General features: G+C 39.5%; 4 protein-coding genes and 2 long non-coding RNA genes across 11 annotated transcripts; 5 read left to right on the top strand and 1 right to left on the bottom strand.

The window, feature by feature from the left end:
* Window positions 1–25029: 25029 nt before the first annotated feature.
* Window positions 25030–100185, bottom strand: LOC148126848 (uncharacterized). 2 transcript variants are annotated; one of them, XR_015741633.1, is made up of 4 exons: window positions 100049–100185; window positions 60646–60748; window positions 58237–58348; window positions 25030–29190 (listed from the first exon to the last, which is right to left on the bottom strand). It is a non-coding gene; the product is annotated as an uncharacterized LOC148126848 (long non-coding RNA). The 2 variants fall into 2 exon arrangements; XR_015741634.1 differs by lacking the exons at window positions 58237–58348; window positions 60646–60748 and having other exon boundaries at window positions 100049–100174.
* A 15526-nt stretch (window positions 100186–115711) lies between these two features.
* IP6K2 (inositol hexakisphosphate kinase 2) lies at window positions 115712–135228 on the top strand. 4 transcript variants are annotated; one of them, XM_087923798.1, is made up of 7 exons: window positions 115712–115771; window positions 117147–117205; window positions 127582–127879; window positions 129986–130208; window positions 130832–131007; window positions 132745–132920; window positions 134440–135228. In XM_087923798.1, the coding sequence occupies exons 3-7, from the start codon at window positions 127678–127680 to the stop codon at window positions 134935–134937; spliced, it is 1275 nt and encodes a 424-aa protein (XP_087779924.1). In that variant the 5' UTR covers window positions 115712–115771; window positions 117147–117205; window positions 127582–127677; the 3' UTR covers window positions 134938–135228. The 4 variants fall into 4 exon arrangements, with proteins under 4 accessions (XP_087779924.1, XP_026579273.2, XP_087779925.1 ...); XM_087923799.1 differs by lacking the exon at window positions 115712–115771 and adding an exon at window positions 116210–116437; XM_026723488.2 differs by lacking the exon at window positions 117147–117205.
* Window positions 135229–141660: 6432 nt separating this feature from the next.
* On the top strand, window positions 141661–145563 carry LOC148126847 (uncharacterized). Its single transcript, XR_015741632.1, has 2 exons — window positions 141661–142047; window positions 145378–145563. It is a non-coding gene; the product is annotated as an uncharacterized LOC148126847 (long non-coding RNA).
* A 69704-nt stretch (window positions 145564–215267) lies between these two features.
* On the top strand, window positions 215268–329691 carry NCKIPSD (NCK interacting protein with SH3 domain). Of its 2 annotated transcripts, none has more exons than XM_026723474.2 (13): window positions 215268–215789; window positions 278911–279023; window positions 280037–280232; window positions 285696–285783; window positions 290402–291003; window positions 307701–307871; window positions 308521–308607; window positions 309957–310095; window positions 318270–318350; window positions 320555–320683; window positions 323925–324017; window positions 326092–326264; window positions 327980–329691. In XM_026723474.2, the coding sequence occupies exons 1-13, from the start codon at window positions 215619–215621 to the stop codon at window positions 328181–328183; spliced, it is 2247 nt and encodes a 748-aa protein (XP_026579259.1). In that variant the 5' UTR covers window positions 215268–215618; the 3' UTR covers window positions 328184–329691. The 2 variants fall into 2 exon arrangements, with proteins under 2 accessions (XP_026579259.1, XP_087779923.1); XM_087923797.1 differs by lacking the exon at window positions 215268–215789 and adding an exon at window positions 229244–229331.
* Window positions 329692–356264: 26573 nt separating this feature from the next.
* CELSR3 (cadherin EGF LAG seven-pass G-type receptor 3) lies at window positions 356265–495302 on the top strand. The gene is made up of 58 exons (XM_087923159.1): window positions 356265–360690; window positions 387134–387766; window positions 404984–405206; window positions 405744–405859; window positions 408209–408297; window positions 410453–410610; window positions 412166–412329; window positions 413060–413185; window positions 414645–414814; window positions 415177–415362; window positions 415709–415819; window positions 416290–416458; window positions 417603–417744; window positions 419983–420103; window positions 420863–421046; window positions 422762–422863; window positions 424184–424198; window positions 428132–428226; window positions 429633–429842; window positions 431716–431899; window positions 434893–435042; window positions 435736–435916; window positions 436130–436297; window positions 436755–436881; window positions 438352–438558; window positions 439265–439439; window positions 440637–440749; window positions 441281–441360; window positions 441795–441921; window positions 445422–445529; window positions 445823–445959; window positions 447638–447744; window positions 448139–448312; window positions 449959–450159; window positions 452757–453840; window positions 457083–457138; window positions 462205–462224; window positions 465174–465198; window positions 467621–467801; window positions 470002–470141; window positions 471607–471717; window positions 472472–472647; window positions 473594–473758; window positions 473850–474002; window positions 475795–475877; window positions 476583–476730; window positions 477833–477946; window positions 480789–480866; window positions 481106–481201; window positions 483053–483159; window positions 484599–484668; window positions 485756–485848; window positions 487978–488061; window positions 488704–488772; window positions 489885–490085; window positions 491038–491092; window positions 492363–492499; window positions 493763–495302. The coding sequence occupies exons 1-58, from the start codon at window positions 356607–356609 to the stop codon at window positions 493784–493786; spliced, it is 12807 nt and encodes a 4268-aa protein (XP_087779285.1). The 5' UTR covers window positions 356265–356606; the 3' UTR covers window positions 493787–495302.
* A 7083-nt stretch (window positions 495303–502385) lies between these two features.
* Window positions 502386–522233, top strand: UQCRC1 (ubiquinol-cytochrome c reductase core protein 1). Its single transcript, XM_026723465.2, has 13 exons — window positions 502386–502483; window positions 507153–507293; window positions 509662–509748; window positions 511542–511671; window positions 512049–512247; window positions 514609–514688; window positions 515652–515767; window positions 517110–517253; window positions 518006–518166; window positions 518630–518715; window positions 520779–520867; window positions 521341–521416; window positions 522010–522233. The coding sequence occupies exons 1-13, from the start codon at window positions 502409–502411 to the stop codon at window positions 522072–522074; spliced, it is 1449 nt and encodes a 482-aa protein (XP_026579250.1). The 5' UTR covers window positions 502386–502408; the 3' UTR covers window positions 522075–522233.
* The last annotated feature ends 51797 nt before the right edge of the window (window positions 522234–574030 follow it).

Raw genomic sequence — 574030 nt, 5'->3', positions numbered from 1 at the left:
CCTAGAACTACGCTGCCTTCAGTCCGATCTAAGTATAGTATATAAAATCATACATTGCATGTCCTACCTGCCAATGAATACTTCAGCTTCAACCATAACAACACAAGAGCACACAATAGATACAAACTCAAGATTAATCGCACCAAACTTGATTGCAGGAAATACAACTTCAGCAACAGAGTGGTCAATGTCTGGAATACTCTACCTGACACTGGTTTTTTCCCCAAACTCCAAAAACTTTAACCTTAGACTGTTTACTATTGACCTCACCCCTTTCCTAAGAGGTCTGTAGGGGGCTTGCATAAGTGCACCAATGTGCCTACCATCCCTGTCACAGAACCACAGATTCATTTAGAGATCTATCTATCTGCCATTGGCTAGCTCAGTCTGTCACATAAAATTTGCTTGCAAGCAAACTCACAAAATGAACTCACAACACACCATATATGTAAATATTGATTTTTTTATAAAAGAAGAGCAACTTTTACCCAAAATCAGGCAAAGCAGGCAGGCAGATTGAGTTGCTCACAGAATCATTCAGTGATCTATTTATCTGCCATTGGCTAGCTCAGTCTCTCAAATTTGCTTGCTGTGAGTCTGCACTGAATAATAGAACCTTCAGTCCCACTGGTGGGCAACCAGTATTGCCATTTGTTAAAGATTAATAATGAACTTTTGAATTAATATGAAACCAGTTTCAGATTTTAGACCTCAAGATGCTCTTTACTTTTATATTTTCTTCTGTCAATAGCTTCAAAGAAAACAACTTGGAAGTTACAAATATTTTTTCCTAACTGCTTCTTAAGTAGCAAGAGACAAGAATTAGAGCAAGGTTCAAAAAGGTTAGGTTTTAACAGTTGTTTCCCATCAGTACTGACTCCAAATCTTTGATACAGTGCCAAAATAAATAACAATTCGATTTAGCCCAATGGATTGTCTACTATTTGTCGAGTGGTGGGATTCAATTTTTTTTTACTACAAGTTCTTTGGGCGTGGCTAGGTAAGTGTGGCTTGGTGGGCATGGCAGGGGAAGGATACTGTAAATCCCCATTCCCTCCCCATCCCACTAACCTGCTTTTCAGCTCTGTTCTCCTGTGCAGGGCAACAAAAGAAGACCCAGACGATCAGCTGGAACTCAGGAAGCAGAGAATAGATGGGCTTGGGGCCAGTCAGGGATGGTATTTGTGGGTTCTCCAAAGTACTTGAAATTTCTGCTACTGGTTCTCCAGAACTGGTCAGAACTTGCTGAACACCACCTCTGATTTTGTCTCCCTCAGCCATTCATATAGAGGATGTCGATCAAAGTTTGATCAAGAATCAAAGCAAAAACCCTAAACCCAAGTTAAGACAAAAATATCAAGTCTCAAGTTAACTTAGAGGTGTCATGTACACATAACCAGATCATAAGGCAACTTACACAGCTTGCCAATGTCCACTGTCCAGTGTACAAACTGCCTGTGATACACTAAAATGCACAGTACAAAACTATTTTATCTCAGTATAGCTTATACAGTAATATAAAACCAGACACCGTCTTTTCAGATCTTGCATAAAAGATTGGTATTTCCCATTATCATGTTTAGAAAGCAGGGGGACCAGAAGACCCAAGTTGTAAAAAGATTCCGGCAATTCTTTTGTTCTGGGATTAGATTCTTGTGCTTCTGGTGCTACATTAGCCATTCCTGTGCTGATTGCTGAGCTGAATTTTGCATTAAATTGCTTGAGAAACACAAGTCTATTGCAATGTGATACAACACTTTTGGGCTGTGAGTCTTATCAGTGTCTTGCTTGTAAGATTTGGCTTTTATGATTAGAAAAATTACACCAGAACAGATCTAATCTAAAAGTTCTTTTGTTGTTCATATCTACACGCTTAGGTGTTTAATGAGAAGCTAACAACAATGAATGGTATTTTTTTGCGTTTTTCTATATTCCTGTATGAAACTACTGTAAAGGTAAAGATTCCCCCGCACATGCATGCTAGTTGTTTCCCACTCTAGGGGGCGGTGCTCATCTCCATTAAAAAGCCAAAGAGCCCGCACTGTCTGAATACTTCAGCTTCAATCATAACAACACAAGAGCAAACAATAGATACAAACTCAAGGTTAATCGCACCAAACTTGATTGCAGGAAATATGACTTCAGCAACAGTCAATGTCTGGAATACTCTACCTGACTCTGTGGTTTCTTCCCCAAACCCTAAAAACTTTAACCTTAGACTGTCTACTATTGACCTCATCCCTTTCCTAAGAGGTCTGTAGGGGGCTTGCATAAGTGCACCAATGTGCCTACCATCCCTGTCCTATTGTTTCTTTTTTATTCGTATCCATTTCATGTATTCATAACCATGCTTATATTTATACCTGTTATCTAATACTTGCTTGACAAATAAATAAAATAAATAAATAAAAATAGAGTTTCTAAAGGCTCAAATTCTCCTCTCTCCACCTGCTTAGGAAAGAAGAAACATTACAAAACCGTGTCTCCTGTTTCCAGGCCTTCCAACTACCCCAGAGAGATAGTTGCCAAAATCATTAAGGGGAACAAATAGGACCAGGAGATTCACACAACCCTAACCCAATTCCATTCAAGATCAACAACAAAAATGACTAAGATAGTTTCAGTTTCATATCTAAGTCTGTTCCTGACTGGAAAAAGTTCAGATAATTAATAATAATTATCCAAGGTTACTTTTAAATGAAGCCTTCAGCCTGTTGGCCTTCAGAAGGCCTTGAGGACTTGGCTTTCCACCCAGATGCTGAGTGTCTCTTGTTTTACCATTAGAAATATTTGTAAAGGCCTTGACTGGTACAGTAAAGAAGCATTTGCTTGTTTCTTAAAATACAGCCACAAGGTCAGTGTTGAGCTTTATGGTTACCGGAGCAGTCTAGAGAGCTGTCTTCTCCCTCTTTCATAACAAATGCTAACAGTTGAGGTCATTTCCTGAATTTGTGAGATGAAAGATCCAGAATAGATTCAAGGAAGAAGCACTGTGACTCCCAGAGTACAGTTTATGGACCTCTAATCGAGAGAACTTTAAAAGGCAAATGGATCAATTCCCAAAACAGAAAGCTAGCAGGGATTTTTTACATTGTCTATCTCAGTGTCTATCAGCCTTGGCAATTTTAAGATATGCAGACTTCGCCTCCCAGAATTCTCCAGCTAGCATGCTTGTTTCTGGGAGTTGAAGTCCACACTTCTTAAAGTTGCCAAAGTTGAAAAACACTGGCCCACAATACCAGAAGTGGAATATTTTACAATATCCATTTTTCAGGAACGAGTGCAGGAAATCACATTGTGTATTTGCTGATTTTCTGTTGAGATCAGTTTTGCCAGAGAGAATAATTATTTTAAAAAATTCTTAAAATGTAGATTTAGAAATTCGTCTGACATTTGGTTCATAATATAGTTAATTCATATTGATAGCTTTCCTGTTTTCTGCTTTTTTCTTTCTTTTTGTTAACTTGGTCATCTCTATTTTTTTTAGTTTTTAGTTTTTTTTTTAGTTTTTTAGCTTTTTATAAAAAATAGTTTCTTGTTTTTGGGGTGTGTCAATATTTTATATTCTTTTTCTATTTCTTTCAACAAAATGTGTTAGTACATAAAAATAATTTTAAAAATACATCAGAATATTAAATCTGCCCTGATTTAAAGGATAAATGGATGGATAAATTGTTTACTCTTTCTCTTGTAAAATATTTCGCTTTCTCTTGTAAATATTGATCCTCAATGAATGGAAACTTTGCTTGCTGATTCATCCCAAAGGTGCTTTTTCAAGAGGCATCTGGACTTTCTGGTTTTTCTTTGGAGATGTTTCGCTTCAGTTGCCTCTTGAAAAAAGCACCTTTGGGACAAGGATGACCTGGATGACTGCGAATCTCCATAGACATTTTGCTTGCTGAGGCAAGTTCTAAGTCTGACAGCAGGTGGCAGCATTGTTTCTTTTAAAGGTTTTTTCACCTTTAATAAATTTCTGGAATATCTGTATTGAGATTATACAGTTTTTTCCTCCCAAATGTTTGCTTATTCAGTTTTAATGACTATTTCTTTGACCCTGCTGTGCTGATATTGGTATTGAAAGCTTGGCTTCTAATAGCAATAACAATAATATAAAACTCTTGAGTACAATATCTACTCAACACTTAAAACATTTCAGTAAAAACAGCTCAAAGAGCAACATCAAGATAACAAAGAGCAATAGAATGTGAGTAGAATATGAGAGAATATTTCTCATACACAGGCAGGGATCTCTCACAGAAGGAAAGCCAATGTGGTGTAGTGGCTAAAGTGTTGGATTTCGGAGCAAAGAGATCCAGGCTCAAATCGAACCATAAATGCTCTCTAAGTGTTTTTGTGAATGTTGCTCTTTCTCAGCTAAGCAACCCTAACAAAGTTGTGGGATTATGTGCTCCAGAATGAAAAGCAAGAGATAAATCTAATAAATAAATAAATACCTGGTCTCTATCCGTCTAGAAAACAAAACCCTGCACATTGGTCTTGAGTTATAGGAAAGCACATTCTGGTTGAATCATTTGATCATTCTGTTGTGGTCCGCTGGTGGCCTGTGGAACTGGCAGCAGAGTCGAACAGTGGGGAGGAATATGGGCCGGTTCTGGAGTCTGGGGAGGGCTCAGACGAGGGATCTCCATCTGACACAGAATTGGGGCCAAGGCCATCTGAGAGTTATGTGCTGACTCCAGAGCCTCCAAAATCTGACATCAGCAAGGCAGAAGAACAGGGGCAGCCTTTTCCCAGTGCGCGCTTGCACAGAGCTGCCAGAAGTCAAGAACAGTTAAGACAAAAGGGGTGACTTGGGAGTAAGGCTTGGAGATGATTGGCTCCTTCCATAATACATAAAGGAGGAGCAAAGGGACATGGGCCTTTGCAGGAAGCAATTTTGTTCATTCTGGTTGGTTTAAAATCTGAAGCTCTTGTGTTGGTTTTGTGCTCTGTTTGGCCTTGTACAGCTAATTGGCAATTTAGTTGTTGGCAGCATTTCAAAGGAGATAGAGGTGGATACCTATCAGCCTTATCCTGAAAGATTGTGGCAAATTTCTTTTGGAATATTCATAAATTGTTTGGAATGCATTACAGGCTGTGAGTGCATTCACACACACTCACACACACACACAGTACAGTACAACTTTATTTTCACAGAGGCCTTTAGTTGTGTACTAGTGAATGTGAAAAGAGATTTCTTGTAGACCATGTCCAACCTTGGAAATTTTAAGATTTGTGGACTTCAATCGTAGAATTCTCCAGTGAATATGGCTGGCTGGGGAATTCTGGGAGTTGAAGTCCACAGGTCTTAAAGTTGCCAAGGCTGGAGACTCCTGTGGTAGACCTTTTCCTTTACTCAGAAAGTTTGGGATCTGACTTTGGCCTTCTCTGGGATTACACGTCTCCCACACACTTTCTGGAATCCTCCCTCTCCCTGGAGATGAATAGAGCCTCAACAGTCCTTTCATTTGTCAAAGCAGTTCTGTTCCACCATTTCTTTGGCTAAAGCTATTTAAGAAGTGCCATCATGAAAGATTGTAAGAAGGGGATTAAGGTCCAAGGACCCTCCCAACTCTGTTACTCTCTAATTCTGTAAATCTTCCAGTAGTACCAGAGGTTTTTTTTTTTTCAGGTTGCTGATGAGATTTTCTAATGGACCTGTGATGCAGCTTCCTCTCATCTTCACTGAGATAATAAGCCTTTTCTATTTCTGGAATTCTGGGAGTTGTAGTCTCAGCATACCTGGAAGACACCTGGTTGAAAACAGCTGATACAGCTTGAGTCATTGCATAATCATCAGCCATGCATATGTTGTACTATAGGTCAGATTCCCCAACCTGGTGCAATCCAGGTATATCAGGATTCCAAAAATGGGGTAAAGAATACATGTGTGAGTGGGAAGCCCTAAATTTCCTCCTAAGACAGTCCTGGCATAGACATGGACATTCTCCAATAACAACAGTTGATGATCCTTCTGTTAGGATATAATTTAGAGAGAGAACAGAGCTCTAGCCAAAAATCACCTTACATAACCAATCTCTGAGCTAAAGGGTGGACATTACAGTTAAGTGCATTAAAGTATAGTACATTAATTTATCCTGTCTCTAAGTACATTATGTGGATGTCCTGAAAAGTGCTGGAAAGAAGATGGCATGCAAGTGGGTAATGTTTTCCTAGTTAATTAGGCCTGGTTGGTATGTAGCCTATCCAAACCAGAGCTTAATAATACATGCCAGGATGACAGTTTAATGAAATTACCAGTCCCAGCAATTAACCAGTGAAGTATATCATTTTTGCTATGTTGTTATCTCCTCAAAGTATCTGAATGTATTGTATTTAGCAGTAGTCTTCTTAGTGAAGCCTGGAATACTGCTTTAATGTTCCATGAATATAGCATAATCTTAGATTAACCCCCTTCCTCTCTTCCTGGTACAGTCACTGTAGGAGACTGGCTATTTGAGAAAGATCATCTTGTGGAGAGTAGTGGCAAAATCACATTAAGAATAAGAACATTAGTTGTAACTGATTAAGATTAAGGTCTATAGTCTTTTTTTGGTATATCAATATCTAAATTTAAAAAGACTGTTATATTCAGGCAGATAGGATGCCAACATACAACTAACTAAGATATATAAAAGCAGCCCTATAGATGCACAAAAGGATACCAATTTTTATTAAATATGGCCAAAGTCTTCTTGGGGACAGGTTTATATCCTTACGTGAATAGGAACATGCAACTCAGCCTGTATCCATTTCCAGTTTGCACATCTTGGATCACAGTTTTGTTCCATCCAGTTTCTACATCATTCTGCAAACTTCAGCTTCTCCTAATGTCTAAATATATAGTTGTCTAAATATACATCTCTTTGCATGCCATGGTTGAACTAAAACATATGATGAACTGTTGCAGGAACTGGGCATGGCTAGTCTAGTGAAGAGAAGGACCAGGAGAGACATGACAGCAGTCTTCCAATATTTAAGGGGCTGCCACAGAGAGGAAGGGGTCAAGCTATTTTCCAAGGCACCTGAAGGCCAGACAAGGAATAATGGATGGAAACTAATCAAGGAGAGATTCAACGTAGAAATAAGGGGAAATTTTCTGATAGTGAGAACAATCAATCCATGGAACAGTTTGCCTTCGGAAGTTGTGGGAGCTTCATCCCTGGAGGCTTTCAAGAAGAGATTGGGCTGCCATTTGTCAGAAATGGTGTAGGGTCTCCTGCTTGGGTGGGGGGTTGGACTAGATGACCTACAAGGTCCCTTCCAACTCTGTTAATCTGTTAATGTGAACCGAGACCTCTATGGCTCTTCTGACTAAGTTGATGTTCAGTTCTTTTGAGGACGCTATATTGGGAAAAACTTGTTTAAAACAGAGATGCAAAATAAAAATTAAATGCTCCACTTGTGCAATTCCAGCACCTCATGTATGCAATCTCATTTCAAGGTATAAACGGGTCGCTGTTGATTTGAACTTTGATCTAAGTACAGATTTGTTTCTCTCCTGAAGAGCTGAGGAATATCCTCTGAGAGTTGGTGCAACGGTCCCTGCCTTGCCAACAACACTTTGTCCAGGGAAAATAAACAAAATTCTGTAGGTAAGGAAAATGGAGAAATTTTTTTTCCCCCTCCCATCCATCTTTCTACAGAATTTGTATCCGGCACGTAGACACTGCTTGACTCAGAAGCAAATAAGGGGAACCAGGGGAAATGGCAGACTTTTCTTTTTAAAGAAAGAAGATTGCTATATTCAATGCTCATTTGTCAAGAGAATAAGACCCAGTAACAGGAGTAATATGATAGAAAGTGAAGCAGAGATGCTGATTTGACATTTGTGCGAACTTGGAAACACATGGCTGACTAGGTTTTTAGTTCACACCACACTGCTAATTGGAGAGGGGTAATTAGACTCACCACTGTCCCAATATGGTTTTGAATTGAAACCACCCCATCCAAATAGACTGGGTTACTGGGCCACACCACATACTGGATTCTTAAAGTGATATGATTACATTGCTTAAATGAAGCCATAGTGTGAGCTGCATGTAATTCAGGCCAAACAGGTTAATGCCCTTTAGTGGCCTGGAAAGAAAGAAATCTGAAACTTACCCTGTGTTGACCTGCTTCCTACAATCACTCAGCTATTTTTGACTGGCCTTATTGGACATCTTTATTCATAGGGTAATGGTTCAGGCAATGAAGAAATCTAAATGGACATTTCAGAAAGATGTTTACTCTTTCTTTCTTCCTTATCTCCCTCAAATTCTGCCTGCATCTGTACATCTTTCTATCTATATCTATCTGCCTCAAAGATAGCAATAGCGGCAGCACTTAGACTTACAGGCTGCTTCATAGTACTTTACAGCCCCCTCTAAGCAATTTACAGAGTCAGCCTATTGCCCCCAGCAATCTGGGTCCTCGTTTTACCAACTTCAGAAGGGTGAAAGGCTGAGTCAACCATGAGCAAATCAGGATTGAACTGCTGGCAGTAGGCAAAGTTATCCTGCAATATTGCATTCTAACCACTGTGCCACCATGGCTCAGATCAATGCATCACAATGTTCTTCCACCTAATGCCTGAAATAAAAATAGTCTTCAATTTACAACTGTTCGTTTAGCAACCGTTCAAAGTTACAAGGGACTGAAAGTGACTTATGACCATTTTTCACATTTACAACTGTTGCAATATCCCCATGGTCATGTGATCGAAATTCAGATGCTTGGCAATTGACTCATATTTATGACCATTGTGATGTCTGGGAGTCTGATGATCACTTTTTGAAATCTCCTGATAAGCTAAGTCAACAGAGAAGCCAGATTCACTTAATAACTGTGTTACTAACCTAATGTGATGACCCGGGGCGTGGGACAAAGGAAACACAGTCAAATAAACAAGAAATGTCCCTTTAATACCTCCAATGTCCAGGTTACCTTCGGCTGGACAAAAAACTCTCCCAAGAACAGTCTTTAAGTGGAGGAAATTCAGTCCAAAAACAAAGTATATACAAACTGTAACTAAAAATCCACACAAACCATGCTGCAGTAATTAACTTGACAAGGCAGGAGAAGGAATTGCAGACTTGAAACCCCAGCAAAACAACACAGTTGGGAAGACGCCAGGAACCCAGATAAGCCTCAACGATTGTTCTGTCTTTAACTTAACTTTTTGGCTGAATGTAAAGACAGTTAGATAAACTCTACAAAGGCTTTCATACAAAGTTTCTTCATTGGATTGTAATAGGCATCCTCAAAGTATAACTCAGTTAGGTTGAGATTCATCTAATGTCCAATCTTTGCATAGTCATCTTCATAGTGTGAAAATATAGTTATCTTCATCCCATAACGATGGAGCAAAGGGAAAGACACCAGCACGTCCAAGCAAGAATAAAGGAAACTCCCCCAACCCAACCAAGGGTCAATTCAGTGACCAATCAGGATTACAGATGTGATCACATGACATGAACTACATTTCCCATGATGCATTAACTACGTTTACCATGAGGCATTCCCTTAAGGGGACAGCTCCCAATTCCTAATTAACCATATACTGTCTGGACAGCACAATACCAGATATTCACAATTTGCTTCCAACAACTTTGCTGTGCGCAGCTTCCCTTTTTAAACACTGTGTTCCCAGCTGCAGCTAATGAAAGGAATCAGGGCCCTTTCACTCCCCTGTAAGTCACGCAGCTCATGTTACTCCCTTCTCCGTTCCTCTCTGTGTGCCCTAGCATGAAGAGGGGGTAGGCCTGGGTCTTCCTCCAAATTCCCTCTGCCTTGCTCAACCTCTTCCCTGCTCTGCCCAGCTGGCCTTTGCCCTTCCCCAGTTTCTTTCACAGCCAACGGAGCCACACTCCCATTCCCTGTCAGCTGCTTGGCCTCCCCCTCAGAATCAGATTCCAACAGGGGCACGACACCTAACAACTGCGGTGACTCGCTTAACAACTATGGTAAGAAAGGTGGCAAAATTAATGGGGCAAAATTAATGTAACAACTGACTTGCTTAGCAACAGAAATTTTAGACTCAATTATGGTCATAAGTTGAGGGCAACCTGTATATAGTTTAACTGAGGGTGTTTTGAAATGTGACTTTGCAGGTTTGCAAATAACTTAGAGGGTGAGTTACGTTTTTACAGGGTTCATTAGGCATATGCAAACAAAATAGGACTGGCTTCTATGGGATTTTGAGAGACAACCAAACCCATAGATCTAGAGACCAGTCAAAAACTATCCATCATCCCAGCAGTTTGATTACGGTACTTCATTCTTCACAGCTTTGTTCGCTGTAAGGGGCTTGCACACATTCATCATTTTAGAGGGTGGTGGAATTGCAAACTTTGAAAACTTCTGGTGGAAAACTAGTTCCTCTTATTTCTCTTTTCTTGGACTGATCAGTCTGTTTTCCAGAGACCCTTGAAACAGATCTTCTCCTGTGAGAGATAACATATGGCCTCCTGCATATTTTTACTAACCCTAAGCCAGTTCACTTATCTTTATATAATAAATCTTATTTTAAACTAATTTGGATTGACTGGTGCTTCTTCTTGGAAAGTGCATTAAAACACTGTGAAGCTTTCTAAGTATCTCTGAAAAAGGAGGGCAGGAATTTAAGAACCTATGACAGATGCAGTTTCAGTAATTATGTTTTCATATTTGTACCTCTGCCTTATTCATGGATAAAGGGGGTTAATTATTATTTCAACGGATTTCTCATTTTTTTTTCCCCTTCTCCATAGCATGTTGCTTGAAGTATTCTTCAAAACTCATTTCAAGTATGGAGAACTGAAAATAAGAGAAGAACTGTTTGGGCAGTGGAAGGCAGGGAAGTTTGCTTTTTTTAAAAAAGGGTGTTAAATGTTAAATGCACCCTTCTTTCAACATTAATAAACGTGGGTGGTTGCCAGCATCAGTACATTTAGTTTGGCTCTCAGTCAGTCTGACAGGTTCCGCTCTGGAGTTTTGCCGTACCTAAACACAGAAAAAGACAAAGATTTAAAAGAATGCACTGAATTTCCTTGAGGGATCTTCATTCATTTCCTATTTTGGATTAAGAAAGCAAAATGTTCCTGCTGTAGAACTTTCTTCCTGAATAAACACTTTCTTTGTGGATTAGTTTCCTCTGCAGGATAATTTTTTAAAATGCATTTTTCCCCAACAAGGACTATAAAATAATGTCAGGCTGCAATCCTAATTTTATTTATGTAGAATACAGAGTTTTATCCAAAATCAATGAAATTTAATGGATAAAGAATTGAGGACTTCAAATACTGAAAAGCTCTGGTTTATCAATACTTTTCACAGGATTCTAAAAAACCACATACCTTTCTTTAAACAAGGGGAAACTTCTAACTGGATGTAACTGAGATGCTGATGGGCAATTTCAAGACTATTCTTTCTTTTAAAGATTATTTTATGTTTAGAATTAATTTAACTTTAATCTGGAGTTGGACTGGAGGATGTCTTTAGACAGAGAAATGTTCTCTGTTCTTTAAATAGGGCTCATTTTCTAAAAATAGGACACATCCTATTTGTAGACTACATCCTATTTGTAGTCTAATTTTTCTTAAGCTTTCTTGTGTGAAGTTTATGGGATGAGGATGGATATTGCATTTGCTATGACATCTGTTGTATTTTAAAATTAATTGCAATTACATATAGATGATACGATTACCCAGGGATATTTAATCCCTGCTCCCTTTAGTCATACTTCACATTAAGTTGGGTTTATGAACTATGCTTAAACTAATGACCAAATTAAACTATTTTCTGAGTTTGTACAATACATTGATCTATAAAATGGCCTGGTTCAGACAATCCATGAAGTCGTAAGAAATCTAATAGAGATTAAAGCTAACCAAGTGCTGTGTATTGTTACAATGCAGCCTCTAGCTTTAGAAATGGCCTAATTCAAGGTGATGTATGAACATAAGAAATTGCATTCAAACTCATAAGCAGTTTTGGAGATCACTGTGGATGATATTCAAGATTTTAGGGGATCTACAAGGGACTCTGGAGCTTCAACATGTTACTTCACTAAAAAGAACTAAGTGAATTGAGAAATACGAGAATTACATTAATCTTGAAGAAATGGTGGAATAGAATCATTAAGGAAAGGATGCTAAGCAGGGACCAAATGAAATGTGAATGACAAAATTAGAATAATGTCAGAGAAACAGAGGCGGATAACAGTAATCTCACGTTCAATTATCCTGCATTGAATTCTCCTGCATCAAATGGTCTTGGATTGAGTTGGCCACGATGAATTGTCCCACATCTAGTTGGTCAGGGTGAGATGATTGTGGCGAGTTGTCCCATTCTGTTTGAGAGCCACTTTTAGTTGCAGTCCTTTTTTTTTTTTTGAATAGGTAGATGTTGATTGAGGCTTACTCTAACCTGGTGTCTTTTATTGTTCTTTTTTACTTTTTTGCATCTATGTTTTTGTTTGGATGCCTTTTTGGCTATCCAGTTATTTGATTAAGATAGATGGTCATATACGTTTGCAGAACAGATCTTTTTAACACATAAAATATAGATGCCCAATCAGTGTGTTGCATGTAACAGGCCCTAGATGGGAAATATTAAGTTTTGCTGATTATGGATAATATATGTTGCATTCTAACGCATAAGAATGGTGTTGAACTGGAAAATGGCTGATCTGAACATTTGCTAAAATCCTTATGATAGATGTTTTGGCTCAATGTTTATTGTTATGGGGATGGATAAGAAAATTGTGGGGAGCACAAGGTATCTCATGTATCCTGACATCATGGTAATGATATAAGTGGTGTCATTCGTGCCATATATGATGTCATTGTGGCTTGTTGTAGACATCTATCAAGGCAAGGTGTTCTATTCACTTCAGGTTTAATTCAAACATCTCATTTTTTTGAGGGGGGGTGCAGTGTTTTGAGAAAGTGAATACTTTGTCATAGCAATATTTCAAGGACAACCCCTTCATCTTGAGGGACGTCATGTTCTCTTTTGTTCTTCTCTGAAGTAAAGAGTGGAAGTCGACAACTGTTGAACTACTTTCCCCATTATTTGACATTAATGACCACTGTTGATATTTAGCAATATCAGAAATGATGCAAGTTCCTCTTCCTGCCTCAGAAGATAGGGGAAAAGTCCAGGAAGATTCTTGGATAGGGCTGTCAAACTTGTAGCCCATGATCTGGATGCACCACATGCTGGCCACGCACCAGCCCACACCCAGTTTAGCAATACGTCACATGATGCTGCCTTGACTCCATGAATTTGACATTCCTGCTCTTGGATGACTCACCACAAGCAAAGATTCATAATCAAGAAGCAAGATTCTGTCCACAGTCCCCTTTCTAAGCTTCTGCTGGAGTCCCTAAGGACTGTTTTCCTGAAATCCTCTCCACCAATATTTAGAATTTAGGATCAGGTTACCTACAAGACAGATAGGGTTTGCAATGCTTCAGATCCAGTTCCAAAAAGGAAGCTTCATAGCATGTGGGAAAATGAGTGAAGGGCATGCCAGAAGCTTCTTACAGAGTCTTTTCCCCCTGAGATTGAATGACGGCTGTGAAGGGATTTAAAGCATTGCAGACAAATGGTAGGAGGAGAATCTGAAAGGCTGCGCAGCTCTACTTTTTTGCCTCTCCCGATTTTAAGATGTATCTTAGAATTTCTGCTCTGTGTGCTTACACTGAGTGAAGTAAATCAGAGGTCTACTAACAAAGACTCGTTTCTTACATGTTTCTGGGTTCCTTATGGAGTTTTGGTACAAAATGAAGAGGATTTTGTTCAATGTCTAAGGGCTCCTTGGGTTTTTGCTGTTTTAAGAATTGGTTTTATTCATAGAGGTTATTGGGTTGCTTTATAGGTTCCTATTAGTAGGAAGGCAAGATCTTTTATATTCCTCATTTATAAAAAAAAGACTTTATCCAAATCATGCGTTGGAGTTGGTTTAGTCCATTTATTAAGGTTGACTTGCGCTTGTCTGGTTTTGACATCGTTAGATATTAAAGTTATACACAAGTAAAACAATTTGATCTGCTACTTGTGTTCATGTTGGGACAAGTGTGTCAATTCCAGGGATTCTTAAGGATTGTGATGTGATATGGAGATATGGTGTTCAAGCAATAAGCTTATTGCTTATTTTTCGATTTAGTGTGACATGTAAGAAGCACATTTTGAAAGCATGGCCTTCAGGAGATACGCAAATGAGAATGCGTGTTAGTGAGTTCCTGATTCATTTGTTTTTTACTTATGATTTGAATTATAGGTAGTCCTCAACTTATAACTGTAAGTAGTGATGGTTGTTAAATAAATCACATGACTACACCTGATTTTGTGACCTTTTTTGTGGCAGTCTTTAAGCTAACATGGCAATCATGAAGTGAACGTGGCCGTGAATGGAATCCATTGTTCACTATGTAGTGTTTTGGTTTTGGTTTTGCCAGAAATGCCTGTTTCTGGCAAAAATGTCATAAAATGTGGTCACATGACTATGGGATACTGCAAGCAGCGATAAATGTGGCCTTGTTGACGCCTGGCCAAATATGGCCACATGACTGATCAGGCAGCTGTTGGAACTTTAAAATTGAGTGATAAATAACTTTGGGCGGGTCTGTTGTAACTTTGGTTATTAAGCAACAGGTCATAAATCGAGGAATATCCATAATCCATAAAATGCAACACAAAACCAGTTACAACGTATTAACATTTGGCAAAGCATACATTGCTACACTGTTGCAAGTTTTCCACAAAAAATGGTAAAGGCAATCTGTAGCCTTGCAGGATATCTGAATCCAATCATAATTGACGTGGAGTGCATTCCGAACATATTCAGACCCCCTTCGCTTTTGTCAATTTTGCTGCAGCCTGATTCTAGTTGTTTGAAATTCATTTTTTCTCTCATTAATCTACACTCAAGGACCCCGTAATGATAAAGTGAAAATATCACATCTTGCAATAATTCTGTTTCACTTTGTCATTAGGGGGTACTGAATGTAGATTAATGAGGGAAAAAATGAATGTCCACAACTGTAGAATCGAGCTGCAGTCAAACAAAATTGACAAAAGTGAAGGAGGTCTGGATACTTTCTGAATGCACTGTATTTATCATAGCTTTCCAAATAAGGCTATACTTTGTGAAACTTTTTATTCCGGGCAAGAATGAGATCGGATGACTCTTGTAAGCAGAAGAATGTGGATATAAGCAGAGATCAAACTATTGTCTTTCAGTCCAAAGGTTGTTGAACAATCTTTTAAGACACTTGGCTGAGTTTTCACAAGTTTAATTAAGCAGCTGAATTTGCAAAAAAACTAAGCTTGGTTGCTTTTGACCTTGATTAGTTCTTTTGATAATTTATAAGTCCACCAGTTTTTCTACTTCGTGGCAAAATGTAATATGCAAACCTAGAAGATGAGTTAATGCATTATCCAAGCTAAATATATTGTGTGAGACCAATTCCCGAACTGCGTTGCAAACAGGCCACAGTCATTTGTTCTGAACATTATGTATGTTTTTGTATTTCTGCTGTAGCTGCCAGCTTCTCTAACTGAACCAAAGCCTTTGCTTGCCCTCTAAACAGTCTAAAGTCCTGACACTCTGAATCTGCACAGAGTCTTCTTGATCTTACTTGTTCTCTAACTTCAGAAGAGTGAACTAAACAAATTTCTGCTGGGCTGGACTAGAGGACCTCCGAGGTCTAGTCCTGTTCTATTCTATTCTATTCTATTCTATTCTATTCTATTCTATTCTATTCTATTCTATTCTATTCTATTCTATTCCATTCCATTCTTCTTATTCTAGCATTACAAAGTGTTTTCCTAACCGTAGCTGGCTGGGAATATTGGGAGTTGTATTCCACATATCTTAAAGTTGCTAAGGTTGAGAAACCACTGCTCAGTGGTCCCCAACATTTTTGATGCTAGGGACTGGATTCACGGTAGACAATTTTTCCATGGACCAGGGAGTGAGGGAGGGGAGGGGAGATGGTTTCATGTGCAACCTAGATCCCACACATGCACATATGAAGCTTTGCTCACTTTTCTGCCACCTGTGCGATCCGGTTCTTGGCAGGCCGCTGACCAATACTGCTCGACAGCCTGAGGGTCGGGGATCTCTGCTCTAAAGGATCTGAGCTTGTGCAATACAATAGAAATTGCGTACTTTTTCACTTGTTACGTAGAAAGACTCGGCCAGCAAATTATGCTTGAAGACTACGATTAGCCATGTGAGGAGTGGAAGAAGAAAAAAAAAGCCTGAAAGCGGCTGTTTTGCTATTCTTAGTTAGAGTTGAGGAAATGGCTGAAGTTTGGACTAAAAACTATAAGGAGGGTGAAGCAAGTGTAGTGTTCCCATTTTGCTACTTGTTGAGTTGAAACTTGAGTTGAATTCACAGATGTACTAGATGCTTTAAGATGGCCTTTCTTGAACCAGTACCCTGTGAAAGACAATTGAGCTCACCTCTACACTAGTCTTCCTCCAGAGCTTAAAGTTCACTTGCTGTGGATGCTATTATTCTGCATTGTCTTCTAATTTTCTCTGATCTTCGCAACATCTAAGGAAGTTTGGATGCCCATCATATGCCCAAATATAATTTAGGGGTATTTTTAAAAAGTGAAGATTAACAGCACAATCCTGTGCAGTTCTAAGAAGTAAACCCCACTGAATTAATGGAGTCTTATTGCAAGGTAGAGGATTGTACCCAAATTAGGATCATGATCCCACATGCTGCTTAATTATGACCTATAGGTCTTCAATAGATCCATCTGAAAGAGTATTGGTAGAGCAGCAGATGTGATGATTCCCTGCCTCTGCCTCTGAAATTTGAGCAGGCATTTGGAGAAGGAGTTGGCTCAGGAGTTTCAGGCCCTCTCTTTGGGATCTCTCAAGCTTGATAGTTCACCCTTGAGACCTAGGAGTTCATTTGGGAATACCAATGCTATTGAGCAACCAGACCAATCTCAGAAGCATGTTTGAGGCTTGACATTCAGGCCCTGTCCTTGGGATCTCTCAAGCTTGATATTTCACCCTTGAGACCTAGGAGTTCATTTGGGAATACCAATGCTATTGAGCAATCAGACCAATCTCAGAAGCATGTTTCTTTTAGAGCACTTGAAGCTGACCAGAAATACAGGACTTTTGAGGTAAACCTACAAATAGAAGGACTTGAATACACAAGGATTATCACATCCTTGTCCTTGATTATCACAAGGATTACTCACATAATGTTCATTTGTGAGGTGCACTGTAGGGAAGTCACAGTCCCTTCTTTTAAAAGTAATAGGACAAAAGACAAAATAATGAGAGTATCAGTTTTTCTTCTGACTATATGACAATACAGAATTTTTTTTTTCTGTAAAGAACTGTCCGTTGATTTTAAAATGTTCTGCAGAGAAATGGGAACAGTAAGTAATGTCTGAGTGATTGCTACACACAAGTGCCCATCAATAATTTACCAAGTTCTTTCTTCTCTTTTCTTGCTAGCAATTAGAGACTGAAGGCTGCAATCCAAAGTACACTGTTACCAAGAAGTCACCAAGTGAGCGGACAATCACTTGTTGTCATGGGCTATATATATTGGATTGCAAAATTCACAATCTTAAATGTTTATAAGACTGAGTTATGGGGAAAATATGGGAGGTTACTTTCAGCTAAATGTAATTAGAAGTATACAATAGATCAACTATAAAGGCAAAGTTAAAAGAGACTGAACTTATATTCTAATTTCAACCAAATATGTACTGGTTACATTCAGACAATATTGGATGCGAATACATTTAAGCATAAATTAACCGAAGAACCTGGGTTTGCAAAGCTTAACACCCAAAGCTTACAAATTTAGCATGTTATGAGAATACATCTGCTAGGTCAGGGGTATCAAACTCACATTGTCACAGCGATGTCACATGACGTATTGGGACTCCCCCCACTTCACTAAACTGGGTGTGGGTGTGGCCAGCATATGATGCATCCGGCCCATGGGCCAGGAGTTTGACAGCCCTGTGCTAGGTCTTTACCTGACACAAATAAAACATGTGTGTGAACTCAGTCATGCCCTGATTATTTTCTCCAAGGAAAGTGGGTCAATTTTATTTGATGGATTATCAGAGAATATTCCCCTACTTGAACTCAGCGTTAAATACAACTCAGTGATCATGCATGTCATTTTATATAATTTGGTATTATTTTGTCCTTTGGGAGGGAACAAATTTCATATCCTCCATTTTTTCCCCTGACAACATGTGAGCAGCCATGCTACTGGAAATATTTTTTTCAAAATGTTCTTCAGTTGCTGGGTGTATGCACTACAGGAGACAAGGGATTATTCAGCTTTGTTGCCTTTGCCAAATACTGATTAAGTCGGGAGGTCCCAAGGCAGCTGTCTGGTTTGAAGTGGTGACAGCTTCTTTAAAGCTTTGGATGTCCATATTTAGGTGGGCTAAGGAATTGTTCCTGACAGGAAGCATGTGTGCTGGAGTTAAGGGATACATTCCAGAGCAAATTTCTCCATAGTAACCTGTGTCAACTCTTAGACTTTGGCGTGTCACAGCAGTGCCCTGTAAAGATCAGATAAGTTGATTCCATGCTGTGACACTTTATTCAATGATGTTCAGTTTCTCCCAAAGCCTGTAATCCTATTTATACAATGGCACAACTGGAGAAAACTGTCCTGCATCTTCTTCATCATTCTATTAAGGCTCTGTTGGAAGAAATGTCCATCTGGGTTCAGTTCCAAGTGGGAAGAAATACATTAGAAACATGGGAGGCTGCTTGGAAAGATGGTTTAATGGTGAAGCAGAATCACCAAGCACATGTGATTCTGGGTAGATGACCACATGGAGTGAAGAGTGAGGTATATGTATACCCTCTCTTAGGCCTTGCAAGAAATGTATCCTATTGGCTGTCAGACTCCCAGGGGGCTATATGGGGGTCCAGCTAACCTTGTAGCCTGTTTGTGTCCCAGGCTTGGTTGAATCTTGCTGGCTGATGATGTAATGAAGAGGCTTGTGTTCTGAAAGGGCGTTGGGCAATTCCTATTATGGCTTAATGGCTTTGTCCTGGTTTGGTTCTTGAATGAGGGCTAATCCTATCACTCTGGAGCTGAAGGCCTTTTGTCTTGTAGATAAGATTGCCCAGTCTTTCTGGGACTATTAACAAAGGTGGGGGCTGCTTTCCAAGAGCTTGTTTCTCCTTTTCTCACCCAGGGAGGTAGAATATTCTGCCTTTTTAACATTTCCTAGAATATTTCATTCTTCTAGGAGAGGGATGGGTGCTAACTTTCTATAGCTCATTAAAGGTATGAGTTTAGCTACTAGAGAGTTTCTGATGGGCTACTGCTGGCCCATCAGAGAAGATTTTCCTAAGCAGCATTTAGGGCTTTCCCCCCCTACTTCTACCTAACCATATTACCAACATGCTGCCTTTTTGCTGTCGTCCATGACACTGCCTTAGTTTTATCTCCAGTCATGAGAGAGGCAAGGTCAAGCCATCCACAAGTAAACCTGTATTAATCTATATTAAAGTTATATTTTCCTTTATTATAGCATGCTATCAGGCACCCTCCAGATGTATAACATCTGTCAGTCTTTGTTTTATCTTGGAGGAAAGTCAGATGACTGCAGAGACTGCAGAGCCAGGAAAGGTATTGACAACGGGCAGAGTAAATGTCATAACAGTATGGTTATCTAGTAATTTTAGGGTAAGTAGATCAATAGCACTTCAAATCAGCAGGAGGGAAAGAAAGACCTCCAAATACTTGATCTATTTGTCTTCCATACAAGATTCTATACAAGTGAGGACAGTGTTCAGAAAAGGGGAAGGGAGAAGGGAAAAAAAGAGCAAGAAGAACCTGCCTATCAACTTCCAAGAAGGAAATACATATAATACCTTTGCATCTATATTTTATAGAACGAACTCAGAGCACCTGCTGAAACCTAGGTATTTATTCAAACAAACCATAAATCCTTTGTGGATACCGTACCCTTGCCAAGGAGCTGGGGGGTGGGTGGGGTGGGGGCAGGGAAGCCAGGACTTCAAGGCTTGCTTGAAGAAAAGCATGGCTGTGGCTATTTAGGCAGTCTTCCTCATTCTTGGCAAATTTAGGCTGACTTCAACACCCAGATTTCTCCAGCCAGCAAGAAGTCTACACATTGTAGACTTGACAGAGGTGTCAATGTTGAAAAACATTGTCCTGAAGCAATGCTGTTCTGGAGGGCAGATATGTGACAGAGAAGACATATTTCTGGCAGTGGTGGTATGCTACTGGTTCAGCATGGTTCTGCCGAGCTGGTAGCGGTGATGAGCAGCGGAGACCGAACAGATTCTCTCTGCTGCTCTGCTGTTGGGCCCACTTGCCCGCCCAGGCTCTGGGGTGGGATTCTACCAGTTCACCCCTATTCACTAGAACCGGTTGTTAACATTCTAAGCAGTTCGGAGAACCAGTTGTTAGAAGAAATTACTGGCCTAATCCTGTAAGGAAGGCAGGAAGGAAACATTCTGGTGTTGCTTACAGAAACTGCCTCTCCATTAACCCTTATTACATTCTTGGCAGGACTAGATTTCCTGTCTTTGGAACTTCTCTGGAGTTTTTTTTTTCCCTTCCTTTGCTAGTACTTTGCTTGTTTGGAGTGACCATTCAAAGTTACAATGGCAATGAAAAAAGTGACTTATGACCATTTTTCACACTTACAACTGTTACATCATCCCCACAGTCATGAGAGGCCAGGAGAGGAGATGTGTGCCTCGATGTGAGTGATATTGAGTTGGCCACACCCAGCCAATAACATGCCACCAAGCCACGCCTACCAATTAAGCCAAGTCCACAGACCCGGTTATTAAAAAATTTGAATCCCACCCCTGCTGGGCTCCCATACTCATCTTTATCTTCTGCTTTTGAAGCACATCTGCTTTGTGCGGCACAACAGAGTGCCATGCGGCAGCTGCTGAAGTGACTGGGAGAGTGCAGGCTTGCAGGACGTGAGTTGGAACGCCTCTGTGCCTGTGCAAATGCCTTTGTGCTGTGCAAAGTGTGTGTTTGGCTTGCGCGTGCATGCAAAGTGCATGCACGTGCACAAAGCACGCCCACCAAGCTACGCCCACTGAACCAGTGGTAAAAGTTTTTGAACCCCACCACTGATTTCTGGGTCCCATAATGTGGCATTTCTTGATAGATGGGAGCTGGAGTACACCAAGTGTTCAGTTCTTATAAGATGGACAAACAATTTGTCACGAATATTGCAATTGGCCAGGCCCGTCGTGTGAATAGCCTGGTTATTAATTTCATGAATGCATCTATCCTGTGCTATCACCTTCTAAATGAGCTTCTGCTCCAAACAGCTGCCTATTTCTAATGCAGGCAAAAGGCTGATTTGAGAAGATGTATGATGAATCATTGTGCCATATGGTATTGGAAGAGTCTTTGCCTGTTTGCATTCCAGCATCCAACCAGTGCATAATATGTACTGGACATGTGTTTAGAAAAAGCCATATTGTCAGATTGCTGGCAGGAAGCACTCCTGCACCTGTTAGTTGGGCCACTTGACAGATGGCACGGTTCTGACCTCACTCTATATTTTCCCATCATACATTAGAAATAGGAATTGGTGGTGGCTTTTCAATTAGAGGGCAACAGGTGGTAGGAAGGGTAAAAAACCCAGAAGTGTCCACCAATCCCTCCTTAACTTGACCCATAATAGGTATGTTAACAGGAGCTCCTTCACTAACTCCTCTTTTGTTGCAGAACAAGGACCACCAATGAGGATTATGCATTGCATGATACTACTTTCTTCTGACTTAAGAACTTGTGGCCTTCACTGTATAGGGACTTCTAGGTCACCCAATTAGTACTGTGTTGAATAACAATAATGAGGACAGGCTCTATATCATCTCAATGATGGCTGGGTGATGCTATGAAGGAACTATAATTTTCTATCAGGAAAATAGTCTGACCTGTGCAAAAGTGTAGTTGAGGAAGGGCTGAATTTCAATGACTGATGTCTAACTATGACTGAATATTATTATTATTAATAATAAATTATTGAATTCGTGTACTGTCTGACTCCCAGTGACTCTGCAACCTACCACTCCCCATAAGCATGTCTAAGAAAAAAAATGCAGGTCAGTGGTGAGAAAAATAAGGTCCTGCACTTAGGTAGGAAAAACCAAATATACAGCTAGAGACCAGGCCACACCTGGCTTAATAGTAGTAACCGTGAGAGGGATCTAGGCACTCTAGTGGACTACCACTTAAGTATGAGCCAACAATGTGCTAAACCTGCCAAAAAAGCAGTCCTAGACTGCATTGACAGAGGAATAGCATCAAGGTTATGATTACACTGTTTATACCACACTAGTGAGGCCACACGTGGAATGGGCACATGATAACTGCCTTCCAGTACTTGAGGGCTGCCCAAGAGAAGGTGGGATTGACCTCCAAAGAGCCAGAGGGCAAGACAACAAGTAATGGGTGGAAGCTTGTTAAAGGGAGATCCAATCTAGAAGTAAGGAGAAATTTTCTGACAGTGAAAACGCTTAATCAATGGAATTCCAGTCCTGAAGTTGTGGGTGCTCCATTACTGGAGGATTTCAAAAATAGACTGGACAACCATTTGACCAGGATGGTATGAGGTCTCCTGCCTTGAGTAGGGGGTTGGACTAGAAGACCTCTGAAGCCCCTTCCAGCCCTACAATTCTATGTTCTCTTTTCCATGAAAGACGTGTGAAGTGGAAGGGACATAAGGCAAAGGACAGATCTGGGCTTTATGCTTGTCCCATTGCCAGTATGTGACACCCAACACTTCCTGGCTGCAGGAACATATGACATCCTCCTCCATCCACTTGTAGCTCATCACAAGTCCACCCTCTCCCCAGCTATTTCAGCCTGCCAAACATAAATATCTGGATGGGTGAGTGAAACACATGCATGCGTGGGTGTGCACAAGAGCGATCAGTTTATTTTTGTGTGACGCTGGGTGACTAGGACATGAATCAGCAGAAACCTTTGGGAACTTTTGGAGAGCAACAGATATAACACATGTAGGAGTTATTGTAATCTTGAGTAGCTTTTATGGCCTAGAACAGTCATCCATGATGCACATGTTAGACCACAGCTCTCCTAATATCCAACCTGTTCTCAGGATAGTTCTCTCCAAAACTGCTTCTGGACAACTTTTTCTAGATCAGCCTTCTGCACATTGGAAGATGAGATTTGCTCTCCTTTCCCTCCTTCCTGCTCCTGACAACATTCACCAGTCTCCTTTGTGAGACAAACCTGAGAAGAAAAGCAACTTCGTACTCAGGTATTGGATGATTTTTGGGTCAGCTTCTTCTTTTTTTCCAGTTTACCATTAAAATGAAAGAAAGGGCTGCTGCAGTTTAAAAGAATTTGTCAACTGGATGCGTCAGAGAATTGCCTCAAAATGGCCGAGTGATAATAAGAATAAGAATACTGCAGAATTGTCAGAGCATTCTCAGACGCAGATTCAGACTGTTGATTCACACATAATGGCTGAGCTTTTGCAACCTGCTAAACTAGACTAAAAGAGAGTTGAATAGATTGTGGTCCAGTGCTTTGTGGGAATCCAATCATTGTTTTAATATGATGTGTGAATGATACCATTTCATTTAAGCATGGCATGGCAGTTTGGGCCCATCATGGACTTAACTAATGTGGACTTAGCATGTTGTGTGAGTTTAGCCAATAAGAATCATTCTCCCACAGTGACAGGTTGTAAAATAAACAAAAACAAAACTAAGATGATAGTCAAAAATTGTATAGCAAAACAGAAAGGAGAATTAGAAAATATAATGGGACTGCAAATAGTAAAAAAGGTGAAATACCCGGGAATTTGGTTATCACCCAGATGTTCATCACTAAAAGAGGACAATTATATTAAATTGATTAAACAAATTGGAAAAGAATTGGAATTATGGACCAAATTGAAACCTATCTCTATTAGGAAGAATAGCAACGTTAAAAATGAATACACTACCAAAATTAATATATTTATTTCAAATGATCCCAATTAACTTAGGGACATCTTTCTTTATAGAAGTGAATAAAATGACATCTAAATTTGTCTGGTTGGGCAAAAGGCCACATATTAAGATGAAACTATTACAAGATAATAGGAGCAGAGGCAGTTTTGGACTACCAGAATGGGAGCTCTACTATCAGGCAGCGGTGCTGAGTTGGATTAAGGATTAGGTTAAATTAAAAGATAAGATGATATTAACATTAGAAGGACATGGTCTCCTGATAGGTTGGCATGCATTTTTGTGGGAAACAAAAGCAAAGTGCATACCTATTTTAATCAGCATTTAATAAGAGACTCATTGATTACAACCTGGAAAGAAAATTAAAGGTAACCACTATATGGAAATCCCACGATGGCTGTCAACCATGGAAACTATAATTCATCCAAATAGATTAGACTTAAGGAAAATGGTAAGAATTATTAGATAGTCAAGGGAAATAAAAAACAAATCAAGAACTAAAAGAAAATGGAATTATAGTTGATTGGTGGCCATATTTGCAAATCCAAAATAAACATAGAAAAGACCTAAAAGATTTTGGTTTTGACAAAGGGCAGAACCAATTAGATAAAATATTAATGGGATCGGAACAAAAACTTATAACTAAAATATATAAGTATTTATTAGATTTCAGAATGGAAGAGGAAGCAGTCAAGGGTACAATGATTGCATGGGTGCAGAATTTTGGACATCTTATAGAATTAGAGGAATGGGAGAAAATATGGAATGTAAATTATAAGTTAACAGTATCTGCAGCATACAAAGAAAATACGTACAAAATGTTTTATAGATGGTATTTAGCCCGAACAAGATTGGCAAAAATCTACCCCAACATAAGCCCTAAATGTTGGAAATGTAAAAAAAGTTGACACTACATTTTATCACATGTGGTGGTTATGCCCCGAGACCAAGACATATTGGATCCTAATCAAAAATTGGTTACAAGAGATTACTGGGTACCGGATTGAGTTCAGACCGGAAACCTTCCTTCTAGGAATCATCAAGGATAAACTACCAAAAAAGGTAAAATATTTATTGCTACACATTACAACAGCCGCCAGAATAGCCTTTGCGCAGGTTTAGAAAACACCAAGTATTCCCAACGAAGAATTGATAATACATAAAATAACAGAAAGTGCTGAGATGAATATGTTAACATTGGGACTGAAAGAAAAAGATGACTCAGAATTCTTTTTAATCTGGAACAACTGGTATAAATGGCTAACAAACAGAACTAAGAAGGGAGACAAGAAATCTAATTGAAATAATCCTTATGAGAGTAAAATGTAAATATGTAAATTATATAAAGATATAAGGATAACAGTTATATGATGTAATAAAAGAAACTTAATAAAATATATATTTTTTAAGAAAAAAAGAATCATTCCCCCCTCCCCACTGAGGCAGATTAAGTTATCTTTTCATTGTAATTTCCCCTCATTCCCCCCCAGGAGAGATTGACAGATGGCACTTCAGTTTCAATACCTCAAGAATTATATTGGGAACATTTTCTTCCCACTTGTCTGACACAAAACAGCTCTGCCATAGTTAACTTTTTATTTCAACACTGCCTTTCCTCCTCTGCATGAACACTGGAGGAGAGAATGACAAAATGTTTGGATAATTCATTCATCTAAACCAAAAATTTTCCTTATTCTTTCACTATACCAGGGATGGGATGGACCCAACCCTGTAAAAAGCCCCTTGTATTTCCAAGAATATCCAGGAGCTGCTCAATCAGCTCTTGCTTTTTATTATCTCAGAACCACAGGAAAAAAAAAACCGTCAGTGAGATATTATGTTGTATGAATCCAGCCAGAACATATGGCACCTGTTAATATTTTTTCTTCCTCAACTTACACAACAATACATACCCCTCTCATTGCCTCCTGGTCTTTATTTTTAAAAATGCATTTAGAAGGGCATGTACAGTTAACAGACTTATAAAATAAAGGGGGGGAAAGCAAAAATGACTTGAAATGTACAGCTGAAGAAATGAAACCTATGGATTCATTGGACTCCTTCATGGACGGAGAAATAAAATAGAATTAATTGGAGTCCACTGAACTCAAGCACAAAGCCAAATGTGGCCAATCTCAAAAAGTTAAGTTGGGCTAGAATTGGTTAATATTTGGATGGAAGACTTAGGGAAGTGTCAGGTTTGTAGTTTAGTCAAGATTTCCTAGAATAAGGCAATGGCAACCCATTTGTGTGCTAATGCCAAGGAAGTTGTGTGTTTATGTTCATGAGCTCATCAGGAGCGGAGCCCAACACAAAATAAATAAACCTACAGAGGCACAATTTTCCATAGGAAACAACCTGCATTCCTGCACATCTCCAAAACTATTCACGTAATCACCCTGATAAACAGGAAGAAAGGATGTGACCTCCCATTTCACTTATAATTGCAGTGTTAAAGATTTCTTGCTGTCACACAAAACGCATGAATAGGAAAATGCAAGTTATCCTTTTTCACCTGTTTATTTCCCCTGCCGTGTTAACCTTATGCATTGCTTTAGGGCATTAGCCCTAGGCATTGCTAAATGCAATGAATAGTTGTGTTATTTTATCAGCCTGCATCCATAGAGATGAAGTTTTACCATTGGGAAAAAAGATATCCATGCCGCAAAGCCTTAGTAATGAAAAGGCTCCTGCAACATATTGTTGAATTGCTGTAGGTTGTGCATCTATAGCAGTGGAAACTTTCCAAGGATGTTCTGCTACCTAATAAAGTCTAAAAATACAACAGGGTAGTAACTTTGAATAGAATCTCGGCTGCAGGAAAGGAGTTGCAGATACAAAAGGTTATCCAAGGATCCTCTGCTTGTGACTGATAAGCCTTGTGTTCTGAGATATCAACAAAGGCAGCGTTGATCTGGATCTGGGTGTCTGGAGACAAATTGGAATTAGGAAATAGCAGGAATCTACAGTTTGCTTTGAGAGTGTAAATCTTAGGTAGCACATCACATCTCTTTTCCCTATTTATTTATGTGACAAATCAATCTAGAGGGCCTAAAGAACTTACAGTGTAAGCATACAATATAAAGATCAATATCATAAATGTTAAAACGATAAAATCCATAATGTTCTAAATAAAAACTAGAAATAATAAGCTGAACTAATTTAATATGGTGCCACAGGTTGTAATTTAATTGTGGACAAGATAACAGACCTGGCCTGGACTGTATCACTGAGATTTGGCTGGATGAAAAAGAAATCCCCTCCCAGAGATTCTGAACAGCCAGGTTTTGCATTCTGCATTAGCCTGGAGCCGGGGAATTGGTGTAGCAATTATATATAGGTAGACCTCAACTTAAAACCATTCATTTAGTGATTGGCCAAATTTACAATGGCATTGAAAAAAAGTGACTTATGATTGTTGCAGCATCCCCAAAGTCACATGATCAAAATACAAGTATTTGGCATTTATGCACTTATGACAGTTGTCCTGCCCTGGGCTCCCCAATTCTAACCTTCCCACCCTGCTTCCGACAAGCAAAGTCAATGGAGGAGCACAGGACTGCATGATTCATTTAATAACTGCGCTCATTTGCTTAACAATTGCAGCCAAAAAGGTTGCAAAAATGAGTCAAAACTGCCTTGCTTAGCAATAGAAATTTGGAGTTCTATTATGGCCTTAAATCGAGGACTATCTATACTCAGAGAACCTTGTTCTTGTGAGGAGTGCTGTTTGACAGGTAGCCAGATGTAATGCCTCCCTTGTAATTCTGGACCAAAGGGATAAATTGGAGCTGCTATTGTTGTATTATCTTCCCAAGTGCTTGGTGACATTTGTAGATGCCATTACATAATGGCATCACTTTCAGAAATACACACACCATTAGGGTGGCACAGTGGTTAGAATGCAGTATTGCAGGCTGCTTCTGCTGACTGCCAGCTGCCAGCAGTTCGGTAGTTCGATTTTCACCAGCTCAAGGTTGACTCAGCCTTCCATCCTTCCAGTAGTGGTAAAATGAGGATCCAGATGTTGGGGGCAATATGCAGACTCTGTAAACCACTCAGAAAGTGCTGTAAAGCACTGTGAAGCGATATATAAGTCTAGGTGCTATTGCTATTGCTATTGTTTTAATGTCAGCATGGCTTACTATAGTTACCACTGAGAGCACCTTGTTGCTTTCCTCTGTCTTCTTGATTATGTGCCACCAAGTTGGTGTTGATTAGAGACCACACAGAATGATCTGCCCTCAATCTTGTCCTTTAGGTCAGTGGCCCCCAACCTTTTTTGTGCCACGGCCCGGTACCGGCATCACAAAATGATCCGCGGCCTGGTACCGGCATCAGCACGCATGACAAGGCAAGGTGAGTTGAGCAACCGGCCAGCCAGCTGTCTCCCGCTTCTCCCTGCCACCTTCAACTCCTCCTTTGTACCTTTTTTGTGCTTTTTTGTGCTTTTTGAATCTCCTCCGCCATCGGGACAGCTCTTCATTCGAAGCTGCCTCCCCCATTCGATGAAACTAAGGCATGAGGATTCCTTCAGGACCCAAACGCCACTTTCCAACTGGAAAAGCTCACCCAGAAGCACTTTCTCGTCGAAACAAGATGGCGGCGCCCAACAAACCGGCGGCCCGGTAGAAAATGATCCATGGACCGGTACCGGTCTGGGGCCCGGTGGTTGGGGACCCCTGCTTTAGGTCTCCCAATGGTATACTCGTTGCTGCTGTAATGGAGTCCATCCAGCTTGTTGCTGGTCGTCCTCTGTTCTTTCCTTCTACCTTTCCCAGTATTACAATCTTCTTTAGAGAATTAGGTCTTCACATAATGTATCCAAAGAAGGATAATTGGAGTCTCATCATTCATGCTTCAGATGAGAACTCTGGATTGATTTAATGATCCATTTGTTTTCTTGGCTATCCATGAGATTCTCAGGAGCCTTAGCTCAGCAAACAGTAAAGCTCAAAGGCATCAGTACTCATACATGCACAAGTCTGATATTTGTGGGTATATACACATCATGGTATTTGAATATATTTTCCAAGGCCATCATTGTTAGTGTGCAGTATAATTATTTATATGTATATAACAATAACAGTACTGTTACAATAGTGTTGGAGAAGCTGTTTTTAGCAGGTATGTGGACAGAAGATGAAGCTTCTGGATGGTGCACTGATTCTGCAGCTGTGTCCATCTGAAGGTGTTGGCAAAGCAGGATGCCCAGTTGCCTTTATATAGGGACAGAAAAGAAAAGAGACTCATTACCATATCCAGAAGGAAATGCTTTCATTTTAATTGCCAAGATTGGGCTTCTCCCTGCCTTCTTGTTACGGTAAAATACTCCCACCCTCCCCTTTTTATCATGGTGCCCCACCAGTGTTGGATGTCTATGGAAATTCTCAGTTATCCAGGTGTCCCAAAGGTGCTTTTTCAAGAGGCAACTGGATTTTCTGGTTTTTCTTTGAAGACCTTTCACTTCTTCATCTCTGAGCTTCTTGGATGACAAGGGAAACATCTTCAAAGAAAAACCAGAAAATCCAGCTGCCTCTTGAAAAAGCATCTTTGAGACTCCAGTGTTAGAGTTTCAGACTAAATTCTGGCCATTTCCAGAATTTCCAGCCATTTCTTACAGCATCTTCTAGAAGCTTCCAAATGTCAATGTGATAATAATGAGGGAAGGTTTTCTATCACCTCAGCCACGGATGGGTGATCTTAGAACCCTGATAAACATTGATGGGGAAATGTCCTCCATCATATTTTTTTTCCTCCTCAGTTCAGGTCAGTGAGCAATTTAGGCTGGAGGCTCTCTCAGTACATTGATATTTCCTAGGCTTAGGTTCATTTTTCTATGGCTGAAGGATAAGCCTAAAATAACAGCAACCCAACGATTATCCTCTTTTAAACCAATGCTAGCCCACTCTATTAATAAATTCACATGTCAGAGTGGATATCCTGAAAGGAAATGGAGAAAAGAGCTCTTAGAAAGATGGCAGAAAGGAGGTCAAATGCCGTGGGACAGCAAATGTGTCTCTCTCTGATGCTGTTCTCAAGGCTGTGGGTTATGGCACTAGGGAGCACTGTAGAGCTGGTAAGGGATTGGGGTGAACAAGACTTTTTGAGGTTCCCGTCGAATAAAAGGAGTTATCCTGTAAGGCAAGTTGTTTATTCAGAAACTAAAACAGGATGTTTCACCCTGTTAACAGGCTTATCCACAAAATAATGAGGATTAAGGTACATCCAGTTCTCTGCAGGCACCCCTTTTTCTTTACGTCTAAGTATTGCAGGAAGCCAAAGAGAGTGCAATGCTCTGTCAAGGGATGTTTATTTTATTTATATAGATATGATTAATAACAGTGTTTTCCCCCCTGCCTTCTTCCCATGATGTTGCCTTCAGCTTGTCAGCAGTCCACTAGTGACACAGATTTAAGTTATCCTTAGCTATACCAAAGTTACAGCTGGCTTTTCTCTCTTTACCCAGCAACAACCAGTAGCAGTTGTTTTGGATGTATAAAATGACCTGTAGTGGCTGGGATCAGCTTAACCTTTATTCCATTACAGCCCTTGTAGGCAAACCTCTCACCCCAGGCTTCCAAATGGTCTCTTTCACTGCCACCCTGTTCTCTCTCCCCTTCCCCCACCCCCCAAAAAGCATTGCAGAAACATGGGAGCCACACTTCATGACTGCTCAGCAGAGGGGCGTCTTTTCTCTTGTGATTATCCAGCCTTGTGTGTTTTCAATAAGGAGTGAAAGGACTGCCGTGGGATTCTGGCAGTTCTAGGAAAGCAAAGCTACTTTGCTACTGCTTGTGATGTCTTGGCGTGGGGCCAAAAGTATGCAATGTGATGCTGTGGATTGGTATGAAATGGCCAGAGCTACATGTTCCCAATGCATTCCGCTTTCAATCCCTGTTCCAGAGAGAGAAAGAGTTGCATGGAGCTTGGCATCTTTACCCCTTATGATTCTCTACTGTATCTCAGGCATTTCTCCTCTGCAACTATGAAGATGTAAGACTAATTTTCTTGTCACTTTAAATGTACTCTAATAGGCATACATTAAAATGAAATTTTGTTGCAAAGGGTCACCACCTCCAAATACACTACATAAACATGACAAACAAACAAATATGCATATACCCACATACTCACATATATTATATGACACAGAAACATCACAGTCTAGTTCAGATGTATACATATATACATGGCGAGCAAAATGAATCTTGCAAGTTTATCAGATGGATGGCATAGGGAACAAAGCTGTTATGGAATCTGGTAGTCCTGCAAGAAAACTGTTTCAGTCTCTTCCCTTCCATATGCCATTGACAGGAATGAGAGCAAGGGCTGGGATTGCACAAAATTGTAACTATGCAACAATGAAAGATAGACCAATGTTCCCCTGGCTGCCCAGAACTAGGGGAAGTTGATATCTGTGTATTTTGCATATTCATGGAACTCCTTGTGTAACATAATTGTGGTTCCAATCAGTGGTGGGATTCAATTTTTTTTGCTACCGGTTCTGTGGCCGTGGCTTAGTGGGCATGATGTGGCTTGGTGGGCATGGCTTGGTAGGTGTGGCAGGGGAAGGATACTGCAAAATCCCTATTCCCTCCCTACTCCTGGGAGAAGGTTACCGCAAAATTTTCTTCCCACCCCACTAACCTGCTTTCTAGTTCAGTTCTCCTGTGCAGGGCAACAAAAGAAGGCTCAGCCAATCAGCTGGGACTTGGAGGCAGAGAATAGATGGGGGTGGGGCCAGTTAGAGGTGGTACTCAACATTTCCACTACTGGTACTCCAGAACTGGTAAGAACCTGCTGAATACCACCTCTGGTCTCAATCACTTCTTGGTGCCTAGTCTTTATCGGTGTACAGTGAAATAGTGCAAAATCTTAAAGATGCGAAATTCCACACCACTGTTGTATCACAGTGAAGATTAAGGGATGTTTTTCTGGTGGCTGGTGCTGTTCTTAGTTCTTAAGGGATAAGCCAAATGCTTTGCTTAGTACCCTGCAGCTGCATAATCAGGAGACTATAGCTTGATAGCAAACTCAAACAGATGCACTAGAGGTAGGATAAAGGCCTCACTGAGCTTAGCAAATGTCATGCTGGTATATGTTTCTGCCAGTCTCAGTATCAGCAGAAAGGAAGGACCAGAGATGTTTCCTGAACATGAAACTAAAATGTGGCACATCACTAGTGGTCTACGGCTTAATCTAAATTAAAAGAGTTGTTCTAGTTAAACAGACAATCATTGACAGACACCTCATTAACTGGGAATTGCCAAGACATTTATTTGCCTGAGCTGAATCTCCCACAGCACTTGAGCAGGCTAATTTAGAGGGCTGGGCATGGCCATGAGGCACTGTGTTATTTCCTCCCACCCCTACCACTGCCTAACGCCTACAACTGGCCTAAGGATAGGGCCGGTCCTGAGAATAACCTCTTCAGCAAGTGTGCTGATGAAAGCACTGCTTGTTTATTAGCCCTTTAACCTGTCTTGTCTTTAAAGACTCAGGACGAATAATATTTATCAAAGAAAATGTCACCTGATGGTGATTTGTCGTACAACACAACTCACACAGTTTTGTATGGTTTTTATCCATTCCTATCACTCCTTGGGAAATGGATTAGCTGGAAAAACTAGGACATTCCCAGGCTTTGAATTTCCAGCTCCCATGTTATGCATAATTGGCCCTGGTTGTTCACTTACAAGGCCACACAATATACATGGTGCTTGAAGGAATATCCATAAAGACAGTCATAATCTATGTACTGTAACATACAAAACCCTCCATTTATGGGCACTTCAAAATCTCTTGGTGCTTCTCTAAAGAGGTCTTTAAGAAAACAAGTCCTGTTTGTCTGTCTGTCTAATTTCAATAGCCTATTGAAGGAATTGTCATAATTAGTGTGTCAACAATACCTGGAGATTGGGAGCTGGCATCGCGACAATACCGCATGCGATCTTGGAGGTCTGAGATCGCTGACGATATCTTTGCTCCTGGATGATCCTATCGGATCTAAACCATTCCAAAGAGACGGTGAAAGTGAAGAGCGCATCCTGTCGATCCCAGGGACACCGCAAAGTCCCTGGTAGATCCAGGAGATTAACTGTGGTTGAACAAGATAAAAGTGGTATGCTGAGATGGGAGATGGACAGATCAGAATTTTATCTCAGATTCCAAAAAATAGAGGAAGAAAAAGGACAAAATCTAGCTGAGATAATGATAGAAATATTGGCTGAAGCTTTGGAAATAACTGAAGAGAAGATGATGGATGGAATAGATGAGGTTTATCAAGTCTTCACAAGATACGCAATGAGAAATATCCTACCAAGAGAAGTTCACATCAGATTTACAAAGAAAGCCATTAAAACGCAAATATTGCAAGTGGCAAGACAGAAAACATTGAAATATAAAGATAAGGAGATTGTGGTTTTGAAACAAGTACCCAGAAGAGTGAGAGAGATGAGAAGAGAATACCGATTCTTGACCAAATTGCTACTTAAAAAAGAGGTGAATTATAGATGGCTGATTCCAGAAGGTTTAATGTTCACATGGCAAGAACAGAGGTACAGAATTGATTCAATTGAGAAAGCTGAATCATTTTATACAGAATTTTTCAGAGGGAAAGAGGAAGACGCAGAAAAAGAAATTTCACTCATTGAATTCCAAGAGGAATCCATGAATGACGACTGAAAAAGAGGAAGGCGCAGTAGGTGGAAAGGAGGAAGCCAAAGGACAACGTGAACCAAGATTCACGAGAGCTGCCAAACCTAATTATAAAATATAACCATGGAAGAGAAAAAATTGATTACAATTAATATAAATGGACTTAATTCAGCCGTTAAAAGAAGGAAAACTTTCCATAAATTAGAGAAATTAAAATTTGATATTATCTGCCTACAAGAAGTACATATTAAAAAGCAATATGAACAATTGTTGATTCAGCCAAAACTAGGGAAAATATTTACCTCCTTGACACAATGCAAGAAAAGAGGAGTGGTTTTATATATTAAAGAGACTATTCCAGTGAAATTGATTTATACTGATGACGACGGAAGAATACTAATGGTGGAAATAATGGATAATAATATGAAAACACTCCTGATTGCAATCCATGCCCCGAATGATAAACAAGAAGAATTTTATAAAAAATTACATATCAAAATAATTGAACTGGACTATGCTAATATAGTTATGATGGGAGATTTTAATGGAATTGTAGACAACAAACTGGACTATACAGCACAGAAAACAATAAAGCAAAACAAAAAGACTCTCCCTAAATCCTTTTTTAATATGGTAGATGAAATAAACTTAAAAGATACATGGAGAGAAAGAAATGCTAAAACCAAACAATACACCTTCTATTCAAATAGACATTTATCATGGTCCAGAATAGATATGATATGGATGTCAACAGAATCGTTAACTAATATTCAAGAAATAAATATTGAAACGAGTACTTGGACAGATCACAATCCAATGACAATTAAATGGAAGGACAAAGAAGAAGATCTAGATGGATGTTAAATAATACTATTTTAAAGGGAAATGACTTCACACAGTGGATGGGGAAAGAACTGGCTTTTTTCTTTAGAGAAAACAAAAAAGAAGATAAATCAATCCAGAATGTATGGGATATAATGAAGGCATATGCCAGAGGCTTGATAATAGACTATACAAGGAAAAGAAATACCATGAAAAGATTAGCCTCTAAGGCATTAGAGGATGAGTATAAAGGACTTGAAAAGGAGCTACAGAAATTGCCACAGAAAAAGGACATTTAGTTAAAAATGGATATAACTAAACATAAAATGGGTCTAATAGAAAAAGAAGAATTAGCACAGAAAATTAGAGGTGCTAAACAGAATTACTTTGAAGATGCAAATAAACCAGGTAAATGGTTAGCATATAAATTGAGAAAGGAGAAAGAATCAAGGAAAATATTGCAATTAATAGATGATCAAGGCCAAGTTTGCTATGGTAGTAAAGAGAAGAAGGAAATCATTCGAGACTATTATGGGAAACTATTCACACCAGAGAATATTGATGAGGAAAAAGTCAAATAGTACCTACAGAATGCTAAGTTACCCCAGATACCTAAAGAGATTGAAACAATGTTAGAAAGCAATATAACAATGATGGAGTTAACTGAAGCACTCAAGAAGCAAAATAATGGAAAGGCACCAGGCCCAGATGGACTTCCGGCAGAATTTTACAAAACATTACAAGAATCGTTGAGTCTTCCATTGCTAGAAGTTATGAATGAAGAAGTTGCTAGAAGTTAAAGAAGAGGATACCTAAATCATCGTCAGAAGCTTATATTACACTTGTTCCAAAAGAGGAGGCCGATCCATTACAAATCAAGAACTATAGACCTATTTCCCTACTAAACGCAGATTATAAAATTTTTGCTTCAATATTGGCAGAAAGACTTAAAAAATACTTAAATAATTTTATCCATCCTGATCAAAATGGATTTCTGCCAAAGAGACAAATTAAAGACAATATGAAAGTAATCTTGGATACTTTGGAATATTACGAGGCACATCCTGAAAAACAAATGGCTTTGATATTTCTAGATGCACAGAAGGCATTTGATAATGTGAATTGGTGATTCATGTTACTGCTGTAACAGATGGGCTTTGCTAGAAAATTTATTCAAGCAATAGAAGCTATATATAATAAGCAAACGGCAAAGGTAATGATAGAGGGAGAACTGACATACTCTATTGATATAAGAAAAGGAACAAGACAAGGGTGCCCACTGTCACCTTTGTTGTTTGTGTTAACTTTGGAAGTGCTAAATAGAAATATTAGAGATGAAAAGAATATAAAAGGGATGAAAATTAAAAAGGGAGAATTTAAGTTGCAAGGATTTGCAGATGATCTGGTTTTTATTTTAGAAGACCCACTAGAAACAGCATCAAAATTGATAGAAAAGATAGAGACATATGGAAAGGTGGCTGTTTTGAAAATAAATAAAGATAAGACAAAGATCTTGACAAAGAATATGCTATCAAGACAAAAGGAAGAACTGGCAGACCTACTGAAAATTCAGGTCACGAATAAGATCAAGTACTTGGGGATATACTTGACAGCAAGATGCAGTACACTAAAAGAAAATAATTATATCAAACTTAAACAGCAGATAGCGCTAGATTTGGCGAAATGGGAAAATTTACAACTGTCATTAATAGGGAGAATATCAACAATCAAGATGAATATATTACCCAGAATTTTATATTTGTTTCAAACAATTCCAATTAGGCTTGGAAAAGATTACTTTGAAGATTTAAATAAAATTGTGTTGAAATTTATATGGCAAGGTAAGAAAGCGAGAATAAAGTTAAAACTTTTGCAAGATGCTAGAATAAGAGGAGGATTTGGTTTGCCTAATTGGGAGTTGTATTACCAAGCTACAAATTTGATGTGGGTTAAGGAATGAATAACATTAAGAAATACCAGTTTGTTGACATTAGAAGGACATGATCTGTTGTTGGGGTGGCATGCTTTTCTATGGGATAAAGGAACTAAAACACAGGGTACTTTAGAAGACACTATATATGGGAGTCTCTGTGGTTAAACTGGGAGAAGATTAAAAGACAATGTTATTTGAAAATTCCAGTCTGGTTATCGGCTATTGAAGCATTTTCTTATCCTATAATATACAAAAAGGAACAAACAGTTAGATATGACAGTTAAATACAGTTACATATGGTGAAATATTGAATGAAAAGGGTGAACTTAAATCTATACAAAAACTAGAGGAACAAGGTATAAAGATGAATTGGTTTTCATATGCGCAAATACATTCAAGGTATGATAAAGATACTAAAACAGAAGGTTTCTATGATAAACTGACTGATTTAGATAAGATTTTGACAGGTACTGATGAAAAGGTGATTAAAAAATTGTATGGATATTTATTAGAAATTAAACTAGAAGAAGAACAAGTTAAAGAAACTATGATTGCTTGGGGGAAGAATTTTGGATATGGGATTGATCTAGAGGAATGGCAAAAACTGTGGTCTCAAAATTATAAAATGACAATGTCAACAGCATATAAAGAAAATTTGTATAAGATGTTTTACAGGTGGCATTTTCCCCTGACAAGAATAGCAAGAATGTTCAAGAATAAATCCGAAAAATGTTGGAAATGTCATCAGACACCTGGCTCATATTACCATATGTGGCGGACTTGTGCGGATGCTAAAAAATACTGGACTAAAATCCACACATGGTTGGAAAAAATGACAAAAAAACATATAGATTTGAAACCAGAGATATTTTTATTGGGAATTTTACCTGAAATATATAGTAAAGATTTGAAATACCTGATTGTAAATGTATTAACAGCGGCTAGGATTGTATTTGCTAAAAACTGGAAAAATGAGAAAACACCATCACAGGAGGAAATCATTAAGAAAATATTGGAATGTGCTGAAATGGGTAGATTGACATTTGAAATTAGAGAACAAGATGATAAACAATTTTATAAAGTTTGGGATCTATTCTATCAATGTTTAGACAATAAAGAACAGTAATGAAATATGTAGACTTTTGGAAAATACTAAATATATAAAGATGTATTCTTTTCTTATTATATCTACAAAATGATTTTAGGATAGATTTGGGAGGATAATATGAATTGTTATAAAACAAATTAAGTAAAATATGATTACTTCCTAAAGCATGAATGAATAAAAGTATAGTCAAATGATTGATTAATAATGATACCAATGTATTTAATATTGGACTGAAAATACGAGATCATATACAATGTGGTTGTGATTGAGGACTGCAAAATGGAAGGACAAAACAATTTGTGAACCAACCGGCACACTGTATGTACGTATATGGAAGATGGCCCGGTGTTTTTATGTTTTGTTTGTTTATGTTTGTTTTAAAAACCAATAAAAATTAAAAAAAACAATACCTGGAACTTTTTATCCAGGAATTTAAGTGAATATTATAGTTGAAATGGGGTGGGGTGGGGTGGGATGGAAGGACAGTTAGAATTGATGCATAAACATGCCTGTATAGAGTGCAAACTTTGGGAATTTAAGGAACTCCAGAGAAATCAAGAGGCAAATATCAGGAGTTCAAAACACATAAACAGATATGTTCCAGAGAATTGGTGGGCCAGAAAAAAGCATCCAGTTGCAAAAGTCTTCTACTAAATATATTCTACAGCACTGGAATTGACAATTCTAGGCAAACAAACCTAGACTCACAACCAGTGGTGGGATTCAATTTTTTTTTACTACTGGTTCTGTAGCCGTGGCTTGGTGGGCATGGCAGGGGAAGGATACTGTAAAATCTCCAGTCAGAGGTATTGCCGGTTCTCTGAACTACTCAAAATTTCTACTACCTGTTCTCCAGAACTGGTCAGAACCTGCTGAATACCACCTCTGTCCACAACAAATAGGATCGCAGAGGTCTTATCTATCAGAGCCCTTTGTGTAATTCTTTTACCTTTCCCTCACTGAAGTGTATTTTTGTCTCACATTGTATTCCCTGTGCAATGTAATAATGAAATAGGACCAAAAATAAAATGTTCCATGCACCAAAGTCTTTTATTTGGCTTCCCTGAACCAACAGAAGGAAATTCTGCAATATTTCAGAAATCACATCCGTCCGCGATTATCTTTCATGAGAGTATATTTATAACAGGCTGGGAAAATGGTAGCTTTCCCATCGTTCTGGAATTACAAAACCAAATATGAAGTCCATGTGGAAGTTATCAGGAGCTATAGTTTATCAATATTATGGGCCACAATTTTCTATTTTGGGATCTCTTTATTACTGTAAATCCATTGCCATGCCATATTACTTCTGCCTTTATGTTATGAAATGTTACAGACATTCCTCCATATCGTTTCAGGTTTGTAATATTCTAATTTCTCTTGGATTTCTGCAAATTTCCCTTTTCTAGTTTCTTATCCTGCAACTACTATTCCCTTATCTCTGTTTGGATGTGTATTACCTCCACATTCAGTTTCTCATTGTTCAACTCTAGGGATTTCCAACCAGATAGCTTCTTTATCTCTCTCTCTCTTAATTGTGTGTGTGTGTGTGTGTGTATGAAATATTGCAGAATAGCAAATAGAAAACAACCATATTTTCTTTCAGAGTCTTGTTTTAGAAATACCTGTGTATTTTGAATTCCTAATCCTAGGCTTCCAAGGAATGCAGCCCTCCTCTTTAAACAGCAAAAGCAAAAACTGTAACTGTATTAGCTTCTTTAAAGCAGAGGCAGAAGCTTATCCACAAATATAACAGTAACATTTGATGGGAATAATCATAAGAATGAGAGAAGGATGTTCCCTTCTCCAAATAAACATTATTTGAAAATTACACGGTAAAATAAAAATATTGGGAGCCGGGCTGAAAGTGGGTATCTATGTATCACAATCGTATTTGGATTACTGGCATCAAAATATAGATCCCTAAAAGGGACCAGGTAAGGACTTTTCTTGGCTCTTCTTCAGTTCAGGATAGGTTAACTGAGAATACGTAATTCCAAGATCTGGCTTCTTAATTATCCAAGAATAACAAACTGGGCCAAGTTTCCAGATTATTCAGCAGTCTGACACTTTAGGAAACTCTAAAAATAGCCTTCTGTAAAGACCTGGGCTGATCTCTGGCTCCCATGCTTTCAGGAGGATTCAGAAGGATTGCTATTGCTCTCATGTTTTCTTTAAAGCAAGAGGAACTTGCTTAGAGGAAGAGGAACTTAGATTAATTTGTCTGATAGTTAATTAACATTGTTTGATTGCTATTTAAAGTAAAATCAGCTTGCCTAACATAATGAAATAAAGTGTTCTTAAATGATGATGCTTATCCTAGAAAACAAGTCTCTGCGTTCCTTAAGTTACAAAGAAAGAAAGAAATGAAATCAGGCAGACTTCTATAACGCATACAGCCAAAACTCTTTCGACTGATCGACGTTTGTATATTGTCAACAAATTACCAATCACAAGTGAAAAAGGATATCCTTTGAGAATAAAAAACCAGCACGGGTGACATAGGGCTAAGAATGTTTTTTTCCCCTTGAGGGGCATTTGAGGCTTCCCAACTTCAGCTTCCCTGAAACCAGAAGCAGTCAGATCACAATTAGTAACATGCACCCTGGCCAAACCTAAGGGGAATGCGGAACGTTGCAAAGAAGAAGCTGACTTTAATCTGTGGCAGGTTTTCCCATCACAGGATTGCCAGGAGGAGAAACAATTACAGACAAGGCTGATTTTCCTTCAAAGGGCCCAGATTGCTCTGTGCTCTGGAACCAGCAATTCTTTTTAAAGAGCAAGAGGGGTGGTTTAAGAATGACTGGCACTGCTATCCTAAGGAGAGCAGGAATTAAAAAAAAAAAAGCTGGCAGAGCTCCATGGAAGCTGAGAAACTGTAACAGAAGGACATCAGTACAAGCTGGGCATTAAGTATGTCAGGGAAAATTCTACAAAAAACAACAACAGAAAACATGCTGGTTTTGTGGCCTATGCTTGGTGCCCACCCTCCACCTTAAAAACATAACCGGAATGCTTGACTTCAGGTCTAGTGAATACAACTCTAGCTGTGCTTTGGATTTTTGCAATCTAGATCTAGTCTCAACAAAACATTTTTTTCTCTTGAGTACAGTAAATTGCCAATCTGAATAGAAACCTGAAGGTCACCTTTTATAGAACCTTTAGGCTCTTTAGGGTGCTTTATGATTCTGCACTCAATTTTGGATTTCGTCCCTTGGTTATTAAGTGTTTCCTTCCTTCTGTCTTTCCCCCATGTATTTTCTTTGATCTTTTCTTAAAGAAAAGAAACACAGTTTAACTAAGCCTAAAGAAAACATTTTAATAGTATGACTCTCATAGGGTGGATCATAATCTGCTTGCCAGTTGAAGACCATTGTCCCAAAAGGTTTGTGCCTTTAATCATTGTCTAGGTCTAGGAGAGTGACTTTTTTCATTTGGATTTTCTCCCTTCTACACCCTGTTAAATTTGGCACTATAACATATTTTCATTCTCAGAAGAGGATGTTGCAACTCTTTTGCTAGTCACTTATAATGAGTTCCAGGATTTTATCTCCAGTTCAAAGACCACTACTGGAACTGTGCAACTTAGTTGAGTGTAACTATTAGCTCTGGATAATTCTGCACCAAAGCCATAACAGCTGTTCCAGTAAATTGGCATATTTCCTTCCGTGTATTTGCTATGCAAAATTAATTAAAGACTGCTTCAACTACTTCAACAGGGCTGTTATTTAGGATTCCTCATATCTTCAAAGATGTTTGTTCCTAGATATATTTGATCAAAACAGGTTTGTAACAATATTGTTTCAACAGAGAACAGAAAATTACTTCTAGCCACTTAATATGTTTGCCTTAGGTTTTGTTAGTCACTTCCTATTTCCTCAAAAGGTTACATTGCAAGGCCACTATCAATCATACAAAGTTTCGTTTCCTTTGGATAAGAAACTAAAGGAGATTTCATGTTATTTTTATTTACACTACTGTTTCTTTATTTTTCTTCTTCTACAAATATACAGACAAAATACAGTTATACTCCCATAAGCAGATGACACATCACAAACTTGACATTGACAGGAAAAACCCTCCAGGGTTGACTTCAAAGGGATCCTTCTTCAGCAAAGCGAAACGGCCGAGTCTCAGTTCATCAAGTGATTCAGTTTTATTTTCATGGATGAAACAGAAACAGTATGACTGCTTTCACACAACACGATTAATCCAGTCATAGCTTGTTGCTTTTGCTATATATTTTATTTTATTTATTTTGTCAAGCAATTATAAGATAACAGGTATAACATAGTTATGAATACATGAAATGGATACATATAAGAAAAATAAAAAGAAACAAATGGAAGGCATGTTGGTGCGCTTATGCACCCCTTCTACAGACCTCTTAGCAGGGGTGGGATTCAAAATTTTTAACAACCGGTTCTGTGGACATGGCTTAGTTGATGGGCGTGGCTTGGTGGTCATGTGACTGGGTGGACATCATGTGACTGGGTGGACATGGCTTGTGACTGGGTCATGTGACTGGGTGGACGTCATGTGACTGGGTGGATATGGGTATATATTCATTAATCACCTATCCATTAAATGTTATTGGCTGGGTGTGGCCAACTCAATATCACTCACATCGAGGCATGCATCTCCTCGCCTGGCCTTTCATGATTGTGGCTGCAACAGTTGTAAGTGTGAAAAAAGGTCACAAGTCACTTTTTTCAATGCCATTATAACTTTGAATGGTCACAAAGTACCAGCAAAAGAGGGAAAGAAAACTCCTGAGACAGGAAGTCTAGTCCTGCCAAGAATGTAATAAGGGTTAACAGAGAGGCAGTTTCTGTAAGCAACACCAGAATGCTTCCTTCCTGCCTTCCTTACAGGATTAGGCCACTAATTTCTTCTAACAACCGGTTGTCCCAATTGCTTAGAATGTTAACAACCAGTTCTAGCAAATAGGTGTGAACTGGTAGAATCCCACCCCTGCCTCTTAGAAAAGGGGTGAGGTCAATAGTTGACAGTCTAAGGTTAAAGTTTTTGGGGTTTGGGGAAGAAACCACAGAGTCAGATAGAGTATTCCAGACACTGACCACTCTGTTGCTGAAGTCGTATTTCCTGCAAACAAGTATGGTGCGGTTTATCTTGAGTTTGTATCTGTTGTGTGCTCTTGTATTGTTAGGGTTGAAACTGAAGTATTAATTGACTGGTACGACATTGCAATATATAATTTTATATGCTATACTTAGATTGGACCGAAGGCAGCATAGTTCTAGGTTTTCTAGGTGTAGAATTTCAAGTCTTGTGGCATAAGGTATTCTGCAATGATTAGAGGAGTGGAGAACTCTTCTTGTGAAATATTTCTGGACTTTCAGTGGCAAATTGACATATTTCATGTTTCTAAGGGGACATGCCACCTGTGGGTAAAATAAGAATCCTCTTTTTGTATGTATGTATGCATATGGAGGATGGCTTGATGTTTTTATATTTTGTTTGTTTACGCTTGTTTTTAAAAACCAATAAAAACTTTTAAATAAAAGAATCCTCTTTTTGCTCACTTTTTCTTAAACTTTGTTTAGCCTATTTGGGGACTTGGACTTCATCTCAAAAGAGCAGCAAATTCCACAAATAGACTCCAGCTATTGCAATACCAAAATTCAGTAGCCTGGACAGGAGAGATCCAGGAGTAGAAAAAAAAGAAATCTTTGGCAGAAGTGTGTGTGCATGAAGCCCTAGGGTCATTGCACAAACCCAAAATTCCTTGAAGAGAAAGGTCATCTTTATGTGGAACTTAAAAAGTTGTAATGCTGCCTATTAGCAGTTTCTTTGAGTTTAGTGTTATGACTTGTATGCACTTTCAACAAAACAAATTATCAGATCCGTGTACCTGTCATTTCTTTGGTGGAAGAAGAAAAAGGGGGGGGGGCACTGATGGAGAAATCCTTTCTTGATGTAACCTGAATATATTTAATCTTATATCAAATTCGTATAACCTACACATGATACAATGGAGGGAGGAAACCCAGATGGCTGGAACCTATAACCTCTGAGAGGCACAGCCAGGAAATGAGAAGACCATAAAAATTCCACGGTGAGATGTGTCCTGGGAACCTCTGGAAAAGTTCATTCTGAAAGGGGATGGGGGAAAATTAGGTATGCCCTGGGAAACTGTGAAAAAGATCATTCCTTACAAAAGAGGTGTGGGGGGGAATTAACATACTGGCGTTTGTTTCACTAAATACACGTCGAGATAAGGGGAGGGATTCTAAACTCCCTTATCTCTCCCTGTATGCCTGAGAGACCTTAGATGCCACTTTGAACCACTACATAAAATTGTCTCATCTCAATAAAGGATTCCTTTTGATACGTTTGGTTTTCAGAAGTTCATTCTTGTTAATTGAATGGAAAAAAGTTCTGTAGCCTGACACAAATATATTTAGAATCAGTTTGGATTTAGAACACTTTCCAGGTACTGTTGCATTTCTGTTGAGGTAATTCCCCATTAGGAGAATGAGCGCATACAGGGAGACGTATTGAGAGATGTGTTTGAATAATACACACACAGCACACAGATACACTGTACAGTAAATCTAGGTTTTTACTTTCAGAAAGGTTTAAGCAAAGTTCAAGATAAGCAGTCTAAATCAGTCAGTTTTCAGTCCAGGGATAATCTAATATCAAAGTCCAGTGTCAAAAACAGTTCAGTATCAGACTTACATCAAATCCAAGAATAGCAGTCAATCAGGAGGAACGGCAAAACTCTCCAACAGAAGGAAACAGAGACTCACTGAGACACACACTCTTCTGAGACTAAGACTAAGACTAAACAACCCAGATTTCTGGCTCCATCTTATGGCCGTTTGAGAAACCACACCCAATTACAGTTTTTTCATTTTCTTAAAGATACAGTTTTAAAATGTTTATCCTGGTTTATATATTTTCAACCCAAATACCTGTTAGGTGACTTATATTCCTAACAATTTCTCCATTTCTGGCATGAGGCAAGCAAAATTCACAACTGCTTTTCACAGCATTAGTAATGACTTAAATAAACTGCCCACCCAGCATTCCCCTTACAAAAAGAAACTGGCTTACACCCACTTCTGCCTAAATAGGGGGAATTCAACAAAATTCAACAAAAATATTTCAAGGATAGCTTTATTAGCATGGATTGGATGTCAAGGAAAGCACAGATTCCTTCCATCAAGTCATGGGGGAAGCAATGCATCTTCAAATAATAACTAAAGAAAAAAATGGCAATGAACTCACTTCAATCATATTTCCGACTTCTTGCTAACAAGTTTCTCCTTCAGAGGGTTGAAGAAAGGACAAGAAGATTATCTATCTTGACAGTAATCAATAAGGAGATTAGTTGAGGTAATGGAAGTAGCAGAACCATTGGGGGAATGTGACCCTTGTAATTCTTGATTTTAAGGAAAATTAAGGCTAAAATTATTATTATTATGGTTCATTGCACAATCAGCCAGAAGTTCAGACTAGATTTGGCATTATCAGATGTTTAGACTGTACATAACATTTTAATCCACTTATCAACACATTATCAAGGATCTGGGATAGGCAGGTGTTGTTGTGTGATGATGTTAAAGGTATCATTATTATGGTTGGTCTCACAGTCAGCCATATTTTTGGACTAGATTTAGCATTTCCATTTATCAAGTTCTTCTCAAGGACCTGGAATAGGTAGACTTTGTAGTTCAATGGTGTTAAAGATATCATTGCAGGATATAAACAAAGGTTTGGAACCTTTGTTCCAAACAAAGGTGCTTTTTGCAATTGACTGATGATGATCCCATTTTCTTGTCAGTGTTAAGGATGTGGGTTGCCAGATGTACATAAAAAACTGAAGGTTTTTTTTAGTTAACATCCCCAAAACTCCTAGGAATTGTATCATCCAAACATTAATCAGGACCAATCTTGCTTTCTTCTGTGATTAACTGATTTTAATCTACTGCTACTTGTTGGGATTGCAAACATCACATACTCATCGCTGTCTTGACTTTAAGGATGCAAACTAGAGGACAAGATTCTCCTGCTGCTTTCTTGTCATAACTACCCTGTGAGGTCCTTTCAACAAGAGCTACTAGATTTTTAAGAAGATGAACAGGAAGCAACCGTTTGAATGAAACATGGAGTGGCTAAATGGCTCAAACTGGGAAAGGAGTGCACCAGAGTTGTATACTGCCAGCTTGTTTGTTTAATTTAAAAGTAGAAATACATTTTGAGAAATGCTGGAGTTGAAGTAATAGAAATAGAAATGAAAATTGCTGGGGTGGTGTGGTGGGGGAGTCACAACTCAAATATGTGGATGAAGCCTGGCTGGAAATAAGAAGGATTTATAGAAACTCTTATTAAAGTAAAAGAACAGTGTGCAGAAATTAGTCTTTTGTGATGACACAAAACAAAACTTCATTACCATTATGATAAGAGGCAATGCCACTTCAGTGCAAATAGTTGATATTTTCCTTGAGTAAAAAATCCACAGAGGCATTGATTAGTAATGATAAAATGAAGAGAAAAGCTATAACAGATCTAAACAAAAATCTTAGTGTGGAGACATCATACTGACCATAAAATTACATATTCTTCAACTCATGGTTTTCCCAACTGCAACATATGGCTGTGAAACTTAGATAACCAAAAAGAGTGTAAGAAGAAAAATCGATGCATTTTGTGCCTAGAACTGCAAAAAGTACAATTTATTTATTGACTTAAAGTCAAGTAGATTATTTTGGACATATAACATGAAGGTAAGAATGACTAGAGAAGCCCCTGAAACTTGGAAAAATGGAATTCAGTTGAAAAAAGAGGGTGAGGGAAGACATGGTCACAGTATTTTCAAGCCACAAGAAAAATCTTAGAAATACTAAAAGAGAAAGTTACTGAGAGACAATCCTTGTAGAACGGTGTGTCATCAATATCCAGAAGTTTAAATAACTGAATACCAAAATCAGATCAGGACTGCATGCACAAATTGGGGTGGACACTAGATGTCAGCAAAAAAGAATGCACAGGAGTCTATCTGTTTGCTGACATCTAATGGTTGTCCAGTATTTAAATACTGCAGTAGAAATAGGGATTGTTCTAAAATTGTTCAGAAATTTCATGGCTGAGTGAGTATTTGAAGGTGGTTGACAAAATCTTAGCTGAATTTGGTCTTTGTTTAACTGACATAAGTGCATTTGATACATACAGTACATACATTCTAAATAGCTTGAGGAAATAATAGTCCAACCTATCAGAAGCAGTACCATTAAAGACAGTTTAGGAATACAGGTGAAAAAAGGCAAGAAAATGGTAAGACAACACATATCCACTCCAGATGAGTTCAAACCACCAGGACTAAATGGATTACATCCTGGAGTTCTAAAGGAGATGGCAGACATGATTTTGGAACCATATCTTTCAAAGACCCTGGAGCAATGAGGAGCTAACAGAGGATTGGAAAAGAGCTGATATGATTCCCACGTTCAAAAAAGGAAGAAAAAAATCCAGATCAAGGAAACTACAGACCAATCAGTCTGATATCAATACATGGAAAAATCCTGGAAAAGATAATCAAGCAACAGATCTACGATCACCTAGAAACAAGCAAAGCTATTACTAGAAGCCAACGTAGGTTTGTGGTGGCAGAGTGGTTAGAATATAGTACTGCAGGCTACTTCTGCTGACTTCTGGCTGCCAGCAGTTTGATTCTCACTGGCTTAAGGTTGACATCCTTCCATCCTTCTGAGGTCAGTAAAATGAGGACCCAGATTGTTGAGGGCAATATTATGCTGACACTGTAAACTGCTTAGAGAGGGCTGTAAAGCACTGTGGTATATAAATCCAAGTGCTATGGCTATTGGTATTGCTATTGTCAAAAACAGATCATGCCTGACAAACCTTATTGCATTCTTTGACAAAGTGACTAAATTAGTGGACCAGCAAATTGCTGTGGAGATAGCAGTAAGGCATTTGACAAAGCAGACACAACCTACTTCTTTGTAAATAGCATCCCTGACAGATGGATTCGTGACTGGCTGATCAACCACATTCAATATGTAGTCCTCAATGGAACTGCATATACATGGAGGGAAGTATGCAGTGGGGTATCCCAGTACTCTTCAACATCTTTATAAACAATCTAGATGAGAGGATAGAAGGGGAACCTATCAAATTTGCAGATGACATTAACCTGGGGGAAAATAACCAACACTTTGGAAGATAGACTAAAAATACAGAAGGGCCTTGACAGCCTTGAACTCTGGGCCTTAGATAGCAAGATGTAGTTCAGTAATTTAAAGTAAGGTTTTACACTTAGGCAAGAAAAATCAAATTCACAAGTATAAAATAGGTGATAACTAGCTCAAGAGCAGTAACAGGTATCTAGGAATCCCAGTGGACAACAACTAAATATGAGCCAGAAGTGTGGTACAACTGCCAAAAAGCAATGCAGTCCTAAGCTGCATCAACAGAGTGATAGTATCACTCTGGATCTGATATTCTACAACCTTTGCTCATTCTTTCCCAGGTTGGTGTTAATTATCTTCTTCTTCTTCTTCTTCTTCTTCTTCTTCTTCTTCTTCTTCTTCTTCTTCTTCTTCTTCTTCTTCTTCTTCTTCTTCTTCTTCTCCTCCTCCTCCTCCTCCTCCTCCTCCTCCTCCTCCTCCTCCTCCTCCTCCTCCTCATCCTCATCCTTCCCCCCTCCTCCCCCTCCTGTGTGGAGGGAGATACAAGTTCTGGCACTAAAGTTTTAGTTCTGACACTAGCACTCTTAGAGTAAAACTTTCTTTAATCTGATATCCTGTGAATGACCTGGAGTGGAAGAAAATACCAGTGGCCTTTTAATGTAACCTTCAGCAACTGTCTGGAAGGCAAATGCCAGTTATGACATTTCTAGAATTCAGCACCTACCACTTTAACTGGTCATGAAGCTTTGATGTTTAACATCTGCTAATAATAAAGCATTTTATTGATACTAATAAAGGAGAATATTTGTAGCTCAGGGTTGACAGGAGGGCTCCTTGGTGCTCTCTGAGCTCGCTTAAACCCATAAAATAAACCGACATAAAACAGTGCTCTTTACTAGCACTGATGATGTTGCCTAGTTTGGGTAATGAGCACAGAGATCACCAACGAGCCCTCATTTTATTGATGCCTGACCTTCCCTTTCTATTTACACCTGATGTACGCTATTGCAACCCTCCCATTCTTCTATTCATTTCCTCTTGATTTTGTCATGGTGATGCAGTAGTCAGGTGTGAGATATCGGTAAAATCTTTCAAGGACTTGCCACAAGACAGGATGGTGGAGGTTTTCTCCTGAGGCTATTTGGAGTTCTAGAGTCACCTATGCCTCATCATCTCACAAGCTCATGAGCGCAAGAACACAGTTACAGCATAGAGACCTGAAATAAATATTTATAGGAGGAAATACTTAGACGTCATTATCAACCTTGATGCTGACAGTGGGTTGAACCACATGAGATAATTGTAGTTTGTTCTTCCCTACTTTACAGCTAGTGCAGCAGCAAATGCCGTGTAGATGCAGTTCGCAAAGTTTAGCTGTAAGGAAAGGCCAATAAAATGGGGGAAATCTAATGTTATCTGTTATCTGTATGACACTTTTTTTCCTTTTTCTTTGTAAGCAGCTGGACCCTGAACTTTTGAAAGCTTACTATAAATAGTTCAAATGACTCTTTTATGGACTAGGCAGCTCTAGGTCTCACTGTCTTAGCTGCACCCATTTCCAGCATCAGAGTAAAACCCTTTTCCGGCATAGAAGGCTTTCTATGTCATCGCCTCCTGAGGCTGTAAAATAGGAACAACCCACCTGCATTGCTACCACACACAAAGAACAGCACGTCAAGTCGCTAAAATAAACAGAGAAATTCAGCTACCATGGGAGGAATTTTGAAGTACCCTTTTGATTAAATTCTACTATTCATTTGATTGGGGTCACATTGGGTTTAAAACAAAAACAAAAACCCTTAACCCTAAGTGATAACTTTAGTTTTACTATCTCCTAACTCAAGAGTATTCAACCTTTTCTATGCCTAGTGCCCCTGGGATATGTTTGATTAATGTTTGCACCCCCTACAAAAGCGATTGTAACTTGACTCATCATTAAGGGATACAAAGGATACTTTGTTGAACCCTCTGAAATTCCATCTCATACCTCAGGTTGGGAATCCCTGGCCTAATTGTTGTAATGAGATCCAGTTTGGTGTAATGGCGACAGCACGATCTTAGAAGTTGACAGACCATGAGTTCTAGTCCCACCTTAGGCACAAAGGCATCTGGGTGACCTTTGGCCAGTTACTTTCTTTCATCCCTGGGAAACAGGCAATGGCAAAAACCACTTCTGTAACCTTGCCAAAAAAACCTGCAGGAACTTGTCTAGCCAGGTTCTAAGAATTGGACACGATTAGATGGAAGAAGAAAAAAAGCCCCTGAGATGTAATGGATTAATAAAGAAGCACATTTATTACTACATTATGCATTTATAATTTAATTTTTTTTTTCACAATTGTATTTGAGCATAACCGCTTTTCTTTGCAATACAATCTAATGTATTTTATTTTATGTGTTCAGATAGAGCCTGTAAGTTTAACCAGCCTCTCAAAAGGGTTCATGGCACAAAAAGGTTAAGGATTTCTGGTTAGAAGCCAAGTGGATTGGCAGGCACATTATAATAAGCCAAGGCAAATATTAATGCATAACATTGTTTGATAATAAAGATGGGATGAATAATTTGCAGTTCTCAAATCCTTTTCTGTCCTCCTAATGTTGCTCTCACCATGTTGTCAAATGTTGATGTATCTGTTTCTGAAGATCAGAAACTTAAAAAATTGGAACTTTTTAAATCCAGAAACATGCAAAAATTCTGGACTAGATCCTACAAAGCATAATATAAGGAGGGGGAGGGGGAGAGATGGAGGGAGGGAGGAAGGGAGGAATGAAGGATTTCTCTGTTCACTTTGCATCTTCGTGCTTCATGGTCTGTCACCTCCTGCATCTGTTAACCAGCAGTGATGCAGAAACTAATCTGCAACCCTCATAAATATGAGTCCTGAGGATGCTGCAATGGTTGTAAGTCTGAAAAATGGTTGTAAGTCACTTTTTTCAGTGCTGTTGTAACTATGAATGGTTACTAAATGAACTGTTGTATGTTGAGGACTACCTGTAGAGTTGGCATCAGTTATTATTCCATTCCAAAGGACAATGCAAAGTTAGAGAGAACTGAGAGAAAGATCTCAGTTTTGGAATCTATAATGGGCTTTCTGCTAGCCATGGAACAATGAACAAGGCTTCTGATGGGAAGGAAGAGAGGGAGGGAGGGAGGAAGGAAGGATGGACTTCTGGGTTCCCTTTGCATCTTTGTGCTTTATGGTCTGTCACCTGTACAGACCTCCTGCATCTGTTACACAGCAGTGATGCAGAAAAGAAGCAGGCCTAGAGTTTGTCAGTATGTGGAACAGGCTAATTACCAGAAGAGGGAAACACTTTCTTCATAGATTTGTTCTGGATTCAGAATTCTATAAACAGAATTTAATGTTTGTAGAAAAAAAAAGTTTTTTGTGGACTAACTCCTTTTCCCACTTCTCCCAAACCAGTTTGCCCTGAAAATCTACCAACTGTACATTTTGTTTATTTGCTGTAATCCTTGCCATTCTTTTAGGAGCTCACGATGACATGCTTCCTTTTTGCATTTCAAGCTCACAACAATATTGACATGAGATAGATGAATCTGAGAGACAGGGACTATGTGTGAGTGGCCTAAAATTATCCCCTTTGTGTCTATTTGAACATGGATCTCTCTGGCTACACAGCACCTTAATTATTCTGCCACTGGGAGAGAAAGACAATAGGAATGTTGCATGACTCCTAGCTTTGCCCAGATCAGCAGTGAGGATTGAGGTGCCAGCTGCTACCTAAGATAAAACAATGGCAGGCCTGGCCTTTTGGGAATAGTGGTCTTTTGTTCAAAGAAGGTGCATAATTAATGTACATTTGATTCTTCTATTGTCTCAAAATAGGTTATCATCCTAGAAAACAATAGAATTATTGATATATTCAAACTCTGATTGGGTGAAAGCTACCATGCTACTTGCCAGCGCTGATATTGAGGAGGGAAGCAGTATTGTTTCTAGAATAGATACTTTATAGATCAGAGAGGTCCAGTTGTCAAATTGTCCCAATAAGAAGATGCCCATTATGTTCCTGGACCTTTTGGCAGGTAAGGAATAATTGATGCACGCCATTGCCAAGACTACTAAACTGGAGGACTGTGTGTGCCTGGTTGATAATCATGTCAATGGAGAGAAGAAAAGTGGGGGAGGGAGAGGATAGAGGAGGAGGGGGGACTAGAAAGGTGGAAGAGCAATGTCTCAGAATGGCATGTGACAAGTAAAAAGGAGAGAAGCAGAAGATTTAAGCAAGTGTAGCATAAGTGTAACACAATCCTTTGTGTTCTTGAAATCTAATCTAAAGATCCCAACCATTGTAAGGTGTTTTTCTGGGGAATGCTATGTGCTAAATGTGAAATGATCTAAACATATTCCTTATTAAAATATATGAACTCCTACATGCTCATATATATATAAGGTGAGCAAAACAAAAAGATGATTGGTGCATAAAAAGCTGCCCTATGCAATCATCAGCTGGCAAAAGTTCTACTAGATTTTAGACAGGAATGTTTCCCAGCTATTTATAGATCCATCAGGGACAAAGTCATGCAAACTTGTGTTTTACCACAGTCCTTTCTTAGACTTGGAGTTATATAGGCACTAAATATTATTGAAAAACAGACAGTACTGTCATTCATTTTCCTCTTGAAGTTGTTGCTAATCCAGTCTGGCGTTGTATAATCAGGTAAAAAAAAACCCAGCCTAACCAGGAAACTGAGGCTGCCAGAGAGAACAATTAAAAAACAAAACCAAACCAGAGATGAGGCAGTGACTTCCTTGTTCTCCTTGGTAGGGAAAATCTAGTTATTACTGGAAAGGAAAGTATGTGTGGGTATGTGTTAACATTATATCTGATCACATTATCAACTAAGACATGCTCCAACTCATTTTCTTAGTATTTTTCCTCTCAATGCTTTAGTTGTTTTGAGTGGGCACATTTTCCACCAATTGCCAAATATAATGGGTTCCAATGCATCTGTTTACTTCTGGAGCATTACTAAGACAAGATCCTCTTTATATAAACACGGAATCATTTTTCATAAGCTAGTTACTGCAAGATGATGACAGATCATTAGATCAGGTTCTCTGATAATACAAAATTGGAAAATTGATGAAAAAGTGGGAAAACTGGCTAGCAGGACTACCAAAAGATAGGACACCAATGTTATTGCCAACGTTTTTGATGTGCACATTGTTATCTATAAACCATCTAATATGCTGAGAGCCTAAATAAATAGAATTCCTGTTTTGTTTTTCAAAAACCCTCCCTCACAAAATCAATTTTAGACGATGGCCTGCTTGATGAAAAACAGCCCTTTGGTCATTTGGGCTGTGTGCTCTCTCCTTTACTCTTCTCTTTCTATACCAATAACTGAATCTTGAAGGATCCCTCTGTTAAAGTACTGAAGTTTGCAGATGATACAACAATCACTGGTCTCATTCAAGATGATGAATCTGCACGTAGACTGGAGGTAGATCAAGTGGCCCTGTGGTACAGCTGGAATAATCTGGAGCTGAAGACACTTAAAACTGCAGGGATGATAGTAGATTTTAGGATGAGTTCTCTTATTCTACCGCCTATTCAACAATAGAGGCTTTTAAGTGTCTAGGTTCTATTATCTCCAAGGACTTGAAATGGACATTCAACCATCATTAAAAAGGCACAACAAAGAATGTTCTTTCTGCGTCAGCTCAGAAAGCTCAGATTGCCCAAGGATCTGCTGATACAATTCTACAGAGGAATGATTAAGTCCTAAATATTATTAATTAAATAATTTATTATTATTATTGGTATCTCAATAACTGTTTGATTTGGTGCAGCAACCAAGCAGCACAAATACAGACTTCAACGTATAGTTAGGACTACAGAAAAAACAATGACAACCAGCCTGCCTTCCATTGAGGACCTGTATACCGTACAAACCAGAAAGAGGGCTATGAAAATATGTACAACTCCCTCACATCCTGGACATAATCTGTTTCAGCTTCTCCCCTCAGGATACTGCTATAAAGCATTGCATGCCAAAACAACTAGACACAAAGATAGTTTTTTTTTCCACCAAGCCAACACTGTTGAATACTTAATTCCCACATCATGTTCCCATTTTGCTTGTCATCTTTCCTACTATTTTCTCCTATTGTTATCTTATGGTTTATCAATTATTGTTTGTAACTTAGGATTTATGATTGTAACTATGATTTATGATCTCTGACCTATAACTTGCTGTTTATGTGTACACTGAGAGCTTATGCGCCGGAGACAAATTCCTTGTGTGTCCAATCACATTTGGCCAATATAGAATTCTGTTCTGTTTTGTTCATCAAAGAATGTCAAAAGGTGGGTATAGTTATTAGATATTTTTTGATGTATTGATTAGACACAAGACACTGAAGAATTTTGTTTCAGTGTGCAAAGTAACACTTAGTATTCCATAAAAAGTGGTTTTCACTTTTTTCAACACTAATGTAGCCATTTTTTTTTTTTCTGTTCACCTCTGCTGAAGAAAATTTTGATGGAGAAGTAACTGAAGGACAGTATAAAAGTTGAAAGTCCTCTTGAAAATAGGTCTAAATGATTTTCTTGGAAAGATTTGGACTGGGAAGTGTAGTAGATGATAAAGTCAGGCTGCAGTTCTTTCAGGACAAAGCATAATAATCTGAGCAGGATTTATTTCTTCTGGAATCCAGGGAAACATGTATAAATGTTTGGTTTCCATGCACCCTGCTGAATCCTACTGATATACCAAATAAGTAAACTCACTTAATTCCTAGTACGTTGAACACATGTATTCAGCTTATAGTCCAACTCATGCTTCTCACATCACTGGCACATACTGCACTTACAACAAATCTCTGAAACATATGGATTACACTGCAATATGACAATATGGAGAAGCAACTGTGAGAGCACACTGGCACTTTAGAGTGAGCTGTTTTTCACCAGCTTCTTTAGCATCTGAGGGTGCTGCTTCTACTTTCCCTTTGTCTTTTGCCTGGGTTGATGGGCTTGCAAACAGAACATTGGGCTGCATTTTTATTTTCTGTGTGAAGGACCTCTGGGGTCCACAGATCCTGTTGGAAACACAGAATGTGTTTAGGATTTGTACTTTGCAGCATCCAGCTTCCTATGCATTCTTTAAAAATAAAGGAGTAGTTATGAAATAACATAAATGGAGCAGATAGCCTGGCGAGCACCAAAAAATTATCATAAAGCATATTGTTGTGCCTGAATGTCTCCTTGAAAACCCATGCCTTAAGCTAAATGGTTTACACCAGGTGCCTGAAGAGAACCTTTAGCCTTCCTTCCTTTCTTTTTCAATCAATCAATCAATCAATCAATCAATCAATCAATCAATCAGACTAGAGCTGGAAGGGACCTTGGAGGTCTTCTAGTCCAGTTCCTTGCTCCAGCAGGAGAGTCTATATCATTCTAGCCGAGTAGCTTCTTCCTTCCTTCCTTCCTCCCTCCCTCCCTCCCTCTCTTCCTTCCCATCAGAAGCCTTGTTCATTGTTCCATGGCTAGCAGAAAGCCCATTATAGATTCCAAAACTGAGATCTTTCTCTGTTGGAATGCAATAACTTTGCATTGTCCTTTGGAAAGGAATAATAACCAATGCCAACTCTACAGGTAGTCCTCAACTTACAACAGTTCATTTAACAAGTGACTGTTCAAAGTTACAACAGCATTGAAAAAAGTGATTTACAATCGTTTTTCAGACTTATGACTGTTGCAGCATCCTCATGATCAGATGATTAAAATTCAGATGCTTGGCAACTGACTCATATTTATGACAGTTGCAGTCTCCCAGGGTCATATGATCACATTTGTGATCTTCTGACAAAGAAAGTCAATGGGGAAGCCAGATTGTTCACTTAACGATCATGTCACTAACTTAACAACTGCAGTTATTCAGTTAACAACTATGGCAAGAAAAGTCCTAAAATGGGGCAAAATTCATTTAAGTAATGTCTCACTTAGCAACAGAAATTTTGGGCTCAATTGTGGTCTTAAGTCAAGGATCACCACAATTGAGCCTGAAATTTCTTTTCTAAAAAGTATATATTTATTTTGATTTAAAATTGATTGTTTTGTTTTACCTTAGGGTCTGATGGGTTTTATTGTGCTGATTTCATCTTTATTATTTCAGGATGTTATACTTCTTAAAAATTATTTGATAAAGTAACAAATAAGGAACAGAAGTCTTACATACCTAATATATGCTCAAATGTAAATAACAAGAAAAAAAATCTAGGAAACAGTCGGTCCAATAAAGAGAGAAGACAGCAAGGAAGTAACAGGCAACAGAGAGAAAGCAGAACTGCTTAACTCATTCTTTGCATCGGTCTTCACGCAAAAAGAAATTATAGCTCAACCCACCAAAAATATAACTGTAAAAGACAGACCAGAAATAAAAGTTAAAATAAGCAAAAAAATAGTAAGAGAACACCTGTCTGATCTTGATGAAAACAAATCACCAGGACCTGATGGATTACATCCCAGAGTTTTAAAGGAGATGGTCATCTCAGAACCAGTGCACCACATCTTTCAAAAATCCTGGAGCACTGGGGAACTACCAGCGGACTGGAAAAAAGCTGATGTGGTTCCCATCTTCAAAAAAGGGGGAAAAAAACAGACCCAGGAAACTATAGTATAGACCAATCATCCTAACATCAATACCCAGGAAGATACTGGAAAAGATAATAAAAAAACATCTGCCAAGATCTAGAAACAAGTAAAGTAATAACTAGCAGTCAGCACAGGTTTGTTAAGAACAGATCATGTCAAACCAATCTTATTTCATTCTTCAACATAGTGACTAAATTAGTAGACCAGCAAAATACTGTGGACATAATATATTTAGATTTCAGCAAGGCATTCGACAAAGTAGACCACAACCTACTTCTTAGAAAGCTAGAAAAAAGTGGAATAGATAGCACCATCACTACATGGACTCACAACTGGCTGACAAATCGTACTCAGTGAGTAGTCCTTAATGGGTCTAAGTCTACATGGAGGGAAGTAAGCAGTTGGATGCAACAAGATTCGGTCTTAGGCCCACTACTCTTCAATATCTTCATTAATGACTTAGATGAGTGAATAGAAGGGGAACTTACCAAATTTGCAGATGATGCTAAGCTGGTAGGAATATCTAACACCCAAGAAGATAGGCTCAAGATCAGAGGTGGTATTCAGCAGGTTCTGACCAGTTCTGGAGAACCGGTAGTGGAAATTTTGAGTAGTTCGGAGAACTGGCAAATACCACTCTGGAGGTTTTACAGTCTCCTTCCCCTGCCACACCCACCAACCCACGCCCACAGAACCGGTAGTAAAAAAAATTGAATCCCACCACTGCTCAAGAACCAGATGGATTTTGACAGACTAGAACACTGGACCATATCTAACAAAATGAAATTCAATGTAGAGAAAAGTAAAGTTCTACGCTTAGGCAAGAAAAACCAAAAGTACACATATAGGCTGGGTGAAACCAGGCTCAATAGCAGTAACTGTGAAAGGGATCTTGGAGTCTTAGTGGACAACCAGCAAAATATGAGCCAGCAGTGTGCAGCAGCAGCCAAAAAAGCTAATGCAATCCTAAATTGTATTAACAGAGGGATACAATCAAGATCAAGGGAGGTACTAATACCACTCTATAAAGCCTTAGTAAGACCACACCAAAGTACTGCATCCAGTTTTGTTCACCACTTTATAAAAAAGATGTTGCGGCTCTAGAAAAAGTACAGAGAAGAGCAACCAGGATGATTAGGGGACTGGAGACTAAAACATATGAAGAACGGTTACAGGAACTGGGCTTGGCTAGTCTAGTGAAGAGAAGGACCAGGGGAGACATGATATCAGTCTTCCAATATTTGAGGGGATGCCACAGAGAGGAAGGATTCAAGCTATTTTCTAAAGCACCTGAAGGCCAGACAAGGAATAATGGATGGAAACTGAACAAGGAGAGATTTAACCTGGAAATAAGGAGAAATTTTCTGACAGTGAGAACAATCAACCAATGGAACAGCTTGCCCTTGGAAGTTGTGGGAGTGCCATCCCTTGAGACGTTCAAGAAGAGATTGGACTGCCATTTGTCAGAAATGGTGTAGGGTCTCCTACTTGGGTGGGGGGTTGGACTAGATGTCCTACAAGGTCCCTTCCAACTCTGATTATCTGTTAAATCTGTTTTACAGAGACGTTTGAAGCTGGTAATTAAGTGTATGAATAGCATATATTAGATTTCATCTGGATTCATTGGGCTCTGTTTAAAATTAATCTGAATCAAGCGTATCATTCAAGTGACTGTATGACCATAAGTGCTCAGAGTCACGTTGTTCCAGAGGCACCACTGGAATTGCTTGCTTTAAAGAGGGTTGGTGTGCATTCTCAGATCACCAAAATGGAGCAAGGGTGTGGGGTTGATGACTGGCTGGAAAATTACTAGATATTAACATATAGTCTGTTCTCTGGGGCAGTTAAACAGAAGTAGCATTTCATAATGTAAAAACATGTCAGCTGATGTCAGCTGGAAAACCAAATGCTGTATATCATAGCAACAAGCCTCACTTGCCTTATTCATCACAACAGTCTCATCCCTTTATTTCTTCTTCTTCTTCTTTTCTTACAAAAGTCTCTGTCCCTTTATATTCTAGGAAGATGAACTTCAAGAAGAAAAATGAATCCTGAAAAGAAAAATATAATCTGGTTAGCAAAGTAGCAAGCATGGCATCTTGGGAACTTCATGGATTTTTTCCCCTCTAGGTTGTCAGATGTTATGCTAAAAAAAGGGCCATAGTGGGATAGTTGCAATATTGCAGGCTGACTCTGCCCACTATTAGGATTTCAGTTGTCATGAGCTCAAGTTTGACTGGGCCTTCCATCCTCCCAAGGTGGTAAAACGAGGACCTTGATTGTTGAGGGCAAGATGCTGACTCTGTTAACCGCTTAGAGAGGGCTGCAAAGCACTATGGAACAGTATATAGGTCTAAGTGCTACTGCTATAGCTGAAAAGAAATGAAACCAAGGTAGCTAAGAAAGCATAACAGGTTTCTAATCTAGTCTACTTGCTTAAAAGCTTATGCCTGAAACTCCTGGCAAAGAGTTGGGTGTCAAGTTCCAAGGCTCTGAAATAAAGGAACGGGTTCACGAACAACGCCTATCCAATGCTTATTCAACAGGAACCAGGTATTGTTCAGGCCTGCTGCAAGAACACAAGAACAATTGATCCTTTTCCTGGGAGTTCCCTTGGCCCAAAGGAAGAGGAAGAGGAAGGGAGGAAGGGAAGAGGGTGCTTGAAAAAAAGAGAAAAGGGGAAAATGGATATTAAAAGAAGTGGCTTGCTTAATGCCTCTTGAAAAATCCCCCTGCCACCTAGTAACCCAATTCAAAACAGACCCTGTATGGTAGGGACAAAATAAATAAAAGTATTAAAATGGCTTAAAAAAGAAGAATTGCTTGAGATGGCACTGTTCTCCCTTGCAATTTGTAACAGCAATCTTTGATTTCACTTGCACCAGTCTAAAATTAACTTTTTTATTTTTTATTTATCAATCGCTTACAAGATAATAGGTATAAGTATATACATAGTTATGAATACATGAAATGGGTATATATAAGAAAAATAAAAGAAACAATAGGACAGGGACGGTAGGCACGGTGGTGCGCTTATGCATGCCCCCTACAGACCTCTTAGGAAAGGGGTGAGGTCAATAGTAGATAGTCTAAGGTTAAAGTTATTTAACTTTATAAACTTATTTGCATGTTGGCCTTTGCTATATTTTAATGTCACTATTGTTGATGGTTTGCAAGTGCTTTTTCTACATTAGGTTTTATATTGTGTTTTAAATATGTATGAAAGTCCAGTTAGGCTGAATAGCAGATAATTAAATTATTGTATAAATATAATAGTTACTGATCAATACAGATTACAATAACTTTTTTCCTTATCCAACACATACAGGTTCAGATAATGTTTTAAGTTGATTTTCTCTCTTGATTATACTTGAAGAGGCATATATATTTATTTAAAAGAAATAAAAATAAAACTTCCTGTAAAGAAAGTCTGATAGGAAACAACGAAAAGCATCTGAAAAATCATAACCAATGTACAGTTTCCCAATTTTGTCAGCTAGAATCCCATCTCCCAGTGAAAGTAAATCTGGAGATTTCTTCCTCTTTTAATAAATGTATATAAAGGACATACTTTTATCCATACACATGTATTTTCACACATATGTAGACATACACATATAGAGCAAGACAAGACAGATCCAGGACAAATTGCTTGTGAAGAAAAGACTATATTTACAAAATTATTGCATACACACAAATGTAAACCATCTTCTTGTGAATAGACATATACACATTTGCAGTCATGAAGAGAAAGAAAAAGTGCAGAAATCTGGGCTGGCAAAGCTTAAACCTACACATGCTTACTCTATATTAATAAGTACAATTAAGAGACTCTTACTCCCAGGTAAGTATGTATAGATTACTGTTATACTGAGGGCAAAAAAATCAGAAGATATAAAGTGTGGGGGAATCAACATATATTTTTGTGCTTGGCCGCAGGCACAAAAGCCAGCATGGTGCAGTCATTAAGGGTTGGACTGTAACTGTGCACATCCTAAACTTTGCTATTCGTGGGAATCCAGCTGCAGCCTTGCTTGAATTATTCTTCATGGGGGAATTGTCAGATTCATAAAGCTGAACTCCCAGGAAGTTATATTTTACATTTTCCCTTTCATTGCTTGTGTATTACAATTCATTGTAAGCTAGAAATCTTTTGTTGGGTGCTTCCCTTTCCCTGGTGAGTTGAACAAAATGCTGCTTAGGAAGCAATAATTTGTAACATCACTTGAACTCTTTTTAAAAACTCGTGACTCTGTAATTCATGCTGGCAGAGGACTCCTGGAGGGCTAAGCTGTAATGGGGTTGGGGATGTCATAAGACCATTTTGACTTCTATCACTGTTTCTTACCAGAATGTTCCCTTCACCAGTTCCTCAATCAAATTGGTGCTCTGAATGGATCTCTTTTTGACAGATTGATTGAGCTTCAAATGTGTTCAATGACTGAAGTTTCCTGAATGGAATAGGAAATTATTGTAAAAAGATTTTTTTAAAGTAAAAAAAGTAAAAATGTTTAATAAACAACACAGGAAAGATGTAACAGAAAATGAAAGTAGACAAATGCATGAATTTTTAATGTTAAACTAATTAACAGAAGAAAATGTATACACATATGGTATTAACAATCTTGACTTCAAAAGTAATTATCTCCGTACTTAAAAAAAATAAAGAAAAAAGAAAAAGAATAAGAAGCTGGGAATGACAATACTTATCAGCAACATATTGCTGCTACTCAGGTGCAGTGTTCTTTTTCCAGTTTTGTGTGGTAATTCTCTGAAAATGTCTCACACCCAAAATATTTATAATTCTTGATTGATTACAAATGATTCCAAAAAGAGCACATACACTTAAAGAAAATATAACTATTTATAGACTTTGTCTAATTTCAGTCAAAGCAAAACCATTGGTTACAAGTTTGATAGTGTCAGAAGCTTGGCTTGGAAATGGATTGGTGGGACCATACTGCATTATAGTTCACTTAAACAAACAAAAGAAATATTCAGATGCACCTTTTCTACATAACAAAACAAACAGAAGCTGGAAGAAGGCAATTTGGATGAAGAAGTAGAATCTCTGTCAGCATTGTGATTGTGACTCAAGTCTACCCTCACAGACACACCTACTTTTGAAGGAGTTAAGAAATGAGATGTATCCCTTGGTTGTATCACAGATTGCTACTGAACATTTCTGTTAGGCAATTCCTGAGAAGAGAACTCCCTTCTGTACCTGCAAATTATTGCAAATTTAGGGGGTGCTATTGTTTTTGCTATTTGCTCCTAAGCTGCTTAAAGTTAAACCACCCTACCCAAAATTCTGATCAAACCAAATCAAACCGACTTAAAGATATCTAGTTAGCACTTATTCTTTAAAGGATGAAATGGATTAAGCTTGAGGAAGAAATGCTGGATCTGCCAGAATGAAGAAATCTGTGTTACGGAAATGAAGCAACATGGAGCTGAAGAGTCAAGGCTCATTGTGATCAGCAAAGCTTTTGCCTTGCCTTGCCCTTCAGATGGCAATTCTGGCAAGCTTTGGTGGGGGCTTTACCAAGACTTCATCCAAAAATAGCACTTCCTTCAACGCCTTCTCAATCCCATAGTCTACAGGTGCTGTGGGTAGTAAACTGAAGTTATCACAGACGTGTAAAAAAGCTGGAAGTCCATTAGAGCCTGGTCTGACCACCTTTCCATTTGGCTGGTTTATCTATTAATTTTAAAAAGCAAAGTACTATTACCAAAAATGGGAAACCTTTTTTAACTTGGAGATATTTCAAAATATGTCCTGCATGCATGGCATTTGAGGCTTGGGGGCACTTTGCTGGCTTAAATCATCCTCCTTGACTCCCTTTGGCTTTAATATACTTTCCTATTTTACTGTCTTTGTTTTTTTTCTCCTCCTTTTCTTTTCCAGGGTCTGAATGGTGATTGCTTTGTGTACAGTCTACTGAACAAAGTGATGTTGTTCCCTTCAATTCCCATAGCACCCCTTTTGTGAAGAAGCTTTGATATCTGAGTAATTCATTACCATAGCAAAGTTGTTTTCATGGCAGAGAAGCTAAAAATAGAGTCATTCAAACTGTCAGGCAGAGTCCTTGTGGAGAAAAATACTGTTATGTAACAGTTTTCAGAGCAAAACTAGGAAAATGTTAACATTAATGTTGCATCTACTCAGCAGTCATGTCTGCAGGAGGATCAAAAGAGTCAAGATGGCAGCTACAATTGTGCAGGATGATGGCTGCTTGACTTCATGCAAGAAAGGGGCAAAGCTTGAATTATGTAGTCATGGCTGCCATTTTTAATTTTCTGGCATTCCCTGCCTCAGTGATTATAACACTGTTCACCATCACCATCAGAGACAATAATGCTAAATGCTGTATAATGTGATATATTACAAAAGGAAACATTATAATGTACTATAAAAAGATATTAAATGAATATTTTGACAATAATTTGGACAAAGGGAAAATTTAATGACTGTTTGGGAAGCCATTAAAGTGGTCAAGAAGGTTTACTTTATATAATGTTTAGAGAAAAGAAATCTTGGGAAAAGATACAAAAGATACTAGATGAAATTAGAAATAAAAAATGGAATTGCAAAAGATATCAATGGTTCTAAAATCTTACATCAAATTAAACTATTATGCCAGCAATTGCCTCTGTTAACAGTCCGAAAAAGAGAAACTAAACTGAATTATGCAAACAGATATATTTTGAATGTGCAAATAAACCAGGAAGATGGCTGGCATACAAACTGAGAAAAGGAAGGGAAAATAAATTGATAAAGAAAATCCAAAAAGGTGACATGATAATAACAGACCTCATGAAAAAGTCTTTTTATAAATTTGTTCCAATCTTTATAAAAAACAAGAACTAAATTGGAAAAAAAAGATGATTACTACAAAGACAACCTTTATGTAAGCTTTCATAAGCACGGAGACAATTTATGCATGAACCAGGAACACCTTTGAAATATCAGAAGCTATTTAAAAAAATGAAAACAGACAAAGCTCTGGGTCCAGATGTTTTCATAAGTCAATAATACAAATGTTTTGAGGACCACCAATTCGTACAGCTTTAGATTTTCTATGGTTTTGATTGAGTTGCTGGTATTTGGCAATTTCCTAGCTGGAGTTGCACTGGATCAAAGATCCTGAGATAAGACACAATTGTTATCAAAGTATGAGTTGAACATTCTGTTGTGTTTGTTTGCTTGTTTAATGCATTTGTCACTTGTCTTGCCTCAAGGTGGCTCTGTTATTATGTAAAGGTAAGGGAAAGAAATCTGAGATTCATAAACTCTGAATGTAGTGGGTTGGATTATTAGATTTTGTAATAAATTATAAGTTTTCTTATGGTTTTTTTTTGTATCTGTGATAGTTTATCTATTCATGCCTTGTTATTGACTCTTCTTAATTCCTGAGTGCGGATGGAGTTTCATTTCCCCAGCTTGATACTCTTTGGATATGTCAGATTTCAGTTCCAAGAATCCCCAATCAATTTTGATGGTCTGTATTGGGAATTCAAAGATTTATAGCCTCGACACATTTGAAAATCACATTCAGCTTCAAAGGCAATACCAGGGAAAAAAATAAAAAGAAAGACAGAACAAAAACTCAATTTGAATGTATTTTATTTATACTTAAATGAAATTAATTATCTTCAATGTATACATACACTCCATGTACCGCTCTCATTAGTGGGATGTGAGCAACAATATGTTGCTTTCCAAGGTAGGGAAGGGAAGGGATAAAATCTCTGGATTTTATCAATTTTTTTTCAACCCAAGCTTTAACCAAAATAAATAGCATGCACATATTTGGATAAAACTTTTTGTTTATTAATGTGATAATTGGCCAAAATGTATTAATGTGATACTTGGCCAAAACTGCCTTAATTCCAAACCTGGTAGAAACATTTATCTTTAAATTTACATTAAATTTACGTTTCCCCAAGCTACCTACTTTTCTATGGGACTTTTTTTTTATTTAAAGAGTGCATTATTGAAATACTGGATTCCCTTTCCACAAGTAGCCCAAATACAAAAAAAAAAAAAAATGGATAGAATGAAAATAATAAATGCAGTGAGAACATTGTAAATGGTAAGGCTAAGCATGTGATTGTGTAACTGGAGAGGTGTTAAATATAGATACAGGTTGCTTATGTAGCAGCTATGTAATTTGCTTAAAGTGTATGTGAAGATTAAACTCGTGCTTGATGATTGAAAGAGTGTCATTGTCTCTTATCCAAGGGAAAGTGAGCAAAAATGAACAAAAAAATTGCAACAAGATTAATTTGTTAAGTGTTCCAGGGAAGGTGTATGGCATAACACTAACAGAAAGACTGTGAAAAGTGAAAATAAGGAAAATTTGGGTAGCGCAAAACAGTTTCATCCTATTAAGAAGACCATAGTTTTGGTTCTCAGCAAGTTGTTGAGAAATGTGTATGAAAAAAAAATATTGTACATGAAAAACTACATAGTAACTTATTTATTTATGTAATTTATTGAAACATTTTGTTGAACATGAAAAAGGTTTCAGAAAAAAAGATGTAATAGAATGAATAGGGTTGAATTATGTACCGTTTTGCATAAATATGGACTTGAAAGTGGATTGATGAATGTGATAAGAAGTCACTGAGATGTCTAGTCATATGAAGATGATTTTCAAGAACCTTTCAACTCTTACAATTTATGATTCTATGTATGAAGAAAGCTGGCCTTGGTTTTGAATCTGCTTCCCTGGTTTTTCATCTCCTTCACTGAAAGTAATTAAATCAAGTGTTACAAAGAAAAACTCTACAGTGTTACACAATAGGTGTGCATAACTTGTGACCTATAACACTGAAATAAGTGAGGTTCTTGCCAATTTTTATCCCATGCTCTCTATTTTACAGGCTAAAAAAAGCGGAAATTTTCAACATAAGCAGAAGACTCAGAGAACCCAAGGAAGGCTACCTGGTTATTTTGATATGGTGGGTCACGGTGTGCAGAGATCTCAGTAGAAAGCATTCATTCTGTAATTTCCCTTTTCCCTGTCTCTTAAAATGTAGTGCTTTCACACAGTGCAGGACTATTGGGTTTTGCTAGGAAGACAATGACTCTCTTCCCATCCTAACTTCCTTCTGGTTTCTTCATGTATTAAGTTTAGTTGATCTGATTCTCTAAGGCAGGGATGTGGAATCTCTAGACTTAAGAGGTTGCTGAATTACAGTTCCCAGCAGCTTTCACTGGTATTTAGCTGGGAGTTGCTTTTCAGCAGAATCTGAATGTCCAAAAAAAAACCCTTCCATCTCCAAGTCCTTATGAAACAGGCAGTAGGACAGCAATTTCTGCTGGACTAGGCTACTGGGCAGGACTGTTTTGCTGCCATTGTTTCTACTCACTCCACCAAATCTAGTAGAGAAGGCATGTTCCAAGTCTCTTCTATCAAAGAAAGTAATTTGATTGAACTCTGGATCTGTGGATAGGATAATCCGATAAAGCATCACCACCTGGAAAATTTGGATAGCCCCAAGTTCTTAGAACTTTTTAAAGTTCTGAAGACCAGGTGTTTGGGTGAGATGGTTAGATGAACTCTGTAGCTGTTGCTGATTTTTATATATATAAAAATCTTGCATACCATCCATTGTCAGATGTATGAGATGGGTGGTGTTGGGTATATGGATACACCAACCAGGTTTGGGTTGAATAAATATGTAAACCTAGGATTAAGTGTCTTGTAGCTTTAAGCACAAGAAACTGCAATGTCATTGTGGGTGCGGTTGCAGGCAGTAATAAAGGTAGGAAGGGAAACGTAATAGACCCTGCTTCTGGATGCACCTGGTTCTGTTCCTGGTCTGCTGCCTGCTGGAACGTCTATCTGCTTGCTTTTGGAGGCTACTGTGCCAGATACCATTTCAACTGAACACAAAGACTGTTTGCTTGGTGAGCTGAGGATTCAGCGTTGTCTTTGAGATAAAGGTATCGGGAGGAGAAGATTTACAAGCAGATAAGGACATTCTATTTACTGTTAATGGACTTGGATGGATATACTGGATAATGATATATGGACTGAATGACACTTCTTAATCTCTGTGTGTATTAAATATCTATTTAAAAACCACAAACAGTGTTTTTGTCTCAAGTGTGTGTATACTCTTGGGCCCAGCCTCACTCTCATTTGGCTGCCTGGCTTGACTGCTGCTGTGCGCTTTGCTCGGGGGTTTATCCCCAAACACTAACATTGGTTATGGGCCTAGCAGTGAGCACAGTCTAACTAACCAGGATATAGCAGTGAGAGCTGGTGTGAGTTGCACATTACTGTAAATACAAACTGTTTGTTAAATAGTTATTTTTCACAAGAGCAATGGCACAAGTAAATTTGCCAAGTCTGTCCATGATATCCAGACTAGATGGAACAAACTATGTTTCATGGTCAATGAAATGTAGTTTACTGCTACGAAGAGAAGGTTTGTGGAACATAATAACAAACCCACCAGATGTATCAAACTTAAATCCTAATGATGAAGAGGATTATAAACTGATACAGGACTATGAACGAAAGAATGAACAGGCTTTGTGCATCATAGGTCTCACTCTGTCTGACCAGCAACTCATTCATATCCGTGGAGTAGAAAATGCTGCAGACTGCTGGGAGAATCTAAAAAGGATTTATGTTCGAGACAGTGTAGGAGCTCATATCAATCTTACACGGAAGCTGTTTAGAACACATCTTGAGATAAATGGAGACATGTTAACTCATTTAAACTGTATGAAAAGCATTTTTCAAGAATTGCAAGAAAAAGAGCTTATATTTAATGAGTTGCAACAAGTATACATTATACTGTCTTCTTTGGATCGAAGCTATGATGATTTTGTGACTGCATTAGAGGTGTTGCCAAAAGACAGTTTATCAGTAACTGAGATTACCGGCAGGCTATTAGAAGAAGCCAGAAGAAGGTTTGAACGTGACCAGCTGAGAGAAGATAAGCCTAATAAAGAAGAGAAATTATCTTCAAGGCTGGAAAGAAACCAGCTGTGTAAAGTAAAGCACCCAGAAGAAGAGAAGTTATCTTCAACAGCATACACAATTAAAAAGTGTTTTAATTGTGGAGGCAGAGGACATTTGGCAAGATTCTGCAGAAAAGAAAAACGCCAGAATTTAAAGAAGCCAAAGAAATCTTTTGAATTAGCCACATTCAGCAACTGTGATATGAAGAATGATATATGGGTGGTGGACAGTGGAGCATCCCACTGCATCACGAGAGATAAGACTAAGTTTATAAAAATGTCTACAAGCTCTCAGCATATATCACTCGCTAACGGTTGGCATCTCAAGGCCAAGGGTGAAGGTATTGCTTATTGTCCATGTTTAGACCAGAATATAAAAATGTTATATGTACCACAGTTAAAGATAAATTTACTTTCTGTAAGAGAATTAGATAAATTAGGATATGTGGTTACATTTAAGAATAATAAGTGCACACTGGAAAGAGATAACAAAAAGGTAACTGCAGCTTTAAATGGAGCATTATATGTCTTACATGATAGTAAGAAAGGGGAGGCACAAATTGTATTTAATAATACCAAGCCTCATGATGAATGTATCCATTTATTGCATAGGCGTTTGGGGCATGTAAATTTTAAAATGCTAAAACGTACAGTAGAGTTATCTGAAGGAATAAGGTTAAAACCCTGTGATAAGTATTTGCGTTGTAATGTCTGTTGTGAAGATAAGAGTAAAATATTGCCTGCAAATAGGCTAAATGGTTTCAAAACTAAAGAACCTTTAGAAGTAGTATTTGCAGACATTATTGGTCCTAAGAAACCCAGTATGGGGGGTGCTCGATATATACTGAGCATTATGGACCATTACTCTAGATATGGGTTTTGCTACTTAATGAAAAGCAAAACTGAAACATATCAACATTTCTTCAACTGGTTAAAGTTTGCAGAAAGGAAGGCTAAACGGCAACTGATAACCTTGGTGACAGATAATGGTACGGAATTTGTTAACAGCAAATTCCAGAATAGATTAAAGGCAGCTGGTATAGAGCATAAGAAATCTGCACCATACAGACCACAACACAACGCATTTATAGAAAGAAGAGGACAAACACTACAGGCAAATGGTTAGAACAATGTTAACTGATTCTGGATTACCTGATTCTTTGTGGGGGGAGGCTGCAATGTGTGCTAATCACTTATTGAACAACGTGGTTAACTCAACTACTGGTGAAATACCATTCACCATGTGGCATGGCAGGAAGCCTGATCTGAGTTACCTGCACACATTTGGTGCACCAGCATGGGTGCATATCCCTACACAACTCAGGCGTAAAGGGCAACATAGAGCTAAACAATTTTTCTTCGTTGGTTACCAAGCTAACCATAGGGCATATAGATTTTGGGAGAAAGGCACATCTAAGGTGTTATGTAGTGCCAATGCCCAATTTCTAGAGCACTTAGGATGGGATAAGTTAGAGCAGGATAACAATAACGAGGTGATTATTGAATCATACAGAAATCCCATTAAGTATCCCTGTAACTTTAAAAATAAAGTAAAGACAGAAGTACAGGAAGAAGTACAGCCCCTAGAGGAAGAAATAGCTCAAGATGAGGAACAGGTAGTAACTCAACCAAGCCCAGTAATACCCAGAAGGACTACACGTATTTCTAGACCGCCTGATAGATACCAGGCTAATACAGTGTGCCAGGAAAATAGAATCCCAAATACTGTGGATGAGATAAGAAGATATCCTTCTAAAGAGAAAGAAAATTGGTATGCAGCTATCAATAAGGAATTGAAATCCTTGAAGGATATGAAGGTATATGAAAATGTGAGATTACCTGTTGGTATAAAACCCATTGGCTGCAGATGGATTTTTAAAATAAAAACAGATAAAGATGGAAACACAATCCATAAGGCAAGGTTAGTAGCCCAAGGCTTTAGACAAAGTGCAAAAGACTATGATGAAGTATTTGCACCTAGTCTGAAAGCAGCAACTTTAAGGGCAGCATTAGTGTGGGCAGCAAGCAAGCAATATATAGTTAACCATCTTGATGTGGAAACTGCTTACTTGCATGCTCCACTAAGACATACTGTTTATATGAAAAGGCCTAATGGATTTAAAGGAGACAATAATAATGATTGTTGGTTATTAAAGAAGAGGCTTTATGGTCTTAAACAATTGGGCTATGAATGGAACCAGTATATTGTGAAGGAACTGACCAATATAGGGTTTAAAGCTGGTTTAGCCGACCCATGTCTATTTAAGAGAGAAAAGAATGGGAAAGTATCATTATTAATGTTGTTTACCGATGATATTGCTCTGATAACTAAAACTAATGATGAAGCAAATGAAATAATTGCATCATTAGCCAAGAAAATAAAAATCAAGCAATTAGGGGAGATAAAGAGATATCTAGGTTTGAATATACTGAGAACACAGAAAGGTTTTAGGATATCTCAGGAAGATAAGATATCTAAATTGCTAATAGATTATAAGATGGAACTTTGTAAGCCTGCAAAGACTCCAATGAGTCAGGATATTTGCAAAATGAATACACAAAGTCCCAAATGTGATAAGGAACTGTATCAATCTTTGATTGGTAGCTTATCATATATTAGCAATTGGTCAAGGCCAGATATTGCTTTTAGTATTAATCAGTTGGCACGACACAATAATGATCCGCTTCAATGTCACTGGATAGCATTGAGAAGAATCTTAAGGTATCTTAAAGGAACATTACACCATGCACTGTATTTAGAACCAAAAGGTGATCTCATATTGAGTGCTTATGCAGATGCTAGTTTTGCAGCAGAAAGAGACACAAGAAAGTCGACTTCAGGAACAGCCATAATGCTGGGTAAGACATTAATTGGTTGGAAGTCAATTAGACAACAGCATATAAGTTTGTCTACGATGGAGGCAGAATTCTCCTGTTTATCACTATTATGTACTGAGTTGATAATGTATAAACAAATGTTGAAGGATATGGGTATAACTGTAAATTACCCTATAGTTGTACATGAAGATAATCAGGCAGCAATTAAAATGGCCACAAGTATTGCAGTAAAAACTAGGAGCAAGCATACAGATTTGAGATATCTAAATGTAAGACAATCTGTAAATAGTAAAATGATACAGCTAAAGTACTGTATGTCGGAGGACAATGTAGCTGATCATTTTACTAAAGCCCAAGGTGCTATTAAGCATCTAGAGAGTTGTGAAAAATATGGGTTTAGAATGTAAGGCATTACATATTTATGTCACCCAAAAGGGGAGAATGTTGGGTATATGGATACACCAACCAGGTTTGGGTTGAATAAATATGTAAACCTAGGATTAAGTGTCTTGTAGCTTTAAGCACAAGAAACTGCAATGTCATTGTGGGTGCGGTTGCAGGCAGTAATAAAGGTAGGAAGGGAAACGTAATAGACCCTGCTTCTGGATGCACCTGGTTCTGTTCCTGGTCTGCTGCCTGCTGGAACGTCTATCTGCTTGCTTTTGGAGGCTACTGTGCCAGATACCATTTCAACTGAACACAAAGACTGTTTGCTTGGTGAGCTGAGGATTCAGCGTTGTCTTTGAGATAAAGGTATCGGGAGGAGAAGATTTACAAGCAGATAAGGACATTCTATTTACTGTTAATGGACTTGGATGGATATACTGGATAATGATATATGGACTGAATGACACTTCTTAATCTCTGTGTGTATTAAATATCTATTTAAAAACCACAAACAGTGTTTTTGTCTCAAGTGTGTGTATACTCTTGGGCCCAGCCTCACTCTCATTTGGCTGCCTGGCTTGACTGCTGCTGTGCGCTTTGCTCGGGGGTTTATCCCCAAACACTAACAGGTGGTTATATAAATAAATTATTTCCACACTTAAATTATTTTATCTCAAACTTGCAATGCAAATTACTACTCCACCCCGCCATATGCATACCTAAAGCATCATTGGGGAAAGCTACAGCAGAGTGATACCAGCACTCCAAACACAATAAAGGCTATTAATAATTCCAGGGCATAAGTAGTCATCATGTATCTCTCTGTTTAAAAGCTTTCTCTGTAGTTGCAACAGCTGTTCTGTGTATATTGCTTCATCTTTTTGGGGGGATAACACTTTAATTTCCCTTCTCTTTTCCTCTCATCATCTCCCAAGAATCCTTTTATTTATGAAGAATGATAGGTTCCCCCGCACCCCCTGATTACATATGCCTGGTCTCTCCTGCTTTGTTCTTGAGCATGATGTGAGTTGACAGCTCCATGCTTGGCCTTCTTACCTTATCATTATTACTGCTTGGATGGAAGTAGGAAGATTCTTGCCTTTAATTCTTAAATATAATTCTGATTAAGATTTCTTATTCAGTTCCAGCCTTATCCCAGCTGTTGCAGTCATACATTTCTGTGTATAGCTTTGCACCAGGGAGGGTGCTCTTTAATGCACTTGTGTATCTGAATCAGAATGAATAGACTAGAATAGAATTCTTTATTGGCCAAGTGTGATTGGACACACAAGGAATTTGTCTTGATGCAAATGCTCTCAGTGTACATAAAAGAAAAGATACATTCATCAAGAGTCAAAAATCATAAGGTACAACACTTCATATTAGTCATAGGGTACAATAAGCAATCAGATAATCTGATCTGAATCAGAATACCTATAATTTCTCTGAAATTAATATAGATCAGAACAAATATATATTTGTGTATATTCTGATTTTGATTTAAATTTACAAACGGATTCAACATGTGGATTGACAATTGTTTCAAATTGTTCAGACTTTCACACTGATTTGGTAAAAAATGCATTGGCACATATGCAAAATGCCTGTCAGATCTCATTCACTCCGGCTTGTATGTTTATAGATCAATTCAGAGGTATCCAATTCGATTCAACGCTTTGACTTCAGAAATTTGATTTGGAGAACTGGGCTGAGGTGCCAATTTGGTTGAATCACCTTCAAATCAAGATATTTCTAGGCTGCCCTTAAGATTGAAAGTCCACTGAAAGTAACTTTTATACTGTAATAATTTCAGAATATAAATACAATAACGCAAAATGAAATTAATCATTACACAACTATGAAAACAAGCATCCGAGTCAATATTGAAAATGAATCCACATTTGCAACTGGAAGGACTTTGAATTAAAAAGGACATGGAAGTAAAAAGAATAATACAGGGATACACCAAATGTGTGTAGCCTCTGATTACTTTGGATCAGATTTCAAAGCTGGTTTACAACTAGCTCTTTTTAATGTGCCATGGAGAAGGGGAAAAAGCTGTAATAAAGCTAATAGTCTGCCTTTAATATAATTTATTTATTTTTTATTTATTTTTATTTGTCAATTGCTTACAAGATAATAGGTATAAGTAGAAACATAGCTACGAATACATGGATACATATAAGAAAAATAAAAAATATATAAAAGAAACAATAGGATAGCAATGGTAGGCACGTTGGTGCGCTTATGCACGCCCCCTACAGACCTCTTAGGAAAGGGGTGAGGTCAATAGTAGACAGTCTAAGATTAAAGTTTTTTGGGTTTGGGGAAGAAACCACAGAGTCAGGTAGAGTACTCCAGACATTGATCACTCTGTTGCTGAAGTTGTATTTCCTGTAATCAAGTTTGGTGCGATTAACCTTGAGTTTGTATCTATTGTGTGCTCTTGTGTTGTTATGATTGAAGCTGAAGTATTCATTGGCAGGTAGGACATTGCAATGTATGATTTTATATACTATACTTAGATCAGACTGAAGGCGGCATAGTTCTAGGTTTTCTAGGTCTAGAATTTTGAGTCTGGTGGCATAAGGTATTCTGCAATGAGTAGAGGAATGGAGAATTCTTCTTGTGAAATATTTCTGGATTTTCTCAACTGTGTTAATATCAGATACGTAATGTGGGTTCCAGACTGATGAGCTGTATTCAAGTATTGGTCTAGCAAATGTTTTGTATGCTCTAGTTATTAGTGTAATATTACCAGAGAAAAAGCTATGTAAGATTAGGTTAACAACTCTTAACGCCTTTTTGGCTATGTAGTTACAGTGGGCTCTAGCACTTAGGTCATTTGAGATGAGTACGCCAAGATCCTTGACAGAATTTGGATCATCAACAAGGTCTTGACTATTCAGCCTGTATTTTATTTTCTGATTTTTTTTTTGCCGATATGCAGGACAGAGCATTTATTTGTTGAGATTTGAAGTTGCCATTTGTTTGACCATTCTAATACATAGTCAAGGTCTTTTTGAAGGATAGCAGTGTTGTCTGTGGTGTTGAATAGCTTTACATCATCAGCGAAGAGAGCGCAGTTGCTCTTGATATGATCACAGAGGTCATTTATGTAGAGTATGAAAAGAGTTGGTCCTAGAACACTGCCTTGGGGGACACCACTGTTGACAGGTACAGAATTTGATAGGATGCTCCCAATTTTGACCATTTGTTGTCTGTTTGACAGGAATGCTTCTATCCAGTTATGCAGGTGTCCAGAGATACCATAAGATTTTAGTTTTAGGAGTAGTTTGTCATGTACCACTGAATCAAAGGCTTTACAGAAGTCTATGTAGATTGCGTCTATTGCTTTTCCCTGATCAAGTTGTGTAGTCCATATGTTTTTGCAGTGTAAGAGTTGCAGATTACATGATAGTTTTTTCCTAAAACCAAATTGTTTATTAGAGAGTAGGTTGTTTGTTTCTAAGTGGAGGATGAAGGATTGGTTAATAATTGATTCCATGACTTTACAGGTGATGGAGCATAAAGAGATTGGTCTGTAGGTCCCTTCTCCGCTTGCCCGGCGGTCTCTCTGGGACGGTCGCTCATGTGCAATGCTAGAGAAAAGTCGCACCCTCGGAGAGGCGGGCAAATGCCGGATGGCGAGCCCTGGCCCAGGACAGCCAGGACACCAGGTGACACGTGAGCCGCTCTGCAGAGGAGGATGGCTGTGCGCCATGGCGTGAGGCCAACAGTACCCACGGCCTGAGCAGAGAGGAAGGCAGGTGTAGAACCGCCGGGAGGAGGATCCAGGCACCCGGTTACAGGTGGACGGTCACCGAAGGCAGGGAGGCATCTGCTCTACCTGAACACTGGCCTGGTAAAGGGCCAGAGAGCCTTTGACTTACAACCATTGGTTTTAGTGATCATTCAAATTTACAAGTGCACTGAAAAAAGTGACTGATGGCCTTTTTTAATGCTTATGACCATTGCAGCTTGATCAAAATTTGGACACTTGGCAACTGGCATGTACTTAGGATGGTTGTGTCTTGGGGTGATGCGATCACATGGAGATCACAAAAAGTCACTGTTGCGACCTTCTGATGGGGAAGCGAGATTCACTTAACAACCATGTTACTAACTTAACAACTGCAGTGATTCACTTAACAACTGTGGAAAGAGAGTGTCAAGCCCAAAATTATCATATGCGTAGCCATTTTAGATAGGCTTAGTATATATTCTTTTTCTTACTTTCTCTGTGGCAGTCATGGGGGGAAGGGTTTCAGGCTTGACACATTCCTAAGTGGGGGAGAAGTGAAGATAAAGAGAGTGTTTTGGCTAGGTGATCTTTCTTCCAGTGGGAAACGAGCTCTCCTTGCTTGGGCCCCTTGAGGTGGAGATTTATGAGTTGAATTACTTCTATTGGAGAATGTGACTTTTGGGGGTTGTTTCTAACTGTAATATTGTGAGGTAATTCCGGATTGTGTCAGGTCCGGAATTACCATGGACTTTGCCAATTTGATGCTTTCCCAAATAAAAGAATTTGTTTTAGAAGATGGACTTTGTTCTTTTCTTTTTAAGTGGATTTCATTACTTGGATACCTGACAGAGAGTTTGTAAAATGGGATAAACTCATTTGACAACTATTTTGCTTAGCAATGGAAATTTTGGCCTCAGTTGTCATCACAAGTCAAGGACTGCCTGTACACCAAAACCCTTAATGTTATAGGGGTTATGTCTGCTATGTAGGCAGCACTAACCCTTTCTAGTATTCATCTCCATTGTTCCATGATGCATTTCCTGTCTCTCTAGGATTTACCTCTATCTGGTCCTGTGAGGCAATTTGCATTTTGATTAAACTTCTTGAAACACTTAACTGTCCTGGCATTGATTAGGTATTGGCCTAGTCACGTGTACTTTATCACACGTAGCCCTTCCAGGCTACTAAGATAACAGGGTTAATTGGAGGTAGTGGTTTAACCCTAAATTTGGTAATGTGTTAGCTGGTTTTTACAGTCCAATCCTTTTCTTTATATCTTGATAACTAGCCCCCAATTCCCTTTGCTGTCTACTTCCTGCACTGCTCAGCTGTTTCCATAGACCATGGAAGTATTGGGATTGAGAGCTTGAGAAGACCTTTAAGATATCAGTTTAAAACCTCTCCCTCTAAGTCTTTCCCCAATGGGTGCATCATCTGCACTACACAAAACAGTTGGGAGCAAAAGAAAGAGGACTTGGGGGCTGGCGAGTGGACCGAACACAGGGAGGAATTCAGGTTTTGATTAGGAGGCCTGGCAGAGACTGCATTTGGCCAGGGGTATCCAACCCCTAATCCAAAGGTTTAAATAAATGACTATCTGTGAACACTCTCCATTCTCAGAAATTGACAGAGGAAAGCAATAGCTTATGATATTGGCCATGTGGGGGTCCAGTGACACTTTTTGCTTCTCTTATATAATGCTTCAGGATTTTGGTCCATGTTGATTATGTAACCACAAGAAGTGTATGCCCAGAATGAAATGGAAGATTTTGATGGAACGATCCAGGTTATAAAAATAGCAATAATTGCACAGTGTCAAGATTATAGCTCTCTACTTACTGTTTATGGGATCCAAAACAAGAAAGCAACCATTAAAACAACCTGAGTGAGAAATTCTCGACTATTATGCAAACCCTTTGGTTTCTAAAATTGCTGACATTCGGTTACTATCCCCCAAGATCTATCTTCTTCTCCCCACCCATCAACCACTGTGGCTGCACAGCAAACCATGCTAGAAAACCATCTCTGTGTATTAGGAAAGATTTTAAAAAGCTATTTGGTAAGAAAACATGACTGTCAGCTCTCAAAGACCATGCAACAGATAATGCATACTTCATGCAACGATGCAAGGACAAAGTAAAAGGAGCAAGTGAGCAAGACCATTTTTTTTAAACAAAAAGAAACTCATCTTTTTCCACAGCCCCTTGCATGCTTGAAAACGGTTGCTAGAATAAGAGATTGCAAAAAAGGAGAAGAAACATAGAGAAACATGCAAAGTGCAGCTTTTGGAATTCTTTCTAGTGCTTTACCAGAAATCCCCTGAGTTTTCTTCTGTGTAACAGAGATGTTTCTGTTCGCCTCTCATATCGCAACGTGTGTGTTTGTGTGCATGTGTGCACTGGGATACTCACACTGTGCCCTGGATCTCATGATAAGCGTCAAGATGCTGAAAAACTGGAAAACTCAGAAAACAAGAACCATTTGAATTTCAATAAAGGTCTTCATTGTTAATGGGTAATACAACAGATTCTTGAAAACCTGTCAATGCAATTCTCCCATTACTTAAGGCAGAGTTGCTCTCTTTTTTGTGCTTTCCCCATTTCCTGGGCTGAAGTGTCTCTTTTGTCACCGTATGTCTCCTGCTCCATTCTTCCATGGGCTGTTGGCCATCCCATCATTCTAAGAAATGGAGGATGGGGATCAAAGAAGAGCAATCACTTATATTCCAAGTGCCTGCCTGATAGCCTCTTCCATAGGGATGAATTGAAAAATGTTTTCCTGGAATCTTTTCCTTCATAGCCCTGACCTTATCTGGACTGTATTCAAACCTGAACTTTATTCTCTCCCAGCTGGAAATGTGATCCCATCTGTTCAGGTTTTAGAGAGTTATTAAACAGCCTGTGCCCTATTGGGTCATTGTTTCAGAGTTATTTCTTTATCTAAACAGTGAAACAGAATGACCATGAGTGGATAAAAAAGCATTGCAAGTGACTTCTGACTTCCTGATGACTTTCCCATTGAGTTTCATCATGGGAAGCTGGCAGGGAACGTGACAACTCTTCTTTTCTTCCTCCACCCCTTCCTCCTTCCTTTCCTGCCTCCTTGTCTCCTTCCCTCTCTTTCTTTCCCTTCCCTTCCCTTCCCTTCCCTTCTCTGTAGTCAGGTAAGCAGTTACTGCTGGGTGCGGGAGAGAATGAGGGATTGCAAGATTGGCTGGGAAACTGTCACGGAGCTTTGAAAATAAAGATTACATGACAGCAACACCAGCACAGCAGTAGCCAGTAGCAGTTAATCCATTTGAGATACATTGGCTTAAAAATTATTGCCCTATGATGTATCAAGTTGCCCAGTTAAAGGTAAATGACAAAAGTTTTAGTAGAATATAGATTATGATGATCAACAGTTACAAAGACTTCAGAGGCAGATGACTTTATGGCTGCCCTCACATGTTGAAATTCTTTACCATCACAAACTTCTCTCATGGCATTTCATCATTGTTTTCTTACAAAACTATATATTGCAACTCACCCACAAGCTTTTTACTTGGGCATATTAAAAACTGTAAACCAAATCTTTTCTTTCTAGATTCTATGAGTTAGAAAGAAGAACGGGAACCTCAGTTAAGTGGATTCCTGATTTTGCTCAGAGTCTCAGATCTACCTCTTGCCTCAGCCTCACCTACTTCAACAAATTGTATCCAAGAGAACAACTTTTTCAATAGGAAAAAATGTTTGACAGAATTCTAAATAGTTCCTTATTCAGAGAAATCTTCTTTAAAACAGATTAACATTTTTGGAATATTTTGTAGAAATGTGTTTTAACTGACAATAGTTTATTGTTTCGTAATCCAAGGAAATATTTTGCCAACCTTCTCTGTAAACTTATTTTATAACTGCCAGTTTCATATGGTGAGAGAGGCAGTGAGAAAAACAGAGAAAGAGATATGTCTGTCTGAATGCTTTTACTTAGTAATCTGACTTATCTCAAATATTGGAGCCAATTTTTTTTAGTGTTCTGTTGAGGTGTTGATATTTCCAGGAAGTGACATTGCAGGAAAACCAGTGTTTCAAGGCAGTTTGAGTTCTGCACTTTTTGGTGACTCACTGAACAGAGATAATCTTGTTGTGAAACTGCTGGTATGTCCCCCGGGTACTGCCTAACAAATGTCACCCAAACTTCCATAAAAGTGCATCCCCTGACTCATGCCATAATTGGCTAAGGCTGGCCCACTTGCATTTACTGGATTATGCCATCATTTGATATTAAGACAAGATGAAACTGGACAACTGCTCATATCAAAGGTGATAGATAATATGTTCCCATGCTTGGCAGTCAGATTTCCAGGTATTTAAACCCCTTGTTTTGCTGATGAGGTTGAACCTTGAGACCTTATCTATTCTATTATACTCTGCAATTTAGATGTCATATGCTCATGTGACAGAAGGCTTTCCCAGGAATTGTATTTATTTATTTATTTATTTATTTATTTATTTATTTATTTATTGCTTGCTTGCTTGCTTGCTTGCTTGCTTGCTTTATTTATTTCTATGCCGCCCATCTCACCAATGCAATATAATAAAAAGTTTAAAAGTACTAAAAATGATTAAAATTAGAAAAATTGAACAAAGTTAAAAGTTAAAAACCAAGACGATGGCTGGGCTAGGGGTGAGTATCTTCTCTACCCTATCAGCCACCCCACCCCACCCCCAATACAGAAGGCCCATGCTGGGACTCAGGCCAAGTGGCAGAGCCAAGTTTTTAGATTCTTCCGGAAAGTCAGGAGTGTGCAGGAGGACCTCACCATTAATCATTTCTCCACAGAAACGAATCAGGGAGAAGGCTAGGCTAAAAATAAATGTTCTCTAGTCTGCTTATCTTCTCATTTTTGTGTGGTAATGTTTGTGAATCTTCACATGCAATGTTTATTAGGTTTTTTTTTAATTTATTTAAATAAAACAGTTTTTGTCAGACTAAGCTCAAGAACAACCTGTAACAATTCAGCCAAAGTTCAGTTCTTTTATTTGTTTACTCATAATAGACAGGATCTTGCCAGACTAAACCATTTCTACACTTAGCCTAATGGATGTACTCTTGGAGATTCTAGGGAGTGACTGTCTTGAACGTCTATCCATCTCTGGACCAGGCTGCCTCTTGTCTCTGCCCCCATCCCCTTTTCTGGAATGTGCTGTTTCCTTCCTGGGAAACTGCCCCTCACTGTAGTACCCCACACCATGGGCACCTCATCTCTCACAATTTTGGTGATTCAAATCAAGATAGTACAAACAAAAGAGGAAGGTGGTCCAAATGTCTTCTACCATTTGTCCAAATAAAACCACCCTTTCCTTTTCCTTTTCCTTAAACAAGGCAGGAATCCAGGGTCTTTATCTTGTTTACTGTAAATACTAGTAACTTCCTTGTTTACATTGCCTTAAAGTTACTTTGAAGAAGCAGAATAAGAAGTGTATTGACTCTTTCTAACTTTGGTTTTTGAGAAGACTCCTGAGAATAATGTAGAAGAATAAGAAAGGCAAAATTACATTAAATATACATTAGATATGATAGCCAGCTAGCTAGCTAGATGTTAGATAGATAGATAGATAACCCAATCCTGCGTAGCTTTTTCTCTGGTAATATCACACTACTAACTAGAGCATACAAAACATTTGCTAAACCAATACTTGAATACAGCTCCTCAGTCTGGAACCTGCATTACGTATCTTACATTAACACAGTTGAGAAAGTCCAGAAATATTTCACAAGAAGAGTTCTCCACTCCTCTACTTGTTGCAGAATACCTTATGCCACCAGACTTGAAATTCTAGACCTAGAAAACCTAGAACTTCACTGCCTTCAATCTGATCTAAGTATAGTATATAAAATCATACATTGCAATATCCTACCTGTCAATGAATACTTCAGCTTCAACCATAACAATGCAAGACCACACAATAAATACAAACTCAAAGTAAACTGCACCAAACTTGATTGCAGGAAATATGACTTCAGCAACAGAGTGGTCAATGTCTGGAATACTCTACCTGACTCTGTGGTTTCTTCCCCAAACTCCAAAAACTTTAACCTTAGACTGTCTACTATTGACCTCCCCACCGCTTCCTAAGAGATCTGTAGGGGGCGTGCATAAGTGCACCAACGTGCCTACTGTCCTTGTCCTATTGTTTCTTTTTATTTTTCTTATATGTATCAATTTCATGTATTCATACTATGTTTATACTTATACCTGTTATCTTATAGTTGCTTGACAAAATAAAATAAATTAATTAATCCTTCAGTACTAATTATTTTAGATTCCTATGAACTTTCCAAAATAGTTTTACAACTTCTAAAACAATCATTTGCTCCACTGCTTTACTAAATTTCCACTGCTTCTATTATTCAAGAAGGAAAATAAATTATTGTCCAAGTTGAAATGAGAGGAGCAATAATTTCAGCAAAGCTGAACAACAAACTTTGAAATGTTTTCAAGGACTTGAGTTTTCATTGACCTGCACTGCAAAGCAACATGTTATTTATTGAACTTTGGCTGATCTCCTTCGTTACAATGTTTCAGCAGTAGGTGCCCTAAATAAGTGCAGTTGCAAATTAAGAGAAAGTTACTCTTTTCCCTCACTAAGCTTTTTTTAATCTGTAGAGATGCAAAGGTTGCTAACGTCAAAGCACAACTGCTTCAGCAGTTTAAGTCACAATCTGTTGATAATGGTACAATCATTATTACCCATAATAAATCTCAGTTTGTGGAAAAGCCAGTAGTATATCCATCTATATTGTTTTGGAAAAGGTGATCCAGAGATATATAGAATAGATTTGACTGGCATCATATCACATTATTGTCATGGCCCCATCAGAACCCAATTTGGAGGAGGAGGAATTGGAACTGGAACTGGGACCGTCTGACAGGGAAGGCACACCAGGGGCTGAGGACGATGCTGCCTTGGGTCCCTTAGGCATTGGGGGAGGTGGTCCACCAGATGGAGAGATGCCTGCCTGCATAGATACAGGGGAGGAACAGCTGCTGATCGGCAGAGAGGCTGATAGGCACTGATCTCCTCTGATGGGCAGCAGCTGTCTATTCCACTTGATCCAAGAGCAAGGAGAGTGGAGCATTGGCAGGCCCCGAGAAGGGTTGCAAGGCTACTCCTCCTCACAAGGAATACCTGGAGGGAAGTAACTTAAGGAGAGGCCATGGGGAGTTAGTCTTTGCCAGGAACAATTGTTTGCTTTGACTTTCACTGCCCCAGCATTTGACTTGTCCCTGTTGCTGTTTGCCTTGCCTTGCTTGGAAGACAGCTCTTCACATTTTGTTTTGGATCTAGCCCATCTCTTGTGGCTTGCATTTGACCTTTGCGTCAATATGCCTTTGGAATTGCTTCTTGTCTGGGCCTTTTTCTTGTCCTACTCCTACTCTGTGGCTTTCTTTGTACTAGAGGGGCTATGTTTGGGAGACTATTGGTGGCTGCCTTTATGGTAGTGTAGGAGTGGAGCCTTAACAGTCGTTGGAGGGCCATCGGCTGGAACATGAAGAACTCTCTAGAGGCTTATCTTGTGTTGACCACCTGGGTCATAACAATTATTTCATTTTTTTAATTATTGTTCAACCTGTACATAACCATGTTGAACAATATCTTGAACTATGGGATAGTATTATTTAGCAATGTAGAGGACAGGGAGTTGTTAATTCATAATAAGCTCTCTATCCTCTGCACCTTCTCTGTCACTGCACCTGTCCTTGGATCAGAATCCTTCCCCCAAAATGTGGATGAACTCCAATCCTGTTGGTCTTCTGCAAGGCACTGAAGGTGTGACTTTTTCCTCCCTGGGGCCACGTGAATAAGTGAGCCTATTGGTTGGCTGTTGCTATCTTTATAAGACTAGACCAGGGGTCGCCAACCTTTTGGATCTCAGGGACCACCAAACTCATCATTTTAAAACCCAAGGACCGCTAATTGGTTCTGTGGGTGTGGCCTAATTTGTGGGTGTGGCTTGGTGGTCATGTGACTGGCTGGGCATGGCTTGTATGTAAATATTATAAATATTTATATAAATATTGAATTTTTTTTATTAAAAAAGAGCAACTTTTACCCAAAATCGGCAAAGCAGGCAGGCAGATTGAGTTGCTCACAGAATCATTGAGTGATCTATCTATCTGCCATCGGCTCGCTCAGTCTCTCAAATTTGCTTGCTGTGAGTCTGCACTGAATAATAGAACCTTCAGTCCTAAGGGAGGTTCAGCTGTGCTTAAAAGCAGAGTCGAAGATCTAAAGATTAGCTAGAAAGCAAGAAATCCAACCATTTCCTGCTTCCTAGCTAATCTAAATCTCCCGGCACAGCAAAACAGCTGATGGTCGGAAAAAGGAAAAATAGCAATTTTTCAGGCAATTTTTGCTGGGTAAGGAGTGAGTGGGCGGGGAGGGTTTCTGCAGGCTATGTGGGTGGCACAGCCTTGTGTTTCTGCGCAGCCTGGATTAATTGCTTTGGGGGTGGTGCTCTGAGGATGAGATTTCTCTGGAGCCCACCAAAATTTTCTCATGGCCCACCAGTGGGCTGCAGCCCACCGGTTGGTGACCGCTGGACTAGACAACTCCTGACCATTGTTTCAAAAGTAGTTTTCTTATCTAAACAGAGAAACGAAATGGTGGGTAAAAAAATCTGTGGGAGCAGGAGTGACTTCCAACCTCCTGCCTGCTTTCCCATTGAGTTTCCTGGTAGGAAGCTGGAAGTAAGCACTGGAATTTTCCCCCTCTTCACTTCCCTTCCCTTTAATTCCCTTCCCTTCGCTTCCCTTCCCAGCTGACAGGTCCATGGCTGCTGATGGTTGGGGGAGGGAGTGGGAGATATTGTGCAAATGGATGAGAAAGTTGTAAATGGGGATCATGAGACCATGGCAGTACAGCAGCTGTGCTGGAGCACCAGCAGCCCACTAGTGCTGAAGCCACCACAACTTCCCCAAATTTCATTCTCTCAGCAGTAATGGGTCCCAGCATTCTGTTATTAGCTCATTTGAGGTACCTTGGTCGAAAAGGTTTTGCCCTGTGATGCATGAGAGTATACTTTATAGGCAGTAGGGTTTTTTTTTTTCATCAGTGACCTAATGTGTCTTTATTGTTATTGTAATGGGTTTTTAATTATTTTGGATTGTTATTATTGCTTTATTACTGCTTGCTATTCAGAGTCATCGTAGAAAGATGGGTGGTCTTATAAATTGTGATGATGATGGTTATGCCATCTCTTAAGTCTCTTCCATGAGAAACAACATGTGCTTTATCAGTTAAGTGCCTCTTGAATCCCCTTTGATGAAGGAGAAACACAATACTGTATAGCCCTTTTCTACCTGCTGGGTCTGTTTGTAAAACCACTTGTGCATGCCAGCTGCCTTGCCCAATCTTTGCTGACATGACATAGCTTCTCACGTAGCCTTTATGCTCTTCCCAGTTTCATCTTGGCCACAGAGCAACAAAGCTGTTGAGTTAATGATTGTAATGATGTTAGCAATGGCCCAGTTTTGGGGATGCCTGATGACCAAGCAGAGAGAGAAATCTCAGGGTATATTCCCAAAGCCTGCTCCACAATTTTGCTAGTTGGATTTAATTAAAGAAAGGCATGCACTGTATTGCATTTGTTATTCCTATGTTAATTGTTACTAATCCTACCTTTCTCAGAAGCACTGCCCTACCTAAATGTGAACAGGAAGACTAGCCCTTGAGTGTCTATCTGTAATACTTCTTCCAGTATATTTTGAAGCTTGTTTCTTAGCTACTTTGGACCAATTTCATCATGTATCAGATACTGCATGGGGAAGATATATTCATATATGAAGTTGAGTGCTGCTAAGACAGCACCAGATTATCAACTGAACTCTACTTCACCAGTGACAGTCATGAAATCAGACCCATACTCTGTAGAGTAACAGAGTTTATATACAGGTACTCCTTCACTTACAACAATTTGTTTAGTGGCCATTCAAAGTTACAACAGCACTGAAACAAATGACTTAAGGCTGTTTTTCACACTTATAAATGTTGCAGCATCCCCATGGTCACATGATAAAAATCCAGATACTTGGCAACTGACTCATATTTATGAAGGTTGCAGTGTCCTGTGGGGATCAAGTGAACCCCTGTGATGTCTCCGGGCATGGCACAAAGACAACCCAGCCAGATAATAAATAGAGGTCCTTTTATTAGCTCCTCTTTGCCCTCAGTGTCCCAGTGACCTTCTGGTCTGGAGAAAAACTCTCCCAGGAACCTGCAACCACCTTTGGCTGCAGATATTTCAATCCAAAATGGTATAAACAGAAAACTTGAAACTATAAACCCAACAAAGCAAGACAAGGTAATAAATCCGGCAGGGCAGGATAAGGAATTCCAGAAGTCTCCAACCAGTTGGGAGGATGCCAGGATCTAAGATAACACTAGCCAACATTAGATAAACTCAATGTTTGTTCCCGACAAATGCCCCTCCCAATTGGTTCTCCTTTAAACTCCCTTCCCAGGTGTGCCTTGTGAAGGGAATCAGGGCCCTTTCCTCCCTTGTAAACCACACAACCCATGTTGCTCTCTTCTCCATTCACCCCTGCGTGCCCTAGGATGAAGAGGGCATGGGCCTTGGTCTTCCTCTGAACACCTTCTCCCTTGTTCTACTGCTCCGTGCTCTGCCCAGCCTGACTTTGCTCTTCCTCCACAGTTTCCTTCACAACCAATGGAGCCATTCTCCCTCTCCCTGACCACTGTTCATCTTCCTCTTCAGATTCAGACTCCAACAGGGGCATTACACCCACCCTTTGAGACCTTCTGACAAGCAAAGTCAATGGGGAAGCCAGATTCGGTTAACAACCATGTGACTAACTTAACAAATGTAGTGATTCACTTAATCACTTTGGCAAGAAAGGTCATAAAGTGGAGCAAAGCTTTGAACAAAATTTCTCCGTAATCACTGATTGGAGTAAGATAGTAGACAGTTGAAACAGGACAGACAAAGAATATAAGTACAATGATTTGAATTGAGATGAAATAAATAAAATAAAATTAAGAAAGTTAAAAGAGGGGAGAAGCTATATAGAAAATGTAGAATAATAATAAGATATGGAATGGAATATAAAAATGAGCATGAACTTGAATTTGTGTCTGTACGAAGAGATGTAACCCAGAATTATGCTGCTTTCAAAAAAGATGTTTTATGTTTTTATGTTTTATGTTTTCTTTGTTTATGTTTGTTTTTAAAAATCAATAAAATTTTCGAAAAAAAAAAGTGAAGCAAAGCTTAATCACTTTGGCAAGAAAGGTCATAAAGTGGGGCAAAGCTCACTTAACAAATATCTCAACAGAAATTTTGGGAGCAATTGTAGTCATAAGTCCAAGTCTACTTGTATAAAATGTATTCCTATACATACCAAAGCACCTGCAGATCATGCTGCTGAAATGATTGGATCTGATATTCAAGTTAAACATGCTTTATACCACCCTCATTCCACCCTTAAAACTCCTCAAAGCCTCACAACAAAGAATCACCAAAAATGGGCCTAAAGATTCCCTCTGTTTTTTTCTAGACTTCTGCTGTTAAATTCTTGAAACTCGCTATCCATTGGGGAAATTACAGCTTCAGCCTTCTGACCTGGAAAACTTGTTCACACCTGGATCATTAAAAAGTGCTTGCAATTTATTATATAAATATAAAATTGTTTACAATTGTTATTATATATTTATGTAAATATAATCCTAATGATGATAACAAGATTCTTAATCATAATCATACTAATCTAAAAGAGAATTCACATTATACTGGGCTATACCAGCACATTATACTGGGCTACAGGGGAAATAAAGCTTCATTTTCCAATCCTTTCTGGTAATATTTTTTAAAAATAATGGAGTGGGAAATAAAGGGTAAATTTACAAAAAAAAAAAAAAAAGGAAATTGAAAATAAAATCTAATAAAGGGCCCCGGAAAAGAAATGGAATTGCCTTTTCATTTTGTCTAGGTTTAAAAAATGCACCAGATATTTTTATAATGTAGTGTTCTTTAAACTAAGCATAGGATTTAAGTTAATAGAAGGCAATTCTAGAAAAGAGACCCAGGAAACGCAAGCAATTATACGTGCCCTTTAGCAACTAGTGAGGAATTGGAAACATTTTCTGACTGGCGACTTTCCCTTGTGCTTGCCTGAAGTCCTCAGAGAGGCTACCTTTTCTCAGTTCCACTAGGAAATGGTATAGTTTACAGTCATGCCCGGAACTATCCAAACAGGAGGAACGGAGCCATCTGGTAATGAGTGACTGGATTTCCAAGCATGCAGACAGGACATTTGCTGAGCTATGGCAGCTAACATCTTGCAATGACCTCAGGCGATGATGACATGAAACAGAACATTTTATCAAAACATTTCTTTCTGCCCCTTGAAGTCATCTGGTTCTTTTCAAAAGACAGTAAACAGTTGATCATGAAATGGCAAGGAGTCAACTCACTTATTTCTCATGGAACTCCCATGCCAGGCAGTTGTCAAGGGTGAACTCGCTTAACAGAATATTCAATCCCTAGTAGGAAAAACTCTTGCCTGAAGCCCTACAGGCCTATTTTTCATTTGGAGAGAAAGCAATAGGTGCAATGACTGAAAAATCAGATAATATGAGCAAATTTGGATGCTCCTTTGAAAAAACATAATGAATCTACCCTTGGGCAGCAGAATTTTATTAGCTAAGCTTTGTACATCATTCCAGGCAGGTATCCTCTCTAATTTGACGACTTTGCTACATCTCCTGTCTCTTGATGACTTGTATGGAAGTTGCATTTAGTTTTGAGGCATTTGGTTGTACTTTATAAAGGATATTGATCATTGTAGATGCTTCTGGATCTGTGTGATTATCTTTGGAGTTTATATTTTTGGATATATGTTAGTTTTCTTTTAGTAGATTAATGCAGAATATTTATATAATGAGCAGGTCCACTGAATTTATTTAATTCATGACCAATATCTCATTGACTTCATTGGGCTTACAAACTCAATTTGTAATTCAATTGGATCTAACTTGTAGATCTGTCCTTTCCTACTTCTATTGATTAAGCTTTTCTTAAGTCATTTCTTAAGATACGAATAAAACAAATATCAAGCAGAGGTATATAAGCACATGCATAATTATCAGACCCATGTTTAACTACAAGTTTTAAAATTAATCAAGAGTCTTTATTGGAAAGCGATGTCATGTGCATTTGTATCCATAATATGTGGTTTATTTGTCCCTTAGGATCTAGGTCCGTATCAGTAGCAAAGTAAAACTATTCCCTCTCAAGATTGACCAGGATTAACATGAGAAAAAACAAAAGCTTAATCAATATATATTGATTTGCTGAATTTCAACTAGAAACATTTGTTTTTAAGAAGCTTCCTTACTCACTGTATTTTTTAAAAACAATGTTTTTGATTTCCTCATTCTAACTACTACATGGACTTCCTGTTTCACTGGTGATCAAGTGATATTTTATTACAGCTGCTCGCCCATTAGTGACTTTATGTGTAGAGCTCTGTCATTATTATGGGAAATTTGTGAAGTCCTTCTTTGCTTGGCATTTTACTTTTGTTTGACCACCTGTTCCTATTTTTGCAGCACATGACTATTTGCAAATTAAGGTCATCTGTCTGGTGATTTATCACATATCACTGCACAGAGAACAGAATGCAGAAGGAAACCTAAATAATAGAGAGATGCCAAGGAGGAATTTGTTCTGTATGGACATTTACATTCTTGAAATCCGGCAAGCCGGATTGGTCAAGCGCGCAGACACCGGATTGGTCGAGCACGCGGCACTGATTGGCCGTTTGGAATCGACCGCGATTGGCCGAGCCGATCGCAGGCGATTCGAATGGCTGACATTGGCCGCAGCGCCCAGCACCAGATCCATATAAGCCGCGGTTTCACCCAGCCGCACCCCACTTGTTTTTCCCTTAATAAATGAGCTGAACTCAAGTCACTGCCTCGCGTCTTTTGTCCATATCAGCCGATACGACAGAATTGATCTAACAACTCAAATGCCCAAGCAAACATATTTTCTTAATAGAGAAAGCTTTCATTGCCACTACTATAGCATTCATCTGAATAATTGCATCAGTTCACAGAAACCATTACACAGTATCTTTAGTCACTTCTACTTCACACAAGCAAAGAAAATCACATTCATCTTAGTTCATGATCTATATTGTAAGTAATGTGAATGTGCTCATTAACTTTCTACTAATTTGGTTAAATCTATTCTATTGCTTTTCCCAGGATGAAACTGCATGATATAAGTTATTATTCTACCAGTTAGTCAAGTCAGTCAGGTTTTTAGACTGGTTTTGGCATTTTTGTCCACCTATAGAATCCTTCTCTATAGGTATTGGGGTTTAATAATATAAGGATGTAAGCTCTTTCTTCCATGGTGGTTCCACTGCCAGTGAAGACTGATGGCTGGTGACTCTAAATTATCAGTGTTAGTGTAGAGGTGACCCTTGACTTCCTGGCAGTGACCCAGCATGCTTGGTGGAATTGTATTTGGATTGCTCTTAGCTGTTTTGCTAACCTGCGACACCCTGGCCTTCAATACCACAGTTGCTGCCTGCTGAAAAGACTCAAGAAGGCTGAAAAATCTCCAGAGAATCTAAACTCCATATACAACTGAGATTTCCCCTCTTTCTCCAGGCCGAGTTTCCAGTCCAATGAAGGATTTCCCCTCCCTTCTGTCCACTGGGGGAACAGCAGGAACTGAGTTAAATTCGTTCAGTCTATGAACTCTGTTCCTGCAGCCCAACAAAAGATTTTCCCCCTGTGGATGAAGGGAAAGGGGACAATGAGCTATAATGTCAGTTTTGACTCCCTACTGTTTTCCCTACAATTTCAGAACTGATTTGCCATTGCCTCTTTCCTAGGGCTGAGAGTTAGTGACTGGGCCAAGGTCACCCAGCTGGCTAAGGGATGGTTTTTAGTACAGCAGATTCATTGGTTCTCAAGTTTCCCTAAGAAATTAATAGCTACTCAGTCTTTGCTGAGCAACTTTTCACTGGATGATAATAGGATAGATTTTCAGCTCCCTGAATGAATTTTAATGACATATCAACTGGCCCCATGTCAGATTCATATGATAGACAGTGGAACTAAATATGGCATCACATTTGTCAGCTGAAACAGCTGTTTACCAAACTTAGAATGGGAAAAGCCCTTACAGTCATTCAATTCTACCATTTTAACTCCATAAATGCTAACCAGAAATGCAATCTTTACATGTAGTTCATTGATTCTCACACATAATATGAGGCCATGAGAATCTTGCTTCAATCACTTTAAGGAAAAAATGGTTTTCTTTATATGCAGCCTTTACCCAGTTAAATATATATTTTAATATGCAGCTGATATGGAAATTATGATTTCCCTATACTTTCAGATGCATTGGGATGAAGGGTTTGTCACTCCTTTGAAAGGAGCCAAGTTTTCAAATTATTTCTACTGATTAACCCATTTTTAAAATGTTAAAATGTAATATTTAATTCAAAACATAGTTTTTGTAGCAGATTACAAAATTATTTGCCTTTTCAAAAGACAAAGAAATTGCAATAAAAATGATTGATTTAAACCATACATTACATATGAAACAGACCCATATGGAGATCAATAATGCTCATGAAAATGTTCATTTGACCCACAATAAAAACAAACCAGGGTATTTATTTAGACAAAGCCCGGTATAGCATTTTGAAATAGCAATACTGCTTTGGAAATACCCCTGGATATCCAATCCAGCTAAAAGTTTCTGACAAATGAATGGGAGCCAATCGCTCTCTCTTAGCTCTAGGAAACAACCAATGGCAAACCACTTCCAAAAAACCTTGCCAGGAAAACTGAAAGGATTTGTCCAGTCAGCTACTCAGAATAAAAACTGACTTAAAGGAACGTCCCCTCCCCAAAGGGGAGTGGGGTGGCAAAGAAGAACAGAAGATTTTTATGAAGCCTCTTTTTAGAATTCTAATGTTATATTATTATTGAGCAGTTGGAGCTGGTCAAATGACCCCAAAGGGCATCTTTTTACTTGTAACACTTCAGTCTTATATTTGTGGGAGCTGAACAATCAGTTTTTATTTCTTGTAGCAATTTTATCTTCAATTCTCAAAAAAGGCACTTAATGGACAGGATTGTGCTGGCATTTGAAATCTTTAATGATGGCAGTAACATCTTGTTAAATTCTCTATTGATAGTATTGGTGATGTTCTGACATCATATTACACATTCTTCCCTACTTCACACTATCTGGTGAAGTGGTGCCAGCAGAGAAATTTTCAGCATGATGCTATGAGGTATATATAGGTTTGCCTAACTGTTGGGAGTACAGGGAGGGGAATCTCATTTAATCCAGAGCTACAGGTGGATAAAATGCCAAATCCAGTGTAAACATCTGGCTGAATGTGCAACCAAGCATAACTACCTTGACATGTTTGGTAGACTTGCATGCTTTTAGAAAAATGAGAGCTATGCCAGAGGTTCAGCCATGCTGAATAAATCTCACCAGAGGAGCCAGACAAAGAGTGTCTCTCCTGTAAACAATATGGTGAGGTATAACTTACAGGATTAGTTTACATACTATATTGGATCAGTTGTCATCTAATAAACAAGGACTGCTCTAGATATTGAAGTTACTGAATGTCTGGTGACAACTGGACTACAGAACTCTGGACAATTGGCTCCTGTGGAATTACTAGAAGAAAAATTGCATATCTATTGATAAATATACAAAGAAATCAATATTTTCTATTATAAATCAAGTCCAGGGAGAAAAGAGAGTATCTGAAAAGAATATCCCAATATCAGAAAGAACATCATCCAATATCAGAAATAACAGAATACAGACTAGCAGATCAGCTTTGATTAATAGTACAAAACAAAGTATTCACAGAAGTAGAATTGGAAGAATGGTGAAGGTATACCCAGGGCAAAGAAATTAAAGTTGTGTCAAAAAGAGTTAAACCATCGAGAAGGAATTGGTAGTAGAAGAATCCAGTATTGCTACTGAACTGTTTGCATTCTCAAACCCAGTAGATTCTTTTCTACCTTCTCTTCAGAAAGAATGAAATCCTCTAACTGAAAAACAAGACAAATTGAAAGGATGACTAACTGAGAATCTAAAAAAAAAAAAAAAGAATAAGATTGTCTGTATTTTAGTTTATTACAAAAAAACAGCACAAGTATTAAAAGATGGCACTATTGTAATAAAATCTGGACAGCAGACAATGCAGTACCAGGAGATAGCAGAATGCAATAGAAAGAACTGGAGAAAATCACAAAATATAAAGACCTGCAAATAAAAATAGAATTATTGTGATAAAAAAAAGGAAAGTTAGTACCAACAGTAATATGCACCTTGGGTATAATTTCAAAAATATTTGGAACACCATTTGAATATTGTTGGCATTGACAAAATCATGAGCAGTCAGTTGCAAAAGGCAGCTTTATGTGGAACAGCTCACATCCTTACTTTATTAAACCCCAATATCTATAGAGAAGGATTCTATAGGTGGACAAAAATGCCAAAACCAGTCTAAAAACCTGACTATCTTGACTAACTGGTAGAATAATAACTTATATCATGCAGTTTCATCCTGGGAAAAGCAATAGAATAGCTTTAACCAAATTAGTAGAAAGTTAATGAGCACATTCACATTACTTACAATATAGATCATGAACTAAGATGAATGTGATTTTCTTTGCTTGTGTGAAGTAGAAGTGACTAAAAATACTGTGTAATGGTTTCTGTGAACTGACGCAACTATTCAGATGAATGCTATAGTAGTGGCAATGAAAGCTTTCTCTGTTAAGAAAATATGTTTGCTTGGGCATTTGAGTTGTTAGATCAATTCCTGCTTGGCATCTCTCTATTATTTAGGTTTCCTTCTGCATTCTGTTCTCTGTGCAGTGATATGTGATAAATCACCAGACAGATGACCTTAATTTGCAAACAGTCACGTGCTGCAAAAATAGGAACAGGTGGTCAAACAAAAGTAAAATGCCAAGCAAAGAAGGACTTCACAAATTTCCCATAATAATGACAGAGCTCTACACATAAAGTCACTAATGGGCGAGGAGCTGTAATAAAATATCACTTGATCACCAGTGAAACAGGAAGTCCATGTAGTAGTTAGAATGAGGAAATCAAAAACATTGTTTTTAAAAAATACAGTGAGTAAGGAAGCTTCTTAAAAACAATACAGCCAAAATTAGGGAAAATATTTACTCCTTTGACAGAATGCAAGAAAAGAGGAGTGCTTTTATACATTAAAGATATTATCCCAGCGAACTTGATTTATACTGACAATGACGGAAGAATACTAATGGTGGAAATAATGGACAGTAATGCAAAAACACTCCTGATTGCAATCTATGCCCCGAATGACAATCAAGAAGAATTTTATAAAAAATTACATATGAAAATAATTGAACTGGACTATGCTAATATAGTTATGATGGGAGATTTTAATGGAATTGTAGACAATAAACTGGACTATACAGCACAGAAAACAATAAAGCAAAACAGAAAGATCCTCCCTAAATCTTTTTTTAAAATGGTAAATGAAATAAACTTAAAAGATACATGGAGAGAAAGAAATGCTAAAACCAAACAATACACCTTCTACTCAAATAGACATTTATCATGGTCCAGAATGGATGTCAACAGAATTGTTAACTAATATTCAAGAAATAAATATTGAAACAAGTACTTCGGCAGATCACAATCCAATGACAATTAAATGGAAAGGAAGAAGAAGATCTAGGACGTTAAATAATACTATTTTAAAGGGAAAAGACTTCACACAGTGGATGGAGGAAAAACTGGCTTTTTTCTTTAGAGAAAACAAAAAAGAAGATACATCAATCCAGAACGTATGGGATACAATGAAGGCATATGCCAGAGGCTTGATAATAGACTATACAAGGAAAAGAAATACCATGAAAAGATTAGCCTCTAAGGCATTAGAGGATGAGTATAAAGGACTTGAAAAAGAGTTACCGAAAATGCCACAGAAAAAGAACATTAAGTTAAAAATGGATATAACCAAACATAAAATGGGTCTAATAGAAAAAGAAGAACTAGCACAGAAAATTAGAGGTGCTAAATAGAATTACTTTGGAGATGCAAATAAACCAGGTAGATGGTTAGCATATAAATTGAGAAAGGAGAAAGAATCAAGGAAAATACTGCAATTAATAGACGACCAAGGCCAAGTTTGCTATGGTAGTAAAGAGAAGAAGGAAATCATACGAGACTGTTATGGGAAACTATACACACAAGAGAATATTGATGAGGAAAGAGTTAAACAATATTTACAGAATACTAATCTACCCCAGATACCTAAAGAGATTGAAACAATGTTAGAAAGCAATATAACAATGATGGAGTTAACTGAAGCACTCAAGAAGCAAAATAATGGAAAGGCACCAGGCTCAGATGGACTTCTGGCAGAATTTTACAAAACATTACAGGAATCGTTGAACCTTCCATTGCTAGAAGTTATGAATGAAGTTGTGTTAAAGAAGAGGATACCTAAATCATGGTCAGAAACTTATATTACACTTATTCCAAAAGAGGAGGCCGATCCATTACAAATCAAGAACTATAGACCGATTTCCTTACTAAACACAGATTATAAAATTTTTGCTTCAATATTGGCAGAAAGACTTAAAAAATACTTAAACAATTTTATCAATCCTGATCAAAATGGATTTCTGCCAAAGAGACAAATTAAAGACAATATGAGAGTAATCTTGGACACCTTGGAATACTATGAGGCACACTCTGAAAAACAAATGGCTTTGATATTTTTAGATGCACAGAAGGCATTTGATAATGTGAATTGGTGATTCATGTTATTACTGCTGGAACAGATGGGCTTTGCTAAAAAATTTATTCAAGCAATAGAAGCTATATATAATAAGCAAACGGCAAAGGTAATGATAGAGGGAGAACTGACATACTCTATTGATATAAGAAAAGGAACAAGACAAGGGTGCCCACTGTCACCTTTGTTGTTTGTGTTAACTTTGGAAGTGCTAAATAGAAATATTAGAGATGAAAAGAATATAAAAGGGATGAAAATTAAAAAAGGGAGAATTTAAGTTGCAAGGATTTGCAGATGATCTGGTTTTTATTTTAGAAGACCCACTAGAAACAGCATCAAAATTGATAGAAAAGATAGAGACATATGGAAAGGTGGCTGTTTTGAAAATAAATAAAGATAAGACAAAGATCTTGACAAAGAATATGCTATCAAGACAAAAGGAAGAACTGGCAGACCTACTGAAAATTCAGGTCACGAATAAGATCAAGTACTTGGGGATATACTTGACAGCAAGATGCAGTACACTAAAAGAAAATAATTATATCAAACTTAAACAGCAGATAGCGCTAGATTTGGCGAAATGGGAAAATTTACAACTGTCATTAATAGGAGAATATCAACAATCAAGATGAATATATTACCCAGAATTTTATATTTGTTTCAAACAATTCCAATTAGGCTTGGAAAGGATTACTTTGAAGATTTAAATAAAATTGTGTTGAAATATATATGGCAAGGTAAGAAAGCGAGAATAAAGTTAAAACTTTTGCAAGATGCTAGAATAAGAGGAGGATTTGGTTTGCCTAATTGGGAGTTGTATTACCAAGCTACAAATTTGATGTGGGTTAAGGAATGGATAACATTAAGAAATGCTAGATTGTTGACATTAGAAGGACATGATCTGTTGTTGGAGTGGCATGCTTTTTTATGGTATAAAGGAACTAAAACACAGGAGTACTTTAGAAGACATTATATATGAGAGTCTCTGTGGTTAAACTGGGAGAAGATTAAAAGACAATGTTATTTGAAAATTCCAGTCTGGTTATCGGCTATTGAAGCATTTTCTTATCCTATAATATACAAAAAGGAACAAACAGTTAGATATGGTGAAATATTGAATGAAAAGGGTGAACTTAAATCTATGCAAAAATTAGAGGAACAAGGTATAAAGATGAATTGGTTTTCATATGCGCAAATACATTCAAAGTATAATAAAGATTCTAAAACAGAAGGTTTCTATGATAAACTGACTGATTTAGATAAGATTTTGACAGGTACTGATGAAAAGGTGATTTAAAAAATTGTATGGATATTTATTAGAAATTAAACTAGAAAAAGAACAAGTTAAAGAAACTATGATTGCTTGGGGGAAGAATTTTGGATATGGGATTGATCTAGAGAAATGGCAAAAACTGTGGTCTCAAAATTATAAAATGACAATGTCAACAGCATATAAAGAAAATTTGTATAAGATGTTTTACAGGTGGCATTTTCCCCCGACAAGAATAGCAAGAATGTTCAAGAATAAATCCGAAAAATGTTGGAAATGTCATCAGACACCTGGCTCATATTACCATATGTGGTGGACTTGTGCGAATGCTAAAAAATACTGGACTAAAATCCACACGTGGTTGGAAAAAATGACAAAAAAACATATAGATTTGAAACCAGAGATATTTTTATTAGGAATTTTACCTGAAATATATAGTAAAGACTTGAAATACCTGGTTGTAAATGTATTAACAGCAGCTAGGATTGTATTTGCTAAAAACTGGAAAAATGAGAAAACACCATCACAGGAGGAAATCATTAAGAAAATATTGGAATGTGCTGAAATGGGTAGATTGACATTTGAAATTAGAGAACAAGATGATAAACAATTTTATAAAATTTGGGATCTATTCTATCAATGATTAGACAATAAAACATAGTAATGAAATATGTAGATTCTTAGAAAATAATAAATATATAAAGATGTATTCTTTTCTTGTTATATTTACAAAATTATTTTAGGATAGATTTGGGATGATAATATGAACCGTTATAAAACAAATTAAGTAAAATATGATTATTTCATAAAACATGAATGAATAAAAGTATTGTCGAATGATTGATTAATAATGATATTAATGTAAATATTTGATTGAAAGTACGAGAGAATATAAAATGTAATTGTAATTGAAGACTACGAAATGGAAGCACAAAACAATTTGTAAACCAAGCGGCACACTGTATGTATATATATGGAAGATGGCTTGATGTTTTTATGTTTTGTTTGTTTATGTTTGTTTTAAAAATCAATAATTTTTTTTTTAAAAGATCATGTGACGTGATAGTACTGATTTATATCATACTACACTTGAAATACTGCATTCAGTTTTGGTCATCACAATATAAAGATTTTGAGACTCTAGAACATGGGTGTCAAACTTGATTGCATCACAGGCTGGATTGTGATGTATCACAATGCTTTTTGCCTTTGCGGAGCCGGAGTGGGCGTGGCCTGTGCATGATGTATCTGGCCCATGGGCCACCAGAAACTCTGGTGACGCTACAAAGAGTGTAGAGAAGAGCAACAAAGATGGAAATTTTCTGACAGTTAGCACAATTAATCAATAGGACAGCTTACTTTCAGAAGTTATGGGTGCTCCATCCCTGGAGGTTTTCAAGGAAAGATTAGACAACCATTTGTCTGAAGTGATATAGGGTCTTGTGCTTGAGCAGGGAGTTCTAAGGTCTCTTCCAGCCTTGTTTTTCTATGTCAGGGGTGTCACAATCAATTTCATTGAGGGCCACATCAGGAATGGGTTTGACCTTAGAGGGCTGATGGGGGCATGGCCATAGTGGGCGTGGCATGGGACTGCCGCAGACATGGTTTTATAAACTTATAAAAATAGGGAGGAGTACATTTTTGTGATTCTATTTTTTTAATACTTACTTGATCTATTTGATCACCTTATGAGAGAGAGAGAGAGAGACCAGATCAAAGAACTGACTCCATAGGAACACTAGAACTACAAAATCGCTGAGATAGGTTACAGTAGCAGAATCCTGCCATTCTGAAAGATACATACTTTGCTTTTCCTCCCTTTTATAACTTTCTGAGTCAAGGATGGCCTGGAGCACTCAGGAGGCCCCATTTTGGGCCTGGACAGCCTCCTGGAGGACTCTGGAGGCCAAAAGTAGTTGCAGGTGTGTATGTGTGACCCCTGCCTGCACCAGAGGTGGTATTCAGCAGGTTCTGACCAGTTCTGGAGAATCGGTAGGGGAAATTTTGAGTAGTTTGGAGAACTGGCCAATTCAACCTCTGACTGGCAATGTCCCCATCTCTTCTATGCCTCCCGAGTCCCAGCTAATTGGCTGGGTCTTCTTGTGTTGCCCTGCATGGGAGAACGGAGCTGGAAACCAGATTAGTGGGGTGGGAGGGAATGGGGATTTTGCAGTATCCATCCCCTGCCATGTCCACCAAGCCATACCACACCCACCAAGCCACGCCCACAGAACCGGTAGTAAAAACAATTGAATACCACCACTGGCCATTTTTGCTAGCAGAGGCACAGTGGGCTGGTCCTTTGCTATTTCCAGTCTGGCCCAGCAGGCCGGATCTAAGCACTTAATGAGCTACATCCAGCTCACGGGCCTTGAGTTTGACACCCCTGTTCTATATTATTCTCTGTTCTAGTTTACCCTTCATTGCATTATATGAACCCATGCTTGAGCTTTGTTCTCTTACGCTTATACTGGTAGCTGCAATTGATTAATTCCTTAGAATTCACTCAATGCTTATGCTATCCAATGTACATGCACATGGGATCAGGGATTTGAAGTGTATTTGTTATATATAGACATTTGCATACTCGTAATACTATGTTCTGATTGGACAACCACTGCCGCCTGCGATTGGTGGTTAAACAACTGTTGCGATTGGGCCGCCAAATGGTGGGAGGTTTAAAACAATGCCATTGGCCACAAGCTGCAAGCAGCCACTATAAAAGAGGCTGTCATGGCTCGAGTTTAGTTGAAGTTACTGACATTTAATAAAGAGCTGAATTCAACTCCAGTCTCGAGTCTGTCTTTGTTCCACAACAGAACACTGGCGACGAAGGTGGGATTGAGAGGAAAAAGACTGGAAGCACATGGCAACGAGAACTGAGCAATCGACAAGATGGCCAGGAATAACTCGCCACCGCACCGTTCAACCCAGCCGAAGAAGACTGGGAGTCATATATCGACAGGTTCCTTATGTTCTTAGAGAGTAATGAACTGCAAGGAATCACTGCCCAGAGGAAGAGAGACGTATTCCTGATGCATTGTGGCCCTACCATCTTCAAAATGGCCAAGGCATTGGCCAAACCTCATGATGTCAAGCAGATGGCATGGCCAGATTTGAACCGGATACTGAGAGCCCATTACGCACCGGCTGTCTCCAACCTCATCCGAAGACACGAATTTTATAAACGAGATCAACGAGAAGGCAAAAGTATCAGGGATTTTGTAGCAGCACTGAGGGACATTGGAGGAGCATGCGAGTTTCTCAACATGGACGAAGCCATGAGAGACCGCGTGGTACTCGGATTGAGAGACCCTACTTTACAAAGCAAATTACTGAACCGACCCAATATCACCGTGAATGAGGCTATCGCTGAAGCCACTGCAGCCAAAGCAGCAAAGAAATCAGTGGCTACAATGCGACAAATGAATACGTCTAACCAAGAAACACAGAACAGCCCAAACCTAAGCCGGGAAAAGAAAGCAGAAGGTACCCAGAAACACACTACTGCAACCACCCACCATGAAGACATCGATTCCTCGTCCAACACCGAGGATGAAGACGAGGAAATACATAGGCTCCAGTCAGAATGAAACCGGCGAGAAAAAAGAGGAAGGAAGCCTGAGGTTCAGTGTGCCAGATGTGGAGGAGACCACCCACGTGGCCAGAAGCTACATCTGGTGGCAAGGGATGGACAAAGACATTGAAACATGGGTGACAACATGTAATAAATGCCAGAAGTCCAAACCTACCCCCCCCTTTAGCACTGGTCCTTGACTGGGAAATACCCAGAGGCCTCTGGTCGAGGATCCACATAGATTTTGCTGGACCCACAAAAGGATATACATTTTTAATCGTTGTCAATGCCTACTTGAACTGGTTGGAGGTCAGCATCATGAATTCCACGACGACTGAAGCCGTCACCAAACAACTAAGAAAACTTTTCGCCATGCATGGGTTACCAGACTTGTTAGTTTCGGACAATGGTCCACAGTTCACAGCCTTAGCCTTTGAACAATTCCTCGCAGAACAGGGCATACGACATGCCCTGACAGCGCCAGCTCACCCGGCTTCAAATGGAAGGGCGGAACGCATGATTCGATATACGAAAGAGGCATTGGAAAAACTTGATGCAGGTGACATTCAAGACAAAATCAATACAATGCTCACAATCCAACTTATAACACCGAGCACATCAACAAACAAGAGTCCAGCTCAACTTTTAATGGGCAGAAAATTGCGGACACATTTGGATAGGTTGCACCCCACCTACAATCCTGAAAAGCCGCCAGACTCCTCCAGTAAGTACTGCACATTTATACCAGGTGACCTGGTATACGCTAAAAATCTTACTGGGGATCCATTGTGGCTGCCGGCCACAATAATGCAAATAACAGGGCCCCGGTTGTACCGATTGGAAATGACGGACGGCAGAACCTGGAAGAGGCACATAGACCACCTACATCTCGAACTCTCGAACAGACCACCGACACACCCCGCAGCATAGAACATGCCCACACAGAAAATCCAATAAATAATAATAAAACCAGAGGGGGGGGGACCCATCAAATAATAAAGAAAGGGAAGACCCCCCCATTAACATGACAAAAAACAAGTCACCAACCAGTACCAGAAAGCCCAACAAAAAATAAAAACTACTTACCTGCAGGCAAGTTTGGAAGAAAGGAGCTGGAAGACACCCAGGGAAGAAGCAGCCGAGCCAACTCAACCTGCCCGAGTAAGCCAGGAGGGAGCGGCAAAGCCGACTCAACGAGCCCGAAGAGACCAGGCAGGAGCAGCATGGCTGACTCACCCTTCCAAGAGGTTCCAGGGAGAAAGACAGGAGAGACAGCGATCCCGTCTGAACCGACTGAAGTCAACACAGAGATTGAACTGCGCAGGTCAAGTAGGAACCATAAAAGCCCGCCTACTTACGTGACTATGTAACGTAGCGTTGGACTGAACCAAGAGGGGAGGGGTAGTGTATATAGACATTTGCATACTCGCAATACTACGTTCTGATTGGACGACCACTGCCACCTAGCGATTGGTGGTTAAACAACTGTTGCGATTGGGCTGCCAAACGGTGGGAGGTTTAAAACAATGCCATTGGCTGTGAGCCGTGAGCAGCCACTATAAAAGAGGCTGCCGCAGCTCGAGTTTAGTTGAAGTTACTGACATTTAATAAAGGGCTGAATTCAACTCCAGTCTCGAGTCCGTCTTTGTTCCACAACAGAACAGTATTCTCTTAGAGGAGCTGCTACTGTGTCCATAAAAAACATGCCCCCAGTTTAATTAGAACTGATGTTTTAGATCAGAGGTGTCAAACTCACGATGACACACGACGTATCGCAACTTTTCCCCCCTTTGCTAAACCGGAGTGGTGTGACCACCATGTGACACATCCGGCCTGAGGGCCATGAATTTGACAACCCTGTTTTAGATAAACCAAAATTCCATTGCTTATTATCAGTTTGCTGAGCCATCTCATTTCTCTGTAATTGATTTCACACAGAGTATTTCAAGGTGGTGTATCTTTTCCAGTTTGTAATTTGCAAAACAAATACTTCTTAAATTGCACATTCCATATTAATTAGAGTTTTGCTAGATATGATTAGGCCAAATTAAAATGAACTTAAAGTTAGATAATGATCATCCATTAATTATAGCCTTAAGCTCAAAAAAGTACAAATTCAACACCTGTTGATTTTTCTTGCTCTAGCTCATTGGGAACAGCAGCTGTACTTCTCTTCCGTTTAAGGGAATCCCAAAATGGAATTAATTCCAGTAAATAAAGCCCTGAAAAAAAAACATAGTTTTGCAACATGTCTGTGGGCTTTGCCAAAGAGACCTTTCAGTCTTGTGCAGAGCCAGAGTGGCATCTTTTTTCTGGTTTCCATAGAAATCTTGAAAAACAACAACAACCCAGACTACTTTAAGTAAAAGCAGAGGTGCCGTGTTTATGGCAAGGTTGGAAGCACTTAATCATTTTTGATAGGTGCATAGACTTAATCAACTATCCTTTGTCTGTGTTAAAATTCATGTTTGTTTTGTTGAATAAACTACAGTTTGCTGAGTTAACACAACATTAAGATTATGAGAGTCAGTTTAGTCTAATAGTTAAGGCACCAGGCTAGAAAGCAAGAGACAGTGTTTCAAATCTTGCCTTAGCCGTAAAAGCCAGCTGGGTGACCTTGGGCCAGTCATTCTCTCTCAGCCAAATCCACCTCACTGCATTGGTGTTGTGGAGAAAATAGGAGGAGGAAGGTGTGTTGGATATGTTCACTGCCTTGAGTTATTTGTGAAAATAATAAATGCAGGATATAAATTTTTAAAAAGCTATAATTCATGACTAGACTTAATGCATAATCCAGTTTAGCTGTATCATAGTTTGTTCAAACTAATATTCTGGAGTTTCAAAATAAACTGAAATGCTTATCTATATGGCCGCGCATAATTGATCTTTGATGAACTAAAAATGCTAAGTAGAGTTTTACCTGATTAGAACATAAAGGGCAGAGCACCAAGAAATGGCAGGTCTAGGTTAGAAAGTCAGTGGAAGAGGGCATGGCAAACTACTTCCACATTGCTGCCGAGCAAATTTCATGGCAGCATCTATGCACCCATCAGCTGAACTCAACTGAGCAAAAGGTTGTCTTACAACATGGGTGTTAAACTCGATTTCATTGAGGGCCGCATCAGGGCTGTGTTTGACCTTGGGGGGCAGGTAGGTGTGGCCAGGACGGGCATGGCCAGCTCGATGTCACTCATTTTGGGGGCACCTGTGGTGGCCCAGGTGGGGCTGTAGGATTCCTTCCTTCCTTCCTTCCTTCCTTCCTTCCTTCCTTCCTTCCTTCCTTCCTTTCCTTTCCTTTCCTTTCCTTTCCTTTCCTTTTCTTCTTTTTCCTTCCACCTTCATTCTCCTTTCTTCTTCAGAGGCACTGCAGGCCGTTCCTTTGCTGTTTCTAGGGCAGCCCTACAGGCCAGATCTAAGCACCCTGCAGGCTGGATTCAGTCTGCGGGCCTTGAGTTTGACACTCCTTCCTTACAATATACTAAATCCGAACCAAACTATATGGGTTAGATTCTAGTAAAATGCCAGAATGAAAAGAATTTGGCTATATGTGGTTCAGCATTTCATGTGAACATAGCTAATGTTTCTGCACTCATTGCTGAGGAAGGATCTTCTTGTCCCTTGCTTTCAGAATGAAATCTCAGGTTTACCTGAGTTTTTCAGGCTAGCAAAAGTAATTTGCATGCTACCAACAGGTATTGTTTTTATTACAAGGCTGTTTAAGATGCATAGAGAATTCCACTTTCAAGCAACTGTGTGCTAAGGTATCAGAAGATTTTTCTAGCTCTTTGAAACAACAATTTAGCAGAGTGAAATGATCCAGAGCAATCCAGAAAAGTTTCTCCAAGCACTCAAAATAGCTAAGCATTGAGAAAAGAGATATTTGTATTTTGTAGTGGCTGTCAATTGTAGTTTCATAGGACATTAACACATTTATTTATATCCAAAGTGGCTTACTAAAACACACATAAAAACAATTTAAAAGCATAAAATAACACAAATAATATAAGCACAAAAGTGACATATCCATTAGCAAAGCAGCTCTTAAAAGGGAGTTCATAAAGCATTAATTTTGCTGAATAAAAATGCCTTGAAGACATGCCTTAAGAGTACTTTAAATCAGCATTGCAATTATACAAAGGCAAGTAGTCAAGCATTTACAAATACAAAGCATTGTAATTATAATCCTTTCAATGATTCAAGCACTTAATGTGCTTTACTTTATAGTCATCCTTACAAAAACTCTGAGAAGCTGATAAATATTATCTGCCCCACATTGCAAATGTATAGCTGAGGAAGGATCATTCACCAGGTGTTATGAAGTGCAAGTCTAATCACCCCTAACCAACAGCAGAAGACTAAAAGGGTGATAGAAGTTGTAATTTATCTGGTTTGATGATTATACTTGCTAAAGACACTTAAGGTCTTTCTCTACTTGCATTTAACCAAAGCACAAGCCCCCTTTTTTTCTGCTGAATCCCCCATGGTGCTGCTGCCATCATCTTCACAGCCCATAAGCGAGACAGTCTCAAGTCATCCTTAGCTGCAGTGATATTATAATATTATTTCCCCCTACTGACAGTCACAAGGTGTGTATGATTGGTTATCCTTGGCCACCCATTATGAAGTGAAGTCAGGTGATAGGTAGTATGTGGAATCACTGGTAGTTATAGGCTGTTTCGGACTCTCCTCTGGTTCCCAGTCAGTTTAATCTAATACTATTCTATTTTCTTCCTAAAGACCTAGATGCAGCAGTGATCTTCAGAATGGAGCAGCATGGCTAGACTGCTTACTAGCAAGTCAACATCGCCTTTTTAAAGAGAAGAAGAAAAAAGGAAAGAGAAAGAAATCCTAAATAAGAATGCTCTTTGTGACTGAGTCCTGCAGCTAATTCATGGCATTTGATGTCCATTTTTGAACAGAACAGTACATAATTCTTTATTGGCTAAGTGTGATTGGACACACAAGCAATTTGTCTTTAGTGCATAAGTTCTCAGTGTACATACAAACATGTAGTATACATACAAGATACACACGGTGTACATACAAACATAGACTTCTCAGTGTATGTACGTGAAATCTCAGTACACATACAAACAACAAAGGGATAAATCATAAATTGTAAACCATAAGATCTTTAATCTTAGATTACAACACAATGGGGTACAACAGAAGCAGGGGCATAGGTACCTAGAGATGACAGAATCCGGCCACTATTTGTCTTGTGACTGGTAGGTGCTTCACATATCAATATGTCAGAATATTTCAGAGGCAATAAAGGCAGGAACCTAATGTCTTGCCAGAGTAATTTTCTGTGAGCTTAAGGAGCTTAAGGAAAGGCCCCAGAGTAGGTAAGTGAGAATATATTATACCCCTTAGATAGACAGGCATGTACATACAGACAGACCAACATATTTAGCATTTGACACCATTACACTCTGCTAACCATAACCATAGACCAGTTTGAGCATTCCAGGAGAAGTATATTGATAAGCCCCAAGGGAGATATAGGGTTCAAAGTTAGGATGCTGAAAGATTATTAATGCAGTATCATTCCATAATTACCCTGTGTGTTCAAACCTGGAATGGCTAAGTTTTGACCAATCAGCCCAACTGTTCTAGGAGAAAGAGGGTAGCTGTTCAGGGAAAGGAAGCACAAGAAGATGATGGGCAAAATGGAAAGCATGGCGATCTCTGGACCAAGGGCTGACTCATCTTCTTCATTCCAGCTATAGCAGTAGATAAACTGACCATCAGTAAGCATGGGAGATCAAAGCAAATGACCTTCATTAGCTGGAACTGAATCTCACCTTGTTAATTAAGAAGAGCAGGGGAAAAAAACACCCAGTAAGGTCTGAAGAAATGTAATATGACTATAATAATGTGATCATTATCATAAGCCATATGGGAGAGTAAGATAATCACCTATCTTCCAATAATGGCTTCAAAGGGCTATAACTTATTGCTCACCTTCCACTAATTGCTGAAGACAACAAAATGAATACTTTGGGATCATTACTTAATTTATAGTTTTGTAAAGACAGGATTATAAACTGGGACTAAGAGCTTACGCAGAATGTGAGTGAATGCATGTGCCCTCACCTCATTTCAGTTTTGGCTCAGTAAAGAAAGATCTTCGTATTCAAAGATAGAAACAGAATATTCACAGCACAGGTTGTTATGCAAAATTTGAAGCAGAAAAGAGAGTCTTCAAAAAAAGGTCACAGCAGATGTCTACGGGATAAGATCTCGTAATTTTCAAAGTAAATTTACTGACCGTTGGTTCACCTCTTCCACAAGAAGCTTTTGCTGGGCCCCACAATTTTTGGCCAGCATCTACCCTTCCAACTTGGGAGAAACTGGTCAAGCAGGCGGTTGCACAGCAGCTTTAGAGGACCTTGGAAGAATTAGATTTTCTAGATCTCTTTCAGTTGGGATTTAAGCCTAAGTATGAGAGAGAAATGGCATTGGTTGCACTTTTCAATGACTTCTGGCAACGGTGGGCTGGGGATTGTGCATCTATCCTTACCTATTTGACCTCTCAGCAGCTTTCAATACCATTGAACATAGCATCCTTCTGAATCAGCTCAAGGGATTGAGGATGGGTGGGACAGCATTGTGATGATTCATCTTTTTTCCAGGGACAGTAACTAATCGGTGGTGATTGGGGAACAGAGATTGAGCCCTCAGCCCTTACTATGTGGGGTGCACAGGGTTTGGTGCCCTCTCTTCTCCCATTTCACATCTACAAGAGGCTGCTGGGTGAGTTTATCAGTCACCATGGGATGAAGTATCATAAGTATGCTAATCATACTTAATTATGCATCTTTCCCCCAAGGAATTAAGCAGTGCTGGGAACATCTTACTCTAATGTCCGGTTGCTATGATAGTCTGTATGAAAGGGCTTCAGCTTCAGCTGAACCCTGGAAAAACTGGCTGGCTTCGGGTTTGTGGGCCTCCCAAAGACTATGCCATCTTTGGTCCTAGATGAGGTTGCATTGCCTGAGACAGACCTGGTGCACAATCTGGTGGGCTTCCTGGATTGACAACTTCTGCTGAAGAGCAGAAGGTAGTTGTTGTTAGGAGGAGGGGCTTTGCACAGCTTTGTGTTGTGTGCCACTTATACCCATTCCTAGATCAGGAATCTAAGAGTATTTCTATTACACAATTACTATTACAGGGGATACTGTGTTCAACAATGTTATTATGTTGTTACTTGTTTTTGATGACAATTTCAGCACTTAATATAGTGATTGAAAATGGCTGCATTTCTCTCATTCTGAGATTTCTAATAGACCATTCTCAAATGCTTTGTTTGATTACTAGCCATCTGCTACTCCTTCAAATGATAGATTATATGGTTTAAACATTCAAAAAATAATGTTTAAAATTTTCGAACTTCTTCCTATATCGTTTTTTTTTTGGGGGGGGGGGGTAATCTCCATCCTGTCTTTAGTTTTGGCAACTTCTCCCCTCTCACAGGTGCCCCTGCTAGTGGATATGACAGTTTGCACATGTTTTGTGTTATTCTGGTTTTTGCTAATAAAAGTATTAACAATAGATTTGGGTGTTTTTTCCTCATGGACCAACATAGCTCTAAAATTTATTTGTTTTAAAAGACATAACCTTTTCAGCACATGCACTAAGAGTTGCAACAAAAGACACGGAGAAAAAGAAACTAACTGAATACCACACAATAAATAATTACCAAATTATTATTTTTAATACAAAATAAGGCAGAAAAAGGAAATGTGCACAAAGGTCATACAGTCAACAAGGATCAATAATAATCAGCTTCATCTCCCTGTGTTCATCTCTTTTCTACAAAAGTAGTCTAATAGAATAGGAAGATCTTAAAATAGTCTTGAAATTATAACATATTGGTCCATGACAGATGAGAGCTGGAGGTAGGGGATGTGAATATTAGAGGTTCTTGCTGGAAATAATCAGATCTACAGACATATTCATTTAAATATTTTGTAGAGTTAGGCTAAATTTTTTTTTTTTGAACTGGCAAATGGGAAGAGCAAAGAATTTCATCTTGTCAGGAAGCCAGGAATGCATGCATGCTTCAATCTCAGAACTATTTTCTCTAGTAGCTTTTGGACCATAGTCATAGCTGCAATCATTATTTCTGTAAATAGCACAGTCATGTGGTTGAATGCCAACAACAACAAGATGAATCCTGAGGCATGCCATAGTACAAAATGTTTCCAAATAAAAACAAAAACAGCAATCTCTTCTTTCAAAAGTTAAAAAAAAAACTTGAATTCTGCCAGTGACCTCTAAAAAGTCTGAGATGTAGAGGGTGAATAGAAAAGTAAGGGGGAAAAAAACTAAGAAGTAGCTGTGTTATGGTCTATTTCAGCACCTTCATCATTGTTAGTATCTTGATATGGATGGCCCCATGAAACAGAAGCACTTGAGAGGATGGGGAGATGCTACAAAAATTTGTCTCAGGTTCTTTGATTTACAGAATAGAAGTTACATTAGATAAAGGCTACACTAATAATGTATCCTTTTCATTTTGCCCTATTGCCTCCCTGATTGCACCTCATTTAAATCCTAATCTGCTTCATATTACAGCATAATCATTCAAAGTGTACTACAATGTGGCCTTGACCAATCCATCCACCACCTTTCAGAGCTTAATTTAGCCAAGAAATTTGATTTTTCATGTACCAGAATGCTCTGCTTATACTAGACAGCCTGAAAAGCCTCCATTTTTTAAGAAGTGATCATGGAATTAACAATGTTCTATAAACTAAGCTGCCACACCTTTAACCCCTGTATTCTATATATTTTCTGAGAATCTACCAAATCATTGCATCATCTCAACTCTTCTCAACTACAAGTGATGGATTTTCATCAGCATTCATAATATATCTGCAAGTTGAAACTCTTCAGATTGAACTCTAAAGAATACATTATTTGGACAATCACAAAACATTATGGGATGGCTTGGATTAATGTCTGAGTAGTGAGATTCCAGTTTTCAGATCTTATGAAGTCAGAAGGTCTTTTGTTGATTAATAAGCTACACAAACACTCTGACTCTGGGGACTGTTAAGCAGCCCATCTTCCATCTGAAACAATCTTAGTCCTTTTGTTAGATTTCTAAAGGGAATGGCTTAGCCTTTGTTATACATCCCTAACCCCTTTTGTCCTTTATTTAGGGGTTGACAAAGTATTCTTTTGCTTGACATCTTATTTGTTGTTAAAAAGTCAGTCAGCCAAGTCATCTTATTTTTTAATTTTCCTTGGGAAAAAAACATTTGCAGTTCCCCCAGATTGGCTTCTATGGGGGCAGGTCAAGATGATGGCCATGGCCATATAACTGAAGCCCTGCCCCACTTTGCAATCTTTCATTTGCACCACACAGTGGGAAAACGGCAGAGCTTCAACTTGCATCCATGACTGCCTTCTTGATTATTATTTTTAAAATTGTTTTCCCCTGGTCATCTTGTGTTAAAATAGAATCAAAGTCACTTGAAGTATTAGTACCACTTTATAAAGCCCTACTAAGGAATAATGGAATAGTGCAACCAATTTTGGTCACCACGCTACAAAAAACATGTTGAGACTTTGGAAAAAAATTCAGAGAAGAGCAACTAAGATGATCAAAGGCCCGGATACTAAAACATATGAAGAACAGTTGTTGCATTTGGGTTTGGCTAGTCTAGAGAAAATAAAGACTAGGACATGATAACAATATTCCAAAATTTGAGGGGCTGCCACAAAGAAAAGGGGGTCAAATTATTCTCCAAAGCACCAGAGGGCAGGACAAGAAACAATGGTTGGAAACTGATTAAGGAAAGAATCAACCTGGAATTAAGGAGAAATTTCCTAACAGTGAGAACAAGTAGCCAGTGGAACAGTCATGGGCTCTTCATCCCTGGAGGTTTTTAAGAAAAGAATGGACAGTCACTTTTCTGAAATGGTGTAGGGTCTCCTGCCAAAGCAGAGGGCTGGACTAAAAGACCTCCAAGGTTCCTTCCAACTGTATTCTATTCTAAAATTTGGAAACATGCTATACAGTGCCATCTCATGCTTGACTCATACAACAGTTCTTTGCAAATACTTCAAGATGTCTGAATATTGTTGCGGATCAGGTAAAAATTTTAAACCTGCCACAAGGGAGAAGGGAAATTTCTTTGCTTCAGCCTATTTTAGTCTGCTGACTTTGGAGATGTTTAATATTAGCTCACAAAGCCAGTAATTCCATGAACATGATTAATTGGGTGGAATAGGGTAATTACATTAATTGTCAAAATTCTTGCCACTTGGCAAGTGGATCTGTAATATTTGCAGCTGCTGTTCATGACAGTTCCATTGACCTGGCACGTAGTCAGATGGTTTCAGGAAGGACAGCATATTTAACACCTTCGTACACAACACCCGTTGCCCAAAGTGACAGTGGTTATAGAGAACAGTGATGGGTGAGAAAAGAAGTGCACAAGAATACTTGAATAATAGAATCTTGAAAGAAACAAACCCAACACATTTTAACAAAAGGCAATATATTCATTTTATTTCGGAGATCATGCAAACACCAATAACCAAAAGTTAAGAAAAAGAGAATTAATTATATAAACCACACAGTCTGGAAAGAAAAAAGGTGGTTGCTTTGACCACTTCTAGATTACACCTACTTTGGTTTATTGCTGATATTCCATGTGCAATTCACCTACCAACCTCTCTGGACTTGAGCACATGTTGGATGGGGAAAGAAAGTGCCTGGACTCCAGGCTGAGTTTTGAGTGTTTTTCAAGTCAGAAAAGCCCCTGGAAAGGGGTAACAGTTAGGTTTTCATTTTTTTCCCTATCAACATTTGACAGAGTTTCAACCTTGCTATTCCTTCACAAGCGGTTTTTGAAGGAAAGACAAAAATAAATAAATAAGTAGACGGAAAACAGGAGAAAGAGAAAATTGGAAAAAATGACATCATTTGGACATACTCTTCTGCACAATTACACCAAGGAGACATGAAGACTGTCTATTAAAAGCTGCGCTTTGAAGTCCCCTACAACACAGGGCTAACAATACAAAGCCAACATAAACGAAAGGTAAAGTAAGCTTCCCCAATTGGTCACTGGCCATGTCAAAACCAGCCCTTTAAAAAAAGACATAATGATGTAATGAAGGAATTGAAATGTGTGGAGGCTGAATTTATCTTCCAGTCTTTCAGGGCTAGGAGGATGGGACTTTAAGAAAATACAGAAAAACACAAATTGACAATGGCTGGGCAGCATATTATATGACTGGCCCCACAAGCATCCCCAAGAAGTGAAAAAGTCAAATGGTAGCTACAGGATAAAAGACATTCCTCACAAACACATTTTTTAAATGTTTGATGGCATGGTTGTAGCCATCATCTTTCCTGTATTTTTTTTGACACCCCCGCTCTCCTATGGATTTCTTTGACTATCCCCAAATAATAACTCTTGCTAAGCCCAATGATATATTATCAGCTGCTATTGTTAACACGAGAAATGTAAAACTAAAGAGGAAATGATGACCTTTAGATTCATCCATGTCTACCTGTATCAAAATGAGCATCTTCCTTAAACCAATAAGGACCTTAGAAGTAGAAAGGATTGGCAGATGAGCTTGTGTAATTCATACAAAAGTCCAGGGTAATGAAAAATTAATTAACGCTGTACTGAATTAAATGGCAGGGATATTTTAATTATACAGGAATTAAGGATGTTATTAGTATATAATCACTCTATATTAATATAGCCACTAGTGAGTTCTGTTTTTAAAATCTTTCTTTCAGCCACTGAGTTGCAGCAGAATTTGATAAGATTTTTTAAAAAGGGTTACAAATAATTTTAAAAAAATCAAGCTTTAGGGAAGATATTGGCTGAATGTACACTGAGGCAATAATACTGTTGCTTCTGGCTTAGAATGCTGTATGGCTGCAACTATTGTGGCCTGCAAACTGTGGTTTATAGCAGTGTCCATAAAAGCTAGGATAACATCAAATGATGAAGCACGTCATGAACAAATTCAGTGAATGATGCAATCACACATTAAATTTTGTGATGATATCACATCACGATGCACATTTTCCTCCACTCCTCTGTTGCTGTCCTCTTCAGATGCTCACAAACTCAGCCAGATACAAGGATGTTGTCTGTTAGCAGAAAACACTGCGATTTAGCAGAGGTTCCATCTGGAAGCAATTGTTGTTGTTTCTCACAAGGTTCTAGCGGGTAAAATTAGGAGGAATCGGTAAAAAATAGCTTCCTGTTCCTTTTCTCCAGTGTGGACAAAATTCTGTTCATGGGAATTCTAAATTGAAGCCCACCAAGACACGAGATTCGGTAGTCCTGCAGGAACTGGAAATAGGCTACAGACAAGAAAACAGGGGGGCATGTGACTGGGCAAAAGATATTCCTGCATCTTTGTCTGTTCAGGAGGCTTTTAGATAAAGCTTTTATTTTGTAGTCATGCAGTTTTCACTAGAATTCTCCAGTATTCATTTGGAAGCCAAACACCAATTTATCTTTTTTTTACTTACTGGCAAGTTAAAAATGCTAGTTCCCCTCCCCCCGCAAAGAAAAAGATTGAAGTAATTTACCAAGCTTTTCAATTAGTAATGGGTAGGAACTTTCCATCTTGCGGTATGCTCAACTTACTAACACCCCTCTCAGTAATAAGGAACAACCATATAGGCACATATCTTCATCATTTCCATCATTTCATCATTACTAGCAACTCATATAACCACAGCTGTTCTGTGTCCTGGTAAAAGGTGACTGACTCCCCCCTCATCCAGTTAATATCATTTGTCTAACCATCATGTTGTTTCAATGACCAGGTCTTCAAACTAGTTGCATCAGGCTGAATCACAATAAACTGTGGGGCTAGTGATACTGAAAGTGCTTTGTGAACATGTGTGGTATATATGCAGTGGCAGTCTTTGTACTTGAAAACAATTCATAGGGAAGTTTGTAGCTATCATGTTTTCCCCAAAATAAGACCCGGTCTTATATTTTTTTGGAGGGTGTCCAAAATAAGGATTAGTGCTTATTTTGGGGGAAAATATGATTATCAGGGTGATCCTCCTGGCTGGGTGCCCTACCCCCCAGTGTGCGCACAAAAGACAGCAAGAGTGTGGGCACCAGCTGCAGCCTGACAGCCCCTTGGTCAGCATACCCTGGAGCTCCGCAACCTGAGTAGCACAGGTGAGTTGATTACCTGTCCAAGCAGCAGACGGAGGCAGAGGCGCTGGGGGAGGAGGCTTGCAACCTGGACATACCGCACGAGCCGTGGGAAAGTGGAGAGTTGATGGGCCAGAGTGGGTGGCTCACCGCAGGAGGTTCATCTTCATGAGATAGCACCAGCAGCAGATGGAGGCACAGATGTGGGAGAGAAGGCAGGCAATCCGGATGTGCCACATGGGCCACAGGCAAGCTGAGAGATGCAAAGACAAGCCTCCCTTGGCCGCCTGCCTACTCTGTAAACCACTTAGAGTGGACTGTAAAGCACTGTAAAGTGATATATAGCTAACTCTAAGTGCTACTGCGATTGCTACTACTCTGCTTAAAATCTGGATTCTATTCACTCTTTGCTAGTAAACAAGGAGGTGGAGTGCTCAGCCTGAAGATATGCAAACTGTGGCATTCTCCCTATACACTCCCTGCCAATGTAAGACTAGACACTCATGGAAGGGAGCAGCATCATGTCCTTTTTTCCCTCAAGCCAGGGATCTCCTCCACCATACTTTTACTGCGATCTGTCATGGGTGGCAGTGTCACATGATGGCCAGGACTGAAACATTCTCTGTGCACTGTACTGTTCTCTTGCCTGCGTACTCAAGCATGACGGCCAGGAGACATTTTGCTGTTTACATCTGCATAAGGTGGGGTGATGATTGCCTCATGAATGCAGCTTTAGGTCCCTCTGTCCCTTACAACTCAAAACTTGGCTTGCAAGAAGGCAATCTTGCTTCTAAAATCTAATCTGAAAAATGATCAACTCTTTCATAATTCATGTTTTAAACATTCTCTGTATTTCCAAATGTTGTTTGTCAGCTGCAGTCCCTAGCAGCCTACTTGTATGACTCATTGATTCCAATAAGATGTGACTACATTTTAGAAATGCAACAATGCTAACTCATTAATTAGAAGAATTTATCATAGGAACATAAATATAAACAGGGAAGACTCCATGCTTTGCACTGAAATCTAAAATATCTGAATACCTAAGCACTAAGTATATCGGGCTGCACACCAGTGCCTCAATTTGATTATTTTACAAAACAGTTCAAGAAGTCCTTTTATAAGAAGGACTTTAAGAAGACCGAAATGCATGGAAAAGTTCACTTTCTAAAAAGGATCTCTGTAAGAATTTCTGCTTCCACCTATGACATATCATAGTTCATGAAATGTCATTTTGTTCAGTGTCTCTTCAGCCCTTCTCTGCTTGGAACTGAAAGCTTTATGTAGTTTATCTTCAGCATGCTGGAGTATAATGAGTCCAGTGGGAACACTTTGTTTTCAGATTCTTGACTGCTTCTGTAATTTCTGCTGCTTCTAGTTCCTCAGCAGTTTCACAAACATGGACCACAACACTGGGAATGGTTTCAGTTCCTGCATAATGTTTGTATTAGTTCCCCAACATTTATTTAAAAGCAGCAAAGAACAATTTGTACATTTGGTGACACAAGATGCACGTTTTCCTAATGTATCACACACGACCTCTTAACTAAATAAAATGGAGGTTCAATAATATGGAGTTATGGATTATAGCTGGCTGTTTGCCTTTGCCTTATGTCCTGGCTGGCTGTCCATAGCTATTGCCCCTTAAGAAGGATCACTCTGTGCTGGTAGAGAAGCCAACCCTGCATTTTTGCATAGTGGTCCAACCCAGGCAAGAAATGGTTGTATGATATCAAACCAGACATGATTGAGGACCAATGGATAGGTGAACAAGTATTCCCCCACCCCCACACACAAACTTGCTGTCTGCTGAACAGCCTGCTTTTCCTTCCTGTGGTGCTACACCTTGCAGGTGCCTTGCAAAGGGAAAGGAAGTGGTGAGGATGCATAGTCATGAAGAGAACTGCCACCTATTTCCTCCTGCCTTATAGACCTGCCTGCACCTGAGGCTTCATGGCCTTTTGCTTTGCCATCTTGACCCTTTGGAGGAGGCCAACTCATTATCATGAGGGCCGAGGGGCAACTTGGGCACATGCCAGTGAATAGTTGTGCTGTGCAGCATGACACATACATACTCTCCTCACACAGAGACCATCTCTGGGGAATTTAAATTGGAGCAAGAGGTGAAGGAAGACAGGAGCAGCCTGTGGCATGCAGCAGGAGGAGAATATCATGCCATGAGGATCAGTGCTGGGCACATCAGTGTCACTATCCATAGTTTGGTAGTCCTTCCAACCTTGCTGGTCATAGTCACCTACAACTTTCTTCTAGTTGGGAACCTTGGGGGCTAATAGGCAAGGGGTGGTTGCCAAGGTGTTTGCAAGAGTCAATTGAAGTCCCCCTTGAATTTCTTACTGTGTATGCATCTGCAGGCTGATGCAATGTTAGCACTCTCTCTAGGTAAGAAACCTATGGACTGAAGAGGGAGATAAGGCTCTGTGGCTAGCATGGTCTTGAAGCTGTACCATGACCTCATCTTAGACTCATAAAATCATACTTTCTCTGAGTTGGCAGCACACTGCAGTGGGGAAGTCTTGTTGGGTTTGGAATTTAGAGCACTGAGGGACTTCAGGAACGAACAGGAATGTATAGCTGTTTAGCAAGAATTGACCATTACAACCTGCAGATATAGTCCCATCAGGAAACCATGTTGGAAATTGTGTATGTGCAGAGGAAATTCTGTACAAAAGGGCAATGTTCAGCACTACTGTCAAGCAGTGGCTAGGTTTGCACCATTGCAACTGACAGTGTGACTTAGCTAAGGTCATGGAGCAAATTGCATGATAAGGGAAAACTTCTACAATTGGTTTTCATTCCAGTTGGGGATACCTTTACCTGTGATCTGTGATGTTTGAGAGGAATGGAAATTTAACAACCAGCCAGGTACCCTGCTCCAGTGCTGCAATGCACAGGCTTTCTGAGCTGCCAATCAAGGAACAATGTGCAGGCAAATAGAGATCAAGCACCTTCTCCATCTGGCACTTGTATTGGAATGCCCCACAGTGCAGATTTGACCGAGAAATTTCTTTCCGTTAACCACTTCAATGAATTCTGGACTCTGACGTATATAGAAAATTGCACTTTATTGCTTCTAGTACTTTTATTCCAGAAAGGGCAGGAAACAGACGTCAGATTTGTTTGAACCCAGGCATGAAAACAAAGACGAGACATTGCTTAAGGCCAGGGATGACATATAGCATCAGCAACAGCTGAAGGACTCAAAGCTAGCCTAGCCACCCCCTTAGGGGCTTCCAGGGAGCTACCATTTATCCTCCCGCTCTCCCCTCCGCTCGCAGTTACTGCCATCAAGCCCGCCACTCTTCCGCGGCCCCTCCCGCCCTCACTCCGCCGGTCTCCCCAAGTCCTCATCTTCCCCGCTTCTAACCCTCCCCTTCCCCATCATCACGCGTCGCACGATGTCTGGCCGCCCGCCTCGGCTCCCCTAGTAACAGAGTCCGCTTCCTTCGCCTCCAATCAGCAGAGGCTGACTCCCCCTGAACCAATGGCGACGGGGTGGGGCGGGGCCTACCCTTCTATTCGCGGTGGGGGGGTGGGGGAAAGGGCCGTCCCGCTCCCCACCGCCATTTTGGCCTGTGAGGAACAAAAGAGTTGAGGTGGCTGTTGGTTTGGAGCTGATTGGAAGGTAATGAGGAAGGTTTATTTTTTGTTTTTCTGTCACTGGGTGCGCTCGGCGAGGTAGCAAGTCCGAAAGAGCCGCATCGTGTCCGGGGCCCTTGATTCCCGCAATGGGCGCCAGCCAGAGCCGTAATAGGGCAACTGCCTTTCGTTCATCTTAACATACTGAAACTGGCAGCGGTTTGGGGCACCATTTTCACCCCCCTCCCCCCCCCCCGTTTTACTGAGATCGAAACTGGCTCCTTTTTGTCACCCACGTCCTACTTCAAGGTGTGTGTGTGGGGGGGGCGCATCCCATTTGAGATAACCCGCTTTTGATCCCAGGGTTGGTGAAATCCCAATATTCTAGGCGTACAAAGGTGTTATCCTTACCCAAGCGAAAGTTTAAAATGTGAGTGTGGGATGTTCCCCGCTACCCGAGTATCTTTGGGATTTGAACGCCCCTAGGAAGTGGCTTTGCAACGCAGTTCAAATAACAGCGGCTCGGGAGCGGGAGGCAAAAGGCACCCAAGGCATTTAGTAAACGAAGGAGATGTGTGTATTGGGGGGCGGGGGGCGTTCAAAATAATGGCCAGCATAAAAAAGAAGCATCTTCCTTTCCTCGTTTTTAAAAGTTAGCCTTTTGGTATATAGAAGGTCCAGCCGGGAGGATGAAATCTCTGTGGAGCAGCAGGTCAGAAGATGATGGGTTAATGAAAACTTGTATGTGCAGGATGAATTTCAAAGCTTTTATTGTAATAGGAAATAGATGACTCATTGCTACTTGGGGAATTTTTTTAAAAAAGAGGCACATATGCCATTCTCTCTTCACATATTCACTTCCTCTATTGTGTTTACATTTTGCTTTCCCAGTTTTTTGACACTTTGAAGGTGTTTAGTGCAAAGCTTTTCCCCCCTGATGTGTGTAACTTTAAATGGACTTCTCCTTTGATGGACTCCTAAAATAAAATGCTGAAAACGTACAGTACTACTTTGCATTTAAGTAAAAACAGATCTGCCTTTTTGTTTTGTATTAGATTGTTATATTACACTGCTGACATTAATGATGTTCTGTATTTCTACTCTGATCTTTTAAAACGGACTTTGCTTTTATAGGTTCTTTTGAACTATATATTGGGGTGCATAACATATTAAGTAATATAAGCATGCTATAAATAATAGAACCCCTTCAGCCATGTATTTGGGAGCAGTTCAATAAAGTTCAAACTCAATAGAAGTATTCAAAATGTGCTGTAGAAGACACCTTACTAAAAAAATATCTATTTCACAAAATAGTAGTTTTGCCTGTTTCTATATGCTTTTTGAATTCATAGTTTGATGCACAGATTAAATGCTGGATTCATGACATTCATTTAATAACAGTACACATGTGCTTTTTTCAGAACAAGGAGCTCAAAGCAATACATAGCAGTGGAGATACACTGAAATGAACAATATTAAGGTATACATGGAAAATAATGAAACCACAGCCACTTTGTAAGATGTAAAAGTCTTCATATTAAAATATTTTTCTCATGAATAAAAAGAATATTTGCTCTTGCTAAACTTTCAGGGTTCACCAAATACCAGTACATGATTGAAAGTTGAGTGCCATACAAGATTAATATATTATTACTACAACCACTAAATTGGTTTTGTCAACTCAATACTTGTGAGATTCAGTGTGGTAATCAGTAGTGCAAAAGCAACTACCATGTATAGTTGAGGTGGAGTAGAACCAGGGAACCTAGATTCAGGAACACTCTTGGGCACAGAAATTCACTTTGTGACTTACAAGCAAGTTATTATCTCTCAATTAATATATGTCAAATATGCTGCCTTTCATGGAGGTTGCTTTAATTGGAAAAAAAAAATGGAATGTATGCTACTTTGTATTCTGGTGGAAAGATAGGGTATAAATCTAGCTAAGAAAATTACATGGATTTAATTACAGGTTGAATAAGTAAAAATAATGTATGGGAACTGTGGTTCATTCAGGGAATCAAAGATGTGATCAGTGTAGAAACTTAACTTAATTTCTTGTCTTAGTTTAGTAATGGCTGTGTTTACATGATATAAAGATAAAAACTCTTGATTTGAGCTCAACTCCTTAGATAAAACCATGTCATGTTCTTGGCAACAATTCAGAAATGGTTTTCCATTGTCTTTTTTCTTTTCTTTCCTATAATGGGATTTTATAATGGTCCCCATCCAAATATTCATGAATATTGTTTAGCTTTATTAGATCACTGTGCACCATAAAATAATCACAGTGATTATGTGCTAGGCTAAAATATGATTAAGAAATGCAAAACATTCCATGTAGCTTAATAAAAAAGCTAATAATACCTTTTTACTAGAGGTGGTCAAATAGTGACTGCACAGTCATCTGTTGGTTTAATCTAAACTCTTGCAAAGAGCAGGTGGTTAAGATGGTGATGAACAGGTAAAGTGTTGCTGCATTTATCAGTTGCAAAGAATTAATGGAACTGAAAAGCAACTGACCCTTCCACTATGTTGAGAGAATGTGCTTTATTGATTTGATCTATCCAGTGTACAGAAAAAAAAACATGAATATCTTAAGTTAGCCATTTTAGATAAGCTTAGAAGGTATAATACATTCTTAGAGCCGAAATCACAAAAATAACTGGTGTTGATAGAGATGTATCAAGATTTTGTTCAAACAAGATAAAGCTGCAGTAGCGAGCTTTAATTGTAAACAATCTCAGTGGATCTAAATGTTCAGTTCTGAGAAATAAAGAAAATATGACAATATATTCGGATATGCAATAAATTACCTTTGAATCAAACAATTTTATTTGCATCTTAGATCCACAGATGATGCTAATCTGTGCACATAGACCTCAAAATAATTGGAGGCAAGAAATAATCCATTTCTAAGGAAAAAAATAATTTCTGCATTATTTATCATGTTATTTTTATGGGAGTGAGCACAATTCACCATTATATCATGACAGTTTTTCATGATTGAGCACGCTAGCTTGGAATTAAGGGAGCAGTAGTTCAAAACATCTGGAGGGTATGAGGTTGCAGGACAATGGTTCTCAGCCTGTGGTCTGCGGACCTCTGGGGCTACAATGTTGTTACAGGGGTGCATAAAGCCATGAAGAAATGTTATGATTTAAATCTTCTGTTAAGTCTTGGTAGTTTATGGCCACAAAAGGTATTTAAAGGGAGTCCATAGTGAAGAAAAAGTTGAGAACCACTGCTCTAGAAAGTATTTTTAGCATTTGTGTGATGCACGTTAACAATTTGAAGCTTTATTGAAATGAATTGGTGCTTTCTGGATCATAGGTATGACTATAGCAATAGCACTTAGACTTATATACTGCTCCATTAGTGCTTTACAGCACACTTGAGTAGTTTACAATCTCAGCATATTGCCCCCAACAATCTGAGTCCTCATTTTACTGACCTCGAAAGAATGGAAGGCTGAGTCAACCTTGAGTTGATGAGAATAGAACTGTTGACAGTTGGCAAAATTAGCCTGCAATACTGCATTTTAACCATTGTGCCACCACGGCGCTATATACCCTATAGCAAAAGGAAGGCCTTGGGATGATTGTGGCAAGCAGCTCTATAGGATATCTAAACATTGGCTACTTAGAAGGGAAGGAAAATAATTGGTATGGGGATTATGTTAAGAGGAGGGAAAACTACTGAATTGTTGCTGACTTAAAATGTCCAGGGCATCCAGAATTTTCTGATTGGTTCTGAGTTTAAAACAACATTTTTTCTGCTTTATAGAAACCCCTATAAATTGGCATATTTTATGATTCCATGCATATTGAACTACAAACCTGACCATGAGATTTTAGTCTAATGCACTATGCAGATCCAGTGCATGTGTTCTGTTTAAAGTCAGTATATTGTATAAGTCAATTTAGTAACCCTGGGTTATATTCTTTATGCCATTTCCATAAATAAAGTCTGCAAATGAAAGTCTTTCCTATGTCATCTGTTTCAGAAAGTAAGTCTTAGATCAACATTAAATGCAAGCAGTTAACAATTATGCAATAGGAAAATTAATACTATTCTTACTGGTCAAGTCCAGCTGTTTTCAGCCATCCACAACGAACCTATTTTCAACTGGTTCTATTCTAGAAATTTACTACAAAGTGGTGATTATTATTTTTTGTGGTGAAGTACTAACAGAAGTGGAACAAATGGGTATCATTCCTGTTTTCTCCCAACGAAGATTTTTACATGATCCCTTGAAATTAGATATGCATTTAAGCTGCCTCCATGCTGGGCCAGTGTTGTTTGAAGGTGAAATCATGAGGAAATCTAGCAAGGCGTCTTTATATTGTGCTTAGAACAGGGGTGGGCAATTAATTTCTGTCGGGGGCCACATGGAAAATCAGATCTCTGTTCGAGGGCCGAACCAATTTTATAAAATACCATTATAAAGGGCCCATTATAAAATGCAGCAAATTATATATAAGAATAATATGTATGTATGTATGTATGTATAATCTTATAAGAATATTATATATATATATATATATATATATAATTAAAATATATATATATATTATATATTTATATATATATAAAATATTCTTATATATAATTTGCTGCATTTTATAATGGGCCCTTCATAATATATATATATGTGATATATATATATGTTATATATATATATATTATAATAAGAAAAAGTAACACCATGGCTGCTCCTGATACTACTTTCCACGCTTTCCAAACGCGAGTCCCAGGAGAGAACAAACAGCAAACCGCGCTCAGGGGCATCCAAGCCCACCTAAAGCTAGGCCGCTGCTGATGGAGCCTTGCCCTGCCTTGGTGCCCCGTTTCCTAGCTCGGTCCTGCTCGGGTGGCACTTTAAAAGCCCTCCTCATCACGTACGTGCCCGACGAGCCGCTCACCACGACGGCGGCTCCCAGCACCCGAGCAACTTCCCAGCAACTTGCGGCTTGCTTTTTCCTCTCGGGCGCTCGCGCCTGGCCCCGAGCCGTGTGGTGGAGGGGAAGCCCGGAGCGCCTCCTCCAAGTAGCCCGCCCGCCCGCCGGGCAGAACCCTTCCTGCTCCTCAGCGGGAAGACGCTCCTGCCTGCAAACTTTGCCTTTGCAAAGTTTAAGCCTGGAAGCCCCGGAAAAAAAAGGGGGATTGGCGGGGACTCACCTTCGGAGAGGTCGCACTCGACGGTGATTTCGAATTCCCAGCCGAGGCCTTTGCAAAGTTCTTCTTTTATTTCCTACCCCGAGAGCGCTCCGCACTGTTTTGCAGCTTTGAGGGCCACACGGCGCAGGGCAATACGCCACGCCCAGCGATTTTTTTTCAGGGGCGGGCTGGATTGGACAGACCAACGGGCCGGATGTGGCCCGCGGGCCATAGTTTTGCCCACCCCTGGCTTAGAAGGACATGAAGATAAGCCCTTAGAATCTGCTAGATGCTGTAATAGATTGCATCAAGGAGTGTAAGAAAAAGAATGGATGGTTGATTCCACAAATTTAAAAATATGCACTACATAGATATTTCCCCTCTTAACTGAAGTTCAGATGCTTTGGTAAATGAAAACCATTGGAAGAAAGTAATTAAAATGTATGATGGGATAGCTTTAGCTAATGATATCATTATCTTCACTTTACTAATTCAACTTCCCTAATAAACTTAATGTTGATCTGACAAAAGCACTGTTTATATGCTCAAATCTAAACTGCTGAAAATAGCCCTTAAACAGGGTTCTTCACACATTGCTTTTCTTACATCAGGATGCTGTACACCTGCTGAATATCAGTTTAATATTGTTGGCATTTATAACTTATTTGAAATATTGAAGTCTAATTTACTTTCTTCCTTTTACTGTAATTCAAAAGATTAGCATTAATATAATGTTGGCTATCCTTGCATATAGCAGCAACTGAATGGACTGCTGATAAGATGCATAGATTTGCAAATATAAAAAAGGCTTGTGGTTAATGAGGTATTATCTTAAGAAGGACAGAAGTCTACACTCAATGGCATCATTGTTGCCTATACTTAATAGCTAGATAGATAGCTAGATAGATAGCTAGATAGATAACATTGTATATGTAGCATTGTGTTTATATCTACTAATACTAATTACAGTAGAACCTCTGGTCACAAATGCTTCTGACCACTACCAAATCGGGTTCAGACCAAAAAATTGACAAAATTTTTGAATCTGGTCACGAACATATACTCGGGTGGCGTTCAAACATGACCTCTGACCCAGAAATTCCTTAAGACAAAACATTAGAAGATGAAGAAATCATCAAAGTTATGGAACAAATTATGGTCGTGACCAAAGGTTCCACTGTATACATACCGTAATTAAATCTATATGCTGCCCATCTCACTTTTCAAATGACTCTGAGTGGCTTACAATATAATAAAAATAGAAATATATAAATTAGAAATATAACGAGTAAAATTGCAAAGGATAAAATACAAACCAAAAAAATCATGGCCTCAGAGCAGAACAGGTTGGTGCCTTTTCTGTCACTGCACCAACTACCTCTAGCTTACAACTTTTCCATTGGGTCTCCACATTAACTGGTAGAGCCAGGTTTTAAGGGTCTTTCTTGAGGTCCAAAAGGATAGAGGTGGATCTCTCCTCCAGGGCAAGATGTTCCAAAGACTGGCAGAAAATAGTTTTCTTCTAGACTCCTCCAGCCTTGTGTGATGGGGGTCTGCAGCAGGTCCCTTCTGCTAGAATGAGTGGAACGGGCCAGTCCCATAGCTCAAAATGACTCCTCAGACTATACCATAAAGGGCTTTAAAGAAGATAATCAACACCTTGAATTGCACCTGTTGGCATAACAGCTCATATAATGGTGTTACTTTTGCCACTCTAGGGACCTACAAAATTATTCATGCTACTGCATTCTGGGCCAATTGTAGCTTCCAAATATTTTTCAAGGGTAGCTCACATGTAGAGCTCATTGCACTAATCCAGATGAGAGATGACCAGGGCATGACTGACTGAGCACAGGGCCTTCAAATCCAGAAAAGGGCGCAACTGGTGCACATATGAATATTGTACAAATATATCAACTGGATCTGTTTTGCTGCAGCCTTAGTACCACATAATTTATTGCAGTGTTCCTGAAGTAAATGGATGTAGTAAAGATTTCAACACTATAGAAAAAATTTAAAAATAATCTCAACAAATGACTTCTGATTCCTCAGTTGAATAGACTGTAGTGCCCACTGATTTTACTTGGAGCCTGCCAGGCTTCTTGTATCACCTATTATTTTTACTGATATCCTTATAATGATAAAAAAAAAGGAAAGTTGCCATGCTGAATACAAAACACCAACCTTACATATCAAATGTTTCTGGGTTTTACATAGACCATAGAGGCATTCTTATATAAAATAGGTGGGTGGGCTGCAGGTCACAAAAACATAAATGTAGCTGCTAAGAGAGGTATCTGAGATGGTAGACCAATCACTAGACCAAAGTAGCACTCTTGTTAATTTCAGATATGTAATCTGAATAATCATAACCCTGTTCTCATGTAATTTATTTGATAAGTCTTGGCACTTAGTTTCATGTGTGTTTTAACAATAGCTTTTTAAAATTTGAAGTGATTTGCATATTTATCTCCAGGGTAAAATTTTGTAGAAGGATACAGTGAGTGTTCTTCTTTTATACATTCTTTTATCTATTACTCATTTTTATATACCAACACACCTACATATGTATACATACATAAGATGAGTGGCCTCAGGCTCATTTCCTTTCCAGTTGCTTACTTTGGGGAATTTAACATCTTGAAAAGTCTGTATTCATATATGCTATCTAATGCTGACAAATGGACTTTAGCAATAACATTGAACTAGGGTTTTCTAACCAGGAAGAAACAAACGTGCTAAATCAACCTAGATCTAAATCACGCCCATTCTTTATAGCCAAAGCTTCTCTATTATTCCATTGGGGAAGTTAAGAATAATAAGATGTTTTTTAGCAATTGATCTTGTTATGGGTAGTTACTGATGCTTCCTATGTTAGAGACTTAGAGCGTTTCCCTTTAATCACTTTGATTACTCTAGTTCTTGAGAGGTGGGTAGAGGAGACATTTTATATAAAAAAGGACATTGGAATTGAAATTATTCCTCTTAGAGTTAAATCTGTTGATAAAATAAAAAGTCTTATTTGGAATAAAAAGTATATTGTTGACATCTAGAATAGGGGTCCCCAATGCCTGTTCCGTGGTGTGCCAGAAACCAGGCCATGCAAACAAGTGAAGTCCCACAGCTTCTCCAGTCGGTGGAAGCCCTCTCCATGAAACCGGTCCCTGGTGCCCAATAAGTTGGGGGCCACTGATCTAGACCTTGAGATGTTTCCTTTTTCAATTGTTCTGAATTTATTAAAATCTTACAAAATCTAAAATACATGTTTGACTACTCTTAGCTCTAGTTTCCCTTGAAATCTGAAGAAGATTACACAATCATTTATTTGTTCTTTCCCTCATAGACTAAGGTTAATATCAGGTCAAGTTGATCTTCTTGTACTTTCCTTCATCCTCTAAAAAAGAAAGAACAATAGAAAAGTTACTTATTTAGTTACAGGATTTTTACGTGCCACAAAAATGCAATTCTGGGTGCTTTATAACAATAAAAACAGACATAAGAATAACTTATAAGAATAACAAAAAAAGCCTCAACAATGGAACAATTGCAGTATCCCGTCATCACACCTCACAGGGTGAGCTTATCAGTATCCTGGCCCCAACACCCAAAGTAACATCCACAGCCTTCTTAAAGTAATGGCGTTGGGACTAGTTAGAATAGTTAGGAAAACAAGTCAGGGATTTCCTGGAGAATCATAGTTGGCAGAGTGTCTTCTAATTGTAGTAAAAAAAAGTATGTTTCATGCCTCTTTAAAAGAAGTGTATTTTGCTTTTTCAAAACATACTCCATATCTTTAGTTCCATTAGGCTGATTAGAGTAGATCTCAACAATGGTATTTTTATTTGCTTGCTACTTATTTTATCCCAGATGTTCTTTGCAATATTGCTACATTGATTTACTTGGATTCTTGAGCAGTGCTAGACAATTTAATATTAGTGCAACAGCTCTCTTCCTATTGTTTCTGTATTTTTTGAACAAATTATATCCTTCAGTTCCTATATTCCAGTTCCGAAGAGTCATCCCAGCAAGTCTGTTTTATGCTGTTTAAGTCATATTGCCCTTATGAACATTTTTCAGTCATGAAGGAGTTGTAACATTTTCAAGGGCAATCTTAAGATTAACTAGAGTCGTTACAAATGTTCTGAGAAAAATGGATAATATTTTGCTTACCCAGCCATAAGACATAACTTTAATGATTATGTGTGTTTAGATGCAGATCTGTTGAATCATGCCCTGGCTAATACATAAGAGACTTCAGGTTTGTAAAGTCACAGATATCAAAATTCCCTATGGTCATTGGTATGCTGAAAGAAAACAAGTTATAATGAGCTCACAAGGGATGATTGTGAGGTGAGAATAGTATGCTTTTTTAGGCTTGTATGCTTTTCTCTGAAGAACATGAGTTCTGGATATGATTTTGGTGTTCTTACTGGATAACATGTTGTGCTCTCCCTCTCTGTCAACGTGTGTTTTATACTGTTAGGGCAATTATTTAAACAATAATTTGGTAACTTTTAAATGTAAATCAATTAAAAAAAAACAGGTCTTTGCTTATTTGAAGACCCACCAGGAGTTTGTGCTTCAGCTGATTAGGCATAAATAAGTCTTCTTCATTTTAAACTTAAGTTCTAGAGACCTAATGGATAAGTCTGCTTTTTCTTGGCATTAATATGAAAATGGTTTCCCATTATCTTCTTACCGGGATGACTTTGATTTACCACAGAGCTCTTGCATTTTAAGAATAAATTCTTCACCTTGACAGAGAATAATAACAGTGCCACCTTCTGGATATCTCTTTGTTACAGAAATGAACTTGATGCAGTAATTGACAACATTCGGCTCTAGTAACCAGCTAGAAGAATAAATATTAAATATGCTTACTGCTTACATTTTAAATGAATGTTATGCTACAGTAAGCATTCTTCCATTTAATTTATTTCAATAAATTTAAATAATTATTTTGCACAGTAGAATTTCTAGTGCTGGTATCATGATGATCTGCTAAGTTGACATACACAGATTTGGTTATGCAATATTGAAAGCCTCCGTTCCTTACTCCTCCCTATGCTTCAATAAATGGACCTATTGATAAACAAAATAATGAATGGCTTTTGTAATCTCTTGGCATTAGTTACAGGATAGTTGCAATCCTTTTTGGGGAATAAACATAACTTAATTCTGTGAGATTTGTTTTTGACTTAATATGCTTTGCACTATTTTACGTTGTGATCTTATATTTAAGTATGTCTAAAAATAGGTTTGTGACCTAGAACACTTTGTGGTCTCTTAGAATTAAGTGAATTATTATTCATGTAATGCTCTTTAGTACTCTGCAATTAAGCACCAAGTTGTTTTTAGATGGATAAATAGAAAGATAAAATCAGTAGCTTAATTTGTGTAAAGCCCCTTATATTTACTGCTAAGAGACATTATCTTCTGTTTCTTCAAAGATAATATATTGAATCATACAATGGGTCTTTGAATTTTTAACTGCACGGTACTACTTAAAATTTTAAATATTTGCTTGCATGTAGATAAATTCTTGCTAGGTTAAACTTAAAATGGTCTTTTATGCTTTTTGTACATCTTTGTTAGTGGTAAAAATATTTGTGAAACTACATGAAAGTTTTCAGAAGTCATAAAAATGAGGAAATCTGTGTTTCTTTTTTTAAAATACGATCTTGATGCATGACTTTTCCCCCAGTTTTTTCCAAGGCTGCTTTCATAGAGTATCTTTGGAAAGGCTGAGGTTGTTTTTCAACTTACTTTTGAATTTAAAGTTGATAGCTTGACTCAAGAGTTTTTAGCAAGAATAACAAAATAAGGGAGTTTGGAGGGTCTTCCAGTCCCACCCCCAGCCCAAGCAGGAGATCCTAGACTATTCTGGGCAAATAGCTGCCCAGTCTCTTCTTAAAAAATCTCCAGTGATGGAGCTACCCATGACTTCTGTTCCACTGATTAATTGCTCTCATGCTCAGGAAATTTCTATAGATTGGATCTCTCTTTGATAAGTTTCCATCAATTTCTTCTTGCCCTGGGCTTTTTTCTCCCCTGATGTCCCCTTTGAAAAATCAAGGAATTAAAGGGAAACTATTTTTTACACATTATTTTTGGTTCTTTGTAAGAGTTGCTTTAGATAGACTAACTATATATATATATATATATATTTTCATTAATTTTATTTTAAATAGTATGTGAATGTCTATGTGCATGTATTAGATGACAAAGGGAAAAAAATTAAATGGAAATTCTAGGCTACAATGCTTTTTAGCTCGTTATCTGTATTGCGATATAGAGAAAAAAATAGAAAAGGGTAATGCATCTCCTTTTGCCCTGTGCCTTTGTGTGATAAGTAACTTGACTAAAAGCAAATACGAACAGTGAGAGAAGTGTGAGTAACGCTTTTCCTCCCCTCTTTCTGCTGACGTTCTCCCTGCTTTGCAAGAGACACACCTAGTAGCTCTCTGCTAATGCTCATTGGCTAATATTATGTGGGGCGTGGTATGCAGACTTTTGCATGACCTCACTCCTGTTTGTCTCAGTGCTCAGATCCGGATGTCTGTTTTCAGTTTCAGCTTTTGTGCCGAGAGTTTCACTTCTGCTTCTTTCTGGATGCAACGAAAGAATCTTTAGCTTTGATGTTCCAGACAAAATAGAATAAAGACACGGGGATTTTTTTTTCTTTTTCCTTTCTAGAGACTTACTAACCTGGAATAAATACTTTCTGGAGGAACAGTTCTGTGTGAGTTGCTTTCACCACCGTCCCATTGGTCTGTCTAATGTCCTACAAGGATGAGTCCGGCATTTGGAGCTATGGAAGTGGAGCATTATTCCAAAGGCGTCCTCCTGGAGCCTTTTGTTCATCAGGTTGGGGGTCACTCCTGTGTCCTCCGCTTTAATGACAAGACCATCTGTAAGCCCCTTATTCAGAGAGAACATCAGTTCTATGAGACTCTTCCTGCTGAAATGCATAAATTCACTCCTCAGTATGAAGGTATGTTGCTACCTTTAGAAGGGGGCTGGGTTTAATCCATTTAGTAAAGTCCAATGTTCTTTTTGTCCTTAAAATCTCTTTTGCATAAGAGATTTTAGGGGATTTCTTTTCATATATTTTGATGTTGTCTGAGCCAGGCTGTGGAAATGCAGGGTGGAGATGCTTGCCAGTGGGTCTTTGGGCTGACTAACAGCATTAGAGTAGAACGACACTGCTGGTGATAGCCTAGAAATCGCCCTTAGGCACAGGGAGGTAAGTATACGGATAACAGCTTGTAAGTGTTTTCAGTAATAATATTTTTCTTTCTGATTCTTAAACCATATGTTTTTTTAAAAAACTGATATTAAATAAACTGCATAAGGCATGCTGCCTACTGGAAGCTTAACAAGGATTTTCAGATGATCTCTACTGCTTACATTATGATCATGCTATATAAACAAGTTGTCATAGTAATGAAAATTAAAAAATTACTGTTAAAGATAATCAGCTTGTTTTTAACCTTAAAGACATGGAAAAAAACACTGTGGCCAATAGGTAGGCAAAAGGTGAAGTACTGTTGTTGAGGTTGTAAAAGATGATGGTATGTGGAAGTGGATATTCCAGTTCTTTTTACCATTGTGTTAGTTGACCAAGACATTCAGTTTTTCATCCTGCAGTAATTTAATTAACTTGAATTTGAAATTCTGAAGTTTTGATACTGTATTCTATTTCTTCATTTAATCAACCACCTTTTTCCCCATTGTTCAATATTATTTGGACCAAAGGCTAAGATGAAATGCTTTTTAGCTGTATTTCTGTAATGGTATTCATAATTTCTGAACATTTGAATGTTTCTGATGATGAACTTTCAGAATTAATAGATGAATGTGTGTTTTATGATATTGACTAAATGTAATAAATTGTACTAGCAGATGTGGTTTTTCTCTTGTGGAGATGTTTGGGAGGGATTAAGCGGGGAGGGAGAGCTTTATTTGGTCCATTTCTGTTGTTTTTTCCAGGATAAAGCCAAAGGCCATTTTCTAGCTGGCTTCCCCCCTTTCCTGTAGCTCTTTCTCGTATGGGCAGCAGGACTGTCAGTCAGAGCTTCTGCACTCCCTACCCTTGCTCCTGTAGGCCCCACAGCTGCCTGCCCTGCTCAGAAGTACCAGCCTCTCGCCACGAACTCTAGTGATGAGCGGCAAGAATGTGCAGATTGATTGATTTCAGGATAAAGAGAGAGAACTGAGAAAAAAAATATCCCACTCAGCCAGTTGTTACAACTTCTGCCGTAACTTTCCTATGTGGTATGGGGCTGCATTCCTGTCAGAACTGTCCTCTCAAAACATAACAGTGCTCTAGAGACTTTGAGATGAGGAGACAAAAATACTTTCAAGGTTCACCATGTTTTGATGTATCTTGAGTTAAATTTGTTTTGTACTTCATTTTGTTATTTCATTTATGAGATGCTACATAATTGAAACCAATAAAATATATTCCCCAGAGGAAAAATAAATCATTGTAAATTAAACGTGGTGATTCTGAGTGGAAGCCTTTGAATTAGTTGTCTGTTGTAATGTGTGATGTTGTTCTTGTTTTGCTCTACTCTTGCAAGCTTTTCTTTTTCTCTGGAATCTATTAAGAATATTCCCAAAAGCCTCTGTTTTGGATGAATGCTTTTAGATTTGCTATGGAGCAAAACTTTAAGCTTTTGGTGTTTCTTTGCAGGGCATATCCCCCTGCAAGATGTAAATATGCAATGTTTTACATCTCTCCTAGAGTCAGATAAGCCAGATATTTAAAACATAATAAAAATTTTCAATAATTGAAAATGTCTCCTGTTATTATTTGAGTCTTACTGTGCTCACAAGAAAGAGAAGAACCTCCTGTATCATTAATGTGTTGTCTTCATGATAAATTGTCTTCTCTGTGAGGTGTCACTTTGTCTAGATGTTTTGATATTTGTTAGGTTGACAGATGAGTTTTGGCCTGTGGCAAGATAAAAAACTAAGGATTTGGGGTAAGAGAAAAACCAAAGTTGCTATATTCTTAGTGTAAAATTATGTTGTGTTGTGATGTTTTTATTTTTACTTCTCATGTTTCATGTTACATCTCATGTTTCTTCTTAAGGTGTGGTATCTGTAAGCTTTGAAGAGGATGAAGATGGAAACTTGTGCCTAATAGCCTATCCATTAAATGGAGATCATGATAACTTGGAAAGTATAGATAATTCTGACTGTGAACCCAAAAATAAATTGCTGCGGTGGAGTAATAAAAAGACTGTTTTGCTAGAAAATGAAAAGTTAACTAAAGAATGGGTCAGGCAGCATAGAAAAGAAGAAAAAATGAAAAGGTAATTGACAGAATGTTCTACTTCCTCATTATTGAAAATATATATTTAAAACTTGATTATAAAAGACATGCAAGATTCACCTGCATTTAATTTGGAACATAAACCTATGTTTTATATCTACGAATTTTGTGCAGGACCAGAGCATACTAAATACTTACTTGGAATAAGCCCATTGAAACTAGTGGAATTTTATGATGATTTATGTCATAAAATATGCCTTATAATTTCTGAAGTAACAAAATGCTCTAACTATTTTTGCAGTATCAGATTACTTATATGGAGTTAAATTTGTCGGTTCTACCACATCAATCTGATGCTCAGAAAAGAGCATATTCTCACTTAAAAGCTATAAATATATATATATATATATATATATTATGTATAAACTTTCGTGACCCATCCATCCTTGATAAAATGCAAGTTCTCTTTGAAAAAAATGGTGAAATCTTGATTGAGAGAAAATTGGAGCAAATTGTTTAGATAATACTAATGATTGTCATCATTTAGTTACAAATATATTACAAAAAGTGAAAGTTGACACCTTATTCAATTCACAATTCAGTTCATATTTGAAAATATTTGATACTTGTATTTAACCACAAACATTTGTTTTTATATTTCAGTCACAAATTAGAGGAAGAATTTGAATTGCTTAAGAAATCGGAAGTATTGTATTACAGTGTTGAGAAAAAGGGGAATGTCAGTTCACAGTTTAAGCACCATAATCCTTGGAGTATGAAGTGCCATCAGCAGCAACTCCAGCAAATGAAGGAAAATGCAAAGCATCGAAATCAATATAGTATCCTTTGTGTATTTTATACTGTTTGTACAAAGGTTGCAAAAAACTAGGAAATATTAAATTACTTAAAGTAGACATACAATTCAAACTGGACGTCTGATGCATTGCTCCAGTATTAAAAGATTACTTCTGCTACTGAGCATTCTGGCTGTTTTAATATTTCTTAGGAGGTATCCATTAGCAGACCTTGCAAGTCAGCTGCCTTTGCCACTACTTGTGATTAGCTTGTGTTCTCTTGTTTGAGGACAGGACTGATTAATTATCATGTGGGTTTCTTCAATAAAAAGGAGCTGTATCAGGTCAGAAGGCATTCCAAGACAGTTGTCTGTATTCATATCAATTCATTTTAAAATTAAGAATATGCTATAGTTCAAAGCTAGATTATGAACTGACTCTTTCAGCACCATCAGAGGCATTGACGGCTTGTCATCTGAGCAAGTTCGCATCAGTTTTGCTTTGGGTTTTGTCAGTACAAAGATCAATTTGCCTTTTTATGCATAGTTTTATGATACAAGCCCACATTTCTTAAATGATGGAGTTATTTGCTATTGAGTTTACTCCATTTTATATTTTCGGGAAACAGCTTCTTATTTCTTAAACCCAACTTAGTGTAAATTGATCCCATGTTATTTGGGGGAGGGGTTGGTTGAAGTGTCTGTACATTATATTTTAGTTGATAGCCTGAGGGTTTTTTTAAAAAAAGATTTGAGAACAATTGAACAGGATTCTGTGCTCTTACAACATTTTTCATTTCACTGGACTTTTTGGGTACAATTTAGCAATCAAGACACTAAGCTGTAAATGGCTTATGTGCAGCAAGTTGATTTAAAATGGTAACTCTGTAATGTAATAAACATCTTAATTTACAGTTGAAGGCAGATATTTTAGTTGTTTATTTATTTATTAATCAAATTTAGCTAGCCACCGATCTCACCGAGGGGATCTATCTACTCTGCGTGGTGCACAACGGTAAATCGTTTCAGTCAAACCTCGTGGATTAGGTCTAAAGACAAATTACACAGAGAGACGATCCCATCTCTCCCCTGGCAGAGATGGTCACCCAAACCTTCAAAACTGATTTGGAGGGAGCAAGAGCAGGAGAAAGTCTCATCAAACATGTTAGATTTCACTCATTGATAATTTCTGTCATTGTTTACAGCAGAAGTTCTCAACCTTTCCTTCACCACGGATCCTCTTTAAATACCTTTTGTGGCCATAGACCAGTGGTTCCCAACCTTTTTTTCACCCCGCACCCCTAAAGAAATTTCACTCGAACCCCGCACCCCCTGAAATTTAGACTTTAGGAACTACTGAACACGTTAAATATATGGTAGGATTGAATCTTTTCAGCTATGTATGTGACGGCCACTAAATAACGATACTTAACTCTAAAATGAAAACAAAGTTAATCCATTGCATAATAAATAAAAATGCCAACATATAGCCAATATCCTATTATTTACCTGGACTTTTCTCGCACCCCCTGGAATATCGTCTCGCACCCCCAGGGGTGCAGGCACCCCAGGTTGGGAACCCCTGCCATAGACTATGGCCACGGACCCCCAAGTCTTAACTCAAGATTTAAAGCATAACATTTCTTCATGGATTTCCTGTGATGACATCGCTGCCCCTCAGTAGTCCACGGACCACAGGTTGAGAACTAAGTGGTTTACAGGATTTATTTTTATTTCAAGTGTAAACAAGCTAGTAGTTATATCATTTTCCTTAACTAAATAGAATTTATTTTATTGGAAAACCTAACCTCACGATATGAGGTGCCTTGTGTGTTGGATCTCAAGATGGGAACCCGGCAGCACGGAGATGATGCATCTGAAGAAAAGAAAGCTAATCAGATCCGGAAATGCCAGCAGAGTACTTCAGCAGTTATAGGAGTTCGTGTGTGTGGTATGCAGGTAAGGTTTAAACAGGAATAATTCATACTTGGGACAGGATAGGATAGGATAGAATTCTTTATTGGCCAAGTGTGATTGGACACACTAGGAATTGGTCTTGGTGTAAATAAATGAACAACTTACAATTAAAAGTGATTATGTATGAAACCAATAGCTACTTATTTGCATTTGTACCCTGCCCAGGGTCCCTCTGTGAGAAAGATGGACAGTTTTGAAATGTGAAAAATAAAAATAAATCAACTTCAGTTTTTACAGTACAATAAAGGAGAATATTTGTGGCTCAGGATAGAAATGAGGGGTCCTTGGTCTTTCTGGGCTTGACTGTTTTCTTGCAGACATTTCATTACCCAAATTAGGTAACATCATTGGACTAGCATTCAGCACCAAGGGCCCCCACCCCTTAGTTCATTACATGTTTTGTTTGAGGAACATGAGCTTTTGTTACAGCTGGCATGAAAGAGTTGAATGAAGGGGAGTATGAATTAATATTTCTGGGCAATCTGAAAATAGTTCTGCCTTGAATCTTAACTGCATAGTAATTCAGTTATATTTTTTTTACACAGTTTTATAATTCCTCCTCTTCATAATTTTCTAGTGGATACTTTCTTCATCTTGCTCAAGAAAACTCCAGAATATGACTCTAATCATCTGGATAGGGATTTAGCCCAATTTGCATCTATAATTGAACTAGAATTTTAAAGAACATTTTTGTGAAATAGTATACTTTTCAATTCGTTTTTGTGATTGTAGAGACATTGTTGTTTCTTTCATATATGTTCTTGCATAGAGAGAAGATGGAACTATTTCGTCTTCTTTCCTGAGACAACGCAGGATCCTTCAGCTAGCTGTGTTGCAAAATGCACCTTGCCATATTGTATGAAATTACAGTGAATAGATAGTATAATGCAAGAGTCAAGACGTGTTATGTTTTGATCTATATGGGCTGGCTAGTCTGGCTTCACTGTAATAAAATAGTAGAAATTGTTGCATTCTGGTCAATTCTTTCAAACTATAGATTTCTCCTGTGTATTTTTTTAGGTGTGATACAAACCACCATGTGATTATAATTTTAAATACTATTTTTCTCCTTCATGGATAGGCCACTGAGTATGCTAAGCAGTGGTACTTAAGTGCCAGTAACTTTGCCAACAGAGTTAACAAGCACAGGCGTGATACTTCTATTTATGGACTGAGTTATGGAGTGACATTCTACATGCTGGGACTTGATTTTAAAAACACTGGGCAAACATATTTATAATCCTTCATAAATTATTTAGTTATATCTCTTATTTTTAAACAGTGTAATTCTGAAAAAAATTACTTTGCAGGGGAAGAAATGCATTGGAGAATTGATAGCAAGTGGGATAATCTCCACTTTACTTCAGCTATGGCAGAATAGCTTGCAAATAAACCAGTTAACATTGTATCATTTTATTTCTGTGCTTTGTTTCAGTAAATACAGTACCACTCTATTTAGTGCTAACAGATCCTTTTCTTACTTTTTTATTTCTTTCTACAGGTTTATCAGCCAGATTCTGGCCACCTAATGTTTATGAATAAATATCATGGGAGAAAACTTTCAGTCCAAGGATTTAAAGAAGCACTTTACCAGTTTTTTCATAATGGCAAATATCTGCGACGAGAACTCTTTGAATCTGTTCTAAAGAAACTAACTGAATTAAAATCAGTCTTAGAGAAGCAGGAATCCTACCGCTTTTACTCCAGCTCTTTGCTGATTATTTATGATGGGAAGGAATTACAAGATGTGGTGGAGGACTCGGACCCAGAAGACATTGAAGGTCTTTCAGAAGAATCATCGGATGAATCCGCATGTGCATATGCCTACAAGCCTACAATTAATTCCGTTGATGTTCGAATGATAGACTTTGCCCACACTACATGCCGGTATTACGGAGAAGATAGCGTGGTGCATGAGGGCCAAGATACGGGTTATGTTTTTGGACTTCAAAATTTAATACATATTATTAAAGAAATAAGGGACGAAAGTAGTGAATAAACATTTAGAATGCAAAACTGTAGAAAGCACTATAATGACTCTTTGTATTCCAGAAATACCGACCACTTTCTTGTGGTAGCAGCCTGTACAGTCTGTGTTGGGATAGCCCCATCAGAGTCAGAGCTGTTCAAAAGAGGGCATTTCCATTTAGTGGTGCTAGATTTAGCACTGACACATCTGGGTATCTTTATTTTATTTTAACTCTCGTAAACATTCCATATTTGATTATCCAGATACCTCCGTTATTCCTCTCTGTATATGTATCAATAAAATATTTTTGTTCATTGTAAATGATGACGTTCTCTTTCTAATCTGTCATTTATTAAAATATCCTGGATGTTAACTATTACATTACACACACTAACTTTAAATTGAGGTCTTCACAAAATAAACCGTTATTTTCAAAACACAATGCTAATGTATTCTTAGTAGATGGCCTTCTACATGGTCACAAAAAATATAGTACAATAAATTGATACTTTCCCTGCTCCCCAGGAAGTGGGATGTGTAATCTGGTAATATGCGGGATGTCTCATGTCCTTGTTAAAATACCAAGCATTGGAGCTTTGTATCGTGCAGGATGATAGCAGAACTTGTTGTCACTCCTACTGATGTTTCCGTAGTCTTGATCTTTACGCCTATGCCCAAAGCCTTGATCTTGCTAATAATTCTGTTCCATGCTTTTTCATCTTGGTTAATATTTTTGAGGTTTGCTTTGCTCAGCTAAGTGGTACTCTTAGTCTTCACTTTGGAACTTTGAGTAGGTCTATTGGAAACTTAACACTACCCCTTTGCAATGGACTTATGCATGCATAGGAAATTTATTATCCTCACCATGCAATTTTCTAAAACTAGTCATCCTGTCTCATCTGAATTTGGTCTATGAAATTTCCCATAATGGCATCCATAAGCTCAAGGTACCATTGCTTTATTATTTGGTGAAAAATTAAGGGTATGCTGAATTTTCTGAACCAAAGCATTCAACTGATTTTTGAAAGTGAAAATTTCACAACCGCTCCATAGAATTTCTTTCACTGGGTACAACAGGGATGACATCACCTCTTTTAAAAGTGCCTTGACAGATCAAAACTGAATCACTGTAAAGCAGCATCCTCAGCTGGCCAGTCTTAGAAGTTGGGCAGTCGTGTAGAGGCTGTCAAACCACTTACTAACTAAAAATTATTTTTGAACCATATAAGTGTGGTTTATATGGTTTAAAGAACATACGAACCATTTATATTGTTTTAAAGGTTATAAATACAAACTTTATAAATACAAATAGCTCAGTTTTCATTCTTGGTATGATAAGATTATAACAACCCATTGTCTTGAATGCATTGGAGGGTATCACAGATAGGCTATATGGTACTCAGCTTTTTCCAGTTTTAACTACTGCTTGCCTATTGTGAAAAACAATATAGGTCAATAGCTGTGAATCTGCTGTGAATAGTGAAAATCTATCAGGTGTAATGGCTCTTTTTTCCTGTTCAGTGCAATGGCATGTTAGCAATTGTGTAAATCATCCTGGGATGCTCTGGAACCAAATTTAATGTGCAGGGACAAACTGGTAAAAGAAAAAGTGAGTTTGAAAATCTGCCATATCAAAACTCAAGGGTTGCAGAGAAAAACGTCTCACAAAAATATCCCTCCAGTACAGCCAGATCTGTACTATTTTTTACATTTTTCTCATTATTTCTTGATATATAACTAATATTTTAGTAGAAATAATTTTGTGGAAAGATGTGTTGACATTTATGATATTTAATATAGTTGCAGTTACTGAGGGGTTTAGTTGTTAGCTACCTTGTGAAATCTTATTAAAAAGAGGTCATGATGGGAGAGAAATACTTTTCAATAAGTGCCACACAATGAAAAAATACAGAATAGAATGTAACCATAAGTTTGTGTTGGGCCCATATATTCTACTGGCATTATCTTCAATGGCTTAATTAATTATGCAATATTAGCTTTTGACGTGGATAGAAGGAGAATTCTTATCTGTTCTCTGGCAGCATCTATAAAATCAAGAAGTAAGATCAGGCAGAGTGGATGACATGCAAAACGGCTGATGACACCTAAGAACAAAATATTATTTTGCCTCATTATTTACGTTTGCTACAATAAAACCTTCCCACTTGGACCTGCAATAGCTATTAAAATTATGCAAATAAATACAGGTTAGACAAACCCATTTCATACATCCATTGCTCTCCTTTGATGGCAATCCCAACGCTGTTGCTTAAAATGTTATGACTTTGAACGGGTGGAACTGCTTTCAACGAAAGGGCAGGATTTTAGGCGAGAAAAGTTGAGACTAAATCAGGGTTCCCCAATCTCTGGACTGTGGCACACTTGTGCAAGTAGCGAGCGAGCGTGTGCATTCATGCTCCATTTGTGTGACCACTTGCGTGAAACCATTCCCTCTCCCCCTGCCTCCCCGCCAGTCCACAAAGGTTGGGGAACTGCTGTATATAATAGGATCTAGTTGAAAATCAGCTTGCTGCCAAGGATATTATGTGACTAGTTTTCTGTTGATCAATATATTGAAGGTGGGCCCATATTTCCAATGCTGTTATATTCATTAGTATCAAATTTGCTTTTTAAAAAAATATATATCAGTAAAGGAACACACACACACCCTGGAAATACCTCATTCTGAGCATCTTGTACACATTTGCCTCTCTACTGACTTTATTAACACCTCTGTTGTTTCTCATTCTGTTTTTGATTAGGTGCAAAAATCTGAGAATGTTATAGAAGATGCTAAAGTGCACTGTAGCATCCTGTGACAGAATTTCATACGCTAGTTCTTTATAATGACATAAATAGTTTTAACATGGTCCTAGATATAACGATTGGAACTAGAACAAATGTATAAACTTAGGGTGTACAAGTGAAAGTATATCCATGAGTAAGGTTTTCTTTCTTCATATTTTTGCCGGTAGGTAGGAGGGCCACAATGCAAGGAATTAATCTATTCCCAATTCCAATGATGGGCAACAGTTTCATCAATGGAAAACCTTCACTTAATTTTACTCCATGTTAATGGAATATTTATTTGCTAAAATTTGTTAAGTTCCATAGATATCATTAGCACCAAGTACAATTATTTTAGCCTGGACCCCATGCAATGAATTCTGCAATGGATATTAGAGAGATTACTAGAGTTGTTTGGTGGTTTTGCAACAGCAATAGCCACATAAAATTCTGTGTTATGTCTATGAAATCTATCAGTGCAAAGATGTATTTTTCCATAAGGTGCATCCGCTTTTAGGTTTTTTTTATATTTTTACCACAATTGCCCAAACAACCCTCTTCATTTGGAACTTGTGGATGATGTGAGTTTTGCTGGAAGCAAGGGACTAACTCAAGTCTACTAACATGCAATTTTGAAATATCTTTCATCTGAAAGCCTAGGCCCTGATGTCTTCCTCGTGAATAACTTAGTTCTTCAGGTCAGATTTCACAGAGTATAGCGTCCAAAGGCTGCAACTTGCCAACTCTTTTTGGTTGCTTGTCATGAAAATTGGACATTGCATGTCTGTCCAGGACAATGGTTCCCAGATTAAATTATATAAACTACAGAAGGGTATATGTTAAAACAGGAGGGGTAAGTGGAGAATCAAATTCATATCCATCCAGATAAGACTTGTGGAGAGTGGCAAATGACATCATGGAGGATTCTTGCAAATACAAGATTGCTGTTTTTCTTGTTTTTGTACTGGTATTTTTTTTATTTTTGACTCTGAGCTCCTATGTATTCAAGAATGCCTGTTATATAACAACTGCATCTCAGTTTTCAGAGAAGCACCATGAGTCTGTGGGTGGGAGTACAGAATGTGATTGCTTAAATAATGTCTACTCTTACCACACAAGAATCCGGGTGCCACAAATTGTCTCTAGGACTGACACAAGCCGTTAGAAAGGAGGGAAGGAGAATGGCATGAATCATGAAACCAGCATCCCACCAGCGCCAGGGATGGTTGTCCTGGAGCAGAGCCTGTGGGACAATTGCTCTGAACTTTGGGAAATAATTCTGGAACTAAAATGGACCTTGCCCTCAAGAGTTTCCAAAATTGGGAAGTGAGAAGGAGAAGAGAAAACTTTTGAATTTCATCTGCTTAATGATTTCATGAAGCACTTCAGCATTGATGTTTGGCTAAGGATGGTAGGAATGGATGAAACAGCACCAGAATTTATTATAATTTGGTTCCATCGTTCAGTATCTCAGCAGAAAGGCTACCCACCTCTCCTGTGGACATTCAGGCATGTTTGGCACCAATGATTCCTAATTACGTATTTGAAAGGGGAGCTCATTTCAGCTCATGCAGTTGCAACCACACCACTGCACATGCCTTGTGCCAAGAGACTACGTGGAGCTGGAGGGAGAACGTCAGAGGAATAGATAATCCAAACCAACATCCATATTCTAGGCCTTGCATCTTGCTGGATGACAGCCCTCTAATCCTATTTCCGGCTCCAGCCTCTGTGCTGCATGTCACTATAAATTGCAGGTTAGATTCCTAGCCGCTAGTTGATAATTTATGAGATATTGAGTTCAAAGCAAATGAGTATCAGTTGTCAGCAGCCTGGAGGCAACTTTGGAGACAGAATGGGAAAATTCCACTTCAAGGATCTGTTTGCAACAAAGCAGATCCGTATACAGTACCCAAATAAGAGAAAGCTTTGAATATTACAAAACTGTGCAGGGAATTCAGCCTTCTCCAACTTGTCATATTCCCAATGGCTTAAGACTACAACTTGATCATTCCATCAAAGTCTATGCATTCCTGACATTCACTCATCTCTGCTCCCCCTATAAGCTCATATTTAGGTCCATTTTACCTTTAGGTTTGGTGACATAACTGGAAAGACCTATCCACCCCAATTTTATCCCCTAATCCTGCACAATGCAGGGTTGTCTCAGCTCCACACCAGTGGTGGGATTTAATTTTTTTTAATTACCGGTTCTGTGGGCATGACTTGGTGGGCGTGGTGTGGCTCGGTGGGCATGGCAGGGGAAGGATACTGCAAAATCTCCATCCCCTCCCCACTCCAGAGGAAGGATACTGTAAAATCTCCATTCTCTCCCCATCCCACTAACCTGCTTTCCAGCTCTGTACTCTGTACTCTGTCCTGTGCAGGGCAACAAAAGACCCAGCTGATAAGCTGGAACTCAGGAGGCAGATATGAGGTTGAGGCCAGTTTGCCAGTTCTCCAAACTACTCAAAATTTCTGCTACCAGTTCTCCAGAACTGGTCAGAACCAGTGGTGGGATTCAAATTTTTTTACTACTGGTTCTGTGGGCCTGGCTTGGTGGACATGGCAGGGGAGGGATACTGTAAAATCTCCAATCAGAGGTGGTATTTGCTGGTTCTCCGAACTACTCAAAATTTCCACTACTGGTCAGAATCTGCTGAATACCAGTTCTGCTCCACGCCCATATTTCCACACAGCCTAATCTCACAGTTTTCCATACTGTTCTGCAAAAAACAATAGAGAGTAAAGAAAGGCAAGACCATTCCTTGTAAGGCTCATTTTAATGCTGTGCCACGGGCCTGTTTGTAGTGAAAACAACCTCATAGCCTGGGAAGAGGAAGAAGATAAAAATCGCTGCGTCAGGTGCCCGTCGGTTGCAAAGGAAAAGGGAAGGCTTATCTTTCGCCCTGCAGAGGTGAAGTCAGGCCACAGCCACAGCCACAGCCACTTGCATTACAGCCAATCGATAACACTGTCTGGGAGACTGAAAGTCCTATGTGGGACTTTGACATGCTGAGAGGCAGGAAAGCTGGACTTTGTGCCTTTAGGGTTTAGAAGTGCTGCGTTTAGAGTTCGGTTTTCTTTGCTTTCCGTCTTCCATACTTTGACTCAACAGAAACCAGTTTGCTAGTCCACAAATCTAAATCTTTCAAAAATAGGGTCTCGCAGTTTTGATGGATGCCTTTTTTTGCCGGGGGGGTGGGGGCACACTGGAGGTTTATTAAATGTGTTCAGGTTTGATTGGATATATCCCACAGCCAAATCTGCTTTTCCAAATTGTACTCTATTAAATAACTAACTTGTTTGTTATCAGATGGAGCATGATTTCTATTTTTTAAAGAGAAACAGAAGAAAGTTCATTGGCAAGGATGAAGAATAGTCATATTTGGCCACAAAGGGTAACAGTTTGGGATTTAAATTATATCCCTGAACTATAAAGTTAGAAACAGGATTTAAATAGGAACTGGGGCAGAATACTCGGATAACTCAAGGTGAGCAGTGAAATGTTTGAAGAGGAAAAGTGAATGAACTCAAACTTTCTTTGCAATGAATGGAAGTCATAGTTTGCAATCACAAGTCACATACCTTTTGGGAAATAAAATGAAACTATAGCTTCTGCTTTAGTTCATATCACTTCCACATCCATAATCTGCATTTCTTCAGAATATGTTCTAAACTGACTGAACTCATGACGTGCCTGCTTTCTGAGCTGAGTCAGCTTACTGGAAGCCACAATAAAACTGGCATTAATTTTTGAATTATTATTTTTATTGGTTCATAACTTTGTGAGTAATCCATTTGTGACTTCCTGAGAACTCTTCCCACACTCCATCTCCTAACTCTTAAATTCATAATTCTGTCTCTTCTGCTCCCTTCCCCCATAGAGGTCTGGCAGGATGTCTTTTCCTGTACTGTATGCATTGTTAAAACATAGCTCTGCCTTCCCCTGTGCTAGCTACCTGTGCTAGCTACCCAGGGTGACAGTTATTGGAAAAAAGAATGTTGTTGTCAATTTACTAACACATAAACATTTCATTTTCACGATCAACTGCCCTCCACCACATACTTGGTTCTTTAACCTCGAGAAACAGAAAGGCTTGCTCTATGACTTAGCTCTGTGGCTATGGAATCCTTTTAACAAAAGCTGTTCCAGATCATAAACCAGAACTCCACTGCTGTGCCATGACGAATAGTCATGCAGGGGTGGGCTGCTGGGCTTTTGCAGGGGTTTGGGAGATCATCTCGCTAAGATTCTGCACAGTTCAGAGAAAACCCCCAAATCCCACTCCTGGCTGGCTCCGCACACCCCTCGCATCCCAGGAGTCCCCACACGGTCTGTTTCGGATGCAGGTAAGTGCAGGGTGTGTGCAGAGGCTTGGGGAGGGCAAAAAATGGGTTTCCCAGAAGTTTGGGAAAGCCAGAAACGGGCCTGTTTCCAGCTTCCAGAGAGCCTTTGGAGCCCAGAGAGGCTATTTTCGCCCACCCAGAGGCTTGAGGAAACCCCCCGGAGCCCAGGGAGTGCCGCAGGAGGTGCCCAGGAGGTGCAGGAGGCTGACTAGGCCACACCCACCATGGCCACGTCCACCCAGCAACTGCGCAGAGAAGCCATTGCTAAAAATTTTGAAGCCTACCCCTGGCTCCATGCCAGGGATCAATTTATAGATAGCCACCTCTGAATTTTAGGTACCACAGCAAATTATATGTAGAAGTGTGTGTGTGTGTGTGTTTCATAGGCATAAGCATATATAAGGCAAAAAGAAAATTAAAGTATTGTAGATTCACTTTCAAAAGTATTCTATGAATAGTGTTCTAGACCAGTATATCAGCAACTTTAAGATGCATGGACTTCGATCCCCAGAATTCTCCAGCCAGCATGTCTTAGTCTACCGATGGCCTTGAAAGGGGCATGTTTTATTCATAGGTAGAATTTTGAATACCATCCACTGACTTTGTAACTATAAGCATCGGTGTTTACATAAAATTTTCCTGCTGGTCTACCAGTTTTTCTATTGGTGACAAGCTCATTTGGGTCCCTCTTGGATGAAATATGATACAGCTGCAGCTAAAACAAGGCAAAGCTCTTTTTTTTCTAATTTATCTGGAAAAGAATTAGCTTATCAACTAGCTGGCGGGAATGGAAGAGAAAGAGGAAAAATATTAATATCTGCAAACAGCTATGAGTGGTAATCTGAACTCCTGGTTGGCAAATGCTGTTATTGCTAAGCTCCTGAGAAGTTTTGGCTCTGGCTAAGAGCCCCAATCTCTCATGCCTTCATGGTATTTAACCTTCTGAAGGAACAACAGAGTGGAAAGTTCCATTTAACTCCCCGCCAATCTTTTAAAAATTGGCAGTCTTCCCTTCCCCCCGTTGAAGCAACTTTATCATGCCTGACATTGCTAAAACCCGAATCTAAGACCAGCTTTCTGAGAAAATGGGTTAATTTTCAAGAAAAACGAAAAGAAAATAAGTAATTCTCCTCAGGATACTCCATCATAAAAAAATTAAAATGGGCTACTTGGATCCGATCCAAAGCCTATCTTATCTGGAACCTAAATTTGTGGGGGAAAGTAAGGAAAATTAGTTCTATTATTTCTGTGGAAATTATATATAGCATAGCATAGTACAGTACAGATACTCCTCAACTTACAACAATTGTGACCATTCGAAGTTATGATGACACTGAAAAAAGTGACATGGTGTTTTTCACACTTACAACCATTGCAGCATCCCTACAGTCATGTGATCAACATTCAGTTGCTTGGCAACTGACTCATATTTATGATGGTTGCAGTATGCCGGGGCACAGAGGTGGTATTCAGCAGGTTCTGACCAGTTCTGGAGAACCGGTAATGGAAATTTTGAGTAGTTCAGAGAACCAGCAAATACCAACTCTGACCAGAGGTTTTACAGCAGGGGTCCCCAATCACCGGGCCGCGGACCGGTACCGGTCCGTGGAACATTTTCTACCAGGCTGCCAGTTTGCTGGGCGCCGCCATCTTGTTTTGATGAGAAAGTGCTTCCGGTGAGCTTTTCCGGATGGAAAGCGGCGTTTGGGTCCTGAAGGAATCCTTGCACCTTAGTTTCATCGAAGGGGGGGGGGCTTCGAACAAAACTAAGGCGCGAGGATTCTTTCAGCACCCAAGGCACGGCGAGCCGAGCGACCGTCCCGAAGCCGTCTCGAAGCCTATCGACAAAGGTACAAAGGAGGAGTTGAAGGTAGCGGGGAGAAGCGGGGGGTGGCTGGCTGGCCGGTTGCTCAGCTCGCCTTGCCATGTGTGCTGATGCCGGTACCGGTCCGTGGATCATTTTGTGATGCTGGTACCGGGCCGTGGCACAAAAAAGGTTAGGGGCCACTGTTTTACGGTATCCTTCCTCTTCCCCTGCCATGGCCACCAAGCCATGCCCACAGAACTGTTAGTAAACACATTTGAATCCCACTATTGCTGGGGTCATATAATCACTTTTTGTGATCCTCTGACAAGCAAAATCAATGGGGAAAGCCAGATTCACTTAACAGCCATATTACCAACTTAATAACTGCAGTGATTCACTCAACAACTGTGGCAAGAAAGGTTGCAAAATGGGGCAAAATTCACTTAACATCTGTTTTGCTCAGCAACAGAAATTTGGGGCTCAATTGTGGTTGTAAGTCGAGGACTTCAGCATAGCATAGCATAGATCAAATTTATAATGTTGCCTAGCTCCACAACTACTATGGGCAGCATACTATAGTAAGACAGCATGTGGGTCAGTGGTGGGATTCCATTTTTTTTTTACTACCGGTTCTGTGGGCGTGGCAGGGGAAGGATACTGTAAAATCTCCAGTCAGAAGTGATATTTGCCGGTTCTCTGAATTACTCAAAATTTCTGCTACCAGTTCTCCAGAACTGATCAGAACCTGATGAATACCACCTCTAGTGTGTGTGTGTATAGGAAAGGAAAAAAGAACACTCAGGTTCGGAGAGAACAATCAAGCACACAACTAATTTACATATTCCAGTCAGAGGCCTACCATCCATCTAGCTCAAGGCAAAAGTCCTTAACAATTGTGAGCATGGTCAGTTAGAGCTCCTTGTCAGAAGCAGAAAGCTATATTTATTTAGTACCAAATCAGCAGCACACAGCTAACAGAATGCAACTCTTTACTAGTTTAACCAGATCTCCTATGTAACACAAGACTAGAGATCTCCCAAGAGAGTGCTAGTCCTGTTTTTTAGACACATTTCTTGTGTTCCTCAAAAAGAGGCCTACAAACGTGTCTATAAAGAACCTGCGTGTTGCCTGACCGTTAATTTCTGAAGCAGGACTCAGGTAGATCCCTTTCTGAATGTCTGGTATTCAGTCTCTCCTGCTTTCAGATAGTTTCCCTTTGCATATAATCCTTGTTTTGGAATTTGGCTCCCCTATAGGAAATGAGTCTCAGCGGAGAGGTAACTTAGATGAGATATTTATTGCCGAATCAAGCAATTGTAGAAAATTGAATAGAAGATCTAAACAAGTATGATTCTGATTGCATTTACAAAAATTCCCCAATATTCATATCCTGTATCTCTCATTCTGGTTTTTTTTTTTTTTTTTTGAAGGGGAGGGAGGAATGGATTGCTTGCAAACTTTCCACCTAAGGTTTGTTTACAAAGTTGTCTATTCGCTTCCTGAGTCATTGCTTTCCATCTTTCCAGATCTACCTCTAATATCTGCAGGCCAAGCCAAATGACCATGAGGAACAGCACAGAGCGATCATTGGAGGGAAGGAGCCCTGCCTACAGCAGCCGAAAGTGGCCAATAGGAGCTGAGATGGGCCTCTGGAAGTGTCATCTCCAATATTACTAATGAAACACAATAAATTGGGTCCATCTGAGATTATATCAGGATAAGATGTAAAATACTACTTTAACAAATACAAATATAACCTTCCTGTTTGTGGGAATGGCCTATGGACACGTGTGGAGGGAACATGTGGGTTGCATCAGGGGAGTGTGGCTGTGGACCAGATTTTTCTGTTATTTTTGTTATTTTGAGTGGTTATTTGTTATTTATTGGGCTTCATTTTACATGTGGTTTTATTTTTGATTAGGGATCACCCACATTTTGGTTAAAGATTGGTAGCTCTACAAATATTTTAAATAAATAAAATTACTTTAAAAATAGTTACTATGCCATGGGTATCAGCACATTGGATGAATCTCTTATTTGTCCATTTTATCTGTGGGAGATCCTGTCCTCTTATCTAATGGCTGCTTAATTTAAAAAAAAAAGATGAAGTAACTTTTACAACTTTTTTTGACCTCTTCAAAATCCTTGTGAAGGGCACTCTATCTCTAGGTATTCTTCACACAGGAGGATAAAGGAAATGTTTTGCTTCTGATCCATCCAACTGCTCACTGGAAGCACTGCAGAGGACAAGAAATTACTGCAGGGCAAGTGTGATTCATATAATGGAATAGGTCCAAAAATAAAAATGTATGCAGGAAAGTACCATTCGATTGTGCTGAGAGTGTATGAATGCAGTGCGGAGGTTGTGTGAGTCCTTGTCCTGTTCTATGGATGCTGATATACACAGAGTTTTGTATCATCTGGGAAAGTTTGCAAAAGGCTTCCATAGGTCAAAATATGACTGGAATCTCCCCCCATTCCCATGGTTTTTCTTCTGACCAAAGTCAAGCACCTGTCTTCAAAGATTATCCCATTTATTAGCATATGTTTCATAGCCGTAACAAGGGCTGGCCTTCTTAAGATGCATTTCCCGCTCCCCTCTGTCTACCGATCCTTGATGTTGCAGATGAGATACATGGATTTGATGTAGTTTAATTTGCCCAGCTGTTGGAAGGGCATTTAAGTAAGGAACATCTATTCCACTTGGGAAAGAATTCGGGCAGAGCTAACATAAACTGAAAGCAGAGAGACAAAAAGACCCACAAAGGACAGGGCTAGCTGCAAGCACCGATGTTCATTTCAGTTTGCCAATCCCTTGGGTAGCTTTGAAACAGCAGAAGAAGCTGCTGCACCCACTATTTCAAACGCCGGCAATCGAAAAGTTAAAATTCTAAATTTGGCTTTTGCTTGGAGATCATCAGCTACCATAATGAGTCACCAATCTCCAAAGTGAACTTACAGGAAGTGCCATATCCAAAGCTTGAAATATGGATAGGCTGTGTTTTCATCATGAGGCAATAACTGAGAGCTGATATACACAAGCTCAGACCAGCTAGCCTGCTGCTACACTGCTCAGCACAGATGCACATACAGGGAGAAGGAGCTACTTTGGCTATTGAGTTGTGATGTTCATGTACCGTATTTCTAAGTAATAGTGAAAAGTTAGCACCAGTTTCTGGGCAGAAGTCAGAGGGATTCATATCAGTGTTATAATATGAGGATTCATATCACTGCCCCACATCATAATTTCTAGAAAAACTCCCTAAATCTTTTGCAGAACCAAATTGGTTTTCTTCTCAGGACCAATTGTAGGGGAAAAAAAAAAGCTTCTTTTTAGTCAGAGATCTTCCCATCTCTTTTCTCTACAGTGTGTGCGTGTGTGTGCGTGTGTGTGTGTGTGTGTGTGTGTGTATGCACATGCAATCAGATTACCATTAGTGCTGCTCTTTCGCTAAGTCTTAAAAAGCCCTTGCCATAAATCTGGTAAATTGAGTTTTATTCCCGTAAATCCTAAACCAGAGGGAATGGAGAAGCTCTGCTGCTCAAGATGTTCAGTACTGGCCTTCCTATTTTGGACTGCTGGGAACTGTAGTTCAACAATGTCTAAACATTCTTCTTCTTATCTTTGACATAACACTTGTATAATTAGAAGAGATGTACAGTCAGTCGTGTTGCCTAAGCTCTACATTCCTAACAACGGATTCTTTCAAGCAGAGAATACAGAGGTGAACTTGAGGTACAATATTATCCATTTTGCCCATTACCCTGAATCCACAAACGAACTAGATGTTAATAAATTTGGCACAAAATTTGGCTTGGAAAGTCTATCCAGTTAAACTATGTTTGCTATTACACTCTAATTTAATCTAAATTATGGGATTGAGCAGCAGCAGGTTGGAGCCTAGAAGCTGAAAAGCTGGAAGTTCCAAACCTCTTTCTCAGAAACTCATTAGACCACAGGTGTCAAACTTTCTGACGAGCTGCTCTTGGGCCCACCTGCCCACCCACCCGGACTCTCATACTGACCTTTATTCCCTGCTTTTGAAGCGCAGCTGCTTTGCGTGGCACAGCAGATTGCTGTGCGTCAGCTCTTGAAGCTACAGGGAGAGTGCAGGATGTGAGTAAGAAAGCCTCTGCCCGTACGCAAAGTTGTGCGTTTGGCGCACACACGTGTGCAAAGTGTATGTTTGGCATGCTCGCAAAGCGCGCCCACCAAGCCACACCCACTGAACCAGTGGTAAACCACTTTGAAACCCACCACCACTGCTGTACTTGTACAGGAAAAATACAAACTAGAAGCAATAATTCTAACGGGAACTCTGTCTTTGTGTACGTGATCGAAATAACATCTCTCCTCCTTGCAGCAATTGAAACTTCAGAATGTGAAGTATGGATTTGCAGCCTGCATATTCACTCCAGACCATCTTTAAGAACTTGATTAATATATGACAGGCAAGGCTGATTTCTCCAGGAAATGACCTATTTGTAGATAAACCCACATTCCCAAGTTTCATGCCCACATCTTCTAATATTTCATGAGTGAGAAAGGAGGATGTTTGTGAACCTTATTTCCTTTAAAGTTACTTCTTCACATCATTGTCACTTCCTCTCATCACTGAATTGGATGTGGATAAGCACTGAAACCAAGTTGATTAATGTAGACCTGCATTTCCCAGTCAATGGCCATACTGTCTGAGGAATTCTAGGAGTTGAAATCCACACACCTGGAAGTTGCCAAGTTTAGGAGACATGAATGTAAACTAACAAAATTTAATATTCGGCAATGGAATGTACAATTTTCAATATTGGCAATGGAATTTACAATTTTTAGCTTCACTAATATGAACTAAATATCAAAATTTGGAAAATATGAATGGCTGCAAGTACTCAGGGAAGGAGACATAGAATATGAACCTGTGAAATCTACCTTTTTAAAAAAATCAGCAGAATAGATGGTGGGAATTACGGTTGATATTTATTTCACAGAATGCTCTATTACAAGAGAGACACCTGAGATTGTACTATTTAAGCCTGGAAGCAACAAGAACTATATCCAGAAAACAATACATAAGTGCTTTGACTAAAGATCTTTGATAAAGATTATCCTGTCCATGTTGCCTTCATCTCATGGAAGAGATAAGAGGAAGACATTTGTCTAAACTATTATATTTTAATATATTTCATTTTAGTTGAAATGAACTGTCTCTGTAATTAATATTCTCCTCATTCCACATCAACCTTTACCTGTTGATAGTTTTGGGGTAGCTCTGGGGACCAGAGGCAGACCTGGCACCAGAACTTGTGAGTCCTTTTTAAAATATTTTGTATTGCATGCAGATATGCAAGCCCTACATACATCTTGATCCAGGCAAAGCTTGTTCTGTTAATTTCAGCAAAGAGAACCACTGAAATTCAATGAAGTCAGCAAGAATCCTGTATTGATTGAGTATGTTCACACTTGAGTACCAGTGTTTTGGACCAAGCTCTCACACTATGGAAACACTAAGAAAATACAATAAAGCAAATATACTGTCTGAGAAACTAAGTTTGTTATATAATATCAGCATATCAGAGTTCAGAATAAACTGTCTGACTGACGGATTATGTGCCCTAAAGTTGTTTTTGACTGAGTGACGATATGGATAGCTCTTCTTCACGATAATCTATCCATACTAAGTTGTTCTTTCAAATCTTCCTACAGGGCACTGCAGAACAGAAGAAAAAGAACTTGAGAAAAATTATAAAATACGAAGTCACTCAAATAAAATTTGAAAAACTGTGGCGAAAAGAAAGATAGCACCAATAGTAATAAATGTCTTGGGTGCAATTGCAAATATTTGCAGCACCACTTGAACATTAGTGGCATAAACAAAATCACCATCAACCAATTGCAAAAGGTGGTTTTACATAGAACAACTTCCATCCTGTGGTGATATTTTTAATTTTATTAAGTAACAACATCTGCATATTCCTGGTCCTTGGGAAGGACTTGGATTTGGAAATGCCAAATCCAGTCCAAACATCTAGCTGATTGTGGGATCAACCATAATAATCATAAATTTCCTCCCCAGTTCTCTGTGACTGCAGTTCTACCACTTTCTCATTGATCTTCCCTAAAAAGGAAAGGTTGGAGATAGGCTAATAATTGTCCAAGATCCAGGATGGTATCTTGAGGAATGAGTTCACCACTGCCTCCATCAAAGCCAAAGGCATCCCCCTCCCTTTCTCAGGGAAGCCAGAATGGTTCCAGTATGCTTTCTTTAGGATGAATAGTGATGCCAATCCACCCATTTCCCTTTGCTTTGGGAATAATTTGATACCTACTTTGTAAAGTGTGGGAGCAAAGAAGATTGACAGAATCCCAAGACTGTGCCATAACCATAATGGTTTGTACTCTTGCTCTTCTGGGGAGGGATGATGTTGACCCCATTTCCAATACCTGTGCCATAAAATCTGGCATCCTTGTGCTAATCTAATTCTGCAGTTGTGAATACCTTCAAAGATTAATTCCCCTGAAACTGCAGAAAGGACAACATCTCTCCATATGGAGATTGAGAGCATTTGTGGGAGTCTAGAAAAAGTGCAGCGAAGAGCAACCAGGATGATTAGGGGACTGAAGACTAAAACATATGAACAATGATTACAGGAACTGGGCAAGGCTAGTCTAGTGAAGAGAAAGACCAGGGGAGACATGTTAGCAGTGTTCCAATATTTAAGGGGCTGCCACAGAGAGGAAGAGGTCAAGCTATTTTCCAAGGCACCCGAAGGCCAGACAAAGAATAAAGAATGGAAACTGATCAAAGAGAGATTCAACCTAGAAATAAGGATACATTTTCTGACAGTTAGAACGATCAACCAATGGAACAGCTTGCCTTCGGAAGTTATGGGAGCTGCATCACTGGAGGCTTTCAAGAAGTGATTGGACTGCCATCTGCCAGAAATGGTGTAAGGTCTCCTGCTTGGCTGGGGGTGGAGAGAGTTGGACTAGATGACCTACAAGATCCCTTCCAATTCTGTTAATCTGCTGATCTGAGTGACAAGCAGCTGGGTAAGGGAGAGGTGTTTCAATAATTTTTGGGGAGAGAAACAATGGGACTATTTAAGGAAGAGGAACCAAGAGGTGGGCTGAGAATCAATCCAAGTAGAAATACTTTTGAAATACCTTTGAATAATAGCCACATTACAGACTCACAGTCTCCAAAGCATGTTTACTTCGTTTTCTCATTTTAAAGGACATTTGTGGCTGTTCATAATCTTCCTCCCCTGCCCTGCCTGGAGCTCTTCCTGGTAATAAGTAAGTAATAGCAGTACAGGATCTGATCTTATCATGGTCTAAATATTCCCACTCCTGTAAATTGCAGTCAATAACTCAGAGAGGGGGGAGGAAGAAAGCAGGAGAGAAGGCAGAATGTATCTGCAGCTGCATAGACCTGAACTTCATTGGTAATTAGATTTGCTCGAACATTACACCAAGTTTTCACTTTACAGAAATGTTATCCTCAAACCACAGCAATCCTTTACTGATGATGCACGCATGCTTTTTAAAAGTCTCTGCGCAATTATTTTAGCTATTGCCTGCTGTAAACACAAGGCATTGCTATTCTGTTCCCCATAACTTACATCCATGTGGTTTCTTGCCAAGCTACAAAAGCAAAACAAACCCAATTGTTTTTACTTTTTATTTTGTGCTATTGGCTTTCAAGAAAAGGTTGCTTCATCACCAGCAATGGCCGAAACAAAAATAAAAAGGGAGAAGATCATTGGTGACATTTGGATGTCTGAATTTTTTAATGGAAGCTTTTCCCCTTCCTACCATGCCAGACAGACGTGTAGATATTAAACCATAAACTCTTTATGCATAACAAAAAGTTGCTAAAATCAACAATGATTCAGAACTAGAACCAGACCTTTTCTTGTTTATTTTTCTTTTGAAAGCCATTGAACTGGATCTCCTGCATAGTACCTAGCAATTGTATTTGGATTTGCAGTATTATCTCAGTCCTGCAAATTCTGATGGAAGAGCAAATTTGTAACTCAGGTTTGAACTGCGGGGTCCTCTCTGAGCTTATTTTCTTGCAGTTGTTTATTACCAAACTAGGTAACATCATCGGTGCACTCCTGAAATATCTGCAAGAGAGCACCTAGAACCCTTCACTGCAACTTCTTGAACATCCTGCATATCCTGAGTCACTCCTCCCCCCCTTCATGCATATTTCTATCGTATATGCTTCTAAGCAGTGACTTTGAAGCTGTGTGTATAATACAGAATATTATAGAATAGAATAGAATAACAGAGTTGGAAGGGACCTTGGAGGTCTTCTAGTCCAACCCTCTGCTTAGGCAGGAAACCCTATACCATTTCAGACAAAGGGATGTCCAATCTCTTCTTAAAAACTTCCAGTGTTGGAGCATTCACAACTTGTGGAGGCAAGTTGTTCCACTGATTAATTGTTCTGTCAGGAAATTTCTCCTTAGTTCTTGGCTTCTTCTCTCCTTGATTAGTTTCCACCCATTGCTTCTTGTCCTGCCCTCAGATGTTTTGGAGATTAGCTTGACTCCCTCTTCTTTGTGGCAGCCTCTGAGATATCGGAATACTGCTATCATGTCACCCCAGTCCCTTCTTTTCCTCAGACTAGACATATCCAGTTCCAGCAAACTGTTCTTTATATGTTTTAGCCTCCAGTCCCCTAATCATCTTAGTTGCTCTTTTCTGCACTCTTTCTAGAGTCTCAACAGCTTTTTTTTTTTTAATATTGTGGCGACCAAAACTGGATGCACTATTCCAAGTGTGGTCTTACCAAGGCATTATTAAGTGGTATTAACAGTTCATGTGATCTTGATTCTCACCCTCAGACCTGGTCTGAAATGGGACAAGAACTTGCTCTGCTATTTGCAAATAATTCTTGGGCACGGGCACTATGGGTGGCATCAAGAAACCTGATGAACAGCAGGAACCCCCCAGGATGTTAATATTATGAAACTCCAAACCGTAATCACCAATGTGCCATTAATTTCCAGTGACCTCTTTCTAAGAGCACGTAACTCTGGATAGGTGCTGGAGGCCAGGACACTTCTCACGAGGGGGGCACCACTGCTCAAACTAGAAGCCAAATCTTTTCATCCTGTGATCGAACTCCAGCTCTTTCTTTCTGAAAGTCTGAAACTTGACTTCCGGAGTGTCCTAAAGGGGAAGAGGTGAGCAAGGCACAGTGACTGACTGTATCTTGCTCTTTTCTTCCACTTAAGGATGCTCCGGAAGACAAGTTTCATAGAGCTAGCATTTTTAAAAAAAAGAAAAACAGGTACATGAAGATGTGTTGTTGTCAAGGCAGCAAACAGTGTTTTTGGAGTTCCCCACTTTCTTATTAATTTCCTTTAATCCCTTGGAGTAAGAGCAATGCTAATGTATTTAATCTGTTCCAGGAACGGGGCAAGGGGAATCTACAGATCGCTACAGGAGTTTGTTTGGTATCTGCCCTGTGATGTTTGGCCTGTGGAAACTGCTGGATTCAGCAGGAACGTGTAGACTGTATTATCTTAGAATTAGAGGCTTTCTCTCATTAGCCCAAGCATGAGCGAAACGTTAACCTGTTTGTCTGGTACAAAGCCCCAGGAGCAAAAAACATGTTTGTCTAGGCAGCTACTTTAAGGGAAGTTAAGGTAACTGATGGCTTGTTCCCTGCTGCTGTATTATAAAACAAAATGGAGCAAGGGTCATCACCCGGAGCGGGGAAGATTCCCTCTTGAACTATCAAGCAAGATTTCTTGCAGCAAGATTGCAATGGGAAGAGAGTGGCTCCCTGCCCTTGACCCACTCACCTGGGCCAGAAACTGCAAAGGCCAATCTCCCCATTCTCCCATCCCGCCAAGCCGAGAGGACCCATCATTTATTTATTTATTTATTTTATTTATTTGTCAATTGTTTACGAGATAAGTAAAAGTGTATACAAAATTATGAATACATGAAATGAGTACATATAAGAAAAATAAAATAAAAATAAAAGAAACAATAGGACAGGGACGGTAGGCACGTTGGTGCGCTTATGCACGCCCCCTACAGACCTCTTAGGAAAGGATGAGGTCAATAGTAGACAGTCTAAGGTTAAAGTTTTTGGGGTTTGGGGAAGAAACTACAGAGTCGGGTAGAGTATTCCAGACATTGACCACTCTGTTGCTGAAGTCGTATTTCCTGCAATCAAGCTTGGTGCGGTTAACCTTGAGTTTGTATCTGTTGTGTGCTCTTGTGTTGTTATGGTTGAAGCTGAAGTATTCATTGACAGGTAGGACATTGCAATGTATGATTTTATATACCATGCTTAAATCAGACCGAAGACGGCGTAATTCAAGGTTTTCTAGTTCTAGAATTTCAAGTCTGGTGGCATAAGGTATTCTACAACGAGTAGAGGAGTGGAGAACTCTTCTTGTGAAATATTTCTGGACTTTCTCAATTGTGCTAATATCAGATACGTAATGTGGGTTCCAGACTGATGAGCTGTATTCGAGTATTGGTCTAGCAAATGTTTTGTATGCTCTAGTTAGTAGTGTGATATTACCAGAGAAAAAGCTACTAAGATTAGGTTAACAACTCTTAATGCCTTTTTGGCTATGTAGTTGCAGTGGGCACTAGCACTTAGATCATTAGAGGTGAGTATTCCAAGGTCCTTTACAGAGCTTGGATCATCAACATCTTGACTATTCAGCTTGTATTTTATTTTCGGATTTTTTTGCCAATATGTAAGACAGAGCATTTATTTGTTGAGATTTGAAGTTGCCATTTGTTTGACCATTCTGATACACAGTCAAGATCTTTTGAAGGGTAGCAGTATTGTCTGTGGTATTGAACAGCTTTACATCATCAGCGAAAAGAACGCAGTTGCTCTTAATATGATCACAGAGGTCATTTATGTAGAGTATGAAGAGAGTTGGTCCTAGAACACTGCCTTGGGGGACACCACTATTGACAGGTACAGAATTTGATAGGACACTCCCAATTTTGACCATTTGTTGTCTGTTTGACAGGAATGCTTCTATCCAGTTATGCAGTTGTCCAGAGATACCATAGGATTTTATTTTTAGTAGTAGTTTGTCATGTACCACTGAATCAAAGGCTTTACAGAAGTCTATGTAGATTGCATCTATTGTTTTGCCCTGATCAAGTTGTGTAGTCCATATGTTTTTGCAGTGTAAGAGTTGCAGATTACAGGATAGTTTTTTTCTGAAACCAAATTGTTTTTTTCTGAAACCAATCATGCCAGAGATGATTGACTGGACTTGGCTGGACACTGATACCTTTATGTCAGAGTATATTCATGAACTGGGATAGAGCTTAGTAACAAGGTCAGCCCATGAGAGGTGAATTGGGGGCTGAAACTTAAAGGGAGAATCTGGGCGTGGTTTCCCTCTGTTCTGGGCTCAGCTCTAAAGTGAAAGAGAAACTAACTTGCTTGCTTGCTGAAACTAGAGCTCTGATCTGAACTGGAGCTGTAGCATGTCTGCTTCTGTTTGTGTTTGCTTGTAACCTTTCCACACTGGAAGAAACTACTGTATTGTACTGTAGGAAGTTAGCACCCACCCCTCTCCTAGAAAAATGAAATATCCTGGTAAATATTAAAAAGGCAGAATATTTCCCCTAAAAAGAATAGAAACCCAGAAGCAGAAACTCACCTCAGAAGCAGAAGCTCGCCCCCACCTTTGTTAATGGGTCGGCCATTCAGGCCTGGGCCAGAATACTTTACATAACAAAGATCTCCAGGTAAAGCTGTAGCAATGGCCAAAAGCCCTTTTCAGTGCATCATCATCCAGCAAGGCTCAATCAAGCCTGGAACTCAGGACAACCTACAGAGTTGCCCCTGCATGGCCTCATGGGAGTCTGACAACCAATCAGAATACAAGCTCCAATTCAAATCCCAACAAAGGTTATAAAACCCAGGCACTCTCAGCACCTCAGCCCTTTTTTGATCTCTTCCTTCATCTTGAAGCATGTGATCATCCTTCCTTTTCACTCTGGAGCTCCAGGCCATGTGGTCCTGTCCACCATTAAACCTTCCAAACAGCCTCCATGTTTCCAGTGTCTTTTTCCCCACTTGGAACTGAACCCAGAAGGATTTTTCTTCCAACAGAACTTTTACCTATTTTATATAAAAGGAACTTAATGATTCCTGCTGAGTCAGTCATCTGTGTGTTTTCTGGATTTGAATTTTGCTGCAAACTCTAAGACTTTATGTTCTCTTTTTTTAAGGGGTGTCAAACTCAAGGCCTGTGGGCTGGATCTGACCCACGGAGTGATTAGATCTGGAAATAGCAAAGGACTGGCCTATAGTGCCTCTGCAGTGGCCCTCCCAGCTCAATTTTTCCTGGCAGAGGCTACAGGAGGCCGTCATGGCCGAAAACGGAGCCCGGGAAGATCCATCCAGCCACAGCCACTTGCCCCCCGACATGAGTGATGTCAAGCTGGCCACGCCCACCCTGGCCATGCCTAACCAAGCCATGTCCATCTGACTGCTTGAGGTCAAACACGGCCCTCAGTGAAATTGAGTTTGGCACCCCGGGCTAGATAATTCAGAGCAATCCTAACTACCTTGACTCAAAATAATGGCTACATTCATTTAGCATCTTAGGCCAGTTACTGAACCAGTTAGGCCAGTTAATGAATCCATGTTCTGGATTGACTAATGTACTGAATTATAAGGTAACCAAAGTCTGTTGCCAGAAACCAAACAGTGGTTAACAGTAGCCAAATTGAAGTTAACATGCTGCATGAATGCAGATACAAGTCTTTAGCTCTAGACTCTAGAGCATGGGTGTCAAACTCGCAGAGTCCCATTGCCATCATGTGATGTATTGTGATGGTTTTTCTCCTTTGTGGAGCTTGGGTGGGTGTGGCTTGCCCATGATGATCCAGCCTGTGGGCCACCAGTTTGACACCCCTGTGAGAGTCAGTGTGTTGTGTGAATATGACTAGTATGTGCTTAGGATTGCAACTTGAATGTTAAAAACAGGGGAACAACAAATGCCTACATGGAGTGAACAGCTATAAAAATGGCTGACATTTTCAACAAGTTACAACCATCAAGCTTTTTTAAACTCAGCTTTCTTCAGGCCTGTTGGGCATTGTAGACTACCATTTCCAGAATTCCGAACAAGTCTGAGATGCAGATTATGCAGTGGTGGGATTCAAATTTTTTTACTACCGGTTCTGTGGGTGTGGCTTGGTGGGCATGGCAGGGGAAGGTTACTGTACAATCTCCAGTCAGAGGTGGTATTTGCCAGTTCTCTAAACTATTCAAAATTTCTGCTACCGGTTTTCCAGAACTGGTCAGAACCTGCTGAATACCACCTCTGTGGTTATGGGAGTTATAATCAAATGGAAGGGACCAAATTGGAGCAGAATATTGAAGTGGTTATTCTCTTGAAATGTTTTTCAGTTTATTTGTGTTACGGACTGGCCAAGGTATTGCAAGTGAAATTGGGAGCACCCTGGTAGGATTCTTACTCATAAAGGATCATTGTTCATTGTTCTCTGTCCTTGCTCAATCCATAGAATTAAGTGAAAGAATGTATTCATACAATAAGTAACAGGTTATCTTTGCAGATTTGTAAGACAAGAGAATGTTTGTTCTTTGGATTAAAGATGTACAAAGAAAACACCATCATTGTCTCCTATTTCAGGAAGTGCTTCAAAGTTTGGAGTGTAGGAAATGGTACTCTGTGTACTGTGTAGTGTCTCAAAATGTACATATCCAATACAGGTCAAGGGGAACCAGCAACAAACATCCTAGTAGGGATGTCTAGGTCAGGTCGCCAAACAGCCAAGGACTTTTATTTCTTGCACTGCTAATCCATCCAAAAACCAAACTTCTCAGGGCAGGCCATAAACTAAGTGAAAACATTTTCAAAAGTCAATAGAAGAGTAGAACACTAAAATACTAACAATAAACACCACAGAAGCTGTAGAAATCATCAAATAATTATATATCCCAGATTATTTTAAAATTAAACTGTGATAGAAAACCTACAGGGAGCCTAATCTCAAAAGATCATCCCTGTGAGTGCCAAGTCGATTTCACTGGGAGAGAATTTTCCACAGGTGAGGTTCTTACAGGTGTCCATTCTATTTCACTTGTTGAAGGCACCTTGTATGGCTATGTATGATTTTCATCCATTTCATCTTGCTTCTTCTAAATATGCCAGTAAGCATATTTAATTCACAATAGGCTTTGTTTTGATTTTTCCCCATGTTCTTGTATGGTTATCATCACCATTCCATAAATGTATTGTTATTATTCATGTTGCAGATGTTGGAAGAAACTCATACTTGCTGATTCCACTCCTTTTGCTTAGATAATTCCATTTTGGCTGCAGAATTCATAGTTTGTAGGCATACGGAACACTGTTTTAAATTTCCTGGTTCATTAGTATTATTTTAGTTTAGCACTCTCACTGACTTATAGCAACTATCCAGGGGTTTAAACAACAGTTTCCTAAGCTGACACTTGAACTTGGCATTTTTTTTCTCATGTGATTCAGCCATTGAGCGCTTTCTTGATGCTTTCAGACATTGTAAAAAAATGTTTCTACAAATGTTTTGCATTCAATAGGTGACCAACTCCTCCTCTAAATCCATCTCTTTCTTTGAAAGGATCTCTAAAAATACCATGTTACCACCAGAGTGGGCAGGGATCACTGGTGTGATTGACTGGGAATTTTGGGACCTGAATTCAAACTATTTGGAAGGGAGCAGTTTGGAGATTGTAGATGGGCTTCATTATCTGGAAATATTTCCCATCATGCTGAGTGGTGCTGAGTATGTGTAGAATTCAATTATAGGTTTCTAATCTATCCTTTGAGAAGCAAGTAGTATAAATAGACATATAACAAACAGGCTGGTGGCCAACACGTTCCATTAATAGAATATGGATGCCAGTAGGTTCTTCCAAGTGTTGGAATTTATGTCACATACCATGTACCTTGATCTGGATGAAAAGGAACACTTTTAACTGGGTAGGTGGGCAGGAAGAGCAGGAGAGCACAGTGCAAAGTAAATTCTGACTGGTGGAATGAAGTTTGAGAAACCTGTCTGAAAATAATTAAGATTTCACATCTAGTCTGTGTCATGAGTATTTCAGAAACCAGGTAAGTTGTAAATTTTCTCTGACTTCTCTGACTTTCTCTCTCTCTCTCTTTCTTACATATACACATACCTTCTCTGCTGCTCAAGGAAGAGAGAAGAATGAAACATGAAGCAATGCTTTGGATGTACCTATAACTGTTAAAAATAAACTTCAAACTGGTTTGTTTTGGTTCCAGTATTTACCTATGAAGGAACAAGAAGAAATCTAAGTTCCCATAAAGCATGGTCTCCAAATAGATAGTTGCAGCTGAATGCTGAGGAAGGAAACATTTTCCTTTTGGTGTGCTAGCATCTTTTTAAAAAATCACTTTTTAATTCAAAGAAGATTACAAGTATTTGAATCTTGGTGTTATAAACAGACCTACACATGTAAGGTTCAAGCTCAGTACTTTTTTTATATTCAGTCTATTACACAAGAATTTCCCCAGACTGCCAGTTGTAGCCTGGGAATAGTAAACTCTCTGGAGATCAGGGTTGTCTGTCTGTCTGTCTGTCTGTCTGTCTCTGTCTCTGTCTCTGTCTCTGTCTCTCTGAATTTTAAACCTCTTGTAGCCGCACAAGAATTCGAAGCTAATTCCATGCTGGAGCCCCGTCTCCTCCCATCTGGCTGGATATTTCCTAACAGGTGTCAACTGAATGCCCAGGCTGAAGTCCCTCAGGCCAAAGCATAATGGTCATGGATGCCCAAAACTTTTGGTTCTCTCCTTCTGGAATCAGAAGGAGCCACAAATAGCTGCCATTGAAGGATAATAATGCCCATCTCCTCTGCAAGGGTAGACTGCTTTCCAAGATATTGAAGGTGGGGATGAACATGGCTGCACTTAATATTCCGGAACATTCAAGAATTTTACAGGATATGTCAATTATATAAACGGAGAGAAACTTATTAGGTACTAGGGATTTTTTGTTATTGTTTCCTGGGATGAATATTTTACTCAGATAGGAGCAGAGAAGACACTTGTGTAACCTAAGTGATAAAATCCTAAAGGGCAGTTAATAAGCTTGCCTTGTAAAAAGGTGATAAGAGAAGGTGGTGAGAACCTGACCCAGAGCTAGCCAAGGATGTAAAAAACAAACAAACTCAGGTATCGTGGGAGAGTAACCAGCCAAGCAAAGCAGATTATTTTATGTCATGGGCCTACCAGAGCCCCAGGGAAGTGCAGAAGGGCAGCTTGGTATACGACATCTTTTTGTGAGAGTTCAGGTTTGACCTGGAATGCAGTTTTGCTTCATATTCATATTTTGTTTCAAAGTGCATTTAAATGAAGCTGTTTGCTTTCAAACCCAGTACATTCTTTTGCCTGTGTAAAACTAGCTACACTTTGACTTATGCCGAAGTATACAGATCACCTACATGCCAGCCTATCAACACTTCCAAACTATTTGAAAAAACTCTGAATGACACACAAAAGGCTCTGCTGCTCTCTTATTTTGAAATAAATGCTTTGTGATCAGGGCCAATGCCCATATGCATTTTTTTTTAAAGCAGCTCACCACATGGAAAACAACTTGATTGGTATTCCAAGACTGCTTATTATTGCATCATTTCTAGAGAATGTGCCACATCTCTTATCCTTTGGGAATCAAATATTTACACTGGCTTAATTTTGTTCTCTTCGTCTTTTCCTCATTGGTGACTTTCCAGCCCTTCTTGAGGCAAGGTCATTATACCCTTTAGGTTTCCTGTTTGGGCTTGGCACCCTTGGTGAGTAAAAGGGAATGCCACTTCCCTCCCCCCTTCTCCCTCCTGAAATGACTGGAGCTCATTTTCTAATAGTAATTTTACTGAAAAATGAATTTTAAAAACCCCTACAATGATTTAAAACAAACAAACTAAACAACAAAAAGAAAAAATAGAACAGGAGGGAAAAAAGAAAGGGAAAAATAAGACTACAATAAAGGAAAAGATAACAGACAATCAGAGTTGGAAGGGACCTTGTAGGTCATCTCGCCCAAACGGGAGACCCTACACCATTTCTGACAAATGGCAGTCCAATCTTTTCTTGAAAGTCTCAAGGGATGGCGCTCCCACAACTTCCAAGGGCAAGCTTCTTCCATTGGTTGATTGTTCTCAATGTCAGAAAGTTTCTCCTTATTTCCAGGTTAAATCTCTCCTTGTTCAGTTTCCATCCATTATTCCTTGTCTGGACTACAGGCGCTTTAGAAAATAGCTTGACCCCTTCCTTCCTATGGCAGCCCCTCAAATATTGGAAGACCGTTATCATGTCTCCCCTGGTCCTTCTCTTTACTAGACTAGCCAAGCCCAGTTCCTGCAAGCATTCGTTGTATGTTTTAGCCTCCAGTCCCCTAATCATCCTGGTTGCTCTTCTCTGTACTTTTTCTAGAGCTGCAACATCTTTTTTATAATGTGGTGAACAAAACTGGATGCAGTACTCTAGGTGTGGTCTTACTAAGGCTTTATAGAGTGGTATTAGTACTTCCCTTGATCTTGATTGTATCCCTCTGTTAATACAACTTAGAATTGCATTAGCTTTTTTGGCTGCTGCTGCACACTGCTGGCTCATATTTATCTGGTTGTCCACTAAGACTCCAAGATCCCTCTCACAGTTACTGCTATTGAGCCTGGTTACACCCAGTCTATATGTGTACTTTTGGTTTTTCTTGCCTAAGTGTAGGACTTTACTTTTCTCTACATTGAATTTCATTTTGTTAGATATGGCCCAATGTTCTAGTCTGTCACGATCCATCTGGATCTTGAGCCTATCTTCTTGGGTGTTAGCTATACCTGCCAGCTTAGTATCATCTGCAAATTTGGTAAGTTCCCCTTCTATTCACTCATCTAAATCGTTAATGAAGATATTGAAGAGTACTGGGCCTAAGACGGAACCTTGTGGCACCCCACTGCTTACTTCCCTCCATGTAGACTAAGACCCATTAAAGACTACTCGTTGAGTACCGTTCGCCACCTAGTTGCAAGTCCATCTAGTGGTGGTGCTATCTATTCCACTTTTTTCTAGCTTATTAAGAAGTAGGTTGTGGTCTACTTTGTCAAATGCCTTGCTGAAATCTAAATATATTATGTCCACAGTATTTTGCTGGTCTACTAATTTAGTCACTGTGTTGAAGAATGAAATAAGATTGATTTGGTATGATCTGTTCTTAACAAACCCGTGCTGACTGCTAGTTATTACTTTACTTGTTTCTAGATGTTGGCAGATCTGTTTTTTTATTATCTTTTCCAGTATCTTCCCAGGTATTGATGTTAGGCTGATTGGTCTATAGTTTCCTGGGTCTTTTTTTTTTCTCCTTTTTTGAAGATGGGAACTACATCAGCTCTTTTCCAGTCCTCTGGTAGTTCCCTGGTGCTCCAGGATTTTTGAAAGACATGGTGCAGTGGTTCTGAGATGACCTCTGCCAACTCCTTTAAAACTCTGGGATGTGATCAATCAGGCCCCGGTGATTTATTTTTATCAAAATCAGACAGTTGTTCTCTTACTATTTTTTTGCTTATTTTAACTTTTATTTCTGATCTGTCTTTTACAGTTATGTTTTTGGTGGGTTGAGCTATAATTTCTTTTTGTGTGAAGATGGATGCAAAGAATGAGTTAAGCAGTTCTGCTTTTTCTCTGTTGCCTGCTACTTCCTTGCCATCTTCTCTCTTTAGTGAACCGACTGTTTCCTTGATTTTTTCTTGTTATTTATATGTTGGAAGAAACTTTTTTTATTATCTTTGACTTTTGCTGCAAGTCTTTGTTCGTTTTGAGCCTTTGCTATCCTGACTTCGACTTTGCAGATTCTGGCTATCTGCTGATATTCTGCCTTAGTTGTATGTCCTTCTTTCCATTTTTGTGTACTTGTCCTTTTTTTCTTTCAATTTGCCAGAAAGATCTTTGTGCAGTCATGCTGTTTTCTTCTTGGATTTCTTGTTTTTCTTTCTCAGTGGTATTGTGCTGGTCTGGGCTTCTATGATCATACTTTTCAGGGTTTCCCAAGATTCTTCAGTTGTGTTTTTCCATTTAGGATTTTCATCCATGGAATCTTTCCCAAGTTCTCTCTGAGTTTACTGAAATCATCTCTTTTAAAACCCAAGACTCTGGTGTCATTATGTTCTGTTGCTTGTATTTGTGTTATGTTGAATTCTAGTTTGACGTGGTCACTTTCACCCAAGTTTCCTGCAGTTTCAACTCTCTCTATCACTTCTTCTCTGTTTGTAAGAATTAAGTCCACTTTGGCAGTCCCTCTAGTTTCACCCTCTACCTTTTGGACAACAAAGTTGTCAGCTAGGTTGGTTAGGAACTTATTTGATTTCTCAGTTGGTGCAGAATTAGTTTTCCAATTGATATCAGGATAATTGAAGTCTCCCATTACTATTGTTGTGTGTTTCCTGCATATGTTTGTTAGTTGGCTGGCAAAAAGGACATCTTTTTTTTTTTTTGCTTGATTGGGTGGCCTATAATATACACCTATGGCCATGTCATTCTTTTTTTTCTTTTATATTGACCCATAAGCATTCTAGGAGGTTTTCATCTTTGGTTTCATTCATTTCTGTAGCAATATAGTGGTCCTTTACATACAGTGCAACTCCACCTCTATGGGGTCTGTTTTTTTAATAGTTTGTATCCTTCTACCAGTATGTTCCAGTCATGGGTTTCATCCCACCAAGTTTCTGTTATTCCAACTATATCATATTTACCTTTATGTATTCGTCTGTTCCCCAGACTTTGTGCATTTTTATATAGGCACTTGAGATCTTTATGTCTGACACTGTGTTTACTGTCTACATAACCTGTGTTATGCCTGCCTGTCCCTACTTTCTTGCCACCTGTTTGATTAGTGCACATGGTATGGCACTCACTATTAAATGCTTGGTTTTGGTTGGCATCAAGGTTGATAATCTTACCTGCACAAACATCTATTTTGCATGCACTGGTATCCTTATTAGTTTTAGGTGCTGGGGACAGAAATGTTCTGAGTCCATTAATTCTCTGTTCCCACTGTTCAGTTTAAATGTTAAACCAGGAAATCTGTGAATTTAATGCCAAGTAACTCAGTCCTTTTCTTTGATGGATGAAAAAGAAAACAAATACATAATAAAATTACTTCCCCCTTCATCACCGGTATAAATGATTTTAGTAAATTATCACCTTCTCTTAAAATAAAACGAATTACCTTTTCTTTTCATATCCCAACTCTTATTTATGAACAAATCCTTGAAAACCTAATCATTTCAGTCCTGACCAGCTAATGCCCATTAAGGATTACCAAAGATAACATATGGTATTTATTTTAACCATGACCAAATAAACCAACTTTACATTTCTTCTTCTTACATTTAACAATCTTGATCTTTAGTCCTTCATATAATATCCTAGAACTTGATTTCTTTTCATTTTTTCCTTGTTCATTCTCACAAAAGTGTTCAAAGCTTTAACAATCTTAAAATTAACTTCTGAGTCCATTGTTCAAAAATAAGGTTCAGTATGTTGAATATTAAAATACTGTATTTTGTTCCAGTCTGTATTACTAAGTCAAATTTAAGTTTCTTCTCCCTTAATTGAAATCTTTAGTTCCTTCTAGTTCCCCCAGTATCCAACATTCAAAGTTGCATCCTGTCATGTTTGCTTTTTAAAAAATAATTCAAAACAAAAGCATTTCTCCTACACGATGGATTCTTGTAATTAATTTCAAAATCTTATTTCAAATTTAAGGGGCAGTGCGATGACTCAGTGGTTGGGGCTTGTCAGCTGGAAAGCTGACAGCCTGGGTTTGAGACCCAAGCACTGTATGTTGGGGTGAGTTCCTGTTACTCATCCCAGTTTCAGCTGCTAGCAGTTCAAAAGCATGCAAATGTAAGTAGATAAATAGGTACCAAATGGAAAGGTACCTGTGAATCTTCACATTTTAAAATCTTCATAGAATGCATTCCATATTTACATGCTGGCCACGTGATGATGGAAGTGTTTCTCAAACAGCATGTTTCACAGACATGCACACTTCCTTGACTGAAAATCGGAGAAAAGCACCACCCCTTTGAGTCAGTCATGCCTGGATGGGGGGAACTGTTAAACTTATTTCAAATTTATCTATTTATAACTTTCTAAAATCAAAATTTTAATTACCCTGTTTATTCCAGAATTTTTTTAATAGTTAAACTTTCATTTAGAACTTCTTTTGCTAAAGATTAAAGAAACTCCCACATCCTGTAAAAATCTGTCCATCCAAAGGTTCCTAATACAGTTGACAAAAAGCATTTAATAAGCAATTTCTAAAAGTGATCAGATTTGGAAATATGCAAACCGTGTCCTTTTAAAAGTGCTGACTGTGAGTTGAACAAGATAGGTATTCCCTTATCTCCCAGAGGTTTAAAGCTGACATAGAAATGGCCGTCTTGTGGTCATTGTGTGAGGAGCAACTGTACAGAGCGTTTGCTGGCAATTTCAAGTCTCCTCCTTGTCCAGAGTGGATTTACAAAGAGCCAGTCTATTAACTGAATCTTCATTCAGCTGCAGTTATCAATTGTTAGGGCATTTTATCTAATGAAAAGGATTGAGGTGGGGCAGCAATGAAAATAATTAATCTCTTCCAGTGTCACGTTAATGACATGAAAGCACATATCATGCTTTGGGTTATACAGCTGCAATTCAAGGAAGGAGGCATGGCAAATTCCTTTTAATTTTGCCATTGATTTTCTCTATTGCATTGTTCATGACAACTTTGCTCTTCAGGAATAGCTTTAATGCCAGTCTTGAACGAAATGTTTGATACAAAATATATATTCTCTTTTAACTGGATGGACTTTTATTGCTCAAAAAAAATGCACAGATCTGGGTCAGTGCTCTTAAATATACACAAACAATGAGATAGACAATCCTTCCTGGTTAGTCACTGATTTAACAGAAATTATGCCAAGTCCTCAGAAATAAAATATTCCTGCAAGAGACATCAGATGACACAACTGAGTCCATACTTTCTCTACATCCATTTAAAGGCAAAGTTCATATTAATGTAACTTAATCAGGACAAGTTAGTGTTGTCCTGCCATTCCAATATAGCAAGAGATTTCAGGTGTTGGTGATGGCCTTTAAAATCTTACTTGGTGTGGGGCCTAGAGGCTGGCTGGCTCTAGGATCACCTGTCCCAAATAGAATTTGCCCACCAAGGCATGTTGGCAGAGACAGCTTGCTGAGACTGTCCACCCCACATGAAGTGCAGCAAAAATGACCCTACTCTGCAGGAGCTCCCCTCTTGTAGAATAAGATTTTACAAAGTCTCACTTGTAATATTCAGGAAATGCCCGAGACCATGGTTTTTCCAGAGTGCAGCATGTCTGGAGGTCGAAATGTGAGAGGTTAAAGATCCTTGGGTATAAGATAATTGTTTTCCTGATGATACACAGTGCTATGTTTTAGGATTACTGTGTTATGACAGTTTGATTGTGTTATGATGATGACAATGATAAACTGTATATTTAGATTACACTGATAATAAATGAGCATTGTTGTATTTGTATTTTGCTGCTTGTGTGCTCCTTAGAATAGCATGATTCAAGTGGCGTAAAAGCATTTGTAATAAGCAAAGAAAGGAAGATATATAGAGCTTTCTTTCACAGTTTGCTTCTCACCAGCAGCATAAAACATAGAGGACTTTCCCAGTTTATAGCAGGGAATTGGAAAAAGGAAATAAAGATCTTGAATAAGGAAGCCTTACATTGGTGAAGACTTCTGGTTCAGACATAGAATGACGCACCTAGTGCTGAAGGATGCAGTTGCTATACTGCTTAAGGGGATAAAAATCCTGTCCAAACTAACATAACAATACAACTGAGTCAATGTAGGGAATCTGGTGTGCAGTCTAATGTAGGGTGTCAAACTCACGGCCTGTGGGCCGGATGCGTCATGCATTGGCCATGCCCATCCTCAGTTTAGTGAAGGGAAAAATGTTGTGATACACTGACGTTGTGAGTTTGACATCCCTGGTCTAATGCCTATGAAGAGGAAAGCTAGATCCAGCACCGATTCCACTTCAGCAACAGAGTGATCAATGTCCTGAATACTCTACCTGACTTTGTGGTTTCTTCCCCATTTTAACCTTAGACTTTCTACTATTGACCTCACCCCTTTCCTTAGAGGTCTGTAGGGGGGTGGGGGTGCAGAAGCGCACCAACATGCCTACCATCCCTGTCCTATTGTTTCTTTTATTTTTCTTATATGTATCCAAGTATTCATAACTATGTTTTTACTTATACCTATTATCTTGTAAGCTATTGACAAACCAAATAAAATAAAAATACGTTTGAATTAAAATAAACATGAATGTGATGATCAAGTTAGGATTGGACTCACTGTGGAAAAGTAGGAGCTAGGTGGATTTTTCTTCTCCACATTTGCTTCCATAATGTAGACTTAGTGTTCCTTAGAAGACTTAGAATAACTTTATGGTCACTTTAAATGCACACTAATCAGCATACATTAAAATGAAATTTCATTGCATACAACTCTCAAAGGGTCTCTTCTAATGCACACTACACAAACAGGACAAAATAAATAAATAAATACAAAATGATGCATATACCTACATATCCCCTGTGTGTTTAAAAAAAGTTATGGGATTTTGTAACTATAATGATTCTGTTTTTTTTGTTTTTGTCTCTCTGTAGAGGAATCATGCCACCAACTCAGATTGGAGTCACAGCTGAGTATGGATAATACAAGCCATATGGGTTCAAATTGTATTTCAGGCATGCCATGTGAACCAGATTATTACCTTACATTAAGTCAGGTAACTGGTTCAACAAGTCCAATCATGGATTGATACAGGTAGTCCTCAACTTATGACCTCAGTTGAATCCCAAATTTCTGTTGCTAAGCGAGAAATTTGTTAAGTGAATTTCATCCCATTTTACAACCTTTCTTGCCACAATTGTGAATTATTGCAGCTGTTAAGTTAGAAACACAGTTGTTAAGTGAATCTGGCTTCCCATTGCTTGTCAGAAGGTTGCAAAAGATGATCACATGACCCTGGGACACTGCAGCCGCCATAAGCATGAGTTAAGTGAATTTTGATCATGTGACCATGGGGATGCCACAAGAGTTGTCAGTGTGAAAAATGGTCGTAAGTAATTGTTTTTCAGTTCTGTTGTAACTTTGAACAGTCACTAAATGAATGTCATTAAAAATACGGGGAGGATTTCAGGTTGCTTGTCTACTGTGGATTGAGGTCCCATGAAGGTGCACCCTTGCTGAAGAAATCAGTCAACTTTATTATTACAACAAGACATGTAATGAGCATTACACAGAGGTCAATAATTTATTACTCTCAGCCTGATTTTAAAAATTAAGTCCCATTTATGGTGAGCAAAACCAGCCTATCTGTTCAGTTTTGAAACCATATCAATGGTTGCGTTCAACAACATTGGCATCTCAGCAAGCACTAATCTTATTTTCTTTGTTCTAGTTTACAGAGCAAGTAACTTTTACTCCTTTTTTAACCTTCTTTGGTTTTCAAATCAAAATGAAATATTTCCCATTTTCCAATATCCTTCTTATTACCATCTCTTCACGATTCACTATATCTGATAATTACGTCTGGGAGTTATGTTCGTAAAAGGTGACTGTGAATCTTCACATTTTTAAATGTTCATAGAATGCATTTTGAGTGTATTAACATTTTCATAATTTCCCTCCTCTGAAATATTTATACAGTATGTATAAATAGGTACATATATTCAATATTATTCAACTGAGCTTTCATCAAAGTTTAAAACATACAGCAGTTCAACAGGAGTGGCATTCCAGTCAAGCAGAAAGTATTTACATTTAGCAGGCCCACAGTTAAGCTTCAGGACATCTTTGTTTATGCCATGAAGTTCATCTAAAATCAAACAAATATATAGGTAGCTTTAGCAGTGTTTCTCAATGTTGGCCATTTTAGGACCACCACCCCTGAATTCTTTAACCACCATGCTAGCATTAATTTTAAATTAATCTAAAGATGATGATTAGAATGGATCTTAAAACAACTAAGGGTGAGAAACACTGTTTTGCGGTATTTCCCTTTGTTGCATCAGAGAAAGTTGGATTATATGCCTTCTGAAACTAGAGGTGATTTTAGTAAAAGGACTATTCTAGGACACAAGATTTTTGGCCCAAATCAAGTAACTGTAGCTGCTAAAGAATAGATAAGTATGGACAGTTGATACAGTTTCTAAGAATGTTTATGAGTGGAACAAATTGCGTGATATTGTGGAATGAAGGGTTGGTCAGCAACATTATTGGAGTAGGAGGGAAAAGTTACCTAACATTTGTTTGGCTTTCAAACACTTTCTTCTCTTTCTTCTCTAGGTTGCTTATGTCAGGAGCTATCAGTTGGGATTGTGGCCAAAACTCATTATTTATTTCTTTGCTCTTCTTTCATTGCATCCTAGATATGTTGTTTTCTCCCTCATACATTCAGTGGGTAAGTTGGTCATTTCTCATTAAATCTGGAACAGGAATGAAGACCAGCCCTTCAGAAACTAGTAAAACAACATTTTTTGTAGGGTTCTCGCATTCTTTCTCATGAACAGAGTTCTCTTTGATGATAACCTGTAGGCCAGTGACCATAGACTCTCAATGACACTCCTTTGTGGTAGCCACAAGGAGATACAATGAACAGCTCCAACTTTTAGGGCACCTCAGAATAAAATACTTTGCATAGCATTTGGTTTGTTCTATACCTCTAGTATTTTTCTCTATGCTGCAATTTATTTGTATGAATTAATAAAAGTAAACCAGTGGCAAAATAACCTGGACAAATATTCCACAGGTCACTTCTTCTCAGACTTTGCCCAGTCATGCTTACTTTTGAACAGGAATTACAGTAAGAAGAGAATCAGAGCAAGATGCCAGCTGTTATTTATAGTATTTCTGTGTGTTTATAGTTTATTTATTATAGCACAACCATCAACAGTGTTTTTTCCTCTCTTTTAGAAAGCATTTGGAAAACTGGTGGCAATATCTCTGTACCCAGGAACAGTCTAACGTGCGTCTTGTTCTTGCTACTTGGATATGAATGTAAATAAAACATCTGAATAAGGTGCCACTTCTTTAGATGGGAAATTTACAGCTTAATGAGCCAAAACTGACCCGCCAAATCATCCAATTTAGCCCGGGAGGAATCTGGACTGGATTTTCCCTATTTCTGCTTTTGAGTAGCTTTTGGAGCTTAAACAATTTGGGCAGTGGTGAGATTCAAATTTTCTTTACTACCGGTTCTGTGGGCGTGGCTTGATGGGTGTAGCAGAGGAAGGATACTGTAAAATGTCCAATCAGAGGTGGTATTTATTGGTTCTCCAGAACTGGTCAGAACCTGCTGAATACCACCTCTGAATTTAGTGGTGGGAATTAAAGAAGAAAAAATTCATAGTGATAATGATCACTATGGATTGACATTTGAAAAGTCTGAAGTTGAATACTATCTAGGTTTCATTTTATATATCTATGCAAACACACCCACATTTACACATATTATTTTGTCAGATTCTTTTATTTCAGTTTCATGCACGCATTGACATCATGTGCCATTTTAATATTTAATCATTTCATTTTTAATTGGTTGGATTTGAGCACACATTACTATGTTAGAAGGTGAAGTAACAAATTACTATCTCTTCTGTTGCATTCATAGACTGACTGCAGTCTTCAATCCGGTCCGAATTTCTGGTGGGAGTGTGGGCCGCTCCCATTGGTTGATGCCGTTTGACAGCTGGCTATAAAAGGAGCTGTCAAACGGCATCAGCTGTTGCCGCCAGCTGACTGCCTGTTAGCCCCAGCAGCCGTGGCAACCCTTTATTCATTGAATAAAGCTTCTTGACTGTTAGCTCCATGTCTGCCTCAGTATTTACCACCGCTCTACAACATCTTCTGAATTTTGGACAGAGATATTTGTTAAAATATCTCTACCCAGTTTTACATTATTATTCCAAAGGGGGCTGTCAAAGCAGATAATCTCCATTAAAAAACGATCTACCTATAGATCCATATGGTAAAAGTTCAACATTGTTTAGGAAAACATTACACTTTCTTAGATAACTAAGCAATACAATAGAAATACTCTATATACAGCAGGGGTCACCAACTGGTAGGCTGGGGACCACTGGTGGTCCACGAGAAAATTTTGGTGGTCTGCAGAGAAATGTCCCCCCCCCAAAGCAATTAATCTAGGCTGCGCAGGACCACAAGACTGTGCCACCCACATGGCCTGCCCACCTGCTGGCCCCCACCCTTTAGTCGAGCACAAACCTTACCTTGAGTAGAGCCATGCGAACTGGAACTGGAAGGTAAGACCAACGGCGAGGGAGGGAAATCTGCCCTGGGGTGGCTTGCTGACGTTGGTGGGAAAGTCAGTCCCATATTCCAGAGCTGCAATAGTCACAGGACTGGCCCTTCGGTCACCCTAGAGCAGCTGCTCCAGTCCATGGCAGGCCGGTAAACTCGGGTGGAGGAGCAGCTGCTCCAGGATGACCAAAGGGACAGTCCTGTGACTCTGGCAGCTCTGGAATAGGGGACCGACTTTCCCACCAACATCAGCAAGCTGCATCAATCAAAATTCATATTAGTGGTCCGCGGGATTTAAAGTTATGAGTTTAGTGGTCCCCAGGTCCAAAAGGTTGGTGACTCCTGATATACAGTACATAGTGTTAACCTATACATAAAACTATTTGTATTACGGGCCTGGAGTTTCAATCTTGTTATCTTAATACATGCTTTCACTGAATGCTGACATTAACCTCTTTCTCACAATACAGCTTCTTACCTTCTGCTTTATTCTTGACAGAAATCACAGTGGAGAATAGATGGAAACTGAAACTTTTTGAGTAACATGAAGGAGCAGGGATAGAAGACAGGGAACTGCTCCTGTTTTCCTCTATTCCTTCTTTCTAAACCACAAGGCAGAAATAATAAAAGCAGATCAGCCCTTTTACACAAACAGTTCTTGTTCTGTATTAACATACTCCAAATCCTAAAACCTGATTGGCCCACATGGGCCGCAACCTGATTGGATAACTAAATGGCCGTGATTGGCGTGCTTGGAATCTGCCGCGATTGGTCAAGCCAATCGCGGGAGATTCAAAGCACTGTCATTGGCCACTGCGCCACGAACAGCTCCTATATGAAGGGCTGCCGCGAAGCGCAGGTCCTGCACAGAACTGTATACTCAATAAAGAGCTGAATGTTCACTTTTGGTCTCGCGTCTCTATGGGGACCGATCTACCCGATCTAACCCTGGGACCGATCTACCCGATCGAACAGCTCTGGATCTGCGAATGTATTGGATCCCATGCAGCCACTGTCCACATCCACAACGCAGAAGAGTTTCAGCAATTTTCCCCAGTCCTTTAGATGTATTGGATACAATTCCTTTCCCTTCCAGCTATTTGACCTCTGAAGATAGTTAGCCTAATATAGCAGTATATAGAGAACAGTCTGGGAGAAGTTGACCAACACATTTGGTCTTAAGGGCTATGGGAAAAACAACACAAACATATTGAATAAGAAAAAAAAAGTTCTTTCACTAAATGGGGACAGAAGGAGGCATGTTTTAACATTCGCAGATGGATGTTTGGGAGATCAACAAAATCATAAATTTGAAGGATATTCCAAATAAAATTAAATGAAGAGAAAAGACATTCAGCTCACAAATAATCATAAGTTCATAAATGGATGTTACTGTCTTGATTTTGCATGTGCAGCACAGAACAAGCAAGTTGATTCCTCCATCAGTTTTAATACTAAAGGAAATATTGGGCAGAATTGATTGCTGAATTCTGTCCGTCATCTCTAAGCTCTTTCCTGGGCTCTTCTTCTAAGAACAGGGTTTGTTTTTTTCTTAAACAGAAGACAAATTGGAATCATATAATGAGCTGAGTCACAACTAGAGCTGTTATTTAAAAGTTCCCTCCTGTTGCTTTCCTTTCATTATATAGACAACGCATGCTGACATTCAGATTCCTTGTTTGTTTGGGGGAGGGCAGAATTTCCTTCATTCCAGCGATTTCTGTTTTTAGCCTTGCACTAAATGAGTAAAAAAATTATAGAGTTATAGCCTTAAAATAACGCTGACTGAGCAGTTCAATGCTACTCTACAATTCTGCTGGTTCACCAATACTGGCTCATATTATTCTACTCTGGACACATTCTGCAACATCCTTGCTCTTTGGAGAAAGTGCTGATGCTGGGAAAGGTGGAAGGAAAGAGAAGAAGAGTATGACCAGCAGCAAAGTGGGTGGGTTCAGTTACCGTGGCAACAGTACACTGCTAGAAGGCCTGAAAGACCATGTTAGGATCAGATTGTCATAGAGAAAATCAAGTTGTTGGAATGTAGTATTGCACTATTGCAAACTAATTCTGCTGACTGCCTGCAGTTCAAGTCTCACCAGCTCAAGGTTGAGTCAGCCTTTCATCCTTCCGAAGTCAGTAAAATGAGGATCCAGATTGTTGGGAGCAATAGGCTGACTATCTCTTAACAGCTTAGAGAGTGATGTAAAGCACGATAAAGTAGCATATTAGTGTGCTATTGCTATTTACCTGGGCACTTAGAGATGACACTGACTTGAAGGCACATAATTGGTCAATCTATTGTTGGAGTTAATTCTTTTAGAGGTTCAATAAAGTAAGCCACAAAAATATCCTTTCTTGCCTCTCTTGTCTTTTGTTGTTCAGGAAAAAAAAAGACCAAAAATTAGGTTCAGAATCCTGGGACGGTGGTGAAAAGGGGAAATGAGGGGGGTGTCAATCTGATGAAAACCTTGTGGCAGATTGTTTTGCTGTTGGTTGAACATTTGTTTTCCTTTAACCGGGCCCATGTCAAGCAGCTTGCCAATCTGAAGAACAGAGTTGGGGATTGCAGGTGGCAGAAATGGGGGCTCTATGGCAGCCTAGGCTATTTCTCTGAAAGGGGGTGGGCCTAGGACACAAAATATGGCTGATAGCTCATGCAGCTGCTGATGGCAGCTGCTAACCCTAATCAAACATTGCCGAGTTGAGTAGGAACAAATTGACAACTGCTTCACGGAAACCAGACTGAGCTGTCTAAAAAATACCTCTGGGCAATTTAGGCCATCAAATCCAGCCCCCTGCTTAGTGCAACATTCAGATTAAATCATGTCAGACAGACAGTTGTCTAGCCTCTGCTTGAATGAGTCCAACAAGGAGAACCCTACCACGTTCCTGATTAATGGATTCAACTTTTCTTTGAAATCTGCCTTGCTGTAATTTAAACCCATTATCTGATATTCTGGAGAGAGAAAATATCTTGACATCCTTTCAGAAATGTGAAGAATGCGATGTTCCCCCTCCCCACAATATTTTTTAAAAGTTTCTCTATTCTATCTTCACTGAAATTTGTTTGTCTCCCTTGTTCATCCTTTTCTGAACTTGTTCCAGTTTCTCTGAATCCTTCTTAAATTATGGTGCTCAGAACTGGATACAGTACTCAGTGGGGTCTGTCCAAATTAGAATGAAGGGTGACTCCCCATGCTTTGAAAATTGTATTTTTGTTGATGCAGCCTAAAATTGCACTGCCTTTTTTTGCAGCAATATTGCATGGTTGACTTTCGTTCAGTTTGCAATCAACTATATTTCCATATAGTTTTCACAAATACCATTTCTTAGCCACATTTCTCCCCATGCTGTATTTGTTCCTTGGATTTTGTTTCTAAATTAAGATTTTTGTACTTGCCTTTCAATTTCTATTACTTTCTAATGTTTCATTAGATTTTATGTCATATTCTAGAATGCACAGTTTTGTGAAGCCTATAAATCTGACAAGGCATTCCCATCCAAGTCATTAATAAAAGTATTGTAGAAACCCAGAAGTTAACTTTGTGGCACCTCACTTGATATGTTGCTCCAATCTAATGAGGAACTATTAGTGGACATTCTTCAAGTATAATTTTTAAACCAGTTATGTTTGTATGTGTACTTCATCTAGCCCATACTTAACTTACTTGCTAAACATTATCAAATGCTTTGTTTGAAGTAAAAATATTCTACATCTTCAAAATTCCCACATATAATTCTCAAAATTATATGATCAAAGAAATGAGACAAAGTTATTCTAGCATGATTTGTTCCTGACCAATCCATGCAGAATTCTAGTAATTATCACATTGTTTTTCTCTGAGAAGCCATTTGTTTATGGTTTTTCACTTTCTATCAAGATAAGAAATTTGGTTCAGTGCCAATATTTCTGTGCGTCCCTCCCCCCTGCAAGGGTGTGGTCTCTTTGCAATATTTCAATGAGAAATGTTGTACAACAAGAAAGACAATGGATTTTGTATAGGTTCTGGGTGGGGTGTGTGTTTCATGTCCTAACTTGAAGTGTTTTTGCTGCTAAGAGAACATATGTAAAGTTGTTCTGCTATATACCCATGTAATTACCATGATGCCCTTGTATTACATAACTTGCTTTGCATAGGGCGTCTGCTCTATGGAAGAAGCAACGTTCTGTTTAGGACACCATAGAATACTTGCATCAAATCTTGATCAGAAGCTCAGATCTCTCTAATGATTGACACTGGTGCAAAGTGGGATTGTTTTCAATGATAGCTTACACCATCCTTAAAACCCCAATGTGTGCAAGGGATACCTGATTATGGAAGACTGTCCTACAGCAATGCTCGCAACCTAGAGCTACAGGGGAAATCAGTCAGGAAAGCAGTTCTGATTCACATGTCCTTCTCAGTGTCTACCTTTCAACATACCTTCAAGTGGAAGGAGAGAGCGTATCAGTATGCTTTGGGTAAACAACTTTCTAATTAAGTGTCAGAGTACATTTGCAATCTGTTTTACTCCTTTGCACTTTGCAACGCTAAGCAAAGTGTGTGCTCATCACCACCTTACATTGTTGTGGGGTGTTTTGTCCCCACCGATTGGCTGCTGTTTGGTTTGTTTATTTGAACTGCTAAACTATAATATCCCGGGGGCAGAAGGAAATCTTGGCATCTTCCTTGAAGTTCAGCTCCTTCCAATATGATAGATTTCCCAGGCGAAAGACTAAGCTTGTTCTGTCTCTTTTCCTCTCTCCACTTCATCTTGGCCAGGAGCCCTTCTCCCCAGCTTCCTGGCTGCTGTGCTCCCTTTTGCTGCGTCAGCAGAATTGCTCATTCGACCTCTTTACCCTGCAGGCAAAGAGGAAGAAAACAGCAGCATTCCTTTGAATTGGGTGGATGGGTGGGAGACTGTGCTCACCCATCTGCCAAGACGGCACAACTCCTCCAGGTCACTTCTTACTGAGAGCCCACACTAATGATGCAAACTGAGTGGAGCTACAATGCTTGGATTTGTAATCCACATAATAGGGTGAATATGCAGCCAAAGGCAAGAAGGCTTCTATGGAACACACCGAACTGGGACAAAGTCATTGAAGGAGACCAATCGTTGCTCTGTTTTCCCCATTCAGTCTCTGCATTACCACGAGGCTTGCATCACCTTAAACAATAGTTCATTTATTATGACAGTAATTTTCACATATGCATGATGTACCTTTCTGAGTTTCAGCTCTTAATTATATATAACTAGTTGGAAGTAAGGCAAGTTAATATGCAGTGAAATCAGAAGGTGAAAGCACAGGTAATGGATGAAGAATAACCTTTCACAATACAGTTGTTGTGAAAGTTAGACGATTACCTGACATCATAGCACCAATGAGTTTACTAAAATATCAACATGAGACTGGTAGCACTTTCCCACCCTCCCCCAGCAAACAAATTTTTATTATCCTTTAATAACATCTTTAATTAAGGGTGTTAATCAGAAAATAGGCTATCAGACTCCTCATCTTTTGATATCATAGATTAACACTACTCTCCTTCTACAATAACGATTTTAATTATTTAAAATGTTAAAGACAAAATGTTCTAAAGTTATATCAGTGCAATCAAACTTTTTGATTCATTGTGGAAGATACGTTATATTCTGTAATGGAGCAAACAGTATTTTCTTAGAGGCTTTTTAGGTGAAAGCAGAAGGGTGAACTTTCCTATATCAGTACTGTTGTGTTGCTCGACAGTCCTGTATTTTTAAACTGTTTTTTAATACTAAAATAAAAAAAAAATGAAAGTAGGATCATGGTGAAACCTTCCTGTAAAACCTTTCCTTGGAATGTTAAAAATTACTAATTATAGCTCTCTACTGTTGATTAGGTAGGGGCTTAATTTAGAAATCAGAGAGCAATCAGAGAGCAAGGCAAAAGAGATTACTTGTAGCTTGTTGGGATGGGAAAGACTTTTTTGCTCAGAAAGCTGCTGCATAAAGTTCATAGATGGTCCCGAGTTGGCTTTCTTAGTAGCATAATGCAGCATAAAGATTGTGGTGGCTGATCAGCTTTAGTCAAGCTGATTTGGAAGCGGTCTTATTGTATTGGATGCCTTTCACCCTTCTCAGTTTGATGTAGAAGCTCCAGAAGAACACAGAGGTGACACACCCAAACTCACACATACGGGCAATTTGGCAGTTAGTCAAAAATAGTATTCATTTTATTTTATTTATTATATTTATTTGCTGCCCCTCTAGGCAACTATATGAACCTTTTTATTAAAATCACAAGAATTTAATTTCTCAGATTGATGTTTTCAGTAGCAATAGGTTTCTAGTCCTTTGTTTCTACAGTAGTAGATCTCCCTTCTGTTGTATATTTAGTAGACAAAACAATGTTTCTCAAGAGGTTAGTCCACTCCAAAAATTGATCATGTAACTGACTACACATATTCAGATACAGATAATCAGAGTTGGAAGGGACCTTGTAGGTCATCTAGTCCAACCCCCTGCCTAAGCAGGAGACCCTGCACCATTTCTGACAAATGGCAATCCAGTCTCTTCCTGAAAGTCTCAAGTGATGGCACTCCCACAACTTCCGAGGGCAAGCTGTTCCATTGGTTGATTGTTCTCAATGTCAGAAAGTTTCTCCTTATTTCCAGGTTAAATCTCTCCTTGTTCAGTTTCCATCCATTATTCCTTGTCTGGACTACAGGTGCTTTAGAAAATAGCTTGACCCCTTCCTCTCTGTGGCAGCCCCTCAGATATTGGAAGACTGCTATCATGTCTCCCCTGGTCCTTCTCTTCACTAGACTAGCCAAGCCCAGTTCCTGCAACCGTTTGTTGTATGTTTTAGCCTCCAGTCCCCTAATCATCCTGGTTGCTCTTCTCTGTACTTTTTCTAGAGTCACAACATCTTTTTTATAATGCGGTGAACAAAACTGGATGCAGTACTCTAGGTGTGGTCTTACTAAGGCTTTATAGAGTGGTATTAGTACCTCCCTTGATCTTGATTGTATCCCTCTGTTAATACAACTTAGAATTGCATTAGCCTTTTTAGCGGCTGCTGCACACTGCTGGCTCCTATTTTGCTGGTTGTCCACTAAGACTCCAAGATCCCTCCCACAGCTACTGCTATTGAGCCTGGTTTCACCCAGTCTGTATGTGTACTTTTGGTTATTCACTTTTTTCCCACTGTTCTTCAGTGATCATGAAATCAAGAGCTTCCATCATCTTGGTCAGCTTATCGATCTGATAGGGCTCAACAAAATTTCTCAGCAGGTCAGAAAGAACAGGAGCCAATTCATGCGTTTGAACAGCCAACATTTAAATAATAGTGCAAATAATTTGCTTAGACTGAAACCATCTCATTTAGAGTCCCCAGACATCTGGCAAAAGGAGCACATGCCCTCCTTTTTATCCCCATGTCTTTTGGTCTGTCATGTCTATGGTAGGCCTAGCTTTATGCCTAGAGTCACCTTGGTGAGATTGGCTGCATCAAAATTTAACAAATGAATAAATAGCTTAAAAATAAAACATCGTCTGACATTTTGAATATCTTGGATATTTTTGTACTGTTTTCACAATAATAGTCATTCAAATGTTCATGTATTGTGATCTTGCAAGTTGTCTGCTTTCTTTCTTTCCCTCAGCAGCAAATCGGGTTATTTCCTGATCCCAGCAATCAGCTTCAATCCAGTCCCTTCAACTCTATGGTTACTGTAGATCACTTGACTTGTAATATGTTTCTTGGAGAAATTTGAAAAGTGCATCATCATTAATTCACTAGCATCCGTTCTTGAAAATAAAGACTTATTGAAAAAATATTGCAATTCAAAAATCAATCTTGCTAGAAAAGTAATTTCATAAACATTTAGGCTTAATTATATCTTCTGATTTTTTTTTTTTTGTTATGGATGGAAAAAAATTAAACAATATGTGTATCTTCTTTTCCCCTTAAAGGTCCTCCTTTCCAATCATTCATACCCTCCTTTGCCTGTCAAGATATCTGGCAACTTAGTCTCATCAAACTTCATACAAAACCCAGAGTTTTTCCATACTTGCTCTTGAAGACTGAAACTGTACTTTATATTCAGAAAACAAGTGATATTTATTATTTATTTGGGAATTTTATATTGCTGCCTATTTGCTCGTGGCAACTCAAGGCGGCTTACGGGAAATAAAAACACAACATAAAAGAAATAAAAATAATAAAATAATAAAAAAACCCACCTGCTCACCCCGGCAGCAACACACACTCATACCAGCCATTTAATGGGCTTCATCCTGCTCTGGGTTTCCGAGGCCCGCTGGCAGATGTATTATGTGCACTAACTTTGTATTCAACCTTTGGGTACCAAATCCTTATAATTTATTTATTTTATTCAATTTGGTGCTGACAAACAATTCCTGATTTTGTAACAGCCAAAATAGTACCCACAAAATGGAGACAAACCCAGATTGGAAGGGGGTACAGAAAAATGTGCGTGTGTGTGTGTGCATGCGTGTGCAAAGCCTAATTGGAGTAAACTGCCCAATGCTACAAAATTCTGAATAACTATTGGGTAGGAATAGAAATAGAAATACAGTATTCATGGGGAAAGAGTAAAATGGAACATCCTGCAGAAAGGTGAAAATACCCGATTGGCTGGTGAAATTCTGAACAAGAGTTTCCTATCATGTAGTTGGACACATGTATTTCTTCTCTGCAGGATAACATGGGATGTTGAAATAGAATCTATTTATTTTATAGGTCAAGCCACTAATAGAGAATGCCTGGTTTATTATCAGGGCCACTGCATTGTATTGACATAGTTGTTTTATGGGTATCGTAGCTACTGTACTTAGTGCCATACATATCATCATCTTAAATACTTTGGCCACCTAATGAGAAGAGAGGACGCACTGGAAAAGACCTAATGTTCAGAAAGACTGAAGCTAAAGGGGAAAGGGGACAGCGGAGGATGAGATGGTTAGATAGTCTCAATGAATATGAATTTGGGCAAACTTTGAGAGTCAGGGGAGAACAGGGGAGCCTGCTGTGCTACGGTCCATGGAGTTGCAAAGAGTCAGACATTGCTTAGTGACTGAACAACAACAATATATCATCATTAAACAAGACTGGCTCTTTGTTTCGGAAATACAATGCTATTTTGTGAAGGAGTACGCCAAGCAGGAAATAAATCCGTAGCTCTCTTTGTGTTGGTTTTTTTAGTGGATGTCCTCTGACTGTTCTGAACAATTTCTTTTCTCCAGATCTTATTTTTGCCAGACACAGCAAAACTCACAGTAGTTTTTGGGGACTCAAATTATCCTTTCAGCACCTTTTCCATCACAATGGTCTTCAGATATATCAGAACCACAACTCTCAGAATTCTGTACTCTCACAGTTGAAGGAAACATTACCTGTAGTTCTGGGAATGATAGTTCTGATACACTCCAAGTTCACCAGGTTTAGATTAAGGTAGCCAACTCCTTAATTCTCCTTAATTCCTTAATTCTTCCACAAGGAGAAAACAGAAGGTGGACTTAGAAGCTATGATGCAGTTAGTGTTTTGTTTTGTTTTACTCTGGTAGATTAAAATGGTACTGGTGTTTTTTGAAATAAAAAGTTTCTTATTTGCTTCCTTCAATATGTGAAAAGCTAACCCAGTTCAATGTGGGATCTTTTGTTCTTTTGACTCTGTAGTCCTACCCTGACAGGCTGACCTTTTTCTACTTGTACCACATATTCTATCTGCTTGGTGCTTAACTGCAGCCATGACAAAAGATGCATTGAGTTCTCTTGGATACTTTCAACAGCTCTAGGCTGAGTTAATCATGATGTAAAGATAAAGCCTGAGGAGAAGAATGGTATCACACAACCCACAAGGAAACTAAGGCTGCCTTGTGAAATTTTATGAGGGAACACTGTGTGGAAATGTTTTTCCCTTTTCTTGTCACTAAGATGGATGACATACCCAAGAAAACCCACAATTCAGCTCAAACAGACAATCTTTTAAAACCAGTTGTTTGGGAAAGAAGTAATATAGTCTCACTGCTCATGTTTTTGTAGATATATTGGTAGCCATAATTCAGAAGCCATTGTTAAATGGCTTCTGAAAGGCTAATTTAGGGTTGCCACAACTGCCAATAGCTATTGCTGCATACATATGCTGTGAAGGGGTTGATGGGTAAGTGAGGTTGCAGAGGGCTACAGACAGGCCAACATACATACTTCCTGAATCCCAACTGTGTGTTGTGCAGAGGTGCACATACAGATTGGTTCCAACTTCCTGCTGGCAGGAGGCGGAAGGCAAGGAACATTCAAGCAGGAAATGATATCAAAATTCACTGATGTATAAAAAGGACATCTATGCAACCATCCCTGAACAACAAAAGCATACATTCCATGCAGTGCAGAGTATCAGAAGTCCTCTCCGGGATTCACTCCAAATTCACTTTGCAGGCCTCTCCATGTGATGTCATATATGGCTCCCTTTTTTTGCAGGCTCCAGCCCTTTGCCACACTGTCAAAATTCAACATCAAGGCATTGAAAAATTGTGTTCTGTTTTCCACATTGTTTTCAGCAAAATAATGAATTATTGCAGATAACAGGGAGTGTATACAAGGAGTAGTTATACAAATCAAGATAGTGACTGTAATGGAACTATCAAAGCTATGCCTGCTTTTTAGGTGAGTCACAGCTTTGATCATGTCATCATAAACACCATCATAACTTTTTGGGCTATGCTCAGTGGACACCTTTGATAGATACATTAAGCCTCAGCTGAGCATGTCAATTCTCAAAGAATCTCCCCTATAGACACACACACACGCACACACACACAGAGTGTCATGAAAGCATCCCTTGTCCCCATAATGTCAATTAAACAGCTCTCTAAATTGGTTAAAGGTAGGTGGGTGTCCTTACAGTTCTTTCCTCAAGGAGTATAAACCGCAGACAGATACCTGGAAAAGCAAGAAGAATGTGGATTCTTCACACAACAGAAATACAAGAAGGTTGCTCCACAGAATAAACTTTTAAGCAGTTTTCCCCCAATTGAGCATCTTCTGGATGTGCTTGATCTGCCTGGAAATTTTGAAAGCTGAAGTCCCTAAACTTTAGGGAGGAAAGAAAGGAGGGAGCCAAGCTGGGAACAGCCTTTCTTTGGAACAGAATGGAAGATATGAATGGGCAGAGCAAAGGTGAGATCTGGGTCAGTAATCAGTAATAAGCTAGCCTGGTATTAATGTTGGCAGCTTTATGTAACTGTGTTTCTATAATCTACTTCTCAGAGGATTTTGTCTTGGACAGTTTGTGAGGCTCAGGGAGCAAATCTGGAAAATCTTTAAGTGCCTTGAAGAAACATAACAGATCAGCAGAATCTTTTGTCCAGCCAGATTACAGAAGCTGTATCCTCATTTACATCTGATCATGACACAAACGTTACATCATTTTTGTCCTGTGTCCCCATAATATTGCCTTTATCTCATCCCTAGCTCAGGAGTGAGACAGTGTTAGATCATCCTGTACCAGTGTTCAAGTAAGTCTTTCACCTTATTCTGACATTCTCCAGGAGCAACCAACCTCAGTGTGCCTAAAATCTGTTGAGGCACTTACTGCCTAGTGTACTGGGCATAGAGGCAGCAATGGAGGGATCGGGATTTGAAGTGAGAAGATGGTGGCAAGTTTTATGCCAAGATAGATTTCAGTTGACTTGGAAGGATGGGTGGAGGGTAATTTTGGAAACTCAGCAACTGGGGACGGCTTAGAGAAAGACAGAGATTTTGTTTGTTAAACAAGCCAAAGGATCAAGGGATAATACTGGGACTGGGATAGAGTGTTACCTATTGGTTTAATCATGTAGCTTGTGCATTTCTTAGTCCTTTTGAAAGCTCAGGCTCTTGCCTAAAAACCAAGAACTTCAGCACTTTTGTCATCACAGTTCTCTTCAATCTTAAAATCTTAATATCTTAAAATCATGGACTGCCACGTGGGCACCATACTTTTCAGATGACTGCTTTTCTAAGGCTGAGAGAAAGTCACTGGCCAAAGATCACCCAGCTAACTTTGTGCCTAAGACGGGGCTAGAATTCACAGTCTCCCAGTTATTAGCCTGGTGCCTTAGCCACTCCACCCAACTGGTCCCTTTTCTTTTAGTAGATTAAAATGTTCTCCATCCATTCTTGGGATGGAGAGAGAAAGGCTACCTTAACCCCAGATGAATGACTTAAATCAATCTCACTCATGAATTTCTAGTTTCTAGTCCAGGGCATAAACCACTACATGAAACTGGCTCTCAAGAAGTGAGACTTAAATGGGTAAAAATTGGCATAATATTTGTCAGAGTATATTCATGAACTGGAATAGAGCTTAGTAACAAAGTCAGCAAATGAGTAGGCATGGCAACAGACCAGCCAATGGCAGCTCAATGGAAACTGAAAGTGGAAGTAGCCTGGGTGTGGCTCTAGTCTAGTCTCTTGCTTACTGCTCTAAAGTAAAAGTAACTTGCTTGCTTGCTGAAACTGATGTCTTCTCTGAGCTGCTGCTTGTGTTTTTTGGTTATGTACTCACTGGTGGGATTCAATTTTTTTTTTACTACCAGTTCTGTGGGCGTGGCTTGTTGGTGGGTGTGGCAGGGGAAGGATACTGTAAAATCTCCAGTCAGACGTGATATTTGCCGGTTCTTCGAAGTACTCAAAATTTCTGCTACCGGTTCTCTAGAACTGGTCAGAATCTAATACCACTTCTGCTCCACCTCCGTATTTCCACAGCCTTATCTCACAGTTTTCCATACTGTTCTGTGTGTTTTTTGGATGTGAATTTATGCTGAAAACTCTAATGATATTTCTAAATGCTAATATAAGAGACACAATTAGACATATTTACTAGAATTTCAATCTTATTAACAGTGGTCCTAATCTGAGAACATATAAATATACATATTGGTCCATCGATGATATGGCATCAATTTGGATTCTAGCAACCACTGTTCTATAACAGTATACTCCAAATACTGAATACTGATTGGTCCACATGGACCGCGACCCGATTGGTCAACTGAATGGCCGTGATTGGCGCGCTAAGAATCAACCACGATTGGCTGAGCCGATCGCGGGAGATTCAAAGCCCTGTCATTGGCCGCCGAGCCGTGAGCAATCCCTATATGAAGGGCTGCCGCGGCTCCAAGATCTTGTACAGGTCTTAACACTGAAATAAAGAGCTGAATGTACACTTTGGTCTCGCGTCTCTGTGGGAACCGATCTACCCGATCTAACAACCACACAGATAGATTTTCTCCAAGAGGGTCTGTTTCCAATCTAATCCCTCAGGTCTTCCAGTGTAACATTCATCAGCACTGTAGTTGAGTTCACTGACCTTGCTGCTAGTTATCCTCTCCTCTTTCCATAGCATCACAGCCTTCTCCAAAGAGCTAGGTCTTCACATAATGTGCCATGTGCATGATAAGTCTGGTCATTTGCATCCCAAATCAAAACTTAAATATCTTCATAATCAATTCCAAGGTTTGCCACTCTACCTGTTCAGATTGATTAGTTTGGGTTTCTTTATATTTCATTTTAGCTCTGTATTTTTCACTATGCTGCTTGACGTTCATTCCTAGAGCTTGCAGATCATTTTCAGCTAACGTGTAAGAGGACTGTCATCAGTATAGTTGCATACCAATACAATATTTCTTCCTCCTGTTTTACAACCATTCTCATCTTCTTCCAATCCAGCTTCCTTTAATATATATTTAGCATACAGTTTGAATAAACAACTATATAACTTTTGCCCACCCTGGAACCAATCTTTTATGGCATGTTCTAGCTGCACTGTAGCTTCCTAACTTGTATGGATTTTACATGAGGACAGTGAGATGTTCTGAAACTTCCATTTTTATAAGCACACTCCATCGCTTGATACTGTCAACACAATAGAAGGTCTTTCTATACTCAATAAAACACATATTTACTTTTTGATGGCTTTCTCAATTATCCAGAATGCTTCAGCAATAATGCCTCATCTTCCTTGGCCTTCATCAAAGCCAGCTTGAACATTTGGCATCCCCCTTTCCATGTAAGTCTGCCTAATCTGCATTATTTTGCAAGCATATGAAATTAGGCACATTGTATGATAGTTGGTCTTTTTTGTTCTTATTGGCGTGTTGATTAGCCTCTTCCAATCTGATGGCCACAGGACCATAATCCACATTTTCTGGCATTGCTTGATTAGAACTTTTACTGTTTTTCCTTCTGTTGCTTGGTGGGCAGTGATGGGTATGCAACAGTGATATATTTTTGCAAGAAGCACCGGTTGCCAGTTTGCTTTTGGGTACAATTCAATGTGATGGTTGTGATCTATAAAGCCTTACATGGCACAGGGCCTGGTTATTTGAGGAACTGCTTATCTGAAAAGGCTAGAGGGACTGCTTATCTTCCACGTTATCTGAAAAGGCTAGTATGCTTTAAGTCCCTTGATTAGACAGTGTTATATTTTGTGACCTGGGGAAACAAGTTTTTTCTGTCCTGAATGAGGTTTCCCGTGAAATCAATGTGGCTCCCATCCTGTTGGCATTCGAGAAGGCCTTAAAAATCTGGCTGTTCTTTCAGGCCTTGGAATAGGGCGGATGAAGCCTGTTTTGGGAGTGTGTGTGTGTGTGTGTGTGTGTGTGTGTGTGTGCTTGGCTAGACTGCCATCTTGCTCTTGTTCTTTTTTATTATTTGTACTGTATTTTATATTTTGAGCTGCCTGGAATCATCTGGAATTAGGCAGCACCTAAAAAATTAAATTATGGCCCTCCTGGGAGCATATACTCCTGGCATTCTGTCCTCATTTCCACCTACCGTCCACCAAATAATGAGGTAGCACAAGATGTGTGTGCACGTGTGTGTGTGTGTGTGTGTGTGTGTGTGTGTGTGTACACATGCATATATGAACCCTCTCAACCAGGTAATCACAAGGATATTGTGAAGGATTGGCTATGGATTCAAGTTCAAGAGTGGAACTATTCTACATGGATGACATCAAGCTGTATGTAAACAGTGAATGAGATATGAATTCACTGAGCCATCGGACAATGGTTTACAGTGATAATGTACACATTCTGGGATGTCATGCACACTGGAGAAGTGTGGCCAGCTCATCAGAGAGAACCAGTTTGGTCTCTGCTGATCTTTGGCACTACCAGTACACCAGAACCAGGCCGAACTGATAGAATAGCACCACTGGATTATACCATTGACAGATAGATAAGTTGGCAGACACTAGGAAATCCTACCAGTGGGTGGAAAGGGCTGGGCTAAAAGGTAGCACTGAGGCACTGAACATAACAACACACGAATACTAAGGATCAGATCTATAGAAACAGGGTTGCACCACAGTAGACAGTACCAGAGGTGCTGACTATGCAGAGAGGCTTCAGAGATGGTCAGTATCAGGGTTTAAGATGCAGGCAGGAATAGCATACACTGAATGGCACAATTAAATGACTGGCATTGTGTGCAAGAATATCTCCACAGTGCATGGGCTAGAGGTCTCTAAACTTGGCAACTTTAAGACTTGCTGGCTGGGGAATTCTGGGAGTTGAAGTCCACAAGTCTCAAAGTTACCAAGTTTGGAGATCCCTGGGCTAGATCTTCCCAAGTCCAGATGGAAGATTCAACAGAAAGTTGTGGTGAATAACAGGCTATGATCCAGAACCAGACAGGCAGGTACTGGTTAATCAACCAGACGTTGTGGTAGAGGATTAGGATCAGAAATCAGCAGTTGGTGTCAAGTGATAGCAACATCCAGAAGAAGGAGTATGAAAAGCTGGAGAAGTTATAGGGCCTAAAGGAGGAACTGGAGAAGATGTGGAATGTAGAGGCCAATGGGATCCCATTAGTAGTAGAAGTGCCTGGGAAAGTGACTCCAACACATCCCAGGATCAACATCAGAACTCTCTGTCTAGAAAAGTAAATGCTAGGAACATCTAAGACACTGCACAGAACCCTCAAACTCCCAGCCTCTGATAGAGTCCCTGAGATTGAGAAATAAGCATACCAACCATGGGGCTGTGAAGGTTATTCTTTATATGGTGTATCAAAAATCAGGCCATAAAGGAAATGTCACATTATAATTTAGGGAATTTAATCTCACACCTTCTAACCATAATATCTTTGTATATTGTATGATAATACATGATCTTAGAGTAGAACTGTGTTTTTGAATGTTATACTATGTTTGTTTAAAGTCAGAAGGAAAGAAATGTTCCTGAAAAGGGGGAGGGGGAAGAGAACGCTAGCACTTTCACTTGAAAATGCAAGCGGCCATTTGCAAAGATAAATTAGAAAATAAAGAGTCATATAGACTTCTAAAACAAGATGATTTGAACATGTCTTAGGATATTTTCTTCCAACATTGAATGGTTTGTTGGCCAGCTTCCTGAAAATATCCTTCAAACTGATTTGTCAGGTTGCCATTTCTAGAATTATAGTTTTTGTTTACTTCATAATGTTTGATGTAGGGTTTGCTGTTTTGGTAATCTGTTTTGCTATGTCTGGGAGGAAACTGATGAGCTAGTCTTTATTTTCCTTTGGTCTGACGTCATATTTGAGACTAAGTGGACCTCTCTCCATCATAGTCTCTGGGTTGGTGATATCATTACATTTCTGGGGAACCATCTCAGGAAAGCTATTACCATGTCTAAGCAGGCTGTTCTCGTAAAATTGCAAACTTACCATAGAAGATGATTCCTGGGCCTTCATTAATGAAAATGTAGTAAGCTACTATGACCTGAGCGTTTTAACCAGACTTATTATGCTTCACTTCATAGATCATTCTAGACTTTTTGTGCCAAAGAACAGCCAAGGAATAGAGTAAGTTTTGGGAATTATTGCAAAATATATATCCCAGTGATTTGAAAATCAAAAAATCAAAATGTATACAGCTGAGGTTTTAGACTGGCTTGCAAATTTATAATAAGATTTAAAACAAACAAACAAACATATAAATACACAACAATTAACCAACCAATGTACCTAAGAATTAGCCTGCCATTTCTGGCTCATACTAGTAACTTCAAACTAAATTCATAAGTGTTTTTTTTTTTTCAAAAAAAGAAAGAATGAAAAAAAATGCATTGGTATTCTGCTTCTAAGACTGAATTTCCAAAATACTTTACATAGTATATAATCATAAAAATAAGTGAAAAGTAAATACGCCCTTCTGATTAGTAACTATCTCTTATGCTTAAAGTTTGTTCCGGACAGCTGCTATTTGGATACAAACATAAATCAAGCATCTAGAAGTATGCAGAGTCAAAAGGAAGGGGATTAAAGCAAGCAAGCAATCAATAATACTCATTAAAAGCATTAGACTTTTTTAGGGAGTAGAGTGGGAGTACGTTTTGCATTTGATTTATGCCCTGAGTAATGGCAATAATGGCTGCATTTAGGGTGCGTCTGATGGATATAGTCCACAAAAGCTTAAACCATAATAAACTTCATTTTAATGGATCATGAGACTTAGTTTTTGTTGCAGTCATCATATATAACTACTCCTTTGGAAACTTCATTTTATGAAATCATGGGTTTCTTTCTGCCTGTTTTAATGCTTGTAAGCACAGAAATAAAAGTGTCTCAATAAGGATAATAATCAATAAGTATAATATGCAGAAGGCTAAAATGTAAAAAGTTGTTTAGACAGATGGGATGTAAAATGTGATCCTACACTTCATATTCTACATTTTTTGATGTCAAAAATAGTTTATATTTTTGGGGAACAAACAAGGAACTCTCCATTCAGTGATGAGTAATGATAATATTTACTAGAAAGTAGAAAAATTAGCCCTCATGATTTCCAAATATTCACATTGTAAATATGGCAGGGGTGGGCTGCTACTGGTTCGCCCCAGTTCAGGTGAACCGGTTGTTAATTTTATGGCTGGTTTGGTGAACCGACAAATCTCACTCCTGGCTGGCCCCACTTATCCCATCCTGCCTCTCCCAGAAGTCCCCATGCAGCCTGCTTTGGATCCCAGGTAAGTGCAGGGTCCACAGGGAGGCTCAGGGAGGGTGAAAAACAGGCCGCCTGGAGGCTCCAGAAGGCCGGAAATGGGCCCGTTTCTGGCCTCCATAGAGCCTCTGGAGCCCCAGGAGGCCATTTTTGCCCTCTTGGAGGATTATAGAATGCCTCTGGAGCCCAGGGAGGGTGAAAAATTGGTCTAATGGAGGTTTCAGAAGGCTGGAAACATCCTCCCAGAGACTTGAGGAAAGCCTCCAGAGCCTGGGAAGGCGATAATGCCCCCCCACCCCACCAGAGTGGTATTCAGCAGGTTCTGGAGAACCAGTAGCGGAAATTTTGAGTAGTTTGGAGAACCGGCAGATGCCACCTCTGACTGAAGATTTTACAGTATCCTTCCCCTGCCATGCCCACCAAGCCACGCCCACAGAACCAGTAGTAAAAAGATTTGAATCCCCCCCACTGCCCCCCACCATGGTGCAGGAGCCCAACTAGACCACGTTCACCATGACCACGCCCACCCAGAACTAGGTAGAAAACTGGTTATTAAATTTTTTGAAGTGCATCCCTGCACTGAAGTCAGTTTGGTTTTGTAGGCAACAGCATAGATGCTCCATATGCTTTTATTTAAGGGATGTTAAGAGTTCCCTGGGACTATAGAATTCCTAACTGCAGCATAGAGCCATTTCTAAATTTCTCTTGGGATAAAAGTATGAAAATTAAATTATGGATGGAATCTTGCAGATAGATGTGGGGATCACATAAAGAGAAGTGATCCCTGCTCGACCTTTCACTGGATTCTGTTGCTTTCCTGACTAGGTTCACATTGGACCAGTCTTCCTCAATTTAATTTTCTTGGACTGTAGCTCCACAAATGTCTATTTGTAACCTACAAAAGGCAAACTAAGCATTCTAGAAGTTACAACCCCAGCTTCCTGGAAGGGCATCAGAATGATGAAAAATACACTTTACAGAATAAAAGCATACATTGATAAAATATTGATCAACATTAGGCAAGAATTTCACTGTCACTAGGCAGCACAAATTCACTTTAAAAAAAAACTTATGTTGGAGTGAAGGTGGCTTTTTCAAATGTTTGGCATAGAAATCTCCAGCAATTCCTGCATTAATGATTAACCGTTTATGGATTCCCCTTATCCCCAAGAGCTGTTGACGTAAGCTAGAGTCATTCATAGACTAAACAATTAAAAGTAACTTTTATTGACCTATAAAGGGTACGCTTTATAAGTTTTGTCAGTGAGATGTGAGAACAAGCAAAACTATTTGGATCCTGGTATAAGTAGTCCTAATGTTTATGGTCCTGACTTTGTATACATTCACTTCAAAAGATTACACCCAAATATTGCAGCACCAGTTAGCGATTGTAGGTCGCTAACTGGTGCTGCAGTTCATGAAGATGACAAATAGAAAGTGATAATCTTTTTGCAATCTGCAAAGGATCTGGATGCCACCTTCTGTAATCTAGGAATCGTGAACCTATGGCCTTCTAAATGTTGCTCAACTTGTTGGAGTTGAGAGATCTCTCACCATTGTCCATGCTGTCTAAGGCTGATTACAGTGGCAATTCAATGACATTTAGAAGATTGTAATTTGACTTTTACAACAATTTGGGTTTTGTTGATACTCTTTTTGTTTATATTTTGTAGTGCAAAGTCACAAAAACTTTAAGAATGTTTTAAACATATATGATGCAAGAGTTCTGTTGTCAGAACTGTGACAATACAATTTGGAATTGGGGGAGCCCTTGATGTCTACCTTATAATGGTCAGATCATACCCTAGTAGTAACCACTCTGGCACTGTCTGTGTCTCAGGGAGGATTGATCCCACTATCTGATGAACTATGATAGGGTCCAGGGAGAACTGGGGGTTATTCCCAGTGGTGAAATTCAACTGGTGTAACAACCAGCTTGGTGAGCCGTGCTTTATCTGCGCACAGCATTTAGAAACGTCCATTTTTAGCTATAATACTTACCTTCTGCTTCAGCCCCGGTGAATAAAACAGCTGATACGCAGCAAACCAAGGAAATAAAGCACAGGAAAAGGGCAGGGGTGGGTGGGTGGGGCCAAACTATCACCGGAACTACCCGTTTGCCCGAACCGGTCCGAACTGGTAGAATCCCACCCCTGGTTATTCCTAATGGCTGCATTATCCAAATAAAGTCTCGACCATCACTTGGAATGAGAGGACAGTTAAGGCTTTAGATTGGATTGTGCCCATGCAACCTCTCCCTTCTTGTGAAATGCATCTCTATGGTTTACAGAAGAGTTGAGAGAGAAGAAAAGGAGGAGAGATGTCTAGAACACCACTGAGGGGATCAAACACAAATGAGAGCTGCTATTAAGTCTTATCTTGTGTCATTAAGGGCTGTCATTCTCTGCCCTTGTTGTGTCTAAAGCCAGCCAACTGGCAGACTTGTTTAAGGTGATCCAAGCCCTCCTGAGGAAGGGGGACTCAGAGGTTTGCTTACAAGGCCATTGGAAGAATTTGCAGAACATCTATCAGACAAAAACCACTCAAATTCATTCCAAGTTGGATGCCACATTTGGTAGAAGTGCAGGGGATATGACTGAGGTACAGTATTTCTCAATTATCTGGGAGCAGTTTGATCTTGTTGGCCTTGTTGAAGTGGACAGGCTCTTATGACTGAGCTCAGTCACCTGCTGAGATCCATGTCTCCTCCTGGCTAGTTAAGGCTGCCTGGGAGGTGTCATGTGGTTGGATCCTAGCAGAGGGTAATTCTTTCTTGAGAGTTGTTCCATCACCTTTTAAGGAGGCATTGTTTTGTTCCCTCCTCAATAAGCCATCTCTGGATCCCACCATATTGGACAACTTTCATCCAGTTGCCAAACCTCCCCCCTTTTTAGAGAAAGTTATAGAGAAGGTGACTGTGGAGCAGCTTCAGCAGGACCTAGAAGTGGATTATCTGGACTAGTTAGAATTCAAGCCTGGGCATAGGATGATAGCAACTCTGGCAGGACAGGGGTACTGTGTCTGTTGTTGCCTCTCCTTGACCTCTCCTTAGTCTTTGATATCATTGACCATGGTATCCTTCTGAATTGGTACCATGGGCAGGGAGTGAGCATTGCACTGGTTCGCTTCCTTTCTTCAGGGTCAGTACCACTCGCTGTTAACTGAGAGTGAAAAGTTCTGCTCTTGATTCTTGTTTTTTGAGGTCTGCAGGGCTCGGTTCTCACCACTCCTATTTAATATCTGGGTGAAACCATTCATCACCATAGGATGAGGTATGATCAGTATGCTGATGATACTCAATTGTATATCTCTACCCCTGGCGAACTAAATGATGCAACCATGTCTTGACCCAATACCTGGATGGGGGATAACAGGTTTCAACAGAACTGAAGAGACTCTGACAACCAGGACTGTGGGGGCCTTTTGATTCGCAGAACTTTGCTACTGAATAGGATGTTATTAATCCAGACAGACCCAATGCACAATCTGGGGATTTTCTAAACTCACAATTGTTGCTGGAGGAGGAGATGGCAGTTCTGACTAAGAGAGTCTTTGCACAGCTTTGTATTGTGCACCACTTGTGACCTTTCTTCAACAATGAGGCTCTACTCAAAGTCACTTGCACCTTGGTCACACCCAGAATGGATTACTATGATGATGTCTACATAAGGCTACCCTTAAAAAGTCACCTGAAACTTCACTTGGTGCAGAGTGTGACAGAGTGGACAGTTATGGAGAGCACACATTACAGTACTGTTCCAATTGGGTGCCAGTTTGCTTTAAGGAGCAATTCAAGATGCTGGTTTGACCTTTGAAGCCCTACATAGTAAGGGACCAAATCATTTGAGCAACCACTTCTCTCCAATTACATCTACCCATTCTACACAGGCCCAGTAAGAGGAGTATGCTGTGGGTCTCATCTCCAAAGAAGCTCCATCTGGCAGCATGCCTTTTCTGTTGTGCTCCCACCTACTGAAACAACATGCCTCCTGAGGTGAGGTGAGTTTTGCTTTTGTTAGTCTTCTGGAAAGTCATTAAAACATGTTTTTCCATCAACGTTGGAGATCCCAGAGTCACATTTTCATGAGAAAGGAGGCTATAAAAATATGCTAAATGAACAAACAAACAAACAAAAGCTAAGTAAAAACAAACTGGCCAAATAATATGTATTATATTTCTGTTACTATGACAGCAAATGTTGGATCAGTTTGCCCAATTATGTTTTCTAAAGTGAAAGCAGACATGCAGAAGGTTTGGGTTAACTTGCTTGCAGCAACAGAGATGAATCCCACTCTCTGATGGGAATTATGTCTGTGGTAGCCTGAAGAACAAGCCATAATTTGAAGGGAGATGTGTATCTTCTGCATGCAGTTTCTCCAGAGCAAGTTTCTGATGTCATTCTATGAATATTGCTGGGTTATTCTTGGCTGAGTCTCTTATTCTTCATCTGAAGTTTATTAAATCCTTCTGTTTACTAAATCTTTCTGATTTAGGGGATGCTGTTGTGTCATGTGTTCTGTTTCTAGCACATTGCCCCTCAGCCACTCCTACTTTATTTTTTACAAACAAGGAATTGCTAGTTGCGTTCTCCTCCTTCTCCTGGCCTCAGCCTTTCAAAGTACTTGTGCAAAGAACATTTTATAAAGCTCTTGAGACATTTTTAGAATAGAATAGAATTCTTTATTGGCCAAGTGTGATTGGACCCACAAGGAATTTGTCTTTGGTGCATATGCTCTCAGTGTATATAAAGAAAAAAATAAAATATATTCATCAAGAATCATAAGATACAACACAGTGATAGTCATAAGCAATCAAATCATACTAGGAAACAAATAAAATAATATAAATTATAAAGTTACAAGCAACACGGTTATAGTGATGAGTGGGAAGAGATAGGTACTAGGAAGGATGAGAATAATAGTAATACAGTCTAAGTAAATAATTTGGGAATTAGTTGTTTTGCAGAGTGATGGCATTCAGGAAAAAAATGTTCTTGTGTCTAGTATGTATGTAATGCCCTATAGCGCCATTTTGAGGGTAGAAGTTGAAACAATTTATGTCCAGGATGTGAGGGGTCTGTAGATATTTTCACAGCCCTCTTTTTGACTCGTGCAGTATACAGGGCCTCGATGGAAGGCAGGATGGTAGCAATTGTTTTTTCTGCAGTTCTAATAATCCATTGAAGTCTGTGTCTGCCTTGTTTGGTTGCAGAACCAAACCAGACAGTTATAGAGGTGCAGATGACAGATTCAGTAATTCCTCTGTAGAACTGAATTGGCAGCTCTTTGAGTAGTTTGAGCTTTCTGAGTTGGTGCAGAAAGAATAATCTTGTGCTTTTTTAATGACATTTTTGATGTTAGATGCCTATTTTAAGTCTTGAGATATGATAGAACCTAGAAACTTGAAGGTCTCTACTGTTGATACTATGTTGTCTAGTATTGTAAGAGGTGGTTGTATGGGAGGGTTTCTCCTAAAATCAACCACCATTTCTATGGTTTTGAGTTTACTTAGTTCAAGATTGTTCTGGTTGTACCACAAGGCTAGTTGTTCAACCTCCCGTCTGTATGCAGATTCATCATTGTACTGAATGAGACCAATCACTGTTGTATCATCTTCAAACTTCAGTACTTTAACAGAGGGATCTTTTGAGATGCAGTCATTGTTATATAGAAATAAGAGAAGTGGAGGGAGCACAAGCCCTGGGGGGCTCCTGTACTAATTGCACAGGTATCTGATGTGATTTTGCCCAGCTTCACTAGCTGCTTCCTGTCTGTTAGGAAGCTTATGATCCATTTACAAGTGTGGTCAGATACAGCTAGCTGATTTAGTTTAGTTAGAAGAATATCTGAATGATGGTATTGAATGCTAAGCTGAAGTCTACAACGAGGACCCTTGCTCTGCAGACTTGGATGAACTCACAGATACTGTAACATCATATGTCAGTTTTCACTTCACATCATATGTGAAGACCTATGTGTGCTGACCAGAAACCTGAGGATATACAGTAGCAATGAACCTTGGTTCACAGCTAAACTTAAGCAGCTACGTTGTTCCAAAGAAAAGGTGATAAAATGTTGTACAATCAGGCCAGAAATGTATTAACACAGGAGATCAGAGCAGCGAAAAGAAGCTACTCTGAAAAGCTAAGGAATCAGTTCTCAACAAATAAACCAGCAAACATGTGGAAAACTCTTTAAAATATCACCGGTTACAGCAAACCTCCTTCCCAAGCTTAAGGAAATCAACAACTGGCAGATGACCTGAATGTGTTTTACTGTAAGTTTGAGAGAAAACTACTGCCACCCATCTCCACAATCCCCATTTCAGACACACTAACAACAGCCAAGCCTCCTACAACCTACCCCATCCCACTGGGCCTACCATCTCTAGTGCTTACAGAGAATGATGTGCAAGGTCTATTTCATAGACAAAAGCCAGGAAAAGCACCAGGCCCAGACAAGATAACTCCTTCTTGCTTAAAAGTCTGTTCTGACCAATTGGCCCCCATCTTCACCTGAAACATCAATAGATCACTAGAGATGTGCTATGTTCCTTCCTGATTCAAATGCTCTACTATCATCCCAGTGCCAAAGAAGCCCTCCATCAAGGAACTGAATGACTACAGACATCTGTAGTTATGAAGGCTTTTGAAAGGCTAGTGCTGGCCCACCTGAAAACTATCACGGATCCTCTCTTAGACTCCTTGCAATATGTTAATGGTTAGCCTGACATTCTGAAGGATGCTACAGTGATAGAACCTTTGTCTGTCTTAGCTTCTTAGTACCAGTTGAGTGGAGTGTGTGTGAAACACACAGGGAAAAATAGATAATAATAGAAATGCTCTGGTGTTTATTTCATGCCCAGAACAGCAAAAAAAAAGTTTGACTTTTTTTTTAGCTCTAGCACAGTAAAAATAATTTTATGTATTATTTGAAGGATAAAAATACCACCTCTATGGGCCTGTGTTTATACAAACTTCTTCAGCACCCTCCAATTAGTTACCCCATCTCTCTCTTATGATGATGTATAATTTATACTCCTGCAGTGAAAGTTTTTGAAGTGGAATGTCAGGTCTTGTGAGCTATGAGGGCAAAGCCTTAAAATTACCCTCTTGGGGCCCAGGAGATATCATTAGAAAACCCTTAGAACAGTAAGCAAAGTCTGGGATCATTATTTTTGTGTTTAGCTTAATTTTTGAACCAGTGACTTAGCCCCTTAAGGTATCTGGTGGTCAGAGAAGAACCCCTTGCAAATACTGGGAAGGACACTTTGGCTAGGAGAGAGCAATATTCTTACTGGGCAATAGATAACTAGGGGTGTAATTTTCAGAGTACTTTTATGTTCTTGGGCAACTAGGCACATACTTTTCTGGTTGAAGCAACTACTAAAGGAGAAAGAGAAGAGAGAAGGATTGACAGAGGTGTCAATATTTGATAGAAGAGAGTGAAGTCTTCACTGAAACCAGCTACCTGAAATTTGGAAAGCAACATTTCTGAAAGCCTTTGGAACATTTTATGCTAGTACCAGAAAAAGGAAGAGAGTAGAGATCTGGTTCCCTTTTGCATCCAAGGACATTACTCCTGTCTCCCAATTCTGCTATGACTAATAAATGAAATTTAAAACAAAGATTAGGGTATTAGAGGAGTTAAATAATTGGTTAGATGGGATGAAATCAAATGGGATTTTAATCTGAGCTACAACAGAGTGAACTGTCCTAAAGGCTTACTACCTACAAGTCCCTGAAATTCAGACCTGAGCCCTTAATCAATTGTATCAGTATTTCTAATAGACAGTACCCGACAGGCTTTTGTTCCCTTTTTATTAACTCAACCTCAAAGTGCCATTCTCTTGGCATATCACGATATACCTGTGAGCTGCGTGACAGAAGCAACTCCTTATACAGGAAAGAACTGAACTTTATATCATTTATTATAAAGGTAATCCTTTATTTCAGAAAGCTGTCCTTTAGATTTATTTACTTTTCAAAAATTTATTTTTGTCCTTTATTTGGTCATTTAGTTTTTATTGTATAAATGGGACAACTTAATGCACAAACATTCACATTTGTGTGAAAAGTATAAACATTGAATTGTCTTTTTAAAACAGATTTACATATACAATTTTATTTTATTTTATCAGAATATGCGTTTTTACCATTTTTCTTGGTTTTGCTCTTGAATTTTCCTTTGTAAAGAAAAGTTATAAACCTATTTAAAATTGTGTATCCATATAAACCTTTTTCAAATTCATCCTTTATTTTCCCCCAGAAAATATGATCACTATATCTACAATATATTCCAGAACTTACTAGGTGCATTTATTACTTTTATTTTTAAAACCGATATGCTGCTCTTAAAAGTGCTGTTCAATCTCCTATAGTATAAGCACACCTTGCCTTTGGAAGCTTGTGCCACAATAGATTAATTTTTATTTAAAATGCCAGTTTGTTCTATAGAATCTAATGGGATTAATTTCTGTATAGGCTCACATTGCAATTCTTTCTTTGTGATCTTGTTGGCAATAGAAGAACAAACCAAAACAAAGAAATCAACATCAAAATTTTCTTAACCATAAACCAATCCTAAGCACCTCTACTAGTCTTAACTATCTCCCCTTTATAAGCAGAGGATGGCAGAGAGGTAAGAGAGATATATAACATCATATAGGGTGAAAAGAGTTTTTCTCCATGTTTTGCAAGGTTATGACCTGAAGTCAACCATTCAAACTATCTTCTGGAAGAATGTGAAAGTGCTTGCAGTATTTCCACATAATCTCAGACAACTGTATCCCTAGAGCACATATTATGCCCCCTTGACCCCATGGCATTGCTCTTAACTCATCACTAGCCCATGAATAAGGACCTTTTGCTGAGTTAAGTGCTAACCACCTAGTGTTGAGTTGGCAAAAAATAATGCCGGCATGAAATTTGCTGCCCACATTGCTGATCACTATCCTCTATCTGTTTTGACAGAACGGGTGTTTGCTTTTTTAAATGTGTGCAGCATGTAATAAGCAATAAGATTGTTTTTTGCCCCCCTGCTTTGCTGCCTGCACATCACCAGTGGTGATGGTGGGAAACATCCACATCCATCACAGCATTGTGGGAGAATTGGAACAGGAATGCATCAGGATTTTTCTATCACATCTAAGCCATTTTCTTTGCTGTCTGCCTCCATCCTGATATAAAATGAGGAGGAGGAGGAAGAGGAGGAGGAGAGGAGGAGAAAGAAAAGGAGAGGAGGAGGAAGAGGAGGATGTTAGAGTCAAGTAGGGAGCTCAGTCACAAATAGTATTTGTTTTTAGGATTTTCCTTCCTTCCTTCCTTCCTTCCTTCCTTCCTTCCTTTTTTCCTTTATATGCTACTATCTACATTCCGTCATGCTACGTTTTGGAGACAGTCATGGAGAAAAATTAATCCCATCATTTCATTCTTATATTATTTCAATCTTTTGCTAGATTGATAAGGATAACAGGGTTGATGCACTTGCAGTACTACTAGAACAGTTCCAGTGTTACAATTTTGATACACAAGCTGCACAGAGTTGCTTTCATCTATTTCTTTAGTGAAAGGAGATCCAAATAGCAACAGAGTCTAAAGAGGAGTAGCCATGCCTTTATGTGAACCAAAATGTCCAATAAGCCACACTCTGATCCCATCCAATTCTGGTCATCATTACTTGCTTTCAGTAATGGTGGCAAGCAGAGAACAACTCATGTACATCCTTCGTAAGTGTTGTTGCATGCTATTGACGTAACGGTAAATGAAGTTTTAACATTAATGCTGTTAAGATTGTTTAAATGTATCCCATTCATCGGCTGGGGAAAAGACATGGGAATACCATAGAAAAAGGATATGGCATCTACGCTATACTTAGATGCCACTGGAAAGAGGCACTATGATATTTGAAAGTCAATGTTAGCTGAAGGTTATAAACATTTCCCACTTTATTGCAACACATCCAACAATGGTTTCAAGGTGTGTAAAATGTTTTAGATTCTGCTGTTCATTATCTTGAAGGGAAGTCATGATTAGCAATTAAAGGAATTGTGTAGAGCAGTGTTTCTCAACCTTGGCAACTTTACGTGGTGTAGACTCCAACTCCCAAGAATTCCCCAGCCGGCATTGCTCTTAATATTTCATTATATATCAGGGGTGTCAAACTCATGGCCAGCAGGTCAGATTTGGCCCATGATGTGGTTGGATCCAGCCTGCAAGGCCGTCCTGATCTATCCAGCATGAAGAAAGATCAAGCTAGTGTAGCTACAGCCCGGTCTATCCAGTGCAAAGATGGAAGATCAGGCAATGTAGCTTTGGCCCGGTCTACCCAATGTGAAGAGGAATCATGCCAGCAGTTTGGGAACTGATGTCAAGCTGGCTACACCCACCCAGTTGGCCATACCCATCTAGTTGGCCATGCACACCCAGCCCCCCAAGGTCAACCACAGCCCTGATGCGGCCCTCAATGAAATTAAGTTTGACACCCTTGATATAGAGGTAGTCCTCAACTTTCAAGCATTTGTTTAATAACTGTTCGATGGCATCGAAAACAGTGACTTATGACACTTTTCACAGTTGTGACTGTTGCAGCATCTCTTTGGTCACGTGATCAAAATTTTGGACACTTGGCAACTGGCAAGTATTTATGATGCAACCATCATGCAGTGTCCCGGGGTCATGTGATCCCCTTTTGCGACCTTCTGACAAGAAAAGTCAATGGAGAAGCCAGATTTGCTTAACAACTGTATTACTAACTTAACAACTGCAGTGATTCACTTAACAATTGTAGCAAGAAAGAGTGTAAATTGGGGCAAAACTCACTCAATGACTTTCTAGCTTAGCAATGGAAATTTTGGGCTCAGTTGTAACTTGTAAGTAGTAAGATGTAAGGTTGTATGTCAAGGACTACCTATATTGCTACTTTGAGTATTAACCAGCATTGCCTTTGAAGAGAACAGGTATCTCTTTTCTCCTGAATTGTACACTCAGAAGGGAAGAACTCTTCCTTTCAGCCCTGACATTACCATCTCTGCTTTAAGAATAACAAGATAAGAGGGGAGAGAGGAAAGAGAAAAAAAAAGAGAGAGAGAAGCAAAACATCGGGGGAAAGAAGAATTCCTTTAGGAAAGGAAATAACAAATGGTATATGCTTAGTCAGCAAGTCACAGCAGTCCTGGAGTCCTTCTTCTCTTGAGAAAAAAAAAAAAATCAAAACTGGATAAATTCATGGTTGGCAACAATTGCCCTCGAAGTGCCCCAAGGATCCTTTTATGTTTCCTACCCCCATCTCCTCCCCACCGTAACTTTTAAGAACTAGCTCCTTTTATTATTATTACTTTTTAAGGTTGTTGCTTGTCTTGTTCCTAGTCCTTGTGCGATCTTTTTGTCTCCCCCCCTTCACTTCTGAGAATTCCAGCTGTTGACAGCAGCAAAATGTTCTTTCTTTGTGACCTCAAGGGAGAGGCTCTGGGGCCCAGTCAAGAGGCTATAGAATGAATTATCTGCACAACAGGTTATGTAACCAGCTCTTTTGAAAAAAGGGGAAGCAAGCAAGCAGAAGCAACAATGGCCCATTGTATCTACAAAGATCAACAATTCCAGCAAGCCACCCAGTTGCAGACTGCCCTTTGCCTTGGGTTTTGTTTACTTCTCACTCGCTGGATAGAAACGGCCCAGGCTGTTTTCTGTTTGCGGGCTGTCCTTCTTGGCAGCCGGTCGGGCTTGCCTTAACAGTGCTTTGCTAAACGGAGCCTGGTGTCCTCAGTCAGAGGGAGGGGAGATGATTTATTCTCACTGAGCGAGGGTTGTCTTTCCCGGCTGTTGGCTGGAGTTGTTTCTTTTTTGTGCGGTGGCTCTAAAGGCACCGGCTTGTGCCAGCTGCATTCCAGGAGGGGAAAGGAAGCAAAAGGCCCAGGCTGAGCGCAAGGGAACATGCTTGAACTGTAAGATGAGAAAAGGAGAGGAGAGGCCCCTGAGGGAAATGCAGAGTAAGATCTCCTTTCTCTCCAACCACCCTGTTTACATTAGGTGATTTATATTGAGTAGTTTCTAAAAAAAGAATGCTGCATTTTCAGCCAGTGCTGTTGTTGGAATGAAATGGTGTGGTGGAGGGAGGCTTTATAACTTAGTGACAAAAACACCTGCCTGGCATGCAGACGATCCCATCTTCGGTCCCCCAGGGTTCCTTTTAAAAGGATCAGGGAAAGAGAATCTGCTAGAGCTGAACTTTCCCCCAACCAACTGACTTAGTTCTGTGGGACTTCCATAATTCCTAGCCAATTCCTAGGTTAGGGGCAACTGGGATAATCCAAAAAGACTGAACAAATTGTCCCATTTGTTATGAGGCAATTATACCCAGTTTCTTCATGCCCCTTCAAGTCAGCCATGACACAGAATTAAGATACATTAGAAATCAGAGAACATTTCATCAGAAAACATTTTCAAGCTTTAGTCCTAGTAAATTAAATCCTATCAGGCCTGTATGTACAACTTTCTCAGTGGCCTAAGGAAGCAGATGAAATTTCTATTTACATAATATATGATTGAAGAATGATTGACTTATGTATCTTGTTTTATCTGTAATAAAATCACTTTAAGGATTATGTAAAGGAGAATTTGGAAATCCATGTTGAAATATGTACAGGATTTCAGGAATAACCGGGCACCACCCAGTAATTAATGCAAGTATATATTTCTCAATTACTGTATATAGTGGGTTCATTGCCAATAGATTCAAAGAGAAGTGATGCATCGTTTCAGATGGGCTAGTTATCACTTATTGAATATACCACAATTTATTAAATCAGTTAGCTAAGTCATAAACATGGTTTACCAACCATACTTCATGTAAAACACTAAAACCAAGTAAAAGACAATATATCCTAGCTCCTCAGCCATTATTATTTACTGCAGACGTTTCCTCAGATTTCAAGAAGGGATTTGGGCCTGAGGAGTTCCTTTTTGTCTTATTTGTAATTAACTGGCTTGGACTGGCTTGTTAATAAAGTGGTCACACTGACAGCATATACTCTTTGTATATGCTTTTGGTTTGCTATGGCTGTGCTGACCTCACCATGCAGTTATGCCTAATGTTTGCTTAGCTGTTCAATTGGAAGAAGACGTTGAAGAGTTTCTCATTTACAGGCTTTGCAATATTGGTGCAGAGATGATTCTCAAAAGTACTGGAACAAAGGGGATAGCATGGCACCACCTGCTTTGCCTTCTTCACAAAACAAACCATTAGGCTCTAGGCCAAGCAAAGGATAGAGCAACCTTGGTCACATCTGTGGCCCTGCAGGTTGCAAAAAAAAGTGTATTGTGTTTCCCTGGTGGCCTTTTTTGCACTGCTGACTTCATGGAAATGTGGCTGAATGGCTTGAAGTGTAAACAGCAGCTGAACATAGTCCAGAGAACAAAAGAAGTTCCAGGCACACCTGGCAGCCATGGGCTCCTGTTGCTTAGTTCTGGAAATATTGAACAGAGGCCAAAGTAGATGCAAAACAGTCAAGGAAATTGGCACAGTGATTGCAGAATGGAGAGGAACTCAGGAGGAACTGACAGAAATGTTGAGTTCTTTAACAGACTTAGTCTGAAGCACATAGAGGTACCTGGATCATTTGTACAGGAGGCCATTTCCCCCCTAATGACCCCTTCTCATGTCACCTGACTATCACTGAGGTGATACAAAGCTATCAATATTAAGGTAAGCTCAGCACAATGTATATAAATGTGGCTGTATAATTTGAGAAGTTGCTATAAGTCATTAATAGTTATCCTGTTGGAGTCAAAAGCAGGGCTGGGCATATCAGTTGAGGCTAGTCTTCTCTGAACGAATGCTTTATTGAAGTAGATCCAGGAATAGGTTTATCAATATTCAGCTTCAACCACAACAATACAAGAGCACACAACAGATACAAACTCAGTGTAAACCGCTTCAAACTTGATTGCAGAAAGTACGACTTCAGCAACAGAGTGGTCAATGCTTGGAATGCACTACCTGACTCTGTTGTTACATCATCTAACCCCCACTCCTTTAACCTCAAACTGCCCACTATTGACTTGTGTACCATCTGTACCATCATGCATCATCATGCCTACCGTCCCTATCCTATTGTCCCCATTTATTCATACCTGTTTCCTGTATTCTTACTCATGTTTATACTTATACCTATTATTTTATAAGTGATTGACAAATAAATAAATAAATATTTCTGCCAATGTAATTGGATGGACTTTTTTCCCAAGGGAAGGAGAAGTTTGACAAAGACTTATCCCAGGACTCTCCACTAGCAGTGGCTGATATAGTGTCACGGGGATATAGTGTCATGCTCCATTGGATATTGGGCATTTCCCTTCTTGATCACATCACAAACGACACCATTCAACAACATTTTTGTGTAGCACCAAATATAGAGAAGATAAGACCGGCTCTGCTGGTATGGACATGTCCTGAGAGCAGCACCTTCCACTGTTGCCAAGACTTGACTACCAACTAGAAGTCAATGACTGGCGACCTCATGGGCGCCCAAAACAGAGATGGCAAGACACCACCAATAAAGATATGCAAGCCATGGACCTGTGCCCTGGAGTCGCAGCTGACCATGCAAAGTGGCGTTTAATGATCCAAAAAGCGAACCCTGCACTTGGGGGATTATGCTAGGAAGAAGAATACATCATGAGAAAAGCTTTGTAGAAGGAATTGCTTTCTGATGTCTTCCCTTGGGATGACAATGGCATTGTGAGAAGCCAGGGAAGTTTTAGATTGCCAGAGATAACTATTCATTGAAAGGCATGACATTTATACACACCCTGAAACTTTTGCCTCATAAAATTCTGTGAGAATTGGTGGAAAAATGCACAGGACAATTTTTATGCACTATTGAGATGGGTAATACCCAATTTCCCGCAGAACAGAAAAACAATTCAGTCTGAAAGAACAATTCAGATATCTGGAAGACTTGGCTAGGTAAGAAACACAACTTTGCCGGTTTAAGAAAGAAAGAGGATGTCACAGTCAAAGAATTCTGGGTAGATTGGTGTTAATCCTGAAGGCCAGCCCAGAGATTGGAAATAAGTGGGCAAAAGATCAGTTTTATACTTGGAATGAATCAGACAAGAAAGAACAAGCACTGTAGACAGATGACAATATGGCAGGGCTGTGAATGGCAGGCACTGTGAGACAGTTCATTTAAAGCAGAGGTCCCCAACTCCCAGTCCATGGACTGGAAAAAATCCGTGGCATGCAGCAATTGGGCCACGCAAACAAGTGAAGCCCCATCCGTGGAATGCAGGCAGCACACGAAACCATGTCCCCTCCGATCTGTGGAAAAACTTCTTTCTACAGAACTGGCCCCTGGTGCCCGAAAGGTTAGGGCCCACTGATTTAAAGAATACTAGCTGCTGCAAACTTAGGCCTAGAAGAAGAAAAGTGTTTGGGGAGGCAAAGCATGTCTGAACACTAACTACAGCACCAAGCACTTTTCTGCACATACATATTCTGTAGCAGAAGAGGTGTGTTGTAAAAACAATGTTTATGAAATTAGTGGAAAATGTCTGGGTAACTGATCTGATACGTGCTAAGTACATTTTCTATTAAATTTCTTGTACAGCTTTTAAGGCTTGAAAAAAATTGTTTAAATGGTCTGAACATGATTTGGCAGTCGCTTTGGTGCTTGAACCACATTCCTTGCTTTATTTATATCATGGTCATGTGTTTTATTCCATTTTTCATTTTGAGAGAAAGGCTTTCTCAAGGTTGGCAGTCAAACTGTTGTGTGCTGCCCTTTAGAAGACAGAACACATATGGAAGAATCAGATAAGAGTCATGTTTTAAATTGTCTGGTCACTTTGTGGATGAAATAAAGGCTATATTTTATGATACGATTGTGTAAACTTTCCCAACTCAGTGGCTCTACATAATTAGAAAATACAACTTCCAGAATTCTAGATAGCATGCCTAACTTGAGGAATTCTGCTCCTGTATCAGACTACAAAACCAATGTATCCTCAAATCCCAGCTGCAAAGAACACAGGCAAGAGTGTGTAATTGTACTCTAATCCTGCTTGTAGGGATTCTGTTTACCTCTGTTTAGCCAGTTGAGAATAGAATACTAGGCTATTTCAGGTTTGGGGTTTTACTGTCTGAATAGACTGTAGACCTTTTCAGTTGTTGTCTGATTTTTACTGTCTGAATCAGAGGTGGGTATTCAGCAGGTTCTGACCAATTCTGGAGACTGGTGGCAGAAATTTTGAGTAGCTCGGAGAACTGGCAAATACCACCTCTCATAGGAGATTTTACAATCTCCTTCCCCTGTCACTCCCACCAAACCAGCCCACAGAACTTGTAGTAAAATTTTTTGAAACCCACCACTGGTCTGAATAGAATTTCTCCATCTTTGCTTGTGAAGTTTATAGTCAAATTGATGTTGTTGCACATCTGGTGTTATCAATTATAAAATACTTTTTAAAATTATTGGAACAATATTTACTAGACAAGATATTTGTTATTAAAAGTATTTGTTATAAATATTAAATGTTCTTGGCAGAGCTCTGTTAGGCTTATCTCTTGCTTTATTTTGTACCACTAAGCCAAATATTTCAGTTATTCTGGATGCTATTTTATTTCCAACTTTCAGTCTCCTTTAATGTTGACCTCTTTTGCTAGAGTTATGACAACAACATGTTACACATCAACAGAACCATTCTGCTTTCTGTGCTGATCTGGTCTACATTTAATCCCAGTTAATTTGAGGCTGGGACATAGCTTTAGATAAATTAGCGATTAAAGTGCATTTTTTGCATAGTTTGGAAAAATACAGTAGGTGAACATGTTGTTCATTTCTGTCTGGCAAGCTATACTCTCCTTACTCTGAATGATGAAGGCATCTACATAAAGGCTCCATCAGAACATTATTGCGGAGTCAAAGCATTCTAGAAGTCTAATAGATATGTTCCAGTCCTCCACTCAAAGCCTTAAGGCTTTAAACCAGGGGTGTCAAACTCACATTGTCATGGCGGCATCACGTGATCTATCAGGACTTTTTCCCCCTTCACTAATCTGGGCGTGAGCATGGCCAGCATGTGACGCATCTGGCCTGTGGGTCAGGAGTTTGACAGCCCTGCTTTAAAGGATAAGAAAGGGGCTGCTATAAGGCTGCTTTAAGAAAATATTGGTAAAAATTAAAACACCCCCTTTATGATTTGAATTATATACATGCGAGCAGCATGTCCTTGAAATCTTCATTTCCAACATTCCTCTCATCTGGGTCTTAGCTGAGTTAAGGCAACTTTTATCAGGAATCGAAAAAGAAAAGCAAATATGAAAAGATCTTCAGTGGGAGTCTTCTTTTTAGTTCTGCTTGATGAATAAGATACCTGTTCTTTACAATATTTCATTTCCCTTTGGAGGCAAAGAAGAGCCGATATGAAGTGCCCCTCAGGCTATTATTTCATCATAAGCCTTATTTAACTCTTTCAAGAAATGGTGGGAGAAAAATAAGGCTAGAGAACAAGATTAAACATTTTTCTAGTTGTTTATGTGTCTTGCTGGGGATATTTACCATGGTTAAATTTGATGCTCAAAGTCATCCTGAGTCTGTTCACCCATTGCAAGAACCTGATTGTAAACTACCTCAGTACAACAGCTTTTTCCTGTGATCAGATATGGATATCTTTTTCCATGGCTTGTTAAATCTGCTGGATGAACAAAGGAATCTGCCTTATTCTTCTTAGAAGAAGTTAGGGGGGGAAATCCATGTTTTGCCTCACTGAAGTCAAGGGATGAAATAATTATTCTTTCAGCTTCTGCTAGACTTAAGTCATCCATTTTAATTATATATATGCAGACCCCAAAATGAAACATAAAACAAAAAAACAAAGTCCAAGGCAAATATTTTATCCCTGCACTTGGGATGGGTGGGTAGGGTGCAAACTCAAACAAAAAAAGATCAAATTAAGTGTACGTCCTTGCGCTAAACTCTGGAAAAAGCTGAGTCACTGAACCAAACAAACCAGAGTCCCATGGGAGGAGCTGCTGGGGAGTCAGAAGGTATCTTTGGTTTTCTGATGACATGGAAACAAGCTCATTAAGAGAGTTTGGAAATGAGGCCTTGATTTGAAGCCATTGCTGGCAACCTGGCTTGCTCTGGACCTGTTAATTACAATTTCCAATTCAGACTAAAAAAAGAGCTACCGTTAATAGAATTATATAAGATTTCTTTTATGTGAAGAGAAGAGTTACATGGGTAGCCAGAGCATCATTCATATTAAACTGAGATATAATCATTGAAATGTGGTCAAACTGAAGAGATGTGTGTCCTTAGTAGAAGTTCTAAAATTAACTTTTAAAAAACCCCAGTAATTGCCTTCACTATTAAAATTGGTCCGCTTATTCTACTGGATATTACCTAATTTCATTTCCATTTCTCCGTTCACGTCACCTAACTGAATAATTTTCATCTGGATCTTATTCATTCAGAGAGTTGCACAATTCTTCCCCAAACTCATCCCTGGTCTTTCCTCCTCCTCCTCCTCCTCCTCCATACTTTCTGACATAACTATTAAATTTTTCATTCAAAGCACTGGTGGCACAGTGGTTAGAATGCAGTATTGCAGGCTAACTCTGCCCACAGCCAGGAGTTCGATCCTGAGCAGCTCAAGGTTGACTCACCCTTCCATCTTTCTGAGATCAATAAAATGAGAAGCCAGGTTTTGGGGCCTATATTCTGACATTTGTAAACTACTCAGAGATTGTAAAGCACTAAGGAATGGTATACAAGGGCTATTGCTATTCAATCTACATTTTCAATTCCTTGTATGTAAGTCCACTCCACAAGATCAGAATAGCTTCATATTGACACCTTACAGCTTTCACCTTTTCTCTAGTTTCACAAACATATATTTCCCCCTTTTCTTTCATTTTTTTCATTCTTCCTTTTACCACTTATTGCTCTCATATTCCAGGTCACAATTTTATCTATGATGTGACCATCACCAGATGAACTGTTGATATTGACTTCAGCTGCCCATTAGACCCTCACTTCCAGGTTTGGACTCCAACAATCTCAGAGCACCTGGCTAGAAAATGAGGACATTTTTGCCAGACAGTCAGTCATAGGAGGATCCCCAAAACAAGAGGAAATGGGAAGTTCTTGTGTTGTATCCTGCAATATCCTTATGGTCATAATTCAGTAATTTTCCATTAACATTTCCGCAACTTGCATCCTAGATAAAACATGCAGTAAATTGTTGCCTGTGTTAGTTTGAGAATCACTGGGCAATTCAGTAACTGCAGATAACCAAATACAGTATATATTGATAAGCAAGAAACAATGTTTGCACCAAGAGTATTATCTAACCATAAGAAATAATGCTACTTATGTCTGTCCTTGCTATAAGACCCATTTTTGAGAAGTTTCTAAGTTTTCTAAGAAATAAATTGCGTCATTCAAACTTGGATATAATCTGGAAAGTGCTATGACAACTCAGAGGAAATAAAAAAACATACAGTATTCTAAGAAAATAATGCATTATTCATCAGAATTGCATGTATTTACTGTAACATTTTATTGTTCTTGTGTCAGTTACTTGGTTGACAAGTCATTTTTAAAAAATAATTAGGCATTTTATATTTGGGAGTTATTTTTCTCTTTATACAGTTACCTTGGTCTCAGCCAAGTTGTGTTATGGATGTTATTACAAATTAGTCATGCCCTTTCCCATATCCCAAACTGTATTTTACATTTATAGAGCTGCAAAGTCCAAAAAATTATAAACCAGCTTTCTCAACAGGATATCATTGCAGATCATATATGGAATATTACACACCTGGCATAGATTCTGCATATAATCTTTATGCAGGGTATAATTTACTTTTAAAATGAAAGATGATTAGATTTCAGATTTAATCAGAGGTGGAAAGAATTTATCAGGCAGTCTGCACTAAATTTCCATCCCTCAACCGAACACAATATGATAGAATTTCAGGCTCTTGTTTGTTTGTTTGCTATTTATTCAGTTCTGGACATTGTGTGCCTTTCTTTTTCACCTGGCTTAGCATGCAGGATTCCAGGTCGGCAGCATAAAAGCGAAGAAAAGGACATACAAAGGGAGAATCTTCAGTGACCTGATGATCTATTCCCATTACACAGAGGAAATGTTTAGATTGTGATCTGGCAACAGCTTTAATGGGATTTGTTTTACAAAACAATGTCACCTGATGAATTCAGTTCTTCGGGACACATTGGAATACTTGCATTTGGACTGCTGTCTGATTATGACAATTTCTCTCTGCCAACAGAGTAACCCTGAGTGATCCAGTACATTTCTTCCTCTCTGCGTAGGGTCATTTGCTATGTGTGTGTGTGTTTTTTAGAATGTGGTACTGCCAGGAGGAGAAATAATGCTGCTGAAATTCACTCTGTTACATATGATGTAGTGTTGGGACCAGGGGTAGGGTTCTACCGGTTCTGTCCACCTCTATAGAACTGGTAGCTCTGAAGAGCAGCAGACATAGAACCGGTTCTATGTCTGCTGATGTTTTTGCCTACTTGCCCACCCAGGCTCTTATCTGACCTTTATTTCCTGATTTTTTTCAACTTCAGCTGCCGTGCGAGGCACAGCTAGTTAAAAAAGCAGGAAAAAAGAGCTTTTTGAAAGGCTGCTTCTCTGCATGCAGCATGCTGATGACGATTTACAGGTGCACCTCCTGGGTGCACATCGTAAATGACGGAACCTCGTAAATGACCGAACTGGTAGTTAACCCTGTCGGATCCCACCCCTGGTTGGGACAATGTCCCTGTTGCATTGACAGCTTCACAGAATGGTAAAGGGAGGAGTAACAGTAAGAAAGGAACATTTGATTTTGCCAAAGGCTGTTGTTTCTCATTCAGTGTCCTTCAACTTTGAATTTGTGAAACAAATCTGGTTTGCCAACTCACTGATTTTTGGTTTATAGCATCTTTTTAGAATAGTTGTCTTCTATAGAAAATGATGACTTCTAAGTGATACCTGTGTTCCATTATAGGAGTATAAAAAACACAAGCATATAAAATAGCAACTACCTATACATAATCCTCGTGTTGGATCAAAACTAGAACATTTCATGGAGTTTTACCTTGGATATAGCCTCTTCAGGAGATAGCACAAACAGGAAACTGCAGAGCAAACAGAGAACATCCTGATTCAGATTTCTATTTAAAGAAAGCTGCTATCATAGGCCATTCTCTATTTCTTAGCATGTATGTATGTATGTATGTATGTATGTATGTATATGTGTATGTGTGTGTATATATATATGTGTGTGTGTGTAAAACAAGTCCTGTAAACCACCTAATCACCTTTGAAGTATAACATAAGTAATTTTATTAAAGATTTTAAGCATAATAAAAGCAGATACAAACTCAGAAAAAAAGATGGAGAGTATAAATAGAGAACAAAAGGGAGAATAAAAAGGAAAAAGAAACAAAAAGAAAAAAATAGGAAATAGGAAACAAGTAGAATAAAGGAAAAAAAGAAATATGTAAAGAAGTGACTTCTGGTGTTTATTACAATAAGTGTAAACAAAATAACTCATCACCTCCTACCAAGTTACAAATATTTCCCCCCATAACCCATCCCTCTATATGCAAAACCGTAAAATTGTCAACTTCTCAGTCCTGATGTCAGCAAAAATTCTGTAAAGGGTTAAAAGAGCTTTATAAAAACATGTCTTGTTTTACCCTTGATCAAACAAACCAACTTTATATTCATTTCTTTTACTTCTAACAATCTTGATCTTTAATTCATTCCTGTGCAGTCTTTCTCATTGCAAAGACTTCTTCAAGGCTTTAACAAACTTCTTTTATAAATCCAGTGAAAAATTATCATTATCCAGATCATTGCATTGTCTTTTGTATTTCTCCTTTGATTTTCAAAGCCTTAACCAAGCTCTTTTGTGTATCCAGGACAAAGTCCATTTCAGAGTTGTTCTTCAGGGTCTTCTCCACCTTGTAAATCCACTTTTTACTGTTGTTCATATTTCCAGTTTAAATGTTATATAATATATTTAACTTTTCTCTGGTTCAGAAGTAAAGGTACACTCATCAAGTAACCCTTCCGACTTGTCATTCCAAAAATCCCTAATAGCTTTAGGCTATTTAAATAAGCAATTTTCAAAAGTGATTAGAAGTTAGGTTAACAAACCTAATGTAAGGTGTACTTGATGATTCATCCCTTTATGTCCCAGTTCTCTGACTCATTGTCCTGCAATCTCCTTCCAAGTACAGGTAGTCCTGGACCACAACTGAGCCTAGCTTTCTGTTGCTAAGTGAGACATTTATTGAGTTCCTCCCCGCCCCCTCATTTTATGACCTTTCTTGCCACAGTTGTTAAGTGACTCACTGCAGTTGTTAAATTAGTAACATGGTTGTTAAGTGAATCTGGCGTCCCCATTGACTTTCTTATCAGATCACAAAAGGTGATCACATGACACACACACACCCAGGACACTCCAACCATCATAATTATGAGTCAGTTGCCAAGCATCTGAATTTTGTTCCTGTAACCATAGGAGTGCTGCAATGGTTATGTGAAAAATGGTCATAAGTCACTTTTTTCAGTGCCACTGTAACTTGGAATAGTCACTAAACAAATTGTTATAAGTCAAGGACTATCTGTAGCATCTATCTGGAGTAGCTGTTGATGACCTCCTGACCTCTCCTTATCCAAAGAGGTCCCAAAGAACAGAGGTACCCATATGGCTTCAAGTATGTACTTATGCCCTAAATTATCCCTAACTGGTATTTGTTTCAGTTCAGGTAGACTGTATTACTTACAGCCCATTTTTATTTTATTAAAAAGTCACTGTAATTTTATAACTTATTCTCTACAGGCCACAGCATTAGATATGCATTTCCATTTTTTTTTTAGTTTTAAGCTGAAATAATACAACTTCTCCCCCTAAATTCCTGTTAAACCCAAAGCACAGAATGAAATGTAAGCTGAAAAGGTATTTACTGATATAAAGTATAAAGCTCTATCTTATGTGTAAAGATCGCCCTCTCCTGATCATTAATTAAACCAGAGAATGACTTACGGCAGCTTTTCTTCCCTTTGGGTAGGAATCATTAGATATCAGCAATATTATATAATAAATATTGGGAACACTGTGAAACCAAGTTTGAGTTGTGATATCTCATGAGCAAAACGTCAAGCTAGTCATTTACGGTAACACCAAGACATATTTCTTGCTAGAATATTATATCTACTTGTTACACTGATGATGGACAGCAATATAATGTGTCTTTTGTTTATACTTCAGAAAAATATAAAATAGAACATAGAATAATAGAGCTGGAAGAGACCTTGGCGGTATTCTAGTCCTATTATAAATAAATTGATAATCAATAGATGATGAATAAATAATCAATCTTTCAATAATCATTAGACGATTGAAGGGATTAATCGGAATAATCTTGTACAGGTTTATTCATATCCTTTAATAGCAGAGAGAACTAAAAATTGTGCCTCCAAAGATCTGACAAACTGTGATGGAACTTCAGTGACCAATGGAGACCAATAGGACAGTAGAGATTACTCAGCATTTTTCTACCTCAAGGCCAAAGGAAGAAGGCAAGTGAGATTTACATGAAGCTAGTTTACAAGGGAAAAGAGGACCGAATGATGACTCTGCTATTTGTGAATGAGTCCCATAGTGCTGTAGATACCCTTATTAATCTGATAGGGACGGCAAGAACTATTACAGTTAACCCCATATTCAGCAATTAGGGCCAGATTTTTTTTTTTAATTGTAACTCACCTTGCCTAGATTTAAACATTTCTGAAAAGTTCCTCCCTAATATCCCAAGTAATGTCATGCTTCAAATGACATTGAGGAGAGTATATTTCAAATCTTTTGGCATTTTGTTGCATAAACATCTTGATTTATGTTTATGCAAACGAATAAAACAAAATACAAAGAGAAGAAGAATGGCATGTTTGTGTATGGGAAGGCACACCGGCTGAAAAAGCAACATGACTTTTAAAAAGTTGGGAACAAAACCCTTTCAATTAGGAACTGTTTGCTCAGATTTGACCTTCAGTTTTCAGCTATTTTTGCTATAGCCTAATAAGTTATCTTAACTTTTAACTTATGCTACGTAGTCTGTCATAGTTTTATTCAAAATAAATGTTTCAAAACTTTTTGTCCTCTGTAAATTTATACAGACATGTATTTTAGTGTTCCCAAACTTTATTTCTTTTATTTCATTTGTTCCTTTTTCTTACCCCCTTATTTTTTCTATAGCTTTTCCTTATTACAGATATGTTTGCACCTAAAAACAAATTAAAAAGGAAATGCAGTATGATGGATCATGATTAAGTTGAGAGTTTTTCTCAAGAATAATAGGAAGAATAATTTTTTGCTGTCACTCTCACATTGTGGATTCTCCCCACCAGAAATGAGGTGGGTCTCATCATTCCTGAGCTTCTGAAGGTCTTTCAGGACCTGTTCATGCCAGCAGGCCTGGGAACCCCAGGGGACAGGTGAATCTGTGAGACGACTCCATTATTATTCACATCCTTCTGTCTACTAAGTCCTGTTTAGTTCTGCTTTTATAGTGTTTAATGTTTCTTATTAATTTATAATGAGAGTCGGTGACAATTGTTTTATATTTATTCTTTTATTGGATGGTTGCATGCTGCCCAGAGTCACTTTCTATGAGATGGGCAGCCTTGTAAATTTGATTAATAAATAAAATAAATGAACTTTTACAAAACTCAATGCTGGCATCTTATTTATGATAGAGGTGCCTGGAGGCTACTTCCTCTGTTATCATTTCTGTTCATAGCATATATACATCCCCAGGCAAGATGGAAGTCTTGTTTGTACATTGAGACTTTGTACATCAACACTGATGTTATCTCTAGATAGGGAAGCAATACCTCAAGAACAGGTTCACATCCTTCTGGACTCCCAGCTTCCACTCAAGAAATAGGTGCAAGCTGTGGCTTGAATGATCTTTGTCCAGCTCTGGCTGATGCTCCAATGGCAACCTTACTTGGGGCAAGAGGATCTGGTTGCAATAACTCTCACTTCAAAACCACTGGGTTAGACTAGCGCAGTGGTTCCCAACCTTTTTTTCGCCCCGCACCCCTAAAGAAATTTCACTCGAACCTCGCACCCCCTGAAATTTAGACTTTAGGAACTACTGAACACATTAAATATATGGTAGGATTGAATCTTTTCAGCTATGTATGTGACGGCCACTAAATAATGATACTTAACTCTAAAATGAAAACAAAGTTAATCCATTGCAAAAGAAAATAAAAATGCCAACATATAGCCAATATCCTATTATTTACCTGGACTTTTCTCGCACCCCCTGGAATATCGTCTCGCACCCCCATAGGGTGCAGGCACCCCAGGTTGGGAACTCCTGGCTACTTGGAAACTAGTTTATCTAGAATACAGCAGCTTCCTTGCTAATGATGGGAGCGTATTATTTGTGCTACAGGCCTTGCAATGGCTACCATGTGGTTTCTGGATATGATTTAAAGTGCTGATTTTAACCTAAAAAGCAAAAATGTTTTATGAAAAACAGAGGAACAACTACAATGAAAGCACTCAAACTTGCATGAACTTGAACTTGAGTACCCAATGCTGTTTTTGAGCTACTGTCACCATTCTATGACTGATTAGATGATGGTGGGCAGTGTCAACCCTACAGGGATAGGAATGCTTAAAAGATGTTGTTTCCTTTGTCGTTCACAAGGTTTTTTGACATAGCCCATCACCGAAGGTTGCTAAAGCAAGCATTCGTGGTAAAGGGGGAGGGGTGCCTTTTCTTAATCTATCATCAGTTACAGGATTAAAAAAAAAGAGTGCTTGGAAATAAATAGTCAGAGGGAACCAAAAAACTGATTCAGGGGAGGAACTCACTAATGACCAAAAGGGTTTTATTTATAACCCAGACAAAAGTCAAGTAAGGAGCCACTGTCAGCTGATAGCGTTGTATACATTTATGGGTTAAGTTTTACTTCCGCTTACGTGCTTCTACCGTAGCTTTACATGCTCGAACCCAGAACCTTCCTTAAGCTAAAAAGCTCGCGAACCAAAGGCGATTTGCACCCCGAGTTGCATGCGGGATTTCCAGGGACCTCAGATTCGGTCCCGCCGGGACGGAAAGTTTGAACCGGCCGCGCTTCTTGCGAAACGGCGACGCTGCAGAGGGCGCTCCAACACCGCTCTGAGGAAGGGGGGCGAGGCTGCGTCCTGGCGCCACGGGAGGCTGACGCAGGCCCGGGATAGGGGCGGAGCGCTTCGAGCGGCGTTTACAGCCGTCGCCGCCACTTGGTTGGAGGGGTCTCCGACCGGAGTTTTGCCGGCGAGTTTCTTCTTTCGCCGGCCCTCCTCCGACCCCCTTCCAGCGTCATGTACCGGGCCCTGTACGGCTTCCGGTCGGCCGAGCCGAACTCTTTGGCCTTCGCCGTTGGCGAGACCTTCCTGCTGCTGGAGCGGAGCAACCAGCACTGGTGGCTGGTGACCCGGGCGGGCTCCGGGGAGACGGGCTACGTGCCGGCCTCTTACCTGCAGCGCCTACAGGTCAGGCAGCGGGCAAAGGACGGGCGAGGGCAGCGGCGGGGTCGGTAGCCACCGGCGTGGCCGAGACAGATTTGGAGGTTTCTGCTGCTTTTCTGGCGGTGGCAACGCGCGCGCCTCTCAGAAGCGCAGGGTTAAGTGCCCGCAGGTCCGAGGCCCAGGCTCGGTGCCGGTGGTGCGCCCTGCCTGAAAATCAGCCAGGCTAAAGGGTTTGCTTCGGGTTGTTTTTTTTTTAATTAAAAAAAAATCCTGTTCGGAACAGAATGGTTCTGTGTATGGAAAACGGAACTAAGCCTGGTCATCAGTCATCATTGCACATTTCCATATCCATGTAAGGTACGGTTAGGCAATGGCATAGGTAGGTGCTGTATTGATGTGGCTGACGCTGATAATCAGTGGGAAGATCTTGTGGAACTTTTCACGTAGGTGCGAGAAATACAAGGAATGTAGGCACTTGCTATCTTACAGGTGCAACTTCCCAAAAGTCAGGCATGCTAAAATAGAAAATGGTTCACCTCCATATGAAACCACGCAATGGGTGCACTGTTTGGAAGTGTCTGAACAGGAGCAGGCCTTTTTCAGGGGAGATAAATTACTTGTATTATTATCCATTTGCACTGGATGGAGGCTCAAGTAACAAGGAGGTGCAAAGGTGATTTTGAGAGGGAGAGAGACTGCTTTATATTCAATTTCCTTGGGAAGGAAATTCTGCACTGATTCTTTGCTACTGTTGCTCTGTTACAGATTTTCTGAAGTTCTATTGTTCTTGAGATGCGCTTTTCCCATCTACGTTTTCCTGGAACAATGAGCTTCTGTGTGGGTTAAGCAAACAGTTTCAACAGTAATAAATATTTCGTAGAGGATATTGGACAATCTTATTTTGATAACTACATTGGTATACAAAAGAAGTAGAGGGAGATGGGAACATCTCTAGTCTTTTCTACAAACTCTAATGAGAGGTAAAACGATGAAATTTTTGTGATAGTGCTGGACAAATAAGGAAGAAAAAGTGAATGTAACAGAGAACATATTGATTTGGATTATGTGCCGTCAAGTTATTTTTGACTGCTAGCGACTGCCTAAATAGATTTCCTCCACAATGATCTTTCCCTAACCTGGTGTTTCAGGTCTTCTAATTGTGCACTGATTGCTATTGTGAGGCCAATCCATATTTTTGCTGATCTTCCTTCTCTTTCCTTCTGCCTTATTCAGCTTTAGAGAATCAGGTCATTGTATAATGTGTCCAAAATAGGATAATTTAAGCCTGATTATTTGTGCCTGCCTCAGGTGAGAAATCTGGATTGATTTTTTTCAATGATCCATTTGTTTTCTTGCCTGTCCATAGTATTCTCCAGCACCATGATTGGAACATTCTTCCAATCCTGCATTTTTAAAGTCTTAACTTTTAGTCTGGTAAGAGTGTTACAGGGAATATTGTGTCTTGCATGATTCTGATTTTTGTAGGTATAGACACGTATTTGGCATTTGAGTATCTTTTCCAAAGCCTTCAGGATTGCTGTTCCAAGTGCTAGTCTGCAGTTTTTCTTGACTGCTTGTTCCTTTACGATTGATCCTAAAAGGCAGAAGTTATCCACTACTTTGATGTCTTCATTGTCAGTTCTAAGGTTGTGTTTTCTGCCTGTTGTCATTATTTATATTTAATTTAATCCCATGTTTTCACTGTCATCTTTGACTTTTAGAACATTGAATAAAAAAGGAGGGAGCATGTAATGATGTCTAATTTGTTCACCACTCTGGAGCCAATCTTTTTTGCCATGTTCTGGCCACACTGTGGCTTCCTGACCTGAGGACAATAAGATCTTTGGGGATTCTCATTTTTCTGAGCACGTTCCGCAGCTTGAAGTGATTGATATAATTAAAGGCTTTTCTATAATCAATACAGCACACACTGTTGGGTTTGTTTGTTTTTTTTGTATTCTTTGGCTTTCTCAGTTATCCGGCATATATCAACAGTGTTCCTCTGCCTTTTCTAAAGCCAGCTTGTATATCTGGCATCCCTTTTTCCATGTAGAAATCTAATTTTCAGTGGATGATCCTAAGCATTATTTTGTTGGCATGTGAAATTAAGGATATTAAGGTCTTACTCCAACATTTCATTGCAGAAGGGGAATCAAAGATATATTAATTTTAATGTTATTAAGTAGAACTTACATATGGTTGAAACAAAACCAAATATTATTTGTTTAGTCTACATACTACCAAAATGTCTTGGTGAACTACAAAAACATGAATGGCAAGACTTCTCATTTACTCCTGATATATTCAAACATTTAAAGCTTGTAATGGTTTCCCATCACCAATTTCCAACATGTTATAACTCCACTGTAAATCTTACAAACCTATTTGCCATGGGGAGAATCCATGTAGCACACTGAAGCCGAAGGTATATTGTCACGTGTAAAATGGTAGTGGTGGTGGAATTTGTGAGTTGAGAGAAGAGAAGGATCTATCTTGCAATTATTCTCAGATTTTATCTTGATTGATAGCCCCTACAAAGGGAGAACTTGAATGTTGTCTTCAGTATTTTATTATGTTTCTGAAAGTACATGCTTGTACATGCCTGTATATGTACCAATAATTTGGCATTTTGCTGGGGAAGATTTTTGAAGCAGCCATTTTGCATCTGTGGAAAGAGTGCAAGATAATAAATGCATGGGAGAGCCGCTTTGGCTGTAGCAAGTCTATTTCTCCGATGTAAAATATAATAGAAAGAGGCTAATAACAGGCCTGCTCAACTGCTGATGAGGGGGCCAGTCGGCTACGCATGAACAAATGTTGTAGCAATAGTGGCAGTAATTATAGCCAAGTCAGACAAGTTTGCAATTATGGAAAATGAAAGAACAGATTGCTTCAGCCCAAATAGGAATCAGAGTGATGAGTGATAACACCCTTTTTACTAATGTGAGGGTGTATCTAGTAAAGAAGTCCTAAGGAGAGCATAAACATGAAAATGAGCATTTTCTTTGCATCAGACGCCCTTTGGGCTAGTGTTTTTGTCCTATTGCTGGAAATTACATGTGGTTCTTTTTGGTTTGAGGGGGTCTTAATGGAAGAGCACAGTTTGCCTTTATGCAGCTGGTCCTCCTTCCCCACCAATAAGTGGCAGTTTTGGTGTGAAGCGACACCAGGACCAACTCTTCTCTCTGCTCTAGTGCTGATCCAGTTCACTGCCTCCCACATAGCAGATGTTTGAGAAAGGAAAATCATTCATGCATGGGCAAACTACATGACGAGCATCACTGTCAGTTTAGCCTTAAGTTATGTAAACAACTGTTCTTGTTTTGGGATTCATGTAAATGAACATGAATGAAAAGAGAAAGCAAGGTAGGATTGTACATTATGTCCCTCAGTATTCTCTGATTTTTAAGAGCCCTCACTCAATAGTAGAGTATTAGTTTGACAATTGAAGAGCAAAGAGAGCTATGCACTGTCCTGCTAGTTAAATTGTACAATAGAGCATCTACATATTTTGCCTAGAAAAAAAGTGTAACATACATATTTGCTTGTGTTCTGAAAGAAAAAATAGTCTTTGCCCCCAATTCCTTGTATTTATTTATTTTATTTTTTATTTAGTTATTCCTTGAGCCCTTCTAAATTTATTGCTGAGGCCAATATTAGTTTAATTTCTTAGTCTATGCGTACTCCATTTTGGATGACAAATGGCAGCTTTTCCTCAGAAAAAATATTCCTAAAAGTTGTCAATTTTTTTTGCTCTGTTGTTTTCAAGTTTTCAATTCTAGAGATTTGCTTCAGGTATATTCTTAGTATTTTCCCATCCCCATTTTAATACCATCTGCCATAGTTGACAGTTATTGAATATGATGGATGTACCATCGCCAAACCTATGCATATCTTTGGAATTTATTTATATTTAGTTCCAAATACATTTTATAACAACTGCTGGATTTAACCACCTATTGACCAACTTGTAAAGTTGGGCTTAGGTATCTTGCCCAGCTGCTTCATTTAAATATTGTAAATAGTAATGCATCACATTTAAGAGTACTTTTGGTCTAAGCCATACAATTAGATGTCTAGAAGGCAGCTATGACCACAGGTGGCTTAACCATCCTTAGAATTATATCTTGCTCAATATACTTCAGTCTGGTTATGATTGCACATACATTAGATATATAATTATTGAGTTGCTGTATATTATCATGTCCAATTAAAAACTTCAGTTGCCACAATATGCTTCAGCTATTATTAGATTCCCCTTTTATACTTTTAATTACACTGCATGTCATTCATTTTGGGGTGTAATTCAAGACCTAAAGATAATACTTAGTTTGTCTCGCTCTTTATAAATCTGAGTGCTCCTAAAGATTTGCTGATAACATTTCAAGATTTTCAAAACGGTAATTGATGGAAATATAGTAGAATACTTCTTTTGTAGTTGTGTATACTCAATATAAGCATTCCTGTCACCGCAACTTGATGTAAGGAGTTCAGAGATGGTCATGATGAAAATAAGGTGAAACTCGAAAAATTAGAATATCGTGCAAAAGTTCATTTATTTCAGTAATGCAACTTAAAAGGTGAAACTGATATATGAGATAGACTCATTACATGCAAAGCAAGATAGTTCAAGCCGTGATGTGTCATAATTGAGATGATTATGGCTTACAGCTCATGAAAACCCCAAATCCACAATCTCAGAAAATTAGAATATTACATGCAATCAATAAAACAAAGATTGTACCTAGAACAATATCGGACCTCTGAAAAGTATAAGCATGCATATGTACTCAGTACTTGGTTTGGGCCCCTTTTGCAGCAATTACTGCCTCATTGCGGTGTGGCACGGAAGCTATCAGCCTGTGGCACTGGTAAGGTGTTGTGCAAGACCAAGATGCTTCAATAGCGGCCTTCAGCTCTTCTGCATTGTTCGGTCTCATGTCCCTCATCTTTCTCTTGGCAATGCCCTATAGATTTTCTATGGGGTCCAGGTCCGGTGAGTTTGGTGGCCAATCAAGCCCAGTAATCCCACGGTCATTGAACCAGGTTTTGATGCTTTTGGCAGTGTGGGCGGGTGCCAAGTCCTGCTGGAAAATGAAGTCAGCATCCCCATAAAACTCATCTGCGGAAGGAAGCATGAAGTGCTCCAAAATCTCCTGGTAGATGGCTGTGTTGACCGTGGACCAACACCAGCAGATGACATGGCTCCCCAAATCAACACAGACTGTGGAAACTTCATACTGGACTTCAAGCATCTTGCAGTGTGTGCCTCTCCATTCTTCCTCCAGCCTCTGGGTCCTTGGTTCCCAAATGAGATGCAAAAGTTGCTCTCATCAGAAAAGAGGACTTTGGACCACTGAGCAACAGACCAGTTCTGTTTTTCTTTAGCCCAGGTAAGACGCTTCTGACGTTGTTGTTGTTCAGGAGCGGTTTGACAAGAGGAATACAACATTTGACGCCCATGTCCAGGATCTGTCTGTGTGTGGTGTGCTCTTGATGCACTGACTCCAGCCTCAGTCCACTCCTTGTGAAAGTCCCCAACACTTTTGACTGGCTTTTTCCTGACAATCCTCTCCAGGCTGCAGTCATCCCTGCTGCTTGTGCACCTTTTTCTTCCACACTTTTCCCTTCCACATAATTTTCTATTAGTGTGCTTTGATGCAGCACTTAGGGAACATCCAACTTCTTTTGCAATTACCTTTTGAGGCTTTCCCTCCTTATGGAGGGTGTCAATGATGGTTTTCTGCACAACTGTCAGGTCAGCAGTCTTTCCCATGATTGTGATTCCTACTGAACCAGACTGAGAGACCATTTAAAGGCTCAGGAACGCTTTGCAGGTGTTATGGCTTAATTAGCTGATTAGAGTGGGACACTTTGAGCCTAGAATATTGAACCTTTGCACAATAAACTAATTTTCTGAGATTGTGGATTTGGAGTTTTCATGAGCTGTAAGCCATAATCATCTCAATTATGACAAATCACGGCTTGAACTATCTTGCTTTGCATGTAATGAGTCTATCTCATATATTAGTTTTACCTTTTAAGTTGCATTACTGAAATAAATTAACTTTTGCGCAATATTCTAATTTTTTGAGTTTCACCTGTATATGGCAACCATTATAACACAGTTTTGCCTGGGAAAACAGAAAACATGAGAAAGAAACTCGACATTGCCCGACCTTGACTCTCTTTGCCATATGAGGGAAGGAAGGAGAAATTATGTTAGGCTTTCAAGATTCATTGATTATAGACTTCTGGTTTGAGCATCTTCGGTGACAGACCGAAACCGCGACTCTGCGCGGTTTCGATCCGTGCTTGCCGCTGGAGCACCCTGAGCTGGCTGGTTTTGGGGCTAAGCCACCCCATAGAGGTGGTGAAGAAGGGGGAGACTGCCTGTAGGGTTGAGGAGAGCCGCATTTCTCCTCCTCAGCTGGCCATTACTCCCTTTCCCGAAGGCAGTTGTAGCGGTGGTCAGAAATGGCCACCACAAAGAAGAACTCGACCAGAAAAGAATGTGCAGGAGGAAGATAAGAAAAGAAAGTTTTGGTTGACCGGGTCAAACAGCATAAGCAACAAATAAGGTACCCTGGAATTTAAACTAAAAAAAAAAAAACTTCCCAAAGAAGATTTTTAAACAGCGAAGGAGAGAGAAAAGGGAAAGGATTTGGTTTTTTTTCCCTTTTCCTATACTGACAGCTAAGAGACTTAAGCAAGAAATTGGAAAAAAATCCACTTTGACATTAATAGGCATTTAATGCTGAAAATAAAAAGTCAAAGGGATAATAAAGATTTCTGGATATTCAAAAGCTTTTGAAAACAGGAAAGGAGGGAAAAACAATAAAAGGGCAGGATCTGGAAGGGAGGAGAGTGCCTGGAATTAAAAAGAACTTACAGTAAATTCTCAACAAGACTTCTAAAAGATACATCTTAACTGAAACATGGCAACAAAATAGTAAAACCCCAGGAAGAGAAAGTGAAAAAAGAAAGAAGAAGTAACAGCTTGGGAGTATTTGGATTACTTGGTGATTCTGGATTCTTGGTTACTGCATTTGAATAACTAAAATCAATTGGGTGGTTGTTTAAAAGTGTCTAAAATGGCTCCACTCTTAGAAGAACTGAAAATGGAACTTAAAAAGTACAAAGAAGATGCACAAGAAGGGAGAGGTTCTTTTGGCTTCATATTTCAGTTTTTAGAAATGGAAATTTGGAACTATGAGAAACAACAAGAAATGCCTGCAGAACAAGAAGATTGGGACAAAGAAGAAGCCATGTTTAATGAACAAGTAATCTTAGGTGGGGGAAAAAAAAGGAAAGAGGGGAAAGAGAACGGAAAGTTTAAGACTGGGAGAAACAACCCCCCCCCAAAAAAATAGATTGAAAAATAAGTATAAAACCAGAAAGCAACAGAAGAGGAAAATGCAAAAGAGAGAATTAGAAGTAGAGAGACAAGGGGGTAAAAAGGGGAGGGAGAAGAAGAAAGGGAAGAAAGAAAGGAAAAGAAGTTATAAAGGACAGAAGCAAAATATAGAGAAGCAGGGTCTATTTAGAGATAATGTGTGAAAACTTAATGGAAAAAGGGATTCTGCAAAGATACATAAGATAGTATGGTTATATTAGAAGCAGAAATAATTTTAGAAAATATGAAACAATGTATGATTAAAATGTCTGATAAAATAGCCATCGTAATTCAGTGGAATGCTTGTCAATAAATAAGTGTAACAAAAGGTATATTTAATGATTTATAAAACATATGTGAAGAGAAATAAGCGAAAAATTAATTATGGAGATTACATGTGTTTTTAAGGAAGTATGATATTTAATTGAAAAGAAGTGTTAAAGATGTTAAGACTTTAATGCATATTAATGATAGAACTGAATTGGAATGGAGTGAGGGTTTTAATTACATATATTTATAATCTTTTTTTTAAGAATATAGCATGTATTATAAGAATGTACCAAGCAGAATTTGATTGGAAGTTATGTATTATGTATTATATTGAAGTTACAACCTTAAGGTATATATTGAAGTTTAAATAAGAGTTGAATGGATAAAATTAAAAGATATAAAGGTGTCATACTCCAATTAGTAACTATAGGAGAAAATTTGTTTAATGAGAAAAGATAATATGAAATTGAAACAGGACAGACAAAAGTATAAATATAATGATTTGAATTGAGATGAGATAATCAAAATAAAATTGAGAAAATTAAAAGAGGGGGAAAAACTATGTGGAAAATGTAAAACATTAATAAGATATGGAACAGAACACAAAAATGAGCATGAAATTGAGTTTGTGTCTGTATAAAGAAGTGTAACCCGAGACCATGCTATTTTCAAAAAAGATGTTTTACTTGTATTGTGGGTTTTTTGTGTGTGAAAACCCAAATAAAACTTTAATTAAAAAAAATTGTTGATTATAGTCTGTATTGATAGAATTCTGGTATTTCTAGTGGAGACTATTTCCTGGCCAGATCAACCTTAGGTTTATTTTAACTTTTAAGTTTCTTTTTTCTCTACTGGCAATGTTCTCTTTTGTTATACTTTCAGTTCTGGTTTTTATTGGCTGTGTATTACTTATTTGCATGCTTTCTTTTTTTCTCCATATTTTATTTGTAATTATTGTTTCCTGGAGTTACTTCTGCAGAGATGTGCAAAATGTTTTGAATGCAAAGCATTTGGTTCTAGAAATTTCCTGTTTCGAACTAAAAATTGCTGCTTTGACTTCATAGGAAGTGTCCTGATCCTGTTGTGATCTCAGAACACATTCCTTTTTTTCACATTTGAAGTGGAGGCCTTTTGAATGTGGAACTCTTCCAGTACAGACTGTGTGCTTTTACATTTCCGTAAGACAGGCAAAAGCATAATTGTAAAATATAAAAATAAATGAAATATGGACACTCTGAAAAAAAGATCATTACTATATATTGTATGTGTATGTTTGGAGCTCATTATAATCAAATTCAGAGAAACAAAAGATAAAGTTATGTAAGCATGAAATTTTGTATGGATGCCAAATCTAGTAGTTCAGAGGTAAATTTAAAAATATAGATTCTACACATTTAAGGCACAAAAATGAAAAATGCACATTTAGTGCTTCCTTATGGGAGAAAACCATCTTAGCCGATCCTGCAGTTTTTTAGAATTACTGTGAGTGGTGACACTTTTGTCACTATATTTAATTGATAAGAGATGGAAAAAAATAATAGCTAGTCTTCTGATGAAGAGAGTAATTTTTAAAAATCCTTTACTTTCCTTGACATCATCTGTGCTAAACTCAACAAAGGAAGATCACCGTATACTCAAAGAGTTGGTTGGAATAACCATACAGAATAAAGATACTTTGATTCCTTTCCCCCATACCCCTCCAGACGAACCCATTCTGCACAAAGAGAGGTTGCTGCAAAGATCAGGACTAAGGCCCTGGTGCCCAAGAAGATATCCAAGGCCGAACTCAGGGCTGAAAAGAGGAGGCATGCTGCCTTGGAGAGACAGTTTGCAAAGACCCTGGAGCAAATGAGAGGGCAATTGCAAAAAGCTCCCCCTCCTGGGGAATTACAGGTTTGCCCAGAGGGTGCCTCCAGTGGCGGGGGGAGTAGCTACCTCCACCAGACAGCTCCCATCTTGGTCCTCTGAAAGAATTGAGGAACAATTCTGCCCCCAGGATTTAAGCAGATCTGGGTCCAATTTTAAACAGGCCCCTTGGGGTGCCTCTCAGCAACAGATCATCCAGGGTAGCTTGAGGCCTAGGCCTGAGGCTACCTTTACACCCATGGCTGCCGGCCTTGCCCAGCTGACCCACCCACGGGTAGCAGACCTGATGAGATACAAGATATGGTATCTGTAGCCATCAGGCAGGGCCCAGCAGAAGGATTTCAACAGCTTCTTCGCCCTTTGGGGGGGGGGGTCAGGCTCTATTTCCGGCCTACTCCCAAGGCATTCCTCAGCAGAGGGGTTTCCCCGACATCAGGATATAGTGGCCCTTTTACCCACTCAAAGTGGGGAGATTATGAGGAGAGGGATTATACCAACCCCTCTGATTGCAGTCACTCCTCAGGGTCTGAGCAAGAAGAAGGAGAGATCAGAGACCAAAAATTATCAGATGAGGAGGATTTTCAGCCTGAACAACCTCCCTCAGCTGTGGTTTTTAAACCTTCTTTATTTAAATCACTCCTTAAATCACCACAAGGCTCTGGTCACTGCCCAATTGACTCCTGAGGAGGTGACACCTGAACCACAAGGGGGTTCTTCTGTCCACAGGGACTCCCTCTTCTTCAAGCCAGTAGTCTATATGAAGGTTCTCCCCTCTCCTCTGTTGTTTCTCAACCTGGTTAAAGAGCAGTTTGCCTCCCCTGCTGCAGGGCCTTGCCCCTCATCTCACAATAGGCAATTCTATAATGTCGGTCCCTCCTTGGCAAGTGCTGTTGCTGTGCCCTCTGTTGATGCTTCAGTTGTCGTTTTCCTCTTCGGGCACTCCCACAGATCCAGAGGATGTACTCAAGGCCAAGGACAACCGATCCAAGCAGACGCTCAAGCGCACTCAGTAGGCTGCAGCTTGGGCTGTCCGGGCCTCGACTGCAGCATTGTTTTCCACAAGAGTTTCACTCCGCTGGTTCCATCAACTACAAGATTGGCTACCACCAACAGATTTCAGATTGCATCAGGATCTGAACAAGATTATCACAGCAGCGGAATTCACAGCGGAGGCCACTCTCAATTCGGCAAAGTTCGCCTCCAGGAGCATAGCCTCCTCGGTGGCTGCAAGATGGCTCTTGTGGCTGCGAAATTGGCAGTCTGAATCTTGCCAAAGGTGGAAGCTGGCTCCGGCTCCCTGCACAGGTGATAAGCTCTTTGGCGACACCCTAGAACCTTACCTCATTGAAGCCAAGAACAAGAGGAAGGTTCTTTCTTTGACAGGAAAGAGAGCAGACTACTGCTCAGCTCCTTACTTCTGTCCTTCTTCTTTTTGGGCCGAGCCTAATACTCATTTTTCCCGACCCCAGAGGGTGTACCCCCCACACCAAGAGCATCTGGCAGACAACAACAGAATATGTGTAAACGGCCCTTTCGTGAAGGAGGAGGAGGTCATTCATTCTGACTCTCCAAGTAACAATCTTTTTTCCCCCCAATCGGAGGTCGTTTGGCATTCTTTGCCTTCAGATGGGAGGAGTCAACATCAGAAACCTGGGTACTCAGTATGGTGAGGTCGGATTTGCAGCTGGAGTTCCTCCTGCCACCCCCAATTTTTTTTGTGAACTGTCCCATATCTCGGGATAGTTTGAAATGGGCTCTTATGGAATCAGCCATCCAACACCTGATGGACATAAGGGCCATTCAGCTGGTTCCTGTGGCTCAATGAGGGCTTGGCTTTTACTCTCAGCTCTTTGTGGTCCCAAAAGCATCAGGGAGGATGGCAAGCCATCCTCGACCTCAAGTTTGTGAACGAGTTTATCCCATGCAGGCGTTTTAAAATGCAGACCCTGCACTCAATCCTAGAGAGGGTTCGGGAGGGTGACAGTAAACCTTGGACTCTTGTTTCACCCTCTTTCCTCTTGCATTTGTTTGTTCTCTGCATTCTGCAACTATAATTAGGGCTAGCTATGTTTTGTTTTGAAAAACCATGTTAGTTATTAAGTCTACCTTATTTAAAATAAGTGTAGGTTATCTTCACTGCATTTCCAAGCCCATATGAAACAGTAACATGTGGTTTACAGGAATGCAAAATAATCTGAATGTTTTCTTCCTTGGTAAGAAGGAGATGGAGCTTGTTGCAACATGTTCTTGCTCATGCATTTTATAATTGGCTGTACTTTAGTGTGATGATTGAACCACAGCATTATGATCTAGCACGGGATAGATACTGTATTCCATCAGGCCTTTGAGATCTATATATTTGTTTTTCAGGGCAAAATTGGGCACACTTGTATTTTGCAGTTGACATAGTTACACTAGACATCTTAAGAAATTGTAGCATTATCTCATTAAATACTGTGAATTAAAATTAGTTGAATAAAGGGATTCAGTACCCTAGAATGATTGCTTTTCCTTAAACTGCTATTCCTTAGCAGTTAGAGGGAAAGCATTAGCAACTTTCCCCATGGGGAAGATGGCAGCTTCAGTGGGCCTGTTTTCTATGGTTTAGGGAGAAAATAAATGCCTGCTTTTCTTACAACACTGCTGATTTAGTCAAGAGCACCTTCCCACCCATTCTGATACACATCTTTAGAAACAGATAAAAATAGAGTTGCACCTTTATTTTTATTTCCTTCAGTATAATAGTTGAGGTGAATGAATTGTACAAATGCCATGAAATGAACTACATTTCTACAGCTGTAGCAATATTGCCAATATTTAATGTTTAAAGCCAATCTTTTGTGCCTGAAGTGTTAGCTAATATTTTGTATACATGATTTGATGTAACTGGCATTGGAAGGCACAATGGGGCTATCAGGTGCTGTTGCTGAGACTATGAAGTATGACCTTGGCTGTAGCATCAGGTTAATTGCCTGGAGTCATTAGACATGCTTCTACACTCTGCACAATTATTAGGCAAGTTGTATTTTGGAGGATTAATTTCATTATTGAACAACTACAGCGCTCTTGGTCAATCCAAAATGTTAATAAACCTCAAACCTGAACATTTAAGAAAGTAAAAGTGAGGTTTTGGAGAATATATGTGTGCACAATTATTGGTCAATTGTTAGTATGCAGAATTATTATGCAACTAAATGAAAAATGAAAATTTGCCCATCTCACTCATTTATTTGCATCTGTTAAAGTGAGAATAATAAACAAATAACTCAAAATGTACAAATAAACGTTTCTGACATATCACACACAAAAAAATCATGACTAACATAACCCTTCTTTTCAGTAGGTTTGGGAGTTGAATTTGAATCCATCTTCAACCAAAAAAGGTCCAACTAACTCATCTTTAATAGTACCAGTTCATACCAGTATCCCACCTCCATCTTGCTGGCATCTGAGTCAGCCAATTTTTTTTATAGAAGTATCCTTTTCTAAGTCATTATCTTGGCTTGTTAGTAGTACATCTATTGTTTAACTTGTCAGATAAAATTTATTCTACATCTGTCATTTCTTCAATAAGCCTTTTGGACGTGACTACTGTCGTAGTTGGTAAGGTGGCTACTAATTTTTCACTCCACTCTTTAAGGATCTCCTTCAGTATTCACATTGTTATATCATTTTGTATTTGATAGGCTTGCATAAAATTTTGCATTTGATAGGCAGACTAAAAACTAAATCTTTATTCTTCATTAGAGTCCAATTTATAAATCATGAAATTATTTATGTCTGTTATGTCTTCCAAAAACCAAAACAGATCTATGGCCCCCAAGAAGCTCTTGTTCTTTATAATTAACTACAGAATCTGAATGTAAAACTATTTAGCTTTTTGCTCTTTATTTCAGATTCTTTAAGTTCTTAAGCTTATATTTGATTTTGTCTTTTGTTCACAGTTGAAGATAACTTCACCCAATGAAGACTCTTCAAACTTATCATTCTAAAGGTCTAATAGCTTAAAGAATCTTAATAAGCAATTTGCAAAGGTAATTAGAAAGTGAGGTTTGTGAATTTAGTGTGCTTTAAAATGTTTGTGAATTCTGTTATCTTCCATCACTCAAACCTATGGAAAATTGCTGTCCTGCCGTCTCCTTAGAAAAAGTAGCCGTCCAGAGCCCATATAGACAATCTCCTGCCCTCTCCTAATCCACAAGGGTTCCAAGTGACTAGACTGGTTCCTTTGTCTTTGCTGCAGTCATCGGCTCTGCAGAACTATCTTCCGTTCATTGTATCTCCTTTAGAAGTCAACTGCAATAGAAGCTTTTATCTGAGACAGAATAATTTATTGTTGGAGACTAAAGTTATATATGAAGTAATAACAAAATCAATTTAAAAGCTTCCTTGGGAGAAACGGATTTATTCTTTGTGTCAAGAAAGGGAATAGTTGCTGAATACGAAAGAAAATCCAGTGTAACAAATGAGGGTCTTACCGTTAGGTTAAACAGCTCATATGTTATCTTAATAATAAAACGTAATTACAAAATGGAAAATTGGATCTGCTCCAAATTTAATATTTTAAGTTAATATTTGACAATCTTATACCCACCAATATTTGACAATCTTTCACCGTCCGAAAATACTGGCATCACAGATTCCAGCATGCTGGTTGTTTGGGTTTTGTTTCCATTATACATAATGTTCATTTGTCTTGAAAGTCTACAGTACATCATATAAGTACAGTGACGTAATTATATGGGCCAACTTTATATGGAAGAAAATTCATGTGAAAGCATTTGATTTCATGCTACACTTTCAACTGGTTTGCAACTAGTGCTGCATCTGGTGTAGAAGGAGTCCTAGAAAGATGAATATTTTCATACTATGTAGTTTGGTTTCACAGATTAAGGAATAAAGGAAAAAAATCTTTGATTGCAAACAAGGTGTGGATTAAAGGAATGCTCCATTTTAAAAGTAGGACAGAATTTTAAATAGGATTGAAGTGCTGTATGGAAGTAGCCAAAGCAATATGATTTGTGGTTTCAGTGCAAGTGAAAACTCTTATTGTAAAATGAGGGAGTGATTGGTCAACAGCCAGATCATACTCCTTTCATCAAGTAACAAGATCATGCATTATATGGCAAGCTCCGCCCCTTTCATATTTGCACGTGATATCACAATGCATATACCGGGGTCCCCAAACTTGGCAACTGAGTTCTGGACTTCAATTCCCAGAATTCTCCAGCCAGCTATGTTGCAGTCCACAAGTCTTAAAGTTGCCAAGTTTGGAGACTTCTGACATATACAAAAGGGGACAGGGTTACATCATTCTGACCCGGCCACCCCTAATTCTCCCTGCTGGAGATTCCCACACCTGGTAGTTTCTAACCTTCAAGGATTTATGAGCTGAGCTTTCTCAGTTCTCCCTCGAGCTGCTCGGATCATCCAGAGAGTGGGAGGTGCTCCAGTCTGTGTCTGTGTAGGCTGAGTTTAATTACTGAGGAACGCTCCACCCTCAGTCACGTGGTCCCTTGTAGCATTCCCCAGTTTATGCTCAGACTTCACAGAGTTAGGCTGTGTGTTTTTTTGTCTGTGCTTCCACTCTTGGCTGGTTCAAGCAAGATAATAGTATAATTGCAGGTTTGATTTCAGTTTATTCTTTCCTTAGCCTCTGTGCATCTGAGGGTGCCTTGGGACTCAGGGGTGTGCGTTTTTGCCCCCAGGGGGCTGAGCGGGCGGCTTAGCAGCGCTTAGCGCTAAACCCCCCCCCGCCGTTTATTTCTTTTTTTTCCTGCTTGCCGTCCTTGTACCTTCTAGAGGTCCGGAGCCTTTTATTTCTGGTTTTCCCCTATTAACGCCAATCGCCCAGATAGAGGCGATTTTAGTGTCCTCGCCCTCGTGGCTTGCAGGACGCATCCGCCCTGAGCAGCCCGCTTCGTTTTTTTGCTTTCGATTTCCAGGCAGCCGCCATTTTGGGTGCCGCCTCGTGGCCGGGCGCCATTTTGTAGGCTTCCTATTGCTGCGACGATCTGTTGGCCCTAGCCTTAGGCTTCCAGGCCTAGTAGGGTCGCTCTCTCTATCTCCCTCTCTCCTCAAAAGGGAAGAAACAGTACCTTATATTATTATTTGTTGGTGTAAAAGTGTTGGCTTCCGCAGCAGAACTCAGGGCGGGGAAGTAAGTGCAGCCACTCCCTCCCTGAGGGGGGGCAAGCTGCCTGAGGCCTTGTATTTCTGGCGTTGATTTGGCTGATTGGCTTTCTTTTTTCTACCAACTGCCAGGTTGTTATTCAGTCACCCTAATACAGAATATCTTCATATTTCCTTACATTGGTGATCCAATCTCATCCAATTGGCATTTATTCTCTCTCAGATTTGCTTAGAGAGACTTAGCCTCCCATCACTGCCTCTGCAGTGTGTTTTTCCTGGATCCTTATCCCGGTGGGATATATTTTGTACATTAAAAGTCTATATCTGTGGCAGTTTAAATTTTTTTTTCCCTTTTTGGTCATATTTTTCAGATTATTCATTGCAAATTCCAAAAGGGGGCGCGGGCCAGTTTCTGGATACCCAGCCTTACCCAGGTCGTATCCTAGGCGTGCCAACTGCCTGTACACACACATATATATCTATATATATTCATATTGATTCTTCTGTTGTTTCACCATGGCAGATGATAACCCTAAAACCCGCCATTCTTTGAAGGCAAAATCTAAGTCCCATCATGTGTGCAGACAGGCTAAGGAAACCTCCCAGGAGACTTCTAAGGCCTCTCAAAGGGACGCCTTAAGGCGTCATAAGGCACTAGAGAGGGAGTTCGACAGGCGCTCTAGGGTGACTCAACCAACACCCCAGCCGCCCTTTCTACTTCCAGGCACCCCCCCCCCTCCAGTTTGTTCCCCTCTCTCCGGGCACAGCTCATCCCAGGAGTCTCACGCCCCTGGACCAGCAACCAGCCGGATGCCTGAAGCAACCTTCACACCCACGGCCGCTGGCCTAAGACAGGAGGACCCGCCCATGATCGAGATGCCTGAGTACATGAGAACTTGGATGGAGCAGGCTATTCGACAGGGGATAGCTCAAGGCATGCAGCAGATGGCCGGACCAAGCCTTCCTCAGACGGCTCCTGCACAAGAGCCGGTGCCAACTAGGTCCATGCCCACCCTGGACCCCGCTCCTGGTCAGGTACCCTCCTGGCGGGCCAGCCCTCTTCCAGAAAGGGAACCGGAGGAGGGAATGGAAATTTTAGACCAATACAGGGAGGAGGAGGAGGACCTTGAATGGGGATCCACCTTCCATGGGGAACCTTTTTCGGATTTAGACCCGATGGAAGCAGAGCTGTCGGAGGATGAGGGCCTTACCCCTGATCAGCCTTCCTTTGTGGGGTTATTCAAGCCCCACATGTTCAAGTCCATCTTGTTCAAGGCCAAGAACACCTCGGGCCTGGCCACTCAACTCCCCTCTGCCCCCCTCTCCTCTGGGGAGGAACCGGAGGACGCAATGTTCAAGCAACCCGTGGTGGCCGAGGATGTGATTCCAGCCCCTCCCATTTTCCACGATCTGGTTTCTAACCAACTGGGCTTTACGGGGGCTCCTCCGGCCCCATCCACTCAGGATAAGAGGTTGTTTAACCTCGAACCGAGTTTCTGCTCCCTCCTCAATACCCCGGAGGTGGACGAGCCCATTGTTGGTCTCGCCTCATCCTCCTCCCCGAGTGACCCCCCTGGAGGCCCTCAAACCCGAGGACAGGAGGTCTGAGTTAGCCTTGCGTCGGGCTCATCTAGCCTACGCCTGGGCTATTAGATCGGCCACCGCAGCCTCCTTCTTTACCAGATCCTCTATCCGGTGGCTCCGTCAGCTGAAGTCACACATCCCTCCATCCAACATACGGGTGCTTCAGGACATAGCCAAAATCACGGCAGCGGCAGAGTTTTCAGCTGACGCCACGTACCATTCGGTTAAATTCTCCTCCCGGGCGCTAGCGTCTCAGGTCACTGCCCGCCGCCTGCTCTGGCTCAAACCATGGCAGGCGGACATGAAGAACAAGGTCAAGCTGGCCTCCGCCCCCATTAAGGGGAAGAAGCTTTTGGGGCTGGCCCTGGACCCCCTGTTGGCCGAAACTAGGGGAAAGAAGAAATTCCTTCCTCCTCTTTTTCGGAGGCCTGACTCCTGAACCCCTCAGCCTTTTCGAAGAGGATCCTCCCGGTCCTTCTACCAGTCCCCCTTCACCCCCAGATACCCGAGGCCTCCCTCGTATAGAGCGTCATATCCCCAGGATCGTTCCGACTCGAGCGATCGAAATAGGGGCGGAGTATTTAAGCGTCCCTTCAGGGGTTCCGGGGGGAGACCCTTCCGGCGCTCCAAATAGATCCTGTCTCTTCCCCCCCATTGGTGGTCGGCTGAGACAGTTCGCTGACCTGTGGGATTCTACCACTTCCGACAAATGGGTCAGGGACTCCATTAGGTTTGGGCTTGCTCTGGAGTTCAACTCTCAACCTCCCGAGTTTTTCATGTCATCTCCCCCCTCTAGGGATCCCTCCAAACGCAAATTGATGGATTCTGCCATCCACCACTTACTCTCCATCCAGGCCATCCAGCCAGTTCCTCCCTCTCAATGAGGCCAGGGCTTCTATTCCCACCTCTTCATGGTTCCCAAGTCCTCGGGGGGATGGAGGGCTATCCTGGACCTCAAACGACTCAACCGCTTCCTAACCCTCCGCAAATTCAAAATGCACACCCTTCAATCCATCTTGCAGGGCACCAGGCAAGGAGATTGGCTCTCTTCTATAGACCTCTCTGAGGCATACCTCCACATCCCAATTCGGCCTTCCCACTCTAAATTCCTTAGATTCTATTACAATCACCATCATTTCCAGTATGTGGCCCTTCCCTTTGGGTTAGCTTCCGCTCCCAGAGTTTTCACTAAGATCCTCGTGGCCCTGGCGGCTCGCTTAAGGGACTACCCGGTCCGACTCCATTGCTATCTGGATGATATCCTCATCCTGTCCCATTCCCAATCCCAAGCAGAGCTGGACACCAAGACTACCCTCTCTGCTCTCCCAGGCCCATGGTTTTCTGGTCAACCAAAAAAGCCAACTGGTCCCTTCTACCCGAATTGCCCACTTGGGGCCATCATTGACATGGTGCAGGAAAAAGTGTTCCTTTCCCCGGAAAGGCTCCAGAGTATTCGAAATTCAATTCAGGTTATTCGACGATCAAAGAGGGCTTCTCTATTAGAATTGTCTAAATTACTGGGAAAAATGGTTTCATGCATCTCTATTATTCCTTCCTTAGTCTTCATACTAGGTCCCTGCAGTGGCTCCTGCTCCCGTTTCAAAGGTCCGGCAGAAGCAACTCAAAATCCTCCATCAAGGTACCTCCAAAGGTCCTCTCGTCTCTCCTCTGGTGGACCAACCCTGCCATCAACAGGGGTCATCTCTTCAAAGATCCCCAGCGTCTCATCATCACCACAGACTCCAGCCTGAGCGGCTGGGGCGCTCACATCCAGTCCCTTACAACGCAGGGCAAATGGTCCCAAGCAGAGTGGGTCTGCAGCATAAACTGGCTGGAGCTCCACACCATCCACCTGGCCCTGTGCCATTTCCTGCCTCAGGTATGCGGGCGGCACGTCCTTATTCTCACGGACAACGTTACCGCCAAGGCCCATGTCAACAGGCAAGGCGGGACCCAGTCTATCCGGTTGATGAGAGAGGCCGAAAGACTCTGCCGTTGGGCAGAGCGTCACCTCCTCTCGATCAAAGCAGAACACATTTCGGGGGCCTCAAACACCCGAGCGGACTGGTTAAGCAGGGCCACCATGGACCAGTCCGAGTGGCGCATCCACCCATCCCTTTTCAGGGAGGCAACCATAATCTTCGGTCTATCGTCAGTGGATCTCTTTGCATCCCCCCACAACACCCAGCTCCCTCGGTTCTTCTCCAGATTCCCTTCCCCCAGGGCCGAGAATCACGATGCACTTCGCTGTCCGTGGCCCCCGGGACTCCTGTACACCTTCCCCCCATTAGCTCTACTTCCCAGAGTCATTCAGAAACTGATCCAGGAGAAGGCAGATCTGATTTTAGTGGCTCCCTATTGGCCCAGACGGCCGTGGTTTGCGGATCTCCTCAACCTTTCGGTGTCTCCTCCATGGAGAATCCCTCCGGACAGGATCTCCCTGTCTCAGGGGCCCATTCAACATCCGGAGCCCCAATGGCTCCAACTAACCGTGTGGAGGTTGAGCGGGAAAAGTTGAGGAAGGAGAATTTATCTGACCAGGTCATTAACACAATCCTGGCCGCCAGACGGCCTTCAACTAATCGGATATACAATGCTACCTGGGTCAACTTCTGCAGGTGGTGCCACGCCTCCATGGTCAACCCGCTCTTGCCTTCGGTGGCCCAGATTTTGAATTTTCTCCAGGATGGGCTCAAAAAAGGTCTCTCACCTAATATCTTGAGACGCCAGGTAGTGGCCCTCTCGACCGTCGTCTCCGGTGACAATCTGGGTCCCCTCTCTCACCATCCCCGTATCAGGGCCTTCCTAAGGGGAACTACTAACCTCCGTCCCCCTGTCGTGCACCGGTACCCCACTTGGGACCTTAACAAGGTCCTGGTGGCCCTAACCAAACCTCCTTTCGAGCCTATTAGAGAATCCTCTCTCCAAACTTTGACCTTTAAGGTAGTGTTCCTGGTGGCAATTACCTTGGCTTGCCGAATTTCGGAGATTGCTGCCCTTTCGGTGAGAAAGGACCTTTGTATCTTCCATTCCGATCGGGTGGTCCTACGCCCCGCCCCGACCTTCTTGCCCAAGGTCAATTCAGCCTTACACAGGGCTCAGGAGCTTGCACTCCCGAACTTTTGTCCCAATCGTTTGCGGGAAAGGGAGAAACGATGGCACACCCTAGATGTGAGGCGGGCCCTCCGCATATACATTAACCGCACGCAACCCTTTAGAAGGTCCGAGTCCTTATTTCTCTCCTTCCAGACCAAGTCCTTAGGCCACAAGGTGTCCCCTTCCACCATCGGGCGATGGATCAGAGCCACCATTGCCAAGGCTTATTCGTCTCAGGCCTTGCCAGTTCCCAGCGGGGTTACGGCGCATTCCACCAGAAGTGCGGCCACCTCTGCGGCCTGGGCTACCCAGGCTCCAATCTCAGACATTTGTCGGGCCGCCACCTGGGCTTCCCCCTCCCCTTTCATTAGGCACTATAAGATTGACATCTTTGCGTCAGCGGAGGCCTCGTTTGGTAGACGAGTCCTCCAGCGGGTCATCGAGGACCCAGGGGAGCTTCACCCCAGACGGATTCCCTCCCGTAGGACAGCCAGGCTTTGGTATGTCCCACTCTCTGGATGATCCGAGCAGCTCGAGGGAGAATGGGCGTTGGTCTTACCTGACACGCCATTTCTAGTCGAGCTGCGAGGATCATCCAGCCCCACCCTTTTTTATTTTTTTTCCGTCTGGGGGAACCTTGTTTTAGCCAATGATACCTTAGTCTAGTTAGATGAGAGTTAGACAACTTTCCTCCTCTCTCGACTTCGCATTAACTGGGGAACGCTACAAGGGATCACATGACTGAGGGTGGAGCGTTCCTCAGTAATTAAGCTCAGCCTACACAGACGCAGACTGGAGCACCTCCCACTCTCTGGATGATCCTCGCAGCTCGACTAGAAATGGCATGTCAGGTAAGACCAACACCCATTCTCTCCCTCAGCCTATTTTGTATTTGCTTACATTGGTTCAATAGTTGGGTGTGATTTGTCCTCAGCATTCCCATTCTTTCACAAACATAAACATCATCAAATAATATGAAGAAAAACATGAGTCAACAAAATTAAGGGATATTTCTGGGCTGTTATTACTGGCAGGATCCAATACTTTCAATCCAATACTTTTGTTAAAGTTATTTCAGGAAGGTCTGGCAGGGATCTGTGTTGTTTGAGAGTACTTTCTCTAAATTTGGAGAAAGGTGAGATGATAAAAGTCTTCCTGCCTTCAAGAATATTTCAGAGGCACCCTTAACAGCGATAAAATTTCTCTGTTTTCCAATGTCTGTGTAGCGAGTCTCATCTTTTTATCATAAAAGTTATTCATGTTGGCTTAAGACAGGGATCCCCAAACTTGGCAACTTTAAGACTTGTGGACTTTAACTCCCAGAATTCCTCAGCCAGCTGAGGAATTCTGGGAGTTGAAGTCCACAAGTCTTAAAGTTGCCAAGTTTGGAGATCTCTGGCTTCAGACAAGGAGATACTTTGGAACACCAAGGATTTGTCTGCCCCTGTGAAGCTGATCTCAGTATTTGTCTCCACCCACTATTAGGACTGTCTTTCTCTCTGGTGAATGGCCACATGATGGTAGTTTTGATATGAATGGGAAGCCAGTCAATATTGTAGAGTGCCTGCCCTTGCTAGTTTTATTTTCACAGAATCATAGGGCTGGAAAGGACCTCAGAAGTCTTCCAGCCTGCTATTCAAGGCAGGAGCCTTATATCATCCCAATCAAATAGTTGTCCAGTGTATTCTTGAAAAACTCCAGTGAGGGGGCATCTACAACCTCAGGAAGTAAGCTATTGATTGCACTGATTAATTGCTCTTACTATAAGATTTTTTTTTCCTTTTGTGCATTCTCTTTTATGCTTATGCATTCTCACTTAAGCAGAATAAGCACTCCAGCATTGTCAAGCTAGTTGAGAAACCAGGCATATTCATCTCAGTGTTGATTAAATCAAGGTATTTAAGTCAATGTGCCTTTGCTTTCCTGGACATATAGGATCTGGCCAACAGTGCTCAATTTTGAATGCAATGAAAGGAAACTTGGAGTTTTACAAAATATGCCATCTGTTTTGATTGTCACTTTGTTTCAGAGAGAGAATGATTTTTTCCCCTTTCCAAACAGAGGAATGAATATCCCAGGAGCTTATATTGTTATGCAAGCAGCACTATGATTTTTTCTTCTAATATAAATTCTGTTTATGATGAGCTCTTGTAGTTGTCTGATTTGAAGGAGTGTTCTTTTTTAATGCATTACTTATGCTTTACCTGTGGTTGATTTCCAGCAAAGTCTACTCTGCTGTAACTCCGCCCCTCTGGGGAGAGGTTTCGCCCTACCCTCCTATCCTTCTACAAGGACAAGAAGACTTGCTCTGCCAGTTGGCCTGGAAACCTAACGGGAGTATATCACTGGAGGTGGCCACTGGGCTAATTAGCTGACCATACCTCCACCCGGTGCTTCCTGCTTCTCCTCCGCCCATCATTTTAATTTAATATTGTTGTACCTCGATTGTTTATTTTTATTGTTTTATTCCTTTGTTGTTCTGTTTACATTTTTTAATCATTCCCCCCCCCCCCCATTTTATTGTACGCAAAGTAGCCCCACGGCAAGATGGGCAGCAAATAAATTTAATTAATAAGTAAATAAAGTCACAGAACTGATTTACGAACAAATATGCAGAAATGCAAGTTAAGCGATGAAAGAGAAGGGTGTTTAGTGTTGGAAACAGAATTATGAGAGTGAGCACTCAGATCTGTGCCTTATTTCCAGTATCTTAATCAGACGTGAACTTGCAAGTGACAATATTTTTTGAAGGGAGAGATCGGCTTGGTGGCTTTTGATTGGATTTTCAGACTGCAGATTTGGTTTTTTAATTAGCTTATTGTGTGGTTAAATTTAAGCTGTGTATCTTCTGCCTTATTATACTCCAGACTTTAGTGTTCCCTCAGAAGGGAAAGGTTTTTGTGATAAAGAGTGTGTGCAGTGAAAATTTTTGTTCCTTATAGTTTATTAATCTAATTTCAAGGCTTCTCTCTCCTACTTCTATCTTCCTCTCTTCATCAAAGCCTCTGAAGATCCAGTTTGGCTCTGACAGCTCTATTAAGCTGACAGTTGAAACTTAGGTGGAGTTGTTAAATTTGTTTATACGTGTTGTGATTGAGGTTGGAAGATACACACACATGCACGCACACATTCTTAATCTTTTTTCTGTATTACATATTTTTTCTTTCTATTCTCTTTCCCCAAGTTCAGCTTGTATTAGTTGTTATTATTGTAATAATACATACATACATACATGCATACATACATACATACCTTTTCAGTACAAAAAGAGGACCCAAACATCTGAGTTAAGATAGGACAGTTAACATTCTTCTTTCAAATGAAATTAATAAGATTTTTTTCTCATCGGAAAACTTTCCCTTTCTCATTGACCCTATGAAGATTCTAAGAGATGACAGAAAAATTGGGTGGCCTCCTCCAGGACAATCATATATATGTAAGGTTGTTCTAAAAGTCAATCATCAAACAGTGATGTCAATTTTCTGTAAAAAAAAAAAACAATTGAAGATTTTCTTACCATCATTATTAGTTTCTGGTCACAGCCCTAACTTTTAAGATTACATAACTTGATTATTGAATGATGTTTTGCTGGGTTTTTTTTAATTACAAAGCTATAAAATGTTCTTTATTTTATGCTATTTTCATGTGGTATCCCAGAAGAAGATAGAGGCATACTACTTCCATATAGCAGTATGGATTTTTTTTTCTTGTAATCACCAGAAATTCATCCCAGCTTGTTTGTGTAACTCTGGATAAGCATACAACAGACTAAAACAGAAAATCTTAAAAAGAAGAATCCTCATAAGAAAAAAAAAAAAAAAGAGCCAGATTGGTGTTATGATTAAAGGCACTGGATTAGAAACTTGGAAACTTTAAGGTCTAATCCTGCCTTAGGCATGAAGCCAGCTGGGAGACTTTGGGTTAGTCACTTTCTCAACCCTAGAAAGAAGGCAAAGGCAAACCACTTCCGAAAATGTTACCAAGAAAACTGCAGGGATTTAGAGATTGCCGAGAATTGTGACAGACGTAAGGGCACACAAAAAGAAAAGCAAGGAAAAAGCACCCCAAAATATACAGCCTCGCAGAGAACAGCTCAAGTTGAATCTGCAGCATCAGTGCCGTTTTTTCTATCTGCCATGTAAAATGTCAAGAGAGCGTGGGAACTTTCTTCCCCATTTTTTTGGAGGCACCTTCCGGTATAGTTGCAGATGGGTGGAGAAGGGATCATGGGAGATGAGATTATGTGGGTGCTGTCACCGTGATGTTTGCGGTGGGGCATGTTAGAGGGATTTTTTGCTGCTGCTGCTGCTGCTGTGCACCCCTTATATGGATATGGGAACATTCCTCCCTCGTTCATAAACATGTTTTCCATGTTGCAAAGATATTTTTTCAAGAGGCAGCTGGACTTTCTGGTTTTTCTTTGAAGACGTCTTGCTTCTCATCCAAGAAGGATCTTCAGAAAGTCCAGCTGCCTCTTGAAAAAGCACTATTGGGACAACCATGACCTGGATGACTGAGAATCTCCGTAGTATTTTCCATGTGTTTTTCCTTTTCTTATATATTGTGACCTGCTATCATCTAGATTCATTATACTACTCTACTCTTTTCCATGATTTCACGTGATATGCAATCTGTGATAAGAATGGGTTGCATTTTAAGACTGTTCTTAAAAAGCTCTTTTGCAGATTAATCCCTTTCTCCCTTTGTGGGGATAATTGGCAGCATTGCATTACTGGCTAATACACTTCTTGAACTCTTGACAATCTAAGAAGATAATAAAAAAGAGTATTGAGCTAATAAAAATAAGCTAGCTTCTACAGGACTGGTATAAAGAAATTTCAATACATGAAAGCGCAATATAGAAATTGTAATTATTAATAGAGATTAAGATAAATAGCACTACCCCAAAAGGCTTATTTGAATGTATCTTCAGAAAATAAATTCTAGGATTAAAGTAAGCACTTGAATTTAGCAGAGGGCTTTTACAGTCAGTTCTAGATACACACACAAAATGATGTGAGGGATAAATTAAAGTTCTTGCTTTAATTTCAAAGGAATAATGATTTCTAGGTCAGGAATAGGGTAATGTGCAATTTTCCAAAATGTTGCCAAATGTCATCTCCCAAATCTTTTAGCTTTGAATGCAATGCAATATAGTACAATGCAATATAATACAATACAATATTGTAGCGATTTAACAATCGGCATTGGACATGTGTTGGACCAACACATGAAAGCCACAGGTCATAGCATCAACTTCAACGGCACCAAAACCATAGCCACTATAGAAAACCCCAGCCACAGAATTATCAGAGAAGCCATAGAGATTGAAAAAAGACCTGAAAGCGTGAATAGAAGAGATGATTCCACCAGACTGTCAATTATTTGGAAGCCTGCACTCACAAACAAAAAAATGTCCACACCACAAGCCAGGCAAACACCTGGGCACAAACAGATCCCTCCTGAAACCTCCAGCTCAAACACACCCCAACCAGGCACCCAGATGAAACCTAGCTTCCTAACTAATGATAGCTGTCCATTTACTCAAAGCCAAGCTGCACTAAAAGCCTCCAATACAGGAACACAATGTTGTCAGCCAATCAAGACAAAAAAAAGCCACAAAACAGACAGAAGATATTAGAAACACCAATCAAGCAGAACACAGCAAACTCCAAGACCAATAAACACAGACCAAGACTCCCAACCAATCAGGATGAAGAAAAAACCATTCTGGCACAGCAGTAGGTTAGCTCCAAATTTAAAACTGAAACAACTGTAAAAGTCTGACTCACAGACAAACCCAATGCAGAAGCCTGATGATGACAGATGAGATTCTGCTGAAACGTTGCTACAACTTTAAAAGCACAACTATAATGACGTGGGAAAATACCTGAACAAAGCTGGATAACTATGTATGTATGTATGTATGTATGTATGTATGTATGTATGTGTTATGTCTCCTCTTGGAAATTCAAACGAACAAACACAAAGCAGCCGCTTCACAATCAAATCAAACTGAAGGAAATAACAAGATAACAGCTGGCAGAAACTGTTAGGACTCCCCTTCAAAATTCAAACAAACGGAGAGCTCTTTGCAGTAACGTCCTCATTCAAAATAGTGATTTTGTTCCTGGCGAAAGGCACCAGCTCAGCTGTGTCCTTTTATACCCATTAAGGCAACGTGCTAATTAACTGGCTTGTCCTTCAGATTAACATTTCCTGGTTCTGACGTCAATCCACGATCTAACAGTCATCAGATTCAAAACTCCCAACAGTGCCGATCCTTCCAATCACAACACTATCCCCCACCGCAGGGCCCTTTCCCCGAGTCTGATGATTAACTTGACGATGTTTCGTTGACAACCTCACTCTGTCTCCCACAGCCAATGGAGGCGTCGCTCGTTCCAATTGTCTCAGGTGGTCTACACATTGGAGACTTGGAAAAGAAATACCGTTCTGCGACCAAGCCACCAACGGATTGTTAAAAAGCGCAACCAAGACATTCCGAGCACCAAAGGGAGATGAAGGTTCAAGGTGATATAAAAACTTATCTCCTCCTCATGATCCCCAATGATCATACGCACTGGCTGGGTGGCGAAACGAATGGGCCCAGACTTGAGCTCACGCCCATCCACGGTTTCCACCTTAATGGGTGGATGTACAGCAACCAATGGGATCCCATAGTGCGTAGCAAAAGCTCGGTCCATAAAGCTGGTTGTAGCCCCTGAGTCCACCAATGCAACAGCGGGAATTCCCTCCTTCTGTGACTGTAGAAAAATTGAGTGTCCAAAAGTAAATGCCGAGGAGGGCCAGGATTTACTTCAGCAGTTTGAGGTGGGGATGTGAAATGTGTCCAACCTAGGGTTTCCTTGAGGTCAGGTCTACCCTGTTTTCCTGACGAGCCAAGAGTGATTTCAGGTACGGGTATGTGGGTCCCTCTCCGTTTGCAGGAATTAACAAAATGTCCCAGACCCCCGCAATAAAGGCACAAGCCTTCCTGGAACCTTCTCGAACGTTCTCGCACCATTAAGCGAGGCGGAGTGCGCCTAACTCCATCGGCTCCTCAACATTAACTGTGGGTTGGAAAACTCTCGGTGGCGTGGGTTGTGCACGAGAAAGCGAAGATGGTTCCATACCGAGCCGTTGCGTCCATGTTGCTGTAAACGAGCTTCAATTGTAAACACTGAACTATCAATGCATCCAAAGTTAAAGCCCTCTCTGCATGGACCAGCTCATCTTTGATGGCATCAGACAAGCCTTCCTGGAATGCAGCCATATGAGCCGGTTCGTTCCAGTTGGAATCCAAACACAGCAAACGAAATTCTGCAACGTATTCCTGCAGGGAACGTTTCCCCTGATTTATGTCCCATAACCGTCTGTCCACAGTTTGTATCTTAATTGGGTTCTCAAACATCACTCTCATTTGTTGAAGAAAACCCTGGAAATCATTCAACAACGGGCTATCTTGAACTAACAAGGAGTAGCCCAATTAGCAGCCTGCCCAGATAAAAGGCTAAGAATAAATCCTGTCTTGGCCCGATCATTTGGAAAGTTTTCAGGCCTCAAGGACATAAATAATTGACACTGCCGCAGAAATGCCGGAAACATGTCCATTTGTCCTGAAAATTTCTCTGGCATGGATACTGGGCTTTTCCTCTCAGGAGGGTCAGGGGGAACAGCAGCAGGGCTTGGTAAGCTGGAAACATAATTCAGCAATTGTGTTACCTGATTCTGAAGCGTCACATTGCTTTGCAGTAGCTGATTAATTTGTTGTTGTTGCTGCTCTACCAAACGCTGAAGTTGATTTAAATCCATCTTGCTTGAAAGATGGTTTGTTTAGGCCAGGAACAATAATGTTATGTCTCCTCTTGGAAATTCAAACGAAGAAACACAAAGCAGCCGTTTCACAATCAAATCAAACTGAAGGAAATAACAAGATAACAGCTGGCAGAAACTGTTAGGACTCCCCTTCAAAATTCAAACAAACAGAGAGCTCTTTGCAGTAACGTCCTCATTCAAAATAGTGATTTTGTTCCTGGCGAAAGGCACCAGCTCAGCTGTGTCCTTTTATACCCATTAAGGCAACGTGCTAATTAACTGGCTTGTCCTTCAGATTAACATTTCCTGGTTCTGACGTCAATCCACGATCTAACAGTCATCAGATTCAAAACTCCCAACAGTGCCGATCCTTCCAATCACAACATGTATGTATGTATGTAAGTATGTGTATGAAATATTGTTGTACATAACATCAGTCTCATTATTAGAATGATAAAACCTGCAGGTTGGAAGTCAAGGGGGCATTTCTCAAAGTAACCCAATTTATCTTTTTTTATTTTTGATAAATACTGTACTTCCTGAAGACCTGGAGAATCATCACTGACAATGTGTTGACCTGGTTGATTAGTAAGAGTAGTAACATAAAAGTGAAGGAACAGATGTAAAAAAGATGTTGACAGAAATGTGAACAGTTGGGATGACATAGCAGGGAAGGAGATCTGAACAGAGGAGCTAAAATATTCTATGCCAGAATAGCTGAAGTTCCCTTTCCCAGCCTGCTTGTTCACATAAGAATAACCTGGCATACAATGAATTGAGAGTAAATAGTCTGCCAACAAGCAATCTGTGAAATTCACACCCACCAGCATACTGTTGTGGATATATATAGGAATAACTCTTGCTCCAGTCAGATTGTGAAGATAAAGTGATCATTTTCAGCTTGTGGGCCTGTTGTAACTTTTCTTCAAAATGGAAAATGCCACTATTTTGCTGTCATTTTACACATCTTCACCAAAAATAGAACTATCATCATCAGGGATAGGGCTTGCAGTGCTTTGTATTCAACTGCAAAAGGCTGCTTTGGAATACATAAAGGTAAAGGTTCATCTCGCACATATGTGCTAGTTGTTTCTGGCTCTGGGGGGTGGTGTTCATCTCTGTTATAAAGCCAAAGAGCCAGTGCTATCTGAAGACGTCTCCATGGTCATGTGGCCAGCATGACTAAACCGTGAAGGTGCATGGAACACTGTTACCATCCCATCAAAGTGGTCCCTATTTTTTCTACTTGCATTATTACATGCTTTTGAACTGCTAGATAGGCAGAAGCTGGGACAAGTAACAGGAGCTCACTCTCTTACGTGGTGCTAGGGATTCGAACCACTGAATTGCCGAGCTTTCTGATGGACAAGCTCAGCGTCTTAGCCACTGAGCCAGCAGGTAGTACTTACATAATATTTTCTGCCATTCCTTAAAGCAGCTCTGCCTTCCCAGTTGCATTACAATCTCAGGAAGATACACATTTAAATATGTGCAAATCCATACATTCCCAAATGCCTTGCTGGATCAGGCCAAGGTTTCATCTAATGTGGTTCATAAAAATATCCACCCCTGTGTTGGTTTGGAGGCTTATAAGGACTGTCCCTTTCAGTAATTGGTATTTAGGAGCTTTCAGTCTGGAGATTTTGTTCACCAATCATGAGGTCATGAATTTATAGAAAATATATGGTATATGTTTAACTTTTGGTAAACATATATCTATGGAGATTCTCAGTCATCCAAGACATAGTTATCCCAAAGGTGCTTTTTCAAGAGGCAACTGGACTTTCTGGTTTTTCTTTGAAGACATGTTCCTTCTCATCCAAAAGGCTTCTTCAGCTCTGACTGGATGGTGGGGAATGGAAGGATGTATAATCCTTGCAACAGCTGGTCATTTGCATACTTTTAGTGAGTCATTAAGGCAACTTGGAGGTTTATCTGTGTCATCAGGTCACCTGAGTGATGCAAATGGGTATGGATCCTTCTTGGAACTGTTGAAAGGATTGTGTTGTAGACTGGAGATATTTTGGTAGATACGTAGTTGGCATTCCTATAAATAGTGTAATAGGAAAAAGGTGCTGTATTCACAAGGATCAGACATGGGTCCTCAGCTCTTCAGTATTTTCATTAATGATTTGGATGAAGGGGTGGGGGCCATTAACTTTGAATGGAGATCTAATACCTGGAAGACAGAATTCTAAACAATCTTGGTGGGATAAATGTTCTGAAAATAACGAAATGAAATGAAATATGGTATCAGGTTTGTCATTTTGAAAAGAGAAGTTGTTGTAATTCATTTTACTTGAGACTTCCCTTAAAGACCATATCAGGAAACTTCTACTGACATAAAATGCAATAGCTAGAATGCTTGCAAGGAGACTCTCAGTTGTAGTAACTCACTCTGTTGGTTGCCTATTTTATTTTTTGCTGATAGTCACTCATGCTTTATTTATCTCCCATTGAATTACTGCAGCATATCTACATTGGGCTGGGCTTGAAGACCATCCAGAAGCTACAACTGGTTTGTAATGCGGGGGCTCATTCAGTTCTGGATGCTCTGTGATTCATTCAAATAACAATGCTGCTGCGTGAGTTGTGAATTCCCTTCTAGAATTTGCTTTTGTTTTTGAGTCTCCTTTTAGATTGCAATGCCAGCATAATATTTTGAATACCATAAGTGGGACATGCCCAGGACAGAATAGAGTGGGAAAATTATTTACCATCATCTGGATTTTATGCTTCTATTAATATGTTACAAAGCAACATTTGCCTTTTTAGCAGCTGTATCACATTGTTGGCTCATGTTCAATTTGTGATCTACTAGAATGCCCAGATCCTTTTCACTTGTAATACTATCAAACCAAGTCTCCCCTATCCTGTACTTTGTTTTTTCCTACTCACATGCAGAACTTTTTCAATCGTCTTTTTCTAGATCTTTAAAAAAGAACTCATGTTTCTCTTCTAAAAGAGAATTTCAGAATATTGTGTTATCTGCAAGTAGATAAATCACTTTATCATCCCCTTTTCCTTCATGATTAACAGCACAGAGCCCAGTTCAGAGCTGTATGGTCCTCTACTTGATAATATTCTATAAATTGATATAGAAGCATTTAATATTCCCTGGGTATGGCCATTCAGCCACTTATTAAACCATTTGACAAATGGTATCATTGAGCTAATATGCTAGTGTTTTATTAATATTATGCCAGACTTTGTCAAGTGCTTTGCAGAAGTTAATGTATACTATTGCCATATTATTTCTTCAATCTATTAAGCTGAGTAAACTCTGTGAAAAAATGAAGTAAAGGTTAGTCTGATTTTACTTGTGGCTGACCATAGCAGGTCCTGTTGTATTCCTATCTACACAAACTCACAAAAGGGTTGTTCAATAATGAGCTCAAGGACTTGGACTTTACTCACTTATACACATTAAGCTTGACGTTTGTAATTTCCAGAGTGCTTTCTTTGTTGAAAATCAGGAAAATTTATTCCCTAGATATCGAGTCGTTAAGAAGTAAACAAACCAAGAATTCACCAGACAAATCACGACTATTCATTTACAAACTGATTCTGGTTTGTTCAATAAACAATAGTTAAAGCAGTATTTTAGCATAGTAGGGGATATGTAGATATGAATTGGGTAACTTTTCATTTACAAACTGATTCTGGTTTGTTCAATAAACAATAGTTAAAGCAGTATTTTAGCATAGTAGGGGATATGTAGATATGAATTGGGTAACTTTTAAAAATTGTGTTAGTCCTTCAGGGTTGTTTTCCTCTTCAATCTTGTCCATCAGCAAGTATCATCTAAGGATGATGGAAAGTGGAATCTAGGAAGAGAAAGTTGCAGGGATGTGTAGTCATGAGAGAAATATAATGGTAAACATAAGGAAATTTTGCTCAATAAGAAGATGAGAGAACTGCGGGATTAGAAGAATGGATCATTTAGTAAACTCAAAGGTGTTTTTTCCAAAAAGCAACTCAATGAAAGAGTAAGACAGATTAATTTTACAATACCAAGAAAGTCCAGTTGCCTTTTCGAAAAAGCTCCTTTGGGAAAACTATAACCTGGATCGGGGTGTCAAACTTGAAGGCCCGCAGGCCGGATGTGTCACGCACAGGCCATGCCCACCCCTGTTCTGCAAAGGCAAAAAAGTTGCAATACGTCTCGCTATGTCACGTGACGCGATCGAATTTGACACCCATGACCTGGATGTTTGAAAATTTCCATAGACATCATTTAATGAGGTAAAGATCATTTGGGGCCCAAATGGATACAAATAGGATGTTGACATCATGTGGGAATGTTCCCAAAGTGGCTGCCTTAGTAAATTTGACCCGTTACAAAACTTCAATTTATCTGTTGGATTTCTGATAGAAAGCATTTTATTTCCTAAATATATCTTTGGGGCATGTGGAGATCAGAAAGCATTTTTAGAAATAAAGATTGTGCTTGAGGCTGTTGCTTTTTTTTTTTGTGGCATGCTCATGTCTCATTTTTTTTAATTAAAAGAATCCAAAAAAATAAAATCAATGGGGCATGCATTGTTCAGTTGGCATAATTAACTCTCCATAGCTGCAGTACTAAATGAATATAGCTTAACTATAAATTCTAGTGTTTCATAATTCATAAAATTAAAGTTGATGAGCATATACCGAGCAACCCTAAATATAGGTTGGCTTGTTTCTGATTACTGTAGAGCAGGGGTGGGATTCTACCATTTCACTAGAACCAGTTGTTAACATTCTAAGCTTTCTTCTTCATTCTTTTTGCTTTTTTCCCCAAAAATGTGTGCCCAAGAGCAAGCCTATCTTGTATGTATGTACGTACCATATGTACTGTATGTCTATATAAAATGTTACATAGTAGAAAAAAATTATATATTTGGAGTATAGGGGTTTTTTTTTAAAGTAAGTGATGAGACCAATTATAATTTATAGATAAGGATTTAATTAGGTACTGGCAATATTTTTTATAGTTCCTTAAACAGGTAGTCCTTGACTTATAACCATTCATTTAGTGACCATTCAAAGTTACAACAGCACTGTAAAAAGTGACTTATGACTGTTTTTCACACTTAATGTACAACCTTTGCAGCATTCCCATGGTCACATAATCAGTATTTGGGTGCTTAACAACTGGCCCGTATTTATGATGGTTACAGTGTCCTGAAATTATTTGATCACCTTTTGCAGCCTTCTGACGAGCAAAATCAACGGGGATTGATTACTAACTTAATGACCATTCTAGTAACTTAACTGCAGTGACTCCCTTAACAACTGTGGCAAGAAAGGTTGTAAAATGGGGCAAAATTCACTTTTAACAACTGTCTCACTTAGCAGTGGAAATTTTGGGCTTCATTGTGACCATAAGTCAAGGACACCTGTAAAGTACAAATATTTAGGTTGTTGTTAGAAGTTAGGGAAATAACCAGAACAGAAGAATGTGTTCTATAGTGTTTTTATGTATATTTCATTTATACTTACGGTAGTAGTTATTTCTACTTTACTAGTCTAGAACCTCAGCCCCTTGTTATTTGTATTCTATTATTCTAACAATAAAAATATATTTTAAAAACAGAAGCTTCATCTGTATTTAATTTAGTTAGGCTGGATTCCACTCCGCATATGATGGATTCTTTGGGGATTTTTTTAGGTGCTATAACATAGTTGAATCCTTTGGTTAGGACATCTGTTTCTGTTTTGGTGAGTTCTCTGTTGGAAACGTTATATACTAATTGTTTCAGGTATTGTTGTGCAATACAATGTTGCCAGCCAATCAAGACCAAAAAATGCTACAAAACAGACAGAAGAAACACCAATCAAGCAGAACACAGCAAACTTCAAGACCAATAAACACAGACCAAGACTCCCAACCAATCAGGATGAAGAAAAAAACATTCTAACAAAGCACGAGACTAGCACCAAATTTAAAACAGAAACAGCTGTGAAAGCCTGACACACAGACGAACCCAATACACAAGCCTGATGATGGCAGATGAGATTCTGCCGAAACATCACTACAACTTTAAAAGCACAACTATAATAACATGGGAAAATACCCGAACAAAGCTGAATACCATACATATAAATACCTGTGAAAACTTAAGAAAACAAATATCAGACCTCTACGGGGAGGAAATAAACAGCCGGACCAAAACCTACAAGAAGCTGGAAGTTAAAAGAGCAGGAATACTATGTGACCTCAAATTCCTAAGCAGCTGCAGAGACAACAGTGTATCACCGACCTGCTTCAAATTAGCATTTCATCACAGCACAGCAGCTACCAAACATGCTGAAAAGAACTGAAATGGCTCTACTCAGGAATGAGCTCCATAGAAAAAGATTCCAACTCGACCAGTTAAACAAAGACACCTGGAATTGAACAACAAAATCCACCCTCTACTTTGGGACAAGATAAAACAACTCACAACTTGGAGAGCTGAAACTGAAACCACTTACAAAAATGACAAACTCCTGAAGAAACTAATGAAATTAGAACATAATAAGAAAGCCCCCAACAACTCACAACAACACCTGAAACAATTAGTATGAAATGTTTCCAATAAAGAACTCACCAAAACAGAAACAGATGTCGTAACCAAAGGATTCAACTATGCTATAGCACCCCCCAAAATCCCCACAGAACCCATCATATGCTGAGTGGAATCCAGCCTAACTAAATTAAACACAGTTGAGGCTGATAGAATAAGACACCAAGTCACTAACATCCTATGCACAAGAATACTTCCAGCAGATAAAGGTAATGCCACAGTAGTAATGGACAGAAAAGACTACAAAACAAAATTGACAGACCTACTCCAAGACTCCACATACAAACCCATAAACACGGACCTCATATCTGGAAAAAATAACCAAGAAGAAAATCATAACCAGCAACACGAGCAGAGATTCAACAGACGATCATCCCAAGAGAAAAATCTTCCAGATGCCCCAAACTATATGGCCTCCCCAAAATACACAAAGAAGGCATACCTCTGAGACCCATAGTCAGCTCCAGAGGAGCACCACTACAAAACTTAGCCAAATACCTAGCAAAGCAGCTACAGCCCCATGCTGAAGCAGCAGCTTCACATGTACAAAACTCATACCACCTCTTAGAAATGATCAAAGATCTATTTGTGGAACAAAAAGATCTGCTTGTAAGTTTCGATGTGGTTTCACTATTCACTCAAGTCCTGATAAAAGAAACCCTAGAAATAATCAAATACAAATACTAACCACCCAAACACCTCATGGAACTAGCAGAACACTGCTTAACCAAGACATATTTCATATACAAAGATTCAAGCAAATTGAAGGAGCCCCCATGGGATCACCACTCTCACCCGTTATTGCAAACCTGTTCATGGAAGAATTCGAATCCAGAGCCCTGGCAAATGCCACCTACAAACCCAAACTGTAGTTAAGCTACATCAATGACACATTCGTTATTTGGCACCATGGAAAAGAAAACCTAAACAATTCCCCAACACACCTAAACAGCACACACCCCAAAATCAAATTCACCATGGAAATGGAAACAAACAACTACCATTTCTAGATGTACTAATCTACAAAAAAAAAAAAAAACCAGATGGCACACTAGGACATACCATATACCAGAAGAAAACACACACCAACCTCTGCCTCAACGCCCAATCCCACCACCACCCAGCACAGATAAATTCTGTGGGCAAAATGCTAATTGCCAGAACCAAATGCCTGGCAGACAAGAACACATAAAGACTGAACTATGCACCCTGACCAAAGTACTGACAGCCAATGGCTTCCACAAAAGCAAAATCACAGGCCTGATCCACAAAAACACATTGAGACATAATAAAGACCTAGAAGATGAACAGACCTATGGAACAGCTGTCCTGCCCTACATAAGAGGCACTACAGACAAAATCAGTAAGATACTACACAGGCATCACATCAAGACTGCCTTCAAAACAGACAGAAAAATAGTAGCCATCCTAAGAAACCCCAAAGATAAAATTGACCTGGAAAACCAAGGCATATATGAAGTCCCCTGCACATCATGCCCTGCCACATACATCGGACAGACCAATAGAAGAATAAGGACTCACCTGGATGAACACAAAAATGCAGTAAGAAAGCTGGAACACACTTCCTCACTAGTCCAATACATGAAAGCCACAGGTCATAGTATTGACTTCAATGGCACCAAAACCCTAGCCACTATAGAAAACCCCAGCCACAGAATTATCAGAGAAGCCATAGAGATTGAAAAAAGACCTGAAAGCATGAATAGAAGGGATGATTCCACCAGACTGTCAATTATTTGGAAGCCTGCACTCACAAACAAAAAACACTCCACACCACAAGCCAAGCAAGCACCTGGGCACAAACAGATCCCTCCTGATACCTCCAGCTCAAACACACCCCAACCAGGCGCCCAGATGAAACCTAGCTTCCTAACAAATGATAGCCGTCCATTTACTCAGAGCCAAGCTGCACTAAAAGCCTCCAATACAGGAACACAATGTTGTCAGCCAATCAAGACAAAAAAAAGCCACAAAACAGACAGAAGATATTAGAAACACCAATCAAGCAGAACACAGCAAACTCTAAGACCAATAAACACAGACCAAGACTCCCAACCAATCAGGATGAAGAAAAAACCATTCTAACACAGCAGTAGGCTAGTACCAAATTTAAAACAGAAGCGGCTGCAAAGCCTGACATACAGATGAACCCAATACACAAGCCTGATGATGGCAGATGAGATTCTGCCGAAACGTCGCTACAACTTTAAAAGCACAGCTATAATGACATGGGAAAATACCCAAACAAAGCTGAATACCATACATATAAATACCCGTGAAAACCTAAGAAAACAAATGCATACATAGATACATAGATGCATACATAGATACATATATATACACACACACATGCACACACATACGCATATGTATGTGTATATGTATGTTTATATTTTTTATATAAAAAGTGTCAGTTTGGTGTAGTGGTTTAAGACAACGGGCTAGAGATTAAGAGATTGAGTTGTAGTCCCACTTTAGACACAAACCCATTTAGATGAATTTGAGCCAGTCACTCTCTTCAGTCCTAGAAAGCAGGCAGTGTTACACCGTTTCCAATCTCTTGGCAAGAAAACTGCTAGGACTTGCCTAGATGGTTGCCAGGAGCCAACACTGACTTGGAGGCACACAAAAAAGTGTATTTATGTATGAATGTGTCTGTCTGTCTGTCTGTTTGTCTGTATGTATGTATGTATGTATGTAGTCCTCACTGAATAGATTAAGACGTGGCCTCTGTGTGTGGTGTTCCAAAAGAAGGATATGAAGGAGACATTTTGTCAACCATTTTATATGTCATCCACCCAAACAATCTTCATATGGAGTAAAAGCCACATGAGCAGTAAGATGTCAGAGCAGAATAGGGATTTGTACCAAAGCAACTGGGGCAACCACTGTGGAAAAAAAAACCCAAAACATAAATATAATCATTTTCACAATAATCAATCCTGTTCTTGAGCAGTTACCCATGTACAATTCATGTTGCTTTTTTATCCTATTATTCCCTCCAGTTCTTTGTTATTTCAGAGAATAATGACAAATATAATATTGGGAGTAAAGTTTTCTGTCTCTTACAGAACACTACTATCTAGTTGTCAAGATCTCCCATCCTCAGAAAGAAGAGTTGATTTTCAGGTGTGCAAGCCTAGTTGAAACTGCAGTAGCAACCAGAAACTGGACTTGTCTACACAAAGGGATAGACTTTAAACTATTTTTAATGTGTTTTTCAACCAGAGTAATATAAAATTTCTTGTGCATTTTGAAATGCCATAGATTACTAGCAACATTATCAGTGGGTTGAATTATTTATTTATAAAATTTATTGATGGCCATATTAACATTAGGGTAACTCTGTGATTTTCTGTCCCTCTCCCCCCGTCCCTATATTTCTGGGGGGGGGGGTGCGTGCACACACACACACATATATATAATATGAAATTGATACCTGCAAATGTCATCATCCAATTACAGATACAGGAGGATGAGGGCAGATACTTGATACTTAATTATTGCAAGAAGATCCAAGTAGTAGTTTCAAGCATCAGCGGAAGGCAGTAGATTACTGCAGTAAGGAAACCACTCTATATTTCCTGATTAGAAAATAGTTTCAGAAATTTTGGATGCAACCAGGCTTGGAATTTAACCCATAGTTGTATTCACTGTAAGGCAGAAATTATATTGTGCCTTTGGTAGAAAATGGCAATTAGAATGTTCAGGCACTGGACTAACACCCAAGGAAGAAATGGTGAAAATATTTCGGACTCTTTATATGGAAAAAAGGGAGAAGCATGCATAATCAGAAGAAGACGAATGTGCCATTTTCATATCCACTGAAGCTGCATGGGTTCAAGCTAGATGAAAGTATAGGACTTCTTCCAACTATGCCTTATCTAAAAGGCAACTGGACTTTCTTGGGGGTTTTTTCCCTTTGAAAATGTTTCACTTCTCATCCAAGAAACTTCTTCAGTTCTAATTATTGCACAAGCTGTTAGAACTGTAGAAGCTTCTCGGATGAGAAGTGAAATGTTTTTTTAGGAAATAAACCCAAGAAAGTCCAGTTGCCTTTTGGAAAAAATACCTTTGGGACAATCATGACTTGGATGATTGAGAATCTCCATACGCATACAGGACTCCTCCAACTTTTCAACTCAGCAGCAAATTAACTCACTCCCCCATCTCAAAGACTGAAACAGCTATTTTGTCCCAAAGTAACGAAAGATGTTTAGATATTGGTACCTGTAAATTACACATATAGTAGCTGCAAACAAAATGATCTGCATGGCTCCCATCCCGGTGACACTCTGATAGACATTGGAAATCTGATTATTTTCCCCGGTTTGGGACAGGGTGATGGTGATCCCTTGTCAGATTTGGTTTGCTTTTTTGTGTGGTTCTTTTTAATGCACATTCAGTTCTTTTTCTCTCCCTCCCTCTCTCCTTTACTTTCTGAAATGTAAAGCACTCAGTTGTTGGATGTTCTTAAAATCAGGGTTAACAAATACATCAGTAGAGGAACCTTCGATTCTTGCCACTGCACGAATCAAAGCAAATTTCTAGGAAGGAAAGAAGTGAGATTTTTCTTCCCTGACCTTGCTGGGTATTACTGACTTCTTCCTGCTGTTAGCTGACAGATGAGTGATGTGTTCTCTGCTGGCCAACTGAGCTTTAGAAAGTTTATGGGGCAGCTAGTGGTTGCACATGCCACCATTTTTTTACAGCTGCGGGCTATGCGCAATTGCATTTGCTACTAGAATATAATGGTGACCATCATCTTGGACAGTTATAAATGAGGCATGGACTAATTTAATCTTGGTGGTTGTATTTCAGTTCTGTCATCAAAAGCAATATGTTTCTAAATATTAGTTTGGAGAGTATGACTAAGAAAGTACTATTACGGTCCTAACCTGCAATGTTTCTTCAATTTCAAATTCAGAATAGAGATGGAAGGACTTTGGAGGTCTTCTAGTCCAACCCTGTGCTCAGGCAGAAGACCCTCTACCATTTCAGAAAGACGGCTGTCCAGTCTCTTCTTAAAAACCTCCAGTGTTGAAGCACCCACAACTTCTGAAGGCAAACCATTCCAATGATTAATTGTTCTCCCTGTTAGGAAATTTCTTCTTAATTCCAGGTTGCTTCTCTTTAACTACTGTAAAAACCATGTTGTACTGAAATGGTGTAGTTTAATTCTTATGTACTTACGAATTTTCTTTTTCTTAGACATTATTAACATACACACACTTTGATACAAGAAACATGAGATAACTCTGACTTTCTTCTTTATTATGCTGATAAAGCAACTAGCAGATTTATATTTTGCTTGTAAACAATGTAGTAGTTTTTGAAGGACAAATCCTCGGGATGTTGCTTCCATCTCATCCCCCAATCTAGAGTCATATTTAGACTTTCTAATTTGGAACTGAAACTTCCGATGTGATCAGTAGAGGAATGAACCATGGTGAGGCAGTGAAGGGCAGTGAACTGCTGAGACCTACTTGACTAGCATTTCTGTGGCTATTTTGGCTTCTACTGTCGACTGGACACCTGCTGTTTTTCTCTTTATCCTGGAATATTGAACTCAAAAGAGTTGTCAGGCAGGAATTCTGCTGTTTAATGTGTATGTGTGCTGGATGCAAGAGGAAGAACAGTGGGGAGGAAGATATCTGAACATAAAAACTCTGAGAGCTTCTTATCTGGCCTTCTTTGCTTTGTATTCAGATCAATGCTGCCTATCACTTAGGCAGATTTTTAAGGTTCTCAGACTTCGGGAAACAAGAACCACCTGGATTTCTGGAAAGTTCTTCATTGCTAGTAGGGTAATGCTACAGCATCTTGAAAGCTCGTCAATGCAATTTCCCCACTATACTTATATTTGGCATAGTTAAGGCAGAGTTGCTCTGAGTCTCTTTCTCACACTTTCACCTTTCCTAGGGGGGATGTGCCTCCTTTGCCACAGTTCTGTTTCTTCTTCCATTTTCTTAGGAATCAGTAGACATCCCATCATAGAAAGTGACTCTAGATAGGAAGCAAAAGAAAGAGGGGAATCAATCAACTGTTGCCCTGATAGCTAATTTGGTGTAGTGATTAAGGTGTTAGCCTAGAAACCAGAAGACTACAGGTAGTCCCCTACTTACAATTGTTCATTTAGTGACCTTTCAAAGTTACAACAGCACTGAAAAACGTGACTTTTGACCATTTTTCACAGTTACGACCTTTGTAGCATCCCCATGATGATGTGATCAAAATTCAGGTGCTTGGCAACTGGTTCGTATTTATGGTGGTTGCAGTGTCCCAGGGTCATGTGATCATCTTTTGTGACTTTCTGACAGGCAAAGTCAATGGAGAAACCAGATTCACTTAACAATCAGATTACTAATTTATCAACTGCAGTGATTTACTTAACAACTGAGGCAAGAAAAGACATAAAATGAGGCAAAATCCACTTAGCAAATGTCCCACTTAACAATAGAAATTTGGGGCTCAATTGTGATCATAAGTCAAGGACTACCTGTACTGGGAGCTATACTCTTGCCTTAGGCATGAAAGACAATTGACTGACCTAGGGCCCAATTTTATTGTCACTTTCTCAGCCCATCCCAACTCACAGAATTGTTCGAAAACAATAGAAGACAAAAGGGTTATTATTACATATGTTTGCCATCTTGACTTATTTATTAAAGTTTAATAAAGGTGAGATAAAATTCAAACACATACAAACCTGACAGCAGGGCTGCCCAACATTGGCACGTGAACTTCAACTCCCAGTATTTACTAAGCAAGGACACTCCTGCTTACAGTAAATTTGGTGAGGACAAGCAACACTGTCCAACCCTAATGCTGATGTGTAATAAATGTAGGCTGGGGTGGTGGTGGTGGTTTTATTAATGTTGCTTTATTTTCCTCCTGATTCAAAGATGGAAAGAAGAACTCTTTAATGCAGCCTGGGGAAGAGCCAATGTCAGAATAATTTATTTCATATTGCAAAGATAGTGCAGATCATTCAGAACTTGAGTACTTTTCATCTGCCTGAATTACTATAAACCTGACTAATATTCATGAAGATTAATACATCCAAGTTAGATTCTGGCTCCCTTGGGCCCTGTCCTAAAAATCTTTGAATGAAGATTTGCAAGTTGGTTAAATACTTGTATCTCAGTTTTATTGTTTTACAAAAACCTTATAAATGTTTCATTTCTATCATGACATTGGGAATTGCAAAACTTCCCTGTGCTGAGTTGAAACAGAAGGCATTCAAAGGAATGTGATTGCCTCGGTGTTTGTTGAAATGGTTAGCATTTATTGAAATGTGGTCTTCCAAGAGACGTAACAAAGCTATTCTGGAGGGAAGTTCCTACATTGTCAGAATGAGGGTTGATGCTGATATGTCCATCCTGGACACAGGAGCTATGCACAATTTTCAAACAAAGCATAATAAGAAAAGCTGTTATCCAGTATCTTGAGGCGCCAGCCAGCCTGAAGACAGGAGATGGAGCTTGTGTTTCCTGCCCTATTCTCCTTAGGAGAATGTGCCGGGTGCTAGTTTCCACCATGATCTCTTAAGACCTAAAGTAACTCATAGAGCAGCTGCTGCTGTCAACCTGGCCCAATCACAACCTTGAATGCTCCTTGCAAGAAGGATGCACCTAGAGGTCATCAGATCCAGCCATTGCATTGCACAGCAATGTCCCTTAAAACACTGCAGCAGTGAACAAGGATATTTAGCAACAATTCCATAAAGAAAGTACATTTATATAATCTTTTCTTTGGTTTAAAGCTAAAAATGTGGCGTATGTGTTTAGAGGGGCTTCATAGCAATTTGTGTTTTAAACACTACTCTTGAGACATAGGTTTTGCCAAATTGTGGGCACTATGCAGGGTATTGCAGATGTAAATGCAGCTAGGACTTGAGATACAACAGGTCATTTAATAATTGTTCAAAGTTTACAACAGACACATCAAAATTGCCTATGACTCTATTTCAAAGTTATGATGACTGCAACATCCTGTGGTCTTTGCCCTTATGACCAACCCCAGGGATACTGCAGTCTCTCCCTCTTCCCACCCCTGCGACATTGCAGTGCTTGGTCCTGCTTCCCACATGCCTCACATGCCACGTGTGTCACCCATCTTTTGAAGCTCTCTGGACTTCATATTGGGGAAGGAGGGCAGGCCAAATGCAGCCACATTTTGTTCCACCTCCTTGTGGGCAGGGACAAAATGGCATCCTCCAGACAAAACTGCTTGATTTTGCTGCCTTAATGAGGTCTGCAAGCGCTGCAGAAACTTCTGAATGCTGCAGAAAAGTTTTACAGTGCCGTGTAAGCCCTGTTGAGACAGCATCACAAAGCAGTTTGTCTGGGGGCTGCTATTTCATTCCAATCCCAATGTAGGCATCATTTTGTGGGTAGGACAAAATGGTAGCCACTTCCAGAACTGTACCATGTGGTCACACAAAAAAGTAATCCATTCCAGTGCTCTGAAAAGCCTTGGAGCTCTTCACTTGGTGAGTGGGAATTGGGACTTAGGCCTGATGAGACCTGGTGGGAGTTGGAAAAAGCCTATGGGAACTTAGCGGAAATGGTAAAAGGTATTTTTGGGGGTGGTGGACCCAAGTGGCAGAAAGCACAGCACAGGGCATCTCAGGGTGGGGTGGGAGAAGGCCTTGGGAGGATCAGGGCAGATGGGCCTGGGCCTGTGCTAGGCCTTCAAGGGCCTTCTCCACCCCTGAGGCTCCCTCTGCTCCACTTAATGATCCGAGAATTAGTTTAACAATTCATAGGGGAAACCAAGGATGGGGAGAGTCATTAGGTCAGATGTTTCTCATAACTACCACCACAACATTTAACCATAACGGACAGGCTCCTTTACAGTTGTGTGTCAAGGGTGTCCTACGATATAAGATTAAAATGAAAATAAGACCGCACTTGTCAATATTTCATTTCAAAATGTAACACTTGAGAAAGCAAATTCCATGAAAGCATTTTAACCCAGCACCTGGGCCACATCTGGCCCTTTCCAGCCCTCATGAGGTCAATCAGAAATAGGTGTATGCCATGCACACAATAGAGCTGCATGCCTTTTATTTTGAAGATGCCTGCGGGTTTTTTTTCCAATTTACATATGTGTGTGCATGTTACCTACATGCCTTCATAGCCTGTTGGTTTGACCTTACACAACAGTCCCGGTTTCTCATGTGACTCCTTGGAAAAATTAATTGCTTACCCTGCATTAAAGGTTGGTTGAGGATTATATCTCCCATTGATAAAGCACTACATTGTGCCCAAAACGCTGGGCCCATTTGATCATGCAGTTTTTAATATGTTCACCTTCCATATTCATTTTCAATAAAAGTATATAATTTTGCTACATTTTAGCAATAACATGTTCATTGTTAGTGCACAAATCCAATTCAAAGTAAGTTTTCTCATTTGTAAAATCATAATTCTTGTTGTCCAATTTAAAGTTTTCTGTCAACTGAACATAACCAAATCATTGACAAGTATGACCTTCCATTTCCAGTTGTTCTCTTGATTTTTATTGATTTTAATTTAGGTTTTCCTTCAAAACTGGTCAATGCTGTAAGTCAGCATAGGTCAACCAAGTTTATGTAACTATCATTTCTTTTCTAAAAAAGCTTTTTCATGTAACAGCCATAAAGAAATCTTGGGAGTCAATCTTGCTTTATACCTATTTCAAACTCAGTATTGCTGCCTAATGAAGTGATTATTAAAATATATATTAATCTTTATCATACCATAAATAGCTAGCTACCCAAATGTCAAGTTGTATATCTTTCCAACTCTAATAATCTCCTATTTCTCAAAGTTACCCAATATATTCATTCATGTCTTGTTCCCTTCTGTATCTGACATGGTTTAATTAAATCGCCGTTGACACATGTTCTTACCTTCTGAGACTATGTGACTCTCTCTTCCTTTTCAGGCATCAGATATTGGTGAATTATGTTCACACCAGACTTGCTACTACCACTTATTACACAGCTGTGAAGAGGACTTTCTTTTATATAACAATGTGCTAAACATCTTTTGACTTGCTTCCATGCCTTAATGGGTTCTGCTGCCAAATAGATGCAAGAAAGGTCTTTTGTATTGTTTAAAGGGGAAAGTTGATTTGTGAAGAAGTAAAAACAATTAAGTAAAAACGAGTATTCTCCCATGAGCTGTTCAGAGCATCCAGTAGTGCTGGGGTGGGCAACTATGGCCCTTCTATGAATTATGGACTTCAACTCCCAGAATTACTGAGCAAGCCATTCTAGCTCAGGAATTTTGGCAGTTGAAGTCCACAAGTCATAAAAGGGCCATAGTTGCCCATCTCTGCAGTAGTGGGAGATGCTTCAGTCTCTGCATGTCTAAGCTGGGCTTAATTTGTGGAATGCTCCTCCTCCTCCACGGGACTCCTCCCAAGCGTTCCCCAGTTTTTTGCTCAGCCTCGTTGTGGATAGGTAGTGCTTTTTGTTCTTCCTTGGCCGAAACAGGAGTATTACTCAGCAGGTTTGGATATTGAGTATTACTCAGCAGTTCGTTTTTTCAGGCTTTTAGCCTCCAAATCACTTTACGATCTCCCGACGTTAGCGCTCTCCATCTGGTCATCGGAGATCATTTGCATTTTCGGGCAGCGCTGTTTCATGCCTGAAGCGGCGGGCGGCTTCAGCATTGCTCCGAGCCCCCCCCCACATCTACTTGTTCTACCCCCTGCCATTGTGATTCCGCATTGCCTTTCTCTATATCAGCAATAGCGGCGGGAGCATTTTCGCTCTCATCCAAGTTATATCATTGAGTTTTCCCCTCAGAACGCCATCTTGGTGTGGAAAACAGTAAGAGTACTTTCCACCCCTTCCCCCGCCGTTCCTTTTAGCCACAAGGAGAAGCCCTCGGAGGCATTTCCCCACGCGGCGGGAGTTTGTTGCTGGGAAGCACGCGCATGCCAAAAATAACGCCTATTGTTTTTGCCTTTACTTTAAAAAAACAAACAAAAACCTGCATGGCCGCACTATTTGTAACTCGAGCTGTGTGAGGTAGTTTTCCTTCCCGATCAGAGGTTTTTCCTTCTGATAACCTAAGGAATTATTACACCTCGTTTTCTTATTAGATTCAAGGCCATCCATGTATTGTTGTTGGCTTAACCCTCACAGCCTTACCCAGTGAGCACCCTGGCCTGTGTACGCCTGTGCAGGGAAGCTGTTGAAGGCCTCTCTTTATTATCTTGGCCTTTCAGGCGTTCTTAATTTGGCTGCTTGGATATTTACTCTATCAAGTTGTTTCTCTATTTATTTATATATATATATATATATATATATATATATATATATATATATATATATATATATATATATATATATATATATATATATATTTGTTTTCTGAGGTTCTCGCGGTATTTGTATGTGGATCTTTGGTTGTTCGGGTTTCTCCCGCAGTAGATTCGAAGTATCTAGGCAACGTTTGATGAAGTCTCATTCATCATCTTCAGGCTTCTGTCTCCGGCTCTGTGCTTCTCAGAGTAATGTGAGATTGCAGCTGCTTCCTCCTTTTAACTGCCAGTGGGGTGGGACTTGATTGGGTGGGGGCTTGGCTGTGTTCTGATTGGGTGGGGGGTGTTCTCATTGGTAGGGGTTTGGCTGTGTTCTGATTGGTTGGGGGTTGCCGTGTTCTGATTGGTTGGAGCGTGTTCTGTTCAGGTGGGGGCTTGGTTGTGCTCAGGTTAGTCTTAGTTGCTGGGGGATTTGAGCTGGTGAGTTGTGATCTTGCTGTTTGGCTTCAAGTTCGTGGTCGTGCTGCATCTTCATAGTGGGTGTCGGTTTGCTTCATGTATGGCTCGGAGGGGTTTGAAGTGGGTAGTGATGCAGCTGCAGTGCAGCTTCTGGTCCATGGTCGTGTCTCATCTTCTGAGTGGGTGTGAGTCTGTTTTCTACATGGAAGTGTGGTGGTGGCATCTTTTGTGGCTCTCATGGGTGTGGGTCTGGTGTCCTTCTTCATGTTAGGTACTCGTCTGTTCATGAGGGCGGGTTTCCAAATGGCTGGAAGGCGGGAGGTGTCATCTCGTTTGTTCATGCTGTGTGGGCGTTTTTCTATCTCTATGGCTTCTCTGATTATTCTGCTGTTGAAGTGCAGGGGATTTCGTATACAAACGGGATTTATACAAGGGGATTTTTGTATACGAAATCCCCTGCACTGCCTGCCTACCACATACATTGGACAAACTAACAGAAGAATAAGTACACGCATTGAAGAACATAAGAACTCAATCAAAAAAGAAGAAACGACCTCCTCCCTGGTCCAACACCTCAAAGCCACAGGACATGAAATTGATTTTAAAAATACCAGAACCATCGCCAAAACCGAACACTTCAACAGCAGAATAATCAGAGAAGCCATAGAGATAGAAAAACGCCCACACAGCATGAACAAACGAGATGACACTCCCGCCTTCCAGCCATTTGGAAACCCGCCCTCATGAACAGGCAGTACCTAACATGAAGAAGGACACCAGACCCACACCCATGAGAGCCACAAAGATGCCACCACCACACTTCCATGTAGAAAACAGACTCACACCCACTCAGAAGATGAGACACGACCATGGACCAGAAGCTGCACTGCAGCTGCATCACTACCCACTTCAAACCCTCCGAGCCATACATGAAGCAAACCGATACCCACTATGAAGATGCAGCACGACCACGAACTCGAAGCCAAACAGCAAGATCACAACTCACCAGCTCAAATCCCCAGCAACTAAGACTAACCTGAGCACAACCAAGCCCCACCTGAACAGAACACGCTCCAACCAATCAGAACACGGCTAACCCCCAACCAATCAGAACACAGCCAAACCCCTACCAATGAGAACACACCCCCACCCAATCAGAACACAGCCAAGCCCCCACTCAATCAAGTCCCACCCCACTGGCAGTTAAAAGGAGGAAGCAGCTGCAATCTCACATTACTCTGAGAAGCACAGAGCCGGAGACAGAAGCCTGAAGATGATGAATGAGACTTCATCGAAACGTTGCCTAGATACTTGAATCTTACACGGAGAAAACCGAACAACCAAAGATCCACATACAAATACCCTGAGAACCTCAGAAAACAAATACACACACACACACACACACACACACACACACACACACACAGACATACATATACATATATATATTGGTGACTTTCATTCACTCCAATAATAATAATAATAACAATAACAACAACAAAACAGCAATAATAATAAAATATTCAGTATTAATATCTTAATAAGGAAAGATATTATTACTGTGATATGACTCATATTATATATACATATATCTAACTGAAAACAAAGAAAAACAAAATGGGATAAGATATTATCAGGGCAACCGGTCCCTTCTTGGATCAGGCCCCTGGGCGTGCCAACCACCTCAACAGTATCGCTTTGAATAATGAGCATACTGCATCTCTTTCAATTCAAAATGGCAGGTGGTTGTAGCTCTCAACTCTCAAAGCTAAATCTCAGCACAAATCCAAGCAGACAAAAGGTCATTTTAAAGCTTCAGAAAAGGATGCCAACAGGCACCATAAAGCATTAGAAAAGCAAATAGATAGCTGTGCAACCTCTTCCCATCCTCCTCCTCCCCTAGATCTTTCCCTCTCATCCAGACACAGCTTGGTTTTCCAGAGTCAACAGGCCCAGTTACCTGGAACACAGACCACGCAAAAGGCTCCTGAAGCTATATTCACTCCGTCGGATGCCAGTCTTCGGCAGGACGACATTCTTCCAGAGGAAGTTCCAGAGAGAATGAAGGTGTGGATGAAGCTGGCAATGCACCAAGGAATTGCAGCACGTCTTCAGCACGCAGTTCTGACCAGGGAACACCCAGTAACCACTGTCTATGATTCTCAATCTCTAAGGTCGTTGACCAGATCGGAGCAACACTATATCCAGGTACAGTTTCAGGGGGACATGCCCCTCCAGGGGCCGCAGGAGGAGGAGGAGGAGGAGGAGGCAGAAGAAGTGGATCACATTGATCAAATGGAACAGATTGGGTCAGGATCAATACATGACAGTGACCCGGCCCTGTCAGAAGCAGACACCCTAGAAAGTGGGATGTCTGAGGATGAGGGCCTTATTCCTGATCAACTATTCAGATCACTTTTGTTTAAGGCAAAAAACATTGCACGCCTGAACAAGTTGGTCCCTTCTACCACTCTAACTCCTTCAGAAGTGGGACCAGAAGATCTAATTTTCAACCAACTAGTAGTCGAGGCAGATGTGATTCCGATTTCTCACATGTTTTCAGACCTGGTACAGAAACAGTGGGCGTCTGCAGCGGTGTACCTGCCCCCATGGGATATGACAGGAAATATTTTAATTTGGCCCCTGATTTCTCAAAATTGTTGAATACTCCGGAGGTAGACGAACCTATAGTGGGATTAGCATCCTCGTCCTCTATTCCCAGTGAAGCGCTGGAGGCATTTAAGCTGGAGGAAAAACGAGCCGAGCTTGCCCTATGCAGGGCCCATCAGTCTGACACGTGGGCCATCAGAGCGGCCATGGCTGCTTCCTTCTTTACCTGTACTTCTCTCAGGTGGCTCTGTCTCTTACGGGAGCATGTCCCTAATTCCAACATTAGAGCGCACCAAGATATTGCAAAACTTATAGCAGCCGCTGAATTCTCAGCTGACGCAACTCATCATGCGGTCAACTTTTCAGCCAGGGCCATTACGTCACATGTCACAGCGCGGCGCTTACTATGGTTAAAACATTGGTAAGCGGACATTAAACACAAATGCAAGCTGGCTTCATTTCCTATTGTGGGAGACAGACTCTTTGGCCCTGCCCTCGACCCACTGCTAATCGAAACCTGAAACAAAACAAAAAAAATCTACCTTCCCTTTTTTGGAAGTCAGATTCTAGAAACCCTCAGTCCTTTCAGAGGGGATCCTTTTGGCCCTTTTATCAGGGATTCTTCTCACCCAGATACCAGAGACCCCCATCTTTCAGACCAGAGCAGCAGCCAGAGAGGCCCGACTTCGGGGATAGGAACAGAAAGGGTGGCCAATCCAAGAGATCCTTTCGAGAAGCAGGAAATAGGTCTTTCCGGCATACAAGATAACTCCCCGGACCCAGCTCCCATTGGTGGACGCCTTAAATTATTCGCGGACCAATGGGACTCCTCAACGTCTGATTCCTGGGTCAGAGACACGATCAGATTTGGTCTTGGCTGGAGTTTCAATCCACTCCTCCAGACTTTTTCATGTCATGCCCTGTTTCCAGAGATGCGGTTAATCGTAATCTTATGGAAACAGCTATCCATCATCTACTGGACATACGAGCCATCCATCCAGTAGCTACCAATCAACGAGGGCGAGGTTTCTATTCACATCTTTTTGTTGTTCCCAAAATTTCGGGGGTAGTGGTGGTGGAGAGCAATATTGGATCTGAAACGTCTCAACCGTTTCTTAGTATATCGCAAGTTTAAAATGCACACCCTGCAATCTACCTTACTTTGCATCAGAAAGGATGACTACTTATGTCCATAGATCTAATGGAGGCATACCTACATATTGCTATTCGGCCTTCCCACTATAAATTTCTGAGATTCTGTTATAATAATCACGATTTCGAATGTGGCCCTTCTTTTCAGACTAGCTTCTGCCCCCAGGACCTTCACGAAGGTTCTGGCAGCGCTAGCTGCTCATCTCCGTGATATCCCCATATGATTCCAGTGTTATCTTGATGACATCTTGATTTTGTCATCTTCCGATCATTAAGCAGTCAGAGATACTCAGAACACATTACAACTCTGTTTCAAGAGGCAGTCAGGACATTTGAACAGCCGGTGGTGGAACTGTTCGCTTCTCCCCTCAACGCTCAGCTCCTGAGATTTTTTTCCAGGTACCCCTCACAAGGAGCGGAGAACTTCAATTCGCTCCGCTGTCGTTGGCCCCCGGGACTTCTGTATGCATTCCCACCACTTCCACTGCTTCCCAAGGTCATCCAGAAACTGCTAGATGAGAGGGCGGAGCTGCTTCTAGTAGCTCCTTACTGGCCCTGATGGCCGTGGTTTGCAGACCTCCGCAGTCTATCCATATCAACACCATGGAGAATTCCGCCAGACAGGGTCTTGCTAACCCAGGGACCCCTTCAACTTCCGGACTCTCAATGGTTGCACCTGACTGTCTGGAGGTTGAGCAGTAGTCTGAAGAGCGAAAAATTTTCCAACAGAATTATCACTACCATCCAAGCTGCCAGACACCCCTCAACAACTCGCATTTACAGTGCCACATGGTCCAGTTTTTGCAAATGGTGTACCAAGTCTTGAATTGATCCCATCTCTCCATCTGTGGCTCAAATCCTAGAATTCTTGCAAGAGAATGGGGATTATCACCTAATACGTTGAAAAGACAGGTGGCAGGCCTTGGTGTCAGTTCTCACTTGTGAAGGTCTACTATTTCTTTCCCATCATCCACGCATACGGAGTTTCCTTCGAGGAGCCACAAATTTACGCCCTCCAATGGTTATCCCACCTGGGACCTTTACAAGGTCCTCGTTGCACTCACTAAGGGCTCTTTCGAACCCTTGAAATCGTCAAGTCTCCAATTTCTGACGTATAAAGTAGTTTTCCTTGTAGCAATCACTTCTGCTTGTCGTATCTCAGAACTTGCAGCTTCGTCTATCAGACAAGATCTTTGTGTTTTCCATTCTGACCAGGTGGTCCTTCGTCCTGATCCTACGTTTATTCCCAAAATTAACTCCATTTTTCAGAGGGCACAAGAGCTGATGCTTCCTAATTTTTGTCCCAGACCATCCCAAGGGTTGGAACTACAATGGCATAGGCTTGATGTGAGGCAAGCATTGCGAATATATATTAACCGCACAGCAACTTTCAGAAAAACGGAAGCCTTATTTGTGCTGTTTCAGCCCAAACACTTAGGGATGCAATGTCTCATCTTCTACAATAGGCCATTGGCTATGGGCCGCGATAGTGAAAAAAGTATCAGACTCAATCCCTGCAGGTGCCCAGGGGCATAACAGCTCATTCTACAAGGAGCGACGCAATATCGGCAGCGTGGGCCACACAGGCTCCAATAACTGAAATTTGTCGAGCTGCAACATCGGCCTCTCCATCGCCATTCATTAAGCATTATAAAATAGATGTGTTTGCAACCTCTGAGGCCTCCTTTGGCAGAAGAATTCTGCAATGGGTCCACAGGGACCAGGAGGAGATTTCAGGCCAGACGGAGTCCCTCCCGTAGGACAGGCCAAGCTTTGGTATGTCCCACTACTGGATGCTCTGAACAGCTCATGGGAGAAAAGGCGTTGGCACTTACCTTATCCAGCCCCACCCTTTTTCCGTCTGGTGGGGTCCTGTTTTGGCCAACGTATTTGTTAGGGCATTGAGGACGAGGGTGTTTATTTCTCTCGTCTTCGCCAAAACTGGGGAATGCTGGGGAGGAGTCCCGTGGAGGAGGAGGAGCGTTCCACAAATTAAGCCCAGCCTAGACATGCAGAGACTGAAGCACCTCCCACTACTGGATGCTCTTCACAGCTCAAAGAGAATGGGCGTGTCAGGTAAGTACCAACACCCTTTTCATGTAGGGTTGAGGAAAACTTGAGCAGGGTTAGAAAATGTTGGTTTTCTTTTGCCTAAATAGTTACAATCTCTTAATGTTTCTTTTTCTTTTTTTCCTTTTGTTCCTGTCGTAGGTGGAATTGTAAAATAGTTTCTAAGAGAACTGAAAGTGGCATTGTTCAGGATGCAAACATTCCTTTTTCGTGCCTATTTTAAACAAATGGTGTGAAATGTTTATCAGGGAAGACAAAAGAGCAATGTTACATTTGATACCACTTTTCAGTGAGTGGAATGTATTACATTTATCCTTTAGGCTGTGTTTTTTGTGAAAAAGTTTGGCCCCCCCCCATACATTTCTCTTTATCTGTCATTGGAATAAGCAGTCTTTGCTCTTTCTGTCTGTTTTTCTATTATGTGGCTTTTATGGAGATTATCACTGAGAAGCTAGATGTTGTCGGCTAGACTATATTTATCTGTTCTCTCAATTACCTGTATCCTTGCTTTTTTTTCTGTCTCCTCTGCCAGAGCAAATAGGACATGTGTCTGTATCGCAGTCCTCACACAAATGTGGATTGCTAAAAATAAGAAGGGCTGGAATAATGGCTCAGCACTCTGAGCATTTGTATTAATTTATTGTGAATATGTATCTTCTCTCAGCTGACCCTCCCTAAATAGTACCAAAAGCCATGCTAGCTGGAAATTACAGGACCTGATTGAATCTTTACACATTTCTTGGTCACCTGGGAGGGAAGGCTACAGAAAGCTCATTAACAGTTTGGAAGTGGAATAGATGTACTAGCCACCCCTTCTCAAGTAGATCAGCTCAGTGGTAATCACTGCATTTTGTAATTTTATCCCAGTCTCACTTTTTCCTTGCTACAGGTCACATGTCTTGATATTATTTGATAAGAAATGAGATGGAAGAGTTGAATAATTATCAAGATGTGGGTTAACGAGCCATGTGGTTTAAAAATTAGAAATATCTCACATTTACTCGGAATAAACAGAAAAATTAACACACAGCACTTGTTAGGGGGGAAAAGGAGTATTTCATAAAACAGATCCAGAATAACTTAGTATATACCAAAGAAATATGTAGTATTCAACAGATCTGTACAGTCCACCCTGATCTTTATCTGGGTCCTTAGCTATAAAGGAAGTCAGTGTCACCTCAACTTTAAATGGCAGTTGTAAACTTGAGAAAATTAAATCTCCCAAGGACATTTACAGGAGGAATCCTATATTATATTAATCTACAGTATCCCAAAACCAGTGTTAGTGCTATGAAGATCTATAAGCTATTCAACAAATAGTCCGTACAATAGTTTGCATGCGTTTTACTGTAGATCTTTCTTTGATTATTTTCAAAGTAATGCATGTGCAATTTAATTCTCATGCGGAATTCTTGAGCTCTTTTTCTTAGTAGCATTTCAGCCATAGGGGTATCAATTTTTGCCTTACATGCTAAGAGACATTGAGAAATAGCTTCATGATCTGTGTAAATGGTCATACATATTTGCCCCCTACAATCTTGTGATTGTATTTTGGGCTCTTGGCTAAATTATTCACATTTATGACCAGTTGTCACGTGCCTTGAAATCATATGATCAATATTTTCAGTCTTCTCTGCCAGCTTCCTGAAAAGTCAATGGCAGGTAAGGTTCCAAGTGGAGGAGATGGAGGATTTGACATCTATTCCCCCAGTGCTGTAAGATTTCCCCTTCTCTCTGTGCAGGGAAGGGAAATCGTTCCACACGCATTCACTACTTTTTCCCCCTCCCCCAAACGCTAGAGAATGAAGGCAAATGCCAGCCTTGTGAAAAGCTTAGATTTTTGGTAAAAATGCTAGTGAACACCAATTGTTCTTGCAATCATTTGGAAGGGCCCTTCTCCAAATTGCATGATTTGAAGAAGGAACTTTCCGAGCCATCATGAGAATTGGGCCCATTTGCAGAGGGTCTTTTGTAGTCAACAGCTGTAGAATAATGCAAAGGTACATGGACCTGAGTGTAAATGAGGTGGGGAGAAATCCTGGGCCTCTGGTGGGAGGCTTAGGCGTTTCCCTCATTTCATCATGCTTGGGAGGCCTGGACCCTCTCCCAATGCACAGTTTAACAACCTGCACAGTTAGTTAATGACCACAATTGGGACAGCTACCAAAGGATTACAGTCATTGAGAGAAGCAGTCATATAATATCTCTCTTAACGACTTCCAACAACTGCGATTCTGGGCCCAATTGTGATCATAAGTGGAGGACTAACTATAGTAAGTTAAATTTAAATGTTCTCCTTTAATTGTAATCTGTAGTTCTTTCTAGTTCTAGTGTCCAATCTTCCAAATCTCATCCTCTCATTTCAAAATAAAAGCATTTTCCCATAAGAAGGATTCTTACAGTTAATTCCAAACTGTTACTTCAAAACCATCTGGACCCTTAGTCCACTTGTAACTTTACAGAATCAGCATCCTAATCATCCTTTTGTTGTTTATTCCAATTTTTTAAGTCTTTAAACTTGTTCAGTATTTAAAAGGTTTGGAGTTTTTTTTGCTAAGAATTGAAGGATCTCCACCCACATGTTGTAAAACCTGTGGATCCAAAGTTTCCTCATAGTTGAGGAAAGGCAAGCAATATCTAAAAGTGATGGGAAAGGGAGAGTGCATAGCATGTTGTTTTGCATTGTTGCTCCTTGCCAGGAGCAAATTGTATAGATCCCTTGTGAGCAATTTCTGAATTGTTGTCTGGAGAAGAATTATGAAGAGCCAACCTAATCTCTGGTTCTTCATTCAGCATGGTCATCGGCTATACTTCTTCGATTTTTCTTATCCGGAAGTCAAATCATATGTATTTTCAAATATGGACTAACTGCAAAGAAAGGATAAGTGGCTTGTTTGAGAAATTCGGGCTCAGGAGGATAGATTAAAGAAATCAATAAGATAATAAATGGGATGGGGAAATGGATGGGTAGAAAATTACTTTTCAATCTTAAAAAACAACAACAGAGAAATATGCTAGCTTAGTATTTAATAAGAAGTGCTTCTGTCTTATGCTGAGTTATGGAAGTGGCTTCTGTGTCTTATTTTTCTGCAAAAGGACATATCTTTTTGAGGTTCATTCATGTGTTTCAGAAAGAAAGACATTTAAAATGAGCAGTTATACCATACCACTGTAACCATTTTAGCTCCAGTTCTCTAATATATGCTTATACCCATGTGTGTATGCAGTATTGAGAGAAAGATAAATAAATTCATAGGGTTGATTTATTGGGAGAAAAAAAATGTTTTTACATAATGCCAATTATTAATATCCTGGAGATCACCTTTTATGTTATGATTTCATATGATGGATGTTTTACTGATACATGTTTTTGCAAACTGCCAAAATTTTGGAGCTGACCTGGTGATATTCAGAAGAGATAGGTGGGTAGATAAGTTAACAGACAGTCAGAAAAGCAAGAGAGAACAGAATGACCAGTCTTCTCCCCCATTATACCAGATAAGAATATTCAAAGGATAAAATTCCTCCTGTAATAAAAGACAATTTCTGATCAAAACAATTGAATTATGCAGAACTATGTTTCCATCTGCATCTGAAAGAAAACAGTCTGTTTTGACTTATGTCTGGTATAAAACGTCCCCAATATGCGTATTTTTTTGCAAATACCTCTTCCCCAAAATAGCTCCTCTGCTTTTTTGCCCACACTTGGGGCAAAAAATATGACACCCCAAATCTCTTGCTACAGACCTATGTTGATTGTGATTTAAGGTTTACTTCTAAATGCATCTTGAAATTACTTTTAAGAATAATTTGTTGGCATCCATTTTGGTCAGAAAGCGACAGTGCTGGAATAATCTCCATTTTAGGGAATAACTAATCCCACAAACTAGAGCCCACTGTAACTACATAGCCAAAAAGGCGTTAAGAGTTGTTAACCTAATCTTACATAGCTTTTTCTCTGGTAATATTACACTAATAACTAGAGCATACAAAACATTTGCTAGACCAATACTGGAATACAACTCATCAGTCTGGAACCCACATTACGTATCTGATATTAACACAGTTGAGAAAATCCAGAAATATTTCACAAGAAGAGTTCTCCACTCCTCTACTCATTGCAGAATACCTTATGCCACCAGACTCAAAATTCTAGACCTAGAAAACACAAGAGCAAACAATAGATACAAACTCAAGGTTAATCACACCAAACTTGATTGCAGGAAATACGATATCAGCAACAGAGTGGTCAGTGTCTGGAATACTCTACCTGACTCTGTGGTTTCTTCCCCAAACCCCCAAAACTTTAACCTTAGACTGTCTACTATTGACCTCACCCCTTTCCTAAGAGGTCTGTAGGCGGGGTGCATAAGCGCACCAACGTGCCTACCGTCCCTGTCCTATTGTTTCTTTTATTTTTTTATTTTTCTTATATGTATCCATGTATTCATAATTATGTTTTTTCTTATACCTATTATCTTGTAAACAATTGAGAAAAATAAATAAACAAAAAATAAATAAATTTCTGTTGTTAACATAGTCACATCTTATAGGAGAAGACAAAGCCGTGCCCTTTAGATCAGAATGAAATGCATTCAAAGAACATCTCAAGGTTTCTTTAAATGTTGTGCTGATATCTTTACATTTTACAAGGACAGCTTTGTAGAGAGACGTGCAGACTGCTCTGTTGAGCCCTTCAATTCTCTTCCACTTACTGCTAAGAGAATCCTTGGGATTTGGATTGCTAGTTTACCGTTCTCTTTGTACATTTTCCTCACATCTAGCTAGGAAAAAAAATGTAACTAGTGGCACTTTCTTTTGTGTTTGTCCCCTGAGTGGACAGCGAAGTGCCTTTCCATCATTAGTGTTTTATTAAAATACACTTAGATTTACCTATGTCCCTCATAACTTGCAAATGATACTTTGCTGCTTTCTTCATGTGGGAGGCTTCATACCAGACTCACCCCTGGTTTCATTGATCCCTTTCTCTCCAATGCCTGCCTCTTTGCAGCTGGTCATTTTGGTTGCTGACAGGGGATTGTGTGATGGCAGGCAGCTTTTCTTTCATAACTATGTGTTGATGTTGGCTATCGATCGAGCAATGAGCCAAGTTTCAGCTTTGGGAGTGAGGTCATTTTATTCTTCCTCTCCTTTCCTTTTCAGTCTTTGCATGTATCTAAAAGAATCTAGGGCAAATTCCCCAGTTCTGCAAAGAAATCTTTTCTGCAAGTATGGCCTTTTGCATCATTTCTCTTTCTGCTACAAATGAAAAATAATATTCCCTTCTGCTTACTGTGTATCCATCCGTACTCTTAATTTGCATGCAATGATGGAGTAGAAAAAGAAGGTGTGGCTTTATAAAGGAGCTGTCAGAGGTTTTATATATCATCTGATTTAATCTCAGTGCAGAATAGTTTTTAATAGGTTTCACAGAAATTATGAAATGATGATTATCATTTTATGAAATGATAAGCTGCGTTGAAGATGTCCTGAAGGAAAGGAGGACTGTAAATCTAACAATGAATAATTTTCTCTTTTAGTTAACATGAGTAGAAGACAGTATAAGTATTTTAGTTAAGTAACAGGTTTTCTATTACTATTTACCATTTACTAAGATTAATTCTTCCAGGAGCTGGGTTGTGTGTGTTGAAATAATATTTAAATTGCTTTTCTGTAACCAGGGTATAGAAAAGCAGTTTAAATATGCTGTTTGAGAAGTATGTAAGGTATCAATTTTTTGAGAAGGGCTGATGGAAATCATGTTAGGATTTTGATTTATATTATCTTGATTTAAAAGAAACATTTCTGTGTTTGAATGGAGATCATATTATTCATTCCTTTCAGCTTCAGTTTATGTATAATTAGTTGAAAAGTGAATTTGTAACTAAAATGTCATCCTTGATATTGGCAATATGGTTTACCTCAGTGGTATCAAACTTAATTTGATTTCATTGAGGGCCGCATCAGGATTCTGTTTGACCTTGGGGAGCTGGGTTGGGCATGGCCAGCTTGACGTCATTTGTGTCAGAGGTGCCTGTGCTGGCCTGAGGGCTCTGTCAGTGAAAACAGGCTGCCAAGCTCAGTTTTTGGCCTCAACGGCCTCCTGCACCCTTCTGCCAGCGAAAACAGAGCTCAGGAGGGCCATAGGCAGCCCACCCCCGTGCCCCGTTTTCAACTGTGACGGCCTCCTGCAGCCCTCTACCAGAGAAAATGGAGCTCAGGTGTGGCCGCCTATGCCCCCTTGAGCTCCGTTTTCATTGACAGGGGACTGTAAGAGGCCATCACAGCCCTCCCAAACTCCATTTTCTCTGGCAGAGGCACTATGGGCCGGTTCTTCGCTGTTTCTAGGGTGACCCTGCGGGCCAGATCTAAGCATTCCATGGGCCAGATTCGGCCTGTGGGCCTTGAGTTTGACACCCCAGTTCTACCACTTGGTCTTACCTAGACAGCCTCAGAAAGAAAAAAGCTCACTAAGTCAGAATGTTACCGTTTATCTAGATTTACTTCAAGGCAGAGTCTTTGAAAAAATTGTTTACTATCAGTCAGGATTAGCAGGGTAAAATATCTACCTGGCCTCACTACCATATCTGAGGGACTATGCAAGACCCAATAATGTAAACTACATAAATGAACTATCAACCTATCAAAGAAAACCTCAAATATATTTAATCCAGTTTATTAGAAAAGTTCTGTTGTCCTTTATAAATTAGCACAGTGCAGTTTCTGCTTCCAGTTTATCATAACAGTGACTAGGGACAGCTTCATATTTTAATCTAATATATTCTGATTAATTTAAATTAATGTTTAATAATTGTTCACTGCAATGGTATATTTCCCCACAAGAGAAGAAGCTTGAGTATATTACTCTTTCTCTCTTTTTTGAATACACATTCATATTGGCCAAAGTGACTGACTGCCCTGTTTGTTGAGGTGATGGCTACAGGAAAGAAGTAGAATTTAATGCATGAAGATATGTTCTGGCTCCCTCCATGTACTACTAATCAACCTTTTTCTCCAACAAGTTAGGAGAATGGAAATCCTTTTTGTTTCCAAAACCTGTTGCAGTAAACCAATTGTGATATTTTAACTGTGATTAGTTTCCTTAACATTAACTGTTGACTCTGAACACCTGTAACATGCTTAGGAACTAGCCATTAAAAAGGATTCTATTTGCTTGTGTGACTGTTACTTCTATACTATCTTTCTGTTTAAATCAGTTCAATGTTGCATATCAAAACAAAAGGATATGAAATCATGAATTCAAGTGACCCTGTTTTGCATTAAAAATAAAAAGGTGAAATTTCCATCAGGCCAGTGTGATTTTGGCAAATGTTCTCATCTTTTGATCTGCTGTGGTGATGACCTAATTCTGGAACCTTTTAACTGGAAGCACCGAAGGAACTGGCAATTAATAGGATAAAGCACCATTTTTTGATGTTGTGATGCTGTGGAATAAATGGAATGTTTCATTTAACAGTTGCCACTTTGATTTAAATTTTAATTGGGGTTAAGACAGCAAAGCAAGTTTAGAGCAGATAATGGTTAAATATTATGCCTGCCCAGGACGACATAGTAAAAAAAAATCCACCCAGATGTTTGCTTGCTGTTTTTGTTTCTTAGCTAGCCAGGGAAAACATTCAAATTGTTCTTGACATGTGTGGCATGTTATTGCAAAGCTTTTTCCTCAGTATATGAAGCATCTTGCTTTTAATTCATTATGTGACCTTTGAAATGAAAATGCTTTGGGTCTGTGCTGTTTCCTCTAAATTGGGAGAGACAGGGAAGAAGTGGAATATTATTGTATTTTATCTGGCCTTCCCAAAGGAAAACGAAAAGCTTGGTTTGAAAGGTAAATTTTTTCAGGGATATGTCATATCTAATAGGCCCATCGCCTTAAATATGTAAATTACAAGCAGAGTGCATGCCTCCATCCATCCTTGGCATAGCCAGTAGATCCCATTTGCCTAGACGAATGCTTTTCTGAAAGATATGATTATTCTAGACTGCTGAACAAGTTCTTTGGTATGACTGGCATTTAAACAACCATAGCGTTTTGAAGAATGACATTTAGAGAAATAGTCTTGCAGGAGTGATTTTTTTTATGTGTGACAGGAGGGAGGGAATAAAAAAGAAAAATGGTTGAGGGCTGGGTTATAAAAAAGTTTTTGTTATTGCTAAATAGCATATATGTGTTGAAATAAGACAGCCCTAATTTAGGTTGAGTTGCCCCTGCCTTCCTTACTATATTGTCAGCAAATCTGGGACACTTTTTTCCATTTAAAAGGTAATGGGGAGGGAAGAATCTTCCCTTCAAAGAAAATACAGTATTTTCCTGAATGGTATCAAAATCTGAATCATGTGAAGTCTGAAGACTGTGAGCTATGACTGCAAGAGGAAGGAAGATTTTATTTAGAAAGGATGAAGATAAGCTTGTTCAGAAATTTTGAGGAACATCTTGAATGCTTGAATATACATTCTGTGGATTTTATTGAAAAGGTGTCAATATTATAAAGACAAACAAGGTGGCAGAAGATGAATCTCATCTTCTTGGTGATAATCTCAAGCAAAAGCTTAAACGTGCAGATTTAACAAACAACATAATTTTGTTTGCTCTTAGTATATTTTGTCAGGGAAGTCCAAAATTGATTCATTTCTGCAATTTCACCTTTGCCTGTAAAAAAAGATAACTAATAAGTGCATGTGAAAAGACATCTCTGAATTGAGTGAAAGTCATGTCAACTCATATTATCAACCGGTGACCACTTTCACAATTTCCAATACTCCAGTATTAAATTGAACTAAATAACCCTGTGGCCTGTTGGGTCATCATTTGAGAGAAACATAGTGCATGCAGTCTGGTGTGACCATAGTGAATATTTAATTTTAGAGTGACCATATCATTTTTGCTCCAATGCTGGTCTTCTGATCATCTAAGAAGAGTATATATCATAAATGGAAAAAAATAATTGTAGTGGCAAATAAACTAACAATAGGACAAGATTTATTTACCTGAGCAGATCAACAGAATGACCATAGGCAGGCAAAAAAGCAATGGGAGTGAGAGCAACTTGTGACTTCCTGATGGCTTCCCCATTGACTTTGCTTGTAGGAAGCTACAGGGAACATCGAAAATCATGATCATGGGACTACAGGGACTATGCATCTGCCACAATTTATATTTATACATTCTTTAAGTTAGTGGATTTTAGGTACCTTGATTCAAAAATTATTGCAGTATAATGCACCACTTAGATTAACCAGAGGGTACAAACAAATAAATACAGTGAAAATTTAATAATATAGAAATAGAAGATTTTGGTCATATCAGACTGTATTGCTTTTCTGTCAGAGGATGACCCAACAGGTTGCAGGGTTGTCTAGTGTTAATGAAATTTTAAGAGAAAGAATAATAATATCTTTTAAAAAGATGCACTGTGTAAATCTGATAATAGTAGCTTTGGAAGTATTTTGTGTGCATACTGTTTTGCAATTTGTCACAGAAACACAGTTCAAGGAAATTTCAGCTGAAGTATTTATTGAATGAATTACTGCAGGTGAGATTGTAGGAGAACAAGGGAAACCTAGATGAAACTATCACTAACAGATCTTTTGAATATCTGAATTGTTTATTTTAGCTGATAAGTATATATATTTTTTTCTGGAGAATGATGCATAAAATTGATATTGGTCTTCATGGAACAATTATGATATCTCATTATGGCATTGAAAGAAGATTTATAAGCAGTGTGAAAAAAATTTTTTAGATAAAATGAAATAGCAATATTTTATTTGTGTATTTTCTATGAAAGTTCTTTTAGATAATTTCTTTCAGATATTCCAAATACTGTTTATTGTTCATTGTTTCCTTTCAACTTTATCTTTAAGTTCAAAGCAATAACATTTACAGTTAACCTAAAAAAGAATGTACAGGACTGTTGTTAATTCAGTTCAAGATATATTGAACTGTAACTCTCATAAAACCCTACTGTCTAGAAATTGTGGAGGTTGAACCTATCTAGGTGAAATCAAACTAGGGAAGGCTGATGATAGGCCATGGCTGGGTGACCTCAGGAAGTTCAGCAATTAAGATTTGCAATATTACTTGAAGGCAATATAAAGAATAATTACTGTTTATTATTTCAATATAAATTTGGAGTGTAAATGATACTTTGGTACAACATGCATTGCATAAACTTTACATAAGATGAATGTCTTACTTTGGAGAATAGTTATTACACTCTCCAGTGCCTGAAGGTAAATACAGTATCTAGCTGCTGGATTGTTTTCATTGATAGGATATGGATGGAATCTAGCCCTTTGGTTTTTCCAAAAATGAGCAGTGATAGCAAAAAGAGATAAATGTAAAATTATTGCCTATCTTACAATGAATGTAGAAGAGTCACTATGGCAATTTGAATGTGAAATTGATCTGAAGAGCTGCTTTGTACCTCTGAAGTTTTGGTATTGATCTTCATGTAATGAATTGCAGGGACTTCAGGGCCTAGGATGCATGAGTAGAACTGTGATGTATATTCCACTACTGTCAGAACAAATGTTTTTTCTATTCTACCAATAAATCTTACATAGACAAAAGCCTTTTTGTATATAGAAAAAAAGCACCGTTCATTCAGTTTATTTCAAAAGAACTTCCAACAAATACCTTTATCAAGTAGTAAATGGAAATGGATTTTGTTATAAATGAATACTATGGGTTATAACTACAAAAAGATTGAGCATATTTTAGAGGCTACCTGTGCGACAGATTTAAGATGACTACATTTGTCAATTCCATATTGTTATTTATAAACCTTGATGGGAAGATAAATATGCTTAATGTAGCATGTGTTGTGTTCCTTAGGTGCTAGAACAAGATGTGGTTCTGCAATCTATTGATAGAGCTATTGAAGCCATTCATAATGAGGCAATGAAGAATGGAGGAAAATACAACTTGGAACAAAGGGATGTTCTTCAGTAAGTAAAACAGACAAAAAATTCAGCACAGTATATGGTTATCTGAAAGAAAACACAAAACACAATTGAACTTTACATTGTCATAATTAAAACCATGCTAGGTAATATAAGAGGTACTAAGCTGGCTTTCTCTTTTCTTTCATTCATCTTTTCTCCATGTAGCACTTCATTTAAGTCATATGGCATGGTGATGTCTCTATTTTTTAACATCTTGTTTCCCCCTTGGAGTGCCTTTGTTTCCAAAGAATTGAATATTGATTTGCAGACCAGTATCAATGTTTGTGAAGGCATAGCCTGAAAGAGTGGGAAAATGGAAGAGAATGATTGAATATCAAAATGAATGAATGAATCAATCAATCAATCTAAGAGAGAAAGCAGTAGTAGTATGCTGGAAATAAACCAGAGAAAGTTACAGATAAATGAGAGTAAAGGCTAGGTATAGGAGAAAATGAAAATTGGACTGCAGGAAAAGTAAAGCTAAAGAGAGGATGTATTGATAGAGCAGAAGAATGTGATTTTTTTTCAAGAATCACATTTGATGTAAACAAATTTCTCAGATGACTGTTCAAATTATGATATCACTAATTCAAAAATCCTTTTAACAGACAACATAATGACTTACAGTGGAGCTAGATGCTCTGTAATCTAAATTAAAAGTGGTAGTCTAAAACTAAAAGAATCTATGATCCAGAAATGATTTTAAAGTCCAGTTTTCATCAATCCTCACCATTAGCCATGCTCATTGAGACTGAATCCAGTAACATTTGAAAAATGATCAGATTGTCTCCATCCCTGTAGCATTAATCTTTTGTAGTTGAATTTCCTCATGGGGTAATAAGGAGCTTCTTAGTTCCCTATACCTTACTTCATATAGGTAAAGGAAATAGCTTGATTTATCCCTTGATTTAAAAAAAGTGCTCATTACGTATACAGATTTCAGCTCATTGTATCGCTGATATATTGGACATTCCTGAAACCTACCTTCTCAGTGTGATTCTTTGCTACGTTATCAGAAAATTGATCCATCATCGAAAGGAAACAGTTTCCCGCAAAGGGCATTCACTGTCCACTCAAGGAATGACCTCATCCACTAGTGATCATCATCTGGATCTAGCCAGGCAACCCAATGGTGTCTGCAGAACTGGATATGAACGACACCACAGTTTGCCTAACAAAGACATCCAGGAGGAAGAAGGTGACCTTTACCAGGTAGGACCTTTGCTTTATTTGTAAGTTTTCTCCAGCATGCTCGAGTCTAGGCAAGCAGAACCAATTGCTTGGCTGGTGTTAAGATGTACTGTTGACTCTCTATATCGATCCTGAATAGGGAAAAGGAATGAGTAAAAAGCTGCATTTTACCTACTGTAGTGAACATCTGTTAATAAATTTTGTTCACCCGCTGACTGTTTTGTGAGTTAACGGAGAACAGTGTTTTCATTAGTCTTACAGTCTATAAGACCAGTCAAAAATGAATGGCAGCAATGACATCTTCATATACTTTGATGATTGCAAAAGATGAGTTTTGCAAAATGGCTGTTTTATGTTAGACTAGGCTGGGGTGATCTAGAATTTTATTTACTCATTTTTAAGTATCTCTAGGAATGAAATTTATCAGGACATCCAGCAGTATCACAATATACTTTTAAAGAGTTGATTGTGTTTCAGGAATATATTTTTAGTATGCTACTGTTTATTATCTCATTCACTTCTGCCAATACTCTCCGAGCCTTAGTTAAATATGAAGAATTTAACTGATTATCAGATCTTCATTGGGATAATTGTATGGCTGACTGAGTGGGAATTCTGAATGCAATAATTTCAACCCATCTCAGAGCACTTGATTGGGAAAGGCTGCCTTAAATATGTTTTGTTACTAATGTTAAAGTAAACTAAACTTAAACTAAAAACTGAGTGCAGAAAAGGTGAGACAGAGACTGTCTTTCCCCAGTTACATCAGCTGGTCCTGTTAGATATCACAGAGAAGGCATTCTGAGAGTGCCATTGGCTAGGGATCTGTCCCTGATAGATCCCAGAAGAAGTCCTTTCTCTGCTATGGCTCCTGTCTTATAAAACATCCTTTCCTCTGAAATTAGATTGGCCCCGTCCCTTTTGATTTTTCAAAAGGCCCTCAAGACTTGGTTACACTGCAAGGCCTGGGGTTCCCAGGGAACTAGAGGTTTGTCTCCTCAGCCCCACTGCTGAGGGGGCCATTTCTATCCTCCCTTCACTCAGGGTTAGCATTTTTGTTTTTAACATTATTTACTGCTGTGATTTTTAAAAAGATTTTTATCTGTTTATATTAGTTGTTTTATTTATTGTTGTATCCTGCCCAGTTTCCTTTGAAAAGATGGGTGGCTGTACAAATTTGATTAATAAATAAATGACAGAGTTTTACGTGAATATTATTTTCCATATATGTTTTTGTTAGTTCCGAAGTTAATGATATAGCAGGGAAATAAGTCTCTGCATGGTACAAGCTTATGTCTTAGTTAAATGAAGGTAAGCTCTTATGATTGGGAGATACAGGAGAATGGGGAAACTAATGTTGATGGAAATTGATGGAACAGGACCTGTCGCCTTCCAAAATAACTTCTTTTTGAGTGTTGACATCTGTACCCAAGAGAAATAAACTCATTTAGCCTTTGGGCTTTTTTGGCGGGGGGAGTGGGGGAGATAAAAGCTAGATAGATTTTTTTCATGGGGAGAAAAATGAAAGGCAGAACTCCTCTGCCCATCTCTATTCCCTGTCATGATCCTTTTGTATCAGTGAAGTGCATTGACAAATAATGGGAAGACAATTTCCTATAATCCAGTTTGTGGCCAATCTCTTCTCAGTGTATTCCAAATAGAATGTGCTTTGCACTTTGATAAATAGATGATGTACTCAGAATCAGGATGAAATATATTTATATTTGGGGTGGGTGAGTGTGTGTGTTTGTTAATGATATAATTTTTAAACTTCAATCTCTTCCCTTTAATTTGAAAAGTGATTTTCTAGCTTTAGGTTTAATTTTTGTTTTCTAAATAGCCTGTTTCTGATTAAATTGATTAAGTACTGTTTGCATCTGGGAAACGAATATGAAGGGCAACAAATCTCCTCTTTCTGTTAAAATCATTGGATAGTAGGATTTGAAGAATTTTGAGTGCTTGGAGAATGTGTAGTCTGTTTCTAGATGCTTTGATAACATAGGGCAGTTTTCTCGGGTAAGATAGAGTTGCTGTGGAAATAGGTTTAAAATGCATATTCTTTTGATCAGCATACATTCAGACTTCAGCAAAATACAATTTGGATATCTGTCTACCATTGGCCATTTCCCTCTCATCCCCACCCCCACATGCACACTTTCTCCCCAAAAGGCCTTTCTAGCTCACAGTAACATGATCAGCCTGAGTTTACATATCCTTAAGATTACAGCCATTTGAGAATATGACAGCTGATTTGGTCTCAGAGATGAAGGTTTTTAGACAGAGTTTATAAAAGGAGAAGAAAATGGACAAGAGGAAACACTGTCCTACTCTAATGCTTTTTATTAATGTATTTTATTAAATTTAAATTTAGACTCCAGATGATTATGGACAGCTTAAACTTTCAAAAAGCAAAAGAATTAAAAAAAACCATACAAGCAAGCAAAAAAAAATAACCAACATGGACTCAGTTGAACCATTCTACCTCAAGACCTAGGAGAACAGCCTGATTTTCAAGAACATTCAGAATATCAGCAGAGTGACAACCATATGGCTCTCTGGGGGAAGCTGTTTCAGAAGGCAGGTGGTGCAACAGAGAGGAGGTAGCTGGTAGATGACCCTGTTTAATCAAAGGCACATGGAGCATACCCATTCTGTCCAATGTTACTGGATAAGCAGAGACTATTGGAGACAGGTGGTCCCTCAAAGAACTAGGCCCTATGCCATGAAGGCCTTATAGGACACTTTGAATTGTACATGGAAGCTAATCACCAACCAGTATGGTTCATAAGGGATTGGGAACCCATGGATATACTGTGGCTCTCCCATTGCTGCTTGCACCATTGCATTCTGGACCAGCTGTAGCTTCTGAGGAATGAGGATTAAAAACAATAAAAATCCAACATTAAAATAAGGCTATGAAAAAAAAATTACACCTGCATCCACTATATACTGAAAGCCTGACAGAATTTTGATTTCATTCTCTCTTATATTCAAGAGAATCAAGGTGAGGAATATTGAGCATTCATCACATCCTGGTTTTTTTGGCCAAGCTCATGTTTTCCTAATGGCTGCTACATACAGTATCTCCCTCAGGGCTACCTCAGTCCTCCTTCATACCAGTGTTGTATTTCTCCTCACTGATTTCCAATGTAACTCATTTGCTGGATAATCAACTTTCATTATCCACCTTGAACAGCAAGGTTATAATTTTCTCAACCATCTTATTCAGAAATGGAATATTAGAGCCTGGCTTATAATTACAAAATTCTTCGAGGTGCAAAGAGGACTTTTCAATAAAGGTCACATAACTTTTTTTTTAAAGTAAGTGGCAAGGCTTTTTTTTGTGAAGAAGTCATTAATCATTTCTGGTAACTATGGGTGATTCCAGTGTGACTAATTAGTTAACCAGGTGGGGAAAGAGTTGAGCAAGCAGATGGTAGGCCTTAACTTTTCCACATCATCAGTATGTATAAGCAATAAAAAAAAACTTATCCGTATGAATAGGAACTGCCTCAGTATTGGAATCTGCAGCAAATTCAGTCTTTTCTACAAAAATGATGGAAAATTGCTCTCAGCCAGCTTTGAGCTGTTCTGATTCCCTTCCCTCAATATCTTAATGGAAGAAATACTGTGCAGCATTGAAAAGCTTTTGCAGAACTCTTCAATGCAAATGCAACAGAGGTAGAGAAGAAGTAAACCCTCTCTGCTATATCCATTGTCACAAAATAGGATTGCATGCAGGCCTTGAGGAGAACTCAAATCCATGTAAAAATCAAATTGTACCCAGATTTTCTGCAACAGTACTCCAGCCTACTATTAGTCTGCTTCATCCCTTTCAATAGTCTGGTGCCCCAAGATGCCATGTGATATCTGTTGTAGAGAAGAGGGCATTGAGGAACCATCTGGATGAATTTTGTGTGCCACAAATTGGCCAGGTACTGATGACAAACTAGGCTGGAAATTTGTGAAGTTACATTCAGAAAAGCATCTAGATCCATCAACCCACTTGGGTTGAACCATCTTAATTACTCTTGTATCCCAGCAGAAGTTTATAGAAAAATGCTATCAGTGTCAAAAAAAAATGTGCAGGTGAGTCCTTGGGTCATGACATTAGGTAGGCCTGGATTTGCCATTGCTAAGCAACACAAACATGGTCAGGTGTGGCATCACTTGATCATGCCGTTTAGCAACAGCAGTTCCAGCAGTCCTGGTTGCAGTTGTTAAGTGAGGACTGCATGGATTCTTAAGAAAGCATCTTGCATGACAGTGACTTCCAACTTCTTGCTGGCCTTCCCCGTTGACTTCTCTGGGAGCCTGCGTTCCAATTATGTGACCCTGGGGGATGTGCTGCAACACCTGGAACTCTGAGGATCAGTCATAAGTCCACCTCGTTCAGCGTTCTTACTAAGTTTGAACAGTTGTTGAATGAGTGGTCGTAACCCAAGGACTGCCTTTCAGAGTGAGCTTAGCAGACTGAGATGTTAAATGCATCCCAATATGTTGTCTGAGAAACAGACTGTGCTGCATAGTCACACAAGAACTTATATCATTATAGAGACCAGGTCCATATTGTGTTGTTTCAGTGCTGCTGAGACAAAGGAAATCAAGTGTTAAGATGCTGTTGTAGTGCCAGAGGGAAACATCTAGCCCAGGGGTGTCAAACTCAATTTCATTGAGGGCCGCATCAGGTTTGTGTTTGACCGTTTTCTCTGGCGGGCCAGTCCTTCTCTGTTTCCAGGTTGGCCACGTGGGCCAGATCTAAGCACCCCGTGGACCAGATCTAAGCCTTGAGTTTGACACCCTTGATCTAGCCCATCTTGCTGTCATCCCTTCCTCCAAATAAAAGAGAAATCCTTGCAGTCAATATTCCCAACCCTCTTTGCGTCCAGAAAATGTGTAAGACTTTGGAAAGTGGAGTAACTAGAAGAAGCTCTGCACCACTCAATGCTTTTCTTGTCATGGGCCTCTGTGAGGAATGATGCCATCGTAAATGGCCTTTCCTACTCTGAGATGCTTTTCCTAGTCTAAATTTAAAAAAAAAAAACCCTGGATGCATTAACATGAAGAAAGCCTGCAGGGTTCAGTCTTTTGTCTTTATCCTTTCACAAGGATAATTTGTTGCATGGATCACTCCCAATGCCTCTAATGTGCACATGGCTTGCTGCCTCTGCAAAGGGGCTGAGAGCAATAGAGAGTGTATGTGTTTGGCAGGTCGGTGCAACAGGAGTCTGGCGCTTTGCTGAACATAGCAATTAAACATGCAGCTTTTTCTGTCTTAAAGGACGGAGGGAAGCAACACGCGTTCCGATGTTGTGCTAGGTTCATACAGGAGGCTGATTATTAATGCTATCCTCTAGAGGCATCTTTCAGAAATGAAAAGAGCACTATTGGGACAAATTTGCTGTTGCCTAGAAAATAATGTTTTTGACACATTACCATTGCTCTCGCTGATGACATGGATTGTTCTAAAATGCTTTCTTCCAGATTTCTGCACAGCCATGCCATGCCACTCCTCTTATTCCTCCACCACCAGAGAAACGCAAGAATGTTCAGACAACTGCGCCCATTAAAAGTAAGAAATTATCTTGCATGTTGATACTTTTGAGGATCAAAGAATGCTAAATATCAGCTTCACTGGCTTGGCAGCAAGTGGCTCCTTGTTCTCTTGAGGATGAAAAAGAAAATAATAGTGAATTGGCAGGAAATGGAACTTCTCCAGAGATGGGCCACTTGTGGTCTTTCAGATGTTACTGAACTCCAGCAGAAAAGTTCACAATTCTTAAAATTTGTACATTTCAAAATAATGCATGCAGAGTGGAGTTTTTTGGAATTAAATTAAATTGCAGTCTGATCTGTAATATGTATTTAGCATTTCTTTTTCTCTTGAATCTAGTCCAACTTGTTTCCAAATAAACTCAGGCTGTCAGGCTGAAGCTTCCATTTTATTTTGTACATTTGCTGATCAGGTGAAACATGTAAACTTTTCTTCTGAAAATAGACATTACTATTTGCACACACAACCTGATAATGCAATCCTGAAATTTGTTTTCACCATCTAAAACTGGTCACAGCATATCTAGGAGCAAGTTTCTGAGAGGAAATGTCATTAAAAATATGCTTTTCTATTTCCTCTTCAAAGATAAATGATAGAAGGAACTGCTGCTGTTCCAACTTTCAATTAATGTGGCCTTCTGGCACACGGGAGAAAGCAAATAGGAAAAAAGCCCACAGCATCAAATTGCCACAGATGAGGAACTTGACATAGAATAATGTATGATTTCATCTGAGGTGAAAGATGATACAAAAACATCCATATTCTTGTATTAAATTAAAAGTACAGGATTAGGAGCACACAATAGCTTGTAAGTTTGGCCAAACCATTCCAGGTAGATCATGGTTCAACTGGACTGAAACTCAGAACTTTTCAAATATTCTGGATTTCTGCCAAGGCAGAGTCCAGAACAATCTTGCAGGGACCGTGAGACAAAGGTGATAGATCTTAATACTCTCTCTCCCAGCTCCTATCAAGTCACATGCCCAGCATCTTTCTTCCTCTTGCCTCTCCTTTGTCACACCTGAATTTAAGCAGTGTACAGATAGTTCTTGACTTACAACCACTCATTTAGTGACAGTTCGAAGTTGCAGTTTCACTAAAAAAAAATATGGTGACTTATGGCTGTTTTTTCACACTTCTGATCGTTGCAGCATTCCTGTGGTCATGTGATCAAAATTCAAACATTTGGCAACCGACTCATATTTATGACAGTTGAAGCATCCAGGGGTCATGTGATCTCCTTTTGTCACCTTCTAACACTGAATACTCATGTTCCTAATTTAACTGCAGTGATTTACTATGGCAAGGAAGGTCATAAAATGGGGCAAAATTCACTTAGCAAATGTCTTGCTAAGCCACTAAAATTTGGGACTCAATGATGGTCATAAATCGAGGGCTACTTGTATACGGAACGCCCCCCCCCCATCCAATCTTCCCTGGACATTCCTTCTGTTAATCTTCTCTTATGTTCCACTCTCACTATCTCCAACCCTGAGACATCTCTGCCAAACATACATGGTTTGGTCCATGCCTGGAAAAACCACAAGTAATTTGTTCTGGGTAGAGACCATTCAAAATTGTGTATGTTTAACCACTGTATCTTGGACAAAGTAGGAAGAGAAGGTTCCATCATAAATACTATTTATTTCTTTAGTCCTTCTAGATTACAGGTAGAGATTTCCAGTTCTCCCTTTAAAATAGATGGGAAAATTAAAAGGCTGTTTTCTGAAGCTCAGAAAACGGGGGTCTTAATACTTTATTCTACTCTATACTTTATACTTTAAGCACCAAGAAACAAGAGTGGTCCAGGTGAGCTGTTCAGTACAGTTAAGAGTTTTGAGGACATGTGCCTAATTCTCTTGCAAATGGCTGCTGGGGTGGATAATTCCTATTTAGAAAAATGTTGCCTTGGTGTAAAGGGAGACTCGTAAAACATCCTTTTACCCATAGGTAAAATGCTTCCAGCCACCTCCTTCCCTGTATCTTTCCTTCCTTGTAATCTATATCCAACTAATTTTGGGTCTGGTGGTGGTGGGGTTTATTTTGGACTATAGAGATCCTAGGGTAATTTGAATAAATAAAGCTGATGCTAGGGGCTGGTATTTTGATTTGCAGAAGCCAATTTCCCGTTTAATTTTTCCTTCGTATTAAAAATACAAATTAGGTGGACAGGGAGCCCAGGAAAGAGAGATGGAAGATCTCCAGGGATTGCTATTCATTTGTGCCCTAAAGGCCTCATTGCATATGGCTTTGTTAAAATGCTTTCCTTCGGTCCATGAACTGGCAGAAAAGCATGCTAGTCTATAAGTTATGGGTGCCCTGATTACCAAGTCCTGTTCTCTCTCAATGATACAGTTTGTAAAATAGTAGATTGCCACGTAAAACCCATTTTTGACAGAAGCAATGGAACCCTTGCAATGCACTCATTGATGAGAGAATCCTTATCTGTTTTCAGTTTAAATCACAGGTGTCAAACTCACCGCGTCACATTGCTGTCACATGACATTTCGCAATGTTTTTCCCATTCGCGGAGCTGGGGTGGGTGTGGCCTGCACGTGATGTATCCAGCCCGCGGGGCACCAGTTTGACACCCCTGGCTTAAATTGATCTGTGAAGCTCAGAGTTCTAGTCCTTTTTAAAAAAAACACAAATGGAGTGCTTTCTCAAAAGCTTGCTAAATCTGTGTATATTAAATACCTGTAAGATCTGGCATGTGCTTCAGACGGACATGTCTGTTCTTGAACAGATTCTTGTGCAGAAGCCAGATGTTGAGCCTCAGCTACAAAAGCCATAGAATATAGTGCCTACATCTGGAGAGCAGGGGATATTCCTGCATCTGCCAAAAGTAGACAGTATAGAAACTGAGCAGATCTCAACCCTTGTCTACATCATCATCCACCTTATTAACAAGATGCCCTGCATTATGTTCACAATAAAAACTGCACTGGGAGAAGATGGAGAACACTAACATTGAAACAGCTAAATATATGCAGCCTTTGGTTTAGGATGAGATTCAGACAATGACTTCAGGATATGTCATATAAACAGTTATTATAAAGGGGCACATTCATGTTGCAGGCAGGAGGACATGAGAATGAGTCCAAAGTTAATCAAATATTAGAATCAGTATTGTTGGCATTTGAATGCAGAGGTGTTTTTTCTTCTTCTGCAGATAAACAAACTATCTTTTTTGCTGCTTCCAATAATCTTCCTTGTTGTAACTATGAAAGATTGGCTGAGAGGAACTAGTATTTGGTGGGATGGGAAGATAAGGAATAAAACACAGGAAACACAGACAGAATGTTAAATAAGGCAGCTCAGCATTTAGATTGTGTGTACAAACAAGCATTGCTTACTTGGAGTTTGGCAAGTATGGAAATTTATTGTTACAAAATACAATAAGAAAACTGTATTCTTCAGGTTAGCTGAGAGAAATAGATTGTACAAGTCTAATTCATTAACTTTTGATTTATTAGGCATAGTCCATGCACTGCAAAAGTCCTCACTGATTAATTCCATTCCTTAACAATGCTGGCCATGTAAATGTAAACATTTAGAGCTCAAGGAAAGCAAAGAATGGATTCATGTGTATTGGCAATTGTGGCTCAGTAATAATGGAGAAGGATCCGGGAAGCCTGGAAAATGTCATTCCCTCCTGTTTAATGGTGAGCAGAAATGACCTTACGAGACTATTGACTCCTCTTGCAAAGAGACAGCCAAAGGACCGGCACACTTGCAAGATTCTCTTAATGTAACTTTATGATAAAGTAGAGTTAGCTTGCCTGACTGTGTTTCCTGCCTGGTCTCTCAGAGGACTAACAGCCAGATCTCAATGAAGCACTTCCCAGATGTATTCTGTGCTTAGTCTTTTCAGCAATCCTTGCTGTAGTCAAAGTTCACTTTTCTGCAGAACTTGTTGAAAATGCATTGGTTGGCTAACTGGACCATGTAATTAAAACAATACAACAAATCAGCATGAGTTTATGTTTCAGTTACATTCACAAGACATATATCATCTGTACTTGATTCCCTAGTGCTGAAGAATTTGGAGTTACCATTTCTCTCTCCTGGGTGTAAATGGGTCATCAGCATCTGAGCCATAGCTATTAGGGAATAAGTGGATTTCAAGTTCTAAGGCCACATGAGTGAGGAAAAGGAGTCAATTGTTTTCAGCCAGATGTGAACCTCTGCTTTTAGGCAAGCTGTGTACTGTTTTCTCCCGTGCTCCATGAAAGCATTGCATAAAAAATCATTGGGTTTTTTTTTAGCAATAGGCTAAATTTCTCTCTTTTAATGTCAAATAAATGATGCATTATTCAAAAAAACAATATCTGTAGGCATAAAATGAAAAGTATTGCCTAAAAAACTCTGCTCCAGCATGGATACTTTCCTGTCAAAACACGAAAACACGGTAGAACAGACATCTCCTTTGCTTCAAAAAGATTGGCAATCAGGAATACTCAAGAGACAGTTAATACAATTTTGCTTTGAGATAAATGAACCAAGAAAAGTAGTTTAACTACTCTGAAAGCTTTCTCAATAAGGTTCTTAATGAACTCTTCCCTTGCGTTTTTTTTTAACCCATTCTCTTTTCCTTTGATTTTGTTGCTAAGATATGTCAATTGTTTCCTTTCAGATGCAGTTGGAATCACTTCTGGGTCAGTTTCTAGCACCTCTACTGAAAGCACAACTTCACTGGATACCTCGTACACGGGTTCCACAGAATCAGGTCTCCCTACAGCTACACCCAGCCCCAACAACACTCCTCCCCCTGTTCCTAGCAGAAGTGCCCTCACCATGGCATCCTCCAGCTTAGATACGAGTCCTGTAGTGCAAAGAAAGCATGGGAGTGCCAGCAAATCCCCTCAGACCAAAAGGGCTGCCCCACAACCTCCTGCCCAAATGGAGGTTTCAGATACAGGTGGTGAAAAGACCTTAGAAACAAAGAAGACCACACCAGCCACATCTACAGGGGTAGAAAACTTTGATTCTCTTTGCCTGGAAGATGAGAAGGCAGCCAATACAGAGGAGGAGGTGGAACAAGATTCATCTGGCCTAGTAACCACCGTGCCAAAGACGATAGGGGCTGAGTTGATTGAGTTGATCCGCAGGAACACAAATCTCAGCTATGAGCTCTCCAGAGTTGCCATAGGGGTAGTAATTGGGCATATTCAGACTTCTGTTCCAGCCCTTAATAGCATCATGGAGCAGATTCTCATCTCACTGGTGGAAAGCAAGGTAGGAGACGTGTTTCTTTCCGCCTCCATAGAATATATGTTAAGGCAGTGGTGCCTGATAGTTCTGGCATTCTGGGCCAGCAGGAGGGGGAGAGGTGATGGTTCCAAGGGTGTAGTGGGCTAGTGTGCGCTCATGCACACACATACCACTCACACAAGTGCACTCACACAAGTGGAGCTGCGCACATGCGTGTGCTCATCCGCCACTTCCACAGCCCAATTACAATTTCGAATTATAAGCCATCCAGAGTCATTAACTGAGATGGGTGGCTATAGAAATTGAATGAATGAATATATAAATAAATAAAGCAGTACCAATTTGGATGGTTTAGGAATTGCTCTGCTACTCGGAGAAAGAAACGTGTTGCTTAAGGGAAAATACTAGAATATATAATACTGTAGACCTGGAAAATATGGCTCCTGATGTTGTTTTCTGCTTTTTTGTACGCTCAAAATTATCCTAAAGAAAGAAAAGAGACATATTTCCTAGCATAAGGAAAATTTGGGTGACCTTAATATGTAATTCCACATTATATTCTAGAGAAAGTTTCTGTTTTGTTTTGTTTCCCTCAGCAGATACGAAATGAGCTAGAAAAGATTGTCACTTAATGGTTTGGGGAAGAGAAAAGGTACCCTGGTTTTTGTTTTGCAGGAAGAAAAGGCGGAAGTAATAATAGAATAAGATCTTCAGTGCTTAAGGGGATTGTGGAGGCTGTGTAAGACATTATACAGTACCTATAATCTCTGTGAAGCTTTATATGTCAAGGCTATATCAAAAATGGAGACACTCTTTTCTTCAGCCAACACTTTGCCTCCCATCTGATTAACTCAATAGAAATGGCAGGGACTTCATACCTTTAGTTGTTATGGATTTCATTTGTGTTGGGGTAAAAATGTTGCTCTACTTTACATTTAATTTCAGCTCAATCTTGGATTACGTACATGGTTTTCAATAGTAGCGAATATGGTGTGTGGTACTGTATATGGTGCTGTAGGTTACCTTTCGAAGCACAATAGTTACCATACTACGAGATATCTCACGTAATTGCATCATTGGTCAGGGCTTAGCAGTGTTGCATGATCACAAAGGCTCCAGTGGTGCCAGCTCATTGTCATGAAGATCCTCTGATTTTTAAATAGAAATAAGATTTGAATGAAGCAAACTTCTGAGATTGGACAGAGGTTTGTTTGTTTTTTACAAATTTATGCAATGTGTGGATAGTCATCCTGGAATACTTATTTCTTACAGGTAAGTTAAATCTGCCCCTGGGCAGAATGGAAGCCAAAATGTATCTAATCCTTTTTTTCCAAGTGAAATAAGAGATCATCATTGATTAAAGCTTTTCTCTGCTCTGAACTAAATCTCTCACCTTATGTTGGGGAATCATATTATATTCTTTAATTACTTGTATCCCTTTATTCTGTCTTCCTACTTTAAATTAAAAGTCAAAGCACTACTTTACTAAATCAATTTTAAAATCCATTACTACAGACTTATTCCCAGTGTGCTCTTTTGAAGGATGGATTGCTTGAGATTTGCCTGGTGGTTCTGTGCATGCATTAGAAAGATAAAAGAGGACAAAATACATTCCAATCTCTAATGCTGCGTGTAGCCTGCTAGGGTACCCTAGCATACATTCTGTATGTTACTTCTACTTATTATTACTTCTACTTCTCCAATTTACATACATCACCTTAAATGTAACAGGAATGGAGGTGAGCTGGCCAAGATAGTTCGGGATCATTTTAATGTATGGCAAGAATATAGGAAAAAAAATTCAGCACAACAGCTTTCCCCAGTGTTCTGATCTTCTATTTATCTCCTTCATTGTTTTTTACAGTAGCATTTTAGTTGAAGCGGCTGATGTAAGGAGAGTAGCATTTCACATTATGACCAGGGGTTAAAGGACTAATAACACATGGAATAAATTCTTGGGGTCATAAAGCCATGGGACAGATGTCATTGTGTGCATGTTCTTCTGCTTCCACACATTTCATATTAACATAGAAATGTGGCAGATAGGCAAGCAGGCATCTCCCATCAATCAACAGCTAAACATGCCAGGCGTGCATCCATCCCTCATTTAATAAGTGCACTTTTAAATTATCACTTTTACAGCTGCATGCAATGCTTAGCATTTGGTATGTATTAAGTTGGGGTCGATTGAAGAAGCAACACACAGAGAATAGTGACTACAGCCCTTTATTGAGTAGATCGGTACAACCCAGTCCCTTGCCTGTCCGACAGCTCGCCCTTTTAAAGGGAGCTGTTGGACAGCTCAACCAATGAGCTCAACTTATCTTACCACTGGAAAGGCGGACCAATGAATTTAAACTATTATATCTCGCTGGAAAAGCGGACCTGAGTGAAGCCTTCGTTCCTTGGCTTCACTTCTCATTAGCATATTCAATACCATGTACTGTATGTAATATCTATCTGGAAGTAGGATGGAAATGTATCTACAAAAACTAGTATTTATTGAAAGTTTGAATGGAGTTTGAAATGTTCACCTCTCCAATTTCACGTTAATCCTTTTGCCTCCTCTTTTCTAAATTTGGTCATTGTTCCTCTGTATAATTACTGCAGTCCCTTTGCTTGCAATATCTGTTGCCTTCTTCATCTCAGAAAAATTGGTTGCTATCCAGACAAGTAGGGAAGGCAGAGACAAGATTTGACTTAAGGTCAACAGGCTTTGCTATCCTTTAAAATTAGCACATTGTAAGACACTCAAGGAAAATAATTATGATAAATTGATGCAACAGGTTAAGAAGGATTTAGAATCATGGGGTAAGCTGCAATTTTCATTATTAGGCAGGATCGCTGTCATTAAAATGAATATTCTTCCAAAATTTCTATATCTATTTCAGACAATCCCAATTAAAGAACACAAAAATTGTTTTGAAGAACTCAACAAAATAACTGTTAAATTTATTTGGCAAGGGAAAAAAACTAGAATAAATTTAAAGGCAATGCAGGATATGAAGAGCAGGGGAGGACTGGCACTTCCAAATTGGGAGTTGTATTATATTGCTGCCTCTTTAGTATGGTTGAAGGAACGGGTGAATTTAACTAACAAGAGAATATTATTTTTAGAAGGCCATGATTTGCAGAGTGGCGGGCTTTTTTATGGGATGTAGGGAAAACTAGTTAGAAATATTTCCACAGACATCTAATCAGAGACTCATTATTAACTAATTGGAAGAAAATACGGAAAAAACACTATTTAAAAATACCAATCTGGATTTCAACAATGGAGGCGATGATCCACCCAAATAATCTGAATATCACTAAAATGATTAAATATAAGGACCCATTGGATACACAAGGAAATTTGAAATTGCGGCAAGAACTTCAAGAGCGAGGACAAAAAATTGATCAATGGGCATACCTTCAAATTCAAAGTAGATATAAACAGGACAAGAAAGAATTTGGAATCAACAATAAACTCCAGCAATTAGATAAAATTTTATTAGGATCAGGCAAAAAAATATAACAAAATTTTATAATTATTTATTAGAAGTCGAATTAGAAGAAGAAATTGTAAAAGGGAACATGATTGCCTAGAGTAGGAACGTAGGATGTAGCATCACCTTAACAGAATGGGAAAAGGTCTAGAGTAGGAACAATAAGTTTACAAAGTCGGTAGCTTATAAGGAAAATGCCTATAAAATGTTTTATAGATGGCACCTTCCTCCTTTGAGATTAGCAAAGATGCACCCCAGTATGAGTCCGAATTGCTGGAAATGCAAAAAAAAAAAAAAAAAAGAGGGAACTTTTTTCCATATGTGGTGGTCCTGTATAGAAGCTCAAAAATATTGGCAGAAAATTAGAATTTGGCTGGAAGAAATGACAAGAGAGCAGATCGAATACAAACCAGAGTCCTTTTTGTTAGGGATCTTTGACAAACAAATATCAAAAAAGCGAAATACATAATAATACACATTTTGACAGAGGCCAGATTAGCTTTTGCTCAATGTTGGAAACAGCCTCAGATTCCATCAGAGGAAATGATCATTCAAAAAATTTCAAGTTGTGCAGAAATGGACAAATTAACTTTGGCACTAAAAAATAAAGACACCTCAATATACTACAATAGCTGGAACTGCTGGTACAAATAGATAAACCAAAGATAGATTTTATACTATAAGGCAAAAGAGGATAGGATAAACCCATAGCAGTGATATACAGATATATGTAAAGATTAGGTGTGTGTATATGGCATAAATTAAGGGTTAAAAAAAAGAGATCTTACAAACTGTTGAAAATGAGAATGTTTTTAATTGCTTTCTATTTTTTCTTTCTATTTTCTTCTCCTTCTTTTCTTTTCTTTCACTTGTGTATGTGTTGTTGGTTTGTTTTAATTGTAAAATTAATAAAATTGATAAAATTAATAAAAAAAATAATTGGAATTCACTTGCTATGAACTCAGCTGGGGAATAAATTATGCAGAGGTTGCATCAAAACTCTCTTTTGAGAAACTCTTTAATGTTCTATTTCTATGCAATATTTAGTTCTAGGAGTTCTGTGCGGAGCTGAATGGAAAGTCATAATAATACATTATAGCAGACTTTCCTTGTTATAGCTCATGCACTATTCTGTGCATATGAAATATTCCTGCTAGAATGCTTCTGAGCATTGCTGCCTGCATGGAGGGAAACAAACAGACCTGGAACTGAACAAGTAACATGTTAAGAGGTACCTGTTACCGGTTGCCACTCTAAATAAGGATAGTTGTCAGGGCTGCCACATTTGAAACAGAAACAATAGACATTTGGACTTAGTAATCATTAATACCCAATTGAACTTCTCTTACCTGCAGATATTTTGTTGCTCAAGGAAGGGAAAAAAACTGTATATATTTGTAAGTCATTGATATAGGATTGCCATGAACCAAGAGTGATTAAATAAATAAATCTGGGGGAAAGTTTGATTGCTAGTCCCAAAGATGGTAGGAAAGCTTGAAAATCAAGAAAGCATAGTAAAGTAGCAAAATAGTGGCAGGCAAGGAGGGCCTCATTCTTTCAAATTCTGCTGTTTTCTGCAATCATTTGCAGCATTGTTCTGTATAGCATGTCTGGTACCCAGTAATAGTTATAATTACAAAGGTAGAAGAGAAACATGTGGTCATTACTCCATCCTGTTTGCATAAAATTTTCAAAGAAATGACCTTAGAGAGAAGCTCAATAAATTGTATTAAGTGTCTATCTATCTGTCTTGGCGCTGTTGAACTGTGCTACAGGCTTAAGATTACATATACAGGTGAAACTCGAAAAATTAGAATATTGTGCAAAAGTTCATTTATTTCAGTAATGCAACTTAAAAGGTGAACCTAATATATGAGATAGACTCATTACATGCAAAGCAAGATAGTTCAAGCCGTGATGTGTCATAATTGAGATGATTATGGCTTACAGCTCATAAAAACCCCAAATCCACAATCTCAGAAAATTAGAATATGTGCAAAGGTTCAATATTCTAGGCTCAAAGTGTCCCACTCTAATCAGCTAATTAAGCCATAACACCTGCAAAGGGTTCCTGAACCTTTAAATGGTCTCTCAGTCTGGTTTAATAGGAATCACAATCATGGGGAAGACTGCTGACCTGGCAGTTGTGCAGAAAACCATCATTGACACCCTCTATAAGGAGGGAAAGCCTCAAAAGGTAATTGCAAAAGAAGTTGGATGTTCCCAAAGTGCTGTATCAAAGCACATTAGTAGAAAGTTATGTGGAAGGGAAAAGTGTGGAAGAAAAAGGTGCACAAGCAGCAAGGATGACCGCAGCCTGGAGAGGATTATCAGGAAAAGGCCATTCAAAAATGTTGGGAACTTTTACAAGTAGTGGACTGAGGCTAGAGTCAGTGCATCAAGAGCCACCACACAGACAGATCCGGGACGTGGGCTTCAAATGTCGTATTCTTCTTGTCAAGCCACTCCTGAACAACAAACAACGTCAGAAGCGTCTTACCTGGGCTAAAGAAAAACAGAACTGGTCTGTTGCTCAGTGGTCCAAAGTCCTCTTTTCTGATGAGAGCAACTTTTGCATCTCATTTGGAAACCAAGGACCCAGAGGCTGGAGGAAGAATGGAGAGGCACACACTGCAAGATGCTTGAAGTCCAGTGTGAAGTTTCCACAGTCTGTGTTGATTTGGGGAGCCATGTCATCTGCTGGTGTTGGTCCACTGTGCTTCATTAAGTCCAGGGTCAATGCAGTCGTCTACCAGGAGATTTTGGAGCACTTCATGCTTCCTTCTGCAGATAAGCTTTATGAGGATGCTGACTTCATTTTCCAGAAGGACTTGGCACCTGCCCACACTGCCAAAAGCACCAAAACCTGGTTCAATGACCGTAGGATTACTGTGCTTGATTGGCCAGCAAACTCGCCTGACCTGAATCCCATAGAGAATCTATGGAACATTGCCAAGAGAAAGATGAGGGACATAAGACCGAACAATGCAGAAGAGCTGAAGGCCGCTATTGAAGCATCCTGGTCTTTCCATAACACCTCAGCAGTGCCACAGGCTGATAGCTTCCATGCCACGCTGCCTTGAGGCAGTAATTGCTGCAAAAGGGGCCCAAACCAAGGACTGAGTCCATATGCATGCTTATACTTTTCAGAGGTCCAATATTGTTTTAGGTACAATCCTTGTTTTATTGATTGCATGTAATATTCTAATTTTCTGAGATTGTGGATTTGGGGTTTTCATGAGCTGTAAGCCATAATCATCTCAATTATGACACATCACGGCTTGAGCTATCTTGCTTTGCATGTAATGAGTCTATCTCATATATTAGTTTCACCTTTTAAGTTGCATTACTGATATAAATGGACTTTTGCACGATATTCTAATTTTTTGAGTTTCACCTGTACCTTATTAGAGATTGTAAAAAGATGCTCATGTTTAAAATGGTCCTTAGCCTTCTGGAGTAATGAGGAAGAAGATCGAGAAAAACATACAGAACAACTTCTGCAGGAATACAGCCAACTTGGCACAATGGAAGAAACATTCCATCTGTTCGTACTGAAAATGAAAAGAGAGAACGTTCCCTAAATAATTATATTTGGGGGGGGAATAAGATGAATAGTTTCCAGCATATTGTTTTCCACTCCAAATTAAAAACATCATACCCAAAACTGCTGAAGACAGATCTTGGTTTTACCTATTATTATGGTTTGTCATACAGTCAGCTAGATGTTCACACTGGATTTGGCATTTTTGTTCACCTATTGAGTCCTTCCCAAGCACCTGGGGTAGGCAGATGTGAATGTTTGATGGTGTTAGAGGTATCGTCACAGAATGTAAACTGAATGTAAGCTGCCTTTTGTAATTGACTGATAGTGAATTTGTCAATGCCAATGGTGTTCAAGTTGTCTTGAGATTGCGTCCAAGTCAATCTGCCTATTACTCTTGGTACTACCTTTGTTTTCTTTTGCCACAGTTGTTTTATTTCTATTTGCAGGTTGTTGTATTTTGTTATCTTCTCCAGTCCACTATCCAGACTTTTTTTGGTCTTTCTTATATAGACAGTTGTTAAATCTTGGGTGGCAGGTGTGTGTGTCTGTTGGAAGTCTAAAGTCCCAGAGCAATTTAGCTTTTCATTTTCTATTTATTTATTGTGTGATCCCACTAGTTCTTGCTTGCATGCAAATGGTGTTTCTTGCAGATTTTCCAATGCACTATTGTTGCTACTTCATCCTGCTGTTGTTTGTAGGTAAATCTGTGCAATCTTGGTTTAGGCAGCACTTGCCATCTGTTGCTGACTTCTCAATTCTGGCTTTGTATGCATTTGTTCTCATGGCTTGGTCTTGTGCAGCCAGAATTAGCTCTTCTGTCTCTTTCTTCAACTTTCTCTGCTATTAGCTATTACTGGGTCTTGTTATTATTTGCTTCTGCTATTTTTTCAATGTACTGGCCATCTAATGCTTTGTTTTCCCATGCCTTATTTCTGTTCTTCATTTGGTCTTTCTTGTAAGCCAGTTTGGTCTCTCCAATATTTAGGAGGCCTTCCTGGTATACTAGTTTCAGTGCATCTTCTTCACTATCCTTCAGATATTTTTCCAATGCCCTTCTTTCTTCTTCAACTATCTGATATACTTGCAACATTCCACATCCACCCATTTTCCTTGGTAAGAAGAGTCTGTCAACATTGCTGCATGGATGTAGGGTGTGATTCATTGTCACTGTTTTTCTGGTCTTCCTATCCATGGCCTTTAGTGCAGCTTGATCCAGCCCACTTTTCTAGCTGTATATCAAATGATTGGAATTGCCCAGATATTGATTCTGACTCCATATCTACTGACTCCTTATATTTCTAGGCACTTGATTATCCAATCATATGGCAGAGAGTCAAATGCCTTCCTGTAAATCAATCCATGCTCCATTCAAGTTTTTATGATGATGATGATGATGATGATGATGATGATGATGATGATGATGTTTAATCGCATAGTCAGCCAGATGTTCAGACTGGGTTTGGTATTTTTGTCTACCTTTCGAGCCCTTATGCAAATCTGGATGTTTGATGGTGTTACAGATATCGCCACAGGGTGGAAGCTGTTCCAAGTAAAGCTGCCTTCTGCAGTTGACTGATGGCAAATTTGTCAATGCCCATAGTGTTCAAATGGTGCTCAAGTTGTTCTGGGACTGCACCCAAGGCGCCTATTACTGTTGATACTACCCTTGCTTGCCTTTGCCATAGTCATTCTATTTCTATTTGTAGGTCTTTGTATTTTATTATCTTCTCCAGTTGTTTCTCTTCTATTCTGCTGTCTCCAGGCACTGCCACATCCACTATTCAGACTTTTTTGTCTTTCTTATCGACAGCTGTTAAGTCCGGGATGTTATGTGGCAGGTACCTGTCTGTCTGGATTCTGAAGTCCCAGAGCAATTTAACTTTTTCATTTTCTATGACTTTTCCTATTTCATGGTCCCACCATAATAATTGTGATTCTTGGGATCTTCCATATCAGGTGGTAAATAGCTGCCAGCTGCTTGACCTGATCCCAAGTACCTAGGGAATTCTGAGAGTCAAAGTTTCCTTCACCACAGGCCACCTTTAAATGCCTTTTATGGCCATGGAGCATGGCTACAGGCCCCCAAGATTTAACTCAAGATTTAAATCATAACATTTCCTCAAGCCTTCGCGGACTCCCTGTAGTGACATCGTGCCCCCCCCCAGGGGGTTTGCAGGCCACAGTTGAGAACCACTGCCCTAAGGCATATGCCAGCAGTTAGACAGAAAAGAAAACATGCTAATAGAATGTTATTGTTTAAGACTGTTTCTGGGTGGGCTTGTTTTAGAAAACTGTTGGATGAGGGAACAAGAAAATAGATTTGAATGAGAATAGTCATCCAAAACTAGCAAAGCAATGAACCCTACTTATAATGTTATTTCAGGTTTTATGTTATTAATTAATTATAAATGCAATTATTACATTCAAATTCATCTTTAATTCCCTCTAAATAATAATCATCAGAGCCGTACATCAACTAATTTTGATGCTGAATTTTTGATGGCCACTTAAGGTTCATACATATTAATAAAGGATTTAAGATTGATTTTAAAAGTCCAACATGTTTCTTTTAAAATATCCTAGTTTCCTACCTTTTTAAGTATTGCTGCTGACAGATAGTTTTCAAATATCCTTCGTTAGATTCCTAAAATTACTTGCAGGGATATGTAAGGTTGTACTTTTTGCCATACTTTTGAAGAATATTGGCTTTTATAATCTCTTGGGCTTCATATAGAGGTGAAGCATTTTCAATGCATCTATAAACCATATTTTATGTTTTTCCTGTTCTGACATCTGCATTCTGTTCCCCAGGAATTTCAATAATGTAGAAGTGGCATAGAAAGATATTATGTTTTTTCCCTAGAAATGTCATCAAAAGAAGCTAACTCATAGTGTGAAATTAAAATATTCCAATTACATAATTTACTATGTGAGTCCACAACTGACTCTTTCATTTTAATGATTAGGGTTTAAAAGTGGTAGGTATTGCTTTATTTAAAGTTGGGGGAATAGCTGCAAACACAACATAAGGTTTTTATATTAAATACCACAGGGTGTCTTGAAAAGCTAAAAAATATGTGAAGAATGATGATTGTGCCCCATTTAGGGGAGGTCCAGGGGCTAAAGCTCAGAAGTATTGTTGCTGAAGTATTATTGTTGAAGTATGGTCAGGAAGACCCACTGCAATTGCCCCCTGTGGGAAGTGCTTTGGGCTCAAATTTTAGTCTCCTTACAGAAGGAGATGAAAATGGAGCTTTTCTGGAGAACATTTGGGGTCTGATGCTAAATGCTACCTGGGATATCAGATTTTGTCTTTGATTGGAAGTTTATATTCTTTTAATTGTTGCTATTTTATCACATGATATACGGTAGATCACTGGAAATCTGCTTACATTGTGGCAGGGTATAAGTTAGATTAAAGATTTGTTATGGTTGACCCCAGGGGTGGGATCCGACAGGTTTAACTACTGATTCGGTGATTTACGATGTGCTTCCCTGCACGCTGCGTGGACAGCTGAGCAGCGCTGTGTGCAGGGAAGCAGCATTTGAAAAAGCACTTTTTTCCTGCTTTTTCAACCACAGCTGTGCCTCAAATGGCAGCTGAGGTTGAAGAAGCAGGAAATAAAGGTCAGGTAAGAGCCCCGGCGGGCGGGCGGCCAAAACAGCAGCAGACATAGAACTGGTTCTATGTCTGCTGCTCTTCAGAGCTACCGGTTCTACAGAGCCGGACAGAACCGGTAGAATTCCACCCCTGGCTGACCCATTATATAACATAAGCTTAGCATAAACTCATAATACCAACAGGAAAAAATTATAAAAAAAATACCCCACCAAACAAACAAACAACTGTTGCAGGGCGCTTTAAGAATACTACTCCACATATAGGTGGCATGTCTCAATTCTCATCCTGGTCCAATGCCTGAGGAGAGAGCCCTCCAGATTTTGGGGTAAGCTGTAAATATATGAAGCTAAAACGAAAGAATATCTCAAGTAATATATAAAACTCTTCTATTAAGAGAGGTCCTGAAAATATTTTTTAAAAACCCCCAAAACAACTCTGGGAAGATAATTTGGGATTGAATCAAATGTATTGCATATGGCACACTATTATTTTGAAAACCTGTCACAGCAAATCATCAGAAATTGGCCATGAAGATAATCCAGAGCACTTTCTTCCACAAAACTTTCCTCACATGAAATCAAAACTTTAGTGATAGTGTTAGTGAGGTTATAAGCAAATTGGCACATGTTATTATTTGGTGCCAGTGCCCAAATTATCATTCTTTTTGGAACAAACATCTGATGAAATTGAGAAGCAGACTCATCTAGCAATCCTTCACGATGAATCCTGCAGTTAGTTTATCATTCATTTTCCCAATGCATATAAATTGATGGAGCTGGAGAAATAAATCCAATTCCTGTAGCAAATATGTCAGTGATCGACTGTTATTTAAAAGTATGGTAAATTGCTTTGGCTGAAAAATTGCTACATGGCAGTTCATAAAACTAACATCTGGCCATCATCCCTTAGCTATGTGTAAGTGATTTGTATAGATAAATGTACAAATAAAATATTATCCTAGATTAAAAAATGAATATAGATACTTTAAATGCTATCAGATTGAATCTTCATGATATAAAATTCCATTTAGGTCTCTTTCAGGAAGCCATGAAAGTTTTGACAAAGTCTAAGTATTTGGCATATGTTTTTGTTTATAAATCAGGCTTTATTTTAATACTCAGAATCAATAGCAAATGAGGAAGGAAATGTTAAAGAAAATAAGCTGATATGATTATTAAAACCCGAAAGCAGCAGGGATTTTTATTTTATTTTTATTTTTAGTAAATCACATGTAGGCCGATTTCAAGCTTGCAGGATATCTTGTGTTTTGAAATCCATTATTCAAAGTATATTGTGACAATTGGCAGAAAATTCTGATTTTTAGAAAAGAATTAGGAGGCTAGCAATTATTTGAGGATTGGAATTAAATGGAACTCACTGCCCTTCTGTGCAAAAACATCCCCAAATTGATTATATTGTATACCAAGGGTGGGGTTTTTTTTCATTCTAGCAATATAATGTAGGATAATGGGCTTGCTCCTTTCATTGTTGCTATCAGAATGCTGTAATGTTGACAGATGCTTAAAAACTAATCAGGCGCTTGGACTTTGTTCATAGGATAGCAGAACTAACAGCAAATCAGATCTGTGTGCTAGATTGGGAAACACCCTCCATATTATTTTCAAGAAAGTTACCAGGATACTTCCATGAAATCACCAGAAGTCAAACTCATCTTTATTCTTCTGATTCTCAGAAAAGAGAGGCAAAAAAGGCTAGCAGGATTGACTACAGGCCAGTCAGAGTTATACCTTCTGCCCATCGTAAACAGAGCCATTAAGAACCATAACCTTTATTAGACTACAGGGTTCATTCTTGGGGTGATGGTTTCCAAGACATTTATGGAAAAGAGCAATAATGTGTTGCTCCTTCTGCTAAAAGGTCATACTTTTTATTAGGACAGGGTTAAAACACGTAGTAGATAGCTGTTGATCTGTTTTATCCCAGACTTCTATCAGGAACTGAAGGTGGCGCACATAGCACTTCCTTCCACCTCTCCCCCCCACCCCCAAAGAGGAGGTATTATTTGTCATCAAGAAGCAAAACTATTCTCTTAAGTAATGCCAGTGCTGTTCCAGTTCAGCATCTCAAGTATAATGTCTCTTTCCTAACAAATGAAGGAGGTAGGAAGAAAATATAGCCGTAACAGTGTCTTGTTTGCTTTGCATATTAAAATGATCAGAGTGATAGGAGGAAAAGGTTCTTATTAACTTTGAACCTAAATATTAAAATGATCAGAGTGATAGGAGGAAAGGGTTCTTATTAACTTTGAACCCCAGGCAAAACGTTTGTACCTTTTTCTAGTTAGATTTTCAGACACTTTGTTATCACATTGTGATAAAATGAGTCTGGTGTTTCAAGCTTTATGCGAACACAGGAAGTACCCAAACTTTGGGGGGAAAGATTCCAGGATTACCCAATCACAAAAATTTAATAATGGTTTCACAATTCTCCTGTAATTGTGAATTCATTTGATCAATCCTGTTATAAATATAGCTCTTGTAAGTTCAAAACCCTATCAGTTTTAAGGTTTTTGAATTGCCATCTTTCTCACAGAAATTACTGTGCAAAAAGATATTTTATGCTAATATTTTCACTACCTTGGATGTGCAGATCTTCAAGGAAAGTGCTTTTACTTAACTAATTGTTAAACATATTTGCCTTCTGTTTCCCAGGAATCTGAGTAGAATAGGCATTTTTGTTTTCGAGATACTACTATAAATGATACTTCTTGTTGTGTTCTATAAGTGATATTAACCTCATTCAGCCTCCCGTGATACCTGTGAGTGATGAGAAAAAAGATCAACTTCTTTGATTGTTATATTGTGCAGAAAGGCAAGATACATACGATGGTAATAGTAGTCATCATTATCATACAGTAATCCAAGTGGATTTGGCACAGCTTTTTACAGCTGAAGATGATGTACTGATCTCCTGTGTTCTAAATTAGCATATTTACAGGGTTTTTTTTAAAAAAAAGAAAGTATTTGAAATCTTTGTAAACCAAAAAAATAGCAGGAGAAAGATGGTTGGTTACATTTGCCACCTATTTGTAAAAATAATAAAGGTGGGGTACAAATAAGTAAAAAAAATGAAAGGAGTGGCTATAAGGTAGAAGGAGGAGGGAATCTTTGTAAAGCAGGTATTGTGTTTGAAATCTTTAATTTTCATTTGAGTTGGTTCTGCCTGAAATATCATCCCAACTACAGGTAATTCCAGAAAAGATTTAGTTGATCATTAGTGTTCTCAGAAGGCAATGCAAAACATTTTTGCGAGGTGAATTAATCAGAATGCAAAACATTATCCCCTCACACCTCCAAATATTAAATGTATTGAAAACCAAATATAAGGGAAAAAAAGATAATAGCTGCTCTATGAATTATAATACCAAATCACAATATTTATTTTTATTTGTTTGTTTGTCAAACATGTATAAGATAACAAGTATAGGTATGAACATAAACATGAACGAAGGAAATTAATACAGATAAATGGAGACAATAAGGCAGGGACAGTAGGCACGCCAATGTGCTTATGCAAGCCCACTTTAAGGACCTCTTAGAAATGGGGTGAGGTCCACAGTAGACAGTTTGAGGTTGAAGCTGTGAGGGTTTGAGGCTGTAACAATGGAGTCGGGTAGAGCATTCCAGGTGTTGACTCCTCTGTTGCTGAAGTCATATTTTCTGCAATCAAGTTTGATATAATAATATAAGGTTATTGCTTCTCTAATACAGTAATAACTTTCATATGAAGAAACTTCAAAACAGAATGCTGATTACAGTAGAGATAATATTTGTTTATGTAGGAGAAAGAATGGCAGAACCTGAGGATGGAATGAAAAGAGGAATCAGCCTAGAATTCTTGCATAACCACAAATGGGTCCAACCTGTCTTGAGTGCCGTTGTCCCTTAACTACAGTAACTCTAACCAAGTGTTTATCATTAGATGAGAAGATTCCTGTCTAGGCTTTAGCAATAAATCAGTCTAATTGAATCTTCACATGTGGACTTGATCTTTTGCACCTGACAATTTAGCAACTACAATTGTGACTGACAACTCAGTTGTTAAACAAAGCAGTCACTAAGTGGAACTGTGACTGTCCTTGTAAACACGTTTCCTTTGTTTTACAAAGGTCATGAATGTGAGAATTGGTCATAAAGTTACTTTTTCATCACTCATAACTATGAATGGTTGCTAAATGAAGCAGTCACTCAGTGAGGAGCATCTGAGCAAACAAACTGCTTGAAATCTATTTTGCAAGATCTTCTAAATTAATATCAGTGATGTCATGCAAATGAAGAAAAAACTATAGCTAATACTAGGGAAGACTTCATTAATTGTTAGGATCGTTTTTCTTGATTTTTCCTATTTTTGAGGCTGATAAAGCTGAGTTGCCACAGATGGAAAAGTCACAGGTTTCCCTCGTGACAAAGGCTGGAAAATGACTGGCCAGACAAATCAAGATAGAGGTTGTAATTGCACCTGAAAATTAAGAGTACAAAATATTTTACTCCCTAGATGTTGAATCAGAAATCTTGTATATCTATCTGTTTGGTCCTTCTCTAAAAACCTGCATCTGTCTTTTTCTCTCAGACGTAAAGAGTATGGCAAAAGCTTCTGGGTGACACAGTTGATGCTATCAAATGTGCTCTGTGTTAGAGAATTGTCTTTTATTCTTCTCTAGCTCTAGGAATCACACACAGTTCAGAAGGAATTTGCTATCTGTTGAATTCATAATTGTATAATTATTATACAAAAAAGCCATCACTCTGCTAAACAAATAATTCCCTCAACACTGTTCAACTATTTCCAAAGTCTGCATTACTATTACTACTAATCTTCTTGTCATTCCTTATCACCCATCCTCGCCCATTTGTGACTGTATGATGGTAACTTTGTTGCTTGTATCCTTACGATTTATATTAACTGTTTCCTTGTATGATTTGATTGCTTATTGATACCCTATGGCTATCATTAAGTGTCATACCTTATGATTCTTGACTCTTGACAAATGTATCTTTTCTTTTATGTATACTGAGAGCATTTATACCAAGAAAAATTCCTCGTGTGTCCAATCATACTTGGCCAATAAAGAATTCTATTCTATTCTATTCTATTCTATTCTATTCTATTCTATTCTATTCTATTCTATTCTAAGCAATAATAGAATTCTAAAGAATTCTATCATTGCTTTGCTGAATTTCTGAGGAATAATAAATCAGATGATTCTGATTATCTTGATAAAATATCTTCCTTTGTTTAAGAAGCTAGCAAACATCTGTTGAAAGATATATTAAGCTCTCCTGATGATTAAGACCAGAAGAAAAGAAAGAAAAAAGCAGTGCCCTGTTACTTTGGACCCCTGGCCCTTCAGGTCCAGCAGTTTCTTTTCACAATTCTCATAGATTATCCTATATCCTAATAAATATCGTACATAATTGTTTTAGAAGCATTTGAACAGAAAGGCTGGGGAAACAGTGTGGGGTGCATGAATGCGAGCTTGTGGAGGCCAGGGGAAGAGAAGTGGGGCTGGGAAAGAGGGCATGGTGTGGGCAAGGAAAAAAAGGTTTGGGGTGCGTGCCTATGATCACACAGAGGCCCCAGGGAAGGAGGATGCTTTTGGCTGCAAGTGGGCAAAGGGGGTGCTGTAAAGGCCAGAACTTCAAAGACCAGGTGTAAGTCCCTTCATTCAGTGCCATTGTAACTTTAAACATTCACTGAACAAATGGTCATAACTCGAAGATTACCTATATTGGAGGGATAGAAATTCATACACTTTTGTTTCTCCTAGCAACCATAGCAATGGGCCCTATTTCAAAGAGGCACATTTAGGGTTTCCATATAAAGTTATTCACCTAAGTATTTCAGAAAACCTGTAAGTCTAGAAATCTACATATTGTTCAAAAGAAATGTGCTTCCATAAATAAATAAAAAAAGGATGCACCATATTGCTAGATAATATAGAACATATGCCAGATATTAGCAACTATTTGGAAAGTATTTGAAAACGGGAGCATCTGCGGTAGTACCTCCTGTTAAAATGGTGCATTATTTCTTATTCTTTCAGGATCTCTGTTCAGGTTTGCCTTCTGGCCAGATTTGCCATGATGAAGAGAGATTGAAGGTGATATTTACAGATATGGCTCGGCACAAAGATGATGCCCAACAGCGCAGTTGGGCCCTCTATGAAGATGAAAATGTCATTTATTGTTATTTGGAAGAACTGCTTCAGATTCTGGTAATTCGTTGCTTTGGCAGAGACAGGCTCTTTATAAAGTTTATTTGCTCAGCACTTTGATTATTACAAATGGAAAGTGAGTGATAAGATAGCTTAATGCCTGGATGGGCGGTTCACAAAATAGAGACCCTTGAAATCAGGAGAGGCTCACATTTTTGGTGCCAACCAACTGATTAAAATTCTCAAATGGAACAATAAATGTTACCTTCTTAGTGAGATAATAATAACACTCCTAATGCTACAGTCAAGTTAGATGAGATCCTAAATATTATGTTGTTGCCTCTTGGGCTAACTCATCTCAAGTGTAGTCAGAATAAATGTTCCAGTAATTGTCAAACTCATTAGACAATTTTTAATCCTCTCCAAGTGGATAATAACATTCATCTTTCATCTGGGTTTGGCTCTTTTTCAAGCAAGTTTATGAGTTTACTCCAAAGGCTCTTAAGTATTTCTTCCTGTAAGAACGTATATAAAACAGAATTGTTGAGAGGGAGAGAGAAACATTCTTGTGGGCAGAGTCTTTAATGTACTTTAATGCACATACAGTTTTAACACTATCAACATTGGAAATAGACAAGATTTTGGAATAACACTGCCTTTGTTGCTCTGTTCTGAACATTGATTTTTTTTCCGCTATTCATTATTACAGACAGATGCAGATCCAGAAGTATGCAAGAAGATGTGCAGGAGGAATGAGTTTGAATCAGTATTATCTCTTGTGACATATTATCAGATGGTATGACATTGCATTTAGGGCATATAAGTTTGACCAAATCTTGAATAGTTTAATTCTTCCTTTTATATTAATAAATTTGAGCAGAAGTAAGACAGCATAGTTATAAGAAAGCTCTTCGCACTCCCCCGCCCCCAAATCTCTAGGTTCTCTTATTTTAGGTGTGTCTTCAATCGGTCTGACTAATTAGTAAAAATAGCAGGCAAGGCAGCCTAAAGTATGAACTTGTGGGCAAAGTACAAGAACAATGGCTAAATTTCCGAAGTCTGGTGTGACCACACTAAAACAATAGAATATTCTCAAAGATTGCTTTGGATTCTCTATGTCAGGAAAAAAGTGGATGGAAATAACAATAACATTCGGGGTAAAATGCATGCTTTTGTAGGAGATGACCAGGCTGAGCCCGAGGGAAGGGTCAAACATGTCATCAGTCTCAAGTCCCTTCATGCCCACAAGAGATCTAAGTTCAGTCCACCTTGAATTCCTTTGACTTTTTATCTACCAATTTGCTTTGAGCATTAGTAGTTCAGATTCTTGTAGAGACCATGAGTTTTCAATACATTTTTATATTCATTTTAAACTGCCTGGATTTCCTGATTTTCCCATGCTTGACAGCTTTGTTTTCCCCAAAAAAGTAGAAATAATGAATGCCAGAGTCCCTCCTAGCAATTTGAAAGCTAAATGTAGCTTCCCTACTTTAAGGAAGAGAAGTAGCAGCCTTACTGTCATTGGAAAGATTTCCACAGGTGCCTTGGAATATTAGCAGATTGTTCCCATTTCTTGGTTAATTGAGACACATCTGTGTATTGGGTTGGAAATTAAGCTACAGGTAGTCCTCAACTTGCAACTATAATTGGGATTGGAATCTTGGTCATTGAGAGAAGTGGTCATTAAGTGAGATGGCCACTTTTCTGCTGGCAGCCATAGCCCCTACAGAACATTATTCCCCCTGAAGTTTGGCAGGCCTCTCTCCTTCAAGCCTTCTGAAAAGTACTAAAGACCTGACTTTACCCCCAAAGCACTGGGATAGCATCAGGGGACTGCCTGTCAGGAGCCCGACTTAATGCCAGGTGTTGTTTTAATGTTTGCTGTTTTAATCGTTTAATATGATTTTTGTGTTGTTTTAATTGTGAATGGGAGTCATCTGGAGTTTGGTATAAGATGAGTGGCCATACAGTATAAATGTTTTCAATAAAATAAAATAATTTGTTTACTGAAATTATTGCGGTCAGCATAGAATAATTATTTTCTGAGTTTACCTGGAATACTTCACTTTCTGAATAGCAAGTAAAAGAAACATACATTATTTATAGTTAGGTATTTTGTTAATTAAAAACAATTTTCTTCTTAAGGAGCACAGAGTTCCATTACGCCTGCTGCTTCTGAAATGTTTTGGAGCAATGTGCAATTTGGATGCTGCTATTATTTCTGCTCTGGTTAATTCTGTTCTGCCAATGGAGCTAGCCCGAGATATGCAAACTCATACCCAAGGTAAGGCATATTTTATACAGTAAATCTTCCTATAGCTCAGACAGAATACAAATTTTTCTTTTACTGATGATATGTTACTACATTTTGAGGCTCTTAAGGAGTATATTCCAAAGCTATATTGCAATAAAGATGCATAATGATGGTCTGTGTTGAACATGATGTTGTGGAAAATCTGGATATAGATTTAACTAATATGTAGTAATAAAGTTATGGATCATAACCTTTTCCTTTTCATTGAGGATCCCTGATACGGGTAGTTAGGGGGGAAATTACATTAAAGACTATAATGGTAACTTCTTTATTAGAATATAGGAATGCTATAGGGACAATATATCTTGAAGAATTTGACAATGGCCCCCATAACATGCTGATGGCAAACTGTAAAGGTTGAACTGGAAGATGAAAATGTAAAAGATAATACAGCTGGTTTGAAATTCATTCACCAAAACAAGGCTATTTACTCAATGATTTATCATCAGTTTGAGGAAAAGTATTGACAGAGGTGTCCTAAGGTTTAGTTCCTGGGTCTTCTATTCTTCAATGTTCTGTTAATTAATTGGTAAAGGCGGAATACAGATCAGATTTGTGGATTATTTCAATTTGAGCAAACTGGCTAGTATCCTAGAAGACAGAAATAAACATCAAAACAATATTGATGAATTAAAGAAATGAACAGAAAGTAACAACAAAATTTAACCAAGACAAATGAGGAGTTCACTTAAGAAATAAAAACCAAATGTGTAGATATAGGATTGAGAATATATAAGTGGGTATTATTACATGGTAAAAGCTACTGGAGTAATAAACTGAATATCAGCCACCCTAAAAAGAAAATGCTAATTTTGGCTGCACCAACAGAAATACAATTATAAGAAGTAATGTTTTCACTTTATTCTGCTTTGGTCAGATCCTACTTTAAAGACCAAGTCTCATTTTGGATACAATGATACAGAAAAACTTGCATAGATTTGGGAAAAGGAAATGAGGGTAATAGGCAACTACGAATTAAGACAATTTGTTTATATTTCCTATTTCTAAACTGCCTATCTCCCTCAAAGAGCAGCTCTATTGGTGATATGTTTAATATTTAAAAAGAGAGAAAGGAAGGAAATGAGACCACTGTCCAAATATCTGGAAAGCTATCTCATAGAAGGTCAAGATCTATTATCTAACATTTGAGGGTGCTGGAGACTGAATTAAGTTATATTAAAAGAAGATAGATTCTGGTAGAATGTTAGAAAAAAAAAACCCTTAATATTAAGAGCAACTTAACAATGAAACCAGTTACCCAGAGTTGCTGAATTTGTTCAGCGACATCTGTTGGAAATGCTTTGTTTTGGATTTCAAAACTGGACAGCAGATTTGACTTGATCCCCCAAATGGCCCTTTCCAACTCTATAGTTCTATGAAGTTTTTGGTGGTAATCAGTTTTAGCAGCAATTTTCAAAGGGAATCTCTATTTTCCTCGTGGTGCATGACAATTATGTTCTGTTATGGAGAAATGAAGATGAAGGCATGGATGTGGCTAGAACACAGCTTCTCTCTCTCTCTCTCTCTCTCTCTGTCTGTCTGTCTGTCTGTCTGTCTCTGTCATTTGGAGGAGTTAAAATAAGAACCATGGATTGGGCAAAGTTGTCTGTCCAACTCCCAGAGCTCTAAAACATACCGGAGACTGGTGTTTTACAGTTCTTCATGGCAGCATCTGTAAGGACACTCTGGGTGATCCCAATTCCTCTCCTTCATACAGAGGGGAATTCAGGGAGCCAGTTCCTTCATCGGCTTCATTTTCCATCGTGATCATTGGTTCCACTAAAAGTGAAGTTATCTTAGTCTGCCATTGCCTCCCTGGAAGTCTGCCATAAGGGTGGTTTTAAGGTGGGATTCCGATACTCTTGAATAACTTTTATATTGGACTTCAGCTTTGACAGCAAGAACCATCATTGGCACTTAATGGAGCCCTTGGAGAAACATTCATTTAATATTGGTGAACATTTATTGGCTGTTAACAAAAAGCATGGAAAATTTGCCATAGTTGTTTTGTTAATATATTGGCTGTAACATCAGCAGGTAGCAGCAGAAGCTAAGCATGGTCCGTTCTGCATAGTACTTAAATAAGAAAGCCCTTGGAACTCAAGGATTGGTGGATGAATGACAAGGTTGGAAGAAGACAGGGACAGGTTACTTCATAGCATTGCCAAGAAAACTTTATGCATGGCCAACATTGTCTTATTGGCAGGACAAAAAAAAAAGCACTCAATCTTTATAATTAGGTAGATTACCTTTATTTTAAATGACACATCACTAAAAAAATCTGATTTAGTAGGAATGACATTGCCATCTAGGATTTAAATAGATCATATTAATAAACATGATCAACTGTTTTAGTATACAGTATTTTCCTTTTAAGAAAAAGCGTTAGGATGAAAAACTTCTAAGAGAATACATTGGAGTGCATTTGCCCTAAGTATCAAAGACAGCTGATAAGACACTAAAATGGCCTTTCTCTACTGCAAACAGAAAAAATATGATAGACACAGAGGCTGAGCTAGAGAACATTTTACATTGGATCAAAGCCCTGCTCTATCTGGGTCTGAATCTGACCATCAAGACTGCTGGGCAACCTTAACAAAATGAAAGGGGAAATCCTGAATAAGTATCAAAGCCATGTTAGAACTCATTAGTAGGGATATGCAGTGCTTCTTGCTCAAAGACATATAGGTGCCTTGGAGTGTAGGTATGAATGTAGCACCTATGTACAGTTGTTTGAAGCAGCCACACCTTTCTCTGGGAGAAGATTTGTTGGGCTGAAGAATTCTCAGCCAAATGTGATGCATCATGAAGCATCCTTTGAATACGAAATCCTATGTAGCTGTAATAACCACCTTTACACATAACAGTGCAATTGCTATAGGATACATTCTGATCCAAGTACTGGATATGACATTTTTTTATGCCTCTCCTTTTGAGATTTGGCTGTGTACACATACGCACTCACTAGTTTTCTTTTTATCATCGGAGTTTGATTGTCTGCCATGTCAGAAGACCGAATATTTCTACGTTTGTTTGCAGAACTTTTGGGACACCATTTCTCTCTGCAGCTTGATAGTGCAGATTAAAAATGATGCTGACACTTCATGTTAGCAGGACGATTGCCTTTGCTTCAAAAAGGGGTGCTGGCTTGCCGCCACCTAAACAGCAGGATTCAATTCCGTCCCTCACTAATTTCAGTCTGTTACATTCTGCTATATTCAGTCATTTCCTCTAAGAAATCCCTGCTATCATTCATTCAGTGTTTATATTCTTTTACCATTGTATTTGTTGGCAGCCAGATAAATGGGGAGTCTCATTGTGTCTTTATCTTCACCCTTTTCCTGTCTTTCCAAGTCCACGTGCATAGCCAGTTAACTCACACAAAATATGCATGTTGTGATAGGGTTTTTTTTTGCATTTGTGTTGTCTCTTGATACTTCCTTGTAGGTAGGACATTCCATCTGTTTGGTGTCAGACTCTGGCTTTGTGGTTGATATTTCTTTCCTAAATGGCATGATCTTAGAGTGGCACTATAAAGTACCTTCACCTTTTTACTATTGCTGCTACTCTTACACTTAATTCTGCTTTTCGATGTCCAACAATTGAAGTCTATCAGCAGACGGGCACGTGAGGTTAGAATAGGAACCCCTCACAGGTCCAGCTACTGAGGTATCAGTTTCAGAAAAAATGTGTCTTATCTGTTTGCTCCTTGACATGTTTTCTAACCAAAGCTTGTCTTTTTCATGGCTATGTGTTACATCTATTTTGCATGCATGTCACTGCTAATGTGTTAGACTCTTCATTGATTGGTACTTGTTCATTGATGGGCAAAACTATCACGACTCTTTCATTGATGTTCAAATGGTGGTTCATTTAAAATAACAATTGGCAAAGGAGGACCGCAGCAATAGATGCCGAGCACTTTGCACTGCTTTGATTCCTTTCTAAGAGCTATTTTGTAACTCAGTGCTTGGGGGATTTTTTTTTCCCCCACCCCATTGCTGTCAAAGAACTGTAAACAGGATTTCTCATGAAAAATGACTTTGCATGGTATAGTGATGGAAGCTTATTTTGGTGCTAGCCACTTGGGTATTGAGGCTGATCCATCTTCTGATAGATTGCAGAGTGTCTAATCCTTTTTTGTGGCTGGCAGAGATCAGGGTAATCCTTGCTGACTCTCAAGCAACTCAGATTGGTGCCAAGCCTGCAGTAGCTATTCCATAGCATCCCAATTTTAGCTTCCCAATTTTAAAGAGAAACATAGGATGGTAAAACACTAGATTCTACATGATTTTGATGAAAATATACAACACTTCCACTAACACTGGCATTATGGCTGCTCCAACTCCCCTCTTTTTTTTAAAAAAAAAACTATACCTGTGATACAACAATGGCCTTTTTTTGTAGAATGGTTTGCTTGGGACACTCTTATTTCCTTTAGTTTAAGTAACTAAAACAAATCTTGTGATTTCATATTAATGCATTTATAGAATAATTATGTTGACTTACCTGCTGTCTATTTTTTGAAGTTCTAGTGATTTGATGTAATTGTTGCAGATCTTGAATTATCCCTGGTCTTTCCTTCTTCCGCAAGTAACAGCTACTGGCCTTTGTAACATAGTTGCAAAATATAATGATATATTTTATACTTGAATTGCCTTATACTGGAAGCAGTGAGCTAATTGGAGCATGGATATTGGTTCATAGATGCCTGGCTTGTCCCAAACAAAGCATGAACTCCATAGGTTAAAAATCCTGGCAATGTTTTGTTAACTGCCCAAAGGCCATTCATTCCTCTGCCAGGAGAGTAAATGAGTAGAATTCAAAGTTACTCCTGGTTTTTCATCTCTACAGGTAATTTGCCTGTAGTGATGAACATAAGGTGAAGGACTCAGAGAAGATGTCAGGGAGAACCAGATGTGGTCTGTCAGCTGCCAGTTGTCATCCATTCCCTTTGAAAAACAGCTACAGCTGCTACAGTGATAAGTCTGTAGGGCTGAAGCTGGAAAACAAATTTAGCACAAGTGGGGAGATAAGGAGTGTGGCGGGGAAGAATGATGCAGTCTTCCAGAAAGTTGGTTGCCAGTTTGGTCCAGTGCAGGGGTGTCAAACTCGCAGCCCACGGGCCAGTTGCATCACATGCTGGCCCCGCCCGCGCCCAGTTTAGTGAAGGTGGGAAATGTCCTGATATATCACATGATGACACTGTGACAAGGCAAGTTTGACACCTCCGGTCTAGTGGTTAAGAAAGGTCAGGTTAGAAACCAGGAGGCAATGAGTTCTAGTCCATCTTTAGGCTTGAAAGCAGGCTGGGTGACTTTGGGCAAGTCCCTCTCTCAGCCTGTGAGTCACAATTTTAAAATGGCATACATACCCTGTACTGAGAGAGTGAATGGTGTACAGTGATTTTCAAGCTTGGCAGCTTCAAAATGTGTGGACTTCAACTTCCAGAGTTCCCAAGGCAGCAGGCTGGCTGGAGTGTTCTGGGAGTTGGTCCGCACATCTTAAAGTTGTCTAGCTTGAAAAATATTGCTATAGAGTATATCTCTTTATTCTGTTTTATATCAGAGCAAAGGGAATGCATCCAAAGCATGGACCTCTCTGCTTTCTTTTCACATTTTCAAGAAATTTAGGTCAGTCCTGCCAATCCTGATTCAATGAATCAGAATTGAGCTAGAAGGGAGCTTAGAGGTCTTCTAGTCCAACCCCCTGCTCAAGCAGGAGACCTTATATCATTTCAGACAGATAGCTATCTAATCTTTTCTTAAAAATCTAATGATGAAGACCTACAATTTCCGAAGGCAAGCCATGCCACTGTTAATTGTTCTCACTGCTTGGAAGGATCTCCTTAATTCTAGTTTGTTTCTCTCCTTGATTTGTTTCCATCCATTGTTCCTTGTCTTGCCTTCTGGTGCTATGAAAAATAAGTTGACCCCCTTTTCTTTGTGGCAACACTCAAATACTAGAATACTGCTATCATATCACCCCTAGTCCTTCCTTTGTCTAGACCAGCCATACCCAATTCCTGCAACCATTCTTGATATGTTTTTGTGTCTTTTTGTTGCTCTCCTTTGGACTTTTTGTAAAGTGCAATTAGTCTAATTAATTTCCAATTAATATATCTTGGTGTGACTGGTAGTGCCAGCTGATGGAGATTGATAGTCATGCCATCTCAGTGTGAAATAAAATGACACAGTGGATAGGAAAGGGACAAATTTATTCTAGGATCAAATAAATTTATGCTAGTCGTCTTGCAAGATGGATAACCTAAGCATCAGTCCTTATTTAAATGACTTTCATTGGATTATTCATTATTGCATATAATACCACAACTCCGTTTATTTCTGCATGGCTTGATGATCTATTATAAATAAGACAAAGTGTGTTTTGTGGTGTTCATGTGCCTCTTATGCAGCATTTCTCACATAAACCCCTGTTGGAACATGCCAACTAATTAAGATTCAGGAAAGACAGCGGATGTGATTCTGTGGAGCATTCATGTATAGATGCTGCAAGTGAAAATTATGCTGTAGTAGGAGACTCTGGGACAGGTTGATGCATGAGATCCGTATGTGCTTTGGAAGGGAAGCAAAACTGCACACCTGGAATGTTACCGAATCTCAGAAGGCTTCCACTCATATTTGCTTAGACTGATCTTTCCCAGAGAAAATATTTCCGTCGTTTTACAGAAGGCACTTGAGTTATAGCTAGATGATACATGTGTATTATATTAAATGTACTTTATATGGAGATCTATTTTTAACTTTTATTTATCGTTAAATATTTTGCTTTTTTCCTGTTGGAAGTTAAGTTTGAAAATAGGCAACAGTCAATGTGCTACAAAACAGTCTGTTGGGAATGATAGTCACCTAACAGTTGGGTTGGAAATATATAAACCAGGATAGTAATTTAATACTGTATCTTTAAGAGAATGCTGTAACTGTGATTGGCTGAGGTTCCTCCGACAGCCATAAGATGGAGCCAGAAACCTGATTTCTTCCTCTTCTTGCATTTTCCCTATTGCCTTTTGCCTGATCGTCATTCTGCTTGGATTGCTGTGAGTCTTGCAACTGTTAGCAAACTCTGTTTACTGAACTTTGTTTATGATACTGGACTTCATTTTTGGATTATCCCTGGACTGATTGTATTGAATACTACCTGCTTTAACCATGTATGATTTGTACTGTTTGTTGAACTTTGTTTACCTGTTTACAGGAAGTAAAACCTGCATTTTACTATTCAGTGTATCTGTATGCTGGTTGTGTGTTATTCCTCACCACTCTCACTACGTTTCCCTGAGTGCACTCATTCTCCTAACAGGGAATACCTCAACACAGTCCATATTAGTGGAAATAAAGCGTTAACTTCCTCTACCTATCCTATCTTATTTTATAAAGGGATTGTGCATAAATTTTAATAAGGGTTTAAGCTTTAAGATAAATCTGAAAACAGGCAACCATCCAACTGGTCACAATTTTTGCTCAGCCAACAAGTAGCTAAAAAGTTAATTATTATGTATTTGCAGAAAATGACCTAGTTGCTTAGCTGTGTCATAAATCCGTCTACTTATCTTACAGATTAACCAGCCTTGTCAGTTTTTGGATTTCAGATTTTCTGAAGGGTAGTTCAAAACAGAAATATGTCATCTGAATGCTTAAGGAAAAAGTGTCAGAAAAAGGCACACAATAATTGGTTTTAATATAGAATAAGCTGGTGTCAAGCACTCTAACACATTACTAGTTCCTACAATGAGTAGTGCTTCCTAATGTATCACAAGGAAACTACACCTGTGGTTCAAAAAAATGGAGGAAATGTCTTTGAAGCTTTAACCAAATTAGAAGATGATGATGTACACCAACTCTAAAATGATACTTGTTATAGAACATTTACACTCAAGGCTTCTTTGTGATTGTTGTGGGCTAGTATACGGTATTTCATACTGAGATATGTACTAATTTAAAATGTCCATATGTGGTTTGGTTTTTAATGCATTTGTTACATATACTTTTCAGTTGTGGCTGTATAGATGTCCAACAGAGAAGATAGATTCTGTACTGAAAAATATGGTAAATTCTGAGACTATACATGCATGATACTCTACCATTTCAATATTGTTAGAGTTGATGATTTTTCTTCCCCCCTAGATCATCAGAAGATGTGTTACTCTGCACTGGTGCTGGCAATGATATTTTGTATGGGAGAACCTCTTCCATACCATCACTATGGTGAGAATGATTTCCAACAGAGGGAGAAATAGATGGCAAGTAGCCATTTAATAGGACTTATGTACTTCTAGATCTCTCTTACTCTTTAACTCTGTTGCATTTCCAGATCTCTTATTAATTTGGAAAGTACCCAAAATATGATAAAATTACTTAAGTTCTTAACAGAAACCGGTAGGCTTCAGGGATTCTAGAACAAGGTCCCAATGTTCTTTAAACCTTTTGCATCGTATGTCAAATATATGTGTTATTTTTAATCTATCAATATAATAAACATTCTGATGTACAACATCAAGAGAATCTATGCTATCAGGTAGCACAGAAGAACTTTAAATAAAATAAATATCTAATGTTGTATTGGAACTAAAAGGTTTTTTTAACTGCATTAAATAGATATAAAAAGACTCTGATAGATTTGCGGGATACTTCAGAAAGAGCAAAGGGTAGCTTTATTTATTTTATTTATTTTTATTTGTCAATTGCTTACAAGATAATAGGTATAAGTAAAAACATAGTTATGAATACATGGATACATACAGGAATGAATATATATATATATATATATATATAAGTTTTTGCAGAGTATTATGATGGTATTCAGCTTGTTAGGGTATTTTCATGTCATTATAGTTGTGCTTTTCCTACAACTTTAAAAGCACAACTATAATGACATGGGAAAATACCCGAACAAAGCTGAATACCATACATACATACATACATACATACATGCATACATACATACATAAATACATACATATGAAACAATAGGTTAGGGACAGTAGGCACACTGGTGCGCTTATGCACTCCCCCTACAGACCTCTTAGGAAAGGGGTGAGGTCAGTAGTAGACAGTCTAATGTTGAAGATTTTGGGGTTTGGGGAAAAAAACACAGCTTATAGTGTAGGGCAACTTGCTAAACAGAAATGAGTTTTTTTAAAAAAAAAACTCAAAGTAGAAACTGATGCAATATCTGGATTGCATTTTTTTTTGTTTTTTTCACCAACAAGTAAAAAGCAATAAATCACCAATTTATCTTCCAAGCACTGATCCAGATAACCCTGTTTCTTCAAACTATTGTTTGTCTAGCAGAATAGATAGCAACTTTAGGGGCAACAGGAAAGTATGAAAGAAGATGTCAATTCCCTTGGAATTTTGGGAGCAACATGTGCCAAGCAATGTAAGAGAACAAACATTGATTTTGTTGCATCATCTTCGTGTGATCCTACAATTGTTTTTGTAAGATCAGCTTATTCTCATAAGCTGTAAAGCTTTCATAATAGGTATAGCAAACAAAGATGGGTGGCTAATGTTTAGGCCTAATTGTAACTAGACAAACTAAGTCCACATCTGTTTGTGATGTTGTAGGTAAGGAGAGTTATCCCTGGCATAGAGATAGCTTTCAAGAAATCTGCTTCTTAGTGATGAAGGGTTCAATTTTGGAGTGGGAGTCTTTCCTGAATCTTCAGTAGAAACATTAGAATGTGGCCTTCAGGCAGACAGTGAGAAAACTCACTTGGCCTTCGATCTCCCCAAATACTTTTCCTCTCAAATTGAAAAATGGATATTGGGAATTGCAACTGTGCATGGGGGATACAAGAAAAGCAATAGTGAAAAAACTGCCTGTTTAATCTTCCCTCCAGAGCCGCATTTCCCCAAACTTTCCAGGTTGGAGGTGAGGGGGGGAAGTGGGGATGGTTTTGTGTGAAGGGCAGGTGCATACACAGCTTCATTTGTGGGAGCAGTGGATAGGCACACCCACTATTTGCGGAAGTGAGGCTGCAAGTGCTGGGCACCTGCCACTTGTGTGAGTTGGGCTTTGCATGCATGCTAGTCTATCACTCATGCAAGTGGGGTTATGCACACGTGCCAGCCCGCCACTCACTCGGCCCGGTTGCAAATAGGCCATAGCCTGGTAGTGGGCCACGGCCAACAGGTTGGGGCCCCCTGCTCTGTCTAGAGCATATCCTTCTCCCCTCCAAACTATTCTCTCCCCACCCGCTACTTTAGAAATCTTCCATGGCAGATCTGAGTTCATGGTATAGGTCTACAAATAACCTGGAATTTGTCTCCTACATATCTCAGCAACTAGTGGCAACTAGCTTCAAGAATGGCTGGCTTTAACCAGCAAGGCTGTTACCCAGCTCATGTTAGAGTTAATTCTTTCCATGTAACAATGCAATGTCTCTTTCCTTTATTTTTTTCTACAGAGCATCTCAATTCCCAATTTATTCAGTTCCTATTACATGTGATTGAAGATGGACTTCCCTCAGATAGCACAGATCAGCTACCAGATCTATTCATTAATGTTCTCCTGGCTTTTAATCTTCACATTCCAGGTCAGTAGTGGAAGTTTTTCCCAACTGAGAATATATTGGGGTTTCAGTTAATGTGCAACTTCTTTTCATTGTCATGCTAACTTGAAAACAGCCTCAATTTCCACATGTAGAATAAGGTATATTCTATGCTTCAGAATTCTGGAAGTAAAAGGGTAGATATTTTTAAGTAATGCTAAACTTTTTCCTAAACTTAACCAGCCAATCCTTAAACAGCTAAACTTGGTATGGCAGCACAGTGCCCCGCAAACATCTGATAAATTGTCCCAATGTTGAGCAAGGTTGTGATCGTTTTCTAAAAGATCCTCTCCCATGTAATCCCATTTCTACAAAGATAAAACTTTGTAATGCCGTTGAAGCAACGGCTGAAACTTCAGACCCTGAGGTTGCATGCTAGAGGTTGCATGCTAGACTTGAATGGGGAATCCCCACCCCATCCAAGACAAAAAGTTTTTTTAAAATCCTAGATCCAAGGAGTCCAAACAGCCACAGCACTCAGTCGTGACAGGATTGATCCTGAGTCTGTTCCTTCCCCCACTCAGACCTGAACAAAGTCCAGACACTGTATTGTTGCCACCCCCGCCCTATTCCTAAATATCACTTTTCTCCCAAAGATAAATATTTTTCTCCAGAGATATAAAATTGCTTCTTAAGGGAATTTCTCATTAAAACTTTCTCCTCAGGCAAAGGATGCACACGGATAGCCACCTCAGGCTTCAGAATTACAACAAAATTTATTGAGTAAAAGGAGCCCAAGAAGCACACTGTCTTTAATCCTGCGTTTGGTTACATCCCCATCATAATGCTAGGCATTCCTCATGACTTCGCCGGCATCCGTTAAAGTCTATGCCAGCCACCGCATCCTGCAGTTAACTAAATTAAGAACCATATCTTTAGTCTGGATCTCTCCAACACTCATGAAATAAATTTATATTCTAATATTTTGAGGGCAGGGTGAAGAAGCATTTTCTATTTTAATTGTACACATGATTATTTATAAGCCTCATGTCACCTCTTAATTAGCCTTTTGACAGGCTATCCTGTACTACTATAGCCTCATTAATGTATTACAGTGCATTCATTTCATTCGCAACCCATAGGAATGATTTATCTTGAATCAGATGTCCCCTTGCTGCTTTCCCCTGTGACTAAAGCACGTGTTGGGAGAGTGTGGATCCCATAATCCTTCATTTTGCAACTAGAAATTCACAGTTGTAATAATGAGATAAGATTTCAGCTTTGCTTATCACGGGACTGCCTTGCGTTTTATAATACCACTTCATATCCTGCTGGTGTGTGTAAAAAGCCTGGGTTGCATGGGTTAAAACTTAAATAATCCTCCGCTTCAAGGGAGAGAGCACTTCACAGGACTCTTGTCAGTGTAATTCTACAGTTAACCAGGCATCTTCCTCTTTTTAGTGAGTGGCAGATTTTCTGCTGTGCCCTATGAATCTCATTAACTGTAGAAGCATTGGAGTCTCTTTTACAAAGATACTCTATTGGACAGTACTTTCTTCTGGAATGCCTGCTCTTTCATATTCTGGCCAGACTGAAAACCTTTTGGGAAGCAGCTTAACTTATTCTGGCTGGTAGTGATTGCAAGCATTAAAAAAAAAAAAGAAACAAAGCAAGACACACAATACGCTGTCTTGCCTCTTAAATCCCAAGCAATTTGGCACGTTCTTACACTGTCACATGGTAGCTGTCATATCTTAATTGCTTAATGCATTTATAAAAGATGCCATCCCACATTGCATCATTTTGATGGAGGAAGGAATAAAAAAACACTATAATCAGCAGCTTGTCATATAGATGAGGAAAAACATCATTGGTATTTGGATGATGATGTAGTTTTTTTTTCCTTTGAAACACAGAATTAATCATGTGACCTGATCAGGTTCACTTTCTTTGCTCTTTTATTCATTATTTTCCTTCCTTTGTTATGTGGCTTAATTAGAAATTAGCCAATTACATCTGCAGGACTACCCAGCTTTGGGAAATATTTTTTTTCTGTTTGGGATACAGTGGAAAACCATGGGGTATGACACAATAACATAGATTCCAAAGGGAGAAGCAATACCAGTGGGTCACCACTGTGGGGCGTTGGTATGAGCTCTTATTAGAGATTTCTTACCAGCTGCAATAAAGAAGAGTAAGTGCGCTCAGTTTTTAAAAAATATTTGTGGAAATAACTTAGACTCTTTAGTTACTTAGGTGCCATTTGTTTATTGAAAAGTTAGAGAGATTTCAGCTTGTTTGTCATAAGTCTTCAAGTACAATTCCATTGCATAATAAAAAAAAACTACATTACCATCCAAATACTAATGATATTTTTCCTTATCTATATGACAAGCTGCTGATTATAGTGTTATTTTTAATTCCTTCCTCCATCAAAATGATGCAATGTGGGATGGCATCATTTATAAATGCATTAAGCAATTAAGATATGACAGCTGCCATGTGACAGTATAAGAACTTGCCAAATTGCTTGGGATTAAGAGGCAAGATGACATCACAGCGTATTGTGTGTCATTGAGTATCATTGGCATATTGGTGATATCTCACTCTTATGTTATTGAATCACCTGGTGATTTCATGTACATATTAAATAATGAGAACATCAAACCATGAAGCATCCCATACAAGATGATTTATGGGGCAGATCCTGGAGGAAAGAGGAGAACTAGCATAATTCCATGTTCCCAACTCCAACTCCCTGAATCAGTCCAGAATTATACCATGGTTCATGATGGGAAGTCATGATAGGAGATCAAAGAGAGCAAGAAGGAATGCACTACTCTCATTCTGCTCCCTTTCAGGTGTCATCTACAACTAAAACTAATGCATTTTCAGTTCCACCTTACTGGAAAGGGTCCAGGTAATTTAAAACATAGCCCTCTGAAGCTACAAGACAATCACCTTCTCTAAAAAGGAATGGTTATAAACAGGCTGCAAATTGTCCAAAATTGTCCAAAACTCTAGGAATGGCTTCTTGAGGACAGAGCAGATTGCTGACTCCTTAAGGGATAGCAAAACTGATCCTTCTCAAAGATTAGTTGACAGATCTCAAAGACTGCCAACTAGACCAAATCACAGGTCTCACCAGGCAACCTTGGAATGATAAGGCTCTGACATTGAGATGATCCAAGAAACCTGTCCACTTCCTTGAGAATAACAACTTCAGGATCAAACTCAGCCCAGGGTGTGCTTCAATCAACTAATAAACCCTCTTCTTGTTTCCTAGTTCCAGAGCATAATGTGATCATGGTTACTGTGAAGAAGCACTCTAACATCAAAATATTTACAGAGAAGCTGCTACTGCTTCTGAATCGTGGAGGTGAGGTCTCTTGCTGTTTTATTATTTATCCAGTTTGAGACAGAACTAATGGGAGAGTTGATCTAGGAAACTAGAGGCAAAGAAAGATCGGTAAACAGCCTCTCAATTCCAGGAGGTTTCTGCTTTTTAAAAGGTCTAGGTTAGGAAAGCGTGTCCAGCATCTGCATCCGAGACATTGACCTGCTGAAATGCTGGCTTGGTTTCCGTTCAAATGACCTGCTATTAAACCGTTTCCTAAATTGTTTGTCCTTGTGGACAAACACTTGCAACACTGGGATCATGGCTCCTAATATAACCAAAAAGAGCACGATCTTGTCTTCATGAACACCCATCCCTAATGCCTGTGAAAATCAGCCGCATTCTGTTTTCTTCCTTCATAATTTTATCAGACAAGTTTGGTCATTGACTTCCAATGAAGATAATGTTCCACACCCTGTGAAATTTCCCAGTCCAGGATATGAGAAGCATGATAGCTTAATGTATCTTAATGTATATATCTGCTTTGTATGCCACAAGAAAGCTACAGTCTGGCTTCTTAGGGGATTCTTTTCTCTTCTTCCCCCCCCCCCAAACCCCCATCCTCCTCTTCCATCTTTCAATTAGTTTAACCACGGATTACTTTTTCCAGCAGTGTTAAATCTGCTGAATCTACAGAGCCTATAGAAAAGCACTTCATTTAAAATCTGGAAAGCCTTATTTCTAGACAGCCTAATACCATTGTATCCATGCTTTCCTCACAAAGCTTTGTGCAGTTTAATGCCTTTAGGAACAGAAAGGCTATATTTGTTTGTGTGTGAAGAGATAAATGTGTACTCATTTTGAAACAAAGGAAAAATTAAATCAAATTATTTTGTTTGAAGATTAATAGATTCCTTTATTTCTGGTTTAAATTTTTTTTTTTCCAAATGAAAATTGTGTTCTTTTCATTTTGCCAGCCAGGAGCTGATTTTAGATTTATATTACTCAACAGAGCTTTAACTTATTCCATTGCGAAGTCCATTCTTTGAAGAATCCACTGAATATTGAGTAGCAAATTAAATTTTTCCATAGAAGCCTCTTTAGAGATATGTCCTGCTTTATGTTTTTTAACATCATGGAAAATATCCATTGGTTTCATATTTCTTCATATAGACAGCAAAAAAACCCTATTTTTGAAAAACAATTACCGGTCAAATAAAATGTTAACAGTTGTTCATATATTAAAACATAGACCGGTTTACTGCAGCGAAGGGCCAGGTAGCTACTTTTTGCCCATTTGCAGATTTAATAGTCCACTTGCACCAATATTGTTCAATGAAAAAGAGCATTTTGACATTTGATTTCAATGGCCAAAATTACACCAAACCAGTGCTGTGGATTCACATCATTGTAGGTAGGAAAAAGAAAGATACTGTAGTTCTATGAAACACCCAAGCACCCTACGTGATTATCATACTCTAGAACTGACACTGAAAACTCAGGGCATCTCCAGTTTATACTTCAAATGGAAAAGGGAACGGAGAAGAAAGGTGTTGCAGAAGTGTGAATTGAAGGACAGGTTTGAGGGGAAGCTCAGGGAAAATTATGTATCAGAGAAAGGTTAATGAATATAGATTTATTGACCCGGAAGGCAAGATCTCAAGTAGATTCTCATGGAAAAAGGAGATGTCGCACAAGAAGAAACTTGAGTAAACGTAGCTTCTTCCACCAGAATATTTTAATATCAGGAGAGTTTCATGAGCCGAAATATTCTCTTTCAGACAATTAACCTGGATAATTAAAAAGCACACAAAATTTTATGCTGTATTGATACACCTGCTGTCATTGTAGCTGGAGTCAGTTCACTCTATCTAATGTTTCCTCTCTGGAATAATTTTCTTTAATAAAAGAATGTAAGCTGTGGCTTGGAAGTATTCGATCTGCCTGTATTGCTCATTCATGCACACACTTCCTTCCAGAATCCTTGCTGGATTGATCTGAACAAATGCTACTGTCATGCCTGTACTGTGTTCTACGGAATAAATGACTGCATTTTTGCCTAAATGAGAAATGGCAGCGCATGACAGAATATCCCCCTTTCTTTCTTTTTTATCAGATGATCCTGTGTGCATCTTTAAACATCAGCCCCAGCCTCCACATTCTGTATTGAAATTTCTTCAAGACATCTTTGCTTGCAAGGATACTGCGAGCATCTTCTACCACACAGACATGATGGTAATGATCGACATAATTGTGCGACAGATTTCGGATCTCTCCCCTGGAGAAAAGGTATAAAACCCACAGGAGGAAAGGTAGTACTAGGTTTTTCTCCTCAAGAGGGAAAACATGACAAGATGAATGTTTGGCGCAGATATATGAGCTAGAATGGTAGAAGAAGCTTTTCTCTCTTCTGTGATCTTATTGCTATAAAATGAGGAAAGGAATCAATGGTCTCCCATATCACTAAACAACAACTCCAGCTGCCCGAGTCAACTCAATCAGTGATGAAGGGGTGTTGTGATTTAGGAACATCTGGAGAGCCAGAGGCTGTTCTAAAGCATGTACAGTCATCTCATATCTACAGAGTTGAATAGATTAATAAGATCTCATTTAGATTTAAATTAAATTAGATGTCTATGGTAGGTAATAGTCAAGCTACAAATTGCATTAATTATGTGCCTAATTACCTAAAGTGACATGCACAGGATTCTGATTCAAATTAAGACCACTTTGCACATGGAGAGGAAGTTTAAATTGCTTGCTCCCATTCTTGAGCTTTTCCCACGCAGCCGAGAGAGAGGAATTAAAGAGAACAAGAAGAGGATGCTTTCTTTCAGTGCCAGTAGAAGATTTTCCTTTATCAATGGAGGCATTATTAGGATACAAGTCGTGACATTTCTTGCTGAATTTATAAGGAAGCTGTTCTTTCTCTTTTTCTTCTTTTTTCAAAACACTATTTAAAGAAAACACAACTTTAAGGGCATTTAATCAATGCTTATACACTGTACTCTTGTTTTTACTTCAGAATAAAAATCAAGGACGATTGCAATCTAACGAAAACAATGACATGTTTAACTTACATGAAATAACCAGGAACTTTTTTTTTTATTTATATATTGGAATTGTTGCCTACAAATAATTGTACTTTCTGGGATCAGAGATACCTTTTCTGGTAGTAATGGCATGTCGAAGCACATGTTAATGCTATAGATTCTGCATTGCCTCCAAAAACTAATTCAAGATGTTACCATTGAAATATGAAGTCATGATGGATTTACAGATGGATTAAAGCTCAGAATGCTGCGTTTGAAATCACCCAGATTTTTCATAGTAGATGCAAAACAATTCTTGAATGGGTACAGATGTGTTTGGTTCTCAGTCTCTCCATGGTAAGAGGGTGCATCATAAATAAAATTATTTGGAATATTTTTTTAAAAAAAATATGTTTGAAGGATGTACATTCTAACTGACAGATTCAGCTCAAATGTTTTAAGGTCTACATTTCTAATCTAATAAATGTAAGCAACTAACTGCTATGTTTTGAGAGTTCACTTTACGATTATGACAGGTGAACTGTGAGGATTGCAGCTGGCCTCAAAAACTGGTCTTGGGTGGGAGTGGGGAGTTGACATTGAGCCCATGTATTTTTTTTCTTCAAAGAGAGAGAAGGACTTGAAAGGGGAAATGTCAATATAACTTTTAGATTCCTTTTTTAATCATACAACTTAAGTAAAGTATTATGGAAAACTATCCAGCCAAACAGGTCTTTCAAACTACTTGGGGGGAGGGGAGGGGGCACTTGTTTAGACGAACATGAAAACAAGAACAGCTCAAGAACTCTCTCAAGTTTATTCTGATGGCTTCTGAGGGAGTTCCTGCACTTCACCAGGATTGGCTCTTTCCAAAGCATTTGTCTTTCCAGAAGGCTGCCTCCCCCACCCACCCCCACCTCAGTTTCTCCTCTTTTCTCAATTGTTTTTCCCCACTGTCTTCTGCTCTTACAGCTGCGGATGGAGTACCTGTCTCTGATGCATGCCATCATGAGGACCACCCCATACCTACAGCATAAACACCGTTTAACCGACCTGCAGGGGACCTTGCAGCGCATCATGGCGGAAGCAGAGGACAGCCAGCAGTGCCAGATGGACAAAATGATAATCCAAGAGATTTATAAAGAGTTTCCAGAGATAGCTCCCGGAGCCAGCTAATTGATCGAAGGGAAGAAATAGTGTGGAATAAAAAAAAAAAAACCTCTTGTGGCTATGTCTTTCCCATCCTTTCCACTAGAGCTCCTGCCTTATAAGTCCTGCAGGGGAGCCCTGGAGTTTCAAGGGAGTATTAAAAGGCCCAACAAAGGAAGTTTCCACATAGATGCCCACCAGCGTGAAGTGCATTAAAAAAGGGCCTTTCTGGGTCTGTGACTGGGGTTGGGGGAGACCTCACAGATTAGAGGGGGATGTGGCTTTTTAGCGCCATCGGCATGATTTGACTGAAAGCAGGAGAATATTATTATTATTATCTCCCCGGTGATTTTTGCACTAAAAAAAAAGGGACAAGGGTGATTTAAATAACTTTACGCTGTCCTTAAGCAAGAAGTCTCCATCATAATTATCTGCTTCTTCACACATTAGGTATCATGCAGCTAGTTACAAAATGGAGTAAGCCAATGATCTGAACAACATATGCTTCAGTAATTTCGTGTCCGCAACATCTAGTGCAAAGTTGCTACACTGCTAGTGATGAGTGGGGGAAATGACTTGTTTCTCCCAATGTGCCCAGTGAGTTTTCTGATCCATGTATACCTGGATATGGGTTCAACATGCCAAGCTCCATTCATGACCCTGATCCAAGCAAGCGCCCGCTTGTCTTAAATGCTTAATCCAGTGGTGTTTACATTTGAGTTTCTTGCACGCCGAACAAGGACAAGAATACTGATTGTCCAGACACTGCAGCAAGAGATCCTTCAAACAGCCTGCCACTTAGACTCACCGTTAAGGCGTACCCTCTTTGAAAAACACTGCTTCTTTCCTGGTATGTGCTAGTATTTTTGCCTCTGGCACTGCACGTATGAGCACGGTGTCTGTAAGTGGCAACGCACAGTGCGTGATCAGCCTGCGGGTGTTTTTTGCCTTGAGCTTAGTAGCAATTGGTTCTGCCTAGCTTTACCTTTTTTTATGTTCAAAAAGCTACCTGAGCCTGATGTCTGCTACTGCTGCTCCTTAATATGCACAAGTTGGGAGGTACCTAATTCCTCCAGATCTGCTGCAAAGTAGATTTGCCCCCTTTCCCATTGAGAGCCTTTGATGGACTGGGGCTGTGATATCTCAATAAACATGCATGCTGCCACAGCTCTTTATAGTGGGTAAATAAGAGCTTTGCAACCATTGCTGTAGCAGTCGCCTGAATTTGAACTGGAAACATTTGGATAACCTCTATAAATCTAATGGATGCAGAAATAAATTTGAAACAGTTCCTTAGGATAGGGCATCTATTTGACAGCAGTGTCCATCTAGGGAGCCTCTGTCATTTTCTGTCTTTCAAGTAGAGAATCAATACATGTGCCATCCAAAATAAACAAGCAGATATATATATATATATATATATCCCTTGTGAATGTTGAAAAGGACTTGTATTTTCATAGAATCAAATTCCTTGTGAATGTTGAAAGGGAATTGTATTTTCGTAGAAGCAAATAAATGTAGTCCATAGAGAAAAACATTTCCTCATTCTTGTCTCATTTGAGAGCCTTTCTGTGTTGCAGGGTGTTGTGTGTGTGTGCATTATGAATGGCTACATTCCACTACAGTGCTACCACCTGGCTAGCCTAATGCATCGGCATTGTGGATTCAGACTTTTATTTGGACCTTCACGTAGCAAAAGGAAAACAAAAGTGCTATTTATTCAGATGCATGCCATCCTCTTACTCTCCCTTTCATGTCCATCCTGTTTAAAAGTATGTTGTGCCATGTAGCTATATTTTTAAGCCACCTAAAACCACAGAATGGGAGTTTGGCATAGAATTCTTGGACTTAAACAGAAATGTGGGATGGCAAAATTTAAGAAGAGCTGGCCTTGTAAGAAGTTTCACACAAACACTGTTTATTTTGGGGGCAGCTCTCTTTGTGAACCGAGACTGCAGCCTAGACTTATTTCATCCTAGGAAAAGAAAACTTTGTGGTAATCCCCTCTTTGTTCTCTTCTTCCCATCCCAGCAATGTTTGTACAAGAAGGAGCGAAACAGTGAAGGGCCAGTTTGTCACTGGGTTAGAATTCTGATCCAGAAATAACAATCTGAAGATTCATTCAGCATGGCCTGGGCAAAAATGAGCGTGGAATAGCAATGTTCTACAGGACAATTCAACTGGGTTGGAAAACTGAATGCAAAAACTCATGGAAATGTTGTGCAGGGTTTTTTTAAAAAAACATTGAATATCCAGGCAAAAATGTGATGTGTTTTGAACTTGCACTTCAAAACATATTATCAATGTAGACGATGAAATAGATTTGCCCCATGTTGTGTGGCTATATAATTGGTGGTAGCAAAGCAATAATTTTTGAGTGTGGAAGATAAGGCTGATTTCCATGTGGTTTTCCATCTTTCTAAATGTACTCTTGAAAACACCAAGCAGTTTGGCAGGTATAAAATGGGTGAATGCAGCAAGAAAACCACCCACTCTTTGAAATTGATGGCTTATATTTGATGCATCATATATATATAGCTAAAGATGACAGCTTATTTATTTATATAATGGATTTTTAGGGCTCTCCAGCGCAATCAGTGTGATTTTAGACAGTGTGTAGCAATCAAGTCAGAAAAGATCTGTTACCAAATGTGAGTTTGTGCGTCGTTATGTCAGTTGTGGACTCCTGGCAACAGCCTCGATTAGTCCTTGCAATTTCATGGCAAGATTTTTCTCAGTGGTTTGTCGTTGGCTGCTTCCTTGGGCTAAAAGAGAGTAACTGGCCTAAAGTCATCCAGCTGGCTTTGTGCTTGCTCACAGTTTCCCAGTGTCTACCTTTAATGCCTTAACCACTTGTTAAGTGATTGTTCAAGTGAACAAACTTCTTCACTTTTACATTTTTAGGACAGCAATATACCAAGATCATATGAGTAGCATAATGTTTCCTGAATGCTATTTTGTTCCAGTCCAAAGAATTCCTCATTTCCTTTGCACAGATTCAATGTATGCAAGGAAGGAATTGCCATGAATCAAACTAATGACCTATCCAGTGTTTTGCCTGGCAGAAATTAATCTAGATCCTTGTGATTAGATCTTCAAGAGGTTATTGTACTAATGAAGTACTCCGTTCCTTGCCTTTCCTCCCAAATTTATTTGGACATACTGAGGACAATCAATCTCAACATGAACTAATGCTGAAGTAAAGCTATAAGTACACCTGTTGCCTTTGAATTTGGGTTGCTCAAAATATAATATTTCAAGCATTTGCCTTCCAGACCAATTCTTCCATTGCTGTTGTGCCAGTTCTTCCATTTAAGAAATTGGTTCACAATGTTAGCAGCTACTACTGAGTATGAAGATCTCTGGCAGGATCAAGATAGGGGTAATGTCCTTGGTCTACTTGACTTCTCACCAGCTTTTGATACTGCCAGCCATGGTATCTTTGTGAAGCAGCTTCAGGGGCCGGGAGTGGGAGGGCACAGTATTGTCCTGGTTTAGTTCCTTCCTCCAAGGCTGTTGCCAGTGGGTATTGATCAGGAGCAAAAGACCTGCAGGGGTCAGTGCTTCCTCCACTCCTGCATGAAAACTCTGGTTGAGATCATCCTGGGGTGAGATATTTCTACACTGACAATATTCAGTTGCACATCTCTACAAATGATGAGTTAAGTGATACTACAGTATCTACTCCACTTGGATTCAAGTCAATGCACATGCACAGAGTATAGTAGTACACTCTGTGCCTGAAGGCTGTTGAGGTATGGATGAGGAGCAAAGAGTAAAACAACCTAGCAAGACAGAATGGCTTTTGAGTGTTGAAGCTCTTTGGCTCATGGGGAATTACCATCCTTGGTCATGGATGGGGTTGCACTGCCTCAGACTGGTGACTGTGCATAATCTGGGGCTTCTCCTGGACTCCAACTCCTGCTGGAGGAACAGGTGGCAGTCATAGCCAGGAAGGCTTTTGCACAACCGTGTATAGTGCACACATTCCTTCTCACAGTCACCCTCACTGTGGCTATACCCCCCCATTTACATGGGGCTGCCTTTGAAGAGTATCCAGATGGCTCAAATGTTGGCTTAAAATGCAGTGGCTCACATCGTATTGCCAAAGCCCAAATTTGTGTATGTGATGCCTCTTGAAAGAGCTGCACTGATTGCCATTTTGCTTCTGGGTGCAATTCAAGCCACTGGTTCAAGCCATCTTTAAAGCCCTGCATGTCTTGGGGCCAGGTTATTTGAAGGACAGCCTTGCCCCAGTTGCGGTTACCCAGCCCACTAGAGTGCAGGACATGTTGTGGATCCCATCTATTAAGGAAAAACATTTCTGGGTCCAAGAAGAAAGGTTTCTCTAGTAGCTCTCTCCCTATGAAACATTCTCCTAGACATAAGATTGGTCCCCATTTTGTTACTTTTTCAAATGGTCCTGAAGACATGGTCAGTGGGCTTGGGGACCCTGGGTTGAAACAGAGCCAATCAAATGGCTTGTTTGATGTTGTTTGACATCATGGGGAGGGGAGAAGATGAGGCATTGGGGTTTTAAACTTTTCATTGGTGTATGCCACCCAGAATCACCCAGAGTTTGGGGCAGTATAAATTTGTTTAATAAATAAAATACTGAACGGCTAGCAACTACTATCTTTTCCTTTCCCCCACCTTTATTCTCTTTTAGCACTCAAAATTGGCTCAGACCTGCAATGCTTGTCTGCCGACCATGGTGCCAGTATGTCTGTGAAGCATTTTCAACAAGTTGAGAAAGAACTAATATATTGCCGAAGTGCCTGATAAGGCTCCTCCACGATATTGTACAGGAGAATGAAAAGCTTTAGCCAAGTACTTATATATTGATAAGCGTCTTCGTAACTGTTAGAAAGCAAAAAAGACAACTTGCCAAACAATTCGATAGGAATAGAGCAGGCCCAGCATTTCATGAGATGTTAACCCTTGAAATGGCTCAATGAATTTCCTACAGGAAACCTAAATACTGTCCATATAAAGGTGCCTTTATATATTTCTGTATGAATGGATTGTGTGTTTTCAGCCCCCATTGAGCCCACAGATGTGCAATTTAGTCATTTTATGTAATTTGATTTTAGCTATTTGAGGAAGTTCAAACAAGAAGCAGAACAATGAGTACCAACTCTACCTCTATTGTAAGGTTACATTAACAAAATCGACAATAGCAATGCAAGATTGAAACTACGGGAAGTCCCTTCTGAAATGCTTCCTACACCTTCTCTCCTTTCTGTGGGCAGAGATACCTTTTATGTGCTGGTTGTCCAGCCTACAGCTCTTCCTCCTGTCTCCCAAGGTCATTCTCACACATACCATTACACCTTGATTTCCCTTTTTGTCATTGCAAAATTTGTACCTTTTTTATATTTGGGTATTTCCTAAAGTGCTAAATGAGCATAGATAACAATTATTCTAATGTACAAAATGAAGGGATTTTGTCTGAAAGCAGTTTGTCACTTTTAAATTTTTGATTCATTAGTAGTCAACAGACAAGCCTTGCTCTATGTTATCCGAGTCTCCAGAACAATTTGTACTTGGATTGACATTTATAGAGGAGTCGGTTACCTTTTCTCAAGGATGTATATGAATAGTCCTCAGCAAGCATTTGTTTCATTTGTTTGTATTCAAAGTTTGGGCTCTTGACACTTAGCAACCACATGGGCTTTTCAACTTCCCTCCCCTCATCTCTGGCTTTTTATCCCCCTTGATTCTCCAGCGCCTTCTGACCTTTGCCTTCTTGCTCCTTTTGCTGGTATGCCTGGCCTGACTCTTTTCCAAGCAGTTGCTGGTCACACGAGGCTTTCTTCCCCAGATCACACATGGTGGTTTCCTCACGAGGAAAATGGCCACCCAAAGCCAGCAGCCGCCTCATAAAGTACCAGGCCAGGCATACCTCAGCAGCAAAAGCAAAAGACAGTAAACGTCAATTGGGGCAGCAGAGCACAGGGTGGCAGGGGCCTCAGATATGATGTTTGAGGCAACTTTGGCTGAAACTGAAGTGGGGCAGCTGTGGCTTTGTGCCACATTGTGTTTTACACTGTGAAGGGCTTTGTGCTGCAACTTAGGAGCTTCTGAAGCCCAGAGCCATGATCTTCCAAGAAGCTCCTTTGTGGCCAGTGGTGGGATTCAATTTTTTTTACTACCAGTTCTGTGGGCGTGGCTTGGTGGGTGTGGCATGGCTTGGTGGGTGTGGCAGGGGAAGGATACTGTAAAATCTCCATTCCCTGCCCTCTCCCCTAACCTGCTTGCCAGCTCCATTCTCCTGTGCAGGGCAACAAAAGAAGACCCAGCCAATCAGCTGGGAGGCAGAAAATAGATGGGGACGGGGCCAGTCAGAGTGGTATTTGTGGGTTCTCTAAACTACTCAAAATTCATGCTACCGGTTCTCCAGAACTGGTCAGAACCTGCTGAATGCCACCTCTGCTTTGTGTCATGTTTCTGGGCCAGCCTGGGGCTGCTGAGGTTTCCAAGAGCAGCCATAGATTTGTGGTGTGGCTTAGGAGCTTCTTGTAGCCCCTGAGCCAGGGTGCACTTGCTACAATGTGGCAAGCAGTCCCAGAGCCCCGGTTGTGGGGCTGTTTGCCACCTCACAAGGCATAGTCCTGGGTGACCACATGGACAGAGATGGGGGAGAGAGAATAGGCAGTTGGGGGGAAATTGAGGGGAGGCAATTCCTTACGTTGGAAGATCTGACGCTCGGGCTCGGAGAACCAAATATAGAATGGCTTGGATAGGTATGGGTCCTTGGATAACAACCGCATCACTTAGTGACAGGAATTCTGATCCCAATTGCTCTAGCCTCATCTATCATCACCTCTAGTCCTGGTTCCAGTGTAAATCATTGACACTGATTTGTATTTTTCCTCCCTAAATTGTATAGTGGTGTTTTTTAAAAAAGTAATTATCAGGATCCAAATTGCTTCTGAGGTAGAATTAATAACTAAAAGCTGCCTTTTTTTCTGTTACATTTGTAAAACCTCTTCAGCGCTGAACTGTGTTCAGATTCATTAATATTGCTTAATGAAGGGGCTTTGATTTCTACAAGTTGCCTGGCAGAATTTTAGATAATTGTTTTTAACATAATATATTTACATTTTTAACTTTTTAGCAGTTTATCTTTTTAATGTAATATATCAAATCTGATTCTTTTTTTAAAAAAAGAACACTTGTTTTCAAGAACTATTTCTGCTAGAAGATCTTCTAATATACATCCATATATCAGAAGATATAAATATATATATTCCCTCTGAGTCTGAAAATCGTTAAACCAATTAATAGACCTTAAGGTACAATCAGTCTCTGGAAAAAAAAAGTTGGTCACAATCCCTTGGTTCCTTTTTCTCACTGAAATTGCTGCACATTTTGGAGCTGGTGGGTTTTTTTCTGAAGCTCACCCATCACCCAGCATTTCAGACAAAGGCAAAGCTTGCCTGTTATTAGGAAAAAGCGAGTGCTGAATATAAAAAGATGGGAATGGAAGGGGTAATCAGAGCTATCGCTATTATCCCAGCTGGCAGTTCCAAATGTCCTGCCTGCCTTTTAGAAAGGAAAGCAAGAAGCAACCACGAACTTATACTCCCATCCACTTACAAGCCTCACACCAGCTTGGTTACTTTCCTCTAACATGTCTTTGTTTCACAGTGCCACAACGACAAAATGCTTCTTTTGTAATACCTTCCTGTTCCTACATAGTTAGCTTTCCTCCATGTTTCTCAGCTCATAGCTTTTCCTAGATTTTCTAACAGTATTCTCTGCCTTGTTTCGTAGATTAGCCAATTGTCCAGTCACGGATCTTTTTATTTTATTTTATGAAGGACTTTGACTGTATACTGTTTTCTGATGCCTAAAACTAAATCTTAATAAGGCTATAAGCTCCTGTTATTCTTAGAAAGATACTGAACTAGCTTTATGTCATGAGAACATTGTCATTCATCTCAAATGCTAAAAAATATTGCTGTCTCCTTTCCAACCCCAAGTAAAGAATTTGTAGTATTTGTGCTATTTCACTCCTCCCTAAGATCTAGGATAGTTGAAGATACTGTTGTAATATATTGTATATGGCTGTTATTTTCCCTGGAGGCGATAAATCAAATTAAAAATCAAGGCTCTGCATTCATATAAGCCAAATCGTGCATGGCAAGGACACCAAGAATCCATATTAACATTCCTCTTCTTCACTTCCTCTTGTTTTGGATTTATCACAGAAGGACTTTGGATCTGCGTTTTATCACACGGAAATACTACGAATGCTCCTGGGTGTGGAGGTGAAAGCCACAAGGAGCAACTTATCTTTTTTTAAGAAGTATTCTCCTAAGACTAGGCTACTAAATCTTCTTCACAACAGCTGGAAATTCTGCCCAACCTCAGCTCCTGATGGCAATAAACATCAGTTTCAAGGCAGCTCATATGATGCAGAACTTATAATTATCTTGCAAGTATAGACTCTGAGCTGCTTGAAGTAAATATTCCTGCTTCTTTCTAGGATATATCCAGCTTAATCCTAAAATAGAATTAATCTGAAGCAACTGGAGTGAACAGTTATTGATCTGTCCAGAACTTGGGGAGAGGGAGGGGGATGCAGGGAAGAGAAGTAAATTGGAATAGGCCAGTAGACAGTGTTACCAAACATGTTGGTTTCATTTTAAAAAAAGTTTTACCCACACTTGTCCCTAAGGATACAGCACAACCAAACACACCATTTTCCATCACTCTTCCCATATGTATACTGTATTTATAATCTGTGAGTTTCTGTATCTGGTCCCTACAGCTTTAAGGCTTGTAGAAATCATGTGCTTGTCTTTCAAAACTGCAGTCAGGAAGCAGGTTTATAGAAAATATCCCCAAATCCATAGTTCTTGGAAAAGTATGAATCATCTATACCTTTCAAATAGAGTAGATCGGTGATTCCCCCTACTCTCAGCCAACCTGCCGTGACACTGCAAGGACCACAATGCAGAGATGTACATTGACTTGAATACAAGTGGAGTGTTTTCCTGAAGGTCATATGAATGAAATGTAAAGATTTTGCACAATTCAAATTCAGTGAGCTGAACACAGCTATGATCTCTCTCTAAGTATGGAAGTTTGGAGCCAGTTTGCTATCCAAAGTGTTTTACCTTGATGAAATGCTATCCATTTACATGAACAGTAAGCCCTCTTTTCCCATTTTCACTGGATAATGTCAAAGTAATCAATGGTTGCCCCCAACTTTTGGGACATCAGGGACCATGGAGAGAAGTTTTCCTTTGGACCAGAGGGAGTGTGGTTTCATGTGCTGCCTACATCCTGTGGAAGGGGCTTCGCTTGTTTGTGCAGGTCAGTTTCTGACCTGCCATGGACCCCTGCTGGTCCACAGATCAAAGGTTGAGGACCCGGGTATAGATGAATGAAGCAGAATGCTTGGACTTCTTGTTGGCCAACAGAATGGATAATAGGATAAGAATACTGTACATTGTGAAGGGACATTGACTATTGAAAAGTCATTCTGAGTTTTAATGGTTTCGGCTCACAATTCTGTCAAGCAAACAAAACAAAAATTGCTTCCTCCAGCCTTGATTGACTGATTGATTGATTGATGCAATGGCTCAGTGGTTAGAATGTAGTATTGCAGGCTAATTTTGCCGACTGCCAGCAGTTTGATCCTTACCGGTTCAAGATTGACTCAGCCTTCCATCCTTTCAGGGTCAGTAAAATGAGGACTCAGATAGTTGGGGTCAATATTTTGACTCTGGAAAACTGCTTAGAGAGGACTAAGCACTGTGAAGCGCTATAGAAGTCTAAGTGCTATTGCTATTAGGTGTCATCAAATCAGTGTCAGCTTTTAGCAAACCACATAGATACATTTTCTTTGACCCCAAGCTACTCCTTCAGTTCTTCCAATGGAAAAGCCAGCGCTGCTCCAATATAGGCCAATCACTTTGCTGCTGGCTGTCTTCTTCTCTTGCTCTCACTTTTTCCAGCATCATAGTTTTCTCAAGAGGGCAAGTTCTTCACCTAATATGGTCAAAATATAGTAATTTGAGCCTGGTTAATGTGTGCCTTAAATGAGACCCATCTCCCCCTCTTATCCATCTGCAAACAGCAGCATTATTTATAAAACTGTGTGATTAATCAAATGACCACTTCTTTTCGGCAACATCATCATAATAGTGTGGCTTTTTAAAAAAAATAGAAACATTTTTGTCATAATTGCTGATGTTTACAGTTCAGAGGACAAATAGAGTTGAATAAAAGGAGACCAGTGGACTGCACATGCATCTTAATATAGATAAATATTAGATTTTTTTAATTCACTTTTTTCCAATTCAAGTGGTTTGATAGACAGGGGTTGGTCATGCACAACAGCCTTCACAGTCTCATTTGTTCCATAAAAAGCAGTCATTTTCTCCAACTCTCTAACCTGATACAATGAGAAACCAAATAATATATCTGTAATGACAAACGTTTGCCTGACAGTGGGAAAAAAAATCTTCATATAGGGCTGTCAGGTGCCTTGCTTTTTAAAACCAAATGGATCCAAATTGGTAATTTTTCCCATCTTAAGAAATGCTGCTGCATTACTGTACATCCTTTCCAGAATTCAAATTAAGGCAGTATCTTTTGTAGCCACCTTAAAGCGGAGTTGTTGTTTTTTACTGAACTTCCAAGAAGTATGCACCAGACATGATGGTTAAAACAGAAGATAAGTGGCAGGAGATGGAATATGTCTGTACCAGTTTAGTTGTATTTTGAATGTCTTCTTCTTTCCATGAGCTTTTGAGAGAGACTGATACTCCATGGAATTTGTATAGCTAGAGTTTTTAACATTTTGGCTGTGATACACTATGGAAATGACATTTTAGTCCAGCCTGAACCTTGTCATATTTAGTCCATATAGTTATATGAACCCAGCATATTTGATTAATTGAATAAGCATAATTAAGAAATGTAAGTCATAGCACAAACAAAACTATTATCTGCAAATATAACCTGCCTCAAAAATGGCTAGAGCAGCAATTACAAATGAGATAAAATCTAAAAAAAACCATGGATAACTCTAAAGTGATATGCTATTAAGTGCTTCTACAATCAATGTTCCATCAATTTTGTAAACTTATAAAGTCAGTTATATGAATGTGCACACACCCATCTCACACTTTAAAACAGAGCAACAATTGCCAGTGGCAGAGAAGGTTGACAGATCCTTGAGATTTGGAGTCTTTTTCCTTTCTCAAGAGAACAAGACTTCTGCTGATCATAATGTTGCTTCATGTGACTGACAGCAAACAGATGTTTTTCATCTTTACCATCAGCTACCTAATAACATAAAACTCATTCTGCAAATCAAAATGTTCCCTAGATAAGCAGACCATAGTATTGTTGATGCCATGCTACCGACAAGAAGTTGAAAGCTACACTTAGTTTTAAAGTAATAGCCAAGGCCTATTTGACACTTGAAAGTTTAAGAAATTTAAGAAATATCTATACCTTTCAAGAGTAGAGCACTAAATGTTAAATAGTTGTTTCAAGTAGGCAGGGATGAAGAATATTTCAGTTTGAAAATGACTGATTTTTAAAAGTAGAGATTTTTAGTTAGTGCTTTCAAGTCAATGTTGTCATATGGCAACTATCTGGACCACATCCTGCATTTTTCTTGGCAAGATTTCAGAAGTGGTTTAACATGCCTCCTTCTCTGGACTGAGAGAGTGACTGGTCCAAGGTCACCTAGATAGCCTTCAGCCTAAGGCAAGACTAGAACTCACGGTCTCCCAATTTCTCACTTGATGCCTTAACCACTTCACCAAACTGATTCTCTCTACATATAGATGAAACTATTACATTAATTCAACTACAGCTTGCTATTTTTGTTTGTTCTACACTGCCTATCTCATCTAAGTGACTGGGTGGTTTACAACCAGGGGTGGGATTCAAAATTTTAACAACCAGTTCTGTGGGCATTACTTAGGTGGTGGGCGTGGCTTGGTGGTCATGTGACTGGGTGGACATGGCTTGGTGGTCATGTTATTGGCTGGGTGTGGCCAACTCAATATCACTCACATCAAGGCACCATCTCCTCGCCTGGCCTCTCATGACTGTGGGGATGCTGCAACAGTTGTAAGTGTGAAAAAGGGTCATAAGTCAGTTTTTTCAGTGCCATTGTAACTTTAAATGGTCACTCCACACAAGCAAAGTACCAGCAAAAGAGGGAAAGAAAACTCCAGAGAGGTTCCTGAGACAGGAAGTCTAGTCCTGCCAAGAATGTAAAAAGGGTTAACGGAGGGGCAGCTTTTGTAAGCAACACCAGAATGTTTCCTTCCTGCCTCCCTTACAGGATTAGGCCAGTAATTTCTTCTAACAGCCAGTTCTCCAAACTGCTTAGAATGTTAACAACTGGTTCTAGAGAATAGGTACGAACTGGTAGAATCCCACCCCTGTTTACAACAGCAACATTTTGTCATTGATATGACTAGTGAGGGTAATGATTGGGATGGGGAAGCTGTAACCTTCTGTTTTTTGGATTACAAAGCTATCTGGTATGGTTTTGTAAGTGCTCAGTATTTCTCACTATTGGGTACATGGTCTGAAAGCTGAAGTTCTGGAAAGCCACAGCTCCCTCACCCTACATGCCACTCTCCAATCTTATCAAAGATAATTTTGATTTTCATTACCTATGTTCATCATTTCTCCTGAACATCAGTCTGCCTTCTATTTGTATCAGCTCTTCCTTAGCATGCCTATGGCATAGTTTCTGAATTCCCATTTCACATTTTTCTTAGCTAATTCTTCCCAACTCCTAATTATCTATTCTGTCCTGCTTTTCTGATCATCACTTAGCAGTAAGGTCTGTTCCTTGTCTATCATCATGTAATTGCTTCATTTCTGCAAGTAGCTAGCCGTAAGCAAGGCACAAGGCACTGCAAGCTAAATAAAACCTAGTTAACATTTGTTTTATTATCAGCTGCTGAGGTTGGGGGTAATTGTTGGACATCTTTAACCTTATTTCCATTCAGTCAGACTATGCCAGAACTTATTTCCATCACGTTCTACTTGGGAAGTCGTTTCTGCAGATTAGTTTTCTCTCCTCTTGGTTGAAATAATGAAAGCAGCTCCTGTCCCTCATTTGAAAAGTTCCAGTAGACTTCTGTTCTTCTGAATGACCTGCTGTTTAAACAGGTGCTAAACTTTGTGTGGTGTTAATTGGTTGGCCTTTGGCAGAGCAATCTCTATCGGGGTCCTATAATTGGATTTTTGTAAGTTGGCAAGATCACCCCATTATTCAAACGTGGAAATCTAAATGCAAAGGAATAGTGACAACTAGGATTAAATAGACTGCAGACCTGTTAAATATTATCTCACTTGAGCAAATAATTAGATTTTACTGCCACTGCGGCAAAGTTGAAAGCTTGCCTGATTTTGTAGTGTTCACATGCCACTCAGAAGAAGGCTTGCTTTCTTCCCTGTCTGTGACCATGATAGAGAATTAACTTGCAAAGCCTTTTTACATGATTGGGTGTCTGCAATAATAGCCAGCCTTAAACTGAACAATCCCAATTTTGCAGACAATGAGCATCTGAGAGTTGCCTTTCCACAGTCGTAATGGGGACAATAAACCTTTGCTTGGAATTCTCTTATAAGCTCAGCTTCTATTAAATCATTGTAACAGCATCTGATTAGCCAGCTGAGCACTGGCTCATGCCATCCACATGCCATAACCAGGGGTGGTCAGGGCTGTACCACTGGAAGCCATCATTGGAACTGGCAATGGAATATTAACCCTCTCATGCACAGCAGAATCCAATTTCATCAGCTGCCTTAGCCGAGGAGAGTCAGGAATGTTGAGGTTATAAAAAAAAGATCCAGGAATCAGTGCCTAAGGCTTAGCATATCTAAAGTCTCTTCTGATTTTCTGTTATTTAGCTGCAGGTGTAATGTTTCTCATTCTGGTGCCCTTTAAAGAGCTACAGCTTCCATCACCATCAACAAGAAAGATGGTTAGATTTGTAACTTAGCATATTTGGAAGAGCCATACGGGAAAAGAAAATTTTGACTGGTTCCATTCAAATGAGGGAGAAAGGAAGAAATCACTTTTTGGTCTATAGTTTTATATTCTTCTTCGATTCCTTACTGACCATCTAAACCAGGGGTGTCAAACTTGCACTGTCATGGCATTGTCACGTGATGTATGATGATTCCCCCCCCCCCTTTGCTAAACCAGGCATGGGTGTGGCCAGCTCACGATGCATCTGGCCCGCAGGCCAGGAGTTTGACAGCCCTGATCTAAACCATGTTCCATTGAATACATTGGAGGCATCAATGTTAGAAGCCTATAGGCAAATATGTTTGTTTTTAAAATATGCAGTGAATTATTCAAGGAGAGCTAATGTGGTGCAGTGTTTAAGGCACCAGGCTAGAAACCAGGAGAATGTAAGTTCTAGTCCCTCCTTAGACCTGAAAGCTGGCTGGGTGAGTTTGGGCTAGTCAACTTCTCTCTCTCAGCCCACAACATTCAGCAATAAGTTGTTCAGTCAATTCCTGTTTCAACCAATGGATCAACACTTGATCTGGGGGTGAGAGTGGGGGAACAGATCTAGCACTTGTGACAAAACATTGGGGTGGGGGGAAACAGTGAATTAGTTATACCTATTCCTAATATATTTCCAAATAGTCTATTTCATTGAACAATTAAAAGTTTAGTCTGTTAAGTCAGAAGTGAATGAAAAATCTCTTGATTTCTATGATCACTTTTTTCTCTTAATTAAACTGATTAAAAATCCAAGTTGTGCAATTCTGTAACTCAGCTGTGGGTTGGAGCCATTTAGGACAATATTATACATTGTTTCTAAACCTTGATTGAGCATATACGGTGAAGAACACCTTCTGATTGCTCCAACCCAGCAACCTCCCCACAAGGATCTGAATTGCCAAATGGAAAATCCAAAACTCAAAGATGTTGTCAGTCACCATACCACCAGGAATGTTTCTGAAAAGGTGGCTTCAAAACCTGTTTTATGTTGACTAGATATTTAAGGATTCCAGAGTAAGTTCTGCTGTGATCAACAGACTTGCCCTTAAATTTGAAGTACCCAACTACCTTCAGGTAACAGATTCCCCACCAGTAATTTAAAAATGCTGCGCAAGTCTTATAAAACCAGAATCACTGTTCAGAAGTGGAACACTTCATAAATGAAATAGATTTCCCAAATGCTTGATTCATTTAACAATGGCTCAGGAAACACAGCGTCTTTTATTCAATTGATTTTTCTTCAATGCTTTTTTATTGTAGTTTTGTTGCTGGCACCTAGCAAATGAGCTGTTAGTGCTGTTGCAAAAGAGCAGTGAAATTCCATATTAGGAACCAGAGTGAAAGAAGGAGGTGTGTTCATACTGCAATTTGTCTGACAGGCCTTTTCCAAGAAATACCTGATGTCACTGAATCCTGAGCTCAGAATAATACATAAATTAGCCCCCTTGAACAGGACTCAGCAGATGCGGTGATTAACCAAGATCAGCTCCTGTAGGAGCAAGGGGAGAAAATGGATGAAACTGGTCTCCACTGGCCTTGAGGGAATGGGCAATTCTTCCAGAACAAGCTCCTGAGTTTTAAAGTTGAAATTTAATTCTTGTAACACGTGAATATTGCTCCTGGAAAATTAAAAGGAAGAAAGCTCTTCATAGTGCCATATGGATATGAAAGAACCTAGGCTGGTGTTGTAGCTAATAAAATATAGATGTAATTCCAGCTTTTATTTGTTTATTTCTTTATTAGACTTGCATCTGTCTAGCCATTCGATTAGACTTGCATGCCATCCATCTCCCCTAGATGTGCAAGTACAACGGGTAATAAAAAAAATCATTTTCTAACCAATGCATTTATGACAAAATTTTGTATGCCTAACAAAAATGCACACAAGAATGAGAGTAATGCTTTTGTAGCTGTACAAGAACTTTATCAGAATGAGACAGCAGTTACCAGTGAGAGATATGTATGTATGTATGTATGTATGTATGTATGTATGCATGTATGTATGTATGTGTTGTAACTCGGAGGTTTGAGCCTGCTCTGTTAGAGGACACGGACTTGGATAATGATGAAGAGGAGGATTTGGCTCTGAGTTTTGAGCCTGCTTTGTTAGAGGATTTGGAATTGCCTTCCTCCCCAGGACTTTCCTCTTCAGCAAGACCTTCCTCCCTGGTTGTGCCTCAGGTGTCGGCAGATAACCAGGAGACGTATCAGAGCCTCTGGCTGAGGAATGTTGGTTTGATGCGAGGCAAAGACGCAGGCAAAAGCGTGAGATGCAATGCAGAAAGAAAGGACAAATCAGAGACTGAGATGAGAGACTGACACGCCCCACAGGGAATAAAAGTGGGTGTGTTAGCTCTGGGTTCTTGTTCGGGACAACGTGTTATTTAGTGAGAGAAGCTTCAGAATTATCCTGTATGTGGGGACAGCTTGTGATTTATGTTCCTGTTTCCTTATCGGACTTGGCAGACAGCTTGCGTGAGACTGCCAAAAATGTTGTCGGCTTAAAGAATTTAACCCTGTAATTACCGGACTTGCCTGCTTATTTGTGTTTCAGTTGGAAATTTGGACTTATTACTTTGTTTGTCCAGGTGAGACATAACATACATGTATGTATGTATGTATGTATGTATGTATGTATGTATGTATGTCTCTCCCTCCTTGCCTCCCTGCCTGCCTCCCTCCCTCTGTGTGTGTGTGTGTGTGTGTGTGTGAGAGAGAGAGAGAGAGAGAGAGAAAGAGAGGGAGGGAAGGAGGGAGGGAGATGTATTCAACCATTTCACTTAACAATCTAGTTATTGGAATAGAATTCAGTTGGCTAAATGAGGAAAGGGTGTACCAGTTGCAAGCATATTCTTCACATACACCACACGGATGGATGGACAGACAGATGGACGGATGGACAGAAGGACAGACAGAGTCAAAAGTAGCTGGAGGTTTATTTGTAATGAGATTCCAAACAGTTAATTTCTTCCCCCTTCACCACATCCTGACCAAGATAGAACTCCCCCATAACTGTTATAGACATTTTAAAAGAATGCTCCTATATTTTACTGAGGGAGGTGTCAGATGTGGGGAAACAGAAAGAGGTGATCCAAAATACAAGGCAGTTTCCCTCTTGTTCTCTTGGTTATCTGATGCACACCAAAGCAATGGAGATATTATAACAACTAAAGGAAGACTCAGTTGCCAGTATGGATTGGAGGGATTTTAGATGAATATAGACCAATATAATTTCCTTCCTGTTAGTTTATTGAGCCAGGCAGTTTAGGTAGAGTGCTGAGGAGTCCCCTTGCTCTAGTTTCAATATGAAAAATGCCACAGATGAAAAAAGATAGAGTCCAATTCTCAAACAAAAAAAGGAAGGAAGCATTCGTCTTCTGAAATGACTCCATAAAACAAGGAGTATGTGTCCAAAAATGTTGAGCAAGCTAAATAAAATAATAAGCACTTTGAAGATCATTTTCTTGCCTTCTAATTACTTGCAGGAACACTTGCTCACTGAGAGGGTTATATCCCATTTCTTTTTTGTAACTGGTTTTTTTTCTATTCTCTTTCCATCTTAATTGATATTCCTCATTTGGGACTGAAGGTATACATTAATGTACACTCTTGCATGTGCACCAGGCTTACCTGGGAAAAGAAACATTGGACACATGGTAAGCTGTAAGCACAGCTCCAGAAATTCTTTGCATCTTTAATGCACCAAATGCATTTATCTTTCTCTTCGTAATTTTGGATAGAGAGAATGGTTCACTGTAGAATGCACATTTTTTTAAAAAAAATCAAATGAATAGAATTCAGTCTACTTTTCAACATAAATTTTGGTGAACAAAAAGAAATAAAGTAAAAACAAATGCCATGCTTCCTATATGTAATCTATACTGTGTACATGTCACTCTAAATGCAATCTTCTTCCCTATTTTACTTTTAAAATGAGCTTCCTGGAAAGTTAATTTTTACCCACCTCCATCTCTTCTGATGACTTAAAATCTATTTTGAAGAGAAATTCAACTGCAGCACTATAGAATGAGAAGCTCCAGCTAAACCCACATTGTTTGCCTGGAAGTGGCTGGCATCTTCCTTGCATGCTAGCTTGCCAAAATGTAAACAGAGGGAGTGGTGGAGAGGAATGAATAAACTGGGCACTCAAGACAGATTAAGCATGCTGAAATTTCATCAGGCTATTCCATGCCTGCCTTCCTCAGGTTAGTGCTCTTGAAATGTGCTGGGAGAGAGACAGTGTGATGTAGTGGTTGAGATGTTGGATGAGGATCAGGGAGACCCGGGTTCAGATACAGATTAAGAGGTGGAAGGGACCTTGTAGGTCATCTAGTCCAACTCCCCACCCAAGCAGACCCTTTACCATTTCTGATAGATGGCAGTCCAGTCTGTTCTTGAAAGCTTCCAGGGATGGCGCTCCCACAAATTCTGAAGGCAAGCTGTTCCATTGGTTAATTGTTCTCACTTTCAGAAAATTTCTCCTTTAAATAAGGTTGAATCTCTCCTTGTCCAGTTTCTATCCATTATTCCTTGTCTGGCCTACAGGCGCTTTAGAAAATAGCTTGACCCCTTCCTCCCCGTGGCAGCCCCTCAAATATTGGAACACTGCTATCATGTCTCCCCTGGTCCTTTTCTTCACTAGACTAGCCATTCAAATCCACCTTCAGATGCTAGAAGCCTATTGAGAGGCTTTAGATTATGGTTGTAGGGAAAAATTGAAGGATGGAATACTAAATATGCGAAATATGCAGGAGAAGCAGGATAACCACCACCACCATCCACATCACCATAGTGGAAGATGTTAACCAATACATCTGGAAAGCACAAAACTGTCTGATGTCATTCTAGATCTAAATTTTTACTGAGCAACATGTATTGATTATGTGCAACAATAATTCATTTGAAGCCCCTTTATTATATTTTACCTCCAAGCACCCATGGTTTTCCTCACCTCATATATCCTGCTATAGTACCACAATCATACACCCAAACTGTAGTTTGGGCATTTTAAGATATCACCTGTGTTCTCACAGCACATTAAACCACAAACTAGTCAACTATTTTAACCAAGAGTGCTATTTGAAACCAGAGCCTGTGCTTAATATTTGACTTGGTGTATGTTGTGTAAACTCAGGAAATTGGTTAATTGAGCAAATGTTGGTTCAGTAAACCGTGACTAATCACAGCATGTGAACACAGCCTTGCTGAGCATCACAGGAGGCAGTAGAGCTGAATCTGAGTTTTGTTGTAATTCACAATCTCCTTGTGGCTGAGACAGCTAACCTGGTGTCTATAACCAAGACCTGGTGGAACCAGAAGAGGGATTTTCCCCTCTATGAATTTTGCCCGCTAAAGTTTTAAGCATGGTACCAGCTGCAATGATAAGGCAGGGGGCATAGAGCAGCAGTTGTCGATCAGTAAGTTTTAACAGCTTTCAGTGGCACTGTCCCCAAAATAACTAGATGTGAATTCCTGTGGTTGAAGTTCACCATTAACAACTCCCAAAACCAGAAAAAAACAAATTACCCAAAACAATAAGGAAGCTTCAATCCAAAAAGAAATCACTTTGGCGGAAAAACAAATCTGGTCACATTGCCAACTTCAAAAGACGATACAAAAATTTATGCCACAGATAAAAAACTGAATGCACCAATTATCACATTAAAAAAGAAGAAAACCTTCTACACATCAATGCCACCCATGCTTTGTACAATTTTATAAACAACAAACTAAAAGACTCAAGGTCTATCCCACCCCTGAAAGGACCTAATGGTAAAGACCGCAATGATGATACTATTAAAGCCATCCTCTTTAACACATTCATTGGCACAGTATTTGTAAACAGCAATGGATCATGTCCAGTATTTCCTAGTGGAACCACAGACAACTATAATGATCTAATACATATCGATTTTACAGAAGACATTGTTGAAAAAGCACTGTGCAATCTAAAACCATCTCTATCTATTGGACTGGATGGAATATGTGCCTACTTCTGAAAAAAGCTACCATAGCTGAACCTCTAAGCATAATCTTTGAAAAATCTTTCAGGACCAGCTCCTTGCCAAAACTATGGTCACAAGCCACGGTCATCCCCACCTTCAAAAAGGGAGACCCCAGCCTAGTTGAAAATTACAGACCAATCTCTTTATGCTGCGTCACCTGTAAAGTCATGGAATCAATTATTAACCAATCCATCATCCTCTACTTAGAAACAAACAACCTACTCTCTAATAAACAATTTGGTTTTAGGAAAAAACTATCATGTAATCTGCAACTCTTATGCTGCAAAAACATATAGACTACACAACTCAATCAGGGCAAAGCAATAGATGCAATCTACATAGACTTCTGTAAAGCCTTTGATTCAGTGGTACATGACAAACTACTCCTAAAACTAAAATCTTACGGTATCTCTGGGCACCTGCACTACTGGCTAGAAGCATTCCTGTCAAACAGACTACAAATGGTCAAAATTGGGAGCATCCTATCAAATTCTGTACCTGTCAACAGTGGTGTCCCCCAAGGCAGTGTTCTAGGACCAACTCTTTTCATACTCTACATAAATGTGATCTGTGGTCATATTAAGAGCAACTGCATTCTCTTCGCTGATGATGTAAAGCTATTCAACACCACAGACAAGACTGCTACCCTTCAAAAAGACCTTGACTATGTATCAGAATGGTCAAAGAACTGGCAACTTCAAATCTCAACAAATAAATGCTCTGTCCTACATATTGGCAAAAAAGATATCAGAAAATAAAATACAGGCTGAATAGTCAAGACCTTGTTGATGATCCAAACTCTGTCAAAGATCTTGGAATACTCATCTCAAATGACCTAAGTGCTAGAGCCCACTGTAACTACATAGCCAAAAAGGCCTTAAGAGTTGTCAACCTTATCTTACGTAGCTTTTTCTCTGGTAATATTACACTAATAACTAGAGCATACAAAACATTTGCGAGACCAATACTTGAATACAGCTCATCAGTCTGGAACCCATATTACGTATCTGATATTAACAAAGTTGAGAAAGTCCAGAAATATTTCACAAGAAGAGTTCTCCACTCCTCGTTGCAGAATATCTTATGCCACCAGACTCAAAATTCTAGACCTAGAAAACCGAGAACCACGCCGCCTTCGGTCCAATCTAAGTATAGTATATAAAATCATACATTGCAATGTCCTACCTGTCAATGAATACTTCAGCTTCAACCATAACAACACTAGAGCAAACAATAGATACAAATTCAAGGTTAATCGCACCAAACTTGATTGCAGGAAATACGACTTCAGCAACAGAGTGATCAATGTCTGGAATACTCTATCTGACTCTGTGGTTTCTTCCCCAAACCCCCAAAACTTTAACCTTACACTGTCTACTATTGACCTCACCCCTTTCCTAAGAGGTCTGTAGGGGGCATGCATAAGCACACCAATGTGCCTACCATCCCTGTCCTATTGTTTCTTTTATATTTTTTATTATTTTATTATTTTTCTGTATCCATGTATTCATAATTATGTTTTTTCTTATACCTATTATGTTGTAAGCAATTGACAAATAAAAATAAATAAATAAAATAAAAATAAACAAAGTTCAGTTTTAAAGAGCAGATAGGTTTGTTGTTGTTAAACCAATCTCCCTGCTCTGAACCAATCTCCTTGCCTGCCCTGCCAATAATCTATCATGTGATTAGTTCTGGAAGACTTCCATTTGTCCTCATGTGATGTTCTAGAGTTCATAGCCACAATGGTCCTGTCCAGTGCTGGGATTCATTTTTTTTTTACTACCGGTTCTGTGGGCGTGGCTTGGTGGGCGTGGCAGGGGAAAGATACTGTAAAATCTCCAGTCAGGGGTGTTATTTGCTGGTTCTCTGAACTACTCAAAATTTCTGCTACCAGTTCTCTAGAACTAGTCAGAACCTGCTGAATACCACCTCTGGTCCTGTCGCAGATTGAGGGCTGATTCCTCCAAATAATGGAAATGTTATATTGAGTCACCTATGTGTAAACTGAGTGGCTATATACTGTACATTTATGTAATACATAAATACAATAAAATAAAATATCCTAGTGTAACTTTGACATGATTTGAAAGTGAAGGACGCAATCCTCAGTCCAATATCACAAGCACATCATGCTCTGATTGCTTTTTGGTGTATCAATGCTGTTTCCCCACTCTCTACAGAAAGACTTATTATATCAGTCTGTTATAGGTGACGAATTGACTCAGAAGGGTTTCAGAGGGAAGTTACGTCGTCCCTCCCTGAGAATCTATTGGAGAGTTTCATTGAGGTCTTAATGACTGGTTACACAGATCTTAGATCAGAATGCTTCTCTGTGACCTCTCATTGTATGTTGATCCTGGATGGCTTCTTGGTTTTCCCAGGTGTTTCAGGAGATGAAACAAGAAAGATTGTTTGTAACAAGAGAAAGTCTTGTTGGGAAAATCTTCATCAAGTAAATTTATCTTCAAGCTCTAAAGAAAAGAAAACATCATTACAAGCTTAACAACTTGAATGCTAGAGCGGATAAAGATTTTAAGCAGAAGGAAAAAAAATAACATGATGTTGATGTCAGTTAATACTTGGATGAACATGACACAAAATGTTATAACATCAGAAATATTTAAAAGAGCATATTTGAAGAATGGAGCCAGAAGTTAATGACTGCAATATCAGTCAGTACTATAGAACAGTAGTGGGATTCAAAAATTTCTACTACCAGTTCTGTGGGTGTGGCTTGGTGGCTGTGGCAGGGGAAGAATCTCCAGTCAGAGGTGATATTTGCTGATTCTCCGAACTACTCAAAATTTCCACTATCGGTTCTCCAGAACCTGCTGAATACCACCTCTGCTATAGAATCAGTAACTATTGTCAGTAGTGATATCTGCTTCTATGGATAGACTATGTTTAAAAGATGTTAATGAAGGAATGATAGATGTGAAACAAATTTTATGTGACAAGATAGAGAAGCTACATATTATGGAACTATAAACGACAAGAAAAAAGAATGATTTGGAAATGGACACTTCACTGGGTATACAAAATAAACTTGTTGAAGATTTAAAAATTAAAAGGGAAATACCAATGATAAACCAAGAGAATGACTTAGAAAATACTTTCTTATTGGATTTACAACGGAGTCTTGTTAGTCTTGAAAAAAAATTTGTGCAGTGAGATAAAGAAAAATTGAAGAGAAATCAACATACATCAACATTTGATTGAATTAAAAATTAAAACTTTTAGAAGTAAAAGGGATACCTTTTTGCAACTTTCTGGCAACCCTTTGTGGACTTTTTGCTGACACTGGGATTAAAAAAATAATGTTTTATGGATTTGCTTATCGGTAAGCGATGGGATATGAGATGAAGAGCTATCTCTTTGTAAACTTACAGGGGATTAAGTTACTAAATTGATTTATACTTCTTGTGACAAGGGTTGGAATTACCTCTTTATATATTTCTTTTTCTTTATTATATTTTTTTCTTTCTCTTTTTCCCCTGGACTTTTTATTCTTTCTTTCCATTCTATTTTTTTAATGTTAGTTTGTATTAGTTTTTACTACTGTAATTTAAATTCTTAGCATCTGTTAACCAAGGTCGGCGATGATCAATGTGCTGATGGTCCTCAGTTGGATATCTGGATTCTTGGTCAACCAAGTGATGCTGCCAAAGTCTTCTCCCAGTATCTAGAAGCTGTGAAGTTCTAGATGGAGAAAAAGTGGCTCTGGGTTCATGGACTTCCCACTTCTGGGGATTCTCCATGTTTAGGTTTACTGGGTTGCACTTTTCCAGACAGAACTGATGCACAATTTGGAGACCATCCCAGACTCATAGCAACTCTTGGGGAGCACATGGAGGCTATGACCAGTAAGATTTTTTACAGAAATCTGCGTGATCTATCATCTGTCTGTCTGCTGTCTGCTCTCCCTCAATCCCCTATCCCCTCCCTCCCTTTCTCTCCTACATAGGGATGGCCCTGAAGACCACTTGGAAGTTTTATATCATGGAGAATACAATGGCACAAGCAGTTTTGCACGTGTCATGGTATGCCGACAGAATGCTTGTGTTTTGTGATCCACACTGGTTATTAACAGACTTCCAAAGTACAATTCAAAGCTGGTATCACTTGTAAAGCTTCTCATAACATGCAGCCTTGTTTCTTGGGGGACCATCTTCCTCCTATAACGTCTACCCATCCCATAATATCTGACATGATTCAAGTGCAGTCTATTAAAGCAATTCATCTGATGGGGTCCAGGAGGTGGGCTTTTCTAGCACTGAATAGCATTCCTCCCAGTAATCTGAAGAGCGTGGGCCCTCTCTCTTTTAGATAATTGTTAAGGCTTGGATTTTTCTTTAGTCATTGGGCCTAAGTATGGTATAAGCCCATTGAGGGTTGATTTTGCTGTTTGAGACTGTTACTGTTTGATTGTGTCTGTTGTCTTTTTCTATAAGCATCTTTTCCTTTTTGCGGTTTTAATTTATGGACTGATTATTTATGATTTTAATATGACCCAGAGTCATCCTGAGTAGTCTACAAGTGTGATAGATTGATTTTAATTAGTCTGCTTTAAATCTGGCCAAATTATGCTCATATCTGCAGGACTATTTCCATATGGCACAGGCATCTTTTTATATATTCTTAACACCTTTTCTAAAAGCAGCAGTATAAACTCCTCCCTCCTCCCCTTTGCTTCTCATTGTTCTTTTTCCCAATTCTCAGCTCCTGATGCAAAAACAATTTAATGTAGAATTGTACTTTAATGGGAACTAAAATTATTTACCACTGTAACCCAAAATAAGCTTTGGTACACCCATAGCCTACAGCTCATGACCAGGAAGCATCCATTTTCAGTTTGCTCTATTGAACATTTCCTTGTAGGTTTATTCTTCACCATCTTCTTATGTCCATCTTTCTACTTACTTCTTCCTCTGCCTTAACATCACTCTTGTTATCTCCTTTAAGCTAATTTGAGTACCCTTACATCTTTCAGATTTCTCTTAATACTAGATTCCCCTTCATCTCACACACACACACACACACACACACACAAGACCCTTGACAACTAAATACTTTCATATTTAGGATCCCCTTTGTCTTCTTCATTCTCTTTGATGAATAGGTGATGCAGCTAGAGATGTACCAGATAAGGGAGGAATTTCTATCTATGCTGGACCTTCAATATCTTCCACAATTCCTGCCTCTTTCCCAGCCTCAGAAAAAAATATTACAGGAATATTACTAGAACTGCCAGATTTCGGCTACAAAAATCCAGATGACAATTTTGAAGAAGTATAAAACTTCCTTTGCTATCAAGACCATTAAGCCATTAAGACTTTTTCAACTACAACAGGTAGCCTTAATATTGAAAACAAACAAGAAAGAAAAAAAAACTCTTACCATTAACTCAAAGCAGAAGCAAAGGTGTTCATGCCAGCCTTCTATGTGTTACATGCATGCTTGCTATAACCTTATATGTATTTTGCAGGTATGGAGAAATCTAATTTTGTTAGAAGAGTTGCAACCCGACTCTGTCTTCCTTCAAAGCAGGTGTCACAATATTTCTAAGGATGTTAAGTGGTAGTAGCTCACTCACAATAGCAAATTGTGATTGAACTCAGTATCCAGGGTCCTTACAGAGAGACAGCTTAACAATTACAGAACTTGTCAAAGGGAAGTTGCTGTTTGAGGTTTCTAACAATTAAAGTCACATTAAATTGCCATTCTATTTTTTCCATGTTTTATACTATCTTAACAATTTTGCTTCGTTCAATCAACATTATTAATAACTAGCTCGATACCCGTATTTTGCTACAAAACTATGTGGCCAGGCTTAGTTTTGAGGGAAGAAAATAAAGAAAAAAATTCTGCCTCTGCCTACTAGCATCCATCAGTATTCATCTGGCTAGCATCCTGTTAATGTGTGACAGAATTGAAGGCTGTTTGTAAACCAAAACAGTACTTGCTGTGTGAGCAAGAAGGAGAAAACAAGGAGCTTGGGTGTGGCTTAGCTCAACTGTTCTGTATTAAAGCTGCTTGGTGCTGTGAACTTGAAACTGAAACTCCTCTCCTCTGCTTGTGTTTTGCATTTGGAACGGATTTCTTTTCAGGTGGGGAGGGGGAGTAGAACTCCTTAGCATCAGAGCGTGTGTGATGGTCATTTCAAAAAATCCTTTCTTAATGAGCACCTAGAAGCCAAGAGGAACATACGTGCCAAATTTCAAGTTTGTCAGCTCTACCATTCTGGACATTTTGTGATGATGTGTGAGTGCTTTTTCATTTTTATATATATAGAGATGAATCATAACTACTGCACTTTGCTTTCAGTATGCTGGTTCCATGATCAAATCCTGGAATTTGTCTTAACTTTTGCTAGTAGAACACACAGTAAAACAAAACCAAATGAAGTATTTGCTGTCTTCGGTGTAGTAGGGTGTTGAGCTATACTTAAAAGTGCTTTGTCTCCTGTCAGAATATTAGCACCTTAGAAGACAGGTGTCAAGCTCACCGCATCACGTTGCTGTCAGATGATGTTTCATGATGTTTTTCCCATTTGTGGAGCTGGGGTGGACATAACCTGTGCATGATGCATCCAGCCAGCAAACCGCCATTTTGATACCCCTGCCTTAAAACACATTAGACTACACAAAGCATTGAAAGTTATTTTTTTAAAAAATTAGACTTTGTCCCAAGTATGGACATTGCACTTTTCCTAGTACAGTAGCCTGTCTTTTCAGGTTTTTGTGTGAAGCAGGAAAAATGTTCATTTTAATGAAACAAATAATGAAAACAGGGCTTCTTCAGTGCAACCCTTAGATTTATCAATCATCTTCATCATCATCCCTTTTTTTAGGCTCGTATGGAAACTGAAAAAAAAATGTCGGTATTTGAACAAATAGAAAGCATAATAGCATCTATTGTTTTCTAGCAAGTAATTAGCACTATAACTCTAACCAGCACAATAACACCTACAGAAGGTAAAGTTTGTATGTTCTACGACAGGAGTAAGAACCTCTCAAGTGAGTCCTTACAGGAGCACTGATGGTGTTACCCAGTTGGATAATTAAAACGTCTGCAAGAAAACCACCAAGCTCAGAGAGCACCAAGGACCCCCTAGTTCAACCCTTTTCTTCAATGAATCCTTACACTTGCTCATTTTATTTATTTATTTGATTTGATTTGTCAATCACTTACAAGATAATAGGTATAAGTATAAACACGAATAAGAATACAGGAAATAGGTACAAATAAATGGGGACAATAGGACAGGGACGGTAGGCACGATTGTGCACTTATGGCACAGACCTCTTAGGAATGGGGTGAGGTCAATAGTGGATAGTTTGAGGTTAAAGGAGTGGGGGGTTAGAGGATGTAACAACAGAGTCCGGTAGTGTATTCCAAGCATTGATGACTCTGTTGCTGAAGTCGTACTTTCTGCAGTCAAGTTTGGAGCGGTTTACATTGAGTTTGTATCTGTTGTGTGCTCTTGTATTGTTACGGTTGAAGCTGAAGTAGTCATTGACTGGTAGGACATATATAATTTACTATATAAGGTTCTGTTCCTTTGCCCATACGTAAATGTAGTAAAGAAAGGGGGACTCTCTTTCACCTGACAATGTGTGCAAAACAAACTAAGGAATCAATAGCGCTAAGGCAGCTTTGCTCCCCTAGGTTTCCTCCAGAGGAGATAAGTCAACCATGACTGGCTGCGGATTCTGGTACCTGTCCTACTACTACCACAACTGGAAGGGGGCGTGCCTGGGTAGAAGAGGCTCTCCAGGACACGCCCATGCGACCAAACACCCTCCTGGATGATCGCCCAGCCTTCCTCTATCCAGTCGCCGTCAACTGCTTTGCCATCCCTGATTGGATCCCGGAGTTCTAAATCAACACGTTGGACAGCTCCCTCCACGGTCGAAAGGCCCGAATGGAATCCAGACGCGATCCTCTCCTCCGGATCTTAGCGGCCTTTCTACCCACATCCCTTCGCCAGTCTTAGCGAGACGATCGCCACCCTCATCTTCCCAGCCTCTTTCCTCCACCCCGCCACCCCGCTCCCCACCCCCATCCCCACGACCCAACCTGCCCACAGTGAAGATGGCGGAGGGGTTTGCTTCACCCGTCTCCGCTATACGGGTGGGCGCTACCACGGTAGGGCGACAAGAGGGGGGTTAGCCGGGAGGGCGGAACGGACCATCGGGGCAGCCGGGAGCCATGTTGAGGCTGCGGGAGGAGGCGGTGCCGCTGCCTCCGCCGTCGGCACGGAGCGGGGAGAGCCGCGGAAAAAGCCGCGGCAGCGCCGCTTCCAGATAGATGGTGGTGGCGGCAGCCGAACCTGGCAAGGCGGCAGAGCTCGAAGCGAGGCGGGGCCGGGGGAGAAGCGCCAGGCCAGGGCAGCCGGCCAGGGGGGCGGGGAAAGAGCCGAGGGACCATGGCTGAACCGCCGCCTCAACCTCCGGGACCAAACCAGCGCCGTCCTCGCCAGGATCGCCGCCTGGAGCTGCTGCTGCTGCTCCTGCTTCTCCCTTTGTTTCGCTTCAGCTTGGGAAAGCCAGCGGGCAGAGGGGGCTTGGGCTGCATCCACCGGGCGAAGCCGAGCGGTGGTTGGCCGGGCTGCGCTTTCTTCGGGGAACTAAAGGAAACCTCGCCGTCCGCCAGGCTCCGGGAGGACGATCGGTGCTGCGCGGGCTCCCTCTCGCAACCTCTGGCGGGGCAAGGGAAGAAGAACGGCAGCTTTTCTCGCGGGGGATCCCTGACCCCACCTTGGGAAAAGAGGACGATCCGCTGCCCGGTTGGTACCCTGGGAGAGCCGGGCAGCGCTTCCTCTTGCTTGTGGATTATAAATGCTTCCGCACTTCTTCCGGATCTTCCGAGGCCGGCAAGGCTCGGGAAAAGCCGTGCGCGGACTACCTGGGCATGCCTGGCGAGGCTCGCTGGGGTTGGGGTGGATTCCGCGCAGATGGGCGTCTACTCGAGCCCTTCCAATCAACGCCCTAGGAGGGGCTCGAGCCAGCCGGACAATGGGGTGTCCAATGGGATGAAGGATCCCTCTCCAAATCGTTTTAACAGGACTCCAACCCGTCTCCGGCGATTCCACCTGGGTACAAAGCTATCTCGCCGCCTTCAGAACTGCACCGACCTCTGCTTGCTGGGGAGTTCCGAGCGCTCGGCCAGCCGAGCTAAGAGAAAAGGCGGCAGTCCCTCTATGCCTCCGTGGTCCTCGATTATGCGACTGGCTTCCTTTTCCCGCCCGGGAGCCCGTTCGCCTTTCTGCAGGTGGTTCACCCTGCTGACCTGCCTTCAGCTCTGCCTGGGGCAACCGCTGCCCCGTGGAAATTCCCGCAGCTGCTGCTGCGCCGGCGAGTGCTGTGGGAGCAGCCCGGAACGATGCTGCCTTTGTACCTGGACCAGAAAAGGCTGGGCGAGAGCCGCTTCGGCGGTTTCAGCAGCTCGGACAGCTCCCTCTGCTTTTCTGGGAGCCAATCCCAACGTAGACTGGAGAAGGCGCGAGCTCCTCTTCTCTTTCCCTCCATTCCACTCGACCAAAGGCTGTTTACAAACTCTTTGTTTTGAGGTGAATTTTAGGAGTCCATCAATCCCTGGATTCTTTCCCTCCCTGCCCTTAAAAGCCCCTCACCCAGCTCCTCAGAGGGAAATAACCTATTCCACGTGTGCCAAGAAGAGGAGCCGAAGAGAAGGGGCGCCTCTGCCCTTGCTGAGGGTTCGGAGGGCAGCCAATCGCCACCCCCTCTTCCCTCAGTATAATTACCAAGTCCAGGTGGCTGAAAACCAGCCTTCAGGCACCCCAGTGATAACGGTGGCAGCCCAAGACTCTGATTCGGGGGAAGCTGGGCGGCTAGTCTATTCCATGGATGCTCTGATGAACAGCAGGTCTCTGGAACTGTTCAGCATTGATTCCCAAAATGGCCTCATCAGTACCACTGAAGTTTTGGATAGGGAAATTATGGACCTACATTACTTCCGAGTGACTGCTATAGATCATGGGATTCCCCGTCTCTCTGCCACCACCATGGTTGCAATCACAGTTGCAGATAGAAATGACCATAACCCAGTATTTGAGCAGAGTGAGTACAGAGAGACGATCCGGGAAAACGTAGAAGAAGGCTATCCCATTTTGCAGCTGAGGGCCACCGATGTGGACTCTCCACCCAATGCCCACATCCGATATCGATTTGTCAATGAACAAGCCGCTCACTCTGTCTTTGAGATAGATTCACGGTCAGGGCTGATCACTACAAGTGGGCAAGTAGATAGGGAGAAAATGGAGAAGTATTCTTTGGTGGTGGAGTCAAATGATCAAGGTAAGGAGCCCGGACCTCTGTCCTCCACAGTTAGAGTGTATATAACAGTTCTTGATGAAAATGACAATGTCCCACAATTTAGTGAAAAGCGGTATATAGTCCAGGTAAGAGAAGATATAAGGCCCCATTCAGAAATTTTAAGAGTCACCGCCACTGATTTAGACAAAGACAACAATGCTTTAGTTCATTATAACATCATCAGTGGTAATAGTAGGGGACAATTTTCAATTGACAGTGTGACTGGGGAAATACAGGTGGTAGCTCCTTTGGATTTTGAAGTTGAGCGAGAATATGCCTTGAGGATACGTGCCCAGGATGCCGGACGTCCTCCTTTGTCCAATAACACCGGCATGATTAGCATCCAAGTAGTGGATATTAACGATCATGCTCCTATCTTTGTCAGCACCCCTTTTCAAATATCTGTCTTGGAAAATGCCCCCTTGGGCCATTCAGTAATCCACATCCAGGCCGTGGATGCGGATTATGGAGAGAACTCACGCATTGAGTACAAGCTCACTGGCGTCGCTTCTGATACCCCCTTTGTAGTGAACAGTGCCACGGGCTGGATTACTGTGAGTGGCCCTTTGGATCGAGAGACTGTGCAGCACTACTTTTTTGGGGTAGAAGCCCGGGACCATGGCTCTCCCTCTTTATCCGCTTCCGCTAGTGTCACCATCACTGTCATGGATGTAAACGATAACCGGCCCGAATTTACCCAGAAAGAATATCTCATTCGCCTCAACGAAGATGCTGCAGTGGGGACTAGTGTTCTTAGTGTAACAGCGATTGACCGGGATGTGAATAGTGCCATCAGCTATCAGATAACAGGTGGGAACACACGGAACCGTTTTGCTATCAGCACTCAAGGAGGAGTAGGATTAATCACCCTCTCTTTGCCCCTGGATTACAAACAAGAGAGGCGATTTGTGCTAACAGTGACAGCCTCTGACCGGACCCTGCACGACAACTGCCATGTTCATATCAACATTACGGATGCCAACACCCACCGGCCGGTGTTCCAGAGTGCCCATTATTCAGTAAGCGTTAATGAGGACCGTCCAATTGGCAGCACGGTGGTGGTGATCAGTGCCACAGATGACGATGTGGGAGAAAATGCCAGGATTACCTACTACTTGGAAGACAATATCCCCCAGTTTCGGATTGATGCAAACACGGGTGCCATCACCCTGCAGGCAGAGCTGGATTATGAGGACCAGGTCACCTACACCCTGGCCATCACAGCGAAAGATAACGGGATCCCCCAGAAAGCAGATACAACCTATGTGGAAATCATGGTGAATGATGTCAATGACAATGCCCCTCAGTTTGTGAGTGCTCACTACCAGGGTGTCATCTCCGAGGACAGCCCTCCCTTCACAAGTGTGCTTCAGATCTCTGCCACTGACAGGGACGCCCACGCCAATGGACGGGTGCAATACACATTCCAGAATGGAGAGGACGGGGATGGGGATTTCATTATTGAGCCCACCTCTGGGATTATTCGTACTATCCGCAGCTTGGACCGGGAAAGCATTCCTGTTTACGAACTCACTGCCTATGCTGTGGACAGGGGGATGCCTCCCCAAAGAACCCCTGTCCATATCCAAGTGTCGGTGCAAGATATTAATGACAACGCTCCGGTTTTTCCGGCTGAGGAGTTTGAAGTCTTTGTGAAGGAAAATAGCATTGTGGGTTCTGTCGTGGCCCAAATCACAGCCCTGGATCCAGATGAAGGACCCAATGCCCAGATTATGTACCAAATTGTGGAAGGCAATATCCCTGAGATCTTCCAGATGGACATATTTTCGGGTGAGCTCACTGCCCTCATTGATTTGGATTATGAGACCAAGCCTGAGTATGTCATTGTGGTTCAGGCCACTTCTGCCCCCCTTGTCAGCAGAGCTACAGTCCACATGAAACTCATTGACCAGAATGATAACACTCCCATTCTGAAAAATTTCCAGATCCTCTTTAACAACTATATCTCCAACAAATCCAACACCTTTCCTTCCGGTGTGATAGGGAAGATCCCTGCTTATGACCCAGATGTGTCTGATAAGCTGTTTTACACCTTTGAACGCGGAAATGAACTGCACTTGTTAATTGTCAACCAGACCAGTGGAGAACTCCGACTCAGCCGCAAACTGGACAACAATCGTCCCTTAGTAGCCTCCATGTTGGTGACTGTCACAGGTAAAGATGATTTTCATTTTTTAAAATATATTGCATCAAAGTTGGATTTCCTTGAATTATAAAAAAAAATAAAATAGCTTGTTTGTTTTTCTAAATCTGTGGAAGCCAGAGATAGGAGAAAGCAAGCGAATATAAAGAGACTTTGATAGTTAGCAGATATTAGCAGATCTTTTATTTATTTTTTCCTAGTTTCCTTTAGGGTGTAATAGCTCAATGGGCACCAAAAAGCAAGATTTGATTGCTTCCTGTTATCTCATGGCAGACTCATTTCATAATATATTAGATGGAGCCAAGTTCCTGCCCTGAAGAGTTTACAGTCTAAATTAGATTAAAGTGCACACAAAGGAAGGGAGAAAGGATGTAAATTGGTAAGTGAAACCTGCCTGCTGCACAGAGAATGGAGATGCTGCTGGCTTCATTTCTCTGTTTCTTTTCATGCTATAGCAAGGATAGTCTAATCAAATATGAACCCTTGGAAAGTTATAATGATCCTCTGTGGCTTTTGAGTTAGAGGAAGCATAAGTTTGCAACAAGTGATGAAACTAGGAGTTTGTCTGACTGCAGCTTTCTCTGCCTACCAGATAATTGGAACTCAGGAAAAGACAGGAAGAATTACTCTGAGGGTGGGGGGAAAGGTATTAACGAGGACAGTGTTTTTGAGCTAAAATTGCCATTTTGGATTATGTTTCCCTATTTTGCCTCTGGACTAGCCAATAACATGAAGGCATCAGAGTTTTCACATGGATAGCAGGCAGATCAATGTAATTTTCTTGGTACTTAAACATTCTTTGTCTGGATGGGAAGAAGCCTTGATGTATTTGAAAACTTGCAATTTGTTCTTAAATGTTATATTCCCCCCTCTCTCTCTCTCTCTCTCTCACACACACACACACACACACACACACACACACACACACATTCAGAGGCTTGAAGTATTTGGGTAGCCCGATGAAAGGATTTATCAATTTAAAAACATTTAAAACTTGCATTTTGTCCTCAAGGAAATTAATGCAATGTATTCCCAAGATCATATTCTGCACATTTATTGCCACATATCCAATGTGTTTTGGGGGCTTGCCTGAACAGTTCTGAGGTTCTTAGGTGAACCCCTAAACACATTGCTTAAGTGACAATAAATCTGCAGGACATAATTTGGAGAATGCATTGCATTAAATTCCTTAAAGAAAGGCTCAGGCCCATAACATAAATTCATAATGAAGGTAATATGTCAGCTTGGATAGTTTCTTTCCCCTAATAAACAACAGGAATCACAGATCTGACTTAAGGTGCAAAGATTCTTGGGACATAGAACATAACTTCTAGGCACATTTATAGCTTTAATGCATTTCCTTTTAAGAATGAAGTGCTGGATATATGTGCTAAATGCATCTAAAGCTTCTGTATCAGTGCATTTTTCAAAAGCCATTGTCTTTCATTTTATTCATCTTATTATCTTCCAAAAAAGCAAGATAATTTGAACCCGCACCCATGACTGATTGGATATTGCTTTGGCTATCTCATGGATTCAGCCAGTGAGCCAAAAGCTTGACTTATCACTCCTCTTTACTGCAAGAAGGAAACAGTTTCCACCAGTAGGTATCTTAGCAGATTTATCCCAGGCCTCAACTATCTCATAAGCAAGGCTTGGCTTCTTGCTTAGATTTAATTAAACCAGCCCTTTCTCATTAAATAATGTGATGGGTCTGATTACCATGTCATGTCAATATTTATGTCTTGGCTATGATCATTTCTTTGTCCTCTCTGCTCAGACTCACTATTCATCTTCTTCTATTTCACGTTACATGCAAAATAATCAGTTGTTGGTTGGTCATTTGCCTTGTCCATTTTTTTCTAAAATAGATTTAGAAAATAGATTTACATACCAATTCTTGTAACTATCAACAAATTATCCGGGTTTGGGGGGAGGAAATGCTGATAGAAACTCATATTATCTTTACATTATGTGAGCTCTGCATTTATGTAAATACATATATCTCTATAATATTCCCCTACATTGGACAGCCATTGTTACAACCATTTCTTACATTAAGTCAGAAGGGTTTACACCAGGGCTCTTCAAACTTGACAGCTGTAAGACTTGTGGACTTCAACTCCCAGAATTCCCTCTCCAGTCATGTTAGCTCTGGAATTCTGGGAGTTGAAGTCCACAAGTCTTAAACTTGCCAAGTTTGAAGACCCTTGGTTTACACCAATAGCCAAATGCAGTCAAGGAAAATGTATAACAAGGCCAAGGATAGGATTCTAATAGCACGAGGTCTTCCAGTTCTAAGCTCTTCCTATAAGGCCACCACTCCACTACGGTTGCAAGATGGGGAGGGGACTCCTATCCTGCTTACCTTCTGGAAGGCTATTAAGACCCAGCCTTTTCTCTAAGCGTTGGGCTATGATGGAGGATGAGTTCAGCATTTGCATTCTTCGGGTAGTGCTGTGGTACCTCGTGGTACGTGAAAGTTGAGATGTGGTTGCATTTTTAATGTTCATGCTTGGTTGTTAGCCACGTTGAGACGTTTTATAGAATGTGGGTGGAAATGTCACTTTAACAATAAATAAGTGGCATGTTTTAGAACTGATCCCTAATGATGTAAAGAAGAAGAAGAAGATCTTGGGTGGCTTGTAGAAAGCATGTGCAGGAAGGTCCTCTAGAAGGAGAAAGAAGAGAGAAGGTTGCATCTGTATCTCACAGGCTTCGTTACTCAGCTGTGTCTGGGGAGACTTACATTATTCGTGGATGTCTGTCTCCACATCCTAGTTAACTGCCTCCTTTTTCTTCCTGCCACGAGATGATTAGTGGGGAATGGTTGGGAATAGGTTGGGAAAAGGCAACCCCCATTTCCTTCCGAAGATAGGGACTGCATGTTCAGGGCAGTCAACTCAGGCTCAGCGCTCGATTAGGGCTCCTCAGGGGTTAATTGTAACTGCAGGGTAGTGCAATATTATATTCATGCCCCCAGAGGGAGGCAGGAGGAGGGAGAGCCATGCAGGCTGATGATTGGAGAGCCACATTGACCTTTCCAGGAGCCTGCCAGGGTGCACTCGAGTAAACTCAACCTCTGAATGCACTTAAAGGCTTGCACAAAGGCGGGAAGAAATCACATTTTCAGGCTTTGCCTTAAAGTCACGCAGAACCACACAGCTCGTGAATGAGGACGTTCTCATTTTTCCAGTGTGAAAAGGAGGAAAGAAAAGCTTAAGCTCGGGAAGGCAAAAAGCATGGAAAGTGAATTAGGCAAAGAAGCCACCCCTCGGGCTATGAATAAGGGAGGGGCAGCCCTGCGTCTCTGGTTGGATTTGGTAGTTATTCAGGATGGTTTGGCCCTTCCGTTGGAGAACAACTGATTTCTTGCAGATTTTTAAAAAAAATCTTATTATTGCTCTGTTTTTAATTTCAGTTGTCTACGGAACAGCTTCTGTTCCAATTTGATACAGTGGAACCAAGGATCAACCTGGTGGTTGAAATCAATGAACAATTAGTCAGGTCTTAGAGAGAAAAGGAAAGGGATAGTTTGTGAAATGGATCTTGATGGATGAAACTCTTAGCTTTGTTGTATTACTCAATTATGCACGACAGTCTTAGACTGTAACAGAAATACACTCATTTGCTTGCAAAACAGGATGCAGTCATTTTTTTTTTTTAAGGTGATACTGATATTAGACCGTAGATAGGTTTAATTCCAGTGAAGGGTTTTTTTTTTTTTATCCCTTCATTAATTCTAGCCTCTGGGCATGCTTTGGACATGTGGCATCAATTTCACCCTGATGCCCAGCTAAAATTACTGTGGTTAGCAGCTAATATGGATATCGATCTATTTCACAAGAGTGGTATCAATTAAGTTCCACTCTGCTTCTGATGTCATCTATCTAGCTGGGTCAAGTAAAGCTGGAAGGCTGGTTCTGATTCTTTGGCCAAATCCAGTTCCTGTTTAACTAATACAGCTACTATGTCAGATGTGAAGAAACTCTATTTCCTTTGCATCCATCTGGCTTTGGCAGATATTATCTCTAGTGATTAAGAAAATTGCTTGAGGAGCCTATGGCCTAAGGCTCAAACTTGTAGTCCCGGATAAATCTTCCCAGCAGAGATTTCTCGTGTCTTAAAAACTATTGAATATTCTGCAATGCAAAATTTATATTCACATATACATACAAGCAAACTTCTATGTAAAGGGAAGATTCGTGTAAATGTTACAATTGAGGGGAAATAACTATAATGGACAAAATATCAACAGGAACAATTAAAATAAAAGTAAATATATGTTTTAAATTATAATGATCATTCAACATTAATAAATTTCCAGGCACTGATAGTTAATATTTGTGATGGAATTAAAAATAATTTTATTCCATAAGAATCAGAGGTAATATTCAGCAGGTTCTGACCAATTCTGGAGAACCGGTAGCGGAAATTTTGAGTAGTTCAGAGAACCGGTAAATACCACCTCTGACTGGACATTTTACAGTATCCTTCCCCCTGCCACGCCCACCAAGCCATGCTCACAGAACTGGTAGTAAAAAAAAATTGAATCCCACCACTGATAAGAATGATGGAATGAAACTTTTTAGTAAGTATAAATTTGACAGGTTTTTGCTAGATTCACCTTTAAAATTCCTTTGAAAGGCATAGCCACTTTAAGTTCATCGATCGAATGCCTTGAATGTTGCGATTTCTGAGGTCAGCATTATGTACAATTATTGTTTTGCATTGAGAATGCTGTTTATTTCTCCTATGTGGAATGAATTTTGCACAAATAGCAATTCTGTAGTATAGTAGTTGAACTGGTACCAGAGAGATCCAGGTTCAAATTAACTCTCAGCTAAGGAAACCAAACCACTAGGTGACTGTGGGGCAGTTTCTCTCTCTCAGCCCAACCTACTCCCAGGGGAGAAAATGAAAGAGGGAATGTTGTGTGTGCTACCTTGAGCTCTTGAATGATAGGCAGAATGTATATTTAAGAAATAAATAAATAAATCGATGATATATAACATTGAAAGATAAATGCTTGATATTGTGGCTGACCTTATTCAATCCTTTAATGGCTTAGGATCAGTGATTTCTGGGTCTGTTACAAATGTATGTCCTCTGTTGATACTTCAGTGTCATCTCTTGTCAATTCTGAGCAGCATCTTCAGATTGGGGAGTTGTCTGAAAAAATAGAACAAGGCAGCCCATCCAAGGCTTGTGACAGGGAAGTAACTCTTACTAAGATCATGGATGACATGTAGGAATGTATTATTTCCCCTGGGGATTTTAGATGAGAAGAAGTGGTGTTTTGTCCCTTTTTCCTACAACCATTCTATAAAAGATTACTCAAAGGTATATGATATATTTTGTTGATCCATCCTTGGACATTGTAGGCCTTGGATGTGAAATCCTTCATTTTTACATCTCTGATGAGTCAGAAGAGGTGCAATTGTATCAGAGGCTCTGACTAAGCAGATGGTGATATATCATGGTATATTCTGAATAGAAACCAGAAGCAAATAGTTGTAGGTTACAGGTGGTACTTCAAATGGTTCCTAATAACACAACAGTTACAATGCTCACCATCTAGAAGATAACTGGTCTAAAGTGGATAGAAATCCGAGGTTGTATTCAGCAGGTTCTGACTAGTTCTGGAAAACTGGTAGGGGAAATTTTGAGTAGTTTGGAGAACCAGCAAATACCACCTCTGACTGCCCCCCCGCCCATCTCTTCTCTGCCTCCTGAGTCCCAGCTGATTGGCTAGGTCTTCTTTCGTTGCCCTGCACAGGAGAACAGAGCTGGAAAGCAGGTTAGTGGGGTGGGGAGGGAATGGAGAGTTTGCAGTATCCTTCTCCTGCCTCGCCCACCAAGCCATGCCCGCCAAGCCATGCCCATAGAACCAGTAGCAAAAAATCCCACCACTAATAGAAATATAAGTCTCAACAACACCTATAATCCCAAAATAAAAATATCTAATCATAAAGATGTCATTACTGCTTGTCAAATATGGGATAACCTTTTTGGGGGGAAGTTAACATATGTTAATGTGAATAAATATTTTCCTTATTCAGATATTGCATCCAGCTGGCAAATCATTCATATAGTCCTTCATGCAAAGGCTAGAAACTAGATGATACTTTCCTAAGTGGCTGTGGGCCCTAAAGAAGTCTGATCACTTGAATAATTGCGAGCAATTCCAGCATGCCACCAGCATTCCTTTGCAGCTAGAATTCTCCATTATAGCAGCAAAATATCTCAGAGAGGGGCAATAATTTGCCATTTGAATTTCCATTTATTACAAAGCAGCTGACATTCTCTAAACATCATTAGGTATTTAGATGCACCAGCATGTGTTTGGTGTCATGCCATCAAAACAACAATATGCTTTATTCCACTGAAATCAATCAAAATATTTTAGGCCTGAATTCACCTTCGTATTTTTATAAAGAGGTTCCATCTTTCAGATTTGCTCCTTGTAGGATGATCATAGCTCCAGGGTGGTTATTTTCAGGGAGATCTACAAATTACATTTATTTAGGCTGTTTATTTTTATTTATTGATTTGTCTCTCACCTTAAATATGTTTACAAACAAGACAGCAAACATATCCAACATACCTTCCACCTCCTATTTTCCACACAACAACAAGCCCTGTGAGTTAAGTTGGAGTTTGGTAGTGTTCCCAGATTGAATGTTTTAATCTCTGCATTTAAGGTTTCAAGGGAAGAAGCACTTTAATTAATTAAATGAATATAACACATTGTGAAAGTATGTATCCTCTAAAGTACTTCCATTCTAGAAGGTCCATATGAGGAATCAATTAGATGTTTATACTTGGCTAGAAATTTGTGGTGATAGCTTTATCCTTTATGAAGAATAGAGTTTTCTTTGGGGTGATGAAGTCTACTTGTCCTGGTGAACTATAATTTATCAGATTCAGTATACCGGAGATTTTGGTGACCCAAAACCAGAATCTCCCCAAATGACTTTTGCAGGAGCCGTGGTGGTGCAGTGGCTAGAATGCACTATTGCAGCCTAATTCCACTGACTGCAGATTGCCAGTAGTTTGGCAATTCGACTTTCACCGGTTCAAGGTTGATTTGGCTCTCCTTCCTTCCGAGGCGGGTAAAATGAGGACCCAGATTGCAGAGAAAACATTGGAAATTCCCTTATCATGCCCTGTATAAACATATTCTCCACTTGTCCTCACTTGTCTATGCTAACTGGTTGGGATCCAGTTTATTTGTCATGCACTATTGTACAGTATGAGGGACGCAGGGGCTCAGTGGCTAAGACGCTGAGCTTGTCGATCAGAAAGGTTGGCAGTTTGGCGGTTCAAATCCCTAGCATCGCATAATGGAGTGAGCTCCCGCTACTTGTCCCAGCTTCTGCCAACCTAGCAGTTCGAAAGCATGCAAAAAGGCAAGTAGAAAAATAGGGACCACTTTGGTGGGAAGGTAACAGCATTCTCTGCACCTTCGGCATTTAGTCATGCTGGCCACATGACCACAGAGACATCTTTGGACAGCACTGGCTCTTCGGCTTTGTAACAGAGATGAGCACTGCCTCCTAGAGCTGGAAACGACTAGCACATATGTGGGAGGGGAACCTTTACCTTTACTGTACAATATTGTACAATATACCTGGTTCCTGTACTGGGATTCCTTATGTGAGGAAAGACATGGGCCAGAATTTCAACAAGAAGGCATCCACTGTTTTGCTGAGTCTGGAGTGTCTATTCAATGTAGAATTACAGGGCCGGAAGGAACCTCAGAGATCTTCTAGTCCGATCCTATGCTCAAGGCAGGAGGCCTTATACCATCCTGATCAAATCCCAGTCCGTTTTTGAAAACCTCCAGTGATGGAGCACACAGAATTCCAGGAGCCAAGCTATTCCATTGATCAGTTGTTCTGTCAGAATTGAGTCTACTGGTGTGTGAAGTAGGGCATCAAGCCTCAAATTATGCTGCCTGTATTTTTTTAGGTTTAGAACTTTTTTCTTATGTGTCCATGGTTTGGATTACCGGCACTCCAAAGGAGACTGCTTTGTTTTTAACTCCTGACCCTGAATCTTAAGGATCTGGGAAGAATAAACTTCAGCTGGGTTTCTATATCTTTAGTGTCAGCTGTATTTGTGTTATTTGTGAATTAGCCCCTCCCCCCTCTCACTAGAAGGGATTGTGCCACAGAGGGACGAGATCATTGTACAATCCTAACATCTACCTAGAAGCATGCAGTATATGCCTTGTTGCTCCCATCCTAAATACCTTTCTTACTTTTTCATGTATGTATATTTTGAGAGAGAAACTCGATGACCCTGGATAGGCCTTTCAGGTCAATCAATAGATATGCATATCCCAAGTGCCTCTTCCCTAACACTGTTGGTCAGGATGCTGAATAGCAATCTATTTCCAACTTGAGCATGATTCTTTGCTGATTCCAAATGAAGGAAAAATAATACACCCAAACGAAACCTCTATGCTATTCCCTGGATTTGCATTAAAGACGTAGGTACCAGGTGGCCCACTCTAATCAATGACCAGAGGTTCATCTTGATGATTGGATTGGATTTTTTTTAAACAGCTGCTGCAGACACATCACAAAAATAAGTAAAATGTTAGTTGGGTATACATCTGATCCTAACCAGTTACTGAACTCGTTTTTCAACCCACACTGCTTGGAGTTGACTAGAGATATCAGAGAATATGGAGAATAAGCTGGTTATGTGGGCCCTGCGTTCAGGGGTGGGATTCTACCAGTTCGCACCTATTTGCTAGAACCGGTTGTTAACATTCTAAGCAGTTCGGAGAACCGGTTGTTAGAAGAAATTACTGGGCTAATCCTGTAAGAGAGGCAGGAAGGAAACATTCTGGTGTTGCTTACAGAAACTGCCTCTCCATTAACCCTTACTACATTCTTGGCAGGACTAGACTTCCTGTCTCAGGAACGTCTCTGGAGTTTTTTCCCCTCCTTTGCTGGTACTTTGCTTGTGTGGAGTGACAATTCAAAGTTACAATAGCACTGAAAAAAGTGACTTGTGGCCATTTTTCACACTTACGACTGTTGCAGCATCCTCACAGTCATGAGAGGCCAGGCGAGGAGATGCATGCCTCAATGTGAGTGATGTTGAGTTGGCCATGCCCAGCCAATAACATGACCACCAAGCCACACCCACCAACTAAGCCACGCCCACAGAACCAGTTGTTAAAAAATTTGAATCCCACCCCTGCCTGTGTTGTATGAACTATGTGATAAAAACGTTATTTCTTCAAGAAGAGACTCCTTCCTGTGAGAAACACAGTCAAAGAGCCACAAAATAGACTTTCCCCCAGCTCTCTGAACCAGATAGCCCACAAGCCTCAGAACGTTTCTCTCTCTCTAGTATTCAAAAGTGGCAGAGGGATAAGCTTGTTGCACACTAACTATTGTGTGCCAAACCAACTGCTGCACTGTTGAAAGCCTTGAAAGCTACACGTGAGGAAATCTGCAGGCTACCTGAAAGTGCGAATATTCACCAGCCCCACCTCTTCATCAATTGCCAGGCATGCCACTTATTCAGAGCAGCTGATTAAAATTACTGGTTTTTTTTTTTTTTGATGTTTCCAGGCCTTTTGTATGTAGGTTGAAAGGTAGGGAGGGGGAAGGGTCCTTCTTGTAACCATCTGCTGCCCTTTAGCAGAACAGATTGCGAGTTACTTGAAAGGCTTGAGCTATTGCTAGGATCGCATTGCAAGTATTTAGAAGATAGCATAAATATTAAAAAAAATATCTTCAAGGAAAAACTCCCTCTTTCCCCCTGACTCTCTCCCTCTCCCTCCCTACCCCTTCTCTCTCCCCCCCACCCTCTCTCATATAGGTCTGTTATACAAAGCAATTATCCAAATAGGGAAGTGTGGTTAATGGCACATTAGTTTTCAGACTTAAGGAAGACGTTCCATTCCCCGAATTCCAAACCAATGTGTTCAGGTATAAAAGTATGGCAAATGTATTAGCATTTTAGTACTTTAGTATTTACAGCCAAGGTGAAATAGGTTGTTCCACATTAGCCCTTTTCCCCATAATGGATGTCAGTTGTTCATGAATTGTCACTTGTTCACTTCATTTATTTATTATCTTAGGGAAGAAACAGTAAGGGAACGGGGGAAAAGCAGTACTCTAGGTGGAGAAAAGGTAACTATGAATATAATGGTCAATACTAAATGAAAGAAAGATTTTGCTAAACAAGACACTTCTAGATAAAGATTAGCTTTTGTGTTATTGTACCTTTTAAGGATACAAGTTCTTAAAATAAAAATAAACTAATAAAGTCATGCTAATTCAACATAAAAATGTAACTGCTCTTCCAACCATGAATGCTAGTTTTCTCTGTTGATGGGCACTTGCCACAGGAGGGAATAATCCATTGGTGTGACAGTATGAAACTTATCTTGCTCTAATCTGTCCTTTAGCATTTTAATTTTTCATTCAGCTGATGACAGAAAAATATTATCTCAGACATTTTAACAGGCTCTACTGTAGAAAGAACCATAGTCTTGCAAGTCCATAGTGACTCTTGAACACAACTAGTGTATTTCAGTGGGAGATCTTTCTGATGGATTGTGCCCCATGAATCAAATCTTTTTCTCATTTTACTAACCCTAGTTGCAGCCAAATGTCACTGTTAGTCATTTGATATTTTTAATAGGATATTTTATTTGGCATGATTGTTATTAAAATCTTTAAGAGGAAAATGCATTTTGCATTGCAATCAACTTAAGAAACCACAGCTGTAGCAGTATTCTTTCCAATGTTCGTCAGTCAACAATATCTTGCTTCAAAAAAAAACAAAAAACCAACCAATCCTACTGTATGTAGGTCTCACCAAAGTCAGTGCTGATTAGGAGACTTCTTGGAACCCCCAAAATATTCAGAACTGTACACCGCATTGTAATTAACATTTAAAAATAATCCAAGAGCAGATGAAATATGCAAATATCTCATCTGCTCTAGCTACAGTTCTACCATCTGAACTGTCAATTCATTTAACGCAATAAAAAAGAGTAGTGATTGCAATGCCTTGGATGGCTTTGAGCCAGTGGTGGGATTCAATTTTTTTTACTACTGGTTCTGTGGGCGTGGCTTGGTGGGTGTGGCAAAGGAAGGCTACTGCAAAATCCCATTCCCTCCCAACCTCCTAACCTGCTTTCCAGTTCCATTCTCCTGGGTAGGGCAACATAAAAAGACCCAGCCAATCAGCAGGGACTCGGGACGCAGAGAATAGATGGGGGCGGGGCCAGTCAGAGGTGGTATTTGCCGGTTCTCTGAACTCCTCCAAATTTCTGCTACTGGTTCTCCAGAACTGGTCAGAACCTGCTGAATATCACCTCTGCTTTGAGCATGCAATTTGCCCTAATCAGGACTAGAAATGAATGGGATCTTTTAAACCTCCACCTTCAATGAATCTGCCCTATGTTCCACCCACTTAAAAGCCAACTCTCAGAGGCAAGAACAGCATTTCTCCTTAAGACTGTGGTCTCCCATTTGATATGCTCCTTTAACCCGTGAACCTGTAAATTATTGCAGGTCCCTTGAATCCCATGGAAGATGATCACGAGAGTTCCAGTCTTGGTTTTATGGTTCGGGTTTCTAAACATTCCAGGAAAGGAAACCAATTAAATATCTCTTTGATCATCAGGCCATAAATAAAAAAAGAGGGACTATGATGCTTCAGGGTACAACAATTTCAAATAGAATAGAATAGAATTCTTTATTGGCCAAGTGTGATTGGACACACAAGGAATTTGTCTTTGGTGCATAGGCTCTCAGTGTACATAAAAAAATACATTCATCAAGAATCATAAGATACAACATTTAGTGATAGTGATAGGTTACTAATAAGCAATCAAATCATACTACAAAACAAATAAAATAATATAAATTATAAAGATACAGGCATCACAGTTATAGTGATAAGCTGGAAGAGATAGATAATAGGAAGGATGAGAAGAATAATAGTAATACTGTGCGGGTTAAACAGTATATAGAGTGTGCTGGTTAAACCATATATAGTTAGTTTGGGAATGAGAGCTGTCCCCTTAAGGGAATGCTTCATGGGAAATGTAGTTAATGCCTCTTGGGAGATGTAGTTCATGTCATGTGGTCACATCTGTAATCTTGATTGGTCACTGAATTGACCTCTGGTTGGGGTGGGGGAGTTTTGGTCATTCTTACCTGGAGCCCAGCATCGTGCTGGAGTCTTCCCTTGTTGTATCATTATGGGATGAAGATAACTATCTTTTCACACTGTGGAGGTGACAATGCAAAGATTGGACATTAGATGAATCTCAGCATAACTGTGAGTTATACCTTGAGGATGCCTGATATAACCCAATAAAGTAACTTTGTATGGAAGCCTTTGTAGTGTTAAACTGCCTGTCTCTATATTCAACCAGAAAATTAGAGACTTGATAAATACAGTGTTAGCAATGGTGCGATTCAGTTTTTTTTACTACCAGTTCTGTGGGCATGGCTTGGTAGGCATGGCAGGGGAAGGATACTGTAAAATTTCCAGTCAGGTATTTGCCAGTTCTCCGAACTACTCAAAATTTTCACTATTGGTTCTCCAGAACTGGTCAGAACCTGATGAATACCACCTCTGAGTCTTAGTAAATAATTTGACAGTGTTGTGGGAATTAGTTGTTTAGCAGAGTGATGGCATTCACAAAAAAACTGTCCTTGTGTCTAGTTGTTCTGGTGTGCAATGCCCTATAGCATTGTTTTGAAGGTAGAAGTTGAAACAATTTATGTCTAGGATGTGAGGGGTCTGTAGATATTTTCACAGTCCTCTTTTTTGACTCGTGCAATATACAGGTCCTCAATGGAAGGCAGGTTGGTAGCAATTGGTTTTTTTTCCTGCAGTTCTAATTATCCATTGAAGTCTGTGTCTGTCTTGTTGGTTGCAGAGCCAAACCAGACAGTTATAGAGGTGCAGATGACAGATGACATTGAAATTAATTTAATGCCTAATTTTTCATGGGCATATTTATATCACCTTCTTGATAATACTGAAGAGATTTGCAGTTTCTGTCTTTTATGGTGCTTTTTTAAAAAATTGATCTGTCTAGCCTACAGCTCTGCTATTTCCTATTTGGAACTCCAACTAAGACCAGGCTCTGCTTAGATTCACAATCTAAGGCCAGTCAGATGCTACCATTTGCTGTAAATGGTTAATGACTATTTTGCAGAGCTTAGTATAGGTAAATTTTAAGTGGAGAGTTTTCCAAATGAGCTATTTCATCTCCTTTGTTTAAACTTAACAAGAGCTTATGTCTGCTAACCTGCTACCCAGTTAAGAATTTTGTTTAATAGCTACACGCTAATGACATGGCAAAGAAAATGGCAAACCTTTTATTGTGCACTTAATGTGAAGGACTGGACAATTGGTATCTTTGAGACCAATGTTCTTAACCATTTCTTTGAGTAGAGTTATGAAGCAACAAAGCCAGGTTTAGAATTCAGGCTGACCAAGTCATCATATAGCCAAAAAAGGAGGGTTGACAGCAGACTAAATCAAACCCTAAGCATATTTTCTTTTCCTATCCAAAGAAAGCAGTAATAATGCAGGAATATATAACCTCGCTAGCATAAGCAATCAGAAATAGATGAAACAACCAGAAATCAGTGGGAGAAGAGCTAGGACTATAACAGTAATAATCTTAGAGGGAGGGGAGCTAATGATTACATCAGTTAGCTTTTAATTCTCTCACTGTTGCCACCATGTCTCAGTCTCTTGCTCCCTCTCCATCTTTTCTTCTCACACACATATACACCCTACCCTCAGTCTCTTCAACACATAAAGGCTTCTAGAATACCATGGCTTTCAGCAATTTCTGCAATGAGTATGGAATATGACATTTAGGACTTATTGTTTCTTCTCTATCTTTTCTGTTTAATACAACATTCAGGCTGGCCCATATTGTAATAAAAATGCAAATTATAAACAGGAACAAATGTAGTTCAGATTAAAATAAAACCAAATTCAAAGTCTATTGTTAAAATAATAAAAACTAATAAAAAATTTGATGAAAGATATGTATTTTTCACGATATTGTTAGAGGAGTCAACGTATTTCTTAGCCTGGGAGCCGCACAAGAGAAAAACCATGTTCTGTATAAAAGAGATTTGAGCTTCTGGCAATAGAAGAGTTGTTTCTACTGACAGGTAGGTAACTAACAAGTTTATAGCAAGAAACATGACCCTAGAGATAATCAAGCCAAAGGTCAACAATATCTTAAATTGAGGCCAGAAGGCAACTGGTAGTCAATATAGACCATCTGTGATACCATAAATTCCACAGTCGGCAGCCTGGCTGCCATATTTAGTGACTACTACTATTTCCAGACATATTTAAAGCCCCATATAATGTATGTTATATTAGTCTGGATGTGTGCTGTAACCAACACATGGAAAACCATTGCTAAGTCTGACTAATACAGGAAGGCTCACAGTTCTTTTAGTAGCTATAAATAAGTTGCTTGCCATATCAGCCATATGTCGTATGGCTAGCTCAGGACCAAGAAGCACTCCAAATCTGGACAGATATTCTGAGAAAGTACAGCCCACACACCATGAGCTTTAAAACTTCCAAAATCCAGCTTTTCCTTCACCTCCATCTTGCCTGAATTTACTTTCATCTTGCTCTTTCTCATCTAGCACATTATTAAGTTAGGCAATTTTTCAAGGGTGCTGATTGCTTCTTTGGAGTTAGAACAAGGCTCTTCAAACTTGGCAAGTTTAAGACTTGTGGACTTCAACTCTCAGAATTCCTGAGCTAAAATGACTAGAGGAGGAATTCTGGGAGCTGAAGTCCACAAGTCTTAAAGCTGTCAAGTTTGAAGAGCCCTGAGTTAGAAGGTAGAGAGTAATAGAACCAACTATCGTCAGCAAATGGATAGTGCACCATTCAGAAGCTCCAAATAACTATACCCAGCAGTTTCATTTAGATGTTAAGCAGCAAAGAGGATGAGTCCTGAGGGATACCATAGGTAGGTAAACATCCTAAATGTACAACAGTAGATGCCTTGGATACCTTTTGAACATGTCCCAAAAGGAAGTGGCAGGTTTATTTATTAATTTACTTACATGGCCACCAATCTCAATTTATTTTGGTTCAGAGAAGGTTTTTTTCAGTAGATACCTTTTAAGCTGTTAACTTTAGGTATGCAGGGACACATCCTGCATTCACAAAATATATCAATCACCTCCCTTAATATAGCAGAAATCAGCTTGGGTGGGTAAAACCTGAGCGAGCAAATGATGGCCCCTCATTCTCTCCCTGTACCCTGTCTCCATCCATAAGATCTACAAGCTGAAAAGAATTAAGAGGAACCTGACAAGCAGCTGCCAAGGTTATTTTCTTGTGACCTGACCCAGCGCTGGAGTCTAGATTAAGCTGAATCTGATTGATTGATATAAATTGTTCACAGTGAGCTTCCAACTGTTTCGGCTCCCTCCTCCAGCCTCTTGACAGAAGAGACACTGCACTCTATAGCAAAGTATTAGCAGCCTATTCTGTGCTGACACAGTGAAGGTAGAGAGAAGTATCCCTTTTCCCACCATGACAGTGTAGGATGCCAAGAGGGGCCCATTCCATGTCCAACCCATCATAAGAGCCTCCTCCCTTTCTATGTTAGCCCTTTGCTTCATCTCTTGTAGCTCTTTGATAAACCAATGTGCAATTGAGCTCTTTAAAGAGGAAAGGAGGCACAGAGGGCCCATAATGCAGGCCTTCTCTGCAGATCAGTCAAGGCTTTAGCAATGGTGTCAGATGATAAGATAGAAAATTCCCCAATTGCATTTAGAGAAACTGGATTGATTAGATACCATGGGATCACTCATTGGGATGTATCGTTTTAACCATACCTTTACCCCTGCAGATGTTTATAGCAGATGTCAATCTACAACAGACTAGGAACAACACAGTTATATAATTCCTCTACTTTCAGCTCATGGGTAGCAGATGGACAGGAAATTGTAATTCTGTGCTGCCAGCAGTGATCTACCAGATTTTTAAATATAGCAGATCTCTTATCAATTGAAACAACTCTCAGTCTTTTGGTTCATTCTCTCATAGTGAGTTATTTCTGGATCAGTGTGCAAAATTCAAATTTGGATGGATCAAACTTTCTTCTGAATCTTGAGCTGCTCTTTTTCTTAATTTGGATGTTTCCCAGCTTCCACTTATTTATAGCATGTTACTTTTTTTTATACCCTAAACGCCATTGCCTCATAGCATCTTTCCTCTAAAATCTTAGAAACCCTGGTTTGATTTTTTTTGTGTGGGGTGGGGAAGCCTCTTTGTTTGAACAGACTCAAAAATGCAATTCATTTACAGCTTGTACACTTAACAATATTTCTGGGAAATTGTTTTGATCAACAAACAGCAATCAAAGATAAAATAAGATGGTGAAATGGTGCTGAAATGTCCTGATAGTAAAAATGTGTTTCCAACATCTCTTGCTGTTGACTTGCTGTGAAGGCTTGAACTTTGCACCTTTCAAGGATAGGAACTCGTCATGTATGGTTCGGAAAGAATCAACAAACAGGAGACATCGGCTGTGAATTCCCTATCGCATCAGGCGTTCTTTTCTAAAAGGCTTTGTTCTGCACAGACAGAGGGCAGCACTTATAACGCTGTCCCCATGCTTGTGGTGAGCCAAGTCATTTGGATGCCTTAGAACAAGGGTCCCCAAACTTGGCAACTTTAAGACTTGTGGACTTCAACAAGCATAGCTGGCTGAGGAATTCTGGGAGTTGAAGTCCACAAGTCTTAAAGTTGCCAAGTTTGGGCACCCCTGCCTTAGAAGGACAAGGCAACGCCCTTATCCTTTTTAGAAACAGAAGCCAAGCATTCTGGCAATTGAATCACTTCTGTTCTAGTGAAGCATAAAGATATTGTATTGAATTAATAGTTTGAAAGTTTGGATTTAGCTTAAAAGCTGAAAGGACGCTAGGAGACTATCCATAAGAGGCATCCCTCATGTGCTGAACAGTGAGGGGATTCATTTTTTTTTTTTACTATCGGTTCTGTGGGCATGGCTTGGTGTGCATGGCAGGGGAAGGATACTGCAAAATCCCATTCCCTCCCCACCTCACTAACCTGCTTTCCAAAGAAGACCCAGCCGATCAGCTCGGACTCCGGAGGGAGAGAATAGATGGGGGTGGGGCCAGTCAGAGGTGGTATTCGCTGTTTTTCTGAACTACTCAAAATTTCTGCTATTGGTTCTCTAGAACTGGTCAGAACCTGCTAAATACCCACCTCTGGTTCTGAATAATCTGAAGATTTTAGCAATAGCACTTAGAGTCTATGGAGATTCTCAGTCATCCAGGTCATGGTTGTCCCAAAGGTGCTTTTTCTGAGATGAAGAAGCTTCTTGGACGGGAAGTGAAATGTCTTCAAAGAAAACCCAGAAAGTCCAGTTGCCTCTTGAAAATAAGCACCTTTGGGACAATATCACTTAGACTTACATAGCGCTTCAAAATGCATGACATGCCAATCTTTAAATAGGAAATCCTGCTCCCTTTGTGTATTTAAAAAGGAAAATGCACTCTGTGTATGCTCAAAAACTCTTCAATCTGTTTTTCAAATGCTTTACCATGGGGCCTTTGGCTGATCATTGGCCACTTTTGGAATCAAATCCTGGGACGAATAATGGCTGACTCCCTTTCTCTACTCAAACATATGCATACTCCAGCTTTGTCCCTGAATCAGAAAGGCCACCTGATCCTCTGCATGAAACCAAAAGGGGAAGATGGAAAAGAGCAAAGCACATCAGCCTATAGAAGAGAATATCGGTAGCTCAGGGTTGAAATATGGAATCCTTGATGATCTCTGAGGTTCCCCACATCAGCCCAGCCTGCTACTAAAGGGATTAGCTCTTGTTTCCTTGCACTGATGCTTCTGATTTCTCTCTGATTCTCCTCCCTCCCCAGCCTTATCCCCTGAGTTCCAGGGTCCCTGATGTCAGCACGGGAGGATCCTTTTGGATATTTGCAGGATTGAAATATCACTCTTTAAAGGACAAACAAAAATCAAACAGAAACAGCAGTAGCAACAGCAGGGGGCAAAAAAAAAAAAAACCAACAGTAGCAATCATTAAATCCGCATGTTCTGTAAACTACAAACACCCTAGAGAAATTCAAAGAGCTGGTATCTGGCCTAAGAGCTGCAAAGAGAAAAGGAGACAATCAGATCTAAGTCAGACAGAGAAGGATATTCTGTGGCAAGATTTGGTGGCTACGGGGTCAATTTTTCTTTTCTTTCCTCTCTCTCTTTCTCTTAGAATGAGCTTTCTTTTTTCTTAAGAGACCGTTTCCCGTCCGAGCTTGAAAGGGGAGCAACCTTGCTTATTAGGCTTGCCTTGCCCCAAAATAATCATTATAGGCTGTTTGTGTCTGCACCAGATCCTTAAATATAGTAGAGAGTGGTTCACATGATATCTTGGGCCTAATTTGTTACGGCAGTTCACACAACTTCCATTGATTTGAAGGCCACCCCAGGCTATAGCAGAATTGCAGAACCTTAATCAGAAGGGGACTTGGATCCCTCTTCTTTCATGGGACATTCTTTGAAGAGTCTCTATTGCCATCCATATTCTTCAGACGGTATAGCTATCAGTATACCGTTGATGGTATAGTGTTGACTGAGGGATTGTGAGAACTAATGTAACACATCTCCAGTTTCGAAGAAGGTGCTTTAAAAAGATAGCTCAGAAACCAGGTGGATGGTGTGTGAGAGTTCTTTCCACACATTGCGGTGTGAAAAAATTATTTTGAATTTGTCCAGAGGAACTTCTCTTTGTAGCTCCAGTCAGGTCGAAAGGGAGCTGTCCAAGATGACAAGCAAAGCATTCATCCCTTTGTGCATTTTCCCAATGGACACAATTGCGTGTTCTGCCTCAAAGTTTAGTCAGCACATCAAAATAAACTCTTTAACATTCCTTGCCATTCTGCAGCTCCCATATTTGAGGTAAAGACTCCTCCACGTTTGGTCTTTTTCTTTTGGAGATTTTATGAATATGTCTGTGCAGTTTTCTTAGAATTAGTGCAGAAGTTTTTGCTTTAGTTTCTCCCTAGCTGTAGCATTCCCTGGAGGTCATTTATCCAAGTTTAACTGTGATTACCGTCTGAACTCAGACAAGGTCAGCCTTGAAAACTAAAGGGATTGACCTGCTGTGCTGGCCTGAATATATTCCTCCTTCTACCCTTATAACCCTGGAGTTTTTCCACTCACAAATCTATTGAGAAAACAAAGCTAGGTGGCAGAACCCATGACTTCATCTTAAGCCATATTTCATTGCTAAGTTTCATCTCTAAAACACAAGGAGAACATAGCTAAGGAACATGCACTATTATGATTTCCTAAAGAAATATCCATTTCCAGCGTCTAGTTCGAACCTTTTCCAGACTTTTAAATATAATATCTGATCATTTCCTTTGCTTGAAGCTTACATACTTTTTAATATATATATACTGAAAGCCAGTTTGGTGTTGTGGTTGAAAGTCCTAAGCTAGAAGCTGGGAGACCATAAATTCTAGTCCCCACCTTCAGCATGAAGCTATCTGGGTGACTCTCTTTCAGCCTTAAGAAGAAAATATTCTGAAATGGTTGACAAAAAAAACTTCATGGACTTGCCTCACCTCACTTTATTACAATCAAATCTACACAGAAGCATTGCCTGTAAAAAGGATGTGGACAATATCTATCATTCATATTTTCCACACCTGTTTGATTATTTATCACAATCATTTATTTATTTGCTTGTTGGATTTATATCTTACTTTTTGCCCAGGAGTTTCAGGTGGCATATCTAACATTCCCTCCTCCAATGTTTACTTACCACAACTATCCTAAAAGATAAGTTAGGCTGAGGGAAAATGACTAGCTCAAAGTCACCAATGAGCTTCTGGCCGAAGGATTTTGAACCTGAGTTCCCTGGGGCTTAGACCAACATCTAAAAACTAGACCATAATGGCTCTGGTCAATGTTCTACACATTGAGCATGTTGAAGTTGCATGTTGAAACAAAAGCATGTTGAAACATATTCACTTCATTCATGGTTACTCATTTAGCCCTTAATGTATAACATAGAAGAAGATTGTAAATTCTTGCCTAAGATCTTATGAATTAAATTTCAGAACAGGGAAGGTGACAGAAAAGAGGAGACCAACAGAGGCAAAAGTAGATTGAAAACAATATGCTTTAAAACAGCCCCAACCCCAGGCCGCAGCCCACTACCGGCCATGGCCTATTCGAAACTGGTCGTTGGGAGAGATGGTCAAGCACATGAAGCTCCATACAAGTGGAGGGCACTTATGCTCATGCACGAAGCTCACGAAGCATTCACACACACAAGCGCCCTGTCACTCGCACGAGTAGAGCTTTGCACGTGAGCGCAAGAACCCTCCACTCATACATGAAACTGGCGCTCACACACACCACTCACACAAAAGGAGCTGTGTGCATGCATGTGCTTGCCACTCACATGAGCTGGAAGGGTTGCGGACTGCTGCTTTAGAAGGATTTATATACTGAGCTGGGGTGGCACAGTGGTTGGAATGCAGTACTGTAAGCCACTTCTGCTGAATCTTGACTCAGCCTTTCATCCTTCCAAGGTTGGTAAAATAAGGACCCAGATTGTTGGGGGCAATTTGCTGACTCTGCAAACCACTTAGAGAGGGCTGTGAAGTGCTGTGAAGCAGTATATAAGTCTAAGTGCTTTTGCTATTTAGATATATAAAAAAACATTTTGATGATTCATTCTTAGATATGCTCATTTCAGCATAAATGTTTATTAAACTTACACATTTTCTTTGGGCCTTTTCCATCTGTGTAGTGCAGAGAATGTTCTGTTTGATATTCAAAGACTACTATAATCAAGGGAAGAGTGCCAGATGCAAAACCCTTAGATTCTGTTGTTCCTATCAATTCATTCTCTCAAATGATTTTTCTCAGATGGCCATATATTCTTCACCAAAACAAAGGAAATCCATCATTAAACAATGAAACAACTTTCCCTTTGTAAAGCAGGAAATAATTACTATGTGTACAGCATGCCTAATAATATGACAAGTTAAAATACAGCAAATCTCATCATAGGGAAGATAGCTATATAAGTATCCACCGAGGACAGACCACTTTGTGCCTGTCTTGTTTGTTCATTCATTCATTCATTCATTCAGGCATGTCCACTCTATCCCAGATCTACAAAAGAAGGATTGTTACTTATGTTAGCTCAGAGTAAAAACCAGGCCAGTTAATATAAGGTTGATTTGAGTTATTGCCATTTTTTAGGAATTAAGAGAAATGCTTTAAAATTTCATGCTGCTTTTTTGTAGTTTATCGATCACAGTTTATGGAGATGCAAGTTTGTTTGTTATTCTGATTCTTCATTTGTTACAATTATTGAGAACCTCATTTGCTTCAGAATATATGCATAAAAATCACATTTGTCTTGTTGGTCATTTTTCCCAGTTGCTTGCCTTGAATTTATTTTCATTGCTGCCTTAATTCCTTACTTTTATGAAATTCTAATGATGTGCTTTATTTTCAGTCTACTATCCCTTTGCTGCAAGAGGTTAGGATTCACAATTTGGACCGACTCTGTAAAATATTTGGCTTTATATCTTTCCTGAAATATATCACAATATGTTGAATTAAATGGGTTAAGTGTGTAGATGCAATTTCAGTAGAAACAACTCAATGATTGAAATTTCTATTAAGTCTCTGGGGTAAGATTAATGTTATTAAAATGAGTATTACAGCAAGATTAATGTATATTTTAAGAGGGATTCCACTGTTAATCCCCATTAGATATTTTACACAGATAGATAAGTTAATGAGAATTTTTATGGCAGACTAACACCCCTTAAATATCATTAGCCAAACTGAGATTTCCTTATACTGAAGGTGGTTTAAGCCTATCCAGTTTACAACTGCAGGTAATCCTTGACCTAAGGCCAGTCACTTAGCGAACATTCAAAATTACAATGAATAAAAAAAGCTACTTACAAGCCAAATTTGAAATTCCAATGGCTCCTCCTCCCACCATAGTCGCATGATCCAGATTTGGGTGCTCCACAGCCAGATTGCATTTAGGGCTGCTTGCAGCATTCTGTGGTCATGTGACATCAATTTACAACAATATTTTTTTTGTCAGAAACCAGCATTTACTTCCAGTTTCTGGCAAAAAAAACCCAAAAACCATTGTGGACAGTGGTTCGCTTAATGACAATGATGTTCACCTGACAACCACCACATATGCTTACCACATGCCATGTTTGCTTAGCACCTGTTGAAAGAAAGGTCGTAAAATCGGTCACATTCATGTGATGACCCACTTAATGACTAGCATGACTTATGACTGTAATTCCAGGTTCAATCATAACCATTAGTCGAGGTGATGATTACAATGTATAGGAAGATATACAGGTAAGTCCTGGACTTATGACCACAATTGAGACCCACATTTCTGTCGCTAAGCAAGAGAGTTGCTATGTGAGTTTGGCCCCCATTTTATGACCTTTTCTGCCAGAGTTGTTAAGTGAATCACAGCAGTTGTTAAGTTAGTAACACTTTTGTAAAGAGAATCTGGCTTCCCCATTGACTTTGCTTGTCAGAAGGTCGCAAAAGGAGAAGATCACGTGTCCCTGAGCCATTGCCACCATCATAAATATGAGCCAGGGGCCAAGCGTCTAAATTCTGATAGTGTGATTGCTTAGGAATGCTGCAAGAGTTGTAAGTGTGAACAATGGTCATATGTTGGCCTTTAACGTCTGCATTCTCTTGAAGCAAGGCATTCCCATGAATATCCTCCTATTTGGGTCTATTTAGAGAGCAGATTATGGCCTCTCCATTTCTCCCCCCCATTCCCTCCCTTTCAATGTTAATCAAGATCTGATAGATCAGATCTTCAATGAATTTCCCTCTTTGCTTTTAGACTTCCTTCCTCCATTCTTCCCTTCCTCCCTTCTTCCTTTCTTCCCTTCTTCCCTCTCTCCCTTCCACATTCTCTTAATCCTGTAGATGTCTCCCTCTTGTTCATGTACACCATCATTTTAGCTACATTAAGAACACAACTCAAGAAATTTAAGTTTGCTGTTAGTATATAGGATTACAGAGCTCTGATAATGCAGTGGTTGAATATTCCAAACTGCTGAAAGGAAACCATATTTTGATTATAAATAGCTACAAGTCCATTCTTCCATTTCTCAGCTGGAGGGGAAAAAAATAAAGAAATATGTCTAAATAACAGTATAAAGCAGGTAAATGTATGTGGCCTGGAGCACAATAACTGGATATCTTCTCTTCCAAGACCTCTTTTCCAGAGAGGGAGTGTTCCATCACAAATGTGTCATCCTGGGGCTAGATTACTAACCCCTCCCCTCACAATCCTATTTCCCACACACAAGGATTGATGTCAGGTATTGTTATGGGCATAAAAAGAACGCTTTGAGAGAGGGGCCCAGCAAAGAAAGAGTCACGTGCTCAAAGAGTGACAGGATGCATCCATGCGCATAGCCACTCAAAAGGAAGAACATCAGAAGTTGTTTCAGACAAAGTAAAACCAATGTTCTAGTTATATACTACCAGCCTTTTTGTCTGGTCTAAGGCTGTTCCAGGAACTAGACTTATCTTTTTCCCAAGGGTGCTTTTTCAAGAGGCAACTGGACTTTCTGGCTTTTCTTTGAAGATGTTTCGCTTCTCATCCAAGAAGCTTCATCAGCTCTGAAGAATTAGGTAGCTCTGAGCTGAAGAGGCTTCTTGGATAAGAAGCAAAACATCTTCAAAGAAAAACCAGAAGCCCCAGTTGCCTCTCGAAAAAGCACTTTGGGGACAATCGTGACCTAGATGACCGAGAAACTCCATAGACACATAGCCTTATATTTATATTTGCCCTGCTTCAGCAATAGATGTTGGTAGAGAGAAGCAAGTTATGGGTGAAGACAGCCGACAGCACAGGCTAGATGGCAGGACCTATTTGGTCCATGGTCTTTCTTGCAGAAGATAGCCCTGGAGATGCAGAGCTAGTAAAGGCTCCCCCAATGGCAAAGAAGCAATCTATAATGCACACGTTCACTGTACATCCACAGCTTGCTATTCTTATTCCTGTTCATTTGTTTACTTGCTGAGCAAACAAAATGTCACTATGCGGAGCTTATGTACAACAATATATTCATTTCAAAATAGATATCAATATGGATGTGTGTGTGTGTGTGCGCGTGCGCGCGTGCGTGTCTGTGTGTGTGTGTGTGCACCTGCATACACAGATGCCTACATATACAAACAGGTGTACTTTTATGGAAAACCTGCAAATGTTTTGAACATCTCTATTAAATATTTTTACCCAAAGTTAATCTGGCAGAAAACATATTGAAATAAAACAATCTTTAATTAAATGTTTAAGCTCTTGCTGTTTTGTTTATCTTTTGGCCGAAGCAATTTTCCATGGAACTTTTGATTCAAAGAAAAATAAATATACTTTAGTTTTTCCATTTTTTATTTTGACAACAAACCTAGTGGTTAAGCATGGGAATCAATTTACATCAATATACATTCAGAAAAATAATAAAACTAAAGACGCATTGTCAACAATGGTTGCGTGAGGTTCATGAATTTTTCAAAACATACATCTTGAATGACTAATTGGGCATGGGTAATTACCTACCATGACTAATTACCAAAGATAATGTTATCTACCAGTTATTGAAAATGCATTCCTTTGATCCTAATTTAATACATTAGCTATCTTTACTACTATATCATATAGGCTCTTAATTTAGAGATTGCTGAACTAAACCATTTGGCGGATTATTTGCATTTTATATTAGTCTGAAATGTAATCAATATATGACTTATAAATTAATGTATCCAAAGTTCACTTTAATTTATAAATCTAGGAATGCCTTTGCTGAAGTAAACAGTGTGACTTTCTTGCTTCTCCTTTGCTGGCACATTCTATGTCCCCCTCCCTAAATATAATTTCCAACCAGCAATCCTTAGGCAAGAAAATGTGATTAGGAAAAGAAGCATTCTCTATACAAGACAAATGATAAACTGCATACAAGTTACTATATCTAAGATGGAGCACTCGGTTCAGTAGTAAATGGCAAATTCCTGTAGGGTTGCTGTAAAACATTCTGTAGTGCTGTAAATTTCCCCAGCCCTTTGCTGAGAATCAATAAAATATATCCCTGCCATGAAAAATGTATAGATGAAAAATGTCTTATGATTTAAATTACTTGAAAGGATCACAAACTTTTGTAACTGAATTTTTGTAGAATTTCCCCTTAGTTGCTGACCAGCAAGCCATGGTCAGTTTATTTTGAGTTGACAGTTTGGTAACCGTAAAATTAATTGCTAATAATTTACACTCTTTTCACTTGTCCATCCTCCATGCCAAAGCTCTTTGCTTCAGACTATGTCTGGGAATTCACTATTTCTGTTCTGTTCTCTTATATGCTAGACTGTCATTGAGTTATATTTTGGAAGAAAAGTAGACCCTTGGAACCAATGTTCCTGTCCATGGGTGGGCAGGAAAAATCAATGAAAATAGCTTATCTTACCTAAAGTGAACAATTCATTGGTCTGGTAATTGTAGATTTTGATGTGGGGGCACATTCTAAGAAACAGTTCCCATTTGATGATAGGGTTGCAATGTCAGCACCATAAAAGGGCTTGAATACTAACAATTTATAGTGGACATAATACTGGACTCTGAAAGTTAGAAGAGCCAATCCATACAAAGTGTTTTTATATGCCTAATGACTTTAGAAGGTCATTAGTGGGGATCCTATTTTAAAGAAATTTTATACAACAATTTCAGCTCAGTCTGAGGTGGGCAATTCAACCTGAACGTATCTCTCTTCATAATAAGCCAGTCTTCAAAACAGTGTTTGTTCAAAGACTTTGAAATAGTTTTAGTGTGAAAATCTTAATTTTAGGTCACATTTAAATTATCATAGGTCTGCAACTTTGCAACACTATAAAGCCTGAACATTTTATCCATGAAGTCCATATCATCACAAACTTCAAAACACTTCAAAGGATTTATTAGAGGCGACATACTGGCACTGCCCTGTATGAAGCCAACTCTGGCATATGTTATTTACAGTCCCCTGTGACCCTATTTCACCTCTCCCCCTGGGTGTCTCATAAACCAGATTCTCCAACTGAGCACGTTCACGGGCTGGGTGTCATCATTCACGTTCTCCAATTAAATATATTTGCAGACAGAAGTTCTGGTATTTTAGTTACAATCTTTTAAAGATAAGAGTTGGAATGTATTTTCGATTTCAAACTTCTGCACTGTTCTTCCAGATTTCCTTCCTCCCCCACCCTTTTTTTAAATGGCAACTACTAAAACAGGCATAGGAATGTTTTATGAGTTGACATTATTTTTAATCCCTTCTCCTCTCCATTTTGCAGACGGGATCCACAGTGTGACAGCCCAGTGTGTCCTGCGTGTCATTGTCATCACCGAAGACATGTTGGCAAACAGTATCACAGTACGCCTAGAGAACATGTGGGAGGAGCGTTTCTTGTCACCTCTTCTCGCCAACTTCCTAGAGGGTGTGGCTACTGTGCTGGCCACACCCAAGGAGGATGTCTTCATCTTCAACATCCAGAATGACACAGACGTCGGAGGACAAGTGCTGAATGTCAGTTTCTCGGCAATGTCACCCCGGAGTGGCCACTTTTTTAGTTCAGAAGAGCTTCAGGAACAGCTATACATGAAACGCATGACTCTCACCTCAGTCTCCATGCTGGAAGTATTGCCCTTCGATGACAATGTTTGCCTTCGTGAGCCCTGCCAAAACTACATGAAGTGCATCTCGGTGCTCAGGTTTGACAGCTCGTCTCCTTTCATTGCCTCTCTGTCCACCCTCTTCCGACCTATCCACCCTATCACAGGCTTGCGCTGCCGCTGCCCTCAAGGCTTCACTGGCGATTACTGTGAAATGGAGATTAACCTCTGCTATTCCAACCCCTGCCTCAATGGCGGAATCTGCACCCGCAAGGAAGGAGGTTACACCTGCATCTGCCGCCAGCACTTCACAGGTCAGGCTTTCATTCTTCTGGGAATGGAGGTGGGGCTGTTGGCTACAAGTTTTCAAAAATTCTTCCCTATTTAATGGCTCTATTTCAGTGTGAGAGACTTCACACCCACTGTTAAAGAGAGGCTCTGCTCGCATTGCGTAGTATACCCAGCAATGCTAATTCTACAGCAACTAATTTGGAAATTAGCCAGTTCTTTGATGGAAAGAGAGGACCAGAAATTTATTAGCAAGTGAAGGGTTTTGCTGTGTATCAGATATGTATAAGCAGAAGCTAATTAAGTTATGTATTGATGAAGAGGAAGATGCAGTCATGGTATGCATAGTTGTCTACCACTTTCTTCATGTCAAGAAATTTTTCAACAATCATGATAGATTTGTAAGTTAACTAGCCATTTCTTACATGGTTTTTCAGGTACTGGTTGTTATAGGGAGGACTGTTTTGTGTTTCCATGATGGTTTATTTCTGTGTATAGAAAGTCTTATTGAGTATGTCTGCAATTGCCCATAGCAGCTCTTTACAGTCTTACTCAGAAAAGCATCACATTCACTAAATACTGTTATTTTGAACTTGGCCAAACTTTCCGGATTGCTTTCTAGACTAGTTTTCTCTTCCTGTCCAATAGTTCATGAATGTTGTCTCAGGAAATTTCAAGGTACCTGGGATGACCTCACTGCAGCCAGACAAGAAGCAGTTAGATGGCTAGCTTCCTCAAATATTGAATTATAACATCTATCCCATTGCAGTTGTATGGCTCCATAGTATGGTGTTTTTATTATGATTTTATCTTAATTTAATATATTATCTCCTATATTGTATTGTCCACAAATATTATCTCTATATCACTATATCTCTCTGTCTGTCCGTCTTTATCTATTTATCTGTCTGTCTACTTATCAACACAATATTTAAACTAAATTTATATATCAGTGATTGCATGACCTCTGTAGATGCCACATGTTAAATAAAATAAAAATTCCTGTCCAAGATAGCACGGCAAGAGAAATTGGGGTAAAGGATCAGATCAGTGCCTAGCTGGGTGAAATCTGCATCCTTTTCATGTGGCTTTCTACACAGTCTGGCTTCAGGGGAACACAATTATACAAAATCTTGTCAAATAACATTGTTCTCATTTTAAAATCAGCAGATATGGTGACCATTGGAGATTTCTGCTATTTTTTTAATTTGAATATAGGGGCTGCTATAATTGGTCCAGGAAATTTGATGTTTTTTTATGTCATATTGGTAAACTTTATAGGAAACAAGGGATCGATGTACTGGGTGGGGCTGGCTTCTGCTGGGTATTTTGGGGTGGAGAAGTGAGTGATTGAGATGTTTTTAAGGACACTTCTAAAGCCATCAACTTTAAGAACTGTAATATAATGTGTTGTATTGTGGGTGGAGTTATCGCAAGCCATCCCAACCAATCCTTGCTGCCCGCTGGAGAATCTTATAGACTTAATCATTGCTCAAATTGTGGATCCAACACAGTTTTATTTATTTTTTATTTGCTTTATTTGATTTGTCAATCACTTACAAGATTATAGGTATAAGTATAAACATGAGTAAGAATACAGGAAATAGGTACAAAGAAATGGGGACAATAGGACAGGGATGGTAGGCACGATTGTGCACTTATGGCACAGACCTCTTAGGAATGGGGTGAGGTCAATAGTGGATAGTTTGAGGTTAAAGGAGTGGGGGTTAGAGGATGTAACAACAGTGTCAGGTAGTGCATTCCAGGCAATGACCACTCTGTTGCTGAGTGTTTGTTTAAACACACTCCTGTCATTATGCAAAACAGATGTTGCACCCTGATGAAAGCGATCCCACAAAAGCTAAGTGTTGTAATATGACTCTCTGCAGATTTAAACATCGGAACAGAATGATATAAGTAAAATATTTCCATTTCTTTATTTTTGGTTTGGTTTGGCTTGTGCTCCCTGCCCAGCCAGAAATAAAGAAGCAATAATCCCTGTCCTCATAAGTTCATTTCATCTCGGATCATTATAGTGGATAGAACAGAAGCTGGCTGGTAATTAAGTTACACAAGGATTTAATTATGATCTGGAAAAGTAACTAGCTTTACTCTTGAAAAAAAAAAGACAATGTTGTCTTTACTCAAAAACTTAGCAACTGTATTTTTTCTTGAGTAATTCATTGTTATAAGGGTGAAAATAAAGTGCTAGAGGAAGAGTAACACTCATGCTATTGTTTGGATAAGATTCATACTTCTAAGTCTCCCTTGAAAGCATCTTCAGCAGTTTGCAACCTGTCTCATGTTTCACAGCAAAAGTACCAGCCAGTTGTCAATATAAATTCCAACTGCTACCCATAATTAGTTTCTGTTTGCTGAGTTAATCCTTTACATGGTATTGCCTGGGGGTACAGGGGGAATCCTCGGTTGAGTGATATTTTTTCAGGAATGCAACTAGAAATAAGGAATGAAAAGAGTGAAAAGTTGCAGTATCAGCAAAGCTCAAGCAAAGCAAGACTATCAATGGACAGTTTATATAAGATCTTCCAACAGATCTTAAATACCAGCTGCTGGGGAGGAAGTTAGCTACCTTCCTCTCTATGCCTGGGACTTCCCAGGTGTACCAGGTTGGCAGGGGTGGGATTCTACGGGTTCTGTCCGGCTCTGTAGAACCGGTAGCTCTGAAGAGCAGCAGACAAAGAACCGGTTCTGTGTCTGCTGCTGTTTTGGTCCACCCACCCGCCTGGGCTCTTACCTGTCCTTTATTTCCTGCTTTTTCAACCTCAGCTGCTTTGTGTGACAGAGCTGTGTTTGAAAAAGCAGGAAAATAGTGCTTTTTCAAACGCTGCGCACCCATGCGCAGAGCTGCTCATCTGTCTGGGCAGCACAGTTCACAACATCTCACATGCACGCACAAATCGTAAATCACTGAACCAGTAGTTACACCAGTTGGATCCCACCCCTGCAGGTTGGCCACTATTATGTCAATGAACACTGGATCACAAGTAGTTCTTGACTTACAACCATTCCTTTAATGAATATTCCAATTTATGAGAGTGCTAAAAAAAATGACTTATGGCTGCTTCTAATATTTATGACCACTCATGTCATTACAGCATTCCTGCAGTGACATGGTTGCCATTTGCAATCTTCTCAGGAAGCGTCCAACAAGCAAATTCAATGGGGCAAGCCCAAGTCACTTAATAATTACAGCGATTCATTTAATGACTATGGCAAAAAAAGTTGTAAAATTGGGATGCAATTTACTGAATGACTGCATTGCTTTGAAACAGAAGTTCTCGCCTCAGTTGTGATCATACATTGAGGACTGATCTTAGTTGAACCTTTGGGCCAATACAGCCTAGCTCTTACTGTAGTCTCTAGCTATACTGTTCTTTTAAGTTCTGGCATAAACTTGTTTATTTTTTATCTATTGTTCACTGTATACTTATTTCTTATGAAAGAGTAAAAATGCCATTATCGGCATTCATAGCCAATTTACTTTGAATTTAGATAGAAAGGTAGAATCAGGGGTGGGATTCTACCAATTTGCACCTATTTGCTAGAACTGGATGTTAACATTCTAAGCAGTTCGGAGAACTGGTTGTTAGAAGAAATTACTGGCCTAATCCTGTAAGGAAGGCAGGAAGGAAACATTCTGGTGTTGCTTACAGAAACTGCTTCTCTGTTAACGCTTATTACATTTTTGGCAGGACTAGACTTCCTGTCTCTGGAACTTCTCTGGAGTTTTTTTCCCCTCCTTTGCTGGTACTTTGCTTGTGTGGAGTGACCATTCAAAGTTACTATGGCACTGAAAAAAGTGACTTGTGACCATTTTTCACACTTACAACTATTGCAGCATCCCCACAGTCATGAGACTCCAGGTGAGGAGATGCGTGCCTCGATGTGAGTGATATTGAGTTGGCCACACCCAGCCAATAACATGACCACCAAGCCACGTCCACCCAGTCACATGACCACCAAGCCATGCCCACCAACTAAGCCATGCACACAGAAATTGTTAAAAATTTTGAATCCTACCCCTGGATAGAAAAGAATTGTTTATTGGCCAGGTGTGGTTGGGCACACAAGGAATTTGTCTTGGTGCAAATGCTCTCATGGTACATAAAAGAAAAGATACGTTTGTCAAGAATCATAAGGTACAACACTTAATGATAGTCATAGGGTACAATAAGCAATCAAATCATACTAGGAAACAGTCCATATAAATAGTAAGGGTACAAGTGACAAAGTTCCAGTCATACAGTCACAAGTGGGAGGGGATGGGTGGTAAGGAGTGATGATGAAAAGATTAATAGTAATAGTAGTGCAGACTTTGTAATAGTTGAACAGTGTTGAGGGAATTATTTGTTTAGCAGAGTGATGGCTTTTGGGGAAAAACTGTCCTTGTCTAGTTGTTCTGGTATGCAGTGCTCTATAGCATCGTTTTGAGGGAAGGAGTTGTAACAGTTTATGTCCAGGATGTGAGGAGTCTGTAAATATTTTCACAGCCCTCTTTTTGACTTATGCAAGTCCTCGATGGAAGGGAGATTGGTAGTAATTGTTTATTCTGCAATTCTAATTACTCTCTGAAGTCTGTGTCTGCCCTGTTGGGTTGCAGAACCAAACCAGACAGTTATAGAGGTGCAGATGACAGACTCAATAATTCCTCTGTAGAACTGGATCAGCAGCTCCTTGGGCAGTTTGAGCTTTCTGGGTTGGCGCAAAATTTGACTTTTGTGTAGCCTATCCTTCTAACAGAGGGAGGAGGAGAAACATCTTGGTCATCTTTCCATTTTTCTTTTTTTCCCATCTTCTTCCACTGGTGCAAGAAGAACAAAGACAAGAGGGCGGGAGAGAGTCCACTTAGAATGTGACAACCTTCCTCTACACTTACCCAAAGCAGCTGGGATTTATTGAATAGCCCAGGGATGTCAAACTCACGTCATCATGGAGGCATCACGTAACATAGCAGGACTTTTTCCCCTTCGCTAAACTGGGCAGGGGTGTGGCCAACACGCAGGCCGGGAGTTTGACCACCCTGGAATAGCCAGTGCTGGTAGAAGAGCAAAGGACAGCAGAGCACAACTTTAAGAAAGTGAAAAGGCAAGCTGCAATGGGAAGGAAGTAGGACCTATAAACAATAACGGCCTGCCCAACCACCCTAATGAGATTACTGTACTTCAGGCTTTCCACAGGGCACATGCCTCTTTCGGTGGTACCGTGTCCTTTGTTTGTAGGGGACATAACAACTAATGCAGCAGCAGAGGAAAGTACAAAATATATATTTAATCTACTTGTTTGCCTATCAAAGCAAACATCTGATGGTTCTGGCGATCAGTCTCCAAGTGCCATTTTCTCTTCCCCAATCGTTGTCTGCTTTAATTAGTAAATGTTTTACATATAGCAATTTTTACTTCTCATCCTGTGGGGTTTTTTTTCCTAGGGGTGGGAGGGAATTACTATTTGTGACATGTGACACAGAAACTGGATAGTATTTTACCTATGTATTTTCCTGTGGCAATGTACTCTGCAATTCAAAGAGGCCCAAGCAGAACTAGGCAACCTGCTTTGTTTGCAGAATACCGCTCTTCTGGGTTCAGTAAACTGGCTCCCATAACCATCTGCAAACTAACTTCTTTGCAGTTGATTTAAAACAAATCTAATTTCCAGATGGAGGGAGAAGCTCTAGGGAACAATTTTTCTCTCTCAACCTTTGCAAACCTAATAAGAAAAAAAACCCCACCAAGCCTCTAATTAGGAACTTCACAGTTTGCATTTATTTAAAACATTTATATATTTGCCCTTCTTAAGCCAAGTAGAAAACAAACAACACACAGGTATATAATAAGTTGTATAGCCCAGGCAGGTAAATAACTAAACATTAAGTTATTGACCTACTGAATTCATTGAGAGTCTTATCAAACTGAGAAACTAGCAACCTTTTCCCTCCCCCACACGTGCTTTTTTTCCATGAACAGACTGAGCAGTCTCTTTAAGGGACAGTCATCTGGCTGCTACATCTGTCATTGCATTGATCGACCGACTTGACTCAGCTGAAGAGGCTTGCTAGGCCAGTGTCCCCTTCCTCCCCCACTGCTCCATAAACTGTGCCCTTAATGGAAGAGGATGGACCATCCTAGGCAGGAGAAGAGCCATGTTAGTCCATAGGGGCAAGAAAGAAGAGGGAGTCTAGTAATACCTTGTCCAACTAACAAATTTTATGAGAAGGCATCAGCTGTCATGAGCTGCATTTCATGTCATCCACTGCATGGAGTGGCTGCACTGAGGAGATATGGGAAAGGTGGAGGAGACTAGGAAGGAGAAATAAGTTGGCCCTGCAGATTACATATGATGCAGCCTGCTAGTATCTTATCAATTAACAATTGATAAAGTCTATTGTGTTTGTTGAGGCCTTCTCAGATTGCTTGAAACTTTTTAATGTATATCAGTTCAGAAACTTCTCACTCAGTGGTGCTTTCAAAAGTCCCATGTTTCCAAAACAGCCACTCTGAGATCTGCCACAGAGTGCTGTTCTTCAGTCAAAAGTAGACAATAGCTGTGCTCCCTTGTTAGAACCTTCAAGAATGAAAATGCTCAATACAAGATCTAAACAAAACAATTCTCCTGCCCAGCCCATCAATGGTAGCAGTGTCTTAAGGGATCTTTGAATCTGTATTCCTTTATTCTGGTCCATCTCATCTAATCAAGCATCAGCCTTCCCCCAATTAATTTACCGAACAATTTCCTTATAGGTAAAACCCTGCTTGTCTCTGTTTCTCACTCCATTGGCCAAGCAAGATACCTGTGTTCTTTGTAGCCCCTGAGCTTCCCTGTAGCAGCGTCTATGGAAATTGGGAGGAACTGGCAAGAAGGTGGATGGAGCATCATGATACAAGCCCCACCCTTGGGGAACTTATATCACAATACACTGTTCATTAAGTGGTTAATTCTGACAATCCCAACCCCTGCAGGCATAGTGGAAACCTTGGCTTCTGTTCCATTCTGCCCTGACCCCTCATCCAGGCACATATCTCATAACTCCTTATTTTTATGTCTTTATTAACTCCTGGGTTTTATTTCTGTCTCCCTGCTCCTTAGGAGAAAAATCATTTGAACAGAGGTTCATAATTTTAATGTCCCTATGTGCTCTAAATTACCCAACAACTATTACTAACTCTTAAATTCTTTGCAGAAATTAAGAGTTAATTAAATGGTATCTACATGGAGGGAAGTATGCAGTGGGGTACCCCGTGACTCTGCCTTAGGCTCAGTACTCTTCAACATCTTTATCGATGATTTAGGTGAAGGGAGAGATCATGAAATTTGCAGACACCAAGTTGACAGGACTAGCCAATATTCCAGAAGATAGACTTGAGCTACAGAAGGATCTTGACAGACTTGAACACTGGGCCTTATCTAACAAAATGAAATACAATAGTGAGAAAAGCAAAGTTCTACATTTAGGCAAGAAAAACAAAATGCATACGTATAAAATAGGTGGTGCCTGGCTCAATAATAGGGATCTTGGAGTCCTGGTGGACAATCACCTAAATATGAGCCAGCTCTGTGCTAAATAGTTGCCAAAAAACCCAACACAGTCCTAGGCTGAAGAATGAAGCCAACACAGTCCTAGAGGTTTAGAATCAAGATTACATGAAGTGTTAATACCACTTTATAATGCCTCAGTAAGACCACACTTGAATATTGCATCCAGTTTTAGTTGCCATGATATAAAAAAGGAAACTCTGGAAAGATTGTAGAGAAGAGCAACAAAGAAGATTAGGGGCCTGGAGGCTAAAACATATGAAGAATAGTTTCAGGAATTGGTTGTGTCTAGTTTAATGAAAAGAAGGTTTAGGGGTGATGTAGTCCAATATCTCAGGGGCTGCCACAAAGAAGAGGGGGTCAACCTATTTTCCAAATCACCTGAAGGCATGGCAAGAAGCAATAGATGGAAACTAGTCAAGGACAGAGAAGCAACCTAGAACTAGAGATATTTCTTGACAGTTAGAAGAATTAATCAGTGGAATGACTTGCCTCCTGAAGGCAGGTGCTCTAACAGTGGAGGTTTTTAAGAAGAGATTAGACAACCATTTGTCTGAAATGTTATAGGGCAGGGGTGTCAAACTTGCAGCCCATGGGCCAGATGCGTCACGAGCTACCCACGTCCATCCCCGGTTTAGCGAAGGGGAAAAATGTCACGATACGTCATATGATGATGACATGATGCCACGAGTTTGACATCCGTTGTAGCAGTTGTTGCCAGCCAGTGGGCCAGGAACCACTGGTGGTCCACATGAAAATTTTGGTGGTCTGCAGAGAAATGTCACCCCCAAAACACCCCCCAATTAATCCAGTCTGCATGGGAACACAAGGCTGCGCCGCCCACATGGCCTGTGGGAACGCAAGACTTGCATTGCTTGCATTGTGAACAACACGAGGTAGTGAGTGGAGGGGGGAAAGGTTGGAGGGGGAAAACTTGCCCCACTCGCCCCATGCATTTCACGTGGCCACTGGGCTGCTTCTTTCCACTTCTTTCTTCTTCTGCTTTTGGCTGCACGCAAGGAAAGCAGCAAAAATCTTTCTTTCTCTCCCCCAAACTCCACCAGAAATGAGTCTTTGGGATCCTGCAAGGCAGCCTGCACCAAGAGGCTGCACCGGTGCAACAAGTCTCACAAAGATTCGTTTCTAGTGGAGTTTGGGGGAGAGAAAGAAAGACTTCTGCTGCTTCTGCTGCTTTCCTTGCATGAAGCCAAAAGTCAGTCAGTCTCTCTCTCTCTCTCTCTCTCTCCTTCCCTCCCTCCCTCCCTGAGAATGGAGCTAGAGACAGTATCCTGCAATCCCAAATAAAGAATGATCAATCGGTAGGATAATGGGGTATGGAATTTTCCTGCAGACTTTTTTGGGGATTTTCCCAAGGTCTCTGCTGCTTTTTGTAGAGACCCTGGGAAAATGTCAGCAATCCACTGTCAGTAAAATTTCATATTAGTGGTCCACAGGATTTAAAATTATGAGTTTGGTGGTCCCTGAGGTCCAAAAGGTTGGCGACGCCTGCTTTAGCAAAGGATTGGATTAGAAGAACTCCAAGGTCCTTTCCAATTTTGTTATTCTGTCCTTTAGGTTCTTATCCCTTGAGGTCCTCTATTTACAGACCTTTGCAAGCTGAAATTTCTCTACCACATATCTTACCTACCAAATTTCTACCAACTAGCACCAAACTTCGAATTCCATTTATTATTCCTTAACTCTAAAGCAACATGCAGGATTGCGTAGTTTAAATAGGAAACTGCCCTTCCTTCATCTTATTATTAGTACTTTTTCTCATTTTTTGTTGTAATCATTTCTCTAAATTTTGACAAGATCCAGAATTTCAATTCAACAATGAAAATGGAACGTATCATGGTTGGGCAATGCTGTAAAGGTTCAGCTGAATTTCAGCTGTCTGTCAACCTTTCTAAGTGACTTGATCTTGTTGTCTTCCCATAAGAATAAGCACAACGAGAGGATTTAGGCAACTATATGTTTCCTGAAATTTATCTATATACAAAATTATCTATGTAAAGTGCATTTTATGTTATAATTTGCACTCAGGCAAAATATTTCTTTCTTTCTTTCTTTAAGACATATGTGCTGCTGAATGGCTATTTGCTTTTTCAGAAAGAAAGGAAAATCGATTTGGTTTGCCTGTTAAAACACAGTCATACAATTTTTACTTTTTGAACTAGCATATATATTGCTTTTGAACTTTTGAACTAATATATATATTGTACAATACAGTACAATTTATTCTCACCCTTTTGTAAATTGTATTTTATAATATAGCTCCCCATCAAAACAAAAGTGCAAAAATATATACACAAGAGAAAATTGCATAGTAAAAGACACGCATTAGGGGAAATTGTTTGCAAAGAGGCATATATAAAGGGAAATGCCTGCAAAACTACAGATTTTCAAGAAAACACACACAGGTTTTGATGGAGGCATTCTTTAAAAAAGGAAAATTCAAGGGCAAAGCCAAGAAAATCTTTACAAAAATGCATATTCTAATTTTAAAAAATCTAAAATCAAATACTATAGTATATGTACATGTATTTTTAAAAGACAATTCGGTTTCCATATTTTTCACATGAATGTGAAAGACTGCATATTAAATGTAAATGTAAAGTTAAACAACCAAAATAAAGACAAAAGTGAGTTTTATATATAATATAAACCTAATATAAAAAGAACTATATAGTGAGGGGGGGAAAAGAAAAGCAAAAAATTCTGTACTGAATTATCCATGGTAATAAAATATTTTCCAAAAGAATCTTAGAACTTGTTTTTTAAAAACATATAAAAACCAAAGTAGACTAAATTAAAAATGCAAAAACCCCCACTTACCTTCTAAATTACATTTTATTTAATTCTAAATATATATTTTAAAAATGCTTAAGGAAGACAAAAATATTAGCGAAAGTGAAGCAAGCACATTTCAATAATGTTTGTTGCAGAGACAGCTACTGAGATATCATTGATCAGACTAAGCATCATTTGAGATTTTATTTCCCACATTCATTGTGCAGACAAAGAAAAATTATACACTTTGTGGAAAAGAACAGCAAACGAGGGACCAGTTTCTCAAACTGTATCTCCCTTGTCAAAAGGAGTTTGAGATTGCCACCGACAGGAGCAATCTTGCCTCTGTATGGTCTTATGAAGAGATAACCAAATCAGCAATAATGAACCCTTAAGAGGTTTTCAGGTCATACATTTAGAGAAGAGTTCAGTGGTAGGATTCAATTTTTTTTACTACCGGTTCTGTGGGCGTGGCAGGCAGGGGTGGGATTCAAAATTTTTAACAACCAGTTCTGTGGCCGTGGCTTAGTTGGTGGGCGTGGCTTGGTGGTCATGTTATTGGCTGGGTGTGGCCAACTCAATATCACTCACATCGAGGCACGCATCTCCTCACCTGGCGTCTCATGACTGTGGGGATGCTGCAACAGTCGTAAGTGTGAAAAATGGTCATAAGTCACTTTTTTCAGTGCCATTGTAACTTTAAATGATCACTCCACGCAAGCAAAGTACCAGCAAAGGAGGGGAAAAAAACTCCAGAGAAGTTTCTGAGACAGGAAGTCTAGTCCTGCCAAGAATGTAGTAAGGGTTAACAGAGAAGCAGTTTCTGTAAGCAACACCAGAATGTTTCCTTCCTGCCTTTCTTACAGGATTAGGCCAGTAATTTCTTCTAACAACCGGTTCTCCCAACTGCTTAGAATGTTAACAACCGATTCTAGCGAATAGTGCAAACTGGTAGAATCCCACCCCTGGTGGCAGGGGAAGGATACTGTAAAATCTCCAGTCAGAGGTAGTAATTGCTGGTTCTCTGAACCATCAAAACTTCTGCTACTGGTTCTCCAGAACTGGTCAGAATCTGCTGATTACCCACCTCTGGAAGAGTTCATATATTTCCTTCCCTGTTACTTCCTGACATCCCCCTGTGGACCTAACTTGAGATATCAAGAACAAAATGGAGAAAGCTGAATTCCTGGCTCTGAATTCAGACTGAACGGAATCTGCTTTTTCCATCATCATCTCTTCACTTATTTCCTTAACTGAAACTCCTTGATAAACTCAGGTTGCACCTCAGGATCAGTCATTCAAGAGAGAAACAGTCACATCCAGAGCCCTGGTAACCTTCTTGTTCCAGATGCAGAGTAGAACTGTTTACCAGGCTGCTGAGAAAATCTCCAAGCACTTTCAAAAAAGCCATCTGGATCTATCAAGCACTTTGGGCTGACTGTTCAAATACAGCCAAATCATCCTCACAGAGATCAGTATTGTGCATCATAATTAGAAAATGATCTGAACACAGTTAGGAATTAGTGACAATAACTCCCATATCTAGATCACGTGCCGTCTGCTCTAAAGTAAACATTAGATCTAACAAGTGGCCATCTCTAGTAGACACAGCTGAGATAACCTGGGACAAATTCAGGATTGTCTCAGCCATGAAATCCTGAGCTCCTCTGAACACCATCCCAAGAGCATAATAGCTGAAATTCTGCAGCACCATAAGCCTTGGAGAACCCACCAGCAACCCAGCAATAAGATCTGGCTGCACTTCAGGAAGGATTGCCGTTGGGCAGCAGGGAAACTTGGGATGCAAATTTGGAAATGATACCATATCCTTAATGCGCTGAGCTCTAGGAGATAATGCAATCATAGCATATAAATTCCTGTTCCTTTCTGGATCATATCACTTGCTCTTTTCTATTATCTTCAGTGGGATCATTGCTGACTAAGGCAAGCTACTGTAGGCGAAAAAAGCACAAAACAGGAATGAAAGCGATTATACCCAATGTTCCACCTTTCTTAGAGGTATTAGAAAGAGCTGTGTTTTATGACCGAACAGTCCCGGGAGACTGTGTATTTGGGTTGCATTATATCAGGGGTATTAAACACGCGTTGTCACGGCATTGTCATGTGACTTTTTCCCCCTTTGCTAAACCAGGCATGGGGGTGGCCAGAGCGGGACGCATCTGGCCCATGGGCCATGAGTTTGACAACTTTATATGGTGCTAGTGCTGGGCGGGTTGCTTAGAAATGATCTAATACAAGGTCATGAGAAAAGCAGTCTCTATGATTTGATTAAAGGCCCATCTAGTGCATCATAGTTTTTCAGCTAAGTGCTTCTGAAAAGCTAATCAACAGGATATTAACTGGTCCCATTACCCTTGCTGCTTTTCTTTTGAAATTGATATCAAGGCAATTATTCCTAGGCACCGCCTTGCCAAAGTTGATTCTGCCTGTCCTGTCTGAAGATCTCAAGGAGAATTTTCTCAGAATATTCTGTCAATTGGAAACACATGAGCCTCTATGCTCTGGAAGATTCTTTACAACCACATAAAATCTCATGTCATCTTGTCATCTTCTATATTCTAATATCCCCTTAAGAGCCGCAGTGGCGCAGTGGTTAGAGTGCAGTACTGCAGGCTACTTCTGTTGCCTGCTGGCTGCCTGCAATTTGGCAGTTCAAATCCCACCTGGCTGAAGGTTGGCTCAGCTTTCCATCCTTCTGAGGTGGGTAAAATGAGGACCCAGATTGTTGGGGGCAATAGGCTGACTCTGAAAACTGCTTAGAGAGGGCTGTAAAGCACTGTGAAGCTGTCTATAAGTGTAAGTGCTATTGCTATTGTCAAGCTTAATTTCCCTATTCAGTGGATTTGTCCATGTGGTTTTCTTCTCAAGAATATGAAAGAGACTTGCAACTGCCTTCTTACAGTTCCTGTCTCTGCCATCCAAGTATTAGCTGGAACTGATTTGCTTAGAGTATTTTTTACGTTTAATAAACACATTAACCAACCAAGAGATTCTGGTTAGACTTTCCATAACTACAGATAGCCTTTGACTTACAACAGTTCATTTAGTGACTGTTCAAAGTTACAATGGCACCCAAAAAAGTGACTTATGACTGTTTTTCACACTTACGACCATGGCAGCACCCCCGTGGTCACATGATCAAAATTCAGATGCTTGGCAACTGACTTATATCTCTGACAGTTGCTCTGTCCTGGGGTCCTGTGTTCACCTTTTGCGACCTTCTGACAAGCAACGTCAATGGGGAAGCCAGATTCATTTAACAACCATGTTACTAACTTAACAACTGCAATGACTTACGAAACAACTGTGGCAGAAAAGGTTGCAAAATGGGGCAAAATTTTTCTGCTTCAAGGAAGGTAAAGAGGAACAGTTTTTTCATTTACTATCTGATTATCTTTCTAGGATAGAATCTGGCAGGCAGCCATTCTTTCCTCCCCCTATTGGAATTAGATCTGTGTTAAATTTCCATGCAGGTTCTGAGGTTTTTGCTATCTTGTGCAGATTATTTCTAATTATGAGTATGATTCAGTTAAATGTAAGTTTAATTAAAGAAGACTAAACTCTCAGTTTTAGCAATTGAAGCAGTTGTCTGAACTCACCTGTACTATGCTGAGTGAAGCTTTCCAGCACATCGTCTGAAAGAATGAGATCTCAGTGAAAGTAAAAGTGCCTTAGTCTCTTGTGCTCCTCCCGCTCCTCCTTCTCCTCTTCTTTCTTCTCCTTCTCTTTTTCCTCCTTCTCCTGTCCAGACCAAACTTGAACTCCCAAAATGAAGCCACCTTCTTGACTTTGTCCATTGGCCAAAAATAGGTCATTGTCGGTACATTGTAATTAATTTATCACTTGCAAAGAGAAAACTCATTTCTATCACTCTGATTCATATTGAAAGGAAATATGGCCAGGTTACCTGACACACCTTATACTGGTGAAGTGTTTAGTGAGGAGTTTGGCTCGTCAGAAGGATGATGCATGTGAATGCTGATAGTTTGGTTGCAAATTCCACATATACTGAATGGTAAATAGTGCCATCACATGGCTGTTCAAGCAAATGACAATATAGGCAGGGCTAAGTGATTCAAGAGCTATCTTCCCCAATTTGACAACGGATATATTGGAGTTGCCTTTAGCCACCATGATTAGGAATGCTGGGAGTTCTAGCTCTACCACACACAGCCCCACTTCATATGGTACAGTTGCCCAGAAGTGATATATTTTAAAGTCTGTAGATTGCAGTTACAATTTAACTTTTAATGGGTGTATCACTGTCAATTGCCAATGCCAGAAACAAATCATACTATTTATACAGTCACAAGCATGATTGTCATATTGCATATTATCTTGGAAAAGGATGCCTTCTAGGGCTACCCAACAACTTAAAAGTATCTCCATCACCTTTTCACAATTGCATTTATGGAAGATGGCAGTGATGATGGCAAAATCATCATAGGTAGATTTTAGTATCATGCTATACCTTTCAATATCACACCATCAAGTTTTCCTGGCCATTTCATGTGACTATTGAAAAACATTGGAGGTAGAATGTAATCTGAAGGGATCCTATAAAATAGCTTCTGTTTTGAGGGAGACCTGTCTTAAATCACACCATTTGGACTCTACCACAGAGAGGTAAACAGTACCACAGCAAAGCACTATCTTCAATTCCTGATCTCTGAGAGGATCTAGAACAGGGGTGTCAAACTGGATTTCTTCGAGGGCCGAATCAGCATTGTAGTGATGAGGGGGAGTGGGGGGAGAAATGGGAAGATGAGAAGTCCTGCAACACTTTGCCAGCCAAAACAGGGTGCATGTGGCCCATTTTTGGCCTCCCCAACCTCTAGCAGCATTCTGACAGCCAAATATGGGCCACACAAAGGCCTCCACGTGGCCCATTTTTCCTGACAGGCACCGTGGGCCAGTCCTTTGATATTTCCAGACCGGCCCCACAGGCCAGATTAAAGCACCTTGTAGGCCATATCTGGCCCACAGCCCTTGAGTTTGACACCCCGATCTAGAAGGATGCCACAGTATCGAAAACCGCTAATTCAAGAAAGACTGAAAGAGAAACAGTTTCTTCATTAGTGTAAGCCTGAAACTGGTGAAATAAGATTTGCTGATTCACCAGAAAAGATGCTTTTGTAAACAAGGGACTGATCGCCCAAATATGTTAGAACAGTTACAAGTAGGCATATAGTTTTTGAGTTAAAATAGCAGAAGGAAGAAGCCCAGGATTTAAAACTCAAGATTAACTTATACAGAAACCATGGTTCCATTTTCCGGTGCTCTTAACTGGAGAATTTCTTCACATATATGAGTACCTAATTTTCTACACTAAATATATTACCACTGTATATATTAATTTTTTTACAGTAGATCTACTTTAAAATGCAGAGCAGGGAGAAATATTTGATTGCCATATCTGGTGTCAAGCTCTGGTATCCAATCCTCAAACAAAAGTATCCATGACATCAATTATGAGAGCAGCCAACTCTGAAATTTGGCCCTTCAATCAGGTGAAATCCCACTTGAATTGCAACATTTCCTCCATGATTACCATCACTTTTTCAAACCATTTTACCCAATTGTGGATGTTTGAATATTGACCTCTAATTGCTTTTTTTTAAAAAGATCCACTGCAGGCTTTTTCAAAGTACAAACTTCCTTGAGTCAAGCATCCTTGCTGGTAAACCCATGGGTACATGCATGTATCACCCAGTGGTTTTCTATCCAATCCTAACTGTGGCTGACCTTATTTAGCTTTCATTACAAGACAAAGTCAATTTGGTGTTGCAAGTTGTTGTGGCAAAGGCTTTTTTGGAAGTCTAATCTGATTTTTAGATCTTTAGATAAAAAGACATCCTTCTTTTGCTCAGAGTGGTCTTTGTGATGTTCACAAAGGGATTTTCTAACAATTTCTGTCTAGAAGTTACAAGCTACATTGTGCAATGATGTTAGTTAGAGCATACCCTCCAAACAACTTGGCCACGTACTTGGGTGTCAGAAACTCAAATTGATCCAGTGTAACTAAGTTTAAAAAAAAAGTTACCAGACAGTCCCATAATTCATTTTTCTTCACTAGCAGAAACCAGGCTGGTCTGACCAGAACAGACTTCATGCAAACAAACAAACTTACATAAAAATAAATTGCAACTAATTCATTAGAGTTTTGAGGATCAAATTCTGGAAGGAAATGGTTAGTAATATGAATCAACTCTGTTCCAACTTGAAACGATTCAAGCTGAAAATAGCGGCAATAAGGCTGCAAATGGGCAATAAGCACAGAGAAATCGTGGGTGGGTGTGTTTCTGCAGATCTCATCAAAGTTTATTATTTCAAATTGGCTTCACACTGCCTTATCAAATTTGAAGCACATTGTTGTCCACTTACACTCTTGTCTTATCACTTCAATTTCCTCAAGTCCTCTAAAGGAGACTGGAGACCACCCTGGGAGTGATAGTATCAATTTACCTCAGCAAATATCTTATTTCATGTAACAACTGGGGTATTGATAGAAACCTTGGTAGGATTAATCACAAACCTTGCTAAGCCATCTGGAATCCTTATAGATCTAATAGCCTTTTCAGACAACCATCTTAGTAGGTCCAGTAGTTTTACAGAGATGAGATGTAGCCATTTAACCAAATGATGAGCCATTTATGACAGTGGAGAGAGCCTTGAGATCCCACCAGAAATACAAATATGGCATAGCATGGTTTTAAAATTAACATAACGTAATGCAGCAGAATGTAACGTAGTATCTGTGTGATGTTCATATGTTCTTATATGACAGGAATCCCATTTCTTTCTTTTACTATAGCTTTTGCCTTATTTTGTCTCAGAGGCCCTTTGATCATTTCATTTCTTCTTCTCTTCTTTTCCAATAGGTGACAACTGTGAAGTGGATAGTCGGGCAGGACGTTGTGTTCCTGGAATATGTAGGAATGGAGGCACTTGCACCAACTCTGCCGACGGAGGCTTCCAATGTCAATGTCCACCCGGAGGCTTTGAAAAACCATTTTGTGAAGTATCTGTACGGTCTTTCCCTCCCAAATCTTTTATCATGTTTCGAGGTTTGCGCCAGAGGTTCCACCTGAGCCTTTCTCTTTCGTAAGTTCTGCTAAGAAGCAGCTTTGTAAGAACTGCCTGTATCTGCCATTGATGATGTTGAATTTTATCTTGCTGAACTCTGTTATATATTTGCCCTGGCTTTCCAGTTAGATTTTCTCTTTATATTGGGGAGCGGGAGGGGAATTCCCAAGATATTAGTTCTATCAAAGTATCTTCACAAGAGTGAGATTAAAAAAAAAAAATTACTAGGAGAATTATTATAATTGTTGGCAACTCTCACTTGCTCAAATGTAAACAGAGCAGAAATTCAACAAGGGCAGGTTTCCTTAAAATATGGTACAATGATTAGTTGGGCTCTATTTTGTCAGTTCTGGGTGGGGCGGGAGATGACAGATCTACTCTTTATTGATGATTTGATAGTAATATAATTCTTTCTGCAGTCATAATACCAACTGGCAATTACATTAACTGACTTGAGTATGGTACCGGGAAAAATTGTATGAAAATTCCAGAAAAATTTAACTAGTTTGTTCAAGTATGTGTGAAAATTCTAACTCTTTTATATCTCATCACTAGATTTGCCACTGTAGAGCGTGGTGGTCTCTTAATTTACAATGGACGTCTGAATGAGAAACACGACTTTCTGGCTGTAGAGATTGTTGATGGGCAGGTCCAGTTGAAGTACTCTACAGGTGGGTGTGGTAGATGGGTCCATGCTTTCCTCACTGATGTCCTCAAGAAGCTGACATTGTAATATTAAATGGTACTTACTATAAAATAGACTTTTTCTGTTGAGAATCTTACAGAAGCTGCACTTTTTTCAAAATTAGTACCATCGCTACTGATGAATTATCAGAAAAGTCTTCTAATCCAGCAAATAAAGACATTTGGGACCCTATAAAGTCCCTTGCCAAATAGAATAGTCCTTTATTACAAAGTGGTAGTCACATTTCCAACCACAGGAAAATTTAGATACCAGTATCTGGGCAAACACGAAAAAAACAAAATACTGTATTTTGAACTAAGCACTCTTTCAACATTCCTGGTTTTTTTTTTTTTTTTTTTGAAATAGTCATTTGCTGTGGACAATGGGCAGTCGGTATTCTAATTTTGAAGCTTCAGGTATTTTGTTTCAAAATAAGCACTTCAGTCTGCAACTTCTAATGTGGCCCATAATTCAACTTGCAGAAAACTTCTCTATATGCAAATTTGTAGTTGGCAGGTGTTGCTAATCTTTGTAAGAATGTTCGCTTTAATCAATTGCAAGGGTTGCAGAGAATTAGTCTGTAGGCTAATATACCAGATTCTGTGTTTGCACCCATTAAATTTGCATGGATGATCTGTACAAAAATGCCAGTTTGTACTTTGCAATTTGTACAGTTGGGTCATGTGATTGATTCTGGGATAATAACTCAGAAAATTTTTAAACTATATTTATATCAACATAAAGATATATGTCTGAATGACATAATAAGGCGGGAATATTGAAGATGGGAAGATAGTGTACTGTATCTGTAGATGCAGCTCACCTGCTCATATGTCCACTTAGAATATCAAGTCTACAGGTTATAAAGATTTAAGTGCTGTCAGAATGAATGCTTGAAGCCATTTTCTGTTTTAAGCTGCAGTTTGAAACCTTTACTGGCATGCGACATAATAATAACCACATCCTTTATTCACAAGATTCTATCTGATTATGCAGAAAAATAGGACAGGTTATTCAACTTTAAAGATGAAGTCCAAAACAGAAACCACCTGAACATAGTTACTGTATTACAGAAAATGGCTTTCATTTCAAGGGAGTTAAAAACGTCAGTAAGGCAGGCTGCAGTCTTGTTACTGCAGCATTCTCCCTTGCTTAGCGCAGAAAATAAAAATCAGATTTGTTGTGTTTTCACCTTTTCAAAGAAGAAAAAGGATAGTTAAGAAGTGGAGATCTACAGTTTTCCTTATGAAAGTTCAGCTAGCGAAAAAAATATACTTTGATGTTTATTTACCAAATATCTAAAACAGTTAAATGCAAAATAGAGGGGCCAGGAAGGAACAGCAGGTAAAAATTTACATTATCTCTATATCTCTAAAATCTCATTCAAAGGGTGCAGCAGCTTTGGAAGCAGTATTGTAGGTAACTAGCACACAATCTGAAAGAGAGTAGTTGTTGGTTATTCCATGCATAACCCATTTACGTATACAAAAGTAGTTGAATAGAGCTGAAAAGTGGGACACCAGGTGCTGTTTTTCTGTTTTGCACTACAAAGGGGACAATTTGGTAGACAGAGTTAATACAGCCAATATTGATAAGGAAGGCATTTTTGCTACTTTCCCTAATGAATCCAGATGGAGTATTGCTCATAAATATTGATACTAAGTGTAAAATCAATATGCTTTCTTTCACAGCATTCTGGGTTTTTTTTATAATGCAGAAAACATTAAAGGAGTATTATGTATCCAAGCAACGTCTTTTTTTTCTTGTGTATTTGAGTGTGTGTACAGAGCATTCCTATAAGGTTGACTTACACTAGCATTGGTGATGACACATGAATAATTATATAACCCAACTTTGACGGATGATGTTCCTGCCAAACATTAATGGCTGGATTGATCAAAAAGCCAAATGAATGGAGTTTATACTAGAACTCATTTCATGGGTTTAGGGCCTTCTTTATTTTATTTTATTTTTAAATCCCACTTTAAAACATTCCTTGGGATCATCTTCATGGTTAGGATTGCCCTACATAGGAAAGAGTGTTACTCTTTTAACAGCTTAGTGGGCTGCAATTCTGATCTTGGCATGAGTAGAGAATGAAGAACACACAAAATGTCATGTCGCAAAGGTGCTTTTTTCAAGAGGCTACTAGACTTTCGGGTTTTGCTGAAGAAGCTTCTTGGATCAGAAGTGAAACATCTTCAAAGTAAACCCAGAAAGTCCAGTTGAAAAAGCACCTTTGGGACAACCATGACCTGGATGACTGAGAATCTCCATAGACACAAATGTCATCCCAATCTACTTACTGTGGGTCTAATATCCCTCTGCCTTGCAGGGGAATCAAGCACTGTTGTTTCTCCATCTGTACCAGGAGGGGTTAGTGACGGTCAGTGGCATACGGTGCAACTTCATTATTACAACAAGGTAGGCACAAACATTTTTGTGTTGTGGTGGTTTTCTTGTGGTGGTGTTCTGGTTGCATTTGGAGCACAAGTTGTGGGCCATGTGTTCAGTCTTCTTTTTTCCCCAGGACATCTGCCAAATTCTTTTGCCACATTGAAAGTAACTAGCCTTCAACATTGTACTAAACTATGCTTTGTCAGACATAATAAGAAGACCATCCATTTGAGTACATTTTCATTTGGGTACAAATGAACGTGGCTGGGTCCACACAACACACAAAAGCAAAATGATGTAAACATGGTTATGACTTAGCAGATGTGTGAACCTAAGCTAGCTCAATAAGAGCTGCCTTCTCAAGCATAGCCTGAGGTATTCGGTGTAAAAACATTGATAAAAATAAGTCAAATGGGTTTTGAGTCAATGCTAGCATGGGAAAATGCTTTTGGCATTAAGATTTCCACAGGAGGCAATGAGATGTAAACAAGATAAGTAAATATAGTCAATAGTTGGTAAATATACAAATTACAAATGGCACAATGCTACAAAGAAAACCACATCACTCTGTCAACTTCTTCCCAACTGGCACTTTTTGCATCTATTCCAGGTGAACCTTTTGTGCTTGGTATATCTAAAAATTGGAAAATGCCCAACTTGATTCTGCTAGCTCACATACATGCACACACACAAACACATATACACACATCCCCGAGCAAAGGAGAGAGAATTGTCTTTCTTTCCTCTGGGCTATTTCGAATATTGGAACTTGGCAGCAACTCCAAGGCAGGGCATGAAGTAAAGGGTCAGCAGCCGTAGCACCTCAACTTCAGTCCTAGCTGACACCCCAAAGGTCTGCCTTGCATCATTCCTCAAGGCATGTCAACCTTGGGGAATGGCACAATTCCTCTTGCAGCCCAACATTCCTCAGGATCTGCCATATGCCACTTACTTTCAAGCAATGTTCTCTTTCTGCTGAAGGCCCTTGCAGCCTACCTGAGGCTGCTCCAGATCATACAAGGCCTTCTTTCTTCTAGCAGCTTTGGAGAATGCTCCATTTTTTTGGCCTCTGTAGCCTCTGAAACCTGTATGAAAGTACACCCTGCTCTTGTGTGATTTTTGGAGGGTCTGGAAGCTCGTGAGAGTACAATCTCTCACATAATTTCCACTAGATCCAGAAGCCAACTGAGAGTACATCCCATTCTTGGATGGTTTCTGTAGCCTGTGAAAACCATGTGAGAACGGGACATGCTTTCAATGACAGTTGGGTGTTGGTGAACAATGATGTGTCATCCAAAACATTGTGGTGTGTCACCTTTGACATGTGTGTCATAGGTTTGCCTTCACTGTTCCAGATTCTGCTATCACAGGGCAATTGGACCCCAAGGTTGGGAGTGACAGAAAGTACATTGTAGTGATCTCAAACTATTAAATGATCTCACCTTGGGCTTGTCCCCATATTGCCCTATTTAAGTGCAATATTTTTAAGTCTGTTAGTATGGCATTCCAAAGATCAACAGAGTTTAAAGATATAAATGCATTTTCAGTTATATACTTACATTTATATCGCTATCTGAAAGAATTATAGATTTTCAAGTAAGAGCTATGTTGGAACAATAGTACAACCCAGATTCACAGATACATGGTGTGGGGGTGGATGGGGGGGGTGGATGAATTCTTTACCAATGAAATGCAAATACTAATTAATAGTTTTTGTGTGATCAAGATTTTATGATTTATTTTATTTATGATTTATTTTAAAATAAGCTGTATGAGTTCCTGAATGTTTTGATTATTTTTGTTTTCTTTTTCTTTTTGTATTTTTTTTCCTTTTTTGTGTATTAAAGCAAGAAAGAGAGAATAAAAGCTTTTCATTCCCATGAGAATGGCAACCATCATGTATAAAGCTTTCTACTTTTTTGGGAAACTTGATTCCACACTGAGAATCTATTGAATGAGTAAACAAACATGGCGACATCTCATCCAATGGAGTATCAAGAAACACCGGTGTGTGCTTGTATGCTAGTTCTCTAAGTGTAGAGTTATTTTTTTTAAAAGTAGAAAGGTATAATCTAGCTGAATTCTGAATTAGAACAGTGTTTAGTGGAGTGTACCTTAAGCCAGATGAAATGTAACAGTGGTATTAAGGAAAGACCTATTCAGCTTTGCTTTATCATTTCAGCCCAAAATAAACTCCCTGGGTTCAGTGCAAGGACCTTCCACAGACAAAGTGGCCATTCTAACAGTGGATAAATGTGATACATCTCTGGCCCTACAGTTTGGCAATGAGATTGGGAACTATTCCTGCGCAGCAGAGGGAGTACAGTCCAGTTCCAAAAAGTGAGTCTTTTATATTTTTCAGCTAAAGTAAAACAAATGTGCTAAGTGTATTTCCCTGTCCTGCCCTGTCCTTTTTTTTTCTTTACGTTATCACCCTTGGAAGCCATTTTCCTCTTTGGAGCTTTGAGGCTGCCACATTCAGTGCCTGGGAATTTGGGAGGGGGGATTTCATAGTGAGGTAGAAGAGTAGGCAACATTCTTTCTCAGAGAGTCAAGGGCATGTTGCTCTGTACCTGGAGGGAAATGACCGAGGGATGTCTCCAGTTGGGACGAAGATTTGATTGGGCCATGTGGTGGACTGATGGATGCAGGGGGATGGATCTTTGATTCTCTTTGGGGAAGGGAAAACTCGGAACCCTCAGATTCTGGTTTTCCCAGATGTGCCAATATGACAACTCAAATCAAATGGAACTTTGAGGAATTGCTTGTCTTGGAGTTTATTGGTTTGGAGTTGGTTAGCTGAAACATTGACATTAACCTGAATCTCTAAAACTTCAACCAGCTTCCTGAGAACTGGGGGCTGTCTGAGGTCCTGAGCCCCGAACGCTGACCTTCCTGTCAGGTGGCATGAAGACCCTGGGAAGAGATGTCATACATCTTTTTTTCACAACTTCACTCTAGTTCATGCTCAGTTTGAGCCCTGGAAAAGGGAAAGAGGAAGCTCCATAATATGGTTTATAATACACTGTAACCTCCACAGGATGAGCCATGTTTTCATCATTACTCATATGATGCCTGCTCTCTGCAAGTAATTATTCAGCCCTTGCCTAATTAAGCAAGCTTGCAAAGCAACTGTAGTTGAGTTTTGGTGACCTTGTCTTTAATTGCTTTTCCATACCTGCGGGGGTAGCGGGTGGAATACTATTCTGTCAGGCAGATAATCTTGAAAGTCCCCCAACATTACCAATTTGCCAGTATTGACTAAATATTAGTGGGTCTTCCTCTCTCAAAAGGCCAAGGCTTGGGAATATCCAGTGAAGTTTTTTGACAGAAAACTTCAGTTCTTCACACACTGCTTAATTAACTTATGGAATTTGTTGTCCAGAAGACATTATGATAGCCACTAATGTGGATGATTTGACAAGGGGAATCAGATAAAAGAAGAGGTCTGTCAAGGGCTATCTATCCTGAGGATTCCACATTATCACCGTGTCAGAATTAGCATGCGCTAGATGGAAGTTGGAATTTATCTATCAATTTTTAGGCCACCCAATTGTCAGTGGTAGGAGAGGAATATATCTCCCTCTCTGGCTTATAAGCACTCCAGAAGCAACTGGCTGGTTGTGTGTGTGTACTCACTAAGTAGCCTCTTCATATACCTCAGTTTTTGGCTATGTGGATTCTGTCTTTCCATAAGTATTAGCAAACAAAACAAACTGCTGATTGACCACATTTTTCCATTTTGGACTTAAATGCAACATTGCAAAAACAGATTTATGATGTCTTTGTAGCATTGGGGTGTGTGTGTGTGTGTGTGTGTGTGTGTGTGTGTGTGTGTGTGTGTGTGTAGAGCAACTGTTACAAATTCTACTCTCGGGTCTTTTTTTCCCTCCAGATCTCTGGACCTTACAGGGCCTTTGCTGCTTGGAGGGGTCCCCAATCTGCCTGAAAATTTTCCAGTGGAGCACAGAGAGTTTGTGGGCTGTATGAGAGATTTATACATTGATAGTAAACACATTGACCTGGCTTCCTATATCGCAAACAATGGGACCTCCATAGGTAAGGTCAACTGTTTAATTACCCTTAATACGTGATCTTTCCTCTTCTACATCTTCTCTTTTTTTCCATTCCAGTATCATGAATACCTGGATTAAAATTTATTGGAATAAAGAAACAACAACTGTGATTTCCCAAGTCATCATCGTAGACCAAAGCAGTGTTAGCTGACTTCTTACATTAAGAATTCTGGCAAAAGAAAAGTTGACCAAATGGAAAAAAAATCACTGTATCTTATCCAGACATCTAGTGTGGGTTGTACCTTCTCCATCTCTATTATGAATGTCATGGGAATCACATACTTCATGTGCCAAGTCAGGAATGTATGGCCAGCCCAATCCTTAGGTTTCCATCTTAGATGTCTCTGCTGCTTGTTTGCAGTATGTCTACTCTAAGTATAACTAAGTTTAGATCAGGGGTGTCAAACTCACAGTGTCACATGATGTATCGGGACTTTTTTCCCCTTTGTGGGGGGGCGGGGCCAGCAAATGACGCATCCAGCCGTGAGTTTGACACCCCTGGTCTAGATCCTCCCAATTGGAAAGAAAGGTAATATTTCACAGCAGGGAGTTCTGATAACAGGGGTCATTTCTGCCTATCATCAAGCTGAAGATTCCAACGCATATTTTCATAGTCTAGAAAAGTTGGGAATGAAGGCTAAAAGAGACATTATTTCATGTTTACTGTTTAGTTCTGCCTATCCACTTGTGCTGTTCCTCTGTCATGTCTGCAGGTTGTCATGCCAAACACTCCTTCTGTGATTCAAATCCATGCAAGAACAGTGGCACCTGTATTGTGGGCTGGTCTTCCTTTATATGTGAGTGTCCCATAGGCTTTGGAGGCAAGGACTGCAGACATGGTGAGTATAATAGAGAGGGCTGGAAAGCACTGTGAAGCAGTACATAAGTCTAAGTGCTATTGCTATAATACAGAGCAAGCTGAATGGACAATTGAGCATAGAAGAAGATGGTTTGACATTGTAATGGGAATACAAACTAGAAAATAGGGCCCCAAGAAAGGAAGGAAGTGGCTGCGTGACCAACAACTTAGTTTACAGAGAAAGATAGCTAATAGTGTTCTTGAAATTGGCCAAAAAGAAACAAATAGAAATGGCTTTGTTGAGTATTTTCTGACGTTCCAAGGGATACTTCATAATCACATTTAGTCTTCTATAAATTGCTACATGTTTGTTTCATCAATGAAGTCTATCTACAAAGAAAACCTTATCTACTGAATTTCCAGTTAATTTTGTGAAAGTTGGAATTCCTACTCTCTCTGTACTCATTCTTTGAACTCCTAGTGACAAGTTTGGATAGAAAAAAGTTCTACCTTCCCATCACCTCAGTCCAACAATGAAGGCTTACAATTGGGCATTGGCAGCCTGCTATAACATTAGACACTCGTAAAGGATTTCATTTTGAAGCTGGAAGAAAGCATAATTCAACATATTTATGTGCTCTTTCCTATAGACCAAATAGGCAAATGGTGGTTTACTTAAGTATTCATAAGCATGTACAAAATCTAGAATAAAAAAAAATCAGTCATGTGAAACTGTGTAGTTCAAAGTTCTAAAAGCTATTTTGTAGATTTTCAAATATATTCCCTTTGACGCTGCCTGTCTACAAGGAGTGGACAGATCAGTTTATTTCTTATCTCTTTCATACACATATTCTTTTTATTTATTTAAGCATTCATATCTTGCCTATCACATCTATAATTCTAAGTATATATGTGTGTGTGTGTGTGTATGTGTGTGTGTGTGTGTGCATGTGTGTGTTTTCTTAATGGTTGTGTTTAAAATAGTATTTTTTTCAAATGGCAAATTACTGTAAGAAATTTATATAATTTCTTACAGTAATTTGCCATTTGAAAAAATACTATTTAAACACAACCATTTTTAAGAAAAATGTTTTCTCCCAAGTCTGAAAGATTTCTGAATATATTTCATCTTAAAATATGCATTTTGATATGCAATTTGGCATGTTTTTTGAGCTAAGAGCTACATTGCAAAATGCAGAGGTGTGAAATCTGAGGGGTTAACAGTGTTCCAATCTGTTTGCATGTTAATTGGAAATGTGCCAATCTGTTGGTTGTTTTTAAATACAAATTGAACAAAACCTTGGGCATCTGTATTTAATACTCTTCAGTTTCTGCTATGGAAGCCTAGGCATTTTAAGCAAAATTATATTTCCAACCCCATGCAGATTATTATGATATAAATGTCTCTGATGTAAAAGTAGGGACTTCAAGCTTCCCCCACCCTGAGCTTTTCTCTGCTTCATTGAATTCCAGCATCCTCTTATCATCTTTTTCTCTAGCTATGCATCATCCTCACCATTTCCATGGCAACAGCATCCTTTTCTGGGACTTCAGGAATGAAGTTAAGATTTCTACACCTTGGTATATGGGCCTAGCATTCCGGACACGCCAGGCAAATGGAGTGTTACTTCAGGCCAATGCTGGCCAGTACACAACCATACTATGTCAGGTACCTACAATGTAGCTGCTCTGGATCTGAGCTGCTATAAAACCTTGCATCCAATGTTCTGTGAGGCAGTCATATCTGTTTGTTTTTAAACTGAGCTCTTTTGATGTATCAGATATGGAACAAGTATAGCAGCAATAGTTCTCTTTTATAAGAGAATACCGGGACCCCACAGATTTGTAATGTCCTACTATATTTAATGGCACTGTTCTATTTCGCGTCAGAGTAGAAAGACTTATTCTTAACTGGAATAACTCACCATCTGTTTGTAGAGCATTTGTGAAAAATTATGTGAAGTGCCTGAACTGTCATAGCCTTACTCATAAAACAGAATTTGCTCTGTGCTAACTATGCTATATCTTTAGCTGGAGTCGGGCCTGCTCTCCTTTATGGTGAATAGGGGACCTGGACGCACTGCCAAGATTCTTCTGGATCAAATGCTGTTGAATGATGGAGTGTGGCATGACCTCCAATTCCATCTACAAGATGCTCGAAGTGGCCATGAGGCACGTTACATTATCACCCTCAGTCTGGATTTTGGATTCTACCAGGTAAGCTTTGAGGCTGAAGGGAAAAATATCCACACTGGGAGAAAAACTACTTAGATTAGGGCTTACATTCTTCCCTATGGTTCTATATTTCCACGCCTCCAACAGTGCTGTTGACAAATTCAGGACCCTCAGTTTGACAATTAACTGTCCTTCTGTCTATCTAGTTGGGATCAAAGTTGATGCCCCTGTTTTTGTCTGCATTTTTCTTGGTGGCATTTGAGGAAATTTTGTTTCCATAGTTTCACCGAGTATGGATGGTGGGGAACTAAAAAGTTAACTGATAGATCCAAGTAAACAGTGGTGAGCAGCACGTACCATTCCCATTCCTTGTATTTCTTTTCTAAAGGATACTGTGGTCATTGGCAATGAGCTTCAAGGCCTGAAGGTGAAACATCTCCATGTTGGGGGAATCCTAGAGTCTGGTAAAGTGCATCATGGTTTCAAAGGCTGCATCCAGGTGAGTTCCAGCAAACTTCCAAATATCAAGGTTTCTCCATTTTTCTATCTCTTTATTCGGAGAGGAGAGCATTCCCTAAAGGAAATTAAAACTCATTCAAGCCAAAGGCAACAATTGTCATTGATTCTTTTTTCTATTTCTTTCCTTTTTCTTTTCCTTTCCTTCCTTTCTTTTAAAATGGCAATAAATCTCATAGACCATGATAATTAAGATCTCTGAATAATCAGAAAACCACAAGATCGTTTTGCAAAAGTTACTCAGTAGTTTTTGCACGCTGATGCCCTCACTTGAAAAGGTTGACAAAAATCATCCATTACAATGGAGAGCTAAAAGTCAGTAGAAAGTATTCTTGGTAGACTATGCTAGCCTAAAGAATCCAATGTTCTGAAATTCTTTCCATTAGAATGCAAACCTTTTGGTGCAAACCTGAGCTTTATTTTCCTTTTTTTTGCCCGCCCTTTGGGTTTCAGGGAATTCATCTAGGTGACACAGCCCTGGGAAATGCACTGCCCAAGCCCGGCAGCACTGTGAATGTAGAGGCAGGATGTACTGTGCCCAACCCTTGTGAATCCAACCCTTGTCCTGCCAACAGTATATGTCAGGATCAGTGGCAAAGCTTCTCCTGTGTATGCAAGCCAGGTAGGAGATGGATGAACAGCTCAGACTACAAATCTTGTTTTGGTCTTTATTTCCCCATTTTCCTTGTTCCGTTTTGTTTCATGCTGTGATCTTTTTCTGTATATTCTGTACCATGTACTTTTGTACCCACCACATTGTCTTTCTTTTTGTTGATGTTCCTGAAGATTCTCCCTGTGCCCCAATAAAAGCCACCCATCTCTATCAGTGGTGGGATTTAAATTTTTTTACTACCAGTTCTGTGAGCGTGGCTTGGTGGGCGTGGCAGAGGAAGGATGCTGTAAAATCTCCAGCCAGAGGTAGTATTTGCCAGTTCTCCAAACTACTCAAAATTTCCACTACCAGTTCTCCAGAACTGGTCAGAACCTGCTGAATACCCACCTCTGATCTCTGTCCAAAAGGGTAGACATAAAGAGATCATTATGCAATGGTATTTTCTTCTAAATGTGAACAGACCCTTGACCAAAGATTGGTACACTCCTTCTATTTGGGATGCTCATCCTCTTCCACCAAGCGCACTGCTTTGGGGGGGATGCACATGGAGCGGTGAGAGAGGGAGGGGACTCCCACCTAACCAGCCAGATCAGTCGAATCAACACTGGCAATCAATGGGTTGACAGATGCCACATCCAGGAAGCATACAATGGTTTCAGAATGTTGGCTTTTGAGGAAAATCCACCAGGAATTGAAGCGAATCAAGGATGAGGGGTGGGGTCGGGTAGGCAGCATGAGGGAAATATCCTCTTAGTTTTGAATGTGTAATCATGCCCCTCCATTTGGTCATCTCCCAATGATTTCATTTCCCCAAGATTTTTACATGACACCTAGCCATTCTGAAATTAGAACGAATATCCAGTTCAGTGATCAAATGAGCCAAAACATGCAAATTAAACAGGTTTGGATGATATACCTATTGTGCCTTTGGCTTTTTTCTTTTTCTCTTTTTGTAAGTGTAATTTGAGGCTGGAAAAAAGAAAGGGGAAAGAGAATGGATGTAGGTTTCACAATGCCCTGTGATGACCCATTTTAATAATAATTAAAAAAAAACCACCAGGCTTTGTTCATGTTGCCCCTCTTTAAAAACCTTTTATGATGTGGATGTGAGGCATTAATATTGAGATGCGACCCTCCCTGTATTTTATTCTAGGATATTATGGTGGGAGTTGCCTGGATGCCTGTCAGCTGAACCCCTGCAAGAACAAGGCAATGTGTAAGCGAAAGCCAGGTGCTCCCCATGGTTATATCTGTGAGTGTGGAGAAAATCACTTTGGACAGTACTGTGAGCACAGGTGAGATCAAGGACAGTTTGTGGATTTTAGCCTCTTGTGGATCTAAGAAATGCTATTCTCACATCGAGATAGAATTTTCCACTCTGGGGACTCTGTTGTCACTAGCAATTAGGGGCAGAATGATGGGGAAATTAGCCTCTGATCATAAAATTTTCTCTCTGGGTATCCTTTTGCTTCTCATCTAACACCTGACTTAGATAACACTTGACACAATAAATTTGCACATTGAAAGCTCTGTTGTAGTTGTGTCCCGAAAATAGCAAAAACAGAAGAGTCTCGAGCTATTCATTGTCAGGGGTCTGTGTTCAGCTTAACAGGTCCCGCGGTAGAGTAAAGATTGGATGTAGCGACATGAGGTAGAGGTTGCATAAAAGTGAGATGGGCAGCTATATAAATCAAGCAAATAAATAGCCTAAATAAAGGAAGATGGTAATCGTTGTCATGTGAAAAGAAGACCTTAAAGTTCTATATACCTTTGGTTTAAAAAAAAAACCAAAGGTTTGATAATAGCCAGTATTTTCAATGTGCATAATTGGTAATGAAAGACACGATGATAGGCTATAAGGAAGGCATCTTCTCTGCATTTTATCATCCTTCATTGCCTTCTTGCCCAATTGTCACAAGCAAAATTAAGTGATTGTTTTGAGAACACTTGTCTTTCTTGCGTGATTGTTTCATCTAATGGAAGGATGGGGAGAAAGTTGGGGATACGAATGAAAAATAATAATATCCAATGACACATGTCTTTATTCATGCTGAATATACCCTGCAAAAGAAATTCTGTGTCCGGGGAGCCATCCCTTGGAGTTGCCCTCCATGCCATTTCCGGTCACTGAATGGACCATATCCCCAATTTCTGTTGACCCAGAGACAGAGCAAGGAGTACATGGTTGCTGTTATTTGCCGCTTCGTCAAATGTCTGTGTTTTATGTTGGGAACAAAAACAATGCTTCGAGCAAGACTGAAGCATTTTCCCTACGAATGCTTGCTTAGTGCTATTATTTGTCCAGTGTTCTGTGGCTTCTGCACCATTCAAAAACAAAATGAATAAATAAATAAAAAATCAAGAATAGTTACATCTGTTGATTGTGGGTCCCACAGTGATCCTATCAGTACTGAGAAACATACAACTAGTAGGAATTAATTTCATGATGACATCACAAAGCTAGAGATGCAACTAATTAATTCTGGATTGGGCAGGTAATTTTGTTGTGTTAACACAAACTCTTAAAAATGCCTAAGGCAGGGGTTCTGAAGCTGTAGGTTGCAACCCACAGAGGTCAGGGTCAAATGTGAGGAGACGTTGCAGATATTTTTGTCCTTGCGCACGCAGTGCTGCATCGTTTTCAGAAGTTGCTCCCAATTTTCCCAAAGAAGCTCAAAGTAAAATCATGACCTTTTTTTTAACAATTGCTTCTATAAAAAACAATGCATGCCCAAAATAAACAGGGATATGGCACAGGAGCATCTCAAAAATCCAAATTTTAGGAATTATGAAAAACCAAGCCAGCTTACTCTTCAAATATGTTTTGAAATTTAATGGCTTTGTTAATTTTTCATGAAAAAAATATTTTATAAATCTATAAAGCTCTATCCTTGGTTTATCTGATATATCAGATTCAGTTATTCGAAAAGTATACAGGTAATCCTTGTTTAGCTGGGATTTGTTTAGCAACCTTTCACAGTTTTACAATGGTGATGAAAAATTAAACTATGTCACCGGTCTTCACATTTATAACCTTCGCAGGTCTGTAAAAAGCAAACGAAAGCTGAAGTGAGACCATAAACACTGTTTCACTAGGCAACTCCTTTGTTTAACAACAACCAAGTTGCTGGTGCCAACTGTAGTTGCTAAAGGAGGACTACCTGCATTCCTTTCTTGTCCAATCCTAGCCCCCTCCCATCACTAGTTTTATTCATGTGGTTGGAGGTGTCACACAAATGTTACATGATCCTAGAACTACATTGTTTGAGAACTCCTGGCCTAAACACAGAATTTTTTTGTGATTGCGTCCCTCCTCCCAGACAAACACCAAAAGGGATGATTTTCCCACAGACCCTTGCATTCCAGAAGTTTGCCAAAGTACAATGCCCGTAACAATTAATTTTTTTAAAAAATTTATCCAACATCCCATCGCAAACTTATCATAGTACGGTATATTTCCACTTGCTGCAAGAGCAACAATGAACTAGTGGCCTGGATGCGAACATCCATCCACCTGACTTTTTTCCCTGCAGGATGGATCAACAGTGTCCCAAGGGCTGGTGGGGGAATCCAACATGTGGGCCCTGCAACTGCGATGCAGCCAAGGGATTTGACCCGGACTGTAATAAAACCAACGGGCAATGTCATTGTAAGGTGAGGGGAGAGATATGCCTGTTCTGGAACTCTCTGCCATCAATAGATTCTAATGCAACATCACCTGCCCGTCACCTGCAGTATTGCCTTTCATCTCCATTCTTGGCTCTTTGTTCACCTTCCATTCATTCCTGGCTTTTGGGAGGGCGGGGGGGCGGGGCCTACATCTTTCCCTAATGTCTACTTTCTGTTTCTTTCCTGCTTTGCTTTCGGAACCCATATGGGCTCTGCTCACTGGGTTCTTGTACCATCTTTCTTTCTTCCTTCTTCTCCCAGCCTGTCTTCCTGCCATGCCAGCACACTACTCCTTGTCCTCAGCCCAATGTTGCAGGACTCAGAAAAGAGGTCTAAATGATTGAGTGTCCTGTGGGAATGAATCTTTAGGGAAATGGCTTTTCATTCTGATGCCTCAAGATAGTGATGGATGGGGAAGAGCCATAGCAGATGATATCTGAAAAGTATTGTAGGAGCTCCAAAGGGACTGACTTTTTTTTTTTTTTGTAATGTAAGAAGAATCTGTCCGTGCTGCTTTTTATATCTTTCTAATCTTACTGGTTGGATTGGCTATCAGTAGTTTCCTAATAATGGCCCTCTTTTTATCCCACCAGGCCCCCCCATTTCTCCTGCTGTTTCACTAGGCTCCTTGTTTTGGCCCTTTCCCCCTGCCTGCAGTCTTGTCAATCCTTCTCCCCTACTGCTCCTCCTCCTGTGACCCAGCTCTCTAACCACCTTCCCCGCCCCTCTCCCTTCTTCCACTAGGAATTCCATTACCACCCGAAAGGGAGCGACACCTGCCTGCCTTGTGACTGCTATCCCGTTGGCTCTTCCTCACGGTCCTGTGATCAGGAAATGGGTCAATGTCACTGTCGGCCAGGTGTGATTGGCCGACAATGCAACAGTTGTGATAATCCTTTTGCAGAGGTGACTCCCAGTGGCTGCCGGGGTGAGTGTGCACTGAAGATGGATGGATGGATGGATGGATGGATGGATGGATGGATAGATGATAGATAGATAGATAGATAGATAGATAGATAGATAGATAGATAGATGATAGATAGAAGATAGATAGATAGATAGATAGATAGATAGATGATAGATAGATTGATAGATGATAGATAGATAGATAGATAGATAGATAGATAGATAGATAGATAGATGATAGATAGATAGATAGATAGATAGATAGATGATAGATAGATAGATAGATAGATAGATAGATAGATAGATAGATAGATAGATAGATAGATAGATAGATAGATAGATAGATAGATGATAGATAGATAGATAGATAGATAGATAGATAGATAGATAGATAGATGACAGATAGATAGATATGTAGATAGATAGATATGTAGATAGATGATAGATAGATAGATAGATAGATAGATAGATAGATAGATAGATAGATAGATAGATAGATAGATAGATAGATAGATAGATATGTAGATAGATGATGATAGATAGATGAGAGATAGATAGATAGATAGATAGATAGATAGATAGATAGATAGAAGATGATAGATAGATAGATGTAGATAGATGATAGATAGATAGATAGATAGATGAAGATAGATAGATATGTAGATAGATAGATAGATAGATAGAGATAGATAGATAGATAGATGATAGATAGATAGATAGATAGATAGATAGATAGATAGATAGATAGATGATAGATAGATGACCGATAGGTAGATAGATAGATAGATAGATAGATAGATGATAGATAGATGATAGATAGATAGATGACAGATAGATAGATATGTGGATAGATGATAGATATAGATAGATAGATAGATAGATAGATAGATAGATAGATAGATAGATAGATAGATAGATAGATACAATGTCTAAAATATCTGATGTACTGTCTTTAGTATTTCATATTTTTGGAACCAAACCCAATCAATTAATATTGATGAAGACTATTTTCACATTGTCAGGAAAAAAAAAACACATTACCCAAAAGAAGGATTATAAGATGCCCAGAATTGTTGCAGAGTCAGGTGGCTTCAAATTTGAAAAATAAAAATCTGAAAATACATTTATGGCCGTACATATAATTTTTGAAACCCACCCCCGATAAGGGATGCTGGAGATGGAATTCAGCAACGTTTAGAAGCTACAAGTTCCACACTTCTAAAATGGGAATGATGTCAAATAAAAGGCTGGCTTTTCTAAAACAAAGAAAACATGCATGTATTTTCAATAAAGATAACACAGAACACTGTGCCCAATCAGTATATTCATTGCCTGAGGCCAAATTTCAGAAAATTCAGTCTTTTTATAATATATGCCTCTCTTTTAAAATAACTATTTTTAACCATTTTCCCAACAGTCTTATATTTGGAAAACTTGTTTGTATTAGAGGTTTCTTCATCCTTCAGTTCGCTTACTATACGTGTTCTAGCTACAAGAAATATACACATACAAAATTTATGCTTTTATACATTGTTCCAAAGTAAAACACTTCAGCTTTTTTGCATCCTAATCATTATTCAATTTATTGTAAAACTTTCCCAAATACATTTGGATTTAATCGTAAGGTCTCCATACATTTTTCAACATAAGACGTTTCTCCCGGTCCCTGCCTTGTGAGCGATCTTGTATGGATTGTATGGATCACAACTGATTTGCTTTCTCTGTTTCATTCCACAGTACTCTATGATGCTTGTCCTAAGTCTCTGAAAGCTGGAGTATGGTGGCCTCAAACCAAGTTTGGCCTGCCAGCTATACTGCCTTGCCCAAAAGGTTCACAAGGTAAGTGTTTTCCTATTGTAATACAGTTTATAGACAGAAGAGCTGTATCCCATTATATTTCAGCTTTGTCAAGGAACTACAGTACACATACCTTTATCACTAAGTCACTCCATGTCTTTCTTCTCTCCGCACAACTTCTTCTTTCAGCACTGGCCTGATTGTCAGCAATTAATATTATTAATATAGGTTTGAAGGCCTTGGAGTTTGTGAAGTAAAACCCAAGGTGTTTTCCTGGCAATTTATTTGATTGATTGCTATAGTCAGTGGTACCCTATTGTTGATTATGAACTCATCCTAAATCTCACAAGGATGAAATTTAACTAATAGTTTAATAAGTTCTCAGGAGCAGAGGTTCTTATACCATAACTACCTCTTTCTCTTACCTTTCTGGTGATGGTGATAGTAGTACAAAGGGAGCCAGTTAAAGCTACTGAAACCTTCAGGCCCTGGTAGACTGTGGGCAATGAAGCATCTAAAAAACTTTGCTCTGAGGAGCTGAGAGTGAGACGGAAATAGCCATCAAATCCCCTATTAAAGCCACTGCACCTGTCGTGGTTGCCGTTAGCAAGGAAGACTGGTGGTAAAAGGATTTATTAGTGGGAGGCCTCTTGGCTTTTTTATATTCCTGCTGTTGTTATTGGCAACCTGATGGCACCTTACCTCTAAATGGGTCAAATTTTCACATCTTTTTACTTCCTGTGCCAGGAAGTGATCCCTTACTGATTATCTTCCTTTTGTTCTTAGCGATGATGGAATAGCAATAGCAGTTAGATTTATACACCGTTTCATAGTGCTTTACAGCACTCTCTAACAGGTTTACAGAATCCTCATATTGCCCCAACAATCTGGGTCTTCATTTTACTGACCTCAGAAGGATGGTCAGGATTGAACTCCTGGCAGTGAGCTGAGTTAGCCTGCAATACTGCATTCTAACCACCACACCACCATGCAGTTAATTGGACGATTGGACAACACACTATATGCATTCCCAAATCTGGGTGTGCTGGTACAGTTTTAGATTAGCTTGGTCTATTAGGCCCAAGGATATGATATTCCACCCCCTGCTCCCAAACACACACTCTTCAGAATGTTTACCAACAGAATAGGTAGTACAATCACCTCATTTAACTCACTGCTTGCTTAAATCAAGAAATGTTTGGGAGCTGGAATCCCATGTTGGTTCACCTCACTAAATGTTACACAGAAGTCAGAATTTCCCAAAGTACAGAAATCCATTCCAGGGAAGGTCATTCTCCATCAAATATATTGCTTAAAAGCGTTTAATGTTGTCCCTTTTCTCCACATTTTTCTTTTGTGCAGGTTTGCGAGGTACAGGTAAGGCCTGTGGCTCTCCCGCTTTTCCCTTCCTGCTTTGTCAGCACTGCTCTGTGTGGCTTTTCCATTCCCTGCTCCTGCCTAAGGCACCATCAGATCCACATTTCCCTCAGATGCTCCACGGGCTGCTGGCTCTGTTTTGATTGCCTTGCCTGGCTCTGGTTTCTTTGTAATCCTGCCTGACCTTCAGCTTCTTTACCTTGTCACATAACACTAATCTGCAGAAAATCCCTTGTAGTCATCTGCAACCCGCTCACGCTTATTTGTAGCGCCTTGATGCTTTTTATGGATTTAGAGAAATTTTAATTGGTGGGGAAGTCTGGAGTTCTAACAGACAAATGTCATATTTTGGTGACAGATGCATTTGGTTCCCCTGCTTGCTTATGGGCTCTGGTTAAGAGAAGAGTGACATTTGGCACTCCAATGTTGTTGAAAACGTAATGAAGGAACTAAGTAAGACTTTCATGAGGAAGTGAACAGCTTCCTGTAGTGTTGGCTGTCTTGATTTCAACTGGTTAGGAAAAGTAGAGAAATTGCTGTTTCACGTCATCAAAGGAGTTCTATCAAAATATTATACATGCTGCCAGTCCCTGCTGTAGGGTTTACCTTTCAAAACCACAAATAAAATTGCCATAGGTGTCACTTTAGAGAAGGAAAGAGCACACTGAGATTTTTTCCCCCTGCAAGAACAAATAGAAATTTGTCTGCTATCTTGTAAACTCAGTTTTGGACACCATTATGTCCTTTATATTTTAACAACGATATTTTCTTCAGATAATCAGACTAGCTTTTTGATGGATGATGCCTTTCTGCATCCCATGGTCTCCTCAAGTATGTGGAATCCAGTACTTTCTTCCAATAGCATGGTAGCTGAGGATGATCAGCGTTTGAGACTTCCATATCAATTTAGAAACCAGACTGGAGAAATCTGGTTCTTATAGTATTGGCTTGTTTCATTCAGTGCTGCATGTTAAAATTTTCAGCTCTTAGTGGGGAAATATATTTCCTATTTCTTTGAAAAGAGAACTTTCCGAGTTTATCTGCCTGAGATCCTTTTACAAGATGTATTAAAGACTGAACTTAAGATCCTGACCATTCAAAATTAACTTGCTGCCACATGAAAAATTTAAGGACTCCTGAAGATAAATCAATGCAATAGTGGCAATAAATCAATGCGCCTGATTTGGTTTGTGAATAGTCTGTTGAATAATCTGTTGAATACTCTGCTGGAACAGAGTTTAAATGTGAGAGCAGAAATTTATCATTTTAAGTATATGTTTGGATCCATCCAGGGGTGGGATTCTACCAGCTCGCACCTATTCGCTAGAACTGTTTGTTAACATTCTAAGCAGTTCGGAGAACCGGTTGTTAGAAGAAATTACTGGCCTAATCCTGTAAGGAAGGCAGGAAGGAAACATTCTGGTGTTGCTTACAGAAATTGCCTCTCCGTTAACCCTAATTACATTCTTGGTAGGACTGGACTTCCTGTTTCAGGAACATCTCTGGAATTTTTCCCCCTCTTTTGCTGGTACTTTGCTTGTGTAGAGTGACCATTCAAAGTTACAATGGCACTGAAAAAAGTGACTTATGACCATTTTTCACACTTACGACTGTTGCAGCATCCCCACAGTCATGAGAGACCAGGCGAGGAGATGCGTGCCTCGATGTGAGTGATGTTGAGTTGGCCACACCCAGCCAATAACATGACCACCAAGCCATGTCCACCACCTAAGCCATGCCTACAGAACCGGTTGTTTAAAAATTTGAATCCCACCCCTGGATCCATCATGCTTGACCCTAGCAGAACATACACATTTCAACTTGTAAAGCAGCAAAGTGACCTGCTACATTTGGCATTAACAAGGATTCAACTGTTCTCATATAAATATCTTTCCCATCCAGATCATTGCCGAACACACTTCTAGAAGATGGTGCAGATCATGCACAAAATGTTGCTGTTTCTGATACTGATTTTAGCGTTATGAATGTCACAGTGCTCCCTTTAGGCACCTGTGCTTCATTTGTGTAGTTATAGATAGATATAGAAGAGGTGCATCTTCTATTTTTGTGATCCAGGTGGTGTTTAAATAGTCTAGAAAGCTGCATGGCCTATGTCACAGATATGGAGAATTGCATCCTTGTGTCCTATTTCTTAAACAATATTTGGGACTGTCACATTTCTTTGTTTTAGACTCATAAATACTGAATCTGTAGAATGTTTAAGTACTTAAAAAAAAAAAGAATGCAGGCACTGGTTTGGCTAAATTCTTCATAAATACTCTACACTATTTTCACTTGTAATGTTGTTGTTGTTGTTGTTGCGTAAAAGGCAACTTCTAGGGATGGTGATGTGGCAAGAGTAACTGGGGGAAAAAATCATGCTAAACCTTTCTGTGCTTAACATCTTATGCTTCAAATGGTCTAGTTCTATTGAGTCATTTATACTTATGGATGGAAATGTGAGGCTGCATTCACAGTATGGATGCTAACATGTCATGTGCACCTGTCTTATCTGTTCAGTCATTGGACTTGCTACATTGGGTGGCAAATCTAGAATCTGGAGTCATTTTCCAGGCTAGTTTCTATTATTATGAAAAAGTAAAAAGTTGAAGGTAGATGTTAATGCCTTATTTTACTGCACCAAAGTCAATGCCTTTTTTTCTCTTTTTTCCTTGCTTTCCCTTGCATTATCCACTTCCCTTTATCCTTCTCCAATTTCCGTAATATTTACTTTTGTGTTCTCTTTGTATGTCATATTATAAATCAATTTTAAAAAGTATTGTTTTTAGCATCTGGAGTCATTTTCTCCAAAACTCTAGTGATGTTTGGTACTTGCAGCAGACACTCTGTTCATGTTAAAGTGAATATAATCCTCTTCAGATCTTGCTGCCTGGTACAACATGCCATGACAGCAATAGTAGGGATACAAGTACACATAGGAAAAAATGTTGTGAGTTTGTTTAGAATGAATGAAAACAGTTCCCTGTTTTTTTAAAAAAATCTCACAGCTATGTACATCTAGAGACAGATTTCTAGCACTCTCTTGCATAGTTCCTTTTGAATATGCTACATAATTTCTCCACCAATTTACTCATTCTTAGACAAAGATTAAGTTTCATTCAAGAAAGTGTTCATCATATTTATCCCATACAATGAGCTACATTACCAATGAAATATTGCTAACACTATTTTAGCAAAGCATTCCGGTCAAAGATTTGACAAATGTTCACTTTTGCTTTCAGTGAACGATGTGTTTTTGAATTTCAGTAACATTTGACATCAGTAAATGTAGGGAACACAGGTTTTCTTTTGGCAACTCCAATTTTAGAAAGATCCAGTTCATTCTCAACTGTACACAAATTGGAAAAAGAAAGGTGGCATTCAGAGACTGATAGGAAAAAAATAGCAAGTAAATATAGATCTATTCAGTAAAGCTTCTAGCAGTTTTGAAAGAAATTATTGGAAATAGCAGGTTCACACAATGTGATATTTGTTCTTTATTTTTTTTTATTATTTTTTTTGTCACCAAATATTTAGAAGGTATTGTGCCATATCATATCTTAGACATTGGTAACATGATAAATGATTTCATTTCTCAGTAATTCTCCCAGCATGATAATAATTAAATCCAGCATTTGGGAGGGCCTCATAAAACCTAAACTGAAATCAAAGCTGCCATCATAGCGAAAAACATACAGCTGCTGCTGAAGCGTCTGTCAATCCTCCTCTGGATCTGTTCCCTTCATTGGTTGGTCTTTAGGGTTAGTGAAATTGCCAAAACGCCATTGACAAAACCACACTGTTGGTCTAGTGCTGTGGGTTTTAGCCCTGATGCTCTTTTCCTGGGCAGTAACCACAGGAAAAGAGCTGTGGTTTCCAATTACCACTATTTGTAAGTTTCCACTTTTAAGTTGACATTTTGTCTCGACTCAGGTGCAGCGGTTCGATATTGTGACCAGGAGAGAGGCTGGCTGGAACCGGATCTGTTCAATTGCACTTCCCCTGCTTTTAAGGAGCTCTCAACATTGGTACATCTCTCTCTGTCTCTCTGTCTCTCTCTCCTCATTTCTCCTCTCTCCTTCCTTCTCTCCATTCACTTGTTTTCCCATGTACTGTGCTTTTCCAGAAAGGTGATAGTTATATGAGATAATCTACTGAAAATTCAATACAAAAACACCCCAATTTAGGTAGGAATTGTAAATATTCTTTCTGTAAAACCAGAGTTGGGGAAACTGGACAAATTGTTTCTATTAGCAGTCCAAGCGGTGGTTGTTAGTACAAATAGAGCATTCAAAGTACAAAGCTTGTCTTTGAGATTAAAATGAATGAGGCTATAAACTCTGCCTTCTTGGGAAAACAAATTCACCACTCAATTGAGTCCCAAAAGGCAGTTAATCTGAAATTAGGAAAGCGGAAAACTGTCTCCTTGCAGAGAGGATCTTCTATTTCTTTTGTATAATTAGTTAGATATTTATGTTGGATGAGGGCATTTGAGTAATAAGGGAGAATTTAGCTCCCACAATGAAATGATTGTCTGTGGATACCCCTTGAAAGTCTAATATTTATATTAACAACTTACATATCATCTGTCAGCTTATTAATGCTTACTGTATTAGTAAGAGGAAGGACAGGGGTAACAAAAATAAATGCATTTAACAGCAACACCGGTAGTCTTCAACTTACGACCACAATTGAGCTCAAAATTTCTGTTGCTATGTGAAACATTGGCTAAGTGAGTTTTGTCCTATTTTATGACCGTTCTTACCACCATTAAGTGAATCCCTGCAGCTGCGAGGTTGGTAACCCAGTTGTTAAGTGAGTCTGGCTTCCCCACTGGCTTTGCTTTTCAGAAGGTTGCAAAAGGTGATCACATCACCCCTGGATATTCCAACCATTATAAGTATGACACAGTTGCCAAGCACCTGAATTTTGATCATATGACCATGGGGATGCTGGAACTCTTCCTAAATTCCATTCTGAAGAATTATTTTTTATATAGTTTTCAAAAAAGGTGGTGGGAAGGCATGGCCCATTATCTGAAGTTAGATGGTTCCAACAGAGAAGGCTATTACCAAGAAGGTTCAACTGCAGAGTCCTTGTTGATTGGATTCCTTGACAGTGGAACCATCATCAAGCTACCTCTCCCAAATCTTACTGGACAGGGAAGTTCAACTCAGATAATGAGGTCTCAAAAATATTCAGGCCCTGAATGATAGAAGGCTTGAAAAGTGATGGCCAGCATCTCAGAAGCCAACTGATATTCCCATGGTACTTTCTGCCAACAATGTATATCAGAGTCCAGAATCCAGATTTCATCAGTAACTTGAGAAGTTTCCTTTATCTCTGTTTAATATACCCCTGTTTAATGAAGGAGATGGAGACAAAAATTCACTTCTGAGGGTTAAAGAGAGAATACCCTCTTCTTTTCTGATAGCTGGAAAGCCTGGAGAAGAATGAAACAGAACTGAACACCATAGAAGCAAAAAAGCTGGCCCATCAACTACGGGCAGTGACGGAACAGATGGAGTCTTACTTTGGGAATGATATTCATATTACCTACCGCCTGCTTTCTCACTTGATGGCCTTTGAGAGCAGACAGCATGGTTTTGGGCTGACTGCTACCCAGGATGCTCACTTCAATGAGGTAAGAACCCCTTTTCAGTTGTGATATTGTAAAAGAGAGACACAGAATCCTATTAAGTAGGCTTTTCCCTTGAAGAACAGTGTGAATATTTATGAGAATTTTAGTAAAGTGAGCCCAGGATATACAACTGATAGTAGACCTCTAGGAATTCAGAATAAAGTATCCTATCAGCAGTTATTTTTAATGCCTTAAGAATCCTTGAGAAATGTGGGTCGGATGCATCGTGTGTTGGCCACGCCCACCCCCATTTTAGCGAAGGGGGGGAAGTTGAAATACATCACGTAACGACAACGTGACGACATGAGTTTGACACCACTGCTGTATGATATTAAACTAGTGCCATTAGCTATAGTAAATGCTGCCCTACAGTTCCCCAACATCCTGCTTTTTCTCCTGCAAACAATATTTCTCTGCTGCTGAATATAGTTTTTATAGTTTTGGAGTGGTTTACAATATAGTAGAAGTCATCATATAAAGGTATAAAATGCAATTAAAATCCAAACAGTGTAAAGAAAAAAAAATCCAAATAGCAAAATCTATATAGGAGATCTAAAAAGAACAGACATTTTTAAAGCTAAGAATACCTGGGGGAAAGGATTTCTTATTTCCCCATCCCAAGCACATTGTAGGTGCCACAAATTAACTTGGAATAGGCATTTCACACACTTTATCTAGCAGCTTCATTCTATGCCTCACTTGGAATGAAATCCAAGAAAATGTTGATTAGACTAGGCACCCTGGCCCCAAGTTTAAATCATTTTAAGAATAGTTTGATTTTTCATTACTTATTTGCTTTCATCTAGCAGTGGCTAGTTGGCTCTTTACAGACCAGATCTGGTAGCTTTAGGTTTCCATAATTTTCAAAGCCTCAGGATAAATATCTATAAGTGTGGAGAAGGATGGCTAGGCAATTAGAAATGATTATTTAAAAACACTATAACCTGATAGCGTGAGTTGTTGGTTTGTTTATCTGTGGGGTCTTTTTTTAAGCAATTAGCCTCTTCTTTCTATTATGTCAACCAACTGATATACTTTTTTTCTTTTTCATACAAAATAATTACATACTAAGACCAAAAGGGGTCTTTTGGGAGTCTTTTGTTTAAAAAGCCAACAAGCTTTTGTTTGTGCCATAAAACTTGTTAAGGATGGTGGGGTTTTTTTAGTTTAAGAAAGCATTCGGGGGTTTCTGGTGACATGGAATAGAAAGCTCTGAGATGCAATGCTACAGACAACCCCCAAAACCCCCATGATTTTCTGAAGGTAAAAGATAATTTAATAGAAAAGAACAAGCCTGCCTGATCTAGATTCTTATAAAATCTCAGAGTGGTATGATTAAAACTTCATTTTAAAATGCTCACCAGTTATTATTCTTCCAAAAAGACCCCATTTTACAAATTAACTGAATAAATAAATGTGTACATGCATTCTTATGATATTCAGCCAGATGTAAGTTCCAGGAGTTAAACTAAATTTATTTCAGTTATGTACTATCCAAGAGCAATGGAATGCCTTGTGTTATTGGCCTATATATGCCATTAATGTTTGAAATTTAGAAGCGTTTCATAGCAGGGTCTCATTGTGAGACTAGGGCAAAAGTCTATATCCGTATTTAAGGTGTGTGGATTTCTTAAGGGTGGTTGGGGAATTCTGAAGCTCACACATCTTAACATTGCCAGTGTTAGAAACTCTGGTCTGTATTGCATCTGTGTTTTTATGTGTGGTTAAAGGCAGTGGAGAGGGTGGTTATGTTGGCTGAAATCTACCTAAACCAGGGGTGTCCAACCTGGGAGTTGAAGTCTGGGAGTTGAAGTCCACAAGTCTTAAAGTTGCCAAGGTTGGACACCCCTGATCTAAACGTTGATCTTCTCTTTAGAACCTCCTCCAGGCTGGCAGCTCAGTTCTGGCATTGGAAAACCAGGAGCACTGGGACACGTTGTTGCAAAATGATCAGGGAACTGCAGCTCTGATGGAACAGCTGAAGGACTACTCAGGCACTTTGGCCAGCAACATGAAGCTCACCTACCTCAATCCTGTTGGTGTGGTGACCCCCAATATTGGTAAGTAGAAGCCAGGTCAGGGGAGGAAATCTTCACCCTGTGCTAACTTCCGAAAGAATAGCTCATGGACCCCATCCCTCTTGAGGTCAGTATGAACCGACTGTGCTTCTCTAGCAATCGATGAACTCTTGGCTTCCCGGCAGCTAAGGATTTGCTGAACGGTTCAGTACTAGGATACAACAGGACTTTTTAAAGCATTATTAAGAATTCTCTGCTGTCTTGCACTTTTATCAAAAGCGAGCAGACAGGGTTATTATTTGAATGGAACGGGAAAGTAGAAGCTTCTCAATCTGTTTCTAGCACATGGGATGAAGGGACCGTTAGACATTCAGGAGGAAGACGGGCTTGAAAAAGACGTTCAGAAAAGAAGTAGGAAAGGAAAAGTGACAGATACTCTTTCTGTACCATAACCAGCAAAACGGTGATGGCTCCAGTCAGCTGGCAGAGATCAGAGACACTAACTTACAATTTGAGGCTGTGCTGATCCACATGAGACGGCCAGCCTGATCAGTTGCAAAGCGATGTTGTATTAAACAGATTCCACAGGGCGTTGCTTGTCCTTTGCTTTAGGGAATTGCTCTCCACACTTGCACTGTAGCCACAAGAATGCTTGCTTTTTAGAAGCTGCAAGGCAGGGTGCATCCCTCATTTAAGAACGGATGGATGATACATTCCTGAATTCATGGCAGGATCCTGAGGAAGGGAAGGAAGCCAAATGACAAATGCAGCACTATACCATTGTAATGCAAACTCCTTTTGTGTTGGCACTGAGGTATTGCAGGCATGTAGGAAGGGGCAGAGATTGCATTAGAGTGATGCAAGTTTTTGATGAATGCTTCCAATCTTATAGACACTTCTGTCATTGCATATAAAGCTCAGTCAGTGGAGATCACACTTGGACATACCTTTTAAGCTGCACAAGAACATATTTCTTCTTAGTGTTCTGGGCAAGCTCCTGCAAAGTGGATATAACAGAATAATAAGTGAGAGTCACTTCCAGAGTTATTTTTAAATATAAATATGTACATATTCATACCTCACAGGGGTAACTTCATTACTCATATGTAAAGTGTTCCTAAGCAAACACACAGTCTCACACATTTCTCACATCTTATGCAAAAATGTTTTCCCTTTGTCCTTGAATCTCCCCGGTCTTGGGCAAATCTGCAATTTGTATGACTCCAAATACCTCCACTGCAGTCTGAGCAGAAAGCTATTCTTGGGATCAAACGATACAAATACTGTTATCCATTAGACTTCTGGTTGAACATAAGGAGATCCAGATTATTAGAGTACTTGCTCTCTCACCACATGCTTGGACGAATGCCTAAAGAGGATTAGACAGACTGGAAATACTTTCATTTCTATTTTTATCAAAATACATATTTGACTACAGGACTTCTGTTTCATCCATTTAAAAACATCAACACACACCTGCTTATGTAAATTTCTGAAATATAAATATTTTTGTGCATTTTTTCAAGTCTTCTTGGAAGTTCTTCTTCAAGGCACATTTTTAATGACATTTTTCTCCTATTTTTGGAGCTGTGAACTGAATAGCTAAGCTTTGAAATGAACATCTTCCTCTTCAGTTCAGCATTCAGTTGCAGCATTCAGTTCAGTGTTCCCATGAACATTATAGGTATGTTATTTTGTATAACAATCCTAATGCAGTGAATTTTCTCTTTGTGTGGCTCTCTACGATTAAAAAAGCACTTTGAAAAGTAGCCTGTGAGCATAAAATATAAAAGTAATCCTCACTTAGTGCCCAGTATTGAGACCAGTGACTCCGCTGTTAAGTGCTGCATTTAATAAACAAAACATCACACATGTCTGTGACAGGCTTAAGATCTCACTCCCCCTTCGGTTGTTAAGCGTGCCCATACTTTAAATGTTATTTCCGCCTACTCTATTAACTCTGATTGTGGCAAAGCAGACGAATGGTGGTCAAGTGACTATGGGGTGCTGCAATGGTTGTAAATGCATACCAGTTGCAAAGTGCCTGAAGGGAAATCGTGTGACTGCATGTGAGAATTAGTTGCAAAGCTATTCTTTTGTACTGTCATAATTTTGAACATTAAACAAAGCCATCTGTAAGCTACCTGTTCTTCATAAAGGAAAGAGGTCAGCCATTTCTACCCCCAGCCGTAGATACAGTTAACGTCTGTTTAAATTGGAATGGAATGGAATAGAATGGAATGGAATAGGATAGGATAGGATAAGATAGGATAGGGCAGGGCAGGGCAGGGCAGAGCAGAACAGAACAGAACAGAACAGAACAGAATAGAATAGAATTCTGTATTGGCCAAGTATGATTGGACACACAAGGAATTTGTCTTTGGTGCATATGCTCTTGGTGTACATAAGAAAAAATAAAATACATTCATCAAGAATCATAAAATACAACACTTAGTGATAATCATAGGTTATTATAAGCAATCAAATCATACATAGGTTACTAATATGTAATCAAAGCATACTAGGAAAATAAATAAAACAATATAAATTGTAAAGTTACAAGCAACATGGTTATAATCATAAGTGGGAGGAAGTAGTACTAGGAAGGATGAGAAGAAGAATAGTAATACAGTCTTAGTAAATAAGTTGACAGTATTGTGGGAATTAGTAGTTTGGCAGAGTGATGACATGGAAAAAACCATTCTCGTGTCTAGTTGTTCTGATGTGTAATGCCCTATAGCGTCGTTTTGAGGGTAGAAGTTGAAACAATTTATGTCCAGGATGTGAGGGGTCTGTAGATATTTTCACAGCCCTCTTTTTGACTCGTGCAGTACACAGGACCTCAATGGAAGGCAGATTGGTAGCAATTGTTTTTTCTGTCATTCTAATTATCCGTTGAAGTCTGTGTCTCTCTTGTTTGGTTGTTTTGGTTGCAGAACCAAACCAGACAGTTATAGAGGTGCAGATGACAGAAGATGCCATTGTCTCTCAGACCTAATGCCCGAGGCCTCTTTTTTTCTTTTTCCCCCTCACAGTGCTCAGCATTGATCGCATGGAGAATCACACCCATCTCAGAAGACGCTACCCACGTTATCACAGTACCCTCTTCCGTGGCCAAGCCATGTGGGATCCCCACACACACATAGTCCTCCCTCACTCCGTCCTTACCCCCCGCAAAATAGAAGGTAAGTGGCAATTTTTTCTGAATTCCCCGGGCCTGGTTCAAAAACAAAAAACCCCGAAAGAAGTAGCCTCCTTTTCCAAATCCTTCTCAAAAATTGCTTTAGAAACTCTCTTTTCCTTTTTTTTTCTTTTTCTTTTTTTGCTGTTCTTTGAGAGGTGTCATAGAGGAAAGAAAACAAAAAGGTGAGGGTTTTCATGTCTCTGTTAGACACTAAGAATGAGCTGTGACTTAACTTCTTGCATAGGTGATTAATAGCTCAGGAGCTGGAGGCTTTGTCTGCCATTAGAGAAGGTCCTAATTGAACTGCTGGTCCCTGATGGGGAAATACCACCTACTCAGCCTTATGGCATTTATTTGACAAGATGGCTTTCCAGAGTTTGCGGGGTGGGGTCATTTTACTTCAAAATGACTGAATGTGGCCTATTATGTTCCGAGGATACATCTGAGATCTGAATATACATCTAACTTATCCCATCTGGAACTACCTTCCAGATATTTAGATATTTAGATGATATTTATTCAATAACATCTTCCCCAGTCCAGCACATCAGAAGCGGGCAGATTGGCAAGGTTGATTTAAGATTCTTGGGAAATAACACACTGACAGTCTCAGGTCTTTCCCTCCTTGGCCTTTGTCTTTCTTCAAAGGCAACTGTGCTATTGATTCCTTCTTGTTTTGCTGTCTCGATTCCAGTTCCCACCATGACAATAACTGCATCAATTAATACCGAGACCAATGTCACAATGGAAAGTCCTCCCCCAAGGCATTCTGTCCAAGAACCTGAGCCTGCTATCACCATCCTCATTCTCATCATTTATCGCACTCTTGGTGGACTTTTGCCTGCCCGCTACCAGGTGGATCGGCGCAACCTCAGGTATTAGTCTTCCTTCTCTACTGAGTTCTTTGCAGCCTGACATGTTCCTACCAATTTTAAATGCCTGTGGTTTGTTTTATGGATAAAGGCAATTTGTTTGTAATCAACAATATCACAATTGGATTGTTGTGACACTGGATATCAGTATCGCTGTCTGAAACAATCCAGCCTTGATGGTGTTGCCGAGTAACAAGGCTTCTTGGTTCCATACAGGTTGCCCAAAAACCCTGTGATGAACTCCCCCATTGTGACTGTATCTCTGTTCAGCAACCACACTTTTCTGCAGAACAATTTGGAGGAGCCACTCATGCTAGAATTCCGCCTACTTGAGACAGCCAACCGCAGCAAGCCCCTCTGCGTTCAGTGGAATCACTCTAGCCAGTAAGTTGACTGTGGGTCAAGTCACTCTTCAACGGAGCCATGTATCCTTGTATCTTCAGGCTTCTGGAAAGACTTATGTCTTTTTAAGGTGTGTTCTGGAATTTCGTCTCCTATGGACTATAGGTGTGGAGTGAATTAAGATAGCATAGTGGCAAAATTGTTGGTTCTCTTTGGTCTCACCTGTGGAATCCACTCTGTTGAGAATGAATGTAATCAAATTCAGGCATCTGCTGCTAGAGGCCTCAACTCAACTCCCAGCATTCCCTAGCCAATTAAAGTTACTAAGGTTGAGAAATGCTGACTTAATCTATGATAGTGGAAACCACATCTGGCATAAATACAGTCATTGTCTCTCATTCATCACAATATCTGTAGTGTGAGGTATCTAAAAAACACACACACCTTAACAATCTTTCCTTTGAACCGTATCTTTTTATGGATTTCTTTATAACTGCAGGATTGAGCCCACTGGTTTCTGGACAGCACGGGATTGTGAACTTGTGCACCGAAACACCACTCATGTCCGCTGCCATTGCTCCCAATTTGGTACTTTTGGGGTGCTGATGGACAGCTCCCACCGAGAGGTAACTGGGTTTCTTCAAGCAAAGAGCATCTGCTTTTTAGTAGTGCATGAAAATGTCTTTTATAGGGGTGAAGACACCAATAAAGAAAATGCCCCAGTAAAATAGATGTACACCTTAATTTACAACCATTCATTGAGCAACCATTCAAAGTTCCAATGGTTGATGACTACAATCAGACCTCAAACTTGCAACACCCCACTGTCGCATGATCAAAATTGCACTTGGTGTGTATTTACGATGCATCCCAGAGTCATATGATTACAACTTATGACCTTTCCAACTGGCTCACAACAAGTAGCCAATGAGACAAGTCTGATTCTCTTAATGATTGCAAGATTCATTTAACCATTGCACTGATTCACTTAACAACCATGGCAAAAGGATAATAAAATCTCTCATGACCTACTTAACAACTGTTTTGCTTAACAATAACCATTCTGGTCTCAATTGTGGTCATAAGTTGAGGTCTACCTCTAATCATAGAATATATTTGGTCCCTCGTGTGTTTGCTAATCCATGTTGAACTATATGTTGAACTAAATTTACTGCAAAGAATGAGAGAATCTGTTATGTCTTCCTCTTACCTTGTAATATTCAACCGTTTTTTTTACCACAGAGCTGAAAAAAGGAACTAGTTAGATAGATGACAGTTTAAAAAAATCATTTTTAGGAAGATGTATGTAAGGGTGGGGGGAAAAAACCTGCAAGCAACTTTGCCTTATCATTATTAGGAGAAATAAGAGAAGTATTAGTATATTTGCCTAATTTGTTTTATCAAAACTTGAATCTGGAAATAGATATTCTCTTGGGTTGTCTTCTTTTGAAATTTGTGTGGTGGGGGGGTTCTGATCTGTCTTAGCCACATGTTGTTTGTCATTCTTGAGTAGGTATATAATGCATATTCTGTCATGGCTACTTCACTTCTTAGAAGGATCATAACTGACACTTTTGTTCTGCTTGCTGCATCCATCATCATTTATCATTCTGTGTGATGAATATATATTTTTCATTTGCAGAATTGTTACCAGGCAGAAATTATAGATAGAAGTATTTTAAACAAAATATATATGGATGTATGCCTCAGCAGGTGGCAGCACCTGCCTGGCCTTTCCTAGATCCTTTCCCTGAATTGGTTCAAGCCTAGTTAGTCCTTGGGTGGGAAGCTACCAGGAAACATCAAGATTAAAAGCTAGACTTTTAGCAAGCAAGATTAAAAGTCAAAAAGTACCTCTATGAGAAGATAGTGACAACTGCTATATCATTGCCAAGCAAACAACATGGAGGTGTCCACAAACTTACCAGTAGTCAAACTTGACTTGAAAGAAGCAGGGGTTTATTTTTAATGGGTTTGATGGGATGTTTTTTTCATTGTGATGATGGAATAATGATTTTAAGACATTGGTGTAATAGACATCTATGATGCCAACAAGCAACCTGACTTATCCTCTTGTGTTTGGTTTTTCCTTACAGCAACTGGAAGGTGACTTGGAGACACTGGCCATTGTGACTTATTCCTTGACATCTCTTTCTCTTCTATGTCTGCTGCTGACCTTCTTCTTTCTGATATGCCTGAAAGGACTCAAGTCCAATACTCGGGGAATCCATTGCAATATTTCTGTCACTCTCTTCTTCTCTGAGTTGCTGTTCCTCTTCGGTATCAATCGTACTGAAAATCAGGTGAGATGGAACAAAGAAGAGAAGCAAGAGCCCTGGTGGGTAACATATTAGGAAGCAAATGGGAGCTTCATTGGATGGAAAACGTTAGGCCTAAGAAGACCTCATCTCCCAGAACTTGAAAAGTAGGAAATCGGGGTTATAAAATGAGTGAGTTGGGGACTAGACCAGCACTTATGCTAATTAAACGAATTGCTCATATATTGAAATGTCTACATAAATCTGTCAACACATTCCCAGATTGTGGATATATGACATTCAGTTTTATCTGATATTTTGAAATCTTCATTCAGTATCCAGCACTCTCTGCTGCTAGCTGTGATAAAATATGATGTTCATGGTGATATCATGAATAAATGTTGTGATTATATACTTGCAGTTTGATGTTTGACACAAGGATGTAAGTCACTATACATGTCTGATCATTTTATTGAGTATTATTTTAGCAAATTTATACTCCCCAGAAATGACTCTTGCTCCTGATTCTCCTCTGTAGATGTCAATACCAAACATCGCACTCTGTGCACCAGTGGTAATCATGTCAATAAAACCATTTAGATCAGAGGGAATGTGGCACTGTAATCTGACAGACCCACCACCCCTGAACTCAAAGAAGAATTTTGCAATAGTAATTTCAGAACAAATTAGTCATCAAGAAGCAAAATGTTTAGATGACTTTATCTGGATGATGTTGGTTTTACTTTTTCAGTTCTTCTGCACTGTGATCGCTATCCTGTTGCACTACTTCTTTCTCTCTACTTTCGCTTGGCTCTTTGTGCAAGGCCTTCATATTTACCGCATGCAAACTGAAGCTCGCAACATTAACTATGGAGCTATGAGGTTCTATTATGCCATTGGCTGGGGGGTCCCCGCCATAATCACTGGTAAGTGCAGATGTGCTTGAAACAAAACAGTTTTTCTCTAGCACGCTCCACAGATCTCTATGCTACTACAGCTCTTGTGTCTGATATTTATCTGATATTTTGAAATCCTCATTCAGTATCCAGCAGTCTCTGCAGCTAGCTGTGATGATGCCCAAAAGATGATGTTCGTGGTGATATCATGCAAAAATGTTGTGATCGTTACACATATGTGATTATGTTAAATTGGTGAAAAGGTGCATCGCAGGGCAATTTTTTTTTAACCAAGATACCTCAAAAGGGTTAACAAACAGAATGTGTGCAAAATCCAGGACCCGTGACTCCTGTGGAATTGAAATTTGGCAAATTTTATAAAAAGTTTTATGACATAATATTATGGTAAAGCATGTTATGACTTAATACAAAATGTCATAAAATATTTCCTGTTCTATGGTCAGTGACTGTGCTATACAGTTCAACATGGGCTTACTTTCAACTGAATTTTTAAGAACTTTTAAAGTGCATTAGAAGCTCTGCCACTGTTGAAAGTATTGAGAAATCTGGTAAGGAAATATTTCTGAAACGATGAGCCCCAGGCCACGCCTCATCTAGTAATCCTCAAAATTCTATTCTGGAAAATTGGTAGCTACAGTCCCAACACTGGATTAGACAAGGGTGATTCAGAAGGGCAGTACAGGTCCTGCAGTAGATACATTAAACCTGAATAGTGTGTAAAGCTGCGGTTTCCCATCCCGCTTCTGCTGTCATTTGTAGTGTGTGTGTTTGTGTGTGTACATGAGTGTATGGGTGAGAGAAAGGGGGAAGGGAGGGAGAGAGTTGGTGCAGCTGGAAATTTGTCCAAATTTAGGGAAAACTGCATATAATCCTTAATGCCCAAATTACATTTTATTGATTGCCAGTCCTTAAAATGTGCCAAGATTCGTTATTGTATTCTCAACTTTCACAGTTCAAAATCCAGTTTACTTTTATGAGGTGATTAGGAACAATGTCACAAATAAGGATTCTCAGTAACTATGCGGACGAATTAAATCTTAAGTAAAACTAGTTCTGCTTGCAACATTCCAGGTTTTTCTTCATCAGAACCAAGAAAATCGAAGGTGTGGGGGGAGAAGGAGCATTTCCAGAGGGATATGCAACCTACCTTGATCAAGGACATGAAAATTGTAGTATAGACTTTATCTTTTCTTTTCTTTTAATCAGGATTATCAGTTGGTTTGGATCCAGAAGGCTATGGGAACCCAGATTTCTGCTGGATTTCCATCCATGACAAACTGATTTGGAGTTTTGCAGGGCCCATAGCTCTTGTCGTTCTGGTAAGCTCGTCTCGTGATTGATTTATATTAATCTGTTTTGCAAAACTCCTGAATAGCCATGTAAGAGTGTCCATTTGCTTAGCCAGGATGCTAGGCTGAAGCCTTTCCTTTTCCATTCTCAGCATATCTGCTCCCTGATTTGCCATCCTCACGCTTCCTTTCTTTGCCGTGCCTACGTGGACTTTTACACTATACTCTTTTTTTCTACTTTCTACCACTTTGTCTTTATTTTCCTTTTAGCATCTCTCTCATGCTACTCCTGGAGACTGGCATTAATGAATCTTTTGGAGGGGCTGGGGGACTCATCTGTTATACTTTCTGCACTTTTTGAGGGTCTATCACAATTCTAGAAAGGAATTAGAGCACAGAAGGCTTGTATTCAGGGGCCTGTTCATGTTAGCTATACCAGACAGTCATCCTTCCAAGGAAGGCGTGTCTGGAGGGGAATGGCATAGGGAGGATAAAGTTGGTGAGCAATCTGTTTTGCTTAGTGCCAAAACTACTGTCACTAACCGCTGAGTTTGTTTCCAGATGAATGGGGTGATGTTTCTTCTGGTGGCAAAGATGCTGTGCTCACCAGGACAAAAGGAAGCCAAGAAGAAAGCTGTGCTGTGAGTATTAGCTAATAACAATGATCTGCTGAGGCAAAAGCTTGCTCTGCAGCTTAACCTTTGTTGCAAACATTTGTTCATCAATGTTCACCTTCTCCATAAGTGTTTCTCCTCTTCTAATTAACAATAAAAGCACTTTGCCTGCTGTCAGTCTTGCTACATTCTACTTTCCAGTCTTCCAGATGTCCTCTGCCTCTCCAAAAAGGACGTTGCTGGAGGCAGGAACTGTGAGTCTTATCACTGCTCGCTCACTGCTTGAGCCATATAAGTTGGGGCCATTTCCTGGTGTGTTTTATGGGTCCATGTCTGAACTATGATGAGTGGGCTAACACTACTGATAGTTCTGCAACAGTGTCTCAACCTGTAGTTTAACCACATATTCTAACGTCCATGTCTGCCTCTCTGTGGGGTTCTTTCTCTCTGTCTGTCTCCAGCATGATGATGCGAAGCTCCTTCGTTCTGCTTCTAGTTATTAGCACTGCTTGGCTCTTTGGTCTCTTGGCTATCAACAACAGTGTCCTGGCTTTCCACTACCTCTACACTGTCCTCTGCAGTCTTCAGGTAACTCTCTGAACTAGGTTGGTGGTTGGGTGAAAACTATGGAGCCGTCAGAGAGGAAGGTGTCTCTGTTCTGCTGGCAACTGTCCTGCAGAGCGAGTTAATCCTTGGCAAACCTTGAAGCTGCTGTCTAAGAAACATTTCTCCTTCAGTTATGCTAAAGATATTGAAATATTGCTGGATCCAAGGCACTGTGTCTGCAAATCTCCCTGCATGTTTTCATGGGTAGTCTTCTGTGCTGAGCTAGGCTGATTGTTCCATTTTTCTATGCTAATGGTCTACAATATAAGCAATTTTCAAACTGAGCTGGATACCTGCAGAAGACAGCAAGGAGTACAATATTTTTTTTGTTTCATAAGTATCATTAGACAACGAGCACCAATCAAATAGCAAATGGAGTGATGAAGGATGATAGTCTGTCCACTGGAACAAAAATGCTGAATATACAGTATTTAATTATCAAAATAAGGATTAAGTGAAGAATAAAATCTCTATATATATTTTAAAAGTAATGGAGAATCTCTTAAGAGATGAAATAGCAGAAGCCAGTGGGGGGTGGGGGTGGAATGAAGAGCGAATTTGACTGAATGTGGGTATGAATTCATGCTTGAACTTGCACCGTGTCAATAGGAAAGACGGGATGCAGATGCTTTATTGCATCCCTGGATTGCATCCAGTGGCCTTGTTTAGGGTTGCCCATTCCCTATTTGGGAAAGATGGCTGGAAAGAGCTGCAGCCAGGTCACTGAGACTATATTGTGCTGATAAAATTCCTCACATTCACTTAACATCGGCTCTTCATTGACAGAATCTGATGTTGCAATGTTGTCTGAAATTCCTTTCAGCCTATGGAGTATCAGCATTATGTCTGCCACTTAAAAACTTGATTCAAGTTCTCATGACTCCTTTAAGGTACCCTGCAGGAATGTTATGGGTGGGCCCCCCAAAGTGGCCAACACTCTTTGAGAGATGACGATTTGCCACCTTCCTTGAATGTGTGGGTGGAACCCTCACTCCAAGGATCCACTAATATGGGCTCTTTCTTCATTCTTCTCCTGCTTAGCATCTATCTATATGAGATTGCTGGGAGGGGTCATCTGTTGATTTAGGGAAGACATCCTCAAGACACTGATAATACACAGTGTTACATCTTCATCCCATAAAATGCTGAAAACGCTCTAGAAATCTTGATGTTGTATCTGAATGCTGATGAGGATGCAGGGCAACGTTATTGTTCATGTAGAAGGACTTTCTATCAGTTCCGGTTATAACTTCTGGTTATGAAAAGGGGAATTTGGGTTTCATTCTGCATTCACAGCTATTGTTAAATAGGCAAGTGAAAGCTGTGGTCAAGAGGACTTTTTCCAACTTCAGCTGCTGCACCAGGGAAAGCCCTGGCAAACAGTGACTCATGCAATCAACAGTTACTGCACTGCACCCTACTGAATATATGAGGGCTGTCTCTGAAGTTCACTCCAAACTCCAATTGGCCCAAAATGCAGTGACTTGTATGTTGCTATACCAGAGTCACCATAATCATATAACACCTATTTTGTACTGTAGAGTCACTGCATTGGTTGTCAGTATATTTCTGGTATAGCTCAAAGTTCTGAGTTTAATCTATAAAACCCTATGTGGTTTGGCACCTGGCTACTTGCAGGACCTCTTTCTCCCCATAGAGGTGACTTATACAACCCACCTCTTACATGTATCCCAGAAAAAGTCCTCTAGAGATAAATAGACAATGCTTTGCAGGGGCAGTCCCCATATTCTGAATATCTTCCCTCTTGAAACTAGATTAGCACCTTCTTTACTGACATTCCAGAAATCATTCAAAGCCAAAGTATTTCAGAGGACATTCGGGGATCATTTACATTCATCTGCATTTTTATTGCATTTTTATTTGTTTTATTTACTTTTTATATTTACTTTATTTTTTAGCATGCATTTTATGCTTTTATTAGTGTAAACACTGAGTTTACAGTAAGTTGCTTAATGGTAACTGGCTGCCTATTTGTTTCAGTACTGTTCATTTCCTAATTTATTAAGACTTTCTTTGACTCTACTGAGTGTGCTACAGGTATGCAGTAGATTAAGATGCCACTATTCTGATTTTTTTTTTTCTGGTGTATTGTTCATAAATAAGACTATTTCTCCCTCTAGTGGAAAATAAATCATTACATTTCTTCTGGCTACAGAATTTAAGAATAACGCAGCTTAAACACATGGAATGGGATGGGAAGGTGCCCTCTGGAAACTGACAAATTACAAAATTCAGCATTTCTCACCATTGTCTATGCTAACCTCTGACTGCTAAGCATTCAACAAGCCTTGGAGGGCTACAGGTTTTCTTATTCCTATATGAGGCTTATATCATAGGGAAGAAGTATTTTGAGTGTCACATTCATAAAAAAGGATGCTAGATGATCAGTTTTGTTAATCCACACCTCTGTCATGCCCCTGGTGGAGACTGACTCTGAGGGAGAGGAGGAACAGCAGACAGGGAGTGGAAGTGTGGCTCCGGAGGTTGTGGAGGAGGCTGGGGAAGGCCAGAGGCTGGCTGGGCAGTCAGAGAAGGACCCAGGCCCATCCCCTCTCCATCCTAGGGCATGTAGGGAGGAGAGGATAAGGGAGAGATGTGGTCTATTGGAGAGGAGAGGGCCTTGGTCCTCTTCATGGGCTGCAGCTGTGACAACTGGGTAAGAGAACGGACATGCGTATGGGCGAGTGCTGGAAACAAAGTGTGGAAATATCTCTATTGTTCCACTCTGAGTTAGCGCCCTTCCCAGTGTGTCTTCTGATATATGTGGACATCTTCAAGCCCTTATCTTGCCTGGTTTGTGTTGTTTTTTACTCTTTATAATTTAAATGGTATTTTCTCCTTCTTGTAACTGCTTGTGTGGGAGTTTTTTGTCACCAGTCAAGGATATTTGGAACTTGGAAGCAACGTGAAGGAATAAAAGGAACTTCACCTGTTTTTTGTGACTGTGTTTAATTTGTATTACACCCTGGGTCATCACATCCTGTATCTCATGAATGGTATTGGCTGGAAGGCTGAGCTAAGTTTTAATCCTGGCCTGAGACTCTGGAGAATGACTGCCACAGGTATTCCTGGTGATATAGGTCATCTGATCTGGATGCTTTAATTTAGTGGTTTAGGTTGATTGCTATTTTTTATTTACCAAAAAATCCATGTCTTCTTCTCCCATGTATTACCTGAATGTTTTCCTATCCAATGAAATCTATTTAGAGGTGGGGAGAAGTATACTGGTCCCAAAGGTAGTTTTTCAAGAGGGAACTGGACTTTCTGTTTTTTCCCTGAAGACATTTTGCTTCTCATCCAAGAAGGCACTTGAAAAAGCACCTTTGGGACAACCATGACCTAGATGATTGAGATTCCCCATGGACAAGAAGCATACTTGCTTACTAAACCAGTGGAGGCTGCTATCTGGAAGTATCTCCCATGATCCAGAGTGGGTCTCTCTCTCTCTTTTTTCTCTGCAGGGTTTGGCAACACTGATTCTATTCTGTGCAGTGAACAAGGAGTTCCTGGAAGCCTGGAAAGGGGCTTGCCTGGCTAAGAAAGGCGAAGAAGCCCCCAGAAGTGGCCAGGTATGGACTGGGTAGAGATAAAAAGAGGTTCCTTTGTTCTAAGTCTCCCCATTCAAATACACTTTTCCCCTTAAAAGTCCTTAAGTGGTGCCTTGTTTATTCACTTGATTTATTCTTTACACTTTATTGTATTTGTTTGCTTCATTATTATAGACCAGTGATTTGATATTCTTGACTGACTCAGGTCTTCTTCCTACTGTTTAAGCTGGTCCTCAAGATAGGTTGTCTTCTTAATATACAGAGAGTCAATTAGATCCCTCTTGTTGCTTTCCTATGTTCTTCTTCCATGTCAGGGCCACAATGCCTACAACAACACAGCACTATTTGAGGAGAGTGGCCTTATTCGTATCACTCTGGGAGCCTCCACAATCTCGTCTGTTAGCAGTGTGCGCTCAGGCCGTACTCATTCTAGCCAGCGGGGCTACCTCAGGTAGGAAGCTTCTCCACAGCATGTCCGAATACATGCTCTGGGTTAGTTGTTTTTTCATATGGAAAGGTGGAATAAGTTTTAATAAGTAAATACATAAATTTATTTAAGGAGAATTGTCTGTGGCTTAGTAAGGGTACCATTTCTTCTGGAGTCCATAGCAGACTCCTGGGCCTTAAATATTGTATCCTGCATGTGAGCAGGGATTTGAAAGCCACTTAGGTAATAATGCACCAATCTCATCATTATGAGCCCCATTGATTGTTCTTCCCTCCATTCCCCAATATATGCTGAGCTAGAATTTCATTGAGGCCTAGTGGGTATACAAAATGGATGTTGACAGAGGGAGATAAGGTGTACAAAGAAGTAAACATTGTGATTTTGACCCAATGGCTTAAAAAAAACTTCTCCGCCCCACCCCCAATTCATATGTATTTTCACTCTTTAAACAATAATAAATACAGTATGAGAATATCTGAATCATCTCACTTCCCTGCACCAACCAGTCAGGTAGCTTTGGAAACTAATAAGCAGAGAGGCAGCCTTTTCCTGTTGTCGTTTCTCATCAATTTATACAAAATGTCAGGTAGCCCCTGGAGGTAGCAAGCCAATTTACTCCTCTGTAACCATAGGTAGCTTTATGATCATGATTATGTCAAATCCCCTCTTAAATCAATCATCACATCTAATCCAGTTTTACAAATATGTCACATTTACATATTTGACATTTACCTGTGAATCCCTAAACAATTTAGGATTGGAATGCAGGAGAATGCCTTACCATCCCCGATATAGATCTTTCTAACCACTAATTTGGAGAATTTGGCTCTGCAAATTCTCTGTGTCCCTTGACTTTTATTTGACATCAATCAGGTTCTTTTCCGTTTCCCCTTCTTTGGAAAAAACGTTTCTCCAGAAAGAAAACACAGGAGTATTATTACAATTGAAACATACACTGTAAATCTTTTTACTCATGGTCATTTGAAAACTGACAAAGATACTGTTGTTCTACTAGTGGGATTTGTGTGGGTTGTATTATGATATGCCCTGTGTTATAATGTAAACTAAAAGATGATACATATGTACTTAAAATATGGCTTAATTGTCTGAGAGTTCAGAAGGAGGAAGCAAGTAAGAGCCATGGTGATGCAGTGGTTAGAGTGCAGTACTGCAGGCTACTTCTGCTGGCTGCCTGTTGCCAGCAGTTCAACAGTTCAAATCTCACCAGGCTCAAGGCTGACTCAGCCTTCCATCCTTCTCAGGGGGTAAAATGAGAACCCAGATTGTTGGGGGCAATATGCTGACTCTATAAACTGCTTAGAGAGGGCTGTAAAGCACTGTGAAGCAGTATATAAGTCTAAGTGCTACTGCTATTGCTAAGCCACCAACAGGTGATGCATTACAGTGCCCATTCATGAAGAACAACAGAGTCATTGGTGCTAGATATCAGCTTCCTTTGCTGTTATGCAGCAGAAGATTGTTGTTGCTTCCTCAGCCTTCCCTGTTCTGACTGATTGGCAGCTGCTGGCTTTGAATTTATCAGATAGGTATTTATCTAAAGCACAGCAGTTTTTCAGAGCTTGGAATAGATTCTGGCTCTGAAACTCCTCAGAAGTGCCTGGGATTTGGGGTTTTGCCAGCTCTCAATGGATCTATGTATGTTCTGTGTTATGAGTTTCAGAGAGAACATGATAGCACATCAAGGCTCGGCTCTGGATCACAATTTGCTCAACCATGCTGGCCCCACTGACCTTGACGTAGCCATGTTCCATCGTGATGCAGGTCCAGGTAAGGATAGCTTTTAATGGGTATAAAAGAGAAGGCTCTCAACCCTGGATCTAAAGCAGAGGTCTCAACTTGACAAGAAATATCAGTGGTGCTGTCTATCAAATATTTCTGATACCAAAGTCTGTGAGTAACTGCATGTTTTCCTAAGGAAGGACAGGTTTATGCCTAACCAGGACTTTCTTATTGAAACAGCTTGTGGGCACACTGACTTGACTTGGCATCAATGTGGCTGATGACATGCTTTGTGATTTTGAATGCTGATTGTAATGTAGATGATAAGGTCAACCCTCCTTTCAATTTTGCAACCTATTTAACTTTTGAGTGATTCATATCCTGAGAAGCTGTTCCTCCTTAATCTTCTTCCCCCTCTTCAAATATCCCCGATCTTATCCAGATCAAGACTCTGATTCAGATAGTGACCTCTCCCTGGATGAAGAACGCAGCCTCTCAATTCCCTCTTCAGAGAGTGAGGAAAATGTGCATCTCCGGAGCAGATTCCAGCGTCCGTTCAAAAGGGCAGCCCACAGTGAGAGGCTCCTCACCAACCCTAGTGACACTGCACCAAAAGGCAAGTCCCAGGACACTGAGAACATGCTGAGTCATGAGGGGTTGAGGGGGAGGGAGGGAGCAGGGCTCAGGATGACCAGAGGCTGGGTTGAGACAACCTGCTAGCATAGCTAACGTCAGAGTAGGAAGGTCAAGGTTCACTTAACTGTGGGAATTCACCTCTGGCTTTAGCTTTTTGTTGCAATCATCCTGTTCAGATATAGCATGGTGTATGAACTCAGGAACTGTGCTTTGTTCATCTAGATTTCACTTCGTTATGTTGTATGAGGCTTTTACATTTTATCTCTATATTTTACAATAATACAATAAATCTCAGACAAATGGAATCCCATTGATCGTATTTCCCAGAGCATTGATAGGAAGCCAGCTCATATATAGTAGCAGTAAATAAGTATTCCAACCAGGTACATTATAGTCTTTCCACTGGAGCAAACATCTTTTTTAACTGCTGCTGCACAAGTACAATAAATGCAAAAAAATTCATACTTTGATAGGTTCCAAAATTTTGGAATATGATTGAAGATCTCATTTGCTTCTTTGTCTTTTTTTAATCATTCTGTTTACGATTCTGTGAATATTAATACTATGTCAGTCTAGAGCAGGGGCATCAAAGTCAAGGCCTGCAGGTGGGATCCGGCCTGTCGGGGAGGCCTGCAGTGACTCTGGTGGCTAAAATGGGCCATGTGCAGCCCCCTGCCCCTCATTTTCACCCTCCATGGCCTCCTGCAGCACTCTGCTGGCCAAAACCAGGCCAAAACCAAGCTGAAAAATGGGCCCAAAATGGGCCCAAACTGGGTTGTAAACAGCTGAAAAACAGGCTGAAAACGGGCTGAAAAATGGGCCCAAAATAGGCTAAAAATAGGGCCAAAATAGGCTGAAAACAGCCCCCAAATGGGCCAAAATGTGCCAGAAACAGCCAAAAAACGGCCCAAAAATGGGCCACGTGGCCTGTTTTCAGCTGGCAGGGTGCTTCAGGAGGCATCCATCCCACTATCCCACCCCAACCGGCCTGCAGAGGAGAACTAAAATGCTGATCTGGCTCTCGAAGAAATCCAGTTTGACATCCCTGGCCTAGAGCAACACTAAAATGTATCAGAGATACTCCTGACATTTATGATGAAGCAAAGGCTTCCTTTTAGCATTGTGGGGTGGAGCAGTTTGCAAAATATTACATGAGAATTAGAAAGAAAGATGACTTTCACAACTGATTGGCAAAGAGTATATGTATTAAAATATATAATATATATGGAAATGAGATAAAAATAAATAAGTATATTTTTCACAAGTGAATCTTTTTGAACTCCATTTTATTGTAAAGTAAAATATAAGTCTCTATTCCAATAAACTCGATTAATTTATGGCTCCTCTGCACATAGAAAGTCCCTTCCAATTCATAAGAAAATTATAGAAATTCTCAAGGAGATGTCCAGTATATTATTTGTAGTATAAGTGTGAAATATACAGTTGGGCAATTAGTAATTCTGAAGCATAATATGTTAGTGTGCCACGGTCGTAGTAACTTCACTCCATGCATTGCAAACAATTTGATCAACTCAAGAATGAGCATATATACTGTGGCAAAGTGTTGTGTTGATTTATGAGATGTCCTGTGCTCTCCCTTTGTATATCTGAAATGTTCTTCCTTAGATGTGGATGGTAATGATCTGATGTCCTATTGGCCAGCACTGGGAGAATGTGAGGTCCACCCCTGTTCTCTCCAGAAATGGGGCTCAGAGAGGAAGCTTGGATTTGATGTTAATAAGGATACGGCCAACAATAACCAGCCAGACTTGGCTTTAACCAGTGGGGATGAGAACTCTCTCACTCAGACCCAACGGCAGAGAAAAGGTGAGATGACTTAAAGCACAATCAGCCTACAATTCCTTTGGGGCTACTCTCTCTTAGACTAACCTATTTTACATGGCTGTTTTGCAGGATAATTTTAAGGTAGGCAGTCACTTTCAGGTAAAAAGGAGTGGCCCCTCAGTCACCTGATCATGCCTATCATTTTGAAGCAGTGACCATCACTGCAAGTGTGCTGGCTGTCAATGTGTGGGCAAGGAACCTGTCTACACAATACAGCTCAATAACAACTATCAGTCATTCATCAATAGAGTAACAAGTTACTATTTTTGGAATGCAGAACCCCCATCCATTTCTCCAGACAATGCATGATATCCCACGAGCCGTTGGACCAGGTAAACACTGACAAGGTTTCGTGACATCAGCAGCCTTTCCCCCATTCATGGAGCAGACAGCAATGAGGGCAAAGGGAGGAAATGATAAATGGTGAGGCATCCAAGTCATGACTTGCATAAAAATTTACAAGCTTCTCTCTTGAGGTGCTTGTCCCTGATGTTTCCCTTCCTTCTGGCAATCTTCCATTCCCCACAAGTTGTATAATCATCTACTTAATTGAGGTCAACCCTAGCCCCATTATCTGTCTCAGCATAGCTATAAAGCGACTCCCTTCAGGCTAATAGCCTCCTACCAATCTTCCTGCCAAGAAGGTCTGTGAGAAGAAAGTATCCTTCAGAACCAAACAAAGGAAGAAAAGCAACAGCATAGGAGACAAGTGCCCTTCTCACAGCAAATACCATAGGTGGCATAAGACAACAGGTGGAAATTGAAAAGAACATTACTCCGGGCTCTTTCCTGACATCCAGGAAACACATCCAGGCCTAGGAAAATAAGACAGCACACACAGGATCTCTACACCCCTCCCAGCATGGAAGTGGTGCTTCCCAAAACAATTATTTGAAACACCATTGTTTATTTACATTTGATAGCATATAACAATGTGCCAGTGAATATGTTCAGAACTCCAGCACCAGAGGCTCCATAGAGTGTTGTTTTGTTTCTCCACATTTGCAGTCCTTGCTTCAAATGCAGAAGGAGTGGCTGAAAACAGCATTCATATAAAAGATAGATTTCCATGATATAGGTAGTCCTCATTTAGTGATCACAGTCAGGATCGACAATTCAGTCATTAAGCAAAATTGTTGCTAAATAAAACCATGACTATACTTATCATCTTATTTCGGCTTTCCTTTGAAGAACTGTAAAGGTCATAAATGTGAGGATTGGTTGGAAAATTACTTTTTCATCACTGTCAGTAAACAAAAAAGTTACTAAATAAGGACTACCTGTAGTCACTTGGGGTCTTGCAGAATAATGCTTAGATATTCCCCTTCTCAGAGGCCCATGGATGCAGAACAGATGGCACTCCGTCAGCCCTTCAGATCCACTGGCACATTAGTTTTACTTAAAGGAAAGTCCATACTGGTACCTCCCCAGAAATGGATACGGTCACTAGTTGGTATATGAGCTTTAATTCTGAACTGCATTATTGTGAAAAACACTCTTCCTTATAGCTTGAAGTTCCAAAATAACATTTTCTCAGATATGGAAATAGCCACCAAGATTCTCCCCCCTTTGTCTTGCTTTCTTAAATTTCTTATGTCAAGTTGCTAGAATCTAGAATCTGAATCATCATGTTACTGTCCCTTCCTTCCTTCCTTCCTTCCTTCCTTCCTTCCTTCCTTCCTTCCTTAATAAATATTTGCTCTGGTTTTTTTTTTAAAAAAAATCATGTTTTTGCATGTAAAAAGGCTGAATAAATAGTTTTATGTTTACTGAGATACTAAAGCAAAACAGCAACAGTCATTTATTCATCAGGTCGTGGGAAGAAATCAGGGTATGATTTATTGTTTTTTCCCTTTTCATCTTCAGTGGGAGATGAGTGCCATCCCCTATAGTCAGAAATGACTAGTGGAGTAAAATCCTCAATGAATCCAGGTTCTCACCAGTTCTGGAGAACCAGTAGCGAAAATTTTGCGTAGTTTGCAAAATCCCACCTCTAACTGGAGATTTTACAATATCCTTCCCCTACCACGCCCACCAAGCCACGCCCACAGAACCAGTAGTAAAAACAATTGAATCCCACCCCTGAATGAATCCTATCTTTTCCCTTCCTTCCTCCTTCACCTTTGTTTTTGTTTTGTTTTGTTTTAAGGAAAAGAAGCAAAGTTGGTTTGAATCCTCATGAAAAAATACTGTTAAAGCGGGAGGTCTTAAAGAAGGGTTTGAATGGACGAGAGAACTGGAGTGCTTGGGGAAGAGCGACTGTTCCAAACAAGGTTGAGCCTGATAACAAGAATCAGAAAAAGTTAGTGGGACTGACAGTGGTGTCAAGGATTGGGCAAAGCAGAAAGAGAGGAAGAGGAGGAGGGGGAGGGAGAAGTACAAATCAGTGAAAAACATGTATGCATTTCAGACTAAAGTTGATCCAGAATAAGGAGGAAAAGAGTGCTGTTACAGAAATGGGAGAGAAAGAGTTGTTGCAAGGATGTGTATCACATCAACACACGCACAAAAAAAATCTGGAAATAATTCCAAGGGGAGAGGGCCTTCAACTTCTCACTTTCTTCTACTCTGTTATGTAGGCATCCTGAAGAATCGCCTCCAGTACCCTCCAGCTTTGCAAGGCCTTTCATCTGTGGGCAGAATGACCAATGATCTTTCCTGGTACAAAACCTCCACCTTGGGCCACAGGGCAGTCCCGGCTGCTTCTTATGGCAGAATCTATTCAGGAACAGGCAGCCTCTCACAGCCAGCAAGTCGTTACTCGTCCCGGGAGCAGCTTGATCTGTTGATGAGAAGGCAGATATCCAGAGATCAACTGAGCAGAAACACCTCTGGAGAATGCCTAGAAAATATGGCAAGCAGGCACAGGTCCCGGGAACAATTGGATGCCATTATGAACAGGCCTGGGTCAAGGGAGCCCCTGGACACAATCCTCGATCAACATGGATCTAGAGAACACCTTGCAAGCATACCCAGCAGGCATGGGTCTAGAGAAAAAGTAGGTGAAATAGCTACTGAACGTGATCCAAGAGATCACAGGAACACTCTACCCAGAAGGCAGACATCTAGAGACCATCTGGATTCTTTACCCTGTAGATTTGGGTCACGAGAACAGTTAGACTGCGGTGGGGCAGTAAGAGAAATCTCTAGAGAATGGCTTAATACAATGCCTCTTAGGCAGGCCTCTAGAGATCGAATGGACACCTTGCCAGCCCGAGATACTTCTCGAGAACAGTTGGATCTGCTTTTTAGAGGGCAACCTTCAAGGGACCAACTAACATCAGCTAGGCATACTTCAAGAGAGCATCTGGACATAGTGCCTGGCAGGCAGGATCCTTGGGAAAATATTGAGCCTCTTTCTAGGCAGCAACCATCTAGAGAAAATCTTGAACTTCTCTCCAGAAGACCATCTTCTAGAGAAAATCTAGAAGCAATCCCTAGCCGTCACCCTTCCACAGAACAATTAGACATCCTTTCTTCTATCCTAGCCTCTTTTAACTCTTCGGCTTTGTCATCAGTGCAGTCATCCAGTACTCCCTCAGGCCCACAGACTACCCCCACCCCTTCTGTGGCACAGGCATCGTCTACTCCTTCCATGCCATGCACTTCACCACCTCGGTCTGCAACATCCCACAGCATTTCCGAGCTGTCACCAGATTCTGAGTAAGTGTTACCCCTCTATTGACTACCCAAGTAAAATGAGTATGTTTAGAAATGTAAACCCTCCTATTGAAGAAAAGACATGCTGAATTACAAGAAGCTTAAGCTCTGGTTGAAGGACTTGCAAAGGTAATTGCATTTCAAGATGTCTTTGGTTTGATCATAGGTCTCTCTCTGTCCTGTACTCAGTATGCCGATCATAGTTAAAGTTCACCATGATCATGAAGCCTAACACATACCAGGATTTGACTGAAAGTTCTCGCTGGGTAGCTTTCAGCACAAGATCTATTAAGTTTTATGTATTTATGTAAATTGATATGCTGCCCATCTCCCCAATAAGTGAACTCCAGGCAGCTTACAGATCATAAAAAGATAAATAAAAAAGCAATTTAGAATTTTAAAACTATGAAAAAGATTAAAACCAAGAGACAGTACAGGAACAAGGTCTTTTTACCTCGAAAAACCCCTTCAGCAGCAAGCACTGCCTTTCAGGGCCCCAAGCCAACCTCCAAAATCAAGTTTTAATACCCTTCCAGAAGGCCAAAAGGATGGGAGCAATCCTCTCCTCCAGTTATACCGTATTCCACAAGGTTGGGACCACAGCTGAAAAGTCTCTTTTCTTTCACCCTGTCCAATGGAATTCCTCAGTACATGAGAAAGGCCTCCTAGTAGGCCTCTTTCACTGGTCGGAGTGAGGTGGACTAATCCCATTGGGGTGAGATGCTTCCTCAGATGCTTGCTGCAAAATTATGCAAAGGAGTGCATAGCAGCACTAATTTTTTTTCTTTGCTGCCATTACTTCTATAGTATTCCACTTTATGGATGCAATCTAATTACTCCCTCCAGAACATACTAGACAGAGGTGATATTCAGCAGGTTCTGACCAGTTCTGGAGAACCGGTAGTGAAAATTTTGAGCAGTCCAGAGAACTGGCAAATACCACCTCTGACTGGAGATTTTACAGTATCCTTCCCCTGCCACGCCCACCAAGCCACGCCCACAGAACCGGTAGTAAAAAAAATTAAACCCACCACTACTACTACATCATAATGTAATGTCATTTAAAGGTCATCCTGGGGAGAGATAAGAAGAGTGCTACTGCCAAGTTTCCCTTTGAAAGTCCTTCAGAAAATGATACAATTTGGTGGCCAATATCAATAAAGTGACATAAATAGAATAAAAACAAAGAAATGAAAAGTGACTTAGCTTAGTTGTTGGTGGGTATTTTCAATCTGCAGTCACTAGTAGCATTTACCAAACTATACAGCGTAAATGTCAACTTCTTTAAAATTCACTATATCTTTCATAGCTTCCTCTAAAGAATACGGAAAATTATAATTAGTGAAATGCTAAACTCCATCACTGCTACCTACAGTTCCTAGAGACCCCTTTAAGGGATGCATACATGGGACATTACTAGATGTTTCTTTATCTCCATGTGGATCCCTAAATCCCAATCTTTCTATCTTGTTGCTGTCATATCAGCTCCGGGTTCCTTCTTGCTTTGTCTTCAAATCTTTGTGACCTGGCACAATGGAAGCTGCTCAATAACGCTGCTGGCTGATCCATAAAGCCTCAATTCACCTCCTGTGTAGATCTATAGCCATATTTTAAAATGTCCTCAAACTAATATACTGTAGCTATGCCAAAAGTAGTTGGCAACAAATACTAGAAAGGAATCCAGCATACACATTGATAGTAAATTGCACTGATAAATTAAAATAGATCATTCATCCTTAGAATCTTAAAATGCCCTGGGAGAATTCTGAGACCTACCTGTTTATGTTTATGGCTGTAAATTAACTAAAAGCAGCTTGAGCACTTGATTATTTATTTATTCATTCATTCAATTTACAGGTAGTGCTCTACTTACAATCATTCATTCAGCAACCTAAGTTACTACCGTACTGAATGAAGGGAATTACAACCTGTGCCCGAAGTTACAGCCATTATAATGCCCGTATGTCCAAACAATCAAAATGTGGCCACTTGGCCACCTGCCCATTCTTATGTCCATAGGGGGTGCTGCAACTCCCCCGCCCTGCCCACCTATCTCCCCCCCACACACACACACACCATCAGTGGCCTTTTGACCCACCATCACTCTGTGTCCCACTGCCCCAGCTCAGCTCTGCCATCTTGTTATCCAGGCTGGCAGGGATCTATGACAATTTTCTGCAGCCAACTTGCCACAAACAACTTACCATAGAACAACTCGTCCCAGTCAACTCACCGCAGGACAATTTTCTGTAAGAAAAGAGATACACTAATATCAAAGAATTGTTAAAGAAAGGATGCAAAAGGAGGGACAGAATGAAATGTGAATGACAAAAATTAAAATATTTGTTTATTTATTTTAAATAATTAAATTGAATTGTTAAATTGTCCTGCGATGAGTTGTCTTGCAGCGAGTTGGCCATGAGGGGTTGTCCGATAGTGAGTTGGCTGTGGTGAGTTGACTATGGCAAGTTGGCTGCAGGGAGTTGGCTCCCCCATTTTTCAGAATGCAGGGTGGCAGTGGTGGCTGGGACTGGGCAAGACAGGATGCAGGGAAGCCAAAAGGGCACATTGGGGGAAGAAATTGGTGGGTGGAGGGAGTTGGAGGGAAGGCAGTCCCTTACCCTACTGAGTCTTGGGGCTGGCCTGAAATGGCTTGGATTGGGGTGGGATCTCAGCTAATGACCAATAAAATTGGGTTCCACTTGCTAAGTGGAATGAGCCACAGTGGTGTAGTGGTCAGAGTGCAGTACTGCAGGCTTCTTTGCTGACTGCCTGCTGATTGCAGTTTGGCAGATCGAATCCCACCAGGCTCAAGGTTGGCTCAGCCTTCCATGCTTCCAAGGTGGGTAAAATGAGGACCCAGATTGTTGGGGTCAATATGCTGACTCTGTAAACTGCTTTGAGAGGAATGTAAAGCAATGTAAAGTGGTATATAAGTGTAAGTGCTATTGCTATTTCTAAGTGATTGTTAAGTGATGTAGTCACATGATGTTTCACTTTATGACCCATCATTTAGTAATCACAATTCTGATCCCAATTATGGTTGTCATTCAATAACTTCCTGTAGCTGCCCTTCTCCAATATATGGTTCTGGGCGGCTCAGAAAGAATTACAAAACAAAATAAAACACCAAAATAATGTAAATATAATGATTGAAGAAAATAAAAGCCAAGCAGCAAAATTCATAGCTGAGCTATTCTATGAATAACCAACAATGCAACCAGATTTATCTCCTTCATTCCCAGATCTCCGGATGGCAAAACCAATTTTCAGAATGTCTCAGGGGATGATTTTCTTGGGGGTAGGTGGGGATGCCATGGTAGAAAACTCTTTCTTGACCCTGCTAGACAACAGTCCCTGGCAGATAGGCAGATAGAGCATGCCTCTTCTGCCTGAGGGAATGGTAGATGTGATTGGAGAAAGGCTGTCCTTCCATTTGACCATGAGATAAGACAAATATCAGCTTATGTCCCACACTATATGAAGCTATTGTGCGTTTCAGCCCATCTGACTGTAATTCAAGTCACATTGACAATGCACAATGTAATGCTTTTGTCTTATTTTGAGGTGTGGTTTGGAGAAGAATTAGTGGCCCGGGTCATGTTCCCACAGCATGCTTATTTAATTCCTCTTTAGTTCTGTTTATTATCTTCCTGCCATGTTTGTCACCACATTGGGTTTGTGGTAGTGGAGGGTGGGTATTTCTGCATCCTCATTAATCGCTATAATTGATTCTGAATGCAGTGTTGTTGTTTTTATTTCCTCAAGAGAAGTGGCTGCCTCAGTTATGCCTTTTGTTGTTGTTTTTTCCCCTGAGAAGATTAACAAGAAGTGAGGGTCATTCCTGAGGGGCCCAGCTGCTGTGAGAAGAACCAAGGGGCACTGCAGGACCAGGCACTTCCAGCAGAGGACCAGGATCCCTCAGAGGGCCTACAAGAAAGAAAGAAGAGAGGCTTTGTGCAAGCAAAGACCAACTATGCTCTCCTCCAGCATTCAGCGGTGGAGAATTTGATGGAATGAGAATCAGCACGATGCACTCACTGGACTGTGGAAGAAAGGTGCCTGGGTGCTACAGGGCCCCTCTCCCCACCCTGATGGGAAGGAGGGAAGCTACCACACCATGGGCAAAATAGCATCTCCAAACTGGACCAACTGAAATCTTCCTTTCCAAAACCATTTTTCTGTACTCTGTGCAAACACGACAGGGTGGGATGGCTGCAAGATGTGGGCGCGGGAAGGGTTTTATACATTTTTGTATCTTTGTAATCAGAGAGAAGAGAAATTTCTATGGTTATTTTTACGGTTCTTCTGTTCCCATTGTTGTGATGCTGATCTTATTTTCTAGCTGTCCATGATGCATTTGGACTGTGGCATGAGGCGATGTTATGCAGCCTTTCCCGGTAAAGCTCAAGGCAGAAAAATGGAGGGACCTTTTCTTGCAGACTTTTTTCAGGTTGTGTGTTAGGTTGGTCTTGTTGAATGTCTATATCTTATCTCCTCATGAGCCAGCAGTAAGTGGCAAGTATTGTGCTGGGACAAGGGTATTCTCACTACTAAATTAAGTCAGCGCATTTGTAACTGAGTTCTAGGATCTTATTTGCTTTGTCATATATTCCCAGTCTAACAAGCCTGGGACCCAAAACAGCTTTGTATACTTTCTAATGCTAGAACAATTACACATTTTGGGAACCTCATGTATTTATATATTCTAACAGAGTTGTATTGATACTCTTCCTGGAGTGTCTATTGTATTAGCAGGGTGGAATCAGACATATTTTTGAACTTGGCCTTAGTTGAAATTTGTTTTGGCACTGGATGCTGCCTTTGAAACACACATGAGAGTAAGTTTTTTTTTTTCAAAAAAAAAATTTGAGTCTATTTTCCTCCTCCTCTCTAGCAAACGTTTTACCCCCAAAACAAACGCCTGCATCTGGTAACTCTGTGTGTGTTTGTGTGTGTGTGTGTGTGTGTGTGTGTGTGTGTGTGTGTGTGTAGAACTCATCTTTGAAGCTACAGTCATTGAGGTTTTTTTCTCCATTGCTGGTGTATTTTTATAGCTCTATATATCCAGCAAGGAGCTGTAAGATTGGGATTTTTCTCTCAATGTATAAGCAACGTGGCCCCCAGTAAATCCATGTCGGTTTGCTGCTTTAACTGGGGATCCTGCTGAAGTAATAGTCAAGGTGTCAAAATTAGGTATTCCTAATTTTGGAATACCTAAAATTAGGTATTCCATACAGGTATTCCTCAACTTATGATTCCAATTGGGATCAGAATTTCTGTTGCTAAGCAAAGCAGCTGTTAAGTGAGTTTTGCTTGATTTTATGACCTTTTTTGTCATAAGTGTTAAGCAAATCACTGCAGATGCATGAATCATGAAGTCGTTAAGCAAATCAGGTTTCCCCCATTGGCTTTGCTTGTCAGAAGCTGACTGGGAAGGAAGCAAATGGCAATCACGTGACCCCCAGGATGTTGCAACCGTCATAAATATATGCTTGTTGCCAAGTGCCTGAATTTTGATCATGTGACCGTGAGGGTGTTGTGGCAGTCACAAGTGTGAGGACTGGTTGTAAGTCACATTTTTTTCAGTGCCATTGTAACTTAGAACAGTCACTGAATTGATGGCTGTATGTTGAGAAGTACCTGTACAAAGAACCTCAGTTCATCTGACTCTTCCAGGATATTTGCATGTCCCATCTCACCAATGAAGAAAGAAGAAATTTCCAGGAATTTCCAAACCTCCCTTTTAAAGGAGTCCTTTTTCCCCAGGCCAAGGTTCTTGACACATTGCAGCGGTGTTTATTGTTGATATTACCCACATCTACTGAGGTTCTTGCTATTTAAATAGGGATCATTCGCATATTTACTTCAAAAAGATGCCTTGGGGGATAAACTTCTCTTTGCTTTTTTACAATTTATTTTTGTTGATTCTTTGGACTGAAAGAATTTCCCGTATGAAACAAACTAAATATTTAAATCATTATATCCATACCCTTTACAGAAGGATAAATACATTCTGCTCTAAACCAAATGCATTTCTGGGTGCTTTAGCAAATTATATTTCTCTCAAGGACCTGTTTTGATTTGGCTTTAGAATTATTTTAAAAAAAAAACAAGGAGAAAATAAGATTTGTAGCCAAGGTCAACTTTGATGGTTATCTCCTTGAATTTACTGTAAGAAGAAATTGTTGTTGCACTCCTAGCATATTACAGCTAAAATCAAAATGAAAAAAGAAGTGCAAAAAGAAAGAAATTAAAACTGGTGTTCTGCATTTTATTTCTCACCACTCCTACTTTGACCATGAATTTATTTCTTTTTCATCAAGAGAGTACTACAGTCTTAACCACCTCTGAACAGGCCAAGCTAATGAAGTTTACTTATGTTGGGAGGGTGAATACATCCAAATCACAAAGGTGAATACAGTAATGAAAGCTACTGTGCAGTATGAAAGAGCATACTTGTGTTGTGGAGAATGAAGGTGTTACACTATAGGCAATAAAAGCTTAATACTATGTACCCATTCAGATACTCCTGAATTATTATCTTCTTCAGCTCTGACTCTTCTATTGGAGAGTTGCCAGAACCACCAATGCAGATTATCATAACAACATGCCACTGAGGTAAATTCATCACATCTAATTAGTTTCTCTGGTTTCTATCATGGACACGTAATTTGACCAGGAAGTCAACAATACATTTGTTATTTTCCATTACACAAATTATGTAATATGGAGTGTGTGACCTTTTCTTGAGAAGAATTGCGGTTTGGTTCTGAAATCATTTCCCGTTTTCCTCTTTCATATCAGAGAATAGATCCTCGTACAAAGAGGTGTTTTCTTGGCTGTATATTACCGAAAAATAACCAGTCATAAATGTTTAACTAAGAGATTTGGGGGTGGAGGAGGGTTGAGGGTGGGAATGGGTTTATCAACCTTAGTAACTTTTAAGGGGTACTGACTTTGACTCCCAGAATTCACCAGCCAGCATGCTGACTGGAGCATTGTGGGAGTTGTAGTCCTTACATCTTAAAGTTGCCGAGGTTGAGAACCACTGCCCTAAAATATTTTATTTCCAAATACTTCATGAGAGTATTTAGCTTTTCAATTAACCCTGAGGAAGTCCAGCCTTGCACAGAAGCTGTGCAAACTTGTCTCTCTGAATGGTTGTCTAAAATGACAGCTCTGAGAGAACCCAACTTATTTTATTTATTTTTTTATTTTGTTTAATTTATTTGATTATAAGGTTCCCCAAGTTCCTTGGCTGTGTGCTCTTGTTCATTTGCAGCAGTAATACCACTTCATTTACTGTCATATTGCAACCATAGAATTCTTTAGCTTAATTGTTAAACAAAGTGGACTTTCCCTCCCCAAACGACAGACTGTACATTGGAGAATAATTAAAATCTTTCCCTTTTCTCCTTTTTTTTTGTCATGGCAATTAAACCAATTGAAAGGATTCTGTGAGGAGTGGTGGAAGGAATAGATGTCACCCACCTCTGACAACCACAAAGTGTAAACATTGATAGTTCCCAGAATAAACATCAAGGGTCCTCAAGCTCGGGTTGGTGGACCAGCACTGGGCTACAACATGCCAGAAACTGGGCTGTGCAAACAAACAAAGCCCCATTCACGGCATGTAGGCAGCATGTGAAACCACACCCCTTCCAGTCCGTGGAACACCCTCTCTCCTTGGAAGCAGTCCCTGGTGCCTAAAGGGATTGGGGGCCACTGAGCTACATTATCCGGGAAAAGACGTGGCTGCTTTAAGAGTTATTGACAAGGGCCAAATGAATTTCCAAAAGGTCACTTTATCCTTTCAATCCAAAATCTGCAACTCAGGACATATTAATAAACAAGTTTTGTGTTATTTTCTAAGTTGATTTATGTTGAGATTGGACTGCCATTTGTCAGAAATGGTGTAGGGTCTCCTGCATGGGTGGGGTGGGGGTTGGACTAGATGACCTACAAGGTGCCTTCCAACTCTGAGTATCTGTTATTCGTTATCAGGGGGAAATGTCATCTGGATGGCCCCTTCTAGCACAGTGCCTGTATCTTCTTTAAAAGTACGGGGGTTGTGGGGACTGGCAGCGTCTCAAGTTTGGTCACCTTCATCCATCTGTATTGACACTGATAAAGTCTCAGAGTTCTGGGCCAAATCATCAACTAAGCTAGGGCTCTGATCCAAAAAGCACAACCGAAATGCCTGTGGAACATCAACCAAGCGGAGAAGCAACAGGATCAGTGTAGTGGCATTAAGGCAAGGAGGGAGTGGTGTCTCAAAGATCACTGTCAGGGATTAATTCTGAGCCAAGCAGAGCCCAGGGTTATAAAGCTATCTGTCTGCAACATGTGTTATCAATTCTGCAGTCGTGTGTGACATCTGTCAGGTAAGAGAGGACAATCCTTACATTCCCTTACAAAAGCCCCTAAGAAAAGCCAGAGCTGTAATTAACAGATAAATAAACAGAAAACTGAAATAGTTCTGTTGGGATAGTGGTAAAGAGCTGAAATGGAGGTAACAATTTAGTAGCTCTTTGAGGGTTAAAATTATTTTCATTTGAGTTTAATAAAAGAAATGTTAAAAATTAATGCTATAAATCAGAACTTTTGGCCACCTGTCCCAAGAGCTGGAACTGACTCTAAAGCTTACTGTGATGCATACTTATGTTGAATGTTGTACAAATGGGATTCACAAAATATTGCAATCTAGATTATATCTGTAGCAAGCCATAGTCTCAGGTGCTCCATCATTCCTGCTCCCATTCCCTTGTTATTTCCAGCTTGCCAAGAATGGTTATGCCATCAAAGGCTTTTTTCCTAAATATCAGTTTGTGCTCTGGCAATTACTGGCAATGAAAATATGATTTAATTTGTTTCTGAACAAGGCGCGGGGCGTAAGATAGGATCTTCCTTAATTGTTGTTTAGCAATTTCAGTGAATTATAGAGGAGAGAATGCATATTGGGTATACTTTTCTGCCTTGGTAGCTTGAGACAATTTTCATCACAGAATTTTAAAATATAGAGTTTTGTCCTTGTAGCATAAGCAACTATCTAGTATAAAAGGAGGATCGTGTTTCTTGGTGACTTTAAAATACCCTGTTTCCGCAACAATATGGCCTCCCCCAATAGGTAGTCCCAGCATGTTTTATAGGCATGAAATGAAATTAAGCCCCTCCCCCCCAAATTAAGGCCTATATTAAAACATGTGAAATGGGGGGGAATGGTGGGGGGCCTTGCCGTTAGGAACTACTTTTGTTGCACACCCGGATATGGTGCTGCCTGCATTGACCCCGATACGAAATGCCCCACCAAGCTGAGGCCAACATCCAAGCCGTCGCCGCCCACCCAAAGATGCAAGGGGGGGGGAATTAAGTCACCCCTAAAAAGACGGCCTAGCCATTTTTTCGGGGCTCAAAAAAAAAATAAGACCCAGCCTTATTATATGAGAAACACGGTAGCATGAGAGACCTTCAGGAAAAAGCAAAAACAATTTTGACCATGAGAAAGAAAATATTACAATATCCAAATTAAGGCAAGCCTGACAAAACTAAGGCATGTTTAAGATTTAGGAAGGTTTACAAAATAATGAACAAGTTGCCAAGTTGCAGATCCCTTTTTCGGTAAATTGATTAAGAATAATTTTAAAAGGAATGTTTAAAAAAAAAAACTAATGTCGCTGGTGAGCAAGCTTATCAGATTACAGTTTTAGAGGAAGGTCTGCAAACATAAACATTCAATCTGCTCAAGTACAAGAATGATAGGAAATTTTGGCTTCCAGGATTGAAATAAGAAAATAATTGTTGGCTTCCATTTTTTCAAAACATAAATCCAGTTTTTAAAGTGAACTTGGTTTCCAGTCAAAATCCTATCCCTTAGTAAAATATCTTGATGTTTTAGTGAGTGGAAACAAGAGATAGATCAATGGGCGATTTTACTTAAGGAAACTGGAGATAATCCCAGCTCTTTGTATTAGATAAAAAGAATCAAAAGAACCCAAACCAGACCGAAGGTCTGGACAATATATACCCTCAGATAATGCAGTCCCAGCATGTAACATCACCTTCCTCCTGTGAAGGGCCCTAAAGCACAACACCTACATTTGGTAATCGTTATGTGATGCAAAAAGCAAATAGAGGATTGTTGACCATGAGAGAGAGAGAGAGAGAAATGCAGGATGGGTATAGCCTTATCGAGTCAACTATTTGAGTCAATAAAGCGGCAAGAGATAACGCGTTTCCCACTTTTTGTAATAAGGATAACCTCAGTAAAGCCCCAAGAGCGAGCTGATAAAGAGTAGTTGGAGCCTGATGGTGCTTTGACATCATATAAAGGCCTGCATTTTTTATGAATGCAGCTGCATATGTTCTGAGGAAGGATGTTTGTGCACTCATATTTAAGAGAATTAAAAGCCATCCATGGTAAAACTTCAGCTGATGGTATTTTAGTGAGAAAATATAAAATCTTTTTTTTTCTCCTCTGGGAAAAAAAGAACAAAGACCAGTAGCAGATTTTTCTACTCTTGACTGATAATTATTATGGGAAAAGGTAAAAAGGAAAGGAAAGGAAAATTTCCTTCATCGAACCATCTTCTATTCCTTTTGACATTTTTACTGATGCCTACCATGATGATCCATGCTGCTCTTGAAAGCAACAGAGGTTAGGCTACAAAGAGTCTGAAAATATGGGTGAGCAATTGACCCACTCAGCTCCCAAATGTCCTCCATCGTGTTCTAGAATCTCCAGCTTGGATAGAGAGGACTGAGCTGGGAAGTTTAAACTTACCATGTAACCCTGAAGCTCTCATCTCCTGATGCAATCCGGGAGATGGTGATGTCTCCACCCCACACATAGAAGCTAATTGGAAGGACTATAAAAACCTATTTCAAGACTGGCCCTGGAGTAAGGGAGCATCTGAATGCAGCAAACTCCTTAGGGGTACAGAAGGAATTAGGTGGTAGAAGCAGCTCCTAAAGGGAACAAGATCCAGATGCTGTGACTTCTGCTTCCTCATAGGCAGAGTGAAATGGATCGGTGAAATGCCTCTATTTAGGATGGCTTCCTCAGTTAGGTTTTGACATGTTCACAAAGCATAATCAATACGTTCTAAAAAAAAAATTGCCCAGAGGGAATACAATAAAGTTCCCATGCACTAGAGGAATTACAGCAAGGATGTACTTTTTAAGTGGGGAGGTTGCCTTATGGTTGCATTTTCAAAGGGAGATGTTTTGCCTCTCAATGTTCAAAATGATTTTTCTCCCGTGAGTTCTATGATGTTTAATCATATTGATTGTTCCCTTTTGCTTCCTGGATCTGGTCAAACACCACATATTCACAGGAATGCATCTCAGCTTGGAATGAAGGTAATAAGTAATGAGATCAGAATATTAATTGAGACCCTGCTTAGAATCTGATAACCCATTCTTTGCTTGCTTTTGGAAGAGGGAAAATCTCTCTTCTGAAGTTGATATTTGCTTCTGGTAAAATTCTGTAGAATTTTAAGTGAAAAATATCTCTTCAAAATAAACTCTTATTTCAAAAGAGAGCTGTTCCCTCAGGTCTTCAGCAGAGCGTGGAGGGGGGGAATTAAATGCCTTCCCTTGCCCACTCTGGCCCGGTTTGCTATCACGTTCCATCACTACCACCAGACCAGCACCACCCGGGCAGCAGATGCTCATGGCATTAAGAACTGCTACAAGCCATCCAGTCAGAGCTGAAGAAGCTTCTTGGATGAGAAGCGAAACATCTTCAAATAAAAACCAGAAACCCCAGTCGCCTCTTGAAAAAAGCACTTTGGGGGCAACCATGACCTGGATGACTGAGAAACTCCATAGACAATTGTTAGAAGACCTCTTTTACCTGCAGATTGTATTTCTTTCTTGTAGTTCCACTTGCCTTGCTCCTGAAATGCTCAGGGAAAGTTTGAAAACCAAAATGCCTGAAGAGACCAGAATCTATGCATTTAGTCATTTGTCCTTTCTGCCATGCCTTAAACTTCCTTTGCATGGCATTTAGTTTCCAGAAATAGTTGGAGAGTGGGGGGGGGAGGGAGAGAGAGAGGGAGGGGGGAGGGAGAGAGAGGAGAGAGAGGAGGGAGGGAGAGAGAGACAGAGAAAAAGGGAGGGAGAGAGATGGGTAGAGAGACTGAGCTCAGTTTGGGTTGGGCCAAACTGAGCTCAGTCCAGATCATGGCTATTGCAAGACCTGATTGATCATTCTTCTGCCTCTTGCCTTTCCCATCCAGGTAGGAAAGGGAAGCCACACTGACTAGCTTCTGTATGGGATGGCCTACAGGGCCCCTGCTATTAGTCTGTGCAGCTTTCCTTTGCTTTCCCAGATGCTTGCCCACAAAGATGTTATCACAGCCCCTTCCCACATTACCTGACAGTAAAACAGACCCCTTATGCTCCCCCCACTCTTTATGACAGCATTGTTGTTCTGATGCTACAATGATCACATCAACAGAATATCAGGGTTGTTGTGGTGGATAAAATAGGAAGCAGAAGGAGCACTTTATATATTTGCTCTTTTGAGCTATTTATAAAAACAATAAAGGTGGGATATAAACAAACAAATCAAAAATAACTGATTATACTTTCCTTTTTATGATCTTCTGTAGTCCGAGTGAACTCTGTGGCACAAAAGAAATGGCAGTAAAGCTTTATAGGAACAAAAATTGTAATGCCTAAGTTAATACAACTTAGTGTTGTATTTTACAGCAAAAGGCACGGAAGGACAGGAGGTGGCAAAGCAAGGAGAACATGCCTCCCCCAAGCTGGGCAGAGTTCCCATTGGGTGAGAAGTGACCATTCAGAGGGTGGGGGAAATAAAATCACTGCAGCCAGTTGGAGGTGAGGCTGTCACTAGAATGGAACAAAGACTGTTTTCTCTGAAGGGTTTGAGACAGCTGGGGTCAGCCAAGGGCAGTTTTGAATCAGACCTGGAAAACCCAAGGCAGGGGCATTTGCCCTGAGCTGGAGATGGGAGAACAATGACATCATCCTTTCCTGGACTTAGGGAGCTATATAAGTGCTTTCTATTGGCAATGGCCCAGTAGTCCCAAGCATGGCTCAGCCCTCCCTCTTCTTTCTTTCTTTCTTTTTAAAAAAACCTTTCTGCTCAGGAGCCATTTTGTTTGTACAGTATAACTACTTGGATGTCTACCAGTTGCTTTAAGACATGTCTCAGGATTTTAAAATGTCAGGTTCTTTTCTTTTTTTAATGGAGCCCTTTATTTTAAAAGATTCAACATAGAACTCAAGGATCCTGGTTACATTTTTTCCCCAAACCAGCAGATCATATTTACTATGCATTTTATTCCTTTGCTTAAATTATATTGCAATGCAAACTCTGGTTGTCTAAGATAAAATTTAAGAACTCAGAATAGAAAATGACAACTCCCCCCCACCCACCCCAAAAAAGATCACATTTTTATTCTGTGTTAAAAACACATGGCTTCATTAAACACATAGAAACCAATGGAACCGCTTGCCCTTGGAAATTGTGGGAGTGCCATCACTTGAAACTTTCAAGAAGAGACTGGGCTGCCATTTGTCAGAAATGGTGTAGGGTCTCCTGCTTGGGCGGGGGGTTGGACTAGATGACCTATAAGGTCCCTTCCAACTCTGATTATCTGTTATCTGTTATCTACATGGGTTTGTTAAAACACATGGCTGTGTAAACACAAACACACATACATAACTACAATAGGCAACACCAGTCATCGCTAAATTAATGTCAGCCTCACAGGCTTAGTATTGATGGTGCTTCATCTTTTCTTCCTAGTCCCAAGGCTGAACCACAAAACAGGTAGAATCGCTGCAGTGAGCATGGAGGCAAATGGAGAGCCAGGTCACTCCAAGGCAGAAAGGGCAGGTGAAGTGCTGAGTGAGTCTGAGCTAGAGAAGATCGGCCTGAGAAAACAGATTTCACGGGTGTCACTTTCCACCCAGATCAGAAAAATAAGGTAAAGTATTGCTAATCCATACTCATAGCATGAACAATCAGGAAAGCATGTTTTAGATTATGAAACGATGACTGAGAAAGGGCCTTGGGAAACAGGAGGAAAGTAAGCTATTGTTTCTAAATGGCAGGTGCTTGGAGAGAAATAATGACAGAATACAGGGGGTCCTTGACTTACAATAGTTCACTTAGTGACTGTTCAAAGTTACAACAGCACTGAAAAAAATGACAGGACCATTTTTCACCCTTACCATCATTATAGCATCCTGACGGTCATGTGATCAAAATTTGGACACTTGGCAACTGACTCATATTTATGACTGTCACAGTATCCTGGGATCAATTATGGTCATAAATCAAGGACAAAAGAACACATTGCCCTCAACTCTGAGGGAACAAAAGAACAATATGCCAATGCTACAGCATATAAATGGTTTCCCATTCATGAAACTCTTTGGTCTCTCTTTTATGTTTAGACGTTTGTGCTATTGCTTAGGTGATTAAACTATCCCAGTTCTCAAGACCTCCCCAATTTGGGGAAACTTTGAAGTTTGTACAAACAGAAACTATTTCTACAATAGGTTTGACCATGGGGTAGAGAAAACAAAAAACTGAACTGGAGAGAAGTGTAAACATCACAAAAGAAGGTATTGTGGACTGACTGGAACAAGGAACACTAATATAGTATTTCATACTGCAACGTTATGCTCCAGGCTGTGCTCCATAGAGAGTGTGCCTCAGAAAAAGAATCACATGGTACATCCAAATAATTAGAAAGCTTGTATATAAGAGGACGTGAGGTGGGATTTTTGATCTATGGAAAAAGGTTTTAGCTTTCTCTTTAGTGCCCACTTGCAAGGCTTCTTCTGTCTGCAAACATTCAAACTTATCAGATTTTTCTCATGCATTATATATACATGCGTGTATATGTGTGTGCACGTGCACATATACACACACACATACATATGCAATTTGTTTTACAAAGTTAAAAAAATCTGAAACAAGGAAGAAAGAAGAAAGAGAAAAAGATGTTGATAACAATAAAAAGCAAAAAAGAAAATATTTGAAGAAGCAACTTCAATCTTCTTTCTTGCAGTTATAGACAAATGAGAAACCCTTTTTCCCAGTGGTGGGATTCAAATATTTTTACTACCGGTTCTGTGGGCGTGGCTTGGTGGGCGTGGCAGGGGAAGGATACTGTAAAAACTCCAGTCAGAGGTGGAGTTTGCCGGTTCTCTGAATTACTCAAAATTTCTGCTACCGGTTCTCCAGAACTGGTCAGAACCTGCTGCATGCCACTTCTACTTTTTTCCCTTCTAAATTAGATAACACGGTTCTCTTGTCCCCATATTCAGCTCATATTCATCAGTAAATTAAGGGTATGTGGTAACAGTTCTCTACATATATATTAAATAAGCTAGTTGTTTGGTCTGTTTTGCCTCAACAAAGATTGCAATTTTGTACCTCTCCAGAAGGAAGCTTCCATTGTTACACAAAAGACAAAAGAAAGTAACTTTGAAAGGACTTGAGCTAGACATTGATTAACTTTCTTCATGTACTTCTTTATATTTTATTGGTGATATTTCATTGCTTCTCATAATTATTGTATTTCTCTGGCTAACTTTGCTGCCTAACAGGTCTGGGAAAGTGTGTGAAGAGATGAAGCTGCCCTCGGTGGAAGTGCCCATATGGGCCAGCACCTGGAAACTAGCACTGTTCAGCTCCTCCCCTCCCCTCCCCTCCCCCTCCCCATCCCCATTATTTTTTAAAAAATATGATTCTTTGGATTGTAGCTAACTATTTTTTGCCAAGGGCTGAAACAAAATCATGCCTAACAGCTGCATGCTCTGTTGCACTTTTAGAATAATTTTAAAAAAGGGAAAGGGGAGGAAAGGTTATGGCCATTTGTTGCACGCAATTAGTTAGGAGTAGGTGGAGCAGCTCCACCTCTGCTTTTAGTCATCAAAATGTCCAGAATTCCAATATTGCAACTCTGGAATTTGATCTTTTACTGCAGGATAATGTGGCATGGCTGTTGTGTTTTTTCTCCTTGAGTGCACATCTATCATAGATTCTGGGAGTGATGCACAAATTTACCTCATGGAATGAAACAGATTCCCAATTCTTTCATTGCCCCTCAAACTCCATGTAAATTGAAGACCCTGCTTTCCTCTTGCAAAGGCCTTTGTACACATCTTTTCCAGGTGCTCAGGATCAACTGCAAAGAGCTTGCTACTTCGATTCCTGCCCATCCTTAGCTGGTTGCCACGCTACCCAGTCAAAGAATGGCTACTAGGGGACATCATCTCGGGACTCAGTGTAGCAATTATGCATCTCCCACAGGGTATGTTATCTGAGATCTTCTTGTGGGTCCTGGGATCTTGAGAAAAAAAACAATCCTCTGACCAACTGTACTGGCCTTGCACACATTTGAGTGGAGAACAAGAGTTGTATAAATAACCTTGCTGTGCCATTATCATCTGCTTTTCAAGACACCGCTTGCCCCTTTCTGCTTGCTTATCTATCTATCTATCTATCTATCTATCTATCTATCTATCTATCTATCTATTTATCTATCTGGTGCTGTACAGTATAATCTATAAAATTAACATTCAATTCAGAATAATGTAAGATAAAAAGTTTAAAATTATAAAAGTACCATTATAAAATTGCAAAATTCCAAGTTGCGGAGGGGGGTTAGCAGATGTTAATACAGGTGTGCATGTGGGGGGAGGGTGTCCCATGGCTGTGTGGACCTCTGTGTCCTCAATGCAATGCCAGGTTTTGACCCCTTTGTGGAAGGCTAGAAGATTGGGAGCTTTCCTCACCTTAGGTTGGAGCAAGATGTTCCACAAAGCAGGAGCAGTGGCAGAATAGGCCCTCTTTCTTGATCTCTTGCCAATTGGAATTCTCTGACTGACAGGTTCTGTTACTCTGGACTGAACTTTCCCAAATAATTTCTGATACTAAAGCTATAGTAATAAATGAATGCTAGGTAGAAATAGGCACAGAAAAGAAGTTGGAAAGCTAGATTCCACTGCCTCTGCTAGATTCCACTGTCAAAATTCAATAGCAATATGATTGACTTTAGCAGGGTGAACGTGGCTTGGCTTTTATAGAGATTGTAGGAAGCCTCTGGAAAACAAACCTTCATACATCATGCCATCTTGCTTTCTCTCCACAGTGACTTAAATGAATTACTTCTAAATTTTCTCACTGAGATTTGGGGCTATGTGGAAGAGGCTTTATAAAGATAGTAATAAGGGCAATTTGCTTTCCAGGGGTTTTCTGTTCTCATTCCTTCTATAAATCACACCAAATCTGGGAACCTGAAAAACCTGGAAGTCCCAATCTTCCTTATTCGTCTGGTAAGGGTGCCTGTAGCTTCCCAAGTGGTTAAAGGATCAAATTGTAGCTCATTATCCTGGGAGAATGTCCACTTCTGCTGCAGGAAAACTTACTGAAAATCTGCCTTTGCTTTTGAATCGTTACTTTTGAAAAAAATGGAACTAAGTGGCTATTGATAAAAACCCTTGGGGAGAAAATGGTATTTAGTGGGGAAGAACTGCAGGTGTAAGGTGTATTGATCTGGGGCTTATTCAAATTGTGGTTCAAACATCTGGAAAGTAGTATTGCCTATTCTTGTCCAAAGTATTTGACACACATTAGCAAATTGGTGAAAAATTACAGGAGGAGGCCATAAATATTTCCTACACAAGTGCTTGATGGATGAATAAAAACTAGAATGAGTAAAATAAAAATGAAGTGCTAATGGCATGTGTGGTAACTTCCACTTCTATTTTTCCAAGGTTTGGCATATTCACTCCTAGCTGGGTTGCCTCCAGTCCATGGTTTGTATTCAGCCTTCTATCCAGTTCTGCTGTATTTCTTTTTTGGGACATCCAGACACATCTCTGTTGGTAAGCAAAGAATGCTCATTTAAATGCCTAATAAGATCACATTTACTAGAGGTAGACCAATAGCACCACTAGCAATGAACCATAGGATTAGAATTCATAAATTTGGGGATCCCCCCAAAAGACTTTAGAAAAGAGTATCAAAGAAAGCACTTATTTGGGCAACTGGAAGCTGTAGCTGCAGCGATATCCTTTTTAGACTCTGTTTTTAAAATGTGCCGAGTTTTCCAATTGGCTGGCACAGTACTTTTTCCACATTAAGCAGAAGAGAAGAAGAACAGTGAGGAGCAGAGGTGGTATTCAACAGGTTCTGACCAGTTCTGGAGAACCGGTAGAGGAAATTTTGAGTAGTTTGGAGAGCCGGCAAATACCCCCTCTGACTGGAGATTTTACAGTATCCTTCCCCTGCCACGCCCACAAAACTGGTAGTATAAAAAAATTGAATCCCATCACTGATGAGGAGGGTGAGCAACAGCAAAAGAAGAAGTAAGGGAGGGACAAATGATAGCACAGAAGAAAGATGGAACAGCAGGACCTTCAAAGTATCTTGTTCTTAAATTTGACAGCACCTAAACGTAATATTGGATAGTACGTCTCTATTAACAAATTTGGCAGCACAAATTAATTTATTTGCCCAATTGATAGATGCTTGTTGTATCATACTATGTTTAATAATATGGTCTAAGAAAATAGACATCCTTTCCAAAATCTTTTGAGATTAAAAAGGTTCACTCAGACCTTGGATATCTTCCCACAGGTCCATTTGCTGTCATTTCTGTGATGTTAGGAAGTATGACAGAGTCACTAGAACCAAATGGGAAATATCTGGAAGTGATTGTTGGCACCAATAAAACATTTGTCAATGAGATCCGGAGGGATGCAGCCCGAGTAGAGCTGGTAGCTTCAGTCACCTGCTTAATGGGCCTATTCCAGGTAAGAGGGTGATAAACATGCAGTAAAAACCTGATTGTAGTAAACTGTAAACTGAATCAATGCCTAAAATCTAAAAATGAGAAATATTGAATTTGCTTTGGTTCTGAGGCTGAAAGGGTTGGTCTTACTGTTATTAGGCAGGGTGAAGTAAAGGTAAAGGTTCCCCTCTCACATACATGCTAGTTGTTTCTGACTCTAGGGGACAGTGCTCATCTCTGTTACAAAGCGCTGTCCGAAGATGTCTCCATGGTCATATGGCCAGCATGACTAAACACTGAAGACGCATGGAGCTCTGTTACCTTCCCACCAAAGTGATCCCTATTTTTCTACTTGCATTTTTACATGCTTTTGAACTGCTAGGTTGGCAGAAGCTGGAACAAGTAACGGGAGTTCACTCCATTACTCAGTGCTAGGTATTCGAACCGCTGAATTGCTGATCTTTCTGATCAACAAGCTCAGCGTCTTAGCCACCGAGCCCCTGCGTCCCTTGAGGTGAGGTAGCTGCAGTTAATGTGGACAGTGACACGGATATGTTGGAAGACGAGCAAATTAACAGGAGATGAGGGTGTCAACAGGAAGAAAAGAGAAGACAAGGTAAGGTGTATCATGCATATGCAGAGAACGGTGAGGAGTGAAAAATCCCATTTCCTGAATAGTTCATAAGTGTGTGTTCTAAGAGCTGCTGATTGTGCATTGTGAGTGACTGAGTAGATGCTTCCTGCTAAGTAAGGAACAGAATTTAAAAATAACTGGATTCCAGGGAGTGCAATGGCTTCCAAATTATTGAAACTTCTGCTTTCCTGCTTAGCAATAGTTAAGCATTTGTTCTGTTTTCTGGGTCACCATTAGCTCTCTGGGCTAATGATGTCTTAAGAAAAATATGCTAGAATATCCTGGGAGAGTTTCAGTTTCAGCAGGTGTAACTTCACCAATGATCTGTTTTTAGGTTGCCCTCGGCCTGCTACAGTTTGGATTTGTGGCCACCTATCTTTCAGAGCCCTTGGTGCAAGGTTATACCACAGCCGCTGCAGTCCATGTGCTGGTTTCCCAGCTAAAGTATGTCTTTGGAATCAGCCTGGAAGAGAAATCTGGACCATTGTCACTGATCTATGTAAGTACAGACAGACACACAGAAGTTGTGTTTCATCAGTGTTCTTGTGTCCCCAAATTATGACTTCCTCTATCTTGCTATTTTCCCACAGACCTTTGTGGAGATTTGCTCAAAATTACCTGGCACTCACACTGGCACTGTGGTCACTGCTTTGATCTCTATGGTTGCCCTTTGGCTCATCAAGCTACTCAATGACAAATTTGATAAGAAGCTTCCAACACCTATCCCCATTGAACTTCTCACGGTAACTTGTTGGGCGGTGCTATAAGATTATTGCCTTGTCTGTTTTTTCCTAAAATGACTATGGAACAGCGATACAATCAGTGGTGCAGAAGTCATGACATAAATCTGTTTAAATCTGTTAAAATTACAAGAAAAAAACTAACTAGCATAATATCCCCAAAATACCACCCCTCCAAAGTCTAATTATTAAAACAAGATGAAAACTTCAAGGAAATAAAATTATTGGCATTATACTCAGCAGAAGGTGAATGTTTAGGTATTTATAAGGAAAATGCACCATAGTTTAGCTGCCACCAGCCCCAAAAATATGCCTAATATGATTTACACAGCTATCTATTTCACAACTTCAATATGAATATATTAAGTAATGGCATATACTGACATATATTCAATAGCGGAGGAATGAAATTGGAAATATTTTACTCCTTAGCCACATGTTTCATAATTTTCCCCTATTGTCACATAAAAGGTCCAGTTGAAAAATGATGTTAAAACTTTCAGCCAAAACTTTCAGTAGCCACAAATAGGCCTGGTTCTCACGTTCTACATGTCTGCTCTGGGCATGAATTTCCATGCCAGGATCCAGAAGCTTTTCTGATCACTTTTCAAGATTCTCTTTGGGAATAAGGTTTGGCTGGAATGAGTTTTTAGTTGGGGTTTTAAAAAGAGCAATCATTGGAAGGAATTTGTTTCCAAACAATTCTGGGAAGGAATTAGTATCAGCTTCTATTACATTGTGGTAGAGAGAAATAATTTTTTTTTGTTTCCTTGGAAGAAATACATTCTCTTCATTGAAATGAAGATTTTATTTTTAAAGAAACAAAGGCAAAAGAAATTGAAAGAGTAGGAAACAAAGAGTTTAGAGAGCTCCTTCTTAAAATCTAACTCTCAATTTCTAAGCATTCAAGTACGCTTGATTTTAATCAAAAAGCCAAGGATTTTGGTGATTTGCCATCTTATTGAAATGCCTGTTGCTAAAAATAAAAGATTGACGGTTAATTACTTTGATAACGTCATTTAGTTTAGGTAATTTCCTCTTTTTAAAATATCTCTGTGAGATTTAAGTTGCTGAATGATATTTTTAATTATACACACTGCTGCTTTATTGCTATTATGGTTTATCACACCATCAGCCAGATGTTCAGACTGGATTTGGTATTTTTGTCCACCTATTGATTCCTTCCCAAGAACACGGGATAGGCAGATATGGATGTTTGATGGTATCACAGGTATCATCGCAGGCTGTTCTGAGCAAAACTGCCCTTTGCAATTGACTGGTGATGAATTTGTCAATGCCAATGATGTTTTGTTGTTATTATTACTGTAATAAAATATAGGATTCTGTTTGGTTTTTTTCATGACAACAACTTACCAATTTACACACTCTTTCAAAAAGAACCCAAGGTTAAAACAAAATGAAACAAAATGAAGAACTAAATAAAACTGAGAGATTTTGCAAACTGAGAGATCACTGCAATGCCTCTGTTGTCAGCAGCCATTAGTGCTGCATTTTCAGAATCTCATTTCTGAGACCAAAACGAAAAGGGTTAGAGTGCTGCAGTGGTTGAGTCTCCTCCGCTCTCATTATGCACCTGAGGAATGCCTAGCTCAACCTTCCCCAATCTAGTGGTCTTGAGAGATCTTTATGCTAGCTGGTGTTTGGGAAATTCTGACCCAACAGATAAGAATGAGGCCATCATATTAGACACATTGCAACCTATTAAATCTATTCATCTGTGAGCAGCATTAAATTACAAAAGAATATTATTTGCCTCCCTGCCTTCTTTTTTCAGATTATTGTCTCCACAGCAATCTGCTATGGTGCCAGCCTGAACAACAAATTTGGGATTAGTGTTGTGGGCGATATTCCCAAGGGGTAAGTGTTTCTTGCTGCTTTCCCAAATCCACTGGTCTTAGAGCCATAATAAATCAGATTAATTGGTTTTTTAAGCTGATAGGAGTCTCATTTGGACTGCACAAAATGGAGGTTCCCTTCCTGTTTGCTGAATATCCAGGACAAAGCATATAAGTGATACTTGAGCAGGGTCCGCAGGATTATCTGGGCCACTATGCATCCTCTTCATGACCTGTTTTCCTTGTTACCTTCTGGGAGGAGCCTTCGTGGTATCCAAAGCAGAACATCCAGATTCAGTATAATATACACAGAGAGAGAGAGAGAAATAGCATGGATATGTGTGTGTCATTTATTTGTATGGGTAGATATATACTTTATTTTGTGAGCAGGCAACAGAATTTCATTTTTATTTTTTAACTTTCATCATACCTTCTTATTTATCTTTCTTTTGTTCATTTCATGTCTACCTTCTAATCAGCTGTACCATAAGTTCCAAATCTTGTCGTACTGACTCCTCTTTGTTTTTGAGTTCCATTGACAACCTGAATTTCATTTTTAATGAGGGCCAATATGCTCACAGTAAAAAACAACAATAATAAAGATTATCTTATCTTATCACTCCTCTTCCCAGCCCGGCCCTGGGAAACTGCCCGTTCCTCTCTTGTTTTGCCTTGCTTCACCTGTACAGCAGTATTGCCTTGGGCCATCTATGTTTCCTTATTGTAGATTGAGATCTCCTGAAGCCCCCAATGGAAGCTATTTTGGACAGACAATAGGGAACGCTTTTGCCATTGCTATAGTTAGCTATGTCATTTGCATCTCCCTTGGGAAAATCTTCGCACTCAAGCATGGTTATAGTGTGGACAGCAACCAGGTAAGACATTTGTTATGCTTTCCTTATCTTGGCTTCCTGAGGTTCTTTTCCTCTTCTCTGTTTGCCTTGATTTTATTTTCTCTCTTGATTGCCATTGTCCACTGTCTATGATCTACTCCTGTTGCAGGTAGTTCTCAACTTACAACCATTGCTTAGCAACGGTTCAAAGTTATGAAGGATCCTCCCAGGAATACTAATGACCTAGCTCTGAAATTCCAATGTCTGCTTCCCCCACTCCCCTGCAATACTATGACTGCAGGTCAGGTGCTTAGCAACGGGTTGCATTTAATGCATCCTGCATGACCGCCTTTTATGATGGCTTTGCCAAAACCTGCCATTTACTTCCAGTTTTCAGCCAAACCGCTCCGTAACAAACCATCAATTCACTTAACAATTGCTGTGCTCATTTAATACATGCAGTGAACTGCTTTATGATCACAGTTCAGTTAACCACAGCCACAAAAAAGGTTGCAAAATCAAGTTAGTCACGTGAGTGACCTATGTTATATCTTGTTCAGAGTATTGCAGTGTAAATTCCGCAACAGAAAAGTAAACGCAGATGACTGAGGCTTCATTTATAAAGTAAATTTTTCAATACCACTTGTAGATTTCTCCAACACGGAGCAAACTCAAACAGAAGCAGACACGTTACAGGTTCAGAGCAGAACAGCAACTCAGGAGCTCAGAAACAGACATCCGTTTCACTTTAGTTCAGCGGACAAGCAAGACACACAGCAGAGGAGAGAAGCAGTTTCATTTTCAATAGACAGACTCAGAGCTTAACATAGCTTCAGAGCTGCAGAGTTTAATATAGAGCCACACCTAGGCTACTTCTAGTTTCAGTTTCCAAACAGTCCTCATTGGCTGACTTTGTTGCTATGCCTATTCATTGGCTGACCTTGTTACCATGCTCTATTCCAGTTCATGAATATACTTTGACATAACTGTTATGGCTTATGGCTCCATTGGGCAGGCTCCATTATAGTCCTAAGTCGAGAACTACCTACAAGTCAAGGGATGGGCATACAGCCTCTTCCAAACGGTTTTTTGTCCCTCTCCAAATAAAGAAACTTACATTGAGCTCTTCTCAACTCTCTTGCAGGAACTGATAGCCTTGGGGCTCAGTAACATCACTGGTAGCTTTTTCCATTGCTACAGCATCAGCTGCTCCATGTCCCGCTCCCTAGTACAAGAAAGCACAGGAGGACACAGCCAGGTAAAGCCCAGATAAGCCTGTAGCCGTTTTCTGATAGGAGGAAGGAATTGTGCAGAAGGTGGAATCAATCAAATAAGTGGATCGAAGAACAGACCTGCAATTAGTTCTCAGTGAGAACTAATTGAAAGGCATGCTGGGATATATGAGATCACTCTGAGGAATGCAGTGGTACAGTTAGCTTTAGAAATTACCTCAATGAGTGGACTGAGTGGACTTCAGTGGACTGAGGTTGGGCTTGTTTATCCCCAGAAGATAATTTTATTTATATTATGGAATATAATAAAAAATACATTTAGAGTATTTTTTAGTATTTTGCTGAGTGGGCCGTGAATCTGCTCACAAATATTAAGTTACCTTGAATGTGCTACTGGAATTAATATGATTTGAGCCTTTATTTCATCACTATTCTCTCTGAATGCATGAGGCAAATAAATTATTGAAGGCTGTTTGGCTTCCTGTTTTTTGAAAAAAAAAAAACCAATATCCACCATGCCCTTAAAAGTGAGCAGTTTGCTACACAAATGTTTCCAAATCTTTTTGCACTATGACTCCCTCTATCTCTATGACTCCCTCTATCTCCAGACTGCTCAGACAATTGGAGAGACAGGAAATAGAGCTCAAGGCTAAGTAAATAATAAAAGTAAATATGTCTCAAACTGAGGCAGACATCCATTGACTAAGTATATGCATTTTTCTGATAATGATATGGAAGGAGTTTGCCATTGACTTCCTTTTTTTCTTTTTACTTTCCAGTTATAGTATCATAAATTATGATATTTAGAAAGTACTTTTGGAGATCATTTTGTCCAACCTCCTGCCCAGTGCAGGAATCAATTATTGCAGCATCCCCCTAAGCTGGCCATCTCATCACTTTTAAAATCCGTAGCAAAAGACTGTCTACTGCCTCTCAAGCAGTGGTGGGATTCAAATTATTTTACTACCGGTTTTGTGGGCGTGGCTTGATGGGCATGGCAGGGGAAGGATACTGTAAAATCTCCAGTCAGAGGTGGGATTTGCTGGTTCTCCGAACTACTCAACATTTCCGCTACCGGTTCTCCAGAACTGGTCAGAACCTGCTGAATACCACCCCTGCTCTCAAGTCAGTCTCTTCCACTGTTGGCTCTTAGTGTTAGGAGTTTTCCCTGATGTCGAACTAAATCACATTTTAAACTTATTCTTTTTTCTCTTCTCTTAAGAAACATCTCTGAACATTTCTTCCCTATATTCTACATGACAACTCTTCTGATACTTGAACTCCTCTTGCTGTCTTCTCTTCTCCAAATTCAATACATCCATTGCCTCCAACCATTCCTCATACATTGTTCCTTCCGAAACCTTGACCATCACGGTTGCTCTCCTTTAGACTCACTTCAGTTTCAATATAACTCCTAAAATGTAATACCCAGAATGGGATGCAACATTCTCAATGGAGATGCCAATATCCCATCCAAAATATTCTAGTTTATATTCTACCCAAAAGGGAGTAGAGATGATTGATTTCTCCACATTTTCACAATTCAGTGATGCAGCCTAATATTGGTGTGTGTGTGTGTGTGTGTGTGTGTGTCTGTCTGTCTGTCTGTTTGTCTGTCTGTCTGTTTGCAGCTACATCACACTTTTTGTTTATATTCAGACTGTGATGCATTCAGATAATCTCTTGTGTAGCATTGCCAAGTGTGGGGCCCCTATCCTATATTTATCCCCAAGACATTTTCCACCAGAATGTAACACTTCGTTATCAGCTGTGCTGATAATCATCTTTCTGACCAGCTTGTTAAGGATCACCCACATAATCTCTGAAGGAGTTCTTTTTTATTCTCTCCATTTTTGCATCTTCTACAAATTTTACAATCTTTTTTAAGCTCTTCGTACAACTCATTTTTAAATATACGGGTCAGCACTAGGCCTAAAATGAAGCCTGTAGTTCATTACTTGAAACTTTCATGTATCTAGTTTGATTTAAAAAATCATTGACATATTCTTATCAGCTATCTTTTTTCAGTCACCTCTATATTCCTCTAATAGTAGTATTACAGCCTGCTTTACTAGAATCTCATGGGTGGGGGTGTCAAAACTCAAGGCCCACAGGCCAGATACGGCCCCCGGCGTGCTTAGATCTAGCCTGTGAGGCCACCCTAGAATCAGCAATGGACCAGCCCACAATGCCTCTGCTAGCAAAAACAGAGGGAGGGCTGTGCGCTGTACACCACCACCACCACCACCACCAAAGGCTCCATTTTCGCTGGCAGAAGGCTGCAGGAGGCCATCACAGTCGAAAACAGAGCGAGTGATATTGAGCTGGCCATGCCCACCACACCCACCCTTCAAGGTCAAACACAACCCTGATGCGGCCCACAATGAAATTGAGTTTGACACCCCTGCTCATGGAAGTCAGACACTTTGCTGACATCAAAATACATTATTCCACGTCAATCTCCTAAATTGGTCTCTGTGAAAAAGGGAAATCACATTGGATGGGCATGACTTGTTCTTGATAAACAGGCACTGTCAAGCAAGACATTGTCTTCTGAATCCTCACAAACTGTCTAATAATCTGTTCCACAGTTTTGCTCAATATCAGTATCAGACTGACCAATCGGTCATTACCCAGGTTCTTTTTTCTCTTTTCATAGTTCTAAGACTTTCTGTCATCTCCCATCCATGTAATAACCAGGCCTGATCCTGCTTAGTTTTTGGGGCCTAAAGTCAGCCAAGTGCTACCATCTGCTGTCTTCAAAACCTGATAACAAGCTGAAACTGGAGGAAAGTGAAATTTGGGGTTATTTTCTTGCATTGCGCAGCCTGCTTTGCAGTCAGTCGTTTCCTGTTTTCTATTTTGCAGATGGCTACAGTCATCTCCTCTCTCATCATCCTGGCAACCATTTTGAAGATTGGAGAGCTTTTCCACGAACTACCCAAAGTATGTTCAAAAATTAGACTGTTCTTTTTAAAAAATAAGTAAATATCATTGAGATACAGTGAATATTGAAGGAAATATTCTACAAATACAGTGATAATATCAAGATGACTTTGTGAGGTTTGTATTACTCCAGAAAAGATTTATTTTTATCGGAAGACTCTTCCATTCTTACCCATTACTTGAATTGAAACTTCCTACTCTAGATATTATAAAATAGTATCTTTGCCATTTTCTTTTAGGCCGTCCTAGCTGCCATTGTTATTGTCAACTTGAAAGGCATGTTCAAGCAGTTCAAATGTATTCCTGTACTTTGGAGATCTAATTTTATCGACCTGGTAAGTAGGAGAAGACTTCAAGAGGAATCCGAGGGCAGAAAGAGACTGATGGATGGCCATAAATTCTGCTTTGTACAAGGAGCTAATTTAGGTTATGCACGCAACAGGGATGTATGATGCAGTGTAGGAAGTTAGCACCACCCGTCTCCTGGAAAATTGAAATATCCTAGGAAATATTAAACAGGCAGAATATTTCTCCTAAAAAGAGGAGAAACTCAAGAGCAGAAACTCATCTCAGAAGCAGAAGCTCACCCCCACCTCTGTTAATGGGTGGGCCATTAAGGCCTGGGCTAGAATACTTTACATAACAAAGATCTCCAGGTAAAGCTATAGCAATTGCCAAAAGCCCTTTTCAGTGCATCATCATCATCCAGCAAGGTTCAACCAAGCCTGGAACTCAGGACAGCCTACAGAGTTGCCTCTGCATAGCCCCATGGGAGCCTGACAACCAATCAGAATACAAGCTCCAATTGAAATCCCAACAAAGGTTATAAAACCCAGGCACTCTCAGCACCTCAGTCTTTTTTTTAATCTCTTCCTTCACCTTGAAGCATGTGATCATCCTTCCTTTTCACTCTGGAGCTCCAGGCCATGTGTCCTATCTACCATTAAACCTTCCAAACAGCCTTCATGTTTCCAGTGTCTTTTTCCGCACTTGGAACTGAACCCAGAAGGATAATTCTTCCAACAGCAGTTCTCACACTCAGAAACAGCAAAGAATAACAGTATTATGTAAGGTGGTGGTGGGGGGAAATTCCAGTAAAAGTGTGCTAATTTTCAACCACATTATAAAAACAAGCAGATAAAGAAATAAAATAGCAAATAAAAACTTATTTCTTCCACCACCACCACCACCACCACCCAACATTGTTACAAGTGAGAGTGTTCAGATATAGTGTTGCATTATATCTAAGACTAATGCTGCTGTTTCTAGAATGCAGCAAAAAATGCCATGTGGCACATACATTTCATCCTATAGTTTGGGAGGCCACTTACCCATAATGATAATGCAGACCTTGGACAAACATGCTTAGAAAAATGATATACTAGAACTATTTCCCAAGACATGCCAGCTTTTTTTCTCTGTGCAAAGATTAAAACCATGTCATACTTAAAGGACATTCAGATATAAATTGTAGACCACTCACTTCCATAGATTTGAGGCTGTTACACATAGATTCCCAAAGGCAAGGAGACTGGATGTGTTCCGTACTTTGGAAGGTGATGATGATGATGATGATGATGATGATGATGATGATGATGATGATGATGATGATGGAGGAGGAGGAGGAGGAGGAGGAGGAGGAGGAGGAGGAGGAGGAGGAGGAGGAGGAGGAGGAGGAGAATTAAATTTGTATACTACTCAAATCTCAATAATTCTGGGCAGCTCACAAATTCAAATAAATTACAATGAAACAATTGTCTTCATATTTATGTATCCCATAGCTAAGATACAATGGAACAATAACAATGTCCTATAAAGTTAATTAAAAGCATCTCTGCACCATCAGTAGCCTACCTGATATAAAACCAATTGTTTTCATCTTTTTAGATACCTCAACCAGATTACTTGTCTATAGAGATTTTCAGTCATCTAAGTCATGGTTGTCCCAAAGATGTTTTTTCAAGACTTCCAGAAAGTCCAGTTGCTCTTGAAAAAGTACCTTTGGGTCAAAAAGGTTAGGCAGGACCACTGGCCAGCTGCAATGGGATTCCATTCTGCACCAATTCATATTTGCTAACATAAGTCAAAAATAATAACTACTGAAATGTCTCCCTCTTCTAAAACTAAATGGCAATTCCAGTGATGCCTTCAGTATTGTTGTTATTCTCTCGTTCTCATTCCTCCAGCTTATCTGGCTTGTAACTTTTATCGCTACACTACTCTTGAATCTTGACTTGGGACTGGCAGCAGCTGTGACATTTTCACTCTTCACTGTCATCTTCCGGACTCAGATGTGAGTATTACACTAGGCAGCAAGATAATGGGAGGAATAGATTTGGGAATTGCTTTCTACTAGACTTTTATAATACAGCAATATAAGGCATTTATATTCTGCCCCATTTCAAAAGATTCAGTTTGATTTGTTCTAAGATAAGATAATATTAAGAAACTGAGAGGCAGAACAATGCTAAGTAAGCAAGTAATCTCTCTCTCTGTGTATGTGTGTGTGTGTGTGTGTGTAAATTAGCAGAGTGTGTTAGCCAAAGGTAAACATGGGAACTGTGGTCCCTTAAAGTTACTGAATTACACTTCCCAGATCCATCACCATTGGCCATTCTGCCGGAGGTGCTGGAAGGTGAAGTTCAGCAGTATTTAGCAGAAGACAGACTCCAATTCACTACTGATGGAACTGCAAATTTCAGTACATACTGTATATATAATTAAATCAAAACTCTGTTATTACAATGAACCAAGAAAAGCACCTTATATTTATATATGCAACCAAAGTATTGGGATTTAGTATTTACTGGTAACTATATGCTAAATCTATATGTTTAATCTAATCTGTGCTAGCTGAACAGACTTAAGGCATATAAACCATTCTTTCTTCATAATCAGAGTATAAATACTTAAAGGGTTGTGTTACATCTTTTTTCATTAATGCAATCTCTCAGTATTATGGGCAGGGTGGGATTCAAATTTTTAAACAACTAGTTCTGTGGGCGTGGCTTAGGTGGTAGGCATGGCTTGGTGGGCATGTGACTGGGTGGACATGGCTTGGTGGTCATGTTATTGGCTGGGCGTGGCCAACTCAATATCACTCACATCAAGGCATGCATCTCCTCGCCTGGCTTCTCACGATTGTGGGGATGCTGCAACAGTCGTAAGTGTGAAAAATGGTCACAAGTCACTTTTTTCAGTGCCATTGTAACTTTGAATGGTCACTCCACATAAGCAAAGTACTAGCAAAGGAGGGGAAAACAACTCCAAAGAAGTTCCTGAGACAGGAAGTCTAGTCCTGCAAAGAATGTAATAAGGGTTAATGGAGAGGCAGTTTCTGTAAGCAACACCAGAATGTTTCCTTCCTGCCTTCCTTACAGGATTAGGCCAGTAATTTCTTCTAACAACCGGTTCTCCAAACTGCTTAGGATGTTAACAACTGGTTCTATAGAGCGAATAGGTGTGAAGTGGTAGAATCTCACCCCTGATCATGGGTAACATTCAAAAGAGTCATCATACTTGGCTGGCATGTTCACTGACAAAATGATTTATCTAAAATTACTTCTATAAACAATTAATACAAAATCTGGTAAAGAAACCTTGACATATAACTATATAAAGCAAGCAGCTTCTTTTTCCATGTGAATTCCAGATATAAATGTCAAAATGACCTATTATGAGAGCAGGTCAAACCGTTTGCTAATCCTTTTTCTCTTTTATTCCTTTCCTAAGGCCTTATTATTCCATTTTGGGGCAAGTGTCCACCACAGGAATTTACAAAGACATTGCTGAGTATCATAAAGTAAGTATATCATGAAAATGATTAAAAGAGATAGTTGTCGGGAACTGTATAGAAAAAGGATATTTACTACTAAACTTTCTATGCCACTCTTTCCAGACTGGCTCTGAGCAACTTACAAGGCAATGCATTAAAGATCATTTCTTTTAAAAACAGGCAACACAGCACATAATATTGTGGAGTACTTGGTGCTCTCTGAACTTGGTTATTTGCTTGCAGACATTTCATTACCTGAGTAGGTAACATCATCAGTACTACTGACTGTGGAGTTTACTCTCCATTTATATGCAGTGGCTTGCTCTGCCAGTTTTGATGAAAATGTGGTTTTCTCTTTGGTTGTTCCTTGATTAAGGTATTGTTTTCCACTTGATTGTTCCTCTGGAGTTAATTCCTGCTTATCTTACTGCAATATTATTATAATAAATAACTGGGAGTAAGACTAAATAATATCTCCTATACTATTGAATAGTCAAGTTTTTACAGTCCTATGAAACCCACCAGGGAAGAAGTATTGTAGTTCGGAATGGGCAAGCTGATCCACAAATGCAGATCACCACCGTGAAGGCACAATTAGGCCCCAATCCCTGCAGGGGCAGAGTCCATATTGTGCTTGTTAATCCTCTGCGAAACCTCCTCTAGCCAAGAATTATAGTTATTATGGTAGGTTTAAATGACACAGCTGACACTGCCTGCCTGTGAACTCTGAGAAATTATGTGCCCAGCAAAACAACAGAGAATGATCAGTAAAACTGCTACGCTTACAATCAAGAGCAATCTTATTGCCCAGCATTTCTGCTTCTTTTGTGGAAGCTGGTCTCCTGTCAGTCTTTTCTTTCTTATTGTGGAAAAAATTAAAAATATTCTAAATTATAATGGCCTGATCAGGCCCGGAACTATCATGTCTGGATTGGATCAGACTCCCACCATCTTTAGATCCTATTTTACACATATCCTGATGTTCTGGGTTTTGTCTTGTTTTGAAAATAAATCGATGGAGTTCCTGATCAAGCTCTGTTTATTCTGGTCTTTGAATACTAGCCCTATAATAATGTTCTTTTCCTAACATTTGGGTTCCTTTTTTATCCCACAGGCTAAGGAAATACCAGGTGTGAAAATTTTCCACTCCTCTGCTACCATCTATTTTGCTAATGCTGAACTGTATGCAGAGGCCCTTAAAAAAAAGGTGAGAAAACTTAAGAGTTTGCTCTTGTATTTGCTTGGTTGCTCATTCATGGCAATCTATGACCTGTCAAGTAACTTTGGGTTGTATTCCACTGAGAAGGAATCCAGAGACATACTCTTTCAACCCTCGTGTGGGAGTGCCCTTGTGGTACATTTAATTCACTGACCTGAAATCAACAGGATCAAATGCTTCGCTTCGTGCATTTTTATTCCAACTATGCTACGAAACGATGAAAGGCTCTGAATTAAAGCAACAACATTAAAAGCAGGTCAAGGGTCAACCTGCATTTCTTATCAAAATCCACTTTCAGGCATATCAAAATTGCTATACATTTTCCCGAGGGTGTGTGTGTGTGTGTGTGTGTGTGTGTGTGTGTGTATGTATGTATGTATGTACATTTCCTCCCTTGGAGTAAAATATGTTTTTAATTGATGATGCAGACTAGGAAAAATTTATAGGAACTTCAATTTGCCCAACTGTCTCAATGTTCTGATTAAATTCTGAGTTTACTTTCCCTGTTTACAGCTTATTGTAAACCTTGGTGTGTCATCTTCTAATTTAGAATTTCCAAGGTGGTACATAACTGATGATAAGGAATAAAATAGTACTGGTGAATGAGTGGACTGTGTGAGATGCCAAAAGCTGGGGGAAACAAATAGGTTTTTGCCTCATGCATGAACTGCCAATGAAAGTTTTGAAGGCAGTCATCCTCCTCAGAAACCTTCTTCCCATTCCCAAATCCTTTTGCCATATTCCCAGACAGCCTGAGAACAGCCTCTGAGAAAAAGCTTTGTGAATGATAACAAGCGGACAAGAGAAAAGTCATTTCCAATCCACTCCCCAATCACCTACAGCAGAGGTGGTTTTCAGCAGGTTCTGACCAGTTCTGGAGAACCGGTAGTGGAAATTTTGAGTAATTCGGAGAACTGGCAAATGCCGCCTCTGACTGGCCCCATCCTCATCTATTCTCCGCCTCCCAAGTCCTGGCTGATCAGCTGGGTCTTCTTTGGTTGCCCTGCACAGCAGAATGGAGCTGGAAAGCAGGTTAGGAGGGTAGGATAGGAATGGAGATTTTACAGTATCCTTCCCCTGCCATGCCCATCAAGCCACGCCCACAAAACCGGTAGTAAAATAATTTGAATCCCACCACCGCTTGAGAGGCAGTAGACTGTCTTTTGCTACGGATTTTAAAAGTGATGAGATGGCCAGCTTAGGGGGATGCTGCAATAATTGATTCCTGCACTGGGCAGGAGGTTGGACAAAATGATCTCCAAAAATACTTTCTAAATATCACAATTTATGATACTATAACTGGGAAGTAAAAAAGAAAAAAGGAAGTAAATGGCAAGCTCCTTCCATATCATTATCAGAAAACTGCCATGCCCACCAAACCACGCCCACCAAGCCACACCACGCCCACCAAGCCACGCCCACATAACCAGTAGTAAAAAAAATTGAATCCCACCACTGAGTCACAGCTGTGTAAGTAAATAGCAGCTCCCTGAATTATATTCAGAAATTGACCAAAAATCAATAAAGGTCTTTATCACATATCAACAGTCTTCTTAATCAATGACTGGTGCCAATTAATAGCTCCTATCTTCTGTTTTGAAATAAATTCTGTTTCTAGGCTGTCCTCACAGCTAAGCAGACCCTATAGTGGCATAATCTAATCATGAACTTACCTGACATATATAGCTTTCTCTTTAGTGAAAGTTTTCTTACCAGATATCAATCCATCAGATTATTTCAAATATCAATTTACTTAAACCCTGAATGGAGCCTTCTCAGTGTGTAAACCCCATCATACAAAACTTCTGTTAAGAAGCCTGGTGAAGTGAAAATGAGTAAAATGGATCTTGGTGTCTTCCAAGAATACCTGCAGGATATGATTTAAAAAAAGTCAAGATGGGAAACGTAACAATACAATCAAAGCTCTGCCTGGATTTGATATGCATTGATGCATATCAAATTGATGATATTGATGATATGCAAAAACAGGCCGAGTTTCAATCTTACCATTGTGTCTGCCATCTTGACTTTTTGACCACAGCCCATCATGCACCAGAAAACTGGCAGCTGTCCATTACTTCCTGTGATATAAGTACTTGTCTTTTTTATTTATATAGTGTGGCATTGATGTGTGTCATCTCATTGAAAAGAAGATGAAAGCTCTGAAGAGGAAGCAAAAGAAAGACAAAAAAGAAGCCAAGGTACATTTTCTGACTAGTGTTTTTTTTTCTTCTAAATTCCAAGCAGAATATTTTCCACACAGACACCTGGATCTGGTTTATCTGTAGATAATCAAAAAAGGAAGAAAGAGATCAAACTAACCTTCACTAATCTGCAGCCTTTCAAACATTTTGTATACTGCATCCCCATTATTTACAAATAGACATGGATAAAGAGGTCTGGCAGGCTGGCTGGCTGGACTGTTGTATTACCATATTTTCATATATGATATTGAAAACTCTTATTCTCAGAGCCCCGCAGGTCTACAACTCTCTGTTTTATTGACGCAACACAGAGCAAAAATCCCAAGAGTCAGGTTTAGCCAAAATCAATATCCCTATTAGTTCCACATCAACAGTTTATATAGAGAAAAACAAAGTCTTTATTCAGCTTTGAATATACACCATTATTTGTTCACATACTGTACTGAACTCTCATTTGTTTTAACTGTGGCTTGTGCACTAAGCTACCGTAGCATAGCATGGCACCAACATACCGTTGTCATAACTTTTGTGATTTTTTTTCCTTGATTCAAAATTAATTCTATGTTTCTTAAAATGTCATATGAAGACATAGTTCTGTGAACATTGTGATATATGTTTTCCTCTTGTTTTTGGTAACAGAAAACTGCTAAAAAATCTGGAGAAAACAACCCTGGATTTGAGGATGTGGAGATGGATGCAAAGTCACAAGTACTGTACCGTGTACAATCATTTTAAAAAGAGAACGTGCAGGCAACATTGCCTAGGCATTTAGAACATTACTATACCTGATTAAACCCATTTGTATACTGTATGTTTGCATTTCTATGTAAATGAGCACCTTTAGCTTCAAAACCTAGCAAAGTAGAGATTAAATGTTCAATAACCATGCAACAAAAGTGGTAAGTCTTTGCTGAGCTTCCTATGTCAAGATGGATTTACAAGTGATGCTTTCTCCACCAAAGTTTTCCAGGATCTGAGATTTCAGATCAAAAACTGGAGTTGAGAGGGACATCTGTAGGTAGAGATGAAAGAGGCAGAGCTATCCATTCAACTGATAGAGATGCACCTGATGAAATCATACTTATGTTTACCAATACAAGGCAACTTTTTAATTACAGTACCAATATTCAGCTGATCCACATTATCCCTTCCCACAAATGGATTTCTCACTGATTTGTATGGACCTAATATTCATTATTCTCAGCAGTGCCTGATCACACACAGTATTATTTGTGCAGTTAGCAATGTAATACTTATAGCTATATAATCTGTTCACAATACATTTCACTAAATATTCTTTTTGGACATTTGACAGATGCATTCTGACAAAACAATGCAATTCTGAGATGTTGTACCACTGTGCTCACACATATACACATGATCATGCGCTCACAAACACATACGCAGGTACATGCACACACAGATACTTTATTGCTCTCAAATACTAAAAAGTAGTGAGATGTTGTTTACCAGGCTAGTAAGTTGTCATGATAGTACTTTCAACGTGATACAACCACTATTAAGATAAATACAAGAAGAAGATCCAGTTTATTCATATATATTTTTTCCCTAGGGAAATTTGCATACCCCCTATGTCCTTGTTCATTGCCTCAAAAAGCTAGCATCTGAATCCTCTGATGTTCCGAACATTTTTCTGGGTTCTAAGTTAAGGTGTGAGAACCCAACATATGATTATGACCTGTCCACGTTTCCAGCAGAACTCAGTCCATACCTCTCACACGCCACACATACTCTTAAGAGTAAAGACAACCCCTGGAGAATCTCTCCAAGTAATCAACTCTGCTTCTCCTTCCTTGCAGGAAACAGAGGAAGGCATAACCGGTACTGAAAGCAATGGAAATGTGATGGCTTGGAACCCTCCAAATCACCACCAGCCACAATCATGTGGCAAACCCAGTTTAAATGGTCTGGGGCTGGAAAAGCCTTCTATCCACTCACTCATTCTGGACTTCAGTTCTGTCACCTTTGTGGACACTGTCTCCGTAAAGACCTTAAAAAATGTAAGGATGAGGAGAGCTTTCAGGTGTATGGCTGTGCCCCATTTGGGAAGAAAGATCAACAGACCTTGAAGGAGGGAGGTGCAAGGAATAAATGCCACTGCCCCAATGGCAGATTAAGGCTCACTGGTGCCCTAAGCACTGACAAATCTTGGTGCTTCCCCCTCCTTTGTACATATTGTACAAACAAAGCCATGTTCTCAACTTTTTGGTGCCCCCTTTGGGCCTGGTGTCCTAAGCACGTGCTTAGTCTGCTTGATGGTTAATACACCACTGCATTGCCCACATGAAGTGTAGATTTCGCTGCTTTCTTTCCTTCCTGAGAATCAGACAAAAATTCCACATTTGTTCCAAGTTCCTGTTTGTTGGAGGGAAGAAACTGAACGTAACATCTATATGTATTAGTCATATGTACAAAATGCTAAAGTTGATCAGGTTCTCCAGCTGGGTTCTGGACTGAAGGGGTTTTTGAGTTCACTGCAAATTCTGACCTCTCCTGCCTCCTCCTGACTGCTTAAATCAATTTCTCTGCTTTGGTCGCTTCTCCCCAGCACGTGTATGTGCGCTGTAATTGAAATGGTTGGAAGGAACTCAAAATGCCAAGATTTATTTCCCCAGCTTTTCAGAAATAAGGCTCTTTCCTGTGGCAGATTGCTCAGGGCCACTTCACTAAACTGAAAAGGATTGAAAGAACAAATGGAGGGGGAGATATGACTCATTGAAATAACTTTCTAGTAAATCCTTTTCAACTCTGCACCTTCCCATTGCGATGGAGTTTAACTCCCTTTAGTGTGCTCTCAGGGGAAGTCCAGCTGCAAAACCTCTGGATCGTACTACCTTAAAGGAAAACTCCATGAGCAGTTTCCTGACCTAGCCAAAATTGGCCAGCTGTCCAAACACACATATTTACACCTGTATTTCAACTCTGCTGTTTCTGCTTTGTTGCCTTCTGCAGATATTTAAAGATTTCCAGGAGATTGAAGTGGATGTGTTTCTTGCTGGTTGCCATGGTAAGAAAGAGCAAGGAAGTTTATTACCTTGAGAGTAGGTGTACCTTGAATCACGTTCTGCTTTTGGCTCCAGGCCCTCATTTTTCCATCCAGGTCTGACTCATTGGCATTTAGGAGCTTCAGCATTGATTTACTAATGGCCATTTAGTGACAGAAGTTACCATGGACACCCCCCTCCCCCAAAGCTACTTACAACCTGATTTCAGAGTTCCTATATCAGCTCTCTCCCTGGGGTTACATGATCAGATTTTGAGTACTCAGCAACCAGCCTGCACTTACGGCCCTTTGCAGTACCCCACAGTCACATGGCCATGATTTAGGATGGTTTTGCCAGTGTTTGCTTCCGGTTTCCAGCAGAAATTGGCCAGTGGCATACAATGGGTTCACTCAGCAACGGTGACATTAACTTAACAACCTCCGCATTTGCTTAATGACCACCACAAACAAGGTTGTAAAATTGGGTACAGCCATGTGATGATCTACTTTACAATTGTCAAGACTTGCGACCATAACTGTCTGGCTCAATTACAGTCTTAAATCAAGGACTACCTGTATGGGTTTCAGCAAAAGGCCAGACCAGCAGGGTCAGAGCTGCAAATACAGGAAGCCATTAAGTGGCAGTAAAGAGACAAAAAAATTATTTGTTGCCTTTAAGTATTAATCTATACCTTTGCAGCCCAGATACAATCTGACTAAAAACTAGGACATACATATATCATAGTTTGGAATTATTTAAGAGTCCCATGAGGATAGCCTGGGAAAAGTCAACCTTTTTCTGGAGTATAACTCAACCTCTGTGGAAATTTCTGTTAAAGCAAAAGTTTAAACAAGTCTCCCCATAGCATACCACCCACCAGGCTAGTAGCATTGCCTCTCCCAGATTGTGACCTTTGGTTGTATTGTGCAACTCTAGCTGGAAATATGAGGGTGGTAGTTCAACACAACCAGATTCAGGGAGGCATACAGTATGCAGTATGGAGTAACAACTGGAAGTCATTTTGATCAAGGAAAGAGAGTACAAAGTTATAGGGGGTGTAAAAGTTCCTGGTCTTGAACAGACCTTCTAGTGAGAAAAACAAGAAGGAAATTTGCAAAATAAATGTTCTTGCCTGGCCTTATTAAAACAGGAAGATAGCTTTCCCCAGTCTTGCTTTAGTCCAGATTTATTGGACTAAATGAGATGTAACACTGACTGGATCTATCACTAGTGCTCCCACCACAAATAGTAGAGGTGCCCCTGTCAGGCAATTTACTGTTCTTCTCTCTGCAGGCACTGTCATTACCCAGCTGGAAAGAGGCAATTTTTTCAATGAAACCATAACCAAGAGCCACCTTTTTGCATCAGTGCATGATGCAATTACTTATATCGCCAGGAACCGAGAAAAGAGCATGCCACACACTGACACTGTAAGCAGTTAGTCTTTTTCTTCATAACTTAGAAAAATCTACCCCTCACACAGATCATGCAGGTTTTGTAGACTGCCTTGGTGCTATTTTGCTACTAGGCATATCTCTTGAAACAGCAGGGCTAAAATATTCATTTTCCTTGATAATCTCATTGTATTTCCATGCCAGATCAGTCTTCTTCTTCTTCTTCTTCTTCTTCTTCTTCTTCTTCTTCTTCTTCTTCTTCTTCTTCTTCTTCTTCTTCTTCTTCTTCTTCTTCTTCTTCTTCTTCTTCTTCTTCTTCTTCTTCTTCTTCTTCTTCTTCTTCTTCTTCTTCTTCTTCTTCTTCTTCTTCTTCTTCTTCTTCTTCTCCTTCTCCTTCCTCCTTCTCCTTCTCCTCCTCCTCCTCCTCCTCCTTCTCTCCTCCTCCTCCTCCTCCTCTAAACTGTAGGATTTATACTAACTCTTTTACAGCCTTGCAAAGGGAAAACCATGATTCATGTGCTAAGATGATTCGCCCTCTCCATGCCAAATCATGATTTATCTTCCCCATTTAATTTAGATGAAAATAATATTTAAAAACTTATTGCATCAAGGTAGGCCTAGTTGTGTGAATGTGTGCATATGCCTTTGAGTTAGTGTTAATTCTTGAAAACTGCCTGGATCGGATCCTGCAGTTTTCTTGGCAAAATATTCAGAAGTGAAAATTTTGTATTTCCTTTTTCTTAGGGCTGAGATTGAGTGACTAACCTGAAGCCACCCAACTGGCTTTGTGTTTAAGCTGGGACTAGAACTCACAGTCTCCCAGTTCTAGTGCCTTAACCATTTATTATTTTTATTTATTTATTTAAACTTATTGATTGCTCAACTCCAGTGGACTCTGGGTAGTATAGAAAACTACACTACACCAGACTGGCTAATATATAGACCAGGTTAAATGACTCTTGTAACGAACTCACTAGATTGGATGAGATAAGCCATCTCAAACTACCCTGTAAAGCAGGGCTACAAACTGAGCTCTTCTAAGGAGTGCTTTGATTTCTCTTTGGGTATTGGGGGGATTACTATATGTTCACCTCCATAGCAGTTCAGTTAAAAATTATGTCAAGGTATTTTGTCTTTAGAATTAGAAAAATGATCTTCCGTGGAAAGGAGGATATAAAAAGAGAAGATTTCTATCTTGGATAGTTTTTCCTTGGTGTTTTGTCTCATAGACATGTACAGATGTAGCACTCCTTCCATGATATATATGTACAGCTAATATGAGATGCTCAATCTTTGTAGGTTGACTACAACACTAACATGTAATCCAGTGAGCAGAAAACAGGCTTACATCTTCAAGATGACGTTTTAAACTATGTTGCTAATGAGGTATGACTCATCACCATTACAAATCCAGAGAAGTGAACCATTACAAGTGTGAATGCTTAAAAACTGGAAGTTGGACATGCCTTTTCCTGGAGACTCAACTTTGGAGGAACTGAGAACTGATTGTGTCCGAGAAACTTTGTTCTGGATTTTTGAGCACTGATTCTTCTAGTTCTCCTGAGAAAATATTTCATGCATCAAAAAAGCATCCCTCTCAGGTACTGGAATTTGTTGCTATCCCTGCTCGTGGGATAAGGATTTTCTATTCTATCTGCCACTGGATTTGGTGAGAAAATTGAGCATTTACAGCATGTTTTTGCCTTTGTGATGGTCCTAATCAACAAGGAAAGGCAGAACGTGTCTCTTACATGTTTGTTTGTTTGTTTGTTCCTTCCTTCTTGGACTGGTGTTTTAATATCAGGTCTTAGAAAGTAAGTTTTTCATACTTTGAATTTCTTTGGTCATGCCTGGATGCCTTAATATAGAGAAAGGAGTTTTAGCCCACATGCTTTGCATGAAGTATTCCTAATATTTCCTGATAGAAGGATCAGATAGCAAACAATAAGAAAATTAAAGACCTGTGATTAATTTAAGATCCTGGACAATCAGCATAAATCAAGGTTAGCAATACTGGTAAACAAGGTAAACAAGACCTCTTGTTGTCTGTGGAGATTCTCAGTCATCCAGGTCATGGTTGTTCCAGAGGTGCTTTTTCAAGAGGCAACTGGACTTTCTGGTTTTTCTTTGAAGACGTTTTGCTTCTCATCCAAGAAGCTTCTTCAGAACTGGTTCAGTTGCCCTCTTGAAAAAGCACCTTTGGGAAGACCTGTGCTTCTTCTTTCACTAAAATTGCTTGATTTTAGTAGACTTGATTACAATTTACTGAGACAATGCATAGGACACAGGAAGTGGTACTTTTATTGCAAAATTGTAAGAAACAAAGTATGTATGAATTATGAAGTCATTGTTTCTGGTGGGGGAAGCAGGAGTTGAACTCAAAAGATAAAGAGAGGTCTGGTTTGAGAAAGGTTTTGGGGGTGGGAATCCTATTAACATGAATTAAATGTGTGTACAGGTCAGTTCTGTGAATATTAAAATGCAGCAACTGTTTCCAGAAGCAGATGTCGTGAGATGGACCATGCCACCATTCTCTAACACTGCAAGGTGTTAGAGAATTCTGAGTTACATAACCTGCCCTGAAACATTAAGCCAGTCTGTTCAATATTCAGGCCAACAAACAGGCCAGAATCCACAATGTTCAGATATATCGTCAGTGTCCTAACTGTTTTATCAGCATATATGTCTTTATTTGACTCTTACATTTTATGCAATACTGTTTCTTATGCTTTGAATAGATATCCCCCTTTTCCTTGTTTGTTTGTTTGGAATTTAACATTAACAAAACTTATGTTTTGTGGTCTGTCTACACACAAAATAAATATATTTTTACTGGAAATGTTGTATTTTGATAATTTTGTCAAGGTTGCTCCTCAGTTTCTGCCTCCTATAGTCTCCATTGATTAGTATCTGTTATGACAAGAGATATAAATAAACTATTTGTTAAGTTTTAAAGTTGAAGTGGAGATGAGCAAAGCAAGCAGGAGAAGTGTGAGGCCCTTGCCTAACGGTGGCATGGTCCTGGCCTAACTACCTCAGCTGAGACTACCAGAACTGCCATCACTAAGTGATGTGGTCATGTGATGTTTAACCTAATGACCCCTTCACTTAGCAACAGAAATCCTTGGGCCAGTTATGCTAATTAAGCACAGACTACCTGCACGGAATGCCTATTAAGTGAAGTTGAATTGATATTTCTGATTTTAAAATTGGAGGAAGGGACATCAATAAACTGTATTATGCTGATTACACTGCCCTGATAGCCAAAAAAGCAAAAAACGTGCAAGCTCCAGAACTAAAACTAAAGATAAAAAGGGCGAACTAGGACAACAGATAGGGAAAAAAAGGACAGCAGATAGAATAACCACCCTTAAAATTGGCAATGAATGTAGTACAGTAGTGTAGCTTCTGCCTTCTAGGATCAACCATCAACAGTAAAGGAACAAGCTGTCAAGAAATATTCTGCAGACTAATATTTGGTACTGTACAGCAGCCATAAAGGCCTGAGAAAAGGAATTTCAAATATGATGTCTCCATATCTACAATGATAAGAATAGTACTCCTCGTGATAGTCCCTGAGATATTCTGTGGAAGCAAAAGTTCCACAGAGTTGAAGTAGCAAGATAGGAAAAGCAATGATAGGAAAAAAGCCATAGTGGCACAATGGTTAGATTGCAGTACTGCAGGCTACTTCTGCTGACTGCCGGCTGCCTGCAATTTGGCAGTTCGAATCTCACCAGGCTCAAGGTTGTCTCAGCCTTCGAGCCTTCCGAGGTGGGTAAAATGAGGACCCAGATTGTTGGGGGCAATAGGCTGACTCTGTAAAACTGCTTAGAGAGGGTTGCAAAGCAGTATAAAGCGGTATATATAAGTCTAAGTGCTATTGCTATTGATCCCTTTGAATGTTGGTGTTGTAGACTTCTGAGAATACCATAGACAGCCCCCCCCCTTCAAAAAAATCCATCCAAGCAAATGGCTCATCAGTCAAATCAATCCAGAGTTCTCACTCAAAGCATAAATGATCAGGCTCAAATTATCCTATTTTTGGATGCATTATGTGATGATCCAGATATCTGGAAAAGGCTCTGATGCTGAGAAAGGTGGAAGGGAATGGAAGAAGAAGATACCAGCAGTCAGGTGGATGGACTCAGTTACACTGGCCACAGGTGCAATGTTAGAAGACCTGAAAAGACAGGTCCTTGGGGAGAAAATCTATGTGGTTGCTAGGATCAAAAACTGGTTGATGGCACTTAATCAGTCCAAACACAATTGTTTGGGGCTTAAGAATATTCAGTCTTACAAGAGTCTTGTCATTACATAAAAGCCACAACTCACCTAAAGTATGAATAGGTTAGGAAATGGCAAAAGAAAGAAATCCACCACCCTCTAGTGTATAACTGTAGAAAGGACAGATACTTTCAAAAAATTATTCCAGGAATAGATGCGAATATCATTCAGAATAACAAAATAATAGAGTTGAAAGAGACCTTGGAGGTCTTCTAGTCCAACCCTCTGCTTAAGCAGGAGGCCCTACACCATTTCAGTCAAATGGCTGTCCAATCTCTTTAAAATCATCAGTGTTGGAGCACCCACAACTTTTAGAGGCAAGTCATTCCACTGATTGTCCTGTCATGAAATTTCTTCTTAGTTCTAGGTTGCTTCTCTCCTTGATGAGTTTCCACCCATTGCTTCTTCTCCTACCCTCCTACCCTGCTTTGGAGAATAGCTTGACTCCCTCTTCTTTGTGGCAGCCCTTCAAATATTGGAATGTTGTTATCATGTCACCCCAGCCCATCTTTTCACTTAACTAGACATACACAAATTACAGCAACCATTCTTCATAACTTTAGCCTCCAGTCTCTTAATCATCATTGTGGCTCTTCTCTGCATTCTTTCCAGAGTCTCAATATCTTTTTTATATTGTAGTGACCAAAACTGGATGCAGTATTCTACATGTGGGCTTATCAAAGCATTATAAAGTAGCACTAACATTTCACATAGTTCTATTACAGCAAAAACAAGCAGCCACAGTTGTCAACAAAGACTAACAGAGACACGCATACACACACACACACACACACACACACATATACTTACGCATCTGTGGCTGGATGTGGGGAAATATAAAAACAAAGTTGGGCTTTCTTTCTTTTTTATTGAGGGTTGCTCTCTCCTTTCTTGATAAGCTTTCAAATGAGAAGACTAAAAAGAGCTACAATAGAAATCTACACTTTTCTTTTTTTAATAAAAAATTATTTGGGTTTTCACAAAACATAATACAAGTAAAAAAATTTTTGAGAATAGCATGGTACCGGGTTATCACTTCTCCATACAGACACAAATTCAATTTCATATTCATCTTTGTGTTCTATTCCATATCTTATTACTATTTTAACATTTTCTCAATAATTTTTCCCTTCCCTTAGTTTTCTCAATCTTACTTTTAATCTCACTCCTTTCTAAATTCAATTATATATATCTTTTTCTAAGTTTCAATATCTTTCTAGTCATTATATTTATATTTTTGTCTGTCCTGTTTCAATTTCATATTTTCTTTTCTCATTAAACAAATTTTTTCCCTGTAGTTACTAATTAGAATATGACACCTTTGTATCTTTTAATTTTTATCCATTCAACTCTTATTTAAACTTCAATTTATGCCATTACAACTATAACATTCAATATAACACATAACTTCCAGTCAAATTCTGCTTGGTACATTCTTAAAATATGTACTAAGTTCTTAAAGAGAAAATATATATATAACAATAATAAATAAAATACTTATTCTATTCCAATTCAGCTCTATCATTAATGTTAGTTATAATCTTTGAAATCTTTAACATTTCTTTTCAATAGGGTATCATACTTCTAGGAACACTTATAATATTTCCATAATTTTTTCATGTTTCTTTCATATTCCTCTTCACTTAAATTTTTATAACACATTTATAATAATTAAAATGTTCCCCTCCTTTTCTAATTTCATTCTCTCATTCTATTTCATTTATTTATTAAACATTCCATTACATTACAATGAGTATTTTATCTATCATTTTAATCACACTTGTTTCATATTTTCAAAGTTCATTTCTATTTCTAATATAACAATACCATCTTATGTACCCTTGCAGAATCCCCCTTTCAATTAAGTTTTCACCCATTATCTCTGTGTCTTCTAAATAGGCTTATACCCTTAATCCTTGTATGTTTTCTCTGTTTCTCTATGTCCTGTTTCTGTCCTTTATAATTTCTTTTCCTTTCCCTCTTCCCACTCTTCTTCTCCCTTCCCTTTTTGACCCCTTCTCTCTCTAATTCTGATTCTCTCTTCTGTAATCCTCTCTTCTGTTTCTTCCTAATGTTGTAATTACTTTTCAAACTATTCCTTTTGGGGGTTGTTTTTTCAGATCTTACATTTTTCACTCTCTTTCCCCCTTTCCTTTCTTTTCCCCACATAGAAATACTTGGTCATTGAAAATGGCTTCTTCTTTGTCCCACTCTTCTTGTTCTACAGGCATTTCTTGTTGTTTCTCATAGTTCAGGATCTCAATTTCTAAAAATTGAAATACGAAGCCAAAAGAACCTCTTCTTTCTTGTGCATCTTCTTTCTGTTTCTTTAAGTTCCATTCTCAATTCTTCCAAGAATGATACCATTTTAAAAACATTTAAACAACCACCCGATTAATTTTAATCCTTTAGATCTGATAGCCAAATATTCAAAAATCACCAAGTAATCCAAATCATCCAAAGCTGTTTTTTCTTGCTTCTTTTTTCCACTTTCTCTTCCTGGGGTTCTCTTATCTTGTTACAAAGTTTCAGTTAAAATGTATCTTTTAGGAATCTTGTTAAAGTTTCACTGCTAATCCCTTTCACTTCCAGGTGGTCTCCTCCATTTTTCCAGATCCCACCCTTTTGTTTTTTTCCTTCTTTTAAAGGTTTTTGATAATCAGAAATCTTTATTAACCCTTTGACATTTTATTTTCAGCTTAAATACCTGTGTAATGTCAAAGTGGATTTTTGCCAGTTTCTTGCTTAAATCTCTTAGTTGTCAATATAGGGAAGAAAAAAACCCAAATCCTTTCCCTTCCCTCTCTCATTTGCCGCTTCAAAATCTTCTTTGGGAACAATGTTGTTCTTTATAATTCAAATTCCAGGGTACCTTATATTGTTGCTTTTTCAGTTCGACCTGGTCAGCCAAAACTTTCTCTTCTTATCTTCTATCTGCACATTCTTTTCCAGTCGAATTCTTTGAGGTGGTCATTTCTGACCACCGGTGCAACCGCCTTCGGGAAAGGGAGTAATTGCCAGCTGGGGAGGAGAGATGCAACTCTCCTCGACCCGGCTGGCAATCTCCCCCCTCTTCACCACTCTACGGGGTGGCTTAGCCCTGAAACCAGCCAGCTCAGGGCACTCCAGCGGTGAGCACAGATCGAAACTGTGCACAATCGCAGATTTCAGTCTGTCACCGAAGAAACTCAAACCGGAAGCCCAGAAATCTACACTTTTCTGAAAGGCTGTGGCTTGCAAGAAGAAATGCCTCATCTTCCTACTCATGTCTTCTATCATTCTGTGAGCAGGAGCCCTGCAGAAACATAGTTACTCATCTGATGTGATGATGAGTACATGTGCAACTCAGTAACTGATGGTTCTGAAGGTGCAGGCTTCTCCAAATGTTTTTGAAAATTGTCATTTCAGATGCCAGAATTAGCCCATTTTTTGTGTGTGTATGTGTAGAACTGATTGGTTACATTATTGCTGAGGGATCCTTGGTGCTTTCTTAACTTGCTTGTTTTCTTACAGATGTTTCATTACCCAAACTATTACCCATCATCAGTGCTACACTGATACACTAGCTGATGTTACCTAGTTTGGGTAATGAAAGAAAACAAGCAAGCTCAGAGAGCACCAAGGACCTCTCATAAAAGCTACAAATATTCTCCTTTATTTGTAACTTCGTTAGTATTAGTAACTATCTGCTATCTATCTCATATTAGCAGCATGAAACTTGAAACATGAAACTCTAATGCAATGAATTCCATTATTAGGTCTTGTCACAGCATTGTCATGATAGATATGGAGAACGAGTGGGCAACTGCAAAGACTACTGGGTTTATTCCCCTGTATAGCTTTGGTTTTGTTACACGGCCTGTGGTTGATAAGGAGCTGTTTTCATTTTGGCAGCCAGCTTGTTTATCTGTAAATACATGCCTACCAATAAAGATCTACAAAGGAGAAAAAAATTCTGATTATCAGATTATATATAAAATGTATAGCACTTTTCTAGATAAGGTGAATTTTAGACAATCACTTAGTCATCACACACCTTGACTGCTGTAACGGATACCATAGTATAGCCTTGAAAACTACCTAGAAGCTTCAATTGGGCCAGTAATTATATGCCAGTATAACATCACTTGTCTATTGCTCACAGTAAACTCTTCACTATCCCAGAAGTCAGTATAGGTACTCCTCATTTATTGACTACTTTGTGTAGCGACTGTATAGTTACGACAGTGATGAAAAACATAATTTGACGACCAATCTTTTCATTTACAATCTTCATAGGTCTGTAAAGCAAAGGAAAGCTGAAGTAAGATCAGTACAGACACCATTTCATTTAGGATTTGCTTCGCTCAAGAACCAAGTTGCTGGTCTCAATTGTGGCCGCTAAATAAGGACTATAGCTTTTCACACCTGAGAATGCTGCTGCCATGTGTTGTGCAAATGGAATTCATGCATATCAACTATAATCACACTGATTCCAGAAAAAATAAGATTCCTGAACTCTAAGATATATATATGCTGATTTAATTCTGCATATCTGTAAGAGATTCTACTCTCAGATTGTTATATTCTAAAATATTGATAATGAATAGGATTCTAGGACTCTAGAAAAATGCCTCTTAGATTCCTCATGCATTCCAAACCATGACTGTTGTTTCTCCTTATTTATATTTTATTAAATTTGTTTTCTGCCCATCTCGCCTTGAAGAGACTCTGAGAGGCTTATAACTATAATGTCACTGTTTTTCACAAGACTCTGGATAACAAAACATTATTTGCCTGACTAGTAATTTGTGATGAAGGATGAGGACTGTGAAGAAACTTCTATGTGAAAATATTTTGAAAATATTCAGTGGCAAGAAAAATAAGGTTTTACATTTAGGCAAGAAAAACCAAATGCAAAGATATAGGTGTTATCTGGTTTAACAATAGTATGTAACTGTGATAAGAATCCAGGAGGCCTAGTGGACAACTAATTACGTATGAGCCAGCCGCGTGCTGCAAAAAACAAAATGCATTCTTAGGTTGCATCAATAGAGAAATACTATCAAGATCATGTGAAGTATTAGTACAGCCCAGATAAAATAACCCCCAATTTTTAAAATATATGCATATTTTTTTATCTGTAACATGGAAGAATAGTTTTTTTTAAAGAATTAAAAAAAATAATTGAAAATATAGTTTGGGCTAGCAAGAGTGAGCAATCATGTCTTTGCGGACCTTGGGGGTTTTCTGAGGGGGATTTTATCAATCGTTCTGGTTTAACATTGAATCCACTTTGCTTTTCTCATTCAAAATGTCAACGATCTCAGTAGATCTCATTGGATCACCACGGTCAGGAGGACCTACAGCACGATAGAATTATGGCCATTCAAAGTTTTGCGCTTCTACCCTATTTTTTTTTTTAATTCTAAGAGGGGGATGATCTTGGCAGTGCCCTGGTAGAGTTGCAAGTATTCGAAAGATAGCGTAGCCAGGAAAAGAGAGAGAGAAAGCCGGATCGAGGATCGCCTTTGGAGCACAAAGCGGTAAGCCACCCACGCAATTCTTAGGCCAACACAAGTCCTACCTCTTCCTAGGGACCGCCCCCTTTGGAACTCGCGCATGCGCCTCCCTGGAACTCTACGCAGGCGCAGTTGGCGGCCTTCCTGTCAGGGCAAGATGGCGGCCGGCTCTGTGTACCGGGCTCTGGGGTCTGTGGCTAGCCGGGCTCTCCTTCGGGGCTCCTGCGCACCGGTGAGTCGGTGCCCGGTTGGATCCCTGGCAAAGGGGCGAGTGGGAGTGCCTAGGGGGAAAGCAAACCGGTCGGGGATGACGGCGGAGTCCGCCAAGGCTCTGCGTCGCCTCCTTCACCATCCGCGAAGGTCACGGGAAGGAGAGGGCGGTTGGTGGAAACGCTTCCTCGGTCCAGTCCGAATAAGGGGCGTTCTCGGGGGAAAGTAAAATAAATAAAATACCGGCAGATGTTTACGCCCTTGGAACCTCGTCCCTGCTCCGCCTTTAACCCTCTGGGCGGTAATGCAGTGAGCCTCTGATTAACGTGTCTAGGGAGATTCTCAGCCATCCAGGTCATGGTTGTCCCAAAGGTGCTTTTGGGACGAGCCTTTCCTTGCACGTTTTAGCTTTTCGTGCACCGAGCAGATCGCGGTGAGTGAGAGCCACTGGACAGGCGCCGAGCTGCTGAGCCTCCTCTCCCCTCCGTCCCCCGACCGAGCCCCGTCTAAGGATGAAGCATCCCGCCTTCCCTCGCCAGCACGTTGGGCGGCTTGTTTTGACAGCTGAAGGGTCGTGGCAGGGCCCGGAGAGCGTGGCCCAAAACCTTGTTTCGAAATGTTGCAAGGGTGCTGTTTTCGGCCCCTCAGCCCACACACCAGCTCTTCACCGTTATTGTTCATTTATATTCTCTAGCGTGGGATAGTAATACTAAATCCGGGCTGCGAAAATCTAGCAGGCTGTTGGTGGGATGCAAGAAGGACAAGAAGAAAGCAATTGCATCGCAACAACTTTCTATGAAAGTTTCTAACTTGCAAGGAAGTTTCTGTTGTCTGTTCAGTATGGGACAGTTTAAGTTTCTGCTGGTATTTTAAAATTTCAAGAATATGAAAATAAAAACTCAAGTGGGTGAATTGGACATAGCAGGAAACAGCCAGGGGACTTCTTGTCTCTGAGTATCCTAATGCTAATGTTTCTCTATGCCACGTTATTTTGTTCTGCTGCTGACTACAGGTCTAATTGCCACATGCTAGAATAGAATAGAATAGAGAATAGAATAAGAATTAGAATAGAATAGAATAGAATAGAATAGAATAGAATAGAATAGATTTATTGGCCAAGTGTGATTGGACACAGGAATTTGTCAGGGTAAATACTCTTAGTATACATAAAAGAAAAGATACATTCGTCAGGAGTCGAGAATCTTAAGGTACGACACTTAATGATAGTCATAGGGTACAATAAGCAATAAATCATACTGGGAAACAGTCAATATAAAACGTAAGTACGACAAAGTTACAGCCATACAATCACAAGTGGGATGGGATGGGTGATAAGGAGTGATGACAAGATTTAACAGTAATAGTAGTGCAAACTTTGTAATAGTTGAACAGGGTTGAGGGAATTATTTGTTTAGCAGAGTGATGGCTTTCGGGAAAAAACTGTTCTTGTTTCTAGTTGTTCTGGTGTGCAATGCTCTATAGCGTCATTTTGAGGGAAGGAGTTGAAACAGTTTATGTCCAGGATGTGAGGAGTCTGTAAATATTTTCACAGCCCTCTTTTTGACTCGTGCAGTATACAGGTCCTCGATTGAAGGCAGGTTGGTAGTAATGTTTTTTTCTGCAGTCCTAATTACTCTCTGAAATCTGTGTCCTGTTAGGTTGCAGAACCAAACCAGACAGTTATAGAGGTGCAGATGACAAACTCAATCATTCCTCTGTAGACCTGGATCAGCAGTTCCTTGGGCAGTTTGAGCTTCCTGAGTTGGCGCAGAAAGAACATTCTTTGTTGTGCTTTTTTGATTACATTTTTGAAGTTAGGTGTCCATTTTAGGTCATGTGATATAGTAGAACCTAGAAATGTGAAGGTCTCTACTGTTGATATGATGTTGTCTAGTATTGTAAGAGGTGGTAGTAAGGGAGGGTTTCTCCTAAAGTCTACCACCATTTCTACGGTTTTGAGTGTGTTCAGTTCCATATTGTTCCAGTTACACCACAAGGCAAGTTGTATAACCTCCTGTCTGTATGCGGATTCGTTGTTGTCTTGAATGAGACCAATCACTGTTGTGTCATCAGCAAACTTCAGTATTTTAATAGATGGATCGTTTGAGATGCAGTCATTGGTATATAGGGAGAGGAGAAGTGGAGAAAGCATACAGCCTTGGGGAGGGGGCTGTGCTGATTGTACAAGTATCCGATGTGATTCTGCCTAGCTTCACCTGCTGCTTCCTGTCTGTTAGGAAGCTTATGATCCACTTACAAGTGTGTTCAGGTACTGCTAGTTGGTTTAATTTACTTAGAAGATTGTCTGGAATGATGGTATTGAATGCTGAACTGAAGTCTACAAAGAGGACCCTTGCGTAGGTATTGGGAGATTCAAGGTATTGTAGGATGTAATGCAGAGCCATATTAACAGCATCATCTGTCGATCTATTTTCTCAGTATGCAAACTGCATGGGATCTAATAGTGGATCTGTGATGGTTTTCAGGTGAGACAGCACAAGTCTTTCAAAGATTTTCATAACTACAGATGTTAGAGCAACTGGTCTGTAGTCATTCGGTTTCTTGATGGAGGGCTTCTTTGGCACTGGGATGATAGTAGAGCGTTTGAAGCAGGAAGGAACATAGCACATCTCTAGTGTTCTATTGAAGATTCGGGTGAAGATGGGGGCCAATTGGTCAGCAGAGACTTTTAAGCAAGAAGGAGTCATCTTGTCTGGCCCTGATGCTTTTCCTGGCTTTTGTCTGTATAATAGATCTTGCACTTCTTTTTCTGTGATCACCAGAGGTTGTGAACCCAATGGATTGGGGTCAGTTGTAGGAGGCTTGGCTGTTGTTGGTGTGTTTGAGATGTGGGTTGTGGAGATAGGTGGCTGTAGTTTCCTTTCAAACCTGCAGTAAAACACATTCAGGTCATCTGCTAGTTGTTGATTTCCTTCTGTCTGGGAAGGAGGTTTGCTGAACCCAGTGATGTTTTTAAGAGTTTTCCACATGTTTGCTGGTGCATTTGTTGAGAACTGATTCCTTAACTTTTCAGAGCAGCTTCTTTTTGCTTTCTTTTTGTTAGTTGCGAATTCTTCTCCGACCCATCACAACCCCATGGACAACATTCCTCCAGGCCTTCCTGTCCTCTACCATCCTCCGGAGTCCATTTAAGCTCATGCCTACTGCTCCAATGACTCCATCCAGCCACCTCATTCTCTGTCCCCTTCTTTGATTGCCCTCAGTCCTTCCCAGAATTAGGCTCTTCTCCAGTGAGTCCTTCCTTCTCATTAGGTGGTCAAAGTATTTGAGTTTCATCTTCAAGATCTGGCCTTCTAAAGAGCAATCAGGGTTGATCTCTTCTAGGACTGACCAGTTTGATCGCCTTGCAGTCCAAGGGACTCACAGGAGTCTTTTCCAGGACCATAATTCAAAGGCCTCCATTCTTTGGTGCTCAAATTGCCACATATTTCTGACCAAAGACCTGTTTGAACAGATACAGTAAGTAGAAATTTTGCAATAGCCCTTAGATTTATATATCATTTCACAGTGCTTTACAAGCCTCTCTAAGTGATTTACAGAGTCAGCATATGGCCCCCAACAATCGGGGTCCTCATTTTATCTACCTCAGAAAGATGGAAGGCTGAATCAACCTTGAGCAGGTGAAATTCAAACCGCCAAACTGCTGGCAGCCTGCAGTCAGCAATAGCAGAAGTAATGGATGATAATAAAATCTCTGCCCCTTTTAATTCAGCTTTTACTTGTCAGACAGTTGTGTCTGGAAAAAGTTGCAACTTCTGTCAAGGAGCTATTAAGGAATATATAGAAATGTTGCTGATTTGAAAATTGGGATATATATCTTGTTAGGGAATCTTAGCACTATTTGTACTGTACGAACATACAACATACTGGAAGGTATAATTTACATGTTTGGTTTTGAATCCACCCAAGGTGGCTTTAGTCATTGAAATGAATGAATGAGCATGGTTTTAGCACATCATATGAACCCAACCTTGGTCATTTAGGCTTTGTTAACATTTCAGCGTACATTAGAGACCTAGGCTTAGTTGCTTTATGATTATTTTATTTAGAAAGTATCAGAGCAATTATGTCAAAAATCTGACATGTGAAAATTTGTTTTTATTGGTTATTGTTCATATTTTATTTTTGTGTCAATTGGGAAATATAGATCTTTGTTTTGAAAGCATTACTTTTAGTAAATATTCTTGTATTAAAGTGAATAGTTCTAAGATTCCCTAGCAAGATTTATATCCCAATTTGAATGGAAATTCTGCATTGTAAAGTGAATTTCATTTTGGTTTGCTTCGGGATGATACGTATTAAAATTATTTTTCAGTTGTCTCACGTTCATCAGAGAGAAATATAAGATTGTGTTTTAATATTCATTAATGTTCTTCCCAAAATTAATCTAAATAATTATGACTTTTTAGTATAATTGCAGTTTATTGGACAGTTTCTGGTCTCATTTATTTGTGCGCTATTAATATTTAGTTAATGTATTCCTTTTCCTTAGACTTTGGTGCCTGAATTTGTTTTAAAAGCCTTTTCTTACTCTCTTGATTTGTGCCATAAGTTACTGTAGTTGAAATATATAGTCCAGAATAAGTTATAATTTGTTATAGGTATTCTACAATTTTAATGCATATGTTTTGTTTGTTTTTATATTGTATTAATTAATAATCATTTTTTAGATATCCTTGCAGGGCTTGGTGAAAAGAGGAAGTACTGCAACTTACGCTAATGTGCTATCCAATCTTCCCGAGACAGAAGTTAATACTTTAGACAATGGCTTACAAATAGCATCAGAAAAGTCAAACCACCCTACATGTACAGTAAGTTTTAATTTGATTTTCTGAAAAATGTTGGAATCCCTGTTTTTTTCAGTTGAGTATAAACTCAACTCAGGCTTGATATTTTTAATGGAAGGAATCTAATAAAACCTACAAGTTTTCTTAAGTTGCAGCTCACTTCATCAGATGTATAGAGTGGCTAGTCTGATTACATGTACATATTCCAATAGAAAGTAACTTTCCCTAAAAACTGAAAGTCCTAAAACAAACTTAATGAATAGCAGACTCCCAAGTGAATTTTTTATTGCTTCCAAGCTATTCAGAGAAATATAATCTATACTTTTTATTCCAGAGAAGTCAGAGATTCCACAGTAGAAAAGCCAAGATAGCAAACAGATTTTTGAAATATGGTCACTATGTCAGATTCTTGGAGTTCTTTGAGCTTGGTCGTTATCCTGCAGATGGCTACAAATCCTGCTTTTACTTTCTTAATCTCTAACCAATGAGCGTATTCTAGAATTAATTTTCAGATAGAGCAGTTAGCTAGACTTGCAATTTCATGTTGTGAATTTGTAGTATGCTTTAGGTTACTTTGTTGCAATTTCTACTAGTACAGGTCGTCTTTGGTAGAATTGCTTACTTTGTGGAAGGAATTCTTTCAGTGTAAAATATCAAAATTTCCAACTTTATTGGAAATTCTGCTGTATGGTAATTATGAACATATTATTATTAAGCTTAATAAATTTCTATTGAAATTGAACTTGAGAATAAGTATGTGAAGCATTGTATGATTCAGCGGGCAAAGAATTTTGAATATAATGTAATGCTTGAACAATGAGAAAATATGTTTTTCCATGTGGACAGGTTTAAAATTTACATTAATAACATGATTTAAATAACATTTAAACAGTGTATTCTAAAGCCAAACAAATCGTCAATAATCTATAAAGAAACTTAAAATAAATGTTGGAAATGTGAATGTAACAAAGGAACCTTTTACCATTTATGCTGACATGCGATAAAGCAAAGAAATACGGGGTAGGATTCACATATAAATACAGAAGATTCTCAAAGTGAATATAAAGATAAAACCAGGGCCTTTTCTTTTTGGCTTAATGAATAAAGAACTTGAAAAAAATGAAACTCTTATTTTGGGTTTTGTGAATTAGATAGGTTATTGTTATAGAAATGGCTTGTATACATTATTATGTAAAAGTAAAAAATTATTTTACTGCACCAAAAAGAATCAAGGTTGATGCTTTTCTTCCCCCACTTTATCCTACACTGTTTCCTCTTCCCCTCTTCTTTCTTTATTTTCAATTTTTCTTTGCATCTCTGTATTTTATATTTTGCCAAACTAATACACATACACGCACACACATATATACATCTCCATCTCTCTCTCCCTCCCCTCTCTCTCTCTCTCTCTCTCTCTCTCTGTGTGTGTCTATCTATCTCTATCACCTGGATGATGAGTAGCATTTTTAGCAATGCAGTATTTTTAATTATTTATTCTTTTTGAGATATGGCTATTGCACATTTGGACTATAGTATAGTTACTATAATCATAACTTGTATATACACTGGGAAATAAAAAATATTTAACTTGCTTTAGGGTGGATACCTTATTACAATGGCCTGGAACTCAAACTGCAATATCAAAAAAGTGTGCTTATAATATAGGGCAGCTACAATTAGTGTAAAATATTTTTTTTAAGTATGTTAATCATACAAGATCCAAAAGTATTAAAAGGAATTCAGGTTCAGAACTTTATTAGATTTGTTCCATGATTGGGATTTGATAGGATTTGTTGAATGCATTGGCCATGTTAGCTGGGGTAGCTTTGAGATAATAATTCAGCAATATTCAGAGATGGAACTTTGGATCTGAAACCTTCCCAATGAATTCCCATACTCTTGACATGGAAGGGAAATTTTCCACATGGACTGGGTCAAGAGGAAGTTCAGTCTATTGCAAGCACATTTTGGGAGCTTACTGAAACTGTGTGCACCTCAGCATAGGATTGTCCTCCCTTTTGTTTTTAGACAAATCCTGGTGTTACTTTTAACCTCTGCTTAGATTTTGATTCATTGACTGAAAAAACACTGTCTTGGTACTGACACAAGCAATTTCTATGTTTCTAGCCAAATTAAGGAAAGTGCAAGTTAGATAGAAAGATAGGGATTTAAGGGTAATTATTCTATCTGCAATTGAAGCTCTTTCTTTCAATGGTCTATTATAATTTGTTCAATTTGTATACTTGCCCATCTCAAGTGACTCTGGGGAACAAACAAAATAAAAATAATTGCAATGGTAAAAAAATTAAAATACATGAAATACAATATCAGAATACTTCCTACAAAGCTGCCCTGATACTTAATATATTTAATCAATTCTTTGTTTAATCAGGTTGGAGTATGGATTAAGTTAGGAAGTCGTTATGAAACTGAGAAGAATAATGGAGTTGGGAACTTTATGGAACACCTGGCATTCAAGGTGAGCTGCAATATGATTGAGTTGTACTGCTTCCTACATGTGTGCTACCTACTGCTCTGAATCCAGAAAAACTTGAAAAGAATTTCCATATTTCAGAAACAGACTTTTATTCGTTATTATGTTACTTGCCAGTCTGATTTAAATTTATTTAGGGCATTTTTATTCCTAAGAAATTTCTCTGTGTGGAATCTTGGTGTTGTCTGGAGCTGTAGTTCTCTTGTAAACATTTTGTTACCAACTAGGTAACATCATCAATGCACTTGTATGCCGTGATACTCTGAAATTTAAATGTATGTCTCTTTTACAAGTTGAATTATATTTAAATGAAAATGATTAAAGAACAAATGCTACTATATAGATATATTATTTGTTCATCTTACAGTTTTTTGAAGAAATAAAAGGAACTAAAATTCTTGTATCATTTTCAGCAAACAAAAATACATATAAATGATTTTATCCAATACCGTGTTTTCCTGAAAATATGACCCACCCTGAAAAGAAACCCTACCATATTTTTGAATGCATGCGCTAAAATTAAGCCTTACCTCTAAAATTACCCCTAATTAACATTCCGCCTGGGGTGCAGGAGTTTTAAGTTGGGGGGGATGGAGCTGCCCTAACTTACCAAGTCTCGCACAGCCCGACACCTGCCTCGTCTTACAGGCCCACTTCTTCTGCGGCCACTTGCTGCTGCTTGCACGCATCATCCCCAGCCTCCATTTTGCCATCAGAATCTTCCAGAAAGCCCTCTGCAGACAAGAAACAAGGTCTGGATTGACGCATGCATTGCCCCCTGGCCTCTGTATCACCGTCAGAGCCTTCTGGAAACCTCTCTACATTTCCAGAAGGCCTCTTACAGCAAAATGGAGGCCAGGGGATGATGTGCGCATCAATCTGGACCTCTTTCCTTGGCCGCAGTTTTCCGGAACACTCTGATGGCAAAACGTTCAAAGGTTGGGGGTGACGCATGCGAGCGACGGCAAGCGGCTGTAGAAGAAGTGGGCCGGCAGCGGGCTCCTGCTGGGCAGGGTTGTTGGTGCTGCTGCAATGAGGTAAGTCAATAGACCCACCCAAAATGAAGCCCTAGTTGTTTTTTCAGGGGTCAAAAGAAAATAAGACCCAGTCATATTTTTGGGGAAACACAGTAGGATTCATCATATGCAAGAATTGAAAGAAAATAGAAATACTGTAATCCTTAGTCCAGGTAGTCCCCAGGAGTCAACAACTGATTTGAAAGCGATATATGAAATATAGTTCTAGCATCCTTTACCAAGTACAGTTCATTTTGAGCTTTGGCCTTTCTGATTTCATCTGTACAAAAACACAAACATGCCATAGCAGATTCAGGACTGCAGAATCATGTTCCTTCACTTCTGTTTCTTAAGAATACAGTCAACGCGTTTAGAAAAGTTTTCATTTCTTCTTCTTTTCTGCTCAATCAAGCTATGCCACGTGGGGGTAATACTTGTTAGGGATATCTTCTTGAACTTCCTGCCAAACTCATATTCCTCTCCCTATTTTCTCAGTGAGGAAGCTCATTAGCTTGCTGGGACTTCTTATCAGCTGAAAACCAGAATTTTGATTCTTTGAATTGGTCTATTAGGATGAATGTAAGACCTTCTCTCCATATGCCACCTCAAGATAGTCTTCATTTAAACCAGAGCTTGTATTCTAACTTAGTTGATATGGCCATAGGCCTTATAGAAGGAAAATCCTTGCGATAATATGAACTTCATAAATACTAAAATTGCTGCAAGCACTAAAAACAGCATTGATTATTGATGTTTTATTAGGGCACAAGTAAATACCCTTACGCCCAATTTGAAAAGGAAGTGGAAAGCATTGGTGCACATCTTGACAGCTACTACTCTCGTGAAAAGACAGCCTTCTACATGAAAATTCTACCCAAAGATTTGCCAAAAGGTAATACAATTGTCTGAGTTTGACAAAATTGCTTTGTATCATGTTTGCTTCTACTGAATAATAGTAGCGATACTATTATTCTCTTCCACTATTATTGTTATTCTAGTAATAATAATGTATACTTTCACAGCAATTGGCATCTGAAGCAAAGAAGATGGGTGGTTGAAGTTAAAAGTGAAAGAGTTGCAGAAGAAGTAGACAGGAGGCTAGGAGAGGAATTCATTTATGGGCAGGAGATACAAAATTGACATTGGCTGTGGTTTGCAATGCCATAAATGCTCTCTAATTTAGGGTTGTTGTTTTTTCTCATCCCGGAATATCGTGGTAACTTTTTAATTTAACTTGACTTGATGATTCAAATAGCACATCTTTTTTAGCAATTGAGATTCTGGCTGATATAACACAGAACTGCAGCTTGGAAGAGTCCCAGGTTGAGAAGGAGCGGAATGTCATCCTTCAGGAGATGAAAGAATCCGATTCTTATCTGCCTGCTGTCCTCTTTGATTATCTTCATGCTTCAGCTTATCAAGGCACACCTTTGGCCCAGACAACTGAAGGGACAACAGCAAATATCAAGTGAGTTGAACAGAAGTGACATGGTTCAGGCACACAAATTTTAGTTAGTTAACTGAAATAAAGGGTGAGATAAATACAAGTCTTCTTTAAGTTGCATATATCTAAACAACAATGATCCAATACCTTTGCACAGAAAAATAACAGCCATTTATCTTAATTGCTACAATATACATTAGGGAAACTGAATGTTGGAGTTAATAGTTAAAAGAGTCTGTACCAGTGATGATGAACCTATGATACACATGGCAAAGGTGATACACCACTACATTTTCGATGACCAGCCAACGTTTACCAACAACTTGAAAACAGTAGTTCTCAAAATAATGTTCTGTTCTCATGCAATTTTCTGCGAAGCTGTGGGCCATGGGGCAATTTCATCAATTTCCAAGGCTTGTACCCCTTGGGGAATAGCATGAGGTGGCCTTTTTGAGTGGCAGCGGTGGCACTAGGACAAGAGTCAAGTTAGGCATATTCCAAATTTTTGGCCTGCCAAGCCTGAAAGTTTTGCCTTCGCAGCTCTAGCAGTATCAAATCAGCTATACCTGGTGCAATCATTGTGATACAGGTCTGAAATACACAATTCTACTTGCTTACTGCTATTTTTGGGGCCTCCAAGGAACTATCTTTTAGCAGTTAATGTAAATGTGTGTGTGTGTTCTATGTATTCAGAAAAAAAATGTCTACATAAACTATGACTGGTGGGGGTGGGGAAGTAGATTGAAAATAAAAATAAAAGTTGACAGTTGGATTTTTTTTTTAATTCTAGAACAGAATTCAAAATATTTATTTTTAAAAAATAAATATTTTTATTAAACTTTCAGGAGATGTTTGTGATTGAAAAAGATTAGTAGAAGATCTCCCTTGGTGTTTCATGGTCACATATACATGCACATACATATGTGATACACACACACACACACACACACACACAATCTAATTGTTCTGCTTTGGGTTCTGTGAAGCTTCCTCCCAGAAGGTAACAAAGAAAACCAGTCATGGAAAGGATGTGTAGTGCCCCAGACAATACTGCAGACCCTGGTCAAGCATCACTTATATGATAGAAGAAAGTGTCTTGATTTAAATCCAATGTTTTTGAGCTTATGCTAATACCCATATGGCTAAGGCATAATTATGAAATATTGCCTGTAAATAACTTATATGCACACATGTACAGATGTAAACAGAAGCTATGGCCCTTAGTAAGCTGATGTTTGGCTTCTTTCAGCAGGTTTTCTTTTTTTAAGAAAGGAAGTAAGTCACTGGGAGTTCTTGAATGGTTTTTTGTGTGTCATATACAGGAGTAAAATAAGTTTTTGTTGTTATAAACTAGAGCTTGAGCTAAATTATTATTACTATAATCCTTTAAAGCAGGGGTTCTCAAACTTTGCCTTAAGCACTCAGAAGCTGCTCTTAAAATCTGCAGCTAAAGACACTTGTTGCTTTTGGCACTCTTTCCCAATCCACACTCACTAGCATAAAATCCTCTCACACTTCTAGCCTTGTATTATATACTTTTCATTTTCCCATCACACACACACACAGGTATACAGTCACACAATTGCAGTTCCTTGCTCATTGCAGACTCATAACCTCCATCTTTTCTCCTCCGTCTCAGTTCCTTCTGCAACATGAGATAAAAGCTTTGCAGGACTCTGGTCTCCTCCAGGCATGATTACTTTTTAAATCAATTACTCAGATTTCATGTAGATCTGTGGAAATTTCTGGTGTTGGGTGGTCAACATATGTATGCATCAAATTCCGAGAGGACACGTGAGGAAGACGTTCCAATTTAGTTTTAAATAATTCTGGGGTGTATTTCTGAAATCAGTTCAGTATTGTTCTCATACTGCATACTGAAGTTGGTATAAAACAAAAGAGACACTTGATAGCTTATGTAAAACGTTTCTAGACATGTTTAAGGAGAAAAATCCTATCAGGGCAAGGAGCTAGCATAGATTTTAAAAAGACAAAACATGAGTAAATCCAACATTAGAAGAAACATAATACAAAGTTGAAACCTTTCCCAAATCATAAAATCAACTCCCGTTCCAACTGCTACCTTGGACAGAAGAGCAAGATGGCACATGGAGTTACTGTGTCCTTTTCAGTGTTTTCATGGCTGCTCTGCACCAGATGCAGCGCAATCCAAAGAAGACAGTTGGTTTGAAAACCACTCTTGGACACCTTCAAGAGGATTTTTTTTTACCCTTTTGATTTCAATAAGGAGCCCAGCTCTAGATAATATTAAATAACACATGTTTTTTAAAAAATGAAAAGACAGTATGTTTCTAAGCTCACCGATGCCACGTTCCATACTTTTTACAAATAGTAAATTTTTAAAAACTATTTTATTTCTTCTAGGAAATTGACCCGTGCAGATATAGCAGAATACATGGGAGCTCATGTCAAAGCACCTCGCATGACCCTAGTAGCTGCCGGAGGTTAGTGTAAGCTGGTCTTGTTTTAATTTCATCTTTTATATAAAATAATGTTACAGGAGTCTAATCATGACTATGATACAAGCAAAGACCAACATGTTTAGGATAGTGAAGCGCATCGAGTCAGATCAACCCCTTAAAAGTTAAACTAAGGGAAATATTCTCATTTCTGTTATGGTAGAAGCAAAGCACTGGAAAAGTTGGGGATGGCCATCTCTGGGGGATAGGCTGTGGTAAGGGGAGCAGCGGCCTCTTCCTCTACCACTGGCTTTTTTACTGTTCTCCCCTTTCTCCACGCTGCCCCCCCCCCAATAATTTCTATCCAGAATATCTTCATTCTGTGCATGAACCAAAATGCCCCAGAATACTCTACTGAGGAACCCCAAATAATGGATTGAAATTATAGGAAGGCAGGGGGAAAAATCCTATCACTAGGAATAGACAGTGGTACCAAGGGGTTAGTGGTGGTTTGTTCCCCAAGCTTATTGTTTAGTTTCCAAACAAACTTGGAGAAGAAAAAATCACCACCACCATCTACCACGCAAGCTACAAATATTTCCCACCATTTCTAATAGAACCAAGGGTCCAATATAAAGAGCCACAGAGTTGACCTTGAGAAACTATGCAGAAATAATTATAGAAAACTTGTTAAGCCCAAGAAACAGAAAGAATGCGAAAGAAGCTCAGTCTCCATGGACTGTAATTTGCTGGGGAGGGAGGGGAGGGAAAATACGGGGTTTTAAGATTCTGCTACTACTGCCTACAGCCACGGTCTAACTTGTAGAGTCTGTTTCCTTATCTGGCCTGCCTCAGAGGGCTGTCATCTGGAGAGAGTTTACTGGGTATGTTCAAAAAAGTCATAAGTGGGGATGTTTCAATTTTATATCAATTTGGATAATAGTTTTGCAGCTGTTTAGCAGCCCCCGTTGGAAGAAACAATATTCATGTTGCCTTGCTTTTTAATAGATGTTAGTCATAAAGAACTGGTGGATCTTGCCCAGCAGCATTTTGGCAATGTTCCTTTTAATTACAAAGCTGATACCATTCCTGTTTTGCCCCGAAGTCGTTACAGCGGGAGTCAGGTAAGAGTCTTCCTGGCCTAGCATTATCATAAAATAAAATGTGCATGGAAATAATGCAATATAAATTCTACTTAGATCATTTTTTTATTAAAGTGGCTTCTTGAATAGGAGTATGCTGATGATGCCCAGCTGTACATCTCCACACTGGGCTGACCAAGCAATGCCACGGAGCTGCTGTCCCAGTGCCTGGAGGCCGTGGGGGTCTGAATGGGGAGAAAGGCTTTGGCTCAACACTGACAAGACTGATTTGCTGTGGATTTTAATGATTTCCTGCTCTGGTTATTTTCTATCCTTAACTCTGCCTGGATTGACAGGTCTTGCTTGATGAGCTTGTAACAGTCACTACTGTGATCCTTGCCCAAGGCGACCATTGCTTTAGTCATCTCCCATTTTGGTTAATGCAATACCCTCTATATGGGACTGCCCAGAAAGCAAGGAAAGTAGGCTTCGGAGTATTAATTCATGGTGATGCCTATCACTCTGGTCTGCAAAGCTGGAAAGTTTGGGGAAGTCTGATCTGTAAAGCTCTACATGGCATAGGCCAGGCTCTTGGTGGGACCAGTTCTTCCATTGTTTTTGCTCGGTCCACAAGATCCATCAGGGTATGCTGGGGATCTTACCACAGTGCCATCTTGTTGGACCCCTCTACAGTTGGGCCCATAGTACTATGGCATACATCATAATAAATGTTATTAGCTTCCCTCTGGCAATTCTGGCGGTCCTTATGCTGTCTCCTCCCCCCCCCCCCCAAAAGGTCTTTTGGCCAGAAAGGTAAGCAAGTTCTGCTGCTGATATAGGTTTTTGTCATTGAAGTATATTGCTTTCTCTTGTGCATCATTGTTTACTGATTGTAGCTGTTACTTTAATTATTGCACACAGCTCAGAATCACTGTTGTGAGATGAGTAGCCATTTAAATCATTAAATAAATGTGTATCTGGTCTTGAATATTCTCCTCTCACAGTATAACTATTTTTTAGCAACTCAGCACTTCCAAGCGAAGTAGCTACTTATCTTACATCTGAAATACATTTAGTGTTGAAGCCGGTTAGGATATTAATATTGGCCCTTTCTTTATGTTCACTTCTTCACTTAAACTCCTTGCCTACTTTTCTTGCCTATCACAGTTATAAGAAGGCTGAATGTTCATGTTTATCACAGCCACTCTCGAGTTCTGAATACAGGATTCACTAATTTTTAAAAAGTGGGATGAAAATATTTTAAAAATAAAACATGAATTCTCTGTTTTGGTTTGGTTGAATAGATAAAAGGGGAAATTTTATCTTTTTGCAAAAAGATATGACTGGGCTTTTTATTCTCTTTTCTTGCCTCATACCCTTTTAGGTCTCAGTCAGAGATGACGACTTACCTTTGGCTCACGTTGCTTTCGCTGTGGAGGGGCCTGGCTGGGGTAGTCCAGACAATCTTGTCCTTCAGTTAGCTAATTCAATCATAGGACGCTACGACCTTACCTTTGGTGGAAGTAAGGTAAGGCACTGTGATTGGCATGTTCGTTTTGATTGATTATTACATCCATGTTGACACTTAGCAACCACGTAGATTTTATCCATGGCAATCTGTCCCTAATCTGGTCCTTCAAGTATCCTGTAGTGCACTCATCTCCATTGCAACTAAATCCATCCATCTTGCTGTGGGTCATCCTCTTCTTCTCTTATTTACCACCTTTCCCTGCATTAGAGCTTTTTCCGGAAAGCTAGGTCTACGTAATGTGTCCGAAGTACCTGATAATTTGGGCCTTGAGTGAGAACTCTTGAGTTGACTTGTATAATAATTCATTTCTTGACTGTACCTGGAATTTTCAGAAATCTTTGCCAACATGGGGAATTCCTTGTTCGAACTCCTGCAAGCCATTCTGGTCCAAAACACTTGGTTGTGTACTGCTGACTTAATTTCCCTAATGTTACAGATGAACAGCACAGCTAATATTCTGGTTTAAGTAAAGTGCCTTTTTGCACTGTTTATTTTTTCCTGGAATTCAATTTTGTTGGTCAGATGCTGTTTTGCATTATGGTACCTGAATTCTGTGGCAAGGTTTTTTTCATGTCAAATTTAAGATACTATCAGAATCTCTAATGACTTTGTTAAGCTTTGTTACTTGTCTGGCTTAGGTGATTAATGTACTGATATAACATAATAAGGGCTATTTCAAGATTTGTGAATGAATGCTTTGTTGGTAATGAGTTATGTTTGCATGGTAAATTATAACTATCTCTTTATAGAATCTGTATAGCAAAATGGCTGCTGATTTTGCTGAGAACGACCTCTGTCAAAGTTTCCAGCCCTTCAACATTTGCTACTCTGATACAGGACTTTTTGGTTTCTATTTTGTCACTGATCGTTTCAAAATTTTACACTCAACTGATTGGGGAAGATATGAATGGTAAGGATGGTTTTGTTTCTATTATGTTATTTTTAGTGCTTTTAGTGCCCAAGAAAATAGTGCTATATGGGGTTGCAAATGTTCTTCAGGATATAGCTCTCCAAGGATTAAAGGAAAAAATATTTGAAAATGGGAAATGAAGTAGAAGCAAAATAATCTCAAAACCTGTTCTGTGAGTTTCTAATGTGAGATAGTGTACTGCAGCTTCTATATTAGAATCTAATTGTATTTATTGTGCCTCAATAGAGTTTTCATTTAAATATTAGCTCAAGTGTATACTATTCTTTCTGTTTCATTTGTCTATACATTTGTATTGTGGTGATCTTCTTCCTTCAGCTTTTATGTAGAATAGCCAGCCTGGTTTCTTGCTATCAACAAGCACAAGTTTTCTAAAACGGAAGGGAATTGTCATTTAAAGATGTGTCACGTTTGATTACTATCTTCAATTCTGCTGCTTGTACAGGATGCGCATGTGCACTGATTTGCCTGAACATGACTTGGAGAGAGGCAAAAAAGTTCTCCGAAGGAGCTTGGTGGCCCAACTAGATGGTATGTCTCCTTAGAGCGCAGTTTCAATTTTTAATACCTCCTGAGCAGGTTTTTCTTTCTTGTGAAAAGTGTAATGAAAGTAACATTTTTTTCCTCAGTTCCTCTCTATTTAAAATGTTTGCTAGTGTGCCTTCTGTGCCACCCAGCACATTCTAATATTTAAATTGATCATTCTGCAGATGGAACATGAAGATAGTTTGCAAGCCCAGACCGCACAAGTCTTTTATTTTCTTTGAGTTGTGTAGTTCCTGTTCCTTTTGATCTATAAAAGGCACCTGTCAGTCTCCCTGGAAAATTTGTAGTCTACCATCCACTGTAAAGAATATTATCTTATTAGTTCCAAGCAATCAGGAAATTTATCAAAAAATGGGAAATGCACATTCAGAAGCATACTTCATTTTTTAGATGATGCATAAACGTTACCAAAGCCATTGTTTTCGAAGACACACACCCTTCTATGAAATACTGTTTCTGAAGATAATCTATGCTTGTATATAAATATAGATGCACACACAGTGAATCCTCTTTTTGCACACTATTTGGAGAAAGGGACAACTCTACTCCCAAGTGTTCCAAAATATATAAGCATGTTATTGTGGCAATCTATAACGTGTGTATAACAATGTGACTACACAAACAATGCAAACGTGTCTCATTTACTACATCTAAACTCATTTGCGTCTAAATGTGTCTCACTACATCTAAACTCATTTCCAGAAATGATGTAATTTGTGGTGAAATAACATGTGATACAAACCATTGCAAATGTTATAAACTTAAGAAAAAAGAAGTGTCAGTCAACTTCTCATTGGATGCAGCAGATCAGTTCATTATTTCAGGTGGGGTATCTGGTCTGAACCTGGTCGCACTTAAAGTTGGGAATTAATGCCACACATAAGATGCCATGAGTTTGTACCTGGTTGAAATTTCAGAATGAATAATATAACAGTTCCTCTCAAAAGCAACCCAATCACTGTCATGCAAAGTGCTTTTAATTGAATAAATGCAATCTAAATATGGTGAATTAGTAATATGTGAAAATAAAATAAACTAGATTGTCTATTTTTGCAGATGTCTATGCTATTGCAAATCTATTTAGAACAATTCATCAGTTAATTCCAAAATGGAGATCACCCAATACAAACCGTCTTCAGTTACACAAAATTAAATAAAACTTCCAGAAACGAAAGTTCTTAGCTATCTTAAAATCATTTACAGAACAGGACACAACAAGAAATCATTCCTGTATCAATATATAACTCTGTAGTTAGGTAATATCTTCATAAAGATCAATTATTATCACACAGAATAATATTAGAATTCATGAAAATGTAAGTGTACACACAAACTTTTGGATTAAATATTTATCAAGCAAATTGTTACAAAAATTAGGAAAAAGCAAGGAAGTCTAAACTTAACTATTTCAGCCATGAAATTAAATCTCCAAATCGAAAATGTAAATATAATAATATGTTACTGTCAGGTATCATTGGTGCCAGATTACACCTAGTATTTGCTACAGGTTGAATAAATAGTTTTAAAGTCTGAGACCAATTTGACTTCGTTAACTTTTATTCTACCTAGCAACACAATTTCTTTCTGCATTTGATATGGTAGCACAAAGTTACTTTGAAAATTGGTTTCATTGTTATTTCTCTCTGCCTTTTGCCATGAACAAGAGACCGTGCACTTTTAGAGTTGGAAGCAACCACTATCTTTATACCTCCATGCTAGATATAGCCTGATACAAATGATATCAACCACTAAAAAATATTCAGCCCGCAGTTTCTGTTTTGAGACTAGCTTTGGAAGGCAGGTAGTTGATTCAAACATTTGGCCCAAACATCAGCCCTTCCTCATCTTTTGCTTTTTTGGTAATATCGTTGATGATGAAGAACTTCAAAGCTTGCACACTAATAACGTCCTATATGAAGTACCTAACTACAGGATTGTTGAATATTATTCATTAGCAATATATAAAATGGTTTGTGTATTATAGATTCTGCTTCACATCTTGAAAAGATAGTTAATGACTCTATTGACAGTTCACTTTTATTTTTCAGGTACTACTCCAATGTGTGAGAGTATTGCAACCCAGCTGCTGAGCTATGGTCGTCGGATACCTTTGGCAGAATTGGATGCCAGAATTTCTGTCAGTATTATTGTTGTTTGATGAAAGTGGAAGCTTAATTTCACTAATCTTACATTGCCAGATTATAGTCCTTTCTGTTGATATAGTGGTCATTTGCATCACTGTCTGATAAATGCTAGGACATCACATTCTACTCAGTACTACAAAATCAAGTGTAGATATATGTCAGTTTTCTGCAACTCTGTAGCCTACCTTGCGACATGCAAAAATCCTTGAGATGTTTGTCATAAAGTTCAACGAATTTTAATTTGTGGGGTGCTGGTTTCTGATTCAGATAATCACTGAAGGAAGTAATCTATGAAGGTGTTCTGTATTTTTGAAATGAAATATTGTATTCTTAGAACACAAGTAGATGAGAGCAATGTCAATTTGAGTTTCGCTAATGATGTACAATTTTGATTGGTAGTCAGTGTATATAATTGGCAAATTGTCTAATTTTCTTCTGGAAGTATATTTAATTTTTTGTTTTCTAGGAAATTAATACCAAAATGGTTCAGGATGTCTGCAGTAAATATGTGTATGACAGATGTCCAGTTGTTGCAGGAGTTGGTAAGTTGTTAGACTTTGAGTTGCGATTGCTAAGGAAGGAGGAAACAATCTGTTTGGCTTCAGGGCTGACACCGTTGTCTATTTTGTTTAAAATGCTTCAGATTAACCATGCCAGATCATATTCCTGGTTATTTATGAAAAAAACTGAATTCATTATAATCCCAGATTTGTATGTCACCCTTCTTACAGTCCCATTCTAAGACAGCCATAATGAAATTGGACTCTAAGAATGTTTGTGAAAATATTATTTCTGAGATCAAATTTGTCCTATGAACATGAATTATCTGCTTGTAGTTGTCCCTTTCAAGGTTTACCTGTCAGCCCAAGAAAGCTTTCTCTTGAAACCTGCCTGAACAGGTAGGTGACTTAGAACCACTGATGATTTCCCAGAACTTTGCTGTATTATTGAATCCAATTTATATTCAGAGGGTTTAGGCAACTTGGAAACGTTGAACAAAGAACTATTGTTACATCTGATCTGACAATGGTTCATAGAAAACCAGTAAACCGTCTTTCTAACTCTTCTTTTCAAGCTTACTAAGTAATGCCAGAGGTTTCTTTACAGTATCTCAAACAAATTGGTTCTTTTTCAGGACCTGTTGAGCAACTTCTAGATTACAACTACAACCGCACTTGGACATATTTGAACCGTGTCTAAGCGGTCCAGTGCAAGATGGAAAGCCTCTGAATCGTCTGGATTTTCTTGTGATCTTTTATGTCCCAGTGGCAAAATGGATCCCATACATTCTGTATAAAAATGCTTTATAACTATGTAAGTGATATCAGAGAGAGAAAAATAAATTTAAACGAGTTTAAACCAGTATTTATGTTAATGAGGGAATAAAAAGGAATTTTGGGAGATCGAGGAATTATGCTTGCAACTTGTTTGTATGCTTAGCAAAGATGTTGAGTTCTTTAATAGAGATCTGCATATTTACCTTGGCCTTCCAATAACCTTAATTTAAGCAGAAATACAAAAGGACTTTTAAACCATTAGAGATATCCCTCAATTTTCCATTGGTATATAACACTTGCCTCATTGAGCCGCTTCAGTTGGTCATGCTATCTGCCCCTAGAACTCTATTGCATTAACTTTTTAAGACTACAGAATTCTAAGCAGCTGTTTCTAACGGAAAATACTTTTTTTTTAATGTACCTTATATACTATCTTGACTTAGAATCATAATTAGGCCTGGCAATATGGTCATACATTGTCACAGTCATAAAGTGAGTCATCACATGATCGACCCAATTCTACTTTTGTTATGGTGAAGTTAATATCATTGTCATTAATCAAATACATTATTCACTATGGCTGGCTTTTATCAGAAATCGGAAGTAAACACTGGATTTTGGTTATTTTGATTTACAAAAATGTAAATCCTTTCATGTGACTGTAGAACACTGAAAATGGCCATAAATGTGGCCTGACTGCCAAGCACCTTGAAATGCAGTTTTGTGGCCCTGAGGGTGCGGCTGTTGGAATGCCAGAAACTGGTCATAAGTACCTTTTGGGGGGAGGGAGTGTTATAATTTCAAATGGTAACTAAGTGACCAGTTAAATCAAGGCTATATATACATACATCATTGGTCTGAAGCCAGAGGACCTACAGCCATGTGATCCTCGACTTTCAGACTTCAGCCAAAAGGAATACCAACAACAGCAACCGCAACCGGAACCAACAGATGAAATTGGTTTGTTTTCCCCTTTTTTTCAGTGGGAGATTCCACCTCACATCACCCTGAAAGATCTGCATACTCTTATGTACACACCTTAGCAGGTCAGTGGTGGAGCAGAACTAGGCACAAGGTTCAATTATTTTTTGCAACCAGTTGCACACAGGATACCTGCAATTTGCTTGTGAAGCATGCTTTAAGACAATCTGCTCTTGGAAGAGAAAGGAAAGGATCCCTAAAAAGTGGGGTACAGTTGTATTTAGGTTTCTTCAAAAAAAAAATTTATACTGCCCTCTAATAATTACAAACTTCTAAAATCAATTAAAAAAAAACATAATATGGGCAGAAGTACTTGTACCATATATTCAGTAATGAATAACCCAGATGCTTTTCTTAGAAATAAACATGGAATGCTACACCACGTTTTTGTTCTACAGCACTATAGAATTTATAGGTTGATATGGCAAGTTCTGCTAACTGTTGGGGGTAAATCACATAAGTAAGGTGTGCAATGGCTTAAATAGCAATGTTTTTCGTGAAATACTAGAATTCTCAGAAAAAATGGACAAATCTGTGTCTGGTCCATACTGATTTTTTTCTAGGTTTTTTTTTTTTACTTATAATTCCATTTCCAATATCAACTTTTTAAAAACCTGTACCCATGTTTTATTTAACTCTCCCATTTGTTTGATCATTTTTTTGACCATTTGTTTTACAGAATCTGTTTTAGATTAACACTGTCTGGCAAATACGTTCTTTGAAGTCAAAAGTCTAGCACTGGGTAGAGTAGCAATGAACTCCCTGGCAAACATGTTTGGATGCCTTGATACATCTGGAGCTATAAAGATCAGAATTATGTAGTCAATGGGTTTCCCCTGTGATGCGCTGTGGAAATAGAAGTTGGATTTCGAAGAAGCCAGGAGAAAGTTTTGATGCTTTTGAATTTTGGAAGTGGAGAAGAATCTTGAGAAGACAATGGACAGCGAAGAAAGCAAAGAAATGGTTCATCAGACAAAGAAATCAAACGACCAAGTTCAAATTATCCTACTTTGGACACATGCCTAACTCTCTGGAGAGGGCTCTAATACTGCCGTGCAAGGAAAGAGGGATGTACTCAATTATAGCTGCAAGCTGGGGACAGAGCCAGAATATCTCTATATAGAGTTGACTTGATGGCACATAAACATCATCAGGCTAGTTTAAACTGAGCCAATTTAACTATTCTTACATGCAGAAAAATGCCAAATCTGGTGGATAACTAAGTAAAAGCTTGAGCAATGTAGAGTAGATAATTTTTGTGGTGAAATTCGAGAATTCCCTTTTTGGGGGGGAATTCACTGAGTGATTTTTATTTATGGTTTTTCAAATATACGTGGAGGTGCATGCATTAAACTTTCAAATAAAAATAATAAAAGGACAAAGTTCTACAGTCAATTTGGAATATATTATCACATTTAAAAAGCCGGTCCTTACATTGGGCTTTCTAAAAATGCCCACAAGATGGCAGTAGTTTAAAGAAGATGCCAGCTATGTGGCTATTCTCAAAGTTCTGTGTTTGTGCAATTTTTATTAAAAAGGTCTTTATCAAAATAAATAATACACATTTTATAAAAAGAAATAAAACGGACAAAAATAGTAAATAAGAAAGAAAAGAAAGAGGAAGAAGAAAACAAAAAAGTTGTGGAGGCTTCCAAACTTAACAGCAGCTACAAACAGTTCATTTAAATTGTACTTTCTCTTTAAGATTATAATATACTTTCCTTCTTTCTATAATCTACCTTTCTATAGTCCATCCTTTGTAATCATCAAACCCATAAATCACAAGTTCTTTTTCTTTTTTGTTCAGCAGAAGTCCATAGGGAGTTTCGTAGTTCCTAATAAACACAATGATCCTTTCTCTAATCAAGGAAGTCAATTTTGCCATCTCTGCTAATTCGGTCATTAGCTATTCCTCCATCCTGAGCATTTCAAAATCTATTATTGTGCACATAAACTTTTGAGTTATATATTCAAGAAACTCTACTTCATAGATACTATCCTGACAAACTACTTAAGAAATAATATTCAAAGTTCCAGGAATTAGAGTGCTTTAGATTAATCCAGTACATAAACCATTTATCCTGAATCTGAATTCTTATTTACAGAAAATGTCTGAATATACAGGATATTGCACAAGTTTAAAAATTAAGTTTTTTTGCTGTAATTTGTAATGAAGCTGGTTACAAGCTCTGGCTTGTTGAATCTCCACTGAACTTCCAGATATAAGCTTCAATTCTACCGGAACATTTACAGTATGGGCCAATCATTTCATTCAAGTTTCCATTTTGCCCTCATTCTTAGCTTCTGTTACAGAAACATGTTTTAATGGAAGATATTCTTTATAACTTGATCCATACATACAGTAAAAAATCAAAGGGACATCACCCATCCTTGTTCTATTCCCTTCTGAGTATGGAACCATTTAGTAAACATTCATTTATTACAAATTCTTTACTTATGTGCATTATATATCATGCTATTTAGCAAGCGACTTTTAACACTATATTTTATAACACTCCACAATTCAAGCCTATTTAACATATGCTTTCCATATGCTTTATTTATCATATGTTTTCTCTGAATTACCAAATCTATATTAAACTTTCTCACATTCATAAATTTTGCAGTGCCTACCAGAAAACAATTTTGCTCCGTACCACCCCACCTCACACTGCATTTGCCAGTTTTTGCTCATACTCCCAAATACACATAACAACCTAAATGACACAAATTTGTACCTGATTTTGACCTTGTTTGGCATTATACCTAAACTTTAATTTCCTGTGATTACCTTCATCAGCTTCATTCGGTAATATCAGACCATATTCATATGTCAAATTTACTGCATCCTGCCCTGTTTGTTTACAGAACAAGTGAGTAAACCTGTGTTATTTGACATAGTAATAATGCTTCATTGAAGCATATGTTTTGTAATATCCTAAAGATGTAAATTTGGGGGAAGAAGTATTATTAGCCTACAGACAGCCTCATCTGTCCCCTGTGGTATCCACCCATCCTGTTAGATCTAGCAGAAGTAGCACACTCCAAGTCCTGTTCACAAGAGAGTTCCATCTAATGGGTACAGGAACAGCCTTTTCTGCTCTGGTATTCAACCCTCTGGCATTCCCCCAGAGATTAAACTTGCCTGAACCCTGCTGGCCTTTTGCAAGGCATTGAAAACCCTTTTTTTTAAATCAAGCCTGGGTCCCTGATAGCACAAGTAAGCCTGTTTCCTGGTCGAGACTCTTAAATAAGTGCTCCCAAATGATACATTGTTATTTCTGTTTTTCATTTTGGTTGCTTTTACGATGTTTTGGTTGTTTTTATTGTTGGCCATCTAAAGTCATGCATTTGAGATAGGAGCCATAAACAATTAATTAAACATATATTAATTTGGCTTTTAGATAGGGCATAATATTTTAGACATAACTGTATAATTTTCTTTTTAAAAGTGTAGCTGCTGCATGGAACTTGACGGCTGGACAGCGGGAAAGAATATATCTTACATGTACCATGATGGTCGGTAGATGACCCTGAATATTAACCTCCAACACCCAGCATGTCTTTGCTGAGAAGTCTTTCAATTAATAGTTTAATAAGATGTAGACAAAATGGTCAGATTACCAGCCTTAGTGCCTGCTAATGGTAGGGAAACAAAACTAGTTAGCCTTTGGCAAATTGTGGCCAATATGCCCTAATGTAACCATATCCCATGTTTACCCCAAACTTGATCACCCTGTTCTTTTGAACTAGGATTTCTAATTCAGAGGCTAATTTGCAAGCCAACAAATAGTTGGCCATATCCCATCAACTAATAATATATGCAATATATTGACAAACTGACAGCATATGGAAGTAACATCAGAGGAATTCTTCTAGAAACAGTCTATATGAACTAGAATCTGAGTTAGGGCCATGGAGGAGTTGCTAAAGGTGTAGAAATGGAACTGTAACGAAATTCTGCCTGGAGCTTTAGAAAGAGCTTGTAGTTTGATCATATTTTAGTGGGTTGCTGAGTCACTGGGTTGCCATGTACTTGCTCTATGCTGGCTCAAGAACTGCCTGCCTGGACGACCTGAAAGATGAAACCAGCTGGCACAAAGCCGCTGCTAAATGAGCAGCCCAGATAAGCTCTGCCATTCATTCAGGAGAAGATTTTTATCTGAGCTAATCTTCCATCTGGAAAAAGACATATCCTTGCATGACTATGTTATCTTGCACACTGCTACTCAGAAAACATGAGGCCACCTGCTCTCTCTTGCCCACTTTTCCCTTTGTTTCTCACCTAGGGTAGTACAGGAGTAGTGGTAAAGCCATAACATTAAATGTGATTTACATCAGAAGGACCATTTCACTTACAACAGGCTCTTTTGTTGACTTAATTCCACTGTTCTGTCCTAAAATTAGTGCAGCTCTGAAATAACTATTTTCCTACGCATAATCTGATTTCTCTAAACAAAGACTTTCTAACTGAATTATGGTTCAGATTTTTTTTAGGTCCAATGCTTGCATTTTTCCCAGCGTATGATAGAAGTCATTTGCGTATATCTAGCAAAAGCTTTCCCACCCTTCTCTACATTTCAATCCTTTGGCCTGTTATAGAGTTTCCTTCTTTGTTGTTCATTACCTCCTGGGTGGCACTATGGCAGCAATTGACTCTCCTATCTCCTCTCTGCCAAGAGCAAAGGACCCGGAATAAGTCAGGAAAGGAAACCTGGCCATCTGGGCACGTTGGAAATCTCAAAAGAAGCTTTTGTTTCAACTTGTTTCAAAGTAAATGGTTTTCCATTGGAACTGAATTACTCTCTGCTCCCAGCCTAGAGGTTGTCGGCCTTGTGGAGCAGGGAGTATTTTACTTTTGGAACAAGCTAATATCCTTTGATATATGAGAAGCCCTTGGTTGGAATTTACATCTCTTGCCAAGGGACATGCTGTAGCAGCCAGTTGACTGTAATTGCCTCACCTGCACTAAATTACTGCCCCCTCCCCAATTCAGGGCTGTTCTCGATGCTAAGCAGAGGTACAAAGCTCTGCTTGTCCTCAAAGAACCTTTCAACCAGAAAGGATGTCAATGCTTCTTCTTAATTTCTATGGGTTCATTTTGGGATGAGTCCAGGGAGCTCCATCTGGCTCTGAGCCCTGCCTAGATCTAGGATTCCAAAAGGCTCAGATCCCTTTGGTTTATGCTGGTTTATTTACATGTCCATGGGATGTAAGCAAGCACACAGGGCTGTATTTGTAACTGCAGGAAGCAGAGGGTAACTCACATTACGAAGATTGCAAGAGCAGCTGGGAAGCAGAGCTCTGGGACAGGATTCCTGTGGCCTGGGGGAAGAGCTTGAAATCCAGTCTTGGGGATCCTGCTGCAGATTGCTGCCAGCTGGTGAGAAACGTGGAGGAACTCCTCACCTATGTCAGCATTCCTAGTAATACACCAATTGAAAGCAGAATTTCAAGGCAAGTGGACTCCCTCTAAGGACATGTTTATTGGATATATCATATTGGCACAGCCGGTGAAAGCCAACTCTGAAGGTTCCTGTGGTTTTCACCTAATTAAAAGATTAATACTTCTCCCCTCCCCAGTGTCATCAGTCGCACTGTCCAATGGCTGACAGGTTCCTCTCCTCTTTCACCAGCCACCTGTTCCAATGACCCTGGTTCCCACAGGAAATTTTTTTATTTTGACTGTAAGCTGGGCTACCTACTCCCCCCCCTCCTTCTTTCTCAGGCTTCGTGGCAACTGTGAGGCAGCACAAGATGGCTTCAGCTAGGTTCCCTTCAGAGTTGACAACCTACACATTAATATTGTTATGCTGCAAATTAATGTACTCGTCATCAAGTTTCGGCATGTGGGGCTGCAGTTTCAGTTAGCAGCAGGTGCCAAGTGAAAATGTTGCCCGATAGAATAGGGGAATTTATTTTATTTGCCTATGCAAAAAGATTTTTTTTTTTTTTTGAAAAAAATGGAGGGGGAGAAAAGGAAAAAGCACACATCCCTTTTATACTCATCATTTTGATAAAGAGTACTATGAATATATTTACCCTCTGCCATATTATCAGTAATCTTCTACTTAACAATAGAAAAAGCAGGAAATTAAACATATAAAATATTAACAATTGTCCACATTTCTAAATCGTCCTCTGATTAGGATTTCAGCAACGAATATTGTATATAGAGTGTGAGATGAGTTTGTCAGATCACTCCCTTTACTGCTAGTAAAAGGATACCATTAGGCTAGATTACCCTGTGATCAGTGCAACATTTTCCAATCCAGTAAAATATCCAAATTCTGTATCTGAAACTTTGCAAATTAAGACTGTATAAATGATTCCTTTGGAATAATGTTTTACTCTTTTTTTAAAATCAAGTGAACTCTAAACATTGGGATAAATAATTTTTTGAGGAGAACTTTCAGAATAAATATTTAGATTTAACTCCTCTTTCTATCAGAGATATGGAAGAGATACTTGAAGTTAAACACTTCATAATAAAAATACATTTACAAAGCCTGTCCTATGTATAATAGTTGTATGAGACATACAGATACAAATAATTTATCTGTATCACCAGTAGGTTATGCAAATCTGCACTCTAATTTATTATAAATCCTTCCTATGCCAAACTCAGTTGGAGAAAGGCTGCCAGAAATGTACCTTAAAAGAGCTGAGAATTAAGATAGCCAAAATGAATTTGTTTAGCAATTGCCCATATTTGCAGAAATACACAAAATATGCAACAAAAAGGAGGAAAGGCAATCAAGAAAGGTGGATCAACTATCAAACTTAGGTACTGCACCTATAATGTAGATATTGAGTATACCCACGAATGAAAATGCTACAAATTAATGTACAAAATAAGATGTTTCAATCTTAGGTATACTCAACATGGAAAAACATTTGTGCTTAGCACCAATAATGAAAAAAGTTAACAATTGTAAAAGAAATACGGGGAAGCCAGGATAGAATGGAACATTGGGTCTTAATTCTCAGCAGGAACAAATTTTGTAAAATGGAAATAAGCATTGTGATATTTTTGTTTTAGATCCATTGCTTTATTGTCTTTTATAAAGAAAAATTAATAAATGTAGCACACAAAGGGATACTCCTTGGCATCCCTTCCTTCCCTCCCCTCTATTCCCCCAGCAAACACTTATGGCATTTTAAGGCATTGCCATGCACTTCTATGTTTATCCCTAAATCCCTAAATCTAAGAGGAAGGGATAGCTGCTGTCTCTGTACCAGGGGTGGGATTCTACCAGTTCGCGCCTATTCGCTAGAACCGGTTGTTAACATTCTAAGCAATTCGGAGAACCGGTTGTTAGAAAAAATTACTGGCCTAATCCTGTAAGGAAGGCAGGAAGGAAATATTCTGGTGTTGCTTACAGAAACTGCCTCTCCATTAACCCTTATTACATTCTAAACTAGACTTCCTGTCTCAGGAACATCTCTGGAGTTTTCTTTCCCTCTTTTGCTGGTACGTTGCTTGTGTGGAGCGACCATTCTAAGTTACAATGGCAGTGAAAAAAGTGACTTATGACCATTTTTCACACTTACAACTGTTGCAGCATCCCCACAGTCATGGGAGGCCAGGAGAGGAGATGCATGCTTCGATGTGAGTGATATTGAGTTGGCCATGCCCAGCCAATAACAGGACCAACAAGCCACGCCCACCAACTAAGCCACGCCCACAGAACCGGTTGTTAAAAAATTTGAATCCCACCCCTGCTCTGTACCATCACTACCCACCACCATTTCCCATTGCTATGTGGTCACAGCACTTTCTTTTTTTAAAAAAAATTATTTTAACAACAAAACAACATAGACATACCACATAAAACATAAAAATATCATCCTTCTTCATCATCCTTCTTTCTGTCTTCTTTTGAAAGGCTGCTAGAATTCAAGACCACCTACTGGAGTTAATTTTAGTTTGTTTGCTTGTTTTCAAATGACCTTTCCTTAAAGATTAGGACAATTCCATTTATAGACCTAATTTCAGCTCTTAAAAGGTTTCAGGGCTGGAAACCCTGGACTAACATAATTCTTCTCCTAGAACATTTACTAGTTTTATTGTTTCCTGTCCACGGAAAACATTCTCCAGAGAAGCTCTCCTGGTGCCAACTTTATTATAGAATATATAATTAAGGATTAATCATTTTCCAGAATTTTCAACTGAATGTGATTTATTTCTGTGTTTGGATTGTGCTGCTTTTATCACTTATATGATGTTATTCATCATGTTTGAATCATTCTTGAAAAACTCTGGAAGAATCTGTTGAAAAGGCATAATAAAAACTGAATATAAGTAAGTTATGCAAGCTTGATAAAAAGTTATCTCTCTCTGCATTTTACGCCTAGTGGAATTTCCAAATTTCATTTTCTCAAAATATTCTGAGCAGTTAAGACTTGTTCAGCTTATTTTCCCTCGTCCCCAAAGTGTTACACTAATCCCTGGGTGTTTTGTTTTTAAAGGTAGGTCTGTGAGCTCTGGCCATATAAAAACCAGCTTTGGATGGTTTTTCTGCTACTAATGCCAAAATACGCATCAATATTAATGCGATGACAGCATTGTAATAGAGAGGAAAACCTACCTAGGCTTCTTACTGATAGTGCATATTCTTCTGTCTTGACAAATAAATGATCACTTTTGCTTTAGTGTTTTTTTGTGTGTGTGTGTGTGTGTGTGTGTGTGTGTGTGTGTGGTCTCCAAATGTGCACAGTCTGGCAATGAAGTATGCAAAAGCTAAACAACCCTTTGCATAACTTCAGTGTAATGTATTTATAACTTTCTTGCAGGATGAAAAACATGCCAGAAAGTTGCCATGCCATCTGTCAGAAAGATTCTAGTTTAACAGTATATAAAACAAAAGCAATGTTCAAAATATAAATTTTTAAAACATCAAAAAGAAAGGCAGGCTAAAGCATAATGAAAAGCAGAGCAAATTAACCCCAATTACGTAGTCTAGAACAAAGCGGTTTTTGCAAGTCTCCCAAAGACTAGCAAAATTGGAGCTGTGCCTCTATCCTTGAGGTGGATTCAACAAAAAAAATGGAGCCACCACCAAAAAGACTTTTTATCTGCATTCATTTAAACAAACATAAATTAAGACCTGCCAACCCCAAAATATTTGCTGAAGAGGTAAGTTCTATGTGAAGAAACTAGAAAGGGTAAGATAGTGTGAATAGCTTCCCATGGCAAATGTCGTTGTATTTCACAAGAATAAGAAAACCACACCCCCAAATGCCCTCATCCGAGCTATGAAAGCAGATGGGTGGCAGCTGAAGGGTGGCACAGTCTACCCATTTTGAAGTCAGCCTGTGTGGGACTTTATAGGGAAGGAGTTCCTATGGCAACGGGTAATTCACCATGGAAGGACAGGGTGGGTCCTATAGTTGGCCTGTTCCCTTTCTAGAGCAGGCTTTCATCCAAAATATGCCAAATTAAAGAGAACAGCTAGGACGAGCTGTATCATGCCAGCTACACAAAAAAACTGCTGCAAGAGTTTTTGCATTTAGTTTCCTATGTCATTAAAAGATGGTGTCTTTAGATAGCTTTTGTGCATCAAGTTATGCCCAGGTTGGTCAGGTAATATTTCGCTCATGAGCAGAGAGTCTGGAGCTCAGGGCTGTGGGCTGGTGTGGAAAATGGTGTCATAATGAGGGGAAATGGCAATGGAAGCAGCAGGGACTGTGCACATTGCTAGGTAAACAAATAAAAAATTGATTTGAAAAGGTAACACTGGGAGCAGCTGCCTGGACCTGGCAAAATTGTTCTGCAAGAAATGAATCTATGGTATGTGTCAACATTGTCCTTACTTAACTTAGCAGAAAGCAGAAACCAATACTTGGCACAGAAGACAAGAGAGAAAGCGTCAGCCAACCACAATATTATACTCCAATATACTGGCAGTCTCTGGCTGCCGGTGTCTGCCTCAGAAGAGAAAATTCCTGCCACCATGAGCTATGGAGCCCCCAAACATCTGTAAGACATCTTGCTTGCTTTCTCTGTATTGCATTTTGTTGCATATGTTCTTTATATACCTTCTTTGCGAATGGAACCAGCAAACAACTAAATGTCTTATTGCTTTAGCAACTCCATATTTACATACTTTTGCTATCATATATAGCATGTAGAAGCCTGCAGCCTACAGGATCCAAGTTAATTTACATGTTATACTCAATTGAACCAAGATAAATCTCCTTTACACATTTTAAAAAAGGTGGGGGGGGGGGAATGTTTTGCCTGCCAGGAAGGAAATATAAGATTTTCTAGATAAGTAATGCATGGAGTTGGGGTGGGGATAACTTTACACACACTCAACTCTAGGCAAGCAGAGTTTCTGTTGCTTGAAGGAAGCTTATCTTTACCTTCTTTCCTCTAACAGTCTTTCTGATGCCTCTTAAATGAATTCTGGAGGCTCTCCCAACCTTATAGAAGAGATTAGCATACCGGGAAGAAGACTCAGTTTGATACAGGTAGTCCTTAGTTAACAACCACTGGGTCCATTGAAATGTACGATGGTAACAAAAGAGTGGTACTTACAACCAGCCCTCAAAGTTCTGACTGTTGCAGAGTCCTTGGTCATGTGATTGTGACTTATGGCCTTCCCTGCCTTCTTCCCATAAGCAAAATCAATGGGAGAGCCAGCAGGGAAGGTTACAAGTTGCAGTTGCTCCTTGCTCAATGACCCATGGCGATTCACTTAACCGTGGTAACTAGGGACTGCTACAATTGCCATAGCTCAGTGATGTGGCATCATGTTTTACAAATGCATCACCTAGTAATGGAAATTCTGGCCCCAATTGCCACATTTAAACAAATATTACCTGCAATGAACCTGTTTATCTCGAGAAGGATTCTCTACCAATTAAATCACTACTGGATCCTTGTATTTCAGCGCAAATAATTCCCAAGTCACAGGCTGTGGAGTCACTATCGTTAGGTTGGGAAAAACTGTCTGTAGTTTTCTAGGAGTACGTCCAATTGAATTTGAGTAGTCAAGCCCAGGATTTGATGCATTTAAGCTAATTGGTAAGAATGTTTCTAATCATAGACAATCTTTAAAAAAAACACATTTTTACAATCATTTAAATCATTTTTGCTAGATGCCCTGAGAAAATTTCAAAGACAAAAATGTATATGTCTACTGTAAGCAAACAAAATAATAAATAAAACTGTAGGAAACCAGACAAGGCATGAGTCATGTGTTATTCCCAAGGAAGAAAAATAATCTGATGCTGATAATTAGTAACTTTGAAATACACAAGTAGAAACATCCGATAAAGAAAAACACAATCTGGATTGTCTTTCTCTTTCTTTCCAATGCTGGATAACTAGTTGCATACATGACATCTGGGTTGTAGTAGTGACATTTAAAACATTTATGTGTAACGCACTGGAAAATTATGAGATGGGAAGTATATGTTTCCCACAGCTGCAGAGAAGACAACTGGATTTTCCATCTTGTCTCTCAAAAAATTACTTTCTCAGATGAATCAGTGGAGGAGCTGAGGTTAGAATAAGGCCTGCACGCACATGGTACGAACCCTCTTTCAGTTAACTCTGCATTTATGAAGCAGAAACCTAGATGCCATCAGTACTAAGAGGATGGCTGGGATCAGGGCTTTAGAACTTGATAATCTTCCTCACAGCAGAGCCAACAAGAAAGTCAATGGTGTGCAGACTGCCTGCTAAAATCTATAAATAAACATGAATCATAGTATAATCTCCAGTTCCAGCATAGGGATATGCCAGGGCATAGCCAGAGCATCTAAAAGGCAGGCTAGGTCATGGCAGCAGGCATAAATAGCCCGAGATCATAAGGAAATGAGCATGATTTGAGGAACAGTTCAGATTCCCAATATAAGTGAAAGATTGTGGAGCAGATATTTAAACTATTGCAATCCACCTTTTTTTTTTTTTTTTTGGTAAGACCCTCTAGTTCCCTTCCTCTCAGAAGACTTCCTTGTGCCTTTGATCAGCCCATGTACCAGCAGTCCCTACTCACAGTCACTCATGCTCTAGTCCCTTCCCGTCTTGATGATTGCAATGTGCTCTACATGGGGCTGCCCTTGAAGAGCATCCAGAAGCTCCTGTTGGTGCAAAATGCAGCAGCCTGCATGGTTTTGTGCAGACCTTGGTATGCATGTGTCACCTCTCCTGCAGGAGCTGCATTGGTTGCCAATTTGTTTCTGGGTGCAATTCAATGTGCTGGTTGTTACGTTTAAAGCACTTCATGGCTTGGACCGGGTTATCTGAGGGAACGTCTCTTGCCGGTCACATCTACCTGACCCATCAGAGCAGGGAGGCAGGGAAAGTTGTGGGTCCCATCCCTGAGGGAGATACACCTGGTGGGACCCAGAAGAAGGGCCTTCTCCGTGGTGGCTCCCTCTCTCTGGAATATCATTCCTCCAGAGATTAGAATGGCCCCCACTCTAGCACTCTTTCGGAAAGCACTGAAGACCTGGCTTTGCCAGCGAGCCTGGGGAACCCAGAGCGGGATGGAGCCCATCAAATGGCTAGTGTGATCTGCTCTCGTTGGAGCGGGGGTTGGGAGTTAGGGTGTGATTTTTTTTATTTGTTTCCAGGTTTTATTCTATTGTACTTTATTAATTTATTTGATTTTTTGTTAGCTTTTATTGTTTTTTTTATTTTTTTGTTTTAAAAATGGTTTTATATTGTGTAAGCCGCCTCGAGTCGCCATAGGCAAAATGGCGGCAATATAAATTAAATAAATAAAATTAATGTCTCTCTGGTGCTCGTGCTCTCCTCTGCTGCCTCCATAGTCACACATAGCTGGATTTGGGGATTTGGAGCCAGGATGCTGTGGTGGTTTAAATATTGGACTTGGATCAGAGCAATCCAGACTGTAAGCCACCCTTAAACCATAAAAATTCGTATTTTTTTAATTGAGTCAAGCAATGCTATTATGTAATGACCAGAACACGTACAACTGTGAAAATGAAGCAGTACCACTTAATCTTGGCCTGCAAGTGCCCTGGGCTCAGCTGGGTTGTATGAAAAGGGGTGAGAGAGAGGTTAATTCTCTGAAATCAGGGTTTCCTGAGTCTTTGCTTTTTTTTTTTACCCCATCGCCTACATGTGTAAAATGGAAGGAAGGAAAAGAAGCAGAAAATGTGTCAGAAACAATGAAGGAAAGAATATTAAGGGAAAAATATTAACAGCCTCCTACCTTCCTTTGGTCAATCTGTTTCTCAGCTGAGCTATCTCAGAGGGTTGTTTATGGGAGAATGAGGGGGAGCACTTTGAGCTAGACTGAACTCCCAAAGGAAACATGGAATAAACTTGAAAATCTTATACACATTTCCTAGCCAATAATTAGCTTTCCATTCTGTCTAGGGAAAAATGCACGTATGGCTGACCTATCTTGTTTCAGTAATATTATCATTATACTGTATTATACTGTTATTTTAGACACTTCAATAGGTGAATAGGTGCAAATCTTCTCACCTGGCTCTGCTGTTAGAGGGCAGGCTCCATCAGGCCAACCCAACATGATTAGCAAGTTGGGAACAAGGGAGTTTATAAGGGGTTGGAGAAAGGTTAATAACAGGTAGAAGTTTTGTAACAGAGGTCTCCAAATTTGGCAACTTTAAGACTTGTGGACTTCAACTCTCAGAATTCTGGGAGTTGAAGTCCACAAGTCTTAAAGTTGCCAAGTTTGGGGACCCCTATTTTGGAATCTCATAGGGAACTTAGGAGGATCAGGATAGGCAGAAAGGCAAGAAGAGTGCCTGTCTAGGGCTTCATGTGTTTGGATCTCCATAAAGGTCTGTTTCTGTTTGATTTTAGCTGTAGCTGAGTTTATAACACTACCATATGGTGAAGCGTTCTTGGAGACAGGGATGCAGATTTGACTCAGGCAGCCTAAATACTAGCTGACCTGCTGTTCATAACTTTAAAAGATAGAGAAATCTTGAGTCACCCCACAGCCAGATGCAAAATTTTTCCTTCCTGCCTGTTCAAAGCAGGAGTTCTTAAACTGTTTGCCAAGATCTCCACAGCCCTCTCAGATAGTCTCCTGGGCCTCAAATAACAAAAGCCCTCCTCTCTGAAACAGCTTAGCTGCTTTCTTAATGCAGTGCAACAGCCTTCTCCATTTATTTGCAATCTCCACTGCTACTAATGTTGTGATTGCTAAAAGCAACCTCCAGTTCAGCCTGCTTTAATTACCAATCTGGGTAAGGAAAGGATTTTCCTCTGGTGCCAGAGAAAGACCTTTTACTCGTGGGTCCCCTGGAGACTGAAGGGCTAAAGAAAAATGATGAGCACCTCAGAGATAAACTAATCAGGAGTGGCATCCAACGGTTCCAAAGCTTAGAGGGAATTACTATATTGTGGACCAGAAATAAAACCTCCACAAAACTAACTAGGTTGCTGGCAAAACCAGCTACAGTTTAATTTCCTTCCTTGTAATGCTTGGCTGGCTGTGTTTGAACCATCTGGATCTGCTTTACAAAATGTGTTAGTGGTGTCTAACAAACATCTGTTGTGGATGGTCCCTGCTTGTTTGTTCTGCTTGTTGCACAGGATCTTCTTGCCAATACAGGGCTAACTATTCATGGGGTTCAGAAAGAAGGACATCTTCAGCAGAGTATAGCCATTAAAGATGTTTGGATTTACACAGTGATAAAAGAAGGCATGTGAAGTCCTTAATCCTCTTTAACTTTAATTGTTTTCTTGCAGATGTTTCATTACCCAGCTAAGTAACATCTTCAGTGCTAGAAGGGAGTGGGGTTTTCTCACACTGGAGGTGTTAACTGCCTTCTAGCACTGATGATTTTACCTAGTCAGGTAATGAACCGTCTAGAAAAAACAACCAAGTAAGAAAACAACCAAGCTCAGTGAGCACCAAGGATTCAGCAGTTCAACCCTGAGCAACAGCTATTCTCCTTATTGGTAAAATGAGACATCCTCGGGAGAAAATAAAAAGTATTGCAATATAGACACAAATATGGAGAACCAGCAAATATGGACTATTGGTAAGAAATTATGGCATTTCTTCAAACAGAGTTGAGAAAATGATGCTACCCCCTCCCCAAATTACCCTATGACATTGTTTGACGACAGAAAATCAAGATTGTGTCAATTTCCATATCTCCATTTCTCATATACCATCTGATCCAAATGACAATTTCAACACTATCTATCATACTTGAGGCTCAAACTAATGCAGTTCAAGGTGAACTGCATGTTACAGTTTTATTTACCACAATACTGCTTCCAACTGCTATGCAGCATCCATTAACCTCCTTCTGCCTGTTGGTAGGGCTGGACTGCTTACCATCGTTCACTTCACTTCATCTAGACCTACAGTTTTTAAAAAGTATGTTAGCATCCTTTCCTATGCTTGATGCTTCTTAAAAGTGAACAGAAGACCTGTAATCATGCTCAGATATCTGCAAATGAGTTTTTTTTTTCCTAATTGTTCCATGTGAGTTTTTTGTGAATGTTCTAGGAAGGCCAAATTCAGATTTCACATGAATAATGAGGAGAATAAGTTTCACTGAGACTTGGTAAATATTAAGACTCTAAGACGCTCATGAAAAAAAATAGAAGTGTCTACTTTTATAGTAACAATACTATTGTGCATTATTATCTAAGGTTAACTTGTAGGAAATGTTATCAATCTTTGGTGAAAAGTCAGAAACAATAAAATTAATGGTAATTTCTCAGGTTTAGTCACAGCAGTGGCTCCAGCAGTGATGTGGAACTCCTAGGCTAAATAAAAATGTAAATATGTATATTTCATTTTTTAAAAAGGCAACATCTCATTGAATCACTAAAAATGTGCAAGATTTCTATTTCCTCATGTGAAATCTACTTAGATTTCAGTACAGACTGAAGGAGGAGGGAGGTACATTCATTCAAATTGCACTGAAGTGTAGCTTCAGTATGAGGCCCAAATCTGCGAGGATTTAGAGGAAGAATGGCCTACACAATGTAATGGATGGAGTGAAAAGAACAAGCCGACCTCAAGATGCACAGCTGGCTCAAAGGACTCAGCTAAGAAGTTTTGTAGACCTGCCCCTGTTGGGACACTGGTGTTCTGACTTAGGAAGTTTTTTAATCATCGCTTGAAGATGCCCAGTCACAGCCCACTCAAACCTGAATGAACAATGAAAGGATTTAATCTGGAAACAGATCAAAGAAGCCGAAGGCGGCCACTCTGAAGCAATTCAGAGATTATATCTCTCTTCCTTTCCTCTTGCTAGTTTTCTGGCAATCTGATGGGGTGAACTACAGCTTTCATCAATTCCAATGTATAACATAACTATTAATCCAATTGGTTATGACTGATGGGGATTCTCCAGGATGGCATAAAATATTAAAAAGATAATGTATGGCCATTAGTCCATATGCCATCGGAAAGAAAGACCAATTAAATCCAGAGAAGGGCAAATTTTGAATAATCTTTCTTTCAGCTCAATGAATCACTTTTTAGGTTGCAACAACAACAACAAAGGCAACAATACTGTATTTTCTTCAGGTTTGCTTCAGTGTTTTAGGTTTTCCATCTACAGTCTTTTCTTTTTTTCTTTAAAAATAACAATCTGATGTCCCATATTTCAAATTCAGGCAATCCTTAACTAACGAAGGCCTAACACAAACTTACCAAGAAATTCACATTTTGTAGTAAATGGAACAATCTTTTAAGAGCAGGCTGCTATCCGGTTGATTTTCCTGCTTAAGGGAGGCCTAAAACTCACCATCTCCTGATTTCTAGGCCAGCACCTTCACCACTACAGCAAACTGGCTCTTTTTTAATTATATAATACTTTTATTATTTAAAGCACCATATTTAATAATTGGTCACATAATAATTACAACTTGGTTGTAACAGAAGGATACAATCGAGATCAAGTGAGGTACTAATACCACTCTATAAAGTTTTAGTAAGACCACACCTGGAGTACTGCTTCCGGTTTTGGTCACCACACTATAAAAAATATGTTGAGACTCTAGCAAAAGTACAGAGAAGAGCAACTAGGATGATTAGGGGACTGGAGGCTAAAACATATGAAGAATGGTTACAGGAACTGGGCCTGGCTAGTCTAGTGAAGAAAAGGACCGGGGAGACATGATAGCAGTCTTCCAATATCTAAGGGGCTGCCACAGAGAGGAAGGGGTCAAGCTATTTTCTAAAGCGCCTGTAGGCCAGACAAAGATTAATGGATGGAAACTGAACAAGGAGAGATTTAACCTGGAAATAAGGAGAAACTTTCTGACAGTGAGAACAATCAATCAAAGGAACAGTTTGCCCTCCGAAGTTGTGGGAGCGCTATTACTTGAGACTTTCAAGAAGAGATTGGACTGCCATTGTTCAGAAGTGATGTAGGGTCTCCCGCTTGGGCGGGGAGGTTGGACTAGATGACCTACAAGGTCCCTTCCAACTCTGATTATCTGTTATCTGATCTCTTACCAGGCTTGACGCAAAATAGAACCAGCCCCCTTGCCTCAGAGATCTTGCTAAGGGTCTTCCTTTTCAGGGTGAGAGGAGGCCCAACTCTCACAGCCCTCTGGAAATTTGTAAAGACCTATGTTTTACGGAGGATCTTTGGGGACTGACTGCAGAGATATGGACTCTTGAATGAGCGTTATTGTGATGTTCTTTTCTGTTCTATGATTTCACACTCTATAGCTATTACTGTATTTTATCATCTAAGTCCAACTGAATTAAGGCTGGATAGAAACTTCATGCTTGAATGAATAAACAACTACTTTGGGAGAACTTTTAGATTTCTTGCAAACCTGAAGCTTCTGACTCTACATCAGGCATGTCCAACCCAACATCCCATGGGTCACATGTGATCCTGGAAACTAGTAATGCAACCCTGCAAGATAATAAAAGCATACATATAAAGGGAAGTGTATTGTTTATATATAGTATATTATCTAATTATACTGTATATTTTATATGCAACCCAAGATGCCTCTTCACTCAATGTAGCCCAGGCAAGCTAAAAGGCTGGACAACCATGATCTAATGCTTCTTGTGTGCAAATATTATATACAAAGATCTCCTCCTAGCAACTTACTGTACCTTCATAACATCACTCAACCTGTGCCATAAAGCCTCTCCTCATTATTATTACATTGATATATGGATGGCTTGGATGATGCTGCGAGAAATTGTTTCTAAATGAGCAGCTCTACATGCGTATTTGACAGGTACATATTTTGCTTGATTATGTTGCTCTTTTTTAGCCTCATTTTGATGCCATTGATCCTCAGTTTTGCCAACTAAGTGCCATTTTAACTGTCCCAAACTAACTAGAATAAGATTCAATAGGATGTGTGTCTTCTGGAAAACGTATTCTTTACAGCTGACAATTTCCTCAAACACATGTGAAAGGCAATTCTCCATACTGGCTGGATAAATGTACCTATAGGATATGCATGTATGTGCTCATACTCACATCCACTAATTTTTTTTCTGGTGACTGAGCTTATTTTAGAAAGAAATGCATTATAGATCATCAAATTCACAGCCCATGTGTGCCTTTTTTAATCTCTTTGAATGTCTTCTAAGTAGCAACAGTTTACGTATCTTTGCTGTTCTCAAAATCTAACATAGTTGAATCCAACTAGCACCTGGATGGGAGATCACCAGAAATGCCAAAACCACAGGCTGAATTTTCATGGTGTCAAGAAAATTAAATGGATTTGTCCATTAAGTAAGTTCAACTTGAAGACTGATCATATCTGCCCTTTACAACTTAGACAATATTAATCATACAACCATTGAAGAAGCTCCATCTTGTCATTCTCTTTTACCAAGCATGACATTTGGGAGGTATGTGTATCAGAAAGGAAGATGACCCTGCCCCCTAGCTAGACAGATCAAATGAATCAAGACTGGTGACCCCTTCCAAGAGTGATACTTCGATGGCTTATATAGTTAAATTGGAGCAGTATGTTTTATATGGCTCCTGCACAAGGACAAGATACTACTCTACCAATATCATGTTTGGTACTGCAAGGGATGGCACACAAGGCAGAAACCTACATACAAAGCTGTCATCTTAAATTTGAAGTTTTCTTTCTTTCAGAAAAATGGTGCAAACTATTTAACCCCCACCCCCACCCCACCCCCAATATAAAAAAATAAAAAATAAAACAAGAACAGGGTGAAATGATCTAATTGCTTTATCTTCTGACTTTGAAGGAGGAAGTCCTGACACTGTGAGTTGCCTATAAATCAACTTTAGGGAGCAATGTCCACCACTGAATCTAGGGGTTAATCTAGATCTAGGCAGCCCCTCACACTCCAAGTGAGCCAAAATAACCTCCAGGGGCGAATGATTAAGTTGCCTTCCTGAAGAAGTATGGAGTTTCCTTGTTACACATTTTGATAAGAACTGTGTTAGTCATCTTTACAGTAGGTCCAGAAGCATCTGCTGGCAGTTTGCCCAGCTGCACATAAGACCAAGCAATTCAATAACCTGCCTGCTTCCCACCCACTGAAGACCTGACTCCACCTGCTGAGACTGAGCCACCCTGTCAAGTACAGCACGTAGACAGCATACGGTTAGTCAGAGGTGGCTCATCAGAACCTGTCAATTTGCAGACTGCTTTGAGAATAGGTGGAGCAGAGGGACTCTGCTGAGGGGATCTCCTTCCTCTGCTCAGGGCACAAACATTTGCTCCCAGAATCCATTTGTTATTGTTAGTCGTGAAGTCAGGTCCGACCGATCGCGACCCCATGGACAATATTCCTCCAGGCCTTCCTGTCCTCTACCATTCCCCTGGGTCAATTTAAGATCACGCTGACTGCTTCAGTGACTCCATCCAGCCACCTCATTCTCTGTCATCCCCTTCTTCGATTGTCCTCAATCTTTTCCAGCATTAGGCTCTTCTCCAGTGAGTCCTTCTCATTAGGTGGCCGAAGTATTTGAGTTTCATCCAGAATCCACTCTGAGGACTAAAATAGCATTCCCAGAGCATCCTGTGAGACAGGGGACCTCCTGCAGAAGTTGTGGAATTATGTCAACCTTCACTTGGCTCAGTAAACAATCAGCATTTCCCATACAGACAGGCAGCTCAATTTGGCGGAACTTACAGGCACCATGTAGCGGTGGAGGTCTTCTAGTCCAACCCGTTAGGGAGGAAACCGCATACCATTTCAGACAAACAGTTATCCAATCGCAGGGCCGTTTTGTCATATGCTAAAAACACTGTCCTCCAGATACTACTGGAGGAAGTCATTATTCAGCAACATATATTGGTGGAAGTCATTATTCAACAGCATCTGGCAGGCTGTAAGTTCTCCATCCTTGAGCAAAATGGTGAAATGAAAATAATGGTTTTCCTTTCCCATCCACTCCTGCTAGCACTGCCTTGAGTTTAAAAAAAAGGATGAGTATTATAAACTGTACTTTCAGTGAAGAGATAAAGAGTCAAACACCCACTTTCCTGACCTCTGTGATCTTACCTGCAACAGCCACCCTACCTCTGTCCATTCAAGCTTATTTACAATTGCCAAGCAAGGACAATTTACAAATGTTAGCCTCCCACACTGATTGGCTGAAGTGCTTCTGCAAGACAACATATTGTACACAAGTCAGGCTGACTGCATATTGCAGAGGGGGGCAATATTTTGAGGCACGTAACAGAAGGGAGGCCCCTGGGGAGGGGGAATTTAACCTGTGTCTCCTGCTTCATATACAGTACAGGTAGCCCTCTACTTACAACAGTTCATTTAGTGACCATTTGAATCGTAAACTTCAAACGGCACTGAAAAAGTGACTTATGACAGTTTTTCACACTTGTGACCGCTGCAGCATCCCCATGGTCATGTGATGGAATCTCAGAGGCTCTGCAACTGACTCATCTTTATGAGCATTGCAATGTCCCTGGGATCACTCGATCATCTTTGGCAATCTCCTGACAAGCCAAGTCAATGGGAAAGCCAGATTCACTTAACAAACCATGTTACTAACTTAACAACTGCAGTAATTCACTTCACAACTGTGGCAGGAAAGGTCGCAAAACGGGGCACAATTCACTTAACAAATGTCTCAGCAACACCCCCCCCCAAAAAAAAAGGGGGGGAAAGGCAGAACTGTGGTCGTAGGTCGAGGACTACCTGCAGCGGGAAGCTCACCTACCACCCATTTTCGGAATCTTTGCCTAGCTAGAAACTGCCCATAAAGGGTTTCGTACAGTCCTTCGGTCCTCAGGAGAAAGGATCCTCGGCACAACTTGCTTCTCCCCCGCTTCCCCCCCGTGGCTCTCCCTCTTTCCCAACGTCCACCTCTTCAGTTCGGGGCAGAGGCCCCACGAGGGCTGCCTCAGCGAAATGTTCCCCTCCGCCCGTTGCTGCTGCGGGGAACGAAGTGACGGGCACCCACCTGCTGTGGGAAGACGCGGAGAAACAAAAACACGAGAGAAGGTGAAACGTGTGTGCGGCTGGGGGTCGAGCCGACCTCTTGCTTCGGCTGTTAATTGAGTCGGTGTTTTGGGAGTCAGGAAGGCGCTGCTTAGATGCGGGGAGGTGGGGTGGGTGGGGAGGAGGGGGTCGCCCAGCGAAAAAGTGACTCGTTCCACGCGGCAACCTGTTTGGAGCCCGCACCACAGCAGCTGCCTTCCTTTCCCCGCCCTTGAGGCTCTCTGTCTCTACCCCCCGCCCCTCCCCGGTTGCTTAAAGAACTTTTATAGAGAACGCAATGGAGGATACGATGCCTTCGCTGGTTGGAAATGAGAAGGCGACTTAACACTCCAGGAGCTGCGGCACAGGGCATTCGGCTACAGTTAGGTCAGGTCGAGGAAGGGCTGGAAAACCGGGTACTCAAGTGAAAACCCCTTCTCTGTGTTTTCTCAGAGCAATTGGCCCCCTAACTGCGCAGCTGCTTTGGACCACTTGTGGCTGAACAAAGAAACGCCTCCTGTTTGAAATCTGCACTCTGCAGAGCGGGCCTGGTCGTTGAGCAATGGGAAGCCTTCGCAGATTTTGGAAGATGGTTTCTTTTGCTCTGGAAAATTATTAATGGGGCGCCTTCCTTCTGAAAAAGAGCCTACTTGGGTCTGAACAATGAGCATCCATTTAATCCAGGAGCTAATTTCCAGCTGTGGACAGCAAAGGAATATTTTTGCAGCAAATGTTCCAAAGATCTGGAGTGCTTACTGCATCACGGAAACTATTAATTTGTCCCTTTGCAGGAGCTCGAAACAGACATCAGGAAATCTAAAGGAGCCTTTCACAATCTGGCCTCCAGATGTATTGACTCAGTTTCCCAGATTTGCCCAGTCAGCATAGCTATTGCTCAAAATTTCAGAAGTTGAAATCCACATATTGGGAGGGGCTCAGGCTGGGCTGATCTGAATCCTAATTTTCTTCTCATCTGTTTGGGCTATATCAAGATCAAAAGGCAGTGTGTTAGACCATTTATCATAGTGTAAAATGATGATGAGCCAATTGTGATTGCTCACTCCATTCCTGGTTGCCATGTGACGAGCCATAACTTGGGCTACTATACATCTGGAAAACAGAAATAATAAGATTGGAGCAAAGAGTTACAGCAGATGGCAGCAAAGAGTGTTTTTTGTATCTCTTTGCTGCCATCTAGTGACCAGCTTGGGTTTTGTAAGCCAGGTAGAGTAGCCCTAGATTTGTTACACTTTGATAATCTTAATCAGTCCAGGTCTCATCACATCTCAGAAACTACTGGATGAAACACATTACTCTTTGTGACTTGCTCTCAATTACATCTTGTTCAGTTATATATAGTGATCTTGGAAACCTTCACATCTGTTGTGGGGGAGGAAAGAGTCCGATCCCTGTAAAATGGAAGCTTTATGTTTAGGGAAGTCAAGGGATTAAGGGGTCTGGGACCATTACAGCTGGCCAGGGTTGTCTGGGAGAATGGCTTGGCATTAGACCAAAAGCCTCCAGGGTGGGAAGTGGAATGTCTTGGAAACTTCTAGTCCACTGATGTCTTTACAAGCATGAATTTCATCCTAAGAGACTGAGACCAAAAAGACAATGTTTACCTCATGAATTTCAGCATGAATTCCTTTCTTCCTACAAATATCCTCAAAAGACAACAATAAAAATCAACCCGCCCTGCCACTCGGTTTGGTAAGGAGGGCAGACTAAAGTAAGAATGGCAGTCACACTTCTTACTTTAGCTGATGTGGCTTCTTTCATTGACTGCTGGTCTTCATCAGTCTGACGTGAGAGCAACTGGAGCAAGAACGATCCCAGCACTGAGGTCCTGCTGGTTGCTGGCACTCTTAAGAACATTCCTACAGCATGTTTCAGCAGGTCTGTGGCAGGGCTAAAATTTCAGGGCCCTCATCTGCCTGTCTCGATCCAGGGGTCGGAGGCACTTCCTGTCTATCTCCTCTGGCTGCTGACCTCTTCTCAGGGGTATCCCCTTTCCACATTAATGGACTTGGCTGGGTGGCTGGCTGGCTGGCTACGCTTCACCCAAAGGAGAAATTCTGCATGAAGACAGGCCAATAACTCTTCATATGCTTCATCCACTTTGCTAAGTAGCCATTAACTTGTGTATTTTGAATGAGAAAAAGAGAGAGAAAAATCTTAAAGAAGATTAGCATAGACATCCATTCCCAAAACATTCCTCCATGTCCTGATAGATGACTCTAAAACCTAAGTCTCACAATAACCTGATAAGGAAATAGATTTGTCCTTGAACATAACCATTTTGGGCTGTAGATGGATGATTGCAAGACTGGATATTCTGGTCAGGTTCTCCTGCCCCACTAAAACTCTGTAGACATAGTACAGTATGTTTTCTTATATGGTTCTTCAAGCTCCTGGTTCAGACAGATTCACAAGATTCACAAGATTGAAAAATGGATTACACTTCAATGACTGAGGAAGGATCTTCTATTTTCTTGAATCCCTTCATAGAGAAAAGGGCTATCTCTTTGCACCATTCTCTAGTCTCTCTCATATATGATCTTGGGATTTTGGGAATTTGTTCTCAATGGAAAAGATAGGTGGATATGGAAGCCAATAGAAAAATAGGCTCTGGCAAGACAGAGCAATACTAGGGACTCTGTGATATTTTAGTTCAGTTATAGAGTTCAATGTAGTACAATTTGTGTTTTTTTTTCCTGGTGTGAAATGTATGGCTATCCACAAGTCAGTGATTTATGCCCTGTGTCTTGGTAGGGGTGATGAAGTTCATTCCTTTTCAAAGGAAGGTCTGTTTGGGGAATTCCTGCCTTAATTGTCTGCACCTATTCAGCAGACGTATCAATCAAATTGCCCTTCTGGTGAGGAATCCACCACAGTAGCAACATCAATCCATGGTCCTACTTCTAAGCATGAGTCACTGCCAAGGCCCAGCTGGTGCCTCTGGGTGCTAATCTCTTGCACTCCCAAATAGAAGTACAGACTATAGATCAGCCTTTGGCTGACTTCTTTTCTTTTGGGGCAAATGGAGAAAGGCCTCCAAAGGATTAAAACAAATGGCAAGCAACCTCCGCTGATCAATAGAAGAACATGAGAGGGCTGAGAGACCCACACCATGATAATGCACTATGATTGACTGAATAAGGCACCTCTGGATGATTCATGCATGATTGTAAACCATTAAATGATGTCTAGTTTTGCACAATGCTCTCTAAAGCAAGACTGAAACATCGACATTACAATTTAGAAGTGTATGTGAAAGCAGACTTAAGTAGTTCACTTGGAGTCTGAGTCCCAGGAGGCTTATTTTCATATTCAGGTTAGCCTCTTTCTGAGGAAAAGAAGGGCTCCTTATAATTGCAATTCTTAATAATTTTAGGAACACAAAAACATATACAAGGATCTGGATTATTTAGTTATGGGAATTTCATTTGTGGGGGAGGGAAATGTCATGTAAAAAAAGAATGGCTTTTTAGAAGGTCATTTTCATGACTGCATTGTTTCCATGGAGGCATGCTGGTGAGTGCTGAATATATCACCATACAGAGTTGCTATAAAGCCAGTCAGCTGGACTCCCCTGCATATGCTAAGCAAATAGTCTTCTCAAGTACTGAATCCACTCCCTCTGATTCCCAGGTGTCAGCCATGAAGGAAATTGTAGGCCAGCATTTCTAGAGGTCACCAAGTTGGAAAAAACCTTGTATCATCTATTCTTGAATTTATTAAATAATTGATGATCTTCAAAAGTTTAGGCTCCAAGGAGAGCTGCAACCAGACACCTCATTTATTTGAGTAAAGATACTTCTAGTCCACCTAGCTAACTTTTATCTACCTGTCTCTCTCTGTCTGTCTGTCTGTCTATCTATCTATCTATCTATCTATCTATCTATCTATCTATCTATCTATCTATCTATCTATCTATCTATCTATCTATCTATCAGCTGTCTATAGCTAGCTAGTTATCTGAATAAATATAGTTCTGCCCACCTAGCATGCAAGTGCAAGTAAATTAATAGGTATCACTTTGGTGGGAAGGTAACAGTGCTCTGTGTGCCTTTGGCATATAACCATGCTGGCCACATGACCATGGAAAAGTCTTCAGACAACAACACTGGCTTAGCCAAGAAACAGAGATGAGCACTGTGCCCTAGAGTCTTTACCTTTTGACTCTACATCTGTTGTCTCTGAATTCTATTCTGGTTAGCTTCTCTATAGAGGTTTGCAGTTCTGCAAGACATTGATAAAACTACTTTGCCTGCATTAATAGGAACAACAAAGCAAAAACAGCGAGAACAGCATGCATTTTGGCATTTTTCATTTCAAAACTACAGCATCTTTCTTTTAATGGCTTCAGTAAAACTCCGAATAATAAAATACTGAGACTTGTTTATGCATATTAGGTTGCCCTTTAAAGAGAAAGGGCATAAAATACAGGATTTGTGACAGCAAATAGCAAAAGTATTTACCTGCGAATGGATTTGCTTAACCTGTGTGTGTATATGCAAATGACAAGATGCTTGCTTAAAAATATACACATTGGATTAGGCGCTTCAGGTTTTTTCTTCCCCCACTGAGTAAAAGGAAGGTATGATTTATTTTTCTGCTCATTCTAAGAGGCTACAGAAAATAATACAGAGACTATAATGATTGTTTTATTTAAGATGAAGAAAAGGGATGTTGGCAGATTGAACTGTGCCCAAGATGTGACTTTCAGTGAAGTTATTTGTTGGTACTTAGCTTTCTGGCAAATTATCATTTTAGTTAATTTTAAATAGCCTGATTTACACAACAATGTGCAGAAAGTGTGCAGAACATGGCTTTTAATGGAGAATTACAGCTTTTTCTACTTGTAAGAACTGTAGGAAGGGATTGCTTCTGATTTAGAGACGAAAGGGGTATGGGCTATGTCAGCTGAAAAGAGCCAGCTGACCCGAAAGAAAAATTCCAACACAATATTGAAAGATTTTAGGCAGGGACTAAGTTGGTCTTTAGTTAACAGTGAAAGTTACATTCAAACTGTTGTAGACAGCTACCAGTTCCCCTTTGTTTGCAACAGCTTTCCATCAATTCTGTGGAAAATTGATCTGTCTCCAATTCCTTTTTCATACAACACTTCTACTTATTTTTCCTGCAGTTGTTCTATTTTCACTCATATTTTTTCACTTCTTTTCTGTCATACTCAGTTTTACTTAACATCTATTTGGTGGGGGGAATTGCTTTATTTGTCCAACTTTAGAAAACCCCCTCATCATCCTTGCATCCTTCACTGGTTCATTTAATCTTTCATCATAAAGAATGAAATGCATTCTGCTTTTAAACTGATATTCATTTCTCTGCCATGGGTACATTTGACTGGAACAAGTATGGACTGTCGCACAGTCAGCCAGATGTTCAGAGTGGATTTGAACTATTGTTGTTGTTGTTAATTAATTTTTTAAGCAGCCTGACTCCCGGTGACTTTGTGTGGTAAATATAGATGCTTATACTACATATTTACACCTTTTTCTAAATGGATATTCACAGTCACTATTTTACGCATTTCTGGCTCTCTCAATTCCTTCTATACTCCCTGTTCCAATTCTCACCCAGACATTCATGACTTCTAGCAGAATATTCACTCCTCTTTCCAGCTTAATTTACACATTATCACCATAACATGCAGCTATCATGAGCCTTTGAATTCTTTTATTTTCTTACTCTCCCAGAAACCTAAATGAGACTAATTCATACATTCTGACATACTTTTTTGCTTTTTCATTAACAATTAAACATATTTCATTTCAGTACATTTAGAGTAATTAGTTCCTCTCCAAAAGATAGACTATTTAGAATTAGAATTCTTTTTTATTGACCAAGTGTGATTGGACACACAAGGAATTTGTCTTGGTGCAAATGCTCTCAGTATACATAAAAGAAAAGATACATCCATCAAGAGTCAAGGATCATAAGGTACAACACTTAATAATAGTTATAGGGTACAATAAGCAATCAAATCATACTAGGAAAGTCAATATAAATAGTAAGGATACAAGTGACAAAGTTACAGTCACACAGTCACAAGTGGGAGGGGATGGGTGATAAGGATTGATGAGAAGATTAACAGTAATAGTAGTGCAGGCTTTGTAAATAGTTGGACGGTGTTGAGGGAATTATTTGTTTGGCAGAGTGATGGCTTTCAGGAAAAAAACTGTTCTTGTGTCTGGTTGTTCTAGTCTGCAGTGCTCAATAGCATCGTTTTGAGGGAAGGAGTTGAAACAGTTTATGTCCAGGATTTGAGGGGTCTGTAAATATTTTCACAGCCCTCTTTTTGACATGTGCAGTATACAGGTCCTCGATTGAAGGCAGCTTGGTAGTAATAGTTTTTTCTGCAGTCCTAATTACTCTCTGAAGTCTGTGTCTATCCTGTTGGTTTGCAGAATTGAACCAGGCACTTATAGAGGTGCAGATGACAGACTCAATAATTCCTCTGTAGAACTGTATCAGCAGCTCCTTGAGCAGTTTGAGCTTTCTGAGTTGGTGCAGAAAGAACATTTTCATTAAGAATGATATTTTTTCCCTTTTAATTTCACAGAAATTTATCATAATATTTTTTTCATTTATTTGCTGTTACCATTGGCTCCTCATATATTTGAAACTACAATCTTCACTGTGCCTTGTTATGAGTAGATGGGTCCACAATGTTTGATCTTTGTCACCCATCATGGTTTTGGTCAATCAAAGTTTTCATAGAATGCAAAATTAGATTATCAGCCATAGTTATACCATGTCATATGCAGTATTTTTAACAGCAAGAATAGAATCTATCAATTTCATATTTCAGTCAGGATGTCCCAAATGCAATGATATCCCAATTTATGCCAAGCCTTCCTACGTTCTATTAGAGTTACAATCTCTAAATATTATCTTGAAAAGCAACATATTGTTGGTCACATCCCACCAACCAAGAGTTGTATGCAGTCTGTTGACATATACTCGGGTTCAAATATTTGATCTTTGTGCTTGTTTTACGTTAAAGCCTTGTGGGAGCAAAGATGAGAGATAGAAAGGGATAGGAAGAGAAACTCCCCCAACTCTGCCCTTAGTTGCACTGACATAGATTTTGTGTAATTCTGTACATTTTTATCCACTTTTTTCCTAATCTGGCTGGCATAACAATCAATCAGATAACCCTCCCAGCCTCCTTTCTAGTAGACAGATTCATTGGCAACTATGTACTGCAAAGTCTTTATACTGTGTCTGAATAAGTCAGCTGTATTGTACAAACAGAGCTAAAGAAATAGATGCACATTGTACCTATCTTTGCCCTTAATTTTACTACAAAATCCCAGTCAACGGGGATATTGTGTATTACAGATGGGAAAAGTATTTCTTGATAAATTAACTAAATTACAGAAATGTCTAGTGTGGGTTGGTGAGCAGTGAACACAGATCTTTTCAAAACAGTGTTTTGTTGTGTTTTGTTTCCTTCAATTTTGTTGTATGATATAAATTACAACCTGCTGCACAAAAGAGGTCAGATAAGATGTGTTGGCAATTGTTTGAAAGGAACAACGAGATGAGAAAATGACTCTCTCCTGATCTTGCCAGATTCTCTATGCTGGAGGTGTGCCCTAACCCTTCATGCATGGAATGAAGATCTCTCTTCCTCTCAGACAGAGGGGCTCCATTGGGCATAGTGCCTCCTGGGAGACTGCCAGGGCCTGCAGGAATGTTTGGTGCTGCCGATGCTCAGCAGAGATGTAATTAGGAGAGCCATCTTTGTGAAAAAAGATGTCACTGTCTGAGTTGCCCCCTTTAATTTTTGCTTCCGTCCTCCTAACTTTAAGTAATTAGTGCTTCCACTCAGGCTTTGCATGTGGCACCATTGGGAAGTCATTCTGGTAGGGTTTCTAGCATTTAGCACATGCAACCACCTATCCACCTCTGCTCCCCCACCCCATATACACACACTGAGCTGTGCTCCCTGTCTGCCTAGAGGGTTTATTCTTTGCTTTTAGTTCTTTGTATTTAAAGTCTTAGCCCAGAATCATCTAAATTAAGTCTGTTGCGAACAAAATACTGCCATCTTGCTTGCCCTTACAGGTATGCCTAAGAAAGCATCTTCTTTTGCCTTTATTTTCATCTAAAGATACATGTAAAGGTCATAAGCAATGCAAAGTTATCTTTTCTCTGGAGACATGGTAGGACCCTAAAGTTTCCAACAAACTTTCTACATCTGTGCCTGCTCCAGCATTTGAATGGACCAGCACCCTATGCTCTAGTAACTTCTGCTTGGATTATTTTGAAGTACTGTGACACTCTTTCCTTTAAGGCAGTGAACTACAACTTTAAGTCTTGTGGACTTCAACCTCCAGAATTCCTCAGCCAGCTACACCCCTTTTTACATCAAGGAGAGGATTTTTTGTATGTGGTTTCACCACAACTTAATTAGTGTTTCACTGACAGTAGTCAGTCTTCAGTTGTAAATGAAGAACAATTGTTTTATTGTCACAATAGGACAGCATCTACAGCCTGCGTATTTCCTTTGTTCTAAGATGTATTAATATTATGAAAAAATTAAATTATTATTTTTGTATAGTTTTACGGTAGCTTATATTATGGATTGCAATCATCAGTAAATTCGTCCAATGGTTTGAAAAAGAACTCATCCCCAAAGACTATAGGGGTGGGTGAGATTGAGTGTAAAAATATAAATGGCTGCATTTCTCAATGGCTGTGTAGTTGCCATAGCTGCAAGCACATATTAAATAGTTCCAAAGCCTGAATTGTACAGCCAGTATGATGGCAAATGTATATTCAAAAGCCTTGTCTTTCTGAATGACAGTTACCGTACCATCTTGTTATTGAAAAATGTGGGGGGGGGGGGGGATTTGGGTGAAATAAAATCTCTATAATGAATGAATTTATACATGCCAAGATATTCAAGGCCAATTACTCCCATGGAAATGAAATTGTGAATCCAAGGACAGGGGAAGAATATTGTGAGAATTTCTGTTGTGTAAACCAGAATGCCCCATAGACTGCAAAGAGGCAGCTTAAACACTCCATGTATTAGCTAGGATGGTAAATTGCCAATTTAAAAGGTGAAATGCTTTCCCCCTTTTTACTGTCGGTGGAACCTATATTACATCAGAGCTGGGATGATTTCTGCCTCATGAAAACTCCCAAGAGGTGAGGTACATTATTTAGTTAATAAACTAGACTAGATGCCTGGAGAACACCTGTGACTAAATCTGGGATCCTCAACTATTTTTATTTGCTTTACCTCAAAAGTCTAGGTGGGGTAACTGCCAGAATCCTGATACTAGGGCTTTAGGTTTAACTCAGAGGTCAGGTTCCCCAAACAGAGGAAGACAGGATTTTAAAGAATCAGAATGAATTCTCCATTAGAAAATGCTCATTCCATTGAGAAATATCTTTATTTAGAATCCAAAATAAGTAGTGTTTAGAGAGTATCCCGCTTTTCTACTAATGAGATTAATTTACATAAAGAAGACTGAAGAACACTTTGCCAATCCACTGCAACCATAGCAGGCTGTCATTTCAAAATTGCCACAAATTAGATCTGGGGAGAAAAAGGTAAGACCACACAGATGACAATGGAATGTAGGGATTTGGCAGTAATCTCATCTGAATTCCCTCTAAGAACTGAATGAATATAATGCTTACTGTATATCCAGTGTGAACCAAACAGGTAGTATGTAGAAAGGTGAAATTACCCTTTTCTATTTTTGTTGAACAACAACAGTCTAAATCCATTTATCTGTATTTACTCCCTTTCACATAGAATAACAGTTGAAAGGGACCTTGGAGGTTTGTTCATGTTTATGTTCATATCTATACTTGTTTTCTTGTACATGTTTGACAAACAAACAAACAAATAAATATAATGAATTATTTATCTCTCACACACAGATAGACTCATTTGCCATATTTTGCTATTTGATAGGCTTGAAGCAAAAGTCTTCACCAAATCATTTTACTCTTTTCATGGATCACTGCCTATAGTGGTGAAGAGTCTTGCTGGGGGTGGGGGGGTTTAAGCGTATTGCAGAAGCATCACCCATGACTGACAGTCACAGACAGAGGAATCAGACTAAATACAACCCACTGGAGGAAGAATGGCAACTCATGCCAATGATTCTTCTAAGGAAACCAATTGGAAATTCACAATCAGAAAAATGGTACCATAATACAGGCTGTTCTTGATTTATGACCACAACTGAACCCAAAATTTCTGTTGCTAAACAAGACAGTTATTAAATGAGTTTTGCCCCATTTTATGACCTTTCTTGCCACAGTTGTTAAGTGAATCACTCCAGTTGTTAAGTTAGTAACACAGTTGTTAAGTGAATCTGAGTTCCCCATTACAGAAACTGGGCATGGCTAGTCTAGTGAAGAGAAGGACCAGGGGAGACATGATAGAGGTCTTCCAATAGTTGAAGGGTTGTCACAAAGAGGAAGGGGTCAAGCTATTTTCCAAAGCACCAGAAGGCCAAACAAGGAATAATGGATAGAAATTGATCAAGGAAAGTTTCAACCTAGAAATAAAGAGAAATTTTCTGACAGTGAAAATAATCAACAAATGGAAAAGCTTGCTTTCAGAAATTGTGGGAGCGTCATCACTTGAAGCTGTCAAGAAGAGACTGGACTGCCACCTGTCAGAAATAATGTAGGGTCTCCTGCTTGGGCAGGAAGGTTGGACTAGATGAGCTACAAGGTCCCTTACAACTCTATTGTTCTATTCTGACTGTGCTTGTCAAAAGGTTGCAAAAGGAGATGACATGGCCCAGGGAAACTGCAGCCATCATAAATATGAGTCAGTTGCCAGGTGTCTGAATGGGGATGCTGCAACGGTCATACGTGCAAAAAACAAAAATCACTTTTTTCAGTGCCATGCAGAGGTGGTATTCAGCAGGTTCTGACCATTTCTGGAGAACCAGTAGTGGAAATTTTAGAGTAGTTCAGAGAACCGGCAAATACCACCACTGACTGGCCCCGCCCCCATCTATTCTCTGCCTCCTGAGTCCCAGCTCATTGGCTGGGTCTTCTTTTGCTGCCCTGCACAGGAGAATGGAGCTGGAAAGCAGGTTAGTGGGGTGGAGAGGGAATGGAGATTTTACAGTATCCTTCCCCTGCCATATCCGCCAAGCCAAGCCAAGCCATGCCCATTAAGCCACACCACGTCCACCAAGGCACGCCTACAGAACCAGTAGAAAAAAAAATTGAATCCCACCACTGATGCCATGTAACTTCAAACGGTCACTAAATGAACTGTTGTAAGTGAGGACTACCTGTACTAGACAATGAAGTCCCCTCCCTCAAGTGTGGACTGGGGAAAGACCAGAAAAGCAAATACAATTAGCCCACAAGTACTTCTGATGTGGCTGGATTAAAGCCGGAAAATCATTTAGCTGCTGAGGTATCTAGAGACAAAGAAAAGTTCAAAACTTTGAAGTTTGAAAAGGAGTAGCTATTCTCATCAATTTAAAGGACAACAAAGTTAGAGGTCACGTGCAACCCCCATCCCAATTATGTTAATTCAAATTTGCAGCAAGCTAACTGGCACATGAAGCAGAAGTTGCATAGTTTTATGGTGATTTGCAATACTTTGTTGACACAACATCAAAAAAAGCATCCTATTAATTGTAGGGGAATAGAATGCATCTGGAATAACGCAAAGATTTGGCCTTGGTATACAAAACGAAGAGTACACAGAGTTCTACCAAGAAAAGTCGATGCTTATAATAAATACCAGCTTTCAACAACTTAAAAGACAACTCTACATATGGACATTGCTGAAGACCAGATTCAAGTTGACTATAAAATTTGTATGCCAAAACAGAGGATTTATATTGATGTTCAGCGTAGCTCATCATCTACTGATGTTCAGTGTAGCTCAGATTTTGCAGAATTACAATTTAAATCAGGGGTCCCCAAACTTGGCAACTTTAAGACTTGTGGGCTTCAACTCCCAGAATTCTCCAGCCAGTTGCCAATTCTGGGAGTTGAAGTCCACAAGTCTTAAAGTTGCCAATAAAAAAAGGCAACGTTAAACTAGCAAGATAAAAAACCTGTGCAGCACTACATATGATTGTGCTATGAAAATAAAGAATAAATTAATGAGTGAGATTTGCTCAATAGAGTGCCTGAAGAAGTCTGAATCAAAGTCTATAATATTATTAAAGATGAAACAAAAATATCCCCAAATGCAAAAGAAAGCAAAATGGCTTAAAATGGGGTCAAAATATTAAAAGAAAGAGGATACAAAAGGCAACAGAGTAACATTTGCCCAACTAAACTCTGAATTCCAGAGAAGAACAGACCAGGAGTTATATATAAATAAGCAATGCAGGGAAATTGTGGATAACCACCAAATGGGAAGGATAAGAGTTTTATTTTGAAAAATTAACGCAACATTTTAATATAAAGCCTGGTAAAATACAAACGAAGAGATTCTCAAAGCATCCAGTGGTATTTTTCTCTTAGATTCTGGTGCCTTGAAAACCATGATAAACTGCACCTTCTATGTGATAACAAGAAGAAACTTATAGATTCACAAGCACTAAAGTTCTCATAAAATATTTTATATGACTAAAATGGTATATTAAGTCCATTTTTAATTATATTTTGTGAAGCTAATTTTATTCAAAATCTGATGTTGGCATGTATTTTATTATATTTATTGATTGGGCAATCTTCTTCTTCTTCTTTTTCTTCAGCGTTTGTCTCGCGCTCGGGCGAGGTCCGCTAATGTCCTTGAGTACTGCTTCCACACCTCTCTGTCTGCCACGTGTGTCGGGTCTGCCTTCGCGATCTCTAGATCGGCCTTGATCGTGTCCATCCAGCGTTGTTTAGGTCTACCACGCGGTCTCGCTCCTCCGACAGTCACCTTCATTACAGATTTGATGATGGATTCTTCCTTGGCGCGGCTCACGTGGCCGAACCATCGTAGCCGGGACTGCCTCATGACCGTGGGGATGGGCACGACGTTGAACCGTCTACGCACTTCCTCGTTCCTGACGCGATCGAGTAGGGTGAGGCCTACCGACCATCGGAGCATTCGCATCTCCATTATCTGGAGTCTGCTTTCGACTTCTTTGGTCGTCGGCCAGCACTCTGCGCCGTATATGGCCACGGGCGCACCACAGAGTTATAGATTTTCGCCTTCAGGCGCATCGGCATCTTCTTGTCACAGAGGACGCCCGTGACGGACTTCCATTTGCCCCACGCTGCATTGATCCTGGCTGCCACCTCAGTTTGTAGTAGGCCTTCTTCCCCAAGAGTAGTTCCCAGGTACTTGAAGGTGGAGGCGCGCGGTAGCCCTGCCCGCTCACGTGGATGGAGCCTGTCATTTCATTGTCAGTGGTCAGGTATTCGGACTTCTTTAGGTTCAGCCGAGCCCGAACTGCTCGAGGCGGTCGTGCCACTGTTGGACTCGGTGCTCTAGTTCAGCCTTGCACAGGTTGGCCAGGAACACATCATCGGCGTAGAGCAGCGTCCATGGGCGGGCGTGTACAGGTCGTGGTGTAATTGTGTCCATCACCAGAATGAACAGCAGTGGTGAGAGAGCAGAGCCCTGGTGTACGCCGACGGTAATATTAAACCTCTGATATCCCAGCTGCCGCTTTTACACGGCTTTTGTGACATCTGTATAGGAGTTGGACCCATTGTATGCAGCAGCTCAGGCACGCCGTGGTCTCAGTGCGTACCAGATGAGATCGTGCGGGACTCGGTCGAAGGCCTTTTCCAAGTCTAGGAAGGCGGTGTGGGCGGGATTTTCTTCTCTCTGTGAGCCTCCATCAGCATCCGCACACCCGAAGATGGCGTCGGTGGTGCCGCAGTTCTTGATGAATCCAGCCTGGTTGACGCTGATGTCGACGATGTCCCGAATGCGCTTATCAAGGACGCGTTCAAAGATCTTCATAGTGTGTGACAGTAACCTGACCGGTCTGTAGTTGGAGCAGTCCGGCTGGGCTGCCCTTTCCCTTCCAGATCGGAACAGTGGTGCTGCGGTACCAGTCGTGGCATTTTTCCCTGGCATGTTGTTGAACAGCTCGCATAGCCACAATATTATATTTTGTGAAGCTAATTTTATTCAAAATCTGATGTTGGCATGTATTTTATTATATTTATTGATTGGGCAATGGTTGTAATAAAAAGTGCTGTTATTGTTATTGATAAAAGACAAAATACATGAGGCTCTACTGGAGAAATGAAATATAATGAAAAGGTAGCACAGAAGAACTATACAAAAATATTTCCAAATCAATGATGCATACAATGTTTTGATCACTGGAGAGAGATTCTGGAAAGTGAAGTAGGACCTAGAAAATATTGTTAGCAACAAAGCTGCAGGGGTTGATGAAATGCCAACAGAATTATTTAAATTCATACAACATAGCCTTTTTTTCCCCCACCAAATCCTGGTTTGTTTGTTTTTTCAGGGAATGGGATATGCTGCTCAAGGAAAACCAAAGCAGAGGATTAGCGACAATGAACGTATTCTTTCTCCCTTTGACTGTAGTATAAGAACTCTCATCTAAGAACCTTTCTTCCTCATTAGACTGAAATGAATGTACAGTATTTCTGTTGATCAATTTTGGGAAGAAAGATGCAGCACTGGGAGAAGGCCAATGGTGCGTAAAGAAAGAATAATCCTGCTTCTTTGTGATCTTGTGATTATCCAATATTCAGAATCAAATGTTCTGGTCATCTGATCGGATGTTTTCATAGGAAATATATGAATAAAAATAAAACATAATGATATATAAATAAAAATAAACATATAAATAGAAATAAAACAAAACAGTCCAACTTGTAGCTCACTCATTGACTATGAAGTTTCTTGGAAAAGAAGTGAATATATGCTTAGCGTGAGATTTGAAAAATATAATTTAAAAGATGTTTCCTCAGCATGTTTTCTTTCTTAGAACAGCCATAATCTTTGCCATGAAGCATGTTACTAGATATTCAATTAAATTCTAATACCAGCAAGCCCACATTGTAAACCAAAGTTTTCCCCTTGGTTTATTCTCCCCCTCCCTCTTTCCCCCTCCCTCCCTCCCCTCCTCTCTCTTCCTCCCTCCCTCTCTCTCACACACACATCTGCTGTTGTTCATGGTGACTTTGGCAGAAGACAAAACCATTCAGCAAATGCCTGCCAGTGCTGACTCAACATATTGAGAAGCCAAAACTGATTGGGGCATCCAGACAAAATAGCATGTCTATTGTCTTCATCACTTCCCTCCAACTGGTTGCCCTCCAAATGTTTTGGAATACAGCTTTCATCAGCTTTGTGACTAGTGGTCAGAAATTGTGGGAGAAATACTTTAAAACGCCTGGAGGAAACCTGGATTCTGAATAATCAGATCCTTTAACTTAAATGTGTAATGAAGAGTAAAGCCTAGGCTCATACATCATGCTGTGTATGCTATGTGGCTTATTTCGTTTTACTTCGCATTTAGTCTGAGCTCTCTAGTTGTGATGCATTTACAAATGATGAATAAAGCAAAGCATAGCTTGATAATAGAGTTTTATGTACCTAACATCAGAAAAAGTTTGTTTTATTTAAGACATCGATTATTCCAAGTGTTTCATATACATTACATTATTTCCATAATATTGTAAACCTCTGCTGGTCAATTTCATTATGCTCTGGACAAATGAAAGTAAGAAAATATAAGTTTACCAAAAACCTCTGCTACATTTTTGGCAGTTCAGGTTTAATCTGATTTCTTTCTGGCTCACAAATCATACTCTCAACCACCTCATCAGCTTTCCCAAAACTGGCTTCCCCAGATGTGTGGAAACAAAAGAAACTGTAGTCCAGTAGAATGATAATATTTGGGCTGTAAAACTCTAGATGACAAGTACATGGAAGCAAAAACACTTTTCTCTGTCTCCTGGAGTTTTGCATCCCAAATATGATCTGGAAGGAGTTAGAATTAAAGCCAAGGATCCCTCTTTGGTTGAACTTTTTATGATACTGTTTAAATATAGAAAGTGGGATCTGAAAATCATGTATTTCTATTCAGAGATCTATCCAATCAGCTAAATCCTCTTCCAGGACATTCGTTCTATCTCTACTTCTTGAATGCTGGCATTCTATTCCTGTTCAGCAGTTAAGACTTCCTCACTCTGTAGTTCTGTATCCCAGAAATTATTTTGCATTGCTACACATGCTGGTGTTTTGGTGATACATTCTCAGATCTGCTAATATTAAGGACATATATTGGAGAATTTAGATTATATGTTAGAATATGTTAAAGTTGTACTTCAGTTCATTAGTATGGACACTAGAGGTGTCTAAAACAGCCTTCCTTAGTTTGGTGCTTCCATATGTGTTAGAACTACAATTTTCAAAATTACTAGCTAATAATCCTGCCAGTTGAAAATCCTTGAGTTGCATTATCAAAAATCCTAGAAAACATCAGTTTGGGAAAGCTTAATTAAAATGTTAAAAATCTAGTAAATGGTATATACTTGCCCCATTTTTATCTTCTTGAGTTTTCTATGAATAAGAAAGGAAAGGAGGGCTTGTGAGTGACTTGTCTCTCCTTATCTTTCTGCAGGTGCAACATATACATGAAAACTCTAGAAATCTCTAGGAAAGGTCATTCATTAGTTTCAGGTCAGGTATCATCTATACATTAATAATATTCACTGATCTTCTGCTAAATGCAAGATGCAATAGCAATGCCATTGAAATGATAGCCACGTGCATGAAGGTTATAAAGGCTATGATGGGTTAAAACAAGTTCAAAATAAATTTCTGGAAGACTGAGTTCTTGTTTGTTGGTGTCTGACCCTTAAAGTTCAATTCAAATGCTGTAATAGGTTCATAATCACAATAGGTTCATCATTTGGATATCTTCTTGGACTTAGGAACCTTGCTTGAGGAACCTTGGAAAAGATTGCTGATCTTGCAGAAAACCAGGAAGGGACAGGATAAAACTGATTTAATTTTATTTTAGCAAAGAATGGACAAAATTCTGTTCCTAAAAATATATCCACTAGTGGAAGCTAGATAAATTAAGCACTGCAGAAAAAAATGCAAGACATTTAGTACCAGGTGGATTGGTAAAAGCTTGTGTGTTTTAAATTATTTTATTGTAAAATTACAGCAACAATAATAAGGGTATATTGTGTTGGAAAAAATGTTTATCTGGGTTCAGTTCCAAGTGGGAAGAAAGACACTGGAAATATGGAGGCTGATTGGAAAGATGGTTTAATGGTGAAGCAGAATCACCAAGCATGTGTGACTCTGGGTAGCTGACCACATGGACTGAACAGAGATATATATTTATACCCTCTGTTGGGCTTTGAACTTGCTTCCTGTTCCTGTGGCAAGAAATGTATCCTGATTGGTTGTCAGACTCCCATGGAACCATGCAGGGGTAACTTTGTAGGTTGCCTGTGTGCTAAGCTTGGTTGAAACTTGATGGGTGGTTCAATGAAGGGAAATGGCTCTGCCTGAATGACGTAGATCTTTGTTGGGTGTGGGGGCTGAGTTTCTATTTCTCTTTTAGGGGAAACATTTTGAAATGACATTGGTGGCTGGTAACCAACTGAATAGTGCTGCTCATATTGATATCTGATATATTCAAAGGATTCTCCAAAATACCAACCATCTCAAGCTCCAAATAATTTTGCACTTGTAAGCAACATTTAAATTATCTTGCTTGGATTGCTTGCTTAAATCTTGCTACCTCTTGCAAAGAATCTATGCTGCTTAGATTAAATTATTTTGGGGGGGGTCAGAGGATCACAGTTTAAAAATCACTATTCCTGCATTGTTAATGAAGCATACACTTACTTTCAGTTCTGTAATGAGCGCAGTCCTTTCATCTTCATTTGATAGGTCATCCAAATGAAGATGATTTTCATCTTATAAAAATGATTAATACAGGAAGGCATTTGAGAAGCTTATACCAATTAAACAAAACAACTTCATTAAACAACAGACTGATGAATCTGCTAAGAGAGTTGGATATGGCTTCAGGCCTAGAAGCAAAGTATAAAACGCTTAAAAGCAATATTTGCCTATATATAAAAGGCTTAAAAACAATAATTTACCTTTATATTTTTTCTATCTTCAAACTTATTGACTAGGTTTACATGATGCCGCCATAGTTTATTTTGCCCTGCTTTGAATAATCTACAGCTGGTTGGGTTCAGACATCCTGCAAAGATATGAACTGTAGTTTACAAAGCCAGGAACTGGGTACACACATTGCATTAAGCCCAAACCAAACAAATTCACTTATATATCATGTATGAAACTAGCCACTATATTTATGCAAGAAGTTAAGACTCATCCCTACAACAGGAGAGATGCGGATATGCTATTTGTGTTCTTCAAATGTACTAATGGAGAAAAGGAAATTACAGGCGTCTTAGAGTTTGGTCATACTAGCTGCTGACGAAAAACATTCCAAATTGTTCTGTTCTTATGAGAAAAATATATCTGAGTCCCATTTAACTGACAATTCATCTCATCCCAAAACCTAGTTAAAAAAAATAACTTAATTTTTAATAGCAAGGACAAGATAAAGGAATTAACTCACATAAAAATGAAGAATATTTTGGTTAAACTTGCAAATAAAGATTATTTTGGTTAAAAGTTGCCAAGAATGATCAGGAATGATGAAATGTTTGGTAAATGGTAACATAAGAATTCTGATTTTAAAATAAAACTGTTCTAGCAATCACATTATGCTGGTGAGCATATCTGACAATGAAGAATTCTCTATTTCAAGATTCTTGGAGTGAACTGTAGGATATATTTGGTTCAGGTTGCACCAGAAATTTGGCTAAATAATACAGGTTTTTAGAATTCAAGTGGATTGAATAGATACAATCATTGAGGTGAAAAGGACAGACAATGCCAGGAATGGAAGGGTAGATTAATAGCACTTAGCATATATACCACTTCATAGTGCTTTACAGCCTTCTCTAAGCAGTTTACAGAGTCAGCATATGGCCCCCAACACTCTGGGTCCTCATTTTACTGTCCTTGGAAGGATGGAATGCTGAGTCAACCTTGAGCTGGTCAGAATCGAACTCCTGGCAATCAGCTGAATTAGCTTTTAATACCGCATTATAACCACTGTGCCACCACAGCTCATGATTAAGATTAAAAGGGAAGGAATGAAATGTACAGTAACACAAGACATTTGTGGCAGAATAAATATCCAGGGCCTTCAAGGATAAAAACATAAAAAATTAATCCAACTCAAGATGAATCCTACTATTGTATCTTTTGTTTAACTTGTACAATTTAATCCCATGTAAAATCCACAAAAAATGAGGAAGTTTTTATTTTGAAATTGCAGAATTCTGCAATTTGCCACATTTATCCTATGGTATCATGTATTCCATGGCTTCCAGTAAGAGTAGTGATATCACCCTAAGAGAACAGGACAACCACATATTTTTGATTGGTGAACAAAATCAGTTGTAGTTATAACCTACTGAAGAGATGATCTGCCCAACTGAAATAAATCAAACTGATTATTACAACACTATTATTTGTGAATGGTAATTTGTACATGATCCAGAAATACATTTCATCTTACATGAATATAAGAAAAAAATTATTCTATTGCGGTCAGCAGAAACCACAGATAACTTCCACTGTGGTTTTGCTTACTTAGCAACCTATTTTGATAGTACACAAGTTACATTTACACAAATTACATTTATATATACTGCATACATAGTAGTTCTGACGAATTACAGTTATGGGATGGAAAAGTGAGGTTTATATACCATGTATACATGAAAATTTAGATTAAAAATCTTGATTTGGCAGTTAGACAATGTCTAATGGGTTAGTTCTTAGTACCAAATTTTGCAGAATTCCTAGAATTTTGTGAAACAAATATCCAATAAAAGTATAGTCTCTTCCCTATTATATATATTTTAAGGGCATAAAATCTAATTGGTATTCATTTTTTTAACATTAAGATAATTTCTCCTTTTCCATAGGAAAAATGCTTTGATTAAAATAAATAGCATAATCTATATACAATTGAAGTGTGTTTCTTGCATCAAAATTGTTTTATTCCTATGGAAATTTAGTTGTTAAACACATTTTTTCTAAACATACAACCTGTTCTTTGCATAATATTCATATTTAATTTATACTTCCTGGCAGAGTACAAAGCTATTACTTATATGTTTAGCACAGAACGATATGATTATGATTCCTTCTGAATATCAAATTGAAGGGAATTCAGTTCAAGGATGTTAGTGACTATAATTAAAGAGGCAAAGTCAAACAGTGTCACTGTATACTTTCATTGTTTTGTCTTCATAGTAGTTAATAAAATCCTATGGGCTTCATACTTGTGATTCCAGGCAACCAGTGGTGGGATTCAATTTTTTTTACTACCAGTTTTGTGGGCATGGCTTAGTGGGCATGGCAGGGAAAGGATACTGTAAAATCTCCAGTCAGAGGTGGTATTTGCCGGTTCTCCGAACTACTCAAAATTTCTGCTACCAGTTCTCCAGGACTGGTCAGAACCTGCTGAATACCACCTCTGCAGACAACACTTTAGTTTAAAAACCATGATTCTGGCTGTGTTGTAAATGCAAACCATCATGATTTATAAAATTAATTATAGCTAAGCAACTTTTTTTAAAGCAAATTTTATTGATTTTAACAACAAGCAAACAAAACAGAACATCATTAGACATTAAAAACATAAAATCTCTTTCCATTATAAATCTTTACAAGGCAGGTAACACATTATTTTATATCACATTCTTCTAATTTATCCCATTTCCATGTAGACACATAAATTCCCTTTAACAAATTTCACATTATTTCTCTTTACTCTTATTCAATCACATTTCTTTTCTAATTTATCTGCTATTCAGTCATCACATTTATATTTTCCTCTGGCTTGTTTACAATTGTTCTCATCTGGCCTTCCTCCGAGATTTTATTAATTCTCAATTAAACACACACACATAAAACACAAAGAACATAAAACTTCCTTTTAGAAAGTAACTTAGCCCCAGATTACCTCTTTTTGTATGGACTTCAATTAAATTCATGCTGTTCTTATATACCATTACCTATCTTGTTTACCATTCTATAACTTCTATATAACTCCTCCCCACTTATATATTTCATCTTGCTTTAAGACAATATTTTTATATCTTTTGTCCATTTTTCCATTTACATCTATCTCATTCCCAATATAAAAAAGAAGAATAATTTCTCCTGAACTCACTAATCAGAGTATGATGCCTTTCTATCATTCCCCTAGATTGAAATTTGAAATAACACCTAAGTCCCAATCTGATTCTGCTTAGTACATTCTATTATTTCAAAAACAAATACTACAGTAATAAATCTATAAGAATCAACACATTAGCGCATTAAACTCTATAATTAAACTAATATTTTAAACATTTCCTTTAATGTTTAATTAAAACTTAAAATCGTTCATTATTAAACATTTTAACATTGTACCTTAATATTTTAATCTTTTATTAAATCTTATAAAATTCTAATTTTCTATTTTTAATACAAATACAACTGCTACAATACTATCATGTGTACTATGCAGAATCCCCCTTTTTTATTAAAAGAAGCATACATTAGCCTTTATCCCTAAAAAAAAATTTCTTTTTCCCATCTTGTTTTATACCTTTATAACTTTTTTCCCCCTTTTCCCTTTTTTGCTTGGCCCACCTAGACTTTTTACCCACTCCTCTCCAAACCTCTGCCTTCTTGGCTTCCCCTTTCTGTTGCATTCTTCTTTCCTTTTGCTTTCTGGCATTATATTGTTTTTGCATCTTATTTTTCTCTTTCATAGATATTTTTTAATGTCTTAAGTCCTTCCTTTTCCCTCCTCTCTTTCTCCTTTCTTTCTTAATCATGCTATTTAATTCATTAAAAATGGGTTCTTCTTCCTCCGCTTCTTCTACCTGTTGTTTAATTTGCTGACATATAGCAAGCACCATATCTAGAAAACAAAGGGCTTCTCCCATAGCGTCCTTGCCTTCTTTCCTTATTTTTAGATATTGTTTTTTAGTTCATCGAGAGATAGAGCCATTATAAACTTTTTCTTCTTCTTTTTCTGTATCCTCTTCTTGTTATTAAGCCAGTCAAATATTTCCAAACTTAGAACAATTCCCCAAAATCCCAAAGTCTCAAAGTCATCAAACAGTCCAGGCAAAGCACAAACTTCTTCCTTTTACAGTTTCTCTTTCTGGGGTAAAGTCAATTAGGGAAAAAAAAAAACCCAATCTGTATTTTAAATCTTTTTTGCAGTTAGCTTCTAATCTCTTTATCTTCAAGGCATCTCCTCCAACAAAGTCTTGAAATATTTTTTTTTCCAAGCCTCTCCCTTCCCACTTGTAACAAAGGGCTTTAAATTTTTACCTTCTATTAGAGAGCAGGTTTTCCATGTCCATTTGTTAGTTCCATAAGGGAGGGAGAGTAACTTTCTCTTTCAACACTTTCCTTCGCCGCTGAAAACCTCCATTAGAGACATTGTAGCATCCAAAAAAAAATAGTAATTTTCCAGGTATTAAATATATCCTTAAAGTCCCGGTTCAGCCAAGAAAACTTTCATTTTAAATCTTCCTTCTTCTTCCTCCTGCACATTCTTAATCCAGTTGCCGGCTTCTTCGTGGCGGCCATTAAGACCGCCGCTCCACCGCCTTGAGAAAAGGGGGTTATTGCCGGCTGGGGAGGGGGTCTGCGATACCCCTCAACCCCTGTCCGGATCCCCCGTCTCTTCAGCTACCCCAACAGGGCAGCCTTATCCTCCAGATCCGTCAGGATCGGAGGCACCAAGACAGCTAGCACAGCAGGGATCGCGGAGAAACGCGAATCCCTGCTGTCACCGAAGCCGGCAAACCGGAAGTTTCTAGCTAAGCAACTTATGGTATCACTTAACACAACATGTAAATCAGAACACTGATCTCTATAATACTGCCACTATTTTCTAGAATGTGTTTTATATAGCTTTACTATATTTTGTTACATATTCCATAGTTTTATTATTTCCTGAGAAAAATTGGTTTTGCGCAAGTTGTGTACTCAAGCTTCTGGGTTGTTTGTTTTACTGCTGCTTTTCCTATATTAGGAAACAGGGAAAATAAGTTTTCCCCTTTGCACATATTTCTTTTCTCTCAGGTCAGTCTAGAGACCAAGCAACCCAACTGAAGAATCATCGTGACATTTTCTTGTTTGTCTTTTGTCTGGTGGTTAATTTGGAAAAATTTAAAAAAAATTATTCAACAAACTTTGGAATTGCTTCCATATGTTTAATGAAAATATCTCCCTTATTTCCACTGTCCCATCTTGTTCCAGTGCTTCGAGCTGAGGGCAGCCATATTCTCTAGGGCCCCACAAATTAGCTCTGGCTAGCATAATCAAAGTCAAGGCTGATGGAATTTGAAGCAACATCTCATATTGCCATGTTTTCTCCTGTGCTGTTTTATTAGTCCTCCGGCAAGCATTTGAGATACAAAAATTAAGTACAAAATAAAAGTAGTATCATAAAATAAAAACCACTGGAGTGACAAATGATAACACTTGTGTCATGAGTTTCATCAGGCATCAGGCCACATTTCAATCTGTGAATTGTGTGATGATATCATGATGCAAATGTCAAGTTTGGAACATCATTGTAGCATATTACAGATGCCACTAAAAAGATACATTCTTGTTGCTTATTATTGTACAGATAATAATTGCTAGGTGTTTCATAATAATCTTCCAGGAATGCTTACTGTGGGACTAAAAGCTGAACTGAAAATACTACCAGCTGAAATAAGATCATTTTCATCATTACAATGGATTTTCCAAACAATAACAGAAATAGTGTACAACTGGAGGTGAAAGCCATCTAACATATGAATTACCATGATGTAACAACGATAATAGCACTTAGCAATAGCACTTAAAATTTATATACTGCTTCGCAGTGCTTTACAGCCCTCTCTACTCTGTAGTATGATTGTGATGTGATGTTTGGGGCACTGTGCTGGAGTAGCTTTCAAATTTCATGGTATTGGTGGAATGCAATGACAATAAAGGGATTCTATTCTATTCTATTCTATTCTATTCTATTCTATTCTATTCTATTCTATTCTATTCTATTCTATTCTATTCTATTCTATTCTAACCAGTTTACAGAGTTAGCATATTGCCCTCAACAATCTGGGTCCTCACTTTACTGACCTTGGAATGATGGAAAGGTGAGTTAACCTTAAGCCGGTGAGACTTGAACTGCCAACCTGCTGGCAGCTGGCAGTCAGCAGAATTAGCCTGCAGTACTGCATTCTAACTACTGTGCCGCCGCAGCTGTTAGTAATAAAATACTGTTAAAAACAATGATTCAATGGAAATAGAATAGAATAGCAGAGTTGGAAGGGACCTTGGAGGTCTTCTAGTCCAACCCCCTAGGGAGGAAACCGCATACCATTTCAGACAAATGGTTATCCAATCTCTTCTTAAAAACTTCCAGTGTTGGAGCATTCACAACTTCTGGAGGCAAATTGTTCCACTGATTGATTGTTCTAACTGTCAGGAAATATCTCTTAGTTCTAAGTTGCTTCTCTTCTTGATTAGTTTCCACCCATTGCTTCTTATCTTGCCCTCAGGTGCTTTGAAAAGTAGCTTGACTCCCTCTTCTTTGTGGCACCCCTGAGATATCAGAACACTGCTACGGTATCATGTCACCCCTTGTCCTTCTTTTCATCAGTCTAAACATACCCAGTTCTAGCAATGTTCTTTATATGTTTTAGCCTCCAGTCCCCTAATCATCTTTGTTGCTTTTCTTGGCACTCTTTCTAGAGTCTTAACATCTTTTTTACATCATGGTGACCAAAACTGGATGCAGTATTCCAAGTGTGACCTCACCAAAGCATTATATGGCCAATACCATAAAGTGGTATTAACACTTCATGTGATCTTGATTCTACCCCTCTGTTTATGCAGCCCAGAACTGTGTTGGCTTCATCCAAATCATTGATGAATGTGTTGAAGAGTACTAGGCTTAAAACAGAGCTTTGGGGTACCCCACTGCATACCTCCCTTCGTGTAGATGCAATTCCATTGAGGACTACACGTTGAGTGCTGTTGGTCAGTGGAATCAATGGAAATAGAGACCTCTCTTGAAAAGAAACAATATTAAGATTCTCTTAGAAAACAGATAAATGGTAAGTAATATGAAGAATAATAATATCTTCACTACAGGTAACAGATCCTTATACCCTCTATTGGTTGCAGTGGGTCAGGCTTCCTGATGTATATCACAAAATTAATAGATATGCATACCTTCCACTAGTTAAAATGTTCCCTCTGTTTTCTGGGAGGAATGTTTGTCCTTCAGTAGCTCCAGTTTGACACAGTGACCAGCTGTACTGAATAGAGCTCATGACAGATGAATGACAGCTGATCAGATCTGGAATGTTATTGCATTGGGATCAGAAGCAAGAGTATGATGGGTTCCAAGATAAGCAGGTCTGCCATAAAGAGCTTAAGTTTGATGAAGTGTGCAGTCAAAGCATCTTGTGCCCTATACATTTTTCTGCCTTTAGGAAACCATATTATACTTCATTCTCTTAAAGACTATGTTTTATTTTCCCCTTCCAATTTAGTTTCAAAGCAATTGACAGTGACCAGGCTTTTCACCTCCAAACCCCCTTTTTTCCTTCACAATCCATCAGAGCCCTCTCTCACTACCAGCATGTCATTGCAAATACATACACGGTGTAGTTCAGTGGTGGGATTCAAATTTTTTTACTACTGATTCTGTGGGAGTGGCTTGGTGGATGAGGTGTGGCTTGGGGGCATGGCTTGATGTGTGTGGCTGGGGAAGGATACTGCAAAAACTCGACTCCCTCCCCATTCCAGGGGCAGGACACTGCAAAATCTCCATTCCCACCCACCTCCTGGGGGAAGGATACTGTAAAATCCCTCTTCTCTCCCCACCCCGCTAACCTGCTTTCCATCTCTGTTCTCCTGTGCAGGGCAACAAAAGAAGACCCAGCTGATCAGCTGGGACTCTGGAGGTAGAGAATAGATGGGGGCGGGGCCAGTCAGAGGTGGTATTTGCTGGTTCTCTGAACGACTCAAAATTTCCACTACCTTTAGTGCAATGAGAGATATGAAACTTCAGATTGACAAATTTCACCTTGGCTATGGCCCCAGATTGAACTGGGTGGCCTCTGAGTTAAATTGGACTATCTTCTGAATTCAAGGTAAATTTTGTGAACAGTGCACGTCTTTAATTGGCCATGATTATAAGTAAAGGTGATATTTTTCCTATGCACAATAATGATTATGTGCATTGAACAAAGAGACAGTAATTATTTCAAATGGAATAGTGTAAATATTGATATTTTTTGTCTAAACACATTTTTTTCTACTTAACACCTAGTTCCATGAAATCTGGAACCTGTTTTTAGGTGTTCAGATGAATTCCAGTAGAACTGAAGTTCATAAATAGGATAAATAGGAGAATGTGCATTGTTCTTTTAGGGAGAAAAAATCAATTCCTTTTTTTTAAAAAGGGGGATATTTCCAATGCATGGGCTGTTGGCTGCATGTGGCCCTGGACAGCTAGTAATGTGGCCCTATAAGATTATAAATTTTTAAACTTATTCTGTGATTTATGTACATTCATTTTATTATATATGCAGCCCAAGACAATTCCTCTTCACTTAATGCAGCCCAGGCAAGCCAAAAGGATGGGCACCCATGCTTTAAAATAAATAAAGGTGGTAGGCTAGATTGAGAAGTTGGTGCATCTTGAAAGAAGTCGGTCCAAAACAATTGCCAAGAAAATTGCACGCAGGTATCCTTGTAGGGACCAGGAAGAGACAAGTTCAGTTCAACAATGTCTTTACCTTTTCATGTCAAGGAATTGCACAATGTTCTCAACGGAGGGGGAAAAAAACCCTTAGAAAACCAGTTTCTGCTCAGTGATGCCTTGAAGAACTTCACTATTGCTTTGAAAGGACTGGGATGAAAGGAGAGTTGCCCTAATTCCCACAATTTTGCACTAAAAAGTCTGTGGAATTCCTGCTTTTAAGTAAGAACTTGCTGGTTTCTATCCAGGCTCTTTGTGAAGATTCTGCTAGTAACTGAAGATCGTTTTTTTTTCTATTCTCTAGCAAATTTTTAGTTTTAGTGTTCCTAGCCATGCTTCAATTGTTTTCTGAAGCTGCCTGTCAGGATTATTGTATTGATGTATTTTAGAAATTTAATTATGTGCCTTAATTATATAATTATTCTATTTGTTGTTATTTTGTTTGAAGTACTCTCAGAGGAAAAGTAAGCAAAGTTTCAGAGATTAAAATGGGAGATAAACCTCTTTATTTCACATTATGTTTCTTGTGTGTTGTTTAAGGAAAATAGATGATGAAAAAGTTTGTACTGTCAAAGACTTCTCATAGGGACATGGTAAGATAAATGCCCTTGAAAGAGTGGGACAACATAATGGCAATGATTGGCAGCCAGAGGTAGGATTTTGGTTGCCAAAATCTCTTTGGAGAAAGGAGAGATTGTGAGATCAAACATACAGTATGTGCTCCAGACAGTTGCTCCTTATATACAGTTGCCCCTTGGTACTGCAGGTACCGAGATGTTTTTGATTGTTTGGTTTGCTCAGCAGCTGGAAGTTGAAAGACTCCATTTAAGTAGTCACAATGTGTCCTGTAGGGTGTAATGGAATTTGTGGCTGACGTTGGAGGATGAAGGGAAGAGATGCTGCCTAGAGAACATTCAGAAGAGAAACTGAGCCCTCAGTAGATCCATTACACACAAATAATAAGCCAGACAGTGATTTGGATAACTTTCTTATATTGCATTTACAGAAAGAGACCTGTTAAGGTTTTGAAGGTTTTTATGAAAAGAGATAAAGAAAAAGAAAAGAAAAGAAATCAAGTTCTAGGACATTATTTGATAGAATTAAATACTAAATCTATTAAAAATAAAGAGAAAGAATACAACATTTGTTTATTTGATCAAAGTAATGATGGGTAACACTTAGTGTCTCTAGTAACACTTAATGGATTTTTTTTAACCAGGATTAAAGGAGAATGTTTTAAAGTTTTGTTTACAGATAAGGGATGAGCTATGGGGGGAAAAAAGGACATTTGTTGTGTTGAGAGCATTTACACCAAGACAAATTCCTTGTGTGTCTACTTGGCCAATAAAGAATTCTGTTTCTATTTCTTTTCTATTCTATTCTAGAAGGCAGTAATTACTAAAATGGTTTATAGCTTTGACAAAGGGTTTTTTTTTCTGTTCTTTTGCTTTTCCGCACTTTCTATTTTTTCTTTTTCTTTTTAGTTTCTATTAGCTTTTATCTTTTTAATTATTTCTCTCTCTCTCTCTCTGTGTGTGTGTGTGTGTGTGTATATATTTGTTGTCTTAAATTTTCACGGGTACTTACATGTATGGCATTCAGCTTTGTTCAGGTATTTTCCCACGTCATTGCAGTTGTGCTTTTAAAGTTGTAGCAACGTTTCGGCAGAATCTCATCTGTCATCATCAGGCTTCTGTATATAGAATACCATACATATAAATACCCGTGAAAACTTAAGAAAACAAATATATAGATATAGATGCACACACACACACACACACACACACACACATAAATGTTGCAAAAACATTGACAGTTTTTTTCTTTAAGTTCCAAATGAATTTCCAAATATATTTGGCCCAGTTTGGTTGTCCCATCTGCCAACTTTCCATTCAACGCAATAGTAAGCACTGACAACTCTGACACAGATTGACTGGTCCAATAGGGAACTCATGGCCACTTATCAGAAATATCAAGTTCAAGACACACTTTTACTTTGCAATGTTGATGGCACTATTTTCAGGGATTGTTGTGAAAACATAGAGTGTATTGGGGAGTTTGATATCCATAATGGGTAGCCTCCCCACCCCCTTTTTAAACAAAGGGACGTGTCTTTTAATTTCTCCTATAAGGAATAGGGCGGGAGAAAAACCTTCTCTAAACAACTCTAATACAGGTAGTCCTCAACGTACGACCACAACCAAGTCCAAAATTTCTGTTGTTAAGCGAGACAGTTGCTAAATGAGTTTTGCTTCATTTTATGACCTTCCTTGCCACAGTGGTTAAGTGAATCACTTCAGTTGTTCAGTTAGTAAGACTGTTGTTAAGTGAATCTGGCTTTCCCATTGACTTCGCTTGCCAGAAGGTCGCAAAAGGTTATCAGGTAAGCCCTGGAACACCGTAACCGTCATAAATATGAAACCACTGAACAAGCATCACGAATGGAAATCACTGAGGCTGCAGGTCCTAAGTGTGAAAAAAAAAATGGTCATACATCACTGTCACTTTTCTCAGTGCCGTGGTAACTTCAAACGTCACTAAACGAACGGTTGTAAGTCGAGGACTACCTGTACTTCGCAGAACTAGCTAGATAAGGGCTCCCCCTCAGCGCTATTCCCATCCTTCAGGCATGAGACACAAGTACC

The sequence above is a fragment of the Pseudonaja textilis genome, chromosome 2, assembly GCF_049901715.1.
Source record: "Pseudonaja textilis isolate UNSWEBS1 chromosome 2, rPseTex1.2, whole genome shotgun sequence".
Taxonomy (NCBI): Eukaryota; Metazoa; Chordata; class Lepidosauria; order Squamata; family Elapidae; genus Pseudonaja; species Pseudonaja textilis.
Note: the sequence above shows the minus strand (reverse complement) of the source record. Positions and strands in the feature narration are given on the sequence as shown.

Bases quoted from the DNA above. Each gene is read 5' to 3' on its own strand.
- IP6K2 (XM_026723488.2), top strand. From the start codon at position 127,678: ATGAGTCCGGCATTTGGAGCTATGGAAGTGGAGCATTATTCCAAAGGC. The intron at 127,880-129,985 runs GTATGTTGCTAC...TTTCTTCTTAAG, and splicing joins ATTCACTCCTCAGTATGAAG to GTGTGGTATCTGTAAGCTTT. The intron at 131,008-132,744 runs GTATCCTTTGTG...TTAACTAAATAG, and splicing joins AAAGCATCGAAATCAATATA to AATTTATTTTATTGGAAAAC.
- NCKIPSD (XM_026723474.2), top strand. From the start codon at position 215,619: ATGTACCGGGCCCTGTACGGCTTCCGGTCGGCCGAGCCGAACTCTTTG. The intron at 307,872-308,520 runs GTAATTCGTTGC...TCATTATTACAG, and splicing joins AAGAACTGCTTCAGATTCTG to ACAGATGCAGATCCAGAAGT. The intron at 308,608-309,956 runs GTATGACATTGC...TTTCTTCTTAAG, and splicing joins TTGTGACATATTATCAGATG to GAGCACAGAGTTCCATTACG.
- CELSR3 (XM_087923159.1), top strand. From the start codon at position 356,607: ATGGCTGAACCGCCGCCTCAACCTCCGGGACCAAACCAGCGCCGTCCT. The intron at 387,767-404,983 runs GTCAGGCTTTCA...CTTTTCCAATAG, and splicing joins CTGCCGCCAGCACTTCACAG to GTGACAACTGTGAAGTGGAT. The intron at 480,867-481,105 runs GTATGTTCAAAA...ATTTTCTTTTAG, and splicing joins TTTTCCACGAACTACCCAAA to GCCGTCCTAGCTGCCATTGT.
- UQCRC1 (XM_026723465.2), top strand. From the start codon at position 502,409: ATGGCGGCCGGCTCTGTGTACCGGGCTCTGGGGTCTGTGGCTAGCCGG. The intron at 514,689-515,651 runs GTTAGTGTAAGC...GCTTTTTAATAG, and splicing joins GACCCTAGTAGCTGCCGGAG to ATGTTAGTCATAAAGAACTG. The intron at 518,716-520,778 runs GTATGTCTCCTT...TTTATTTTTCAG, and splicing joins CTTGGTGGCCCAACTAGATG to GTACTACTCCAATGTGTGAG.